General features: G+C 41.7%; 1 protein-coding gene across 1 annotated transcript; it reads left to right on the top strand.

The window, feature by feature from the left end:
* Window positions 1-159,089: 159,089 nt before the first annotated feature.
* Window positions 159,090-422,938, top strand: CENPW (centromere protein W). Its single transcript, XM_044064013.1, has 3 exons — window positions 159,090-159,280; window positions 345,454-345,567; window positions 422,616-422,938. Exons 1-3 carry the CDS (start codon window positions 159,191-159,193, stop codon window positions 422,640-422,642), a joined length of 231 nt encoding a protein of 76 aa, XP_043919948.1. The 5' UTR covers window positions 159,090-159,190; the 3' UTR covers window positions 422,643-422,938.
* The last annotated feature ends 139,562 nt before the right edge of the window (window positions 422,939-562,500 follow it).

Below are 562,500 nucleotides of genomic sequence, written 5' to 3'. Positions count from 1 at the left end.
ATACATCCATATACATCTGTTTGAAAAAGGTGGGGCATCTGAAATAAGATGGTGTCATGTGGGAGCTGATTTCTGACAGTTATATCAACTGGGGCCCACCTTACAGTTTACTTGATAGGCAGACATATACTTATGTAGGAGAAGGGGTAAACAGATGGATAGGCAATGGATACACAGAAAAGAGACCTCTGAAAACAGTCTTTAAGAGCATCCCCTACTGCTGGGTTATAAGTCTTGACAAGACACAAATGTTAGTTTATACATCTGATCATCACGTGAACATGACACAAAGGGAATCCTACAGCAGATTTTGAAGCCTTGCACACTACAGGAGCACTGATCACCTACTAAATCATGGTAAGAGTTTGGTATTATACAACAGCAGAGTTATCATGGTATGCAAAACCAAGAAATGACCTTTACATCCATCAGCCTAATAGATACATACACATAAAGAGGGGTGGGAGTGAAGGGATGAATACAAGGAGAGGTGGACATATACATAACAATGTTTGGCGTAATGTAACATTCATGAACATGTTTTGGTCTGTTCTTATTGCTAACCTGCCATGCTGTGTAGCATGAAGTGACTGGTACAGGGGTAAAGAGGGGTTAGAAGAGGGACAACAGGCTTATGACAAGCAGTGCAAGGTTGGATAAATATCTCATATTTCAGGGACTGGATGTCACTTCAAATACTCTTTCTTGGCCAGTATTTAATATATTCTTTATGAGAACTCACAACTGTGGTAAATGTTAATATCTGGGTGATTAAGCATATAGGCATATAACATCACTCTTAGAAATGATGTGAGATGTGTCTGGAAATGAACCATTAATGCTATGGGCAAAAAAATCTTCAATCATGTGATTTATGGCAAAAGTCCATATAGGAAGTTGTGCATTGTTGTATCCAGCAGTCTCAACAACTGTCAGAGTAACTTCCAAAGTAGTGTCTTTACTCTGCTTCAAATCTGTGTTCTTCTAGCACAGCAAGTTTAAGCAGTGTAGCACAAACTAGATTAGTGTGGTCAATGGCAAAAACCGACCAGGTATGGCCATAGGATGTAAACAGCCATTCACTGCCACTTGGTATTGGTGCATAATGGCAAACTCCTCAAAAATGCAGAAAAAGTGAAGGCTTTTTTATGGATCAGTTATGCTCATGTGTGTTATGTGTGATTCTACTTTTGACCAGATGAAACATGTGAAAATGGGGTTGATAGGAAAGTGGTAAAATGAAGTGGCAAGCAGATCGAAGAACAAGGGGAAGCAATATAGGAATGTGCAGGAGGGAATTAGGACAAAACATAGATAACCACATCTTCAACACAGTAATGTGTACATTAGACAACATTAGATGAATTTGGACTGTCACCACAACACAGATGGATTAGGTGACTACAATTCAATGATGTTGTATAGCCAATCAAATCACGTGCATCAAGAAGACACATATGTGAAGGGGATATATGTATGGAACTTTTTTTTTTTTCATGGGATAGGTGCCTTTTTTTTATTTAAAAAAGAGAGGAATGTTGGGGAATGGACCAGGAATGTGAGGAGCAGGTAGGTATAGTATGTGAGGAAGCAAGTGCAGACAAACAGGACAAACAAGACAGACACAGGGATGGTGATGGACAAATTGGGGATACAATGATTCTGGATAGGTAGAGGAGATAGTAGGCACATGCCTGTCAAGCGTGGGAAGAGTGAGAATCTAGTCCTCACCCTCAGAACTGTCATCACTGTCCCCTTTCTCAGTTACCTGTAAAACTGCTTGATGTGAGACTCTCTTTTCTATTTTAATGAGCAACTTCTCCATTCAGCTGATATGGGTACCATGGCCAGTTTCTATTAGATCATGCACCATCCCTAGCAGCTTCTGGCCGGTGACATAATCACTGCCTCCACCAGTACTCCTGGGGGGGTACCACTGCACCAGCAGCCAGGGCACTGCTACCTGATGAGTATGCACCAGGTAGGGCAGGGGTTGTGGCGTTAGTACTGCCAGGTTGCATCCCAGAGGTGCTGGTTGTTGGTGTGGCAGCCGGTGGAGGGTTGGCAGGACAAGCTACAGCAGTTGGTCCACCTCCCTGTCCTGAAATGCATTTGGTTTGTTGGTAGAAAGGTATGACATCAGAATGGTATGATTCCAGATAGCCCCCCCCAAAAAAAAAGAGAGAGAGAGAGATAAGGGGTGGGATGAGACAAAAAAGAAAATATATGATTAAAACTATAATATGTCAAATTCATGCTTTATTGCAATAAATATATTTTTATTATTATAACTACAGAGATTTCACAATCCCAGAAATGATTGTGAATAGTTAAAAGTGATTCTTGGAACATGCATATATTCAATATATGCTTTTAAAAATAGTACAGATTAACTTAATGATATGGTATTAAAGCCAATGTTGCTGCATTTCAAATTTAAAAATTATACTTGTTGAATGTGAAGCTATAGGTTACTTGTGGGAATTGAGCCCACATAATCTGAATACACTATAAAACTTGCCTAATGCAATTACCAACAGCTACAGAAGAAAGCATGCATGCTTACTGTTACAGTTCAGATATGTATGTTCAAGTTGATACTGATCTATGGAATCAGAGAATATTTACTACAGTTAGGGTCAGTAGTGTTGTGTACATACCCCTTGTCTCTCTGAACCACACCAACATCTCAACATGTGCCTCCCTGTTCACTGTGATTTCCTCTGCAGCTGTAAGATAAAGAACAAGAGACAAAGAGACATGAAGGCATTATGCATACCAGTCTTGGCTGTCTACACCACTGCATATCATTTCAAGTTGCTTGATCTGTATACTTAACTCAGAAACTTATTCAGTTACTGGTTGAGTTGTGCCTGCTTGCACCTCTTAAGGTCACTGTAGTGGTACCTACACTGTTCCCAAATGGGTGGTATGCCAGTCACACTAGATACAGCCTTGGCTAAGCTGTTTCAAGCCTCAGCCTTGTACAGAGATCTGGTATCGTCCCTTGCTGCAGCCTACAGCTGTACAACTTTGCCAGGAGTGTGGCAGAGATTTTTGCCTCATCCACACCTAGTCTCTGTACCCTAAATTTGGCACCTTTCTTCCCATATCCTGCCATGTCTGTAAAGGTCCTCCAACAACATTAAAAATGGTTTCCCACCAAACTGTGATATCGCATTTTTACAACCATCATGCAAACTTGCACAACCATGCCAACCACATTTGCACAATGGTAAGCAAAGAGAAACATTGCCAAACAAAGAGGACTGGAGTTTATGAAACAGCAATGATGATGTGACATTTGGCATTGATTTATGGCGTGTGTGGTGCTATAGCTGGTCACATCATGTACAATGGTCAACAATGAAATGTTAAATGACTTGGCTTTTAAGCCATGACCTTGATGGGATCAATGGGATGACTTGGCACATATTTTGTGGGGACTTACACACTGTTAAAAGTAATTAGTACAAGGTGGGAATCAAACCTATGTAAAACAGATACATTTCCACATAGTTGATTATTTCTCATTGCCCCAGAAAAAATATTTGTCAACCCTGGTCATTATAGATATACAGTTTAAAGATTGACTGGTGCTTCATTACAGATATACAGCTTAAGAGTGACTGGTGTTATACTTCAATTAAGCCTGCATATATGTGACTTTAAAAGGTCCTGGCATATATATTTTCAGCTGTGATCCATGACTAATTTCTGACAGTAAACTGGAAATAGATAGACTTTCATTACTTTATTAGTTTGGAGTTATGATATATACCTCACAATACAGTCTGTTTTACAGTCATACTTGGGTTATGGGAGGGGTGTAGATGATTGTTAGTAAACTATAATGTCCATTAGAGATACGTGATTGCATTTTTTATTGCATAATTGCCATTGTCATGCCAAACCAGATAAACACATAATACATATGATACCTACAAAAGTATGTGTATGTATGCAGTAATAAAACCTTTCTGTCAATCAACCTGCTATGCATAGCTATTGGTATTTATTATTACCTTTATAATAAAACTTTTGTGGAAAATTACAGTGGGACACCCTTAAAAGTGGAGCATGCTGATTTGAACCCTGGCTTACCTGTGTTCTTATACCTGCTGCCATAGGGAAAGCTAGGCAGCAGGTATATTTTCTACACTCAGTACTGTCCAGAATGCTGACGGTGCACATTGCTGATGAACTTGTTTTTGTTTTGTAAAGTGACTGAAATTAAATTTGTAAGTGTGTCCTCACTGGATTACCCACTTCAGTGAAGTTTATCTGTGCATTACTGTGTTTTGCTTCAGTAAAAATAATCATTCTCAGTTGCAAAACATTAGCACCTAAAATGGTCTGGAGGCTACAGTATGTTTTTATTTGTGACACAAAGCCAAAAGTTTGGCACTCAGCAATTCTAATGAGTTCTTACCTCATTTGCATCTTCACTGTGCTCAGAGGACTGAATCTACACTGAATGCTAACCATGTAGCTAGGGAAGATGAAGGGGAGGAAACAGTTTTCAATCATGCTTATTGCTTCACTTGTGAGACAGTAGAGATAAATACACTTTTTGGATTGCTTTTTCTGTAGTGGGTATTTCATTTACATGGGCCAGGTTATTAGGTGAACTATGTAAGTATATACTACACAGGTCAGACATGAGATTTTGAAGGCATTGCTGGACAACTCATATACATTCTACTTAGCTACATTTATAAGTACCAGTTTTGTAGGTATATTCCATTCATTCATGTTCTTACACATTTATTTTTCAAGTACAGGTTCCATACTTGCATTGACTGTCCTTCAGTTACAACTGTTGTCATTCAGGACTGACTCTGTCTGATGAGAGCAGTATATGGCCATTATGTAGGTTCATATGTGTGTACTAGGCTAATGGCCCTGGAGCCTTTACAGGCCTAGTCCCAAAAAATTGCCCAGGCACCATGCCACATGATGTTAGTTCACAGTGCCCCTATCCAGTAGGGCAAATGGAATGATCCCTGGAGTGAACTTCTTTTACCCATCAACTTGTCAAGATATCTTTTGAAGAGGGCCAGAGAGGTGCTCTGCTTGACATAAATGGGAAGCTTATTCCAGAGTATGGGCAGTCTTTGGGAAATGTACCTGTCCCTCCAGCATGTTCTGTTAATTGTGGTAATGAGGTTATGATCTCTGGAGCATGTGGCATGGGGGGATTGGGATTTCTTTACATGTAGCATTTCAAGTAGGGCTGGGTTGGACATGGCTTTGTAAGTCAAGCAAAGATCTAAGTAGACGATAAGTGACTGAGAACAGCTGAAGTTTCATGAGTCTGTCCATGTAGGACATGTGTTTAAGGTCTGGGATCCTTTTTGTGAGGTACGTTTGTGGCCTCTCCAGCTGTTGTAGGTGTCTGGTCAGGTACATGCCAAATGGAGCTTTATATTTGATGATTGGTCTAATGAGGGATGAGTAGAGAGAGATGATGACCTCTTTCTTCCTGGATGCGAAACCTTTGATTATAAGATGTGCCATGTAGAAGGACTTTCTAACCACAATGGTAATGTGTTCAGTGGATTCCCATCAATGTGGTAATTCGTGGGAACTGAGTTTTTTTCAAAGGGAATGATAATACATTTTTTGGCATTAAGCTTCAGGCCATGGTTCTGACACCAGTCATTGGTCTCAGAGAAGTCCTTTTGTAGGATGTCTGCATCACTTGGGGAGTTGATAATGACTCCTAGCTTGCAGGCATCTGTGAACTTGGTCAGCCAGAGTCCTTCTGTGTTGGCCTGGACTTCTGAGAAGTAGATGCCAAACAGGAGGGGGCCCAGGACTGAGCCCTGTGGGACTCTGCTCATGACTGGTCAACAGTCGACTTGGAATCTACAACTTTCACTCTGTGGGTCCTGTCTGTGAGCAATTTGCAACCCACCTAGTGATGTAAGGACTGTTGCCTAGTTTGGTGAGTTTATCAATGATACCTGATGAATGGTATTAAAGGCCTTGGCCAGGTGGAGGTAGGGTGTATGCACTGCCTTACCCTCATCCACAGCCTTGGTGACTGCCTCAAAGAAGTCAACTAGGTTCAGCAGGCAGGATCTCCCCTTGAAAAAGCCAAACTGTGTGGGGTCAAGGGTTTGGAGATTCCTATATCTTTGTTAAGCAGGTCCATGATGATGTGCTCCACAGCTCTGCATACCAGACTTGTCAGACTAATGGCACAATAGTTCCCATGGTCTGTAGTTGCTCCCCTTTTATAGAGTGGGGTGACTGTAGCAGTGCACCATTCATTAGGTACATAGCCTGAGATAAGGCTGTGATTGAATAGGGCACACAGATGTGGTGCCAGTTTGTTATTTAGCTCATGGAGGATGCAGCCAGAGATATTATCAGGTCCCATGGATGCTGTATTCTTGGCTTTGGACAATGCAGTGTTTACCTGTGTCGCAGAAATGGTGGGTACCAGGCTTTTGTCTGGTATTGTTATAGGGCCCTTGGGGGGGAAGAGAGGGGTAAAGTTAGCACTGAATCTGATGGCCAGTATGCTGGCTATATCTGCTGGCTCAGTATAGGAGGTGCCATTGTGCAATAACTCAGAGCAGATCTGGGTATTGCCTTTGAGGTTTTGGATATAGCTATAGCAGGTTTTGTGGTTGTTTTTGGTGTCAGACACAATTCTGCCTTCATAGCTGGCTTTAAAGGATTTGATAAGGGATCTCAGCTTTTTGCTGAGACTGATAAGGGAGGTTTTCCAGTCTTGTGACTTCATTTTTTTTCTGCAACAGTATTTTCCTTCTGTTGTAGAGTTTATTGATGGCTGTGGACCACCAGATTAGCTTCCTTTTTTGGAGTAGAGCATCTTAATTCTATTTGGTATGGCAAGGTCCCTGCATTTGTGTACATGCTCATACAGTGCATTGGTGTATGATTCGACAGTCATGCAGCTATTTTCCATTGGCATGGGTGCCAAGACGTTAGCCACCTCTGTTTTTAGGAGCCTAAAATAGGCTATAGAGAAGTTTTTCAGGGTGGTCACCTTAGTGGGGGGTGTAGGTGAGATGGAGATTTCCATGGTAATCAGTTTTTGGTCAGATTTAACCAGGGAGGAATTGACTATAGGTGTGGAACACTGGTCTCCCATATTGGAGATAACCAGGTTGAGGATATTACTTCTTCTAGTGGGGGTCAGAATGAGCTAGTCCAGGACATTGGAATTGATAAACTCCAGAAAGTATTGGGCCTGTACATTGATACTTGAATTATTTTTCCCAGTTGATGGAAGGATAGTTGAAGTCACCCAGTATGAGAGTATTAGGATGGAACTTGATAGATTCCAGGGTGATTAGGATGTTGAAATGAGAGTCTACAGACATGCTTGGGATTCTGTAGCAGGCTATGACTTGTATCGTCATCTTACCCAGGGTTAGTTGTACCTGAAGTATCTTGGATGCATTATGCTGGGCTACCAGTCTAGAGGTGTGCATATACTTTAAGAATATGGAGACACCACCGCCTTTGGAACTTCCGGCTTAATTCTGGGGCCGAAATGTATGGAATGAGTTGTAGCCTGGGAACGCAGGGGTGCTTTCTGCCTCTTTAAACCAGGTCTCCATTACAGACCTTTACATGGGGAAGTAAACGTTGTGAGCATTGTCTTGCATCAATTGTACTCTATCAATTGGCATAGGATGAAAGGTGTACCCCTTAGTTGGTCAGCATGTGTGCTATCTATTGCCTTTTGACTAGGACAAGGTCATATTGTACACACCTACATCTACCTACACCCACAACAGCTGAGAATTCCCTCTCTGATTCATCAACTGCATGTGGATATGGTGAACCTGGCAGTAGTGGTGGAATGTGTGCACCTACCCTTTGGTGTTCTTGTTGCAGCTGTTTCCACAGGATGATATTGTGTGGGATAGTACAGACTGTAATAATTTCAGCACAGGTACTGGGACCATGCTGCAGGGCCCCCCTAGATGTATCTAGGCACCAAAACCATGACTTTACCAGCCCCTTGGTGTTCTTACTGCAGCTGTTTCCACAGGATGATATTGTGTAGGACAGCACTGATTATAATAATTTTGGCACAGGTATTGGGATTGTACTGCAGGGCCCCTTAGATGTATCTAGGCACCAAAACCGTGATGTTAGCAGCCCAAACACATGCTCTATAATGTTTTTGTTCAAGTGTGTGTCTCATTATAGCATTCCTCCATGGGAGTGTGTGCATTTCTGATGGATGCCATCAGCCATGGTTCTAATGCATCTTCTGCATGCCCCATTAAATGGTATTCACGCATTCAGGATGATTCCCCTAGCATTACACACAACCTGGCAGATAAGAGAGTGGAACCCCTTTATGTTGATATAGATCTTTCCCTGTTCCCCAGGTGCTTATTTGACCCCAATGTAGGTGCAGCCTATGGCACCCAAGACTTCAGGGAAGTGTGCTACATGGTAGAATTCCTGCAGAGTTCTAGCTCTATCCTCTGTGGTATGAGGGAATATATAGTTACTGGCATGTTGTATCATAGCATTCAGGAAATGGTGTTCACTCCTGGATACTGATGTCTGTGGCAACTTGAGAATGTCCCTTGTGGGTCGCTAAAATGTTCCTGTATCTAAAATTCTAAGTGCTACACATACCTTGGTCTCAACTGGTATGGTTTCCCTCAGTTTACCCTTGGTCTCAGGTGAGGACGACACAGGTTGCAGAGTTCCTGAAGTGTATTTCAATCCACCCTGTAGCTATTTCCATGTCTTAAAAATCATGAAAAGTTAAATGGGATCTAAATACTTTTTGCCTTCTTGCCTGAGGTCTATCATCATCAGCAGCAGCATAGACTTGAGCCTGTTCCACATACACATGCAGAAGAACACCAGCAGCCCCTAACACTCTTTCTTTTTATCCTGCGTAGTTTCTATGACTATTCCAAAAGGTTTTTGAGTACAGGGCAAATGGCTACACAGAACGTATGCAATTCCTTTATAGCTTGCTGAATAGTTCCACCAACTTGGATTGTTTGATTAGCATACAATTCAGCTGCTTATGCACTCATTAGAATGCCACAATGTTTGTCTTGTTTGCACAGTTCTGTACAAAGTGTAGGGTCATTTACTGAATAAAAATAAGCTCGCTATTATTGGCACATAGTGCCATGATGCAAATACAATGTTACTAGATCTTGTAGTATTGATTGAATCCAGTGTAACAGCTAAACATTTTTTTGTACAGCAGAATATGAAGGTATGCCTGCTGTGCTAGGTAACTTCAGAAAGGATGCATTCGTGATGAATAACATGGGTCCAGTGCAAGTGTAAGGCAGGGACTACAGAAAAGTAGGCATGAGCACTATTTTCACACAGTGTAAAAATCGTCTTCCTATACAATTTATTTCATTTACTTACACTGACTGACTACACCAGTCCCTTCAGGTTTTCAGCGTGCTTTGAGGTGAGAACAAATGTGATATTCATACAGACTTTATGTAATTTGGCCAGGATATAGAGAAATCGCTTAACTCCTTTTTTCAGGAGGTACCATGGGATTAACATCCACCTGACCTACCACCAGCTCAGGCAGTTGGGACCTCAGCTGCATGCCTTGTCCAAATGACAGCACCACAGGACTGCAGTCCCCTACTGTACTGCAGTGTCCCTACTGTAGAATGAAAGAATGAAACGAATCACATTGTGTAAGTATGTAGCCTGCAGTCTTCTGACTTTCTTGCATCAAAGGTGAGTGAAGTACCTCCTGAGTCACAGACACTGTGAATTTGATAAGTGATTGGGTAGAAAGTAGATATTCTCACTCTAGGATATACCAATCCTTGTAATATGAGGGTTTAGGTAATCCAGCATCATTATAAGGTATACAAAACTGACACCATTAGTTGATCTGTGAATGTACATTCTGCAGTGAGTACGTGGTTAGAATTCCTTCTGTTCCCGCAGCTGTTTGTTTGCTTGTTTGCTACTTATTTTCTACCCATCCATACACTCAGCAGCTTATTTTCTACCCATCCATACACTCAACAGCTTATTTTCTACCCATCCATACACTCAGCAGCTTATTTTCTACCCATCCATACACGCAGCAGCTTATTCCTGCTAGCACATCAAATGGCTTCATGCACCAAGCAGGAATGTGTGCCCAGCTACTCTCCCTCTCATTTCTACCCCCATCGAATGAACAATCACAACCTGTAAAATAGGAACCAAAAATAACACAACATGTAAGGAAATACAAACATATATTTACTTAACTGTGGAAACACCAACCATAGTCACTACATAGGGTGGCAGTCCAAACAGAATGAGACAAAGAGACAGCAATAATCAATTACTTCAAATAGCCTTTCGCAACTCACGGTGAACTGATACTGTAATTATATACTTATGTCTGACATTGTGGCCCTCCTCCTCCTACTGTAATTATATAATTGTTATGTCTGGCATTGTGGCCCTCCTCCTACTGTAATTATATACTTGTTATGTCTGACATTGTGGCCCTCCTCCTACTGTAATTATATACTTGTTATGTCTGACTTTGTGGCTCTCCTCCATTGGACATCTCCTAGGAAATTCAAACCTCCTGGTAGCCAGAGCTATAAAATTGTCCAAAGGTGACATTTCTTGTAATACTGAAGGGCCAAAAGAGGTTTTACTCCCTGACTAATGGACCTAGAAATAATTTTTGGTAAAGTTAAGGACCAATAGCCAAATGGCTACAGCACAAATGACCACAATGCAAGCATTCCTAAAGCAATCACTAGAAGCAGCCATACCTCCCCTGTGTGACTTTAAATGAAAAATTTTCCAATATGTGGTTTCATCACTTCATGAAAAACAGAGTACACTTAACAAGCTACTTGGAAAGGGTTTACTTAGCCACTACAAGCCTCACCTACTACTCTGAAGGTGTTCTATTTTATGGAATTCATACACCCACTTCTGGTAAAAAAATGTCTACATTAAACTAAGTGTAAAACTACCTTCCTTATCAAATTTTCCAGATCCAGCTATAAACTCAACTTATTCAACTTTGTCTCAGTGGTTGTTGGAAGTAATAACGAAGTATCCTTTGCATCAGAAAAATGAAAGGGAAAAGCTGTGACTGTAGCATGTTCTCAATAAACAGCCACAGGACATAGTGAATGGTCTTGCAGAAAACAAATGCTGCTAGCTTCACAATAAGTAAATATATATATATCAGACTGCAAATGAGACATGGAGAAATATCTGTTATGTAACTGCAGGTCTCCCCTTTCAAATCCCGAAAGAAAAAAATCCTGAACGTTCTTTTCACGAGACGAAAATAACGAAAAATAAAAATCTCAAAACACATAAATTTTTCTAGGGCAAGTAAACATTTGCCTATCGTGGGGAGATATGCCCTTTTTCCCACTGTAGTGTGATCACAGAGTTGGTATATATAGTTAGGGGGTATGGGGGTAGCCCCCCAAAAAGGTGGGTTTCCAATGGTATGATGTGTACTTTGTAGTTTTGGGAAAGTGTTTACTTGCTCTGGGAAAATTTACGTTTCACTTTTTAACTTTCAATAACTTTCAGGATTTTTGTCTTTCTGGATTTGAAATTTAAATCAACCACAGATGTGGAACTTGCTAGAAGTAAAATTTAAAGCTCAGATATCATAACATCTGACAGCACACCTGGTAGTTCCCTATACAGACATAAGGAATACCTAAGTAAACCCCTCAGAGTGACAGGCTATTTTAGTATCAGTTCACAAACAGGAAGTCACATTGCACCCAAACCATTTTGAGAATATGCTACAGTCACAGCTTTTCCCTTTCATTTTTCTGATGCAAAGGATACTTTGTTATTGCTTCCAACAACCACTGAGACAAAGTTGAATAAGTTGAGTTTATCTGCTTAACAAGTATTCTATGTAAAATCAGGGACAGCATCATAATCAGGGCTAGGTCATGGCACTGGGTTGCAGGCTGAAAATCTTCCATTATTATGTTGTTATATATAATGTAATTATATTTTAATCTAATTAAAAATGCCTTCTTTGTCTTTTTTTATCCTTGCGTTGCTGCACTGAAAAGAATGAAACCCATGCATCTGCAGGTTGCAATGCACATGCAAGAGCTCCACAAAGCCCAAGTAGCTGCTGGGCTGGTTTTTAAAACATTGCAGTAAAAATGTTTAGTTGTCAACTGCAAACAGGGTCATTACATCTTTTGACACCTCTTCCTGCTAATGTAAAGGAGTTTTATCTCTATTGTGGTGATTTGGGCTGCTAGAGGAAGCAGTCATTAAATAAAATTATTAGCTTAGTGGGCCAGATTCCTAAAGAGTTGAACTCAGTGCAAGTCTGCACTGATTACTAAAGACTTGCTGTCAGTGTAAGTGACTTACTTTGGCGTAAGGCCTATTTATAAACAGGCTTGCACATGGGTAGCAGATTCCAAAACACCTGCTGTCAGTGTAAGTGATCACTTACACTGTGAACAAGTCTTTTGGATTTGGGTCCAGCGTTGCCTTTGTCAGGTTACTGTTGCCTAATATAGTTAACTAGGGAAAGAGGATATGTAGATATATGTCAAGACACTCTAGAAAACAGGTCTGACTGTGCCCTTCCTATGCATCAGCAGTACACCAGCTGCAACCTCAGAGCAACACATCAACAGTTTTGCTGCAAAATAATTCGTCTGGGTTAAGAATGTCATCATCATCATCATCATCAGTATTTAAGGAACTAGCTGGAAAGTCAAGAGAAAGATGTAAGTATCTGTCTGCCCGGTGGGGCTTGACCTCAGTGTGAAAAACATGTTGGCTGCTACTTCTGTTGTCTTGCGTAAACTGAATAGAAAGAGTATAAGTAGTATGCCTCTGTTACTAACCCACCAGGGAAAGCTGGATGACCAATTAAAGACTTATTTTGCATCATTATATCATTTTAATGTGCACATATGTGTATAGTACTGAAAATGTATCATCAGTCCCATACCATGCAACATGCATGTCCTGCTGTGAAAATGTTTCCAGCACTGATCTGTTTTGAAACAATTATTCTAGGGATGTGACAAGTTAAGAAATTATGTGTTGACACTTTTAAAGATGTGAAAAATTAAGAAGTAAGAAGGAAAGCCAAATGAGCAAACTGCAAACACATAGAGAAAAAGCAGTTGGGAAGGGGAGCCATGCCAGGATACGTATAACATGATTTATGACATTAGTAGTGCAGCAAGATACACTTTGATGAGACTCTGCTAACGGTTTCATTTTTAATTTGTCTTTGGTTCTGTTGCTGAGGCTATATGTTTATATGCTGTTTTGGTTTTAATTTGCCCAGAATTTTTAAAATCAAAAATGTAATTCAAGTTTTATTACAGTTGCTTCCTGTGCACAAGTATACACACACACAACACACACACACACACACACACACACACACACACACACACACACACACACACACACACACACACTGCAAGTTGATAAACATTTGAAGAGAGTTCTTTTATGTAAAAAGCATCAACTAATGTGAAAGGGAAAAATGCTATTGGTATACAAGTACAGTATAAATGAAGTTATGGTAAACAGATTTTAAATGCAAGAACATTTGCACACGCCAATTCAAGAATATACTCTGTAGAAGTAAAATAACTGTACTTTAGTGGAGTGTGTGTGTGTGTGTGTGTGTGTGTGTGTGTGTGTGTGTGTGTGTGTGTGTGTGTGTCTGTGGGTGTGCGCGCGCAAGCGCACATGCTTGCTCGCGTGTACGCATGCGTGTGCTCATAGACACTGCAATATTGTGGCTATGTCCCACCTTAATTAGGATTATTTTTACAGTCACATCTTAATGTTTAGACTTGACTTAAGGGTATAAAGGTACATGATTTTGGTATGAAGACTATTTTATTGGTAGTTTGCAAGGGATTATCACTCTCCATACTTGAATGTCCTGGGGTAAGATGGCTGCAGTCAGTCTACCAAAGGCAAGACTGTTCACATGCTTCACATCACATGAGATGATCACACCTTTGTATAAGTATATGAGTACATACAAATGTGTACCAAATCAGGTTGGGAGGTGGTTCATATAGTATGTGGTATGATACCTGAAAATTGTTCACTGACATAATAATAAGCTGTGTTACTCTCTGGAATGCTACACTGAATCACTTTTATATGGATGATTCAGCTTTTAACACAATTTATTATTGGGAACCTGCACTGTCATTGAAGTAGGCAGACAGCTTACATCAGTTCTTTACATTGCATAATCATACTTGGGGTGTATATACTATACAACTATAAATATGTGTACATATATATATATATATATATATATATATATACACACACACACACACACACACATATATATATATATATATATACATATATATATATATATATATTCTGTGTATATATGTATATAGTTTTGTGTGTGTGTGTGTGTGTGTGTGTGTGTATCTTCCCTACACAGAGCATCACACTTTGAATGAACATATGTTGGATGTTTCAGGTGTTGAAATAACATTGGTGACTCAGTTACTGTGAAATGTTCACCCTGTTATCACTGGCAGTTATACTGGGATATGTGCTCCAAATTAGATGAGAGGATATCTGTAGTAATACAACTTTAGATGGGATTTTCCCTCTTATTGCTGGAAATTTGTACATAATGAATGTAGCTGCTTGATTCAGGTAAGAGGTTGGCCATATGACTATAGTGACTTAATTTACACAGAGTAACTCTTTTTTCAGATTTTTGTGATTCCACAGAAAAGATAGATGACAACAGTTCCACCTGCATACTTATAGTGGAAAGATAGCACTTACATTTGTGGGAAGTTTAAACCTGCACTAATACTTAACAAATGTGCATAACACAACAAATGTGCATAACTTTGATGCAGTGGTTCTGATGTCTTTCCTTAATCATGATGACCTGGCTCTGTAAGCACCGCAATTCCTAAAGATTATGTATCATAATGAGCACTACAAAACTGCATTTTAGTTAAAATACGTAAAAGATGCAATAGTTACAAGAATACTTCTACCTGACCATATCAACACTAGCATGTTGATATAATAATGCCATAATAAACCTCAAAAAATGACATCTAAAAATTTAAGATATCATTGACCGTTATTACACAAAACGGTCCAGAAAAAAAAGCAACAGCAAATGATGCACCACTGGAGAGAGCTTTATTATACAAACCAAGTTAAGCACTTTCATCCCATTCACTGAGACTTTAACAGAATGTAAAATACAACACACTACAATTGTTTTTAAAACATTTTTAAAAAGTCACGTGACAATTTAAACCAATCTTACCATTCAGCTCTATGCAAGCCAAACTCAGTACCTTAAATATGTACCATTACTATTACTTCACTAAAACAATAATATATTTTGTACTGTTAAACTTATACCCGTCCTTTGGCAAAAGTTGTATGAATCAAAACAGTAAAAGGTATATGAAAAAAAATGTGTATAAAAACATATGAACTCACAACCTCACTGCTCTCAAGCACAATATTAATTAATACTATTTCATTGAGACAAGGGGTACTGGTGCCATTCAACCTGATTTGCCACATTAGATCCCTCAACTCCGCCACAGTTTCCCATTCTCCACCCTAGACATTCCCTGGAACATTTTCTAAAATAAAAAATAAAAATGTATTAAAGGACTGACAGGATTTAGCATGTTTTTGTAAGCATTAGTAAGTTTCTTATGCCTGATATCACCCAAATGTTACAAAATTCTCTTGTTTAAACCTCCCTTTCTTACTCTCTATACAAACACTGTCAAATAGGAGACAGGTGGCAATATACACAGTCCCCATGAAGTAGCAATCATGACGACCTTGACAATGGATGATATTTCCATCAATATTCACAAAAGTAGAATTGTTAATATATTTACATGCTTTGCACCTACCACAATTAACCATCTTGCCAAACTTTATATGCACTACCTTTGTACTCTCTAAAGTTTCTCTCAGGTTCTAAGAAAATTATTTTTTGAGCTGGGATACAGGATCTGTATTGCCTAGACATAGTAAGGCCTTCTTAAGTTTAATTCTGGTGGCTGCCAAAAAAGTAATTACTAGAAAACAGAAATCAAAGTCTAAATCAACTGTATTTGAAGTACTGAATATTGTAATAGAAATAAAATAACTAGAAGTGGGATCGTTAGAAAATGGTAGGAACAAATTCCATAGACAAAATGGAAACTGTGGAAACAATACACACAGAATAAAGTTTTGGAGGAGGAATGAGGTTTAAGAAAAGGCAGAAATTGATCAAATTGTGAAATCTTGAACTGATGAATAATATACAAAAGAATATATGTAATGTATAATGTTTGCAATTAGGAATATGTTAATATGGTTTGTTTTCTTTTATATAAATGTATGGTTGCATGTGTCTTAAGGTATAAGTCAATAAAGCTGTTGAAAATAAAGTTTGTTTCACATTTAAATTCCTTTTATATATAAACTTGGATTCAGCACCCACAACATGTTTAATTTCATCCTCAAAAGCAGTATTCCAGTGTTTCTTAATAATATCTCTCACTGCACCTGTATCCATACCATAGGAGAATGCCATAGAGTTCACCCTCTCGGATGAGAAAAGACTGCATTTGTCCCTTCACATTCCCCTACAGATTCAAAATCTTGAACCGCTTCAGGGAAAGAGCAATCCATTTTTATTTTACCAGATGTCACCTTATAAGAAGGATCATTAGCCCATGCAAGACCATAAGCCAAGCCCAAAAACTTCTGTTCAGAGAATCCAGCATAGGAGAAGTTAAATGATTAGTTTTCTGTTTCCTTTTGACAGGGAAGTTGGGGCAAACAGGCCTAATATTGCCACCAATGAGCACAACATTCTGGCTAAGTAAATGCACATTCCCTGCTCTTTTTCCCATTACCAACAAGAGTGTCTCTTCCTTGCCCACTAAGGGGACTCCAACAGCCACAGAGGAGATAGCTAACCCAGGGTCCATAGTGGCTGTATGGCCAACACCAGAGGGATCCAGGGAAAAAGATTATTAGCTTGCTGTGGTGGCAAAGACTGCCTAGTTAACATCTTTTTTTGGCAGGAAGCCGGTCCAAGAAAAGAACCAGTCGATTGTTCCATGGTGAAGACAAAAATAGTGCTTGTTTTCAGGGAAGCTTAGCAGCAAAAGTAGGTAAACTAGGAAAGTTGCAAAAAAGTCACCCATGTACGTACACACACACACACACACACACACGCACACACGCACACACACACACACACACACACACACACACACACACACACACACACACACACACACACACACACACACACACACACACACACACACACACACACACACACACACACACACACACACACACACACACACACACATTAAAAAGCACTTTTAACACTTTCTTTAGCTCCATAATTCTCAAAAGAAACAATATTTTTCAAAAACATTTTACCATAAAAGTAAAAAAGTGCACTCCCATTTAAAAATGCATAAAAGTAATGCGACAGTCAGTAAAATTACTTTTCCGTGGCTTTAAAATAGTTGTTTTTCTCATAAAGGTGGTTTAAACAGCTACAAAATAATGTAGAAGGTTTTTTCACTCAAAAGGAACTTATCTGCCCAGCAATGGAACAACGTTTGTCGGCTGTCAATCTTCAAAAGCCGACAGATGAGCACTCTTTTCGAAAGTAGAAAGGCACTGAAGGGCTTGGTGCCCAATCCTTTCTTTTAGCCAGCTCAGCTCAAGCTGACTAATGGTTTTGGTGCATGGAAGGTGCCCTCAAGCTCTGAAAGTTGGTCAGCTGCTATATCCTATGCAGGGTATCATCCATATACTTATGCTACTGCAGCAGTGATCAGTATGAAGAACATCACCAGTTGGAGGATAGGATTAGGTGTTAGCTTCTGCAGTCTCTGCCAGCTAAGACCTAGTGCTAGATTACACATCACCCTGGGAACTGTCACCACTGGGACTTAGCTCAGATGGTGTAACCAGTATTGGGCAGGGATGCAACTCAGTAATTTGTCAGAGCATGTTCTCCATCTAGCCAGTGCAGGCATCCAACCTATTGTCCATGATATACCCCACAATCTCTGCCAACTGCCAATGGGTGGCAAAGCTGTTACCTCCACCTCCACTGCTACTGGTGGGTGCAGCTGTACTAACTTCCCATGCAAGGTTACCTGAAGCAGGTTGTGCGGGTAGGGAAGGAGGTGTGGGGGCAACTGCGGCAAGTTGGAATCCAAATTTGCAGGATGCTTCTGCTGGTGGAGATATTTGCGGTGAGACATACAGCTTATGTCTGAGACTACAGTACATTTGCAAAGTAAGCATGCTGCAGTGCTCAGACATATATATTTTACTCACAGATAGGTAAAAGAAACAAACTTCTATTTTTATATTGAAAAATGTCCACTCAACTGTTGATGATGACCTTACATATATATGGTACATGCAATGCTGCTCTAATGCAACCGAGACAGAAAAATATACATTAAATATTTTCATGATAACATATGTATAGGTGGGGGAGCTGAACATCCTTAAAATGTGAGAGCAAAGCCTTATCATCATGACTCTCATGTCCACCTATACAAGTGGAGCATGCGGAAACATACTTCTAGCTTTGCACAGTCATACTGGTACCTCTCAGCTATGTCAGTGCTGATAGATGTGGCACTGGTGTGTGAAAATTGTATATTTTTTAATCCCTACTAAAGTTAATATTAAAAGCCAGACATTGTGAAGCATGCATATTCACCCTGGTGCTCTTTTATGCATTCTAATCTGCTTATGCGCAGCTGACTGTTCCTTTGATCACTTCAGGGGCTATTGACATAAAAAGGACATAGTGCAAAATGTATGGATTGCATGCAATGATGAGTTATTTGTGTAGCTAAGATAAGTGATACTTACAGTACAGACATGGTGACTACTGTTTACTTCCTTCCTCCAATCTGTATAGGAAGTCAGAACTGTGGCGCCTCATGTCAGTGTAATGATGAAGGCAGTGTTACCCCATGCGTGGGATGCCAGTGACATGGGTGAAAGTCTTGCCCATACTATTCCAGACTTCAGCCTTATACTTAGGCCCTTTATAGCCTGCTTGCAGAAATCTCTAGCTCTACTCATTATGGAGGACTTACAGAAAAATGTTGGACTCTTGAAGAAGCTCCTGCTGTGAGGTGATAATGCTGCTCACTATACCACTTTGTCATCCATGAAAAGCCATATAACATGTCAAACTATCAGAGACATATAAACTTCCCCTGTGAAAAATGTTATCATGGCTTATTCTCCAAGCCATAATATACTGCTAAATCTCCCCCTTATTTAGGTCTCCACAACCACTTGATCACCACCCTCCTCCATAGTGCAAGTGATATAATATTTCACATCTACATCCACTTCATTATTGTAAGCAAGTTTAACATGATGATCTTATTTATATATTAATGTAGATTAGTCAGGTATTTTCTGCACTGGGCTGTGACAGCCCCACAAGGGATTAGTCCCTACACTGTAAAGACCACTGACCTAATTGGTCACAGTCCATTCACATGACCAATCAATTACACTGTATAAACCAGTTACATTCTTCTCTTGCTTCTTGGTCTCTGCTTTCAGTAACTGAAATAAAACCTGTTTGACTTTATGTTTCCATGCTAATGGATCAGCAACAGCTATAAATTGGTTGCTTTCTGAAGTAAAGGGCATCCTGGGTTTATTAAGCCCCATTACCCATACAGTAATGAAAAGGATACAGATGTGAAGTTATGCTTATCACCTTCCTTCACATAGACATGTGTCGTGTTTGTGAACAACATGTTGTACCAAATTTATTTTATTGTACCTCATTTAAAATAAGTGGTAACAATGCATATCAATGTGACACTAACATCAGCAACGATAGAGAGATCACATCCCTCCATCTTGTGAACTGCCACAAACCTTCAAGGTAGCTAGAGAGCCAGCCACAAGCACTAAAATGAAGTTCATAGTTACCTAATGCTGACAAGAGGTGGGCATGACAGACAATGTCAACATTTTTGTAGATCTGTATTGACAGAACCAAGTGTCATCCCATGATAAATGACTCATGATGTATTGAGAGTATCATGGAGGCTGTCTCAGTTCCATGACTGCATCTAAGTCTATGCTTGGACTCTAAGATGTGATTATGGGTTGTGAGATGTTGAAGAAGTTGGAATAATTATTGATCATAGATGGGTAATTTTTTATTACTTTATCTATCATCTGATTGATATTTTTTTTCTCTTATGTAGTATAAAGGTGGACAGGAATAACTTCCCACCTTAATGGTCAGATGAATTTTCAAAAATGACCTGCACAATGAAGAAATCTTAGCAGAAATGTAAAGCAGTCCAGAGCTTGGTAATGAAAGATACTGTGAAATCATGAAAATAACATTTAGGCAACTGCTTAGGTATCTCAGGAATTACGGTAGTTTGATAACTCAAAGAATGGCAGCAAGACTCTGTTAAGACACCTAGGGCTTTATGGGAAGAACACTGCTTCTACTATCTGCATAAGGGAAAGTGATCACTTCATTACTGACTCAGGGGAACTGGTTAATGTGTTTGCGGAAAACTTCTTTGGTAGGCTTACAAGTAACGTACTTATTGACTCAGTGAGGCACTTGGTGACTGTCTTACTATTCTAGCAGATACTATCAAGACTGCACTTATATCCTTCAAGCCAAACTCAGCTGCTTGTCCTGCAAGACTGAATGGAATTTTTCTGAGTAGTATTGTAGGCAATTTGTTGCTATGCTTAATAGATTTGTTTCAATGGTCCCTCAAGTATGGCTGTATCCCTAACATGTGGAAGAAAGCAATTGTGGTTCCTATTTCTAATACTCAGTCATGTTCCACTGCCGAGGATTATAGGCCTATTAGCTTACCCTATATCCTGGGTAAATACTTTGAGCACTCAGTTTGTCTTCTAGTTCAGTATGTATTCAGACCTGGTCTTGATTTCTTCCATCACGACTTCTTTGTTGGACATTCTTGTTTAGCAATTTTGACAAGTTTCTATCAAAATCTCCTTATCTCTGTAGATCAAGGCCTTTCTATAGTTGTGATGTGTCTTGATTTTGCAATGGCCATTTACTCTTTGTCACGTGATGCCATCATAAGAACAATGCAGCAAATGAAAATAAGTTCATATATTATTAAATGAGTGGCAAACTGTTGAAAGGGAGCTGTATGGTTAAGATCAAGAACTGCTTTTCTAAACTCAAGAGCATTAGCATCGGGGTACTCCAGGGGTCTGTTTTGGACCCAATATTATTTGTTTCATTTATGTCTGGCTTCCCAAAACAAGAGAAGAGAGATCTATTCAAAGCAATTTAGGCTCATTATTACAATAGTTGGGTTCTATGGGCATGAGGTTTAATGCCAAGAAATGCATGGTAATTCATTTTGGAAAAAAACAACCTTGGGTATCTATATTCATTAGATAATCATGCTCTGCCGTTGGGTTATTGTGGATACTGATTTAGGATCTTAAAGATGCTTCAGAATTTTAACAGCATTATGCAATGATTTTCAAGTAGAGATGAAAAGGTTTTGCTTCTGCCAAGCAAATCTATAGTGAGACCTCTCAGTGAATATTATAAATCCTTTCTTATAAATAACTCTTCCTAGGTGAAGAAACTTGAGCATGTAAAAAAATGTCGCAGAAAGCTGGAGTTATACTATATGCATACAGGGAATACATTAAATATCTTTCACTATTCCCCATAGGGTACAGGTTATTATCCAGTGACCCAAGTCTGATCTACAAGTGTCTTGCATCAAGTGCCTTGCAAGCAGAACATTAGCTGCAGTACTGGGTATTAGTTTCCTAAAACACTGCAGAGCAAAATACCATCCCATAATACAAACATTTTTATGTTTCTTTATTTATATCCTTTGAAGTGGAATGGAGTCTATCCAGTCAGTGAATTTCTGACCTCAGAGTTAACACTGTGACATGTACATGGCATTTTTGCTACATCAGCCTTCTTAATCTGTCAGAGAATAGCCCTTCCCCTATGATGAGTTCTCAGTGTACGTATAGTATGAGCTGTTTAGTGTCACTGAACTCCTTAATAACCATTGTGTTAAAATTGTCTCCAAACCCACCCCAGACACACTGATATATAGCCTGCAGATTTTCTGGTAGTCAGGGTAGTGTAGAACTAGCGAGTTATATGAGAGTTGTTTAACATACAGAAAACTGTTTTTACCAATTTAGTCTGACTAACTTTTTCACTCTTACTTTTTAATAAATCAGATACAGGAGGAATATGTGCAACAGAGTATATAAAGAACCTATAATGCTAGTTCAAGAGGCCTACAATGGCCTTCACTTATTTTCTGTGTTGGAGAAGATATTTTGCCATTTGTAACTGTTTCACTTTTTTACCTGAAAGATGACAGGCAAGTATAATATTTATCAATATTCATATATTTTGTGATGTTATGAGGTAGTGCCATCTATGCCAGGGAGAGTAGGGCAGTACATGTGTATGTATGCAATGCTACCATAGCTAGCTGGAGTTTTGTAAAGAATTTTATGTTATTTGACTATCAGACTGATTTGTACAGATGTTTGAGTTAAAAATATATTTGTAGAGTTACTTGTGTTAAAAATGTACTTGTGTTAAAAATGCAAATGCCGCGGTGGTACAGTGGTAGCGTTGTTACCTCACAGCAAGAGGTTCTCCCATTCAATTCTTGGCGTGGCTTGAGAGTGCCTTCTGTGTGGAGTCTGCATGTTCTCCCCGTGGTTGGGTAGTGTTCGAAAGACATGCATGCGTAAATGGGCGTGCCTTCGTTGAAGGTTGGTTGTCGAGCTGGCACCTCGACGTTTCGTAAAAATCTACTGCCAGTCATTAGCGGACTGGAGTTCTACTGTGGCGACCCCTTACCAGGAAAAAGCGGAAAGACAAACAAAAACTTGTGTTAAAAATGCATAAATAGTAGGTCCTTCTGGATGAAAAGAATGTATGCATGCAAATTAGGTTGCATTGTTTATAATTGATCAAATGTATATGTTTATCAGAGAAACCTGTAAGGGTGGAAAGTTTGAAATGGTGTTATAGCTTTCAGATGTTGCCACAGATCTTAGCAAAGCTCTGAGTGTGAATTGTACCAGTGTCAGGTGAACAGAGGTGATGTCATCTCCTAACCACCATCTGGTTTCTTTGGAACTCTTGCAGCAGCACTTTGGAACCTAACAAGAAAGATCTCTGACAGGATATATATCTCACACATCCACACAGACAAAGACAAACATCATCTGGCTTTTGCTATGATAAGACACTCAGCACAGATCAGCTTACCTTGTTTTAGTAAGTAGTCAGGGGACAGTAATTCTTTAGTCAGTCACGGACATTTAGTGAGAATAGTTTAGTATTGTTTTCTACATCTGTGAGAAACTATCAAACTGTACTACTTTTTATATCTCTGTAGCTGAAACTCTGTTGTTTATTGTATTCAGTATTCTCCTGTTTTCTGTTTTATTATTTATCATTAAATATTTTAATACCTTTCATTGTGGCTGGTCCTTTACAGAACACTTTTAACATCCTGAGAGCACTTATGATTGTTTTACTGACACTGTGGCCACTCCTGAAAGCATTGCTGCTATGGCCACACCTTACCTTTTGTATTAGTATTACTTTTACATGGTATAATTGGGTACCCTTTGTAAGAGCCTTAGCGTAACTGACTGGTGGCAGTGTAATTACCTCAGAGGCTAAATAGGAAGGGGCAATGCTAGTAAATCTGTGCCAGCTTTTCCCAGGTGTGTATGTGTATCTGAAACGCAGGTATCCTAGTGTGTATGTCAGCTACTGGGAACAGGAACTCAGAGCTCCAAAGTGGTCAATGTGGAGTTTTGTGTGGGCCTGGACAGAGAAAGAGAATCCAGCCCCAGGTCTAGAACATGCTCCCTATGTGCTCTTAAAAGAAATTATGGTTGGTGCAGGGAGCTGCATCTGAAAATACTGTGTGAATCTATCGTTTCTCTTAGTGCCCGTTCCTCACTGAAGTTAATGGTGAGGATTGAGTTTCCTTGATTGCTGGCCAGAGTATGGACCCGTCATATATTGGTGGCAGCTGAGTGGGACTACACTAGCCAGTGGGCAGTTGTCACTGAAGGTGTGTGTACTCTCAGCACCCACAAGGTAAACATACAGAATTTCATTTTCACAACAGTTTCATTTACTTTTGTTAGTTTAGTTTAGTCAGAGAAAGCAGCCAAGGGTGTCAGCCAAAGGACTGCTGCATGCCAACCTGACTAAAGAGAAAATTATTTCAGCCTTGGTCACAGCTGCATCATGGAACAGCAACCCAGAAGACAACCAGTCTGGTGATGGGGATGTGCAGTCTGCAGAAACAGGACAGTTCACCTTTTCCTCAGAAGACTTAAAAATCCATCTGGAGTTAAAGAAACTTGAACTGGAGGCCAAATTGAAGAAGCAGATAGATTTAAAATCAGACCAGACTGAAGCGTTTGGAGGTTGAAGAGAGACTGCAGTGCTCAGAAGCTGAAGAAAATGAGAAACAACACCAACAGGAGAGGGGGATGCTTACTCTTTGACATGGTCAGGGAGGTAATGGGGACAGGAACAACTGAACCCCAGAAGCAATAAATGTCAGTAAATTTCTTCCACGGTTTACAGAGGGTGATGATTTTGATAGTTTTATTCATGTATTTGAAAGGGTATGTAAACAGTATAATGCTGACCAAGGGCACTGGGTATGGTTCCTGACCCCCTTACTCCATGGTAAAGCTGTAACTGCTGTTTCTAAGTTGTCTGATACTGATTGTTTAAACTATGATAAAGTAAAATAATGTTTACTGGAATCTTTTAAGTTAACACCCAAAGATTACAGAAAAAAAGTTTTGTGAGCATAGACACAAGGCAGATAAAAGTGTATATAATTATATTGCTGAGTTAAGCACTTATTTTTATAAGTGTGTGAGTGAGTGTCAGGTCACCATTTTTGAAGAGCTGGCAGACCTTTTGATGAGGGATCAAGCCCTTAGCACTTTGCCTGAGGACATGAGAATCTGATTGGCAGACCAGGAGTGTAACTCTACAGATGAGCTGGGGAGAAAAGTGGATCTCTACTTAGCAAGCAGGGCATCACTGCACAAGAAGGGGATACCCAGCGCTGCACATGGTTATAGGGGAAATCATGGTGGAAACCTAAACCACCCCAACAGAGTACACTGGTAACAGGTGAAGCCACTAGTTTGGGTACTTGACCAGGACCAAGGGTTAGATGTTTTAAATGTAACCAGAGGGGCCATGTAGCATACAAATGCTCACTGAGCCAAGGTGAGGAACAAAAAGTGAAGGAGCCAGCAACTGGGAACAACAACATCCCAGTGGTAAGTTGTCTTGAGATGACAGGGGTACCAAATTATCACCAAAGTTTGCACCTATCTTAGTGGATGGAAAACTGGCCACTGCTAAGAGAAATACGGCCTCTGACATAACCATTGTGAAGGCTTGTAGTGATTAAAGAGGAGCAGTACTTGCTTGGGGAGTCCACATCAGTCAGAGCTTTAAGTCGGACCCCATTCCAAATACCTTTAGCCAGGGTTCAACTTGACTGAGAACGTGGAAAAGAAAGCAAACAGATAGGTGTGTTTGAGGATATCCCTGCAGATTTCTTGATAGTGAATGATTTTGATAATGCAGTACCTTGGGTGCATGCAGTTGCATGCAGTTAGACTTTGAGACATGCATGTGGGTCAGATAGCCTGGGGGAGACCCAGATAGAACCCCACACCTAAAGCTGGGGATGTAGCAATGAGCCTGAAACTGAGCCACAGATACTGGTAGGTACTGATACTTCCATGGACAGGGTGACTGCAAGGGCAGAGGTAAGTGGCAGTGCCTAGGCTAATAGTGAGGCACCGCTATCAGAAGAGACCAGGCTTCCTGTGGAAAGAGAGATGGGAAGGGTCACAAAGGTAGAATTGAGACAGGCTTAGCTTTAAGACCCTACATTACGAGGCTTCAGGGAGGTAACTAAGGAGGCACATGATTCTCAAGGAAAATGAGAGACTGTATACTGGAACAAAGGGTTACTGTATAGAGAGTGGACCGAGGGAGGGCTAGAAGGTGAGGTAATACAGCAGAAAGGAGTGCCCAGAGCCTACCATCTGGCATTTCTAGCCATAGCTCATGACATTCCTTTTGCAAGTCATATGCACATAAAGAATACCAACAGATGTATTATGCAGAACTTTTATTGGCCTGTGATTGCAGGGGATGTAACAGTGTACTGCAGGACCTATGAGCAGTGCCAAAAGGTAGGCAAGGCAGGAGACAAGTCAAGATTTCTTTGATGCCTTTGCCTGTGATTGAGGAGACATTTCAGAGGATAGCTATGGATATTGTGGGGCCTCTGAGTACCCCAAGTTCAGCAGGGAAGACGTATATCCTGGTGCTAGTAGATTATGCTATTAGATACCTTTAGGCAGTGGCTCTGTCCTCTATCAATGCAGAGAAGGTGGTAAATGCTTTGTTAATTATTTTCAGCAGGGTATGTTTCCTGAGAGAAATACTGACTGACATAGGTGCCAATTTCATGTCAGACCTGCTGGCTTGTATGTGGAAGTGCTGTGGGGTGAAGCACCTAAAAACCACCCCTACCACCCTCAGACTAATGGTCTTGTGAACAGGTTAAACTCTACAGTAAAGACCATGCTACAGGCATTTGTAGACCAGTTTAAGAGACAGTGGGACAAATATTTGCCCCATCTGCTGTTTGCATACAGAGAGGTACCCCAGGAATCCACAGGTTTTCACCCTTTGATTTGCTGTATGGGCATAGAGTGAGGGGGCCTTTAGATTTGATTCATAATGAGTGGGAAGGTGAGTGTGAATCCCACAATGGCTCTGTTGTGGCATATGTCCTAAAATTCAAGAAAAGGCTTAGAGAGCTCATGGGGTTGGCTCAGGAGAACATGCCAGAAACCCAACAGCAGAAAGATGTCTGGTATGACAGGAATGCTTAAGCCTGAGAGTATGCTGTGGGATAGCAGGTTATGGTGCTCATTTCTGTCAGACACAATAAGCTGCAGGCAGCTTAGGAGGGACCCTTTAAAGTTGTAAGGAAGGTCATTGATATTAATTACATGATAAAACTGCTAGGCAGGAGGCAGGCACAAAAAGTGTACCATGTTAACATGATGAAGACTTACCATGATAGGGAGGTCATGGTGCTGAGTATTTGCAGTGGCTGGCAGGAGTCTGAGGGGGATCCAATGATCATAGACCTGAATAGGAAAAACAGGTCAGATAGGGTAGTGTGCACCCCAGCCTGAGAGCAGGCATTTCAAAAACTTAAAAGGGCTTTGGGAGGACCCCCTGTGTTAGCCACTCCAGCTTACAGCAAATAATTTGTTGTGCAGGTGGATGCGTCAAACCACGGGGTGGGGGCGTACTCAGCCAGGTTTCCTCAGAGTGAGAAGAGCACCCAGTTGTATATCTCCACCATAGACTCCAACCCAGGGAGGAATGTTATGCAGCTGTAGAGAAAGAATGTCTAGCCATAGTATGGGCACTGCAGAAACTTCAGCCGTATCGGTATGGAAGGAAATTCACTGTGGTTACAAACCACAGTCCCTTAACATGGCTACATTGAGCCAGCCAGCAAAATTCCAAGTTATTAAGGCAGAACCTAGGGTTGCAGGTATATGATATGCCATGACAGTGTGTCACAGTAGTGGGGTCAGAAATGCCAATGCAGATGGGCTCTCAAGTAAAGGTATAGGTTAATGTGTTCCCAGACATGTCCACTTCTCTCAAGAAATGTTTTTCCAGGGTCACTTGAAAAACTAGCTTGAGTTTTCAAAGGGGCAGAGATATGCAATGTTATGAGATAGTACCATCTGTGCCAGGGAGAGTAGGGCACTACATGTGTACATATTCCAGCATAACTAGCTGGAGTTTTGTAAAGCATTTTATGTTATTTGACTATCACACTGATTTGTACAGATGTTTAAGTTAAAAGTATATCTGTAGCATTACTTGTGTTAAAAATGCATCAAAAGTAAGTTCTGCTGGACAGAAAGAATGTATGCATGTATATTAGATTGTATTGTTGTAACTGATCAAATGTATATGTTTATCGGAGAACCCATGAAGGGTGTAAAGTTTGAAATTGTATTATAGCTTTCAGATGCTGCCATAGATCTTAGCAAAGCTCTGTGTGTATATTGTACCAGAGTCAGGTGGCCAAGAGGTGATGTCATCCTCTAACCAGCATCTTGTTTCTTTGGAATTCTCGCAGCAACAATTTGGAACCTGACAGGAAAGAAGAAAATCAATACGGCAGACTTTTCAAAACAGCTCCAATACCAATGAAAAAGAAAAAGAAAAGCAGGAGTGTGGAAAATTCAAAGCACAACCTCAATTGACAGAAAAGCTTTCTGACAGGATATATATCCCACATATTCACACAGACAAAGATGGACATAATCTGGATTTTACTGTGGTAAGACACTCAGCACACATCAGCTTGCCTTGCTTTAATAAGTAGTCAGGGAACAGTAATTCATTAGTCAGTCAGGGAAATTTAGTGAGAATAGTTTAGCATTGTTTTCTGTATCTGTGAGAAACTATCCACTATATTATTTTTTTTATATCTCTGCTGTTGAAACTCGGTTGTTTATTGCATTCAGTATTCTCATGTTTTCTGTTTTATTATTTATCATTAAATATTTTAATACCTTTCATTGTGGCTGGTCCTTTAGAGAATACTTGTAACATCTTGAGAGTACTTTTGCTTGTTTTAGTGAAACTGTGGCCACTCCTGAAAGCTTGCTGCTTTGAGTACACCATACCATATTTATTAGTATTAATTTTGCACAGTATAATTACATACCATTTGTAAGAGCCTTAGGGTAGCTGACTGTTGGCAGCATGATTACCTCAGAGACTGGGCAGAAAGGGACACAGTTAGTAATTTTTTGCCAGCTTTCCCCAGGTGTGTATGTGTGTATGAAGTTTAAATATCCAAGTGTGTGTGTCAGCTACTGGAACAGAGACACAGACTTCCAAAGTGGTCAGTGTGGAGTTTTATGTGGGCCTGGAGAGAGAAAGAGAGTCCAGGCCTAGATCTGGAGCATGCTCCCTGTGTGCTCTTAATGGAACTTGTGCTTGGTGCAGGGACCTGCATCTGAAAATACTGTGTGAATCTATATTCACTCTTAGTGACCATTCCTCACTGGAGTCAGTGGTGAGGATTGAGTCTCCTTTATTGCTGGCACAGAATAGGGACCTGTCACATATGCATTTAGTCAATTCAAAATAGTTGCAAATGTTCATAGTGTACATTTATATATACACTTGTCTTGAAGTGTCAGAGAACAGATGGTGCAAACACTGCAGAAATAAAAACAAAAACAATTAACAAAGCCAATAGAGAGATGGAGGCTTGCATATCAGTAGTAGTAGTAGCTGTGTTGTTTCATGAAATAAATCAAAATTAATTTATTTTGTTGCACAGTAGAGGTGCTTTATTTTGTTTCATTTATTTGATTGTATTTGTACTTGTTAACCAAAGGACAGCACTGATCTCAGTGGACCATTTTCAGGCTCAGACAAGGATAGTCACAGTGTCATGAACAAACAGCAAAGAATTCCATTAAACATCAATTACATCTAGGGAACAATGGGCAATGACTGAAGTAACTTATTGTTCATTGCACAAGAGCTGAAAAAAGGATGTTTTGTTGTCTATGACTGCATAATTACTAATGAAATAGCATAGGCCCCCGGATTTACTAATCTTCCGTGTAAGACTAGATTAGTCTTACACGGAAGTGCCAGTGTAAGAATATGATGCCAGTGTGCCATGCATATTAATGAGAGCATGCTGCCTCAACTCTAAAGCTTACACAAAGCGTGGATGAGTGTAGGGGGCGTGTCGGACTGCCGGGCAGTCCAAAACTCCATGCCCCTGCAATGAATGCTGCAATTTCCAGTTACATGAGCAAGTCCACGCACATGTGTACAGTGTAACATTACACTCCCCATATGTTAAACAACTTACAAAATTAAAAATAAAAAGATTTTTTTTCTTCCGATATAGCTGCCCATAGTTGCACGGGTGTGTGCGGGTTTGCCCATTGCTTAGCTACAATTAGCAGCTTAGACACCAGAAGAGGATAATAAGAAAAATATACGCAAATTAAGCAATATAGCAATAGCGTAGTGGTTAGAGCCTTTGCACAAAGAGGAGGCATTCCCGGTTCGAGTCCCACTACTGCACGTTCCATTTTCTGTGGGAAATCTGTATACAAAAATATTTCCTGACTTTTTTTTATGTATAAGTTTTGTAAAAAGCATTGAAATGTTAAATGTAGTAGTGAACGAATTTTTTATATATATATATATATATATATATATATATATATATATATGAAGGTGAAATGGTTATGCATTCTGAGGCATGAGTACCCTATTTTAGGTAATATAAAGCACTGCTAAGCACATTTTACCATTATTGAGCATATTTAAATACAATTGCACGTAGCTGAGCACCGCGCTAACCAGTGCAACCACAAAGTATTTGCGTGTAGCTGTGCACCTTACTAACCAGCGCAACCACAATGTATTTGCACGTAGCTGTGCACCACGCTAACCAGCGCAACCACAACGTATTTGCACATAGCTGCGCACCGTGCTAACTAGCGCAACATCAGGCAATGTCGGGCAAAGTTGAGCAAAGTCGGGTAAACACGCTCATATCTGCTTTACTGTTCCTTAACAGTCAGGTCTGCCCAGCAGGAAAATAAAAAACAGTGACAGGGCTCGAACTCAGGATACTGTGCACTATAGTCACAGTACTTAACCACTAAGCCATGACAGCATTTCACAAACATGCACTTTCAACAGACACATATCTATCAAAGGAATTTTAAACATTGCCAACATCAGCTAAGCAGGCGTGCCTACAGCTGAGTTTTTCCAAAACTGGCCAATCACAAATAAGTGCAGAAAATGAGGCATATTTAAGCTCCATAGGTGGGAATACTTGCTATAACTGGTTGCAGCTTCCTTCTACAGTCAGCATGGCTGGTGTTGGTGAAGGCACTCGAATTAGACACAATGCTGGGACATCCAGGAGTCCAAAATTATGGTTTGGCTCCTCGTCCACAATCATGAGGAAAGACTCCTGTGGGGCCAGTACCAGGGTACCCAATATAAAACGGAGGCCTGGAACAGTCTTGCCCATGATCTCACCAGTGCCACTGGTGTTTCTTGGACTGGTGAGCAGGTCAGGCACTATTATTCTGACGTGAAGCGACTTAGGGAGGATTAACTGGACTAGTGGATCCAGGAATCCCGTACAATACCTAATGCCCCAGTACTGAGTAAGTAGCCATTGTATTAAGTAGTTAAGAATTGCTATGCTTGTCTATACTATGGATAGGTATGTCTCAATATCACTGCATTTACTTCACAGCTGCAGGTGACTGGGCTATGAACCTGCAAGCCCATGAAGATAGGTTGCAAAGGCTACATCATGAGGCAGGTTAGTAATTATTCTGCATGTACTTTTATATAAAATAAATGAGAGAGCCTTCAAAAAGTCTTTTAACCCAATAAATAAAGATGTAATAATCCTTTAATAAATGTATGATTCATGGAGTGTGTCTGTGTCATTTTCTTTGATATGTTGTTGTACTGTTGGATTCTACAAATAGTAGTGTTGTATTAAGCAGTATCAACCCACACTTGGGTAGGCCCATATAACGTGGATGAAGGGAGTGCCAGTAGCGTGTATGCATATTTACAGCCCTCAACTGTTGGCTCATGGCCAGCATGTACAGGTTAATCTGGCACATGAGCAGCTTGGTATTGTGTTCCCCGGAAATGTCAGTGTGCTGCCAGAAATGTAGGGAGCTGTTAACATATAACTGATACTTTCACCTGAACATATCTAGATAATTATATGAAAGTAGATCTGTCAGTGTACCATCTTAGTAGTAGTGTGTGTGAGCAACTCTCAAAATATGTTGCAGTAACATCTGCATCTTGGACAGTTTGTATGTAAGACACAGCTCATGTATATAATGATCTAGCAATATCCAGTTGCACAATATAAGGGCATTGGGTAGTGTAATAATACATGTAAGGGACATATAACTGCAGTTAATAGGAATGTAGTGAAAACTAGAAGGATATATAAGTTGTTAACTGAGCTATCTTTTCCCACCCTACTGTATGTGCATAAAAAATGCAATTCCACACCTCAACGGGTATGTCTAATCTCAAAACATTTGTTGGGACATATGTCCTATTGGTTTATAAATATTTGCATTTATGTCTATGCATGTGCCCTGTTAAAATACCACAATATTTGTGGCCTGTTGCCATCAATTCAACCCGCATGCTGTTGTAATGTCCACTATTGGTCTATATATGCATGTGTTATGCTTGCTTTTCAACTGTTGAAAATCTGGTGTGTTGGTTTAATGGGAATACTTCTGCATGCTGTTATAACTAATTTGGAATGCTGTTGACTGTTACTAACCCATATCTTTATTAAACTCTCCAAAACATAGTTTGCATGGGAAGGCCTGTCCCAGCGGACTCACCTTTCCCACCTCAGCTGGCCATGACACCTGGCACCAGCAGATCTGGTGCCCAGCCTGGGACCTCCTCCTCTGTTGGACCTGTGCCACCTTCAGGTGGAAGCACTGTAGGGGATGGGGCTCAGCCCCCCCTGTGCAAGCGTGGCGGAGGGGCACCTATCACCCTTTGAACGGTCCAGGCTGTGGTGGGGAGAGAGATTGAATGTTCTGTTGCAGAACCTCTATGCCAGCTTGAGGCCTGAGTGGCACAAATCCCAGGTCAGCCTGCCCCTCCTACACAGCTCACAGCACAGCCACCCTCTGGGCTGTGAAGGTGCAGTGGTGACTGCCCATGGGTAGGGACATCAGTCCCATTGTTTCCATCTGGGGGCTCATGGGCTTGCAATTTCCAAAAATCCCTCCCCGTCTAAGGTGTTCACCCACCACATGTGTCATATACCACCCCTGTATGCATCTTGTTTGTCTCGTCTGTTTACCTTCCCAACCTACCACCCCAAATATGCCTACTTCCCCTACCCCACATTCCACTCTCACCTGAAAAAAAGGGGGTAATCTGCTCCCAAAAAATAAATTATGCCCCATACATAGCTGCCCATTTTGCACACATGTCCACTGGACACATTAAATGCTATTTAATTGGCATTACAACATACTTTGTTTTCCTCACCCCTCTCTCAGGGGTTGAAGGGTTCATATCTACCTCCAAATTTATTGCATATGCACAGCTGTTGCTGTTGAAGAAATGGGCAGCTATGGACCTTCCCTACACCCATCCAGCACATCCTGAGCTATTTTCCATACTTTCTTTCCCTCTTTGTGCCCCTTTTTTACCACTTTCCTATCTCCCCATTTTTCTTTTCTTTCAAAGAAATTATAGCGGGGTTGAGTGGGAGTAAGCACTATTAAGCAGTAGTGAGTGGGTTTGCGCGGGTTTGCGCTTGTTTGTGCTTGGCTAAGTAATGCGCAGCAATGCGCAAACCAGTGCAAACCCACTTACAACTGCTTAAAAGTGCTTTAATCACTCTGTATGTGAGTGCCCTTGTTCTGCTCAGGAAAAAAATAAAACACCTCTGTAAGTCTCAAACCCCGGACTTTGCACACACTACACAACATGAAGTACCACTAAGCCACAGTAGATATACATCAAGTTGGTGCTTAAATAATTATATCATGCATCAGAATGAGTGAATGTAAAGGAAAATTAGGAATACCATACCACACAACTTATTCTGTGGATGTTGACCAACAGTTGTTGTGGGATTACATTACATGACTGTGATAAGAGAAGCAGCCATTCTAGCAGGAAATAATGTTACACCATCACTTTACAACCCCACACAGTATCACAGCAGGACAAAGACTGGCATATCTGTTTAGGGCAGAGGCCATACCTCTCAAATGTCCCTAATTTTCAGGAATGTCCCTGATTTTGACACAACTTTTAGCTCTGTCCCTCTGAATCCCTCCTAAACTACTGACTTTGGGCAGAAAGGTGGTGAATTACACTTATGGAATAATGTCAATAATTAAGAGTTAGACACTTCTTTTACTTCAGAAAAGGTGTATTAATTCATATGCTCTGATTCTCTCAACGTTTCAACTTAATGGCATTAATATTTTAAAGGTGTCCCTGATTGTCCCTGACTTTTTCTTAACTTTTCCCTGAGTCTGTTCAAATATGTACCTGATTGATTGAGAAGTCTGGCAGAGGCAGAAACACAGAGCCATATTAGCCTTTCTGCTGTTACACACTGTGCAAATAGCTTTGGAAGGAGTTACGGAAGCATACCCTTATGTAGGAGTACAACACTGTAATACAAATAGATGTAGCCATGTACTGGTAGCAACCAACTGTAAGAATGCCATTGCTCTACTGCTGAAAAGACCTGTGTGGTGCACAGACAAAAAATAACAGGCTATTCTCTGGCTATCATGTGGATAGGTCCACAGTTGGGAGTTACGCAGACAGACTACTTGCCTTGATAAACTAAACATGTACACAGCAACCCTGTAAGTCCAGCAAGATAAAATCCACACAATACTACTTACGCTCTCTGTACTTCTGCAACCCTACCCAAATGTAGAATATACCTGTGTGTGCAGGGTCTACCAAGGATGTAGGTAAGCATACTCACAGCACTGAAATGTGTCCAGTTTTTCTGAGCAGCTTGTGCTAATATCAACACTAATAAAAGCACAAACTGTTTAGAACTGAGTAAATGAATATTCACAGTATAGCAGTTCACAAATAATTGTTGTGCCAAAGAAATACATCTCTATAACGAGCTTTGTATGGCAGTTAATTGTAACAGTTGAAAAGAAAGTACATCTTTCCATGTATCTTGGGGTAGCATTTTGAGGGGTGAGTACATTTCTACACTGACAAGTGGGTACTGGAAGCAGCAACATTAGGTCTCAGTACAAAATGTAAATCTCTGGCTACACCCCTGGCATCTGATATAAGAACTACACCAACCTTCTGTCTTAAACAATGATATCCACACCAAATAAGGGTGATCTCCATCTTGGAAAGCTGAAAGGGCCACACCTTTATGAGTCAACAATTTACAGTACTGGGTTTCAATGACAGTGATTACTGCAATTTCTACACAGCAGGCTGCATGCAATTAGCAAATGGTGGCCACTAATTGGTGCAGAGGCCATCACATGCTCATGTTCAAATTCCTACAAAAGCAGGCTGCAATCTTTGCCAACAAACTCAATCACTCTATTGCAGAGACTGACAGAGAGAGAGAGAGAGACAGAGAGAGAAAAAGAGAGAGAGAAAAGGAAAAAGAAATATTACCAAGTTATACAAAGGAAAGGTATGTGACACATATGTATTTACTGGCATGTAGTAGATGTTATTGAAAAATAGTCTGCATATGTGGCAGCAGTACTTCTTTATGCACAGATGTTCTGCTTAACTACTGCTATGGACAATACTGTGTGTACCTGTGGGCAGTGGGACATACCTATGAAATGTGTAGCTCAGCATTAAATGTCAAAGATCTGATCCACGTTATCTGTGTTCTGTACAGTACTGTGGCCAATGGCTGTTGAGGGGATTAGCGCTGATATTATATAAACATGGGTGTGACAGAACGACACAGTCATGATAGTCATATTAAAGTGTAGCTTAGCATTGACAACTGCTGTAGCAGTCTAGTATGCTTATCTTGCATCTGTTGCCATATATACCTCCTAATGTTAGTCTGTGTTCATATGTGACACCTGTTTGTGTTGCAGCAAGGCCCAACAGTTCATCTGTGAGGTCCAGGAATTTACAACAGTGTGGACCATGTGTGTGTATGCCACACACATACAGAGAAATATATATGTATCATATATATTCACATCTGTATATCTGCATAGAGCAGGGGACATATTGCAACTGTGTGCGAAGGGGAAAGATATATATGTTGGTGAAGGTTAGTATGAGCATATTTGTATGTAGGTTTTAGTGTGTGATAAACAAGACAGCATACAGTGCTGGTATATAACATGTGGTTAAACACTGTGGGTGGTTTGCCCAGTTTGCAATGTTGAAGCCAGTAAGGCCTGTTAAAGCTACCTGGGCTGTGAACACCTTCAATGCATTTTCCCAAGACTGTGTGATTTTATTGCATTACTGTGCACCTTACAGCCTTTGTATAAATGATATTCTCACTATGAAAGGTGAAATGTATATGTGCCTATATGTATATGTAGACAAATGGATGTGTATATATACATACATATATAAATATATATATATATATATATGTATATACATATATATATATATATATATATATATATATATATATATATATACATATTTATATACACTCATACATACCTACATCTACTTGTTGCAATAGATTCTGTGTACTTTTCACTGACTGTGATGGCCAATATGTTTGTGAATACGTCAAAGATATGTATCTGTGGGATAGCTTAGTGGGAAACTGTTTATGTTATGGTATTATGGGTCCTTGCTTTGATCCTAGCAAAAGCTGTGTATTTTGTTGCTAGGCAGAACAAGTGCTATTGCATACAGTGTGATTTAGTCCCTTGGTTTTAACTAAGGTGTGTCATTGGAGGCTAAGGCTCTACATCTATAATTATTGATTGGCACCGATGTTGAATGCAAATCCTGTGTGTACTGTTGTACTATTTGAAGCTCTGGGCCTGTGCAGCAAAGTATGGTGTATGTCCACATTGCTTGCATCCACTGTTTTGTGTGGTCCCTGTATTCATCACAGATTACATTTCTCAAGATTAAGGTTGTGAAAGTACTGACACATAGTACTGTATAGTACACACTGAAAGCTTATCTGGGCTGTCATACCTATGTGTCCTGTAATTATGTCTGATGTGTGTGTGGGTATGCCTGTAACATGTCCTTTGACATATGTGTGGTAATACATATAACTGCGTATCTAGCAACATCCATAGTGTACTACAGCAGTATGTGACCTATATGCCCAATTGTGCACATATTTTGGCCACGGGTTTGGCATTAACAAGTTGTGTAGTATAATAGTAATACATTTACTGATTGTGATGGCTGATATATTTCTTTACACATCAGCTTGATGTATATCTGCTGTGGCTAGGTGGTGCATCGTGTTGCATACAGTGTGACAGGTACTCTTGTATAGTCTTATATAGTGATTTTATTTTGTTGCTGTGAAGAACATGGTTCATTAGACAGAGAGTGAGCAAGGCACTTTCAAGCAGTTGTGGGGTGAGCAGTGATAACTGGCAGTTACAGTGTTTCACTCTCGGTTAGCTTATAGGTTGCTATATATGGCAGTTCAGTGATATCTGTACTGTATAATGTTAAATGTGCCATATGACTTGCTCAGACATATTTTTGTATTTATGTCTTCCAGGGATCATGGCCCACCACAGGAACCCACAGTTACAGTAGTGCTGAAGATAATATCATTACTAGCAATATGATTCAGCACTACCATCTCATGTTTTCACGAACCAGCCAGGACCAGCAGGAGCATACTGCAATGTGACAAGATCTTGCCCGCAAGGGTCAATGAGGTAGGCCTGCATAATCAGACATATGAGCAGGTATGCCACACCACTGCAGTGATCTTCTCAGACATGTCCGTCAGCGTGCCGCTGATGTGCGGAGACAACAGCTTGCAACAGGGAATGGTGTTAATATCCATCCCCCCCTCACCAGAGTGGAGGAGCTGCTCATGAGCCTGATAGCACCTGCCCAACAACAACAGCAGCAGAGAGACACCATGATGGAGGTTGGAGCCATCCAGCAAGCACACATGGAGCATGCAGGTAACATGGCATATCTGTAGACTACTGTTATCTGTATTGGTAGATAGGTTCATAGGTTCATAGGTTCATACTAGGCTATCTGCCCGAGGGCATTTACAAGCCTAGCCCATAGTTTTGTGGCTTACGCCACCCCTTTAGTATGGGGAACTATACCCATTATTTTGCTGTGCCTCTGTTGAACAGTGACACTGAGGTAATCCCTGGGGTATATCTGCGATCTCCCATCCATTGGTCAAGATTTCTCTTGAACAAGGCCAGCGAGGTGCTCTGCCTCACATATACCGGGATTTTATTCCACAGCATAGGGAGTCTTTGGGTGATGAATCTATCCCTCCAGCACGTCCTATTAATAGCCGTGTCGAGGTTTAAGTCTCCGCCCTTGTGGCTCTGACGGATCTAGATTTTTGAGGTGAAGCATATTCATCAAATCTGGGTTTGACATGGCCTTGTATGTTAGGCAAAGGTCACCTCTGAGCAAGCTGGCGACTGAATAGAGCTGGAGTTCTTTCAGTCGGGCAGCATAGGACAGATGTTTGAGACCCTTTATCCTTTTGGTGAGGAACTTTTGTGGCCTCTCCAGCTGCTGCAAGTGTCGGGTCAGATACATTCGAATGGGGCATTGTACTCAATCATTGGTCTGATGAGTGATGAGTATAGGGAGACTATGACCTCCCTTGATCTAGATGAGAATCCCTTCATGATAAGGTGGGCAATGTAGAAGGTCTTCCTAACTACTTTAGCTACATGGGTGTCGAATGACAGACTACTATCAACCTGGGTCCCCAGGTCCCTGATAACTTCTTCTGTACTCAGTGGATTGCCACCTATTTGGTAGCTAGGGGTAACCTTGTTTTTCCGAAGGGTATGACTATGCATTTTTGGCATTTAACTTTAGGCCATGGCTCTGGCACCAGTTATCCGTTTCTGTGAGACCCTTCTGAAGGATATCTGTGTCAGATGTGTTTTCTACTATGGCCCAGTTTGCAGTCATCTGCAAACTTTGTCAGCCATAACCCTCCTGTGTTTGCTTGTACTTGAAAAGTAGATGCCAAACAAGAGTGGGCCCAGGACTGAGCCCTGTGGTACACCACTTGTGACAGGCTTTGAGTCTGACATGGCGCCAGCAACTCTGACCCTGTGGGTTCTGTCACTCAGCCAGTTTGCAACCCATCTTGTGATGTATGGGTTAACATTTAAGCTGATGAGTTTTCAATGATACCCGAGTGGGGTATTGTATCAAAGGCCTTCGCCAGATCGAGGTAGGCTGTATGGACTGCCTTTCCTCATCAATGGCTTTGGTGACTGTTTGAAAAAGTCAACCAAGTTTAGAAGGCATGATCTGCCTTTGACAAAGCCAAACTGGGATGGATCCAAAGTCTGCAAATTCCCTATGTCTTTATTTATGAGGTCCATTATGATCCTCTCCATGGCTTTGCAGATAAGGCTTGTCAAGCTAATGGGCGGTAATTTCCAGGGTCGGTGGAGGCACCGCCTTTGTGAAGTGGGACCACAGTTGCAGTGCGCCACTCCCTGATGTATCCAGAGGTAAGACTATGATTAAACAGCTGTCCTAGCTGTGGGTTTAATTCTCGTTGAGTTCGTGGAGCACACAGCCGGGGACACCATCAGGTCCCATGGATGCTGTGTTTTTGCTTTGTTGAGAGCAGTTCTCACTTGGGCGTTGGAGATGTTTGGGGGGCTGCAATCACTTGGTATAGATATCTCTCCTTTTGGGGGGGAGGGGGGGAGAAGTTTGCACTGAACCTGTCAGCCAGTATGTTGGCAATGTCTGTAGGATCAGTAATCTTCACATCATTTTGAACTAGTTCTGAGCATATCTGGGAGTTTCCTCCCAGGTTTCTAACATAGCTAAAGAAGGCCTTATGATTGTCTTTTGAGTCTTTAGCTATTTTTCTCTCAAAATTTGCTTTGGATGATTATATGAGAGCTCTTAGTTTTTTACTTATAGTGATCAAGGGTGTCTTACCTTTTAAGGATTTTGCTCTATCTTGTAGTAGCTTCCTCCTTTTGTTGTAGAGTTTGTTTATGGCTGGGGTCCACCAGAGTGGACGCTTGCCTTTGGTACAAAGAGTCTTTGTTTTGCTTGGGATTGCCTTATCCATGCAGTCCTGCAGGTGCTGGTAGAAGGCATTTGTAAGTGATTCAGCGGCTTGTGTACTGTTTTCCGTCGGCTCGGGCCTTAAAGGAGACCACACTAGTCTTTAGAAGTGTGAAGTCGGCTGAGAAGTTCTTTACTGTGGTCTTTTTATTTCAGGTGGGGTGGGATGAGGACCACCAGCGAGATTAGTTTGTTATCTGATCTCACCAGTGAGGGGTATACTTCGGTGTTGAACATTGTGCTCCCATGTTCGTGATGATGAGATCAAGTATGTTTTCTCCTCTTGTGGGATGGTGACTAGTTGTTCCATGGCATTTGAGTTTATGAATTCCAGGAACTTTGGGTTAGGTGTTTGGGCTTGAGTAGTGTTCCCAGTCTATATTAGGGTAATTGAAGTCACCTAGTATGATGGTGTTTGGTGATACATTTATCCCTCTAGTGTTTTCAGGAAGGCCATGTGAGGTTCCTGAGTTTGTGAGGGTGGCCTGTAACATGCTACAATTTGCAGAGCAGTCTTGCCTATGGTTAATTGCACCTGGATGGTCTCCGATGCATCGTGCGTTGCCACCAGTCTTGAGGTGTGGGTGTCTTTGATGAATATGGATACCCCCTCCTTTCTTGGTATTGTCCGGATTTTGGGGCCGAACGCATGATAAGAGGTAAAACCTGATAGTGCTGGGGTGCTCTCAGGAGCCTTGAACCAGGTTTCTGTCACTGCACAGACATCGATGTTCTCCATACTGAGAAGGGCCTCGAGTGTGCATTTTGAGATTTAGACTTCTGGCATTGAGCAGCATTACCCTTAGTTTTTTCCTTTTTGTGTTCTAGGGTGGTAGGTTTAGAATTTGAGCCTTGCCTAAAAAGGCACTATGGGGTGGCAAGAGCCTTTGCCAATATCCGAATCCCAGGGTGACAGGTGCAAGCCGTCCCTTGCGAAGCAGCGTGGCTTGTCCAGCATGTCATCCCAGGCAGACAGACATTGGATCCCCTTTGAATGACACCAGAGTTTAAGCCAATTGTTAAAGCTGATCATCTTATCTCTGTATTGTGGCATCATTCTTGGTGAAGGTAGGATACTGCTCAAGGTCAGGGTCATACCTGCCTGGGCTACATAATCAGAGAGCTCCTCAATGTCTCTTTCATGTAGTCCAGGAGGTGCGTCTCAGGTCGTTTACACCAGCGTGGACAATGACTGAGTCATATTTGTACCTGCTGTTGAGAGACCTGAGTGCTTGCGTTATGTGGCGGATTCTAGCGCCCGACAGGCAGCTTACTGTGACCTTCTCCTTACTCAGTCTGGTGAGCGGGACGTCAGTGTGTCTGACTATGGAGTCACCAATGACTAGTGTGTCTGGCATTGTGTTTGGCCTTAAGGGCTGTGACTGTTTGACACTCTGACTGTGAGGTCTATGTGTTGCAGGTGTTGTGTTCTGAAGTGGTGGTTGTTTGGGTGTCTGCTTTGGTGGCCTCTGCTGTTTTGGTAGATTTTTGATCAGAGCCGCCGAGTATGTCTTTGTGTGTTTATGTGTATGATCTGAGGTTGTGATGGTACTATGTGAGACTGGGTCTATAGTGTGTGTGGTAACCTTCTCCTCCTGACTGGTCTTGCCAGTCCTATGTTGAGAGCTCAGCCTCCAGTTTGGCCGTATAGTTGCATCTCTCGCATGTATTTGTGTTTTGTGGGAGGAGGAGAGGGTTGTCTGTGTACATGAGGCAATTGTAACATTGCCTCAATATTCCCAGGTTCACCAGCTGAGCAGGAGAGGACACTAGCAACTGATCCCTCGACATGCTAGAAGGACTAGACAAAAAAACTTTAAAAGAGATTCCGGGGGATGTGAGTGACCGAGAAATGGGGGTTTGCCTTTTTGGGGTGCTATCTATAAGAGTGCCGTATCAAGGTAATAAGTACTGTAGATCATGCATATGTGATATATGGAGTGTGCCGTTCAAAGATGTGGAGCCTGTTGTTGTGCAATACTGATCATCTGGAACATAATCTGTAGCCCTGTGAATGTAAATTGTTGTTGTACTGTAAGATTGCAAACACAGAGTAGCAATGCCACAGCTGTGGCCACTGACAAACTGTCTCATCTCTATGTAGGTACCTCTGGGGAGACATCAAGGCAGCGGACAGATGCTGGTGAGTGTGTTCTACATTTATTATTGTAAATAAAAAGTGCATGTCATAGGTAAAGTGTAGGCCATGTACACATGTAACAAACCTACCCATAATGCATGCTGTGCATGTTTGGTGTAAGAGCACGCACATCTCACTAATGTGATTAGCTGCCTCAAACACATGCAATACCCAGTCCATCTCAAACAAATGTGACTAGACTGTAGTGACCATTAGATAGGCACAGTTGACACTCAACATGCACATAACATACACATCTATGTCATACACAGAGCATTTTAACATGCTGCACATAAAAGATTCCCAAACCCTTTGTAAAGACACACTCCAGTATCCAAAATCTCATCCAAACATTACACATAATATATCTGAGGGGTAGTGGCCTACCCTGGGGCATTTAAACACTCTGCGGGAATGCTCCTTATTGGCCTCCTTACAAACTCACATAACAACTGGTTGTGAAATGGTGAATTTAGCCAAGGTAGTACAGTTCCAGCACAGCATGATTAGTGCTGGTTTGTGAAACATTTCTAGCCTTGAGTGACCATCTGATGCTTCATGATGATGGCCTATGGTACTATACCCCATCCAGTTATTGTAACCACAGTTCTACACATAGTTGTCATTGCTACACATCATAATGATGCATGTGTGCGCACATATGCACCTCTAAACAGCATGCATACCAATCACCATTTGCACAACTGACACATACATGTCTTCGGATGCTATTGAGTGGCTAGGTCATATGACACATATTGGGTATGTGTAGTGTTTAAATATGCAGTTGTGTTTTAGCATGCCATGTCATGGATGAGACTGGCATGTCCACAATATGATCTACACTCACCGTAAGTACCATATATTGGGTATGTGGCCGAATAGTATTCCATCAATTATCCATGCACCACTGATGATGTTGTGTGAATACTCATCATGCATGTGCTAAAAATGTGTCCACAATTATTTGCTAAAGACACAGAGGCTGCGATCAGCATTGCATACCTATCTGACACACAGATACACATCCAGCAATGGTATGTACACCTGTGAGTTATGGTGCACAGTACATCACAGTGTTATGAATACCTGCACAGAAATGTTGTGTCCATGTATGTATTGTGTTCCAGGGGGAGGGCCATCACCTAATAACAAAACTCATACATCAAAGCCATGTATACTGTTAGTAACAAGTGCTGACTACAGTTGCACTGCATGCTGTTGAGCAACACATGTCCTGCATGCTGACATGTGTGATATGACTGTTTTGCTTGTGATAATGTACCCCACCATCACCTGCTATTGTGTATGTTCTGTGATTGCTGGTGTGTGTGTCTTCTTTTGGGAGGAGTGTAGTTTTGTGTGTGTGCATGTGTGCATATGTGCATTTGTGCATGTGCATATGTGCATGTGTGCATGTGCACATGTGTGCATGTGCGCATGTGTGCATGTGTGCATGTGGTCTGAAGTCATGTTCAGGTCTTAAAGTGTGTTTCCTGTTTTCCTCTCACAGGTGCCGAGGTAGGGCTGGTTCAGTACAGCAGGGAACCTGATGTCACTGAGACAGACAGTGATCATGAGGATAGGTGTGTTGAGGCACAAGCAGATTTGTCAGGGTCTGTTGTTGGGCCACCAATTGACAGTACACAAGTCTCCACCCCATCCATGCACACAGTCATACTGCCTGTACATCCATCACCATTGCCCTTAGCTGAGGGACAGTGTATGGTTGGCACTGGCCATGACAGTGTGGTATCTATGGTACATATATCAGGACACAGCAGCCATAGCCAAATGTCTGGAATGGTACCACATAGGCAGATGCCCAGGGGTTCTCATCAGAGCACTGCTGCTCATCATACCACTAGCAGATGTGCCACACCTCTTTCTACCACATACATGTTCCAGGCTGTCATGGAGGCACAGACGTGAATGGAGCGGTACACCAGACAGAGGCTAAGGGCACAGTGGGCTCATTACACCTCTGTAAATGAAAGTATCCGTGACCTAGCAGGTGCCATACGCAACTACACTGAGGTCATTGATAGACATCGGGGTGAGACATTGGATGTCCTCCACAATGTCATGTCCATGTGTCAGGACAGTGTGGGACGGTTGAGACATTGATGTGGATGTATGCCAGCAACATCACCAGCTGGAGGTCACCGTGGACATCCAGCAAGTCACAGCCACTCCCTTAGTGCCAGTACTAGCCTCAGCAATGTGGGGGGGGGGGTCTGTCCATAGACCATCCTAGCAGACCACGTGCACATGGCTCTGGCCAGTCCCAGCAGGGACCTGGGTCCAGTGGACATTTGTCAACCTCTTTGGATAGTACCCAATCTGGATTATTACCTGATACTGTCTGTAGCACCCCTGCCAGGCACAGGTTCTGTATCCATGGCCAGAGATGGTGATCTGTAAAGCCTGCCAGGTACAGTCTGTAGCTGTCTCACAAATCCCCATATATGGCAGCCACATGGTAGAACTGTATGCATGCAGACACACGCACATAAACCAGAAACCTAGGGCAAACACATACCCACACACATGACTTCAACATTGGCCCATAACAGTACTCATGGCCCTCACACACATGTCAATTGTATGGCTCAGTGCAGGCCTCTGGCAAACCAACAATACACCCTGTGCATATGATGAAACCTGTGCCAACTCCTGTCATCTGTAACATTGATGCAGGAACAGGCTAACATGGTGCTGATGCACAGGGTGACTTTAATAAAGTATAGCAATGGTTGAATGTGTAACATGTTGTCAGCAGTAAAGTGTAATGATATCCTTGAAGGTGTAGCTGAGCAGGCATGATGCATTAAAGCTGTAATTAGCAATGTTGTATTGTTTTCACCAGTGTTTATTCCAATTGTGTTTTGTTTGCCCATGTGCCACTTGGCTGATGTGTGTAGTTGTGTCAGCATGCATTATACAGTGGACAGTAAGTGTGGGGTGTGTGTAACACACGTTTGCAGGTGTCCATTTGTGAACATGGTGGAGGTGCACTGTCTGCATGTACATACATATTGGACACATGGACAGGGTGACATGCCCTGTATTGGCCAGTGTTAACACTCCATAGTTTCTATTGGTGGCCAGTATGCATTGTACTACACACATTTTGGAACTTGAGTACACGTGTGTGTATGACACGGGTTGACACTGTACTTTGGGTGATGCTGTTGTTGCTATCTGTCATCGGTTTGCATTACTAAGGTTAACACTGTCCCAGATGCATAATCCTTTAGTAATGCACACTGTTCACCTACAGGGTTGCATTGACCGTGCTATCACAAACACAAAAAATTCTCACTTATACAGTAAAAGTGCATTAGTCTCATGGACCCCTGCCATAAACTAAATATATAATAGAAGGTGTGAAGTTGTACCAAAAAAGAGTTACATATCAAGAAGGGATAACCTCTCTGGTCAGTATCATTGGGAAAATACAAGCCCTCATCAAAGATGCAAGGCAAGCTTCAAAATACAAAATGGCAAGGATTCTAAAGGCAACACTAAAGCTTTCTTTATAATCTACAGGGGAAATCTCAGATTGGGTCACAGTTAATGTAAATGGTAACAAAGTACACTTATCTGACTGACATTACCAATTTCTTGTCAGACAGTTTGAATACGGATTTCACCACCCTGTCGTTACACAAGGGCCATATTTCCAGACCTGAAGAATGTAAAACCTGATGATTTACAGACACTCTAGTTAAAACCTCTTTACCAAAGTCCAAACCACAGTGGCAATGGTACTGGACAGTGTCCCTGGCTGTATCATACACAAGCTGACATATGAAGTCACCACTCAACCTAAACACTCTGTCCAGATGCAGCCTCTATACAGGTTACATACTTGTGGAATAATGCACGGTAATGGTGTTCACAGTCCTCAAGGGTTGAGCTACAACATCTTCTTCTTCTCCTTTCGGATGCTCCCATTAGGGGTCGCCACAGTAGATCATCTGTTTCCATTTCTTCCTGCCCTCTGCATCTTGCGCTGTCACACCATCCACCTGCATGTCCTCTCTCACCACAGCCATAAACCTCATCTTAGGCATTCCTCTTTTCCTGTTACCTGGCGGCTTCATCCTTAGCATCTATTTCACAATATACTCTGCATCCCTCCTCAGCACATGTACAAACCAACTTAATCCTGCCTATCTGGCTTGGTCTATTAACCTTCAAACCTGGGCTGACCCTCTAATATACTTATTCCTAATCCTGTCCACCCTCATCACACCCAGTGCAAATGTTAACATAAATTGATTAAGGGTAGAAAAGCAGATCCTGGAAACTCTCACCCTATAAGCCAGACAAATGTTATCTGGAAGGCTATGGAGCACAGCATTATGGAACTCATTAACAGAGACATTATGAACCTGCAAATACTGCACCATACCCACTTAGGTTCTCTAAAGGCCAGATCATGGCTCCTACACCTAGAAGACTTCAAGCCAGTTAACAAGGCTATAGGTGAGGGAGGGGAGGTCCACACAGCCAAGCTAGAGCTCACCAGCAATTCATACCCATCCCACATTCTGGTATTATACATAACCTCAACAGAATGACCATAAACGATTGTTAGATGATGGATTGACGACTGATTCACAGATGTAGGACACACAGTAACATTTGCAGTCTCCATGTACAATTCTATGCCAGTAACAAGTGGTATTCACCTGCACTCAGTCCTGGGACCACTCCTGTCTGGCATATAGCTTTCTTAGGTACAAGCAAACACAGTAGGGTTATGTCTGCCCGCGTTTGATGAAAATGCATACTGTGGGCTATACTTTATTCTCCAGATGACACACACATCCTCCAAAAGGGTATCATAGAGACAGATACCTGGTGTCAAACTCATGCTGTAAAGCTATAAGCCAAAGAAAGCATAGTTATCCACTTTTAGAAAACAAAGTATCCCCAGAGTACCACATAGGTAGTAGCCCCAAAAATGTGGAACAGGTACTAATGTATACATAGAGCCATATGTTTAATCATCTCTCCTTTGATAATCACATTACCAAAGGGTTTTGGAAATCCCTCTGTGGAGCACATAAGCAATAAAGGGTTTGCATGCAGATCCACAGAGGTTGTTGCACACCTATAATGATTAGTCATCTTTGCCAGACTTTGCTTGCTTTGGAACAGGATTCAAATATACCTCAAGCATAAACCCTCACTCACACTCTTCAATAGAAACCATGATGAGTGGATGTGAAACAGAAGACATAGCCCAGGGATCACTGCAGTGGCTAAGCTTGTCACAAGCATACATGACGTGACCTAAGGTCTGGAAAGTGTCAGCATGCTCTTGCAAAGATAACAGATGCTTTCATGGAGAAAGCAGAGTACCCACCTATAAAATAATTGAGGTCACATGTATGTATATGGCTTTGCCCCACAGCTACCTTACATGTGTAATGCACATACAGTTGTCATTGTGATATGTCATACACTAGAAAAATCAAAATCCACTCCACATTAACTAACGGTGTTCCACACTTTCATAGTCAGCAAGTGCAAGATTCAAACTCCTTCCTAATTATATTATGATACTACAGCAATATGCAATTACATGACGTGCTACACACATTACTGGGATTTAAGCTTCCCACAGGTATATTTGTAGGATGGTGACATCATCAGACTTGACAAAAATGAGTATACCACTTTTAAGGGGGTGTGAGTAGTCTCCAGAAAGGGTGCTTTTAATCAGAAAGATACACACAAACAGTTGGCAAGTGCAGGACTCCAACCCCTATCTAACTACATTATGATACAAGAGCAGTATGCATTTATACAATGCACTACACACATTATTGGGATTTCATCTTTCCACAGGTATATTTGTAGGATGGTGACACCATCAGACTTGACAAAGATGAGTATACCACTTTTAAGGGGTCTGAGTAGTCTTCAAAAAGGTTGCACTTCTTCAAGAAGACACACACACAGTTGGCAAGTGCAGGATTCAAACCCCTACCGAATTATATTATAATACTATAGCAGTATGCATTTACACAACGCGCTATACACACCACTGGGGTTTCACCTTTCCACAGGTATATTTGTAGGATGGTGACATCATCAGACTTGACAAAGATAAGTATACCACTTTTAAGGATTGTGAGCAGTCTCCAAAAAGGTTGCTTCTCCCCAGGGAGACACAAACACAGTTGGCAAATGCAGGATTCAAACCCCTACCTAACTACATTATGAAACTACAGTAGTACACATTTACACAACACATTATACACATAACTGGGATTTCACCTTTCCACAGGTATATTTGCAGGATGGTGACATCAGACTTGACAAAGATGAGTATACCACTTTTAAGGGTTGTGAGTAGTCTCCAAAAAGGTTACTCTTCCCCAGGGGAGACACACACACTGTTGGCAAGTGCAGGATTCAAAACCCTACTTAACTACATTATGATACTACAGCACTACACATTTACACAATGTGCTATACACATTACTGAGATTTCTCCTTTCCACAGGTATATTTGTAGGATGGTGATATCATCAGAATTGACAAAGATAAGTATACCACTTTTAAGGGGTGCGAGTAGTCTCCAAAAAGGTTACTTCTCCCTAGGTTGACACACAAAGTTGGTAAGTGCAGGATTCAAACCCCTACCTACCTATATTACAATAATGCAGCAGGATGCATTTACACAACACACTATACACATTATTAGGGTTTCACCTTTCCACAGGTATATTTGTGGGATGGTGACATCATCAGACTTGACAAAGATGAGTATACCACTTTTAAGGGGTGTGAGTAGTCTCCAAAAAGGTTGCTCTCTCCCCAGGGAGAGACAGACAGACACACACACACATACACACAGTTGGCATGTGCAGGGTTCTTAATCCAAATTAAGTACGTCTTTACACTTCAGCAAGCAATATGGAGTTACAGGGTGCAATACAGACATTACTTGCTGACAGTTTGCCCAAAGGTTTTTTTCACATTTGCTAACCTCAGCAGGCTTATCATACTAGGTGTATTGTGAGTGTATTGTATGCATAGGCCATGACCATATCATATATGGGTTGATGCACCACATGTTGGCACACACAGGGTCAAACCGGTGGCTAAGCTCTGTCAACCCAATACTGGACAATACAGTCAAGAGGAGTAGGGTCATATAACCACAATACCAACAGTCTCACATAGACCTACAATATAAGCACCAGCAAAACACACACATAAATACACATTACCATACTCGGACAATACAAATATTAATGTGAAAAAGAGAGAGTGTCCTCCTAAGCAGACAAGCAAGCAACATGCACCTCCAAGCTCACGCCAGAAAACACATAATACACCAAAGCAGTGTGCCTCACAACAGGCCCTAAGGCAAAACAACATACCCAACACACTAGTAATAGGTGACTCCATAGTCAGGCACACAGATGTTTCACTCACTTGGCTGGACAAGGGAAAGTTTACTGTCAGTTGTCTGTCAGGTGCTACGATCCGCCACATAACACAAGCACTTACATCACTCCAGAACAGGTACATATATGCCGTGTTCTTTGTACATGTCAGTGTGAATGATCTGAGACATACCTCCCAGGACAACATGACAACAGATATATAGTAGCTCTATGATCATGTAGCCCAGGCTGGTATGACCCTGACCTTGAGTAGCATCTTACCTTCACCTACATGATACTGCAATATAACAGAAAGATGATAAACTTCAATAATTGGCTGTGCTTCTGCTGTCATTCAAAGGGGATCCAGTCTCTGTCTGCCTGTGATGACATGATAGACAAGCTTCGTTGCTTCGCTAGAGATGTTTTGCACCTGTCACCCTTATGCTTCTGAATACTGGCCAAGGCTCTTGCTGTCCCCATGTTACCTTTTTTAGGCAAGGCTCAAAGGTTCATAGGTTCATAGGTAGGTACTAGGCTATCAGCCCTGGGGCCTATACAAGACTAGCCAAAAAGGTACCCTGGTTTTTGCCACCCAAGAAATTTATTTTCCTGTGCCTCAGTCGAGCAGAGACACAGAAGTGATCCCCGCAGTGAATTTCCTATTTCCCATCCAATCATCAAGATTTTTCTTGAAGAGTGCTAATGAGGAGCTTTGTTTGATATAGATAGGTAGTTTATTCCAGAGTATGGGAAGTCTCTGGGACAGGAATCTATCCCTCCGGCATGTTCTGTTTATTGTAGTGACAAGGTTTAGGTCCCTAGAGCGTGTAGCTCAGAGGGATTGGGATTTCTTTAAGTGGAGCATGTCTAACAGCTCTGGGTTTGACATAGCTTTGTATGTTAGGCAGAGATCACCACTGAGTAGGCGATATGCGATGGAGTAAAGCTGGAGTTTTTTGAGACGGTCTGTGTAGGGCATGTGTTTGAGGCTGGTAATCCTCTTTGTGAGGTATTTCTGCAGCCTTTCCAGTTGTTGTAGATGTCTTGTGAGGTACATACCAAAAGGGGCATTGCACTCTATAATGGATCTAATGAGTGATGAGTAGAGGGGAAAAATGACCACTTTTTTCCTGCATGAGAAACCTTTTGTGATGAGGTGTGCCATGTAGAAGGATTTCCTGACTACTGTGGTGATGTGATTATCAAAGGAGAGACTACTGTCCACCTGTGTCCCAAGGTCTCTTATCACACTTTCAGTGTTACGTATACTACTGCCTATGTTGTAGTTCATGGGTACAGAGTTTTTACCAAAGAGGATGACAATGCACTTGTTGGCATTGAGCTTGAGGCCATGGCTTTGACACCAGGCATCTGTCTCAGTGAGGCCCTTTTGTAGGATGTACACATCATTAGTAGTTTCGATTATGGCTCCTAGTTTGCAGTCATCTGGAACTTCATTAGCCAAAGACCTTCTGTGTTAGCCTATACTTCAGAGAAGTAGATACCAAACAGGACAGGACTCAGGACTGAACCCTGTGGTACTCCACTTGTCACTGGTCTGAAGTCGGATTTGGAGTCTGCTACTTTCACAGTGTGGGTTCTGTCAGTGAGCCAATTGGCAACCCATCTTGTGACATAGGGATTTATACCTAGTTTAGTGAATTTATCTATAATTCCAGAGTGGGGGATGGTGTCGAAAGCCTTGACAAGATCTAGATAGGCTGTGTGAACCACCTTACCCTTGTCTACTGCTTTGGTGACTGCTTCAAAGATGTCTATCAGGTTTAGGAGAAATGATCTGCCTTTTACAAACCCAAACTGGTTGGGGTCCAGAGTTTGGAGATTACCAATGTCTTTGTTTATGAGTTCCATGAGGATGCATTCCATGGCCTTGCAGACCAGGCTCATCAAGCTAATGGGGTGCTAGTTCCCAGGCTCCGTGGTGGCTCCCCCCTTGTGTAGTGGGATAACCGTCGCTGTGCGCCATTCAACAGGCACAAAGCCTGAGGTGAGGCTTTGATTGAACATAGTACTTAGGTGTGGTGCCAGTTCATTCTGTAGTTCGTGTAGAACGCAGCCTGGGATGTTGTCTGGTCCCATGGATGCTGTGTTCCTGGCTTTGGAGAGTGTGGTTTTTATCTGTGCAGCCGTGATTGCAGGAACTTTGCATTCTTCTGGTACAGAAATGGGCTCTTTAATGGGTGAGAGGGGGGTAAAGTTAGCACTGAACCTATCTGCCAGGATATTGGCAATATCAGTTGGGTCTGTATATTTAGTGCCATTGTGCTGTAACTCAGAGCAGACCTGAGTGTTGCCATTGAGATTATTGACATAACTATAGAATGCTTTGTGGTTGTCTTTAGAATCAGTGGCGATTTTATTTTCATAACTAGCTTTGGAGGATATTATCAGGGATCGCAGCTTCTTACTGAGGCTGACCAGGAACCTCCTCCACTCATGGGATTTTACTCTCTTTTGCAACAGTTTCTTCCTCCTGTTGTACAGTTTGCTTATGGCAGAGGACCACCAGATTGGCTTCCTTTTTTTTGGAGGATAGTATCTTGGTTCTGTTTGGGATAGCATGATCCATGCACTCATGTAAGTGCTTATAAAGTGCAATTGTGTAGGATTCAGTAGTTGTAACTGTATTGTCCATCTGCATGGGTGTCATGAAGTTCACCACTTCTGTCTTAAGAAGCATGAAGTTGGCTTTGGAGAAATGTTTTAACATGGTTTCCTTAATGGGGGGTGGGGGCAGAATGTGGATATGTAGGGTAATTAGCCTATGGCTGGATCGGACCAATGAGGCATTGACTTCAGGTGTGGTCACTCAGGACAAACCAAACCCCATAACTAACACAAATAACCACAAAGTGAGCTAAATGCTACTCATTGCCAGAAGTCTCAGCCTCCAGATGCACACACTCGAGGCACTTCTCAGTATGGAGAATACTGATATCTGTGCAGTAACAGAAACCTAGTTCAAGGATCCAGAGAGCAAACCAGCACTACCAGGATACTACTCATTCCATACCTTCCAGCATCAGAACCTGGATCATAGCACATAGGGTGGGGATGTAGCCATATTCATAAAGGATGCCTGCACCTCTCTCTACATCCTCTCTACAGGATATGTACCCATAGAATGTTGCACAGCAACGTTCTTCCCACTCCACAGGGGTGGGGCCACAAAAGGCCCTTGGCATTCCCACTCTACAAGACTGACGAGTCTGATCTGCAAGACAATGGAGCCAATCATAATGGAAGTCAACAATAAAGACATTGGGAACCTTCACACAGTTGAGAACACCCAGTTTTACTTCGTCAAATACAGATCATGCCTCCTGAACTGGGTGGATTTCTTTGAGACAGTTACCCATGCTGCAGATGATTGAAAGGAGCTCCACACAGCCTACCTATACCTCTCTAAGGCCTTTGTCACCATTCCCCAGTCAGGTATCATAGATGAACTCACCAACCTGGGCATAAATACATACATCACAAGATGGATTGCAAACTGGCTCACAGATAGATCCCACAAATTAAGAGTTGCTGGCTACATGTCAGACTCTAAAACAGTAACAACTCTTGTCCCCCAGGGTTGAGTCCTGGGGCCCCTCCTGTTTGTTATATACTTCTCAGAAGTACATGCAAACACAGGAGGGTTGTTGTTGTTAAGGATGTTGACTAAGTTTGCTGGGAACTGTAAAGTGTTTTCCATAATAGATTCCCTGGATGACACAAATATTCTCCAGAAGGGACTCTATGAGACAGATGTGTGGTGTCAGAATCATGGCCTCAAGCTCAATGTGAAAGAATGCATAGTAATCCCCTTTGGGGAAAACAAAGTACCCACATATTACCACATAGGTGTTACCCCCTAAAAATTGACAAGGTAATAAGGGATCTGGGGACAGAAGTAGATAGTCATCTTTCCTTTGACAACCATGTTGCCAAAGTGATTAGGAAATCCTATGTGGCCCACCTAATCAACAAAGGGTTTGCATCAGGATCAAAAGAGGTAGTGGTGGCCCTCTACTCTTAAGTCATCAGACCCATCATTGAGTACAATGTACCATTTTGGATGTACTCGACTAAGCATATCCAGCAGCTGGAGAGACCACAGAGGTACCTCACCAGGAGGATTACTGGCCTCAACCAGTTGTGTTATGCAACACAACTGGCAAAACTAAATCTGTTCTCCGTTGCGTACCACCTACTCAGAGGCACACTCTACCTAACATACAGAGCCATATCCAACACATAACTGTTGAACATGCTCCATCTACGGATAACAAAATTGAGTCGCACTACACACTCCAGTCATATGAACCTCATCAAAAAAATGAATACAACATGCTGGTGGGATAGAGTACCATCCCAGACACTTGCCTTACTGTGGAACAGAGTCCCAATGTACATCAGACAGAGCCCCTCACTAACACTCCAATAGGAACCTTGATGAGTGGATGGGAAACGGACAATTCACGCCAGGCATCACATCAGCAGCCCCACTAGAAAGGGACTTAGGGTACTAACTATTAGAACTAGGGCTTAGGAGACTAACCAGTGGGGTGGTGAAAGCTGCATAACTTGCCTAGGCTAATATATGCCTTTGTGAAGATAGTCTACTACATACCTATGAACCTATGTGACAGGTACATGTCTACAGATAGTAGATATTTACTTCATTGTACAGTCATGTTGTACAGCAGGCACATGCAACCACATACACTATAATGCTTACAGATACTGGTGGCTATTATGTACAGTGGGTGAGATGTGCACCTCATGTTTTTTGTGCCATTGGGATGTGTGCTGGGTGGGACAGTCCTGGATGGCTCCCTGTCATGGTCACCCTCTTACACACATCTCTGCCCATCCATCTTTGGCTTATTATACTGTGTTCCCCATACATGTATAGGTAACCTCGACACGGCTATTAATAGGACGTGCTGGAGGGATAGATTCATCACCCAAAGACTCCCTATGCTGTGGAATAAAATCCCGGTATATGTGAGGCAGAGCACCTCGCTGGCCTTGTTCAAGAGAAATCTTGACCAATGGATGGGAGATCGCAGATATACCCCAGGGATTACCTCAGTGTCACTGCTCGACAGAGGCACAGCAAAATAATGGGTATAGTTCCCCATACTAAAGGGGTGGCGTAAGCCGCAAAACTATGGGCTAGGCTTGTAAATGCCCTCGGGCAGATAGCCTAGTATGAACCTATGAACCTATACATAGGTAGGTAATATGCTATCTGCCTGAAGGCATATATTAGTATGGCCAGAGTGTGCAGCTATCACCACACATGGGGTTAGTTTCCTATGCCTCTGTGTAGTAGAGCTGATGAAGTGATCCATGGTGTGACAGTTCTGTTTCACATACACTCATCAAGGCTCCACTGGAAGAGTGTCAGTGAGGGACTCAGCGTAATGTAGGTTGGGAGCCTGGTCCAAAGCAAGGGAAGTCTGTGAGTTAGTAATGTATCCCTCCAACATGTTCTAGTTATTGTTGTGATGATTATATCCCTAGAGCATGTGGCACAGTGAGCTTTGGTTTACTTCATATAGAGCATGTACATCAGTTCTGCATTGGACATGAACCTGTCTGTTGGGCAGAGATCACCTGAGTAGACAGTATGCAACAGAGTACAGATTAAGTTACTTCAGCCTTGTTGCATGAGGCAACTGTTTGAGGCCAGTAATCCACTTGTTGAGGTACTTCAGTGGTCTTTAAAGCTGCTGTAGGTGCCTAGTCAGATTCATCGCAAGTTTGTCATGGTACACTCTGATGGGTCTGATGACTGATGAGTAAAGGGAACCTCCTTTGACCTACATGCAAAGACTTTGGCAATTTGTGGGAATACATAGCATGATTTTCTTACCACTTTGTGAATGTGTTTCTGAAAGTAGAGATGACTATCCACATGTGTCCATAGATCCCTTATTATTGCCTCCATATTTAGGGTGTTGGCACCTATGTGGTATTTGTATGACTGTAGCTCAAGGCCATAATTTTGACACCACATCTGTCTGACTGAGACCCTTTTTAAGGATGTCTCTGTTGTCCCAAACATCGATTATGACAACCTTTTTGCAGTCATCCACAAACTTTGCTAACCATAGCCCTCGTGTGTTTGACTGTATTTCTGAAAAGTATACACCAGACAGGAGGGGTCCCAGGACTGAGCCATGGGGGACAGCAGATGTTACCAGCTTACAGTCCAACAGGGAGACCACAATTCTTACCTTGTGGGATCTATCTGTGCCCCAGTTGGAAATCCATCAGATGACATACGTGTTTATGCACAGGTCGTCAATTTTGTGGATATGACATGTGCTTGGGATGTTGGAAAAGGGCTTTTCAAGGTCTATGTAGGCCAAGTGGAGCTCATTTCATTGATGTATGTCTTGAGTAACTGCCTTGAAAACTGTCTAGCAGGTTTAGGGACCACAATCTACCCCTGACCAAACCAAAATGGGTAGGGTTAGGTGTTTGTAGACTCCCAATAGCTCTGTTTATGAGTTCCATAATGATGGACTCCATGGCCTTACAGATCAGGCTTATTAGGCTTATAAGACAACAGTTCCCATGGTCTGCTGTGCACCAACACGTGTGGAGTGTGCCAAACATTGCTGCAACCCATTCAACAGTTTCATATCCTGTACAGAGGGTGAGTCTCAATAGACTGTTCAAGTGCAGGGTCTGTTTGTTTTGGAGTTCACATATGACACAGCCAGGGACACCATGTCATCCCATAGACACCGTGTTTTTAGGTTTGGATAGAGCTGTTTAACCATTGTATATGTGATTTCTGGGTTTTCACAATCTCCAGGTATGGTAATGGGCTCTTTTGTCAGTGAGAGGGGGGTAAATATGAATAAACCTGTCTGACAAGATGTTGGCAATGTCAGTCATGTACATGTATTCATTTACACTTTGCACTGACTCAGAACATATATGAGTTTACATTGATATTTATGACATAGCTAAAGAAAGCTTCATGGTTCTCTATGGACTCTTTGGCAATATTTTTGGCAGAACATGGCTTGGATAATGTTAGGAGTGCTCATTGTTTCTTGATGATACTGATCGGAGATTTATTGATCTTCTTTGGATTTTCACTTTCTTTGAACAAATTAAGTACTTGTATTACATAGTTTGATTATGACAGGGGTCCAATATATTATGTGGGTCTGTTTTCATATCACTGTGTGTGCAAGGCAGGGTTGGTGAATAGTGACATGTGTCTGGAGTAAGAACTGCAACTGCCAGATATGTGTGGCCCACTGCTGTGAGCATGCCCAGTATGACCTTTCAGTATGTTGTTGACTGAAATTTGCTTTGTGTGAGCATGCCCAGTATAACCTTTCAGTATGTTGTTGACTGACATTTGCTAAATTTGTCTAAGTGTGTGAGCATGCCCACTATGGGCATATATATATATATATACTATATGTGTGTGTGTGAAAATTCAAGTTGGTTTTTACTTCAGGGCTCACCTTTGTGTTGTACATCGACAGGAAGCATGCTGTGCCTGCAGGGCTTCAATGAGTCAATCTGCTTAGACTTATCAGCATTTCTACATACAGGGGGGACAGCTATTATTTGTACATTTCTACCAGGGGGGCACACCTGATTGTTACTGTGGGTGTACATAGGATGAGGGGTACACCTGACACTTATACACATTTGCCAGGCCTGCACTGCTATGTCAGGTACTCCACTTCAGTCTGTACTGTTGCCCATTGTACTGGCTTGAGGCATACCACTGTACTACAGACCTTATCTTCCAATTACATGCATATTAGTTTGTGACTTCATAGCCTACCCGACCCACATCACACTGCCTGGCCTGCTGTTATCTGTCTGCATAGGCCTGGGGGGAGGTTACTCATATGCCTCTTCAGAGGGCATGATACAACATTTGTTTGTATTTGTGTTTGTCTACAACTGTCCTGCTGGCTGTGACTGTTAGGTATGTGACCTCCCCAACTGGTATGTGTGAGTGACTTAAGTTGTGCCTGTGCTAATGAAATGATGACATGGCTTAGTGGTTCAGTACTGTGACTATAGTGCACAGTTTCCTGTGTTCGAGCCCTGTCACTGCTTTTTATTTTCCTGCTGGGCAGAATTGACTGGTTAAGGAACAGTAAAGCAGGTATGAGCATGTTTACCTGACTTTGCTTGACTTTGCTCAATGTTGCCCAACTTTGCCCGACATTGCCAGACGTTAAGCTGGTTAGCGCGGTGCGCAGCTACACCCAATTGTATTTAAATATTCTCAATACTGGTAAAATGTGCTTAGCAGTGCTTTATATTGCTTAAAATGGGGCACTCATGCCTCAGGTGGTGCTGCAGGGCTGCCGATGTTGGATGCACATAGTACACTTCCTATACATGTTTGAAAACAGGTAGTGTTGTTAGGCATCCCTTTTACTGTATGTGCAAGTCAGAGAGAGCTGTCATTTCCAGGGTTCCTACTGAGTCAGTGTATTTGCTATGCATTACCTCTTTGCCAAGGCCAGGGCATACTGGGCATGCCTCCTTCTGCCTACTGGGGCAGACTCAGGTTGTTCCTCCTCCGAGTCACGCTGTGCCTGTGCAGGCCTTGGCAATGGTGGGGGGCTGTCTGGCCCTGCCCCTTGCTGTTCCTGCTGCAGCTGTTTTCGCAGGATCATATTGTGTAGCATGGCACATACCATAACAATTTGGGTACATGTAGTTGGTGAGTACTGCAAGGCTCCACCAGATATATGCAGGCATCAGAACCATGACTTGAGCATCCCAAATAAACGCTCAATTGTGTTTCTTGTTTGTGCATGTGCCTCATTATGGAGTTCTTGTTCAGGTGTGTGTGCATTTCTGATGGGTGTCATCAGCCACGGCTCCAGTGCATATCCAGCATCCCCACTAGATGACCCTCAGGGATGTCCCTATTGGCAAATCTCCGGTACAGCTGGGTCAGATGCCAACTGTGGGAATCGTGATAGCTTCCAGGGCATCTAGCACACACATTCATTATTATGCCCTGGGCATTGCACACAAACTGGCAGTTAATGGAGGAGAAGCCCTTGTGGTTGATGTAGACCCTACCCTGCTGACTGGATGGTGCTTTGATGTGTATGTGAATGCAGTCTATTGCACCCACTACCTCAGGGTATTCTGCTATTTGGTGGAAAAGACGCATATTGCTGGCCAAAGCCTCACGGGAATTGAGGAAATATACGTGGTCACCGACATATGCTGACATGGCATCCAGGAACTGGTGGAGTACCCTGGATGCTGATGCCTGTGAAATCCCCATCATATCACATGTTGGTCTTTGGAAGGTACCTGTAGCTAGTATTCTTAGGCCTACACATACCTTGGTATCCACTGGGATGGGTTCCCCTCTGTTGGTTCTGTGTGTGGGGCGTGGCCGGCAAAGCTCAACAATTTGCTGTAGGAGGTCTCTGTCCACCCTATAGCACTCCACTATCTCCAGCTCATGTAGCCCCTGGTAGGTTACCCTCGGTCTGTACACTCTTCTCCGTCTCCTCACTGTGGGTTGCTCAGCAACATTCACAACATCACCACCCTCAGCACCTTGCACATGTTGGTTTATGATAGCAAGAGCAGCCCCTAACATTTTGTCTGACTTAAGCTTTTTAAGCTTTCCCTCTTTGTATACTGCAGTGTTGCAGAGTTCTTGAGAAAAAACAGGGGGAATGGTGTTTGCAGAGTTTAAAGTGCTGGGCTGGGCTAGTCTTCTGCCTGTGTAATTGGCTGATTCGGATATATTTCACCTGGCAGCTCTGCTAGTTCTCTTTGGTTAACTTCCTACTACTTATTTTCCTTCCTTTTGCCTTTCTGTTTCCAACCGTGGCAGCACCGCTCAAACGAGTGCAAACGCGCACACATGCGCGCACATGCTGTGTGCATGTTTGCAAGGAGTTTCCTATCTTTTAACGGTGTGCACCTTTGGTTTGAGGTTTTCAAATAGGACAACTGTAGGCACGCCTCTTGCAATCCTGAGCGACTCAGGGCAAACACAAGCCACTGTGCTCCGATTAGCTTCCAGCCTGTCTGACACACCTCCTCATGATGTCACCGATATTATACTCTTCTACTCACCTACTCCTACTCTTACACTCTTGGGACATGCCTCACATGCTGGGGAAAATTGGGATTCACTACCCTTATCCTCATTTGCATAGGATTGCCTAGTAATGCATGGTTACATCTCTCAGACTGAGCTTCCCCCCCTTAGCAACCACTACTCAGTGGCCATGTTGTCTTCAGCCTGCCATTCACCTGCATGGCAGGATAAGCTTTTTAGTGAAAATGCCTATTTTTGGCATTTTATAAATTATTTTCTTGTTTTTATAAGTTCCACACGTTTGCGCGGTGCTGTGCTATGCTTAAACATCGGAGACCGGGGAAAAATAAAAGTTAAATTGTTATATTTTTAAACATTATATAATGCCAATGGCCTTATAATTGGCCATTGGCATGCTTTCTCAACTGTATGCATCCTTTATTTGGAGCTGTCATAGCTCCGTTTAGCTATTTGCAGAAATGTATTCCATTACCAATGGAGTACATTTCTGCAGCTAACGCTAATCTTTCACGGACAGGTTAGTGTTTCCTGGATCGCAAATTTACCTCATTTGCATGCCTTTCACCAGCAAATGAGGTCATTTGCATACCATGACACTGTCCGTGCAAGAGTAGCTTTAGCAGTTCTCGTCCATGCTCCTGGCAGCTGTATCTGGATTGCATGGCAGACATATTGCCGGCGTGAGCTCCTACACTCTTCTTGCACTCCATGCAAGCTTTCATAAATCTGGGGGACGGTGTTCTCTTATTCTGACTTAACTAGGATACAGAAATCTCACAAGATCTTCCACCCTATATAATGTCTACTGATATTTTACTAGGAAGAAATAATGATATATTGATGTTTAGGCTAATCAGTTAAATAGTATTTTTAATATAGGTTCATAGGTTCATAGGTTTATACTAGGCTATCTGCCCTAAGGCATTTATAAGCCTAGCCCAAATTATTGTGGCTTACGCCACCCCTTATATGAAAAAATACTGTGCCCATTAGTTTGTTGTGCCTCTGTCCAGCAGTGACACAGAGTTGATTCCTGGGGTAAACCTACGATCTCCCATCCACAGGTCTAGATTTCTCTTGAACAGAGTCAGCGAGGTGCTCTGCCTCACATGGACCGGGATTTTATTCCACAGCATAGGGAGTCTCTGAGTGATAAATCTATCCCTCCAGCACGTCCTATTTATATCCGTGCTAAGGTTTAAGTCGCTTGCTCTAGTGGTTTTGGTGGATTTGGATTTTTGAGGTGGAGCATGTCCATTAATTCCGGGTTTGACATGGCCTTGTATGTCAGGCACATGTCACCTCTGAGCAGACGGTATGCGACTGAATAGAGCTGGAGTTTCTTCAATCTGGCAGCATATGACAGATTTTGGAGTCCCTTTATCCTTTTGGTGAGGAACTTTTGGGGTCTCTCCAATTGCTGCAGATGTTGGGTGAGATACATCCCGAATGGGGCATTGTACTCGATCATTGGTCTGATAAGTGAAGAGTACAGGGGAACAATGACCTCACTAGATCTGGATGTGAATCCCTTCATGATCAGGTGGGCAATGTAGAAGGTCTTTCTAACCACTTTAGCAATGTGAGTGTCAAAGAAAGGCCACTGTCAACCTGGGTCCCCAGGTCCCTGATAACCTCTTCTGTGCTTAGTGGATTGCCACCTATATGGTAGCTTGGGGTTACCTTGTTTTTCCCGAAGGGTATGACTATACATTTTTGGCGTTTAACTTCAGGCCATGGCTCTGGCACCAGCTATCTGTTTCCGTGAGTCCCTTCTGAAGGATATCCGTGTCCGATGCACTTTCCACTATGGCCCAGTTTGCAGTCGTCTGCAAACTTTGTCAGCCAAAGTCCTCCCATGTTGGCCTGTACTTCTGAGAAGTAGATGCCAAACAATAGGGGGCCAAGGACCGAGCCCTGTGGGACACCACTTGTGACCGGCTTGGAGTCTGACACAGCGCCAGCAACTCTAACCCTGTGGGTTCTGTCCTTAAGCCAGTTTGCAACCCATCTTGTGACATATGGGTTTACATTTAAGCTGGTAAATTTTTCTACAATACCCGAGTGGGGTATTGTGTCAAAAGCCTTTGCAAGGTCAAGGTAGGCTGTATGGACTGCCTTTCCCTCATCAATGGCCTTGGTGACTGTTTCAAAGAAGTCAACCAAGTTCAAAAGGCATGATCTTCCCTTGACAAAGCCAAACTGGGTCGGGTCCAATGTCTGCAAGTCCCCTATATCTTTGTTTATGAGCTCCATTATGATCCTCTCCATAGCTTTGCAGACTAGACTTGTTAAACTTATGGGGCAGTAATTACCAGGGTCCGTAGAGGCACCGCCTTTGTGGAGTGGGACCACAGTTGCCGTACGCCACTCCTTGGGCACGTATCCTGTGGTAAGGCTGAGATTAAACAGCTGCCTTATGTGCGGGTTTAATTCCTCATTTAGCTCGTGTAGCACACAGCCGGGGACATCATCCGGTCCCATTGATGCCGTGTTTTTAGCTTTAGAGAGAGCAGCTTTCACCTGCGCATTTGAGATGTCCGGGAGGCTACACTCGGCTGGGATAGTTATCTCTCCTTTAGGGGGGGATAGGGGGGTGAAGTTTGCACTGAACCTGTCTGCCAGTATGTTGGCAATGTCTGTGGGTTCAGTGGTTTTTGTATCATTTTGGACTAATTCTGAGCATATCTGGGAGTTTCCACCCAGGTTCCTAACATAGCTGAAAAAGGCCTTATGATTGTCCTTTGAATCCATGGCAATTTTTCTCTCAAAATTGGCCTTAGTTGATTTTATGAGTGCTCGTATTTGTTTTACTAATAATGATCAGGGGTGACTTCCCTTTTATGGATTTTGTTCTATCATGTAATAGCTTTCTCCTCTTATTGTAAAGTTTGTTAATGGCTGGGGTCCACCAGACTGGACGTTTGCCCTTTGTGGAAAGAGTCTTGGTTTTATTTGGGATTGCCTGATCCATGCAGTCCTGGAGGTGTTCATAGAAGGCATTTGTAAGGGCTTCCGCAGCTTGGGTTGTGGTTTCCTCTGGCTCAGGGGCCTTGAAGGATACCACACCAGTCTTGAGTAGTGTGAAGTTTGCTTTAGAGAAGTTCTTCACTATGGTCTTTTTTGCTTGGGGCAGGATAAGCTTTTTAGTGAAAATGCCTATTTTTGGCATTCAATTTCCATGTAAGAAATCCATTCAGAGTATATTGACAATAATATGTTATAAAGCATGAAGGTTTTATTTAGGAGTTAGACAAATAAACTATCCAATTATTGGAACCTATTCAATTTTTTAACCTATGGCCACATGCCAGGTTTAATATATATATATATATATATATATATATATATATATATATATATATATATATACACACACACACACACACACACACACACACACACACACACACACACATGGGGATACTTAGTGACATTGTCCATTTTGTTCTTTTTGTTTCCCTTTTTATCATAACCGTACATCTTTTGTTTGTATTGGTGTCTTGTTTAATCCAAGAAGTTCTTCTATTAAGTTTTAACTTCTATTCCTGTCTTCGGAGTTCAAATAAATCTAGTAAATGAGCCTTAAAAATTCTCTGCAGCCTTCACTTCCCAAAACTAAGTTTTAACAATAGCACTTTCACCCACTCATTAAAAAATATTTATCTTTTCCATAAAGCACTTCATGCAAGCATAACATTTTTCAGGAAACAGAAAGTGGACCAGAGAGGCTTTGATTTCCCCATTTCTTCATAACAAGCCAACAATTGCTCAAGCAATACATAAAGCATGCTCAGTGCAAGCAGCATTGAAACCCTTAGTAATACTTTATACACCTACTGTTTTATTATACTGAGTTAAAATGGAAACTGGGTAGAAATAAGCACTAAAATGAAAACAAGTTAAATGAAGCTGATTTTTTTAAATCCCTCTTTACCTCTGCAGTCTTAACAATCTTAATCAAAAATGTGTACTCAACCAGTGTTGTGCACATTTACTAAAATGAAGATGAAGTATATACTGCAGTGCTAAGCATACTATTTGCTGGTATTTGGGTGTAAAGGAAAGGAGCCCTAACATCCTCCCATGCAAATCAGGTTTGAGTTAGAAGCCCAGATGCTGTAGCAGTCAGCTGGAGAGGGGCAGAAGTGAATAGGCATAGCTCCTATTTCTCTTCCAGGAGGGGGCATTGAGGGTCATGTTGTGTGGGGAGTCTTCCAATAATGAGTCTCTCATGAAGACTGAAATCCTGCAAGAGTCAGTGATGGGAAGGTATGGCTGCCTGAGGGGCTACATCATGGGGGGAAATTGGGGACAACCTCACTCTGCACCTAATGCAGACCTCTCTTGAACACATACACAGCATGAATGATGGCTGTCTGGAGATTGGTGTTCACCCAGTAGGCAGCAAATAGGCAGGGTCAGTGCAACCAACTAGATTGTCAGTAGGCATGAAAAATAGCAGCATAGCTTTTATATCTGTAAAACAAATAGTCCACCTTATTATGTCTGGTGTTATTTGCTGTAGTTGCCTCATGTTACACCTATTAATTTTCTAAAAGAACAGCAATATAACCCCAGCGTATGGAACAACGAAAACTTTCTTTCGACAGGAGGAAATTAATTAGACAATGAAGTCTGTATTGGCCTCTCATGTCTCATATGTATACAGGGCTTATGATTTATGACTATACTGTAATGTTTAAACAAAAAGTTAAGAATATTGTAGACACACAGAGGCTGTCCTACTATATGTATTCAGAACAGGCTTAAACTCAGATTTATAGACTGATTTAATGTTCTATTTCATTTTACATTTATATTTAAACTACTGTACTAAGTTAAAAATACAGAAAGGAAAAATAAGAAAGTATAAGTTAACACTAAATCATCTCAGTCTGATCTGTAGAAATTATTTTTCATTTTATTGACTGTGCAAATATAATTGCATTGCATTAGGTCTGTCTGCGATTTATGGCCAGAGTGCATACCAGCTACCTTGCTTCATAGTTTTAAAGTGCAACCACAGCTGGTGCTCTGTAAATGGTGGCTTTGGGACATATTAAACAGGAGTTATCACACTTCTGTGTTTCTGTAACTATGCAGCGTGACATATATCTGGTATAATTTGTAGCAGTAAATATCTCAAAATGGCTCAACATTGTTTTTAACTACCAACAAAAGGGCTATTATCTGCACAGCATGTGATGTCATCAAGTCTGATGATTTATGTGAAAGATTATGCAAGTGATGTCATTAGGGCTGATGATTTATATGAACCACTTTACAACATCTATTTCATTAAAAGTCAAAAGAAGAAATGGGTTACTAGCCAGAACTAAAATACTCTTGCATTTGTAAAGTACGGGTCAGCCATCTGTTACATAGTCAGTATGTATGATACAGGAATAAACAAATTCTTAAAGTTATCACATTCCTATCCATAAACCACTACACACCCTAGCTCAAAGTAATAGTTTGTGAAGTGACAGATTGCCATTCTGTGAGATTTATTGCTAGTATAATGCTCTGGATTTAGAATGAGCCACCACTAACTTGATTATATTAAGCTCTGTATGCATAAATTGGTTTTATGTGAGTTTGACTTTTTGGTCGAAGCACAGTGCTGTTAACTTGACAGAGGCTTGAATCATTTAACTGCCACTTATTCACCATGCCTCCCTGACAGAAGAAACAAACTCATATATTTATTAATTATTTGTTAATATTTCTTTATCATTTTTCATTCGATCTCTACACTTTAAAATGTTTATTTTTCCCCTATGCCTTCTTAAGAGAATCTATTTAAAAATGTTTCTGGAATATACTACTGAAATGGGTTATAATTTAAGACAAGTAATGCCCAATCCATAAAGCAGTATTTGCTACAATTACAGAGTATACAAGTAATGGCAGTGGATGCATGCAACACACACTCAGGTGTGTTTAAGTATGTGCATGTATTTGTATACCTGTGTCTGAGTCTGCATACCTGCTAAGTGATTGTATAAATACACATCACCTATGCATTTTGTCATTTTTAGAATGGAAGGTCTGTCTATACCTGTCTCCTTAGTTTCTGAAACCAAAACACATGGGACTGCCATATCATGACATGTGCCAACAATGGTCTAGCAAATAAACATCATCCACACAATACCCAAATAAAACACAACAGGACAAAAATCAGCTTGTAGTAAGTATTGACCAACACAATGTGTATTCAAAAATATGATTCACAAATAAATTACAGCATGTTTTAGGGAAATTGTCAAACTTATGGTGTCAGTGCAATTTTATACAGATCAGAAATGATGCGCCCAATGCAAATATCAGACAATGCTCCTCAATGCATGGTCAGACTCTATGTGCATCAAATATTCTCACATCTGCAACAGATGAGACTGGGTGGAGTGGGTGACAGATGTTATTACGTGCACAGGTGGCTATGGACATAATGATCCATTTGTCTATACAAAGACTGAGTCAGGGGGCATATCAGAGGAATGTAGATGGGTTTCTCAAGAAGGCAGGTACTTTGTGCCATAGACAATTTCCTCTTCTGATACCATGGAATTCCAAGTATGTGTCTGTGGAATGATGCAAAGGTTGGAGTCTCAATCTGATGGGTGGTCTGCATCTGAGACAATTTCCTTCTGTGATCTGACTCGGGTGCCACTACATGACCGAAATATGTGGTCACTATACCAGTTTGATGCACTAGGATTTGGTGTCCTCTTTGACATGGAAGGTGTTTGACTTTGAGATGGTGACCTAAAAGTGGACCGCTCGTAATGTGTCCTTTCAGTGGAGGCTGAGTATTGTGGTCACCCTTTACAAGGAATGGTAGACTGCCTTATACATCCAGATGAAGATGAGGACTGCATACTGGACAATGGTGCCCTCACATAGCCACCCCTAGTACATACCTCTGCAACCTCAGAAAGCAGTGTCAGTGTGAGCTGCATTGTTAGAACTGGCAATCCTCCACACAGATGTGTACATGTAAGCAGTGTGTGTCACCACAGACCTCAAAAGACCAGTCTTTACTGCTCTGGTCTCTGTGCCCTCATGGATGCCATGTAACACACCAATAAGGTGCATGCTGGAATTAATTGTAGCACAGTGTGCCTGGATGTTACTGCATATTGATTCATAATGCTTCTTGTATGTCAGGTTCCAAATGTGACATGTGATGACACTGGGCACTCCACTAATCAGGTGTCACAGCTGCAGGGAGCATTGCTGGTGATTAAAGCCATGGAGATCTCACATTCACTAGGGATTATGAACACTCATATTCATGTGTGGATAAAGTCACAATGACTGTACTAAAGATGGATATTCATCCTGGATTGAGACAGACTACCACTATGTTATCAGACTGGGACTCATATAGCTGTCATCACATCACAGGTGCCAGTATCAACCTACTATTATGCTTAGCTTCTACAGGTGTCACCATAGCAGTGCCTTTCCCCCCGTAAATTAAAGATACACTGGAGTGAGCATGGGTGCCTGTGGCAAAAAAGTGTACATGAGGCATGCACTCTAAGGGGATTGATTCAAGGTATACAATTCCAATTTACCTCTGCTGTGATCCTGGATAACTAACCTAGCTAAAATAAAATCTCACAAACAGTTACTCTAGTCGGCTTACATAGTTTATGTGCAAAGACAGATGATGACTGCTGTAAGAAGTACTAACCTGCAACCTCATCTTTTAAGATATATGGGGTTTAATGCATCCTATCATCAGTATCAGTTCCTCGTGAACCACTGTCCCCTTTCAAAGATACCAAAAACTCCTCTGGCTCTGTCAACCTGCTGCTTCCAGGTGTGTCCCCACTGCTAACCTCTCATCTATGAAATATGCTTTTACCATTTAATCATGCAGTATGTTGGTAATATGCCTAGAATACTACTAAATGTGTGTTAGTGTACCACACCACAGCATTTATGTCAAGGACCACTCTGTGCCATACCTGGTCATATAATGGATGGTCAGCTCCATTCTCCACCTACAGGTGTCTTCCATGTGTCATAAGTGCTAGATAACTAGAGACAAAGGGGTGACTTAACTATACCATACTATAATCACAGGTGCAGATGTGTGTGTATACTATATACAACATAATGGTTGCAGAGACAGATAAGAATACACACAACAGGAATATATGGCAACAGGTTTGCACAGTGGAAGGCACTAATCCCTGATGCCAACAGTTAGTGCATACAACTGTTGTACTCACCACTGTAGGCCAATACCACCAACCATACATGCCCATCATACACTGATGGGTCATTGAAATGTCTTTTGGTGCTGGAATATGAGGCAGCACAGTAGATGCTCATACTACACCATATCCCCAGCCACATGTGCTTCCTTACTGTTGTATCCCATATCTTGTGCATTGTCCAACCCTCCCCATTGGTTTCCCCTCAGCTTGTCACTGTTGATCCTATATCCCCCATTATATTTTGTGTATTTCCAACCTGCTCTTTGTTGTTCTGTGTTTGCATGTCTCCCCATACACACTCTCTTAATTACTTTTGCTTTCCTTCTTTAGCTTTTACTCTACCTATCTCCCATTTGCTCAATATGTACGGAAATGGAACCCCATTCCTGCCAAAAAAAAAAAGAGTTGCCCTCCCCTCTCCATCTAAGACATTCCTATATGTTGTCCTTTCTGTGTGACTCTCAGCTTAGTCTTCCCACTTCCTCTACTTTCCTATAAATTCCTTCCTTCTGTGTAATAAAATTCCATGGCAATACAGCTGCAAATATTGTATCACTACTTAGCTTTATGAAGTACTTGGTAACATCCTGCTGAGTTATACAAGAGTGTACACATCTAGAATGCTAAAAGCTTTGCTTTATATTAAAATATGTCAGTCTGATTTCATGTCTTCTGATCTATCAAGATTGAGAATGTAATTTGCCACTGCTCTGTAGACTGTATCTAGTGTTTCTCTGTATGTGCTTCACTGCATGGCTCTGCCTAGTTGTACAGTTTCACTGCACTGCGGTATATGTGTTGCATATTTTGATTTGGATATTTAGTGTCTCCCTGTACTGCCATGCACTGCTTCCAGACTGCACAAGTTTTTTACAGAAGTCCAGCATATTTTGATAAATCCCAACCACATTCTGCATACTGCATTTCAGTAAAGTTATTTGATACTGTAGCAAGGTACTCGGATTTCCAACATGAAGAAAAAGCTCCTTACCCTACGTTTCTCAGTAGCAAACCTGCATATATCATGTTGCAAACAAAGCAAGGAGTGTAAAGAAAAGTAAAAGTTTGATATTTTTAAGTTTGCTTTGGCTTGCTTTTTTATATACATTCACATCTAGTGTTTTCTTATTTATTAAAATGAATGAAATAACAGCAAGCACAGCTCGCAACTCTTGCATGTTATGAGGCAAGTCAATAACCTTTGGTCCAGGAATCCCCTATTCAGGTGACAAGTCACACAATTCCACACTGCTAAGTGAAATTGGAAAATAGTTCTAATAGTCTTTTATCTTCAGACGTTAAATTCACTACTTCACTACTGCAACAGACTTATTTCTATTTTGCGCTTCCATTTTCAAGTATAGTTACATTTTACATATGTTTCGCACTATCACACACTATATCCCACATTTTGGTAAAGAAAGTTTCAGAGGTATTCAGACAGGTAAGCACAGTTCAGAGGAATATAGCAATTTTACAAGTTACATATAAACTCACTATAGAATCACATTACAAACAATAAAAATGTATCACATCATGGGCAACTAAAACATGAAGAGTGCACGATAATATGCAAAATTGGGATGAAGTACACAGGAAGATGTATGAGTAGTCAAATGTAGGCACCCAAAGAGATATTGGATTAGTCAAACCCCATTACATACCCAACTGCTGAACTCTGTTTTCACATAGGGAATAATCATACTGTGAGCTGCCGTTGTGTAAGCCAAGTTTCACCCGATATTGGGAGTTTTCTCTTTTCTTCAATATTGTGCCACTGTATATATAAGTAAGAGGTACATGAAGTATTTCATCCAGGAATGGGAACAGGTGGGGCTTTTCCCCTGCATAAAAAGTATTTGATTTGATTTCTATCTGTAGCTTCAGCAGGTTAATTTTTTTATATGCTATTGATGCTTTTGACTAGAATGAGTATATTTGCAGGGAGTTCGCTTTATATTATTTACTGTGAATCAGAATATACATTATCAAGTTTTAGAATTCAGAATCATGGAATATGGACTGAACTCATGAACAGCACTGAAAATTACATTTTGATACATTTCTATGTGGTGGGCTTTGCCCCGTCTGTTTTATGCAGGAAGCTTTTCCCACCTGGACTCCCCTGTTTATTAAAAACAAAGTATAAACAATTAGTCCAGATAAAATCACTTTAGCTAGCATATCTAGGAGACTCTATTTGATACTTCCCTGTGGGAGGAATAAAGATACCTTGTTGAAGTTTCCAATAGTTTATTCAGTTAAGTAGGTGGATGGGCCAAGTTATATTAAATCAGTGATACGAAAATAAAATATCATTTTTTAAATGGAAATGGTAATAAGGCAAGCAGGAATCTTCCTTGTCACAAGAGAGAAAACATGGCTATATCTAACTCCTGTTTGCCATAGTGAAGGGAGCAAACCAGGGGTAAAATACAGATAAAATGAGGCAAAATTATTTATATGTGAGGTTACTCACTCACAGGAGACTATCACTAGGCAGGACACTCAAATCCACAGCTATGGGAGAAATAGGTGGGAGCTATCCATAGAGTCCACCAACACATTCACTTACTCTGGGATGTAAAGAAGTATTCTTGTCCTATGTCTAAATGTCAAAGCCAAAAAGCCCCTCTGCATAGGGGAGGGAGTAAGAACACAAGCTGTAGTTTTATTGGCCATTTTGGGTCAATTCTAAACTCCTTGATCTCTCTCTCTTAAAACCAGGCTGCCTCGTGGTTTTGGCGTCTTTTCAGGTTTGCTAGTTGTTGCTGAAGCACCTACCAAGAGGAGAAAACGCTGAAAGAAGAAAAGGAGCCACTTTTGTGATTTTAAGTATTTTCTTCTGATTTGTTGTTAAGTTTTACTGCTTTGCTGCCTACTTTTTGGCATTTTCCGGCTTGCTAAAGTTTATATCTGTAACAGTAATAGTACTTGGAACACATCTAGAGCCTGTTTACTGCATTTCCTGTGTTGCACTTAATTTAAAATCGTTTTTTTCTCTAAAAACTGTATTTTACCTGATTTTGGCCTTGCACTCAAGTGTGGGGTCATTTATTGCACTGTTGTGATTATTTTGCTGCTTGTGTATCTCTGCTACCTTTAAACTACAACAAAAAGAAAAAAAAAACAAAAAAATCTTGCTTTTTTCCACTTTCTGAAAGTTAAGAAAGTTCAGTTACAGATTTGCTGTTCTGAACTGTTTGGAAGTTTCTAGAAGGCCAGTGCTTGCTTGGGCTAAAGGGAAGTCTCTGTGTTCGCCGGTGGGAGTGGTTAACACTGAGCGGCCTGCCTGTCCCTGGAGGAGTGGTTGCTACCTAGAAGCTGTAGTTTTGTTGGCCATTTTGGGTCAATTCTAAACTCCTTGATCTCTCTCTCTTAAAACCCTACAACTCTCTTTTTGCGCGGTTGTGCGCACTGAGCAGCGTCGGGCAGCGCAGCCTAAACATGTTTAAAGTATTCCAGGCTCCACAAAGTCTGCTCTTCACTTTTTCCCTTAGAACTGTTCAAACTCTCAAAGTAATCACTCTAGTCTCTTTATAAAGCCCTGCACTTGCTCAGCTCTTATATGGAAACACTAACTAACTAAAGCACTACACCCTCCTTGACTTCACATAAGTATTAGACTCCCGATTGGTCCTTCCTGATCAAGTGAAAAATCAGTTCCCTTCCCTAATCTGATCAGTAAAAAAAAACAGTTCCCTATACTAATCTGGTATGTCCAAGGGTCAGTTTCAAGGTTACTCTCCAGTCCAGCTGGTGAATCTGGGAATTTTGAGGCAATGTTGCAGTTGCCTTATGTACACAGACAACCCTCTCCTCCTTCCAACAAACTCTAATACATGTGAGAGATGCAGTTACACAGCCAAACTGGAGGCAGAGCTCTCTCAACCCAAGACTGGCACAGTCAGTCAGGAGGAAAAGGTAACCACACACACCACAAATCCAGTCTCACACAGACCTATTGCATCTGCATACCCAACAGATAAACACACAAAAACATACTCGGAGGCTCTAAATAAAAATCTGCCTAAACAGCAAAGACCTCCTAAGCAGATATCCAAGCAACAGCCACCCCTCAACAATACCCACAAATCACATATCTCACAAAATCAGTGTGCCTCACAGTCACAGCCCATAAGGCCAAACAACACACCAAATACACTTGTTATAAGGGACTCTATTGTCCGGCACACTGACGTCCCACTCACCAGACTGAACAAGGAGAAGGTCACTGTAAGCTGCCTGTCGGGTGCCAGGATCCGCCACATAATGCAAGCACTCAGGTCACTCCAAAGCAAGTACAAGTATGACTCCATCATTGTCCATGCTGGTGTGAATGACTTGAGAAGTACCTCCCTGGGCTACATGAAAAGAGACATAGAGGAGCTCTCTGACCATGTAGCCCAGGCTGGTATGTCCCTGACCTTGAGTAGCATCTTGCCCTCACCAAGAATGATGCCACAGTATAAAGACAAAATGATCAGTTTCAACAATTGGCTAAAGTATTGGTGTCATTCAAAGGGGATCCCGTGTCTGTCAGCCTGGGATGACATGCTCGACAAGCCACATTGCTTTGCTAGGGACGGCTTGCACCTGTCACCCTTAGGCTTTCGTATACTGGCCAAGGCTCTTGCCACCCCATAGTGCCTTTTTAGGCAAGGCTCAAAGGACAAACCCACCTCCATAGACAACCCAAAGATAAAAAAACTAAAGGTAATGCTACTCAATGCCAGAAGTCTAAACCTCAAGATGCACGCACTCGAGACTCTCCTCAGTATGGAGAAAATCGATGTCTGTGCAGTAACAGAAACCTGGTTCAAGGCTCCTGAGAGCACCCCAGCACTACCAGGTTATAACTCATACCATGTGTTTCGGCCCCAAAACTCGGACCGAAGCACAAAAGTAGGGGGAGTATCTATATTCATCAAAGATACCTACACCTCCAGGTTAGTGGCACTGCACGAAGCATCAGAAACCATCCATGTGCAACTAACAGCGGGCAAAACTGCCTTTCAGTTTGTAGCCTGCTACAGAACACCCTCCCTATTACAGGAACCCCACTTGGCATTCCTGAGAACACTGGAGAATATGAAGGTCTCTCCAAACACTATGTTATTGGGTGACTTCAACTACCCAAACATTGACTAGGAAAACTACTCAAGCCCAAACACCCTCGCCCAACGGTTCCTTGAATTTATAAACTCTAACACAATGGAACAACTGGTCACCACTCCCACAAGAGGGAACAACATATTGGACCTGGTCATCACCAACATGGGGACTCTATGTTCCACACCAGTAAGATCAGACCATAAACAAATTTCCCTGGACATCCATATCCCGTCCCCACCCCCAGCCAAGGAAATCACTGTAAAGAATTTCTCCAAAGCCAACTTTGCACTTCTCAAGACTGAGGTGGAATCCTTCAAAGCCCCTGGGCCAGAGGATAATACAGCCCAATCCGCAGAATCCTTTACAAATGCATTCTATGAGCACCTGCAGGAATGCATGGATCGTGCTATCCCAAATAAAACCAAGACTCACTCCTCCAAAAACAGGAGATTGGTCTGGTGGACCCCGGCCATAAATAAGCTATACAACAGAAGGAGGAAGCTACTACATGACAGAGCAAAATCCCAAAAAGGGAAGGCATCTCTGATCAGTACTAGCAAGAAAGTTCGATCCCTCATAAAATCATCAAAGGCCAGTTTTGAAAGAAAAATTGCCCTAGACACTAAAGATAATCACAAGGCTTTCTTTAGTTAAGTCAGAAACATGGGCAGAAACTCCCAGATATGCTCTGAATTGTTGCATAACGGTACAAAATATACCGAACCTACAGACATAGCCAACATCCTGGCAGACAGATTCAGCGCAAACTTCTCCCCCCCTTCCCCCCAAAGGAGAAAACGCCTATCCCAACTGAATGTAACCTCCCTGACATCACAGATGCACAGGTGAAAGCTGCCCTCTCCAAAGCAAAAATCACAGCATCTATGGGACCGGACGGTGTCCCAGGCTGTGTCTTACATGAGCTCCAAGAAGAACTGAACCCTCACATTAAGTCACTGTTCAAACTTAGCCTTACTACAGGATATGTACCCAAAGAATGGCGTACAGCTACAGTGGTCCCATTCCACAAAGGTGGTGCCACAACGGACCCTGGAAACTATCCCCCCATAAGCGTGACTAGTCTGGTCTGTAAAGCTATGGAGTGTATTATCATGGAACTCATAAATAAAGACATTGGGAGCCTCCAGACACTGGACCCTACCCAATTCGGCTTTGTTAAGGGCAGATCTTGCCTCTTAAACCTAGTTGATCTCTTTGAAACAGTTACTAAAGCCATAGATGAGGGCAAGGTAGTCCACACAACCTACCTGGACCTCGCAAAAGCCTTCGACACAATACCCCATTCGGGCATCATAAATAAACTTACCAGCTTAAATATCAACCCCTGTATCACAGGACGGGTTGCAAACTGGCTCAGAGATAGAACCCACATGGTCAGAATCACAGGTGCCATGTCCGAATCCAAACCAGTTACAAGTGGCGTCCCACAGGGCTCAGTTCTGGGACCCCTCCTGTTCAGTATATACTTCTCTGAGGTTCAAGCTAACACGGGGAGATTATGGCTGACAAAGTTCGCAAATGACTGCAAACTGGGGGCCATAATCGAATCTCCAGCTGACACAAGCATCCTCCAAAAGGGTCTCACAGAGACGGATGCTTGGTGCCAGAGCCACGGCCTCAAGCTAAATGCTAAAAAGTGCATAGTCATCCCCTTTGGGAAAAACAAGGTGCACACAAATTACCACATAGGTAGTAATCCATTAAGTATGGAAGAAGTAATTAGAGATTTGGGGACCAACATAGATAGTAATCTCTCCTTTGATAATCACGTTGCCAAAGTGGTTAGAAAGACCTTCTATATAGCTCACCTTATCATGAAAGGGTTCGCATCTAGATCAAGAGAGGTCATGGTGCCCCTCTATTCGTCACTCATCAGGCCCATAATTGAATACAATGCCCCTTTTGGGATGTACCTTACCCGACACCTGCAGCAACTGGAGAGAACCCAAAAGTACCTCACCAAGAGGATCATGGGCTACAAACAGATGTCCTATGCAGCTCGACTAAAGAAACTCCAGCTCTACTCAGTTGCTTACCGCCTACTCAGAGGCGATCTATGCCTGACGTACAAAGCCATGTCAAACCCAGAATTAATGGACATGCTCCACCTCAAAAAATCCAAGTCCCTTAGAGCTTCACGCTCCAGGGACCTAAACCTCAGCACAAAAATAAATAGGACATGCTGGAGGGACAGATTTATTTCCCAGAGGCTCCCCTCACTCTGGAATAGAATCCCAATTCATGTTAAACATAGCCCCTCGCTGACCCTCTTCAAGCAAAATTTGGAAGCATGGATGGGAAATCGCAAATTCACCCCTGGGATCTCTCCTGTGTCCCTGCTAGAAAGAGGCACAGTAAACTAATCTTAAAAGGGTACCTTCTGTGACCTACTATACAGAGGCACAGCAGACTAATCTAATAGGGAGGTGGAAGCCAAATACACTCTGGCTAGGCTTATAAATGCCCTAGGGCAGATAGCCTAGTATCTACCTATGAACCTATGGTTTGGCAGCAACATCTATGACATTATGGGGATTCTGCAGCCACTGACAACTCATAACACTTTAATCCTCAAGTCTGCAAAAGGCATTGTAAAGGTAACTGTAACAATCAACCACATAAAATGCAAGAGTCCATGCCTTAAACCTTCACTAAATCCTTGTGCAATTCATCACGAAGAAGAGCTTGCAGGTCCTTCATTTAGGCATGAAAAACTAAGCTGGAAGATGTCCAGCTCTGCAAAACTGAGTCTAAGCCTCAAATGAGATGAAACCAGACTGAAGATCTCTCAACTTGCTGTAACATCTAGAAACTACAACCATGAGATGGAACTGTCTACTTCATGAATGCATTTGAGGTCTATTGATGGGATCATCTAAGCTGTGAAACATGAAGTTTCTTCACCTATAAAGCCTCTGACATAATAATGAGTACCTTGGTAAATACTCTGAAAGTAGAGGATAGAAAACAGTGCCTACCCAGAGTGAACTGAAGGGATCTTCTGTGCAGACGTCAGTCACTGATGTTCCCAAAGGAATACTTCATGTCTACTGATGCCATCTAAGTATCCTGCTGCAGTAAGGAAGAGTCAACATCTGAAACTTGATATGTTCACAGAGACACTGAGATCCAGCCTTCTCTCCTTTTAAAACTAAAAAGAGATAAGGGCAATACTAGTGGCCTCATACCTCTAATCTATACAGACTTTCACAGACTGTCTAGATTTTTGTCTCATATTTTTAATTCATTTTTCATAAAATTGTGGTTTTCTGGCAAATTAGTGGCAAATCACTAAAGACTTAAGTTAGAAAATAATGACAGGCATTTGAGTTTCAGACTTCATAACCTTCAATAAATTCATGCTAATGCAAAACCTGTTATTCTATCAAATGTCTAAGTTTGTAAGAGCAATATTTAAAAAATGTCCCTATTTTCGGGCCTTTGTCCTACTTTTATTTATTTATTTTTCCAGATTTCTTGCTCTAAGAGGTTGAGAGGTATGCCTAATTCTGAAGAGGAGAGAGACTTTATAGACCCTGCAAGTAATATGGTCTGAGAGAGCCTTAAGAATTCTATGAAAATGGCTTGGTCTCTGTACAGAGTGCTTACTTAAAGATGACCTGTGAACTCTGTCAGCACTGACTGGTCTTTCATAATGGCCCTCTAGGTTGGGACAAACTCAGAGAACTACCTCTGCCATCTGGACAGCTCTGAAAGATAGGACACTGACTGCTGTGTAAGCAAGTTCATCCTACTGAATGACCTGCCTGACACTGCTGGGGAAACCATAACTATCTGATCTTAAGGGTGGTCCACAGTCTGTAAGGGGAGTCTGATTCTTAGATGGGCCTAGAAGAAAAGACAAAGAAGAAGATGTGGGATTGGCAAGCTGGCAAGAAGGAACCCTCCAGTAAGGAGGCATCCAGTATAGCCTGTGTGATATTTTTAAGAGAGGGAAGCTTCAGGACTTCCAAGATGGCTGTACATTGATCAACAGCTTAATTTCAGCTTTCCCAGTGGAATAAAGAAACTAATATATAAGAACTAGCAATTTTGCCAGCTTGTGTAAAATTCAGTTACTGGCTAGTAAGTACCTGCATGCCAGCAAAGAAGAATTTATAGATCCTGAAAGAAAATCAGCTAGAGAAGATGAAGAGAAAACACAATGGCTTAGAAGAATCCTGCAGCTGTTCAGCAAAAAGCAGTTCAAGCTCTAGTTTTGGTGCAAGAAATGACTTCCACTAATTTAGAGGAAAAAATAAATCAAATGCACTCAGATCTGATTAAAATAAATGAAACACTGAAGAAGTATAACAACTCAAATAACAAAAGTCTGGAAAAAATAGAAGAATATTTAACTGATAATACTGCAAAAATCAGAGGTTGAAATGAAGAAAAGGCAGGCTGAGTATGAGATTTCTCAAGAATAGCTGTTTCAAAAATGTTGCAATTAGAAGGATGTTGAGAAAAACAGAGATTTTCTGCTGTACCAGAGAAACTGGAAGGCAAAGGCTGTATTAATTTTATGAAAGCATACGTTAGCAACTGGGCTGGTATTCCACAGCAGGATTTGATAATTGAAAGGGCAGCTCCAAACATGACCATAAGAAAGCAGCCAAGACCCATCCATAGCAGACTTAAAAAGGCAAAAAGTCATGTGCATTCAGAACTGCCATATAGTTGAAATACCTGGTGTCCTTAAGGAGTAATTTGCATAAATCCCATGTACCTCTAATGCAAGAGGTTTTAAGGAATCACACAGTGGAAAGTCTAGCTTGGCTAGATTTTTCTTGTAGTTTTTATTGATTGGTTTGTCTGTGAGACCTTGTTACTCATTGTTTTAGTTTACATCCATTAATATATCAACACTTAGTGCATTATGATCAGATAAGGGACAAGGAATAGTTTTAAAATAATTTACTTTATAAAGTAAATTTGCAGAGGCATAAATCCTATCAATTCTAGTTAGTATCCCATACACATAAGAATAATGAATGAAGAACAATGACTTATCTTCTACTATTAAATCAACTACATTATTACTAATTCATCTGTTTAGTGCTTTAGCTGATGTCAGAATTTTAACTGTTCTGTTCACTTGTATCTTCTATACCAGATAGATATGCATTTAAAATCCCCTGCTAGAATTAAACTACCCTTCAAATGACTTTGTAGTACATTTAAGTGATCTTTTGCTACTCTTGCATCTATTCCAGGGTACAGTAAAAATTATCTGGTGTTTAGAATTCGCCATTATATGTAATTATTATAAATGCAGACACTCCTTTGGGATCATTAATGGATTCTAGGACCTTAGACATTATGGTAGATTTTCTCCAAAGTATAGCTGTTGATCTCCTCTTTTTGTTAAAAGAAACAGATAACATTTCATAACCTAAGTTATTTAAATATTGTATATCTTTATCAAGTGAGCCTCTTGAAAACATATAATGTCTCCCCTATTTAATTGTATACATTTTATTAATGATTTCCTTTGTTGTCATTATTTAATCCATTTGCATTAATAGATAATCCATACTATCTATTTAAAAAATCTTTTAAAAGGTAATATGACACATGTAACCATCACAGTAATTTAATTGTGTATAAGACAGTAATGCATTCCTCCAACACTATCTTAACATTCCACATGTTTGGAATTCTTCCTTTCTACAAACTAAACTACTAAAATGCATAAATAACAAAAACAAGTCTACAACTGCAACCATACATATTACTAATAAAACACAACCTACCATGGATACCAAAGTTCCTAGATTGCCTCTTTAATGGACAAACTATTATACTATCTCACTACCTAACAATACCTAAATATTCATCAAAAAATTAACCAAAAGCTAACATGACTTACAAATTATTAACATGATATTATATATATATATATATATATATATATATATATATATATATACACACACACACACACACACAAAGACACACACACACACATTAAAAATAATAAGAAACTATTCATTTAGTTATATATTTTGCCATTTAAAACTATTCCTCCATTACTACGTAAAAGTATAATAATCCTTTTGTATTAATCACAAATATTAAATAATCCAACAAATAGCAGGCTTGTCACCTTTCTTTGTAGCTAAAGCCAAACCAAGGCCACACTCCTCACACATCCCATAATCCCGCCATCTCCACCCCTAGCACACCCACTCTTCACCATTTTGTGATGATATCATCACAGCTGAGAGAGAACACCCTCTTTTTCCACTCATGATGCCTTCTTTCTGCCAATTTACTATGCTTTTCTGTAAAAAAAATCATAGTAAATCTACCAATTTAACAAACTCTGATAGTCTGTTTCTTTTTTTGAAACAGAACACTGAAGTTTGCGCACTGTTTTCCAGACTACTGGACAATTACTTTGATTTATGCATAGTCCAGAAAAAAATGGATAGGTGGCAACACTAACAAACAGTGTACTATATTCCCATTTATGTAACAGTAGCATAAATTGTCCATTAAATATTCTTAAAGCATTTGCTCATTTAACATTATTATAACTAAATCTCTAAATAAATAAGTATAACAAAGTAAGACCTGAAGAGATAAAGATATCTGTAAACCTACAGGTGACAGGTAATCTTATCATACTAAAGTATTATACAAAAGAAAAATCAATGCATATATATATATATATATATATATATATATATATATATATATATATATACATATCATGCTAAAAGATATACACATTTTATATATCTAATAAAACCTCTGAATTAATTTTAAAAGGATGAGTGTCTACATCTCAGAATTGTGTAACACCCTTAAAAGGATAAATATTAAAATATTTTAAAATCATTTAGCTTATTAAACTAATTCATAAAAATATGTACATTACTGGGGGTGAAAGAGGATGTCTTGCTATTTTATTGAGTCAAAAAATGCTTGTAGTCTACATTGTATTCAAAAATTACAATGTGTTTAATTCAAATCCCATTCACCCTTCCTGGGTTCAAACATAATGAAAAATCTACTTTACTTTCTTTGAAAAGGGATGTACTGATTCATCAATATAACACTCAAATTTCAGCTCTGACTCATGAAATGAGTTATTTCAGGTAGTTTTAGAGAATTTAATAACACACAATATGCAAATAGTTTCCAATTTCACATGACTAACCTTCAAATGTCTGCTTTAGAGATATTTTGAAATATTTTTATTTGATTTTCTATGTAAATTATATATCGTGGTCGACAGATGGCCTGCACCTGTCGCCCCTGGGATTCTGGATACTGAGTAAGGCTCTTGCTGCCCCTATAGTGCCTTTTTAGGCAAGGTTCAAATAACAAATTCACCACCATAACAGGAACAGTCAAGCAAAAACTGAGGGTATTGCTACTCAATGCTAGAAGTCTAAATCTCAAAATGCACTCACTCGAGGCACTCCTTAAAATGGAGAACATCGATATCTGTGCAGTGACTGAGACCTGGTTCAAGGCTCCAGAGAGCACCCCTGCACTACCAGGCTATAACTCATACCACACTTTTCAGCCATGTAAACTGGACCGAAACACCAAAGGCGGAGGTGTGTCCATATTCATTAAGGATATCCACACCTCCAGGCTAGTTGCTCAACATAATGCATCCGAGGTTATCCAAGTGCAACTAACTCTGGGCAAAACTGCAATCCAAATTGAAGCTTGCTACAGATCCCCCACCAGGCTCCAGGATTCCCACTCCTCTTTTCTTGATGTACTGGAAAATATTAGGGTTCAACCAAACACCTCCTAATAATGGACGACTTCAACTACCCCACCATTAACTGGGAAAACTACTTGTGTACCAACTCCTTAGCTCAACGCTTTCTGGAATTCATAAACTCCAATGCCCTGGATCAACTTATCCACATCTCCACCAGGGGCAACAATATCCTTGACCTAGTCATTACCAATATGAGTGACCAGTGTTCCACACCTGAAGTCAACTCCTCGTTGGTCCGATCTAACCATAAGCTAATCACCCTTGATATCCACATCCCGCCCTCACCCCCCATTAAGGAAACCACGGTAAAAAATTTCTCCAAAGCCAACTTCATGCTTCTTAAGACAGAAGTGGTGAACTTCATGACATCCATGTAGATGGACAATACAGTTACAACTGCTGAATCCTACACAAATGTACTCTATAAGCACTTACATGAGTGCATGGATCGTGCTATCCCAAACAGAACCAAGACGCTATCCTCCAAAAAAAGCACACTAATCTGGTGGTCCCCTGCCATAAAAAAACTGTACAACAGAAGGAAGAAACTGTTACAAAAGAGAGTAAAATTCCATGAGTGGAGGAGCTCCCTGGTCAGCCTCAGTAAGAAGCTGAGATCCGTAATAAGATTTTCCAAAGCTAGCTACAAAAACAAAATCGACACTAATTCTAAGGACAACCACAAAGCATTCTATAGCTATGTCAAGAATCTTGATGGCAACACCCAGATCTGCTCTGAGTTACAGCACAAAGGCACAAAAATTACAGAACCAACTGATATTGCCAACATCCTGGCAGATGGTTTCAGTGCTAACTTTACCTGCCCACCCCCTAAAGGGCCCATATCTATACATGAAAAATGCAGAGTCTCTGTAATCACATCTACGCAGGTAAAAGCTGCACTCTCTAAAGCCAAAAACACAGCATCCATGGGACCGGACAACATCCCAGGCTGCGTGTTACACGAACTTCAGAACAAACTGGCTCCCCGCTTAAGCACCATGTTCAGTAATAGCCTCGCATCAGGCTTTGTGCCCACTGAATGGTGCACAGCAACAGTTATCCCACTTCATAAAGGGGGAGCCACTACTGATCCTGGGAACTATCAATCTATTAGCCTGATGAGCCTGGTCTGCAAGGCCATGGAACGTATCATCATGGAACTCATAAACAAAGACATTGGTAACCTCCAAACTCTGGATCCCACCCAGTTCGGGTTTGTGAATGGCAGATCATGCCTCCTGAACCTGATCAACTTCTTTGAGGTAGTCACCAAGGCCATAGATGAGGGTAAGGTGGTTCACACAGCCTATCTTGACCTCACCAAGGCTTTCGACATCATCCCCCATTCTGGAATTATAGCTAAACTCATTAAACTAGGTATACATCCCTACATCACAAGATGGATTGCCAACTGGCTCACTGACAGAATCCACACTGTAAAAGTTGCAGACTCCAAATCTGACCTCAAAGCAGTGACAAGGGGAGTACCACCGGGCTCTGTTCTGGGACCTCTCCTGTTTGGTATCTACTTCTCTGAAGTACAGGCTAACACAGAAGGCCTCTGGCTAGTGAAGTTCACAGATGACTGCAAACTAGGAGCCATAGTCAAGTCTCCAAATGATGTAGACATCTTACAGAAGGGCCTCGCTGAGACAGATGCCTGGTGTCAGAGCTATGGCCTCAAGCTCAATGCCAAAATGTGCAGTGTCATCCCCTTTTGTAAAAGCTCTGTACCCATGAACTACCACATAGGCAGCAATGTACTTAACACCAAATGTGTGATAAGAGACCTTGGGACCCAGGTGGACAGTAGTCTCTCCTTTGATAGTCACATCACCACAGTAGTCAGGAAGTCCTTCTACATGGCACACCTCATCATAAAAGGGTTTTCATCAAGGAAAAAAGAGGTCATTGTTCCCCTCTACTCGATACTCATTAGACCCATTACAGAGTACAATACCCCTTTTGGAATGTACCTCACAAGACATCTGCAGCAGTTGGAAAGGCCACAGAAGTACCTCACAAAGAGGATTACTGGCCTCAAACAAATGCCCTACACTGACCGCCTCAAAAAACTCCAGCTTTACTCTGTAGCATATCGCCTACTCCGAGGTGATCTCTGCCTAACATATAAAGCTATGTCAAACCCAGAGCTGTTGGACATGCTACACCTAAAGAAATCCCAATCCCTCCAAGTTACACACTCTAGGGATGTAACCTTGTCACCACAATAAACAGGACATGCTGGAGGGATAGATTCCTGTCCCAGAGACTTCCCATACTCTGGAACAGGCTACCCATCTATGTCAAGCAAAGTTCTTCATTAACACTCTTCAAGAAAAATCTTGATGAGTGGATGGGAAATAGGAAATACACCCCAGGGATCACTTCTGTGTCTCTGCTCAACAGTGGCACAGGAAAATAACTTTTTTGGGTGGCGTAAGTCAGAGAACTTTGTTGGCTAGGCTCACGTAGGCTCTTGTGCCGATAGCCTAGTACCTACCTATGAATCTATGAAATCTTGTACATTCACATTTCTGCCATATGCAGGTATATGCAATACATATCTTTATTCTAATCAGTTTGCTTTTTAAATATAAATGTTCTGTCTTACTTGCCCGCTAATACTCTACCTTATTCTGTATAACTTGTTTTTTTCTAAAATCTCCCATCAAACAGCTATTTAATCATTGGCTCTATATTACAGATTGCAGTATGTGCATACATTTCTTAACTTACTGATACTGCTCTTTTATTAATCTTACACAGAAGATATTTCATTCTTTGTGCATATGTCTTTTATTCATGAGATGTTTACTCTTCTTATTAATTCTAGTATTACAAGAAATCTTGACTATATATAAAATAATTGCTGCTTGTTTAAATTGAATATATGTTTTAACCATTGCAAACTGCTGTTCTGTTCCAAGATTTACATCTTGACATTAGAATTTGATTACTGCATGTGAAAATGACAACTCACAGCACACAGCAGCTAATTTCCTCTGTAAGTTTCTCATTCTGCTTAATTCTTTTAAACTGCTGTAATCAGTAACAAACATCTAACTTTACTTCTTTCCATTAATATGTATAGTTAGAGTTAATAACATTACAGCATAAGCTATTAAAATTCAGCAAAATGTAAGCAAATTATATGTCAGCAACAGCTCAATATAAAACATTAATACAGCTTTTGATGTCCTTACATTCACTATTGCAGTATTCTTAATAGATGGGATTCCCTGCTGTGGAAGCCCAAACATCTGGCCAGTCTACCAAAGACTACCTGCTGCTTTTAAAAAGTAAGCCAAATATCACCCAAATACTCCTTGCATAGCATAGGTCATAAAGGTGATGTTTGGGCCTACCATAATCATAACTTCTTTGCCGCCAGTCTGAACATATCTTTTTACTATCAGTCTGTTTACCTGCATCTGTTTTCTGACAGATGAATGCATTTTCATTCTCCAGTGACTACCTAGTCCTGCTTGCTGACTTCTATTGCAGTTGCAGATAAGTCCCCCACAGGAGATTTTGTTTATTCTTACTTTTTTTTTATCCTTGGGGTTAATGTCATCCAGGAAGGGTACATGCCAGTGTGGGAGACATATTCCACATAAAGACCACCACAATAAGTGTCTTTTTTATCTAGGACCTTCTCATGACTATACGTCTTGTTCTATTTGTCAGATGTTCATTTTGAAAACCCTTTGCAATACTCTTTTTTCCCTTTCCTTGTATCTTGAGAACCAGCATCTTTAGCTTTTCGCTAAAGATACAATGGAAGGAATCTCCTACTCTGATGGTCAACCATTAGAGAAAAAGAAGGGGAAAAAGGTATGACAAGAATCTTCCACTGTCTAGCCTTTGCCGGGTGTTTCTCCCAAGGGCATTACAAACCTGGAGCCTCACCCAGCTATGTTGTTGGATTTCCCTACCATGACCATGTCAGAGGCCAGTGAGGGCCCAGATGGCAACATATCCAAAGAGGCTTTGCAGATGTCTCTCTTGGGTGTTCAGGGGGAACCACTGCTGATTTTTTCTAAGGGGCCTAGGGGAGTTCCTCAGTTTTTGGTTGGAGAAGATGCTCCAACTATGGTAATCGACTGCTGTCCTGGGTCAGAGCCTTCTCAGTTTTTTGGAGGAGACATTCCCTTAAAAAATGAAACAAAAAAATTAAACATGTTTCTTCTGTTCCTATGGTTCCACCAATTGAGTGGCAGGCCTTCACTCAGGGCGTATTTACGGTTTTAATGTCCTTAAAGCTTCTTCAAGGTGTTTCAGTTCCTGGCCCTGTACTCCCCTTAAATGTCCTAGAGAACAGGATTCTTCTGAGGATGAGTCAGATTCAGATAATGAATCCTTGACTTATTTTACTCAAATTCCTTCTCCTTTGGACTATGGGTCAGAGGAGGAGGACTCTATTAGTCCAGAAGTTCCTTTTGAGGAAATGTCTTTTGGGGACACACCCTCTAGGATGATGGATTTTTAAAGTGGGATTGTGCTCAGGTCTCTGATATCCATAGGTGGTACTATGAGTTGTTTTCGTTGGAATCCCCTAAATCTGCAGCTATTCCTACTGTTTTGGCTGTTTTGTTGGATGCTTTTTCCAATGCCTCTCATGCACCTGATTCTCTGCCCCCTGTTCTCAAGAAGCCAGACAGGTTTTATAGGGTGCCTGACCTATATAAATGTCCTGATGCTGACCCATCTGTTGTGTCTGTAGCCTTTGATAAACCATCTCAATTGCTTCCTTCACCCAAGTTATTGCCTTCTGACAAGGATAGCAGAACTATGGAAAGGTTGGGTAGAAGGTTTACACTTCTGCTACCCTAGCTTTTAGGGCTATTAATTATTAGACCCATATGTCTAGGTAAGAGTTGACTCTTCTTTCTCAGACCTGTCAACTTATTTCTGATTTTCCAGACTCCGAGGGTAAAACTTATTTTCTTTCCTTGCTAGGGACTTCCTCTCAAGACATTTGTCATTCTATTAAATGTAGTTATGATGTAGTAGATGCCTCTTCTAGGGCTGCTGTTTTTGGTTCAGTTATGAGGAGGTATTCTTGGCTAAGACTTCAACTTCTACTGGATGATATTTAAGCTAAGTTGCTCCTACGAATTCTAAACTTTTGTTTGGGGGAAGCTGCTGCTAGTTTATTTAAGTCCCTTCAAGATAAGGGTAAGGCATTACAGCAACTTAAACACTACCCCACTAAGCCTGCCTTTGTTCATAGGCAATCCCACACTTCCACTAAATGTAGGAAGAGTGGCAAATGGGCTCCTCCTGTTAAGGCTACTCAGTTTTCAAGGACTCCAAAGCTTTCCTTTCTGGAAAAGCAAGTTGATGTATGATTCTCCATCTATTCCCAGCCACATTCCTCTTCCTCTTTGCCTTTTTCTTCCTGTTTGGCTTGAGAACACTCAGGATTCTTGTGTTCTGTCAATTATTCATCAGGCGTACTTCTTGCTGTGGAAATCCCATCTTCCTTTTATGGACATTCCTCAGCTTCCTCAGGAACAATTTACCTGTTTCTCAGAGGTTCTTCAAAATGTCTTGACTCAGTATTCTATTCAAGAGGTGCCTGTGTCCCAAAGGAGGATAGAGTTCTACTCCAGACTATTTCAAGTGAGGAAAGAGGGCACTTGGAGACCTATTCTAGACATCTCTCATCTAACCACTTTTCTAAAAGTGTCTTCCTTTCAGATGTTGTCCCTTCTTTTCTCTATTACTACTTCAGGCCTATATGGTGTCTCTGGATTTCAAGGATGCTTATTTCCATATTCTGATCCATCCTCTTTTTTGGAAGAATTTGTGCTTCTCTGTTGCTTCCTGGCATTTTCAATCCACTGCTTTGCCCTTTGAACTTTCTACTGCCCCAGGAGTGTTCAGCAAATGCCTTGCTCTTGTGATTGATTTTTTTCAGGCTTCAAGGGATCCATTTATTTCCTTACTTAGATGACCTGTTGATTTAAATATACTCTCCAGAGACACTTTTGAAAAATCTTCATTTTGCTGTTTCCCTTCTTCAGAGCCTGGAGTTACTATACATTTCAAAAGTTCTTCTCTGACTCCATCTCAGGATCATGATTTTTTGAGTTGCAGGATTTAGACAGTGGCAATGCTTGCTTCTCTGCCTCCTCCAAAGGCCTTAACTCTTATTTATTTCTTTCATACTTTTCTTCCTCTGCTTTCCATTACCACCAGGGAGTTTCTGAGGGCTCTGGGTTTCATGGCATCCAATATTCTAATGTTCCCATTGGCCAAACTTCACATGAGAAAGTTTCAATGGTTTCTAAAGTCAGTGTGGCTCCAACACGCACATCCTATAGACTTCCTAGTTCCTCTTCTTTCTTGTCTCAAACAAGAACTTCACTGGTGGATTCAGCAGTTATCTCTGAATCCAGAGATCCCTTTTAGTTCCCTCTTCTCTCTCAGGAATTGTTCACAGATGCTTCAGACATGGGAGGAGGGCAACATTTGGCTCCCTTAAACTAGAGTGGGGGTGTGGTTGTCATGTCAGCAGAAGGAGCACATCAGTGTCAAAGAGATAAGAACTCTTCTGCTGGCTCTTCAGGTCTTTCATCCTCTTTTCTATCCAGGGGCTCTCAAGGTGTTCACAGACAATACTACAGTGATGTGCTATATTAACAAACAGGAAGGAATGAGATCTTATCTTTTTTGCCGGTTGGCACTTATTGTATGGGATCTTGTTGTCAAGTATCAAGTGACTCTTCAGGCAGTTTATATCCTTTCCAGTCAGAACATTGTGCAGATACTTGGAGCAGGTCCTTAACTCAGTCCCATGAATGGATGCTTCAAGGGATCTGTTTCTGGCCATTATCCACCAGTGGGGTATTCCTCAAGTGAATCTTTTTGCCTCCCCTCTGAACAGACAACTTCATCTGATTTGTGCCAGAGTCCCTGGACATCTGGTGTGGAAGGTGGATGCCCTCTCATTTTCTTGAAGGGGGATGTTTCTTTATGCATTCCCTCCCCTTCCTCTCATTGATTCAAGAATATGCTCCCAAAATATAGTTGGTGACTCCATTTTGGCCATGACAACACTGGTTTCCTTTAATTTTACATCTAGCCAGGGGCAATCATTACAAGTTACTTCACAGGGTGGATCTAATCACACAAGACAAAGGATCTCTCATCCATCTCCGCCTGTCCACGCTTCAACTGACACTGTGGGTGATAAGATTTTGATTCCTTGCAGACACCTTTTCTCGGTGGATGTGTTGCAAGTCCTGCAGGAGGCCAGGAAATTTACTACTAGGAAATCCTAATTATCCAAATGGAAGAAGTTTTCTATTTGGTGTCTCTCTCCTAACCTGGACCCACCTACTGTGGATGTTCCTTTGGTTTTCTCTTATTTGTGTGAGTTGCTTAATGTTGGTTTGGCCTATTCTTCTATTAAGGCCCACTTATCAGCTATCTCTGTTTCTCTGCCTTTTTCTCCTCCTTTAGCTTCGAGATTTGAGGTTAAACAATTTCTTAAAGGCAACCTTAACATTAGACCTCCCAAGAAGCCTGTTCCTCCTACCTGAGATATTAAATTTGTTTTAGAGAAGTTGACACAGGCTCCATTTGAGCCTGCTGCTTCAGTTTCCTTGCTACATTGTTCCTGGAAGACTGTTCTTTTGTTAGCCCTTACTTCTGCCAGATGGGTGTCTGAGCTGCAGGCCCTCATGCCTTTTTTGGTCTTTCATGAGGACAGGGTGTCATTGCACACTAACCCTTATTTTATGCCTAAGGTGGTTAATGAGCTATCACTGAATCATTCTATTAATCTGCCTACCTTTTTCCCCTGTCTATATCTGAGAGTGAGAGGGTGCTGCATACTTTGGACATGCATAGGCAACTCAGAGTTTATTTGGATAACATTAAGGCTATTAGAAAATCTGATCAGTTATTTGTTTCTTTTGATCCAAATCGTTGGGACTTGCTGTATCCAAGCAAACTATTTATTCTTGAATTTCTAAGGCTATTTCCTTCTGTTACACTTTTCATGGCAAGAGCCTTCCTTCTTCAGTTAAGGCTCATTCTACTAGAACTGTGGCTTCTTTGGGTGTTTTTTTCAAGGGCTTAGATACTAATTTTATTCTTCAGGCAGCTACCTGGACTTCTGTGCATACCTTTATCAAACACTACAAAGTGAATGGTATCTCTAGAGCTAGGGCTGGTTTTGCTAGTGTCACTCTTAATGGCTTTTTAAGGGGGTTTTCTGTGCCTTCCCCTGCCAAGTTTCCTCTTGAGTTTAGGCACACTCCCATCTGTTAAGAATACTACAGCAGTGAATGTAAGGACATAGTACAGTTGTGTAAAATCTTACTATAATGATAGATGTCATTGCCTTCACCGTTGCACTATATGCTCCCTCCCTCCATCCCCCTAGTATTTTGCCTTCCTGGATGTACATGTTATCTCTTTGGTTTCTTGAACTGTGTTCTTACTGGGGCATTTAGTTCTGATTATGGTAGGCTTGAATGTCACCTTTATGCCCTACGTTATGCAAGGAGCATTTGGGTGACATTTGGCATATGTCTTAAAAGTAACAAGTAATCTTTGGTATTCTGGCTGGACATTTGGGCTACCACAACAGGGATTCCCATCTGTTGAAAATACTGCAGCAATGAAGGCAAGAACATCTACCATTATGGTACGATTTCACACAACTGTGTTTTTTCCAATACTTCACTTCTAAGAAAAGAAAAATATGTAATATTGAGTAGATTTCTCACATATAGGTGATAAACCTTGACATAGACTTTCTTCAGAACAGCTTTAGGTGAGAAGAAAGGCAAGCAAGAATCCAGCATTCTGACACAACTGGAACATTCTTTTCTTCTCAAGCTTTTTTAAGTGTTATTTGCCTCATAAATGATCAGTATAAAAAATGTGTTACACAGGAACAATGAAAACACAATCACTACCACTTTAACACTTCTAATTAGCATATTACTTAGAGCTGACATTCAGTTAACCCAGCAATGCACATACTAAGCAAAGCTGAACCAATAAAATTCTTAACTTCTATACTCTTAGAGTTACCAAATCCATTGCTTATTATTTAATGACATTCTCTTACAAGATGTATTTTTTAACCTTTAGAAATACACTTATAAATTTAATGGAATATATTAAGTCTTTCACTGTAAATATAGTAAAACAGTAAAGCTGACCATATATACTCCTCATCATGAAAAACATTTTCGCTTAAAATATGAAACGAATGAAACAAGCTCCAAATGAAGCAAAACACTAGTAATCAAAAAATAAAAAATAGACCGACCCAAAACGGGCAGAGAAACTCCACTTTAATGACATGAGCAGAAAACAGCAAATCCCATAAACTAAACGCTTTCACCATCAAAATATGGCTTCTTCAGAGTTACATGGGATACAAACAGCTTAGTTTAAATAGAATGATGTAAGCAAAACCAACCAATCATGACATATGACGTCACATTAAATTAATTTAAAAAAGCACACAAATAATAAAGGCATTTAAAACTTTCATTTTTCACAAGAAAACAACAAAACAACACTTTTACAGCTTATATGACCATATAATAAAAATATATATTGTATACATTGATGAATGCATTATTAAAATATCAAGGAATAAAATGCAGTTAATAAATTACTTTAAATAGCCCTTGCCCTTTCTTTTAAAATGGGCAAAACTGCAATGTTGTCATTCAAGCCTGGGGGGATGCGGCATCAAGCCTAATTTGCCATTTTACCTCCAAAATTTCTACTTTTAATTTGTCATCACCTCCCACTTTCATATGGTAGCACCTTATCTATCACAAAAAAGATAAACTTGTTAAAGTTAGTGCAAGTTACACTGTGCATGTATAGAGCATTGTGCTGATTTTTAGATTTAATTGTCCTCACATGTTCTGCAATTCTATCCCTTAATCCACGTGTAGTCTTGCCCACATAGAAACTATGACAGCTTGTGCATGTAGCAACATATACTAACATAGAAGTGTTGCAACTTCACCTTCCTGGCCAAGATAAAGTACATTCACATCCATAAATAGAAGCATAAGGGCCATCATTGATATATCTGCAAAACTTAACATGCTCCACACTTAAGCATTATAGACCTTTGTCGGCTCCGATTAGAATACTTCAGAATATTTTTAATATTCCTTCCTCTGCTATAAACAATCTTTGGCTTGTGCCCCAAGATATTCTTACAAGTTTCATTGAGGCCAATCTGCAAAACATTGTTAATGGCTAAAGATAGGGGGCAGCACAGTGATTGTACCTCAAAATCATAGCACTAACATTGCTGATCTCCTTGTTTGTAGTTTTTTCACTATTTCAGAGCACAAAATAGGTTGAAATTGAGTACTTCTCTTGTTAAGGATCTCATACCTAACTTTCAATAATAGTTTATGGGTAACCCCTTTCCAAAAACATCCCTACCAGTTTGTATAACTCATCTCTAAAGATGTCATTGTCACTCACTAGTCTTGACAATCTAACCTTCTGACCCTTAATAATTCCCTTCTTTTGATGAAAGGGGTGACAACTGTCAAAATGTAACACAGAATTAGAAAAAGTTTTCTTCCTATATATGTTACTATGTAAGACTCCCCTTACTCTTGTCAGATGGATATCCAGAAAGTTAATTTCAACTGGATGCCATGAACTAGTAAACTTAAGGAATGGGGTAGTGCTGTTCAAAAAATCAGCAAACGTTGTTGCCTCAAGCTCATTACCTTGTCACAAAATCAGAATATCATCCAAAAACCTATTATATAAAAGGATCTTGGACATAAATTCTGAAGGAAAGATAAAAGTTTCTTCCCAGTGTAAAAGTGCTAAATTGGCAAATACGGGAGTGCATTTCACTCCCATAGCTACCCCCGATGTTTGGTGATAAATCTCCCCCTCAAAACTAAGAAAATTGTTCTGTAGTATAAGTTCCATAAGGTCCACCAGGATATTTATCCTTGTTTTGTCAATTACTTTACTTCTCACTAAGCTCTCATGAAAGAAATGCAACCCTTCCTCATTGGGTATAAAAGAAAATAAATTAATTACATTCACTGTAAGAAAGGAAAAGTTTCAGATACCTCGATAGCTCTAAGTTGATCCAGACAATGCCAAGAGTCCCTTAATATGTGCTCTGCCTCACCCACAACCTTCTTAGTCATCTCATCCACAAAGGAAGCCAGGGGTTCCATTTTAGATCCCCTGGCCACAACAATAGGTCTAAATGGTGGGTTACTGGGACACTTGTGGATTTTGGGGATCCCAAAAATCACTGGTGTGACAGGATGTTCTACTGTAAAAAACCTGAACAATTTCTCATCTATAGCTCCCTGAAAAAGTGCATCCAGTAGGTATAAATCGATCTTGGCATACGCCCTATTAATTTCATTCTTAGTAGCCCTACTGTAAGTGAGGGGGTCATTAAGGATTTCACACATCTTAAACACATAGTCAAAATGAGACATGATTACTAGGCCCCCTCCTTTATCAAGCTTCATTATATGTAAATTGCTGTTCCTAGCTAGATCATATAACACCTTTCTTTCCTCATTGCTAAGGTTATCATGTTCATACTTATTGGTTTTAAGAAATTTTCTCAACTCATTCTCACACAGTTTTTCAAATAATATAACATCCACATTGTTTGGGGGAGTAAACAAACTTTTCCTCTGTAAGTTTATAACTCCTCGATTGCTAGTGTGGTCATTGAAAAACAGTTTGAGATTCAGCTGTCTAGTGAACATTTTTAAGCTAATAAGACATCTGCCAGGTCCAAACAAAAACAAGGAACAAAAGTAAAACCTTTACTAAATAAACTGTAATAAGTGTCATTAAGTACTAAATCACTAAAACTGTAAATTGTAAAATCATTTTTCTTGGAGATGTCACAAATCACACAGTCATCAGGAATGTTACAATCAAGAATAATGCCATTGTCCAAATCAAAACCAGCTGGTGATAAATAATTAACACTCAATATTTCTTCTTTTTCCCCCTTTTAGTCCTGCTGTTGTTGTAATAAACATTCCGATAATGTCAAGCATTCTGTTGGTAATGTGGACCACCCTTCCCCAAGTTCTTCAAATGCTCTGACCTCCTGGGTTCGGAGTTCTGATCTAAAAAAACCTTCATAATCATCATATGGTGCATCCAAATTACTAAGAATGTTGTCGTTGGTGTCACTGTGTCATGCACCATCATTGTGAAGCAAGTTAACCTTCTTACTATTTTTATTGTGATCCACTGGATAAGCCAGTTCTTTTCGGTAGTCATTAGAATCCCTAATACGTTTTTTTACATTTAGTATTGATATTATTTTTGACAAACTTATCTAAATCATTAAGCACTTGATTATAGTTGTGCAAATATTCAGGAAACAATAGATTATTGACTATGTTCTGATTTAAAACATTAATTTATTTCTCCATTTCAGTCAACTTACTTGCATTGTTTCTAATAATTATGTCCAACATGTCCAATCCTGTTTTATTAAACAATTCGATGAGCTCCTGATACGCAGCAGAGCCCAAATCAATGCCCATAGGCAACTTCCATACACACAGTCCTTTGGGCACCTGTTTTAATAAGAGTGACTTATTTATGAATTAATGTATACAATATATATATATTTTATTATATGGTCATATAAGCTGCAAAAGTGTTGTTTTGTTGTTTTCTTTTGGAAAATGAAGATTTTAAATGCCTTTATTATTGTGTACTTTTTAAATTAATTCACTGTGACATCATCTGAAATGATTGGCTGGTTTTGCTTACATCATTCTATTTAAACTAAGTTGTTTGTATCCCATGTAACTAAGAAGCCATATTTTGATGGTGAAAGCGCTTAGTTTATGGGATTTGCTGTTTTCTACTCGTATCATTAAAGTGGAGTTTCTCTGCCCATTTTGGGTCGGTTTGTTTTTTTATTTTTTGTTTGCTTAAAATATAAACACATACTTACATATGTTTTGAAGCATAAAGTCCAGTACAAACCTTTTACTTAAAGTGTAAATCTAGTGTTTCAGAAAATAAAAGTCCTGAAATCAGAGAATAAAAGTTACTTGTTTTAAGCTTTTTAATTTTAGAAGCAGTTTTCTAGGAATTCAGCTCACTCTGTCTCCTGAGGGACATACTGTTCTACTCCATGTCTTCAGTATTATTAAGGATTTTACTGTTGTTAACAAAAGTGGATGGCTCCTCCAATGTGTTAAATATTTTAGTTCCTTCAGAAATAAATAATTAGATCTTTGCAGGAAACACCAAAGTGGCTTTAATATTGTTATTTTAAGTTCTATGATCAATGGTAAACATAATTGTCTTTTACTCATTACTTTAATGGAATAATCATTGTCAAGTCTGACTACACATTCACCTATTTTAACACGAGGGCTGGACCATGCTGTTTTTAATATTTGATCTTTTCTCTGAGCGAGATATAAAATTAACTATAATTGAATGTGGTGATGAGTTTGCAATCTTCAAAGGTGCTCTCATGGATCTATGTACCCTTTCAATTCCAAAAGATAAAGTTTCAGGTAGATTTAATGTTTTATGTAGCCAGGTTGTTGAGAAGTTTATTATAGTGTCTCCATCATACTTTTCAGGTATACCATAAATTCCAGTGTTATTTCATCTCAGTCTATCTTTTAAAGCATTAGCTTTATCTGTGATCCAGTTATTTTGTTTTAAAAGACATTCAGTCTGAGACTCACCTTCAGTTATTCTCCCTTCATGATTATTTAAATCTTCTTCCATACTGCTGATTTGTGCACTGTTGTTTCATAAGCATTTCTAAATGTTCTGTCTTCTTTCTGGTCTCTTTTTTGAAACTTTCTATTTTGGTACCTAGTTTGTCTACTTTAAGTACTACATCATGTATACTAGATATTATTGATTGGATGTCTTTTTAACACAAGAATCATGAGTGCAATTTCTTGAGTGGTTCACATTGAAGTCTCTTCTCTGTTCTCTCTTAACCAAGCAACTGAAATTCTAACAGCAAAAATTACAGCTTCTGAAGAACTTGAAACGTTAAATCTTTTTCTCTGGTTATTAATGCATAAAGTAAACTAACAAGTATCTCCAAATTAAAATTTTTTTGATTATATCTTCTGTCAGAGAAAAGTTTACAGTCACATAGCTTTTACCAGTTGCTGCTCTCAGCTACCCATCTTGGCTATGCTCCCAGCAGAAAGTATTCTAATAACTAAGCCAAAATGAGAATGGGTAATGGAGATTTTGCTGATAAGGATGACTGCAAATAGGGGTACAGAGAAAAGGCAAGAAGAGTCTTGAATTTAATGGAGAAAACTGACAAAGAAACAAATGTATTGGGAGCAAATAACTAGAGAGGGAGAAAGGTAACATAATGGGATGAGACCAAAAAGACATTTAAATGCATGCTAGAATCTGACTTCTTTAACAGGGACTGATATCACAGTAAAGGCAAAGAGAAAGGGATAGGGAAATCCTATCTGGAAGAACTGATGGTAGATTTTTTTGCTGAATGTAGAACAGAAGCTACTGTTGTAAAGGGGATAATCAGTAGAGCATGTAAAATATTACACAATAAGTATAAGAATCAATCAGAGAAGTTTAGAAAAGACTGAGAAGAGAGACTGAATAAGCAATTTACAAGGCAACAATGGGAGGCCATATGTATGGCTCCCAAGTATGCAACAAAGTCTAGAAGGTTTAGATTTTTTTCTTGGAAGCGTTTGCATAGATATTTTTATACCCCATGCACACTTCAAAGACTTCTCCCTCAGGTTGATGGCAAATGTTGGAGGTGTGATGGGAAAGAAAGATGTAAATGTGAACATATGTTCTAGGAGTGTAATGACTTGGCAGACTTTAAAAATTCCCTACAGAGTACTCTTATCAGAAGTATTCACTGAGCAAATTGGCATAACTAAGGAAATTATTCTTTTGAGCTGGGACACATGCTTTGAATAGCCTAGACATAGCAAGAAATTATTAAGTTTAATTCTGGTGGCTTCCAAAAAAAGCAATTACTAGAAAATGGAAATCAAAGTCTAAACCAACTGTATCTGAAGTATCACATATGGTAACAATGATAAAAAACTGGAAGTGGGAACTGTTTTAAAAGGGAAAAAGCAAATTGCAAAAAAAAAATAAATGGAAATTGTGGGAACATATAATATATATAACTGGAAACATGTAAATATGGTTTGTTTTCTTTTATATTAATATATGTTTGCCTATGTCTTAAGCGGTAATTTAATAAAGGTGTTAAAAAATAGAGGGGAGCTTAAGCCACATAATCTTGCACAGGTTCATAATGTGAGTTTACCACCATATGCCCAGTGTAATCACTGCCAAAAATTAAAGTGGGCTGAAATTTCATGTAACACATCATTGTCTGGAATGCACAAAGGAATCTTTAGTTCTCATCAGCTCGATGGCACCATGGCAAGGTGTCCATCTGTGCTGCTGGTGGCCTGAGTTTGAGAATGGGCTCAGACCTTGGGGACAATCAGCTGAGAGAAAAAGGATGAAGTTGCCAATGGCCAGCTCTCCTATCTTTAATGGACAGCTGGGAAAGGTATTATTTCCTATGTAACCTCTGGAGGAGTCCATATGGCTCACAGGTTAACAAGTGAGTTAGGGAGATTGGCATGTCATATTTTGCCTGGTGGGCAGGTGCACACAAAAGGAGTGCCAATGTCATTGCATGTCTCTCCTTCTGGAATATGGATCTTGACCTGCTGAAATTTCATGATGGCTCATGCTGCCATGCTTCTTGTTCCCCACTGGTTCCTTTTTTCCCTACAACTGATTGCCTAAGGAGACTGGGGCATGAAGTTATATTTCTAGTATTGCTGTAAAGAGCTACATGGGTACTCAAGGAGACAGAAAATGAGGTGTGAGTATAAAAAGGAGAGTCAGTGGTGTGTTGGGTTGTGAATGGGGAGTTTAGAAAAAAGAACCTTTAATGCTCACAGGGTTGGTATCACTTTCAGTACAGACCATCCCACTGTAGAAACCATAGACAAAATCTTGACTATCTTCCCCATGATCTCAGACTTATGGAGACCTGATTGCTTTTCTAGTATCTCTTCCACATACTGTGAGAACTACTACTAACCTACTTGCCTTTAAAACTATACTGAAACAACACATGTTCAACTCCTGGCTATGCCCTTGCTCTGATCCAGGCTAATCTCTTCTCTAGACCACATAGACTAACTCTCATTCACTCTCTCTCCATCTGTACTCCATCCAGTCTGTATCATTTACTTGCATATCTATATGAATTACTTGAATAGTTACCATCTGCCTCATATCAATGTATCTGTTTACCTGTAAGTCAGGTAATTTGTTGCTATCTGTATAAAACTTTACTTTTCTCATCTCTATATGTACTTGTAACTCATGCAATGTTTATGTTATCTATGTAAAGATTGCACATGTCTGTATGGAACTGGAGCTTTTTACCCCGGGCCTCCACTGAAAATGGGTTCCTTTCGACATAGTCAGAACTTCCAGGTAAGCAAATGTTAAATAAATAAAATAAAATAAAATAAATAGTATCTGATCCACTAATGAAGACTGGAATCTGAACATGGAAAACAGATAGCTGAAAAAATTAAGATAAGCCTTAGCAGAGGGAAACATCCTCTTGCCCAACCAGACCAAAGTTTTAGAATCCTGGTCATGAGGCAAAGTGACTAGCTGATATGGTCTCTGAGTCTTTTTCTAGACCAATACTATCACACAGGAATGAAATTTACGATGATTACTCAGCCTTATACACTATTCATCTTGGGGCTCCTACTGAGCATCTTTAGTTTCAGGTGATGTGGAAACAGTATCTTTCCACTTAAAAACTGTATAAATCATATCACTGATCATGGGTTCCATAAAGGGGACATCCCATTGCTCCACAGGTTCATAGGTTCATAGGAGATCACTTGGTTAACAGCTCAAGAGTCCTTATAAGCCTAGCCAGTTTTACCCAGATTTTACACAATTTTCTACCCTAGCGGGAAGATAACAATGGTCAGCAAGCAGGGTTTTGACAAATTTTACAGACTACCTCTGTCCATAAGGGACACGGGCTCCACCTCAGGAGTGAATTTGCAATTTCCCATACATTGGTCCAGACTGCGCTTGAAGATGGTCAGGGAAGGGCTCTGCTTCATGTGAATAGGAAACCTATTCCAAAGGAGGGTCAATTTCTGGGACACATATCTGTCTTTCCAGCATGATATATTCATGTCACAGATCAAGTTTAGATCCTTGGAGTGGGTAACCCTCATGCAGTTAGTTTTCTGAATGTGCAACATTTTCATCAGGGTTCGATCAGAGACTGCCTTTTAGGTAAGGCATAGGTTATCCCTCAGTAACTGGTAGGAAGCTGAATATAGTGACAGAGCTTTTAATCAGTCTGCATATGACATGTTGGTTATACCCTGTAATTTTTTGGTGCGAAACCTCTGAGGGCACTCTAACTGTTGCAGGTGCCTGGTGGAGCACATGCCAAAGGGTGCATTGTACATAATTATTGGTCTGAAGGCCAAGACAGCGGTACTATGGCATCCTTAGATCTGGATGCCATGCCCTTACTTATAACAGGAGACTGGAGCATTCCTGGTACAGTTATGCTTCCAGGATTGTTGCAAAGAGCTACATGGGTACTCAAGGAGAGAGAATAATAGATGTGGGGATAAAAAGGAGAGCTACAGGTGTGTTGGGTTGTTCTTCTACAGACAGTTAGACATTTCTAAGGAGATGGAATGAGGTCTTATTCCAGTTTGTGGTGGACTTCATGAACCTTTAAGTTTTCCCAAAGGCTGCATTATCTCATGGGATGCTGTAGTAGGAGCAGTCTTATTATCTTTACCAATTACTGAGATAGGACTTCCGAGCCCTCTGATTTCTTTCTAGAAGTAGATGGGGAGAGGAGCTCAATTCTGTAATTCTGCATCAGGTATGCATTTTCACAGATAACAAGCATATAGTCAGAAGTGCAAAGAATGGGTGCTGGATGTTAAAAGAGAGTGTACTAACACACATAAATGTTTATGTCAAAGGTTGCATTTTCATGTATGGGTCCTGAACTGCCCCTGCTGTGGGAAGATCTACACGATATTCCTCACTCTAGGCAATCAGTCACTGTTAGATCTTGGGGGGGGGGCTAAGAAACAGTTCTTGTTCCCAAGTGCTACTACAGAGTCATGGCAAGGGAGCTTGAGAATCAGCTCCAAGGCAGCAGCACAGTCAAAGACATACACTGGTCATCCAACTAGAGCCTGAGATGAGCCTTCATTCTGGGATATATTTCCTGAGGGAGTTAACATGCATCTCTCACAGTCCATCCACTGTCCATCAAAGCAGAGGACAGGGGCAAACTTAAGCTTTCACATGTCAAAGATGAGGAAGCTGCATATTGGAATAGGGAGGCTGTTTTGAGGATGAAATTAGCTCCAGGAGAGTGTGACTAATTTCTATCCTCCATTTCTATCATTTGCTGATTACATCAGTGCAGGCTTGGTGCTGTACAAGTTTTCCTCTCATTGATCTCAATACGAAGACACCTTCAGCTGCCATAATTCTCCAAAGAGAAACATAGGATAGAAGCCACCCCCTACTGTGTCTCTGAGTGTCTGGTTGAATCACTGGTACTTCCAGAGATGCTTAATATTATGATCTATCCAGCATTACGGATAAGTTGGGTGTGGGTCTTGCTTTGTGATTTGGCAACTATATGAGCACCTTGATGACTTAGGTGCTTCAAACATTGACCACAGCAAGGTGTCCATTACATGCATTAAGATCAGTTCTATGCAAGTGTCAGAAAAGACCTGGTGGGATGAAGGATTTGGAAGTCTATAGTTGTGTTTCATATGACATCACAGTCTACACCAGTGAAGGGCATATAATTTCTTAAACATGGGAACTTCAGTAAAAAAATAGCTGAAACAAAGTACAAAGAAGTATTATTCCATTTGTAGACCCACCAGTGAGGATTCCCAGTATTAGATCAATCAGTGCCAACACTAGCTGTTAAAGCAGTATTAAGAATAAATCATAATATAAGTTGTTGGTGTAGACTGCTTGCCAAGATGCAGCTTCTGCAGTCACACTGTGTGAAGCTTATAAATGTAAATGAAAACTATAGCTCTGACAGTTCATTAGAAACCAATTTATGACTATGCTGGAAACCAGTACAAAGTCAAGCAGTTAGAGCCAAGGATTATGGATTTAAGCTGTTAAAATACTTGTTGTATACAGTGTTTGATTCATTCTACCTCCTTTTGCCTTCTGTGTGATTCTGAGCAAGGCACTTAACTAGACAGTGCTTCTGAGTAATTTCTCAGAAGGAACCTTTGTGGTCAGTGGGCCTATCCAGTCAACAAATGAATGAAAAATTAAGAACTTAATAGGCTGGACTTCAGAATATAACCCCCTGTCCTCAGAAGTAGCTATAGGTTATATACATTTTGATGCCTTGCCTATGGAAATCTCAGTAGCTGACAATACTGTGAAATTAAATCATGAAAGAGTTTCAGTAAACCATTTAGTATTTGTTTTGTAGGGCAAAAGTCTTTCTTCACACCTCCATACCCATAAACATATATATATATATATATATATATATATATATCAATAGATAGATAGATATAAATACCAACCCCACAGTTGTATAACAGAGAGAAAAAGTTGTAAACTTCATTAACACTGAAAGTGGCTTCCAGCAAATTTGCTTTCTAGGATTGGCCATCACTGTAACTGTTTTTATACAGCTGACTATTTCCCATGTTATGAAATCTCCCATGCCAGATTAGTTAGTCCTCATACAGTACACTATTATTATTAAACATTAATCCATGACTTTGTGTGGGAATATCAGGACTTGCCCATGGTTGGTGTGGTTTGATCACAAGGGTGAAGCCCAAGTGATGAAACAAAGCCAACAATGGGTAAATCTTGATATACCCACACCAGGAATGGATTATTGCTATTATAGAAAGAATTATTTAAGAAAAACTAACTTACCTTTCTTAAATAACATCTTTGTATAACGGAACTGTAGTGTTCCTCTGCAGTCTTCCTTTCTTCCTTGTTTGCTGATGTACTGAAAAACAAGCATGGTGATTTGTTGGGATGTCCAATCAGCATGCTTGTTTTTGAATAACAATGACCTGTTATTGTATAATAAGCAATAATCCATGACTGGTTATGAGTATATCAGGATTTACCCATATTTGGCGTGGTTTGATCATGACAGAAAAGCCCATGTGATCAAACTAGCCAACCATGGGTAAATCCTAATATAGACACATACAGGAGTGGATTATTGCTATTATACAATGACATTATTTAAGAAAGAAATTGCTTGTCATTTTTAAATAATTTATTTGTATAACAGAGCTGTAGTGTTATCAGCATTCTTCCTTGTTTTCTGATGTACCTTGCATGCGTATGGGACTTACATTCCCACGTGGCACAGTAGGTCAGTGCAGTGCAGGAGCAGCAATAGAGAAGATAGAATCTCTATGCTGTTTTTTATTTTGGCCTAGATTTTCTGAGGGGCAGAGCCTAAATACTAGGAAAATCAGTTATGTGTCTGATTGATTTTTCTTGTATTTTGCCATCCTGTAAGCATATGTCAAAAGAAAAGCCTGGCAGCTCAATGGTACTTCGGGGGCCAGACTTTTTTTCTATTTGTATTGATATATGTTCAATTTACAATGGGCATGTTTGCTGGGATGTCCAATCAGCATGCTCATTCTTGAATAACAATGACCTGTTATTGTATAATTGGGTGGCAGCAAAAAAGCACAGCTGCATGAAGATAACTTTTATGTCAAGAACTGTGAATGCTTCCATTATTCGCAGGCAGCACAAATATGCATGCATGTGCACACACATACATATCACATCCTGAAGTGTAAACAAAAACATACATCAGAGCAGTACATTTTTTGAAATACTATAAAACACCACAGCAAAATACTGTATGATTTTTTCAGTACCAACAAATAAAAATCAGCTGTTGTAATAGCATGTATGTAAACTTCACAGAATGTTATATTTTCACTTTTTTTGGTCATAGTATAATGCACACTTACAGTACTTGTTTCTTTTTATTGCATTAGCTATTATTCCATGGTTCATAAGAAGTTACTAGACCTTCAGTCCAGGTGACCATTAAGAAGCTTAGCCCAAATTTACAGTTGTCCGACAAGTATTGTCTGCTAAAGTCATTTGTTTAAGGTCACACAGTAAGCAAATGAAGGATGAAGAAATGAAACCCTGTACCACAGGAACTACACTTCACAATCTTAGCTCTCTTTGACAACTGCCATTCACCTTCAATTTTCATGAGATGTTTTATGCAGTTACTGCTGTGTTTGCATACACTGTAGTTTTGTTCTACAGGTCTAACCTGTAAATAGGATCTATTCAGTAAGGTCAGCTTACTCAATGAAAGATTATTATTATTAATAATAATAATAATAATTGGTTTGTCTATAACAATAATAATTATAATAAATGTTTCTCCATAATTTACTGTCTCTTTGTTTTAATTCATTTAGTGCAGTGTTTTACTCCCAATATCATAGAAAACTGAAAACAAAATCATTAAAGTACAACTATTTAAGAAACTGACCAATAAAAATGAAGACTGAAAAATGAAATTGAACAATCTGCCCTATAACTGCACTGCCCCGTCTCCACCATTTTCCTTCATGGATTTCATAAGTAATTATATTCAGTTTTGCACAAATATTGAACTCTGTAGTTTTCCTAGGGTTCCCTGTACAGTACACACCGATAAGCAGGTAGTATCATTTCTTGCTTCTTCCTGCACTTTGAAATTTCTTTGAATGTTATATGGCATTCTAAAGTCATACATCTCAACCTATTATCACAAGAAATCTGGACACAGTTTGACATAATGGGGAGATGAAGGTCCAAAAATAGGGACAAATTTTAAATATTGCTCTTATAAACTTAGAAAGTTGCTAGAATAACACGATTAGCCTTCACATGCATTTTTCTAAAGGATATGAAGTCATAATGTCAAATGGATATCACTATTTACTGACGTCAGTCCTCAGATCATCCCAGTGATTTGCCTGAAAACCACAGATTGTATTAGGAACATACCAAAAATACAAGGCAAAAGTCTGGACATTCTGTGAAAATCTGAACAGTTGAGAGGCATGAGTGGTTATAAACCTTTATAGTTCTGAGCAGTTACCCTAAACATAACCTTGATGAACTGAAGTGCATACGAGTCTTAGCCTTGCTTCGTTGAGTTTCTACTGAGCGCGCGCGCACACACACACACACACACACACACACACAAAAACACATCAAGTATCTGTTGAAGTTTCATACTGTTAGCACTCTTTTAAATTGCCAAAACAAAAGATCTGCATGCCATTTTCCTTGTGAGATGTACTAAATGGCCTACTAACTTTTAGAATACCCTTCTACAAGTTGCATCTTACCTTTCATTGCATTATATGTGATACCCAAAATTGCCAGCAGAGGGCGATAAAAAACAGGTTAAGTACATTTCTGATAAGGAGTTAAACAATGCTATTGTATTTCACAAATACAATGATTCTGAAATGTGTTTTTTTTTTTCCAGTGAAGACTTCTATTTTTTGGTTTTGTATTATATATCTTGTGGTCTAAAAATCAAGGATAAAGAACAGTGTTCCAGTTTTTAATAAATGGAGACATTAAACTGAAAAAAAAAGAAAAAAAAATCCACTTCTTGGAAACTGGAACTGAAAATGGTAGAGAACTGGACTTATTCTATTGCCAGTTTTGCCACCCTATGTATAATCTGGTTTCCAGCTTTCATTTCCATGGTATATCTGCAATAAAGACCAAACACATTTCTGAAAATGTACTGGTATAAGGAGCTAATATAAATATTTTTGTGACATTAATAAGTAACATAACTATGTGGCAGTTAGCACAGAGGGCTAAAGCTTTAAACCATCAGTGAACTGCTTCCTGTACCCAAGATGCAGGAATTGCTCTCTCCACCTCCATTTGCTTCCTGTGTGACTCTGAGCAAGTCAGTTAACCAGACCAGGTTTGCCTTTGAAAGGAGACAATTGTGTTTAGTGTGCTTACTTCATTAATAGGTTAAACCTAAATAATAAAAAAAAACATGATATACAACAGCCAGAAAAACAATATTCTGTCTAAGGCTCCCTTACTAACCTGACCATTTGTTTACTTTTGAGATAGTATTGTTTTCTGGAAAAAGTCTTCTGTTCCTTTACAAATGCAAAAACAAAATAATTTTAAAATGAGAACTTTGTTAATAAGGAGAAATTAATAGTAGGCACTAAACAGCCTATAATTGCAAAGTACCTTGCTAAGGTAAGGGAAAACAGCTCCTGTACTTTACAAAAAAAAAAGCACCAAACCAGGCATGTCCAAGGGTCAGCTTCTGGTGAATTCTCCTGTCCAACTGGTGAATCTGGGCATACTGGGGCAATGCAGCAATTGCCTCATGTACACAGACAACCCTCTCCTCCTACCACCCAACACTACAACCTGTGAGAGATGCACTTACATAGCCAAAATGGAAGCAAAGCTCTCTCCACCCAAGATTGTGCTAGACAGTCAAGAGGAGAAGGTTAACACCCACACTACACCTCAAGCAACACATAGCGCTTCTAAACCCACACCACCAACACCCACATATAGCAACACCAAGTCCACATATGCAGAGGCCCTTAACTGTAACCTGCCCAAGCAACAAGGACCTCTGAAGCTGAAATGCAAACAAACACCAATCACAACCAAAGTGTTACACAGTTTACAACACCAGTGTGCCACCCAGCAACAGCCCCTAAGGCAAGACAACGTGCCTAACACTTTAGTCCTAGGTGACTCTATAGTCCGGCACACTGATGTCCCACTCACCAGGTTGAACAAGGAGAAAATTACAGTCAGCTGCCTGTTGGGTGCCAGGATCCGCCACATAACGCATGCACTCAAGTCACTACACAACAAGTGCAAATATGACTCTGTCATTGTCCATGTTGGAGTGAATGACTTGAGACATACCTCCCTGGACTACATGAAAAGAGACATGGAAGAGCTCTTGGATCATGTGGCCCAGGCAGGTATGACCCTAGCCCTGAGTAGCATCCTGCCTTCGCCCAGAATTATACCACAATATAAGGACAAAATGATTGACTTCAACAATTGGCTAAGTTTCTGGTGTCATTCAAAGGGGATCCAGTATCTGTCTGCCTGGGATGACATGATCAACAGACCACGATGCTTTGCCAGAGATGGTCTGCACCTGTCACCCCTGGGATTCAGGTTACTGGCTAAGGCTCTGGCCACCCCTATAGTGCCTTTTTTAGGCAAAGTTCAAAGGACAAAACTACCACCATAACAGGTACAAGCATGCAAAATCTGAAGGTAATGCTACTCAATGCTAGAAGTCTAAACCTCAAAATGCACTCTCTCGAGGCACTCCTAAAAATGGAAAACATCGATATCTGTGCAGTAACTGAGACCTGGTTCAAGGCTCCAGAGAGCACCCCTGCAATACTAGGCTACAATTCTTACCACACTTTTCGGCCACCAAACCAGGACCGAAACACTAAAGGTGGAGGAGTGTCAATATTCACCAAGGATATTCACACCACCAGGCTAGTTGCCCAACACAATGTGTCTGAAATTCTCCAGGTGCAACTAACACTAGGTAAGACTGCAATTCAAATTGTAGCTTGCTACAGATCCCCCACCATACCCCAAGATTCTCACTACACCTTTCTAAACATACTGAAAAATATTAAGATAGAACCAAACACCCTAATATTGGGTGATTTTTAACTACCCTGCCATTAACTAGGAAAACTACTCATGTACCAACACCTTTGCCCAACAGTTCTAGGAATTCATAAATTCTAATGCCCTGGATCTACTAATCCATAGTCCCACCAGGGGCTCCAATATCCTAGACCTGGTCATTACCAACATGGGAAATCAATGCTCCACATCTATGGTCACTCCCTCGTTAGTCAGGTCTGACCATAAGCTAATCACCCTTAACATCCACATCTCGCCCCCACCCCCCAGTAGGAAACCTCCATAAAAAACTTCTCCAAAGCCAACTTCATGCTACTCAAGTCAGAAGTGACAAACTTCATGACACCCATGCAGACAGGAACTGAAAGTTCAACTGCTGAATCCTACACTAAGGCACTGTACGAGCACATCTACTGATGCATGAATCGTGCCATCCCAAATAGAACCAAGATGCTCTCATCCAAAAAAAGGAAGCCAATCTGGTGTTCCCCTGCCATAAACAAACTTTTCAACAAAAGGAAGAAACTGTTGCAGAAAACAGGAAAATCCAGGATGCAAAAAACTCCCTTACCAGCCTCAGTAAGAAACTGAGATCCCTCATAAAATCCTCCAAAAATAGCTACAAAAATAAAATTGCCAAAGACAACCACAAGGCATTCTATAACTATGCCAAGAATCTAAATGGCAATGCTCAGATCTGCTCTGAGCTAAAACAGAATGGCATTAAATATACTGATCCCAAGGATATTGCCAATATCCTGGCATATCGATTCAGTGCCAACTTCACCCCCCTCTCACCCCCTAAATAGCTCATCTCAATAATGGAAGATTACCAAATTCCGGCAATAACGGCCGCACAGGTAAAAAATGCACTCTCCAAAGCAAGGAATACAGCATCCATGGGACCAGATGACATCCCGGGCTGTGTACTACATGAACTACAATATGAACTGGCACCTCACCTAAGTGTCATGTTTAATCATAGCCTCACCTCAGGTTTCGTGCCCACTGAGTGGTGGAGCGCTACAGTTATCCCACTCCACAAGGGGGGATCCACCTTGGATCCCAGAAACTACCATCCCATCAGTCTGACGAGCCTTATCTGTAAGGCCATGGAGCGTATTATCATGGAACTTATAAACAAAGACATTGGCAACCTTCAAACACTAGACCCCACCCAGTTTGGGTTCGTGAAGGGCGGATTTTGTCTCCTGAACCTGATTGGCTTCTTTGAATCAGTTTCCAGAGCCATGGACAAGGGTAAGGTGGTCCATACAGCCTATCTAGACCTTGCCAAGGCCTTTGACACCATCCCCCACTCTGGAATCATAGATAAACTTACTAAGCTGGGCATTAATCCCTACGTCACCCAATGGGTTGCTAACTGGCTTACTGATAGAGCCCACACTGTAAAAGTAGCCAACTCCAAATCCAGCTCCAGACAAGTGACAAGTGGAGTACCTCAGGGTTCAGTCCTGGGACCGCTCTTGTTTGGCATCTACTTCTCTGAAGTACAGGCCAACACTAAGGGACTCTGGCTAACAAAGTTTGCAGATGACTCCAAACTGGGAGCCATTATTGAATCCCCAAATGATATGGATACTTTACAAAAGGGCCTTACAGAAACAGATGCTTGGTGTCAGAGCCATGGGCTCAAGCTCAATGCCAAGAAATGTATAGTTATCATCTTTGGAAAAAAACATGTACCTGTGAATTACCATATAGGTGGCAGTACACTAAACACCAAAAGTGTGATAAGAGACTTAGGGACAGAGGTGGACAGTGGTCTCACCTTCGATAACCACATCACCACAACAGTCAGGAAATCCTTCTATGTGGCACACCTTTTCACTAAGGGCTTTTCATCCAGAAAAAAGGAGGTTATTGTCCCACTGTACTCATCCTTCATTAGACCCATTACAGAATACAATGCCCCATTTGGTATGTACCTCTCAAGACATCTGCAACAACTGGAAAGGCAGCAGAAATACCTCACTAAAAGAATCACAGGCCTAAAGCAGATGCCCTATGCTGACCACCTTAAAACACTCCAGCTATACTCTGTCGCATATCGTCTACTCAGAGGCGATCTCTGCTTAACATACAAGGCCATGTCAAACCCAGAGCTGTTGGACATGCTACACTTAAAGAAATCCCAATCTCTCAGAGCCACACGCTCCAGGGATCTAAACCTTGTCATCACAATAAACAAAACATGCTGGAGGGATAGGTTCCTGACCCAGAGACTCTCCAGAATCTGGAATAGATTGCCCATACATGTCAAGCAGAGTGCCTCTTTGGCCCTTTTGAAAAGGAACCTTGACAATTGGATGGGAGAAAGGAAATTCATCCCGGGGATCACGTCAGTCGCCCTGCTAGACAGGGGTCCAGGGAAGTAAATAGTGTGGGAAGAAATAGCCAGGGAATTGTTATGGCTAGGCTTGTATAGGCCCTAGGGCTGATAACCTAGTGCCAACCTATGAACTCACACAACCTCAGTGGTGGTTTGTGTCTTTAATGGAATCTTGACAATAATAGTGATTATTTTGTTTTTTATTAAGGCCTAATCACTCCCCTGCCCAAACTTACACAAAACATAACCCAAAGTTAGTAAAACCCACCTAAGTGTGGGGCTATGGCCCCCACTCCCCCAACTATATATATCAGCTCTGGGATTGCACTACAGTGGGAAGAAGGACATGTTGGACAAGTGTTTACTTACCCTCGGAAAACATCACCATTCGGGTATTTCAGTTTTCATGATTTTCATCTTGGGAAAGTGACATTCAGTTATATGGGCGTCAATGTTTCAAAGTAGATCTCTCTGAATCACCCTTAATTATCACATATGTATATTATTTCCTGCAACAGTCAATGCTGGTGGCTATGCATCACTTTTGCTCAGGCACCCCCCTAATTCACTGTCCCACACAAATGTACACACACACACACACACACACTGAGAAACCTTATACCTGTCTCTGAGTTGACAAAATGTCTCACATATCTCTTCTTATTTTTTTGTCCCTGTATTAATAAATGATGGATCTGTACAATCAGACAGAGTTTAATTATTCTTATTCATCGTAAAGTGCATTCTGATGTTAACTCAATTGTTTTATTAATTTTTTTGTAAAGTAATTCCAAGACATCTCTTAAAATCTCACAGGTGTCGTCCAGTGCTCCTCCTGGCTTTGTGCCAAAGCCTCCCCCAAAATGGACACAGCCCCATTGCTGTCAATGTTCCTGATTTTACAGACTACACTTGATGTTGCCTCTTTTACATGCCCTGTCCCTCATAAGTCATGGACCCTTGTTACTATCAATTAATAATGCCAGACTTTATAGCTTTATACTTCTTATTAAATAAAATATTCCCAGCTATGATAAATTCTCAGCTAGTGTACACGGTTAATGATTCTTGGTATTAAGCTGCTTTCTGGCAAAAGAGTACATTGTTCAAATTTTCCATCCCCACCCTTTTACTGTAACATTTTTTTATTATTTTGAAATGTAATATAATCTGTTACATATATCCTAGGGTCTACTGGTTGAGCAAAGGACTAGCACTTAACTATGTGTGACTGCCAAGACTACAGGTTGTGAATCTTTTTAACTGCCTTTATGAAATGACTTGTAGAGGATCCACCCCCACCCCCACCCCCAAAGCCATGTCTTTCATGCTGCAAGCCTTGCTCTGTCTCTTTTTGTTTGCCTTTACAGCACATTATAAAACATATCCCTGTTTTTTAGTGTTCCCCAGCCCATCTTTCTTTGATACAAACCTTGTTCTAAGTTTTTATGCCCCTATAGGGCACTATATGAATAGTATGCCTGTGTCTGGTGTTCTTTCTAATAATGCATGATTTTCCCATTAGTCTAGGGGAGAGTGGAGGTATAGCAGCCCACACACAGGCAAGTACACACACACACACACACTATCCCCCATTACCTGATCACAGACACACTCACCCATTCACAGATGCATATATATGTAACCCTACCTATCCCCTAACCCCCCTGTCTGCCTGCAAGACAGACCCATTACTCACACACCAGTGATACCTCTACATCTTCTCACATATGCAGCCACACCTGTTAATGTGCACATACCTCAACACTAACTGTCCACTAAACTCCCCATCACTTTCCTCTAACATGATCATGTGAACACAAGCTTTTGGCTGTGTTCATTACCACAAGCGTCCGATGTAACTTATGCAGCCAATAGAGTCTCTGGATTGTTTGGCTGCATAAATGCCTTATTGCAGTCATTCCTAGGGGGACAGCACATCTACATGAAGCTTCCCTGAAAAGTCTTATTAGCTTTTGCAATAGGCCCCTGAGACAGCCCACTGCTGTGCTGCACACCTTTGCAGTGCTTCACCACAGCAGCACCATTTCTGAATCAGAAATGGTTGCCACAAGGTATAGTATACCCAACATAAACCTCATAGTAGCCTTTCTGAATCCAGGACATCTTTTTGTTTCTAGGTAGTTTTCCCATCACAATGTTCCAGATTTTTTGTTTTTTCCCTGCATGTCCTACAATTTCTTCACTGTCATTTTTCTTGTTATCTTCCTTTGTTCATCTCCATACAAAAATCCTTATGTTTTTTCCACAGAATGTTTCCTAATACATCACATACTTTTTTACTATTTTTTCATCCAGTAAACACTCTTATTCTAAGTGCACAATCAGATTATTTAATCCTAGTCATCCATCTTTTTCTAGCATAATATTCTACTCTTGTTTTTATCAGATTCAGTTTTGAACCTCGTAAAACTCAAACACTTTTCTAGCAATTTGTTCACCCATCTCACAGGAAGAGACTATACACTACCTGCATAACATAATTTGCCTAACACATATGAATGTATTAACTGTACTTTCTTTGCATGTCATTTGAAAATCAGTCCACATATTAGCTACATACCATATCCCCGACATTAATTCCTTCCACTAATACTCAATTCCTTCTTTCCAAACTACAGCACATTATACTAAGCTCACTTTTTGAGAAATATCTACCTTCAATATTTATACCATTACAAAAACTTTTACTTTCCCTTTTATTCAGCCTAAGTCCCACTTGTTACAGTTCTGTCTGCATCCTAATAATTATTCACTTTACCCATGTAATTGTTCTTAGCAACAATTACCAGATCATCAGCATATCCTATAAACACTGTCTCCTTGCCCCATTGCTCGTTTCCTATTCAGAATTTTCAGCATCACCTTTCTAAAACCACATTCATAGCCAAAGCAAATAATACTCCACTCAATGCATATGCTTGCTTTACACATCTTTTTATACCTACGTCTTTGTGAAATAACCCTTGTTTAACTGTGTATCATAAACTAGTGTGGAATATTCCTTACCTGTAGTTTGTTTCTGTTCCATTTATATACTGGTATATAAATGAAATTGTGAATTTCTATACTTTATTCTGTTTTTTCAACTACTGATTGGATCACTTGTTTGTGTGTTTCTAATAAAGAAGATTTGAACTACCTTGTGCTTCACTACTTTTATTAGTAGATTTATACTTTGGAAAGTATTTCTACCACCTGCTATTGGGTGGGATATTCACAATATGTTTTTTATTAGGTGTTTGAACTCTAAGGAACTCTAAGGAATCTTAGATCTTCCACACAGAGAAGTTTCCTCATTATTTGTTGTTGGACCCAGTATATTGACATACTGGGTTTGTGAGACTTCAAGGGACACCATGGAGACAGTTTGTTTTGGTTATACTTTTTCTAATACAGACACGGCTAGGCCGAAAGAAAAAGATGAAGAAAAAACAATTAAGAAAAAATGCTTTTCAGTGGTCAGTGCAATTCATCTTTTAATGTCAAACTAAAAGCATTATGTAAGAAATAGCAACATACCTTGACAATACAGCAGTAAATTCTCCCCAAAATATTTTTTTTTAGCAGTATTGAATTATGGATCAAAACTGTCTCATTAGTATGATACAAGGGCATTAGCTATATAATTACCTTTATATAATGCAGTGCTGGCCCTGCAAGCAATGTGAGTATGCAAAGGAGATGTTAAATTATTAGAATTTCTGAATACCACAATCTTCATTAAGTGTAGGGAACATAAACATAATGTAAGAACCTGCACAATTACATGTACATTTCCTAGCAATGCAAGGACAAACATTGAGAAGTGTTCCCTGTTAATGGTCGCAGGTGTCTATGATTATTCAGACTACAGGTAGAGTCAGATTTCATAGTTTCCCCTTTTGGGTGTACCATTAATGAGGGTATGTCAGGGAGAAGAGACTTACTAGTCTGAAATTACACTTAAGAGATTTAGAAGAATAACATTCCTAATATTCAACTGCTGGCTTTAATGACCATGGTTACTGACTTTTATTAAGAAATGCTGTTGATATTCAAGGGAGTAATTTAAACTATTAAATAAAACAGGGACTGAACTGCTATTAAGAAAACATAGTTAAGGGAATGAGGCACCATACAGAAAGAAAGGAATAGCCATGCAGTGTTTGCAGCCTTTGTTTAATATTGTGTGAGTACATGGGAATCCCAATCATCCAGACATTTACTGTAAAATGAGAAAGGATAGCCTTCATAAATTATTTTTATTGAACTTTCAATGTGACTTGATATGTCACATTACCATTACATCTAAACCCTGTTTCTACTTGCTAGTATATGTCTTTATCTGTAGTAAATAAGGGAATACTCTTAAATGATTATTCTCACTACCCTTGTTTGAGTGTTCAAACTCATACAGGTTTCTATTGCAAGATAACAAAATTGCTTAAACACGTGAAAGGTAAATGAAAAGTATTTGATCAACATCATTTTTTTTCTTTGAATCATTTGAACTCTTTTTGGCAGTGCAGTCTAAATAGCAGTGAATGCAATTTTACTGGCCAAAGTGAAAACTGACAGATTTTATTAGAACTGCATCAATACAGCAATGAAGATTGGCATTGTTGCATTTTCCTCAACAGTCTGGACAGTAAAGGGGGAAGAAATTCAGGTTGTCACATTTTGTGGTATGATGTGTAAAGGTACTGAGCTGAGAAACACTGCAGGTGATGTGGGGATTGACACCTGTCCCCAGATCAATTTACTAAAGGAGTTCATAATAAATCTTAAAACTCATTTTGTTTTATGAACGTCTTGAGTAAGGTTAGTATTAACTAAAACTGACAGATAAGCCATTTGAAATTATGTTAATATTAATGGTGTGTGGTATGTGAACAATGAAAGCAGTTCTGCTCTTCCCTGTGTCTTTCTGCATCCTCATGGCATTAGCTAATGTCCTGACATTGTGATACATACATGATAGTACTGATGTGCCAATGAGATATTAGGTTGGCTGAATGTAGCAGTGCAATGCAGTACTCTTTGTGCACATTGCTACATATACACTGTGGTTCATTTCATGCATCTTAAATTTGTTATTCTCATAGTTTCATAGTTTCATAGTATAGTACTAGGCTATCTGCCCTGGGGCATTTGTAAGCCTAGCCATAGTGATGTGGCTTTTGCCACCCCATGAAATGGTACAAAAAATGTACAGAATAAATTTAGAATAGTGTGCCTCTGTCTAGTAGTGACACAATGAAGGTCCCCATATATAATAGAATTAGTTTACTGTGCCCCTGTCTAGCAGTGACACAGATGTGACCCCTGGGGTAAACTTACGATCTCCCATCCACTCATCAAGATTTCTCTTGAAGAGAGTCAGTGAGGGGCTCTGCCTAATATGAACTGGGATCTTGTTCCAAAGCATGGGAAGCCTCTGGGTTATGAATCTATCCCTCCAGCATGTCCTATTCATACTTGTGCCGAGGTTTAAGTCTTTAGCTCTCGTGGTCCTGATGGATTTGGATTTTTTGAGGTGGAGCATGTCCATCAGATCCTGACTGGACATGGCCTTGTACATCAGGCAGAGATCACCTCTGAGCAGACAGTATGCTACTGAATAGAGCTGAAGTTTCTTTAGTCTGGCAAAATAAGACATATGTTGGAGACCCTTGATCCTCTTGGTGAGGTACTTGTGTGGTCTCTCCAGCTGTTGCAAATGCCGGGTGAGGTACATACCAAATGGGGCATTGTACTCAATCATGGGTCTGATGAGGGAGGAATATAGGGGTACAATGACATCCTTGGATCTGGATGTGAATCCCTTCATGATGAGGTGTGCAAGGTAGAATGTTTTTCTAACCACTTTGGCAACGTGGGTGTCAAATGAGAGGTCGCTGTCAACTTGGGTCCCTAGGTCTCTGATTACTTTTTCCGTACTCAGTGGGTTGCTGTCTATGTGATAATTTGTGGGTACTTTTTTTCCCAAAGGGGATGACTATACATTTTTTGGCATTTAGTTTAAGGCCGTGGCTCCGACACCAGTTGTCCATTTCTGCGAGGCCTTTTTGTAGGATGTGTGTGTCTGCTGGTGTATCGACTATGGCTCCTAGTTTGCAGTCATCTGCGAACTTTGTCAGCCACCGCACTCCCATGTTTGCTTTAACATCTGAGAAATAAATGCCGAACAAGAGGGGTCCCAGGACAGATCCCTGTGGGACACCACTTGTGACTGGCTTTGAGTCTGACATTGCTCCAGTGATTTCAACTTTATGGGTTCTGTCCTTTAGCCAGTTTGCAACCCATCTAGTTACATAAGGGTTTACTTTTAAGCTGTTGAGCTTATCTATGATGCCTGAGTGGGGTATTGTGTCAAAGGCCTTAGCCAAGTCCAGGTATGCTGTATGGACTGCTTTGCCCTCATCAATGGCTCTAGTGACTGTTTCAAAAAAGTCAACCAGGTTTAAAAGGCAGGATCTGCCCTTTACAAAGCCGAACTGGGTGGTGTCAAGTGTCTGTAGGTCCCCTATGTCTCTGTTTATGAGTTCCATAATGATTCTTTCCATAGATTTGCAGACCAGGCTGGTTAAGCTTATGGGGCGGTAGTTTCCAGGGTCTGTAGAGGCACCCCCCTTGTGGAGTGGGACCACTGTTGCTGTACACCAGTGTTCAGGTACATATCCCGAAGTAAGGCTAAGGTTAAATAGCATTTTTATGTGTGGGTTTAGCTCCTCTTGGAGTTCACATAACACGCAACCCAGGATACCGTTAGGTCCCATTGATGCTGTGTTTTTTGCTTTGTTCAGGGCGGTTCTCACTTGGACATCTGAGATGACAGGGAGATTACATTCAGCTGGGATAAGTATTTCTTCTTTTGGGGGTGAAGGAGGGGAGAAATTTGCACTGAACCTGTCAGCAAGAATGTTGGCAATATCTGTGGGTTCAGTGTATTTTTTGTTGTTGTGAACCAACTCTGAGCATATCTGAGGGTTTCTGCCAAGGTTTCTAACATAGCTGAAGAAGGCTTTGTGGTTATCTTTAGTGTCCTTAATGATTTTTCTCTCAAAGTTGGCCTTGGATGTTTTTATGAGAGAACGTAGTTTTCTGCTAATGTTGATCAGAGATGTCTTCCCTTCATGGGATTTTGCTCTGACATGCAGTAGCTTCCTTCTTTTGTTATACAATTTGTTTATGGCTGAGGTCCACCAGACAGGACGCTTACCTTTGGTGGAGAGGGACTTGGATTTGTTTGGGATTGCATGATCCATGCATTCTTGGAGATGTCCATAGAAAGCATTTGTGAAGGATTCAGCATTGTGGGATGTGGTATCCACTGGCACAGTGGGCTTAAAGGATACCATCTCAGTCTTAAGAAGAGTGAAGTCTGCTTTTGAGAAGTTTTTCACTGTGGTCTCTTGTGCTGGGGGTGGAGGTGGGATATGTATATCCAGGGTGATTAGTTTGTGGTCAGATCTCACTAGTGAGGGGTATACTTCCGGTGTGGAGCATTTTGTCCCCATGTTTGTGATGATCAGGTCTAGTATATTATCTCCCCTAGTGGGAGAGGTGACTAGTTGTTCCAGTGCATTTGAATTTATGAATTCCAGGAACCTTTGGGCTAGGTTATTAGGGCTAGAATAATGTACCCAATCTATGTTTGGGTAGTTGAAGTCTCCCAATATGATGGCATTTTGTGATACATTCATATCCTCCAATGTCTTCAGGAAGGCTGAGTGGGGTTCTTGAGATTGGGAGGGTGGTCTGTAACATGCTACCAGTTGTATAGCAGTTTTGCCTATGGTTAGTTGCACCTGTATGGTCTCTGGTGCTTCATGTGTTGCTACTAACCTGGAGGTGTGGGTGTCCTTGATGAATATGGACACTCCCCCTCCCTTTGTGGTTTGGCCAGGGTTTTGGGGCCAAAAAGCATGATACGAGGTATAGCCTGGTAGCGCTGGGGTGCTCTCAGGAGCCTTGAACCAGGTTTCAGTTACTGCACAGACATCGATGTTCTCCATGCTGAGGAGTGCATCAAGTGCCTGCATCTTGAGATTTAGACTTCTGGCGTTGAGCAGCATTACCCTTAGTTTTTCCATTTTTGTTTTCTAAGGAGGTGGGTTTGTCTTTTGAGCCTTGCCTAAAAAAGGCACTATGGGGATGGCAAGAGCCTTAGCCAATATCCGGAAGCCCAGTGGTAACAGGTGTAAGCCATCCCTTGCGAAGCAGCATGGCTTGTCCAACATGTCATCCCAGGCAAACAGACATTGGATCCCCTTAGAATGACACCAGTACTTGAGCCAATTGTTAAAGCTGATCATCTTGGCTTTGTATTGTGGTATCATTCTTGGTGAGGGCAAGATGCTGCTCAGGGTCAGGGTCATACCAGCCTGGGCTACATAATTGGAGAGCTCTTTTATGTCTCTTTTCATGTAGTCCATGGAGGTATGTCTCAGGTCATTCACACCAGCATGGACAATGACGGAGTCATATTTGTACTTGCTTTGCAGTGACTTGAGTGTGTGTGTTATGTGGCAGATCCTAGCTCCCGATAGACAGCTCACAGTCACCTTCTCCTTGTTCAGCCTGGTCAGCGGGACATCAGTGTGTCTGACTATAGAGTCACCTACTACTAGTGTATCTGGCAAGGTGTTTGGCCTTAAGGGCTGTGATTGGTTGACACACTGATTTATTGAAGTATGTGTTGTATGTGTTTTGTTTTGAGGTGGTGGATTTTTAGATGTCTGCTTTGGGAGCCTCTGTTGTTTTGGTAAGTTTTTTATTAGAGCCTCCGAGTATGTCTTTGTGTTTTTATGTGTTTGGTTTGCAGTTGTGCTAGGTCTATGTGGGACTGGGATTGTTGTGTGTGTGGTTGCCATCTCCTCCTGTCTGGTCATGCCAGCCCTGAGTTGAGAGAGTTCAGCCTCCAGTTTGGCTATATAGTTGCATCTCTCACATGTATTTGTGTTTGTTGGGAGGAGGAGAGGGTTGTCTGTGTACATGAGACAATTGTAGCATTGTCTCAAGATACCCAGATTGACCAGCTGAATTGGAGACGATGCCAGTAATCTGCCACTCGACATGCAAGAACAGTATAAGGGAGTGCTGTACCTTTAAGGGAAGTGGATATTCACAGGGATGGTAAGTAGATGTAGTGCTTTACTTAGTACGAGAGTGCTTACTTAGTAGAGAAGTATTGAGAACAAGTGCTAGGCTTATAATATAGTGACTAGTCTGGTTATACTAAAAGTAGAGCTTCCTTAAGGGAAAATTTGAAGAGCAGACTTGGTGGAGCCAGAAAAACTTTAACCTTGTTTAACCGGCGCTGCACTATGCGCACAACCGTGCAAAGCCGTGCAAACGCGGATTTTAAGCAGTGAACTACAAAAGAGCTAGAAATGGTCCAAAACAACCAATTACTACAGCTTCTTGTGCTGAGGTCACTTCCTACAGGGACAGGTAGGCTGCTCAAGGCTCCCCACTCCCACTGGTGAGCAAAGAAATTTCCTTCTATCCAAGTAAGGTAATGGACAACACAGGAACTACACCACAGCCCAGAATACAACAATGCCTGTAAACTGGTCTAAACTAGTCGAGGAGAGGCGGGAAAACAAGGATTATTTTTTTGTTTTTTTTTTGGTAGAAACACACAGAAAATGCAGAAACAGTGATAAATTAGATACAAAGGCTTGCACACTTTAGTGGGCAGCCTCCACAGTTAAATTAAACAAACAAACTTTTGATCAAATTTGACTAAAATGTAACTTTAAGTGCAGATTTTAAAATAATGCAGCAAACAGTTAAAAAAAACAGTTCAAGCTAGTTCAGGGTAAGCTACAGAAGCTATTCCAAGTGAAAAAAAGCAAAGATACTTAAATCAAGAAAGTAGTCGCTTTTCTGAGTTCCCTGCTGCTAGGACCACTCTGCAGAACCACGAGGAGCTTGTCTGAGCAGTATAGCCAGAAAAAAATGCCTAGAGGCAGATTTTAAACAGTGAACTTCAAAAGAGCTAGAAATGGTCCAAAACAACCAATTACTACAGCTTCTTGTGCTGAGGTCACTTCCTACAGGGACAGGTAGGCTGCTCAAGGCTCCCCACTCCCACTGGTGAGCAAAGAAACTTCCTTCTACCCAAGTAAGGTAATGGACAACACAGGAACTACACCACAGCCCAGAATACAGCAATGCCTCTAACCTGGTCTAAACTAGTCGAGGAGAGGCGGGAAAACAAGGATTATTTTTTTGTTTTTTTTTTGTAGAAACACACAGAAAATGCAGAAACAGTGATAAATTAGTTACACAGGCTTGCACACTTTAGTGGGCAGCCTCCACAGTTAAATTACACAAACTACAAACAAACTTTCGATCAAATTCGACTAAAATGTAACTTTAAGTGCAGATTTTAAAATAATGCAGCAAACAGTTAAAAAACAGTTCAAGCTAGTTCAGGGTAAGCTACAGAAGCTATTCCAAGTGAAAAAAAATCAAAGATACTTAAATCCAGAAAGTAGTCACTTTTCTGAGTTCCCTGCTGCTAGGACCACTCTGCAGAACCACGAGGAGCTTGTCTGAGCAGTATAGCCAGAAAAAAACGCCCAGAGGTGGATTTTAAACAGTGAACTACAAAAGAGCTAGAAATGGTCCAAAACAACCAATTGCTACAGCTTCTTGTGCTGAGGTCACTTCCTACAGGGACAGGTAGGCTGCTCAAGGCTTCCCACTCCCACTGGTGAGCAAAGAAACTTCCTTCTATCCAAGTAAGGTAATGGACAACACAGGAACTACACCACAGCCCAGAATACAACAATGCCTGTAAACTGGTCTAAACTAGTCGAGCAGAGGCGGGAAAACAAGGATTATTTTTTTGGTTTTTTTTTTGTTTTTTTGGTAGAAACACACAGAAAATGCAGAAACAGTGATAAATTAGTTACACAGGCTTGCACACTTTAGTGGGCAGCCTCCACAGTTAAATTAAACAAACAAACTTTCGATCAAATTCGACTAAAATGTAACTTTAAGTGCAGATTTTAAAATAATGCAGCAAACAGTTAAAAAACAGTTCAAGCTAATTCAGGGTAAGCTACAGAAGCTATTCCAAGTGAAAAAAAAGCAAAGATACTTAAATCCAGAAAGTAGTCTCTTTTCTGAGTTCCCTGCTGCTAGGACCACTCTGCAGAACCACGAGGAGCTTGTCTGAGCAGTATAGTTGCTTAAATGTTTCTGATAAATATTGCCTTCTGCATTTGTGCATTGCTTGGTGGTGAGAAATTAACTTTCACAGCTTAAGGAAAAAAGTGAAAAATTTAGTTTAGACTTCCTTATGTAGAGCAAACCAGCCTGGCAGCATTGTTCAGCTATCAGCACTCTGGATAGTACTCGGTGAGAAAAATGTACTTGTCAGGTAGCTTTTTCTGTTGCACAAGGTGTAAACGCATGGAGAGAAAGGACAACAGAAGGATGGTTTGAATCCACTACACTGATAATTTTACAGAGGGTGGTCTGAATATGTAACTAATCACATTTTGTGCTACCATTGTGTTGTTTACAAACAGCTCTTGTCACTACTGCTAACAGCATGTGTGTTTTGTCTGTCCACTTTCACATTATTTGTCATTAAGTCTGATAATTTCTTCCACAAAGCACATTCCTGATGTTGCAATAACAAGTGAGAAGGATGAATGTATCACTTAAATGCACTTCTTGCTGTGGTCATTGCTATATATACCCATTAATTGCATTTAATGTACTGTCAGTTTTTTCTTTATCATGTATATATTTTTTCTAATACCTCTTCGATTTGCTTTCTTCTCAGCAGTGCACAAACCCACTTTACTACCTAAGGAAAAAGTGAACATGTAGCTTTGTCTGCCTTATGTAGTGCAGACACACCTGGCAACAGCATGCTTTCTTCAACACTCTGGGCAGTACTGAATGGAAGAAGTCCACCTGTCACAGAAATAAGGCACGTGAAGCATTGTTCAAATCCTATTTAGAGATCACATTGTAATTATTCACAGTATGTACTTAATTTTTCTTTATCTCATTTTATTTTGCATATGATCTCTGCTTGGCAGCGCACAAACACAGTTCACTACCCAAGGAAAAAAGGGAAAAATGAGTTTAGGCTGCCTTATATCATGCATATGAGCCTGGCAAAGGTGTGCTTTACTTAGCACTTTTGACAGCATAGAATGGAAATATTTCACCTTTAATATATCTATCTCTGTGGCACAAGGTGTAAGTGTAATGATTTTAGATAAAGAACACAGCTGATTAAAAGTCTGAAGCCAGATACGAATTGCTTTTACAAAGGGTGCAAGAAGCCTATTTTTCATAACGTTTTGATTTTGGCTGTAACACTGAAGAAAAATGATAATGTTAAACCTGCTTATTGCAAGCAATTTATTGGTAATCCTTGTATAATTAAACTTTTCTATTTAGCATATATCATCAATGTTTCATGTACAAACTCAAGCTAATATGTGTCCAATTTCCTATACATAACAATGATGACACAATATAAAATTCACTTGCATATGTATGGTGGGCACAATAAGTTTGTTATAATCATCATGCCTAATCACATATCCCAAGTATGTGTTTAGAACATTTACATCTTGTGAATTATGTATGTAACACAAACCCACATAAACAAACTTGTGCATTCAACTGCATCTATCTGAAATATATTTACAAACAGAAATAATTAATTTTTCATAGGAATGCATTCAGAGAATTATTTGTTTATTTGGCTGAGAAAGTCTGACTTGGCAGAGACCATTTTCAGAGGAGGCTCGGGTAGAAAAGCTCTACCACAGTGCATTTATATTGACAAGAGAATTTCAGACAGTTCTCAAACAGTTGTCTCATGAAGCAACAAACATAATCACAAGACAGGTATATACAGTAAAGTATTCACATCAACAAAATTATAAATCTAAACCATTGCTCCAGCTGTAAAATCTTGCAGAAGTAAATGGATTGATATTGCAGAAGGGAAAGCATTATTGTAAAGAAGTTTAGTGTTCTTACATTTCAGTAAAAAATGTTTGTAAGCAGTTACGGATATATAATGAAGTAAGTTATAAAATGATGTAGGAAAGGAGATTTTAGTATTACACAGATCTGTAAAAAGTTCAAGAGTTACAATGAAGTAAGTGACAAAGAGAGCATAGTATAGGATTGGTTCTATTTAGGCTGTCTGTTCCATATTGGTGTATCTAGACATGCATGAGAGGGGTAGAGTGGTGAATGGAAGCAGTTAGAAAAAGAGCAAGATGAGAAGTGCTGTTTAAGAAGATGCATGTAAAAAGTGATGCATTGATTCAAGTGCAGGAGGGAAACGGTTAGGGGTGTAATGATTCAAGTAGAGAAGGTCCAAAAGTTAGTGATAAACAATAAGAAGTGTGTGCTTTTTCTAGACGTCTCAGTCCGGTGATGCTCAAGAGCATGAGCAAGACTAAGTAAGATATTGTTTGAGCTAGATTGTATAGCTTGGAAGTTTGTTAATCATTTTTACTTGTGTAGGGATGGTGTTCCAGAGTTTGGAGATGTAGCAGCAGTATAGTGAGTTCCCTGATGATTTATTTGCTTTAGTAGTGCTTAGTAGAAATTTATCACCAGAACGGAGGTCCCATGTGGGATATATAGCAGTAATATGTTTTTTTTTTTAATGCAGGGCATTGTTCAGGAAAATATATCAGTCTGTATGCCATAACTGTATGACAGCATGTTATGTGTCTGTTAAGCTCTAGAAAGCTTGGCAGTGGTGAGCTTGGTGTGCAATGTTGGTAGAAAATTTAGCTACTTTGCTTTAACAGGTGGCTAGTTTGGATTTAGTGCAGAGGTTAGGTTTATAAACATAGATGAGGCATACAAGAGGGCTGGAAGCAAACAGGATGAGGCTAAGGCTTTTCTTGTTGAGTCTGTATGGTACGATTTTGCCTAGATAAGGGAGAGAAGTTTCTGGTGGGTCTTTTTAATTGTTCGAAGAATATGTTGATCAAATTTAAGATTATTATCTGTTACAATGCCCTGTATTTAGTCTGTGGTAGTGCCTCAATTTTAGTATTATTTGCAGTTGTAAGAGTGAAAGACTGTTTTGATGGACATAATGATTTTGAGTGGAAGATCAGTTTTGTTTTATTGGGATTAAGGAGTGGGTTTAAATTTTTCAACAAAGTTTCAATTGAATGAAATTTGCGTCATTTCTTGTAGTCTGGGTATTGTGGGGGCTGTACATATTAAAGTTAAACTGTCTGCATGTTGTACTATATTGGCTTGGTGCATGGCAATGTGAAGCTTGCTTACAAAAAAAAATATTAAAAAGAAGGTGTCCTAATATAGAGCCCAGAGGAAAACATATGGTAACTGGAAGACAGGTGCCTGCTTGTTGCCTTCCAGACATATAACTAAGGAACAATTTAAGGGAGGATTGAGACAGATCTATAGAAGAGAGTTCAGCAAATAAATGTTGATATAATACATTGTTGAAAGCCTTTGATACGTTCCAAATGTCTTATTTCAAATTGCTATTAGTCTTCTCCAGTGGCACTTGCAAATAATACAGTGCTCTCAAGATTCTGTACCCAGATAGGTAGGAGATTTGATGTCCAACATGGGAAACTTGTGTGTGTAACAAAGTATGTGTAGCTGTTGGTGCCATATACACTTCCCCTGAGAAGAATACATAGACCTGTTCATACATCTTCCTTATCTCAGTTTTTACTGAAACATCCTGTATGAAAGACACTGATGAGGTCATCCCAACAAAAATGCACTGTCTCCCTTTATGAGTCAGATTTCTCCTGTGGTACTTGCAACTAATACAGTGCACTCTAGAGTGTGTAACAGATAAGTAGAAGGTGTGTGTGTGTGTGTGTGTGTGTGTGTGTGTGTGTGTGTGTGTGTGTGTGTGTGTGTGTGTGTGTGTGTGTGTAAATTTTAGTAATGTATTCACTTCCCCCAGAAGAATACATTTAACTGTTCACACAGCAACCTTATCCCACTTTTTACTGGAACATCATCTGATGAGGTCATCCTGACAAAAGTGCAATCTTTGCTTTTAAGAGTCAAAGGTTTTCTATGGCACTTATGACTAATACAGCAATTTCTATATTGTTTAACTTAGGGTTGCCACCTTTTCAAATGGCCAAAGTGGGACATTTTTGGGACAAACATCAGATTTTACAGGCCGACACATACTCACGGTCAGTACAAAGGTTAGAACTTAACTTTTTTGCCTAAATAAAAGCTTATTCTTGTAGCATTTTAGTTGCTTATTCTGTTTCTTATAATATTTAGGTATTTTAGATACAGAATAACTGTTTTATGCAACTATTACATAAAATATAGGAAATAATTTTGTCCTAATATCTCAGGACATTTGCCATTTTTACAATTTTTTTGTCAGGACATAATTGCCCAAAGAGGGACTGTCCCTCACAAAGTGGGACAGGTGGTAACCCTAGTTTAACTAGAGAGGTAGGAGGTTTGATGCTCAGCATAGGAAAATTGTGTAAGCAATGCTTGTTGCTGTATCCATTTCCCTGGCACAAATGCATTTAACTATTGACACAGCTCCCTTACCCTACGTTTCACTGAAGCATCCTCTATGAAGCACACTGATGAGGTCATCATGAAAAAAGTACATTCTCTACTGTTAAGACTTAAACTTCCCCTGCGATTAATACAGTGCTTTTTACACTAACTAGACAGATAGATGCCTTGATAATCAATATGGGGTACTTGTTTGTGTGAATAGGGTGATAGTGTTAGGTGAGCATGTACTCAGTCAACTTCTACTCTGTGTAAACATTTAAAACTGCTACATAACTCCACCATCCCCTAATCCCACTTTTTACAACAGCCGCCTCATTACAACACAAAAGTGTACCTAGGCATACTGTCAATATTCTACTGAGTACACTTTTCTATATATTAGTAAATGGCTTTTTTAGGTCATACTCTGTCCACAACTGTCTAAATTAATGCTTCCAACAAAAGTCTCCTAGATTGAAAAAAAATATCTATTTAATGTTTTTAGAGGAAAAGTATTGCACAAATTTGTTAACTGGGGGATGTTTTCATTTTTCAAATGGCAGGTGTTTTGTAGGGCAGCAATTACAGCACACAATTACAAAATTTTATTCTCTGCCTACAACCATGGTGCAACACAATGATGAGATCATTTTTTTGCAAGTGAACCATCACAATTTAAATGTCAGACTTCTCCTGCAGTGCTTGCTTTTCTTGCACTATTCACTAGGATGTGTAAATAAATATGTAGGAGGTACGAATACAGCAGGACTGCAAATTATTTCAGGATTGGTTTACACACCTTTGCAGTGGCAACTTTTACAACCCCAGATGGCTATAAAAGTCATTTTATCAGACAAATCTACTTGACAATACACTGTTGATGTTATTCCTTCATGTATGTCTCACTTTTACTCAGTATTATACTGTAGTGCTGGCTGCTTATAATGTGTTATATAGATGATGTACATGGATAGGTAGGGAGGTTCAAGTCCATCAATTCTTAAAAATGATGGATGGGGAACAGGAAATTCATCCCAGGTTTGGCAACTACATCTCTAATGGACACAGGCAACCTGTAAATGATTAATCTCCCAAGCCTCTGCTTGTACTTATCAAGGGGAAACAATACTTGTCAGAGATTTGAGATGCATGGCTAGCCTTAAAAAGAACCTTCTGGTTGTTAGCCTAGTAAACACCTATAAACAGTGTGGCTATGATGACTATCGTACACTGCTGTTCACCTTCCAACCACCTTTATGTAAACTTCTATTTATGAGATGCATTTAGAGTGGCATACTGTTACACAAGCAAATCCTAATATTCCCAGGAAAAAATTACTTTTTGGCCACACAATGATAAAATAATGATACATTATTGCACATGTGAAGTGCAAATTCTACAATGTTGCATGATTTTCTACTGTGCTTTATACAGTGTGTAACTACATATGTAGGAGTTTGAGGCAGCTGTGTGCATGTCTTTCACCCTCATACTGTGTATACTATTCTTCAAATACATATATGATGTTTAGCTGTATACTGTTATTGTGCATTTCAATCACTTTTTAGCGTGAGCATCCAGCTAATAAACAATGGTGATGTCATCCATTTAAATGTGCACTGTCTTAGTTGTATCCAAATATGCTGTCTGGCAGTTGTGATTCTGGCACTAAGCTGTAGTTTGTGATCATAGGTGTTTAGTTCAAATGCAGCCATTACTGCTTAGACTACATTGTGTTGGTCTTGTTGCGACTGTACATGTTGAAAGATTAGGTTTCACCTAAATGTATTTTGTTGACATAAATATGGTAATGTCTTTGCATAGGCCTAGAAATAAAGCCATATTAAAGCAGATGTATAATTACATTTTACATGCAGGTTCTATAGAAAGGAATGTTGCAGTAACTGTCAGTCAAGAATACTGATACAAATAAAATGTGCCAACAGAAAGTGCAGTACATTAAGTACAAACAGGCTTGGGAACCAAGGTTAAAGAGGCATGTAGAGATGTACAGGGTTTTGGTACTAAGAGATACTTCAGGCACAGTGAGTCAGTTAGTTCACTCGGAGTGATAAGCAGTAAGTCATTGCAGTGCAGTGCACAGATGTTTGGAACACACACCTGAGACTGAGTACAGAAGTCAGATCAAATATTCAGCATTCCAGAATATTAATTATGTTATTCAGGGGAATAGGAACAACTCTGAGTATAATGAGTGCAGGATCTATAGACATTATAATTTAGTCTGTTTCAGTTTATCAGCACTGTTATTGGAGACAGTAAGATTTGATTTGGATATGGCTGAAATCTACCTCCACTGTACATAATAAAATATTCTTAACAGAATTCCAGTGTACATAGACTTTTTCTAAAAGGTACAAGATCTTGCACCTAAAGGAAAGACTGACACCTGTTCAGCATAGTTTTGGGTAATTAAAAGACATTCATTCCAGTTTCTTCCAGTTATTTCCAGTTCATTCTAGTATTCTACAGTTATGTCAATTCTTACAGTGGTGAGCCACCATCAATGGCGGGGGGGGGGGTTAATATATACAGTTAAAAGTCCTAAAGAACTCTATCAGCAGACAATGTGTATTTTACAAAGCAGCAGAGCTCCTACTACAGAAAATCTACAGTAAAGTCTCAAACAACTTCAGACTCTCCAAGATACCACTGTAAAGGACATTATCCAATTAACAGCAATGCATCAGAAAACCTCAGCATGTCGAAAGCAGATCAGAGACTTCCAGAGTGATGCCACAGAGCCAAGAGAGACCTTACAAGAGGGAGTTTGAATAAACTACAAGATGCCTGGCCAGCATCTTTTAACTTTCTTTATGTGAGCATTCATTTTTGTTACAATGCATTTTCTAGCTAAATCAGACAGTAAATCCCAGAAAAGTTTATATACATCAGTAAATGTAAATTGCACAGATATGTCAAACAGTGCTTCTACACTAAAGGCACCAGTAATTTTGTGGTTTAAAGTTAAAAATTGGGTAAATCAGGCTAAAAATATGTGTTCCAGAAATGTTTATTTAAATTTCAATATTATTAGCTCAGGAGAGTAAAATCTTCATAGATACAAAAAGGTTAAAACACAGAAACAAACTGTAATGCTAAGGTAGTACAACTTCTAATAACAGAATTGAATAACATGCAAATGGTAACAAATTGTAGTTTACAGCTTCAGAAATCACTGCAAATGCTACAGCATGTGTAATTCAAAATATAAAGTTGTGTTGCAGTACTGCAAATTCAGAGGTAAATACTGTCAGTGTACGTAACATGCAGATTTCCAGATAAAATACAAAGTAAACATTTACAGTGTCTCAAGTTCATGTTATTTCAAATACAGATGTTCAGAATGTAATAAATTCTAGTTTATTGTTTGCAGAAGCCAGTGCAAATATTGCACTGCAGGGGCAGATTTTGATCAGTTTGCTGAAGTAAACACTGGGATAAATGATGCACAGACTTTAAGGCAAAATGAAAGAGAAATGCATACCATAGCTCAGGTCAATGTTAATGCGAGTGTTTTGGGGTAAAATAGAGAAGAAATGCATACCATAGCTCAAGTCAGTGTTTTTGCTAGTTCTATAAAATGATTTTTCAGCTTATCTAGAAAAGATGTGGCAGTCCAGTACTAAAACAGTATATTTAGCTGTCATTGTTTAAAATTGAAAGAAATGACAATATTTCAGCGTTTACAGAAAATAAATTATGGAATAATGTATTGATTAATATAGACACATCAATTTCAGTTGCAAAAAGACCTCTACTAGAGGACATGAGTGCAGCTATGTCAGGATTTGAAGGGTCAAAGGTTACAACAATAAGCAGTTCTGAATGTAACAGTACTATACTAGGTATGGGCACGTCAATTAAGTTACATGTTGTTTTAGACTTTAGTGACAAGATTTTATGGAAAAATAAAAATGCAGCAGAATGTACAGCAGTGCACAGATGACACTTGTAAGAATTTTTGTGCAGTAGGTTGTGTAAATGTACAGAATTTGAAGAATTGGTTATGACAGGAACATGTAGATTCATAGTTTAAAAATAAAATAAATTCCATAAATTCCAGTTCAAGTGCCACAGCTGAAGTGCAGGCAGTCATGTTACTACATTTTCGGAAACAGTATCTTATTCTCAGAAAAGCTATGACAGAATGAAATGGAAATTTCAATTCACTTTTATGGCCAATGAGAAAAAAAGTGTTTCAGGCTAGTAGTAGATTTAAAAATTGCTATATGTATTTACCATTCTGGAAGCATATGTTGTGCATGATATACTAGAAATGACAGTCAAGGTAATTCTGCACACTAAATGGTTTACAGTTACAGATCTGGCAAATTAATGTTTTGTGTGGTTTTGTTTTAGCAGACATTAAAACCTTTGAACCATGGTAGTAAAAAGTGTTGCAATGCATAATAATACCTTGATACAGCCAGAGACAGAAGAGCATTTAGAGATATTAAATAATGTTTTTCTAGTTTTACAGAATGTAGAATTTAAAGTCAATGTTACTGTGAAGGCTGCCAGCTAGCTAGATACAATTTTGTAGATAATTCTATGTCATTGTATATATTAATATGATCCACAGGTGAGTCTTTACAAAAGTATGAAAACTGTGTTATATGTTCTGAGCTTCAAAAATGTAACCACAGTGCACACTGCTGGAAGAAAGCTGATAAGTGAAGCATTTTTTGCGACCATTTGGTCTCAAGCTCGGAGACAGGATGTCTGGACTAAGAAATGATTTATATTGTCTAAGGACAAGCATTAATTACTAGGTTTTATATGTCGTGTCCTTTATTGCTGTGGTTTCCTGGCAAGTACAAGATTACAAACAAATGTTACATTTTGAGTTCTGTGAGCCTGGGAAACTCCAGCAGAGGTGTCAAAAATGATGTAATGTGAAATGACTCAGCAGTAATGTGTATATCAATTTAAGACTTTCTCAGAGAGAAAGATTGGGCATTTTGGATTTTGTCTAAAGTTGATAACAACTCACCAGGCACTTGCTTTGCTCTGTATGGAAGTAGTTTATTTAGAACTTAATATTTCTCTTAGAGATAGATAAAATATAGCCAGATTAGTCTAGCTGTTTTCTATATTTATGTCAGACTATCCTACAGTATTGGTTTAAAGCATTTTCCTGTGATTTCTGAACTCTGTAATGTCATTGTATTGAAGTAATGTCTTGTGTTTTTATTATTTATTATTAAATATTTTAAAATCTTTCAACTGTGGCTATTTTGTGTAGAGGTAACTTAAGCTCTATAGTACTTGCATGTATTTGGTGATACTATATACAGCCACTCCAATCACCTTGCCATTTGTCACACTTACTAATTGGATAATAATAATAATATTGCACAGTAAAAGTTGACACCCTTTGGTAAGGGCCTTATTAGTAGCTGATAAATAGTGGTTGTTGGCAGTGATTTTTACCTTATAGTCTGGAGTGAAGGGGGCATAGCTGGAGAACTTGTGTCAGCCTTCCCCAGGAGTGTCTGTGTGTTTGTATATAACTCATATCTTAAAGTATGTGTGTGTCAGCTACTTGGCCAGGGAGATGAAGTGTTGGTTGGGCAGAGAGGGTGCTGGAGGTTTTAGCTTGGCCACTAGGCTGAGATCTGGACCCTATAGCTGTGCCAGTGGGGAGTCTTATTGGGGATCTGGAGAGAAAGGAAGAAACCAGCCTCAGACTGACTGTGATCTCTGTGTGCTCATAAGGGAAACTGTACTTTACTGTGTGTGTATTTGTTATCCTCCCAATGTGTACTCCCCTCACTGGTGCTAGTGGTGAGAATTGAGGCTCCTTGATTACTAGTCAGTGGACGGGCATCACAGTTACATTTTAAAAATGACAGCACAGTCAAATGTTCAGAACTCATGCAAGACAACATTGCAGCATAAATATTGTGCGTCATTAAAGTCACAAGTCCAAATCTCATGTCAGGAAACAAATGCTATGTAATTTTACTGTATGCAGAAATGTCACATACTTGTAAAGGCAGACAGCAATGTTCTAGAATCAGATCAGTTTAATTCTAGTAATAAATGTGTATATTTATACAGTTCGGGATTTTATACATTTCATGCAGAAATTAGTTTACCAGAGAACACCAAAGGCACATACTTATGTAACTGAGTTATCAGATTACAGACCAGCTCAGCAAGCTGAATTAAAGGCAGTACTGCATGCCATAAAATTGTATGGTAAATATCAGTTAAATATTATTAGTGACAGTTTTATGCAGTAACAGTTCTTCCAATTTATCCATGAAAATTGCAGATGCCACAATACAAAGACAAGATGATCAGCTTTAATAATTGGCTCAAATACTGGTGTCATTCTAGGGGGATCCAATGTCTGTCTGCTTGGGATGACATGCTGGACAAGCCATGCTGCTTCGCAAGGGACGGCTTGCATCTGTCACCACTGGGCTTCCGGATATTGGCTAAGGCTCTTACCACCCACATAGTGCCTTTTTTAGGCAAGGCTCAAAAGACAAACCCACCTCCTTAGAAAACAAAAATGGAAAAAAATTAAGGGTAATGCTGCTCAACGCCAGAAGTCTAAATCTCGAGATGCAGGCTCTCAAAGCACTCCTCAGTATGGAGAACATTGATATCTGTGCAGTAACTGAAACCTGGTTCAAGGCTCCTGAGAGCACCCCAGCACTACCAGGCTATACCTCGTATCATGCTTTTCGGCCCCAAAACTCAGGCCAAACCAAAAAGGGAGGGGGAGTGTCCATATTCATCAAGGACACCCACACCTCCAGGTTAGTGGCAACACATGAAACATCAGAGACCATCCAGGTGCAACTAACTGTAGGCAAAACTGCTATACAACTGGTAGCATGTTACAGACCACCCTCCCAATCTCAGGAACCCCATTCAGCCTTCCTCAAGACATTGGAGGATATGAATGTCTCAAACACCATCATATTGGGAGACTTCAACTACCCTAACATAGACTGGGTGCATTATTCTAGCCCAAACACCCTAGCTCAAAGGTTCCTGGAATTCATAAATTCAAATGCAATGAAACAGCTAGTCACCTCTCCCACAAGGGGAGATAATATACTAGACCTGATCATCACAAACATGGGGACAAAGTGCTCCACACCGGAAGTATACCCCTCACTAGTGAGATCTGACCACAAACTAATCACCCTGGATATACATATCCCACCTCCACCCCCAACACAAAAGACTACAGTGAAAAACTTCTCAAAAGCTGCCTTTACACTTCTTAAAACTGAGATGGTATCCTTTAAGCCCACTGGGCCAGTGGAAACCACATCCCACAATGCAGAATCCTTCACAAATGCTTTCTACGGACATCTCCAAGAATGCATGGATCATGCAATCCCAAATAAAACCAAGACCCTCTCCACCAAGGGCAGGCATCCTGTCTGGTGGACCCCAGCCATAAACAAATTGTATAACAAAAGAAGCAAGCTACTGCACGACAGAGCAAAATCCCATAAAGAGAAGGCATCTCTGATCAGCACTAGTAGAAAGCTACGTTCTCTCATAAAAACATCCAAGGCCAACTTTGAGAGAAAAATCACTATGGACACTAAAGATAACCACAAGGCCTTCTTCTGCTATGTTAGAAACCTGGGCAGAAACCCTCAGATATGTTCAGAGTTAGTTCACAATGACAAAAAATACACTGAACCCACAAATATTGCCAACATTCCGGCAGACAGATTCAGTGCAACTTTTTCCCCTCCCTCACCCACAAAAGAAGAAATACTTTTCCCAGCTGAATGTAACCTCCCTGTCATCTCAGATGTCCAGTTGAGAACTGCCCTCAGCAAAGCTAAAAACACAGCATCAATGGGACTTGACGGTATCCCGGGTTGTGTGCTACGTGAACTCCAAGAGGAGCTAAACCCGCACATAAAAATGCTATTTAACCTTAGCCTTACTACAGGATATGTACCTGAACACTGGCGTACAGCAACAGTAGTCCCACTCCACAAAGGAGGCACCTCTACAGACCCTGGTAACTACCACCCCATAAGCTTAACCAGCCTGGTCTGCAAAGCTATGGAAAGAATCATTATGGAACTCATAAACAGAGACATTGGGAACTTACTTGATCTCACCCAGTTCGGCTTTGTAAAGGGCAGATCCTGCCTTTTGAACCTGGTTGACTTTTTCAAAACAGTCACTAGAGCCATTGACGAGTGCAAAGCAGTCCATACGCCTACCTGGACTTGGCTAAAGCTTTCGACACAATACCCCACTCTGGCATCATAGACAAGCTCAACAGCTTAAATGTAAATCCATATGTCACAAGATGGGTTGCAAACTGGCTAAAGGATAGAACCCATAAAGTCAAAATCGCTGGAGCCATGTCAGACTCAAAGCCAGTCACAAGTGGTGTCCCACAGGGCTCTGCCCTGGGACCCCTCTTGTTCGGCATTTATTTCTCAGATGTGAAAGCAAACATGAGAGGGTTGTGGCTGACAAAGTTTGCAGATGACTGCAAACTAGGCGCCATAGTCGATACACCAGCTGACACATACATCCTACAGAAAGGCCTCACTGAAATGGACAACTGGTGCCGCAGTCATGGCCTTAAACTATATGCCAAAAAATGTATAGTCATACCCTTTGGGAAAAACAAAGTACCCACAAATTATCACATAGACAGTAACCCACTGAGTATGGAAAAAGTAATCAGAGACCTGGGGACCCAAGTCGATAGTGACCTCTCATTTGACACCCACGTTGCCAAAGTGGTTAGAAAGACTTTCTACCTTGCCCATCTTATCATGAAGGGATTCACATCCAGATCAATGGAGGTCATTGTACCCCTATACTCCTCCCTTATCAGGCCCATGATTGAGTACAATGCCCCATTTGGTATGTACCTCACCCGGCACTTGCAACAGCTAGAGAGACCCCAAAAGTACCTCACCAAGAGGATCAAGGGTCTCCAACATATGTCATATGCTGCCAGACTAAAGAAACTCCAGCTCTATTCAGTAGCATACCGCCTACTCAGAGGTGATCTGTACCTGACGTACAAGGCCATGTCCAATCAGGAATTGATGGACATGCTCCACCTCAAAAAATCCAAATCCATCAGAACCGCGAGAGCTAAAGATTTAAACCTCAGCACAAATATGAATAGGACATGTTAGAGGGATAGATTCATAACTCAGAGGCTTCCCATACTCTGGAACAGAATCCCAGTTCATGTTAGGCAGAGCCCCTCACTGACTCTCTTCAAGAGAAATCTTGATGAGTGGATGGGAGATCGTAGGTTTACCCCAGGGGTCATCTCTGTGTCACTACTAGATAGAGGCACAGCAAACTAATTCTATTATGTAAGGGGGTCTTCACTGTGTCACTACTAGACAGAGGCACAGTATTCTAAATCTATTCTGTACACTTTTGTACCATTACATGGGGTGGCGAAAGCCACATCACTATGGCTAGGCTTATAAATGCCCCAGGGCAGATAGCCTAGTACTAAACTATGAAACTATAGTAATGAAAAATCCTTGCAGCATTCAGTAGTACCGAATAAGTTAAAAGACATCAGCTATAACAGCTACATATAAGGCAATGGATAGAGACCTGCACACTGAATAAATTATTTTATAAATTACAACCTGAGGGTCACAGAGTAAACATAGAATATTCAACAGTTAAGAATAATTTTATAAAGGTGCAGAAATTTAAAAAAAATGATAAATGTATTATAGTGACAAGATTACTTTAGTTTCATTTGAGTTTATGACAGGGAAAAACAAAGCCATTGAGGTTTCCATTTGATTTAAAATTGGATTACAACTCTTTCTATTTCACTGTAGTACATTATCAGTTCAGTTACAGATCTACAAGAATTTATTTATTAGTAACATAGGTTTACTTCATGCAGAAAAGGTGAAGTCAGGGCAACAAGCAATATTATCAGTTTATAATTGCTAAAATTGCAAATGTTATTTTTAGGACCTGATACTGCTTTTTTGTGCTTTGCAGATATTGCTACAAAAAGACACACTGTCAGTTTTGAATACTTGAATAATTTCCTGTTTGGTATTCCAAAATGCATGTTTTTCAATATAGTTAAACTTGCACCAGATATGGGGGGGGGTGGCTGGACAGCCTAATTTTAGAGGCACATCAAGGTATAGTTGGACATTAATGCAGCTCTTCCAGTACCTCAGTAGTGACTGGGACAATGCAGAGTAAAGCCTAAACGTGGCAAGAGCTATGGTGCACAAGTCATGTACTGACAGAAAAACAAGACCACCAAAGGCAGAAGTGAACATTATTGTTTTTTCTTCAATATTTGTTTATTCAGTACACATAAAGCAAATGTGTTTCAGTTATCTAAAGAAAGTATTCTTTAGAGCTACAATGTGTAGACAATAGATGTGCATTTATGATGATTAGAGTTAAATCAACTATGCAAATGTTTTTATGTTTTCAGACAATAGTATAACAGTACTAGTTTTCAGTTAATGCTTTTATCTGTATTTAAATGATACTGTCAGTGTTAGTTTAGTTAGTTTCCAGAGTATAACATTTATGCACAGCTATTTCAAATGTTCAGTATAAATATGCATCATTTAAATGTAAATTTCAGTCATGTTTCAGAATATTACATTCATAAATGTTCAGTATACTACTTTTCAGTCAAATTTATAGCATTCATACTCAGTTATAACATGCATAAATAGTATTCATATATAATTAGAACATAGTTTGCAAAGTTACATCATGCCCCAAATTATTCAATTGTTAGTTTTAAGGATAAAGTGACAGAATTATTTGTAACAGGCTTATTGGGATAATTTATCTAAATAATAAGTAGTAATAGTATTTAATATACTCAAGGCTTGACAGATTAGACTTAATTTTTAAATTTGTTACAGAATGCAATGCATATTACAGAATAATTATTGTGCACTAGACACAAATTTAAAATGATGCTGACAAGATATGCAAAAGTACAGATCTGAACTGCATAGGTTTTTGTAAATTACTACCACATAACATAGGTATTTAGAAACAAAGTTAAAATGTAGACATCTATTACAACACATAGAAATTAAAAAAATAAAAGGACAGGATTATTAGTAACAAATCTAGCTAAAGACTTACAGAAACAAGTTAATACAGTATATGGTAATTATGCTTCAAGATACATATATTATAGGCATATAAAAAGTTTAAACATGGCTACATAAAATATTTAAAATTTGTTATAACACGTTAGACAATTATCCATGTAGCTGATGCCAATTTAACTCTCCCTTTACCCGTGCGCATGGACAAAGGCCCAAGGAGGTCACGTTCCATGAGCAGGGGAAGGCAAAAGAGGAAATTGTCAGAAGACTCTCTACACAATACCACGATAAAGAAAATGTGGGTAAAGAAAAGGTAGTGTTCAACCTTTCCTCTGTTGAATTAACTGACTCTGACATCTCTTTGTTAAGTAAGGTCCTGAATTATATACCGAAGACAACTGGCTGCCTTACTGATACAATTATGGATTTAAGAATATTTTGTAGAAATTTAATGTTGAAATATAATTTCAGGGATAAGGATAGCACTGTCAGAGAAGGCCCTATATTCAAGAATCTTAGTGATTATGTACCCGTAAATCACCCTCTAGTACAGGCTTTTTTGAAAGTAACTGAGGAAGAGTTGCATCACTACTATGAAACTAAGACATATAATAAATTAAAGAAATCAGATAATTTAACATTCAATGAAAGAAAAAGCTTGAATAACCTGCAATTAAATAAGAATATTGTAGTTAGGCCAGCAGATAAAGGTTCTGGTGTTGTTGTCCTGGACAAAGAACATTACATGAATGCTATGCATGATATGTTACAAGACAAATTTTATGGTATCATTAATACATCAGATGTTCATGACACCTGTAGGTATGTATTTGATACCCTTACTGATATTTACAAAAGTAATTTAATTGATAGAAATACCTATGAATACCTTATGGTTGAGAAACCAATGTTGCCTCTAATTTATGGACTTCCTAAGTTACATAAAGACTTAAGTAACCCACCAATGAGGCCCATTGTATCTGGAAGAGGGTGGGTTACTGAACATTTATCAGTATTCATAGAGAAGCATTTAAGACCCATTTTGAATAAAAATAAATTTGTCTTACGTGACACAAAGCAATTTTTGGTAGACCTCTATGAATGCATCACACATTGTGACAATATTAATGCTTGTTATTTTGTCACCCTAGATATACAGTCCTTGTTCACTGTAACACCCAATGAACTAGGTTTAACTTTTGTCACGAATTATTTAAAAGAATGTAGTGACTATTCTGAATTGTTGATAGATCTGATTGTCCATTTTCTTGAACTTGTGCTTTATAATAACATGTTTATGTTTGATGATAAGATTTTTAAGCAACATGAAGGTGTAGCAATGGGCACTCCTTGTGCCAACAGCTACGCCAACATGTTTCTAGCATTTTGGGAACAAGAAGTTTTGTTTAAAGAAAAGTTTTTTAAGGAATATGTCATCTTCTTTCGTAGATTTGTAGACAATGTCTTTTTTCTATGGAATGGAACAGTAGATAACTTAGAAAAGTTTTTAAACATCATGAATAGCTTGACAGATTGTTTGAAATTCACTATGCAATACTCCTATGAGAAAGTGGTGTTCCTAGATGTTTATGTAGAAAGGTTACACAATGGTCTCATCAACACAGGGGTATATCGGAAACCTTGTCACAGCAACATGTTACTACATGGGACAAGCATGCACCCACCCCACATTTTTAAAAATATAATTAAAGGACAATCTTTAAGATGTTCTAGGCTAAATCCGTCAGAAATAGGCTTAGAAAAAGATCTGTCATGTTTACGAAATAGATTAAAGAATAGGGGCTACAAAATTAGTGAAATAGATCAATACACTACTGAAGCCCTCAATTCACGTGATGCTAGAGGTAAACCTTATTTTGGTCCAGTACAGGATATCATTAGAACTGATATTTCTTCGACACCCTTGAATGTCAAATTTGCAACAAGTTATACAACAGACTTATTTGAAGTCAAGAATATCATATGTAAACATTGGGATATACTAAAGGCTGATGAAGAGATTTCTAACATAGTTGGCAAAGAACATACTAAAGGGGTGGCTTAAGCCACAAAACTATGGGCTAGGCTTGTAAATGCCCTCGGGCAGATAGCCTAGTATGAACCTATGAACCCTCTTTTATATATAGGAACAGAAACAACTTAAAAAGACTCCTCTTTTATCCTAAGAAAGCTATACAGCATGTTAGTTCAGGACATACAGAAAAATGTGGTCATTGTAATTTTTGTTGTTATATTGACAGCAATACCACATTTATCCATCCAGATAATGGTAAAACATTTTATTTTAGAACACATGCGAATTGTATGACACCTAATGTTGTTTACCTGGCAGTTTGCAAAATATGTTCATCATTTTATGTGGGTAAGACGAACCGCCCACTACGTGACAGGATAAGAGAGCATATTTATAACATCAGAAAAAGTAATACACAGAATGCTTTAGCCAAGCACACTGTCTTACACAACACTCAACATGAATTTCAATTTAGGGTACTAGAAGTAATAGAACCTAATGCAAGAGGAGGTAACATAATGACATATACAGAGGAGAAGGAAAACAACTGGATTATTTTGCTAAGAGCAGATAGAGGCTCAGGATTAAATGACAAAGTCTCTATCAAACCTGTACTTAGAAAACGCAGACACATAAAGATATGAGAATATTTAGTCATTTTTAAATTGTAATAGATATATATAAATAATTTTTATAATGCATTTTAACAACAAGAAAACTTTTATTAAAGTTTTATACTATCATTTGTTGTATTCAAAGGATGCGCTTTTTTAAATAGTTTATATATATATATATATATTTTTATATGATTAGTAGCAGTAATGAATGCACTGATATACTTTTGTATTTGCGGCTTTAAATGTTAAGTGAACTAATTGATGTGTGATGATGATTGGTTCATTTGAATTGTACTCACCATGTGCTTTAGTATTTAAACTGTCTATGTTAAGCAACATTGTGATCTGATGAAGCTATTTTTTAGCGAAAGCGCTTATCCATTGTTTTACTAATAAAAGTATCTGGCTTTGAATATAAGATTTGACCCTTGCTTTTGCTCTTGTGCTACGTTTTTTATTATATTTTTTTATTATATTAATTATCCATGTATACTTAAATCAAAAAGTTGAGACATCAAAAGATTTTCAGATAATTAACAGACTATAATGCTCAGCTCAAGTGACACTTTGTAGTCAAAATTAAAATTGCAAGTTTATTTACCAGGTAAGGACAAATTATTTTATATCTGTTATATTAGTTCTAATAATCATTAGAGTATCCTTTGCTGACTACATTAATAAATGTATAAAGAAATTAGAGAAGCTGGATTTTATAATCTCAGCCCACATATAGTAAATCTACTGCTGAAAATGCATCACTACTCTGAATGAAAGTGAGAGGCAGGCTCATGAGTAAAAATGAGACTAATAGAATAATGAACACCCATTACATCCTCAACACAAAATGCATTGGACATCTAGCCTCTGACATATAGCAAAACAATATAATGTGACTCCGTAACATGCACTATAAATGAATCACATTATTTAATGCAAAGCACCTTGCCCCTAAGTTAGGCAATCTCAAGGTGGCAATGGGAGCATGTAATGAGACATAAGCCACTAGCAGAAGCATACAAGCCATGTAAAGGCAATGTTGTGTTTGACCACTGATACACCCAGGCATGAAGTATACATACTTCATGATTGGGTTACCCGTATGCATCATCCCTATGCAACAAGGTTGCTAGTGAACTTATGCTAAGAGGCAGACATTTCTGTCATCAACATTATGAAAATACCTGTACATGGCAAAAATGGCAGTATTGTTCACAGTGCTCAAATAATTCTAGACAAGGTTGGATTACTATGCATATATGCAATGACAGACATCTGAATGTTGTCTGAGAAGTGCTTCTTATGTAGGATAATGTCCATGTAGTATCCTGCTCAGGATATTACCCGGGATTGTAACCTGTGTACAAACCTACGTAAAACTAGTGTCAGATCTAGTGGTCAAATGGACATACAAGGTATTGGCTACCACATTATATAAACTCACCAAACCACAAATCAGCATATAGTTCTTTGTTTCTATAGGCTTGCTCAAATGCAGATGTCATCCAGTCATCTAACATGGTGGTGATAGGTTGCATTTTATCTTATGTGGGGCATCCTGCAGTGCAAGCTTGGAATTATAGATGTGCTGAGCCAATTTATACTTTTGCCATGGGAAGAACTGCCCCAATTTCATGTGCTGGAATAAGAGGGTAGGGAATAAGGCTATTCAAGAAGGCACATGTGCTTTCTCAATGACTCACAAAAGCCTTCTCACAGGATCATAGCTGTCTTGGTTATTTTCACAAGCATCTTACAGTGTCTTGGCTTAAGCATGAAATACTTCATAATCAGGCTGGTTAGTCAGCTGAGCTACCTCTGCAAACTTCTACACAGACATTTTTCACCAACTAAGTCATGTGAAATAGTTCTGCTATGTGTTGGGTGACATGGTCTCAAGATTTCAGGAATCTAGCAATTCTGCAGCATGAGGAAAGAAAGAAATGACAAATTCAGATTCTCTAACTGCATTTGATGTGAAAATCCAATCCAGGTGGAATTAATGTAAAATAATGAATTTTTCTAATTGCTAATGGCATTAGAAAGAATTCACAAAAAAAAAGCCATACTTACAGTGGATATCAAAAATGTACACACCCCTGTTAAAGTGCCAGGTTTTTGTGATATAAAAAAATGACACCTCAATAAATAATTTCAAAACTTTTCCCACCTTTAATGTGACCTATAACTTGTAGAATTCAATTGAAAAACAAACAAATCTGTTAGGGGAAAAAAATACAAAAAGTAAAAAAAGTACAATAAGCTGGTTGCATAAGTGTACACACCCTTAAACTAATACTTCGTTGAAGCATCTTTTGATTTAATTACAGCATTCGGTCTTCTTGGGTACACACCTGCCATCAATTAAAGAGACTCTGATTAGCCCCAAGTAAAGTTCAGCTGTCCTAGTAGGATTTTCCTGAGATTTACTCAGTTGCCTGCTACAGCAAAAGCCATGGTTCACAGAGAGCTTACAAAGCATCAAAGGGATCTCATTGTTAAAAGGTATCTGTCAGGAGAAGGGTACAAAAACATTTCCACAGCACTGGATACACTATGGAACACTGTGAAGACAGTCATCAAAGAGTGGAGAAAAAATTGGACAACAATGATGTTGCAAAGAACTGGATGTCCCTCCAAAATTGATGAAAAGACAAGACGAAAATTGGTTAGGGAGGCTGCCAAGAGACCTACAGCAACACTGAAGGAGCTGCAGGAATTTGTGGCAAGTACTAGTTGTGTACTACATGCGACAACAATTTCCCATATTCTCCATATGTCTGGACTATGGGGTAGGGTTGCAAGATGAAAGCCTTTTCTTACACAGAAAAACATCCAGGCTCGGCTAAAATTTGTAAAACAATATATCAAGTCTTCCAAAAGCATGTGGGAAAATGTGTTATGGTCTGATGAGACCACGGTTGAACTTTTTGGCCACAATTCTAAAAGGTACATGTGGCACAAAAACAACACTTCACATCACCAAAAGAACACCATTCCCCAAGATGAAGCATGGTGATGGCAGTATCATGCTTTGGGGTTCCTTTTCTTCAGCTGGAACTGGGGCTTTGGTCAAAGTGGAGGGAATTATGAACAGTTCCAAATACCAGTCACTTTTGGCCCAAAACTGCTAGAAAGCTGAAGATGAAGAGGAATTTCACATTTCAACATGACACTGACCCCAAGCATACATCGGGTCTATATTATGTCAGCGAAACGGCATTACAGTGAATGCCGTTTTGCCAACACATATACTCAGAACTCCAAGAAGAGCGAAACCCCAGGTCAAAATTTTGTTTCCCAGGGGAAAAAAAAAAATCGGTAGACCAACAAAACACAACACACCACGTAAAACATTACAAAGTGGGGGCTTCTCCCCCCACACCCCCCTATCTAAATATACCAACTCCGAGATCGCACTACAGTGGGGTAAAGGGCAATGTCACTGCTCAGGCCAAGCGATTTTTCTCCTTGGGGAAAAAAACATGCTGACCTGAGCTTTCGCTCTTTTTGAGTTCAGTGTATATGTGTCGGCGAAATGGCATTCGCTGTAATGCTGTTTCGCTGACATAATACAGACCCGCATACATCCAAATCAACAAAATAATGGCTTCACCAGAAGAAAATTAAAACTTTGGAATGGCCCAGCCAGAGCCCAGACCTAAATCCAATAGAAAATCTGTGGGCTGACCTGAAGAGGACTATGCGCAAGAGATGCCCTCGCAATCTGACAGATTTGGAGAGTTTTTGCAAGGAAGAGTGGGCAAATATTGTCAAGTCAAGATGTGCCATGCTGATAGACTCCTGCCCAAGAAGACTGAATGCTGTAATTAAATCAAAAGGTGGTTCAACAAAGTATTAGTTTAAGGGTGGGTACACTTATGCAAACAGCTTATTGTACATTTTTTATTTTTTATATTTCTTCCCCTAACAGATTTGTTTGTTTTTCAATTGAATTCTACAGGTTATAGGTCACATTAAAGGTGGGAAAAGTTTTGAAATTATTTATTGTGGTCTCATTTTTGTATATCACAAAAACTTGGCATTTTAACAGAGGTGTGTAAAGTTTTTATATCCACTGTATGTACTTTCAGAACTGAATCCTACACTTGAATGACAAGCCTTCTAAAGCCTTATTAAATAAATGAAATGGCATTACTAATAAGCGTGCTACAGAGCCATTTTAATCCTAAAAGTAGCAAGATACCGCATAAGATATTTTATTTTACTTATGCTTTTGGACTAGGTTAGTTCAACTCGGCCAGGAGCCTCTTTTCAGGGGAGACTTGCGGAGGTATTCACACTGCCTGGGGTGATATGTGATCAGAATACCAGGGAACCTGTCCTAGAACTTTTTTCATCAGGGAAGCTGTCAGGCTTTCCTATGAGGGAATAGAAGGGAAGAAGCAAATGAGGCAAAGGAATGAGATGAGCTGTTTCAGTTAATTGAGACTGAAGTAAAAGACTGCACCTGTGAGTGGAAAATTATAATTGTTAAAAATCTTGCAGATGAAGGTCTAGAGACCAAAATATTGAAGAATATGATGAGCAAGAAGGAACTCAGTGAAGAAAAGGCTTTGCTGTAGTTGCAGGTGGTGGAATTATGTGGGGTACCAGATGATAATATTACATAGAAGGAACTGTTGTGTTTGCATGGCAGGAGAGAGGCAGATGTAAATATTTTAGGAACCAGTAAAAACAGAGTGGGATGATGGCAAAGGCAGAAGGAGTTATACAAATGTAGCAGCAGTTGCCAAAAAGAGACTGGAGCATTCTCTACTGGAATAAAAATGGTCAACAGTGAAAGTTTCATTAAAATAGCAGTCATAATAAATAACTACTTTATATGGAACAGGGTTATAGAGGCACTGGGTTTTCTGGCAGTGGATATAGATTTTATAATCCAGCTGGGGACTGAAAATTTTTGAAAAAGGCATTTTAAATTTTTGAGCTAATGCAATAATTTTTAGCAAAAGCGGCCTCTAAAAATCATGTATATCCATGGAACAAATGTGTGTTCACTGGAGGTGTGAATTTTTTTATTTTATTTTATTTATTTATTACATAAAGTTGCTTCTATATAATAATGTTGAAAAGGAAGTCATGGTGTAATTTAGGTCAGACATCACTGATGAAACTAATACAAGAACTTATTTTCTACAATACGCAAGACTGTTCACTTTGTACAAATAATTTATAGCAACTGAAAATTTTGGAATGGGGCATGGGAGATGTGGGCAACACTTTTGGAATGTGAGAGGAATATAAAACATATTTCATGTATTGTAAACATCGAGGGGATACACTGTCAGTGAAAAAATGTGTTATTATTGTGGGGAGGAGTCACACGATAACCGATTATAACAAAGACAATGTAATTTGTGAAGGTAAATTTACCACTTATCAAAACAATGAGAGATGCATTGTACAGATTGTTAAAAAAAAAAGGTTTAATTTGGGTTGATTGTGATCAGTTAAGAGAGGAACAGCAAGGCGATACATAGGAAAAGCAATGAAAAGAAAAATACACATCAGGAGGAAGAAATCAATATTGGTAATGGACAGCCAACTATAACAAATTAAAATAATATGAACCGCACTAAGGAAAATTCAGACATTTTAGAAAACAACAGAAATGAAATAAGTAAAAAGAGAAAGAGGATTAGGCAACTGTGGGGGCAGGGGTAGTATGGAGTATGGGAGGTGAAATTAGTATGTGAAAAGAATGTTTATTTACAATTGCAGGAGAAATGTGAGTTTGGGAAGAATGACAGTGGAAGATTTAAACCATAAAGGGGAAAAAAGATTAGCTGCTAATTTTGCATGTACAAATGTTAATGGTAGAAATAAAATGAGGAATTTAAAACTTTTTTGAATGTTAAAATTGAAATGGTGATAACAGGAAAGATAACCTGTGATATAAGGGAGAAAAAAGAAACAGTGGAGATTTTACAGTCTGCAAAGAAATAATAAATGTGTTCCAAATGAAAATGGGAAATTGGAAGTATTTTACGTAGGTGGGAAATAAATTAAGAACAGAAACTGACTTTGTGATTTATAGTGAAGGGTTAAGAGAGCTGGGTTTCGTGAAGAAGAAAATATGGTGATGGTGGGTAGAGAATCAAAAAGGCTAACAGGAGTATATAGGACATTAAACACAATAAAAATGAAAAAAAAAGACTTTTTGAGGAGCATATGGACATGGACACTTTACAGCAGTTGCAGTGAATAGTGGGTGGCAATTAAAAGGAAGTATAAAAAATGTATTTGGAAGTGGAAATGACTGGTATGCAGTAAAAAGGATGTACATCAAGAAATCATTGGAAGATGGAAGTATGGAGCAGGTGCTGATACAGAGGCAAATGTCTGAAATAAATACGGTAAGGGTATCTCTGTGTGTGTTTCAGTAGTTGCATATGTCTGGACAGATAAATGCCAAAGGGGCATTATACTCAATGATTCACCTAATGAGGACTGAGTAATGGGAGGACAATGACAACCCTAGATCTAGACATAATCCCTTTGTTTACAAACTGTGCATTATAGAAGGATTTTATCAAGACAATAGACACATGTTGGTCGAAAGTGAGTTCACAGTCCATAAGTGTTCCCAAATCCCAAACAACTAGGTCTGTCATTAAGGGTACATTGTCAAAGTTGTAGTTTCCTGAGGTAGATGACTTCCCAAAGGATACAGTAATGCATTTTTTTCCATTTAGTTTCAATCCATGACTTTGGCACCAGTTATTTATATAGGATAAACTTTACTGCATGATGGCTACATCATTTGGAGATTCAATGACTGTTCCTAGCTTGCAGTTATCTGCAAACTTAGTCAGTCAGAGCCTTTTGGTATTGACTTGTACTTCAGAGAAGTAGCTACCAAACAGGAGAGATCGCAGCACAAAACCCTGTCTTTGATATAAACGAAGACACATACTCTATTCAGCAAGGACTGTGTGATCATTTACATCCTACTGGGCTACTACCAACTCAGACAGATGGGGCCCCAGTTTAACATCCCATCCAAAGAATGCCAGACTCAAGGACTGAACCCCCTTCTACCCCTATATGCTGCAGAGCAGTGAAAGTAATGAAAAATAAATTCAAATAGCTGTGGTGACCTCTCACTACAAAGATAATGAATCCATACCCAAGTAGCTGAGTTAAGAAAAAATTAGCCCAAGGCTCTAATTATGGAGAGACTCTAACGCAGACACACAGAGAAATTATTGTGTGGGGAACAAAAGAAAAAAATATAAAAAGTAGAAAGTAGCCTAGCACTTGGAAATAACCGTAAGTACTGTTTTGGCATAGGAAAAACTAAATAAATATGTAAAGAATTTGAATGTTAAAATAGCAGTAGCATAAAATCAAGTATAAGAACAGTATAGTAAAGGGTGTGGGTCTCAAACTACACACTATACCAAAATTTAAATCTTAAAAGGCACACAGCTTCACAATGTAAATTTAAGTCACAAACAATTCTGCCTGCAGTAGAACTGGGCATACAGTAAGAACCTAAATACTGAAAAAAATGTTTATAAGAAACGGGTACAAAAATAGATTACAGAAGGAAAACTTACATCTGCAAAAGTTAATTCATTTGTGGTGCAAATGAAGACATAAAACAAGCCTATGGATTTGGATGGAGACAATGGGTTTAGTGTAACCTTGACAAGTGAACAGCACTCCACAAAAAACAGCAATATAGTTCTGTGACCTACTGATCCTATTCTGGAAACGTATATGGGTGAAAATATAAAACAGTGGATGTTGTTGGCAAGAAAAGTTACTTGTCAAAAACAAAAATAAATATTACTTAGTTCAAGATGCTTGCCCCAGCTTGCTTGGGAGAAGTTGGCTAAATAAAACAAAATTAGAAAGGAAGAAGAAAAGTAAATGCATTCTGAAAATAAACATCATTATGGAGACTCTAGTATGAAAGCATGTTTAGGTTTGCTGAGTTATTATAACAAATTTTTACCAAATCATACAATCTAGTTAAACTGTTTGCACCACTTGTTTGGGAAAGACATGAAGTGGGGGGCAGGAACTAGCATTTCAAAAGTCTAAAACTTTCCTACCCTCTATAGAAGTACTTATGATCCATGGGCTGGAGAGCAAGCTAATGCTTTTCTGTGATGCTTTCCCTTACAGACACAGCATGTCTGATGCTACTCAAAAAGCCTTGATTTATATCTTGATGTCTTCTTAATGAATGTATTCACAACTATGCAGAAAAGCTTTAAGCAGTAATTTTGGATATATGTATACATGTGGAAACATACGCACACACATACATGTATATGTGTGTGTGTGTGTGTGTGTGTATCTCTCTCTCTCTCTCTGTATATATATATATATATATATATATATATATATATATATATATATATATACACATACACATATATACACACACACATATGCAGATATACATACATACATACATACACACACACATATAGATAGTTGTATGATGTCATGAAAGGCAAAATAACTCACAACAGAGAGGATCACAAATGGTAGAGCAAAAAGAGAGAATCACAAAACACTGAAATAATAAGAGTGAACCACAAAACACTGAATACTTAAGAAGTTCTTCATCAGTAAACCCCACCTACAAAACCAAGATAACGTGTCATCTTGGTAGTGACATTGTTAGAGAAAGGGTTTTAGTAATGTAATGTGCAGGGTTAGGGTTATGGTTATTATCAGGGTTCTTGGTAGTGATACTGTTAGAGAAAGGGTTTTAGTAATGTAATGTGTAGGGTTAGGGTTATGGCTATTATCAGGGTTCTTGGTAGTGATACGGTTAGAGAAAGGGTTTTAGTAATGTAATGTGTAGGGTTAGGGTTATGGCTATTATCAGGGTTAGCACACAAGATGCAGCTCACACACACATCACCTTCATCACCTTATTCACGTGTACTAACTCTAACCCTTATCGTAACCCTAAATCTACCACTGCCCATAACCCTACACATTACATTATGTTACTAAAAAGCCTTTTTCTAACAGTATCACTAGACAAAACAAAAGGACACAGGACATGCACAGTGCAAAACATGCACAATACTGAATCTATCCCCTTACCTAACTGTTACTCTAACCCTAAGCACAAACACTTAGACATTCACACCAACTGCCAAAACACAGCTTTGGACATATTTACAACCACTGCTTTTTCATTCAAACATATTTTTTTATGCACACTCCAGCTTAAATACACTATATACAACTAAATTTGGTCATACATGATTCATACAAATGATCCATTCACTCATTTGTTCATTCTCTTGTTTTGCACCCAAAATGTGTATTCTAGCTTTTTTTTTTTGTCAGCAATAGCAATATCAATTCTGAGGATTTATGCTATGAGCTCCTAATGAGTTGCTTCATAAAGCCTAAGGTTTGAGACCTTCTGCTTCCTATTGCCTGTACTTTGACTCTGACCAAGTCACTAAGCCAGAAAGTACTCTGTGACAATTGGAAAACTGAGAAAAGGTCCTCAATGATCTCTTGAACTGCATGTCTGGTAACTACCTATGTACAGTACCTGTTGTAAGTATATTTCACAAACCGTTAATTGCCTTCTTCAGTGAAAAGAAATCTATTCTGCAAACAGGTACCCCTACACTGGGCTGGAATTCAAAGCTGTTGAGAGCAAACTGGTATAAAAAGGGTTTGTAGCTTATGAAAAGTATCATGCTGATATTATGTTATCTATTTCAGAAAAAGCTCTGTACTTAACGATCATGAAATGATGTTACATGTAGTGGAAAGTGCAGTGAATACCAATCAAAGAGAACAGTGATCTGCAAGAAATTCAACTCTGTCATAACTGTATGAATAATATGTCTTGAACGCCAAACTAATTGACCGAATCAGGTTTATGCCATAATATTCCAGAAGACCAGCATTAAGAGCCAGACATAGTTGTACACTGTGGGAGTCAATAATTGTGATCTTTTCTTCAAGGCTGCTCTGTAATAGTGAAAATGATGCATCAAGCTGATCCTGGAATGTTGACAATCACAAGTATACCAGCTAGTCACAAATCACATTAAAAAATAAGATATGTGCTTAATGTCACTTAAAGTGTAAACCAGCATCCTGTCCACTTTTACACTTGCTGTAATTACCTGAAAAGCCATAGACCTGAGTACATGCAAACTATGCTGACTGCTCCTTAAAAATAAACATTTCTGGTTTTGAGATTCTCATTCAAGATGGATGACTATGTACGTCATGAACTCAGATAATATATGTGCAAACACTAAAAACATATCCAAAGTTGCAGCTTACTTGGCAGTCTAGAAGTGGTGATGAATGCTAATGAAGCCCGGTTCATTAATTTGGAATGTGTAAACTTTATGAGAAAATGGAATTCAGCATTTCATTGGAGTATCATTTTAAGTTTCAGCTAATGGTTTAGCAGAGATGGCTGCACAGACTTTGAAGGAAATGATGAAAAAAATGAAAGCTAAACTGACAAAACAAGGTTCTTGCTGTGCTTACTCAGTGGCTGAATTACACTTCAGATGATGAAGAGATTCAGGCTTATTAATGCAAAAAGGATTAGGAGAAGAAATCAGAAATCCAAATTTGAGTTTATCTGCCATATGTGAAAGTAAAGATCCCCCCCCAAACACACATAAAAAGGAGGGTCAGAGAAAGACTTCTGAAAAAAACTTCTAACTTAAGAAGTTTTGCATTTGTAAATGAAGTCTATGTGAGAAAATATGTGTATGGTCCTAAATGGATACCTAGTAAACCTGCAGATTCTTCAGGATACATGTTTTACACTGCGATCATCTTTGTAGAGATATATGTCAAACAAATCAAAACAAAATGTATAGACAAATCTGTTAGCTGGATAAAGAAAATGAAGATTCCTTATCCATCATAGAGGTGCCAAAAAGTCTTAACAGAGCTGCATATGAAAACTTGCACCCACTCCTAGTATAAACAAAAACTGTGAAAAATCCTTATCTGCACACCTTCTGAGAGAAGACAGGAATGCTTCAGATTAGTTTGCATCCAGCAAGCCAAGACAGCTTACTGATGAAATACATACACACCTTCAGCTAAAACTCTGTGAATGACAGCAGTGAAACTTGTCTTTTTTCTGCAAAACAGCAAGAATGTGCACTAGTGTTACCCAAAATCTGGTAATGCATCCACACCCTCACAGTCAGAAAATAACAGTGAAATCTTGAAATAGTGAATGAATGTTGTATTGGCTAGGAGTGATTTACAGTGAGATTTTATAATGTTTGTAAAATGTATTTTACTGGAATGTATATATTTTTCAGGGCATAAAATGACTGTTTATAGAGAGTTCTTAGCACAGCAGATGGGAATAGGTACAGTATATTGGCTATTAAACAGATAACTCACTAATGCCTCTGAGACGGTAAGATGGATAACAAGCCGCCTCAAAGACAGAATCCACACAGTGCAAGTTGCAGGTGCCTCATCAGAAAGTTCGAAAGTGACCACTGGTGTCCCTCAGAGCTCAGTGGTGGGATCTCACCTTTTTGATATTTACTTTTCAGATCTCCACACAGACAGCCAAGACTCTGGCTAACAAAGTTTGCAAATGGCTGCAAATTAGAGGTTACTGTTACGTCACCATGACACCCAAACCCTCCAGAATGAACTTGCTCTATTAAACTCTTGGTGTATTAAAAATTAGCTCAAGCTAAATTCTAAAAAGTTCAGTGTCATCGCTTTTGGTTGCCAATCTCTCCCCTTAATCTACTACCTAGAAAACACACCTCTACAAAACAAAAATGTAGTTAGGACCTAGTTACTTGGGGTTATATTCCCCTGTTTTCTTACCATCATACAACAACGGTTGTCAGGAAACTTTTTATTCAGCTCAACTAATTGCCAAAGGAATATCATTAACTTCTAAAGAGGTACGCACTTCCTTATATTTAGGACTGATCAGACCAATTATCGAGTACAATGCCCCCTTTGGGGTGTATCTCGCTAAACATATTAAACAGTTAGAAAGACTCCTGAGGCTTCTAACAAAAAAAAAAAACAATTACAGACCTGGACTCCAAGAACCACCATGTTATTCAATGTTTATAGAGTTTTAAGAGGAGACCTCTGTGTCTTTTACCACTCCATTACAGAATGATTGTCCTGAACTTCGATTTCTTCACAAATGCAATATCTCCACTGATACTAGACCAAAGGACCTAAATTTTCATTAACAGTTAACAAAACATGATGGACGGACAAGTTCGCAGACGACTGCAAACTGGGGGCCATAATTGACTCTCCGGCTGATACAGACATCCTCCAGAAGGGTCTCACTGAGACGGATACCTGGTGTCAAAATCATGGCCTCAAGGTAAATGCCAAAAAGTGCACAGTCATCCCCTTTGGAAAAAACAAAGTACCCGTGAACTACCACATACGTGGTAGTCCCCTAAATACAGAAAATGTAATAAGGGATCTGGGGACCCAAGTAGATAGTAATCTCTCCTTTGATAATCATATTGCCAAGGTGTTTAGAAAATCCTTTTATGCGGTCCACCTAATCACAAAAGGGTTTGCATCTAGAAGAAAAGAGGTTATTCTGACCCTCTATTCATCACTCATCAGACCCATCATAGAGTACAATGCCCCATTTGGGATGTACCTTACAAGACACCTGCAACAGCGGGAAAGACCACAGAAGTACCTCACCAAGAGGATTACTGGCCTCAAACATATGCCATATGGAGCCCGACTGAAGAAACTCCAGCTGTACTTGGCTGTATACCGCTTACTCAGAGGTGATCTCTGCCTGACATACAAGGCCATGTCCAACCCAGAATTGATGGACATGCTCCACCTAAAAAAAACAAATCCCCAAGAGCCACACGCTCTAGGGATTTAAACCTCACCGCAATGATAAATAGGACATGCTAGAGGGATAGAGTCCTGTCTCAGAGACTCCCCATGCTTTGGAACAGGATTCCAATCTACATTAGGCAGAGCCCCTCACTAACACTCTTCAAGAGAAACCTTGACGAGTGGATGGGAAACAGAAAATTTACCCCGGGGATCACTGCAGTGGCTCTGCTGGACAGAGGCACAAAGAACTAATGGCACTGGCACAGGGGGCTAATCTACGGGGGCGGGGAAAGACAACACATTCTTGCTAGGCTTATAGATGCCCTCGGGCAGATAGCCTAGTACTTACCTATGAACCTAAGTTTATAATGCAGGACCTCCCAAACTTCTGGAATAAACACTCCCTGCATGTTAAAGTATACTGGTCATGTTCAAAGCAAGTGCATGAAACAAATCTATGGATATGGATATAACCTCCTTACAATAAACAGTACCAAATTATACAGCTTTTGATGGAAAAAAATGTGTTGTTTTTGTATTTTAATTTTGGTAAGGATTGCCATCTGAACATTTTTCTCAGAGCTGAAAATCCTTGCCATGATATCATGAGCGAATAAAACCATAATGCCTCACTACCTAAATTAATGTGCAGACTAATATATTGCCAGATTAAATGCATCAGAAGTAGTTTCTTACTTACTAGAAAGTTGTCAACTAGTTCTTACAGATCGTACCTGATAAGATCAAAACAAGCTCCTCAAGGAAGAGTAAACCTGTCTGTTGGGCAACTGTCATTAACAGGCTTTACAATAAGAGGAAGAAATTGCTGTCTGAGAGTAAGAGAGAGTGAGCCCTAAACTGGAAACACTCCCTCCTCAGCTTAAACAATTGAATAAGACTTCTTTTGAAGTCCTCCAAAGCTAACTACAAATCCAAATTAGCTTCTCCAACTAAGGACAACCATAAGACATTCTTTGGTTACATTCGTAACCTAAAAGGAAAGGCCTAGATTTGTGCCAAACTGGTAGTTAATGATACCAAATATACTGAGCCTATGGATATTGCTGACCCGTTATTCAACAAGTTCTATGAAAACTTCACTCCGGTGTCCCCGCCACACTTACCCCAAGACATCCCTACCATCTGTCCTCTACCTTGCATCTCAAAAGAGCAGGTCATGAATGCCCTCTCTAAGGTCAAACACACAGTTTTCATGGGACCTGATAACATTCCAGGCTGTGTCCTACATAGGCTCAAACAAGAATTAACAATGCCAATGGGTACTCTTTTCAATCATAGTCTAAGCACTGGCTTTGTCCCAGCTGAATGGAAAAAGGCCACCGGTATCCCCTTGCAAAAAAGGTGGTACTTCCATTCACCCTGGGTATTACAGACCTATTAGCCTGACTAGCCTTAACTGCAAGGTCATCAACAGGATCATCATGGACCTTATCAACAAAGATATTGGTAATCTCCAAACACTTGACCCTACTCAATTTGGATTTGTCAAAGGGAGATCATGCCTGTTAAACCTGGAGGACTTCTTCAAGGCAGTCATCAAGGCACTTGATTAGGGGAAATCTGTGCATACAGCCTACCTAGACTTAGCCAAGGCTTTTGACACCATCACACACTCAGACATAATTGACAAACTCACCCACCTAGGTATCAACCTGTATATCATTAAATGGGTCACTAACTGACTCAATGATTGTTCTAACAGTCAAAATAGGGGAATCCACCTCCAACAGCAGTCCCGGAACCAGTGGTGTTCCACAGGAATCAGTCCTGGGACCTCTATTGTTTGGAATCTATTCTCCAAAGGGCAAGCTAAAACTAAAGGTCTGTGGCTGACAAAGTTTGCTGTTGACTGCAAACTGGGAGTGGTCATAGAATCTCCAAATTATATCAACATCCTACAGGAGGATCTTACACAAACAAATGATTGGTGCCAAAGTCATGGCCTTAAACTCAGTGCAAAAAATGTATTATCATCCCCTTCAGTAAGAGAGATGCTCCTGCTAACTACCACATCAATAACACCACCCTAAGTATGCACTCAATGGTGACAGACCTGGGCACACAGGTTTGACAGCAAGCTTACCTTTGATCACCATGCTTCCACAGTGGTAAGAAGGGAATTCCAAACTGCTCATCTCATAAGTAATAGCACTGCCTCCAGAAAAAAAGAAGTTATAACCTTCCTGTGCTCTTCCCTCATCAGGCCAATAATTGAGTACAATGCCCCTTTTAGTATGTACCTTTCCAAGCACCTGCAGCAATTGGAGAGATCACAAAGGTTCCTCAAAAGGAAAATTCAAGGACTTCAACATCTGTCCTATGAGGATTGGCTGAAATCACTGTCACTTTATTCTGCTTCATACAGAGTACTCAGAGGCGATCTCTGCCTTGCATATAAGGCAATCTTTGACCCTTCTTTATTGGAAATGCTGCATCTCCCTAAGTCAAATGGCACATGGGTTACTCACTCTAATGGCCTTAACCTGGTATGTGACATTAATAGAATCTGCTGGAGGGACAGATTTGTCTCCCAGAGGTTACCACACCTTTAGAACAGACTCCCGCTTCACGTCAAGAAGAGCATCTCATTGGCCCTGTTCAAACGCAATCTGGACAGTTGCATGGGTAACCATAAATTCACCCAGGGGGTTCTATTTATGTCCCTCTTGAACAGGAGCGATAGGTACTGATTGTGGAAATAAGGGTAAAACTTGGCTTTGCTTGTAAGGACAGTAGGGTCATTAGCCTAGTAACCTCCTATGATCCTATGCTATGGAACACCTCACATTGACAATCAACACATGATCATGTCATAGTGAAACCACAATGCAAATAAGGTTCACAGGTGTGTATTAGGCTAATGGCCCTAGAGCCTTTACAAGCCTAGCCCATAGGATTACCCAGGCATCGTGCCACCCAACCTTAATTCCCAGTGTCTCTGTCAAGTAGAGCCACTGGAGTGATCCCCGGGGTGAATTTCCTATTTACCATCCACTCATCAAGATTTCTTTAGAAGAGGGCCAGTGAGGCACTTTGCTTGATATGTATGGGAAGTCTATTTCATAGCATGGGCAGTCTCTGGGATATCAACCTGCCCCTCCAGCTTGTTCTGTTGATTGTGGTAATGAGGCTGAGGTCTCTGGAGTGTGTAGTGCTGAGGAATTGGGATTTCTTTAGATGCAGCATTTCTAACAGAGCTGGGCCAGACATGGCTTTGTAAGTCATGCAGAGATTGCCGCTAAGTAGGCGATATGAGACAGAGAATAGTTGGAGTTTTTTGAGTCTGTCCATATAGGACAAGTGTTTAAGGCCTAAGATCCTCTTTGTGAGGTATTTTTGCGGCCTCTCCAGTTGTTGTAGGTGTCTAGTGAGGTACATGCCAAATGGGGCATTGTACTCGATGACTAGCCTAATTAGGGAAGAGTAGAGGGAGGCAATGACCTCTTTCTTCCTGGATGCAAAACCCTTAGTAATGAGATGTGCCACACAGAAGGACTTTCTGACCACAGTGGCAATGTGATGGTCAAAGAGAGGTTGCTGTTAAGAAGCAACTTTTCTAAGCAGATAATCAAATAAAAGAAAACAAATAACTTATCTGTAATTATATGCAATTGTATGTAAATTATTGCTCAGTATCTACCATGACACCATTTTGTGGGTGGGGTTATAGAGAAAGCTGAGCAAACAATGAAACTAGAAAAATCAAACAACATATTATAATATATATATATATTTTTTGCAAACTTGGTACAACTTTATCATGAGTAGTGTAACAGGAAATTAATTTAATTGTAAAGCAAAGGCACTTTCAAACATGACCAATATACTTTAAGCAGCATGATAATCCACTATCTTCTGTGTTTAAATATAAACTAGATGATGTGATGGATATTCAAAAATTAACTTTAAGAGTGATCAGCATGCTCCTCTGAGAGTGAAGATGTCCTGCTGAGGAAGGGTACTGGCAAGGCATGAGTGGTCATGAGTGCACACACTGATTGGCTGTAGCCTTCATGGGGGCGGTACCAGTCAGTAAAGCTCGATAAGCTAATAGCATGCGACCCAGCTACCGGAATGTACATGAACATAAGAAATAATGTTAATTTAGTTAGAAAAAAAAAATAAAAAATCTTGCTTGTTTGTAGTGCTGCACTTTATGATTAAAAAGATTGAGACAATGGTAACATATTAGAGTCACTTGTGCCATGAGCAGTTTGCATTGGCAAGTGCTTCTGTTTTCACTCTGTAGACAAAGAGTACAAATTAATAGAACTTGTAACTTTATGCAGTTTTTTGTGCAAGAGAAATGGAAATGAAGCTTACTGTGACCAGTGAGTAAGACTGAAACGCTGAATGGATGAATGCGAGAATTGTGCCCTAACTTATCTTAAAAGTTATTACAAATTCTGTTGTGATGAGCATACTCAAATTACTTTATCAGTTGTCACATTGCAAACTGTCAGTACAAAGTTTTGATTAATGGGGGTGCGGGATAGTGGTGGTGCAGTATTATCCAACTTAGCTTGGGGATGTTGCAGCCTAGTTGCTACATGTTTGGGAACACATCTCACATTTGAAAGTTTTCATTCTGATCGAGCTGCAGTTGTGAAATCAGAAAGGTGTGTAAAGTAGAGGAAGGGTACCACTGCCATTCCTAATTTCAAATCCCACAATGTGCAGCACCCTGCAAAGAAAGAGGTGTTGTTGCTTTGTCTCTCTTTCTCTCTCTCACTTTCTCTAAAATGTAGTGTGTGCGTGTGTTTGCACTATAGGTAAAAAGACAGATTCATGTTTGTGTATGGGTATGTTTGTTACACATGCAGAAGATCCATCCTTGGCAGAGTGACAATGCTTTATGTGGTAATTTGATTTATTTTACAGTAGTCTGAAATTACATTTCAGTGCAGCAGGTCTCATATCTTCTGATTCACAGTGATGAACATCAACAAGAAAATAAGGGGATATCGTTTGCCATTTTATTTTATGTGACACATGCTTGAAAAATATTATAAGCAGTCAGCAGCTGCTTAACTCTGCTTTTAATGATGGTTTACACTTGTGCTTTTAGAACATTATGATGCTGATAACCTTTTTACTTTACTCTTGAAGGGTGGTTGTGGGATGGGGAAAGTATGTTAGAAATACCTGTATTTCTGGATGCTTTTCCTGTCTTTGTCTGCTTATTATGTTGCACAAATCTGACACAGTTTAATTACTTTTGTTTAATCGCCAGTCCATGCACGTTACACAACTCCTGATGGTTTACACTCCACAGGTAATGACTGTCGCTTAGGTTGCTTGACAGAAACATATGATGCTAAACAAAATCCTCCACCAGCATATGATGCTAAACAAAATCCTCCACCAGAAGCACACGCACGCACATACACACAAGACAGACAGACCCCACACACACACACACACATATATATATATAGGAATACACAAATACACAAACATTGTCTGCCTTTCTCTCGCTCTCTGTGTTTCATATCAGCAAATAAGTCCTACTGTGCAAATAATGTGGAAAGAAGGAGCTATATAATCATTACAATTTTATATACAGACTTTTTCGGCAGGATTCATCTGACAACATTTGTGTGTACATACATTTGCAGCTGATTCAAGGATGCAGACTGTATTCTAAATTGTTCTTTCCTGGCATAAAATTTCAAAGCGTATTTCTTTGTACAATATTTATATGAATGGGACTGTATTTTATCGTTTTTTCTGGAGAGTTTGTTAAACTAAACTTGGGCGATTGTTTACTTTAGGACACACCATGGTAGTTGTGCAGGTGAGGGCATCGCCGACCTGTTTGACATCCCAATAGAGTTGTCACTTAGTGTTTGGCCCGTTAATTCTGAACTTTTTGAACACGAAAACTTTTAAGAAGATTGAAGTATACATACTGAAACTGTAATGGGTACTACTGACAATGAAAGACAGCTGCACATATCCAGCAATGGGGCTGCCCCCCTGCTTTACTCAGTTTTAAGGGCCTTGCAGTCCTTTTGGGGTGCTGGGGCATAGTACCCCATTGATGTTACTGTACTACTTGCGCATCCTGCTTTGTCTTATCATAAACAGTCACCCTAATTCTGTTACAGGTAACTTTCTGAGTACTTAAGTGATCACTTGCTACTTCTTTGCATTTTATTTTTCCTGAGGAAAAGTCATCCTCTTAAATATTTCTCAAATTTACTGCTATCAGTCAGCTTTAAAATCAAACTTCTGAAGGAAAATACTTCTTCTTTGAAGAGGAAAAAACCCTGCAAACTTCATACCTCTCAGTGCAAGAAATCTGAACAGAGACTAACAAAATGGGAGGACAAAGGTCCAAAAATAGGAACATATTTTAAATATTACTCTTATAAGCTTAGAAAGTTGCTAGAGTAAAAGGATTTGTTTTAACATACATTTTCTGAAGAATCTGAAGTCTGAAACTCAAATGTTTCTCATTATTTAGTGACTTCAATCCTCAGATCACCTCAGTAATTTGTCAGAAAAAGACGAATTTTATGAGGGCCCATACCTCTCAAGTGTACCTCATTATGAGGAACATACTCATTTGGGGTCTTAAAAAGTTCATGTTCCTCAAAGTTCCATCAAAGTTCCACATTGAAAGACTCTGTCACACATTCAGTGTTAGGAATTTGTTTAAGTGAAATCCATTGTAAATAGAAATGAATCATATTAATTCATTAAAAAAAATCTTCTTTATAAGTAAAACCAGCATATTTTAACCATCCTATGACCTTCCTAGTTGAAGCTGTTAGTAAGCCATTAGTATGTGTTCCAGATTTTGCCCATTTGTTCCACAATTATGAAGGCTAGTGTTCCTCATTTTGGACATGGAAGGTTGAGAGCTATGAAGAGACCAAAAATATGAGCCAAAAATCTGTACAGTTGAATGGCGTCACTAAGCTTAGTGTCTTTACTTAATATGGACTTTTGCTCAGGCCATCATTGGATCAAACTGTAAAAAAAAGAAATGTTCTAATGTGCACGACAGAAAATCATGAATCCTTAACTGCATGGGACCGAGCATCTCTCCTAGCGTATTTTATTTCTTCAAAAAGTAGTGTCTTACACACCCGCTGTGATGCCGTATGTTTAGCCACACCCCAAATCCCATTACGACTGTCAGTACAGGTAGCAATTGGATTTTAACATAACAATGCCACGGTGGTGCAGCGGTTAACATTGTCGCCTTACAGCAAGAGGCTCTCCCGTTCAATTCTCGGCTGGAGCGCCTTTTATGTGGAGTCTGCATGTCCTCCTCGCAGTGGAGTGACGTTAAAGACATGCAGATAGGTGCAAGCGTGAATGGGAATGCCTTTTTTGAAGGCTGGCAACGTGGCACTGTAAAAATCCACTGCCAATCATTAGCGGACCGGGGTTCCGCTGTGCCGACCCCTAACCAGGAAAAGCCAAAAGACATTACTTACTTTTAATTTGCTCTGTCTCTCACAAGATATTGAGTTTTTGGACATAACGTGATGCAGTATACTTTAAAATCGGGAATTAGTTATAGACTTCTTACGACTCAGAAAATGAATCTATAACGCTCAATTGCCCAGCTTTACGTCTAATATTTTTGTCTTTGTATTAGAATATTACCCCACCGTATCGTGCAGGAATGGGCGTGGCCTGCAAGATTGACAGGACAAAAATAAGGCTGAGTGACAAGCCATGCAGACTATCGAGGGACCTGTTGAATATTCATTCTGAATATTCCATCTGTGACCATTTGTTGCTGTTCTATTTTTCCCCCAATTTTTTTATTTTTAATTTTTCAATATACAGAAAACACAATGTTGCAGTTCTTGAAATATGTCCACTGCAAGCTAGTTATTAATTAAGAGATGTAAGGACTGGTTCAAGTATTAGTGGAACCGAAGGGCAGTCTGTACGCAGTACTTTACACCCCCATCCTAATGTTGTGCTTTAAATTGTTTTTGCGGGGGGGGGGGGGCTCCTCCCCACATTTCTTACTGAACATGGAAGTCAGTAAATAATGGGCACACATTTTAGTTTCACGGTTTGCATTCTTTTGAAATGCATGCTAACATAAAAGTTGCAAACCTAGCAACTTTCTCAGTTTATAAACGCAGATAGTACCTAAATTCTCTCCCTATATGTCATAGTTTGCCCCCCTATTCTATTAGGCTTTGTTCAGATTTTGGGCGTTAAAAGATTGAGAGGTGTGTGTCAGTGTTAACTAGGGTTACCACCTCTCCCACTTTGCGAGGGACAGTCCCTCTTTAGGCAGTTGTGTCCTGCAAAAAATATGAAAAAACGGCAAATGTCTTAGGACAAAAATATTTCCTATATTTTCTTTAATAGCTGCATAAAACAGTTATTTTGTATTTGAAACACCTAAATGTTATAAGAAACAGAATATGCAACTAAAATGCTACAAGAATAAGCTTTTATTCAGGCAAAAAAAGTGAAGCTTTGCCCTTTGTACTGACCGTGGGTATGTTTTGCCCTGCAAAATTTGACGTTTCTACAAAAAATGTCCCACTTTGGGCATTTGAAAAGGTGGCAACCCTAGACTGGAACTGTACTTTAAACGTTACCGTTCCAGGTTTGTACCTCTCATCTTAGTTACCGCAGTCCACTGTATCCCGAAATAAATGCAGTCAGACATTACAAATAAAAAAAAATTCACACCTAAAAGATGAAAGTACTTTACTGGACCGTAAATAAGAATGTTCCCCAACAACGACACACGAAAACATAACAGAAAATACAACCACCTTTACCGCAACAGTTTGCTCTTGGATGTCGCTCCTCTTCAGTGTAAGTCGCATGTTTGATGTGTCATAACACTTACGTATCGTTTTGTAAAGGCGGTGTATTCTAAGTAAGCTGCAGCATCTCTTACTATTTACAAAGATTTTTTTTTTTAGTTTGTCTGTCTTTTTTTTTTAATAATGAAAAGTACAGTTCCGCGGTCAACTTTGAAAGCTACAATGAAAAAAATGAATCTGAAAAGTCGACTTAGTGCGAACAGTGATCTTTTGGTGAGAAGCACTTTTGACGTTTTGAATGAATTTGATGTTCAACTCGTTTCTAAATACACACAGATGCTCACCCTTTCTCTATGTTGTAAAGAATTCGTGTGCTTTGTTATGGTGCTTTTTAGGCTGTAGGATTAAATGATTAGGGGTGGACGTTTAACGTCAGTCTGGATGGTGCCACAAAGTGCCCATTTTCTAGTTGCACAGTTTGCAAACTTTTAACAATAATATGACTGAAAATATTAAATATTTTTAAGCTTGTTTAGTGAAGTCCAACTTTTTGTGATGTTAGCAAGTTTAGCACACCAGGTCTGTCAACAGATGCTTTATTTATTTATTTTTTTTATTTTTAATTCTTGCAATTTTATAGGTTCATAGGTAGGTACTAGGCTGTGTGGCCGCGGTGGTGCAGCGGTTAGTGTTGCCGCCTCACAGCAAGAGGTTCTCTGGTTCGATTCTCGGCTGGGGTGCCTTCTGTGTGGAGTCTGCATGTTCTCCCTGTGGTCGCGTGGGTTTCCTCCCACATCCCAAAAACATGCTGTAGGTGGATTGGACACACTAAATTGGCCCTAGGCATGAGCCTGTGCCTTCTGTGGAAGGTTGGGTGTCGGGTTGGCAAATCGACACCGTAAATCTCCGCTGCCAGTCATGAACGGACAGGTGATCCGCTGTGGCGACCCCTAACCGGGAAAAGCTGAAGGAAAAAGAAGATGGGTAGGTACTAGGCTATTGTTCCTAGGGCCTATATAAGCCTAGCCAAAAAGGTACCCAGGCTTTCGCCATGCAAGAAAATTGCCCCTGTCGAGCAGAGCCACAGAAGTGATCCCGGGGTGAATTTCCCATTTCCCATCCAGTCATCAAGATTTTTCTTGAAGAGTGCTAATGAACTTTGTTTGATATAGTTAGGTAGTTTGTTCCAGAGTATGGGAAGACGGTGACAAGATTTAGATCCCTAGAGCGTGTAGCTCTGAGGGGTTGAGATTTCTTTTAAGTGGAGCATATCCAACAGCCCTGGGTTTGATATGTTAGGCAGAGATCACCTCTGAGTAGGCAATATGCGATGGAGTAAAGCTGGAGTTTTTTGAGATGGTCTGCGTAGGGCATCAGTTTGAGGCCAGTAATCTTCTTTGTGAGCTATTTCTGCGGCCTTTCCAGTTGTTGTAGATGTCTTGAGGTACATACCAAAAGGGGCATTGTATTCTGTAGTGGGTCTAATGAGTGGGGAACAATTATCTCTTTTTTTTCCTGAATGAGAAACCTTTTGTGATGAGGTGTGCCACGTAGCAGGATTTCCAACGGTATGACTATGCACTTTTTGGCATTAAGCTTGAGTCCATGGCTTTGACGCCAGGCATCTGTCTCAGTGAGGCCCTTTTGTAGGTATGGCTCCTAGTTTGCTGTCATTAGCCAAAGACCTTCTGTGTTAGGCTGTACTTCAGAGAAGTAGATACCAAACAGGATAGGACCCAGGACTGAATCCTGTGGTATTCCACTTGTCACTGGTCTGAAGTTGGATTTGTAGTCTGCTACTTTGCCAGTGTGGGTTCTGTTAGTGAGCCAGTTGGCAGCCCATCTTGTGGCATAGGAATTTATGCCTAGTTTAGTGAGTTTATCTATAATTCCAGAGTGGGGGATGGTGTTGAAAGCCTTGGCTAGATCTAGATAGGCTGTGTGAACCACCTTACCCTCATCTATGGCTTTGGTGACTGCTTCAAAGAAGTCTTTCAGGTTTAGGAGACATGATCTGCCTTTTACAAACCCGAACCGGGTGGGGTCCAGAGTTTGGACATTGCCAATGTCTTTGTTTATAAGTTCCATGATGATATGTTCTATGGCCTTGCAGACCAGGCTCGTCAGGCTAATGGGGCGGTTGGGTCCGTGGTGGATCCCCCTTTGTGGAGTTGGATGACCATTGCTGTGCGCCATTCAGTGGGCACAAAGCCTGAGATGAGACTATGATTGAACATGGTACTTAGGTGGGGTGCCAGCTCGTTCTGTAGTTTGTGTAGAACGCAGCCTGGGATGTTGTCAGATCCCATGGATGCTGTGTTCTTGGCTTTGGAGATTGTGGTCTTTACCTATGCAGTCGTGATTACAGGAACTTTGCATTCTTCCTGTATAGAGATGGGCCCTTTAGGAGGTGAGAGGGGGGTAAAGTTAGCACTGAACCTGTCTGCCAGGATGTTGGCAATATCAGTTGGTTCTGTATATTTAGTATCATTGTGCTGTAACTCAGAGCAGATATGAGTGTTGGCATTGAGATTCTTGACATAAGTGAAAATCCAAATAAAAAAACAAATGAATGAATACAAAATTGGAATATAGAATACAATGATGGAAATGTTTGAATTTTGAGTATTGTGAGATTGGTACATCATTACAGAAGTAAATATGTGAGAATCATAACATCATAGAATGGAATCATTTCATTTATAACCATTCATAGCAGCCCCCACCCCCCCCCTGCTCAAGGGAAGGCCTTTGTTTTGCTGTGAGACCATCAAGTGCTTGAGAAGGGGGGCTTTTTACTTCAATTGATATATATGATTCCATTCCATTGATTAATGTTCTATCAGAAGAAGAGAGATTAGATTCTGTAGAAAGCTATTTTTTTATTTCAATAAATTATAAATTAAGTGTTTCCAACACAGTATGTATTTCCCTCCTTCATTCCTTTTGGTGTGTTTGCAAGATTCTTGACATAGCTATAGAATGCTTTGTGGCTGTCTTTAGAAACAGTGGCAATTTTGTTTTTCTAACTAGCTTTGTAGGATTTTATGAGGGATCTCAGCTTCTTACTCAGGCTGACCAGTGAGTTCCTCCAATCTTGGGATTTTATTCTTTTTTTTTTTTACAGCAGTTTCTTTGTTCTGTTTTTGAGTTTGTTTATGGCAAGGGACCACCAGAGTGGCCACCTTTTTTTGGAGGATAGCATCTTGGTTCTTTTAGGGATAGCATGATCCATGCACTCGTGTAAGTGCCTATAAAGTGCATTTGTGTAGGATTCAGCAGTCGTACCTCTATTGTACGTCTGCATGGGTATCTTGAAGTTTTGCCACTTCTGTCTTAAGATGCGTGAAGTTGGCTTTGGAGAAATGGTCTAGGATATTGCTGCCCCTGGTGGGGGTGTGAATAAGTTGATCCAAGGCGTTGGAATTTATGAATTCCAGAAAACATTGAGCAAAAGAGTAGGTACATGAGTAGTTTTCCCAGTTAATGGTGGGGTAATTGAAATCGCCGATTATTAGGGTGTTAGGTTGTACCCTAACATTTTCCAGTGTATCAAGAAATGAGGAGTGTGAATCCTGGGGCATGGGGGGGGGGATCTGTAGCAAGCTACAATTTGGATTGTGGTCTTTTCCAGAGTTAGTTGCACTTGGATAATCCTGGATGCATTATGCTGAGCAACTAGCCAGGGGGTGTGAATATCCTTAATGAATATGGACACTCCTCCGCCTTTAGTGTTAGGTCCAGATTAGGTGGCCGAATGGTGTATCCTGGTAATTCAGGGGTGCTCTCTGGAGCCTTGAACCAGGTCTCTTGTCACTGCACAGATGTTGATGTTCTCCAATTTAAGGAGTGCCTTGAGTGAGTGCATTTTGAGGTTTAGACTTCTAGCATTGAGTAGCCTTACCCTCAAATTTTGCTTGCTTGTACCTGTTATGGTGGAGAATTTGTCATTTGAGGCTTGCCTAAAAAAGGTACTTGTAGAGGTGGCAAGAGCCTTAGCCAGTATCCGGAATCCCAAGGGTGACAGGTGCAGGCCATATCTGGTAAAGCATCATGGTCTGTTGATCATGTCATCCCAGGCAGACAGATTCTGGCACCCTTTAGAATGACACCAGAAGCTTAGCCAGTTGTTGAAGCCAATCATTTTGTCCTTGTACTGTTGTATCATTCTGGGTGATGGCAGGATGTTACTCAAGGCTGGGGTCATACTTACCTGGACTACAAGATCGGAGAGCTCCTCCATGTCTCTTTTCATGTAGTCCAGGGAGCTGCATCTCGGGTCATTCACACCAACATGGACAATGACAGAATCATATTTGTACTTGTTGTGGAGTGACCTGAGTCCGTGTGTTATTTGGCAGATCCTGGCACCTGACAGGCAGCTGACAGTAATTTTCTCCTTGTTTAGCCTGGTGAGTGGAACATCAGTGTATATTCATTATTTTAGCCTTTTTCATCCTATTCTTTAACTTCATAGCATCTGTTGTCTTTTGTAGTGATTCAATTGTTAGCATCGTGTGGCCAATGTATTTGAGGTTTAGTTAAGTAAAAATCCATTGAATGGCCGGGGTTAATTCACAAAAGTTCAAAAGCATCACTTTTTTCATTGCACAGCCTTAGTTGTAGTCCAGCTCTCATTGTCACATAGTATTACTGAGAAAAAGTACAGTTGTGTAAAATCTTACCATAACAGAAGATGAATTTCTCTTTACTGTTGCAGTATTTCTAAATATAAAGGATGCCTCAACCCAGACAGCCCAATGCTGGACCAGTGTACATTAGATTAAAAGATCTTGTTTACACCGTTCGTCACATTTATGCTCTCCGCACAGAAAGTAGGTCATAAAAATACTCAGAACTGACTTTCCCCAGTAGAAAACAAGCATCATAAAACAGAGGAGGCCATGCTCAACCAGAATGAAAAAATGCAGAAGATTGAATAGGGGTTGGAGGGAGAGAGCGAATACTGCAGTAGCGAAGAGAAGGACATCTGCTTTTATGGCAAGATTTTACACAACTGGACTGTGTCCTTCTATTCACTGTTGCAGTATTCCTAAATGTAAGGGAGAGTAAGAAAGCTCAATAAACAGAATGAGAGGTGGAAGGCTGATAACATCCCTCAGCAAACAGTGTAGAAAGCTATCTAACAGACTGCTGTCTATTGGACAGGTAGCTGCTGAACCAAGAGACAGTGGATGGGGACAGATTAAGTTCTGTTAGTTTTGAAATGAGCAACGGATGAGACACAGTATTGAATGCCTTGGATAAGTCCGGGAATAGGCAAGAGACTAGTTTGTTATTGTCTCTGGATTGTGCAACTGAATTGGTAAAAGCAGTGAGAGTGGTGGAAGTACTATGGTTCGGTCGAAAACCATGCAGAGTGGGTGTTAAAAGGTTTTCTAGTAATAGGTGGCGTAGGAATTGTGCATGGATGCATTTTTCCATGATTTTTGAGAGTGGAGAGAGAATAGCCATAGCTCTAAAATTGGAAATTTCTATAAAGTTTCCACCTTTATCGATGGGGATAGTGTAGAATTTTTTCCAGATGGATGAAACAGTAGATTCGGACAGTGTGCAATTTATCAGAATATATATGGAGTATGCAATGGAACAGGAGGCTGTTTTTAGGAAGTATGGTGGCAAGTTGTCAGCAGAAGAAGAGCAAGGTTTTAGGTTCTGAAGAAGTTTTTTGATATAGGCAGTTGATAGAGGTTGAAGAGAAAAAGTGTTTTTTTGCAGGGGGGATTGGAGTGATTTTCTGAGTGAGGGCTAGATGAATCCGAAGCAAGGGTGGAGTTAAGAAGAGATCTGGAGCTAGAAGGCAGTTATTTACTAATGGTATTGATGAAAAAGGAATTGAACTGGGTGGCTGTTTCTGTGGGAGACAGGTTAGGGTCAGGGTTGGGAGATGGTGGGTTACCTGGATGTAATATGTGGTTAATGGACTTCCAGAAATCCTTAGGATTATTATGATTAGAGGTGGATTGTGAGTATAAGTTTCTTTTATCAGATTCTAAATTCTTTATATTTTTGTAAGTCTGAAGGAGATTTTGATTTAGTCCATTTTTTCCACGCTAGATCTCTGACAAGGATAAAGGAATGAGTGGTGTTGGTAAGTCAAGAGAAAACTTCAGATTTAACTCTTGTTCGAAATATTTAAGAAAGTTGAATTGAAGTGTAAGACAGCGTCATTAAGAGGCAGGGAAAGGAGTGAAGACCAGTTAATGGAGGATAGGTTTAAGTATTCTGGGTTGAAGTTGGTCAGTTTGTAGAAAGTTTTATATTTGTGATTGCTAGTAGTGTGGGAGGTGTATCTAAGTACTCGGATAGGCATGTGGTCGCTAAGAGATTCAGATAGAGATTCAGGTTTATGGCAGTTAGTGGGATGAGATACTAGTATCCAATCGATAATTGAGTGCGAGTTTGAGAGTTTGTTTAGGTGGTTTGGAGTTGAGATGACCTGTGCAAAGCCATAAAGGTTTATACTTTGACAAGGGAAGTCTGTTTTAAAGGGATGCCAATTTATGTTGACATCCATATAATGGTTGTTTCTGTTGTAATGTTCTCCAAAAACCAGGATAGTATTTGTTCAAGGAGGAGGTATGTGTATGGCGGCAACAGTTAAGGTAAGATGTTTGTTGAGAATTACATTTACTGACAAAATTTCAGTGGGGGGAAGGGAGGTAGAGAGCTGTTGGAGGGGATTACTGTGAGATGGTCAGGGTAAAGGATAGCCAATCCTCCATCTTTTCTATTTATTCTATCCAGACTTAGTATGTTGTAGCCAAGTGGGAGAATTTCGTTATTTGAGTTAAGTGGTTTCAGCCAGGTCTCTGTGAGAATTAGTAGGTCTGGGGAGTGCAAATAAATATTTGTTGTTGCAAAAAATATTGTATGGTAATGGAAGATTTAGTTTCATAAGTAGGTGCAAGGCATACCTCCCAGGAGACCATTAAGGAGCTTAGCCAAAATTCCCAACTGTTCCCATGTACTACCTGGTTAAAGTGGATCACGCAACAGGCTGTATAATGGACCTTTTCTACCTGGGCCTTCATTGAAAAAGGGCACTACTCAGTTGGACTTAAGTAAACAAATGCTAATAAATAAATAGGCAAATAAAGGTGGAGTATTCAAATCCTGTACCCTCTGCACTGGAGGCAGCCCATTAAGAGGTCAGAGCTTTAGTCCTCTGCACTAGGTAAGGGAGGTTAAAAATAACTGTGTTGGAAACTACTGTTTTTCCTGAATAATAAGTGTTTTAATGTTAATTGATGGGCTGGAGGCACATTTAGGATACAAAGGCAACACAAGTAGACTAGTTGTGATCTGAAAAATGGGAGCAGAAATATATATGCTCTCACCTGTCCTGCCATAACTCGCATTCAAAAGACTTTTTAAATAGCTCTGCACAGCCAAAAATGCTTCGACTTATCTTATTTTGTTTCCTTGTATGCATGCTGTGTATGCCGTATCTATAGGTTCATAGGTTTGTAGGTTTATACTGGGCTATCTGCCCCAAGGCATTTATAAGCCTAGCCAAAATTTTTGTGGCTTACGCCACCCCTTATATGAAAAAATACTGTGCCCATTAGCTATCATACAAGGAGACTGTTTAACACAGTTGCAAATCTAAGCAAAGATAAAACCACATCTGGTTAAGGTTTATTCATAGAATTAAAAAAAAAGTTTTCTAGAAAATTAATAAAAAGTATATAGATATTCATTTACTAACTCTCAGATGGTGTCACTAACATGGTATTTAATACATTTATTATATAGTGGGACCCAGTCCAGGACATGGATTAACCATTATTGCAACTGAAGTTACAGTTTGTGCACTGATTTGCAATAAAGTGTTTTTAAGTACAACTGACCCCTTTGGTGCATGCATACATACATATATATATGTTTGTGTATGTGTGTGGTTCCCTTTTATAATCTCGAAATACTGAAATCTCGAATTTCAGTATCTCAAGACCATAAAGGCAAAATTTTAAAATAGTGAAAAAGTGCATAATTGCGAATTTGAATATCTCATATTTGCAGTTATGGCTTTATGCTATGTTACATGCTGTGTCGTTTGTGGAATTTAAGGTAAGTGAGTGTTTTGTAAGGGTTTTGGGTGGGAGTTTGAGTGTGTGTGTGTGTTTGTAAGTTGTACATGTGGGTTAGGGTGGGCAGGTGAAAGTATGAGTGTGTACGTGTTGTATGTGTTGATGTTTGTGTTTGTGTATATATATATGTGTGTGTGTGCGCGCGCGCACGCGCGCAAGAGACTGTGGAATGTCTGAGTGTGAGTTTACTTTCTTTTTCTGTTTGTGCGATCTTGGAGTTAGTATATATAAGTAGGGGGTATTTGTAGTGTAGGTTTGTGGATGTGTGGTGTTATGCTTTTGTGTGTTTTTTTTTGTTTTGTACTGTGGGTGTTGTGGTGTATGTGTGGTCTGGTGTATGCTATGTTTGGGATTTTAAATTTCACGGTTTTGGGCTGTCGGTGTTTTGTGGTTTTGCCTTTATGGTTTTGAGATACTGAAATTTGAGATTTCATTATTTCGAGATTATAAAAGGGAACTATATATATATATATATATATATATATATCTAGGTTCCCTATTATGCCATCGCAGACACAGGTTGTTGAATGCATCTTTGTCAAGCAGTAAAGTGCGAAAAGGCAAAATAGCGAAGTGGCATTTCAGAGAATTCTTTCCCTGGGAAATAATTTGTTTGGCCGCTTTAGCTACTTTGCCTTTTCGGCACTGTAGTGCGATCTTGGAGTTGGTATATTTAAGTAGGGGCCCCCCACATCGGGGGTGGGGGGCAAAGCCCCCCACGTTAAGTAATGTTAAGTAATGTACTGTTTTTGTTTTGTTTTTTTTGTTTTTTTTTTGCAAAACAGCGATTTTCTGTTGGAAAATAGTTTCAATGTAAGCTTTCTCTTACATGGGGTCGATTATCTGTCGTTCGCTCTTCTGAGCGTGCGATATGGTAATATAGATCCTATATATATATATATATATATATATATATATATATATATATATATATATATATATATATATATATATATATATATATATATACATATATATATATATATATATACATATATATATATATATATATATATATACATACACAGTGGATATAAAAAGTGTACACACCCTTGTTAAAATGCCAGCTTTTTGTGATATAAAAAACTGAGACCACAATAAATAATTTCAAAACTTTTCCCACCTTTAATGTAGCCCGTACAATTCAATTGAAAAAACAAATAAATCTGTTGGGGGAAGAAATATAAAAAATAAAAAAGTACAATAAGCTGGTTGCATAAGTGAGCATACCCTAAACTAATAGGGCAGATCCTGCCTCTTAAACCTGGTTGACTTCTTTGAAACAGTCACCAAGGCCATTGACGAAGGGAAGGTGGTCCACACAGCCTATCTGGACCTCGCAAAAGCCTTCGATACAATACCCCACTCAGGCATTATAGATAAGCTCACCAGCTTAAATATAAACCCCTATGTCACTAGATGGGTTGCAAACTGGCTCAAGGACAGAACCCACATGGTTAGAATTGCTGGAGCCATGTCAGACTCCAAACCAGTTACAAGTGGCGTCCCACAAGGCTCAGTCCTGGGACCTCTCTTGTTTGGTATATATTTCTCGGAGGTACAGGTCAACACGGAAGGACTGTGGCTGACCAAGTTTGCAGATGACTGCAAACTGGGCGCCATAATCGACTCTCCAGCCGACACAAGCATCCTCCAAAAGGGCCTCATAGAAACAGACAACTGGTGCCAGAGCCATGGCCTCAAGCTAAACGCCAAAAAGTGTATAGTCATCCCCTTTGGCAAAAACAAAGTGCCCACAAATTACCACATAGGTGGTAATCCATTAAGTACAGAAGAAGTCATTAGGGACCTGGGGACCCAAGTTGATGGCAATCTCTCATTTGACAACCACGTGGCCAAAGTGGTTAGAAAAACATTTTATATAGCCCACCTAATCATGAAGGGATTCACATCTAGATTAGGGGAGGTCATCGTGCCTCTTTACTCATTCCTCATCAGGCCCATAATCGAGTACAATGCCCCTTTTGGGATGTACCTTACCAAACACCTGCAGCAACTGGAAAGACCCCAAAAGTACCTCACCAAGAGGATCAAAGGGCTCAAACAGATGCCATATGCTGCCCGGTTGAAGAAACTCCAGCTCTACTCAGTGGCATACCGCCTGCTCAGAGGTGACCTGTGCCTGACGTATAAGGCCATGTCCAACCCGGAATTAAGGGACATGCTGCACCTCAAAAAATCCAAATCCCATCGAGCTACACGCTCGAGAGACTTGAACCTCAGCACTGAAATAAATAGGACATGCTGGAGGGACAGATTCATAACCCAGAGGCTCCCTTCTCTATGGAATAAAATCCCAGTCCAGGTTAGGCAGAGTCCCTCATTGACTCTCTTCAAGAGGAATCTTGATGAGTGGATGGGAGATCATAGGTTTACCCCGGGTATCACTTCTGTGTCACTGTTAGACAGTATACTAACCTCGAAAAAGGGCATAGCAAAATTAATTTAAAATGTACTCTGGCTAGGCTTATAAATGCCCTAGGGCAGATAGCCTAGTATGAACCTATGAACTTTGTTGAAGCATCTTTTGATTTACTTAACAACATTCAGTCTTCTTGGGTACACACCTGCCATCAATTAAAGAGACTCTGATTAACCACAAATAAAGCTCTGCTGTCCTAGTAGGATTTTTAAACTAATATTTTGTTGAAGCATCTTTTGATTTACTTAACAACATTCAGTCTTCTTGGGTACACACCTGCCATCAATTAAAGAGACTCTGATTAACCACAAATAAAGCTCTGCTGTCCTAGTAGGATTTTCCTGACATTTACTCAGTTGCCTGCTACAGCAAAAGGCATGGTCCACAGAAAGCTTACAAAGCATCAAAGGGATCTCGTTGTTGAAAGGTATCAGTCAGGAGAAGGATACAAAAAAATTTTCACAGCATTGGCTATACCATGGAACACAGTGAAGACAGTCATCAAAAAGTGGAGAAAATGTGGGCCAACAATGACATTGCAAAGAACTGGGCGTCCCTACAGACTGGATGAAAAGATAAGACGAAAACTGGTCAGGGAGGCTGCCAAGAGACCTACAGCAACACTGAAGGAGCTGCAGGAATTTCTGCTAAGTCCTTTTTTTGTACAACATGTGGCAGCAATCTCCCGTATTCTCCATATGTCTGGAGTATGGGGTAGGTTTGCAAGACAGAAGCCTTTTTCTTACACATACAAACATCCAGACCCTGATAAAATTTGCAAAACAATATATCATGTCTCCCAAAAGCATGTGGGAAAATGGGTAATTGAACGTTTTGGCCACAATTCCAAAAGGTACGTATGGCACAAAAATAACACTTCGCATCACCAAAAGAACACCATCTCCGCAGTGAAGCATGGTGGTGACAGTATCATGCTTTGGGGTTGCTTTTCTTCAGCTGGAACTGGGGCTTTAGTCAAGGTGGAGGGAATTATGAACAGTTCCAAATATCAGTCACTTTTGGCCCAAAACCTTCAGGCATCTGCTAGAAAGCTGAAGATGAAGAGGAATTTTACCTTTCAACATGACAATGACCCCAAGCATACATCCAAATCAACAAAAGAATGGCTTCGCCAGAAGAAAATTAAATCTTTGGAATGGCCCAGCCGGAGCTCAGACCTAAATCCAATAAAAAATATGTGAGGTGACCTGAAGAGGGCTGTGCACAAGAGATGCCCTCACAATCTGACAGATTTGGAGTGCTTTTGCAAGGAAGAGTGGGCAGATATTGCCAAGTCAAGATGTGCCATGCTGATCGAACTGAATGTGGTAATTAAATCAAAAGGTGCTTCAACAAAGTATGTTGGTCTGTGAGGTGACCTGAAGAGGGCTGTGCACAAGAGATGCCCCCACAATCTGACAGATTTGGAGTGCTTTTGCAAGGAAGAGTGGGCAGATATTGCCAAGTCAAGATGTGCCATGCTGATCGAACTGAATGTGGTAATTAAATCAAAAGGTGCTTCAACAAAGTATTAGTTTAAGGGTGTGCACACTTATTCAACCAGCTTATTGTACATTTTTTTATTTTTTTATATTTTTCCCCTTACAGATTTGTTTTTCAATTAAATTGTACATGTTATAGGTCACATTAAAGGTGGGGAAAGTTTTGAAATTATTGCAAAATTGCAGATAACATAGAAATTTGTTGGTGCTATTCCCAGAATAACAAGATGTAGTTGGTGGGGTGTGAAGTAAAGATAGATTATTCCAGGATAGCTAGCAGTTGATACAAAGGGTTAAGGCTGTGTACTATAGTTTGTGTGGTATAAGGTGTGATTTTTACAGCCCTCATTTGCCTGCTGTGTGATTTTGAGCAAGTCACGTAACCAGACAATGTATGAGGTGTAACTGGGAATTTAGGATGGGCTCCTCAATGATTCCCTGGACTGCAAGCATAATAATTACCAATGCTGCATTGTGTGTTATTAGACCATCAAAACTGTAGTCTGTGGTGTTCTGATCCGCTTTTAAAAAAGCACTACGTTTCACTGGCTGGAAATGCAGGGGAATCTGCACAGACTGTTGCGTGAAAAGCATATTTACATGAACCAGCTCGTCTGAGTTCTTATATGTCCATGCATATATTATCTGAGATGTAAATTTAGCTGGTGGTTTTCATTACTTCTTGTTACTGAAGAGAAGTGTATATTTAATGAAATGAGTAGGTGGGAGGGTGACAAAAGATGTGCAGTGATGATAAGCATTGATGTGCCAGGAAGGATGGAGGGAAACTCCAGTGGTGAATCATCAATTTTGAGAACATATAACAACTTGTTTATAACTAGAGAAATCACAGTTCTTTGTAGTACATGAAGCTTTACCTACTTCATATATTACCAGCTAATAGAAAGTGTAGGGAATGCTAAAGAAACAACACATTTATTGCTGCCACTTAGATCAAAACAGTTCTTTGTAGTTTATGCAGCTTCGGCTTCTTCAGAATATGAACAGATATTGGTAAAAAAAAAAAAAAAAAACCTGTACAAGCGTCAAGTGCTCAACAGCTTTCAATGCTGTACTACCCGTTGTTCTACCACACACAAAACAAAGAAGTGCTGCAGCACAAAGTGTAGTACAGCTTTTAAACATATTTCAACTACCAAAAGCTGTGCTGTGGTTACTGCTGTTTATGCTGTAGTGCAAGACTGGAGCAGGATAGCATAGCAAGGTGCTTAACAAAGATGTACATGTTTCTTATGTCGGAAATGTGCTTAAAGAAGTTGTCTTTTTCCTGAATATGGAATATAATCATACTGCTGCATGCACTACATTATGTTCCTTTTGTACATAAAATTGTGCCCATTATAGAATGTAATTTAATGCCACTGGAGATCAGTTACAGACTTGAGTTCCTGATTAAGTACTGCTGGTATATAAGCATTAACAATGGTGTTCTCAAACCTTTGTACCCCATTGCTCATACACGAAAGACCGTATGTATTTCCTTATTATTATACAAAGGGGATATGTTTTCAGGAGGTCATTGCCTGGCTGCTGTCTGTTAACTTTGTCTCTGGCTAGCTGTCATGAGTGATTAAGCTGCTGTTTGTACTGCAGGGGTATTGTGAATTTATATACTGCTGCTAACTATATTTTCACATTTTTGTTACTTTGTTGAGATGAATGCAGACCTGCCAATGTCCCTAAGCATGTTGTGCTGAGGAACACTTTTTTATGTTGATCGGTTATGTTTCCAGGAGTTTTAGCTTTGTTAGTCTGTGCCTCGTAGAATGTTACCTCTGGCAGCCTCCCTTGATGCACTGTTCTTCCATATATGAATTACAACCAACTGAATAATTCTGCTGCTGACTTTGTTTGCATAGATGTCCCCTAGCTATGGTGAACATATAACAACTTGATTATAATTGGAGAAACATGATCATAATTCTGTGTAGTACGCAAAGCTTTACCTGCTGTATATATTACCAGCTGCATAGAAAATGTAGGGAGTGCTAAAGATGCATTTATTGCTGCCTCTTAGTTCTACACAATTCTTTGTAGTAAATATACCCTGCTGCATTTTAAGTGGTTGTCTTTTACACAGAGCTCTGGTATAGCATTTCTTCAAACTATCAGTCCTGCATATTGCAGACCATGTTTCTAAATGTCAGCAAAAAAACATTTTGTTTTGTAAGACAGATTTCGTTATCCCTTCAAATGACTTAACAGATTATGGAAAGGAGCATCAAATTAGTGTAAGAATCTGGTTAAACCACTCTGAGATTTTAATAAAAATAAGACACTGTAAAGAGCAATTATATCTAACAAGGATGACTTTACAGGTTTTTTTTAAAGATCGTTTTTCAGATGTTAACTGTTAAATCTTTCAGACTTTACTAAACAGTAGACCAGTTAAACATTTTTAAATCCTAGCCTGTGCAGTTCTTCTGATATACCCCTTACTCAGACTTTCCTTAAGTGTTGGGGACAAATGTGCAATTCCCATCCATTCATCTTGTCAGTTTTGAAGGTGGTTAGGGCTTTGATTCGCTTTACAGAAAGCAGGAGTTTGATCCAGAGGTGGGAAATTCTTGGATGGAGGGGAGAGAGCGAGAGAGAGAGATATCACTTCAACATGGCCTAGATGTTGGCCATTTTCACTACAGTAACCTGTGAGATAGATGGGTTTTGTCCTGCCTAGGACATGACAACTGACCATCTTCCAAAAGCTCTGGCACCCTCCTAAACTTCCAATCTGAATGCTGATTGGGCAGCCCTGTGAAGGGAAATCAGAAGTCAAAATGAAGCTTTCTTCAGCACTTTTTTGCTATCTTGTGAAGAAGCAGCAGATGGCTTTTTGCTTAATTTTTCAGATTACCACCAGTGAGGAACTCTTCCTACACAGACTTTTAGCCCTTTTAAGAAGAAAAAATTTGTACTTTTTAAAATAAGGCTTTAAGTGGTATTTCCCTTTAAGAATCCTAGTATTCTTTCCAGTAAGAGACTTTTACTTTTTGCACTAATGAACTTGGGAGGGTGGCTATTTTTGTGAGAAAATGTATTGCTTGCTTATGTAACAAGAATGTTATCCCTTGCTAATGTAGCAGTTTTCATTTCATAATTAGGCCTGTAGGATTTGGTCTTGTTCTTAAGTCGCACCAAGTCCCTAAATATTCTTTAGGGCTATGAGTTTTTTCCCCTTTTATCATCCAGTTGTTTAGAACCGAATTTCACCAGAGGGGTTTGTTTATAAATTTAACATTGCATTTGTGGCGAACATGAGCTGAAATGGATGTATCTACTGTTAATGTATGTAATGCTGTTCACTATATGGTTGTAGAAAATTTTGGTGATAGGGCAAGGAGTTTGGTATTGGAGGAGGTTGTAAAGATGGTTGTGTTGGTTGTTGGTCTGTACAGAGATCTTATGGTGAATAACATTTCCTGGTTATCTGATTTGACCAGTGAGTGTGTGACAGCGTGTGAGAAGCAAACATGGGTTGTTTTGTGAAAAGAAAGTCACGTTTGTTGGTGCCCCTAGTGAAAGAATGTACTATTTGATCAAGGGAGTTTTCCTATATAAATTCAGGGAAGGGTTGCACATATTTATTTGTAGACATGCAGGTGTGACAGTGAATGGAGTCTCCTTTAAACCTCCTTGTCTCCTATCTCTTCCTTGATCTGTCTAAAGCCTTCGACATTGTGTCTCATCCCATCCTTCTTAACAACTGTCAGAGGTAAACCTCTCTCCTTCTACTCTTGGCTGGTTCCAATCCTTCCTTACTGGCAGAAAACAAGCTGTTAGATGGCAGCAGGCTTTTTCACCCTTCCTTGCTGTTCAAACAGGAGTACCCCAAGGCTCCGTACTTGGACCGCTCCTTTTCAACATTTTTACCAACAACCTACATTCATCCTGCAGTCTCTCATCTGGAAATAAGATGTCAAGAGCTATGATATACCGTAATGTAGCTTAACAGAATTTCTGACTTTCATATTAAACACACACATACAGCATTATGGGTTATTTTACAGATTAGTATCTCGCGGGCAGCTTTGGGCGTGTCTGGCATGATTGGCAGTTTTGACTGACAGGTGTAGTTGTCAAGGCCAGCATCGACAGCTACTTCGAATGTGAAATGTGTTACATATGCAGTGCTTTCTTGCAGTAAAAGAGGATGTTATGAGGATGACACTCCTGTCAATATTGCGTAGCCCGGCCGGGGGCGTGGGGGCGTGTCGGGGCTGGATTTGCTACTGCGCATCCTGCGAGGTACTAATCTGTAAAATAACCCTAAGTTTATAATGGCAATACCCCCGTTATTTTTGGCTTTGTCCATAATTTTTTTTGTGCTAAGAAGTTGAGAGCTGTGATTCTTATGCGCCTTTTCTGTAAGTTCATCGAGTTAATAATACCGTTTTAAAATGAGTCCGTCATTAGTTATGGAATGTCTGATTCTGGAAATAAGATGTCAAGAGCTATGATATACCGTAATGTAGCTTAACAGAATTTCTGACTTTCATATTAAACACACACATACAGCATTATGGGTTATTTTACAAATTAGTACCTCGCGGGCGGTACTGCGCATCTTTGGGCGTGTCTGGCATGATTGGCAGTTTTGACTGACAGGTGTAGTTGTCAAGGCCAGCATCGACAGCTACTTCAAATGTGAAATATGTTACATATATATAGTTATTTATATATATATATATGTGTACATATATATATATATATATATATATATATATATGTGTATATATATATATATATATATATATATATATATATATATATATATATATATATATATATATATTTATATGTATATATTTATATATATATATGTATATATTTATATGGTTCCCCTTCATAAGATAGAGTTACTGAAAGCTCGAAATTCAGAAACTCGAGCCCAGAATCCCGAGTTTTCAGTAACTCGAAATTGTGAAGGGAAGAGAAGCAAACAAAAAAAAACAAGTTTACTTACATGTATGCAGGGGGCCAAGTCCCCCTGCACTCCACTTGCTTAAATATATCAGCTCCGTGACCACACTATAGCGGAGGGACGGAAATTCTCACATTGTGTGCTTCTGCATACAGCGCAGAATGGGAAATTTCCTTTATCCCCGTTGTAGTGCAATCTCGGAGTCGGTATATTTAAATGGGGGAGTGTGGGGGGGGTGCAGGGGGGCTTGCCACCTGCAAAAACATTGTAAAGACATTTTTGGGATATCTTTTTGGTACGCTTTAGACTTTCGAGTTGCTGAAACTTCGACGTCTATTCATCCTCCCAATAAGGATTCTAGGAGCATGGATAGGTACGGGAAGCGTACCCTTTCTTCAGCGACTTTTACCCTACGGTCCCCGAACTATCTCTGTCATTTTACAAGGCTCCAAAGGGACCTCCTCAAGGAGTTAGGAGAGTCCCTTGTGGGTAACCTCCCTGAGGCATTAGCACAGACCGTAGGTGCCCAGATGACTACCCTATCTTCTATTGTCAACTCGTCCATGAGGCTCATTTCCTACGCAGCCGAAGGGGTGAGTAGAGCAGCGGGCACAGGAGTGGCTCTTCGGAGACAAGCCTGGTTACGCTTGTGTCCACTCGCGGATGCCTTTAAGTCTTCCTTCGCCGACGCCCCCTTTGATGGGTCTTCTTTGTTCGGACCCAAGGTGAAGGACACGCTTACTCGGTGCGAGCAGGAAGGGAAGACCTTGACTGCCATTGGGGCCCGTTTCTCTGCTCCATCTAGACCTTATCCCAAGGCCCAGAGAGGAGGGAAGATGTGGTTCAGGAAATCCCAAAAGTTCTTCTCTACTCCACCGAGTGATCCACCCTCCAGAGGCAGGGGGGGGGTTCAGGAAGACGCCACCCTAGAGGTGGCAGAGGCCCCCGTAACTCGGGAGACCGCGACTCCTTTCGTGGTTCCTCCTACCCTCAACATCCCTAGGACGTTGCCCGGCTGTGCTTCTCCGGAGCCGGTCGGGGGTCGTTTTGCGAAATACCCACAGGCTTGGCAATCGAAACCAAGGATCAAGTGGGTGCTTCGCATTGTAACTGGAAGCTACCTTATCCCCTTTTTCAAGCCCCCTCCTCCTACAAGGAGAATCCCGGACGTGCCACCCAGTCAATGGGATCTGGCAGCCGTAGAAGTTTCAGGCTGCTAAGCAAAGGGGTCATCCAGCCCATCCCCGCCGACCAGATCGGATCAGGAACTTACTCAAGATTATTTTTGGTGCCAAAAAAGACAGGGGACGTAAGGCCCATTTTGGACCCAAGCTCTTTAAATCGTTTTGTGAAGAAGTCCAAGTTCCGGATGGTCACCCTTCAGTCCATTCTCCCGTTATTGGAGAAGGATGTCTGGATGTGCTCCATAGACCTCAAGGATGCTTACTATCACATTTTGATACGTCAAGAGTCCAGGGGTCATTTACGCTTCCGCCTAGGAACCAGTCATTTCCAGTTTCGTGCACTGCCCTTTGGTCTCACCACAGCCCCCAGGGTGTTTACCAAATGTCTGGCAGTAGTGACAGCTCACTTGAGAAGTCTAGGATTCCAGGTGTTTCCCTATCTCGACGACTGGCTCCTTACTGCCACCTCCAAGCATCTTCTTGTTTGAGTGCTGAGGGCCACAGTAACCTTGGGTCTCTCGCTAGGCATCACTTTCAATTGGAAAAAATCTGTGCTGCGGCCATCTCAGCGTATCACCTTTATAGGCGCAGAGCTAGACACAAAAAGGATGCGGGCGTTTTTGACACCAGAGAGAATTCAGGTTCTACAATCACAAGTTCTAAATCTGTTACCCAAATCTCGAGCTCCTGCCAGACAGATTCTTCAGTTGTTGGGCTCGATGGCTGCAGCTATCCTTCTAGTACCGTTAGCCAGGCTGGCTGCATATGTGGGTGCTGCAATGGCTGTTATCGGCTCAATGGTCTTACCAAGAACTTCCTCTGAACCATCTAGTTCTGATTATGGACAGTTGTCGTCGGGACCTCCGTTGGTGGCTATGTCGGTCCAATCTGGACCGGGGGCGTCCCTTCGCCCTTCAGCCCCCTGTTGCCACAGTGACCACGGATGCCTCTCAGGGTGGGGGGGTCATTATCTGGACAGGTCTGTCCAAGGCACTTGGCAGGATTGCGAAGCGCACCTTCATATCAATATCCTGGAAATGAGAGCGGTGCTTCTAGTTTCACAGGCACTCCATCATGCTCTTCCCCAAGGTACTATTGCGATTCTGTCCGACAACATGTCGGTAGTTTGGCACATAAACAAGCAGGGCGGAACCAGGTCCTACCCCTTTTGCAGGGAGGCCATGAGAGTATGGCGTTGGGCCATAGCCTCTCAACATTTCTTAGTAGCCACACACATTCCCGGGAAAACCAATGTGATTGCAGACAGGCTCAGCAGGACTCTCCTGTTGCCCCACGAGTGGTCCCTAAACAACAGAGTGGCTGCGCAGATCTTCGCCAAATGGGGTCTCCCTTGCTGCGACTTGTTCGCCAGCCCCAACAATGCGAAGTGCAGAGAGTTCTTCACTCTGACGCCCTCTCAGGGCCAGTCTCCCAGGGATGCTCTAGCCCACAATTGGCCCCCCGGTCTGCTTTATGCCTTTCCCCCGATTCCCCTCCTCCCGAGGGTGATTCAGAAGGCTCTTCATGTCGGGTGCCACATGATTTTGGTCGCTCCTCAATGGCCCCGTCAGGTTTGGTTCCCATTCCTGCAGAAGTATGCGGTACAGGGCCCCTGGATTCTGGACCCAGTGCCGGATCTGTTGTCCAATCAGTCGGGTCACCCTCATCCGTCCCTCCGGTCGCTGCGACTGGCTGCTTGGTTACTCCACTTCCATCCTTAGTTAGAGATCTTTCTCTTTCCTCAGAAGTGATGCACATCTTGTCTTCTTCCCACAAGCCGTCTACCGTTAAATTGTATTCCAGCAAATGGAAAAGGTTTGTTTGTTGGGCTCAACAGAGAGACATTGATCCCTTTTCGGCCCCAGTTCCGCAGGTCCTGGAATTTCTAGCTTCATTGTTTTATTCAGGCTCTTCAGTCTCCACATTTAAGGTTCAACTGGCGGCTATATCTAATTTTCATGTTGCTATAGAGCCTTCTTTAATGGCTAACAGACTTTGCAAGTCATTTCTTGTCATTTCTTAAGGGAGCCTGGCTCCTCAAGCCTCCTATGACTCATCCCGTGCCCCCTTGGGATTTGAATCTGGTTCTGGCCTCTCTTAACTGCCCGTCCCTTTGAGCCGGCAGCCACTTGTGATTTAAAATTCCTGTCGTGGAAAACTGCCTTTCTAGTGGCAATAACCTCTGCTAAGTGTGTTTCGGAGCTTCAGGCTCTCTGTTCTTCTCCTTCTTACTTGATTTTTCACAAAGACAGAGTTTCCCTCAGATTGAATCCATCTTTTTTTGCCTAAGGTAGCATCTCCTTTATGCATTCAGCAATCATTGGAACTCCCAGTTTTCTTTCCAAATTTCTCGAACAGAGCAGAATATACCTTCCACCAATTGGATGTTCACAGGCAACTGCGGTTTTATTTAGATAGGACCATGCAGACACGAAAATCTGACCAACTATTTGTGTCCTTTGCGGAGAATAGATTAGGTCTACCAGTTTCCAAAAGCACCATTGCTAAATGGATTAAAGATTGCATCTCTTTCATTTATTCCCAGTCAGGCAGAGAGTTGCCTTTCCCACTCAAAGCTCATTCTACCAGGGCCATGGCCACCTCTGTAGCCTTTCACTCCAAAGTTTCAATAGATGATATTTGTGCGGCTGCTACTTGGTCTTCTCCGCACACCTTCATTTCTCATTACAAGGTGGATGTGACTTCCCGAGGCAGAGCTTCGTTTGGTTCCGCAGTTCTCAGGAGTGTGTTCCAGTGAGCCACCCAGGGTTTTCAGGTGCTAGGGACGCTGTCCCATCAGTGATGAATGTAGGCGAGATAGGATCCCATTACATCTTTTAGTTATGTACTTACCATAACTTTGGATGTATGGGATCCATCTCGCCTACATTCATACATACCCACCCTCCTTCCCCCTACCTTTTGGATTTGGAGGAAATATTGATCTTGCTAAGCTCTCCTGTGGGAGGGCTCTGGTTGGTTACTGTTTTTGGTATGTTTCTGTATCTGTATGTATGTATAAAAGCGAACAAACAAGATCTGGGGAAGCAGGCGTGGTGCATGATGGGATAAGGGGGTAGCTCAGCCAATGAGAGACTTAGTTCTAGTGTATAGTGGCCGAGTCGGAGCCGACGGATCGGCTCCGAGCCCATCAGTGATGAATGTAGGCGAGATGGATCCCATACATCCAAAGTTATGGTAAGTACATAACTAAAGATTTGTTAGTTTGAAAGTCGGTTTCAGACACAACCTAGGTCACATGGAAGAAACACAGCACTTGACAGTGAATGTTTGTGGTATATCAGATAATGGAAGCATAGTACTGTATTATAGAACAGTAGAAGAAATATTTTCTGTAAGTGCAGAATGTTGGTAAACAGTATGTTTCAAATGCATTTGACAACCTTTTGGATAAGGTCAGATTAAGTCATGTGGATACAGTAGATATTTAAATTTTCCTTTGACCAAATCAGTGTAATCACAAGTAAGGTAAAGATAACAGAAAGTGACAATACCTAGATACTCCATCTGAATTTCACAAGGTGTTTGGATGTTAGTTAGCTCCATATTTGTTAAAACTATCTAAGCAAAATACTATTGCTGATTGTTGTACTCTTACCTGTACTTCAGAATTTAGCCAGTATAATCCTAGTTTTCATAGATCTTAACAACAGCAAAGTTATGGCAAAACAGAGACCGGCATCGCTAGTTCTGATTACAATGTAATAGTCATCATCATCTTCTTTCGGCTGTTCTCGTTAGGGGTCACCACAGCGGATCATCTGTTTCCATTTCTTCCTGTCCTCTGCATCTTGCTCTGTCACACCAACCACCTGCACGTCCTCTCTCACCACATCCATAAACCTTATCTTAGGCCTTCCTCTTTTCCTGTTACCTGGTAGCTTTATCCTTAGCATCTTTTCCCCAATATACTCAGCATCCCTCCTTAGCACATGTCCAAACCAATGTAATTTTGCCTCTCTGGCTTTGATCCAAACCTTCCAACCTGGGCTGACCCTCTAATATACTTATTCCTAATCCTGTCCAACCTCGTCATACCCAGTGCAAATCTTAACGTCTTTAACTCTGCCACATCCAGCTCTAACTCCTGCCTTTTTGTCAATGCCACTGTCTCCAACCCATATAACATAGCTGGTCTCACTATCATCTTGTAGACCTTCCCTTTCACTCTTACAGGTACTCGGCTGTCACAAATCACTCCTGACACTCTTCTCCACCCACTCTCTTACACACTCACCATTACTCTGAACTATTGATCCCAAGTATTTAAACTCATCCGCCTTCACCACCTCTACTCCTTGCATCCTCACCATTCCTCTATCCTCCCTCTCATTCACACACATATATTCTGTCTTGGTCCTGCTGACCTTCACTCCTCTTCTCTCTAGAGCATATCTCCATCTCTCCAGGGTCGTCTCCACCTGTTCCCTACTCTCACTACAGATCACAATGTCATCTGCAAACATCATAGTCCACGGGACTCCTGTCTGATCTCATCTGTCAACCTGTCCATCACCATTGCAAATAAGAAAGGGCTCAGAGCTGATCCTTGATGTAATCCCACCTCCACCTTAAACACATCCGTCACTCACACGCCAGACCTCACCGCTGTCACACTACCCTCATACATATCCTGTACCACTTTTACATACTTCTCTGACACTCTCGACTTCCTCATACAATACCACAATTCCTCTCTAGGCACCCTGTCATATGCTTTCTCTAAGTCTACAAAAACACAATGCAACTCCTTCGAAGTTTCTCTGTACTTCTCCATCAACACTCTCAGAGCAAACATTGCATCTGTAGTGCTCTATCCTGGCATGAAACCGTACTGCTGATCACTAATCATCACGTCCCTTTTTAACCTAGCTTCCACTACTCTTTCCCATAACTTCATGCTGTGACTGATCAATTTAATCCCTCTGTAGATACTACAGCTCTGCACATCACCCTTATTCTTAAAAATTGGTACCAAAACACTTTTTCTCCATTCCTCAGGCATCCTCTCACTTTCCAAGATTTCATTAAACAATCAGGTTAAAAACTCCACTGCCGTTTCACCTAAACACCTCCATGCTTCCACAGGTATGTCATCTGGACCAACAGCCTTTCCATTCTTCATCCTCTTCATAGCTATCCTTACTTTCCTCCTTGCTAATATGTTGTACTTCATGATTCACTATCCCCACATCATCCAACCTTCTCTCCCTCTCATTCATCATCCCCTCAAAGTACTCTTTCCATCTCCTCAACACACTTTCCTCGCTTGTGAGTATGTTTCCCTCATTATCCTTTAGCACCTTTACCTGCTGCACATTTTTCCTAGCTCAGTCCCTCTGTCAAGCCAATCGGTACAGGTCCTTTTCTCCCTCCTTAGTGTCCAACCTTTCATACAACTCTCCATATGCCTTATCCTTAGCCTTTGCCACCTCTCTCTTTGCCATGCACCTCATCTCCTTATACTCCTGTCTACTTTCTTCATCTCTCTAACAGTCCCACTTCTTCTTTGCCAACCTCTTTCTCTCTATACTCTCCTGTACTTACTCATTCCACCACCATGTCTCCTTGTCATCCTTCCTCTGTCCAGATGTCATACCAAGCACCTTTCTAGCCGTCTCCCTTACTAGCTCTGGTGTAGTTACTCAGCTATTTGGTAACTCTTCACTGCTACCCAGTGCCTGTCTTAACTCATCCCTGAACTCCACCTCACAATTACCCTTTTTCAGTTTCCGCCATTTGTTCCTTGGTGCTGCCCTCACACTCCTCCTCCTCTTCTTGATCACCAATGTCATCCTACAAACCACCATCCTATGCTGCCTAACTACACTTTCCCCTGTCACCACTTTACAGTCTCCATTCTCCTTCAAACTGGCCCTCCTACATAAGATATAATTCACCTGCGTGCATCTTCCTCCACTCTTGTATGTCACCCTATGCTCCTCTCTCTTGTTAAAATACGTATTCACCACAGCTATGTCCATCCTTTTCGCAAAATCCCCTACCATCTGACCTTCTGCATTCCTTTGTTTAACACCATATCTACCCATCACTTCCACATCCCCACTGTTCCCTTCACCAACATGCCCTTTTAAATCTGCTCCAATCACCACTCTCTCACCCTTAGGTACAGTCATTACCACTTCATCCAACTCACTCCAATTTTTTTCTTTCTCATCCATTGCACAACCAACTTGCGGAGCATATGCACTAACAACATTCATCATTACACCATCAATTTCCAGCTTCATAAACATCACTCTATTGCTTTTCACCTCCAAAACACTCTTAGCATACTGTTACTTCAGGATAACTCCTCCACCATTTCTCCTCCCATCTACACCATGATAAAACAATTTGAACCCACCTCCGATACACCTAGCCTTACTCCTCTTCCATCTGGTCTCTTGCGCACACAATATACCAACCTTCTTTCTGTCCATCATATTGGCTAGCTCTCTCCCTATACCAGTTATACTGCCAACATTCAAAGTTCCGACCCTCACTACCACAGTCCTAGACTTTCTCCTCTCTTCCTGCCTTTGGCCATGCCTTCTGCCTCTTCTCCTCCTTTGGCCAACAGTAACCCAATTTCCGCCAGCACCCTATTGACTAACAGTACTGGTGGCGGTCGTTGTTAACCCGGGCCTCAACCTATCCGGTATGTAAACATTTACTAGTGTCCGCATTAATTATTTGGCGAAGTTTTACACCGGATGCCCTTCCTGATGCAACCCTCCCCATTTATCTGGGCTTGGGACTGGCACAAAGAAATGCACTGGCTTGTGCATCCCAAGTGGCTTGGTATGATTACAATGTAATAGTATTAATTGTAAATGAATATCTCTGATTAAAGGAATCAATCAGCTAACTTAACAGAGTCACTGTGGTTTCCACTTGTACATCAGTGATTCCTATTGACATAATTTCATAGAATTAGTATGACTGAGTAACAGAAAAATAAATAATACATATCTGTTACAAATGATAACTGCAAATATACAGAGAGCAGAAAATACATGATGTGAAATTTTCTTATCTCTCCTTCATTCCTTACTGATGGGTTCGAAACCAATCCTCTGTTCCAACTCGGCCATTTACACAAGTTTGAGGTCTTCAACTAGCTCGTGGCTTATTCCCTTTCTCGTAATGCCCTAGTGCCTTCCCCAGACATCGTTTGCCACTGAAACAGATCGGGTGATTCTACTAGCTCTGGCTAAGTTGAATACTTTTTTTTTCTTCTGTTTTTTGTAGTATCGTTAAAGATAATTGGCTTTTTTCAGTAGTATGTGGTGTGAATTTTTGTAGTGCTAGTTTTTGATATTTCTTTCCTGGCCTTTTGGTATCCAGGCCTTCATTTTCCCTATCCCGTTAATCAAGTAGTATTACTTCGTTTTGTATTTAAAATTGTTAGAACTTGTAAAAAACCTAGTGCTGCGATGGTGGTGCTGCGGTAGCATTGTCACCTCACAGTTAGACATTGCCCATTCGATTCTCAGTTAGAGCGTCTTCTGTGTGGCGACATGCGTGAATGGGCGTTCCTTCGTTGAAGGTTGTGCGTTAAGCCCGGCAAGCCAGCATGTCAAAATCTACTGCCAGTCATTAGCGGACTGGAGTTCTGCTATGGCGACCCCTAACCGGGAAAAGCCGAAAGAAACAAACAGAACTTGTAAAAAACCTACTTTAAAAACTTACTTACTTTAAAGAGTTTTTACATAGGTTATCTTCTTATCGCTTCAAGATAGCCTTTCTTTGTGTGCTTGCGTGTGACTGTCACTTCCGTTAAGCAGTCACAATTGCTGTTTTTGGTTTATAGTTTAGAGGTGTGCTGTTTGTCATACAAGTTTCCCTTTATTGTGGCACCAAAGCCCATTTAAGTAAGGTGGTTGTTACTAGTTAAATACTGTAGCGTTTTTTCTGTATTAGAGCAGAGCTTATTTAAGTTAGAGGGCCTCTTTACTTCTTCTGTGTTTAAAAAAGCTGTTATTGTTATTAAGATAGGACTGAGATTACTGTTGTGTACCTCTTTTTCGGTGCTTAATTGTGGATTTGTTTTGCATATTTATTTCCAGCTAGTTTGGAGAGCTGCAGGGATTGTGTGGTAAAAAACTATATTGTTATAATGTCCAAGGCTAAAGAAGGTAAACCTTCTGGTTTCAAGAAGTGCCCTAAATGTAACCAGAAGATGACAATTACAGATGGGCACACAGACTGCGTTTACTGCCTGAGGGCAGTCCATTTACAGGAGTCTTGTACCATATGCCACTCCGTCAGCTCCTGGGTACTTCATGAGAGGAAAAATAAATTTATTTTAAGAGGGTGATAAAGGTTTCCTTTACAGAAACCCTAGAACAAGGTAAAAGTTCCCATATAGAGTCAACTTCTCCTATATCTGGCAAGACCAGAAGCGCTGAAAGGTCATCCTCTTCTACCTCAGAAGGATCGGAGCCATTGAAGAAAATGCCAAGGATGTCTCCGACAGTTTCCAAACTTATTGGTTCCGAGGAATCATCTACCTTGGCTCCACTGGTATTGGAGCCGTTGGTTTTGCAAGTTAGGAGCCGGTCACCTGCCTTGGGAGCCAGTATCTCTTACATTGAGGTCTCCATTATTGCAAGTTACAGCATCCCCAGCTCCTTCATCTCCATCCTCTAGAAGTATCTCTGATTTGGATGTGGATCGCATGGTACAGAGATTGAGGACACCGGCGCTTGCACAGCTTTTATCTGAACTGACCCAGAGGGCTTAGGAACCCACCAGACCTGTCCCTTCTACTTCTTTTCTTCCTCCGAACCAAATGGTGGGATCGGAGCTAGGATGCAAGGAACCGATTGTGGTGGAACCGTTGGAGCTGAGACCTCTTCCAGGATCTTCGGTTCTTACTACCTCGGTGCCATCCAAGGAGTCTAGGAGCTGACATTCACTGGTTGGGTCCAGGGAGGGAAGTCGAACCGAGATTTTTCTGGATCCAACTCTTCCTCTTGGGCTTTCGGCATGAGTGAGTTTGATGCCTACCTCTGCTTCAGAGCCTACTTCTGTGGTGCCAGGGGGGCCTTCAAGTTCTTTGGAACTGAGGGTCTCTTCGGATCATGAGCAGGGGCCTTTCGAGGCCATGAAGAGAGCTCTGTCCTCAGAGGTAGCCACACCTTCGGGTCCAGCCATTCCTTCCCATAGGGCACCAGTGTCTGTCTTGGCGCAACCGATCCCACATAGGTATAGAGATCCAGAGCCTCAGGATGCCCCAGTGGGTGAACCCTTCTCTTCCAAAACCTCTCCGGAATACCCCTGTGAAGAGGTCCCCCAGAAGAAAACCTGCAAGAGGAAGCATTTGGACTCCCCACAGGAGTCCCTCACATCAGACACAGACCTCGATCAATCAGAAAGGTCCCCATGGTTGCTCTCTGAGGATGTCTCTTTTGCTGACATCCTAGAGATCCTTAAACAGAGAGGTGGCTGGAAGTCCATCACCCCTTTTGATGAGGAGTCTGTTTATCTGAAGGCTTTCGGGTCTCGACCTTCCACCCACTTGGGTGTCTCCTCCTTTCACTGAGCTTATGGATTTAGTTTGTCGGAAGGTGTGAGTGTCTCCAGACCCACTGGACCCCATCCCTAGGAGGTCAAATAAATGTATCAGTTCTTAGATGAAAGGTGTACTGATAGATGCTATGGTGGTGGCGGTAGCCACCAAGAAGGAGTTGTCTGAAACGTCCACTTCTGTTCATCCTCCGAACAAAGATTCATGCACAATGGACAGATATGGAAAGCGCATGTTTCTTTCAGCAACCTTTACTCTCAGGTCCCTGACTTATCTAACTCACTTCACTTAGATTACAGAGCTTGGAGATGCTCTCCAGGGTTCAGTAGCTGAGGGGATAACAGATAAGGTATCATCCCAGCTCTTCACCCTTACTTCTGTGGTGAACTCATCCATGAGGCTAACTTCTAATGCCGCTGATGGAGCGAGTAGATCAGTGGGTTCAGGAATTGCCCTTAGGAGACATTCCTGGGTGCGCTTGTGTAATGAAGTCATCCTTTATTAACAACCCTTTCCATGGCTCGTCTCTGTTCAGGACTAAAGCTAAAGAAACACTAACCAGGTGTGAAAAGGAAGGAAAAACTCTCTGCCGTTGGAGTCCATTTTTTCCACCCCTTCTAGACCCTAGTCCAAGGGTCAAAAGGGGGAAAGATGTGGTTTTGGAAATCCCAGAGAGTTTTTCAAGACTCACATGGTGAACCTTCCTCCAGGGGCAGAGGAGAAGGTAATAACGAAATATGCCGGCCACACTAGAGGGGTCCGCTGAATCAGGGTGGCCAGGAATTTTTTTTTTTTTTGGTAAGTCCTTTCAGAGCTCCTGAAAGGAGGCCCACCTGTCCAACTCTGGAGGCACTCGGGAGTCCGCTTACCTTTGTACCCAGACACCTGGCAAAAAAATAATAAAAGACAAGTGAGTACGAAGCATCATATCCAGAAGCTACTCAGTACACTATTCCATGCCACCCCCAAAAAAACAAAAGGATCCCGGATGTTCCACCCAGTCACAGAGATCAAGCAACTATAGAAATTCAGAAGCTGCTAAGTCATCCAGTCAGTCCGCACAGACCAGGTAGGATCCGGGACTTACTCAAGGTTCCTTTTGGTTCCAAAGAAGACAGGGGACTGGAGACTGATATTAGATCTCAGCAGACTGAACAAATCAGTAAAAAAGACAAAGTTCCAGATGGTCTCACTGCAGTCGATACTTCCCTTCTTGGGAAAAGACATTTGGATGTGCTGTATAGACCTCCAGGATGCGTACTACCACATAAGAATGGACAGGCCATCCAAGAGTTATCTGCACTTTCGGCTGGGAGCCAGTCAGTACCAATTTTGAGCTTTGCTGTTTGGTCTCACTACAGCCCCCAGATTGTTCAAATGTTTGGCAGTGGTCACGGCTCCCCTGAGACATTTAGGATTCTGGGTGTTCCCATACGTAGACGACTGGTTCCTAACCACCACCACCAAGGATCTCCTAATACAGGCAAGCGACACCATCTTACAGCTCTTTGCGCATTTAGGGATTACTATGAACTATGAAAAATCTGCCTTACTGCCATCTCAACATATCGTCTTTATAGGTGCAGGTTTATACACAACTACAAATGGGGGTAAAACTTCCAATAGAAAGGATGCAGGTCCTTCGTGCTGAGTTGTTGGACCTCCTGTTCAAAACAAAAACTCAAGCAAGGGAAGTTCTCAAAGTACTGGGCATGATGGCAGCAGCAATCAGTGTAATTCCTCTAGCTCGTATGCACATGAGAATTCTACAATGGCTTCTTTTTACACAGTGGTCGATGCAGGAACTCCCAATGTCTCACCAGATAATACTGACGGAATCTTGCAGAAAAGACTTGCGATTGGTGGCTTCACTCAGACCAAGTGACATTAGGCCGACCTTTTATTCTCAGTTCCACTAGCCACGATAAACACAGATGCTTCCCAGATAGGGTGGGAGGGGGCATTATCAGGGAAGAATAACGCAAGGTACGTGGCAGAATCACGAGGCCCACTTGCATATCAGTGTCTTAGGGATGAGGGTGGTGCTACTAGCGTTGCAAGTATTTCAGGACTCTCTTCCATTAGAAACAATTTCAATCCAGACAGAAAACATGTTCGTTGTATAGTATATAAACAAACAAGGAGGAACCAAATCTTATCCCCTTTGTCAAGAGGCCCTGAGAGTATGGCAGTGGGCAACATCCTCCCAACGTTTTCTGATAGCAATGCACATCCTAGGGAAATCCAACGTGATTGCAGACAAATTCAGCAGAGAAATATTTATGCCCTATGAGTGGTACCTCAAGCAAGAAGTAGCGGAAATGATTTTCCAAAGATGGGGCCAGCCTTGCTGCAATCTCTTTGCCATGTCCACAAACACAAAATTCATCAGCTACTTTCCCCTAATTCCCTCTCCGGAGAAACCCCCAATGGATGCACTAATGCACGACTGGCAACTGGGTCTCCTCTATGCTTTCCCCCCATTTCTTTTGATACCCAAAGTTCTTCAGAAAGCCAACATATTGGAAAGGACCTTAATACTAAGAGCCCCTTACTAGCCTTGTCAAATTTGGTTCCCTTCTTGAGGCCTCATCTTCAGGAGGAGCCTTGGATTCTGGACCCAGTGCCAGATCTTCTGATTCACTCATTGGGAATTCCTCACCCATCTATTCAAACCCTCAAATTGACAGCTTGGCTGCTCCAGTTCCAAACATAGCCAGGCTACACGACACATTTTGATATCTTCTCACAGGACATCAGCAAGAAAGTTATATCTGAGCAAATGGAAAAGATTTTCAGTTTGGGGAATCAGAGAATCATATTGACCGTTATTCAGCTTCTATGACTTCTATTCTGGAGTTCTTGACAAAACATTTTAATGAGGGGGCAGCTGCAGCGACTATTTAAGTCTAATTGGCAGCGATTTCAAATTTTCACTTTGGAGTTAATGGTCCAAACAATGTCCCACAGACTGTCTAAAGCTTTTCTGAGAGGCACGAATCTTTTGATAAAACCTATTAAGCCCCCACTAACGCCTTGGAATCTAAATTGTGTTCTTTCTATGATAATTCTTCCCCCCTTGGAATCTGCATCATCATGTGATTTAAAATTTTTGACATGGAAAACTATCTTTTTACTAGCCATAACGTCAGCTAGGAGGGTATCAGAACTGCAGGTGTTATTGATCAAACCTCCTTATCTATTGTTCCACAGAGTATCACTACATACAAACCCGTCTTTTCTGCCAAAAGTATGTTCAGAGTCCAACCTAAATCAGTCCATAGACCTACAAGTATTTTTCCCTAAGTATGGCAGTGAGGCAGAATATATGGTACACCAACTGGATGTTCATAGACAATTATGTTTTTATTTACATAGAACAAGAGTTTAGAAAGTCTGGTCAATTGTTTCATTTTCTGATGCCAAGAAAGGTGCACCTGTAGCAAAATCCACTCTGTCTAGGTGGTTATCAGGGTTACCTATTAGAAAATCAAAGTTAGGAACTTCAAAATTAAAAAAAAAAAAAAAAAAAAATGGACAGCATACCCTGACTGGTTAAAGCAGGGGGGCAAGCCACCCTGCACCCCCCACACACCCCCGCTACTTAAATATACCAACTCCGAGATCTCACTTTAATGAACTACGGTGCGGAAAGGAAGATTTCCCTTTCCTCTACACTGTAGTGCGATCTCGGAGTTGGTATATTTAAGTAGCGGATGGCGTGGGGGGTGCAGGGGGGCTTGCCCTCCCTGCCTACACCCTTTACTTTTTTTTTATGTTATTTTTGACTAATTCGAATTTCCAATTCGATCATTAACGGTTGACCTTTAGTGATTCGGACAGTTGGAAATTTGATGTTCCAATAGGAACCTGGTTATCAGACTGCATTTCATTCACATATATTTCAGTGAATAAACAACTGCCAAACAAAATAATGGCTCATTCTGCTAGAGCAGTTTCTACTTCTGCATTTCGTGCCAAGTTGCCAGTAGATACCATTTGTCCAGCGACAACTTGGGTGACGCCTCATACCTTTATCACTCATTACAAAGTAGATTTGGCCTCCCGGGACAGGGCCTATTTTGGGTCCACTGTTCTGAATAATATACTCCCATGAGCCACTGAAGATCATGGTGCTACGGGCACTGTCCCAACAGTAAAAAATGAAGGCGAGATAGGACAACTTCACATAAAGAAATTATGTACTTACTATAATGTTCCATGCGAGTTGTCCATCTCACCTTCATTCTTGCGTCTCACCCTCCAACTCCCAGCCTGTGGCTTCTAGTGGATCAAGAGATGTCTGATTGGCGCCTGCTTGGCTTTGACTCTATTCTTGTCTTCTAGACCGTTAGTATATGTATGTTTATATGTATATATCTATGGGTCCCCTACAAATTCCCGAACGCACAGAATCCCGACGGCCAAAATACCGAGACGAAAAGCCTGAAACCGCACATTACCGAAACGTTGAAAGCGCAAAATTCAAAATCGCAAAACTAATACATACATACAGCACACACACCCTCCCGCCATAACCAAACAAACCACCCTACACTAAAGATAAATGTGCCTCCCACACCCCCCCTACTTTATTATTCTAACTCCGAGATCGCACAAGGCAAACTCACACCCACACATTACAGTCACACACACACACACACACACACACACACACACACACACACACACACACACACACCACAGTTACAACATACACTTACACAGAGTAAAGCCCCTCACAAACACACGCACACATACTTACCTGAACCGCAACACCAGAAGCTCTAACTCAAAATCCCTTAACATCAGGATTTTGAATTTCGCACCTCAGGTCTTTCAGTAATGTGGGGTTTTGGGCTTTTCTTTTCGGTATTTTGGCCGTCAGGACTCTGTGCGTTCAGGATTTCGTAGGGGACCCATATATACATATATATATATATATATATATATATATATATATATATATGTATATATGTATATATATATATGTATAGTTATTTATATATATGTGTATATGTGTGTGTGTATATATATATATGTGTATATATATATATATTATATATATATATATATTTATATTTGTATATATTTATATATATATATATATATATATATATATTTATATGGTTCCCCTTCATAAGATAGAGTTACTGAAAGCTCGAAATTCAGAAACTCGAGCCCAGAATCCCGAGTTTTCAGTAACTCGAAATTGTGAAGGGAAGAGAAGCAAACAAAAAAAACAAGTTTACTTACATGTATGCAGGGGGCCGAGTCCCCCTGCACTCCACCTGCTTAAATATATCAGCTCCATGACCACACTATAGCGGAGGGACGGAAATTCTCACATTGTGTGCTTCTGCATACAGCGCAGAACGGGAGATTTCCTTTACCCCCGTTGTAGTGCAATCTCGGAGTCGGTATATTTAAGTGGGGGGATGCAGGGGGGCTTGCCACGTGCAAAAACATTGTAAAGACATTTTTGGGATATCTTTTTGGTACGCTTTAGACTTTCGAGTTGCTGAAACTCGAGATTCTGGGCTCAAACTTATGAATTTCGAGCTTTCAGCAATTTGAGATTCTAAAGGGGAGCTATATATATATATATATATATATATATATATATATATATATATATATATATATATATATATATATATATACATACATATAGGTGGGTATATGGGCGGAAGGCACTAGAGCATCATGAGATAGGGAATAAGCCACGAGCTAGTTGAAGACCTTGAGCTTGTGTAAATGGCCGAGTCGGAACCGAGGATCGGTTCCAAACCCATCAGTAAAGAATGAAGACGAGATGGACAACAACTCACATGGAACTTTATGATAAGTACATAACTTCTTTTTAAGGGTTCTGTACTGGTTTCCGCAGACACACTAGAAATATTCAGTAAAATAAATATAGTCTGTGTATTCTACCTAGAAGCATTTTATTTTTTCCAAGTCATAATCAGTGTGAATAAATGTTTGTTCGACAATTGAAGCTTGTTGGTCTATAAATGGCAGATATTCAGATTCTTAAAAATGAATGGAGTAAGGCAGGTGACCTTTGCCACTGTTACCTTTGCTAAAATATAGTTTGAAACAGTCAAGACTTACACTATGTACGGCTTCTGATATCTGACCAGAAAAAAGATGACCTACTGTTGACAATAGCTAATTATCAAGTATTGCGAGTATCTCTTTCAGATTGCTAGAAAAGGAAGTATATTTGGATGTTTTTCAGACTAGGACAAAAATAAATAAATTAATACATAAAATAAAAATCTGAATTAGAATTTTTTAAAGAAGAACATTAAACAAGAAAGCTATTTCTGCAGATGAAAGCCAGATTCTTAGATTCTATGGATGATGGCATAATTTAGAGGTAAACACAACTATGCGGTTAAATCAACAAGAAATTATGAACTTGTTTCATGCATGTCTTTGGGAGAATCATTGTGATTTAATGGTCATGTTTTATCATATATTAATTAACAGTACCAGATGCTTAATTTGGTGAAAATAATTTGAGAATTTAGAAAATTTGTTAGATACCAGTGATACCCCATATTTCTGTAGATTTCTACAGAAATTACCGTAACCGTGAGGCTTGTATGGTTGCATTATTGCATGACTGCAGACAGTTGCATATAATTCACATTTATTTTGGATTAAAAATGCAGATTACGCACACCTACAACCAGTGGCGGCTGGTGACTTCAAATCAAAGGGGGGCTGCAGGAAGGGCTGCAGGAGACAGCTGAATGGGTGGGGTCAATGGGAAGGGGTGCGGCCAACTAGAAAGGGGAGGGGTTATGCTCAAAACCACAAAAACTAACTAAATACACTGCCCTGGGTGCCAAACCGTCATTATGAGAGTCCAATCAAGACAAAATGAGGTGTAGAAGAATAAAAATATTTCAATGCATTGGCTGCATGACAGCTTACTTAATATCTAGATGGAAAAAAAGGGTTGTGAGGCATGAAAAAATAAATTAATTTTTAAATACATTAATGGAATGCCAGTCAAAATCAAGTATAAGAAAACAAGCAGCACTCAACTCATACCACTTCTTGCACTGCAGTTCTAATTATAATTTATATTCAGCTTTGTTAAAGTACCAAGTAACATGCTGAAAGAAGAAATCTCTGATGCCCCCACTTGTTAAAATGTTTCTTATCCAAAAAAAGACCTGCTGCCTGACAACTATCTACTTGTTTCATGGGGAAAACATGATCTAAGTAAAAAATGAAAAGCAAACAAGAAATAAGCTCAAGATATGTTGCTTAAAAGGATTACTGTACAGGTTATGGACCACACGATTGGCATTCTGTTTAGTTTGCGGGTAAAGTCTGCAGAGATGACTGGAAGTCTCCAAGTGTAATGAGCTTCTTAAAATAATGTAATCCTGTCCTTTATAACAAATACTGTCATATGCATTTCAATACCCAAGGCTTATATATTATTTAGTTAAGTATTCTCTACATGGCAACAACAGAAAGGCTTTCAATGTTGGCAATTCTTTAACAGTATGCTTATTAAAGCTTACTTGCATCGTACGATCTCAGCCAAGCTTACCTGATGGTCATTAAAGTATTGCTACTTAAACACAGAGCAATAGGCACTTTGAGTAATAAGCATAAATCAACAGTACAAAAATATGACAGAAACCAGACCATTCTGCAAAAATCAAGGACAGATGAAAAGCCACTCTAGTACTTGTGTCTACCTTGGATGGGGGTGGGGGTACTCTGCACATTTACACTGCATAACTACTGCTTGCTTTGCTTCGACACATCCAGAGTCAGTACATGGGGGAGTGGGGTGCAACAAGTATGTCACAATTTGAAATGTCTCTGGCTGACTGTGATGGCCCTGACACATTTGTCATACCTCTCAACCTCAGAGCAAGAAATCTGAACAAAGCCATATATAGAAGTGGGACAAAGGCCCAAAAATAATTTGTAAATAATGCTCTTATAAACTTAGAAAGATAATAGAATAGGTCTTGCATTAGTATGAATTTTCTGAATGCTATGAAATCTGAAACTCAAATGTCTGTCATTATTTTCTAACTTCAGTCTTTAATGATTTGTCACTAATTTGCCAAATAAAACACAATTTTATGAAAAAGGACCAAAAATATAAAATAGCCACACAATACAGCTGGGAACCTATCAAAGAAGGGACACTTTAATATTAGTACTGCTAACTTGAGCAGCTGACAAAATAAAAGAATCTACATGCATTTCTGAAATAAAAGTAATCTATAACTCTGATTATTACAGTTATATTTCTTAATTGTAAACCCTCCATGTTTTCTTCCAAAATTGTTATTTTGCGGAGGGATTATTAGGGGGAAGAGCAACATTTTGAGCCAAAATCAGGGACAGTTGAGAGATTTGGCTATGCCTAATTCTATAAAGCAATTTATTTGCATGTACTTCTCAACCTGTTAATGCAATAAATCTGGACAAGGCCAAATATATTGGAGGAACATATAAACAGTATTAAAATTTCTCTTGTATAAACTGAGACAGTTGATATAACAACAGGTCTTAGTTTAGCATGCATTTTTCTGAAGGTTATGAAGTCTGAAACTCAGTGTGTCATTATTTAGTGACTTAATTCCTAAATGATTTGCAAGAAAAAACACAAATGTTATGAGGAACAAACCAAAAATAAGCAAAAATCTATTCATTCTTTGAAAATCTGGACAGTTGGGAGGTATAGTTCAGCTGGGGCTGTCTTTAAGTTTACCGCCCTTCCCCCACACAAAATCATGGTCGAATGGAGCCTCCCACTGCAGCCATTCCAATGATCCATTACTTGGCTATTTCACTCCATTTACCATAAACACTAATGTGCATACTGATTTACTTCTATGATGATTTGGACTTCATTTGAAAGTTTTATTTTGCATTTTACAGCACAAACACTAAGACATCTGCTAAACAAACTTAGCATTAAAACTTCTCTGCCCTTGAAACTCACATTTATTGAAACCCATATTCAAAGAAAATACATTTTACCAGTGGCAGATAAAGATTAATTCTGGGCTATTTTCAAATCATATGAGCCTTGCATATGAAACATACATGTGCTCTTTGATACACCTTCCTATTGTTTTGAACATTTTTCCAGTAAACAATGAAACAAAACGCATGCACCAATAATGACAAAACTGCCCAATTCAGAACATCTTTCCAGTAAACAATGAAACAAAATGCATGCACCTGTAATGACAAAACTGCCCAGTTCAGAACATTTCCATCATAAAAGTCTACTCAAACTTCTACAGTCCACCATTATCAGTAAATATGCACAATTCTACAGTCCACCATTATCAGTAAATATGCACAATTCTACAGTCCACCATTATCAGTAAATATGCGCAATCTCTGAAGAAGTATGATAAGCTAGTAATATTGCAATAGGAAATGGATGGCAAACTGATAACAGGCTCATAGTATCTTAACTTTTTCAGTACGGCAGCATCCACCCCTTGTGGGAGTAGAACCAACAACCTTCTGCATCAAAAGCAAGTACACAACCTGTTGTGCTATTAACAATGCAAGCTGACTTAGCATAAGCAGCACTAAACTTCTCTTCCCCTGCAGCTCTCAGCTCCTTGTAAAATCTACTCAATACTCAACTGCATCTCAACTTCGCAGCACAAGAAATCTGGAAAAAGCCAAATTTATTGGGGGGGGGGTCAAAAGCCCCAAAACCAGGGACACATTAAACATTGCTTGTATAATCTTGGAAAGTTGCTAGAATAAAATGCTATGTTACCACCATACATTTTACTGCCAAGGTCCCTGTGCAAAAGAGTCAGAGGAACATACCACTACGCTAAATCAGCTGCTTTGTGAAAGAGAGGAAGACTGAAAATTAAATGGCTATCATTTAATGAATTCAGTTCTCACCATAGCTGTCAACCTCTTAGCACAAAACACCTGGACAAACCCAGTAATGAGGGAATACAGCTCTCAAACATATTCAATGAATTCAGTTCTTGCCATAGCTGTCAACCTTAGCACAAAAAACCTGGACACAGCGAATAATGGGGTAATACAGTCCCAAACATAAGGACATATTTCAAATATTCATCTTATAAACTTAGAAAATTGCTAGAATAAAAGGTTGTGTTACTATGTATTTTCTTAAGAATATGAAGTCTGAAATTCAAATGCCTGTCAATTTTACTTATGACGGAACAAAAACAATTTTCAGCAGCGGCCCAGGGAGAAATACTGCAGACACATGTCTTTGTAAAATGGCAGGACACCAGAGCAAATCCACACAAACACAGGGATGAGATGCAGACTCCACACAGAAGGCACCCCGGCCAAGAATCAAACCAGAAAACCTATAGCTGTAAGGCAACAATGCTACCACTGCACCATCAAATATGTAAGGAATTAAACATTCAGAAACCTGAAGTCTGAAATTCAAATGCCTGTCAATTTTATTTAACATTTGTTAATCGGGACAGTCTGACTTGGAACAAAAAAACAATTTTCAGCAGAGGCCCAGGAAGAAATAATGCAGACATGTCTTTGTAACATGGGAGGACACAAAAGCAAACCCACACATACACAGGGAGAACATGCAGACCCCATACAGAAGGCACCCCAGACAAGAATCAAACCTGAGAACCTGCAGTTGTGAGACAACAGTGCTACCATTGCACCATCAAATAGCAAGCATTGCAACATTTAGAAACCACAGATATTATGAGGAACAGCTCAGATCAAATATGAGGCAAAAATCTGCAATTTTTTTACAAATGGTGGTGAGTAGGGAATTCAGGTCCTTAACACCTGCATACAAGGTACAGGGTTCAAGCCTGAGGTATTCCCTGCCACACCACCATGAGCTTGTTCTAGCCAGCAGTATATAGTAACTGGGGCATTTCACTCACACACACACACACACACACACACACACACACACACACACACACACACGGATCCCTTTGTGCTATTAACCCCATACCTGCCCACGCATCTCCGTCCATTGGAGAATCAAATCCACCATACGAGATCTTCCCCTGATGAGACTCCAGCCTGCCGATGTTGCAGTCCGACTTTGATCCATTTCCTGCGACAGTCTATGCAGTTACAACTGCATAGACTTCTGGGATGTCTGTTCTGAAGTGTTTCCTAATCTGGACTGCTGCTGAGACTGTCTCAGCAGCAGTCCTGACTAGTGCGCATGCGCGAAAGTCTGTGAAATTTTTCTTTTTTATAGGTTCATAGGTCGGTACTAGGCTATCAGCCCTAGGGCCTATACAAGCCTAGCCATAACAATTCCCTGGCTATTTCTTCCCACATTATTTACTTTCCTGGACCCCTGTCTAGCAGGGCGACTGACGTGATCAGTGGGGTGAATTTCCTTTCTCCCATCCAGTCGTCAAGGTTCCTCTTGAAGAGGTCCAAAGGGGTACTCTGCTTGACATATATGGGCAATCTATTCCAGAGTCTGGGGAGTCTCTGGGTCAGGAACCTATCCCTCCAGCATGTTTTGTTTATTGTGATGACAAGGTTTAGATCCCTGGAGCGTGTAGCTCTGAGGGATTGGGATTTCTTTAAGTGTAGCATGTCCAACAGCTCTTGGTTTGACATGGCCTTGTATGTTAAGCAGAGATCGCCTCTGAGTAGACGATATGCGACAGAGTATAGCTGGAGTTTTTTAAGGCAGTCAGCATAGGGCATCTTCTTTAGGCCTGTGATTCTTTTAGTGAGGTATTTCTGAGGCCTTTCCAGTTGTTGCAGAATTCTTGAGAGGTACATACCAAATGGGGCGTTGTATTCTATAGTAGGTCTAATGAGGGATGAGTACAGTGGGACAATGACCTCCTTTTTTCTGGATGAAAAGCTCTTCGTGATGAGGTGTGCCACATAGAAGGATTTCCTGACTGTTGTGGCGATGTGGTTATCAAAGGTGAGACCACTGTCCACCTGTGTCCCTAAGTCTCTTATCACACTTTCTGTGTTTAGTGTACTGCCACCTATATGGTAATTCATGGATACATGTTTTTTTCCCAAAGGGGATAACAGTACATTTCTTATCTTTATTTTCTTTCTTTTATTTTATTTTTTACAGCTGGGGGGTCTGCAGTCCAGCAGTCCAATAGCACGGGCCGCCCCTGCCTACAACATTAAAAATATATTTGCTATTTCTATATTTTAAAGCTGAAGTAGAAATAAACTTTAAGGATAAACAGGAGGCAACAAACTTGGAAAAGCAAGATGTTCGCTTTTGTGATGTATTACAAAACATATTAGATTTTTTTAAGAATTTCATATTTTGATACGCTGTTCATTAGGGAAAAAACTTCTTGGATAATAAAATAACGTTGAACCGAGGTAATATTCACATATATTTAAACCGGTGTTTGGCTGGAACAAATATAATGGAAATGGATATTGCATTTTATTAGTTTACTTTCTGGTTAAAGGATAAATTAATAGAACTAAGAATATTTTGTAACTTAAAACCAGATGCTGATTTAGACTAGTTTCTCAAATTGGGCCCCAGAATAATTTTATCAAGCATCAATAGGTTAGATCATGACTTAGCCTAGTACCTACCTATGAAACTATATTATCTATCGGCCCTAGGGCCCATACAAGCCTAGCCAAAAAATGTACCCTGGCTTTCGCCACCCAAGAAAATTATTTTCCTGTGCCCCTGTCGAGCAGAGCCACAGAAGCGATCCCCGGGGTTAATTTCCCATTTCCCATCCAATCATCAAGATTTTTCTTGGAGTGCTAATGAGGAGCTCTGTTTGACATAGATAGGTAGTCTGTTCCAGAGTATGGGAAGTCTCTGGGACAGGAATCTATCCCTCCAGCATGTTCTGTTTATTGTGGTGACAAGGTTTAGGTCCCTAGAGCGTGTAGCTCGGAGGACTTGGGATTTCTTTAAGTGGAGCATGTCCAACAGCTCTGGGTTTGACATAGCTTTGTATGTTAGGCAGAGATCACCCCTGAGTAGGCGATATGTGATGGAGTAAAGCTGTAGTTTTTTGAGACGGTCTGCATAGGGCATCTGTTTGAGGCCAGTAATCCTCTTTGTGAGGTATTTCTGTGGTCTTTCCAGTTGTTGTAGATGTCTTGTGAGTTACATACCAAAAGGGGCATTGTACTCTATAATGGGTCTGAGTGATGAGTAGAGGGGAACAATGACCTCTTTTTTTCTGGATGAGAATCCTTTTGTGATGAGATGAGCCACGTAGAAGGATTTCCTGACCACTGTGGCGATGTGATTATCAAAGGAGAGACTACTGTCCACCTGTGTCCCAAGGTCTCATCACATTTCCGGCATTAAGTAGACTACCAGCTATGTGGTAGTTCATAGGTACAGAGTTTTTACCAAAGGGGATGACAATACACTTTTTGGCATTGAGCTTCAGGCCATGGCTTTGACACCAGGTATCTGTCTCAGTGAGGCCCTTTTGTAGTTTGTCCACATCGTTTGGAGTTTCGATTATGGCTCCTAGTTTGCAGTCATCTGCAAACTTTGTTAGCCAAAGACCTTCTGTGTTGGCCTGCACTTCAGAGAAGTAGACACCAAACAGGAGAGGACACAGGACTGAACCCTGTGGTACTCCACTTGTCACTGGTTTGATGCCGGATTTGGAATCCGCTACTTTCACAGTGTGGGTTCTGTCTGTGAGCCAGTTGGCAACCCATCTTGTGACATAGGAATTTATACCTAGTTTAGTAAGCTTATCTATAATTCCAGAGTGGGGGATGGTGTCGAAAGCCTTGGCGAGATCTAGATAAGCTGTGTTAACCATTTTACTCTCATCTATGGCTTTGGTGACTGCTTCAAAGAAGTCAATCAGGTTTGGGTAGGGTCCAGAGTTTGGAGATTGCCAGGCTCATCAGGCTAATGGGGCGGTAGTTCCCGGGGTCAGTAGTGGCTCCCCCTTTGTGAAGTGGGATAACCGTCGCGGTGCGCCATTCAGTGGGCTATGAGTGAACATGGTACTTTAGTAGGGTGCCAGTTCATTCTATAGTTCGAGTAGAACGCAGCCTGGGATATTGTCAGGTCCCATGGATGCTGAGTTCTTGGCTTTGGAGAGTGTGTTTTTTACCTGTGCAGCCGTGATTATAGGAACTTTGCATTCTTCCGGTATAGAGATGGGCCCTCTAGGGGGTGAGAGGGGGGTAAAGTTAGCACTGAACCTATCTGCTAGGATGTTGGCAATATCAGTTGGTTCTGTATATTTAGTGACATTGTGCTGTAACTCAGAGCAGATCTGAGTGTTCCCATTTAGATTCTTGACATAGCTATAGAATGCTTTGTGGTTGTCTTTAGAGTCAGTGGCAATTTTGTTTTCATAACTAGCTTTGGAGGATTTTATGAGGGATCTCAGCTTCTTACTGAGGTTGACCAGGGAGTTCCTCCAGTCAAGGGATTTTACTCTTTTTTGCAACAGTTTCTTTCTTCTGTTGTAGAGTTTGTTTCTGGCAGAGGACCACCAGATTGGCTTCCTTTTTTGGAGGATAACATCTTGGTTCTATTAGGGATAGCATGATCCTTGCACTCGTGTAAGTGCTTATAAAGTGCATTTGTGTAGGATTCGGCAGTCATACCTCTATTGTCTGTCTGCATGGTTGTCATGAAGTTTGCCACTTCTGTCTTAAGAAGTGTGAAGTTGGCTTTGGAGAAGTTTTTTTATGATGGTTTCCCTAATTTGGGCTGGGGGTGGGATGTGGATGACTAGGCTGATTAGCTTGTGGTCGGATCTGACCAACAAGGAATTGACCTCTGGTGTGGAACACCGGTTTCCCATGTTAGTAATGACCAGGTCTAAGATATTGTTGCCCCTGGTGGGGGTGTGAATAAGTTGATCCAAGGCGTTGGAAAATGAATTCTAGAAAACGTTGAGCAAAAGAGTTGGTACATGAGTAGTTTTCCCAGTTAATGGTGGGGTAGTTGAAATCGCCCATTATTAGGGTGTTGGGTTGTACCCTAATACTTTCCAGTGTATCAAGAAATGAGGAGTGTGAATCCTGGGGCATGGTGGGGGGGTCTGTAACGAGCTACAATTTGGATTGCAGTCTTGCCCAGAGTTAGTTGCACTTGGATAATCTCGGATGCATTATGCTGTGCAACTAGCCTGGAGGTGTGGATATCCTTAATGAATATGGACATGCCTCTGCCTTTAGTGCTTCTTTCTGAGTTAGGTGGCTGAAAGGTGTGGTATGAATTTGAAGCCTGGTAATGCAGGGGTGCTCTCTGGAGCTTTGAACCAGGTCTCTGTCACTGCACAGATGTCAATGTTCTCCATTTTAAGGAGTGCCTTGAATGAGTGCATTTTGAAGTTTAGACTTCTAGCATTGAGTAGCATTACCCTCAGATTTTGCTTGCTTGTACCTGCTACGATGGTGAATTTGTTATTTGACCCTTGCCTAAAAAAGGCACTATAGGGGTGGCAAGAGCCTTAGCCAGTATCCAGAATCCTAAGGGCGACAGGTGCAGGCCATCTCTGGCAAAGCATCGTGGACTGTCGATCATGTCGTCCCAGGCAGCCAAATACTGGATCCCCTTAGAATGACACCAGAAGCTTAGCCAATTGTTGAAGTCAATCATTTTGAAAATGACAGAGATTTAAAGACTAGCATTGCTACAGAACATTTTAAATATAAAATTGTTAATAAGGTTAGATTAGTTCATCCAGAATTAAGGCAGTGCAAACAGATATTTTAGAGATTGTAGTTATATCTACAGTTAATTAATAGATGGAGTCATACAGTGGATTCAATTTTTTGGCATGTATGTGAACAGAGTAGTTTATGGGGCTTTTCTTTAACAGTGATGCCTCAAAATAAAGGTTTTATGTAGAAGAGTTATAATTCTTTTCAGAGATCTAGAATATACAGCAGTAGCTGATGCAGTGTAATAGTTGTATGTTGAGGTTGACTGGTGGGAGGGAGAGTTGCATCATGATTTTAATTTAATATATCTGACAAAATTCAAATTCTCTTAATATAGTTTCCAACATAGTTGGTTTTCATTCGAAGATGGCAAAAACATCCAGTTAAGATTAACTTTGTGTGTGTGTGTGTGTGTGTGTGTGTGTGTGTGTGTGTGTGTGTGTGTGTGTGTGTGTGTGTGTGTCTCTTTCTGGAAACCAGAGTGCTTTTCAGTCATAAAGCAAAGGTTGTAACAATCATGAACTATAGAAATGTCACAAATAGTAATTCTTGTTGCTTAAAAACAAGGAATGCACTGCCTAAGATTCGATGCTACTTATTCAGAGCATGGAACAATTATTTGTAAACCTGTAGAGCTCAGGTTTGTAGCTGCAGTACAGCCCTACTGAATAACTCAGGAAAATCATAATGGTGTTGCTGCTTTAATCAGGCAACACTTGATATGATTTGAATTTCCAGTAGTTTGTTTGCCTGGCTGGCATTAGAGTAAGGTTTGAAACGTTGCTGGTTTTGTACATGAAAAAATCAAGTACCTACAGTTCACTGCAGAAGTACAGTAAGCAAAAATGCTCCTTCCTTACAGGATGTGTTGTGGCTATTGGGTGACAAACTGTGTAGCAGTTCTTCATAGACTTTGACAGCATGAACATGCAAAGAATAGGTAGGTTAGAAACCCACTGATGGAAGTTATTTCCCTGACAAGTGAATTACCTTTTTAGCAACTACAGGAGGCCTTTTCTACTGATCCAATTCTGTTCCTGTTTTGCTAGCACTTAGGTTCATAAGAGGTTACTAGGCTATTGGCCGTAGGGCATTTATAAGCATATCCATGTTATACCCTTGTTCCTTATAGACCCAAGTTGTATGGTCTTTAATTACAACACAAGTCTATGATCAGCACAGACTACCCTTATCTAAGAGGGACATAGGTGACACCCCCGGGGTAAATTTATGGTCTCCCATCCAGTTGTCTAAGTTATGCTTAAATATGGTCATTGAGGAGCTCTGTTTTACGTGAATTGGGAGTTTGTTCCAAAGGAGTGTCAATCTCTGGGAGATGTGTCTGTCTCTCCAGTATGTCCTGTTAAAGTTGCAGGCTAGGTTAAGATCCCTAGAGTGAGGGAATCTTGCCCCACTTCAACTAAGAGTGAGGTTTTCCAATCCAGGGTGTCTGAAGAGAGAAAACCTCATCAGCTATTTTGAGTGGTGAAGTTCTCAACTTCAGCCTCCTTGTTCAACCTTCATGTTCTCTTTTCCTCTTTATCACCAGCATTTGCAATGTCAGGACAATTCCTCTTCCTTCCGCCACTAAAGGTTTGCTCCCGTTTCAGTCCACTGACTTTGAAATCATCATCAAGCTTTCTGGATCATTCCACAGAATGAATTCCAGGAGTGGGAGGTCCCCAAAGCTTTCATTGTCACGCAGTGTGTCAATTGTAAGTTAATAACATTAAGTAGAGGTAAGGTGCTAATGCTATTATATTTTTAAGTGACTGGGGAACATGCTTCTAGTATACCCAAGCAGCATCCTTGAAAAGGACTTTGCACATTGAGGTATGCTCCTTTGGAATGTTCCACTGTGGCAAACTACTGTTTAATGGATCACTCTCCTAATTTCATCACTATATAATAGCAAGGCAGTACCACCATCTTCCACAGAAGACTAGAAATGGCTTTTAACCACTACCTTTCTTTTCTTCCAGCTGATTCATGGCATCCAAATCACTGGTTGAACTTAACACTTCAATAACAAACTTCTGTCCTTGATAGTGATTGTTGGTTGTTTAATATAGCTGCTCAACTGCTTTTTTTATTTTCTATCTAGTGAAAGGCTTGTATAGCCTTAGGGAGCCACTTCTTAATCGTGAATTTCCTGTTTTCACCATGTTTCTTTGGCTATGATTATGTCAGGCTGGTGATGGGCAAAACAGGCATGCACTTCACACAGTTTGTTACAGTCTCAATAGGAGGCATCATTTTCCAGTGCTCAGATTTATCAAGCAAAGTCATTATTACTTCATTGTCATTGCAGTTGAAATACGCGTCTTTGAAATTCCACTCTACAGGAAGCTTGCAGTCAGCTGGAATACCAGTAAATTTCTCCATCCCCCAACTGGCAGGCATCCTCCCCTCCCAGTGTCCAATACATTGTTTTATAAAGGACTGTACTGACACTATATTCATTTATTTCTTGCTATGTCAGTTTGATGCACTATGCATTCAGTATACTAGTCCTTTCAAAACTGGATTATAACTTTGGACATGAAGAATGCCTACTTGCACATCCTTATTTTGCAGGAATAGAGGACGTTCCTACATTTTAAAGGAGAGGATCCCACCTCAAATTTTGTATCATACCATTGGGCTTATCGACAGCACCCATAGTCTGTACCGAATGTCTGGCACCTGTCATTTTCTTTTTCTTTCTCAGGACTAAAGAAGTCTATATCTACTTTTATTTGGATGACTACCTGATTCAGACACTTCTGCTAGAAGAACTGCACACATCCATGCCAGGCAGTATTGACTAGATTCAGGAGGTGATTAAATCATCCCAGCCATGACCTGCTTACTCAAGTTACCTTTCTGAGAGCAGACCTGGACTCTGTCCAAAAGAAGATTTTTTCTTCCTGAGGGCAAAATCCTCTTTCTCAATCTCATCCAGCTACAGTCATATTCACAGCCAGAATGCCATCTCAGCTACAGACTTCTTTAGACTTCTAGGACACATGACATCATGTACCCTAATGATATCCTTGGCAGGCTCCATATAATGAAGCAGCAATGGTTCCTTAAAAAATGCTGGTCTCAGCACCTGTACTCCCCGGAGATCACCTTTCCTTTCCTCCCTTGTCTAAAGAAAAGAGAGATCTTATGGTGATAGAAGAGCATCAGGACCAGCCTAGGTATCCTATTCAGGACCAGAAATCCTACCTGGTCTTGACCACGGACAGCTTATACTTGGCCTGCAGACACACTTGAGGGGGGGGGGGGGCTCTTAAGAGTTCAAGGCATATAGGACTGATATATGTCAAACTAGCCAATAAATATAAATTAGATGATAGTAGTCATTCTAGCCACAAAGACCTCCAAAGGTAAATTGATGGGCCTATTAAAACCCTGACAAATAACACAGTCACATAGTACATCAGCAAATTGGGAGGGGGGGGTCACTTGCACTTACCATCTGTGCCATGGAATTCTGATAGCACAACAACTGCAGCTACCAGCAATAGCCTCTTACATTCCAAGACAGGAGAAGTTTTAGTAGATGGTATGGACATTTCTTTCTTGGTCTCCAATGAGTGGATGTTGAAAAGAAAGACCTTCCTCAACCAACTCTTTCTCTATTTCTGGGATGTGCCTGACGTAGACCCTTTCCCCTGTGCTAAAAATAGACTGTTCAAAATGTTTAGCTCTAGAACAGATGCTTGGAGAGCACATTCCTTCTCCTTCCATTGGACAGCCCTTTATGCTTTTCCCACATGACCCCTCATCCTCAGAGCACTGCAGAAAATAAGGGATAGTGGGATAAAGCTGATACTGTTTGTACCACACTGGCCTAAGCAGTACTCTTTCTCCCTCCCTCTCTCATTTAGCAGGGAGGAAATCAGGACATTGCCTCTGTACATTGACCTTCTTACGCATAAACAAAGGGTCTGTTATTCACTCCAGTCTATAAACTTTGCATCTGATTGGTTGGAAGATTTGGCACTAATTCTTTCTAGGCATATCTTCTCTGTGGATGTGATTTCCATTCTCAAAGAAGCTAGAAAACACAGTACCAGAAAGTCATCTCTCTTCAAGTGTGAAAGGTTTTTGACGTTGTGCAAAAACAAAGTTATGTACTCACCATAACATTCCATCTGTGTTGTCCATTTTCATTCTTCCTCAACAAGTGGGTTTGAATCCTACCCACGAATCTGGCTTGGCCTCTTTTTATAGCTCATGGATACTGAAAACTCTGGAGTTCTTACCTTACCCATAATGCTGTAGTCCCCCTCAATGCCTCAGATCTTGTTTGCTGACCTTTTGCTAGTTAGCAATTAATGAAACAATATATACATATTTAAAGAAACCAATATCTGGACTTCAAAGGCAGGAACATTGTTTCCCTTAGCGTCTTCTCATTCTTCCAGAAGTCAAACTGGTAGAGGGTTGGAGGGAGTGGAGTTGAGGAAGAATGAAAATAGACAACACAAATGGAACAGTGTGGTGAGTACATAACTTCTTTATCTGATATTGTCAATATTCATCCATTCCTCAACAAGTGGGACAGATTCCCCAGCTACCTGAATCCCAGGTGGATTCTAATAAAGGATATTCCTGTGCATTCTTGAGCTGAAAGCTGCTCTTCCCCTAGAAACCAGATCCAATTTGTAATGAGCAATAAAGGCATGGGCATTTGTCCAAGTTGCAGCAGCACAGATATCGTCCATGGAAGGTTTGGATAAAAATACTGATGAAGTTTCAGTGGACCTGGTTGAGTGAGCTCTTACAGGTTTTGGCAAAGACCAACCCAATTTGTTGTAGACAAAGGAAATGCAGTCAGTTAGGTACTTGGCTAACTGGCTTGCACAATTTTGATTCTGGAAAGGTGACAGATAACCAGTCTGATTTTCTGAAATTTTCCATTTTATGTAAATAGAAACATAACTGTCTGTGAACATCTAAAAAGTGCAATGTGTATTCCCATTTGTACGTGAAATTTGGAAAGAAAACTGGAAGATTGATAATTTTCCAGGTTAAAATTTTGAATTCACACTTCGCTGATGGTTCAAAAAGAGATTGAGTCAAAGTTTACAAAATTAAATTCAAATCCCATGGTGGAGCTGGATCTTTAAAAGGGGGTGGACCCCCTTATAAAGGCCTTACAAAGTTGTTAAGAGGCCAAGGTGGAATTGTGTACTCCTATATAAAAATTAGAAATGGCAGCTAGTTGCACTTTTAACTAGCTCCTTTATTAAAAATTGTAGCCAAAAATTCAATAACTTTAGGTACTAGTGCTGCGAAAGGGTCATTGTCTTTCTGTTGTGTCCAAAAACAAATCTTTTCCATTTACTTCTGTAAATCTTCCTAGTGAAGTATTTATGGGAAGACAAAAGAATGTGATGGAGAGGCTTGGGTTTTCTAGCTATAAATGGAAATGGAGAAACCATGTGGTCAACTTTAGACTTGAAATGTCTCGGTAAATCATGTCTGTCACATGAGACAGGAGGTCTGTAATTAGATCCAGAATCCATGGTGGGTGAACTACATGAGTCCAGAGAAAGGGGAACCAACTCTGACAAGGCCAGTAAAGGGCAATGAGGATGACTGTACTCTTCAATTGACATGCTTTCTGTTGAACCTTGGGAATTAGAGGAGTTGGGAGGGTAAGCCTAAAGGAAACTGGGGGGGCAGTCGTGGAGGAGAGCATCTCTTGGTGATCGCCCTGGTGGGGGCATTAGGGCAAAGAACCGGCTGCACTTGTTGAGGAGAGATGCAAAGAAGTTGCAACAAGGTTCTCCCCATTGACAGAATATCTTTTCTGCCACTTTCATGTTGAGTGACCCTAGTGAGGTATAATAATGGGCTTGCTTAATTTGTCTGCTATCATATTATATTTCCCAGGAATGTGCTTTGCTATCAGAAAATGATTGGATGAAATCATCCATTTCCACACTCTCAAGGCGGCTTGACACAGGGATAAGATTTGGTTCCTCCTTGTTTGTTGATGTACCAGACGTCTGACATATTATCCAGCTGAATCACAGTGGTCTTGGAAGGCCTGCAACGTTAGAAGGACAGCTCTCTTTTCTAGGAATTTGATATGCAAATTGGCCTATTCTGGGGACCATGTGCCTTGGACTGTCTTTCCCAAGAAGTGCCCCCCCCCCCTCTCGATTTGGGAAGAGTCTGTGGTAACTATGGCCTTGGGCTGAGGGAGAATTAAGGGATGAAATTGCATTATCTGATCAGAGTAAATCCACCAAAAGAGGTCATTTTTGCATGCCTGAGTTATCTTGATTTGGGTGGACAAAGGCTGGTGCAGACTAGACCACTGAGTCGCTAGGGTCCATTGAAGAATTCCCATATGGTACCTTGCTAATGGAACTAGAGCTGTTGCAGCAGACATCGACCCCCAAGGCTTGTTAATCGAGATGACAGAGAAGAATTTTGGATTATCTTTTTGACTTGAAATTGAATAGTCTGTACATTTGGTAAGGGAAGGGAGGCTGTTACTGGATACCTTGTTGAACAAAGCCCCTATGAACTCTAATACTTGAGATGGTTCTAGCTGGGATTTGTTATGATTGATGGTAATTCCCAAGTGGAAGCACAGCTGGAGTACACAATCTCGTGTTTTTTATCAGTAGATGCCTGGTCGGAGTGGTTATGAGCCAGTTGTCCAGGTAAAGAAACACGTAAAATCCCTGTAGTTTCAACTGGGCTGCTACTACTGCCGTACATTTGGTGAACATCCTAGGGACTGTGGTGAGGCCAAAGGGCAGAGCTCTGAATTTGTAATGACTGTCTCCCAGCCGATAGCGTAAGTATCTTCTGGATTGTTAATTTTTATGTGCTAGTATGCATCCTGAAGATCTATCATCCTTGTGCAGGAAAGGCAAAATGGACTGAAACTTGACCACCTGGAACTTTGTGTACTGAACTGATTTGTTCAGATTGCTGAGATCCAAAATTGGTCTGCTGTCCCCTGTGTTCTTTGGCACTAAAAAGAATCTTGAGTAGGTTCTGGATTCTTTTTGGTCTGGAGAGATCTCTTGGATGACTCTTTTCTAGCAGCTTTTTTATTTCTTGTGTTGCTTGTTTTCTCTAACTAGGTGGAACATTAGGAATTTTGTTTACTGGAATTAATCCTCTGCATCCATCTATCTTTTGTAATCTCTAGCCAGGCCTCTGGTGCAGGGATAGACAACCCCTGCCTGCCTTCAGAGGTGGACAGTCAGACCTCCTTTTAGGAGTGCTGGTAGGATCTGTCAGAGAAAATGTCCATGTACTCTTGGTTCTGTGAGCCTCCTCTGCCGCTCGGCATGTGTCTTCCATTAGAATTCCTCCCTCTGCCCTTGGTGGAGCTATCTCCACATGGATCATGGAAAGGACCGTAGGACTTTCTGAAATGCATTTTCCAACCACCTGCTTGATTCCAAGGGAAGGTTCTTTGAAGAGTCAAAAACACTTGCACTCACTGCAGACAGGGTCTTACCATCCTACTCACACTTGGATAGTGTGTCTTTAACCTTTGAGTATTGATGGAGGAGGACTTAAAGGGCTCTGCAAAATCGCACAGGTGCATCCAGGCTTGTTTCCTAATGGAAATGCCTGAACCCACGCCCATGAGGTACTGTTTAGCTGCATATGAAATGAGCCTCATTGATGAATTTGAAATGGACTGTACGGTAGCCGACTGTGAAACAGTAGAGCTCTGTGCCTCTGAAGTAATGGTCCCGGAGAGGGATTTGGAGAATTCTTTAGTCAAATCCTTCTGAGGTCCAAAATCTGTCCAGTGCCTAAGACTCCCTTTTAGGGGGATGAATAGAGGAACTCTGTTCTGCTAGTTTCCGTTTTGTAGCTATTCCTAAACCATGGCATGTACTGTTACTCCTTTACTCTAAAATTGGCTACCTTTGGGTGGTGCCAGGATCCTGTCTGGTCGCTTGGGGGGGGTTCGGCTCTGCAGAGTCAGACTTCTTTCATGCATACTGACAGATCAAGTCAGTGAGCTCATCATCAGGCGGAGTCACCCAAAAGGTAGATGGGCCAGCTCCAAAGTTCTTTCAGGAATATCGATTCCTCTTGAGAAGGGTTGTCAGTAGACCACCTGCCCCTTTGCTTGAGGATCTCCAGAATGTCCCCAAAGGAGATATTGTCAGGTGGTGATCTTGGGGGACCCTTCACCCTCATCAAAATCAGTATCTTCTGTGACCAACTCTTGAGGAGAGTTTAAGTGCCTCCTTTTGCACTTTCTCTTTTAGAGACGTCTTTGTCAGGATGTTCGAGAGAAGAATCAGAAGATATGGCTATACTCTACTGGGTAGCCCAGATACTTTGGACTGACTGTCCCTGTGGAGTAGAATGTTGAGTCTCAAGACACAAAAACAGATGGGGTGGGAAGAAGAATCTGGGGGGGCATCCTTCCTCTAGAAGCAGAGAAAACTCACTCCACTACCTCAAAAGCAGAATGCAGCAGAGTCAAAGAGGCCAATGGAGCCAAAAAGACATGCTTCCCGATCATTGGCTCCTTGTGACGAGAAGGCAGTCCACTCGAGGTAGGGGTCAGAGCTGAACTGTTGAATGCCAAGACTCCAGCACCTCCAATCTGGCAATGATGCTACAACTGTGAGAGTCATCCGACTTTTACACACACGCACAGCTGGTCTGCTCAGATGTGTTATTTGAGTGGAAGACACAACGATCTTTGGATCCAACACAGACTGCTTCAGGATTCTCAGATCCAGGAGCTGTGAAACCAAAGGTTGGATAGGAGATGGAGCCAAAGTAGGTGGAATGGTACTGGTAAAGGTCTTCTGGACTCAATGGAGTAGAAGCCAGGTGGACTACCATTTGAATTTACGCAGAGAAAAATTTCCTCATCATTCTGTCCACATCTGCTTCAGTCAGACTGTTGGACGAACAAGAAAAGGAAGCAACTGAAGAGGTCCTGGAATGGTGACGTCTGTCTAGGAAAGATGAATGAAGGTGGGAGGGTATGGGATACAGAGATAAAGCATATCTGTTCCGAGGAACCTTCTTGATCTGAGTGCGTCAGATCCAGCATCGTCAATCTGGCAATAGAAGCTGTCGGATCTGAGGATGTTTCCTTCGGATTGTTTGAGGTGGTTCTGGATTAGGAGCCAAGCTCAGTGCAGAAGATCTGAAAGCATCTCTTTTTTTTTTCTCCATTATTTTGGGGGGGGGGGGTTGATCCCCAGATATTGCCTCAGAAAAAGTGGTAGGAAATAAACCTTTTAAAATAAGTTTATTTTTACGATCCACCAGGGCCCATGAATTAAAGTCCTTACATATATCACAAGACGCATCCAAATGGGCCAGGCTTAGACAGTAAACACACAAATCATGTGCTTTTGATAAAGGAATTTTGTGACCACAGGCCATACATTTTTTAAAACATGATGGTTTTTCAGCCATCTCAGAGTAGACTTCCACTAATAATAATGGTAACTGATAGCCTCCGCAAGGACATAGAATAAGAAAAGAAATACCAATGTTGATAATCTTAATATATAGTAAAAAGTATAGAAAGAGTAAGAGAGAAATGCTGTAGCATATAACGAGAAAGGTTAGATATATATAATCTACTATTACTTACAAACTAACATCAACGTTCGAGAGCTAACAGCAACCATGTCCATATACAAAGGTGGCAAACGAGATCGGAGTCCCAGGGGCTAGGGCTTGATAATTTAAGAAAGATATTAGACGTTATGTGAAAGAGCCTGTGTGAGAAACAGTAGGCAGAGAGAGGGAGAGTTGTGAATTTTCCTAATGGTAGAAACTTAAAACAAATAGTGAGACGGTCACCCTGAAAAACCAATCAGTAAAAACTAAATGAAAACTCCAGCCAAGCTAGAACTTCCAATGAGTGACCTCCCAAACCTCCTGTAACAGAGGCACATGGGATATATGCAAATGACCCTTACGAACATCAGGTGTTTCAGCTATATGGCTATTCTGATTGCCCATGACTTGTACATTTGAAGTCGTTTTAATGGACAATTTCAGGCCAATAAAGCCAAACCCCACTAGCTATCGATATGCATATTGCGGCCTTGTTATGACCTCGTCAGCATAGCACAAGCAAGAGTGTTTGACTAAGCAGTCATGGGCAGTCAGAATCGCCATATAACTGAAACACCTGATGTTCATAAGGGTCATTTGCATATATCCCATGTGCCTCTGTTACAGGAGGTTGGGGAGGTCACTCATTGGAAGTTCTAGCTTGGCTGGAGTTTTCATTTAGTTTTGACTGTTTGTTTTTTCAGTGTGACCTTCTCACTCTTTGTTTTAATTTTTTAGTTGAGATATTTTGCAGTCACCCTAATGATAGTGGACATCAGCTGGGTATAACAGCTCTGTTTCTTGTGCTTATTCAAACACTCTGCTTGTGCTATGCTGATGAGGTCATAACAAGGCTGAAATATGCAGATCCATAGCTAGTGGGGTTTGGCTTTATTGGCCTGAAATTGTCCATTGAAATTACTTCAAAGGTAAAACTCACGGGCAATCAGAATCAGCATATAGCTGAAGCACCTGATGTTCATAAGGGTCATTTGCATATATCCCATGTGCCTCTGTTACAGGAGGTTTGGGAGGTCACTCATTGGAAGTTTAAGAACTGCCAAGTAAATTGGGCTACAGGACAAGAGGGTTTTACTGTTAGAAAGTGTATGTATTTTAACTTACAAAGTGGATGCTATTGGGAAAGAGTAGCCTGTAAGATATAAGATGGGGGTAGGTTAGATTAACCTCAGTATTCACACAGTACCACAGGCTCAGACTACACTATTCAATTGCTTTTTAGAGTTTTTGATGGGAGATTTCTTCCCAGAAATGAAATGAATACACTCACATTTATGGTAGAGCACTTGATTCCTAACCTGATTTGTATTGCACTCTCTGTAGAAAGTGAAAGAAATAGAGATAAAAAATCATTACTGTAACACCAATGGTATTTTACAAGGATGTGTTCATATTACAGGGATTTGTCAGCTGACTTAGAAGGTACATATTAATACTATGTACATGTAGCCTTAGATTTGCACAGTGCTACTCTTGCACTTCTACAGCAGCTACAATTGGTATGGACACCTTTACATGCTAGTATTTCAAACTAGGCCAATCTTCAGTTGTTTTCTAACTGTGATAGACACTTGATGCTTTTAGACAAAATTATGTAATGCAGTAGCCCAGGGGTCATGCAACAGCGGATCTGTAGCTTGAACAATGTTTCAGCTTGCAAGCTTGATGGCATCAACAAATTCCCATCGTCATGAAATAATCAAGTTGATTCATCAAGTTATCATTTCACATAATCAATTTGTTTTGTAAATTATTGTTTTACATTAGGAAAAACATGCTATGCATCAAATAGAAGACAGACACAAAAATATGGGCCAAAGCAGAACTACTCACCTAGTCAAAAATTAGAATGTTACACACTGTGGAAGGAAACCATTATGGTTAACAAAGTATGTGTGGCAACTGAGACATTGCATATCCAAAGTGCATCACCACTATGACTCTCAGACTCTAATATACTTACCAGTTCATTCATGTAATCAGTTACGAGTAGTATATATTGTGTAGAATGCATATAGATGAGCGATGCTACAGCACAAGTTTAAAAAGTTGCGCTATGAAACAACCTCTGTTAACATACACTGTTATCACAGGTTGCAGTACAAGCTGACTTGCTTTGCTGTTGCAGAATCAGTATAGTGTATAAAAATGTAGCACGTAAATAAAGTGTATACCGTGAGCTACGTTTGCTATAATACATTTAAATAGAAAACTGGCATGTACAGAGTCCTCAATCCTTGAGTTACAATGAAATTTGTCTCCTTTTGATTAATATGTATAAATAATATGCTAGAGCTTTCAACTGAGATTGGGTATAAAGGCACTGAAAAGACATACAGGTATATCACAAGTAGCAGTCAAGTTGAAATGTATCAAATAATTGCAGAACGACAGATGCACACAGAGTCTGTGGCTGAGGGAGGCCTAGTAACCCATATCCACTAGCTGATTTTGAAACATGGCACCCTACACAGCTAGAAGCTCCAAGTTTTACCTGGCATGGAGCAAGCATGGACATTGTGGTGGCAGAAGAGAGATGAGAGCCATGCTGACCCCCTCCCACATGAAAGCAGGGTCTGTATTAGTTCATCAAAAATTCAGTTTAGCGAACGGCATTTTTGGTGCACTTACATCGAACATGCTGTTCGTTAAACTGTTCATACTAAGATTGCAGTATAGTAAAGATCGGAAAATGTGCCCTTTCCTCGTTGTAATGCGATCTCGGAGTTGGTATATATAATTAGCGAGGGGTGTGGCGGATTCAACCCCCCACAAGATCAGAATTTGATGAATGGCATTTCCAATGGAATGCCGTTCTTTGAAGTGAGTTTTCGCTGATTTAATATAGACCCCAAAGCAGTATGATGTAGTCAAGTATGCATGTTGAGATTGAGAAATATGAAGAGAAGAGCCATGCTGACACTCCCTATATAAGCAACATCATGTGCCTGCAATAAAAATCTATTTGGTTGACAAATTCCATGGTAAGACTGCCTATGGAACAGATTCCCAGAAGCTAGGGTTTGATAATGTAAGAAGGATATTATAAGTTGTTAAAGAGCCTGCTTGAGCAAAAAAAAAAAAAAAATAGGCAGTGAGAGTTGTGAATTTTCCTGATGACAGAAATTAGAAATCAGATCAAAAGGCAACTAAGAGGTTCAGAAAGTTAAGAACTTCTAAATAAATTTGGCTGCAAGAGTAAAGAGGTTTACTGTTGTAAGTATTTGCATTTCAATTTACAAAGTAGTTGCCATTGGGAAATAGTAGTTGCTAAGATGCAAGATTGGGGGGGCACGGGAGTGTTCCTGTAAGATTGAGATGGGGAAAGTAATGTTCCCCTCAATGGTTAAGAGCTCCACTGAACATTTTTGGCACAGTAACACTAGGTAGATGTACACTTTTCATTTGCTTTTCCGTAGCATACTTGAAGGGAGATTTCTGTCCAGAAGTAATAAATGTGCTCATGTTTGTTGGTGGAACACTTGATGTTCTTCATTGTCACTGTTGCAGCAGTCTGTGGTTAGTGTCCTGCCAAGGACACAGCACAGGACAGCTTGGCAGAGCCATAATGTCCTTCCTCTCACTCACTCGGGCTGTTTATAGGCTGCACCCTTTCAGAAGGGAAGTACATCAGCAACCAGAGTGAGATAATTGTTTAGTAATTTCCTGTCACCCCAAGAAGAAGCATCTCTTTGCCTTCGGAGGAACAGCAGTCAGTCAGATGCTTCTTGCCTATCAGATAAGACTTATTTTGGGGGACCCCTTCCTCTTATAAACATTTTTGATTGAACATTTGTGGTATTATTTCTGATCTACTTTAATATAATTAAAAAAACAGCTTTTTGTGGCATTCCACCCTAAAAATACTAGCTCCAGTCAGGGATTTTATGTGCTTCTGCTCTGTTCACTTGACTTATTTTTCAATTTTGTGTGGAGAAAATGTGATTTAAAAAAAAAAATATTAAGTATTTGGGCTGTGTTTTTACAGTCGGAATGTGAGTTTTACCCACCTGATTTTAACATAATTAAAATGTTTTCTCATTTCTGAGGTAATAAATGTAGTGGGATATTTCCAACTAAAAGTTAAAGGTCTGGTGACATGATTTTTACTGTACTGCATGTAGTTTGGGGAAGGAAAGTATGTTTGCTGCTTACTAGTGAATACTTACCTTCTCGGAGTTTTACTTTGCTTACTACACTCATAATCATGTTTCTTTTCTGGCTACAGCATAGATGGTAATTCCGGTCCTGCTTCTTATAGGTTCATAGGTTTATACTAGGCTATCTGCCCTAAGGCATTTATAAGCCTAGCCCAAAGTTTTGTGGCTTACGCCACCCCTTATATGAAAAAATACTGTGCCCATTAGTTTGTTGTGCCTCTGTCCAGCAGTGACACAGAGATGATTCCCGGGGTAAACCTACGATCTCCCATCCACAGGTCAAGATTTCTCTTGAACAGAGCCAGCGAGGTGCTCTGCCTCACATGGACCTGGATTTTATTCCACAGCATAGGGAGTCTCTGAGTGATAAATCTATCCCTCCAGCACGTCCTATTTATATCCGTGCTAAGGTTTAAGTCGCTTGCTCTAGTGGTTTTGGTGGATTTGGATTTTTTGAGGTGGAGCATGTCCATTAATTCCGGGTTGGACATGGCCTTGTATGTCAGGTAAATGTCACCTCTGAGCAGACGGTATGCGACTGAATAAAGCTGGAGTTTCTTCAATCTGGCAGCATATGACAGATTTTGGAGTCCCTTTATCCTTTTGGTGAGGAACTTTTGGGGTCTCTCCAATTGCTGCAGATGTCGGGTGAGATACATCCCGAATGGGGCATTGTACTCGATCATTGGTCTGATAAGTGAAGAGTACAGGGGAACAATGACCTCACTAGATCTGGATGTGAATCCCTTCATGATCAGGTGGGCAATGTAGAAGGTCTTTCTAACCACTTTAGCAATGTGAGTGTCAAAAGAAAGGCCACTGTCAACCTGGGTCCCTGATAACCTCTTCTGTGCTTAGTGGATTGCCACCTATATGTTAGCTTGGGGTTACCTTGTTTTTCCCGAAGGGTATGACTATACATTTTTTGGCGTTTAACTTCAGGCCCCATGGCTCTGGCACCAGCTATCTGTTTCCGTGAGTCCCTTCTGAAGGATATCTGTGTCCGATGCACTTTCCACTATGGCGGCCAGTGTGCAGTCGTCTGCAAACTTTGTCAGCCAAAGTCCTCCCATGTTGGCCTGTACTTCTGAGAAGTAGATGCCGAACAATAGGGGGCCAAGGACCGAGCCCTGTGGGACACCACTTGTGACCGGCTTGGAGTCTGACATAGCGCCAGCAACTCTAACCTTGTGGGTTCTGTACTTAAGCCAGTTTGCAACCCATCTTGTGACATATGGGTTTACATTTAAGCTGGTATGGTTTTCTACAATACCCGAGTGGGGTATTGTGTCGAAAGCCTTTGCAAGGTCAAGGTAGGCTGTATGGACTGCCTTTCCCTCATCAATGGCCTTGGTGACTGTTTCGAAGAAGTCGACCAAGTTCAAAAGGCATGATCTGCCCTTGACGAAGCCAAACTGGGTCGGGTCCAATGTCTGCAAGTCCCCTATATCTTTGTTTATGAGCTCCATTATGATCCTCTCCATAGCTTTGCGGACTAGACTTGTTAAGCTTATGGGGCGGTAATTACCAGGGTCCGTAGAGGCACCGCCTTTGTGGAGTGGGACCACAGTTGCCGTACGCCACTCCTTGGGCACGTATCCTGTGGTAAGGCTGAGATTAAACAGCTGCCTTATGTGCGGGTTTAATTCCTCATTTATCTCATGTAGCACACAGCCGGGAACACCATCCGGTCCCATTGATGCTGTGTTTTTAGCTTTAGAGAGAGCAGCTTTCACCTGCGCATTTGAGATGTCTGGGAGGCTACACTCCGCTGGGATAGTTATCTCTCCTTTGGGGGGGAGAGGGGGGGTGAAGTTTGCACTGAACCTGTCTGACAGTATGTTGGCAGTGTCTGTGGGTTCAGTGATTTTTGTATCATTGTGGGCTAATTCTGAGCATATCTGGGAGTTTCCACCCAGGTTCCTAACATAGCTGAAAAAGGCCTTATGATTGTCCTTTGAATCCATGGCAATTTTTCTCTCAAAATTAGCCTTAGTTGATTTTATGAGTGCTCGCATTTTTTTACAAATAATGATCAGGGGTGACTTCCCTTTTATGAATTTTGTTCTACCATGTAATAGCTTTCTCCTCTTATTGTAAAGTTTGTTAATGGCTGGGGTCCACCAGACTGGATGTTTGCCCTTTGTGGAAAGAGTCTTGGTTTTATTTGGGATTGCCTGATCCATGCAGTCCTGGAGGTGTTCATAGAAGGCATTTGTAAGGGCTTCCGCAGCTTGGGTTGTGGTTTCTACTGGCTCAGGGGCCTTGAAGGATACCACACCAGTCTTGAGTAGTGTGAAGTTTGCTTTAGAGAAGTTCTTCACTGTGGTCTTTTTTGTTTGGGGTGGGGGCGGGATGTGGATTTCCAGTGAGATTAGTTTATGATCAGATCTCACCAATGAGGGATATACTTCCGGTGTGGAGCATTTTGTCCCCATGTTTGTGATAATGAGATCTAGTATATTTTCTCCTCTCGTGGGAACAGTGACTAGCTGTTCCATGGCATTTGAATTTATGAACTCCAGGAACCGTTGGGCTAGAAAGTTAGGGCTTGAGTAACGTTCCCAGTCTATATTCGGGTAGTTGAAGTCACCCAATATGATGGTGTTTGGAGATACATTTATACCCTCCAGTGTCTTCAGGAAGGCTTCCACTCCACTTGTATCTAAAAAGAAAAACAAGTAAAATTATTCTCTCAGCCTATGGTTAGTGATTTTGGCAAAGCCAAAGACTGTTTATAGACCATTTACCTATTGCCTTGATTCATTCTGTTATAGCTGTAATGGCTACTATGGATTGAAGGTAGACACATCCTCAAGGCTGTAAAGTACCTGTTACAGGTATGGGAGAACCAATCACTTTAAAAAAAGAGACGACTGCCAGGAACAGTAGGCTGTCCCCTGACCATTCTCCCAGTAAGGACATGCCTAGAAAAAAGGGACAACAAAAACATAATTATAGGGCAAATAATCAGGTTGTTTCTGTGTACAAGTTAGATGCTATATCTTTGGCTTAAAGTGTTTTGCATTTAGTCAGTTTTGAGGGTTGTTTCCTTTTCACAGTGCAGATATTGCCAGAGAACAGTATTTTCAGAAGATGAAGATTCTGACTAAGACATGGGTGATTCTCCTCAGGAATCCATTACCAGAACTCTTGATGCTTCAGAGTGAGACTGAGGTTAATCCTACAAAAGATTTTTCCATTGCTGAGACTGTAGACTCAATGATGTTTTTGCTTGGGAGCAAACAAGGGCTCCTCCCAGAACTGGGCAGATTTTACCATCTCTTAGAGGATAAGTTTCCTAATTCTGCATCTATTCTTCCCAATTTTTCAGCTCTTGAAGACACTTAAAGCTGCTTGCAAGGCTCCTGACTCACTGGCTGCAGTTCTAAAGAAAGGTGAAAAGCAGCATAAGGTCTCTCCGGATTATAAATGTCTTTATTCTCAATTGTTAGTTGACCCTACTGCAGTGACTCCAGCAGCTAGCAAGAAATCTTTGATTTTCTCCAACCCAGTACCCTCTGATGAGAGCAAGTGGTTGGACAAACAAGATACTGTTTACTTCTTCTTTGTTGGCCTTTAGCAACTTAAGTTATCAGGTCTATATTTGGAAGTTTGAATAAATTGTGCTGATAGTTGGAAGAATTCGCTGCTTCATTTTCTCCAGAAGGTGGGTCATATTTGAATCAGATTTTTTTCTAACTTGACTAAAGGTGCTAAAAATGTTCTGAGAAGTGTGTATTAGTGTGTTGGCCCTGCTTCTAAAGGTTTTGCTTCTTCTGTGGTGTTGAGAAGATTTGTTTGGTTGCTTCATCAAAATTTTTCTGATGGTTTGAAGTCTGAAATTCAGTTTCTCCATTTAGCTCAGATCTGGTGTTTGGTCCTACTACTTCACAGATCCTGAAACATTTGGATGACAAAAGTGAATTGATGTAATAAGTCTCTAATATTTTTTTAGGTTCCCATGTTCTACCCCATCAAGGCCATCTCTCAGTCCTTTAGAGGGCAGAACAAACAGAAATCTGAGCCTAATAACAAGCAGGGCCACAAAAGGCAATTGTAGTAGGATAACTCTTTTTCAAACCAAATAAAAGAAGTAACTTTCCTCAAAAAGAATCATGCTGCTGCTAATGAATGACTGTACTGGGAATCAGATCACCTTAAACACACACTTCTGCCCCAGTTTCCATATCACACTCATACTGACTGACCCTCACCCCCTTAGCTTGGGGTTAAATGGCTTCAGGAGGATTCATTTGCCAATGAATGGATTTTCCTCCTCCTCCTCTCAAGGGAATTCCCTCACATATACCAAACCAGACAGACTTTTTTTCCCACCAGTGCTACAACAGATATTAGAAACAGTGTCATAGAAGCAGTACCTGCAAATCACATGGCCAAAGATTTTTATTCCGGGGTACTTTTAGTACCAAAGAAGGAAACACGTGGATACCTGTCTTAGATCTGTCATTTCTCAACCTTTATGTGTGAGTTCCAAAATTAAGCTGTTGACCCTACAATCAGTGCTTGTATTATAGTAACAGTGGATCTCAGATGTTTACCATCTCGTACACATTGCGCACAGTTTTAGGAAGTATTTAAGGGCTACTGTATCTGGATCACATTTTCAGTACTTTGCATTATCCTTTAGGCTTTCTACTGCACCTCGAGGTTTCCATAGTGTCTAGCCCCAGTGATGGCTTACTGTAGATTGCAGGGCATCCACATTTTCCTTATTTTAATGACTTTCTTATTTCTGCATAGTTTTCTCCCAGATGTTTGGAGTCCTTAACAAAGGGTCCAACCTCCTCTCACATATGGGATTTCACTTGAACCTAAAACAGTCTTGTCTTACACCCTCTCATGAAACTGTCTTTTTGGGGTGCCTGATGCATACAGTCAAGCAAAAGGCCTTTCATTAAAAAGAAAAGGTAATAACTTACCAGGATATCTATGAGTTTTTCTATGTAGCTTCAGACTCCTGCAAGAAAATTTATCAGGACTCTAAGCTTCATGGTATCCAAGATCCTCATAGGTACACGAGTATGTCAGGACTCTAAGCTTCATGGTATCCAAGATCCTCATAGGTACACGAGTATGTAGATAGGTAAGTACTAGACTAGCTGCCCTTGAGGGTCATTTTAAGCCTAGCCAGTTTTGTCTTTTTGTGCTTGAATTAACGTATCCCATTTGATTAGAGATTGGCCTTACCCATCCCATGGTCAATAATTATATATTACACCTTGTCATGATGTGAGGTGTTGTCATCTGTTCCAGGGGGAGTTGGACGGTGTGTGTGTGTGTGTGTGTGTGTGTGTGTGTGTGTGTGTGTGTGTGTGTGTGTGTGTGTGTGTGTGTGTGTGTGTGTGTGTGTAAGACATGTCCCAATGTGTTTGGCTGGAGTTTTGTGGGTAATTCTGTGTCATTTGGCTGTCACACTGATTTGTACAGATGCTTGTGTTAAAAATGTATCAACAGATTTATTATAACTGTTCAAATGTATTTGTTTAATCAAAGAATTCTGGAAGGGAAGAGTACAGGTTTTTGAAACTGTTGTATAATTTTCAGATACTGCAGCAGATCTTAGCGAAGCTTTGAGTAGGTATTGCACCAGGGTCAGGTGATCAAATGTGATGTCATTCTATAACCAGCACTGAGAGGAATGGAACTCACACAGCAGCTTGATTTGTTTTGTTTGTTTGGAACCTGATATAACGATCCATGACAGTTCATTTAATTTCAGTCAGAGGCTCATTACCTTGCCTTGATGAAGTAAGCATCTCAGCATCTTATCGTGCCTTCTTGCTTTGCTGTATTAAGTTATCTAGACAACAGTTATTCTTTAGACAGTCAGGAAATACAGTGAGATTAGTTAAGTATTGTTTTTTCTGCACCTGTGTGAATCTGTCCAGCTATATTATTTTTATTTCTCCTGTGATTGAAATTCCGGTGTTTATTGTACTTAGAAAACATGAGAATAATAAATATCTATGTGGCTGGTCTTTTAGAGAATACTTTTAACATCTTGAGAGTACTTGTGCTTATTTTACTGACACCTTGGCCACTCCAAAAAGCCATGCTGCTTTGGTTACACTCCACCATTCATATTAGTATTGATTTTACTCAGTGTAATTGGATACCCTTGTAAGAGCCTTAGAGTGGTTGACTGGTGGCAGTGTGGTTACCTTATAGTCTCGGCAGAAGGGTTACAGCTAGTAAGTCTGTGCCAGCCTATCTCTGGAGTGTGTGTGAGTGAAAATCAAAAACCCAGGTGTGGGTGTGTCAGCTACTTGGAACTGGGACACACTGTTCCAAAGTGAGTCTTATTTGGGATCTGGAGACACAGATAATCCAGTCCAAGGTCAGGAGCATGCTCCGTCTGTGTTCTTTGGGGAAGTTTGTGCTTGATGCAGAGAGCTGCATCTGAAAATCCTTTGTAAATCCATTCTTCTTCTTAGTGGTTATCTCTCACCAGTGTCAGTGGTAGGGATTGAGCCTCCTTGATTAGTGGCCCAGGTTAGAGAGGCCATCACATACTGGTGGCAGAACAGTATTAATTGAACTTCAGTAGCCAGTGGGCAGAGGACTTAAAAATCCGTCTAGAGTTAAACAGACTTGAACTGGAGGCTAAACATTTGGAGACCTAAAAGAGACTTGAATTGGACGCTGAAGAAAAGGAGAAGCAGTGTCAGCATGAACTGGTTACTGCAGCATTTGGAGAATGAAGAGACACTGCAGCATATGGAGGCTGAAGAAAAAGAGAAGCAACGACAACACGAGAGGAAGACTTTATCTCTTCGACAGGATCATGGAGGTAATGGGGAAAGGAATAATTTAACCCCAGAAGCAATAAAGGTCAGTGCATTTCTTCCACAATTTGCAGAGGGGTTGACTTTGGTAGTTTTATTCATATATTTGATAGAGTATGTAAACAGTATAATGTTGACCAAGAGCTCTGGGTACAGCTTCTGACCCCCATACTCCATGGTAAAGCTGTATCTGCTGTTTCTAAATTGCCTGATAATAATTGTTTAAATTATGATAGAGTGAAACAATATATCTGAAGATGATGTTTTCATTTGGTCTTTAACCTTTCAGAATTCGAGTCCAGCATGGATCCAACTCGGATGTATATGCCAGCATCGGAGCCGAAATCCAAGCCTCTCCCCATACCCATAATGCCCTGCTCTCCCTCCACCCCCAGATCTTGTTTGCCGCTCGTTTTGAACAGCACGAGTCACCTTTTGTCTCCTCCAGGATCTTGTAGTAGCCAGGTAAGTTTTCTTGTGTTTTTTTTTCTCTCTGTCTTTCTATTTTCCTATCTTCCTACCCTTCTGTCCATTTTCAGTAAAAAAAAAAGTCTTTCTTTCCTTTCTCTCTATCTTCCACTATTGTCTTGTCTGGTGTGCATGTTTCTTGTCCCTATGGCCGACACTCGTAAGCCGGGGTTCAAGAAGTGTACAGAGTGTGGGCACAAGATTCCTCCATCTGATGCCCACACTCAGTGTGCGGTGTGTTTGGGGATTCCACACCTTGATTCCTCCTCTTCAATTTGCGTAGGCTTCAACCTCCACATGCTTATCAACAGCAGGTGCAAACTCATCTTAAAGGGCCTGTTAACTCCTTCTGCGGAGACCTCTACTTCTACTTTCCTGGTTGTAGGACTTAGACTCCTGCCAGTAAGCCTGGGGAAGGAGATCAGGCCAGGCATAAGGAGCGGGATTGGGCAAGGAGGAGGTCTCCTGACCGGTCTTCCTGTGCCAACCCTCCCTCCAAGTCTAGGCCCAAACTGCCCAGGATTCTCCTTGACTGTGGTCTCCCTGTTTCTCCTCAGAGCCAGAGAGTTCCTGACCTAGGTCTCCTGCCTCTGCCTCCCCTTGGAGCCATTCCAGGTTGGGGTCAGTAGCTTCCTCTGTCCAGTCTACTCAAAGCCTGTCTGAAGCAGAGGTGGACAGGATGCCGATAATGTTTCTTTGTGCCCCAGATTCAGCTTGAGGTCTTGTCTGAGCTGCCCTCCTCTGGAGCCATATGCATGCCGCCTGGATTCCTCCTGATATCTCCTTCTCTGATCCAGCCTTTGGCTCCGGAGTCCTTGGGTCTGAGGTTTCCTAGTGTTGAGGTGTTGGCGCCAGTGGTCCCTTGTACCTCGACACAGACAGTTGCCTTAAGTGGTTCGGTTCCTGTGTCTTCTGACCAGACTGACTCTTGGAGCCGTACCTTCAGTGTCGGCTCTGAAGGGTTGGCATCAGCTGCGAGGCTGTTGGAGGTATTCCTTCCCCTCAGGGCTACGGTGCTGGGAAGCTCAGCTCCGACTCCTCCTTCGGCACTGGGGGGAGGCAGTCTGGGAGGCTCCGACGATAGTTTCGGCTCTGGCTGCGCTGTCTTCTGGGGTCCGCTTACCTTTGGCGTTCAAGGTGGTGGAGAGGGTCCTCTCAGCTCCTTCAACAGCTATGACACTTTCTTCCTCTGGCTTCTTCTGTTTCTGGGCCAGACTCATCTGTCCTGCCCCCTCATGAGCAGCCTGCTGCCAATCCACCCCAGGGATGTTCCTCTTCAGGAATTCCACAAAGCTTCTGAGTCCCCCCCCCCCCCCGAGGATGTGCCTCAAAAGCATATGTGCAAGAGGAGGCACTTAGATTCCCCACCAGAGTCTCTCACAGAGGATACAGATTTGGATGAGGGGGAGGTTCCCCCGATCACCCCCATGATGTCTCCTTTGAGGACATATAGTGTCATACATCATAGAGATTCTGCATCAGAGAGGTGGGTGGTCTTCCCTCAAAACGCAACACCTGGCAAAGGGTCCTCTACATCTTGGGTGTCCCCCCACCCCGAGGATCCTTTGGTGGATCTTATCTCTAGTAGGGCATGGAAGGAACCGGAAACAGTTGAGCCCATTCCTAAGCGCCTGGACAAGGTTCTTAGTGCTCCTTCGGACAGGCCGCATTGGTCCAAGGGTTCCCCAGTCGATGCAATGGTGGTGGCCACCATGAAGAAGCTGGCCCAGGAGAGCTCCTCTGTCCTTCTTCCAGACAGGGAGTCTGGGATGATGGATCGCTTTGGGAAGCAGGTGTATGCATCAGCCACCTCTGCTCTGTGTGTGCTGAGCTATGTGTCTCATGTCACCAGACTGCAGAGGGATCTAGGTAAGGAAGTCTCTGAGTCAACCGTAAGTTCAATGCCAGCAGAGGAGAAGAAGATTTTCTCTTCCCATCTGGCCAGCCTAATTGCTGTTTCGAAAACATCCATGAGGCTTCTTTGTTATGTGACTGAGGGTGCTTCTAGGGGTGCAGGGACGGGCATTGCCATTACGCGGCACTCGTCACTCCGGCTCTGTGCTTTTGCGGAACCCTTTAAGGCGTCTTTCATGAATGGCCTCTTTGATGGGTCAGGTTTGTGACACACTTACCCAGAGCGAGAAAGACAGAAAGGCTTTGTCTGCTGTCGGGATCCATTTCTGTACTCCACAATGATCCTTTTTCTAGGAATCAGTGTGGGGTCAAGAAGTAGTGGTTTCGGAAGTTTCAGGGTTTTTCCCAGGACACTCGGTCAGTCTTCTCCCAGGGACAGAGTGGGAAATGACAGATGCCGGCCACGTGATAGAGGGGGTCCAAAGAACCAAGGGGCTCGAGATTCATTCTCAGACGGACCCTTTCAGCAATCCTGAAGGATTGCCCGGCTGCTTTACTGTAGAGGCAGTGGGGGGACGTCTCTTCCTGCACTCAACAGCCTGGGAGTCCATCACAAATGATCATTGGGTGCTTCAAATCATATCCAGTGGTTATTCCATCCAATTCCTTCACCCTCTCTGTCCAAAGAGAAACCTCCCAGATGTTCCACATGGTCAACTGAGGTGGCAGCAGTAGAAATCGCCAGGATGCTCAAAAAACAAGTCATCCGGCCTGTCCCCCCAGACCAGTATAGAGCAGGCATTTATTGCAGGTTCTTTTTGGTGCCAGAGAAAATGGGAGACTTAAGAGCCATTCTGGATCTTTTTACCCTGAACCTGTCCATTGCCAAGACAAAGTTTTGGATTGTCACCTTACAGTGCATTCTGCCCTTTCTGCAGACGAATGGCTGGATGTGCTCGGTGGACCCTCAGGATGCATACTATCATATAAAAATGAACAGACACTCTAGACATTTCCTTCGCTTCCGGCTGGGAGCCAGTCATTTTCTGTTCGGAGTGCTCCCCTTTGAACTCAACACTGCCCCCGGCTGTACCAAAGTAATAGTGGTAGTGGCAGCTCACCTGCAGCTGCAGGGATTTCAGGTCTTTCTTTACCTGGATGATTGACTCCTTTCCGGTCCCTCCAGGCATTGACTGATTCAAGCCAGGGGTTATCTGCCTCTTCAAGCCCCTTCCCTGGGCGTTATGATCAGTCTCGTCAAGTCAACTTGGAACCTGTTCATGTATTGGACTTTATAGATGCCCAGTTGGATACAATTCAGGGCAGGATGTTCCTCCAGACAAGTTATTGTCACTCCAGTAACACGTGAAGTCTCTTCTTCCGACCCATCTCCCCCAGCAGGTATGGTTCTTTGGGTGTTGCGGTCCATCGTGGCCAAGATCACCTTTCTACTAACCGCCTGCCTTCACATGAGGATTCTCCTATGGACCTCAGTGGTACAGTGGCCCCTTCTCAATCTCCCTTTATTATATCCAGTCCGGCAATCCTAAACTTGTCAAGAGTCTCTTCTATGGTGGCTTCAGTCCCCAGACCTTCTTCTGGGGCACCCATTTGTTCTTCCTTCCCCCTCAATCACAGTGGCCACAGATACCTCTCTGCTCAGGTGAGGTGGGCATTGCATGGGACAGACAGCCCAAGGCACATGGTCCTCCTTGGACACCAATCTGCATATCAGTGTGCTGGAGATGAGGGCAGTGCTTTTGGCATAGCAAGCCCGTCTTTGTACTGGGACTGTTGCCATCCAGGTGGACAACATGTCAGTAATTTGGTCCAACAGCAAGCAGGGGGGATCAGATCTTATCCCCTTTGCCATGAGGCCATGAGATTGTGGGAATGGGTGATTTCTTCCAACCTGTTTCTGGTGGTGATGCACATTCTGGGGAAGTCCAACACCCTAGCAGACAGGCTCAGCAGACTCATTCTGATGCTTTACAAGTGGTCTGTTAATCCCGTAGTAGAGGACATAATCTTTCAGAAATGGGGTCATTCTTACTGAGATCTCTTCGCCTCTCTTTCCAATGCGAAATGCAGCGAGTTTTTCGCTCTAATCCCTCTTCCAGGGGGAGTCACCCAGAAATGCACTAGTCCATTCTTGGCCCTCAGGTCTACTTTATGCTTATCCTCCTCTGCCTCTTATTACCAAGTTTATTCAGAAAGCAGAACAGTTGAAAAGCAAAGTCATCCTCATTGCCCCCTTCTGGCCTTGCCAAGTTTGGTTTCCCACTCTTTTTTCTCACCTGGTGTGCCCTCCCCGGACTCCGGATCCAGTTCTAGATCTTCTCACACCCCCATCAGGGTTCCTCACCCGGACTTAGACAGCCTGAAGCTCACTGCTTGGCTGCTCCAGTTTCCTTGATGTCCAGGAATCCCGCACTCTCTTCGCCTGTAAAAAAGATCTTGGTTGTCGCTCATAAGGTGTCTCCCAAGGAGGTCTATTCCAGTAATGTTTCTCTGTCTGGGCTTCTCAGCACAATCTGGATCCGTTTACAGCTCCAGTCCCTGCCATTTTGGATTTTCTAGCTCATATTTTTCACAGTGGCGCTAGTTTTTCTACAGTTAAGTTTCAATTGGCAGCAATTCCAAATTTCCATGGGGGGGGGGGGGTTCGGCCTCCCTGGCTTCTTCTAAGCTTTGCAAGGCCTTTCTGAGGGGTACCTTTCTTCTTCACCCTCCTATCAAGGACCCCACACCTCCTTGGGATCTAACTCAGGTCTTACAGACCCTGGTTTATCTGCCATTCGAACCAGCTGCCACTGTCGATTTACAATTCTTATCATGGAAAATGGCCTTCTTAGTGGCTATTGCCTTGGCTAAGAGGGTCTCAATCTGTCAAGGCCATAAATCAACAAAAAGCCAAGTGAACTCAATCTAGTGCAGGAAAACACACAGTTAAATAAACAATTCACTTCTGTCTAGCGCTTCGGCAGTAATGCCTTCCAGGAGTATAACATTCTGAAACTAGAATAAGGTGTGTATATGCTTAATATAAACTCAATAAAAATTAACCAGTTAAACAGTCATTCAGTACAACATTAATTTCATATTAAATAAACACAACTATCATCAATTAAATCAAAAGTTTCCATGTGCATTCTGAATTTAGCCCCAAAGGGCTTAAAGTGCCATATTTTAAAATATAAATATTTTCTTTAACAACTTATTTTTAACATTTAAATCATCCTATATAGACATTATTTTTTTCACTGATTTTGTTGTTACATATTACAGATTCATAGATGATTTGATTTTTTGTGTAGGGGTGGTTTGGATAGGTTACCCTTTTTTTCAAGATCTGGACCATAATAGGTTTCAAATCAAATTTGATGGCCTACAATCAGGAAATTATGTGTTATTCTTATGTAGGTTTGACAGGAGTGGTTGGTGAGAAGGTAAAAACAAGAATCCATCGGAAATTTGAAAACAGCAAGCATTTCCTGCATAGAACTAGCTACCACCCACCTCATTTACTTTATTCTCTCCCTTATGGGGAACTCTTAAGAGTGTATAGTTTATATAACAATAGCGATGAGTTATATATGGAAATGAGTGTTACAGCAAATATGTTTTTGAGGAGGAGCTATCACCTTGTGGATATTAAAAAAGCACTTGTTAAACTGAAAAATACTGTATTAAGTCAGGATTATAACCACCATGATAATTATAATTATTGAGAGAATAATAGTAGAATTTTAGATGATGAGATAAAACATGAACAAAGAAAAATGTATGTAGTTACATCATATAATACCTTTTCTGATCAGCAAGTTAGAATCATTAAATAATTTTGGCCTGTTCTGCTTAGCTTTAAGGAAATTACCAACTCTTTGTGTACATCTCCTGTTTTTTCTTTTACCAGAGGCAGAAATATGCAGGATATAATAGTCCATAATAAATTTACTAAACCCCGTATAAAGAAGTTACTTTTTTGGGAACAAGTGTCTGTATTAAATGTTCTATATGTAATTATGTAGCAGACTTTATATTAATGGGATTAGTTTTATTTTATTTATTTTACATTTGTTGACCGAGATAGTCTAACTGGATACATGTCCATTTTCAGTCGAGTCCCGGGGAGATAAGCTCCAAGAGATTACCATACTACAGACATTCTGGGACTAGTTGTTATACAGGTAAATACTACAAATTTCAACAGTTCAGAAGTTTTCACAGTTTATACAAAATCTTGTTGCAAGCATTAGATAAGATATTTTAGACTTTATATACAAAAGACTTTACTAGTTAACTAGGTGTTATACAGATACATACTTCAAGTTTCAGCAGTTCAAAAAGGATCACAGTTTAAACAAATCTTGTTGCAAGCCTTAGGTAGGATGTTGTAGATTTTATATACAGAAGACTTTAACTAGGTATGTTAAATTATCTCTGTTAGGGTAAGATATATTTTTACCATGGATAGGCCTTAATGGAGAAGGACACAGACAGAGCATGTATTAGGTCTTTAGTGAACATAACAGGGATATAGGATGAGATTGGTCTGGATTTGTACAGTGACATAACCAATGGCTTTTAAGATAAAGTTTAAGATTGTGCTTAAAAAGTGTAAAAGAAGACAGTGATGTAAGTTCATGAGGGTGTTGGTTCCAGTATTTTCCAACTGCATTAGAGAACAGAGCATCACCTGCCTTGTTGTTAGATTTACATGTTGATACAAGTAATTTATTAGATGAGCGTAAAGTCATAAGGTTTTTATAATGGGTAATGAGGCTAGAAAGTATTGGGGTATTGGTAGGTTGGAAGAGGGTCTTGTGGGCAATGGTGAGTTGGTTAAAGTGAATCTGATTCTGAAGTTCTAACCAGCCTAACTGTTTCAGGTTATGGCAGTGATGGGTCCTGAAGGAGGAAGCAGTAGCAAGTCTGTCAATGCTGTTATATGAGTTGGCTAGCTTGTTAAGGTTATTTTTTGACAGGTTAGTAAGTATTGAAGAAGCATAGAGAAGTGTGGAGATAAGGTGGGAATGGGCAATAGTGGTTCTGGCTAGTGGGGAGAGAAAGGGTTTAATCCTGTAAAGGGCGCCTAGTTTCCTGTTGACAGTTTTTATGGTATTGTTGATGTGGATTTCAAAGTTCAGGTTATCAATGGTTACCCCTAGAAGTTTAGTTGTTGGATCAGGAGATATGAGTATACCATTGTTGGATAAGACTAAAAAGTTTATTGGGGGTGACTTACTGGTAGGAGTGAAGAGGAGGAGTTCCAAGGAGGCAGCGTTGTAGAAACCAGTTTTCTGTTGTATTAAACATTGTCTGAGTTAGAATCTGCAGTTGGGATTGAGATTTAGCTGAGCAGATTATTGTTGAATCGTCTGTGTATTGTACACAGCTGGAGGAATAGCAAGGTTAAGGTAATTGATAAATAATGAGAAAAGGAGGGGGCCCAATATAGAGCCCTGAGGAACACCTAGGGTAACCGGGTGATGGGATGATAGGTTGTTGTCCCATAGCACTGCCTGTTGTCTATTGTCCAGGTAGGACTGAAACCATTTTACAGTCGTATGCAGAGAAAAGGATTTTAGTATATATTAATAAGTAGATGGTGGTTGACCATGTCGAATGCTTTTGAAAGGTCGATGAAAAGTGCTGAAGAGAGAAGATTGTTATTACGGTTATTATTGATGCTGTCAGTGAAGGATAGGAGGGCAGTTGTCGTACTGTGGAAAGGCCTGAAGCTATGTTGACAACATTTGGCCAGTAAATTGTTCTGACGTAGATGGTCTAGTAACTGTCTATGAATACACTTTTCCATTATTTTAGCTAATGGGGAGAGTAGTGCTATAGGACGATAGAATATTCTATAAAGTTTCCACCGTTATGTAGGGGGATAATGTGGGAGATTTTCCAGATGGTGGGAATAGTGCTTTCTTGTATGGTTCTATTTATCAGCAGTGATGCAGGATATGCTATGGCTTTGGCTGCCTTTTGCAGATATTCAGCAGATAGCTGGTCAGCTGAGGGGTAGTAGGTTTTAGCTTATGTAAAAGATTGCAGATGAGGGAAGTTGGGACAGGTTGCAGGTTTAGTGTTGGAAGAGAGTTAGTAGTAAAGGTTGGAAGGACAGAGCTATCGGCTGTTAGTTGATTAGCAAGTGTTTGGATGGTCTCTGTGAAGAAGGTATTAAAAGCATTAGCAGTTTGCTTTGGAATGTCGGGATTTGCTCCTATAGGGGGTGGTGTTGTGGATTGGCCTGGTTGAAGTAGTCTGTTTATGCTAGCCCAGAACTTTTGTGGATTGTTTTGGTTGGTTTGTTGGAGGTGGCAGTAAAAGCTTTTTTTATCTTCAAGTATAGCTTTCTTTGTATCATTTCTTTTTGATTGTGATGTGGGAAATAGTGATAAAATATTTTTTGTAACAAAATATTCCCCTTTTTCTAATACACTAAAATATGTTGTAGATTTTTTGTGGTCTACTGTTTGTGATAATGATGAGATAGGTCATCTGTTCCCAAAAAGGGTTAGTTTCTCTTATGGTAGATTTTCCAACCTTAAGGAACTTTTGAGCTTGAAACATAATATGAAAAATTCTAATGAAGGTAATGGGATGTTCAGTTGTGGTAGGTGTAAAATCTGTAATAAGGTTAGAAATCTTTCAGGTAGTGAAATAAATGGCATAAAATTTAATGCTACTGATAGATTTAACTGTAAATCATGTGGGGTTGTGTATATATTGGGCTGTGGCTGTGTCCCATGTAAATATTATATTGGTCAAACTAAACGACAGGTAAAAATACGTATAATGGAACATATTGGTGATGTTAGGCATTGTAGAATTGACAGTCCCATTTCAGAACATTTTAATAATATTCACTCTGGTTGTTTGGATTCTTTATTTTTTTGTGTTCTTGGTAAACCAAGTGTTACAGGTTCTGGTAATTTCTCACAAAAACTTTTGAACCTAGAAAGTAGATTTATTCTGAATTTTGGTACTTTACTGCCTAAGGGTTTGAATTTAGAAATGAATATTAACTTTTAATATTCTAATTTAGTAAAATATGAATATTTTTTACTATTAATGTATTAAAATTGTAGTTTAAGTGGTTAGCACTAATTTAATAATTGATTTATTATTCAATCTAGCAAATGTATAAAAAGATGCAGCTGTATGTCTTTGATTATTCCTTTGAAGGCTGTGTTCAGCCGAGGTACCAGAAGACATTAAAGTGTTTGCTGTATGCTGGCTCCAGTTTGGTGGTTATACTTTTCATTTTTTCTGTGGTTTTTGAGATATCATTTCTTTTTTGCCTGAATTGTTGTTGGTCTGTGGGGTTTTTAGTTGTTCTCCATAGTGCCCAAACTTTATTTCTGGTTTGAATTTTTTGCCTGGTTTTCTTTGTAAGCCATGGAGCGGGTTTAGATTTAATTTTGATGGAACTCTTTGGTGCGTGGTGGACAAGGATTGTTAGGAATTTTGAGTTAAAGTAGTTTACTGCTTCGACAAGTAGAAGGTATTTTATGGGTGACCAATCACATTCTTTTAGTTCAGTTTGGAAGTTATCGGGGTTAAAATTTCTGTTGCTTCTTATTGTTCTATATATGGTTGGGTTGTGTAAGCTAGACCTTTGCCTAATTATGTAAGTGAGAGAATGGTCACTTACATCGTCAGGGAGGGTCCCTACATTGTAGAGTTGTTGGTGATTGTTTATAAGAATCCAGTCTAGGATAGATTCTTTATTGTTGGGTTTTTAATTCTGGTTGGGGAGTTGATTGTTTGTGAAAAGCCATAAAGGTTAATATGGGAAGTTGGTGATTCAGTAGAGCAGTCCTTCCAGTCTATATTAAAGTCTCCAAGAATGATTGTCTCTTGGAGAAATTTTGAGGAGAGCTCAGCAAGGATACCTTCCAGAGTGCTGATGTTACCAGGGTGCAAGTAGATACATATTATATTTAGGGATTTGATCTTAAAGTTAGCTATAATTGTTGTACACCAAATGTGATTTTTGTCTTAAAATATCCCTGCAGTCTCTTTTTATATTGGAGAAACTAAAAGACTTTTTAAGATTAGACTGCATATCATGAGGGAGCATTTCCATTGGGAAAGTCGGGATTACTCAGAATCCAAGAAAAGGCTCAGGGATTTCCTTTTATTGCCTCAGCACAGACCCTTGGCTATTCCACCTGTGCTTGATATTGTTGATGATGTGTTCTCTGAATCCAGCTTATCTCCTGATTCTTTGCCCCCTGCACCAGCCAAGCCAGATAGATATTGTAGAGTCCCAGACTCTCACAAGTTTCTTTATAAAAACCCTTCGGAGGATCCAGAAACTATTTCCCAGGGTCCAAAAGGGGTTAAGGCTTCCATTTCAAAAAATCCAGTGCCCTCTGACAGAGATTCCAGAGCTTTGGATAGATGAGGGAAGTAAGTATACACTTATGCAACTTTAGCAGTAAGAACTTTAAATTGCCAGTTTCACATGCTTAAGTACCAACAATATTTAATGGCTCAGTTAAAACAGAAAATTCTTGCAAGCTCAGAAGCTCCTGATTGTAAAGAAATGTAGGATTTGTTGCATGCAGTTGAACAGGTGGAAAACATACTTTACAATGTGGTTTTGATTCTTTAGAGGCCTCTTGTAGGGCCGTAGTTACAGGTTCTGTTATTCGAAGACATGCTTGGTTAAAAGAACAGAGTTTACCTGATCATGTTAAGGCAAAATTATTGGATGCTCCTTTACAGCATGATACCTTGTTTGGTGTTAAGGCAGAAGAGGTGTTAAAGAAAATGGAGGATAAAGCTAAATCTATGCAAACAGTCAAGGATTTCTTACAGGTACAGCCACCTCGATTTAGCAGAAATTGACCAACAAAGAATTGGTCCTTTCCAGTGTCGGACAGGCCACAGAGAGCGAGATACAGACGCCCAAGAGGCAGATCTCAACCCCAAGGCTCAAACAGACAACGACAGTGGGGCACCTCAACCCCAAAAGGAGGTGAGGACAAGTCTCAACCTTACAGGAAACAGTCACAATGACTTTCCCCTTCGTACGCCAAGCACTTCCCTTTTGGAAGCCCCCTTAGGGGGAAAACTAGCACTTTTTTCTCAAAACTGGCAAACAATCACCCAAGACAAATGGGTTCTGAATATTGTGTCTCAAGGTTACAGGTTCCACTTTCATACTTTACCAAGGCTGAAAGGAATGCCAGACCTGCCACAAAATCAATGGGCAGAGGCACAAAAACAAATTTCAGCCCTCATGGACATGAGAGCTATTCAAAAAGTACCACAACAGGAACAAGGACAAGGATTTTACTCGAGACTCTTTCTGGTCCCCAGAAAGGACAAGGCCTGGAGGCCCATACTAGACCTTTCACTTCTAAATACTTACCTGGATATTCTGAAATTCAAAATGTTGACATTACAGCAGCTTCTACCCATGCTGGGCAAGAAGGCTTGGCTTGTTACTCTGGACCTCAAAGAGGCATACTTGCATGTCCCTGTCAGACAAAATTGCAGAAGATACCTCAGATTCAAAGCTGGTACAATGCACTACCAATTCTCTGCACTGCCCTTTGGCTTATCTACTGCGCCCAGGGTCTTCACAAAGTGCCTGGCACCAGTAATTGCATTTTGCGGATAAAAAGGAATTCAAATATATCCATACCTGGATGACTGCCTCATTCAAGCAGAGACAAAGGACATTCTTCTACAGAATCTGGCATTTGTACAAAGGTTGTTAATTTCTCTAGGGTACACAGTAAACAAAAAGATGTCAAAACTCACAACAGATTATATTCCTGGGTGCCAGCTTAAATACAACTGCCCAGATGGTTTACCTCACGCCAGACAAACAAGTTCAACTAACTCATTAGATGTTCATCGTGTTACCCTGCTGCAGTCATCACACTTGGGGTTATACTGTCATCAGGCGGTCCCGCAGTCGGCCGGATTTCCAAAGTCTTGGTTCGACTTTGGTTGCTGTTGCCTCATCCCTGTCATCAGTGTGCCAGGGGTACATATATTGCAACCGACGCCATTTTCTTCAGTCTTTTTTGCCATGCGGTGCCCGAAGCAGAAGCAGTTCGCAAGTGCCGGTCGGCCGACTCCTGAGATTTTCGAATTCGAATTTCAGACCGAAGTCTTCTATAAAGCTAAGTACCCCATTGGGGAAACTTTTCTTGCCTCAGACCGATGTCAGAAAAAGTTAACAATTGTATTTCTTGTGGTAAGCAAATACCTCATAAGGATTTTCATTCTTATTGCATACCTTGCCTAGGCCCTGATCACGACGTCACTTATTGTCGTTTTTGTGCTAGATTTAATAAACGTACTATTAAAAGATGATTTGATTTCGCACAACACTTTTTTGGCAGAAAATTTAACTATAACATGCCGTCGGAGCTTCCGACTACCGGCGTACACAAAAATCTCAGGGACAAGGACCGACAGCCCAGGCCTAAGCCTGATTCCGAGGCCTCAGTTGATCCAGTCTCTGATTATCAGTGAGGCTCCGATGCAGCCTCTGACTACCGCAGTTCTGGAACCCGAGACCGCTACAGATATTTTGTCGGAATGTACTAGGCCGACGCAGCCTTTTACTTCAGGCCCTACCGACGATTTACCTTCCAAGGACGTCGGTACTTCTGAAACACCATTGGTTTCTGAAGGCGTTTTCAGACCAACGACTCTTACAGTCAAAACATTTTCCAAGTCGAAGACTCCTAAATCGAAAAAGGCTTCACTTCAGTCTCCTGTTCAGATGCTCAAAATGGCAGAAGATTTGATTTCTCTTATCAGGGGTTCACAGCCTCCTCCTGACAAAAGGCCTAGACAAGAGGAAGATTCTGCTTCCTCTGAACAACTGTCTGTTTCTTCGGATTCCTCTGAGGACCAAGACTATTCCTTCTCTCCTTATGAAGATTCTGATGCTGAAGAATCTATTCCCTCAGCTTCCCCTCCAGAAGATTACTGTTTTGGGGAAACTTTACACACTATGAGGGAACATTTTCACTGGGAAGGTCAGGATTACTCTGATTCCAAGAAAAGGCTGAGAGAGTTTCTTTTATTCCCCCAACACAGACCTCTAGCCATTCCTCCTGTTTTAGCCATTGTGGATGATGTCTACTTAGAATCCAGTTTCAACCCTGACTCTCTACCTCCTGCTCCGGCCAAGCCTGACAGATACTACAGAGTACCTGATTCCCGCAAATTTCTTTACAAAAGCCCAGTAGCTGACCCAGAGACTATCTCCCAGGGTCCCAAGGGGGCTAAGGCTTCCATGGCTAAAAATCCAGTACCTTCTGAAAGGGATTCAAGAGCACTAGACAGATGGGGGACAAAGGTTTACACCTCAGCCACTTTAGCTATGAGAGCACTAAACTGTCAATTTCATATGCTTAAGTATCAGCAATTTCTGATCTCTCAGTTAAAACGAAAGATAACCACCTTACCTCAACAATCTGAAATTAAAGAAGTACAGGATTTGTTGCACGCCACCGAGCAGGTGGGCAAACATACCTTACAATGTGGGTTTGATTCTTTAGAGGCCTCCTGCAGAGCAGCTGTCACTGGATCAGTTATACGTAGGCATGCCTGGTTAAAAGAACAAAGTCTGCTTGATCATGTTAAAGCAAAACTATTAGATGCTCCCTTACAGCAGGATGTTCTTTTCGGTGCTAAAGCAGAAGTTGTTTTAAAGAAAATGGAAGATAAGGCGAAATCAATGCAGACAGTCAAAAATTTTTTACAAGTACAACCCCCTCGCTTCAGCAGAAACTGGCCAACAAAAAACTGGTCCTTTCCAGCCACTGAGAGGCCTCAGAGGGGTAAATACAGGCGCCCAAGGGGCAGAGGACAACCACAAGCTCAGTATAAGCCTCGCCAATGGGGCACTCTAACCCAGAAGGGAGGAGAAGACAGGTCTCAACCCACCAGAAGGCAAACTCAATGACTTGCACCTCAGCTGGCCAAACAAAACTCTTTTGTCAGCCCCCTTGGGGGAAAACTAGCACTTTTTGCAGACAACTGGCACATGGTCACAAAGGACAAATGGGTGCTAGACATAATTTTACGAGGATACAGATTCCACTTTCACACTTTGCCAATAAAAAGAGGAATGCCAAACCTGCCACAAAATCAAAGGGCAGAGGCTCAAAAACAAATTGCAGCTCTCAAGGCCATGAGAGCCATTCAAAGGGTACCAACTCAAGAGCAAGGCCAAGGATTTTACTCAAGACTCTTCCTAATACCCAGGAAAGAAAATGCTTGGAGACCAATTCTGGACCTTTCAATTCTAAACACTTACTTACAAGTTCCCAAATTCAAGATGCTAACACTACAGCAGCTTCTTCCCATGTTGGGCAAGGAAGCATGGCTGGTAACGCTGGACCTCAAGGAGGCATACCTGCATGTCCCAGTCAGACAAAGTTGCAGAAGATACCTCCGTTTCATTGCAGGTTCAACCCATTATCAATTCTCTGCACTGCCTTTGGCTTATCTACTGCGCCCAGAGTATTCACAAAATGCCTGGCACCAGTAATTGCATACGGCAGACAAAGAGGAATTCAAATATATCCATATCTGGACGACTGCCACATCCAAGCAGAAAGAAAAGACATTCTCTTACAACATCTGGCTTTTGTGAAGTATCTACTAAATTGTCTGGGGTACACAGTAAACGAAAAGAAGTCAAAACTAGTACCCTCACAAAAAATTACATTCCTGGGTGCCAGCTTGGACACAACGGCCCAGAAGGCTTATCTTACAACAGACAAGCAATTACAGCTCACTCAATATTTCAAGACAATGGCAACAAAGACCCAATTAACTGCAAGAAAAATTCTGCAGGCTTTGGGCTTCATGGCCAATGGTATTCTGATAATACCATTTGCAAAACTGCATATGAGGAAATTACAGTGGTACCTAAAAAGCGTATAGTCTCAACACAGCCACAGCTTGGACACAGTGATATCTCTCATTCTCTGCCTTCAACAGGAATTTCTATGGTGGGCACAGGCATGTCACCTCAACAAGGGTCAGCCTTTCATCTTGCCCCCACCCAGGCAAACTATCACAACAGATGCTTCAGACTGTGCCTGGGGGGCACACATGGCAGGGCAATGCATTCAAGGCCTATAGACTGCAGAACAAAGAAAACTGCACATAAACCAAAAAGAGATGCTAGCTGTACAGAAAGCTCTGACAGCCTTCAAGGATCTACTACAGCCAGGACAACTTGCAATAAAGACGGACAACACCACAGTAATGTGGTACATAAACAAGGGGGCACACATTCCTACCCTCTTTGCAGGCAAGCAATAATCTTATGGAACACAGCTCTGGCCTACCAAGTCCAGTTACAGGCTCAATTCCTGCCAGGACAGAAAAACACATTGGCAGACGACCTAAGCAGAAACATCAGAGATCCCCACGAGTGGAAGCTAGACCCACAAATATTTACAATGATAACTCAAAGATGGGGTCTACCAAATATAGACCTGTTTGCCAGTCCTCAAAACTACCAGCTGACAAAATTTTGTACAAGGACGTTCCACCATCAAACTTGGAAGGTGGACGCTCTCTCCTTCAGTTGGAAAAACCTGACAGCATATGCCTTTCCTCCATTACCTCTTCTCACAAAGGTTCTTTTGCAGCTCAAAAAGGAGAAACCTCGACTGATTCTCATAGCCCCAGACTGGCCACGGCAGCACTGGTACCCGCTATTGAAGAATATGACTCCCAGCCCACCATGGATATTGCCTCAAATTCCTCATTTACTCACGCAGAAAGACAAGCAGATTCTACACAGCCAGATCAAAACCTTAAACCTGGCTGCATGGCAAATCAATTAAGCATCCCACCAGCCCCTCTTTCACAAGCAGTACTGGATGTTATTCTAGAGGCCAGGAGGCCAAGCACCAGGAAGGCTTACTCGGACAAATGGAAAAGGTTTTGTGCTTGGAACCAAGCTAAAGGCCAAGACACAACTCAGCCTCATATGCCTCACATTCTGCAGTATTTAGCTGAGATGTTGCATAAAGGACTTTCCTTCTCCTCTATTAAAATCCATGCTTCAGCTATTTCAACTCGCTATGACACTAATCCACCTTTATTTTCCAATCCACTTCTAAGGCAATTCCTCAGAGGGGCAAAAAAACATTAGACCACCTAGAAGAGCCCCTACACCAACATGGGACCTCAACTTTGTTCTGGAAAAACTAACGCTACCTCCCTTTGAACCAGCTTTTTCTGCAGACCTTCAGTTCCTATCCTGGAAGACTGCCCTGCTCCTGGCAGTAACTTCTGCTAGGAGAGTCTCAGAATTACAGGTACTTATGGCAGTGGAACCTTTCCTCATTTTCCATCAAGACAGAGTTTCTCTATTAACTAATCCTTCCTTCATGCCTAAGGTGGTTTCCAGTGTAGCTTTGAATCAAACCATCCACCTACCCACTTTCTTCCCCAATCCACAGAACAAAGGTGAGAAACTCCTGCATTCCTTGGACATTCACAGGCAACTTTGTTACTACTTGGATAAAACTAAGGCTTTCAGAAAAACTGACCAGCTCTTTGTTTCCTATGCTACAGCTTCTCAAGGGAGAGCCATATCCAAGCAAACCATTTCTAAATGGATAGGCCATTGCATACGATTCTGCTATACCCATCATGGGAAACCAGTTCCTCCTACCATTAGATCCCACTCCACCAGGGCAACAGCTACCTCTGCTGCCTTTCTCAGGGGGTTCCTACCAACCTAGCAACTTGGAGTTCTGTACACACCTTCACCAGACACTATCACTTACCTCTTTATTCTAAGTCCAGGGCAGGCTTCGCCACTGCAGTTCTGCAGGGCCTCATTGCCTCCACTAACCCCCTGTGATGCCTCCACCCTACCTTAGCTTTGGGACTCAATCCAAGTGTGATAACTGCAGCAGGGTAACACGATGAACATAGTACAGTTTTGTACCTACCATAAATGTAGATGTTCGAGTGTTCACCCTGCTGCAGTCCAGGTTACCCTCCCTCCAACCCCTCTGATCTACTGGCTAAGTCTTTGCTATGCCTTTCTGATGTATTTGCTTATAGCTGAAGGGATTTTGTGTTTGTACAATGTTCACACCTTTTGGTACTAATTTGGATCACCTTTTTGGGGGCACCTGACATCTGGGGCAAGAAAAACTAAAGAAAATGGCGTCGGTTGCAATATATGTACCCCTGGCGCACTGACGTCAGGGATGAGGCGACAGCAACCAACGTCAGATCAAGACTTTGGAAATCCGGCCGACTGCGGGACCGCCTGACGACAAGATAACCCCAAGTGTGATGACTGCAGCAGGGTGAACACTCGAACATCTACATTTATGGTAGGTACAAAACTGTACTTTTTAACTACTGGCAAAAAAGTCCCATCTCCCTGCAAGAAAAATTCTGCAGGCCCTGGGATTCATGGTATCCTGCATACTATTAATACCATATGCCAGACTGCATATGAGGAAATTACAATGGTACCAAAAAAGTGTTTGGACTCAACACTCACAGTTTAGAAGCAGTAATACCAATGATTCCCTGCCTACAACAGGAGTTTCGATGGTGGGCACAGGCATGTCTCCTAAACAAGGGTCAGCCATTTACCCTACCCACAGACAGGCAGACTCTAACAACAGATGCTTCGGATTACGCCTGGGGAACACACATGGCAGGAAAATGCATTCAGGGCAAGTGGACCACAAACCAGATGCATCTTCACATCAATCAAAAAGAGATGTTAGCTGTTCAAAATGCCCTAACAGCTTTCAAGGACCTTCTGCATCCAGGACAATTATTATTAAAGACAGACAACACCACAGTAATGTGGTACATAAACAAGCAAGGGGGCACTCATTCTTATCCCCTAGGCAGGCAAGCCATGACCTTGTGGAACACAGCTCTAATGTATCAAGTTCACCTGCAAGCACAATTCCTGCCTGGAAAGAAAAATACTCTGGCAGACGATCTAAGCAGAAATATCATGGACCCTCACAAATGGAAATTGAATCCACAAATCTTCAGCATGGTAACGCAAAAATCAGGATGCCCAGACATAGATCTTTTTGCCTCCCCACTGAACTGCCAACTACAAATATTCTGCACAAGGGCTTATCACAAACAAGCATGGAAAGTGGATGCTCTATTGATCAGCTAGAAAAACCTAAAAGTTTATGCCTTCCCGCCACTGCCTCTCCTTTCAAAGGTACTCCTAAAAGCCAGACAAGAAAAAACACAGATGATCCTGATTGCTTCAGACTGGCCACGCCAGCACTGGTACCCTATCTTAAGGAACTTAGCTCAAGGCTCACCATGAATTTTGCCTCAAATTCTGCACCTTCTGACTCAACAAAACAATCAGATCCTGCATGGTCATCTCAAAACCCTAAACCTGGCTGCATGGCAGATTCATTAGTCAAACAGGCAACACCTCTCTCTAAAGCTGTCATGAATGTCATTTTGGAGGCCAGGAGGCCTAGCACCAGGAAAGCTTACTCAGATAAATGGAAGAGATTCTGCGCCTGGAACCAAGCTCAAAACCTTGACCCTCTTGTTCCAAACATTCCTCAGATTTTACAATACTTAGCTGAGATGCTGGACAGAGGCCTGTCCTTCTCATCAATTAAGATCCACGCCTGTGCCATTTCAGCACATTACAACACGGATCCTCCTTTATTCTCTCATCCCTTGCTAAAACAGTACCTCAGAGGGGCTAAAAACATAAGACCGCCCCGGAGAGCACCAACGCCAACTTGGGACCTCAATTTCGTTTTGGAAAAACTAACCCTGCCACCTTTTGAGCCAGCCAATACAGCCGATCTAAAATTTTTATCATGGAAAACAGCTCTGCTCCTAGCAGTAACTTCAGCACAAAGAGTCTCAGAGCTACAGGCATTAATGGCAGTGGAACCTTTTATAATTTTTCATCAAGACAGGGTTTCTTTAAGGACAAACCCTACCTTTATGCCAAAGATGGTATCTAGTGTGGCTCTTAACCAAACCATCCATTTGCCAACTTTTTATCCAAACCCCCAGAATAAAGGGGAGAAACTTCTGCATTCTTTGGACATACACAGGCAGCTACGCTTCTTCTTGGACAAAACAAAAGCTTTCAGGAAAACTGAGCAACTGTTTGTAGCATATGCTGCAGGATCACAGGGCAAGGCTATCTCAAAGCAGACTATGTCCAAATGGAAAGGGCACTGTACACGTTACTGCTACACACAGCATGGAAAATCAGCCCCAAATAACATTAGGCCGCATTCCACCAGGGCAACAGCCACTTCAACAGCCTTTCTCAGAGGAGTACCTACCAATGAAATTTTGGAGGCTTGGAGTTCAGTGCACACCTTTACCAAGCATTACCACCTGCCTCTGTACTCTAAATCTAGAGCAGGATTTGCCACTGCAGTTCTGCAGGGCCTCATAGCCAATCCTAACTCTTTATAGACCAGCCACCCAACCTTAGCTTTGGGATTCTACCCAAGTGTAATGACTGCAGTAGTGTAACACAATGAACATAGTACAGTTTTGTACCTACCATAAATGTAGATGTTCGAGTGTTCACACTGCTGCAGTCCAGGTTACCCTCCCTCCATCCCCTCTGAACTAGCTGGACTTATCTATACCTTTCTATCCTTTACAACCTTTGTGGTGGATTTGCTTGTAAATGAAGGTATTGTTGTTATTTGTATATGTATTTTTTTTTATTAGCAATATGTATTGCGTATCTACGTGGGGGCACCTGACATCTGGGGCAAGAAAAACTGAAAAAAATGGCGTCGGATGCATCTTTTATACCCCTGGTGCACTGACGTCAGGGAAGAAGTGACAGCAACCGATGCCGGACCAAGACTTTGGAAATCTGGCCGACTGCAGGACCGCCTGACGGCAGGATAACCCAAGTGTAATGACTGCAGCAGTGTGAACACTCGAACATCTACATTTATGGTAGGTACAAAACTGTACTTTTTCAACAGTCAGATCAGCTTTATGTATCTTTTTGTTAACCGTGTCTGAGAAAGCCTATTTCTAAGGTCACTATTGCTCATTGGATTTCCAGCTGAATTTCTACAGCTTATCATTCCAAAGGTTTGTCTCTACCAGGTCCCGTCTGGGCACATTCTACCAGATCAGTTTCTGCTTCTGCGGATTTCGGTCTAGGGTTCCTGTTGATATCTGTTCAGCTGCTACCTGGTCCTCTTCCCATACTTTTATCTCCCATTGCAAAGTGGATATTCTCTCCAGGAGCAGGGCTTCTTTTGGCTCAGCTGTGCTCTGGAACATCCTTCCATGAGGGCCTCCCAAGGTTATTGTTTTAGGCTAGTTTTAGGTTTCAATGTTTTAGTTCTTTTCCCTGGTCTCTCTTATTATTTATCAGGTTCTAGAAGTTGTATTGATGTTTAATAGAATGTATTTTAGTTTTTCCAGTTGCCTTCTTTTTGTAATCAAGATGCATTGGTTGAAGTGTTACAAGTCTGTAACTTGTTATTTGTAACTTGTTATTTGTACTCATTATAAATCTCTTATGTCCATATGTGGAGCTTTTCTCCCCGGGCCTCTGCTGAAAATGGAAATATATCCAGTCAGACTAGCCCGGTTAACAAATGTAAAATAAATAAATAAATAAATTGTAGCTAGGGACTCTGATCCATAGGTTGAAGACCAAATGAAAACAACTTCAGATTAAAGAAATTATGTACTTAGCATAACGTTCCATCTGAGTTGTTGCTTTTCATTTATCTTCAACCATCCCTCCCTCCTTCCCTCTGACCTTTTGGCTGTGTTGTGGACTGGACAGATGTAGGCGCAGGCTTGTCCTTGGCCCGAGTAGAGTCTGTGTTTGACAATGCCTTTTTTGGTCACAGATTAAAGTTGTTCTGCTGTGGGGGGTTGGTGCTGTTCTGCAGCAAACTCGATTTGAGGAGAGAAGGCAGAGTGGCACATTATGGGTAGGGTAGGAGCTTGGATTTCAGCTCCAATGCTGGAGTATACGGCTGAGTCGTATTCGAGCCGGATCCAAATTCCCATAGGTTGAAGACAAATGAAAAGCAATGACTCGGATGGAAAGTTATGGTAAGTACATAACATCTTTTTATTGAACTGTTACAAGTTAACACCTGAGGCTTACAGAAAAAAAGTTTTGTGAGCATAGATGCAAACAGGAGAAAGTGTATGAGATTATATTGCCGAGTTAAACACTTTTCTTCATAAGTGGGTGAGTGGGTGTCAGGTTACCACTTTCGAAAGGCTGGCAGACCTTTTGGTGAGGGAATAAGCCCTTAATACTTTGCTTGAAGACATGAGAATCTGGTTGACAGACCGGGATTGTAACTCTGCAGATTAGCTGGGCAAAAAATGGGATCTGTACTTGGCAAGCAGGGCATCACTGCACAAGAAGGAGATACCCAGTGCTGCACATGTATATAAGGGAACCCATGGTGGACAGCCTAAATCACCCCAACAGAGTCTACCAGTGACAGGGGAAGCCACTAGTTCAGGTACACAGCCAGGATCAGGGGTTAGATATCTTAAATGTAACCAGAGGGGCCATGTAGCATAGAAATGTCCACTGAAGCAAGGTGGGGAACAAAAGGTGAGGGGAGCCAGCAAGTAGGAATAACAGCATGCTTAGTAGTAAGTTGTCTAGAGACAACAGAGATACCAAACTATCATTGGAGTTTGTATCCTATCTTAATGGATGGAAGACAGGCCACTGTTAAGCGAGACACAGCCTCTGACATAACTATTGTAAAGCCTGCAGTGATTAAAAAGGAGCCGTACTTGCTTGGGCAGTCAAGTCAATTCAGAGCTGTAGGAGGGATCCCATTCCAAATACCTTTGGCCAGGATTCACCTTGACTGGAAGGGTGGAAAAGGAAGCAAGCAGATAGCTGTGTTTCAGGATATTCCTGCAGATGTCTTAATAGGGAATGATTTTGATAATGCAGTACCTTGTGCGCATGCATTTACAGATAGTCAGGCTTGGAGACAGGCATGTAGGTCTGGTAGGCTGGGGGAGATCAAGACAGACCCCGCACCCGAACCTGAGGCTGGTAGAGAGGGAACTATGCTGTAACATTGAGCCTGAAAGTGAGCTACGATTGCTGGGAGGTAATGATGTTCCCGTGGACAGGGTGATTGCAATGACAGAAGTGAGAGGTAGTGTCCATGGTGACAGTGAGGCCACCGCTATCAGAAGACACTAGGCTTCTTGTGGAAGGGGAGCTGGGAGGAGTCACAAAGGTAGAGTTGAGGCTAAGATTTCGGACCCTACCTTACAAGGCTTGAGGGAGGTAGCTAAGGAGACACCTGATGCTCAAGGGAAAGGGGAAGTCTATATACTTGAACAAAGGGTTACTGTATAGAGAGTGGACCCCTGAGGGAGGTATAGAGAGTGAGGTAATACAGCAGTTGGTAGTGCCCAGATCTTTCCATCTGGTACTTCTAGCCATAGCCCATGACATTCCTTTTGCAGGTCCTATGGGCATAAAGCGTACCAAGAGACATATTAGGCAGAACTTTTATTGGCCTGAGATTGCAAGGGATGTAACAGGGTACTGCAGGACCTATGAGCAGTGCCAAAAGGTAGATAGGGAAGGGGACAGGGTCAAAGCTCCATTGATGCCATGGCCAATTTTTGGAGAGTAGCTGTGGAAATTGTGGGGCCTCTGAGTATCCCAAGTTCCACAGAAAAAGAAATATGTACTGGTGGTAGTAGATTATGCTACTAGATATCCTGAGGCAGTGGCTCTGACCTCCATGGAGGCAAAGAAGGTGGAAAATGCCTTGTTATAGATTATCAGCGGAGTAGGTTTCCCAAGAAAAATACTAATTGACAGAGGTGCCAATCTGTGGAAACGTTGTGGGGTGAAACACCTAAAGACCACTCCCACCACCCCTAGACTAATAGTCTTGTGGGGAGGTTAAACTCTACACTTAAGATCATGCTATAGGCATTTGCTAACCAGCTTAGGAGAGAACAACACAAATATTTCCCCCATCTGCTGTTTGCATACAGAAAGGTACCCTAGGCATCCTCAGGTTTTTCACCCTTTGAGTTGCTGTATGGGCATAGGGTGAGGGGGCTTTTTGATTTGGTTCTTGATGAGTTGAAGGGTGAGTGTGAATCCCACAATGAGTCTTTTGTGGCATATGTCCTAAACTTCAGGACAAGGCTTAGGGAGGTCATAGGCTTAGCCCAGGAGAACCTGGCAGGAGCCCAACTGCAGGAAAAAGGTCTGGTGTGACAGAAATGTTTGAGCCAGAGATTATGCTGTGGGACAGCAGGTTATGGTGCTCATTCCTGTCAGACGCAATGAGCTTCAGGCAGCTTGGGAGAGACCTTTTGAAGTGGTAAGGAAGGTCAGTGATGTTAATTACATGGTAAACCTGCTAGGCAGATGGCAAGGGCCCAGATTGTACTGTGTTAACATGAAGAAGCCTCAGCATGTCAGGGAGGTCCCAGTAATTGTCAGGTGGGTATGGCAGAGGTATCCTACCTGGGACATAGAGTGGGTAGTTGTAAGATTAGGCCAAAACCTGCCAAAGTGGAAGCTGTTCAGGCATGGCCTGTTACCACTAAGCAGATGAGGGCATTCTTGGGGACAGCGGGGTACTGTAGAAAGTTTTGTTCCCAGTTATAGTGCAATAGGTGCTCCCCTCACGGACTTGACATGGGAAAACAGGACAGATAACATAGTGTGGACTCCAGCTTGCGAGTAGGCATTCCAAAAGCATAAAGGGGCTTTGGGAGTACCCCCTTTGTTTGCCAGACCAGATTACAGCAGAGAATCTGTTGTGTAGGTGGATGCTTCAAGCCAAGGAGTGGGGCCTGTATTCAGCCAAGTTTCCTCAGAGGGAGAAAAGCACCAAGTTGTATATCTCAGTCATAGACTCCAACCCATAGAGGAATGTTATGCAGCTGTAGAAAAAGAATGTCTAGCCATAGTATGAGCACTACATAAACTTCAGCCTTATCTGTATGGAAGGAAATTCACTGTGGTTACAGACCACAATCCCTTAACATTGCTGCATAGAGTCAGCAAGTTATGAAGCTGGAGATTAGAGTTGCAGAGATATGACATGATGTGACAGTACAGCACAGTAGTGGGGTCAGCAATGCCAATGTAGATGGATTCTGAAGACAGGGTCTAGGTTAATGTGTTCCCAGATAGGCCCGTTTCTCTCATGTGATGTTATTCTGAGGTCACTTGAAAAACTACCTTGAGTCTTCAAAGGGTGGAGAGATGTGATGATGTGAGGTGTTGTAATCTGTGCCAGGGAGAGTGGGGCTGTGTGCGTGTGGTATGTGCCAGTATGGTTAGCTGGAGTTTTTTGGGGAATTTTGTATCATTTGACTGTCACACTGATTTGTACAAATGCTTGTGTTAAAAATGTATCGACAGTGTTGTTATAACTGATCAAGTGTATATGTTTAAACAAAGAATTCTGGTAAGGAAGAGTAAAAGTTTTTGAAATTGTTCTACAGCTTTCAGATACTGCAAAAGATCTTAGCAAAGCTCTGAATGTATATTGTACCAGAGTCAGTTGATTAAATGTGATTTCATTCTATAACTAGCACTGAGAAGATGGAACTCGCACAGCAGAGTGTTTTGATGTCCTTCATGGATGCATCTGCAGTCATAACAAGTGGGTTGTCCTGTCGTCAGGCAGCCCTGCAGTCGGCCGGATTCCAAAGTCCGGGTCCGGCTTCGGCTGATGTCGCACTCCACCCGACGTCATCTCTGTTGGTCTTCGGGTATATAAGCATCAGCCGACGCCATTTTCCTCAGTCTTTCTTGCCGCATGCCGAAGCAGAAGCTGTTCGCAAGTGCCGGTCGGTCGGATCCAGAGATTACTTCTACCGAATACTACTTCGAAGACTTCTAAAGCTAAGTACCACGTTGGGGACGCTTTCTTGCCTCAGCCGATGTCAGAAAAAGCTAACAATTGTTTAACCTGTGGGAAACAAATACCTCATAAAGATTTCCACTCTTACTGTCTGCCTTGTTTAGGCCCAGCCCACGACGTAGCAGCCTGTTCGCCTGTGCCTCTTTCAACCGACGAACGCTTAGGCGCCGGTCGGAGTTTGCAGAACAGTTTTTCGGTACTGATTTTGCGACATTATGCCGCCGGATCCTCCGACTACCCAATCTACCAAAACGCAAAGATAAAGACCGACACTCGCGGTCCGCGGTTTCGCCGAAACCACGGTAAAGCAAATCATGAGTGTCTCGGTTTCGCCGAAACCGAGAAAACTGATCAAAGTACAGCTGAACCTATTCTTACAACTGAGGCCCCTGCTACAACTCTTGAATCGACCTCAGAAATTTTACCCACTACGGTGGTTGACTTATCAGACACCATCCCCTTGGATGTCTCTACCCCAGCACGTGGTGCTGCTAGGCCTCCAGCAGCCATGTCCATTAAGGCCTTCGCCAGGGCTAAAGCAGCCAAGACTACTAAATCAGTGCCTGTTAAACCCCCACATCCAGGCCCTCTTCTAGTTCTCAAATGCTTTCTTTGGCAGAAGATTTAATTTCTTTAATTAGAGGATCTCAATCTCACCCAGACAGGGCCTCTCAGCCCCAGAGAAGAGACCTAGGGCAGAGCCCCTGAGCCAGTGTCTTCTGATGATTCTGCTGATGAATCAGACATAACTGACCAGCCAGAGGCTCCCTTCTCCAATTTTTCAGATTCTGATGCTGAAGAATCCATTCCAGCTGCTTCCCACCAGAAGAATTCTCCTTTGGGGAAACCTTGCATGCCATGCGAGAACAGTTCCAATGGCAGCAACAGGATTTTTCAGACTCCAGAAAAGACTTAGGACCTTTCTGCACCTCCCACAGCACAGGCCCTTAGCTATACCTCCTGTTCTCTCTGTGGTGGATGATGCTTTCAATGATGTTTGCTCCGCTCCAGATTCTTTACCCCAGCCCCTGCCAAACCAGACAGATTTTACAGGGTGCCAGATACTCATCACGACCTTTACGACGCCCCACTTGCAGACCCAGGAACTATATCCCAGGGTCCCAAGGCAGTAGCCACCACAGCTAAAAACCCTATTCCTTCTGAAAGGGAAGCAAGGTCATTAGACAGATGGGGTAAAAGGTCTACACTTCAGCTACTCTCTCAGCTAGAGCTTTAAACTGTCAGTTTCACATGATACAATACCAAGAGTTTATGCTTGATCAGTTAACTAAAAACTAACCACTGATGAATCTCTTGATAAGAAATATGTATTAGAGATGGTAAATAACATACAACAGGTTAGCAACCATTCCTTAAAATGTGGCTATGATGCACTGGAGGCTTCATTTAGATCAGCCATGACAGGCACTGTGATAAGAAGGCATGCATGGCTAAAGGAACAAGCTTTACCGGATCATGTTAAAGCTAAGTTGCTAGATGCTCCTATGGACAAGACAAGTTTGTTTGGTACACCTGCCCAGCAGGTTATGAAGAAAATGGAAGAAAAGGCAAAATCTGTTCAAACTGTTAAAGATTTCTTGCAGGTTCAACCCCAAGGTTTAGCAGGAACTGGCCTGCCAAAAATTGGTCCTTTCCTGACTCCACAAAATTTCAAAGGGGCAGGAATAGACGTTCCAGAGGCAGAAACCAATCCAGAGGAGGTGCCTACAGAGGACGACAGTGGCAAGGTAACAACAGAGGCACAGACACAGCCACTGCCACTACATCAGCACAACCACAGTGACTTAATCCTAACTCCGCCTACCAGGGAACAAATAGCAGCTCCTCTAGGCGGAAAGTTAACCTTATTTTCAAAGAACTGGCACTACATAACAAAAGACAAGTGGATTTTACAAACCATAGATCAAGGTTACCGGTTTCACTTCCACACTTTACCAGTCAAAAGAGGAATGCCAAATCTACCTCCAAATCAAAAACAGAGGCTCTACGCCAGATAATGGAGTTAGCAAACATGAGAGCTGTGGAAAGAGTGCCAACAGCAGAACAAGGAAAGGGGTTCTATTCCAGACTATTCCTAGTTCCAAGAAAGGAAAAAGTTGGAGACCAATTCTCGACCTGTCCACCCTAAATACATACATCATTGTCCCAAAATTCAAAATGCTGACCCTACAGCAACTTCTTCCCATGCTGGGCAAGGAGTCTTGGCTGGTAACTCTAGATCTCAAGGAGGCATACCTGCACGTCCCCATTCGACCAATCTGCAGAAGATACCTCAGATTTCTTGCAGGATCAGAGCACTATCAATTCTCAGCATTGCCCTTTGGCTTATCTACTGCGCCCAGAGTATTCACAAAATGCCTGGCATCAGTAATCGCCCATTGCAGACTACAGGGAATTCAAATTTACCCATACCTGGACGACTGCCTGCTACAAGGGGACAACAAAAGCAAGCTGACAACAGATTTACAAAGGGTCATTTACTTGCTACAAGGACTGGGATACACAGTCAATTTACAAAAGTCAAGGCTGATACCATCCCAAACAAGGACATTCTTGGGCTGAATTGGACACAGTACAACAAATGGCATTCCTGACTACAGAAAAACAAAAAGAACTTCCTCTGTACTTCTTGGCACTAACAAAACTGAACAAGTTAACAGCATGAAAAGTTCTGCAGGCCTTGGGCTTCATGGCATCATGCATAATCTTGGTCCCATTTGCCAGACTACATATGAGGAAACTACAGTGGTACCTAAAGAATTTATGGTCCCAACACAGACACAGTCTAGAAACAGAGATCCCACTAATTCCATGCTTAAAACAGGAGTTCCTATGGTGGGCTCAGGCATGCCAGTCAAACCCAGGCCTACCCTTTCGCAGATGTCAACCAAGCCAGACCATCACAACAGACGCTTCAGACCTAGGATGGGGGGCCGACATGCTGGACAAATGCGTGCAAGGATTGTGGACACAGGATCAACTTCACCTGCACATCAATCTAAAAGAAATGCTGGCAGTAAAACTGGCAATCCAAAAGTTCAAACCATTCCTCAAAGAGGGCCAGTTGATGATAAGGACAGACAACACCACAGTCATGTGGTACATCAACAAACAGGGAGGCACTCATTCATACCCCCTATGCAGAATGACCTTGGAGCTGTGGACCCTGGCACTCAGCTACAACATTCAGTTACAGGCAATATTTGTACCGGGAAAGACAATACTCTAGCAGACATATTAAGCAGAACCACTTCGGATGCCCACGAATGGAAGCTGCACCCGGACATCTTCAAGACCATCTCAAAGAAATGGGGAATGCCACAGATAGACCTATTCGCATCACCTCTCAATCACCAGCTCAAAAATTCTGCACAAGGACATTCCACCCACTAGCATGGAAAGTGGACTCACTCTCCTTCAACTGGAAAGGCCTAACAGCATATGCATTCCCACCACTTCCTTTGATACACAAGGTACTACTAAAAATCAAGGAAGAACGTCCAAGGATAATCCTGATAGCTCCAAACTGGCCAAGACAACACTGGTACCCACTACTGAAGAGCATGTCTCGAACAATATGTGGCCAATACCCTGATGCCTTTGATGTTAACTCAGAACAACTACAGCATCATACATCCAAACCTAAAACGCTGCAACTGACTGCATGGAACATCACATAGCAGCAGCTAATCCAGAACTTTCCCAAAGAGTTAAAGACATTATTCTTGAAGCACGCAGACCTTCAACAAGAAGGAACTATGCTGGAAAATGGAAAAGGTTTGTCATTTGGAGTACGGAAAGAGGAAAAGATGTGTCAAACATAGATATGCCTAACATTCTGGAGTATCTGGCGAACTTCTTCATTCAGGCCTGTCCTACTCCTCCATCAAGATACATGCATCAGCTATTTCAGCAGAATACAGCTTTGATCCACCTGTTTTTCGCACCTTTGCTCAGGCAGTTCCTCAGAGGAATCAAGAATGTAAAACCTCCAAGGAAACCACCATTACCAGCTTGGGATTTAAACTTTGTGCTAGAAAAGTTGACACTATCACCCTTTGAACCAGCAGCAACAGCAGACCTACAACACCTGTCATGGAAAACTGCTTTCCTACTGGCAATTACTTCAGCAAGGAGGGTTTCAGAACTACAGGCTTTAATGGCAGTGCAACCCTTCCTAATCTTCCACCAAGATAGAGTGTCCATGAGGACTAATCCTACATTTATGCCCAAGGTGGTATCCAGAGTATCTTTAAACCAGGCAATCCACCTACCTACCTTCTTTCCCAACCCACAAAACAGAGGGAAAGAATACTGCATACCTTGGATGTACATAGACAGCTACGCTACTACTTGGACAGAACAAAAATAGCAGAAAGACTGACCAACTTTTGTAGCCTATGCAACAGGAAGGGAAGGAAAAGCTATTTCCAAACAGACAATCTCCAAATGGATAGGAAATTGCATACGATACTGTTACTCCTTCCATGGAAAACCAATTCCACAGAACATAAGACCTCATTCTACAAGGGCAACAGCCACTACCACAGCCTTCTTACGAGGAGTGGCAACCAAAGACATTATTGAGGCGGCTACTTGGACCTCCGTGCATACATTTGCCAAGCATTATAATTTGCCTCTATATTCCAGATCCCGAGCAGGGTTTGCCACTGCTGTACTGCAAGGGATCCTAAACACACCATAATCTACTTTTATCCTCCTCCCTTAGTTGGCTATGGTATTCTACCCACTTGTTATGACTGCAGATGCATCCATGAAGGACATAGTACAGTTTTGTACCTACCATAAATGTAGATGTCCGAACTGGATAGCATCTGCAGTCAGGAATACCCTCCCTCCTTCCCCTCTGTGGTACTCCTAGGGTGTTTACCCTCCTAATAGCTAGCTGTTGGGGGGGAGTCTTTTATGGTGTATTTGTTTGTATATATGTACATATATGCTTATTGTTGTGTTTACCTCTATCTATTTGGAAACATTGGCATCTATCCAAGTTTTAGCCTGCAAGAGGGCTACTGGCATCTGGGGCAAGAAACACTGAGGAAAATGGCGTCGGCTGATGCTTATATACCCGAAGACCAACAGAGATGACGTCGGGTGGAGTGCGACATCAGCCGAAGCCGGACCCGGACTTTGGAATCCGGCCGACTGCAGGGCTGCCTGACGACAGGACAACCCACTTGTTATGACTGCAGATGCTATCCAGTTCGGACATCTACATTTATGGTAGGTACAAAACTGTACTTTTTCTTTGGAACTTGATATAAAGATCTGTGACAGATCAGTTCAATCAGTTAGAGGCTCATCACCTTGCCTTGTGGAAGTAAGCATCTCAGTATCCTGTCTTGCCATGCTGTATTAATTAAGTTAGATAGAGAACAGTTTTGCTTTGGACAGTCAGGAAATACATTAGTTAAGTATTGTCTGTGTGAGTTTGTCCAACTGAGTTATTTTTATTTCTCCTGCAATTGAAACTCTGATGTGTATTGTATTTAGATATTTATTATTCTCACATTTTCTATTTTATTATTTATTATTACATTTTTTTACTTTTTCATTGTGGCTGGTCTTTTAGAGAATACTTTTAACATCTTGAGAGTACCTGACCTGTGCTTATTTTAGTGATGCCTTGGCCACTCGAAAAAGCCTTGCTTACACACTGCCATGCATATTAGTATTGATTTTACTCAGTATAATTGGATACTCTTGTAAGAGCCTTAGAGTGATTGACTGGTGTAAGCGTGGTTAACTTATAGTCTGGGTAGGAGTACAGCCAGCCATTCCCAGGAGTGTTTGTGTGTGAAAGTCAAATACAAATGTGTGTGTGTGTGTGTGTGTGTGTGTGTGTGTGTGTGTGTGTGTGTGTGTGTGTGTGTGTGTGTGTGCGTGTGTGTGTGTGTGTGTGTGTGTGTGTGTGTGTGTGTGTGTGTGTGTCTGTGTGTGTGTGTGTGTGTGTGTGTGTGTGTGTGTGTGTGTGTGAGCTACTTGGAAATGGGACACAGTGCTCCAAACTGAGTCTTGTTTGGGATCTGGAGAGGCAGATAGTTCAGTCCCAGGTCGCAAGCATGTTCCCTGTGTGTTCTTAGGGGAATTATATAAACCAAACCAACACCGGAAGGAGATAAAATGCCAATAAATATCCAAAGGTGCTCAGATACTCGTAAAACTCAGGTTTATTGTTAAGGTTAACGCAAGTAGAACACTATGATACCCGTTTTCGTTACCAAAGTAACTTCATCAGACAAGTAAGCCAGCTGAATATCCTCTTTAAATATAGGAGTCAATTAACAGACTTAATAATTAATTGAAACTTAAAGAAAACACAGTTAAAATTCTGTTTCAAAATAAAAAAACATACATGTACTGAAAAACTGTTTGTGCTGTTACGTATTCAAATACAAGATAAAACAACATATTCAAAAGGTATAAATATATAATACAATTTTCTCTAAAAAATTCCAAAGACTAAAATACTAACATAAAACCTCACAGCCTATATTTTAATGGCTTTCAATTTTAATATTGGTTTGATGGATATATAGTCATTGAGTCCAGGTTCCTTATTAGCCTCCAAATTGATTTGCCAGTTTGTCTCCCTCTGTTCTAATATGGTCTGCCACGGCCCGCCCCTAGGATCCAGCTGAACACTATCCAAAACAAAAAATAGGAATTTTGCTTTGGGACATGTAAATGTATGTTTGTATAAGGCATTAGTGGTGTTCCCTTTTTGTAGGTCGTAGATATGCTCATATATTCTACGTTTCAGGGAACGCTCGGTCTTGCCCACATAATATGCCGGGCATAGGATGCACTTGGCCAAATATACAACTCTTTGGCTATTACAGTTGTAAAATAACTGTAGCTCTAATAGTTCTAAGCATGTTCCCTGTGTGTTCCTGGGGGAATTATGCTTGATGCAGAGAATTGCATCTTAAAATACTGTGTAAATCCATTCCTGTTTTTAGTGACGGTCTCTCACCAGTGTCAGTGGTGAGGATTGAGTCTCCTTAATTACTGGCCTGGGTTAGAGAGGCTGTCACACCCCTAGTGATAATAACTGGGATCATACCATAGATAATGTGAGGGGAAACCATGCATGAGATAAAGCATTTAGAAAATCACTTGCCAGATTGCGCATGAGAAAAATCCAGTTTTACCCAAACAATTCTTGAACGTGGGAGCTACCCCCATTGGACTTTCAGACTCCTGCACTGGAGTTTGTAAACTGAGAATTGCAGTGGTGGAGGGATCAAATAGCTCCCAATCCAGGTCTTCTTTTCTCTTTTCCAACCGTAGTTCAGTCTGTCTAGACAGACACTTCAAATTATTCATGGGCGTGCAGTCTCCATGGGACTAAAACTGCAACATGTGTGGGATTCTCAGACAGACCAAAGCACATGCATATCAAGAAAATGCTAACTGTGATTAATGTTTTGAAATCTCTACACCATCTATGCACTGCTGTCCCTTTACAGGTGGTTACAGACGATACCACAGTGATGTGGTATCTCAGCAAACAAATGGATACAAGGCCATATCCTCTTTGCCAATTGGCAATGATGGCTTGGGAGTGGGTTTTGAGGACTCACATTCTGTCAGAGAAAAACACTGTGGCAGGCAGACTCAGCAGAGCCTGAACAGACTCTCATGAGTGGAAACTCAGTGCAGGTGAATGCCAGGACTTGATCTAGATGTGGGGGGCACCTCATGTAGATCTGTTCAATTCCTTACAAAACTGATAACTAGAACAAGTCTCTTAGAGACATTCTTGCAGTCAAGCATGGAGAACAGATGCTCTGTCATTCCCTTGGTCGGAAGTGTTCAGGTATGCTTTTCCTCCTTTTCCATTAAGTTCCAAGGTACTTCTAAATATTCAGAAAGAATTAGCAAAGTCACTGTGACACCCTTTTGGCCCAGGTAGAATTGGTTCTCCCTTCTTATGGAATTGGCCAAGAGCAGTTACCACAAGCTTCCTTACAGACTGAATCTACTGATAAAGCACAAGGGGAGTTTGATACACTCCAGTATCAACTAACTACAACTGGTGGCCTGGATTATTAAATTTTAATACCTTTTAGACACCTTTTTCCTGAAGATGTACACCAGATACTGAAGGAGGTAAGACATCTTTGCTGGGACTTATCTGTACTTCTAGAAAATCTTATGTTGACAAATGGAAGAGATTTTCTGGTCAGTGTCTTGCCAATTGCAAGGGTCTCAAAAGGAATGTAGCATGTCTAGTTCTCAAATGTTTATGTGAGTTACTTAAAGATGGACTGTTGTATGTTTCCATCAAGGTGCATCTTGCAGCCATCTCAACTTGTCTGCTTGTGGATCACCCCCATTTTTCTATGTTTGTGGTCAAACCTTTTCTGAAAGGAGTATTGCATATGAGACTCCCTCGCAAGTAAATTCCTCCTCCTTATATAGTCTCAATTTTGTTGTAGAAGAACTGACTTTAACTCTGTTTGGACAGTTTATGGGTGGAGGACTTGATGTTCATTGTGTTTCACTGTTGCAGTCATTACTCTTGGGTTATCCTGCTGGCATGCTACCCATAGTCGGCCTGAATTCCAAAGTCTTTGTCCAGCGTCAGTTGCTGTCGCCTCTTCCCTGATGTCAGTGCAACAGGGGTATAAAAGATGCAGCCGACACCATTTTCTTCAGTCTTTCTTGCCGTGCGGTGCCCGAAGCAAAAGCAGTTTGTAAGTGCCGGTCGGCCGACTCCTGAGATTTTTGAAATTGGATATCAGATCCGAAGTCTTCTATAAAGCTAAGTACACCGTTGGGGAAACTTTTTTCTTGCTCCAGACCGATGTCAGAAAAAGTTAACAATTGTATTTCTTGTGGGAAGCAAATACCTCATAAGGATTTTCACTCTTACTGTATTCCTTGCCTAGGCCCTGACCACAACATTGCTAGTTGTCGGTTTTGTGCTAGATTTAACCAACGCACTATTAAGCGTCTGTACGATTTTGCTTTTCATTACTTTGGCCAAAGGTTTAACTACATAATGCCATTGGATCAGCCGATGACCAGAGTTCATAAAAAGCGCAAGAAAAAAGAAAAAGACTGGCATCCGAGGTCCAAAACCGACAATGCAGCCTCTTCTAGGCCAGTCGCCGGTTCTCAGTGAGGTGCTTTCACAGCCCCTAACACCCGCTACCTCAGAGCCACAGGCCGCCTCCGACTGCCAGGTGGAGACAGCTAGGCCTCTGGATACTCAAGGTATTGGGCCTTTGGAAACTAATCCCTCAGATGGGTCCGGAGCCGCTGAGCAGGCATCGGCTTCTGAGGGTGTTTTCAGACCTACACAGCTTTATATCAAGCCAACTTCAGCATCAAAGACAAAGACTAAAACAGTTTTAAAGACCCAGTTATCTGTAAGAAAAATTCTGCAGGCTCTGGGCTACATGGCCTCCTGCATTCTGCTAATTCCATATGCAAGACTGCATATGAGGAAACTACAATGGTACCTAAAAAGTGTTTGGACTCAACATTGCCACAGCTTGGAATCATTAATTTCACCCATTTCCTGCCTGCAACAGGTGTTTCAATGTTGGGCACAGGCCTGTCACCACAACAAGGGACAGCCATTCACTTTACCCACAGCCAGGCAAACACTAACAGATGCATCAGATTATGCCTGGGGGGCCCACATGGCAGGAAAATGTATTCAGGGCACATGGCCCCCAAGCCAAAGGCATCTACACATCAATCAAAAAGAGATGCTAGCTGTACAAAATGCTCTGACAGCCTTCAAGGACCTACTTCATACAGGACAGCTGCTGATAAAGACGGACAACACCACAGTCATGTGGTAGATAAACAAGCAGGGGGGAACACATTCCTACCCCCTCTGCAGACAAGCCATGATTTTGTGGAACACAGCATTGACTTACCAAGTACACCTGCAAGCACAATTCCTGCCAGAAAAAAACAAATGCTCTGGCAGACTAACTAAGCAGAAACCTCATGGACCCTCACGAGTGGAAACTAGATCCACAAATCTGCAGCATGATAACAAGGAAATGGGGATGCCCAGACATAGATCTTTTTGCCTCCCCTCACAACTGCCAACTTCAGAGATTCTGCACAAGGACTTATCACAAACAAGCATGGAAAGTGAATGCTCTGTCATTCAGCTGGAACAACCTTACAGTTTATGCCTTTCCTCCACTGCCTCTCCTCCCCAAGGTACTCCTAAAGGTCAGACAAGAGAAGCCACAAATGATTCTGATTGCCCCGGATTGGCCACGCCAACACTGGTACCCAATCCTAAGGAGCTTGTCCCAAGGCCCAGCCTGGACATTGCCTCGTATTCCTCATTTACTGACCCAACAAAACAATCGGATCCTGCACAGCCAACTCAGAACTCTAAATCTAGCTGCATGGTGGATACTGTAACCATTCAGAATACATCTCTCTCTAAAGCAGTTATGGATGTCATTTTGGAGGCCAGGAGGCCCAGCACCAGAAAATCTTATGCAGAAAAATGGAAGAGATTCTGTGCTTGGAACCAGGCACAAGGAATTGACACGCTTGTTCCAAATATTCATCAGATTATCTAACTGAGATGCTGGACAAAGGCTTATCCTTCTCATCAATTAAGATCCATGCCTCTGCCATTTCAGCTCATTACAATACAGACCCGCCTATTTTTTCATATCCATTGCTTAGGCAGTTCCTCAGGGGGGCCAAAAACATAAGACCTCCAAGGAGAGCACCAATACCTGCATGGGACCTCAATTTTGTCTTGGAAAACACTCACACTGCCTCCTTTTGAGCCAGCCAATACAGCTGAGATAAAATTCTTATCATGGAAAATGGCTCTGCTCCTAGCAATAACTTCAGCAAGAAGAGTCTCAGAGTTACAGGCATTAATGGCTGTGGAACTCTTTATGATCTTCCATGCGGACAGGGTTTCTCTAAGGACAAACCCAACATTTATGCCTAAGGTAGTGTCCAGTGTGGCTCTTAACCAAACCATTCATTTGCCTACTTTTTCCCAAACCCACAGAATAAAGGGGAGAGACTTCTGCATTCTTTGGACATACACAGACAGCTACGCTTCTGCTTGGACAAAACTAAAGCTTTCAGAAAGACTGAACAACTTTTAGTGGCATATGCTGCAGGATCACAAGGAAAGGCTATCTCAAAGCAGACTATTTCAAAATGGATAGGACACTGCATTCGTTTCTGCTATTCACAACATGGTAAACCAGTGCCTAAGGGCATTAGACCACATTTTACCAGGGCAGCAGCCACCTCAGCAGCCTTCCTCAAAGGAGTACCAACCAAGGATATTTTGGAGGCTGCAACTTGGACTTCAGTGCACACTTCTACTAAGCACTACCACTTGCCTCTTTACTCTAAATCCAGAGCAGGCTTTGCCACTGCAGTCTTGCAGGGCCTTATAGCCACTCCTAATTCTATTTAGACCCAGCCACCCAACCTCAGCTTTGGGATTCAACCCAAGTGTAATGACTGCAACAGTGAAACACGATGAACATAGTACAGTTGTGTACCTACCAGAAATGTAGATGTTCATGTCTATTCACTGTTGCAGTCCAGGTTACCCACCCACCACCCCCCTTTTCTTTGCTGGGACTTATCTGTACTTCTCTGTCCTATACAACCTATGTGGTGTATTTGCTTGTAGATGAAGGTATTGTTTATTTTAGTGCATTCTTGTATTAGCAATGTTTTTTAGCCTACGCTTTTGGGGGCACCTGACATCTGGGGCAAGAAAAACTAAAGAAAATGGCGTCTGCTGCATCTTTTATACCCCTGTCGCACTGACGTCAGGGAAGAGGCGACAGCAACTGACGCCGGACCAAGACTTTGGAATTCAGGCCGACTGCGGGTAACCTGTCAGCAAGATAACCCAAGTGTAATGACTGCAACAGTGAATACACTCTAACATCTACATTTATGGTAGGTACACAACTGTACTTTTCCTGACCTGATTTGCACTACACTCGCTACATGGAGTCTACTGCTGAGGGCAGCCTAGTAACTCTTTCCCATTAGCTGACATTTCTGTAGTTAACAAGAGGCTAATAGTGATAGTGGAAAGTACGGTTGTGTAACTTACCGTATAAATAGATGTTCAAATGATCACTGCTGCATTAGCCTTAGCTATATGGGGTTATATCCTGCCAAGGATATAATAGCCGTCAAGCTTCTTGTGTCCTTATGCGTGCATGTGTGGTGCCCACTTTTGTGTGCGTGTATCTGTGCAGTAGAACACAAACTGAGCAAGTGACTCTGATCCCACTGCTAAATTACTGTAGATGCGTAGCTTGATTTCTTTTTTCTTTTGTATGCATTTCTTTTGCATGCAGCTGAAATGAAGTTTTGAAATTTTCAGGTAGATTTTCCTTTGTATGTTCTTGATAAATGCCTACAGAAAAAAATAAACTTGGTTTTCTAAAGATTAAGTCATACAATAATTTGAAGTTAAATAAGTAGATCTGCTCACTTTGGGAAATCTTCCTTTCCTTTCCTTGTTAATGAAAGTATAGCATTTATGCTGTGCTGTACTTTTGCTTTGACTTCCTAACTTTGGTCTTCATGAAGTAGCTAAACCACTAAATTGTACTTCACAGTTGTTAATTTAAAATGCAGGTGGAGTTATTAAAAAATAGCCTTTTGAGTTTCTTTCTCTGGCCCCTTTTGATCATAATTCAAAACTGTTAGAGTACCCAAGAAGCAATATTATTTCCCTAGAGGCAGTGTTGTTTTGCCACTCATAGTTTGCATCTGTCTAAACTAATTTTATGTATATGTTACTGGCACTGGTAACATCTCATGTCATGCCGGAAGGTTCTGCAGAATACTGGAACTTTCAGTCCCAATTTTTGACCATGAAGGAAAAACCTTTTCAAAGTCCTGTTTTGTATTACCTTTTTGGCCTGAATTGTGTTTAAGATTTTAAATACTGTTTTTCTTGCTTTGTTGTGGAAGAAGGTAGATGAAGCCTTTCTGATGAAGTTTGCATGGGATATGCCTTAAATTATTCTTTGTCATCTACCTTACTAGGAAGAAAATATGTGATAAGCACATGGAAGTCTGGTTTAAATAACGTGTAAGTGGTTTAGTGTTCTTATTTAATTTCCTGCCTCTTGTTTGACTGAAATTCCTTTGTTTCTGGAAAATAACAAAGAGGTGGTACAGTATGACTGATGCAGAGTTTTTTTTTACTCCTTATGTATCCACACATGGTCTTTGATTTTCTTTACTAAACTGGTTTGATTAGGATTGTACTTCTCATGGTAATACAGCTTTTGAGTAAGGTAGAAAGCTTTAAATTACTTTCAACCAACATGTACAGGTCTGATCTGCAAACGGCCTTTGTATACTTTGTGTTCATCATGATAAATCATCTAACTAGCTGTCAGATCGTCCCTGAACCACTGCAGTTATGTCTATATTATCCAATTAACAATTGCTAACATAGTTAAAAAGAGAAGAAAAGAGAATGTGTTTGATTTGAGAAACTTATTCTGATCCTATTCCAATAGCTTTGATGAGATAGTGAGGTGGATTTTATTTTTCCCATTCCGCCACTTTCTTGGTGAGATAAAAAAAATAGCCGTAGGTCGCCTTATTGTTGGAGAACTGTGACGTTCTTAAAACACATGTAGGCTGACATTTGAGGTAGTAGTACAAGAGGATTTCTATCTCTGACAGAAGCTTATGCATAGTAAAGCTTGAACTGATGTGCCAAATGTTATCAGGTAACAATATATAGTTTGTTGTTGAACAGACTTGGAGAGCTAAATGGCGGCTTATCACCAGAGCTAAGTTATATTGTTCCACTTGGTATGGAAGGGATCACAGCTCTTAAAGGTAGTACGCTTCAAGCAGTTTTGTGAGTCATTGAATGACTATATTCTGAAACAAAGTGGGAATTGCACAGAATGAGACATGAAAAATAATGCAGTCTTTTACTGCTTCAGGTAATGTAAAGAAGTATTACAGTAAAACTGATTTTTGAACAAGCTGGTTTGGCGAGTTAACTTGCACTATATTAGTCTAACAATTGAAATTGTGAAAACACATTCTAGATTATGTACATTTCAAATAACATGATGTTCATCGTGCATACAGCTGCAGTCATCACACTTGGGGTTATCCTGCCGTCAGGCGGGTCCTCGGTCGGCCGAATTCCAAAGTCTAGGTCCGGCGTCGGTTTTCGTTGCTTCTTCCCTGATTGTCAGTATGGCAGGGGTATAAAAGAGGCAGCCGACGCCATTTTCTTCAGTCTTTCTTGCCGCGTGGTGCCCGAAGCAGAAGCAGTTCGCAAGTGCCGGTCGGCCAGCTCCTGAGATTTACGAAAAGTATTTCAGCCGAAGTCTTCTTTAAAGCTAAGTACCCCATTGGGGAAACTTTTCTTGCCTCAGACCGATGTCAGACAAAGTTAATAATTGCATTTCTTGTGGGAAGCAAATACCGCATAAGGATTTTCACTCTTACTGTATACCTTGCTTAGGGCCAGACCACGACTTCTCGGTCTGCCGTTTTTGTGCTAGGTTTAACAAGCGCACAATTAAGCGCCGGGTGGAGTTCGCCCTTCATTATTTTGGCAAAAAATTTAATTATATCATGTCGTCGGATACACGAACGCCAGTTTTAGGCAAAAAATGCAAGGATAAAGACCGACATCTGAGGCCTGCACCGAGTACTGAGACCACGCTAAGGCCGACTACTGGTTCTCAGCGAGGCGCCTACGCAGCCCCTGACTACCGATGAAATTATTTTACCGGTGACTTCAGTACCCGAGGTCGCAGATTCCTCTGTCTCCATTCCCACTGCAGATACCGACGCCACTCTTGGTGCAGAAACAGAAGGTTTAGCGAGGCCTGCCATTTCTGAAGGCGTTTTCAGGCCTACCACCTTCTCTATTAAATCGTTCACTAAATCTAAAGCGCCAATGAAAATTAAAAAGCAGGGTCCTCAGACCTCTTCTCAAGGCCCCGGCCCCATGCCTAAAAAACAGATGCTTAAAATGGCTGAGGATTTGATTACACTCATCAGGGGTTCTCAGCCCCCCTCAGACAAAAGACCCAGGTTGGAGGAAGATCACCCTTCCTCGGACCAGGCTTCTATTAACTCAGACCTTTCTGAGGACCAGGATTACGCCTATTCCCCATTTGAAGACTCTGATGCTGAGGAGTCTATTCCCTCGGTCCCCCCCCCCACCGAGGACTACTCTTTTGGGGAACCCTACATACATTGAGAGAGCCCTTCCACTGGGAAGGCCAAGATTACTCAGATTCCAAGAAAAGGCTCAGGGAATTTCTGCTGCTTCCCCAGCATAGGCCCCTGGCTATTCCTCCTGTCTTAGATATTTTGGATGATGTGTACGCAGAAGCCAGTCTTAATCCAGACTCTTTACCTCCTGCCCCTGTTAAACCAGACAGATATTACTGGGTTCCTGATTCTCACCAGTTCCTTTATAAAAGTCCTTCTGCTGACCCAGAAACTATTTCCCAGGGTCCCAAGGGGATTAAGGCCTCTACTGCTAAAAACCCTTTACCTTCAGAGAGAGAGAGATTCCAGAGCATTAGAAAGGTGGGGGAAAAAGGTGTATACATCAGCCACTTTAACCATGACGGCTTTAAACTGTCAATTTCATATGTTAAAATATCAGCAGTTCTTGCTATCTCAGCTGAAAAGCAAAATGACAGAACAACCAGATTTGAAAGAGTTGCAGGATTTGTTACATGGAGCAGAACAAATGGGGAAACATACCTTACAGTGTGGTTTTGATGCTTTAGAGGCCTCTTGTAGAGCTGCTGTCACGGGGTCTGTCATACGTAGACATGCTTAGCTCAAAGAGCAAACCTTACCAGATCATGTCAAAGCAAAGTTATTAGATGCACCACTACAAAAAGATGTATTGTTCGGTGTTAAAGCTGAGGAGGTGCTAAAGAAAATGGAGGAAAAAGCAAAATCTATGCAAACAGTTAAAGATTTCTTGCAGGTGCAGCCTCCGTGGTTCAGCAGAAACTGGCCTTCAAAAAATTGGGCCTTTCCAGCCACGGACAAACCCCAAAGGGGTAGATGCAGACGCCCTAGGGGTAGAGGACAACCTCAAGGATCTTACAGAGCCAGGCAGTGGCAATCACCAGCCCCAAGAGGTGGAGAAGATAGGCCACAGTCATTTAGAAAACAGACGCAATGACTTTCCCCTATGTCTGCCAAACAAAACTTTAATGGCAGCACCTCTGGGTGGAAAACTGGCCTTATTTTCAAAAAACTGGCACATTGTTACAAAGGACAAATGGATTCTGGATATTATAGACAGAGGCTACAGGTTCCACTTTCACACCCTTCCAAAAATGAGACGCATGCCAAACCTGCCACAAAATCAATGGGCAGGGGCACAAAAACAAATTTCCGCTCTCATGGATATGAAAGCAGTTCAAGAGGTACCTGCAAAAGAACAAGGTCAAGGTTTTTATTCAAGACTATTTCTGGTACCAAGGAAGGACAAAGATTGGAGACCCATCTTAGACCTATCTATTCTAAACGCATATCTAGAGGTACCAAAATTCAAGATGCTCACATTACAGCAGCTTCTTCCCATGCTGGGCAAAGAGTCTTGGCTGGTATTGTTGGACCTCAAGTAGGCATATCTGCATGTCCCTATCAGACAAAATTGCAGAAGATACCTCAGATTTCTTGCAGGTTCAACCCATTATCAATTCTCTGCATTGCCCTTTGGCTTATCTACTGCGCCCAGAGTGTTCACGAAATGCCTGGCATCAGTAATTGCTTTCTGCAGGCAACGAGAAATACAAATCTACCCATATCTGGACGACTGCCTGATCCAAGCGGACAGCAAGGACATTCTATTGCAGCATCTGGCGTTTGTAATAAAACTGTTAAACTGCCTGGGGTACACAGTGAACAAAAAGAAATCAAAACTAATACCCTCTCAACAGATAATTTTTCTGGGCGCCAGCTTAAATACAAAGGCCCAGATGGCTTACCTCACGCCAGACAAACAAGGGAAACTGTCTCAATACTTCAACAAAATGGCCACTTTAACCAGGCTAACTGCAAGGAAAATCCTGCAGGCTCTGGGTTTCATGGCATCTTGCATCCTACTAATACCCTTTGCAAAGCTGCATATGGGGAAACTACAATGGTACCTCAAAAACTTATGGTCTCAACACAGCCACAGCTTGGAAACAATTTTACCACTCATTACATGCCTTCAAAAGGAATTTTTGTGGTGGGCTCAAGCATGCCAAAGAAACACGGGTCTCCCTTTCTGTATACCACAAGCAAGTCAAATCATCACAACAGACGCCTCAGACTATGCCTGGGGAGCACACATGGCAGATCAGTGCATCCAGGGAAAATGGTCCCAAAAACAGATGCACCTACACATCAACCAAAAGGAGATGCTAGCTGTACAAAATGCTCTTATAACCTTCAAGGACCTACTGCTTCCAGGCCAGCTATTAATAAGGACAGACAAAACCACAGTCATGTGGTACATAAACAGGGAGGGACGCATTCATTACCCCTGTGCAGGCAAGCTATGACCCTGTGGAATACAGCATTGGAATTACAACTTCAACTACAGGCGCAATTCCTGCCAGGGAAGGAAAACACACTGGCAGACAACTTAAGCAGAAATATGACAGACCCACACGAATGGAAGTTGCATCCTCAAGTCTTCTCAAAGATAACTCAAGCATGGGGACAGTCAGACATAGACCTATTTGCTACCCACAGAAATCACCAGTTAGAAAAATTCTGCTCAAGGGCCTATCATCCACAGGCCTGGAAAGTGGACGCACTCTTTCAATTGGACAGCATTGACAGTCTATGCCTTCCCGCCTCTACCTCTATTGACCAAAGTTCTATTAAAAACCAAAGCAGAGAGGCCACAAATGATTCTCATTGCTCCAGATTGGCCACAACAGCACTGGTATCCTCTCCTAAAGAGCCTGTCACACTCACCGCCATGGATCCTACCTCAAGTTCCTCTTCTGTTGTCCCAGCACAACTACAAGACCCTTCACAGCCAGCTCAGAACTCTAAATCTAGCTGCATGGAAAATACCTTAATTTGCCAACAGACTCTCCTCTCCAAGGAGGTACAGGATGTCATCTTGGAGGCCAGGAGACCCTCTACTAGAAAAACCTACTCCGCCAAATGGAAACGATTTTGTTCCTGGAATCAAGCAAAGGGCCAGAATCCTTTGGTAATAAATATACCTCAGATTTTACAGTACCTAGCTGAGTTGTTAAACAGTGGCCTTTCCTTCTCTTCCATCAAGATCCACGCTTCAGCCATTTCAGCACAATACAATACGGATCCTCCTTTATTCTCACATTCTCTATTAAGGCAGTTCCTCAGAGGGGCAAAAAACATAAAACCCCCATGGAAACCACCAGCTCCAGCTTGGGACCTCAACTTCGTATTGGAGAAGCTGACACTGCCTCCTTTTGAACCGGCTTCTTCAGCAGAACTACAATACTTGTCATGGAAAACAGCCTTGCTTCTGGCTATTACCTCAGCACGCAGGGTTTCGGAGCTACAGGCCCTCATGGCTGCGCAACCATTCATCATTTTCCATCAGGACAGGGTTTCCTTACGAACCCAACCCTACCTTCATGCCAAAGGTAATATCCAGTGTGGCTTTGAATCAGACTATTCATTTACCTACCTTTTATCCAAATCCACAGAACAAAGGGGAGAGGTTACTACACTCCTTGGATATTCACAGGCAACTTCGTTATTACTTGGACAGAACAAAGTCATTCAGGAAATCTGAGCAACTCTTTGTGTCCTATGCTACAGGTGCTCAGGGAAAGGCTATTTCCAAACAGACTATTTCAAAATGGATAAGCCCACTGCATACGCTTTTGTTATTCATTTCATGGAAAATCAGTGCCTGGATACATCAGATCCCACTCCACCAGGGCTACAGCTACCTCAACAGCTTTCCTCAGGGGGGTCCCTACCAAGGACATTTTGGAAGCAGCTACTTGGAGTTCAGTGCACACTTTCACCAAGCACTACCACCTGCCACTATACTCAAAATCTAGAGCGGGCTTTGCCACAGCAGTCCTGCAGGGCATTCCAGCCCCTCCAAATTCTGCTTAGTACCAGCCACCCTTACTTAGCTTTGGGATTCTACCCAAGTGTGATGACTGCAGCTGTATGCACGATGAACATAGTACAGTTTTGTACCTACCATAAATGTAGATGTTCGAGTGCATATACAGCTGCAGTCCAGGTTACCCTCCCTCCATCCCCTCTTAGAGCAGGGCTTATGACAAACACCCTTAACATACAACCTATTTGGGGTATTCCTTTATGGTGTATTTGCTTGCAACTACTGTTTTGATTTATCTACTTATGTATGTTTGCATAACATCATGTATTGCCTTACTTTCTGGGGGCACCTGACATCTGGGGCAAGAAAAACTGAAAAAAATGGCGTCGGCTGCCTCTTTTATACCCCTGCCGCACTGACGTCAGGGAAGAAGCGACGACAACCGACGCCGGACCTAGACTTTGGAATTCGGCCGACTGAGGACCCGCCTGACGGCAGGATAACCCCAAGTGTGATGACTGCAGCTGTATGTGCACTCGAACATCTACATTTATGGTAGGTACAAAACTGTACTTTATAACTGCCTAAACTCTTTCTAGCTTTCATCTTGACACTCATAATTTACTAAAAACCTGTAGCTGGTCTTCAGTCAAAACACTACCGCTAAACAAAGCTGTTAAAAATTCAACAGTATATTCGCAAATACTTCACACCCCCTGGCTGACTCATTCAGATAGAATTCTCATGCAGAAATGTAACAAGGCATCAAAACAGTGGCCCAAAGATAAAACCTCTAAAGCCTTACTTTTATTATTGTATCATATGTGTTTCACTGTCAAATTGTATGTGTATGTATTTTTTTTTTAATTACATCTATACCACTTTTTATTCAGGGTTGTCTAATTCTCTGGAGCCTTTCTCTCCTGATCTCTGCTGAAAATGAGTATTTATTACTCAGTCAGTCTTTGCAAATGTTAACAAATAAATTATTGGGTAGAGAATGTAGACAAGATGGCTGCCTAAGCCCAAAGCTGTAGACAAGGCCTGTAGAAATATGGATAATTGTAGTGTTCCTAAGGAGAGAAACAATCCAGAAAATAAAGAATAAGCAGGAACAAAAGGAGGAACAGAAGTCTGCTTTTAAAGCTGCAAATGAGGAGCAATTATATATTTTGTTTGAAAAGGTAATTGTAGTGGAACAGGATGTCTTGGACCAGACAATAGAACAGCAACAAACAGAACTGGAAAGGCTATAAGGAAGTCTGCAAGATCTGGAGGAAGGAAAAGCAACAATTAAAGTTGAGCTCTAAGAACAGATTCACAGAATACATGAGCTAACAGATGTAATAAAATGGGAGAAAGTATGGCTGATCGTCAGAACTGGTCAAAAGGATTAACATCAGATATTTGAACAAATCAGTGTGGGTAGCAGAGAACTTGAGCAGTTTGTAATACAGCTGTTAAATGAGAGATTTGTGATAACAAGAAATGAAGAGACAGCAATAGAGGATAGACAGAGTGGGACAGTGGCAAGCCAAAAGACTTAAAGTTATTGCATTTCAAGGGAGGTTTATATTTCTGGTTGATGAATATTCAGAAGCACTCTATAGGAAAGAAAGCTAAGCTGGATGTATTAAATGAACAAAGAATGTATGAAACAGCTGCATGGTTTAAATATCCTGCAATTCTAGGAGCGTAGCCAGAATAATAATTCAGGCTATACAATATGGAGGGTGTTCAGATGTTTAAATGAGGGTATCACAGATCTGAATTGCTGGCAAGATGTGGACTCTGAGAGCAACCTGAGATGTACATCAAGTAGCCCAACAAGACATGGAATGGAAGAGGAACCTGAGACAGAAGTGGCAAAGTCACTGAGAGAACATACAAAGTCAGATACTGAAACACCTTGGGGGAAGATAATGAGACCAGGAAGTGCAGAGGGACCACCTGACAGTAAAAAAGATGAGCAAGAAATAAATAATCAAGACAACCACAAGGAAATGAGCAAAGAGACAAGATGGTATGAAACAAGTGAAAATTATTTCAAAGGGACAGAAGAGTGAGAAGCCTCTCCTAATGGAGATGTAGGCACAAAATCAGAGAAAGAAGCAGAACTGGAGACAGACAAGGAAGAGCTTTAAGGAGTTGGGAGGATGGTGTTCTGGGTGTTTTGGGGAACTCAGAAGTGAACAGCTGGACAAACGAGAGACTAAAACTAGAAAGAAGCATTTATGTTAAAGTTTATTAGATAGATGGAAGCATTTATGACAGATATTGGAGTCAGAGAGGTGGAAGGTAGGACTACAGAAGGAATGAAAGTGACCACAGAAAAAGAGAAGCAGTAAAGAAGTGGAAGGAATGGATACTTCATAGGTATGTACTAGGCTAATGGCGGCTAATGGCCCTGGAGCCTTTACAAGCCTAGCCCATAGGGTTACCCTAACATTGTGCCACCCGACCTTAGTTCCCAGTGATCTGTCAAGTAGAGCCACTGGAGTGATCCCTAGGGTGAATTTTCTATTTCCCATCTACTCATCAAGATTCCTCTTGAAGAGGGCCAGTGAGGTGCTCTGCTTGATATGTATGGGAAGTCTATTCCATAGCATGGGCAGTCTCTGGGTTATGAACCTGTCCCTCCAGCATGTTCTATTGATTGTGGTAATGAGGTTGAGGTCTCTGGAGCACATGGTGCGGTGGGATTGGGATTTCTTTAAATGTAGTATTTCTAACAGAGCTAGGTCAGACATGGCTTTGTAAGTCAAACAGAGATTGCGTCTAAGTTGGCGATATGAGACAGAAAATAGTTGAGTTTTTTGAGTCTGTCCATTTAGAACAAATGTTTAAGGCCTAGGATCATCTTTGTGAAGTACATTTGCGGCCTCTCCATTTGTTGCAGGTGTGTAGTGGGGCATTATACTCCATGACTGGCCTAATGAGAGAAGAGTATGACCTCTCTTTCCTGGGTGCAAAACCCTTAGTAATGAGATTTGCCACATTGAAGGACTTTCTGACCACAGTGGCAATGTGGTGGTCAAAAGAGAGGTTGCTGTCAACCTGTGTTCCCAGATTTCTTGTAACGCCTTCTGTGTTCAGTGGACTACCATCAATGTGGTAATTCATGGGAACTGGGTTTTCCCAAAGGGGATGACATCACATTTTTTGTCATTGAGCTTAAGGCCATGGTTCTGACACCAGTCATTGGTCTCACTGAGGCCTTTCTGTAGGATGTCAACATCACTTGGGGAGTTAATACTAGCTCCCAACTTGCAACCGTCTGCGAACTTTGTCAGCCAGAGTCCCCTTGTGTTGGCCTGGACTTCAGAGAAGTAGATACCAAACAGGAGAGGACCCAGGACCGAATCCTGTGGGACTCCACTCATGACTGGTCGGCAGTCTGACTTGGAGTCAGCTACTTTCACACTGTGGGTTCTACCTCTGAACCAGTTTGCAACCCACCTAGTGATTTAGGGGTTGATGCCTAGCTTAGTGAGTTTTTCAATGATTCCTGAGTGGGGAATGGTATCAAAGGCCTTGGCCAGATCAAGGGAGGCTGTATGAACCACCTTGCCTTCATCCACAGCTCTGGTGACTGACTTAAAGAAGTTGACCAAGTTGAGCAGGCATGATCTTCCCTTCACAAAACCAAACTGTGTGGGATCTAGAGTTTGGACATTCCCTATATCCTTGTTTATTAGGTGCACAATGATGCGTTCCATAGCTTTGCATATCTAACTTGTCAGACTAATGGGGCGATAGTTCCCAGGGTCTGTATTCGCTCCTCCTTTGTGGAGAGGGATGACTGTAGCAGTGCACCATTCGGTAGGGCCAAAGCCTGAGGTGAGGCTGTGATTGATCAGGGCACACAGGTAAGCTGCCAGTTCACTCTGTATTTCATGTAGAACACAGCTAGGGATATTGTCTGGTCCCATAGAAGCTGTATTCTTGACACTTGGACAGTGCTGTTTTAACCTGTACAGCAGTAATACTGGGTGCTTGGCAATCTACTAGTATTGTGACTGGTCCTGGGGGGGCAAGTAAAGTTGGCACTGAATCTGTCGGCCAGTATATTGGCAATATCTGTTGGCTCTGTATAGAATGTACCATTGTGCAGTAGCACAGAGCAAATCATTGGAAGTCGTGATGGCTAGGGCTGGATGGATTTTTTAAATGAAACGTAGTCTTACCTTGCAAAACATGTCCCTGGGAACACAATATCAGACTTCACAAACAATGGGAGAAACTGAATCAGTTCCTAGGACAATGATGACTAATGCAGCCAATGTGGACATAAGAACAAGACTCTAGGGTAAGTGATATAACTGCTTAATGACGTGTAATAAATTTCATTTGAGATGTTTAATACCTATGTTTAAGAAAAAGTGAGGAATTGCTGATGTAACTACTGGGGCATGAAAAGTAGTGTATATTGGGGAAAAAGTAAAATCCTAGTCACTCTGTCTAATCTGACTGATGGGTAGTGAGCCACTTGTTGGAGCCAGTCTGGCTTTCTAGTGCTCCAACCCCCCCCCCCCCCAGTCCTCCAGGGCAGTAGCTTGCTTCAGATTGTGTGTGTGTGTGTGTGTGTGTACATAAGTACATAAATGTGCATGCCCTGCATCCGATATAGCAGGCACCCAGCTTCCATGCACCCAGACCACTGACAGCTCTCTGTAGAGCGTAGAACACACACAAATGCATTTACAAAAACCTCATTGAAGAGCTAGGCTAGCAGTTGGATGAAACTCTCCATCATAATAAGAAAAAATAGATTACTGTTTAGGTAGTGGAAGAAGATGTATGCTTCGACAGCCCTGGCTTTTAGAGCACTGCATTGCTTGACTCACATTTTAAAATATGAGTAGTACATCCTGAAGCATCTGTTCAGTTGTGTATATGCTAGGATGAATCCAGCAAAAGTGCCATTATGAGTTAGCTGTAAACGTTGAGGAAACATGCTTTGAAGTGTGGATATGATGTTACAAAATGCAGCATCTTGGGCTGCAGACAGTCTTGGCTTTAAACACAGTTTCTGTCTCTGAGGATCTAAAGGCGCCCCTTAGCAATGTCCTGCTGTATAAGCAAATGTTTTTTGGACACCGTGCATATACAGTATGCTCAAACAACTGAAGGATAAAAGGAAAACTATGGAATGTCTGTGCTTCAGCTACAGATGCTGAAGAGGAAGAGTTAGCCATTTTATTGAGGATCTGCAGTTACTTTTGGAAATAGCACCAAAAAGATGTTATATTCGTCATAGGTCAATGGGATGGTAAAGTTGGTAGTTAAAGTACTACTGGAGTAGCAAACAGGTTTGTTCTTGGAGTATAAAGTGAAGCAGGTCATAAAATAGAATTCTTCCGAGATTATGCACTGGTCATAGCAATTACTTTTTTTGAACATGCTAAGAGACTGTTTTACATGTGACTGTCACCAGATGCTCAGTATTGAAATCAGATTTACTATATACTTTGCAGTGAGCCAAGAATTGGTGCTAACTGTGGCTTAGACAATCAACTTCTTATTGCAATATTTAAAATTAAATTAAATAAAACAAGAAAATCATAGGCAACTGAGATAATAGCTTAACAATATTCCATGTGAATATGTAGTGGAGGTGAGGAATAGATTTAAGGGATGAGTTATGGTGGATAGAATATATGTAGCTCTGTGGACAGAATTTTTTGATAGTTTCCAGGAGGTAACAAAAAGAAATAGTCCATATAGAAAGAAGACTAAAAAGGCAATGTGGCTGAGGAAAGGAGGAGAGAAAATGGTAATGGAAATATAAAAACATATAAAACTGAATGCAGAGTTTCAGAGCATAGCAAGGAGAGATCATGAAGCATATTTAAATCCTCAGTATAATCAACTAGAGGAGAACAGTAGAAAGAGACGAGATCTGTTCAAGAAGATTGGTGATATCAAGCAAAACTTCCAGGCAAAAGTGGGCATGATTAAAAAATATGAGAGGGACCTAACAGAGGCAGAAGATAGTAAGAAAAAGTGGCTGGAATACAGAGAAGAGCAGTGCAAGTAGTACCCCAACATCACTAATAAATACAATGGTAGGTTGTCTGATCTGGAGGCAGGCATCCTAAAAGTTAGGCTGCGTGAGGCTCTAGAAAGGCTTGCTAAAACAAGACTGCAGAAAGTAATGGAATTACAGCTGAATTGCGTAAAATCCTGCAAAATCATGCTGTTTCAGTGTTGCTTGGAGTTTGCCAACAAATTTGGAAAACTCAACAGTGGCCAACAAATTAGAAAAGGTCAACATATATTCCTGTCCCAAAAAGGGTAATACTGAAGTGTGTGATGATTATCAAGCAGTTGTAGAGTTTAGGAAACAGCTGCAGTGCACAGAATCCATTTAGATAGCAGAACACGTGTCATAAACTGCATGCCATGTCAGGGCTAGGCACCACAAATGGGCATTTATATTTCCCCATTATAAGTGGGTTGAGGAACCAGGCCTACTCTAACCTACTCCAGGAAGGGATCTCTGTGCCTCTTGGCCAGTATGTGCCAGTCATAAAACCCAGCACCCATGGCTCCATAAGGTACTGGTTGGCTGGTGTCCAGTTGCTCAGCCTGTGTTACCTGGCACAGCTCTGTTGAGCAAAAACTAAACATAAAAACTAATAAGTCTGCCAAATATGAACTAAAAATTGCTACACGGAATACAGGGTCATTGACAAGACACAACTTGGAAGTGGATGACATGATTGCAAGGAAGAGACTGGGTGTCCTTTGTATCAGGAGACATGGTGGAAAGACAGTGCAGCAAAGTCTCTTTGCTTGGAATCCCAAGTTTACTACTTGGGAGAGGGAGAGGGAGGGGATTGTGGTGAGGGAAAGTTTTCCGATGAGGGATGCTGTCAGAATTAATGTAAAAATCAAGGCAGTCAGACTCCATTCTAAAGGTAGAGTAGTATTCATAATTTCAACCTATACCTAATACCAGGTTTGTGACAGTGAGCAAAAGAATGTATTCAGGCAGGCTGCAAGACCTATTAGATAAAGCACACCATGAGTTGGCATTGGTAATGGGGAACTGAATGCTCATATTGGGACAGACAGAACAGGATTTAAGAACTACAGAAAAAGAGACACTGACAGCTGCAAAAATCCAACAAGGCCTTTACTAGTGCAAAAACACAAGCGCTTTCACAAAATGAGCTTCCTCAGGTCACCTGAGACAGCTCATTTTGTGAAAGCACTTGTGTTTTTGCACTAGTAAAGGCCTTGTTGGATTTTTGCAGCTGTCAGCGTCTCTTTTTCTGTGGTTTTGACATTTATCTTGTATTTGAAACGTTTTGTGTGGATTCTACTGGCAACATTTCTTGTTCTCAGGATTTAAGAACTGCCTAGGTCCACATAGGTGGGGCAGCAGGAATAAAGAAGCAGAGGTCATTCTGGACTAACATTTGGCAAATGGCATGATGATGGACAGCATCAGAGATGAGCAAGACTAGAGTCACATGACCCATAACAAGAGTGACCAGCTTGCAACTCAGGTAGACTTCCACTTAGAAGGGAAGGAACACCGAGGTAGAATCAGATATTGTGAAGTCATCCCCAATGAAACAATCAGCCCATAGCATAAACCACTGGTGGCCACAGTCAACTGCAAGCAGTGGTTGTAAAAGGAGCTAAGGTCAACAGAAACTAAACTGAAGTCCTGAACATTGTCTGGAGTGAATATATAAGATTTCAAGGAAATATTTAGGACTCTAGTATCTTAGGAAGAAGAGAAAATAGGTGGAGTAGAAAAAGAATGGCACAATCACAAAACTGCATGTATGAAGACTATAGAACAGCTATGCAGTGAAGCCATGTGTGGAAATAAAGTACATAAAGAAAGCTGGTGATAAAAAAAGGAGGAGTGCAAGAAAAGGCAGGGAATGGCAGGGAATTGAAAAGATGGACCAAACTGAGAAGAAATACTGATGGGTTAACAAAAGAGGCTAAGAATGTAGTCGCAGTAACAAAGAACAAGGCATCAGAGGTACTCCACCAGTTTCTGGAAAGTGACACAGCTGAGAGAAACTCATCAGTTTGCAAGACAACGAAAGATAAAGAACACCATCATAAGACACCATTTATAAGGAATGCAAGCAGCAAACCTGCTCAGCAGTCCACAGGACATCAGACAGATGGAAGAAATACTTCCAGCATCTTCTGAATGAAGAAAAACTCACAGAATTTGTACTGCCTACCAATAGCCTACGATGAAAGAGGAAGAAAAGCTCACTTTAGAAGTAAGAACTGCACTAAGGAAAATTACATCAGGGGAAAGCAACTTGCTGAGATGAGGTCACGACAGGTACAAGCAAGATATTGGGTGAGTTAAGAGAGAAATGACTCCTGAGAATACTCCTAGTAGTATAGAGAGAAAGGAGTATCCCCAATGATTGGATAATAAGCATTCAAGTGCCATTGTCAAAGAATTAAGGGGATTCACAAGTGTGGGCTATACAGAGGTATCAGTCTCCTGTCACACTGCAAGAAAGTGCCGGATAGGGTCATTGGTAAACAACTACATAGAGTAGTAGAAAGTAAGGTGGGAGATGAATAATTCGTATTATGATGAAGCACAACCTATCCAATGTTTATGGTGAGACAGATAGTGGAAAAAGATGCTAGAGATGAGGAACAAGTCTAACTGAACATTCCTAGCTTGGCAGCAGCACAAGGATTCAAAAAAGCTGATTTGGGCAGTCCTGTGATAAAGTCCTGGAAACACTGATAGAATTAGTGCAGTTATGTACAGGAACCCAGTGTCACAAGTATGAACAGTGTTCAGACTCTCAGATGGCTTTTCTCGTTGGCAGTGGGAGTGCATCATGGCCCACTGTTCTTCATACTGGTAATGGACTATGTCAGAAAACAGTTGGAGGAAAAGGATCAACAATGCTACTGCATTACTGACTGCGGCATTACAAGCAGACTCGGAACAGGAATTTCAGTAAATGATAGGGGAATGAAATGCAAAACTGAAGGCATGTGGAATGAAACAGAAAAAAAAACGGTTGTCTTATCAGCAAATGAGAGAAATCAGAAGAAGATAAAAATTGAGACAGAAGGGAAATAGTGCATCAGGTTAACATTTTCAAGTATCTGGGAGGGTAGTTGAGAAGAAGATAGTGAACTTGGTTGCTCCTTTCACACACTGGCAGTGGTCCTTCCACCTGCTTCAGCTAGCAAGGAAGATCTTTACATGCTGCAATACAGTGGTTTCCTTAATATTACCAACCCAGAAGCATCACTTGTTCATTTCCAGTTTTTCATGCATAAGGTGAAGTTGACAGAGCTCCTCTCTGATTCACAATTATTGCATTTCCAGAAGAGACCCCAACTTGGATTTGTTATAAAAGTTTCTCCTCTTCTGCTGTTCCTTTGATTCAGTTAATGAAGTGGCTAGAAGAGTAGCTGCAAATTGCCTGATTTTTTTCTCTCTGTTTTTGCAGTAGGGTCAGTATGATGTGTTTGCTGCCCTTTTCCAAGGGGAGTTTTCCTTCAATGAGACCTTACAGGAGATTACTGAAGAGCTTCAGAAAAAGGAAAGACCTTAACTATAAAAGGTGTGTAAAATGTTATTCTGGCTTCCCTCTTTTCTAGTAGGCTGACTTAACCTGCCTGGAGAAGATCTTCTTGCAGACAAAGGAATTTTCCCAGGCATCTGACAACCTTGCATCCCAAGTACACCTCATAAGTCTCTTAAGAGGTATATAGTAGCCAAGACTACTGACCCTACCTCTGTACATCAGTAACCAAGGACGGGTGGGTTGTGGACGTTTGGAATAAGGTCAGGTCTTAGAAATCCTTTTTGTATCTCATCTGAGGGGCTTTGCCTTTTTTGCATGCACCTGAAACAGTACCAGTCCTTAGAAATGCAGATCTTTCTTGCACTTGGAACAAGTAAGCTGCTTCTGTCCTTCTTCATTCCAGGGAAGATTTAGAGAGAGTCATGTTTTTGTACTCAGTGGCTTGATCATCTTGTACAGAAGTTCTCATATGTGTGATTACTTTGCTCCTGTTGCAGCCTTGTGATGGCTATCTGTTGTAATTCTGAGACTGGTAACTGTGAGTCCTGAAATTACTCCCCCCTCCCCCCACAAGTACAAAAAGTGCAGCAGAACAGAGAATGTCGAACATCACTGTTCTCCCTTTAAAGTTGATTTTCCTGTGATGCGAGGAGCAACCCCCCCCCCAAAAAAAAAAAACGTATATATACCAACTCCAAGATTGCCATACCTCTGAGAAAAGGAAATATTCAAAAGAGAAAGAGCAACTTTGAACTTGGTATAAAGTCCACGTTTTCATTCATTCATTCTCATTATTTCAGGATTTGCAGATACGAGTCTTGGAGTATGAAATGGCTCCTCCTCTTGACACAAGGAGTTTGGTAGCATCACTGAATGGAATGGATGCCTGTTGGCATATTTGCTTCTGGGAACCTCATAGGAAATTCCTGTGTTTTACTTTGACTACCTCCACTTTCCACTGCAGAGTGTTATCCTTTGTCTTGTCCCTCTTCTTCTAGTGTCTTTATAAATGCTTTTGCAGTGCTGCTGATTCCTTACAGTGAAATATCCTTCTAGTATTCTCCCTGCTAGATGACTAGCTGTTAGTGAGCCTTTTGAGAGACTCCTTTAAAGGACCTGTCTTTGGTATAGTTAATAACAGTGACCATGAAGTTGAAAATTTAGCTTTTCATTTGTTTCAGAGGATTGTCTTTGCCGAGCTGAATTCATTACAATCCTTTAATGTTAGTCATGTTTTTCCTTCTCTGTGGAATGGGCCCAAGAAATCATGCCTTTGACCTTTGCTTAATTTCTCCAAGTCTTTTGGTTTTCTAATACCATGACAGGAATGGCCCCTATTCCTAAGTCAAAATGTGATTAAAGTTTGTGAAATTAATATTGTTTCAATCTTTGATGTTAGCCAAAAGTGCTCTTTGCAACACCTGCAGTGTGCCCAGAATTGACTCCTCCTGCAATTCATACGGACTTACATGTATCAGTAGCATATCTATATAAGATTTTAAATTATTTCGTATGAGACCCATTTCTCCTACTACTGCTGTCTGATTTTATCTGCTTCTGGTTTGGTTTCCATTCCTGTTTGACACCGATATGCTTTTACTAAACTAAGCAGGGAAGTCCTCTTGGATTTGTTCTCTTCATGTTTCAAAACTTTTAACTATGTTTGGATTTGATGAGGTCAGCAGATATGTATGCAGTCCTACTATTGCAGCTCTATAAATATAATCAATTTCAAGGATGCCCATATCTCCCCTTTTGGGGACAGTCAGTCACCCCAAAACTTAAGTTGGAACAGGAAGAGAAAATTGGTGTATAGCTTAGACTTTCTTCCTAGATGTCAAGCCTGTTTTCAGTATTAGTTTTAGTCGTCTGAAATGTTCTTTACTGAGTTTTGTTAGCATTTGTTCATGTTTTATTGTCGATCTTTCATCAGTTCAGAAATATTTATACATTCCCTCCTGCTCAAGTACCTTTATATCACATTCCTTTCCCAGACTAATTTTTTTTCTTGTTGATGCAGCTTTCCTGCTTTAAATGTTGCTTTTGCACATTTATCAAGACCAAATTACATTCTATCACCTGAGAAAATTTTGACCACTTCTAGTTGTTTTCAGCTTTCCATCTGCTGGAACTATATAGTTGTAAATCATCCACAAAGAGAAGATGAGAAGTCTTAACACTGTTGTTTTCTGGGAACCAAATTATAACCATGACTGAATCTGTTAAGTAGACAGCTTAATGGTTTAGGGTGAGATAAAAGAGCAGTGGTGCAAGGAGTCACCCTGGAATATCCCCCATTGAATTTTTATCCCTGGGATAATAATTCGTCCTTTGTCATGGCTTAGTTGCAAAGTAGTTTGCCACTGTTTCATGGTCACTGTAATGTAATCCATAAATGTTGACTCTACATTGTGGAGTGCATCATATACATATGTAAGCACTCCTTTATCCATGAATGTGGGATAGTGTCAGATGCTTTTTTGTATCTATCCATGACATCCTTAACTTCCTCCCCTTTTTACAAGTCTCCATTATAACTTTATTTAACAATAAGTTATCCTTTTTCCATATGACTCTTTTGTTACCCAAGTGATGTTCTTCGTGTTTCACTGTTGCAGTCATTACATTTGGGTTATTTGCTTGCAGGTTGCCCTCAGTCGGCCTGATTAACAAAGTTTTGGGTCCTGCGTCGGTTGCTGTCCTTTCCATGACATCAGGTCGTCAGGGGTATAAAACATGCAGCCGACGCCATTACACCAGTCTTTCTTGCCGTGCGGTGCTGGAAGCAGAAGCAGTTCACATGTGCCGGTCGGCGACTCCTGAAATTTTCGTTTTCGAGTTTCAGAATCAAAGTCTTCAACTAAAGCTAAGTACCCCATTGGGGAAACTTTTTTTCTTGCTCCTAACCAATGTCCGTAAAAGTTAATAATTGCATTACTTGTGGAAAGCAAATACCTCATAAAGATTTTCATTCGTACTGTATTCCTTGCCTAGGCCGTAAGCCAGTCGCCAGTTCGCTGGTACACAGTGAGGCACTTTCGCAACCCCTAATACCCGCTACTTCTGATTCGCAGGCCTCTACTGAGACCCATTCGGAGTCCGGTATGCTGCGAGATGCTTCAACTATGGAACCTGCAAATGTCTCTACCTTGGATGGGTCCGGAGCCGCTGTACGGACTTGCATATTAAATCAACGCTTCCTTCATTACTTAGGCCTAAATCTCGATCCATGTCTAAAAAACTGATGCCCAGGCTACATGCTCAGGCCTGTATGCCTAAAAAACAAATTATAAGAATGGATGAAGATCTAATAACTGTAATCAGGGGTAGCCAACCCCCCCCCCCCTTCTAAGAGGCCTAGGACTGAGGTTGATTATGAATCTTCTGATCAGGATTCTGTTTTTTCTGACTCTTCTGATGATCTGGATTTGTCCTTACCAACTTATGAGGATTCTAATGCAGAGGACTCTATTCCCTCTGCTTCCCCTCCGGAGGATTTTTCCTTTGGGGAAACCTTACATACTCTAAGGGAGCATTTTCACTGCGAAATCCAGGAATTTTCTGATTCAAAAAAGAGGCTTAGGGATTTCCTTCTCCTACCTCAGCATAGGCCTTTGGCTATTCCTCCTGTACTAGACATTGTTGATGATGCTTTCTTGGAATCCAGTTTGGTCCCTGATTCCCTGCCTCCCGCTCCCAGTAAACCTGACAGATACTACAGGGTCCCTGAGTCCCACATTTCAAAAATCCTATTGCAGATCCAGAGACTATTCACAGGGGCCCAAAGGCATTATGGCTTCTACTGCTAAAAATCCTACCCCTTCTGATAGAGACTCCAGGGCGCTGGATAGATGGGGTAGGTTTATACTTCCGCAACCTTGGCTATTAGAGATTTAAACTGCCAATTTCATATGTTAAAATATCAGCAACATGTTATTGGACTGCTTAAACAGAAAATGATGTTGATTCCTGACTCTGGAAAATAAAGACTTACAGGATTTCATGCATTCTGCTGAACAAATTGGAAAACATACTTTGCAATGTGGTTTTGATTCTTTAGAGGCCTCTTGCAGGGCTGCTGTTTCTGGGTCTGTGCTTAGAAGGCATGCTTGGCTTGAGGAGCAATCTTTGTCTGATCATGTTAAAGCTAAATTGTTGGATGCTCCTTTAAATCAGGACCACCTGTTTGGCAACAAGGCTGAAGAAGTTCTTAAAAAGATGGAAGATAAAGCTAAATCTATGCAAACTGTTAAAGATTTTTTACAAGTTCCGCCTCCTAGATTTAGTAGGCACTGGCCTTCTAAGAATTGGTCCTATCCAGCCCCTTCCAGGTCTTCTCAAGCCAAACCCAGACACAGCAAAAACCCCAGGTTTCAGTCCCAAGGGACTCTCAGAACTAAGCAGTGTGGGGCCTCCACTTCCAAGTCTGGGAATAACAAGACACCCCCCTATGGTAAACTGTCTCAATGACTTCCTTTTAAAATTTCAAAGCACTTATCTTCTGACTGTCCCTTTGGGGGGAAGATTGCTCTTCATGCAAAGAACTGGGAAATCATTACCCAGGACAAATGGGTTTTAAATATAGTATCCCAGGCATACAGATTTCACTTCCACAAGTTGCCATCGCCAAGTGGGTGGCCGGACCTACCCCCAAATCAGTGGGCAGAGGCTCAAAAACAAGTACTTTCTCTCTTAAGCATGGGGGGGGGATATTCATCTGGTACCAGAAGAGGAAAAGGGACAAGGTTTCTACTCCAGACTTTTCCTGGTACCCAGAAAAGACAAACCATAGCGTCCAATCCTGGACCTGTCTACTCTAAACACCTTTCTGGAGATTTCAAAAATCAAGATGCTGACCCTTCACCAATTACTTCCTATGCTAGGCAAAGACGCCTGGTTGGCAACACTAGATTTAAAAGAAGCATACCTGCACATCCCAAACAGGGAATCTTGCAGAAGATACCTACACTTCAAAGCAGGCTACACACACTATCAGTTCTCTGCACTGCCCTTTGGCTTATCTACTGCGCCCAGGGTATTCACAAAGTGCCTAACTCCAGTTATTGCATTTTGCAGGCAAAGAAGTATTCAAATATATCCATACCTGGATGATTGTCTAATTCAGGCAGAAAGCCAGGACATACTTTTGAATCATCTGGCGTTTGTAAAAAAAAGCTTCTAACTTGTCTGGGGTACACGATAAACGAAAATAAATCACAACTGGTACCCTGTCAACAAATTACATTCCTGGGAGCAAGCTTGAATAGAACTTCCCAGATGGCTTATCTCACGCCAGAAAAGCAAATTCATTTGGCAACCTTCTTCAAACAAGTGACCACAAAAACCCTGCTATCTGCAAGACAAATGCTGCAAGCCTTGGGGTTCATGGCCTCCTGCATTCTTCTAATTCCATATTCAAGACTGCATATGAGGAAACTACAGTGGTATCTAAAAAGCCTATGGAGTCAACATTTGCACAGCCTAGAAACATTGATTCCTATCATACCTTGCCTATGCCTAGAGTTCCTTTGGTGGGCAGAGGTCTGCCACCAAAACAAGGAACTACCTTTCACACTACCCCCTGTCACCCAAACCCTAACAACAGATGCATCAGACTATGCATGGGGGGCTCACCTGGCAGGGAAGTGCATTTAGAGCAAATGGAACCCAAGTTAAATGCACTTGCATATCAATCAAAAAGAAATGTTAACTGTACAGAATGCTCTGACAGCCTTCAAGGACTACATTCTTCCAGGACAGCTAATGGTAAAGACGGACAACACCACAGTTATGTGGTACATAAACAAGCAGGGGAGTACACATTCTTACCCCCTCTGCAGACTAACAATGGCATTATGGAACACAGCCTTGAGCTACCAAGTGCACCTACAAGCTCAGTTCCTGCCAGGAAAATCAAATACACTGGCAGACGGACTAAGCAGAAACCTCATGGACCCACACGAGTGGAAACTGGAACCAAGGATTTTCAACATGACAAGCGAATGGGGGAGCCCAGATATAGACCTATTTGCCTCCTCCCAGAACTACCAATTGGACAAATTTTACACAAGGACTCCCCACAAACAAGCCTGGAAAGTGGATGCTATGTCCTTCAGCTGGAAAAACCTATCGGTCTATACCTTCCCCCTGCTGCCTCTGCTCCCCAAAGTACTACTACAGATCAAACTGGACAAACCAAGGATGATTTTGCTTGCTCCAGACTGGCCGTGCTAACACTGGCACCCTCTCCTGCGCAGTGTTGTCACTGTTATCTCCATGGCACCTGCCTCAGACTCCATCCCTGCTGTCTCAGCAGGAGAACCAGATTCTACACCCTCAGCTTCCAACACTGAACCTTGCAGCCTGGCTAATTACTTAAACTCTCCCTTACCATCCCTTAACAAACCTGTGATGGATGTCATCTTAGAGGCAAGGAGGCCTAGTACTAGAAAATCTTATGCTGAAAAATGGAAAAGATTCTGTGCCTGGAACCAATCTCAAGGGATGAGCACAGCAGCGCCCAATTTACCTCAGATTTTACAGATGCTTCACAAGGGCCTGTTTTTTCCCTCCATTAAAATCCACGCCTCAGCCATTTCAGCTCATTATAACACAGAACCTTCCCTCTTCTCTCATCCACTGCTTAAGCAGTACCTCAGAGGGGCCAAAATTTTTACACCACCCAGGAGAGCTCCAGCCCCAGCTTGGGACCTTAACTTTGTCTTGGAGAAACTCACTCTACCTCCTTTCGAGCCAGCTGCTACTGCAGACTTAAAGCTGTTTTCCAAGAAATAAATTTTTCTTTTAGCAATCGCTTCAGCTAGAAGGGTATCTGAATTACAGGCCCTTTTGGCAGTGGAGCCTTTCATCATCTTTCATGCGGACAGGGTGTCACTCAGAACCATTCCATCCTTCATGCCCAAGTTGTTATCCAGTGTGGCTCTTAATCAGTCCATTCATTTGCCAACCTTCTTTCCCAATCCACAGAACAAAGGGGAACGGATTCTGCATTCCTTGGATGTGCACCGACAACTTAGATTCTACTTGGACAGGACTAATCCTCAAAGAAAATCTGAACAACTATTGGTAGCATTTGCTGCAGGAGCAGAGGGGAAGGCTATTTCAAAACAAACTATTTCTAAATGGATAAGACATTGCATTCATTTCTGCTATAAGAACCATGGAAAACCTATCCCCCAGGGGATCAGACCTCACTCCACCAGGGCTGCATCTACTTCTACAGCCTTTCTCAGAGGCGTTCCTACCAGGGACATCCTAGAAGCTGCTACCTGGAGTTCTGTACATACTTTCACCAAGCATTATCATTTGCCAATTTTCTCTAAATCCAGAGCTGGCTTTGCCACTGCAGTCTTGCAGGGCCTTATAGCTGGCCCTAATGCTATCTAAACTCCTCCTCCCAACCATAGCTTTGGGAATCTACCCAAATGTAATGACTGCAACAGTGAAGCACGAAGAACATAGTACAGTTGTGTACACTTAACCATAAATGTAGATGTTCGAGTATGTTCACTGTTGCAGTCCTGGTTACCCTCCCTCCAGCCCCCTAACTTCTTTTGGCTATACCTCTACTTTCCTATACTGTGCTTAAAAGCCTTTTTGGTGTATTTGCTTTTTTGTTGGAGGTATATCCTTGTACTTTTATATTAAATTTTTTCCAATTAGGGGGGCACCTGACATCTGGGGCAAGAAAAACTGATGTAATGGCATCGGCTGCATGTTTTTTTACCCCTGACGTCATGGAAGAAGGGACAGCAACCGACCAGGACCCAAGACTTTGTTAGTCAGGCTGACTGAGGGCAACCTGCAAGCAGATTACCCAAATGTAATGACTGCAACAGTGAATACACTCAAACGTCTACATTTACATTAAGTGTACACAACTATACTATCTGTGGCTACAGCATGGAATAATGTTCCTGGTCCTGCTTCTTCCACTCCGCTTGTATGTAAAAAGAAAATTGCCTCAGCCTATGATTAATGTCTCTGCCTAGGCCAAAGATGGTTCCACAGAGCACTTGCCTAATGTCTTGACCCCCTGTGGTGTAGCTGAAATGGCCAGTACGGAATGGGATTAGAGAAGTCCTAAGGGGCTGTTCTAGTACTTGTTACAAGTATCGGAAAACCAAACACCAGGTGCAGAAGTTGTCTGGGGAAAGAGACCTCTTCTTGCTAGGGATATTAAGCTGTCCCATCATCATTTTCCCAGTAGCGATAGTAATAGATAAAAAAAAAAAAAAAAAAACTTAATTACAGGGCAGATGATCTGGTTATTTTTGTAAACAAGTCAAAGGTTATATCTTTGGGTTGGAGATTTTTGGAGTCAGCCAGTTCTGGGAGTTTTGACTTTTCACAGTTCTAGTCCAGTGTATGTTTTCAGATTATAAAGATCCTGTCAGAGATGGGGGGAGGGGTTTTCCTCAGGAATCCATTGCCCAGAACTCTACACTTTTGTGAACTTTAAGTTGATCCTAGACAAGTCTTTTCCTATGCTGAAACTGTTGCTAGACTTATGGATGTTTTTCTTGGTAGAAAAAATGGACTCCCCAGAACTAGACAGATTTCATGACATTTTAGAGGATAAGGTTCCTAATTCTGCACCTATTCCTCCCATTTTGCCAGCCCTAGAAGACACTTTTAAAGCTACCTGTTAGGCTCCTCACTGGCTGGAGTTTCAAACAAAGTGAATAAGCAGTGTAAGATCTCTTCAGATAATAGATGTAGTTAATCTGATGTCATTTTCATTCATTCATTCCTCAAATGATGGGTTTCAGATCCAGTTCATCCGCTTTTTCCAGATCCTCGGATCCAACTCAAGAGCTCTTCCCTTTACCGATAGTGCCCTGCCAGCCTAACATACCTAAGATCTCATTTGCCACCATATCACTTAAGACACGGATCTATCCTCTCTCGAGCTATTGGGTGATTTCCATTAAAAGTAACGAGTCTGCCTTAATTTAATTATCAGTTCACATTATCCTTTAAGCATTTTCACCTGCTTCCCTTACTTTTTGAAATTTTCTTGGATTACAACTGTTGGGTTTTACTTTCCTTTCTACCAAACCTGCAGTACTGTTGCTGGAAACCTTGCCTTTTTGCCTTTTTTCGTCTTTGTTTTCTACCCTTTAGATGGTATTTCTTTGTTATCTTTGGTACTTTGCTATAGAAAGGAAAATTAGTCTTTTTTTTTTTTTTTTTTTTGTCTTTATCTTCACATATTTTCCACAGATAGACTAGTATCTCTGTTCATTATGGCAGACAAACCAAATGGATTGAAAAAATGCATTTCCTTTGGGCATAAGATTCCCAATTCTGATGCCCAAAAGGAATCTGTCTATTGCTTGGGCACTGCCACTTGGATACTGATTGTTCTACTTGTGCTGATTTCAACACCAGAGCACTTTATGATAGAAGAAATTAGTTAGTTTTGAGGGGCCTTCTTCCTTCTACCTCCTCTTCTCCTTCACCTGAGGCTCAAACCCCCTCAAAGATGACAAATAAAGCAAAGCCTGATTCAGCTTCTAAAGACAAAGATACCAGAAAAAAGTCTCCAGACCCATCTCTGACTTTATCTCCAACTTTAAGCCGCCATCAAAAATGTCAAAGTCAAATCGAATTCCTTCGGATCCTACTTCCTTGAAAGCGAAATCTCCTGGGATCCTGTTCCTCCAATACTGGCACATTCCCTAATGTTTACTGATGTCATGCAGATCCAATACCGACTCAACTTCGTTCTCCCTTTCTGCTGAAGACTCCACAGAAGCACTTTATGCCACCATCTACCAGCTCTTCGCTTAGGTCCTTCAGGAGGTTGTCTGAAGCTAAGGTGGTTAGGATTGTGATGAGATTCCTGAGAGCTCAGATCCAGATGGGGGTAATTTGGGCTCAGTCTCCCATCGTACCCTTGAACCTGTCCACTGACTGTCCAATCCATCCTGTGGTTTTGGAGCCCTTGAATATGAAATCCCTGAGGGTGTCCTCATCAAATCTGGAGAAAGGCCACTCTTCAACTCAGACTGCTTCACTGAGCTGTCCAGCTCTGATTCTTTCAGAGCAGAAGGCACTGGCTCTGGAGGGGGCTGAGATTGACTCCAAAGTTATCGGAGCCATCCTTGCCTCTTGACACTTCAGTGCTGGACAGCTCAGGTCCATCTAAATCCTCGGGAGGAGGGCCAGGGGGAATCAGGGGTCATTGTCACAGGGAACATCGGCTCCAGTACTGCTGTCTTCTCTCTCCCCAGGTCCTCTGCCTTTGAGATTGTGGAATGGGTTTTCTCTTTGCCTAACGAGAGGACATCCTTGCCCCCTCCATCTGATCCCATTACTTTACCATCTTTGGGTCTTAGGTTTGAGTCTTATACTTCTGTTCCACTGGGACAGCCAACCCATTCAAGTCTCTAGTCAGTCCCTCAGGACTCCCCTGTCACTTCTGATATCTCAACACCAGACCATCCCACTGATGAGAACCCTTGAAAAAGAATGTGTAAAAGGAGACAGGTTCTTCATAGGAATCTCTCAGTGAGGACACCAACTTTGATGAAGGGAAAGGGTCCCCCAGATCTCTACCTCTAATTTGGAGACGTACTTGACATTCTAAAACAAAAGGAGTATGGTCATCCAACACCATATCCCAGGAGAAGGCAGTGCTCCGGGAAGCTTCCAGGTCTGTCTGGGCTACATCATGGGTGACTCCCCCGGCTGATGAGGTAATAGACCTTTTCTCACACCATGTATGGAAGGAACCAGATACTGTAGAGCCTATCTCCAAGTGACCAGATAACATTTTAACCCCCCCCCCCCCAAAGGATACAGCATACTGGAGTAAGGGTGTCCCAGTAGATGCCATAGTTATGGCAACAGCTACTAAGAAAGAACTTGCGGAACAGAGCTAATCTGTCCATCCCCCTAACAAGTAGTCTAGGGCCTTGGACAGATTTGGTAAGCACATTTATGCTTCAGCGACCTTTGCTTTGTAGTTGTTGAATTATTGGCACACTTCACAAAGCTGCAAAGAGACTTTACTAAAGAACCCTCCCAATCTCTTTCCAGGTCCATGTCTGTGGAGGACCAGTGCAACATTTCCTCACAGATGGCCACCTCCCAGTCCATATCAAACTTGTCCATGAGGTTGATATTCTGTGGTGCAGAGGGTACCTCACAGGTGGCGGTTTCAGGCATAGCCATCAGAAGACCTGCCTGAATGTGGCTGTGTGATTTGAACCCTGCAAGTCTTCAGTGCTTCCTTTCATGGATCTCCTTTGCCAAAGGTGAATGAAATGCTCTGCAGAAGTGAGCAAGATGGAAGACCTTGTCTGCCGTTGGGATAATTTTTCTACTCCTCAGAAACCCTTTACCTGGAATCACTGAGGAGGCAGAAAGATGTGGTTCCACTAGTCCCATGGTCCTTTCAAAGACTCATGAGGAGATGGAGGTCATAGGTGCTCGTCTAGACACTGTCAGTCAGATAGCCTCCGGCAATAATTCAGACACTCAGATCCCAAGTCAAGAAAGTGATCCCGCGTCATTCTTTTCCAGCACAACTAATCTTGCAAACCTTGGGGTCCATGGCAGCAGCAATCACTCTGGTTCCTGTAGCCAGGTTTCTTATGCAAATTGTGCAGTGGACTCTCTCAGTGCAGTGATCTGTTCTTCAGCAGTGCAATGGTCTGTTCATCAGATGCTCTTGTTCGCTCCCAGTCATGATCACCCAAACTTGCAAGAAATAATCTTTGGTGGCTTTACTCAGATGAATTTTGTCACGGTTGACCCTTTGTTCTTCCCCTGCCCACACCCATAGTGACCACAGATGCCTCCTAACTGGGGTGGGCAGCACTACTTGGGAAGAACAGTCCAAGGAACATAGTTCCCAGAAGAAGCCAAGGTGCATATCAATGTCCTTGAAATGGCAGCAGTCCTCCCTTTCAAGATGTTCTTCCATCTAGGACAATTGCTGTTCAGATGGGCAATATGTCTGTAGTCTGGTACATTAGCAAATAGGGAGGAACCAGATCTTATCCACTATGTCGAGAGGCAGTGTGTGTGGCAATGGGTGATCTCTTCTGGCCAATTTCTTATAGCAGAGCACATTCTGATGAAGGCCAGTGTGATTCCAAACAAACTAAGCAGGTCCATTCTGATGCTTCATTAGTGGACTGACAGTGTCAAAGTGGCTGCAAGAATTTTCCATTGATGAGGCCACCCATGCTGCAGTCTTTTCACTTCTCTCAACAACAAGTGCAGCAGGTTTTTCATCCTGGTCTGTCCACTGAGGGAGTCACAGAGAGCCTCTGGTCTCCTCTGTGCTTATCCTCATTACCTCTAACCTCAATATTTTACAGAGAGCATACTGGTTGAAAAGCATGGTTATCCTCATTGCACCTTTTTCACCTTGTCAGATTTGGTTTCCCTTCCTGTAGCCTCATCTTTTGCATCCTCCCTGAATATTGGACACCAGTCCAGGCCTCCTGGCTCACCCAGTGGGGGTGACTTATCCAGACATAACAGGCCTCAAGCTGACCATGTTTTTTCTGGATTCCACTGATTGCTAGACAGCCTATGTTTTCTTCCTGCTCCATCATATTTTATTTTGTTCTTAAGAGGCTTCATCTAGAAATATTTTACAGAAGTAAATGGAAGAGATTTGCTTTCTAGGCCCTTAAGAGAGATTTAAACTTTTTCTTCCCCTATTTTACCGCCAGTTTTCAATGAATGGGGCTAGTTTTTCTACTATTAAGGTGCAGTTGGCTGCTATTCAAACTTACATCTTGGTGAAAATAATTCTTCCTCAGCTTCTTTTAGATTATGTAAAGCATTTCTTAAAGTCACCTTCTTGCTTAGGCCTCAAATTACAGATCATTTTCCTTCTTTGGATTTAACAATCCCGCTTCAACGTCTGATTCAATGCCCCACTGAACCTTCAGTCAAGACAGACCTTAGTTTTTTTGTCCTGGAAAACTATTTTTCTTGTTGCTGTTGCATCAGCTAGATGAGTATCCAAACTCCAGGCTCTTTCCCGCTGGGCTTCTTACCTGGTTTTCTACAAAGACAGGGTATCCTTGCGAACCAACCTGTCCTTTCTGCCTGAAGTAGCTTCTGAGTCTAATATTAACCAGGTCATTAACCTCCCAGCTTTCTTTCCAAACTTCTTGAATAAGGGAGAATGCATGCTCCATCTTTTGGATGTGCATAGACAAATTTGGTTCTGTCTCCATCGAACCAAATATTTCAGGAAGACTGACCAATTGTTTGTATCATTCTTATCTAACAGATTGGGCATGGCACTTCCTAAACATACTCTGGTCAAATGGTTAAATGATTCCATGTCTTTCCACAAGGTATATGGGTGTATCCTCATCTTTTTGGTCAAGAACATCCCTAGATGACATTTGTGCAGCTGCTACTTGGTCCAATGCTCATACTTTTCTTTCTTATTTCGAATTAGATTTGATTTCTAGGAATTAATCTGCCTTTGGCTCCGCAGTATTCCGAAATATCCTTCCTTGAGAACCATCCAAGGTTCAAGTAGCTGGGGACTCTGTCCCATCAGTTAAGGAATGTATGAAAATGACAAACAACATCAGATAAAAAGTTATGCACTCACCATAATGATACATCTGTGTTATCCATTTTCATTCTTCTTTAAATTCCTGCCCTCCTAACCCCCTTCCCTTTCCTCCTGGTGAGACCTAATGGATAATACTTGGGAATGTCTGTTCTTTGAGCTCCAGTTCTATCCCTTTAATCTATACATTTTTAATTTTCTTAGGGTATTATCCATGGTTTACTGCGGGTAGCAAACTAGATCAGAGGTATGTTAGGTTGGTGGGGCATCATGGGTAAAGGGAGGGGCTCAAGAGTTGGATCCAAGGATCTGGAAGAAGCAGCTGAGTTAGATCCAAAACCCATCAGTTGATGAAGAATGAAAATGGACAACACAGATGTATTATTATGGTGAATACATAACTTTTTTTTCCTCAACAATCAGCTGACCCTACTGCAATAACTCCAGCAGAACCAGCTAACAAGAAACCTTTGGCCTCCACTAACCTGGTACCCTCTGATTAGAAGGTGCACCTTTAGACAAACAAGTTTAAGAGACTGCTTATACTATGTTAGCCTTTATACTATGTTAGCCTTTAGAATCTTGAATCATCAGGGCTATAGGTGAAAGTCTGTGCCAAAACGTGTTTATAATCTGGAAGAAGTTGCTGCTTCATTGTCTACAGAAGGCAGATAATATTTGAATCAATTTGTTTGTAACTCGACAAAATGTTTATAAACATATTCTGAGAACTGTGTATGATTGTGCTGACACTGTCTGGCTCTGTGTCTAAAGCTTTTGCTTCTTCTATTTTGTTGAAAAGTTCTGTTCGGTTGCATAATCAGAATTTTTCTGATTATTTGAAGTCGTATTCTTAGCTCACCACTTAGCCCAAAATTGGTATTTGGGCCAGTGGGATGACAGAGGTAAATTGATGCGTGGAGTTTCTAGGGTGTTTCAGTTACTCAGATTCTACTCTAACAAGGCTGTTTCCTCATTCCTTAAGAGGACAGAACAAACAAAAATCCCAGCCTAGCAAAAAGCAGGTCTCCAAAAGAAAATGGCAGGAGGATAACTCTTCCAATCCAAATTTAAAAAAGTAACTTTTCCAGAAACAGTCAGTAATGAATGTGCCAGAAACTTGAGTGCCTTAGCTGCACCTTCTGCCCCAGTTTCCGTGCCTATCTCACAATGACTGACCCTCAGCCCCTTAGTATGGGTTCAGAAGATATCAGACAGGTGGGCTTCGAAGGTGGTTCAGGAAAGATTTATTTGGCAATGGGTGGAGTCTCCTCCGCCTTTCTGGGGAATCCCACCATATCCACCAAACCTGACAGACCTGTTTCCACCAATGCTATAACATCTGTTAGAAGCAGGAGTCCTAGAAACAGCACATGCAAACACATGGGTAAAGGTTTTTATTCCAAGACATTTTTGGTACCAAAGAAGAAGCACATCTGTAGACCTGTGGTTGATCTGTCTTTCTCAGTCCTTACATGAGAGTTCCAAAATTCAGGATGTTGACCCTACAATCATTGCTTGCACTGCTTCCAGACTATTGTCTTATGGTAACGGTATATCTCAAAAATGTTTACCATCACATACACATTTCTCTCAATTTCAGGAAATGCTTGTGGTTTGCTAAATCGGGATCACATTATCAGTTATTTGCATTACCATTTGGTCTCACCATTGTACCTTGAGTGTCCAAAAAATGCCTAGCCCCGGTGGTTGCTTATTGCATATTGCAGGTTATCCACATTCTTCCTTACTTAAGACGATTGCTTATTTGTGCAGTCTTCTCCCAGATGTTTTGGAGTCCCTAACAAAGGTGTCCAACCTCCTATCACATGTGGGATTTCACTTGAATCTACAAAAGTCTTGTTTGTACCTTATCACCAGTTTGTATTTTTGGGGTGTCTGACAGATAAACTGAGGAAAAAGGCCTCCCTTTCTTCTACAAGAAAAGCTGTTTACCAGCAGATGTTTCTGAGGTTTTCTCAATGCCTTCAAAGCCCCTGCAAAAGAAATTCGTAGGATTCTAGGCCTCATGATATCCATGATATTTGTGATAGCACTCGCCATATTATACATGAGAAAAAAACAGTGGTACCTAAAAAAAAATCTTGGTCCCAGCACCTACACCCCTTGGAATTTTTAGATTCCTATACTAGGGTTTGTCAGGTGATAATTCTAGTAGTGGAGGAATCAAATGGATCTCAATCCAGGATCACTTTCTGTCTTCCACTCTAAATTCAGTATGTTCAGATGGACTCTTTAGATTATGCTTGGAGTGCAGTTTCCATGGGAGTAAAAGTGCAAGGTTTGTGTGACTCTTTAAACAAGCCAAAGCACATAAACTTCTAGGAAATGCTAACAGTGATTTGCCCTTTGAAAAAAACTATAGTAACTATAGATTCCATGCCCTTTATAACTGGCTACAGAACACACCTCAAACAAAGGGGTATAAGGCTGTAGCCACATTGCCAGTTGGCAGTGATGGCTTGAGATTTGGCCCTTCAACATTCTCTGACTTTTCAGGCCTGCATTCCATTAGAGCAAAACATTGTGGCAGACAGACTCAGCAAATCCTGGACAGATGCTCAAGAGTGTAAACTCAATGCAGGCTTGATCCACATGTGGGAAATACTTCAAGTAGATCTGTTATCCTCCTTGCAAAACAGATAAGTAGAAACATTCTGTTTGAGACCTCCTTGTAGCCAAGCACGGAGAACAGATGCTGCAACATTCCCTTTGTCAGTTCCTTTATGCTTTTCCACCATATCCAGTGATCTACAAGGTACTTCTAAAGATTCAAAAAGAATTACCAAAAGTCATTATGGTGACTCCATTTTGGCCCAGGCAAAACTGGATATTCTTCATCTCACATTGCTGCAGTCCTTACATATGGGTAGTCCGCTGTCCTCGGTCGGCCCGAATACCAAAGTATTAGGCTGACGTCGGTCATGGCGCTCAGATCTGACATCATAGCGTCAGGGTATAAAAGCGCATGACCGACGTCATATCCTCAGTCTTTTTTGCCGCATGGTCCGATGCAGAAGCAGCGTTGCAAGTGCCGTTCGGCGTTCTGAAATTTTCGTATTCTGAGTTTCAGACCGAAACCAAGTTGGGCTAAGTACCCCGTTGGGGAATATTTTTGTTTTTTCTTGCCTCAGTTAATTCCGGATGTCAGAAAAAGTGAATAATTGTATTTCTTGTGGGAAACAGATACCGCATAGGGATTATCACTCTCTTTGCATTCCTTGTTTGGGACCGGACCACGACGTAGTCGGGTGTCGATTTTGTGCTAGGTTTAATAAGCGCACTATAAAAAGAAGGTTAGATTGTGCTAGATTAGTCTTTGGTAAGCGGTGTAATTATAATATGCCGTCGGATCCTCCGACGCCCGCTTCCACGAAGAAGCGCAAAGACAAATCCTTGAAACCTAGACAGGTTGATTCGTCCATTTCGGACGCTGGTCCTGCAGAAGCTACAGTGGAGCAGGTGGATCCGGCTGAAGTTTCTGTTGAGTCTCAGGGGGAAACTTTGATTTTGCAGGATGTGGCCTCACAGGAGTCAGGTCAAGCTGAAGGGGCCTCTCAGGTTACTGTTCTCCCTTCTATGCCTAAGGTGGTTAGGCCTTCGGCTACTATTTCTAAGGCTTCTTCTAAGGGCAGGTCTGTTTTGCCTTCCTCTGGTGTCCCTCCAGGTACTTCAGGGTCTGTGCCTAAAAAGCACATGCTTAAAATGGCAGAAGATTTGATTACTTTAATTAGAGGTTCTATGCCCCCTCCTGATAAGAGGCCCAGGGTGGAGCTAGAGTTGGAAAGTTTGGATCAGGCCTCAGACGACTCAGACTCTTCTGCTGAAGATATTCAAAATTTTCCCCCTTATTCGGATTCTGATGCAGAGGATTCCACTCCTTCTGCTGCTCCTCCAGAGGATTTTTGCTTTTCAGAAACTCTGCAGTCCATGAGGGAGCATTTTAAGTGGGAAGGACAGGATTTCTCTGATTCACGAAAGAGGCTTAGGGAATTCTTGTTTTACCACAGCATAGACCCTTGGCTATACCTCCTGTTTTGGATGTTGTTCAAGATGTTTTCTCGAGGCTTCCCTTAATCCAGATTCTTTGCCTCCTGCGCCAGTTAAACCGGACAGGTATTACAGGGTGCCTGAGGCTCATAAATATCTGTATAAGAGTCCTAGGGCGGACCCAGAAACTGTTAGTCAGGGGCCTAAGGGTGTTAGAGCTTCTGTTGTAAAGAATCCGGTTCCTCTAGATAAGGAAGCTAGAGCTTTGGATAGATGGGGTAAGAAGGTGTACACCTCTTCTACTTTGGCTATGAGGCCTTTAAATTGCCAGTTTCATATGTTGAAGTATCAGAATTTCCTCCTTTCTCAGCTAAAATCTAAAGTGGATGCTTTGGCAGAGGGCATAGAGTGTAAAGAATTGCAGGATTTAGTACATGTCTCTGAACAGGTGGGTAAGCATTCTTTGCAGTGTGGTTTTGATGCTGTACAGGCCTCTTCTAGGGTGGCCGCCACTGGATCAGTTCTTCGTAGGCACGCCTGGCTTAAGGATCAGAATTTGTCCGAGCATGTTAAAACTAGAATTCTGGATGCCCCTTTACAGTCTGAAGTTTTGTTTGGTCCCCTGTGGAGTCGGTTTTGAAGAAAATGGAAGACAAGGCTAAGTCTATGCAGACTGTTAAAGATTTTTGCAGGTGCAACCTCCAAAGTTTAGTAGAAATTGGCCTACTAAGGGGTGGACCTACCCTTCTTCTGATTCTCAGTCTAGGGGTAGATCTAGGCGTGGCAGGGGCAGAGCTCACAGTACATTCAGGCCTAGAACTTGGAGTTCACCTGCACAATCTCTTGGGTGAGGGCAGGGGCCAGTCCTTTCGTAAACAGGCCCAATGACCTGCATTTTCAGCTGCCAGATTCTTCTTCCCTGGCAGCTCCTTTGGGAGGAAAATTAGCACTCTTCAAGCAAAACTGGCTTTTAGTCACCCAGGACAAATGGGTATTGGACATTATAAACTGAGGCTACAAGTTCTATTTCCATACATTGCCTCCTTTCAAAGGCATGCCAGACGTTCCTCCTCGGCAAAGGATAGAGGCTCACAAGCAGATTTCTTTACTTCTTCAAATAGGAGCTATACAGCCAGTTCCTCTGTCAGAAGTGGGACTAGGATTTTATTCTCGCCTGTTTCTAGTACCAAAGAAAGGGAACACGTGGAGACCAATTTTGGATTTATCTATCCTCAACACTTATCTGGACATTCCAAAGTTCAAAATGCTGACGTTACAACAGCTTTTACCTCTGTTGGGAAAAGATCACTGGATGGTAACTCTGGATCTCAAAGAGGCTTATCTTCATGTTTCTATCAGGCCCAGTTGCAGGAGGTACCTGCGTTTTCGGGCTGGAAATTTACATTATCAGTTCTCTGCATTGCCCTTTGGCTTATCTACTGCGCCCAGAGTGTTCACAAAGGTTTTGGCTCCAGTGATAGCCTTTTTCAGGTTAAAAGGAATACAGATTTATCCTTATTTGGACGATTGCCTGATTATTGCACAACACAAAGACGAACTTCTGCATCATCTAAAGTATGTGATGGTAGTGTTAAGATGCCTAGGGTATTCTGTGAATGAAACAAAGTCCAGTCTAGTACCCTCTCAGGACATGTGCTTTCTGGGTGTGAGACTGAATACAGCTTCCCAGATGGCCTTTTTGACCCCGGACAAACAAAGAAGCCTTTCTCTTTATTTCCATGAAATGTCTCTACAGTCCAGGCTGACTGCAAGGACAGTCCTTCAAGCCTTGGGGTTCATGGCATCTTGTATTCTGGTGCTTCCCAATGCCAAACTGCATATGAGGAAGCTTCAATGGTATCTCAAAAATGTATGGACACAACACTGCCAAGATCTAGACACTGTCATTCAGATAATACCTTGCATTCAGAAAGAGTTTTTGTGGTGGGCTCAGGAATGTCACCTAAACAAGGGACTCTCTGTGACCTGACCAGAGGCGAGTCAGATTCTAACGACAGATGCCTCAGACAAGGCTTGGGGAGCACACCTCAATGGAAAATGGGTGCAAGACACGTGGCCTGTCAGACTTCAACATTTGCATATCAACTTGAAGGAGATGTTAGCAGTCCAATTTGCATTGATGGCTTTCAAGGATTTACTTCACCCAGGACAGGTGTTGGTTCTAACAGACAACACTACTGTCATGTGGTACATCAACAAGCAAGGGGGAACCCATTCGTACCCTCTTTGCAGGCAAGCGATGATTTTGTGGGAGACTGCTCTCAGTTTACACCTCAATCTTCAGGCAAGGTTTCTACCAGGAGCACAGAACTCCTTAGCGGATGTGTTGAGCAGACAAATTGTGGATCCTCACGAGTGGAAACTGGATCCTCATGTGTTTCGAAAGTTGACAGTGTTATGGGGAACTCCAGACATAGATCTGTTCGCTTCTCCACTAAATTACCAGTTGCCAAAGTTTTGCACAAAAATGTTTCATCCCACAGCTTGGAAGGTGGATGCTCTATCATTCAGTTGGAGCAATCTTCATGTCTATGCCTTTCCACCTCTGCCTCTCATTCCCAAGGTACTCCTGAAGGCCAGAATAGACAAGCCATCCATGATTCTGATAGCGCCGGATTGGCCTCGACAGCACTGGTACCCACTACTGAGGAGTTTGGTACGGGAGCCTCCATGGCCTCTGCCTTTGATTCCGCATCTTTTGTCTCAGGAGGGCAATCACTTCCTCAATGTCAAGATTCAGTCTCTGCATCTCACAGCCTGGCATATTCTGTTTTAGACCCTGGAGGGTCTCAGCTTCCACAACAAGTTTTGAATGTTATTTTGGAGGCCAGAAGGCCTAGTACACGGAAAGTTTACGCTGATAAATGGAGGAGATTTTTTCTTTGGAGCAAAGCGAAGGACTTTGATGTTTCCAAGCCTGATTTAAGTGTTTCTCTTCAATATCTTACTGAGTTATTGGACACGGGTTTGTCTTTCTCCTCGATAAAGGTTCATGCTGCAGCCATTTCTGCTCACTATGACTGTGACCCTCCTTTATTTTCCCATCCTTTGTTTAAGCAATTTCTTAGAGGGGCAAAGAACATAAGACCCCACGTAGAGCTCCTACTCCTGCTTGGGATCTCAATTTTGTGTTGGAAAAGCTTACTCTACAACCTTTTGAGCCTGCAACTACTGCCGAGTTAAAGTATTTATCATGGAAGACTGCTTTTTTGTTGGCCATTACCTCTGCAAGAAGGGTTTCTGAATTACAGGCCCTTATGGCAGTGGAACCTTTCCTGATTTTTCATAAGGATAGGGTATCTTTGCGTACTAATCCTTCCTTTATGCCTAAAGTGGTTTCTAGTGTGGCCTTGAACCAAACTATTCATTTGCCTACTTTTTATGCAAACCCTCAAAATAAAGGGGAGAAGATTTTGCATACTTTGGATATTCACAGGCAGTTACGTTTTTATTTGAGCAGAACCAAGGGGTTCAGGCAGTCTCAGCAGTTGTTTGTTTCTTTTGCTTTGGGTTCTCAGGGAAAACCTGTTTCAAAACAAACTATTTCTAAATGGATTGGGTTTTGTATTTCTTTCTGTTATTCCCATCATGGTAAGGAGATTCCGGCTGGAATCAGACCTCATTCCACTAGAGCTACTGCCACTTCTACTGCCTTTCTAAGGGGGGTAGCTACAAAAGATATTTTGGAAGCAGCCACTTGAAGTTCAGTGCATACTTTTTCCAAGCATTACCACCTTCTTCTTTATTCTAAGTCTAGGGCTGGATTTGCCACTGCAATATTACAGGGCATTTTAGCAGCCCCTAATGCTTTATGATTTTGCCATCCTCCCTTTACCTCTGCTTTGGGATTCTACCCATATGTAAGGACTGCAGCAATGTGAGATGAAGAACATAGTACAGTTTTGTACCTACCATAAATGTAGATGTTCGAAGATCCACATTGCTGCAGTCCAATTTACCCTCCCTCCTTCCCCTCTGTAGTTTGGCATGGTTATATGGTTTGGGTGATGGTTGTTGTTAGGCATGTTTTGGGAGGCATCCTGTTTTTGGGCTGTGGCCTTTCTTTTTAGGGCCTTCTGACATCTGGGGCAAGAAAAGACTGAGGATATGACGTCGGTCATGCGCTTTTATACCCTGACGCTATGATGTCAGATCTGAGCGCCATGACCGACGTCAGCCTAATACTTTGGTATTCGGGCCGACCGAGGACAGCGGACTACCCATATGTAAGGACTGCAGCAATGTGGATCTTCGAACATCTACATTTATGGTAGGTACAAAACTGTACTTTCTCCCTTCTTGTGGAATTGGCCAAGGGCAATTTCCACAAGCTTCCTCACAGACTGGGTATACTGACACAGCAGAAAGGGAGTTTGATATACCCCCACATCTATCATTATAACTGACTGCCTGGATGAGTCAATTTTAATATCTTTTAGGCACATTTTTCAAGAGGACATGCAGAAAATGCAAAACGAGGCACGATACCTGCTGTTAGAAAGTCTTAGTTGGCAAATGGAAGAGTTTTTGTAGTTGGTGCCTTGCTAATTACAGGGGTCTCAAAAGGGAAATAGCACCTTGGTTTCTCAAGTATTTGTGTGAGCTACTTAAAAAAAAAAAATGGTTTGTATGCTTCCATCAAGATGCTTCTTGAAGCCATCTCGGCTTGTTTGCCTATGGATCCCCTGATGTTTTTCATGTTTCACTGTTGCAGTCCTAACCACCAAAGCAATGGATGAGGGCAAAGTTGTTCACACTACCTACCTTGACCTGGCCAATGCATTTGACACAATCCCCCACTCGGGTATTGTTGACAAACTCAGGAGTTTAGGTACAAACCCATATGTCATCCGATGGATAGCCAACTGGCTCACAGACAGGACCCAGGAAATTAGAATTGGGGAGTCCACCTCTACAAATAGGCCAGTCACAAGTGGAGTCCCTCAGGGATCAGTCCTTGGACTGCTCCTTTTTGACATTTACTTCTCAGAAGTCAAGGCCAATGTCACTGGTCTCTGACTGACTAAATTTGCAGATGATTGCAAATTCGGAGCTGTCATTGAATCTCACACTGATATAAAAATATTCTCCAGGAGGGGCTGACACAGACAGACAACTGGTGTCAGAACCATGGACTAAAACTAAATGCCAAGAAATGCATAATGGTATCCTTTGGAAAGTCATCCGTCCCTGGTAACTGTCATATTGACAACACACCCCTTAGAGTTGACCCAGTAGTCGGGGACTTAGGGACACACACAGATAGTAATCTAGCTTTGATCATTACATGTCTACAGTAGTGAGGAAATCATTCTGTGTTGCGCTACTTATAAACAAAGTTATGGCGTCTAAGTCCAAGGAAGTCATTGTTCCACGATATTCATCATTCATCTGACCTATCATTGAGTACAGTGCTCCCTTTGGTATGTACCTAACCAGGCATATCCAACAACTGGGACATCCACAGAGGTTCCTCACTAAAAATATACGAGGCGTAAGTAATATGTCCTATGCATACCGCTTCAAGGCCCTTTCTCTGTATTCTGTGTCCTACAGGCTTTTGAGGGGATCTATGCCTCGGCATACAGGGCATTGTCAAACCCCACTCTGATGGACCTCCTTCATATCCACGTAGCAAACAGCACCAGATTACCTATTCTAAAGACTTAAACCTTGCCTGTGATATAAATAGGAACTGCTGGAGAGATAGGTGTGTATCCCAGAGACTACCCTGTCTATGGAACAGGCTCTCCCCATCCAAGTGAGTCAGAGTTCTTCCCTAACCCAATTCAAGTGCAACTTGGACAGTTGGATGGGAAACCGGAAATTCATCCCTGGTTTGGCAACTATGCTCTATACCTGAGCTTACACTTATCAAGGGTATCAGAACTTGTCAGAGATTTGGGATGCATGGCTAGGCTTAAAAAGGCCTTTGTGGTCGTTAGCCTAGTAAACACCTATGAACCTATGACTTGTGGGATTTTCTGATGTGAAAGCCCTTGGCCAGCCTGATTACCAGAGAGAAAATCGCCCTCCTCCAAGGACTGGCAGAAGCCCTGACCAGCGTCAGTTCGTTGAGTATATTGGAAGTCAGCTGACATCATGATTTCAGTCTTTTCTCGCCGCAGGAGCCCAAAACAGTGTTTTAGTGTGTCGGTCACTGTGTACCAGAGAGCAATCTTCTGAAAGCTAAGTACCCTGTTGGGGAACTTATTTTTTCTTTGTTTGACTTTTGTCAGATAAGGTTAATAATTGTCTCTATTACGGTAAGCAGATTCCACACCGAGACTTCTGTTCCTTTTGCGTCACCTGTTTAGGCCCAGATTATGACGTTCCTAACTGCCATTTCTGTGCCTATTTCAAATCTAGGACGATTAGGTGTAAGGCGAATATCTTATCTAGGCACCTTAGTCTTCTGTCTGGTTCCCAGCATCCGATGGCCTCCAGTTGCTCCAAGGTCAAGCTCCCTAAGCACAAGAGGGATAAAGAAAAGTAACCCAAGCTTAGGGCCTTGGAAGACCATCACTCTTTGTCAGCTAGTTCATTAAGGCTGGTGATCGCGGAAGAAGGCAAGGTGCTTTCGTAGAGCAGCCCCCTTCAGCAGCTGAGGTGATGGAGCAGGCCTCTGTCGAGACCAGTTTGGAGTTGGACATGCAGTCAGGTCCCTCATCTTCTGCACAGACCTTAGGACTTGGTTCATCAGTCGGGTCCAGGGCCGCTCACCAGGCCTTGCCTTTCGATGAGCGAGCTTTAATGTGATGCTCCTTTGCGTCATCAGCCTACACTGATTGCGCATTCTTCCCGAGAGACTGAAGTCAGAATTGCAGATGTCCCTAGGCATAAACCCAGAGCTACCCCAAAGAGGGGGACTTCATTAGGGCCTACGCCTAATCCTACCATCTCTCACACATAGGGTTATCAGCAAGATTTGGTTAGGTCAGCTGAAGATTTAATTTTCCTGGTCAGATCCAGACAGCCCCCTATGAGTCTTCCCCAGGGAAAAGGAAAAGGGACCTGTACATCCTGATCCTTTTGAATCTGCTGAAGATTCTGACCAGGAAGAGTCCATTTTTGATGAAGGGCCCTCCCCAACTTCCTTTGAGGAGTCAGATACAGAAGAAAACCTGGCTTCTGCTTCCCCCCTAGGACATTATATTTTGGGGAAACTCTGCATGCCATGGGAAGCTCAGTATTACCCGCAATCCAAAAAGAGAATTAGGGAATTCCTTGACCTGCCAGCGTACAAGCTTCTTGTCATTCCTCCATTTTTAAAGGCAGTAGAGGATGTTTTCTTGGATTCCTCTTTGAATCCTGATTCTCTTCCTCCAGCTTCTAGAAAACCAGACAGGTTTTATAAGGTACTTTGACTCCCATAAACATCTTTTTAAGAACCCTTCTGCTGATCCAGAGGTTGTCACCCCAGGACCCAAAGGAGAAAGAGCCAGTTTGATAAAGAGAGTACTGCTGTTGATAGATTTGGCAAAAAAGTTTACACCTCTGCCACAATAGCTACGAGGTCCCTTAACTGTCAATTCCCCATGATAAAATACCAGCAGACCATTCTGGATCAGATGTCCTTCAAGGATGCATCTGCAGTCATAACATATGGGTTGTCCTGCCTCAGGCAGCCCTTCGGTCGGCCGGATTCCAAAGTCTGGGTCTGGCTTCGGCTGGTGTCGCACCTTCCCCGACGTCAGAGCATCTGGGGTATAAAAGCATCAGCCGACGCCATTTTCCTCAGTCTTTCTTGCCGCGCGGTGCCTGAAGCAGAAGCTGTTCGCAAGTGCCGGTCGGTCAGATCCAGTGATTTCAGCTACCGAAAACTTCGAAAAAGCTAAGAACCCCGTTGGGGACTCTTTCTTACCTCAGCCAATGTCAGATAAAGTAAATAATTGTTTAACTTGTGGGAAACAAATACCTCATAAGGATTTCCATTCCTATTGCCTTCCTTGCTTAGGCCCAGACCACGACGTATCGTCCTGTTCAGCCTGTGCTTCCTTCAACCGACGAACTCTTAGACGTCGGTCGGAGTTTGCAGAGGAATTTTTTGGGGGCTAGTTTTACATATAAAATGCCGTCTGAGACTCCGACTTCACATTTGGTAAAAAAACGGAAGGACAAGGACCGACACTCGCAACCCGCTGTTTCGGCTGAAACCACGGTAAGGCCTACCGCGAGTGTCTCGGTTTCGGCCAAAAACGAGTCCTCGGAAATTCCTTCATCCAAATCCACTCAACCGACCACCGCGGCCCGGGAGGCCCCGGCTGAGTCGGCTACCGAGCTACCTACCGAAACCAGTGCGCAGGATATGTCCGACACCATACCTTTGGACATATCTACTCCTGCACGTGGGGCAGCTAGGCCCCCTGCTTCCATGTCCATTAAGGCCTTTTCTAGGGCTAAAGCTGCTAAACTTTCTAAAGCTTTGCCTCCCAAGACTACATCCCAGAGGCCTTCCTCTAGTTCTCAGATCCTCAGCCTTGCAGAGGACCTTATTTCTTTAATTAGAGGTTCACAACCTCACCCGGACAGGGCCTCTCACCCTCCACCTGACAAAAGGCCCAGGACTGGAGCCTTCTGACCCATACTCTTCAGATGAGTCCTCGGATGGTTCTGAGTTGTCAGACCACCAGGAGGAGGCTTATTCGCCCTATGAGGATTCTGATGCAGAAGAATCTATCCCTTCGGCCTCCCCTCCTGAAGAGTTTTCCTTTGGTGAGACTTTACACTCCATGAGAGAGCATTTTCAATGGCAAGGTCAGGATTTCTCTGATTCTAGAAAAAGATTAAGGAACTTTTTACATTTGCCTCAGCATAGGCCCTTAGCTATACCTCCTGTTTTGAATGTAATTGATGATGTGTACAATGATGTCAGTACAGCCCCTGATACTCTCCCCGGCCCCTGCCAAACCTGATAGATACTACAGGGTCCCGGATTCTCATTTTCATCTGTATAAAGCCCATTCTGCAGACCCAGAAACTATTACTCTGGGCCCTAAAGGGGTTGCGGCTGCCACTGCCAAAAATCCTCTTCCTTCTGAAAGAGAGTCTAGAGCTTTAGAGAGATGGGGAAAGAAGGTATATACTTCTGCAACTCTTTCTGTCAGGGCACTAAATTGTCAATTTCATATGATACAGTACCAAGAGTATTTGTTAGATGAACTGAACAAGAAGCTTTCTTCTCCTGAGCCCCTTGACCGTAAATCCCTTCAGGATTTGGTACACAACTCACAGCAGGTTAGTAATCATTTCTTAAAATGTGGTTATGATGCATTGGAGGCTTCATTTAGGTCAGCTATGACTGGGGCAGTTATTCGTAGGCATGCCTGGCTGAAGGAACAATCTTTGCCAGACCATGTCAAAGCTAAACTCCTGGATGCTCCAATGGAGAAACAAAATTTATTTGGCTCCTCTGCTCAGGAGGTCTTAAAAAAGTATGAAGAAAAGGCAAAATCTGTGCAAACAGTTAAGGATTTCCTACAAGTACAACCACCGAGATTCAGCAGAAACTGGCCTACTAAGAATTGGTCCTTTCCAGACTCGGACAGAGCCCAGAGAGGCAGGAACAGGCCCAGAGGCAGAGGCCAATCTAGGGGCTCTTACAGAGGCCGCCAGTGGCAGCCTGCCAACCAGAGAGGTAGTGCAACAGCAGCAACAACAACTACTACACCAGGACAGGCTCAATGACTTTACTCTGATTCCGCCCACCAGGGCTCAACTGGAAGCACCCTTGGGCGGAAAGCTTGCTTTATTCTCGGAAAATTGGCATTATATTACAAGGGACACATGGACACTGCAAATAATAGACAAAGGATACAGGTTCCACTTCCACACTTTGCCAAAAAGAAACGGAATGCCAAACCTACCACCAAATCAGAGGGTAGAGGCTTTAAAGCAGATCAACAACTTGCTTCAAATGAAAGCTATAGAAAAAGTACCACTTTCAGAGCAAGGCCAAGGATTTTACTCCAGACTATTCCTTGTACCAAGAAAAGAAAATCAATGGAGGCCTATTCTCGACCTGTCCGCACTGAATACTTACCTCATTGTGCCAAAATTCAAGATGCTGACCCTACAGCAACTTCTTCCCATGTTGGGCAAGGAGTCTTGGCTGGTGACTCTAGATCTCAAGGAGGCATACCTGCACGTCCCTATTCGACCAAACTGCAGAAGACACCTCAGATTTCTTGCAGGATCAGAGCATTATCAATTCTCAGCATTGCCCTTTGGCTTATCTACTGCGCCCAGAGTATTCACGAAATGCCTGGCATCAGTAATTGCACACTGCAGACTTCAGGGATTCAAATCTACCCTTATCTGGACGACTGCCTTATACAAGTGGACAACAAGGTAAATTTGATAAAAGACTTGGCCTATGCCATCCACCTACTGCAGGCATTGGGATACACAGTCAACATCCAAAAATCAAGACTGGTTCCATCCCAAAGGATAACCTTTCTGGGTGCGGATCTAGACACAACCACCCAAATGGCCTTTCTCACAGAAGAAAAACAAAAACAACTTCCAGATTACTTCATGAATCTGACAAGACAAGCTCAGCTTACTGCAAGGAAAATCCTGCAGGCCCTGGGCTACATGGCATCCTGCATAATTCTGATACCACAGGCCAGGCTGCATATGAGAAAATTACAATGGTACCTAAGGAGTGTATGGTCTCAACACAGTCACAGTTTGGAAACTTTGATACCAATCATTCCTTGCCTTCAAAAGGAATTCCTGTGGTGGGCTCAGGCCTGTCAGTCCAACAGAGGGTTGCCTTTCAACAAACCAAAAACAAAACAAACCATCACCACGGACGCTTCAGACCGAGGATGGGGAGCACACATGGAGGGCAACTGTATCCAAGGCTTATGCTCTCAAGGACAGCTACACATGCACATAAACCAAAAGGAAATGCTGGCAGTGATGCATGCAATCGAGGCTTTCAAACCCTTCCTCCATCAAGGCCACCTGTTAATAAGGACAGACAACACCACGGTCATGTGGTACATAAACAAGCAGGGAGGCACACACTCCTACCCTCTATGCCGGCTGGCTATAAATCTATGGGAGCTATGCCTGAAACTCAATATCCAACTGCAGTTCCAGTTTGTGCCAGGAAAGGAAAATGCACTGGCAGACAGCTTAAGCAGAACTACCATGGATGCACACGAATGGATGCTGCACCCAGACATTTTCCAACTCATAACAAAGGCATGGGGAACGCCGGAAATAGATCTGTTCGCCTCCCCCCTCAACCATCAACTGAGGACATTCTGCTTAAGGACATACCACCCACAAGCATGGAGGGTGGGCTCTGTCTCTTTCAGCTGGAAAGCTCTAAAAGTATATGCCTTCCCACCTCTTCCTTTAATGTACAAGGTTCTACTGAAGATCAGGGAGGAACAGCCAAGAGTGATTCTGATAGCTCCAGACTGGCCAAGGCAACACTGGTATCCACTATTGAGGAGCATGTCACAGGCAAAACTATGGCCTCTCCCCCTATGGCCTCTTCTTCTGACGCAGAACAATTTCAAGATCATGCATCCCAATTTGAAAACATTGCAGCTAACTGCCTGGAAAATCCCTTAAATCCAAAACAAAATGTTTTATCACAGAGAGTGAAGAACATTATCATGGAAGCTCGCCGGCCTTCCACAAGGAAGACATACTCAGCTAAATGGAAAAGATTTTTCATTTGGAACACATCAAAAGGCTTAGATGTGACAGTGGCAAGCATGACACATATTCTGGAATACTTAGCAGAACTGTTCTACAATGGCATTTCCTATTCTTCCATTAAGATTCATGCCTCAGCAATCTCAGCAGAATGCAATGTGGATCCACCTATCTTCTCACACCCTCTCCTCAAGCAATTTCTGAGAGGGATCAAAAATATCAAACCTCCAAGAAAACCCCCTTTACCTACTTGGGATCTCAACTTTGTTTTGGAGAAACTAACACTTCCTCCCTTTGAACCAGCAGCAACAGCGGATCTTCAGTTTCTGTCTTGGAAAACTGCATTCCTTCTAGCAATAACTTCAGCAAGAAGAGTATCTGAGTTACAAGCATTAATGGCAGTACAGCCATTTCTTATCTTCCATCAGGACAGAGTTACACTAAGAACTAATCCTACTTTTATGCCAAAGGTGGTATCTAGGGTATCCTTGAACCAAGCTATTCACTTGCCTATGTTCTTCCCAAATCCACAGAATAGGGGGGAAAAACTTCTGCACACCCTGGATATACACAGACAACTACACTACTACTTGGACAGAACTAAAAGTAGCAGAAAAACTGACCAACTATTTGTAGCACATGCTGCTGGGGTGCAAGGAAAAGCAATTTCCAAACAGACTATTTCAAAATGGATAGGAAATTGCATTCGATTTTGTTACTCCTTTCATGGAAAGTCAGTTCCTGCAAACATCAGGCCTCATTCCACAAGGGCCACGGCCACCACTACAGCCTTCCTACGAGGGGTGGCTACCAAGGACATTTTAGAAGTTGCTACTTGGAGCTCCGTGCATACATTTACCAAGCATTACAATCTACCTTTATACTCCAGATCCAGAGCAGGCTTTGCTACTGCAGTCCTGCAGGGGATCTTAACTACACCATCTTTTTCTTAGTACCTCCTCCCCCAGATTGGCTATGGTATTCTACCCATATGTTATGACTGCAGATGCATCCTTGAAGGACATAGTACAGTTTTGTACCTACCATAAATGTAGATGTCCGAAAGGTATGCATCTGCAGTCAGGTTTACCCTCCCTCCTACCCCTCTGTGGTATTCCTAGGGTGTTTACCCCTCTTTTAGCTAGCTGGGGGAATCTATTATGGTCGATTTGTTTGTATATACATGTATATATATATATATATATATATATATATATATATATATATATATATATATATAATTTTGCAAATGTTTGGAATTTTATTGCATTTATCCAAATTTAGCCTTCCTAGAGGGCACTTGACATCTGGGGCAAGAAAAACTGAGGAAAATGGCGTTGGCTGATGTTTTTATACCCCAGACGCTCTGACGTCGGGAAGGTGCGACATCAGCCGAAGCCAGACCCAGACTTTGGAATCCGGCCGACCGAAGGGCTGCCTGAGGCAGGACAACCCATATGTTATGACTGCAGATGCATACCTATCGGACATCTACATTTATGGTAGGTACAAAACTGTACTTTATAGCAAAAAATGACTACTATTGAAGACAAGAATCTTTTCAAAGAGTTGATGGACCTTTGTCACTCCATTTCTCAAGTTGCTTAGGCATTCTTTGCAGTGTGTCTATGATGCTATGGAGGCTTCCAACCAGGCTGCAGCCACTGGTTCTATTATCAGAAGACATACATGGTTAAGGGAGCAATCCCTCCCTGAACATGTCGAGCCAAATCCTTTGGATTCCCCTCTGGACAACGATTTCCTCTTTGGGCCCAAAGCTGAGGCTGTACTTAAAAAGATGGAAAAGAAAGCTAAATCCATGCTGGTAGTGAAAGACTTTCTTCGGGTTCAGCCACTAAATTTAGTAGGAACTTCCCCACTAAAATTGGTCCTTCTTCTCACTCCAAAATCAGGCAGCGAAAACCCAGTAGGAAAAGGACACAAAGACAACAACAACTAGAAAGACCCAGGTAGTGGACCCCAGACACTTCCAGGCAAGTGAGTTCTAGGCTACAGGCCCCTAGCAGATAGCAACAATGACTTATCCATCCCAGTCTGTATGAACCCTCTCCCTTCCCCCCACAAGACAGGAGGAAGACTACCCCTTTTCAAGAAAAATTGGGCCCTCATCACTTCAGACAGGTGGGTCCTAAGCATTATTTTAAATGGCTACAAACTCACTTTCAAAGAGCAACTAAAGTACTCAGGTTATCCAGACTTTCTACCAAACCAAAGGACAGAGACCCTTACCCAAATTCAGAATTTCTGCTCCCAGGGCTCAGTGGAACCAATTCCAGAACTCCAAAAGGGAAAGGGTTTCTATTCCAGGCTGTTCCTGACTTCCCTAGGCTTCATCATAAGTCAAGAAAAATTAAACACTAAACCTTCCATTAGGATTGTCTTTCTGTGGACCCTTCTAGACTCATCCCTCCAAAAGGCCTTCTTACCTCCAGACAATGTCTCCTCCGTTATTCACTAATTCCAAACGATCATGCAGAGACACTGCTTCTCAGCAAGGGAATTCCTCAGAGCACTGGGCTACATGGAATCTTGGATCCTCATGGTACCTCTGGCCAGACTGCACATGAAGAAGCTCCAGTGGTACCTCAACAGTCTGTGGTTCCAGCTTGCACAACCCCTTTCAACCAAGATACGGTTGATCCCTTGTCTCAAGGAGGAATTTGCATGGTGGGCACAGGCTTGTGCTCAAAACCAGGGGCTTTCTTTCAGGTTCACTCCCCAGGAGCAAATCTTCACCACAGATGCCTCAGAGACAGGCCTGAGGGACTCCTCTCAGACACTTCCAAACCCAAGGGAAGTGGGAAAATCAGGTCAGCGACAAATATATACATACTTGAAATAGTTGGTGGCAGTTCAAAAAGGCCTAGTAGCATTCAGAGAAAATGGAAACCAGGGATCCCATTATTAAAAATAGACAACACCACAGTCATGTGATATAAACAAGCATGGGGGTACTCACTCCTACCCTCTCTGTCATTTAGTAGTGCAGGTTTGGGAGGCTGCTAACTCTCTGGGGTTGCACCTTTTGGCTCAATACCTTCCAGGTGCTCAAAATATCCTAGTGGATCACCTCAGCAGAAACCTGAAGGTCCCCATGAGTGGCATCTGCATCTGAAAATATGTCTCAACATAGCCAAGAATTGCGGAGTCCCCAGATACGCCTGTTTGCCACCAAGGAGAATGTTTAACTGAAATGATTGTGCTCCAGGAGCAACCTACTCTCAGCCTGGAAGACAGATGCCTTCTCTTCCCCTTGGACTCACCTTTTCCCCTATGTATTCCCACCCTTCCCTCTGCTTCCTCAGGTGCTTCTAAAAATAAGAGAGGAGGGGCCAAGGGCAATACCAATAGCCCCATACTGGCCCAGGTAGCACTGGTATCCTCTGCTACTCCACCTAACTAATGAGAATCCATGGCAGTTGCCTCAGAGAGTGGACCTTTTAACTCTGGACAAGAGAGATTTTGCATCCCAGCCTGCAGACACTCAAACTCTCAGCCTGGATAATTCCACATCATACTGGACCGATACTGCCCTAAGCAAGCAGGTTCAAGACATCCTTAAAGAGGCCAGGTCTAGTTATAGGAAATCCTGTCCACCTAAGTGGGAAAAGTTTCACATCTAGTGTCAACAACAGGGCCACAATCCTTTTTTAGCCAAGATCTCTATCATCTTAGATTACCTGGCTAATCTAGTTGACAAGGGCCTGTCCTGTTCCTCCATTAAAGTTCATGCTTCTGCCATTTTGGCCCATATCCTTGTTCTTCCTCTTGTCTTTTCACACCCCCTTCTCAGGCAATTTCTTAGGGGAGTGATCCACATCAGGCCTCCCAGGAGACAAGCTGTCCTACCGTGGGACCTCAATTTTGTTCTGGAGAGACTGACCCTGCCAGGTCTGTATCACTTCGTCGAAACAGCAGAAGTTCGAACACCATATGTTCGAACTTCTAATCTCAAAGTGCAAAACAATCAAAGGCTTAGAACAGCGATTTTTTTTTCCCAGGGGAAAAAAAATCGCTGTTCCAAGAAACGCACACAACACAAGCACACCAAAAAAAACAGCAATCCACACACACACACTTAAAATCCTAAATCTAACCCTACACTAAACTGTACATACACTACTATCTATCCACTTAAACCCTAAGGTCCGTCACTATCGCACACTCACCTGACCTGCGCACTAACTCTATAACTCATCTATCCCGCCCTAACCCTAAAGTCTGTCACTATCACACACCCACGTCACCCATGCCGTAACCCTAACGTCCCCATAATCGCACACTTACCTGAACCCGATGCTTAACTTTCCACCACAGTGTCGAAAATCACTAAGCCACAGAAATGGCCCACCAAATTCTTTCCCCGGGAAAGAATTTGGCGTTCTGCGGCTTCGCGATAATCAGTTTTCGAATTTCACAGTTCGAATATATGGTGTTCGAACTGCTGAAGTTTCAACAAACTGATTGGAACCCGACCCTGCCTCCTTTCGAACTAGCGGCTTCTGCTTACTTAAAGTTTCTAACTTGGAAAATTGCTGTTTTGTTGGTTAGCACCTCTGGTGGAAGAGTCTGTGGGCTGCAGGCTCTCTTGGCTGTGGAAACCTTCCTCGTCTTCCATCCAGATGGAGTCAGGACTAACCCTTCTTTTATGCCCAAGGTGGTGACAGCCGCATCCTTGAATGAAGCTGTACACCTGCCTTCCTTCTTTCCCAGTCCTCAGAACCAGGGGGAAACAAATCCTTCATTCCTTGGATGTTCATAGGCAGCTCTGTTACTATCTTGACAGAACTAAAAGTTTGTGAAAATCAGACCAACTCTTTCTGGTCTTTGCCATCGCTTCTGAAGGAAAAAGTTTCCAAACAGACTATCTCCAAATGGATCTCCCACTGTATTTCATTTAACTACATCCATCATAGTAAGTAGCCAGCTGAGGCTGTCAAGACTCACTCTACCAGGACTACTGCTTCCTCTACTGCCTTTTTAAAAGGAGTCCTTGCCAAGGACATTCTGGAAGCTGCTGCCTGGTTGTCTGTGCATACTTTCACTAAACACCACCACATATGAGCCTTTTCCAGGCCAAAACAGGATTTGCCACTGTCATCCTGCAGGGCATCCCCTCCTCTCCCTAGTATTCCTTCCACCCTCCTTTCAGTTTTGGGAATCATGCCAAATGTCAAGACTGTAACAGTGAAACATGAAGGACAATAGTACAGCTGTATACACTACCATAAATGTGGATGTTCAAGTGTATTCACTGTTGTGGTCTTCTTTCCCCCTTAGCCTACAGGGTAGTCTGCACAAACTTCTTCTCAAGCCAAGGGACCCTCCCCCCCTTTACTGCTGCTTACCCTGCTTAGGTTCTCAGTCTTAGGTCCTATACCTTTGGACCCATGGGGGGCTCCTATCTTCGGGGGGGGGGGAGACAAGAAAAAAATGAAAATCGTGACATTGGTTGGCTCCCTATATACTCGAATGTACTGATGTTAACCAGGACATCTGTCAGCCTTTGGAGGAGGGAGATTCTTTCTCTGGTACTCGGGCCGGCCAAGGGCTTTCACAACAGGAAATCCCACAAGTCAGGACTGCAACAGTGAATACACAAGAACATCTACATTTATGGCAAGTGTACACTACTGTACTTTCCTTCTACGTTTATGGTCAGTTTTTGAAATGAGTGTTACACATGAGGCCCCCTTGTAAGCAAGTTCCTCCTCCTCCTTAGGATCTGTGTTTTGTTGTAGAAAAACTGACTTAAGCTCCTTTTGAACTGGCATTTCAGGTGGACTTGCTGTTCCTTACTTTGAAAACTGATTTGCTTGTTGCTCTAACATCTGCAAAGTGAGCATCTGAGTTGCAAGCTCCTATGGTAGGTGAACCCTTTCTGATTTTCCACAGGGATAAGGAATCACACATCTTTCATTCAAGCCTAAAGATTTTCTGATTTTACTTTGAATCAAGCCATTAATCTCCCAGCTTTCTTCCCAGAGCCAAAAAAGAAAGGAGAGCAGATTCTAAATATATTGGAAGTACTCAGGCAGCTCAAGTACTACCTAGACAGACCTGAGTGCTTTAAGAAGGCTAAACAGCTGTTTGTTTCCTGTGCTGGGACCAAGAAAGGACAACCACCTGTGTCTAAACAGACTATATCCAGATGGTTGTCCTCTGCTGGCGTTTTTTGTTATTCCAGTGGTATAACTATTCCAGGCAAAGTTAAGGCACATTCTATGAGGGCTTTGTCCTCTTTTGATGACATACTGGAACAGGGTGGATTCTAGAAGCATTCTTTAAGCAGCAACTTGGTCCTCAGTTTATACCTTCTTAAAGCACTACAAAATGGATTCCTTCCCTAGGTCTAGACAGGCTTTGCTAGGACCATTCTGTAGTGGTTTCTGGACCCTTAGCCTTCCTCCTCCGAGATTGGGTAAGTCTTGGTAGTCTATCCGCACACTACCACAGCAGTGAGAATGAAGACCATAGTACAGCTGTGTAAGTCCTCCTTACACATAACAGTAGATGTTCAAATTTCTTTAGTGTTGCCATAGCAGCCACAACCCACCATCGCCCTTTGTACATAAATGAGGTGGGATGCAACCTTCCTTTGTTACAGTTGTTATTGCTGTTGTTTGGACTACTTTTTATGGTGATCATTGATTGTTGACTCAGCATGAATCTACCTTCCTTTCTCACCTCACTGTGGTTGCTGATAGGCTCAACCCCTTTTGGTGGGAAGTATATCAGTAGCTAGAGAGAGTGCGATGGATGGGAGTTAGAGCTTTGACAAGCTGACTGGGTGCTGTATCTCTTGCAGGACACTACCCATAGGCTGCTGCAGCAGTGAAGAAATTCGGACATCTACTGTTACAGATAAGTAGAACTTTCACAACTGTACTTGAAATTTGATCTTCATTTAATACACGTTTGGGGTTTTCATTTCAGCCATTGCAGTGTTACATGACCTGGTAAAGGACAGAACATTTGGTTTTGTATTCTGTGTCCTTCATTTCTGTCCTCCGAGTCTTTTTCATCTTGAGATTAGACATTCAAATCAGCAAGTTTGCCCATCTGCCCTTTCAGATGGCTGGCTGTGCTTAGAAGACCTGAAGTTTATCTCGTGGAAGACCCTTTTTTTTTCTCCCTTTTCTTGGCCACCATATCTGATTGGTGAATTTCAAAGATACAGGCCTTCATTTTTAAGATACTTCACTTGGTTTTCCATAAGAACTGACAGTGTCTTTGAGACTTTTATTTTCTTGTCCATAGTTTCAGAAGGGTAATTTTGCCATTCTAGTCATCTGCCTGTATTCTTCTTAACTTGAGCCCAAGGTGGAAAGAGCTCTTCATCCCACCTCCGAAGTAGTCTCTACATAAAGTAAGGTGCAGGAATTCAGGAATATAAATACGTTGTTTGCCTGTGTTGCTATAAAGGTAGGGAATGGCTATTATTTGCTGAGGAAAACTTATGAGAATAAATGGACAACTGTATTATTTTATGCCACTGTACGGCCAGCCAGAATTCAGTCACTGCTGTTGCTACTACAAGAATGTGTTCCCCAAATGTGGCAACTGCAGACATTTTTGCTGCAGTACATTAGTAATTGATGCATATATTTACTTAAGAATTGCTAGCTTATTTTTTTAATTCAGGTGTGTAACTTTCTTTGACCACACTGCACTTCAGGATTTTGTCTTTTGAGATTCTGTTGGCCTTTATGGTGCTTGCCTCCTTTGTTCTGTGTATTTGCATATACTTTTCTCAGAGCTCACCTCTGCAAGTGGCATCTTTAAATAAGGTACTGCAGATATTTCACTACTCACTGTATCAGCTGACGAGAGGGATTTCTTTAAAGAATGCTTATTTGTCATCCTATCACTCCACACACTTCAGGCAGCATATGCCGTGGAAGTATTATAAGTGTATAATTAATCTTACATCCTTATGTGGCAGTGCTTCTTGTAAGAGTGGCTTACTCATTCTCCATGTGGGTTAAAACTGGGAAATGTAGAGCCAGAAGAACAACCTAGCCTGGAGTGCTGATGCCACATTAAGCAGTAGGTTGGGGGGGGGGGTCTTATGCCTCAGGCCCACGAGTTGAAGACTTTTGAAGAATTGTACTGTAGGAGCCATCAAGAAGACTATTCAGGTTGTTACCAGCTGCAGAGGAGCCTACTCAAACCAAGTGTGCGGTACCGTGATTGTGTGTCTTCTGCAAAATGTACATAGGCTCATAGGTGTATACTAACGTAATGGTCCTTTTAGCCTTTACAAGCCTAGCCCAAAGAAGTGCCTTGGCATCGTGCCACCCGACGTTAAACTTCTTGTTGATAAACTTCTTGAACAGTCCATTATTTACTAAGGTTGTAGTTGGTGTTGGCTTTACAGCTTGCTTGCTCTGAATGTACTATGTAAGAGTGTTGGTCTGAGCATCACCCCCCCAACAAAAAAAAAAAAAAGAAAGGAAAAAAATGGTATTAATCCAGATGGTTGCAGCAGCTGGTGGTGATTTACCTTTGCATTCATTACTGTTATTTGGAAAATAAATCCCATAGTTTTTGCTATGAAACCTAAGCTGAAGTTGTTTTGCTTTTGTGTTGTACTGTCCATCTTGAGGTTTGGGTAAAGGTTTGTTGAGTCCCATTTGTTTGTTAATTTGCACGTTCCAGTGCAGCAATGATGCATGTGTTATGTACACACCTTTTCATTTATGAACTTCTAAAGGTCCCTTTTTGAAAGATTGCTACTGTTCTGTACAAGTAATGAACGAAATACATGTGTAATATTTGTGCCCAAGAAGAAACAAAAAAGTTTCCTAAACATTTGCAAGTACGAAAAAAAGAAATGTCAGTTATTGGCACAGTTACCTTTAGTCATTGAAATTCTGGTTACTGTTAATTATTAGACTACATACTGAACATTTTTTCTAAACTGTGCATGGCTTTAATTAAGTTAAAATGTGGACCAGACTGTTGCATACAAAATACATACTATTTGGGTTATGATTGCATCATTTCCAGATCATTATTAAAGTCTTGAAAGCCTTTTTTCTTTTTTTTTTAGTAGTAGCTATAAACCTGTCGTGTTTGAAGTTTTTCATGGTATCATTTAAAGTTATTCAGTATGATTACTTGCCATTGCTACACAGTTCTGAGCAATTTACTAAGAGGTTTATGTATTTATTTATTTTTTTTTGGGGGGGGGGCTACATTTGCCTGATGAGTAATGAAGTGATCTAGGTTTGTCATATGTAACTAATCCAGCTTAGTTGAAATATGAGATTGTCTTCGGGTTGCCCTTTAAAAGGTCTGCTCAAATGTGGAGGTAAGTTGTCTTTCATAATAGTTTGAATTTGGGTAAAGAAATTGCTTGACAATATTAAGCTGACATTTCCCAAAACTGTTTTTAGAGTTATCTGTGTTAGTAGACCTGCCTTTTGGATTTGTTTCCTGTTTCTAAAGACTAGAGGGAGGACACGGATACAATGGATATAAAAAGTTTACATACCCCTGTTAAAATGCCAGGTTTCTGTGATATAAAAAAATTAGTCCACAATAAAGCATTTCAAAACGTTTTCCAACTTTAATTTGACCTATAATCTGTACAATTCAATTGAAAAACAAATCTGTTAGGGGAAAAATATAAAAAAATAAAAAACGTACAATACGCTGGTTGCATAAGTGTGCACACCATTAAACTAATACTTTGTTGGGTGTGCACTCCCTTAGACTAATACTTTGTTAAGGAGAGTTGTTTTGGTACGTAACCAAAACATCTCAAATGAGTTAAAGTCAGAAATGTTGAGTTTGTCTCTAGATACGTAGGTTTTATTTGGGCGAGTTGCTACTCAGGTCCTCAAACAAGGGAATGAAAGAGGTAAATTAATGCAGGCAATATCCAGGATTTTTCAGGTCCCCAGGTTCTTCCCTTCAAAAGACAACTACCTATTTCATAGGGTAAAATAAGCAAAGAGCACAGGCTAATGCTGGTCAGGTTCCCAAGAAGAAGAACCGTCAGGGAAGAACCAATCCCAAACCCAAAAAACAACCAGTTTTCCCAAAAAAAGAGTCCAGCACCAATTACTGAATGACTGTGCCAGGGACCTGGTCACCTTCCCTTCAACCTCTCCATGTTTCTCTTCCCCAGCTTGGTATCAGATAATTTAACACAAATGAGTTTGGAAGATCATTAAGGAGGGATGTCCTTCATGGATGCATCTGCAGTCATAACAAGTGGGTTGTCCTGTCGTCAGGCAGCCCTGCAGTCGGCCGGATTCCAAAGTCCGGGTCCGGCTTCGGCTGATGTCGCACTCCACCCGACGTCATCTCTGTTGGTCTTCGGGTATAAAAGCATCAGCCGACGCCATTTTCCTCAGTCTTTCTTGCCGTGGCTCAAGCAGAAGCTGTTCGCAAGTGCCGGTCGGTCGGATCCAGAGATTACTTCTACCGAATACTACTCAAGACTTCTAAAGCTAAGTACCCGTTGGGGACTCTTTCTTGCCTCAGCCGATGTCAGAAAAAGTTAACAATTGTTTAACCTGTGGGAAACAAATACCTCATAAAGATTTCCACTCTTACTGTCTGCCTTGTTTAGGCCCAGCCCACGACGTAGCAGCCTGTTCGCCTGTGCCTCTTTCAACCGACACGCTTAGGCGCCGGTCGGAGTTTGCAGAACAGTTTTTCGGTACTGATTTTGCGTACATTATGCCGCCGGATCCTCCGACTACCCAATCTTCCAAAAACGCAAAGATAAAGACCGACACTCGCGGTCCGCGGTTTCGCCGAAACCACGGTAAAGCAAATCATGAGTGTCTCGGTTTCGCCGAAACCGAGAAAACTGATCAAAGTACAGCTGAACCTATTCTTACAACTGAGGCCCCTGCTACAACTCTTGAATCGACCTCAGAAATTTTACCCACTACGGTGGTTGATTTATCAGACACCATCCCCTTGGATGTCTCTTCCCCAGCACGTGGTGCTGCTAGGCCTCCAGCAGCCATGTCCATTAAGGCCTTCGCCAGGGCTAAAGCAGCCAAGACTACTAAATCAGTGCCTGTTAAGCCCCCCACATCCAGGCCCTCTTCTAGTTCTCAAATGCTTTCTTTGGCAGAAGATTTAATTTCTTTAATTACAGGATCTCAATCTCACCCAGACAGGGCCTCTCAGCCCCCAGAGAAGAGACCTAGGGCAGAGCCCCCTGAGCCAGTGTCTTCTGATGATTCTGCTAATGAATCAGACATAACTGACCAGCCAGAGGCTCCCTTCTCCAATTTTGAAGATTCTGATGCTGAAGAATCCATTCCAGCTGCTTCCCCACCAGAAGAATTCTCCTTTGGGGAAACCTTGCATGCCATGCGAGAACAGTTCCAATGGCAGCAACAGGATTTTTCAGACTCCAGAAAAAGACTTAGGACCTTTCTGCACCTCCCACAGCACAGGCCCTTAGCTATACCTCCTGTTCTCTCTGTGGTGGATGATGCTTTCAATGATGTCTGCTCCGCTCCAGATTCTTTACCCCCAGCCCCTGCCAAACCAGACAGATTTTACAGGGTGCCAGATACTCATCACCACCTTTACAAGGCCCCACTTGCAGACCCAGAAACTATATCCCAGGGTCCCAAGGCAGTAGGGGCGACCACAGCTAAAAACCCTATTCCTTCTGAAAGGGAAGCAAGGCCATTAGACAGATGGGGTAAAAAGGTCTACACTTCAGCTACTCTCTCAGCTAGAGCTTTAAACTGTCAGTTTCACATGATACAATACCAAGAGTTTATGCTTGATCAGTTAACTAAAAAACTAACCACTGATGAATCTCTTGATAAGAAATATGTATTAGAGATGGTAAATAACATACAACAGGTTAGCAACCATTCCTTAAAATGTGGCTATGATGCACTGGAGGCTTCATTTAGATCAGCCATGACAGGCACAGTGATAAGAAGGCATGCATGGCTAAAGGAACAAGCCTTACGGATCATGTTAAAGCTAAGTTGCTAGATGCTCCTATGGACAAGACAAGTTTGTTTGGTACACCTGCCCAGCAGGTTATGAAGAAAATGGAAGAAAAGGCAAAATCTGTTCAAACTGTTAAAGATTTCTTGCAGGTTCAACCCCAAGGTTTAGCAGGAACTGGCCTGCCAAAATTGGTCCTTTCCTGACTCCACAAAATTTCAAAGGGGCAGGAATAGACGCTCCAGAGGCAGAAACCAATCCAGAGGAGGTGCCTACAGAGGACGACAGTGGCAAGGTAACAACAGAGGCACAGACACAGCCACTGCCACTACATCAGCACAACCACAGTGACTTAATCCTAACTCTGCCTACCAGGGAACAAATAGCAGCTCCTCTAGGCGGAAAGTTAACCTTATTTTCAAAGAACTGGCACTACATAACAAAAGACAAGTGGATTTTACAAACCATAGATCAAGGTTACCGGTTTCACTTCCACACTTTACCAGTCAAAAGAGGAATGCCAAATCTACCTCCAAATCAAAAAACAGAGGCTCTACGCCAGATAATGGAGTTAGCAAACATGAGAGCTGTGGAAACATTGCCAACAGCAGAACAAGGAAAGGGGTTCTATTCCAGACTATTCCTAGTTCCAAGAAAGGAAAAAAGTTGGAGACCAATTCTCGACCTGTCCACCTTAAATACATACATCATTGTCCCAAAATTCAAAATGCTGACCCTACAGCAACTTCTTCCCATGCTGGGCAAGGAGTCTTGGCTGGTAACTCTAGATCTCAAGGAGGCATACCTGCACGTCCCCATTCGACCAATCTGCAGAAGATACCTCAGATTTCTTGCAGGATCAGAGCACTATCAATTCTCAGCATTGCCCTTTGGCTTATCTACTGCCCAGAGTATTCACAAAATGCCTGGCATCAGTAATCGCCCATTGCAGACTACAGGAATTCAAATTTACCCATACCTGGACGACTGCCTGCTACAAGGGACAACAAAAGCAAGCTGACAACAGATTTACAAAGGGTCATTTACTTGCTACAAGGACTGGGATACACAGTCAATTTACAAAAGTCAAGGCTGATACCATCCCAAACAAGGACATTCTTGGGCTGAATTGGACACAGTACAACAAATGGCATTCCTGACTACAGAAAAACAAAAGAACTTCCTCTTTACTTCTTGGCACTAACAAAACTGAACAAGTTAACAGCAAGAAAATTTCTGCAGGCCTTGGGCTTCATGGCATCATGCATAATCTTGGTCCCATTTGCCAGACTACATATGAGGAAACTACAGTGGTACCTAAAGAATTTATGGTCCCAACACAGACACAGTCTAGAAACAGAAATCCCACTAATTCCATGCTTAAAACAGGAGTTCCTATGGTGGGCTCAGGCATGCCAGTCAAACCCAGGCCTACCCTTTCGCAGATGTCAACCAAGCCAGACCATCACAACAGACGCTTCAGACCTAGGATGGGGGCCCACATGCTGGACAAATGCGTGCAAGGATTGTGGACACAGGATCAACTTCACCTGCACATCAATCTAAAAGAAATGCTGGCAGTAAAACTGGCAATCCAAAAGTTCAAACCATTCCTCAAAGAGGGCCAGTTGATGATAAGGACAGACAACACCACAGTCATGTGGTACATCAACAAACAGGGAGGCACTCATTCATACCCCTATGCAGAATGACCTTGGAGCTGTGGACCCTGGCACTCAGCTACAACATTCAGTTACAGGCAATATTTGTACCGGGGAAAGACAATACTCTAGCAGACATATTAAGCAGAACCACTTCGGATGCCCACGAATGGAAGCTGCACCCGGACATCTTCAAGACCATCTCAAAGAAATGGGGAATGCCACAGATAGACCTATTCGCATCACCTCTCAATCACCAGCTCAAAAAATTCTGCACAAGGACATTCCACCCACTAGCATGGAATGTGGACTCACTCTCCTTCAACTGGAAAGGCCTAACAGCATATGCATTCCCACCTCTTCCTTTGATACACAAGGTACTACTAAAAATCAAGGAAGAACGTCCAAGGATAATCCTGATAGCCCCAAACTGGCCAAGACAACACTGGTACCCACTACTGAAGAGCATGTCTCGGAACAATATGTGGCCAATACCTCTGATGCCTTTGATGTTAACTCAGAACAACTACAGCATCATACATCCAAACCTAAAAACGCTGCAACTGACTGCATGGAACATCACATAGCAGCAGCTAATCCAGAACTTTCCCAAAGAGTTAAAGACATTATTCTTGAAGCACGCAGACCTTCAACAAGAAGGGACTATGCTGGAAAATGGAAAAGGTTTGTCATTTGGAGTACCGAAAGAGGAAAAGATGTGTCAAACATAGATATGCCTAACATTCTGGAGTATCTGGCCGAACTTCTTCATTCAGGCCTGTCCTACTCCTCCATCAAGATACATGCATCAGCTATTTCAGCAGAATACAGCTTTGATCCACCTGTTTTTTCGCACCCTTTGCTCAGGCAGTTCCTCAGAGAAATCAAGAATGTAAAACCTCCAAGGAAACCACCATTACCAGCTTGGGATTTAAACTTTGTGCTAGAAAAGTTGACACTATCACCCCTTGAACCAGCAGCAACAGCAGACCTACAACACCTGTCATGGAAAACTGCTTTCCTACTGGCAATTACTTCAGCAAGGAGGGTTTCAGAACTACAGGCCTTAATGGCAGTGCAACCCTTCCTAATCTTCCACCAAGATAGAGTGTCCATGAGGACTAATCCTACATTTATGCCCAAGGTGGTATCCAGAGTATCTTTAAACCAGGCAATCCACCTACCTACCTTCTTTCCCAACCCACAAAACAGAGGGGAAAGAATACTGCATACCTTGGATGTACATAGACAGCTACGCTACTACTTGGACAGAACAGAAAATAGCAGAAAGACTGACCAACCTTTTGTAGCCTATGCAACAGGAAGGGAAGGAAAAGCTATTTCCAAACAGACAATCTCCAAATGGATAGGAAATTGCATACGATACTGTTACTCCTTCCATGGAAAACCAATTCCACAGAACATAAGACCTCATTCTACAAGGGCAACAGCCACTACCACAGCCTTCTTACGAGGAGTGGCAACCAAAGACATTATTGAGGCGGCTACTTGGACCTCCGTGCATACATTTGCCAAGCATTATAATTTGCCTCTATATTCCAGATCCCGAGCAGGGTTTGCCACTGCTGTACTGCAAGGGATCCTAAACACACCATAATCTACTTTTATCCTCCTCCCTAGTTGGCTATGGTATTCTACCCATTGTTATGACTGCAGATGCATCCATGAAGGACATAGTACAGTTTTGTACCTACCATAAATGTAGATGTCGAACTGGATAGCATCTGCAGTCAGGATTACCCTCCCTCCTTCCCCTCTGTGGTACTCCTAGGGTGTTTACCCTCCTAATAGCTAGCTGTTGGGGGGAGTCTTTTATGGTGTATTTGTTTGTATATATGTACATATATGCTTATTGTTGTGTTTACCTCTATCTATTTGGAAACATTGGCATCTATCCAAATTTTAGCCTGCAAGAGGGCTACTGGCATCTGGGGCAAGAAACACTGAGGAAAATGGCGTCGGCTGATGCTTTTATACCCGAAGACCAACAGAGATGACGTCGGGTGGAGTGCGACATCAGCCGAAGCCAGACCCGGACTTTGGAATCCGGCCAACTGCAGGGCTGCCTGACGACAGGACAACCCACTTGTTATGACTGCAGATGCTATCCAGTTCGGACATCTACATTTATGGTAGGTACAAAACTGTACTTTACAGCTGGCAATGGATAGAAAATCCCCCTCTTTTCAGGGGGATCCCCCCATCAGACAGAATTGTTTCCCTATGTGCTACAACATATGTTACAGTCAAGAGTCATAGAACAAGTTCCTGCAGAAAGTGTAGACAAGGTTTTTTTGTTTTTTTCCCAAAATGTTACTGATTCCAAAGAAGTAGCATTTATAGAGACCAGTTTTGGATTCCTCTTTTCTCAATCTGTTTATAAAAGTTCCAGAATTCAAGATATTATTCCTTCAACCTGTGTTAACACTTCTCCAAGACCATTGTGTTATGGTAACTTTAAAACTCAAAGATGCCTTCTGTCACTCCTCTTCTTTTACCATTGAAGACAAACAAGCGGGGTATTTCGCTTGTATGCTTTACATAGAAACGCAGCAGTACAAAATATAAACAAACTTATTAACTGACAGACTACACAGACATACATGCTTACATCTCAAAAGCTTACTACAAAATGGTAGTCGGGGTCGCATGTGCTCAGTATTTATACACTTTTTGCAAGCCCTTAGAAAGCTTCTTAAAGGTATACATACATATTGATTTACATCCTCCCTCTTTAATGAATTGCCCACAATATAATGACATTTGAAAAGAAACATGCACTGGTATAGACAATAAGAAATAAACAACATTAATGTCCAAGTTGCCCTGTATCTGGCACATAGTCTAGAAATGCAACCTAATCTAGTGATATAGCAGTTAGAACTGGGTTTAGCAACAGGGACAGTCATCGGTGAATAGCTTGCTTCAGGAGTTTCAGGATTCTTCTCAGGAACAGGGATATTTATTGGAATGTCCTCTGGAACTGGAATGCTGGATAACTCACTCTGAGATGTAGAGTCTTTCTCACAGGTATGATACTGCAATACAGGCTCAGACACTGGGACCAAATGTTTCCGATTCTGCCTAAGTACTACTCCTTGCGATTCCACAATGTACGATCTTGGCTCTGGACATACATTTTTCACAACACCAATCCGATCAAACCCTTTGGATATCTGCATCCACACTATCTCCCCTTCTCATAATGGATTGAGCAGTTTGCTGGACTTATCATAAAGGACTTCTGGATAAGCACTTCATTAACAGGTTGGCTTTCACTGATCTTGACCCATGGAACCAATAATGAGCTACTAATTGGTAGTGTGGTTCTGGTTTGTCTCGACAGAAGTCTCTGTACAGGTGAACCAAGATGTTTATCATGAGGAACATTTGTGAGATTCAAGAGATTCAGGAAAACTTTTTCGGCTTCTCTAGTAATTGTGCAGTTCAATGTGGAAAACATTCTGCCAAACTATTTGACTGTGGGTACTCGGGGCTACTAGTGACATGACTAAAGTCCCACTCTTCAGCAAATCTTTTGAACTTGGCTTGTAAACTGTGTACCATTGTTAGAAATAACTTTGTGCGGACTACCATGGACTGCAAAATGACACTTCATCTTAGTAATGACAGCACTGGATGCTAGATTAAGAAGTAGGTCAAACTGGAAGCAATTGGAATAAGAGTCTACTAACACCAAGTAATGTTGACCATTCCAGTCGAAAATGTCTGTAGCTATTGTCGACCAAGGTAGCTCAAGAAGCTGGTTTACCTGAAGTGGGGGGGGGGGGGGGCTCACTTGGCAGGGAAGTGTATTCAGGGCAAATGGAACCCAAGTCAAATGCACCTGCATATCAATCAAAAAGAAATGTTAGCTGTACAGAATGCTCTGACAGCCTTCAAGGACCACATTCTTCCAGGACAATTATTGGTAAAGACGGACAACACCACTGTTATGTGGTACCTAAACAAGCAGGTGGGAACCCACTCATACCCTCTCTGCAGACTTGCCATGGCTCTCTGGAACACAGCCTTGAGCTACCAAGTGCACCTACAGGCTCAATTCCTGCCAGGAAAACTAAATACACTGGCAGACGACCTAAGCAGAAATCTCATGGACCCACACGAGTGGAAACTTGAACCAAAACCAAAGATATTCAACATGTTGAGAAACAAATGGGGGAGCCCAAAGATAGAACTGTTTGCCTCCCCACAGAACTACCAATTGGACAAATTCTGCACAAGGACTCCCCACAAACAAGCTTGGAAAGTGGATGCCCTGTCCTTCACCATCAGTTTATGCCTTTCCCTGTCTACCTCTCCTCTCCAAAGTGCTACTAAAAATCAAACCGCACAAACCAAGGACAATACTGATTGCACCAGACTGGCCACGCCAACACTGGTACCCCGTCTTATACAGTGTGTCACTGCTGACACCATGGCACCTGCCTCAGACCCCTGCCCTGCTGTCCCAGCAGGAGGGCCAGATTCTGCACCCACAGCTTCAAATCCTGAACCTTGCAGCAAGGCTAATTACCTGATCTCTCCGTTACCATCCCTCAGTAAACAAGTGATGGATGTCATTCTGGAGGCAAGGAGGCCTAGTACTAGAAAATCCTATGCTGGAAAATGGAAGCAATTCTGTTCCTGGAGCCAAACTCGGGATGGGCACAGCGGTGCCCAATTTACCTCGTATTCTTCAATACTTAACTGAGATGCTTCACAAGGGCCTTTCCTTTTCTTCCATCAAAATTCATGCCTCTGCCATTTCAGCACATTACAACACAGGGCCACCCCTCTTCTCTCATCCACTGCTGAAGCAGTTCCTCAGAAGGGCCAAAAACTTAAGACCACCCAGGAGAACCCATACTCCAGCCTGGGACCTTAACTTTGTATTTGAAAAGCTCACTTTACCCCCCCTTTGAGCCATCTGAAAATGCAGAGTTGATATTCCTTTCTTGGAAAACAGCCGTCCTTCTAGCCATCACTTCAGCAAGAAGGGTGTCTGAATTACAGACCCTCATGGCAGTGGATCCTTTCATCATCTTTCATGCGGACAGGGTGTCCCTCAGGACCAATCCCTCCTTTATGCCCAAGGTGGTATCCAGTGTGGCCCTTAATCAGTCCATTCATTTGCCAACCTTCTTTTCTAACCCACAGAACAAAGGGGAAAGTATACTGCACTCCCTGACGTGCACAGACAACTTAGATTTTACTTGGACAGGACTAAGCCTCTCAGGAAATCTGAACAGCTGCTGGTTGCATTTGCTGCAGGGGCAGAGGGGAAGGCCATTTCAAAGCAAACCATTTCTAAGTGGATAGGCCATTGCATTCATTTCTGCTATAAGCACCATGGAAAACCTACCCCACAGGGGATAAGACCACATTCAACTAGGGCTGCATCTACCTTTACAGCCTTTCTCAGAGGTGTCGCTACTAGGGACATCCTAGAAGCTGCTACCTGGAGTTCTGTACATACCTTCACCAAGCATTACCACTTGCCAATTTTTTCTAAATCCAGAGCTGGCTTTGCCACTACAGTCTTGCCCGGCCTTATAGCTGGTCCTAATGCTATCATAGTACAGTACAGTTGTGTACACTTACCATAAATGTAGATGTTCAAGTGTATTCACTGTTACCTTCCCTCCAGCCCCCTGACTTCTGTTACTATACCTATTCTTGTTTACTATGCTTTAAGCTTTTTGGTGTATTTGCTTTTTTGTTGGGGGTGTAACCTTGTGTATAATTGCTTCCCATTATGGGAGCACCTGACATCTGTGGCAAGAAAAACTGATGTAATGACGTCGGCTGCATGCTTTATACCTCTGACTACCTGACATCATGGAAGATGAGACAGCAACCGATGCAGGACCCAAGACTTTGATAATCAGGCCGACTGAGGGCTGCCTGCAAGCAGATAACCCAAATGTGATGTCTGCAACAGTGAATACACTCGAACATCTACATTTATGGTAAGTGTACACAACTGTACTTTTTTGCTGTGTGTGTGTGTGAGTGTGTGTGTGTGTGTGTGTGTGTGTGTGTGTGTGTGTGTACATTGCACCCTTGTTGAGGAAAGTAATGAATAAGTCATGGGGATTCAAGAATTGCCTAAGATGGGGGCACAAACCCCCCCCCCCAGACTATCAGGTGTGTGATATTTGGGTGTTGTCCACATTGAGGAAGATTGTCAAGCTTGTTTGGCCTTAGGGTTTAGAGTCCTTGCTGCAGGAGGCCAAGCTGGTATTGAAGGGGTTATTGCCTGCATCTCCTATCCTTTCACTCTATTCTTCATCTCCTTCTCCTAATATAAAAGTGGATAATAATAATAAGGAAAGTGATGGACCTTCTACGAAGAAACTGTAAGAGTCCAATAGAGAGAAAAAGAAAGGACTAAAGAAAAAAAAAGAACGAGAGAAAAGCTGAAGGAAAAAAATTCTCCCCTTCATTGTTGCCCAAATCCAAAGACCCCAAGGCCTTCAGTTGCTCCAGTAGTTTCTCCTCCCTCTGAATCAGTGTCTTTTTGGCGCCTTTGTCCCATGTCTTCATATCCAACACAGCTCCCTACTTCAGATTCGACCTTTGGTGGGCTGAAATATCCAGAGCCCCTGGCTTTCAGCAGCTGTGGTTTCAGTCAGTTCCATCTCTCCTTTGGGTCTGTGATCTCTCTTTAGTACCCAGTAGTTTACCTTCTCCAGACCTGAGAAGCCATTGTCTATAGCTTCATATAGGTCTGCGAGGTCTTCGAAGAACATTAAAGATGTTGATTTGGACCAGCCTTTGACATCCTTTCTTAAGAATCAGAATGAGTTGGGGATCATCCTCTTCCCCTCGGCTTTAACTGAACAAAACTTGCACGGTTTTTACTGGCACAGAATTTGTGAACTACTTGTGCTTTTACTTTGTGAATGAGCTGGGAAATGTACCTTTGTGTATAAATGTGTTGCTTGTGGTTACTCGGTAAAAACTTCCCTTCCAACAAACTGGTTTCTGTAATGGTCACTGTTTTTAGTATCTCCTCCTTAACTACAGCATGTACACTTACTCTGATCCTGTTTGTTCACCGCCTGCTGCCCCTAGATAGAAAAAAGGCACCTGACAAAGAGCCCTTGCCAGTGCTGCATGCTCAGTCTCCACATCAGCCTATAGTGGGTGAACATGTAGTGGCCATCAATTATTCCTCAGACCACTTCCTCACTTCTCCAGCTTCCTCTGGTGTAGTCCTTTTTGTCCATCATGAACTAGAGGTCAGCCATGTCCTCCTTGGCTGTTCCATTGTCTGATATGGGCATGGGAGAAACATCCTGAGTAGGATTCTGAGACGCTCTGGAAAATCATTCACAGGATAACTGAGGCAAGTGACCAGTACATCGGTCAGATGTCCCTCCTTTGAGTCTGTGTTCTTCCACAGGGGCTCTTATAAAGATAAAAGAAAAGATTAAACATTGTTTATCTCAAGAAGTAATTATGGTTAACATATATGATTTTCTTACTTTAACAAAGCATGCATTACAGGCTTTGAATCCTAGTATCCAGAAGTCATTAAAGGTGGGAATCCCCATGTAATGAAATTCCTGAGGAAACTGGGTCTGATGATTCTGATTATGGCAAAGATAGGGCTTCTTCTACAGATTAACAAGCCCAAACTTGTAACTGTGCATAAAATATTAACTCTTACCCTCTTGTGGAGTTATTTTCTTTTAATCAGACCATAGGTAGGATGAATGAAGTATTTTTTATGGGAACATGTTCCCCCCGAACTGAGGAGATATGATATGTTACATATGGATATTCCTCATTCCTGTCCCATCCTTTGTGTACTGCCAGCCCTATAGGATGTATTGAATGCTGCCTGCAGTCATCCTGATACACGGACATCAGTCCTTAAATAAACAGATAAAATGTATAATGTGCCTCAAAGTAATACATTTCTTTTCTCGCACCTTAGATCAGACCCAGCAGCCACTGCTTCGCTTGCTGGCAATAAGTTGATCCTGACCACTAACTCATGCACTGGTGACAAGGAAGGCAATGTGTTGGACCTCCTTATTAAAAGAATATTTCTGGCCCAGTGGACACTCCTGTTAAACAAATGTAAATAAATAAAATAAATAAATATTTTCTTCTTCCATTTTAGATTTCAGAATTCTCAAGTAGGCATACACATGGAAGTTGATGTTTTGTTAATTGGACAGTTGAGTGAATTTGCAATCAAACTTCCTACAGATTAAAGTTCTCCCCTGAATTGAATGGTTTCTCCTTTTTCCCCAAGCATCCAGACATGCATTGAAGAGTGTGTATGACTGCAGATACTGTGTCTGTGACTACTGCTACAGTGTTGAGAATATATCCCTGAGTATGTAACCGAAAGATTGATGATAAGGTAAAGCCTGAAATTTTAGATTTTTCTTTAGACAAGGATGTATTATTTAGCTCCTCTCAAACAACATGATAAAAGATGGAGACTAATTCAGGGAGTGCCTAAGATGTTTCATGATTTCCAGTACAAACCTCTTAGGCCTCCCAATTTCACTAAAAAGCCAAATAAACAAAACCAGTCATATTCTGGCAAAGCACTGGCTAAAAAGAGACAGCCAGTGAAAAACAGCAATAGAAAACAATGTTCTTTTAGAAAAAGGAATAGACCAGTAGTACAGAATGACTATGCCAGCACCCCCCGCCCCGCCTCTCTTATCAGTGTCTCCACAAACCTGTTCCAGAAGCTTGTCCACGACACCTTCCTTTGGCAAAAGATTGTCTCCAACTCTTTGGTGTTACAGATTGCACTTCATACAGTAAACTCCTTTCATGTGAATTCCTCCCTACCCTGCAAACCAACACAATATTTTCCTCCATTTCTTCAATCTTTGCCTATACAAGGAGTCATAGAACCAGTGCTCTGCAAGTCGAATGCTTCTTTTCATAATGTTTCTGCTACCAAAGGAAATGGCCCCTGGGAGACTAGCCCTAGATATATGTCCTTCTATTCATATGTTTCAGTATTCATTACATGAGGCAGTCCTCCTGGCTGACTCATACGTCTGGCCAGTATAAAAAAGTCTTATGCTACTGTAGGGTACGTGTGATGTTGCATGAAGCACAGATCCTGCATCGGTCATAAAATGTCCGGTATAAAGCAGGTATCGGCAAGTACCAATCCCCAGAACTTTTCTGTCATCAGTCAGATCATCTTCTCCAGTCGTCACTCATCAACAAGTTGTGGATCCTGATCCGATAAGTGTCCCTTGCTACTGTGTTTTTTAAGATTACATGTCAGCTAGGAAGGGCAGGTGTCAGTGTGGAAGGCAGATTCCGCATAAGGACTCTCATGACCATTGTCTGTTTTGCCTAGGCCCTGACCACGACCATACTACTTGTTCTATTTGCAAGGCCTTTGTCCCCAAGACCCTGCATAGCCATTTAGCTTCTCAGAGTTTATATTTAGAAAACCAGCGCCTTAAATGTCTTGCATGTGATATGGAAGGTACGTTGGGCCCTTCAGGTTAGCCTCCAGTTAAGAAGGCCAGGAAATCTAGGCAGACTTACCCGCTGTTTCTCCAATTCCAGACGTCTCTCCTGAGGCCGAGGTTGGCACGGAGACCTTTCCAGAGTCGGTAGGCACTCCTTCGGGTACTGGTGTGGAGGCCGTGAAGCACCCTACCAGCACGTCCTAGGTGGATATGCAGGAGTTTGTTCCGGATGTAGGGAGGAACCTTGGCTCATTGGGACTGAAGGCCCGTGTAGCTTTCCACAGATCATTATCCAAGAAGATGTCCCTACCAGTATTGGTGTGTGTAGGCCAATGTTGGGCCCATCCACTTTCCACTACATGGATGTTCCTCATAAGAAAAAACTTAAACCTAAACATGTTTCCCTTCTCCCAAGGAACAACTGGCGGGTTGGCAGGCCTTTTCCCAAGGGCTGTTCAGTGCCTTTATGGCCCTGAGACGATCTTCAGCTCTGTCCCTCCCTTCTCCTTCCTTTCCTCCCTCTACATCACAAAAGAGGATTTCTGATGAGTTTTCTTCAGATGAAGAGGATTTTTCTGGGGATGAATCTTTGGCCTATTCTGCTCAAATTTCTTCTTTGGGATATGCTTCCCCAGAAGAAGAATCAAATGGAACAGATTCCCCTAGAGAGGATATTTATTTTGGGGAAACCATTGTTAAAATGAGAGAGTTTTTCAAATGGGATTGTTCTGAGGTGTTCCACATCCAAAACAGAAATTATGACCTGCTGCAGATCGACTCTCCTTCCCCATCTACCATACCTCCTGTTCTGCCATCCTTCCTGGATGGATTCTCTGCAGCTTCTAAGTGCCCTGACTCTCAACCTCCTGCTCCTAAAAGGTCAGACAGGTTCTATAAAGTGCCAGAGTACTCCAAATTTCTTTTTAAATGTCCCTCTGCAGACCTTGCAACAATTTCAGTATCTGCTGATAAGGCCTCCAATATTCTGCCTTCCACTTCCCTGCTCCCTTCGGAGAGGGAGAGTAAAGTTATGGAGAGACTGGGGAAGAAAGTTTATACATCAGCTATTTTGGCATTCAGAGCCATAATTTACCAGACCCGTGTGGCCAAATACTCTTTGGCACTGCTCTCTGACGCTGGTATGTTACTTTCAGAGCTCCCAGACTCTCCTACTAAGGCTAGGCTCTCCTCCATCCTCAACTCTTCTGCTCCGGTTACACAGCACTCCATAAAGTGTAGCTATGATGCTGTGAAGGCATCAGTTAGAGTGGGTGCATCTGGGTCAGTTCTCAGGAGATGCTCCTGGCTCAGACTTCAGTCATTGCCTGATGACATTAAGGCAAAAATCATGGGTGCCCCCCTGGACAACAAGGCATTATATGGTGCCTCTGCTACAGAATTCTGTAACTCTTTAGAGGAGAAGGGCAAAAAGCTGCAAGACCTGAGGCACATTTTTGTCTCCCCAGTTCCTAGGTTTCAGAGGATCTACTCTAAGATCCCGTTTGTAAGGAAGTCTTCCAGGCCCCAGTCTTCAAGGGGTAAAAGAGATGCTAGGAAACTGTTTTCCTCTAAATCTACCTCCTCAACTCCTGCTGCTCAGAAACAGCCCTTTAAAGCCAAGCCAGATAGTCTGTGACTACCTCCCTCCTTGCAGTCTAACTCCTCTTTCTCTTCTCCTTTCCCTGTATTTTCCTGCTTGGAAACAGATCACTCAGGACTCTTGGGTCTAATCCATCATTCTTCAAGGATACTTTATGGTGTGGAAGACTCCTTCTTCCTTCAGGGGTGTTCCACAACCTCCAAGGGAACAATTGGAACTATTTCCCCAAGTCATTTCCAATCTTCTCGCTCAAGTCACCATTCAGGAGGTACCGCCTTCCCAAGTAGGAAAAGGGTTTTACTCGAAGATGTTCCTAGCCCCCAGGAATGATGGACCTTGGAGACCCATTCTAGACCTATCCAATCTAAAAAGTTTGCTGAAGGTTCCCACTTTTCACGTTACCTTTGCCCACTCTTTTTCTTCTCATCCTTCCTCAGGGCTTTATGGTGTCTTTGGACATCAAAGATGCTTATCTTCTTATCCCCATTCATCCTCAGTTCAGGAAGTATCTTTGCTTTGCTATTGCTTCCTCACATTTTTAATTCTCTGCCTTGCCTTTTGGATCGTCTACAGTCCTAAGGGTCTTCACAAAATATTTAGCTGGTGTCATAGCCTTTTGCAGGCTACAGGGCATACAGATTTTCCCATACCTGGACAATCTTTTTTTCCAGGCACCCTTCAGGAGACTCTTCTCTTCACAGTGTCACTGCTGGAGGGTCTAGGATTCACTATCAACTACCAAAACTCTACCCTGGTTCCTTCTCAAGACCACATTTTCCTTGGATGCAGGATACAATCAGATTGTATGCTGGCTTCCTTACCACCAAAAAAGGTCCTGTCCCTCACTTCCAACTTCCAGACCCTCTTTCCCCTGCAGTCCCTGACTGACAGGGAGTTTCTTTGCCTCTCTTCGTTCATGGCATCTAATTTTCCCATGCTACCACTAGCCAAGTTAAACATGAGGAAATTCCAGTGGTTTGTGAGAACAGTATGGGTACAACACTTCCATCCTCTAGAGTTTATTCACCTTCTACCCTGCCTGAAAAAAAGGAGTTACACTGTGGAGTCAGCAGGTTTCAAGGAATCTAGGCTTAACATTTGCAACCACCTCTTCCCACGCAGGAGCTGTACACGGACACTTCACACCTGTGATGGGGAGCAGCCCTAGCCTCAGTGAGGGTCAGAGATATGTGGTCTCCCTCTCAGAAGAGGGAGCACATCAACATCAAGGAGATGAGCGCCCTGATTTTTGCTCTACAAATCTTCAAACACTTTCTTCTCCCAGATCCCTTAAAATGGTTTACAGACAGTACCAAAGTCCTCTTTTATGTCAACAAACAGTGAGGGACAAAGTCCTATCTCCTATGCAGACTGGCTCTCCAAGCTTGGGAGTTAGCTTCCCAGAACCAGCTCACCCTCCAGGCTGTTTACATACCTTTGACTAAAAATGTTGTGGCAGACACTTTGAACAGTTCCATGACACAGTCTCAAGAATGGATGTTACACAGGGATGTGTTTCTGGACATGGTCCATCGATGGGGTACACCTCAGGTAGCTCTCTTCGCCTCCCCCCATGAACAGACAACTTCCTAGGTTTTGTGCCAGGGTCCTCAATCCCCTGGCATGGAAGGTGGATGCCCTGTTCTTCTCTTGGAAAGGGATGTTTCTGTATGTATCCCTTTTCGCCAAGACAGCACTGGTTCCCCCTTCTTCTGCATTTAGCCAAGGGCAGTCACACAAGTTACCCCACATAATGGATTTACTCACACAGTACAAGGGAACTGTAATACACCCACAGATGTCAACTCTACAACTGACCCTGCGAGTGATAGAGTTTTGATTCTCCTCAGACACCTTTTTCTCTATGGATGCGATGCAAGTTCTGCAGGAGGCCAGAAAGCCCAATACTAGGAAATCCTACATCTCCAAATGGAAAAGGTTTTCCATCTGGTGTCTTTCAAAGGATTTGCAACCACTGCAGGTGGATGTTTCAGTGGTTCTGTCCTGTGTGAATTATTGAAGAGTGGACTGTCATACCCTTCAGTAAAAGATCATGTTTTTGCTATTTCAGCGTATCTGCCTATGTCTTCCCCTTTAGCTTGAAGCTAAACTTTTCTTAAAATGAGTCCTTCATATTAGACCACCAAGAAAACCAGTTCCTCCTCCTTGAGATCTTAATTTTTGTCCTAGAAAGACTTACCCTGGACCCTTTTGAGCCAGCAAGATGTTCTTTGCGTTTCACTGTTGCAGTCATCACACTTAGGTTATCCTGCCAGGGGTAGCCCTCAGTCAGCCCAAATACCAGAGGTTTAGTATTTCTGCGTCGGTTGCTGTCACTCCAGGACTGACGTCAGTTCGTCAGTGGTATAAAAACAGGCAGCCGACGCCATTACATTAGTCTTTCTTGCCGAGTAGCCCAAAGCAGAAGCAGTTTGCACGAGTGCCGGTTGGCCACTACCTGAGTTTTCGTTTCCGAATTTGAAGTTGAAGTAATCTAAAGCCACCTCCTTATGGAAAGAATTCACAATGACTTTTCCAATCCACCTCTTAACTCTGCCCACCTGCTTGTACCCCTAGGAGAAAAACAAGCCTCCCATGCAAAAAAATGGGCCTCCATCACCAACGGCCAATGGGTCCTCAACATTGTGTCCCCGGGGTACAAATTTTATTTCTACAGACTGCCAACCCCAAAAGGGTTCCCAGATCTTCCTCCAAACCAGTGGGCAGAGGCACAAAACCAAGTTCATTCCCTGCTCTCCATGAGGGCAATTCAGACTGTTCCTGCAGACCAGATAAGCCAAGGTTTTTATTCCAGACTTTTTCTGGTACCCATAAGAGGGCACCTGGCGCCCAGTCTTAGGTCTATCCATTCTAAACACCTTCCTGGTGGTACCAAAATTCAAAATACTCACCCTCCAACAGCTTCTTCCTCTGCTGTCCAAAGATGCCTGGTTAGCCACCCTAGACCTAAAAGAGGCCTATCTGCACATCGCAATCAGAGTCTCTTAAAGGAAATATCTACGTTTCAGGGCAGGATATATGCATTATTAGTTTTCTGCACTTCCCTTTGGCTTATCCACTGCTACCAGAGTTTTGACAAAATGCCTGGCTCCAGCCATTGCTTTTTGCAGACAAAGAAATATTCAAATTTACCCCTACCTGGATGACTGCCTGATTCAGGCAGATGGTAAGGAAAAGCTGTTGCAGCACCTGACATTTGTAAAGGACCTACTGACCTCACTGGGGTACACTATAAATGAAAAGAAATCCAAACAAGTCCCCAGTCAGAAAATTGTATTCCTGGTAGCAAGTCTGGAAGCAGCATCCCAGATGGGATTCCTTACTCCAGAAAAACAAGCCTGTCTGACAGGCTACTTCTCTCAACTGGCCACCAGAACCCAGTTATTTGCAAGGAAAATCCTGCAAGCTCTAGGGTTCATGGCCTCCTGCATTCTACTAATTCCATATGCCAGGCAGCATATGAGGAAACTTCAGTGTTACTTAAAGAGCCTTTGGTGTCAACATTCTCAGGACCTGGAAACTATTATACCTATGATACCTTGTCTAAGTAAAGATTTTCTTTGGTGGGCAGCAGCATGCAACCACAACAAGGGGATTCCCTTTTCACAACCCCATGCCGCCCAGACCCTAACCAGAGATGCATCAGACTATGCCTGGGGTGCACACCTGGACTGTGCATTCAGGGCCACTGGAGCCCAAATAAAATTTATCTGCACACCAACCAAAAAGAGATGCTAGATGTTCAGCACACTCTGACAGCTTTAAGACCCCGTACTCTCTCCTGGGCCTCTACTAATCAAAACAGACAACACCACAGTGATGTGGTCCATCAACAAGCAGGGGGGAACCCACTCTTATCCACTCTGTAGGCTAGCCGTGACCCTTTGGAACACGACCTCAGCCATGCATATTCACCTGCTAGCACAATTCCTGCCAGGCAACCAAAACTCTCTGGCAGACAAGTTAAGCAGAAATCTCCTAGACCCATACAAGTGGCAATTAAACCACAATGCCTTCAGCCTCATAACCCAGAAATTGGGTACCCTGAAGGTGGACCTATTTGCCTCGCACAACAACCACCAGCTCAGCAAATTCTGCACCAGGGAACCTCATAGCAGGGCCTGGAAAGTGAATGCCCTATTCTTCCAATGGATAAACCTCTCGATCTATGCATTTCCCCCCTCTACCTCTTCTTACAAGGGTATTACTCAAAATAAGGGAGGAAAGACCAAGGGCAATCCTGATTGCCCCAGACTGGCCACGCCAGCACTGGTACCCACTACTGCACAGTCTGTCACCGTTGCCTCCATGGCACCTCCCTCAGATTCCAACTCTCCTGACTCAGCAGGAGGGAGAGTTCTTGCATCCACAATTGCAGACCCTGAACCTGGCAGCCTAGCTTATTCCTTGATCTCTCCTCCAGTGGTCAGCCTAAGCAAGCAGGTCCTGGATGGTATATGTGAAGACAGATGACCCAGCACTAGAAAATCCTATGCTGACAAGTGGAAAAGGTATTGTTCCTGGATCCAGACTAAAGGAGCTGAATCAGCACAGACCTCCTTACCTCTCATCCTGGATTACCTAGCAGACCTACTTCACAGAGGCCTATCCTTCTCTTCTATTAAAATCCATGCCTCTGCCATCTCTGCTCATTACCGCACAGAGCCACCTCTCTTTTCACACCCACTCATCAAGCAGTTCCTTACAGGGGCTAACAACTTAAGGCCACCCAGAAGAGCCCCTACCGCTGCTTGGGACCTTAACTTTGTGTTGGAAAAGCTCACACTACCCCCCTTTAAGCCTGCAGCTTCAGCAGAGTTAAAATTCCTCTCTTGGAAAACAGCCTTGTTTCTGGCCATCACTTCAGCTAGAAGAGTGTCTGAGCTGCAAGCACTCATGGCTGTGGAACCCTTCATCATTTTTCATGCTGACAGGGTCTCCCTCAGGACTAACCCTACTTTCATGCCTAAAGTGGTGTCCAGTGTGGCTTTCAACCAATCTGTTTATTTGCCCACCTTTTTCCCTAAACCTCAAAATAAGGGAGAAAGGATCCTGCATTCTTTAGATGTGCACAGACAGCTCAGATTCTACCTGGATAGGACTAAGCCCTTTAGGAAATCTGACCAGTTACTAGTCAGCTTTGCACCAAGGGCAGAGGGCAAGGCCATATCAAAACCATTTCCAAATGGATAGCACACTGTATCCATTTCTGTTACAAACACCATAGGAAACCATCCCCACAGGGGGTCAGAACACATTCCACTAGGGCAACATCTGCCTCTGCAGCCTTTCTCAGAGGGGTCCCTACCAGGGACATCCTGGAAGCTGCAACATGGAGTTCTGTTCATACCTTCACTAAGCATTACCACCTGCCTGTCTTTTCCATATCCAGGGCAGGCTTTGCAACCGCAGTCCTGCAGGGCATACTAGCCAGCCCCAACTCTTCTTGACTGCCTCCACCCATTCTTCAGCTTTGGGAATCAACCCAAGTGTGATTACTGCAACAGTGAAACATGAAGAACATAGTACAGCTGTGTACACTTGCCATAAATGTATTCGCTGTTGCAGTCCTGGTTTCCCATCCTCCATCCCCCTTATTTATCTCTCTCTATCTCTCTTTCTCTTCCTCACTCTTTACAGGGCTGTTTGGTATTACTTTCTACTGGTGGTGTTATTCCACCATAACCTAGCTCTCTATTTGGGGGCTCCAGACATTTGGGGCAAGAAAAACTGATGTTATGGCATTGGCCCGCCTGTTTTTATACCACTGATGACCTGACATCAGTCCTGGAGTGACAGCAACCGAAGCAGAAATACTAAGGCTCTAGTATTCGTGCCGACTGAGGGCTACCCATGGCAGGATAATCCAATTGTGTTGACTGCAACAGTGAATACACTCGAACATCTACATTTATGGTAAGTGTACACAACTGTAATTTTTTCTTCTCTGCAACACTGCACCTGGAAAACCGTTGTTCTCGTGGCCATTACTTCTGCTAGAAGGGTTTCTGAATTACAGTCTCTGATGTCTTCTCTTTCACAGTTTTCCAGAAGGATAGGGTCTCTTTACGCACTAATCCCTCCTTTATGCCAAAGGTAGTAAATGAGTTGTCACTCAATCAGTCCATCAATCTTCCCACCTTCTTCTTCTACTCAGTCCCCTAGTGAGAGGATCTTACACACTGTAGATGTGCAGAGGCAACTCGGATATTATTTGGATAAAACCAAACCAGTTAGGAAGTCTGACTGCCTTTTTGTCACCTATTATCCAAGGGCCCTGGGAAGGCATGTTTTCAAACAGACTATTTCCAAAACCATTTCCTTTTGTTATGTGTCTCATGTGAAGACTCTTCCCTCACTTGTTAGGGCACATTCCACCAGAGCTGTGTCTTCCTCTGGTGTCTTTTTTCAAGGGTTTAGACACCTGCTCTGTCTTGGAAGCAGCTACCTGGTTTTCTGTACATACCTTCACAAAACACAAAATGACACCTGTAAGTTAGATGTCATTTCCAGGTCCAGAGCTGGTTTTGCTAGGGCTGTTTTGCAGGGGTTTGTAGAGAGTGCTACTGCTCCTCCACCCTATTCTTCTGCATGAGCTTTGGTATTCTCCCTCGTTATGAATACAGCAATATATGAATAGAAGAACATAGAATAGTTGTGTAAAATGTTACCATAACCGTAGACATCATTCTCTTCTATATGTTGCAATATTATTTCCCCCTGCCTTCCCCTGATACTGCCTGTTTACTGGTGTCGTGTTTCTTCACTTGGGATCAAGCTGGTGCTCTGCTTGCAGCATTCAGTTTTGAGGATTGGTACGTTCAACGCCAGCTTTATACCCAGTGTAATTTTATGACCGGCATAGCATCTGGGCTTTGTGTGACGTCACACGTACTCTAGGTAGCGTTAGACTTTTGTATACTGGCTGGATGTATGAGTCAGCCGGCTGCGGACTCCCTCATGTAATGACTACTGCAGGAAATAGAAGAGAAGGAGATTTATGGTTATGATAAGATTTTACACAACTATTCATTCATTCCTAAACCTTTATGTAAAAGTACCGAAATTCAGAATGTTAACCTCATCAAATCTGTAACCACTTATTCCTCCCATGAGTTACATGGTAACACTAGATTTAAGATAGCTTCATAGGTGTGTACTAGGCTAATGGCCCTGGGGCCTTTACAAGCCTAGCCATAGGATTACCCTGACATAGTGCTACCTGACCTTAGTTCCCAGTGCCTCTGTCGAGTAGAGCCACTGGAGTTATCCCTGGTGTGAATTTTCTGTTTCCCATCCACTTGTCAAGATTTCTTTGAAGAGGGTTAGCGAGGTCCTCTGCTTGACATGTATGGGAAGTCTGTTCCATAGCATGGGCAGTCTCTGGGTTATGAGCCTGTCCCTCCAGCATGTTCTGTTAATTGTGGTAATGAGGTTGAGGTCTCTGGAGCGTGTGGTTCGGAGGGATTAGGATTTCTTTAGATGTAGCATTTCTAACAGAGCTGGGTCAGAGATGGCTTTGTAAGTCAAGCAAAGATCCCCTCTAATTAGGCGATTTGATACAGAGAATAGTTGGAGTTTTTTGAGTCTGTCCATATAGGACAAGTGTTTAAGGTGTAGGATCCTCTCTGTGAGGTACTTTTGCGGCCTCTCCAGTTGTTGCAGATGTCTAGTGAGGTACATGCCAAATGGATCATTGTACTTGATGAGGTTAGAGTAGAGGGAGACAATGATCTCTTCTTGGATGCAAAACCCTTAGTAATGAGATGTGCCACACAGAAGGACTTTCTGACCGCAGTGGCATTGTGGTGATCAGAAGAGAGGTTGCTGTCAGCCTGTGTTCCCAGATCTCTTATGACACCTTCTGTGTTCAGTGGACTACCATCACTGTAGTAATTCATGGGAACTGAGTTTTTCCCAAAGGGGATGACAACACATTTTTTGGCATTGAGCTTAAGGCCATGGTTCTGACACCAGTCATTGGTCTCAGTGAGGCCATTCTGTAGGATATCAACATCACTTGGGGAGTTAATAATAGCTCCCAACTGCAATTGTCAGCGAACTTTGTCAGCCAGAGTCCCTTCGTGTTGGCCTGGACTTAAGAGAAGTAGATACCAAACAGGAGAGGACCCAGGACCGAAACCTGTTGGACTCCACTCGTGACTAGTCGTCAGTCTGACTTGAAGTAAGCTACTTCTACACTGTGGGTTCTATCTGTGAGCCAGTTTGCAACCCACCTAGTGATATAGGGGTTGTTGCCAAGCCTAGTGAGATTTTCTATGATTCCTGAGTGGGGAATGGTATCAAAAGCCTTTGCCAGATCAAGCTAGGCTGTATGAACCACCTTGCCTTCATCCACAGCTCTGGTGACTGACTCAAAGAAGTAGACCAATTTGAGCAGGCATGATCTACCCTTCACAAAACCAAACTGTGTGGGATCCAGAGTTTGGAGATTCCCTATATCTTTGTTTATTAGGTCCATGATGATGCATTCCATAGCTTTGCATATCAGACTCGTCAGGCTAATGTGGCGATAGTTTCTCAAGGGTCTGTAGTCACTCCTTTGCGGAGAGGGATGACTGTAGCAGTGCGCCATTCGGTAAGGACAAACCTGAGGTGAGGTTGTGATTGAACAGGGCATACAGGTGAGGTGTCAGTTCACTCTGTAGTTCATGTAGAATACAACCAGGGATATTGTCAGGTCCCATAGAAGCTGTCTTTTTGGCCTTGTACAGTGCTGTTTTAACCTGTGTGGTCCTTGGGGGGGGGGGTATAATGTTGGCACTGAATCTGTCAGCCAGATGCTTATTATCACATTCCCATAGTAGCAAGCTTCAGGAATTTTGTAAAGTTCTCTATTTCGGGTCTATATTAGAACATCGAAGTTTCAGAACTTCGAATGTTCTAATATCGAACCCTATTCAGCGAAAGCTGAAAACATCGAACATACAGAACAGCAAATTTTTTCCTAGGGAAAAAATTTGCTGTTCCAAAACACATACACACAACACAAGTACACCAAACAAACAGCAATCCACACACGTACACCTAAAATCTTATGTATAACCCTACACTAAACTATACACACACCACTAACTATCCACTTACCTCAACCCAAACCCTAACTGTTGCACACTCACCTCACCCGCGCCCTAACTCACCTACCCCGCCCCCAACCCTCATGTCCACACAATTGCACACTTCCCTGACCCATGCCCTAACCCACTTAACCCTCACGTCCACACAATCGCACATATACCTAACCCGCGCCCTAACCCTAACTAACCTAACCCACACTCAATCGCACACTTACCTGAACCCGACCCGTACCTTTCCACCAGAGCACTGGAAATACCGAAGCAACAGAAACGGACAACCAAATTCTTTCCCTAGGAAAAAATGTGGTTTTCTGTTGCTTCGATATTTTCAGTTTTCGCTGAATAGGGTTCGATATTAGAACAGTCAAAGTTTTGAAACTTTGATGTTCTAATATAGACCCCTCTGTTTCTGGGTCACATCATCAGTCTTGTGCATTACCCCCTTTGGATTATCTACAGCTCAAAGGGTGATCACAAAATGTGTAGCCCCAGTCACAACTCATTGAAGACTGAATGACATTCACATATTTTCTTATTTAGATGACTTGCTTATTTTTCCAGAGTCTTGTTCCAGCTAGCAAGAGTCATTAATCCATGTTATGTCTCTTATGACCAATCTGGACTTCCAGGTAAATGTTGCAAAATCCTTCTTGACTCCATACAGGATTTTGCATCTTGGCTGCCTTCTAGATACTGTCTTTCAAAAGGCCTTTCTGACACAAGAGAATGTAGATTTTTATCGCAATCTTTCCTGATTTTTTTCTACTCAGATTCTGACTTCTGTAAGAGAGTTTTTCAGGGTCCTAGGGTTTGTGGATTCTCTGATTTTAATGATTCCTCTACCCAGGTTCCACATGAGAAAGATGCAGTGGTTTCTGAAAAATAAAACACATGGATCCAGTGTCTACACATCTGGAGCATCAAATTCCAGTTTTGGGCTTTCTAAAACCTGAAATACATTGGTAGAGACAACAAATTAATCAGAACCCATGTTTTCCTTTCTCTACTCAGACACCAAACCAGTCTCTCGTCATCACAGACACTTCAGCTTTTGCTGGGGAATCAATTTCTGTAAAAGGTAATAGTGCAAGGCATGTAGAGTAATTCAGACAGACCAAATCACATCAGTATAAAGGAGATGATGTATGTCATCCATGCCTTGAAATCTCTTCATCACCTATGGTCACCAGGACCTTTACAAGTTGTTATAGACAATACCACTGCCATGTGTTACAATTGTATACCTCACTGCTTGTTTATATATCTCCTGTGCAGGCTGGCTGACATGGCTGGGGAGGTAGCTGTACAGCATTCCTTAACCCACCAAGCATCTTACATTTTGTCAGAGCAAAAAAGCATGGCAGGCAAAATGAACAGGACCAAGAAGGTCCTCACAAATAGAAACTGAACAAAGGAGTACTCTAGAAACTGATCCAGTTGTGGAGAATACCTGTAATAGGTCACTTTGTCTCTCCTTTCAAAACAACCTCCTTGCAAACAAGCTTGAAAATGGATGCATTTTCATTCCTGTGGACAAGACTGTTCTTTGATGCCTTTCTAGTATCCAGGGTAGTCTGAAGATTCAGAAGAATTCCCCAGAAATCATTTTAGTGACCTCCTTTTGGTCCAAGGAGCACTATTTTTCCCTTCTTATGGAATTGTCAAAGGGTATCACAAACTTCCTCACAGCCTAGATTTACTCACACAAGATGGGAGAAGTTTGATGCACACCACTCAGTCAGCTTCAACTGACTGCCCGAATGATTCAATTCTAATACCTTTTGCGCACTTGTTTTAGGAACACATGCAGGAGGTACTAAAGGATAAAAAAAAACTGATACTAGAAAATCCAATATTTTTTTAGTTTATGTCTACCCAGTAACAAGGGGCTCATTGGAGATTTTGTACCACTGATGCTCAAATATTTATGCGAGTTACTTGCCTCTGGCCTGACTTATTCCTGTGTAAAGGTTAGTCTTGCAGCCTTTTCAGTATGTATGTCTGTCTATGGATCCTGCATTGTTCTTCTATGTTTTTAGTAAAACAGTTTCTGAAAGGAGTACTACACCTGATACCACCATGCAAGCAGGTTGCTCCTTCCTAGGATCTTAACTTAGTCCTGGAAAAGTTAACCACATCTCCATTTGAAACTGCACATCAAGCAGACTTAAGGTTTATTACTTGGAAAATGGTTCTCATTGCTCTGACATTGCAAGAAGAGTATCTGAGTTGCAAGCAAATGGGTGAACGCTATCTGGTCTTCAGTAAGGCTAGGATATTGTTAAGAAAAGAGCCTTCATTCAAGTCCAGTAGTATTTCACAGTTTAGTTTGATAAGGCCATCAAACTCCCAGTGTTCTATCCTGACCCAGAGAATCAGGGAGAGGTTTCTACATACCTTGGACATGCATAGGCAGCTCAGGTACTATCTTGACAACCAAGTCCTTTAGAAAAGTCAATCAGCTATGTATTTCTTGTATTGGGACTAAGAAAGGACAAGCCGTGACAAAAAAGACCATTTCCAGATGGTTGTCCTTGGCTATTGCCTTTTGTTATGCTCACCATGGTAAACCAGTTCCAGGCAGTATCAAGGCTCACTCTACAAGGGTCTTGTAGATTCATATGTAGGTACTAGGCTAACTGCCCTTGAGGGCCATTTGAGGCATAGCCAGCTTCCTTTTTTGTGTTCGAATTAACGTATACCATTTGGTTAGAGATTGGCCGTACCCAGCCCATGGTCGATAATTATATATTACTCCTAGAATGAGAATGGAATAAAGCATTTAACAGCTGCCTCTGTCCATTTGTAGTACAGGTGGCAGTCCTGGCATGAATTTTCTGTTTCCCATCCAAAGATCCAAGTTGCATTTGATTATGGACAGGGTGAACTTTGTTTTATGTAGATGGGCAGTCTGTTCCAAAGCAGAGATATCCTCTGTGAGATATACCTGCCCCTCCAAACCATTCTGTTGATATTGCAGAAAAGGTTTAGATCCCTAGACCTAGTATTTCTGATGTCAGTGGACTTGTTGATGTGCACTAAATCCAACAGGATTGAGTTGGAGGATGCCTGGGTTACCTCTTAGCATCTGTAGGATACCAAGTATGGTGACGGGGCTTTGAGTCAGTTCATGTAGGACATGTTATATAGGCCCTTGAATCTTTCTATTAAGGTATCTCTGTGGGTGTTCCAGTTGTTGTGTCTGAACAGATACATGCCAAAGATGGCAATTATATTCATTGATTGGCTTAGTGAGGGCAGATTAGAGGGACAGAGTAGAGGGAAACAATGGCAACCCTAGATCTAGACACAATCCCTTTGTTTATAAGCTGTGCAGTGTAGAAGGGTCTTCTTACAACAATGGACACATGCTTGTCAAAAGTTAGGTGGCTGTCCACATCACTTCCCAAATCCCGAACAACTGGGTCAGCTGTTAGGGGTGTATTGTCAATGTGGTAGTTCCCTAGGGTAGATGACTTACCAAAGGATACAATAATGATTTTTTTTTTTGTTGTGGGGGGGGGGGGGATTAAGTTTCAGTTCTTGATTTTGGTCCCAGTTATTTATTTGGTGCAAAAGTAATTTGGGGATTCAGCATCTGCACCTAATTTAGTCTTCTGTAAATTTAGTCAGCCAGAGCTTGGTATTGGCTTTTACTTCAGAAAAGTATTAGATAAACACATTTTGATTCCCTGTGTCTTATCTGTAAGCCGATTGGCAGTCCAGCAAGTGACAAACGGGTTTATTTGCAGTTTATTTAGCTTTTCTACTGTGCCTGAGTGGGACATTGTGTTAAACGTTTTGGCCAGGTTGAGGTATGCAGCATGTACCGTTTTGCCTTCATCCGTTGCTTTGGTGACCTTTTCAAAAAAAAATCCACCAGGTTGAGCGGATTCGTCAAGGGCAGGTCATGCTTATACTGAGATGGGTCTAGTTTTTGGAGGTTCCCTATGTCCTGATTGATTAGTTCCATGATAAATCTTTCCATGGCTTTGCATATGAGGCTGGTCAGACTTGTGGGTCTGTGATTGCCTGGGTCTGTGGAAGGTACTCCGTTTTACAGAGGAATGAATGCCTACATGTGTTCTAAATTCACTTAGTGCAAAACCTTTATGGAGGCTGAGATTGAAGAGCATTGTTAGTATTGTGGCTAAGTCATGTTTCATGCAATTTAAGATGCATTAGTAGATATTGTCAGGACCCACTGATGCGGTATTTTAAGTTTTAGAAAGCACTTTTAGTACTTGGCCTTGTGTGGCAAGCAAGTTTCAAGTATATCTTGAGGGACAGACAGGGGAGAGAAGGGTAAAGTTAAAGATAAATTGAAATGGAAATTAATAATAAGAAATGTAATAATTTTAGTGCTGTTCTTATCAGGAATTGTAGTGAAAGTTAGTTTTCACCCATGTATATTCACACACTTAAACATTTTACTTACAGATACAGTCTGCATGTTGCAGTAGAGCTCCATGCTGACAGTTTTTTAATAAAACACTTTTACATTTTAATGGTTTGTGTCTTATCACGTATTCTTTTTGATGTGTTTGGTATGCAGCCCTCATATCATCGGTAAGTGAGACTACAAAGAATGTTTACATAAGACAAGATGGTTGGGAAGTTAAACATAACCAGTGACTATACAAATCAAGGAAAACAATTAGAAAATTGATGTTATGCAGAAGGTGTACCAGGAATAATGCAATGGAGAAATTGGTGTTATGGCAGTAGTCTACTCCCTGCGAGCATGAGTATTTGATCCTTTGCGTGTTACCCTCGGGATCATGCCTCGGCAGTCAATTTTGCTATTACTTCCGCTACTCTTTGTTAATTCTCTTGGACACCCCTTGATAATTCCTACACCATAAACGTTCTTTGGCTAATGATTTGTTTAAGGATAGCTGCCTTCCATGCAACATGACTACAAGTATAACCAAAAGGTACTGTGCATAAATTATTCTCAGTACTTCATATATTAACTTGATGGAAAATAAAGTAATAGCAGCCAGGATTTATGGCCAGAGAATTTTTTGAATAATGTTTAGAAGATACTGAAAGGGAAGCTGAAAGAGATTACTATGCCTAGTAAAATTATTGAAAGTTTCATTGACAATCATTTAAGAATACAGATGCGGAACACTATACACTGGAGTCTTTCCTACCATTATGTGCAGCTTCTTACCTTGTGTATGTATTCTTTTGAAATGTGATCTTGAGGTAAGTGTTTTTGAGACCCTACTGCTGTACTAAAAAGGTGGTTTAATGTGTTTTGTTTCTATTTCAATATGTAAGTTGAACGAATGATATTTCAGGTAATGTACTTGCTTAAGATCTAGTAAAAAGTTTGATGTCATTTTTTCAGAAAAACATGTATTGACTGAATTCATTTTTCTTACATAGGTACATCTGAGTCTGCTTTTGTTTCTTCGGCGTTTAGCTGAAGAATCCAGGACAAAAGCTTTTGAGTGTAGAAGTCTAACCATCAAAGAGGAACATGTCAAGGCAGTAGCAAAGGTAAGTTGTCGTTCATGTGCTGTTTGTTGCACTTGAACACTAACTAATGTAGTCTTGCGTATGAAAATATTTAAGGGCCAGTATTGACTTACAAATCTAGTAGAACACAGTAGAGGAAAAAGGCATTTTTTAAGTAGAGAGTAGCTCAGTGTTGAATAACATCCCTCCTGTGTGCGTAATGTTTGTGTTATCCATTATCAGTTGGTTTCTTACTCTGGGGAGTTGTGCTGTTAATCTGAAAGGCTTTAGTATAACAGTCCTTGCTTCTGAAGAATGTAATGCTATTATTTTGAAAGACTTCAGTGTACCAGTCCTTACTACTACAAAATATTTTTCAGCTGAATTTCTTGTAATTCTGTGCAATGTAACAGCAAGATAAGTTCTCCATGTGCATAGTTATGTATTTTTCAGAGGATTCAGGGTAATAATTAAGCTAACATCTTAAGTCATTTACATATTTGTCCGTGTATGCATTTGTGTATAATATACATGACCATGTATGTAATATGCATATATGTCTGTGTATAGCTATGTAAATACTTATAGATGTATGGGTTACCTTCCCTCTATCACATGGTCATTTGGTGGAGGATTGAAGTGTTTGGAAATTTGGTCGAGTGCATGTATGATTGTGTGGTGCATATGTTGAAAGGAAGAAGGTTGATTGTGGATGGTAAATGTAGGTCTGGTGTTAATGCAGAAAGTTTTGGATATACCAAATGTTTTCAGCGTTAGAAGGTGGCAGTGTATATGTGGGTTAGGGTTGGAACAGGGGCTAACTAAGTGGACACAGTTATTACTGTCACTGTATGCTATTGTATATGGTGTATGTCTTGTGTAGTGGTAGTGTTATGGAAAGGGGTTTTCTAAAGTGTAGTGTAGGGTTGGGGTTAGGGAGAGGGGCAGGGTTAGGATTAGCATGCATTGGTAGGGTGTTGAGGGTGCAAAAAGTGCCATAGCAGTAAAAAGAAAAAAAAAATACACAGAAATAATGAACAGTCAAAATACAAAAATAAAATATAAATGTGCATGATAAACAATGAACTGTGAACTTTCAGGCAGGATTGTGGTGATGTTCTTCGTGTTTCACTGTTGCAGTCATCACATTTGGGTTATCTGCTTGCAGTCGCTCTCAGTCAGCCTGATTATCAAAGTCTTGGGTCCTGCGTCGGTTGCTGTCTTATCTTCCCTGATGTCAGGTAGTCAGGGGTATAAAGCATGCAGCCAACGCCATTACATCAGTCTTTCTTGCCGTGCGGTGCCCGAAGCAGAAGCAGTTCGCAAGTGCCGGTCGGCCAACTCCTGAAATTTTCGTTTTCGTGTTTCAGAACTGAAGTCTTCAACTAAGCTAAGTACCCCGTTGGGGAAACTTTTTCTTGCTCTAAACTGATGTCAGTAAAAGCCAATAATTGTATTTCTTGTGAAAAGCAAATACCTCATAAAGATTTTCATTCGTACTGTATTCCTTGCCTAGGCCCTGACCACGACATACCTTGCTGTCTGTTTTGTGCCTTATTTAAACAATGAACTATTCATCATCGGTATGTTTACGCTTCAAAATATTTTGGTACTCGGTTCAGTTACCCAGATATGGCTTCAGTAAGCCACCCGACTACCGACATTCTGAAAAAAATGCAAAGATAAAGACAGAGACAGGCCGCCTAGGTCCAAAGATGCTGATGATGCTTCTCCTAAGCTAGTCACCAGTTCCCGGTACTCAATGAGGTGCTTTTGCAGCCCTTGATACCCGCTACTTCAGATTCACGGGCCTCTACTGACACCCATTTGGAGTCCGGTATGCCGCGAGATGCTTCAACTGTGGAACCTGCGGATGTGTCTACCTTGGATGGGTCCGGAGCCTCTGTGCAGGCACCGGCTTCTGAGGGTGTATTCAGGCCTACTGACTTGCATATTAAACTAACACCATCTTCTTCTTCAAGGCCTAAAACTCGATCCATACCTAGAAAACCAACGCCCAGACCACATGGTTAGGCCTCTATGCCTAAAAAACAAATGATAAGAATGGCTGAAGACCTTATTACTTTAATCAGGGGAAGCCAACCTTCCCCCTCTAAGAGACCTAGGTCTGATTTTGCATATGATTCTTCTGATCGGGATTCTGAAATATCTGTTTCCTCTGATAACCAGGATTTACCCTTATCTACCTATGAGGATTCTGATGCAGAGGACTCTATTCCCTCTGCTTCCCCTCCAGAGGATTTCTCTTTTGGTGAAAACTTGCATACTCTTAGGGAGCATTTTTGCTGGGAAAGCCAGGATTACTCTGATTCTAAAAAGAGGCTTAGGGATTTCTTACTCCTGCCCTAACACAGGCCTTTAGCTATCCCCCCTGTACTGGACATTGTTGATGATGCCTTTTCGGAATCTAGCTTGGACACTGACTCCTTACCTCCTGCTCCCAGAAAACCAGATAGATATTACAGGGTTCCTGACTGTCACAAGTTCCTCTTTAAAAATCATACTGCGGATCCTGAGACCATTTCACAGGGACCCAAGGGCATTAAGGCTACTACTGCCAAAAATCCTACCCACTCTGATAGAGACTACAGGGCGTTGGATAGATGGGGTAAGAAGGTATACACACTTCTGCAACTTTGGACATTAGGGCCTTGAATTTCCAGTTTCAAAGAATCAGCAGCATATTTTGCTTAAACAGAAAATGATGGTGATTCGTGACTGTGCTGAAAATAAGGATTTACAGGATTTAATGCATTCTGCTGAACAAGTTGGAAAACATACTTTGCAATGTGGTTTTGATTCACTAGAAGCATCTTGCAGGGCTGCTGTCACTGGGTCTGCACTTAGAAGGCATGCTTGGCTTAAGGAGCAATCTTTGCCAGATCATGTTAAAACTAAATTGCTGGATGCTCCCTTAAACTAGGACCGCCCGTTTGGTAACAGAGCAAAAGAAGTACTTAAAAAGATGGAGGAAAAAGCAAAATCTATGCAAACTGTTAAAGATTTCCTGCAAGTACAGCCTCCAAGATTTAGTAGGCATTGGCCCTCTAAGAACTGGTCCTTTCCTGCCTCTTCCAAGCCTTTTCAATCCAAACCCAGAACCAGCAGAACACCCAGGCTTCAGTTCCAAGGTACGTACAGGACTAAGAAGTGGGGGGGGGGGCTCCCTCTTCCAAAGAAGGGAGTAGTGAGGCCTCCCCCCTTTGGTAAATTGTCTCAATGACTTAACTTTAAAACTTCCAAGCCCTTCTCAACTGACTGCTCCTTTAGGGGGAAAGATTGCTCTGTAGGCAAAGAATTGGGAACTCATTACCCAGCACAAAGGGGTTTTAAATATAGTTTTCCAAGGATACAGATTTCACCTTCACACTTTACCAACCCCAAACGGTTGGCCAGAGCTACCTCCAAATCAGTGGGCAGAGGCTCAAAAGCAAGTTCTCTCTCTTTTAAGTATAACGGCTATTCAAACTGTCCCAAAAGAGGAAAGAGGACAAGGTTTCTACTCAAGACTTTTCCTGGTGCCCAGAAAAGACAACTCCTGGCATCCTACTCTGGATCTCTCTATCCTAAACACTTTTTGGGTGATCCCAAAATTCAAGATGCTAACTCTTTACCAGTTGCTTCTTACGCTAGTCAAGGATGCCTGGTTGGCAACACTGGATTTAAAGGAAGCCCACCTGCACATCCCAATCAGGGAATCTTGCAGAAGATACCTACGCTTCAAAGCAGGTTACATGCACTATCAGTTCTCTGCACTGCCCTTTGGCACCCAGGGTATTCACAAAGTGCCTAGCTCCACTCATTGCATTTTGCAGGCAAAGAAATATTCAAATATACTCTAATTCAGGCAGAAAGCCAGGACATACTTTTGAATCATCTGACGTTTGTACAAAAGGTGTTAACTTCTCAGGGGTACACCATAAACGAAAATAAATCACGTCTTGTACCCTGCCAACAAATTGTATTTCTGGGAGCAAGCTTGAACACAACTTCCCAGATGGCTTTCCTCACAGCAGAGAAACAAGTTCATTTGACAGCTTGCTTCAAACTAATGGCCACAAAGACCCTGCTATCTGCAAGACAAATACTGCAAGCCTTGGGCTTCATGGTCTCATGCATTCTCCTAATTCCATATGCAAGACTGCATATGAGGAAACTACAATGGTATCTAAACAGCCTATGATGTCAACATTCTCAGGATCTAGAATTCTTGTCATACCTTGCCTACAGTTAGAGTTCCTTTGGTGGACAGAGTCCTGCCACCAAAACAAGGGACTGCCATTCACTCTACCCCCTGCCCCCAAACCCTAACAACAGATGCATCAGACTATGCATGGGGGGCTCACTTGGCAGGGAAGTGCATTCAGGGCAAATGGAACCCAAGTCAAATGCACCTGCATATCAATCAAAAAGAAACGTTAGCTGTACAGAATGCTCTGACAGCCTTCAAGAACCACATTCTTCCATGACACTTAATGAACACTTAATGGTAAAGATGGACAACACCACTGTTATGTGGTACATAAACAAGCAGGGGGGGAACCCACTCATGCCCTCTCTGCAGATTAGCCATGGCTCTGTGGAACACAGCCTTGAGCTACCAAGTACACCTATAGGCTCAATTCCTGCCAAGGAAGCTAAATACACTGGCAGACGAACTGAGCAGAAATCTCATGGACCCACACAAGTGGAAACTGGACCCAAAGACATTCAACATGTTGATAAACAAATGGGGGAGCCCAGAGATAGACCTGTTTGTCTCCACCCAGAACTATTAATTGGACAAATTCTGCACAAGGACTCCCCACAAACAAGCTTGGAAAGTGGATGCCCTGTCCTTCTCCTGGAAAAATCGATCCATTTATGCCTTTCCTCCTCTGCCTCTCCTCTCCATGGTACTACTAAAGATCAAATAGGACAAACCAAGGATGATACTGATTGCACCAGACTGGCCACGCCAACACTGGTACCCCCTCTTGCCCAGTGTGTTACTGCTGGCACCATGGCACCTGCCTCAGACCCCTACCCTGCTATCCCAGCAGGAGGGCCAGATTCTGCACCCTCAGCTTCAAACCATGAACCTGGCAGCCTGGCTAATTACCTGATCTCTCCATTACCATCCCTCAGTAAACAAGTGTTGGGATGTCATTCTGGAGGCAAGGAGGCCTAGTACTAGGAAATCTTATGCTGAAAAATGGAAAATATTCTGTTCCTGGAACCAGACTCAGGGGATGGGCACAGCAGCTCCCAATTTACCTCAGATTCTTCAATACTTAACTGAGATACTTCACAAGGGCCTTTCCTTTTCCTCCGTCAAAATTCATGCCTCAGCCATTTCAGCTCATTGCAACACAGAACCACCCCTCTTCTCTCATCCACTGGTCAAGCGGTTCCTCAGAGGGGCCAAGAACTTAAGACCACCCAGGAGAGCCCCAACTCCAACCTGGGACCATAAGTTTGTATTGGAAAAACTCACTCTACCTCCTTTTGAGCCAGCTGCAAGTGCAGAGTTGAAATTCCTTTCTTGGAAAACAGCCTTCCTTTTAGCCATCACTTCAGCAAGAAGGGTGTCTGAATTACAGGCCTTTATGGCAGTGGAGCCTTTCATCATCTTTCACGCGGACAAGGTGTCCCTCAGGACCAGTCCCTCCCCCAGGTAGTACCCAGTGTGGCTCTTAATCAGTCCATTCATTTGCCAACCTTCTTTTCTAATCCACAGAACAAAGGGGAACGAATACTACACTCATTAGATGTGCACAGACAACTTAGATTTTACTTGGACAGGACTAAACCTCTCAGGAAATCTGAACAGCTGCTGGTGGCATTTGCTGCAGGAGCAGAGGGGAAGGCCATTTCAAAGCAAACCATTTCTAAATGGATAGGCCATTGCATTAATTTCTGCTGTAAGCACCATGGAAAACCTATCCCACAGGGAATAAGACCACATTCAACCAGGGCTGCATCTGCCTCTACAGCCTTTCTCAGAGGTGTCCCTACCAAGGACATCCTAGAAGCTGCTACCTGGAGTTCTGTAGATACTTTCACCAAGCATTACCATTTGCCAATTTTCTCTAAATCCAGAGCTGGCTTTGACACTGCAGTCTTGCACGGCCTTATAGCTGGTCCTAATGCTATCTAATTTCCTCCTCCTATCCTTAGCTTTGGGAATCTACCCAAATGTGATGACTGCAACAGTGGAACACGAAGAAAATAGTACAGTTGTGTATACTTACCATAAATGCAAATGTTCACTGTTGCAGTCCTGGTTACCCTCCCTCCAGCCCCCTGACTTCTTTTGGCTATACCTCTTTTCCTTTTTACTATGCTTAAAGCTTTTTGGTGTATTTGCTTTTTTGCTGGAGGTATAACCTTGTATATATATTTAATTGCTTCCCATTTGTGGGGCGCCTGACATCTGGGGCAAGAAAAACTGATGTAATGGCGTCGGCTGCATGCTTTATACCTCTGACTACCTGACGTCATGGAAGATGAGAGAGCAACTGATGCAGGACCAAAGACTTTGATAATCAAGCCGACTGAGGGGTACTGCAAGCAAATAACCCAAATGTGAGGACTGCAACAGAGAGTACACTCGAACATCTACATTTATGGTAAGTGTACACAACTGTACTTTTCTCAGACACTTGTACTAATTTTCTGTCTGTGATAGAGACATTTGTTATGGTTTGTGTACGAAATGTCAGAAGGGTGACATTCTAAATTGAACAGCAGCTGTTTTTAATGTTAAATTTTTCATGATTAGTAGTCCTTGCTTTCATAATTGAGGGAATAGAAGGAAATGAGAAAGGTGAATTAGCTCTCATTCTTAATAAACATAATAGATACTAGATACAAAAGTAAGGGAATGGACTTGTATTCCAGAGTTGTACAAGTATATGTAAATTTTAATCCTGTTTGGTTGCTATCTACTAGTATCTCTCAGCCCACTCCAGTATGGGAGACTTAACATTTGGGAAATACTAACATTAAAATATGATAAGTAGGATTTATGGCATATGTATATGGTGTCCGGACACGCCCAGAGTGTTGGTATCTCAAAGAAGAGGCTTGCATAGATGCATCTTGCATGCTGTGTAGCACATGTAAAAAGAATAGTAATACACGCAAATGAGCAAGGAAACATTGATACTGGGATTTGAGAAACAGCTTGAGTCTGCATTGCTCAAGCAAAAGAAGCAAATATTAGCAGAGCATGTTAAAAATATCACCGTACACATCAGAAATGTTGTACTGTACACAGCAGAAATGTTGGGAACTGCAACAGAGCTGATCCTTTTAAACTAATATCACCTAATCCAAGCAGAACTGGTACCTGTATTGCCATAATAGACAGTCTTCTTAACTACATCCATTACTTGCCATGGTCTAAATGACTAGAACGTTGCTCACTATGAGTGGTCCTTGTTCCTGAGAACTGTCTACAACATGCTAAGCACATACAGCTCCTCAAGGAATGTGTAGCTTGTCTGTACCCGTGAATACCAAAGTATGTGTTGCCTTTAGTATTCTAGCTGTCAAAACATCCAGCAGAGGTACAATGGGGGTCTCGACTCCTCCATCTTGAGAGTACTTACAAACATTACTTGTTGTTTTATGACCTCTCTTTCATGCTTCCAGTCCTGTCTACCATTGATTGCATATGTGTTACAGGTAAGGTACCAGCTGTTCCGCATCTGATGTTTACATTAAAATGTAGAACTAAAATTATTTTATTTGCCATGCAATCTGAAGTGCAGATGACTTCATGATGAATGTTTTTGTTTGTTAGGTCAGCAGTTTACATTATGCTGTCATATTCATACTGCACTGAAATCCCTCCATGACAAAAAAGATTTTTCAGTTCTTGTCTACTCCAGTAACACTATTCACCCTTTGGATGAGATGTTAAACCAAGGCCCCATCTCCCTGAGTTGGTGGTAACTCAGATAAATGTAAAAGATCTCACTGCACTATTGAAAAGAGTAGAAGTTATTCCCCAATGTGCTAAATTTTCTCTACTCAATATGAATATCACCCCTTGCCTTCCCTGAAAAGAAGCCTTCAACCTAGCCACGTAGATATGGCCAATGAAATATAAATAAAAAAAAACAAAATAAATCTCTTTTTTCTTTACAACAAATATCAAGTTTCACAACTTATTCTGTCCTCTTCCTTCTCAGGTGGTCAGGCCAGAGGTATCATAGCTCACAAATTGCCAGATGGACAGCATAACACTTTTCCTCAATTGCGTTTGATAATGATATTCCTCAGGCTAGAGTTCATTTTAGTATCTCCCTTCTTACCCCACCAAATATGGTTTCCTCTTCTTAGACCTGTATCTTCAGATGTCCTTTGTCTTTATCTTTTCAAGATGTTGCTGTCTCACATTTCATTTTACCTGAGTCTTCACTTTCTTAAACTGACAGCTGGCTTCTTCATTTCTGTTGATCGTTAAGACCCTTCCTTTTTCGAGATTGTAGTCTCCATCATTTCCTTTTCTCAGAGCCCTTCCATTCAAAAGATTTATGAAATGAGTGGCCCTTCTCTTCCATTTGAGCACCTAAAAAGATGTAAATTCCCTGCACAGCTGCTATTCCTTTTGTCTTGTCTTGTACATCTGGAATCACAGATACTTCATTTACTTTTTTCTTCTCTATTGATGTCCATTTGGAAGCCATTTCCTGGTTTTGTTCTAGTTTATACTGTGTCACCCTGTCCTTTCCTAAGGCTTTCATATCCAACACAGTTCACTTCAGGCTCCCATGTGGGATGCTGTCCTTCCATGAGATATTTGTTTTCTACTTGAAAAGCTTACTTTTCCACTTTCTGAACCAGCTCTACAGTCTTGAAGCTCTTATCCTCAAAACTCTGTTTCCTGATCGTTATAATTTCTGCCTTTTTGGTATTTTGAGTTGCAAGTTGTTTTTTCAAGCCTCCTTACTAACTCCACAAAGAAATGGTGGCACTTAGAATGAAGTCACCCTTCATGCCAAATAGCACCACTGAATCAAATTTGAACCAGTCAGTAAAACTGCCTGTCTTTTTCCTCATAAAATAGTAACAAAATCTGTATTGACAACTTAAATTTTATGTGGACAGGACCGTGTCTTTATTCAGGTATGACCAGCTGTTAGTCTTTTTTTGCCTGTCCACAATGATGTGAAAAAAAATGTTAAGCCTGTTATTTTCATATGCTCGGTAGCATCACCACATTATGTCACAGGTACAGAATGACTTTTTTCTGTAGCTTCTTTAGCTCAACGCATAAGAACAGTAGCAACTTCTACTACCTTTTCCTGTACTGCCAGCATTAATGACATTTGTTCAGATACACCCCCAGTCTTCCCTAAGGCTCTTTGTAAGACATTGTAAGCTGGATATTAATTCCGCATCTTCTGTCAGGACAGCTGTCATCCATGGAGTGATCCTGTGGGGGTAGAAAACTATGACAATTTAGCTAGGAACTGTGTCGTAAATTTTAACATCCATCTCCTTTTATCATATATAAATGATGTTAATAATACTCTTCACTGTTATCCTCATTTGTGAGATATCCTGCCTGCGGATAGCACGACAGCCAGCCAATCTCCTTCAGCTGACTCACTCCCACTACTCGGTAAGGGTGTTATAACGCCTGTGACATTTTTAGGATTTTCTTGCTGCTTGGTTCAGTGCAGTTGCTTGACTTAAGCACCATTAATCCATCAGTTAGCCTGCATGCAGAGTTAAGAACCTGCCTGGGGAATTTTATTTCTTTGTAGTATTTTTGCAGTTGATTTACTTTATAAGTATATTGATATTGAGAATGTTTTGCAAAAGTTGTGTTTGCTGTGGAAAGGAAAATGTTCATTTGAACAATGCTGCAGCAGCCTAAGCTACATAGGATGTTCTTCATCTCACATTGCTGCAGTCCTTACACTTGGGTAGTCCGCTGTCCTCGGTCGGCCCGAATATCAAAGTATTAGGCTGACGTCGGTCAAGGCGCTTAAGACTGACATCAAGACGTCAGGGTACAAATGTGCATGACCCGACGTCATATCCTCAGTCTTTTTTGCCGCATGGTCCGATGCAGAAGCAGCGTTGCAAGTGCCGTTCGGCGTTCTGAAATTTTTCGAATTCGGAGTTTCAGATCGAGTCAAAGTTGGCTAAGTACCCCGTTGGGGAATATTTTAGTTTTTTCTTGCCTCAGTGGTTTACCGGATGTCAGAAAAAGTGAATAACTGTATTTCTTGTGGGAAACAGATACCGCATAGAGATTATCATACTTTGTGTATTCCTTGTTTGGGGCCTGAGCACGACGTTGTTGGGTGTCGCTTTTGTGCTAGGTTCAATAAGCGCACTATTAAGCGAAGGTTAGATTGTGCCAGGTTGGTCTTCGGGAAGCGGTGCAATTATAATATGCCGTCGGATGCTCCGACGCCCGCTTCTTCGAAGAAGCGCAAAGACAAAGCAGTTAAACCCAGGCAAGAAGAGTCGTCCGTACCGGACGCCGGTTCTTTAGAGGAGTCAGTGGAACCAGTGGTTCCGCCGGAGGCTTCTCTGGAGTCCCAGGGGGAGACTTTGATATTGCAGGATGTGGCCTCTCAGGAGGCAGGTCAGGCTGAAGGGGCTTCTCAGGTTACTGTACTCCCCTCCCTTCCTAGGGTGGTTAGGCCCTCTCCTTCTGTTTCTAAGGCTTCTCCCAGAGGCAGGCCAGGTTTAGCTTCTGTTGGTGTCACTCCTAGTTCTTCAGGATCAGTGCCCAAGAAGCACATGCTTAAAATGGCAGAAGATTTAATTACTTTGATTAGAGGTTCTTTGCCCCCTCCTGATAAGAGGCCTAGGGTGGAACCAGAGTTGGGGAGTTTTGAGCAGGCTTCGGATGTTTCAGAGTCTTCGGCTGAAGACTTGCACGAGTATTCTCCTTATTCTGATTCTGATGTGGATGATTCTACTCCTTCTGCTTCTCCTCCAGAAGATTTTTCTTTTTCAGAGACTCTTCATTCCATGAGGGAACATTTTAAGTGGGAAGGTCAGGACTTCTCTGATTCCAGGAAGAGGCTTAGGGAATTTTTGCTTTTACCCCAGCATAGGCCTTTGGCTATACCACCTGTTCTGGATGTTGTGGAAGATGTGTTTGCAGAGGCTTCACTTAATCCTGATTCTTTGCCTCCTGCTCCTGTTAAACCGGACAGGTATTACAGGGTGCCTGAAGCTCATAAATACCTTTATAAGAGTCCTAGGGCGGACCCAGAAACTGTTAGTCAGGGACCTAAGGGTGTCAAGGCCTCTGTTGTAAAAAATCCGGTTCCTCCAGATAAAGAAGCCAGGGCTTTGGATAGATGGGGAAAGAAAGTCTATACTTCTTCCACCTTAGCTATGAGGGCTTTGAATTGCCAGTTTCACATGTTGAAATATCAAAACTATCTTCTTTCTCAATTGAAGTCTAAGGTTGATGCTCTGGCGGAAGGTATTGAGTGTAAAGAATTACAAGATTTGGTACATGTTTCTGAACAGGTGGGTAAGCACTCTTTACAATGTGGTTTTGATGCTGTACAGGCCTCGTCTAGGGTGGCTGCCACTGGGTCAGTTCTTCGCAGGCACGCCTGGCTGAGGGATCAGAATTTATCTGACCATGTTAAGACAAGGATTTTAGATGCTCCTTTACAGTCTGATGTGTTGTTTGGTTCACCTGTGGAGGCAGTCTTAAAGAAAATGGAAGACAAGGCTAAGTCTATGCAGACTGTTAAAGATTTTTTGCAAGTTCAGCCTTTGAAATTTAGTAGGAATTGGCCTGCTAAGGGGTGGACGTACCCTTCTTATGATTCACAGTCTAGGGGTAGATCTAGACGTGGTAGGGGCAGAGCTCAGGGCTCTTTTAGACCTAGAACAGGGAGTTCACCTGCACAGTCTTCGTGTGAGGGCAGGGGCCAGTCCTTTCGTAAACAGGCCCAATGACCTACCTTTTCAGCTGCCAGAGCCTTCTTGTCTGGCAGCACCTTTGGGAGGAAGGTTGGCACTCTTCAAGGAAAATTGGAGTTTAATTACCCAAGACAGATGGGTATTGGATATCATACACCAAGGTTACAAGTTCTATTTCCATACCTTGCCTCCTTTCAAAGGCATGCCAGACGTTCCTCCTCAGCAAAGAATAGAGGCTCACAAACAAATTTCTCTGCTGCTTCAAATAAGGGCCATACAGCCGGTCCCTCTGCCAGAAGTGGGCCTAGGATTTTATTCTCGCCTGTTCCTAGTACCAAAGAAGGGGAACACGTGGAGACCAATTTTGGATTTATCTATCCTCAACACTTATCTGGACATTCCCAAGTTCAAAATGTTGACGTTACAACAGCTTTTACCTCTGCTGGGCAAAGATCACTGGATGGTGACTCTGGATCTCAAGGAGGCTTACCTTCATGTTCCTATCAGGCTAAGTTGCAGGAAGTATCTGCGTTTTGGCTGGGACTTCTCATTATCAGTTCTCTGCATTGCCCTTTGGCTTATCTACTGCCCAGAGTGTTCACGAAGGTTCTGGCTCCAGTGATAGCTTTCTTCAGGCTAAAAGGAATACAGATCTATCCTTATTTGGACGATTGCCTGATTCTGGCTCAAGGAAGGGACGAGCTTCTTCATCATTTGCAATATGTGATAGCAGTGCTAAGATGCCTGGGGTATTCTGTGAACGAAATAAAGTCCAGTCTAGTACCCTCTCAGGACATGTGCTTTCTGGGTGTGAGACTGAATACAGCATCCCAGATGGCCTTTTTGACCCCGGACAAACAAAAGAATCTTTCCCTTTACTTCCATCACTTGTCTCATCAGTCCAGGCTGACTGCAAGGACAGTCCTTCAAGCCTTGGGGTTCATGGCATCTTGTATTCTGGTGCTTCCCAATGCCAAACTGCATATGAGGAAGCTACAATGGTATCTCAAAAATGTATGGACTCAGCACTGCCAAGATATGGACACTGTCATTCAGATAATACCTTGCATTCAAAAGGAATTTTTGTGGTGGGCTCAGGAATGTCACCTAAACAAGGGACTCTCTGTGACCCGGCCAGAGGCGAGTCAGATTCTAACGACAGATGCCTCAGACAAAGCTTGGGGAGCTCATCTAAATGGAAAGTGGATACAAGACACGTGGCCTGCCAGACTACAACATCTACATATCAACTTGAAGGAGATGTTAGCAGTCCAATTTGCATTAATAGCTTTCAAGGATTTACTTCTTCCAGGGCAGGTGTTGGTTCTAACAGACAACACAACTGTCATGTGGTACATCAACAAGCAAGGGGAACACATTCTTATCCTCTATGCAGACAAGCAATGATTTTGTGGGAGACTGCTCTCAGTTTACAGCTAAATCTTCAGGCAAGGTTTCTGCCGGAGCACAGAACTCCTTAGCAGATGTGTTGAGCAGGCAATTATGGATCCCCACGAGTGGAAATTGGATCCTCATGTATTTCAGAAATTGACAGTGTCATGGGGAACTCCAGACATAGATCTGTTCGCTTCTCCACTAAATTACCAGCTGCCAAAGTTTTGCACAAAAAGGTTTCATCCCACAGCTTGGAAAGTGGATGCTCTTTCTTTCAATTGGAGCAATCTTCATGTGTATGCCTTTCCACCTCTGCCTCTCCTCCCAAAGGTACTCCTAAAGGTCAGACAGGACAAGCCAAAGATGATTTTAATAGCTCCAGATTGGCCTCGACAGCACTGGTACCCATTACTGAGAAGTCTGGTACGGGAGCCTCCATGCCCTTTGCCTTCAATTCCACACCTGCTGTCTCAGGAGAACAGTCATTTACTCAATGTCAAACTTCACTCTCTTCACCTAACAGCCTGGCATATTCTGTTTTAGACCCTGGAGGGTCTCAGCTTCCACAGCAAGTTTTGAATGTTATTTTGGAGGCCAGAAGGCCTAGTACAAGGAAAGTGTACGCAGATAAATGGAAGAGATTTTTATTTTGGAGTGCAGCAAAGGAATTTGATGTTTCTAAGCCTAATTTAAGTGTGGCTCTTCAATATCTTGCTGAGTTACTGGACAAAGGTTTGTCTTTCTCTTCTTTTAAGATTCATGCTGCAGCAATTTCTGCTCACTATGACTGTGACCCACCATTGTTTTCTCATCCTTTGTTTAAGCAATTCCTTAGAGGGGAAAAGAATATAAGACCCCCACGTAGAGCTCCTACTCCTGCTTGGGATCTCAATTTTGTGTTGGAGAAACTCACTCTACAACCTTTTGAGCCTGCAGCTACTGCCGAGTTGAAATATTTATCATGGAAGACTGCTTTTTTGTTGGCCATTACCTCTGCGAGAAGGGTTTCTGAATTACAGGCTCTTATGGCAGTTGAGCCTTTCTTAATTTTCCATAAGGACAGAGTATCTTTCGTACTAATCCTTCCTTTATGCCTAAAGTGGTTTCTAGTGTGGCTTTAAACCAAACTATTCATTTGCCTACTTTTTATGCAAACCCCAAAATAAAGGGAGAAGATTTTGCACACTTTGGATATACACAGGCAGTTGCGATATTATTTGAGCAGAACTAAAGGGTTCAGGCAGTCTCAGCAGTTATTTGTTTCTTTTGCTCTGGGTTCTCAGGGCAAGCCTGTTTCAAAACAAACTATTTCTAAGTGGATTGGGTTTTGTATTGCTTTCTGTTATTCCCATCATGGTAAGGAGATTCCAGCTGGGATTAGGCCTCATTCCACTAGGGCTACTGCCACTTCTACAGCTTTTTTAAGGGGGGTGGCAACTAAAGATATTTTAGAGGCAGCCACTCGGAGTTCAGTGCATACTTTCTCTAAGCATTATCACCTTCCTCTTTACTCTAAATCTAGGGCTGGTTTTGCCACTGCAATCTTACAGGGCATTTTGGCAGCACCTAATGCTTTATAGTTTTGCCATCCTCCCTTACCTCTGCTTTGGGATTCTACCCAAGTGTAAGGACTGCAGCAATGTGAGATGAAGAACATAGTACAGTTTTGTACCTACCATAAATGTAGATGTTCGAAGATCTACATTGCTGCAGTCCAATTTACCCTCCCTCCTTCCCCTCTGTAGTTAGAGGCGGTGGTGTGGTTTGGGTTGTAAATATTGTGGATATTGTATATATTGTACATATGATTAGTGCAAGGGTGGTTGGTTGTTTTTTGCTGTCTTTTGGGTTTGGCCTTTCTTTTTAGGGTCTTCTGACATCTGGGGCAAGAAAAGACTGAGGATATGACGTCGGTCATGCGCATTTGTACCCTGACGTCTTGATGTCAGTCTTAAGCGCCTTGACCGACGTCAGCCTAATACTTTGATATTCGGGCCGACCGAGGACAGCGGACTACCCAAGTGTAAGGACTGCAGCAATGTAGATCTTCGAACATCTACATTTATGGTAGGTACAAAACTGTACTTTATTGTAACAGCCAGCCAGCTTCTAAAACTTAAGGACACCTTCCAAGCACCCAGACCATTGGAAGCTCAAGCAGAACAAGGAAAAAACACCAGTCTGAATGCCAAACCCTTCAGAGCTTTCCTGATGCAGAAGAGTGCTCCTCTTGTAGGTTTACAAGGATCATTGGTTGGCCATTGTTTCTCTGTTGCAGGGCTAATACATTACCTTCAGAGAGAAGACATTCCACATTTTATTTTTATGTCTAAAACAGTACTTATTTTTAAATAGCTGTTTCTTTTTAGCTAGATTTTACTGTTTTGGGGAATGTCACAAGACATGTCTGTCCATTGAACTAGTGTGGTTATTTTTTCTGTTTGTGTGTAAACATTTGTTTTTGACATAATTTTATAAAATGTTTTTTAGGGGCTGGGACAAGTGTGTCTCGTGCTTGTCACCGTGTTATTTTTGTGAAAAACACTACTTTTTTTATACTTACTGTTGCTGATATCGCTACCTACATTTCTGAATTCTTTCTTTCCTTAACCATGGAACAGCTTACTGGATACAGTTCTTCTGTCAGACACAAGGAAAACAAAATTACTAGACAACATTTGCTGTAACAGCAGGGTTTCTTGCCTGAGCTGCAAATATGGGTGGACTTGCACTGGCCACATCAGGTTCCTCAGACCATTCATCTTTTTCCTTTGGGATCCTCTGGTGTTGTCCCTTCAGCCACCATGACCAGGGGATTAAATATGTCCTGTGTGGCTTTTGGAATGTTCTCACATAGGAAATTCACTTTTGTCAGTCTTGGAAGAAGGAGGGAGGAATGCTTCTCTGCCTCTTCGGATTAAGATGCCTGTTCTTGAGGTGATTTTCCTGTCATGAGTCCGTCTGCTTCTGTGGGGTTTTCTGTTTAAAAGAAACAAAACGTTAAAACATTTAATGTTCTTCATCTCACATTGCTGCAGTCCTTACATATGGGTAGTCCGCTGTCCTCGATCGGCCCGAATACCAAAGTATTAGGCTGACGTCGGTCAAGGCGCTTAAAACTGACATCAGGACGTCAGGGTACAAATGCGCATGACCGACGTCATATCCTCAGTCTTTTTTGCCGCATGGTCCGATGCAGAAGCAGCGTTGCAAGTGCCGTTCGACGTTCTGAAATTTTTCGAGTTCGGAGTTTCAGACCGAATCCAAGTTGGCTAAGTACCCGTTGGGAATATTTTGTTTTTCTTGCCTCAGTGTATTACGGATGTCAGAAAAAGTGAATAATTGTATTTCTTGTGGGAAACAGATACCGCATAGGGATTATCATTCTTTGTGCATTCCTTGTTTGGGGCCTGAGCACGACGTAGTCGGGTGTCGCTTTTGTGCTAGGTTTAATAAACGCACTATTAAGCGAAGGTTAGATTGTGCTAGGCTGGTCTTCGGAAAGCGGTGCAATTATAATATGCCGTCGGATACTCCGACGCCCGCTTCCTCGAAGAAGCGCAAAGACAAAGCAGTTAAACCCAGGCAAGATGAGTCGTCTGTTCCGGACGCCGGTTCTTTAGAGGCTTCAGTGGAACCGGTGGTTCCGATGGAGGCTACTCTGGAATCTCAGGAGGAGACTTTGTTTTTGCAGGATGTGGCCTCTCAAGAGTCAGGTCAGGCTGAAGGGGCTTCTCAGGTTTCTGTACTCCCCTCCCTTCCCAGGGTGGTTAGACCCTCTCCTTCTGTTTCCAAGGCTTCTTCCAGAGGCAGGCTAGGTTTAGCTTCTGTTGGTGTCAGTCCTAGTTCAGCAGGGTCTGTGCCTAAGAAGCACATGCTTAAAATGGCAGAAGATTTGATTACTCTGATTAGAGGTTCTTTGCCCCCTCCTGAGAAGAGGCCTAGGGTGGAGCCAGAGTTGGAAAGTTTTGAACAGGCTTCGGGTGTTTCAGAGTCTTCGGCTGAAGACTTGCAGGAGTACTCTCCTTATTCTGATTCTGATGCAGAAGATTCCACTCCTTCTGCTTCTCCTCCAGAGGATTTTTCTTTTTCAGAGACACTTCATTCTATGAGGGAGCATTTTAAGTGGGAAGGTCAGGACTTCTCTGATTCTAGGAAAAGGCTTAGGGAATTTTTGTTTTTACCTCAACATAGGCCCTTAGCTATACCCCCTGTTCTGGATGTTGTGCAAGATGTATTTTCAGAGGCTTCACTTAATCCTGATTCTCTGCCTCCTGCCGCTGTTAAACCGGATAGGTATTACAGGGTGCCTGAGGCTCATAAATATCTCTATAAGAGTCCTAGGGCGGACCCAGAAACTGTTAGTCAAGGACCTAAGGGGGTCAAGGCCTCTGTTGTGAAGAATCCAGTTCCTCTAGATAAAGAGGCCAGAGCTTTGGATAGATGGGGAAAGAAGGTCTATACATCTTCTACCTTAGCTATGAGGGCGTTGAATTGCCAGTTTCATATGTTGAAATATCAAAATTTTCTCCTTTCAATTGAAATCTAAGGTGGATGCTCTGGCAGAAGGCATTGACTGTAAAGAATTACAAGATTTAGTGCATGTCTCTGAACAGGTGGGTAAGCATTCTTTACAGTGTGGTTTTGATGCTGTGCAGGCCTCTTCTAGGGTGGCTGCCACTGGTTCAGTTCTTCGCAGGCACGCCTGGCTTAAGGATCAGAATTTATCTGACCATGTTAAGACAAGGATTTTGGATGCTCCTTTGCAGTCTGAAGTGTTGTTTGGTCCACCTGTGGAATCAGTCCTGAAGAAATTGGAAGACAAGGCTAAGTCTATGCAGACTGTTAAAGATTTTTTGCAAGTTCAGCCTCCAAAGTTTAGTAGAAATTGGCCTGCTAAGGGGTGGACGTATCCTTCCTCTGATTCTCAGTCTAGGGGTAGATCTAGACGTGGTAGGGGCAGAGCTCAGGGTTCCTTCAGACCTAGAACATGGAGTTCACCTGCACAGTCTTCAAGTGAGGGCAGGGGCCAGTCCTTTCGTAAACAGGCCCAATGACCTACTTTTTCAGCTGCCAGACCCTTCTTGCCTGGCAGCACCTTTGGGAGGAAGGTTGGCACTCTTCAAGGAAAATTGGATTTTAATTACCCAAGACAAATGGGTATTGGATATCATACACCAAGGTTACAAGTTTTATTTCCATACTTTACCTCCTTTCAAAGGCATGCCAGACGTTCCTCCTCAACAAAGACTAGAGGCTCACAAACAGATTTCTCTGCTACAACAGATAGGAGCTATACAACCGGTCCCTCTGCCAGAAGTGGGCCTAGGATTTTATTCTCGCCTGTTTCTAGTACCAAAGAAAGGGAACACGTGGAGACCAATTTTGGATTTATCTATCCTCAACACATATCTGGACATTCCCAAGTTCAAAATGTTGACGCTACAACAGCTTTTACCTCTGCTGGGCAAAGATCACTGGATGGTGACTCTGGATCTCAAGGAGGCTTACCTTCATATTCCTATCAGGCCCTGTTGCAGGAAGTATCTGCGTTTTCGGGCTGGGACTTTTCATTATCAGTTCTCTGCATTGCCCTTTGGCTTATCTACTGCCAGAGTGTTCACAAAGGTTCTGGCTCCAGTGGTGGCTTTCTTCAGGCTAAGAGGAATACAAATCTATCCTTATTTGGACGACTGCCTGATTCTGGCTCAAGGAAAGGACGAACTTCTTCATCATTTACAGTATGTGATGGCAGTGTTAAGATGCCTAGGGTATTCTGTGAACGAAATAAAGTCCAGTCTAGTACCCTCTCAGGACATGTGCTTTCTGGGTGTGAGACTGAATACAGCATCCCAGATGGCCTTTTTGACCCCGGACAAACAAAATAATCTTTCTCTTTACTTCCACCAATTGTCTCGTCAGTCCAGGCTGACTGCAAGGACAGTCCTTCAAGCCTTGGGGTTCATGGCATCTTGTATTCTGGTACTTCCCAATGCCAAACTGCATATGAGGAAGCTACAATGGTATCTCAAAAATGTATGGACGCAGCACTGCCAAGATATGGACACTGTCATTCAGATAATACCTTGCATCCAAAAGGAATTTTTGTGGTGGGCTCAGGAATGTCACCTAAACAAGGGACTCTCTGTGACCCGACCAGAGGCGAGTCAGATTCTAACGACAGATGCCTCAGACAAAGCTTGGGGAGCTCATCTGAATGGAAAGTGGATACAAGACACGTGGCCTGCCAGACTTCAACATCTACATATCAACTTGAAGGAGATGTTAGCAGTCCAATTTGCATTGATAGCTTTCAAGGATTTACTTCTTCCAGGGCAGGTGTTGATTCTAACAGACAACACAACTGTCATGTGGTACATCAACAAGCAAGGGGGGACACATTCTTATCCTCTATGCAGACAAGCAATGATTTTGTGGGAGACTGCTCTCAGTTTGCAGCTGAATCTTCAGGCAAGGTTTCTGCCAGGAGCACAGAACTCCTTAGTAGATGTGTTGAGCAGACAAATTATGGATCCCCACGAGTGGAAATTGGATCCTCATGTATTTCAAAAACTGACAGTGTTATGGGGAACTCCAGACATAGATCTGTTCGCTTCTCCTCTAAATTACCAGCTGCCAAAGTTTTGCACAAAAAGGTTTCATCCCACAGCTTGGAAAGTGGATGCTCTCTCATTCAATTGGAGCAATCTTCATGTGTATGCCTTTCCACCACTGCCTCTCCTCCCAAAGGTACTCCTGAAGGTCAGACAGGACAAGCCAACCATGATTTTAATAGCTCCGGATTGGCCTCGACAGCACTGGTACCCATTACTGAGAAGTCTGGTACGGGAGCCTCCTTGGCCTTTGCCTTCGATTCCACACCTGCTGTCTCAGGAGAACAGTCATTTACTCAATGTCAAACTTCACTCTCTACATCTAACAGCCTGGCATATTCTGTTTTAAACTCTGGAGGATCTCCACTTCCGCAACAAGTTTTGAATGTTATTTTGGAGGCCAGGAGGCCTAGTACAAGGAAAGTTTGCGCTGATAAATGGAGGAGATTTTTAATTTGGAGTACAGCAAAGGACTTTGATGTTTCTAATCCTAATTTGAGTGTTGCTCTTCAATACCTTACTGAGTTATTGGACAAAGGTTTGTCCTTCTCCTCTATTAAGGTTCATGCTGCAGCAATTTCTGCTCACTATGACTGTGACCCACCATTATTTTCTCATCCTTTGTTTAAGCAATTCCTTAGAGGGGCAAAGAATATAAGACCCCCACGTAGAGCTCCTACTCCTGCTTGGGATCTCAATTTTGTGTTGGAGAAACTCACTCTACAACCTTATGAGCCTGCAGCGACTGCCGAGTTGAAATATTTATCATGGAAGACTGCTTTTTTGTTGGCCATTACCTCTGCGAGAAGGGTTTCTGAATTACAGGCCCTTATGGCGGTTGAGCCTTTCCTAATTTTCCACAAGGACAGGGTATCTTTGCGTACTAACCCTTCCTTTATGCCTAAAGTAGTTTCTAGTGTGGCTTTAAACCAAAGTATTCATTTGCCTTCTTTTTATGCAAACCCCCAAAATAAAGGGGAGAAGATTTTGCACACTTTGGATATACACAGACAGTTGCGGTATTATTTGAGCAGAACTAAAGGGTTCAGGCAGTCTCAGCAGTTGTTTGTTTCATTTGCTTTGGGTTCTCGGGGCAAACCTGTTTCAAAACAAACTATTTCTAAGTGGATTGGTTTTTGTATCGCTTTCTGTTATTCCCATCATGGTAAGGAGATTCCAGTTGGGATTAGGCCTCATTCCACTAGGGCTACTGCCACTTCTACAGCTTTTTTAAGGGGGGTGGCTACTAAAGATATTTTGGAGGCAGCTACTTGGAGTTCAGTGCATACTTTCTCTAAGCATTGCCACCTTCCACTTTACTCTAAATCTAGGGCTGGTTTTGCCACTGCAATTTTACAGGGCATTTTGGCAGCTCCTAATGCTTTATAGTTTTGCCATCCTCCCTTACCTCTGTTTTGGGATTCTACCCATATGTAAGGACTGCAGCAATGTGAGATGAAGAACATAGTACAGTTTTGTACCTACCATAAATGTAGATGTTCGAAGATCCACATTGCTGCAGTCCAATTTACCCTCCCTCCTTCCCCTCTGTAGTTAGAGTTGGTTATGTGGTTTGGGTTGTGAATATTGTAAATATTGTAAAGATGATTAGTGCAGGGGTGGTTGGTTGTTTGTTGTTGTTGTTTTTTGGCTTTGGCCTTTCTTTTTAGGGCCTTCTGACATCTGGGGCAAGAAAAGACTGAGGATATGACGTCGGTCATGCGCATTTGTACCCTGACGTCCTGATGTCAGTTTTAAGCGCCTTGACCGACGTCAGCCTAATACTTTGGTATTCGGGCCGATCGAGGACAGCGGACTACCCATATGTAAGGACTGCAGCAATGTGGATCTTCGAACATCTACATTTATGGTAGGTACAAAACTGTACTTTTTCCCCTGTCTCTGTTTCCCTAGGTAGGGCAGATTTATTGGGCTTGGCTCAGGGTAGTGTTCAAGCTCTTAACCCTTCACATTCCGGTTGCACTAGGAAAAAAAAAGATAAATTCTTAAGTTTCTGATTATTCCCACAGTGTGATGAGCTGTGAAAGGAATTTCAGGGAACTTTGTCTAATCCGTTATTTCCCCTCATGCATCAGATACTGTTTCTTAGGAGAGTTTTTCTCCTTTTTTTTCCATTGGAAGAATTTTCCTTTTCTGAAACCATTCCAGGAATGAATTAATATTTCTCAGTGGAAATAAAATGGCATTACATTGTGTTTCAGAAAATGTTATGATTTATTATGACTGGAGTTTCCTTAGTATGTAGGTTGTTCCTCCTGTACTTTCAGCTTTGAAAGATTTTTGTTATATCCTGCAGCCCCTGAAAATGCAGATAGACGGTGTAAGGTAAAGATTCCTTAGTTTTGTAAATACTTTCTATCTTCAGTCTGACACTGCATTGATTTCCTTGTCAGGTTATTCTGTAGCTAAAACATCTAGTGAATGCAAGTCTTGATGTTCATCGTGTTTCACTGCTGCAGTCATGACTGTAGGGTACTCCCCTGCTGGCAGGCAGCCCTCGGTCAGCCAGAATCCCAAAGTCTGGGTCCGGCGTCGGCTGTTCATCCATGCTCCCTGACGTCAGAGCGCCAGGAGTACAAAGCTGACAGCCGATGCCATCTTCTCCAGTCTTTCTTGCCGTGCGGTGATAGCAGTTCGCAAGTGCCGGTTGGCTGACTCCTGATGAATTTTTCTGATATTCTTCGGTCCGAAGACTTTCTTCTCCACTCAAAGCTAAGTACCCCGTTGGGGAAACTTTTTTCTTGCTCCACTCCAATGTCAGAAAAAGTTAATAATTGCATTTCATGTGGGAAGCAAATACCTCATAAGGATTTTCATTCTTACTGTATTCCTTGCTTGGGCCCTGACCTCGACGTAGCTAGTTGTCGGTTTTGTGCTAGATTCAGTCAACGTACAATTAAGCGAGGGCACGATTTTGCTTTTCATTACTTCGGTAGGCGCTTTAACTACAAAATGTCGTCGGATACGGTCCCGGCTACCAGAGGTCACAAACGTCGCAAGGATAAAGACAGGCCTCCGAGGTCCAAATCTGATGATAGCGCACAAGCGGAGCCAGCTTCAGGTTCGGCCGTCGTCAGTGAGGTGCTTCGGCCATTTCAGAACCGACGGCCGAAACGGACTCTCATGAGGAGCCAACTAGGCCTTTAAATATTTCTGTTGCTGGACCTTCGAACAATGCTCCTTCAGATGGGTCCGGAGCCGCTGTGCAGGTACCGGCTTCCGAAGGGGTTTTCAGGCCTACTCCGCTACTAGTAAAGGCAAAGCCAAAGACAAAGGCAAAGACTCATTCTAAATCAAAGACTTCAACACAGGCATCTTCTGAACCGGCTCCCAAGTCACAGAAACAGTTACTCAAGATGGCAGAGGATTTACTTACTATGATTAGGGGTTCTCATCCCCCTAGAGACAAAAGGCCAAGGCAGGATGTTTATTATGATTCCTCTGATCAGGCTTCTGTTTCCTCAGTTTCTTCTTCTGATCAGGATTATTCTTTCCCTCCTTATGAGGATTCTGATGCTGAAGAATCTATTCCTTCAGCTTCTCCCCCTGAGGATTTCTCTTTTGGAGAAACTTTGCATGAAATGAGGGAACATTTCCACTGGGAAGGACAGGAGTATTCGGAATCCAAGAAAAGACTGAGGGATTTTCTTCTTCTTCCCCAACATAGACCCCTGGCTATTCCTCCTGTTTTGGATATTGTGGATGATGCCTTTTCGGAGGCTAACTTATCCCCTGACTCTTTTCCTCCTGCTCCTGTTAAGCCTGATAGATATTACAGGGTTCCTGATTCCCATCAGTTTTTATGTAAGAGCCCTTCTGCTGACCCTGAAACCATTTCTCAGGGTCCTAAGGGAGTTAAGGCCGCTTCTGCCAAAAATCCCATTCCTACTGAAAAGGATTCTCGATCCTTAGAAAGATGGGGCAAAAAGGTGTACATTTCTGCTACTTTGTCCATTAGGGCTTTAAACTGTTAGTTTCATATGTTTAAATACCAGCAATTTCTCTTGTCTGTCTTAAAACAAAAGCTTACTTCCATTTCTGCCTGTGCAGAGGATAAGGAATTACATGACTTATTGCATGCCACTGAACAGGATGGGAAGCATGGTTTACACTGTGGATTTGATGCCTTGGAGGCTTCTTGTAGGGCTGCGGCCTCTGGCACAGTCATTAGAAGGCATGCATGGCTAAAGGAACAAAATTTACCTGAACAAGTAAAGACTAAATTATTGGATGCTCCTGTTCAGCCATGTTTTGTTTGGATCAAAAGCTGAAGAGGTGATTAAAAAGATGGAGGATAAGGCGAAATCCATGCAAACAGTTAAAGATTTCTTACAAGTACAGTCACCTAGATTTAGCAGGAATTGGCCTTCAAAAAATTGGTTCTTTTCCACTTCAGAAAGGCCTCAGAGGGGTAGATATAGACGCTCCAGAGGGAGGCCTCAAACACAGGCTGCTTATAGACCAAGACAGTGGACTGCTTCCACCCCTAGGGGAGGAGAGGACAGGTCACATTCTCAAAGGAAACAAACTCAATGACTCCCTCTGTTGGGCTACAGGAACTTCTTGCCTGGAAGCCCCTCTCGGAGGAAAACTCTCTCTTTTTTATCAAAATTGGACTCAAATAACCCAAGACAAGTGGGTTTTGGATGTGGTTTTAAGAGGTTACAAATTCCATTTTCATACCTTGCCGAGGCCAAACGGATGGCCAGACCTTCCAAAACATCAATGGATGGAGGCCTTGAACCAGGTGTAAGCTCTTTTGACTATGAATGCCATAGAGCTGGTTCCTCTTTCAGAGATGGGAAAAGGTTTTTACTCAAGGCTCTTTCTAGTCCCAAGGAAGCAAAACTCATGGAGACCCATTCTGGATCTGTCGGTCTTGAACACCTTTCTAGAGATTCCAAAATTCAAGATGCTTATTCTACAGCAGCTACTTCCAATGCTGTCCAGAGATGCATGGATGGTAACTTTGGACTTAAAGGAGGCATATTTACATATTCCCATCAGGCAGGATCACAGAAAATACCTCAGGTTCAAGGTCGGATCGAGGCACTTTCAATTCTCTGCGCTGCCCTTTGGATTGTCTACTGCGCCCAGGGTCTTCACCAAATGCCTGGCTCCAGTAGTAGCTTACTGCAGACTCAAGGGAATTCAAATTTACCCTTATCTGGACGATTGTCTAATTCAGGCAGACAGCAAGGATGTCTTACTCCAGCATCTAGAATTTGTACAGAACCTCCTCAAGTTCCTGGGATTCTCTGTAAACATAAAAAAGTCAAATTTGGCACCAACTCAACAGATAATTTTTCTGGGTGCACTTCTAAACACCACAACCCAGATGGCATTTCTGACATCCAAAAAACAATTACAGCTGTCTTCAACTTTCACAACATTGGCAACTCTAACTCAACTATCTGCAAGGAAATTCCTGCAGGCTTTGGGTTACATGGCCTCCTGCATCCTTCTCATACTATATGCAAGACTACACATGAGGAAAATACAATGGTACCTAAAAAGTGTATGGTCTCAGCATTGCCACAGTTTAGACATACTGATCTCCGTCCTTCCTTGCCTTCAAAAGGAATTTCTTTGGTGGTCCAGGGCATGTGCTCTAAACAAAGGGAAACCCTTCCGTCTGCCTCCTGCCACTCAGATTCTAACCACGGACGCCTCGGATTATGCTTGGGGAGCCCATTTTCAGGGCAATTGTTTGCAGGGCCTTTGGACAAAGGATCAGAAGCATCTGCATATCAATTTAAAAGAAGTGTTAGCCGTTCAGAAAGCTCTATTGGCCTTAAGGAATCTTTTACAACCAGGACAACTGCCAATATGGACAGACAACACCACAGTTATGTGGTACATAAACAAGCAAGGGGGATCTCATTCCTACCCCCTTTGCAGACTAGCCATGAATCTATGGAACACAGCCCTAGCTTGCAATCTGGATCTTCAAACTCAGTTTCTACCAGGGAAACAAAACTTCCTGGCAGACAGTCTGAGCAGAAACCTTTCGGATCCACACGAGTGGATACTGGACACCAACATATTCAGGATGATAACAGCAGTCTGGGGATGTCCTCACATAGACCTCTTTGCATCCCATCTAAATCATCAACTACAGAATTTTTGCACCAGGACTTTCCACAGAGCAGCTTGGAAAGTGGACACCCTGTCATTCGGTTGGAGGAACCTCTCAGGATATGCCTTTCCGCCTCTTCCTCTTCTTCCACGGGTTTTACTGAAGATAAAACAGGACAAGCCCAAGATGATAATCTTGCTGGCTCCAAATTGGCCTCGGCAGTTTTGGTATCCAACTCTAAAAAAAAACTATGCCTGGAGCCCCCTTGGGTTTTACCTCAGTCTCCGAACCTTCTGTCCCAACATCAGGGTCAGGTTCTACACTCTCATGTCAGAACTCTCAGCCTGGCGGCCTGGTTAATCCAGGGCCTTTGATTTCTTCTTTACTGCCCAAGCAGGTTATGGATGTCATTTTAGAAGCCAGACGTCCTAGCACTAGAAAATCTTATGCAGGAAAATGGAAAAGATTTTGTTCCTGGATGCAGGCTCAGGATTCTGATCCTCTTCTTCCTAATATTACTTTAATTTTACTTTACTTGACAGATCTCTTACATAAGGGTCTCTCTTTCTCTTCCATTAAGATACATGCCTCTGCTATTTCTGCTCATTATAATACAGACCCTCCCATCTTTTCCCACCAGCTCATGAGACAGTTTCTCAGAGGAGCTAAGAACTTACGACCTCCTAGATCTCCTCCCATTCCTGCTTGGGATCTCAACTATGTTTTGGAAAAAATAACCTTGCATCCTTTTGAGCCTGCTGCCTCTTCTGACATCAAGTTTTTATCTTGGAAGACAGCTATCCTGTTAGCCTTTACCTCTGCCAGGAGAGTTTCAGAGTTACAAGCTCTTATGGCTGGTGGAACCTTATATTATTTTTCATCAAGACAGGGTATCTTTGAGGACTAATCCTACCTTCATGCCGAAGGTGATTTCCAAAGTGGCTTTAAATCAAACTATCCACTTGCCAACCTTTTTCCCCACTCCTCAAAATAAAGGGGAAAGGATCTTGCATTCCTTGGATGTACACAGACAACTATGTTTTTACCTGAACAGAACCAAGGACATCAGAAAATCAGAACAATTGTTTGTTTCTTATGCTTCAAGTTCCCAAGGTAAAGCCATTTCAAAACAGACCATTTCTAAATGGATTGCTCATGGAATCAGATTTTGTTATTCTCACCATGGAAAGCAAATCCCAGGGAGTATACAGACTCATTCCACCAGAGCTGCTGCCACTTCTGCGGCCTTCCTTAAGGGAGTTCCTACCACGGACATTTTGGAAGTTGCAACTTGGAGTTCAGTGCATACTTTTTCTAAGCACTACAATCTACCTCTCTACTCTAAGTCTAGGGCAGGCTTTGCCTCTGCAGTCTTGCAGGGCCTTTTAGCCGCCCCTTCCTCTTTATGACCACCTCCCTTTCTTTCAGCTTTGGGATTCTACCCTACAGTCATGACTGCAACAGTGAAACACGATGAACATAGTACAGTTGTGTACACCTACCATAAATGTAGATGTTCGAGTGTCTTCACTGTTGCAGTCTGGGTTTCCCTTCCTCCTGTCCCCTCTTATTTTTACTTTTGTGTATTTCCTTTTTTCACCATTCTTCTGAGGTGCATTTGCAAAGGTTATGGGACCTTTTTCATTTTGGGACTCCTGACATCTGGGGCAAGAAAAACTGGAGAAGATGGCGTCGGCTGTCAGCTTTGTACTCCTGGCGCTCTGACGTCAGGGAGCATGGATGAACAGCCAACGCCGGACCCAGACTTTGGGATTCTGGCAGACCGAGGGCTGCCTGCTGGCAGGGGAGAACCCTACAGTCATGACCGCATCAGGGAAGACACTCGAACATCTACATGTATGGTAGGTGTACACAACTGTACTTTCCTTCTGATAAAGATGGAAACGTTTTTTTAGATTTGGAAAGAGTATTTTCTTCTACTACTCTTATGGTTAGGATTCTTAATTGTCAGACTCACATGCTAAAGTTTTTACTTGCTTCGTTTGGAAATTTGAGGAACATTTCTGCCTGTTTTCCTTCTACTGATGTTATATCTCCCTAAATGCTTATGACTGAGCTGATGCTTCTTCCAGAGCAGTAGCTACTGGGTGTGTTCTGACATGATTTGCATGGTTAACATTTTATAAATACCCCTGTCCTTCAAACATCTGTGAAGGGTGGCTTAGGAGAAGGGAAATCTGAATGAAGAGGTCAAAGCTAGAATCAGAGGAGCTGCAACCAGCTGGCACAGTGTATCAGGAGTAGTGTATGACAGAATAATGTCAAAGAAGCTGAAAATTAAAATGTACAAAACAGTGGTGCAACAAATACTACTGTATGGTACAGAAACCTGGGTGGTGAAAGCAGACCAGTTGAGGAAGCTAGATGCCTAGATATGATGGAGACAAAGTGCCTGAGATTGGGGGTGGGGGGCAGGGTAGGATGCACACTGAGGAACAGACAAAAAAATTAGAACTTCACAGCAAAAGTCAAAGTATTTCCAATTGCAGAGAAGATCAAGGAGAACAGATTATGGTGGGTTGGGCACGTGCAGAAAACAATCTCATATAGGTTTTGGACAGACAGGAAGTAGGCAAGAGAAAACAAGGACTTTCAGCAAAGAGGTGGATGGTTTGTGCGAGAGAAGACCTGCAACAGTCAGGCATGACTATTGAAGAAGGTAGCAGCATTGAATTGAAAGAAATGGTGACAGCTGACATGACACCCTGGCTCCATCCATTAGAGTTCTGATGGCTCTGGGAGTCCTTAACTCCTCTTTAGGGATTCCCTCATCATCACCCCAATCGAATGTCTGTATTTTCCTGGGTTTTTTTTCAGCATTTGCTGGATGTAGTGGTAGTAGAACCCCTCCCCTTCTCTCTCTCTCTCTGTTGCAGGAAAAGGGGATTTATTTTAGGATGTTTCTGGATCAAAGAAGAAACTTCACTAGAGCCAGTCCTAGATTGTTCCTTTCTCAACCAGTCTGTGGAAGTTCCAAATCTCTAAATGCTATCCCTTCACAACCCGTAACCTCTTATTTCCTTTTTCATTTTCCTGGTAACCCTAGGATGTCCTTCAAGGATGCATCTGCAGTCATAACATATGGGTTGTCCTGCCTCAGGTAGCCCTTCGGTCAGCCGGATTCCAAAGTCTGGGTCCGGCGTCGGCTGATGTCGCCCCTTCCCCGACATCACCACGCCTGGGGTATAAAAGCGTCAGCCGACGCCATGTTCCTCAGTCTTTCTTGCCGCGTGGTGCCCGAAGCAGAAGCAGTTCGCAAGTGCCGGTCGGCCAGCTCCTGTAATTTCACTATCTGAAGACTTCAAAAGCTAAGTACCCCATTGGGGACTCTTTCTTGCCTCAGCCGATGTCAGAAAAAGTTAATAATTGTTTAACTTGTGGGAAACAAATACCTCATAAGGATTTCCACTCTTATTGTCTTCCTTGCTTAGGCTCAGACCACGACGTCTTGGCCTGCTCTGCCTGCGCTTCTCTCAACCGACGCACTCTTAGACGTCGGTCGGAGTTCGCAGAAGAGTTTTTTGGGGATAGTTTTGCTTACAAAATGCCATCGGAAACCCCGACATCGCATTTAATTAAGAAACGGAAAGACAAGGACCGACACACGCGGCCCGCGGTTTCGGCTGAAACCGCGGCTAGGCCTACCGCGAGTGTCTCGGTCTCTGCTGATACCGAGTCCTTGGAACTTCCGTACCCTGAAATTATACAACCGACAGCCTCGGTCCCGGAGGCTCCTACCGAGTCGGTTACAGAATTGCCTTCCGAAACTGGTGTATTGGAATCTTCCGACACCATACCTTTAGATAAAGCTACACCAGCATGTGGTGCAGCCAGGCCTCCTGCATCCATGTCTATTAAGGCCTTCACCAGGGCTAAAGCTGCAAAACACTCTAAAACCATGACTCCCAGAGTTATTCCTCAGGGACCTTCTTCTAGTTCACAGATTTTAACTTTGGCAGAGGACCTGATCTCCTTAATTAGGGGCTCTCAGTCTCATCCGGACAGGGGCTCCCAACCCCCTCTAGACAAAAGGCCCAGGATGGATCCCCCTGATCCCCTTTCCTCAGAGGAGGCCTCTGTTGGCTCGGATCACTCAGACTACCAGGAGGAGGCTTACTCGGCCTACAAGGATTCGGATGCAGAGGAATCTATTCCCTCAGCCTCCCCTCCTGAAGAGCTTTCCTTTGGGGAGACCCTTCACACTGTGAGAGAGCATTTCAAATGGCAGGGCTAGGAATATTCTGATTCCAGGAAAAGACTAAGAACTTTTCTTCATTTACTTCAGCATAGACCTTTGGCTATTCCTCCTGTTTTAAATGTGATTGATGATGTATATTCTGATTCTAGTATGACCCCTGACACTCTGCCTCCGGCCCCTGTTAAGCCTGATAGGTATTACAGGGTCCCGGACACGCATAATTTTCTTTATAAGGCCCACTCTGCTGACCCTGAAACTATTTCACAGGGCCCTAAAGGGGTTGCAGCTGTTACTACTAAGAACCCACTCCCCTCTGCAGAGGAGTCCAGGGCATTAGAGAGATGGGGTAAAAAAGTGTATACTTCTGCCACTCTTGCTATGAGGGCATTAAATTGTCAATTTCACATGATACAGTGTCAAGAGTATTTGTTAGAAGAAATGCATAAGAAATTGTCTTCTTCTGAACCCCTTGACCGTAAATCCCTTCAGGATCTGGTACATAATTCCCAGCAGGTTAGCAACCATTTCTTGCAGTGTGGTTATGATGCATTGGAAGCTTCATGTAGGTCAGCAATGACAGGTGTTGTCATACACAGGCATGCTTGGCTGAAGGAACAATCTCTGCCAGAACATGTTAAAGCTAAGCTTTTGGATGCTCCACTGGAAAAGCAAAAGTTATTTGGTTCCACTGCTCAAGACGTCCTAAAGAAATTTGAGGAAAAGGCAAAATCTGTACAAACAGTTAAAGATTTTCTTCAAGTCCAACCACCTAGATTCAGCAGAAACTGGCCTTCCGAGAATTGGTCCTTTCCGGACACAGAAAGATTTCAAAGGGGCAGAAACAGGAGTGCCAGAGGTAGAGGCCAAGCTAGGGGCTCCTACAGAGGCCGTCAATGGCAACCTCCAATCCAGACAGGCAGTTCAGGATCTGCATCTGCTGCACAAGGACAAACTCAATGACTTTGCTTTGACTCCGCCAACCAGGGCTCAATTAAAAGCACCTTTGGGCGGAAAGCTTTCTTTATTCTCAAGGAATTGGCACAACATTACAAGAGACAAATGGACACTCCAAATAATAGACGACGGATACAGGTTCCATTTCCACACATTGCCAAAAAGAAAAGGCATACCAGGCCTACCACCAAATCAAAGGACAGAGGCTTTGAAACAAATCTCAAACTTACTTCAAATGAAAGCCATAGAAAAAGTTCCTATTTCAGAACAAGGCCAAGGATTTTACTCCAGACTATTCCTTGTTCCAAGAAAAGAGCATCAATGGAGACCTATTCTCGACTTGTCCGTACTGAATACTTATCTCATTGTGCCAAAATTCAAAATGCTGACTCTACAGCAACTCCTTCCCATGCTGGGCAAGGGGTCTTGGCTGGTTACTCTAGACCTCAAGGAGGCATACCTGCATGTCCCTATCAGACAAAGTTGCAGAAGATACCTCAGATTTCTTGCAGGGTCAGAGCATTTTCAATTCTCAGCATTGCCCTGTGGCTTATCTACTGCGCCCAGAGTATTCACGAAATGCCTGGCATCAGTAATAGCACACTGCAGACTCCAGGGGACTCAAATCTACCCATATCTGGACGACTGCCTTATACAAGCGGACAACCAACAAACTCTGATAAAGGACTTAAATTATGCCATCAGTCTTCTATGGGCCTTGGGATACACAGTCAACATGCACAAATCAAGACTTGTTCCATCCCAAAGAATAACCTTTCTGGGTGCGGATCTAGATACAACCACCCAAATGGCTTATCTCACAGAAGAAAAACAAAGTCAACTACCGGATTACTTCAAGAATCTGACAAGACAAACTCAGCTGACTGCAAGGAAAATCCTGCAGGCCCTGGGTTACATGGCATCCTGTATTCTTTTGATTCCACAAGCAAGGCTACATATGAGAAAGCTACAGTGGTACCTAAGGAGTTTATGGACTCAGCATAGTCACAGTTTGGAAACTTTAATCCCACTCATCCCATGCCTTCACAAGGAATTTATGTGGTGGGCTCAGGCCAGCCAGTCCAACAGAGGGCTGCCCTTCACAAAGCCAAAAGCCTCCCAAACTATTACAACAGACGCTTCAGACCTAGGTTGGGGAGCACACATGGAGGGCAGAGGTATCCAAGGACAGTGGTCACGAAAGGAGCTGCACATGCACATAAATCAAAAAGAAATGCTAGCAGTGATACATGCAATCGAGGCCTTCAAACTCTTTCTGCATCAAGGCCATCTACTAATAAGGACAGACAACACCACAGTTATGTGGTACATAAACAAGCAAGGAGGTACCCATTCTTACCCTCTGTGTAGGCTGGCAATGAATCTATGGGATCTTTCCTTGAAACTCAATATACAGCTACAAGCTCAGTTTGTGCCAGGGAAGGACAATATACTGGCGGACAGCTTAAGCAGAAATATTATGGATGCACACGAATGGATGCTGCACCCAGATATTTTCCAACAGATAACACCATTTTGGGGGAGCCCGGACATAGATCTATTTGCTTCCCCCCACAATCATCAACTAAAGAAATTCTGCTCAAGGACATACCACCCACAAGTGTGGAAAGTGGACGCTTTCTCTTTCAGCTGGAGAAATCTGACAGTGTATGCATTCCCTCCTATCCCATTAATGACCAAGGTGTTACTGAAGATCAGGGCAGAGCAGCCAAAAGTGATCCTGATAGCTCCGAACTGGCCAAGACAGCACTGGTACCCACTGTTAAGGAGCTTGTCACGTACGAAGCCATGGCCCCTACCTCTATGGCCACTTCTACTGACACAGCACAGCTACAAAACTCTACATTCCAACCTGAAAACATTGCAACTAACAGCCTGGAGAATACCTTGACTCCTCTTCAGGATAAGCTATCCCAGAGAGTAAAGAATATTATTCTGAAGCTCGCGCCCTTCCACAAGGAAGGCATATTCAGCAAAATGGAAAAGATTTCTCATCTGGAACACCACAAAGGGCCTAGATGCGACAAAGATGAGCATGGCACATATCCTGGAATATTTGGCTGAAATGTTCCAGAATGGACTGTCTTACTCTTCTATTAAGATTCATGCTTCAGCAATTTCAGCAGAGTACAATACTGATCCTCCTGTCTTTTCTCATCCTCTCCTAAGACAGTTTCTAAGGGGAATCAAAAACATCAAACCTCCTAGGAAACCTCCTCTACCTGCTTGGGACCTTAACTACGTGTTGGAAAAACTAACACTGCCTCCATTTGAGCCAGCAGCATCTGCAGATCTACAGTACCTCTCATGGAAGACTGCTTTCCTTCTGGCAATAACCTCAGCAAGAAGAGTTTCGGAATTGCAGGCCCTGATAGCAGTTCAGCCCTTTATTATTTTCCATCAGGATAGAGTTTCATTAAGAACTACTCCTACCTTTATGCCAAAGGTGGTATCCAGGGTTTCATTGAATCAAGCTATTCACTTGCCTACCTTCTTCCCAAATCCACAAAACAAAGGGGAGAAACTGCTGCACACCCTGGACATTCACAGACAGTTGCGCTACTACTTGGACAGAACTAAAGTTTTCAGAAAAACTGACCAGCTGCTGGTAGCATATGCTGCTGGTACTCAAGGAAAAGCAATTTCCAAACAGACAATTTCAAAATGGATAGGGAATTGCATCCGCTTTTGTTACTCATTTCATGGAAAGACTGTACCAGCTAACATTAGACCTCATTCTACGAGAGCCACAGCCACCTCCACAGCCTTCCTAAGAGGGGTGGCTACAAAAGACATTTTAGAAGCTGCCACATGGAGCTCCGTGCATACATTTGCCAAGCATTACAATTTACCTTTATATTCCAGATTCAGACAGGCTTTGCTTCGGCTGTCCTGCAGGGTATCTTAGCTACACCATCCTTTTCATAGTACCTCCACCCCCAGATTGGCTGTGGTATTCTACCCATATGTTATGACTGCAGATGCATCCTTGAAGGACATAGTACAGTTTTGTACCTACCATAAATGTAGATGTCCGATAGGTATGTATCTGCAGTCAGGTTTACCCTCCCTCCTTCCCCTCTGTGGTACTCCTAGGGTGCTTACCTCTCTATTAGCTAGCTGGGGGATCTATTATGGTGTATTTGTTTATACAGATATATATATATATATATATATATATATATATATTTGCAAATTTTTGGATTTTTTACTGCATTTTTCCAAATGTAGCCTTCCTAGAGAGCACCTGGCATCCGGGGCAAGAAAAACTGAGGAACATGGCGTCAGCTGACGCTTTTATACCCCAGGCGTGGTGACGTCGGGGAAGGGGCGACATCAGCCGATGCCGGACCCAGACTTTGGAATCCGGCCGACCGAAGGGCTGCCTGAGGCAGGACAACCCATATGTTATGACTGCAGATGCATTACCTATCGGACATCTACATTTATGGTAGGTACAAAACTGTACTTTTAAAAGATGTTTATCATCACATTGCTATAGCCACAGTTTTTCAATTTTCTAAGGTTATACTTTTCAGTTTTCTGCATTACAGTTTGTGTTATCTACTACTCTAGTGATATTCATAAAGTGCCTAGCTTCTATCGTAACCCATTGCAGTCTACACGATATCCATTTTTTTTTCTTATTTAAACAATGAGCTTATGTTTGCAGAGTCTTTTCAAAGTGTCAGGAGTCTGTCACTTGTATAAGAGATCTATACTGGCTAGAATTCCAAGAGAACATGTGAAAGTCTTTTTTGACTCCATCAGAAAGGATTGTGTTTCTTGAGTGCATGCTAGATACCTCAGTACAAAGAGCTTTTCTTCCACATAAAAAAGTAGGTCTGCATTTAGATCTATTCAGACTTCTGTCACAGCAAGGAAATACCACCAGATTCTGGGATTCATTGCATCTATGATTCTCATTATATTTCTTGCAAGACTCCACATGAGAAAGATAGAGTGCTTTCTAAAGTCTCTTTGTCCAGCATCAACACCCATTGTCTTTTCAAATTCCAATTTGGGAAATTGTGAAAAGGGAGATCATATACATCAAGTATACCTGAATCCAGGTCTCTCATTTCCCCCCTCCTGCTTCAAAGCAGTTTATTATTACAGTCACATCGGACAGTGCCTGGGAAGCAGTCACAAGAGGGAAAAAAAGTGCAAGGTCTCAAGAGACAAGAAAGTCAGACAAAAGTGTATAAACGTAAAAGAGACTCTAGCTCTTATAAAGGCTATCCGTTCTCTGAGTCATCTGTGGCCCCAGGACCTCTTCAGGTAGTTACAGACAATACCACAGTGATGTGATACGTAAGCAGAAGGAAACCAAATCCTATCCTCTTTATAGACTTGCCATGTTAGCGTGGGATATAGCTTTAGGGCAAAGTCTCACTCTGCAGGCATCATACATTCTGTCACAGCAAAATTGTGAGCAGATGAGCTAAGCAGGAACAAGGCAGACCCTCAGAAATGGAAACTAGATCAGGGGTCTTCCAAGATTTGATCCATCTGTGGGGGATTTCACAGGCAGTCATTTTTGCTTCCTCCAAACAATCAACAGTCAAAATTCTATTCCAGGACTCAGAGATCATTGTGGTGATTCCCTTCTGGCCCAGACAGCAGTGTTTCTCCATTCTTCTGGAATTGGCCAGTGGCAATTAACACAAACTAGAATTACTCACAGAACAGGAGTGTTTGATGCATCCCAACCCCAAACCAGTGCAACTGACTGCTATGACGATAGGGTCTTAATGCAGTTTAGCCACCTGTTTTTATGGTGGGTCCCCCTCAATGTTGGTTCATGAGAAGTTTCCTGGTGACCAGGTAGAGTTCAGTTGAGTTCTTGGTTGCCTGCCTGTGATCCAAGGCAGTTATACCCGAGTCACAGATGTTTGAAGTTTTGAAGTACAGACTAGTGCTTGACAACGTATCTTGGCCTATATGAAGCTGAGCCTTATACCTATCCACCTCCCAGGCTTTTACCCAGTGCTTCGTCAAGCTAGCTCAGAACTTTAAAATTTAATTTCCAGGCTTTGGAAATCCATGACATGTCAGAGGCCCCTTCTAAGAAATGAAGGACAGAGCCTCGCTTGGGGACTTGAGACACTAAAGACTGTGAGGCAGATGAACTAGCTTATGAAAGGCCAGTTCCCTTATGAGCAAGCCAGTGACTGCAGTAGTAGGGACACATTATCCTCTGCTTCAACTCCAGGGAATTTCTACATTGAGGACACTCCTTCATAAAATGAAGGAAGAACTATAATGGGATTTTAAGAATTCATCACAGGCCCAGCTCAGATATAGTTTTTCTGGACCTGTGTAAGCATAGTACACTTGCTGTTTCTTCAGTCATGGATGTCCTGGAAGATACATTTGTTAAGGCATGATGGGCATCTTACTTGCTCATCTACATTATGATCTGTCTCTTATTCCTGAAGCCTCCAAAGGAAATACTTCTACCATTCAGACCACAGGTTCACCCTCCAGTCCAAGAAGCAAACACCACTGTTAATCTACAGAAGTTAACTGACTCCTTGTCGAGCGATAAACTGACTTTCTCCTCTCCTTATGATTATTCATGCTTAGCAAAAATGAGTTCTTCTCCTCCTTAGTCTTCAGTTTAATTCAGGATATACCATCTAAGAAGCCTTAACACCTCAAATCCACTATTCCAAAGCCTCAAACTACATTGACCGTGCCTTTTCTGTTTTTGGACCCAAGCTATGGGAATCTCTTCCCTCCTGTCTTAAAAAATTGTTCTTTCATATACCGCATTTTACTCACAACTAAAAACCAATTTTGGGTCACAAGGTAAATGCAAGTGCTGTCTGTTTCTGGACATATAACCTAACACCCTCCTACTCCCACTGATACACCCTTCTTATCTTTTCTCTGTTCTTCATAAAATATATGAATTTAAGCTCTTTTTTATGATAAATGCAATTTACTGCTGTTACAGTTGCTTCATTTAAATATTATTCATTGTACTGCTTTCTGCCCATCTGTATATATTGCTTACTGTGTTCACAATGCCATCTATTTATTTATTGTACTCCCAGGCTGTGACTGAAATAGCCCCACTGAAGTCCGTGCTTTACCCCAGTTAACAAATTAAAATGAAAGAATGAAGGAACCTCCGTATCAGCTAGTGTCTTCATCTTGGCTGCACCTTGTGGGTTGAAAGCCTCATTGCTGACCATGCCACCAGTGTCAAAAGAATTTTAACAGTGATGCTGTCTACATTAGGAGTTTCTTTGACCCTGAAATGTGGAGTTGGCCCACTGGTATGGTTGTTGGTACTGGTATCACCCGTGTTGGCCTACCAGACATTGTGCCAGCCCTCCTTATGTTGGTCCTAGGGTCAACCTGCATGGGGCCTCATGCTTTCAGTTTCTCTGCTTGTTCTGAGACATTTTGGCCTTAAACAGCCAGAGCCAGGCTACTCAGCCGTAAGCTTGGAATTGAAGACTGCTTCTATGCTTATGATGCAAACTGTTGTGCATTTGCTGAGGTTGATGCCTCTCTCTATGTGAGTTTTATTTCCAGTGATTCATTTCTTTGCCTCTCACTTTGCTACTCACCATCTTCCAAATCAGGCAGAAGGGTTGTGAGCTTTGCATGATTTCTCTCACATATCTCTTTTCTTACATATTTTTTCCTTGTCCTTGGACTTGTCACTTCCAAAACATTCTATGAAGCATAAATGCATGTAAAGGCATGTAGATTCCTCAAAGGAATTTAGGGTTGGGAGGGTGGCCTAATGGTTAAGGTGTTTGCCTTACAAACACAAGATGCAGGGTTTGAGTCTCACAAGGGATAATTCGCTAGGCTTAAAATGGCTCACAAGGGCAGTTAGCTTAGTACTAATCTATGAACCTATGAAAGGATGAAGGCATTTATTCACCCCATCCACCCAGATGACCACAAATATTTGGAGGCCCTATGTTGGCCATCAGACCCCATGGTCTTTCTATTTTAGATTCTATAGGAGGCATTCAGTCTGTCCAACCTTTTTGCTTTGGCATTCCCTTATTTGACTAGAAGATGCATCGTATTTTACAGAAGCTTGGGAAGATTCTCATTTTCTGGACCCTGTCCTGAGGAGACCAAACTAGTTAATCTAGTCTATAAACAACAAAGGGTGGAAATCATTTGTGACTGCTTCTAAATTAGCCTCCAAGACATAGATTTCCAAGCAAGGCTTGGTTGCAGTTGCTGTAGTAGCCCTTAAAATGCTGCCACTCTGCAGAGTTTGGCTGACCATCCCAGAGAGAAAGAATCAGGCTATGAATAAGTTTGGGAAGTGACTTTATACATTCCCTGTATTTAACTTAATGGCAGTAAATAGTTTCTGTTTCATTGGTTATATTTCCAGAGAAAGAGACAATAAAGTGAGATAGGCATCAGATTGCTTGCTTGAGACGTAGAGGAGCTCTCGGATTATGTGGCCCAGGCAGGTATGACCCTAGCCCCGAGCAGCATCCTACCATCGCCCAGAATGATACCGCAGTACAAGCAGAAAATGATTGACTTCAACAATTGGCTAAGTTTGTGGTGTCATTCTGAGGGGATCCAGTATCTGTCTGCTTCGGGTGACATGATTGACAGACCTCGATGCTTTGCCAGAGATGGTCTGCATCTGTCACCCCTGGGTTTCCGGATACTGGCTAAGGCTCTTGCCACCCCTACATTACCTTTTTTAGGCAATGTTCCAAAGACCAAATTACCACCATAACAGCTATATATAAATGCAATCTGAGGGTCATGCTGCTCAATACTAGAAGTCTAAATTTCAAGATGCACTTGCTCGAAGCACTCCTCAAAATGGAAAATGTCGACATTTGCGCTGTAACAGAGATCTGGTTTAAAGCAGCAGAAAGCACCCCTGTGCTACCAGGCTATAACTCATTCCACACATTTCAGCCCCAGAACATGGACCAAAGGATATGCACACCTCCAGAGTAGTAGCCCAGCATAACACATCTCAGATACTTCAGGTACAACACTCTGGGTAAGACTGTGATTCAGGTCATAGCCTTCTATAGGTCCCCAACCATGTCCCAAGATCCATGTTCCTAAGCACCCTGGAAATTCTTAGGGTCCAACCCAACACTCTCATACTAGGTGACTTCAACCACCCCTCCATCAGCTGGGAAAACTACTCATGCAACAATACACTGGCCCAACACCTCTGGAGTTCATCAGTTCCAGTGCCCTGGACCATCTCATTCTTACCCCCACTACAGGAAGCAACATCCTTGACCTGGTTATTACTAACATGGGCAACCGTTGTTCTACACCAGTAGTCAATTCCTCCCTGGTTAGATCCGACCACAGACTAATCCCCATGGAAATCCATATTTCACCCAAACCCCCCCACAAAGGTAACCACCATAAAAAACTTCTCCAAAGCTGACTTTGGGCTCCTAAAAACAGAGGTGGCTAACTTCACGGCACCCATGTCAATGGAAAATAGATGCATGACTGCTAAATCATACACCAATGCACTGTACGAACATGTACATAACTGCATGGAACTAGCCATACCCAACAGAACCAGGACGTTCTCCTCCAAAAAAAGGAAGCCAATCTGGTAGTTCCCTGCCATTAATAAACTCTTCAACAGAAGGAAGAAACTGTTGCAGAAAAAGGTGGAGTCCCAAGAATGGCAAAACTCCCTTATTAGCATCAACAAAAATTTGAGATCCCTCATCAAAACTTCTAAAGCCAGCTATGAAGGTAGAATTATGACAGACACTAAAACAACAACAAAGCCTTCTATAGTTATATTGAGAATCTCCATGGCAAAACCCAGGGTTGCTGTGAGTTACTGCACAATGGTACCTCTTATACTGAACCAAAAGATATTGCCAAAATACTGGCTGACAGATTTAGTGCCAACTTTACCCCTCTTACCCCTAAAGGACCAATCACAATACCAAATTAATGCCAGGCACCCAGCATTGCTGCAGCACAGGTTAAAGCTGCATTGTCCAAGGCCAAGAATACAGCTTCCATGGGACCCAACAATATCCCTGGATGTGTTCTACATGAACTACAGAGTGAACTGGCACCACATGTGTGTGTGCCCTGTTCAATCACAGTCTCACCTCAGGCTTTGTCCGTACTGAATGGCGCACTGCTTCAGTCATCCCTCTCCATAAATTGGGAGCGAATACAGACACTGGGAATTATCACCCCATTAGCCTTATGATTCTGTTATGTAAGGCTATGGAGTGCATCATCATGGAACTAATTACCAAGGGTATAAAGAATCTCCAAACTCTAGATCCCACACAATTTGTTTTTGTGAAAGGTAGATCATGCCTGCTCAACCTGGTTGACTTCTTTGAGTCAGTCACCAGAGCTGTGGATGAGGGCAAGGCAGTTCATACAGCCTACCTCTATCTGGCCAAGGCCTTTGATACCATTCCCTACTCAGGAATTATTGATAAACTCACCAAACTAGGCATCGAGCCGTATATCACTAGGTGGGTTGCAAACTGGCTCACAGATAGAACCTACAGTGTGAAAGTAGCGGACCTCCAAGTCAGACTGCCGCCCAGTCACGTGTGGAATCCTACAGGGATCGGTACTGGGTCCTCTCTTGCTTGGCATCTACTTCTCAGTAGTCCAGGCCAACATGGCGGGACTCTGGATGACCATGTTTGCAGACGACTGCAAGCTGGGAGCCATTATTAACTCCCCAAGTGATGTAGACATCCTACAGAAAGGCCTCATTGAGACCAATGACTGGCGTCGAAACCATGACCTTAAGCTTATTGCCAAAAAATGCGTCATCATCCCCTTTGGGAAAAACTCAGTTCCCACTAATTACAACATCGATGGGAGCCCACTGAACACTGAAAGTGTTATAAGAGATCTGGGGACACAGGTTGACAGCAACCTCTTCTTCGACTACCACATTGCCACTGTAGTCAGAAAGTTCTTCTGTGTGGCATATCTCATCACCAAGAGTTCTGCATCCAGGAAGAAAGAGGTGATCATCTCTCTCTACTTTTCCCTCATTAGGCCAGTCAAGTATAATGCCCCATTTGGCATGTACCTCACTAGACACACGCAACAGCTGGAAAGGCCACAAAAGTACCTCACGAAAAGGATCGTAGGCCTTAAACACATGTCCTACACGGACAGAGTAAAAAACCTCCAGCTATTCTCTGTCTCATATCGTCTATTAAGAGGTGATCTCTGCTTGACTTCCAAAGCCATGTCTGACCCAGCTGTGTTAGAAATGCTACATCTAAAGAAATCCAAATCCCTCCACACCACACACTCCAGAGACCTCAACCTCATTACCACAATCAACAGAACATGCTGAAGGGACAGATTCATAACCCAGAGACTGCCCATGCTCTGGAATAGACTTCCCATGCATGTCAAACAGAGCATCTCACTAGCCCTCTTCAAGAGAAATCTTGATGAGTGGATGGGAAATAGAAAATTCACCCTGGGGATCACTGCAGTGGCTCTACTTGATAGAGGCACTGGGAGCTATCATCGGGCAGCATTTTGCTAGGGCACTTCTGTGGGCTAGGATTGTGAAGGCTCCAGGGCCATTAGTCTAGTACATACCTATCAGCCTATGATGAATAGCTAAAGTACAATTTGAAACAAAATTCACAGCAGCTTCCAAATAAAACTTGTAATCCACAAAATGAAGCAGCGTTTCAGGCAAAACAAAGCCCTGAGCGGGGCAAGCTTAGAAAATTGTGAAAAAAAAACACTGATGGCTCAGTACAATTCAGTTCACTTTATTCCACAGAAACACAGCACTTTAATGCTCCACCATATGTTTTCGTTTTAAAAATCTGATCTGAGGAAGTGATTTTTAAAACGAAAATGTATGGTGGAGTGTTAAGTGCTGTGTTTCTGTGGAATAAAGTGAACTGAAGTGTGCTGAGCCGTCCGTGGGTTTTTTCACAATTTTTCTAAGCTTGCCCCACTCAGGGCTTTATTGTTTTGCCTGAAAAGCTGCTTAATTTTGTGGATTAAAGTACAATTTGCAGTCTGAGTTGACAGTCGCAACATTTATTGCAAATGTTACCATGCATCTGTCAGTAAATTTATGGATATAAGAGCAATTTTAGAAACTTTTCAGGACTCACTGTTTTATTTTTGTTTGTTTTTGTTTTTTTGTTTTTCAATTGCCATCCACATCACTAACTTTCTACTGACTTCTTACATAAACAAGTAGAGAAGAACTGAGTACTGCCTCCTTTCCTAATAGGCATTGAGGATATTGGAATGGGCTGTGTTGACCAGTTGCTTTCTGATAGCCATCCACATTTCTGGGAAGCCCAGTTGCCTGGTAAACAGGCTCAGTTACTCTTTACTTAATGCCACATTCTTGGTCCTTCACTCCATTAGTGGTATGGAGTATTTTCTCTATCACTGGAGGAAGTCTTGCTCTGATCTATTTGAATCCCCAACCAACCCCAAATGCAGCAGTTTCTGTTCCCTAATTCCTCAGCTGTGGGATGTCCCCGAGATGCTGTCGTCCATAAGTGTCCCCCAGCACAGATTTTTGATTTTACCCCATTTCCCCTTGTTCCAGAATTTGTTCAGAAAGCCAGGCTGAATACGTCATTCTTGTAACCTCATATTTCCTGCACCAAATTTGTCTCCCTGTGCTTTGGCCTCATTTTCCAGAGAAGCCTGTATGTGTGAAGCCCTTAAGAATTTTCTCCTTACAACCCATCTGGCAAGATTCACCTTCAGTACCGCTAAGTGGATGATTATTTCAGTTCCAGTAATAGCCAGTAACCATAGGTGGTCATTATCCTCCATTCTGCCCAAGTGCCCAATACTAAAAAAAAAAAAAATACAGGAGTAAATAAAAACGTTTCTGTATCTGGGCTGCTTCTTAAGATTTAGCTTCTGTCAGAGCACCAGTGCCAGCAATTGTAGAGACTCTATCATACATCTTTGATGGTTAAAATATTCCTCTGTTAAAGTACACGTTGCAGCAATTTCAAACTTGAGTCAGAATTCTAACACACTGTTGACTTCCTTGAAAGTTTGCAATTTATCCAGAGTTCCATAAATGATGCTGCACTTGTTTGGAATTTAAACTTTGTTTTAGAGAAGATGACTCTTATTCCATGTGGACCAGCTAACTCTACTGACCTGAAATCTGTGTCATGGAAACACTTTTTTGTAGACATTATTTTCAACAGAATTTCTGAAATACAGGCTCTTGTCTGTTAGTCCTCCATATTTTGTATTCCAGTAAGGATACAGTGTCCTTGCAAAGCTAATCCTTCACTTATGACAGGAGTAGCCAGTGAGACAAATCTGAATCAGTCCATAAATCAAAAGACAGTATACTTTCCATGCCCCCTCCCCCAGTAATTATCTGAAGAGACACTAAAAGCTTTCTTCAAGACCAAAAACATGAGCTGTGTAGGACCAGATAATATATTCTAAACTGTGTTGCTTCCTGGTCATTTTAAAACACTCCTATCAGACCTTCTTAAACTGCTCAACCACAGTCTCTTCACTGGATATGTACCAGAAGCCGAACAGCTTTGTTAGTTCCCTTCTAGAAGCAAGGACCCACCACAAACTCTAGTAAATATAGGCATGTCAGCCTCATCTGCAAGGTGTTTAAACATGTCATCATGGACCTCATTAATAGGGACATAATGAACATGTAACCCTACACCCTAACAAATCTGGCTTTATAAATGGTAGGTGATGTCTATCTAGTAAACCAAGTTGACTTCTTTGAAAGATTCACCAGATTTGTACTAGATGAGGGGTAACTCCACAAACACTGCTAACCTCAATTAAGCTAAGGGTTTTGACACTACACCACTCTGGCATCATTGGCAAACTAGCCAACCTCAATACAAATCATTATGAACCTACTGCATTGCCAACCTGCTCACTGATAGACGCAACTATGTTAAAGTTAGTGGTGCATTGTTTTTCAGGAGAGTTATCCCCAGTGTTGTACCCCAGAGCTGTGATTTGGGGCCACTTCTATTTAGACATACTTTTTTGATGTCAAATATGACATTAAGGGACTAGCTGATGAAGTTTGCTGAAGATTGCAAGTTTGGAGTCATAATTGTCTCCTATGAAGATACTCAGGGCTTCAAATTGGTCCTGTCTCTGGCAAACTCATAGTGTTGGGATCATGGTCTAAACTTGAATGCCCAAAAATGTAGAATTCTGCAGTTTGGGAAGCAGAAGATTCCTCACACTTTCCACATAAATGGCACCACTTAAAACAGACACTATCCAATAAGAAGCCCAGGTCTTTAATGACAGTGAAGTCTCCTTTGGCAGCCACTTATCCACTGTTATAGGAGTTTTTTTTGCCTTGTTCAGCTAATTACATAGGAAATTTCCTTTCAGTCAAAAGAGGTCATCATTCCTCTGCTTAGTGTGTATCAGGCCTATGCTAGAATATAGTACACCCATGAAATATGTACCTGTCCAAATACTTAACCCAACTTGGTGGGAGGCAGCATTAACTCTGAAAAAATCTTGGGTTCAAACTCCCTAAGTTACTTAGAACATCTAAAATCCCAGTTTCTTTTCTGTCCCTCTAACACTCTTACAATGGCAACCTGTGTCTGGCCTACAAAGCTGTAAATTACATTCCTGCTTGATCTACTACATCATTTGCAAACTGGTAGTAACACAAATATAAAGTGAAGTGACAAATTTCTATACAGTGGTATAAATAGAGCTCGATGGAGTGACAGCTGTCTTTCTCAAAGAATTTCCCTTCTCTCAAACTCTTGCTTTATTCTGTAAAGCAAAGGACATTTCTTGCTGTCTTCAAATCTAATTTCAAGAGGAAATTGCAAATTGATCTCAGGGTTAGCATTCCCTACTTCCTTAATGGACATAATTGTAGCTAGATGAATAGAGGTAGATATGTTTTGCATTGCATGGATGTCTACAGAGATGAGATTTTACTTGGACAAAAGCAAATCTGTCAGAAAGGATTCCCAATTCTTTGTAATTTTCTAAAAAGGAATGGGGCTCCAAAGTTTCTAAAATTCCCTTGTTCAGGTGGCAGACTGTATTAAATTCTGCAATGAAAAATGCCATAAACTTTTGCTTTCTTTGTGTAGTGCTAGCTCAGCTAAAGCAGTGGGTACTTCTCAAGTGTTTTTCAGGAGTACATCCTCGAATGATATGTGCAGGAATTACGTGGTCTTCACTGCATACTTTTGAAAGATGCTGCAAAACTAGAGGTCATCTCTAGCTTTTTGGTCTTCCTGTAGAGCCATACTTATTTGGGAGTATTTTCCTATATAGATTACCACCCACAATATGTCTGGGGCTCTTTTCTATTTTTTCTTGACCCCATGTGCAGAAATGGGGAAAAAAATCCCAGGTAACATGCTTACTCTTCTTTCTGTTGCTTCATTGCAGGCATGGTGTAGAGAAAGTGAGGAAATGTATTGATCTGTTTGTTTCTGAGTCACATTAACTTGGTACACCAGAGATTTGAAGATGATGCTTGATGGCAGCGCAGTATGATAAAAGAGGAGGGGCATGTAACTTGAGAGCCGGAGAAAGTTTAAATGCTGAGATGATTAAAGGCCTCTGGTTTTAGACCTTTTGATTGACAGGGATGAATCTGCTCATCTGGAGCTAACATAGTAGGAATGCAACTTCCATTTGTCAAACTTTTTCACAGTGAGGCTCTGTTAAACCACAGAAAAGTCTCCAAACCTTCCACTTGGGTCAAAAATGTGCCTTTAGCCTCCTCTTGCAAAAATAAGTGCCACATTGTACAGCTCAAGAACACACCCAATATATAAATGTTAAGCAGAGTATAAGATTTGGCTTCTTATATTCTTTCTTTACTATTAATTTGCAGTTCCTGGCATGTAAGCACCAACTCTTATCTTGCATTTAACCAAATTTCTCATTAAAACAACACCAAATGGTTAACAGTTTAACTGCATAACATTTCAGAGTTGCTGTCTCCCTAGAAAGTTGGGCCTGACATTTGAAAAATTCTGTAGTATACTGTCAGCTACTTCTGCTGCATTTTTTGAATATTTACAAAGAATTTCACACAATACCCTTTGTCTTCCTAATGCTTTTGCAATACACTGTAAGCTGAATATTATTTCCTGGTCTTGGTTTTCTTTCATGTCTACTGTCATCGCTGCTATTTGTTCCATGATGGTATGCCACCCCTCCCCCAAAAGGATTAACTAGGGTCTGTGTCCTAAATGTAATTTTGATAGAATTTTTTATTGACTATGTAAATCTTGCACTTGCCATAGCAATAGACTGACATCTTCAATAATACTCACCCTTGGCATTTTCATTCTCTGAAGCATTGTCTTCTCTCCTCAGTTTTTCATCTCCTTGATTAGGTCTATTAAGAACTGGAGAGTATTCAACAAGTGATGAGTGAAGGGGAAATTGTTCCATGCAAACCTGTATCTAGATCATTTGGCACTCCCCCACAAAATCCCTGATAGGCATTTGTGCAGGCGTAGTTACAATCACAGCTGCTTAAATAATTACAAAGATTGCCTGCAAGGACTAATTGTTACGTATTGTACAGTGTGAATCATGTTTCCTGTTAGCTTGTGCCTGGGGCGTCTCCCCCATTCCCTCTGCCCTTGGAGTATCTGTAGTTCCAGGCAACCTGAGAAAGATTTTTCTGCTAAGTTGTCTTAATGACAGTGATGGCAGTCCTAATTATTGCCAAAGATGGATGGTGTTCTTATTACTGTTATAGAAAGTACATAACTTGCTTTAGGGTAAATACACAGATACTCCTCCTCGGTATACTTTGGAAAAATACCTAGATATTTTTTTTGTTACAATATTGGAGGACAACTGTCAACACTCTTTATTCTGTCCCCTTAATTATACTGAATGTTATAATACTTGTGAAATTAGTCACAAGTTGAGACAATACTGCCAGTGTTGAGTTTGTCAAGCTTATAGGATTTCTGTTTTAGCTTATCAAACAGCAAATGACTGAAAGCAACTCCATTTCAAACAAGGATACTGGTTAGTAAAATGATGGAGTTACATAACACTGAAACAGAGTGATAACTAAACATAGAGAATTTTGTGAAAATGTTTCAAATGGGTAGGAATGTTAGATGCATGGATAGAAAAATTATGGAGAGAGAAGCAGTTTAAGGTCATAAGCAGGCAAGTAGGTTGGCTAGGATGCTAGTGGACAATGAAACTGTACCCGAGGTAGAGGCTGTTGATGTTTATAAAAGAAGAGTGCTGGATCATTCCTTATTTGGAATGCTATAGAAAAGGGAGATATAAAGGGATTAGAAAGCTGGACAGGGATTTTTGTTAAGTATTTACCATCCATGTACCAATGCTCCTACTTTCTCAGTATAGAAACCCGCCTACCCCATTAGCATTTTAATTAAACAAGAACACACAGTTCCCATATGGAAACCCTCTACATAAAGGTGGTAACAATAATAACATTACTAATCCATAGCCATCCTGTCCCCATTTCTAAACTCTTAGAAAATGTGTCCAACTTCAGCTCCTTCCCACCTCCTAGACAACCATCTTATAACTCCAAAGCATACTATCTCACATAGTCTGCTCTTTCCTTGGTACCCTCCTCTTCTCTTCAACATCTTTATAAATGACTTCCACAAATCTATCCCTTTCTCTAGCATCATCCAATATGCGGATGACTCAACTATCATCTGTTCTGCCTCTTCTATTAATACCCTACAAAACTTACTCAAGATGCCTTCTCTTCCACAGAACAATGGATGCTATGTAATCATCTAGCTCTCAATGCTTCCAAAACCAAATTAATGTTATTTACTCCTTCCAAAGCCATCCCTCCCGACATGGGTACCTTCTCAATTACTACTCTACAAAACTCACCTCTTGAAATAGTATCAGAAACCAAGCTTCTTGGGGTCCAAATCGATAACCAATTGAAATTTAACTCCCACCTGCAAATTAACATCAAAAACACACCAGAAACTTGGCATGCTATATAGACAGAACACATACCTCACATCTGCCACTAAAATCACTCTTTCTACCTCCTTCCTAATACCATCCCTTCTATATGGTGCCCCACTACTAACTAATCTTCAGTCCTGTCTAAAACAACAACTTACCTCCTGTTACAACAAAATCGCAAAATTGCAACCAGCCTAAATTCCTCCACCTACCACTGCATCTCCTCCATAAGCTAAAATGGCTAGAACTTCCCAATCAACTTACAACTAACTCTAGCCCATAAGCTTTCTCAACCCTTCTCTCTCTTCTGCCTTTAAATGCACCTACCTAACAGAGTTCTAAGGTCAAATAATCAAAATCTAGTACACAGACCGACTCATCCCCAGGCAAAAACCTCCTTTAGCCTCGCTTCTGGAACTCCAACAACTCTGCCTTCAAAAGTCTCTTCACTTTCATCTAGCTTCTCAGTGGGAATGCTCTTGTTCCCACCCCACATAACTAACTCTACTTATTTCACCCTCAATACCATATTCTACTTCTATACCTTTGACATTTATTCTCTATCAGTATTATATCACATTTATTTAATTCTAGTACATTTCTTCCTATTGTTTTAACTGTTATGACTGCTATTCTAACTGTGTTCTACATTTGTTTGTTTACACAATATTAATAACTCTCTGTACTAATATTGTAACGGTTAAAATGTTGTAAATACCTTCTGTTATGGAGCTTTTCAGAGTTCAGTTACAATATTGTAACTGTTAAAATGTTGTAAATACCTTCTGTTATGGAGCTTTTCTCCCCAGGACTCCATTGAAAACGGGTTCTTTATGGCCCAATGGACTATCCTGGTAAACCAACGGCAATAAATAAAATAAATAAATAAAGTACAGAGGTGTGGATCCAAATGGAGGGGATATATCAGATGACTAGAGACGTAATTCAAAGGAATAAGTCCAAAAAGGGAGAAGTGGGAATCAAGAAGTGGTATGGTATTTAGTCTGCTTAAGGGTGAAAGTTCTAGGAGATGGAGAATGTCAAAATGGATGGCAAAAGAATTGAACCGATGAAATGTAGATGAAACTGTGGCAGGAGCAGAGCAGATGAGGAACAAACAGAGGGATGAGTTGGTGGTGAGTAGGATGAACAGGGTTAGGGAACTGCAGGAAGTGGTAGAGGAGTTTGAAGAACAAATAAGTCAGAAGTGGAGCAGAGGGGAAGTAAGTGAAGAAGTAATGGGGAAAGAGTGAAGTAAGATTACTAAGTATAAAGAGAGAACCAAGGAATTTAGGGAATTCTTCAAAAATGTTCTACAAGCAAGGAGAATTGACTGGGATGAATTTTGAGAAAGGGGAATATCTGGAACTAGGGGTGGAATACAGGAAGGGGGTTAAATAAGGAGATGAGTGTGAAGAGATGGTAGCAGTGATTAGGTATGTCAGAAAGGGTAAAATCAGGTGAGCATGGTGGTTCGCCAAATGACTACTGTAAATAGGTAGGAATGCAGGTAGGGAGAACTTAGCAGTGACGAGAAGTAGTGCCGGAATCAGGGAGGCATGCAGGGATGGTAGTGGTGTGTACAGGGAAAGGAAGTCCTGACAAACTGTAGTCCAGTTTCTTTTATGCACTAGCAATGACAGATCTTGTGAAAGGTAATGGGATGGTGGGGTATGCCTGAGTTTTTAAGATATGTGCTGTGGTTGTGAATATCACCAAAAGACTGAGGGTTTTGGAAAAAGGTAAGATTGTATAAAAGGCTTGGGAGAAAATGATAGGAGTGGGGATGTTGTGAGAAACAAGAAAAGCAACAGAAAGAGAGTAATGAAGTTTATGAAAGAGAGAATGAAAGTGAAGGAACTAAAAGGGACTAGGGTCCAAGACATGCTGATTGAGAGGTAGCAGTATTTAGGAGTGTGCTGAGAGAAGAAGTGACGAAATAGGACTGAGCTGTATATAGTAGATGCAAGATTAGGAGAATAGAGGGCAGTATATGTCCTTTGAGCAGGCAAGTTAGACTTGCAGGCTGAGAGTATGTGAATGGCTAGTGTACATGGGAGTATTTTAGGAGACTTGATATATTGAGGGAAGAAAAGTCTAGAGAGAAACAAAAGGAAATTTTAGAGGAAGTGTAGAAAATGGGAAATCAGGACAGAACATGGATTTGGGAGACAGAGGAAGCAATAGGCTTAGAGAGAGAAATGGTTAAAAGGATTTGAATCTGGGAGAGTGATAAGTGGGCAAAAACATGGAAGATAGTAAAGTCTTTAAAAGTATCTGGACCAATAAAAGATCAGCATGTGAACTGTAGCATAGGTAATGCAGGACACCAGAGAACCTGTGGTGGAAGGCCAGTGGGAAAGCCTGGATTGTTGGAGATGTGGTGGAAAAATAAGTAGATCCAGTGATGTCTGTTTTCATCCGATCCAACTTTTCGGTTATTGGATCCAGAGCTCAGACTCCTCCCCTCCCCATAATTCCCTATGTTCCCCTGAGTACCCCAAATCTTGTTTGGCACTTGATCCAGAAGGACATAGTCTTCGAGAGTGCTGATTAGTTAGGCAGGTAAGTGCTTTTGTTTTCAAATTGTGCTAGGAGAGGCATTCATCTTGAGTGGCTTCATCCTTAAGGTCCAGTAGTTTCTGTAGGAGTCTTACTGAAGCAGATGTCGACAGGAGCATGTGGAGATTACTTCAGATGCAGTTCCAACCAGGGGTCCTCTTGGAGCCAAGCTCTTCAGGAGCTCTGGGTATGGCACTATCTGCCCTTCCATTGTTTTTACTAGTTCTGGTCCAACTTTCGAATCCGAAACTCACAGACCATATGCTTCCCATCAGATCACCAATGGCGGAGTCAACAGTCTTTTCAGCTTCAAGTCCAATAGTTTTCCTTACTGTCTTGACTCTTGCATTTTCCTTGGGGCCAGATTGACTATGACATTTTTGAATCCATCCCTTCTCTTCAGCATCTCAGTAGCTCAATGCTGTTGTTTGCGTGGCAGCTAGGGTGGTTTGGAGCCAGATCAGAGGAGCACTTCCTTAGCTCCGATTTCATCATTTGCATCTGAGGCATTTGAAAGGATTTCTGTCAGACAGAGAAAAGAGGTATCACTAAGCTCTGGTGGATCCTGTCTTCGAATCCGTCTGACAGGGACTGTCTGCCTCTTTCCATCTCAGGAATGCTTGGCACGCAAGCTCCCAGTCTGATTCCGAACCTTCTTCAGGAGCAACAACATGGCAGGTACCAAAGAAACAGACTTCATAATAAGACATTTAGTCTCCTCATCAGAGTCCGTCACCAAAGACAGAGTCTTCAACGAGGGGAAGGGTCCCCATGATCTCTCCTAGAAAATGTCACTTTTGTTGACATTCTTGAACTGATGAAGCAGAGAGGGAGTTGGTCTTCCAACATGCCCTCCCCCGAAGAGTTTTTCTTCCTCGAGGTGTTTGGGTCTTGCCCTTCTCTCACTTGGGTGGTACTGCCTGTAATGAAGTGAGGTAGTGCCAGGAGGAGTAGGGCAATGCAAGTGTAACATATGCCAGCATTGATAGCTGGAGTTTTGTAAAATGTTGTGCGTCATCTGAATATCAAACTGATTTGTACAGATGCTTGTGTTAAAAATGTATCTGTAAAATGTATCAACAGCAGATTCTGCTGGACAGAAAAGAAATATACCTGTATGTCAAATGGTATTGTAACTGACGAAATGTATATATTTTAACAGAAGATACGGGAAGGGAAGGGGATAAGCTCAGCCCAGCGAATCTTAAGAAAAATAGCCTGAAATTAAATGACTTGGTTAAGGCCATAAAGATTTTATCTCACAGGTCTGAATGCAGCCAGTGACGCAATGTATGTTAAAAGCCTGGGCTGGGATCCTGCTCTGTTGTCCGTAGTGGTGAACTAATTGCTACCCCAGGGTGTCAGAGACTGTCTTATTAGTTTCTGCAGCAAGGGTGCAAGTGTAGAAATTGTTTTACAGTTTCTAGATGCTGTAATAAACCTTGGCTAAAGCTGTGTGTGTGTATTGTGACACATCAGTGCCAGGTCCTGGTTCAGTTTCTAGTGAGTGAGTAGTGTGTGAACCACAGAGTCAGGTGACCAGATGTCATGTCATTCTGTAGCCAGCAATTAAATTGTTTCTGAATAGTAGTTAGAGATGTGAGGTGTACACTTTGTTTTTGGACCTGACAAGACACTCGACTTTCATCTTGCCTTTAGTAAGTAACATTGGGACAGTAATTCTTCAGTCAGTTAAAAAATATAGTGAGATTAGCTAAATGTTTTTTGTATCTGAGTCTTTCCATCTGTGTTTGTTTATTTTATTTCCTGTGATTGAAATTCTGGTGTTTATTGTAAATAGAGATCCAACTTTTTCATTTTTTTTTTTACTTATTATTATTAAATATATATAAACCTTTCCTTGTGGCTATTTTTTTTTTAGAAAACATTTAACCTTTGAGAGTACTTACAGATGTTCATCGTGTTACACTGCTGCCGTCATCAGACATGGGTTATCCTGCTGTCAGGCGGTCCCACAGTCGGCCAGAGTTCCAAAGTCTTGGTCCGGCGTCGGTTGCTGTCGCTTCTTCCCTGACGTCAGTGCGCCAGGGGTGTATAATATGCATCCGACGCCATTTTCTTCAGTCTTTCTTGCCGCGCGGTGCCTGAAGCAGAAGCAGTTCGCAGGTGCCGGTCGGCCAACTCCTGAGATTTTTAAAGTCTAATTTCAGATCCGAAGTCTTCAATAAAGCTAAGTACCCCATTGGGGAAACCTTTTTCTTGCCTCAAACCGATGTCAGAAAAAGTTAATAATTGTATTTCTTGTGGGAAGCAAATATCTCATAAGGACTTCCACTATTACTGTATTCCATGCCTAGGCCCTGATCACGTCACTAGTTGTCGGTTTTGTGCTAGATTTAACAAACGCACTATAAAAAGGCGTTTTGATTTTGCTTTACACTACTTTGGCCGAAGGTTCAATTATACCATGCCGTTGGATCAGCCGACGACCTCACTACCGAAAAAAAACCGCAAAGACAAGGATAAGTCAGGCATCCGAGGTCCAAAACCGACGAAACCTCTTCTAGGCCAGTCGCCGGTTCTCAGTGAGGTGCTTTCGTAGCCCCTGACACCCGCTACCTCAGAGCCACAGGCCGCTTCCGACTCCCATGTGGAGACATCTAGGCCTCTGGAAACTCAAGGTATTGGGCCTACGGAAACTAATCCCTCAGATGGGTCCGGAGCCGCTGAGCAGGCATCGACTTCTGAGGGTGTTTTCAGACCTTTACAACTTACCATTAAAACAACAGCCAAGACAAAGGTACCATTAAAGACAAAGAAACAAGTACATCATTCTCCTGGACAGTCCTCCATGCCTAAGAAACAGATGCTTAAAATGGCTGAAAACCTCATTACTCTAATCAGGGGTGTTCCCATCCACCTCCTGAGAAAAGGCCTAGGCAGGATACAGACTATGACTCCTCTGATTCCTATTCAGACCAGGGATACTCTCTACCCCCCTATGAGGACTCTGATGCTGAGGAATCTATCCCTTCAGCCTCTCCTCCTGAGGATTATTCTTTTAGGGAAACTTTACATACTATGAGGGAGCATTTCCAATGGGAAAGTCAGGATGACTCAGAATCCAAGAAAAGGCTCAGGAATTTCCTCTTATTGCCTCAGCACAGCCCCCTGGCTATTCCACCTATGCTAGATATTGTGGATGATGTGTTCCCTGAATCCAGCTCATCTCCTAACTCTTTGCCCCCTGCTCCAGCCAAGCCAGATAGGTATTATAGAGTCCCTGGCTCTCACAAGTTTCTTTACTAAAACCCTTCTGCTGATCCAGAAACTATTTCCCAGGGTCCAAAAGGGGTTAAGGCTTCCATTGCAAAAAATCCAGTACCCTCTGACAGAGATTCCAGAGCTTTGGATAGATGGGGGAAGTAAGTATACACGTCTGCAGCTTTAGCAGTAAGAGCTTTAAATTGCCAGTTTCACATGCTTAAGTAACAACAATATTTAATGGCTCAGTTAAAACAGAAAATGCTTGCAAGCTCAGAAGCTCCTGATTGTAAAGAAATGCAGGATTTATTGCATGCAGTTGAACAGGTGGGAAAACATACTCTGCAATGTGGTTTTGATTCTTTAGAGGCCTCTTGTAAAGCCGCAGTTACAGGTTCTGTTATTCGAAGACATGCTTGGTTAAAAGAACAGAGTTTACCTGATCATGTTAAGGCAAAATTATTGGACGCTCCTTTACAGCATGACACCTTGTTTGGTGTAAAGGCAGAAGAAGTGTTAAAGAAAATGGAGAATAAAGCAAAATCTATGCAAACAGTCAAGGATTTCTTACAGGTACAGCTACCTCGGTTTAGCAGAAATTGGCCAACAAAGAATTGGTCCTTTCCAGTGTCAGACAGGCCACAGAGACGCAGATACAGACGCCCTAGAGGCAGATCTCAACCCCAAGGCTCAAACAGACAACGACAGTGGGGCACCTCAATCCTTAAAGGAGGTGAGGACAAGTCTCAACCTTACAGGAAACAGTTGCAATGACTTTCCTCTGCGTACGCCAAGTACGTCCCTTTTGGAAGCCCCCTTGGGGGGGGGGGGGGATTAGCACTTTTTTCTCAAAACTGGCAAACAATCACCCAAGACAAATGGGTCCTGAATATTGTGTCTCAAGGTTACAGATTCCATTTTCATACTTTACTAAAGCTAAAAGGAATGCCAGACCTGCCACAAAATCAATGGGCAGAGGCACAAAAACAAATTTCAGCCCTCATGGACATGAGAGCTATACAAAAAGTACCACAACAGGAACAAGGACAAGGATTTTACTCAAGACTCTTCCTGGTCCCCAGAAAGGACAAAGCCTGGAGGCCCATACTGGACCTTTCAATTCTGAAGACTTACCTGGATATTCCGAAATTCAAAATGTTGACATTACAGCAGCTTCTACCCATGCTGGGCAAGAAGGCTTGGCTTGTTACTCTGACCTCAAAGAGGCATACCTGCATGTCCCTATCAGACAAAATTGCAGAAGATACCTCAGATTCAAAGCTGGTACAATGCACTACCAATTCTCTGCACTGCCGTTTGGCTTATCTACTGCGCTCAAGGTCTTCACAAAGTGCCTGGCACCAGTAATTGCATTTTGCAGACAAAAAGGAATTCAAATATATCCATACCTGAACGACTGCCTCATTCAAGCAGAGACAAAGAACATTCTTCTACAGCATCTGGCGTTTGTGAAAAAGTTGCTAATTTCTCTAGGGTACACAGTAAACGAAAAGAAGTCAAAACTAGTGCCCTCACAACAGATTACATTCCTGGGTGCCAGCTTAAATACAACGGCCCAGATGGTTTACCTCACGCCAGACAAACAACTTCAACTAACTCAATATTTTCAATTACTGGCAAAAAAGTCCCAACTCCCTGCAAGAAAAATTCTGCAGGCCCTGGGATTCATGGCATCCTGCATACTACTAATACCATATGCCAGACTGCATATGAGGAAATTACAATGGTACCTAAAAAGTGTTTGGACTCAACACTCTCACAGTTTAGAAGCAGTAATTCCAGTGATTCCCTGCCTACAACAGGAGTTTCGATGGTGGGCACAGACATGTCACCTAAACAAGGGTCAGCCTTTTACCCACCCCACAGCCAAACTCTAACAACAGATGCTTCGGATTACGCCTGGGGAGCACACATGGCAGGAAAATGCATTCAGGGCAAGTGGACCACAGACCAGATGCATCTTCACATCATCCAAAAAGAGATGTTGGCTGTTCAAAATGCCCCAACAGCTTTCAAGGACCTTCTACATCCAGGACAACTATTACTAAAGACAGACAACACCACAGTAATGTGGTACATAAACAAGCAAGGGGGCACTCACTCTTATCCCCTATGCAGGCAAGCCATGACCTTGCGGAACACAGCTCTAACGTACCAAGTTCACCTGCAAGCACAATTCCTGCCAGGAAAGAAAAAAACTCTGGCAGACGACCTAAGCAGAAATATCATGGACTCTCACGAATGGAAATTGAATCCATAAATCTTCAGCATGATAACAGAAAAATGGGGATGCCCAGACATAGATCTTTTTGCCTCCCCACTGAATTGCCAACTACAAAAATTCTGCACAAGGACTTACCACAAACAAGCATGGAAAGTGGATGCTCTTCTGTTCAGCTGGAAAAACGTAAAAGTCTATGCGTTCCCACCACTGCCTCTCCTTTCAAAGGTACTCCTAAATGCCAGACGAGAAAAACCACAGATGATCCTGATTGCTCCAGACTGACCACGCCAGCACTGGTACCCAATCTTAAGGAACTTGGCTTAGGGCCCACCATGGATTTTGCCCCAAATTCCTCACCTTCTGACTCAACAACACAATCAGATCCTGCATGCTCAGCTCAAAACCCTAAACCTGGCTGCATGGCAGATACTTTAGTCAAACAGGCAACATCTCTCTCTAAAGCTGTTATGGATGTCATTTTAGAGGCCAGGAGGCCTAGCACCAGGAAAGCTTACTCAGAAAAATGGAAGAGATTCTGCACCTGGAACCAGGCTCACAGCCTTGACCATCTTGTTCCAAACATTCCTCAGATTTTACAGTACTTAACTGAGATGCTGGACAGAAGCTTATCCTTTTCATCAATTAAGATCCACACCTCTGCCATTTCTGCACATTACAACACAGATCCTCCTTGCTAAAGCAGTACCTCAGAGGGGCTAAAAACATAAGACCGCCCTGGAGAGCACCAACACCAACTTGGGACCTCAATTTCGTTTTGGAAAAACTGACCTTTACTACCTTTTGAGCCAGCCAATACAGCCAATCTAAAATTTTTATCATGGAAAACAGCTCTGCTCCTGGCAGTAACTTCAACACGAAGAGTCTCAGAGCTACACGCATTAATGGCAGTGGAACCTTTTATAATTTTTCATCAGGACAGGGTATCTTTAAGGACAAACCCTACCTTCATGCCAAAGGTGGTATCTAGTGTGGCTCTTAACCAAACCATCCATTTGCCAAACCCCCAAAATAAAGGGGAGAAACTTCTGCATTCTTTGGACATACACAGACAGCTACGCTTCTACTTGGACAAAACAAAAGCTTTCAGGAAAACTGAACAACTGTTTGTAGCATATGCTGCAGGATCACAAGGCAAGGCTATCTCAAAGCAGGTTTTTCTTGTTTGGCTTTTAGGAGTACCTTTGAAAGGAGAAGCAGTGGTGGGAAGGCATAGACTTTTAGGTTTTTCCAGCTGAACAGAAGAGCATCCACTTTTTTGCGCGGTTTTACGCATTGAGCAGCATCAGACAGCACTGCCTAAACAGGTTTAAACTATTCCAGGCTCCACAAAGTTTGCTCTTCACTTTTTCCCTTAGAACTGTTCAAACTCTCAAAGTAATCACTCTATTCTGTTTCTAAAGCTCTGCACTTGCTCAGCTCTTATAAGGAAACACTAACTAAAGCACTACACCCTCCTTGACTTCTCATAAGTATTAGGCTCCCGATTGGTCCTTCCTGATCAAGTGAAAAATCAGTTCCCTTCCCTAATCTGATCATTTAAAAACAGTTCCTTATACTAATCTGGTATGTCCAAGGGTCAGTTTCAAGGTTACTCTCAGCTGGTGGTGTGAAGGAATTTTGAGGCAATGTTAGTAATTGCCTTATGTTCTGAACAACCCTCTCCTCCTTCCAACAAACTCTAATACATGTGAGAGATGCAGTTACACAGCCAAACTGGAGGGAGAGCTCTCTCAACCCAAGACTGGCACAGTCAGTCAGGAGGAAAAGGTAACCACCCACACCACAAATCCAGTCTCACACAGACCTATTGCATCTGCATACCCAACACATAAACACACAAAACATACTCGGAGGCTCTAAATAAAAATCTGCCTAAACAACAAAGACCTCCTAAGCAGATATCCAAGCAACAGCCACCCCTCAACAATACCTACGAATCACATATCTCACAAAATCAGTGTGCCTCACAGTCACAGCCCTTAAGGCCAAACAACACACCAGATACACTTATTATAGGGGACTCTATTGTCCGGCACTCTGATGTCCCGCTCAGCAGACTGAACAAGGAGAAGGTCACTATAAGCTGCCTGTCGGGTGCCAGGATCTGCCATATAACGCAAGCACTCAGGTCACTCCAAAGCAAGTACAAGTATGACTCTGTCATTGTCCATGCTGGTGTGAATGACCTGAGACGTACCTCCCTGGACTACATGAAAAGAGACATAGAGGAGCTCTCTGACCATGTAGCCCAGGCTGGTATGACCCTGATCTTGAGTAGCATCTTGCCCTCACCAAGAATGATGCCACAGTATAAAGACAAAATGATTAGTTTCAACAATTGGCTAAAGTATTGGTGTCATTCAGAGGGGATCCAGTGTCTGTCAGCCTGGGATGACATGCTCGACAAGCCACGTTGCTTCACTATGGACAGCTTGCACCTGTCACCCTTAGGCTTTCGTATACTGGCCAAGGCTCTTGCCACCCCCATAGTGCCTTTTTTAGGCAAGGCTCAAAGGACAAACCCACCTCCATAGACAACACAAGGATAAAAAAACTAAAGGTAATGCTACTCAATGCCAGAAGTCTAAACCTCAAGATGCACACACTCGAGGCTCTCCTCAGTATGGAGAAAATCATGTCTGTGCAGTAACAGAAACCTGGTTCAAGGCTCCTGAGAGCACCCCAGCACTACCAGGTTATAACTCATACCATGCATTTCGGCCCCAAAACTCAGACCGAAGCACAAAAGGAGGGGGAGTATCTATATTCATCAAAGATACCTACACCTCCAGGTTAGTGGCACTGCACGAAGCATCGGAAACCATCCATGTACAACTAACAGGGGACAAAACTGCCTTTCAGTTTGTAGCCTGCTACAGAACACCCTCCCTATTACAGGAACCATACTTGGCATTCCTGAGAACACTGGAGAATATGAAGGTCTCTCCAAACACTATGTTATTGGGTGACTTCAACTACCCAAACATTGACTGGGAAAACTACTCAAGCCCAAACACCCTCGCCCAACGGTTCCTTGAATTTATAAACTCTTAACGCAATGGAACAACTGGTCACCACTCCCACAAGAGGGAACAACATATTGGACCTGGTCATCAACATGGGTATGTTCCACACCTGAGGTCAACCCCTCATTGGTAAGATCAGACCATAAACAAATTTCCCTGGACATCCATATCCCGTCCCCACCCCCGGCCAAGGAAATTACTGTAAAGAATTTCTCAAAAGCCAACTTTGCACTTCTCAAGACTGAGGTGGAATCCTTCAAAGCCCCTGGGCCAGAGGATAATTCAGCCTAATCCGCATAATCCTTTACAAATACATTCTATGAGTACCTGCAGGAATGCATGGCTCATGCTATCCCAAATAAAACCAAGACTCACTCCTCCAAAAACAGGAGACCGGTCTGGTGGACCCCAGCCATAAATAAGCTATACAACAGAAGGAGGAAGCTACTACATGACAGAGCAAAATCCCAAATGGAAGGCATCTCTGATCAGTATTAGCAAGAAACTTCAATCCCTCATAAAATCATCAAAGGCCAGTTTCGAAAGAAAAATTGCTCTAGACACTAAAGATAATCACAAGGCCTTCTTTAGTTATGTCAGGAACATGTGCGGAAACTCCCCAGATATGCTCTGAATTGTTGCATAACGGTACAAAATATACCGAATCTACAGACAGATTCAGCGCAAACCCCCCCCCCCCCCCAAAGGAGCAAATGCCTATCCCAACTGAATGTAACCTCCCTGACATCACAGATACACAGGTGAAAGTTGACCTCTCCAAAGCAAAAAACACAGCATCTATGGGACCGGACGGTGTCCTAGGCTGTGTCTTACATGAGCTCTAAGAACTGAACCCTCACATTAAGTCACTGTTCAAACTTAGCCTTACTACAGGATATGTACCCAAAGAATGTCGTACAGCTACAGTGGTCCCACTCCACAAAGGTGGTGCCACAATGGACCCCGGAAACTATCGCCCCATAATCCTGACTAGTCTGGTCTGTAAAGCTATGGAGTGTATTATCATGGAACTCCTAAACAAAGACATTGGGAGCCTCCAGACACTGGACCCTACCTAATTCGGCTTTGTTAAGGGCAGATCTTGCCTCTTAAACCTAGTTGATTTCTTTGAAACAGTTACCATAGCCATAGATGAGGGCAAGGTAGTCCACACAGCCTACCTGGACCTCGCAAAAGCCTTCGACACAATACCCCACTCGGGCATCATATTTAAGCTTACCAGCTTAAATATCAACCCCTATATCACAAGATGGGTTGCAAATTGGCTCAGAGATAGAACCCACATGGTCAAAATTGCAGGTGCCATGTCTGAATCCAAACCAGTTACAAGTGGCGTCCCACAGTGCTCAGTTCTGGGACCTATCTTGTTCGGTATATACTTCTCTGAGGTTCAGGCTAACATGGGGGGGGGATTATGGCTGACAAAGTTCGCAGATAACTGTAAACTGGGGGCCATAATTGAATCTCCAGCTGAGACAAGCATCCTCCAAAAGGGTTTCATAGAGACGGATGCTTTGCCAGAGCCACGGCCGCAAGCTAAATGCTAAAAAGTGCATAGTCATCCCCTTTGGGAAAAACAAGGTGCCCACAAATTACCACATAGGTGGTAATCCATTAAGTACAGAAGAAATAATTAGAGATTTGGGGACCAACATAGATAGTAATCTCTCCTTTGATAATCACGTTGCCAAGTGGTTAGAAAGACCTTCTATATAGCCCACCTTATCACGAAAGGGTTCGCATCTAGATCGAGAGAGGTCATTGTGCCCCTCTACTCGTCAATCATCAGGCCCATAATTGAATACAGTGCCCCTTTTGGGATGTACCTTACCCGACACCTGCAGCAACTGGAGAGACCCCAAAAGTACCTCACCAAGAGGATCATGGGCTACAAAATGATGTCCTATGCAGCTCGACTAAAGAAACTCCAGCTCTACTCAGTTGCTTACCGCCTACTCAGAGGTGATCTATGCCTGACGTACAAAGCCATGTCAAACCCAGAATTAATGGACATGCTCCACCTCAAAAAATCCAAGTCCCTTAGAGCTACACGCTCCAGGGACCTAAACCTGAGCACAAAAATAAATAGGACATGCTGGAGGGACAGATTCATTTCCCAGAGGCTCCCCTCACTCTGGAATAGAATCTCAATTCATATTAGACATAGCCCCTCGTTGACCCTCTTCAAGTAAAATCTGGACGTGTGGATGGGAAATTGCAAATTCACTTCTGTGTCCCTGCTAGACAGAGGCACAGTAAACTAATCTTAAAAGGGTACCTTCTGCGACCTACTTTACAGAGGCACAGTAGGCTAATCTAATAGGGAGGCAGAAGCCAAATACACTCTGGCTAGGCTTATAAATGCCCACACTCTGGCTAGGCTTATAAATGCCCTAGGGCAGATAGCCTAGTATCTACCTATGAACCTGTGAACTATATCCAAATGGATAGGACACTGTATTCGGTACTGCTACACACAGCATGGAAATCAGTCCCTAATAACATTAGGCCTCATTCCACCAGGGCAACAGCCACTTCAACAGCCTTTCTCAGAGGAGTACCTACCAATGAAATTTTGGAGCTTGCAACTTGGAGTTCAGTGCACATCCTCACCAAGCATTATCACCTGTCTCTTTACTCTAAATCCAGAGCAGGATTTGCCACTGCAGTTCTGCAGGGCCTTATAGCCAATCCTAACTCTTTATAGACAAGCCACCCAACCTTAGCTGTGGGATTCTACCCAAGTGTGATGACTGCAGCAATGCAACACAATGAACATAGTACAGACTTGTACCTACCATAAATGTAGATGTTCGAGTGTTCACACTGCTGCAGTCCAGGTTACCCTCCCTCCATCCCCTCTGAACTAGCTGGACTTATCTATACCTTTCTATCCTATACAATCTTTGGGGTGTATTTGCTGGTAACTGAAGGTATTGTTTTTATTTTATGTTTTTTTTTTGATTAGCAATGTGTATTGCCTACCTACTTGGGGGCACCTGACCTCTGGGACAAGAAAAACTGAAGAAAATGGCATTGGATGTATATTATATACCCCTGGCGCACTGACGTCAGGGAAGAAGCAACAGCAACCGACGCCGGCCCAAGACTTTGGAACTCTGGCCGACTGCGGGACCACCTGACGGCAGGATAACCCAAGTGTGATGACTGCAGCAGTGTGAACACTCGAACATCTACATGTATGGTAGGTACAAAACTGTACTTTATTTAGTGACACTGTGTCTTTACGTTCTTGAAAGTCTTGCTGCTTGGTTAAACACTACCATTTGTTAATTTTACTACGTGTAAGTGGGTACCCTCATATGAGCCTTAAAGTAGATGGCTTTGGATGTTCTGGCAGCAGGAAGTCTACCTTATAGTGTGGGAGGAGGTGGCAGGACGGGTAGCAGGTAAGCTGTGCCAGCCCTTTCCAGGTGTGTGTGTAAAATCAAATCTCAAAAATGTGTGTGACAGCTACTTTGAACAGAGACACTGAGAGCACTGATTTCACAGAGAGGGTGGTGGATGACTTGGCTTAGAGTACCTGGCCTAGGACTCAGCTCTGTAGTGGTCAGTGGGGAGTCTTATTTGAGGCTTGGAGAGAAAGCTCAGCCCCAGGACTGGAGTTTGCATTCTCTGTGTGCTGTTATGGGAAATTGTACTTGGTGCACACTGCGTGTGTCTGTTTTTCTCACAGTGAAAGTTCCCCACTGGTGGCAGTGGTGAGGATTGAGGCTCATTGATCACTGGCCCAGAGGAGGGATGTCACATATTGAGGAGCAACGGTGTGGATATTAATTGAACTTCTTTAGCCTGTAAGCAGTTGTCACTAAATGTGTGTACTCTCAGCAGCCACAATGTAAACATACAGTTTCATTTTTTGCAACAGTTTTATTTATTTATTTAGTTTAGTTTAGTCAGGGAAGGCAGGCAAAGATGCAGCAGAGGATTATGGCAAGCTGACAGTGAACCAGTTGGCTAAGGTGTAAAAGTCCAAAGGACTGGTACATGTCAACCTGACTAAAGAAGAAATGATTTCAGCCTTAGTCGCAAGTACAGCACAGACCAGCAACTAGGAAGACAACAGGTCTGGTGATGGGGATGTGCAGCGCTCAGAAACATGACAGTTAACCTTTTTCTCAGTGGAGTTAAAAACCCATCTAGAGCTAAAGAGACTTAAACTGGAGGCAAAATGTATGGTATTAGAATCTGCAGAGAGACTGCAGCATTCAAATGCCAAATAAAATGAGAAGCAGCATCAACATGAGAGGGACATGTTGACTTTTCTACAGTAACACGGAGGTAATGGGGAAGGGAATAACCAAACCCCAGAAGCAACACAGGTTGGTAAATTTCTTCCACAGTTTACAGAAGGTGATCATTTTGATAGTTTTACTCATGTATTTGAAAGAGTATGTAAACTGTATGATGTTGACCAAGGGCTCTCGGTACGGTTCCTAACCCCTTTACTCCACGGTAAAGCTGTAACTGCTGTTTCTAAATTGTCTGATACTGATTGTTGAAATTATGACAAGGTTAAACGATGGTTATTGGAATGTTTTATGCTGACACCTGAAGCTTACAGAAAAAAAAATGTGAGTATAGGCTTGGGGCAGATGAAAGTGCATGTGATTATATTGCTTAGCTAAGTACTTATTTTCATAGGAGGATGAGTGGGTGTCAAGTTACCACTTTTGAAAGGCTGGCAGACTTTTGGTGAGGGAACAAGCCTTTAGCACGTTGCCTGAAGACATGAGAACCTGGTTGGCAGACAGGAGTGTAACTCTGCAGATGAGCTGAGGAGAAAAGGGGAATGATACTTTGCAAGTATGGCACCACTGCACAAGAAGGGGATACCCAATGCTGCACATGGATATAAGGAAACTCATGGTCGTCAGCCTAAACCGCCCCAACAGAGTCCACCAGTAAAAGGGGAAGCCGCTAGTTCAGGTACACAGCCAGGATCAGGGTTTAGATGTTTTAATGTAACCACAGGGGCCATGTAGCATACAGATGTCCACTGAAGCAATGTGGAGAACAAAAGGTGAGGGAGCCAGCAAGTGGGAATAACAGCCTGCCAGTTAAGTTACCTGGAGACAACAGAGGTGCCAAACTATTACCAGAGTTTGTATCCTTTCTTAGTGGATAAAAAACACCCCACTAGCAGGAGAGAGACGGCCTCTGACATAACCATTGTGAAGCCTGCAGTGGTTATGGAGGAACAGTACTTGGCTTGGGCAGTCCACTCCAGTCAGAGCTTTAGGAGGGACCCCATTCCAAATACCTTTGGCCAGGGTTCACCTTGACTGGGAGGGTGGAAAAGGAAGCATGCAAGTAGATGTGTTTGAGGATATCCCTGCAGATGTCTTGATAGGGAATGATTTTGATAATGCAGTATCTTATGTGCATGTCAGGCATATGGGCCTGGTAACCTGGGAAAGACCCAGACAGAACCCACACTGAAGTTGGGGTTGATGATGTGGCTATTTCAGGGAAGGAGCTACCCTGTAACGGTGTGCCAGCCCTTTCCCAGGTGTGTGTGTGTGTGTGTGTGTGTGTGTGTGTGTGTGTGTGTGTGTGTGTGTGTGTGTGTGTGTGCGTGTGTGAAGCAGATCTCAAAGAGAGTGTGTGACAGCTGCACTGAACAGAGACACTGAGAGCACTGATTTCATAGAGAGGGTGGTGGAGGACTTTGCTTGTAACATCAGGCTAAGGACTCAGCTCTGTAGTGGTTAGTAGAGAATCTTATATAGAGTCTGGAGAGAAAGCCCTGCCCCGGGTCTGGAGTGTGCATTCTTTGTGTGCTCTTAATGGAAACTGTACTTTGTTCAAAGGGCTGCATCTGAAAATACTGTGTGTGTTTATTTTTCTCACATGAACTTTCCCCACCGGTAGCAATGGTAAGGATTGAGGCTCCTTGATCACTGGCATAGAGGAGGAAGAAAGTCATACTGCCCATTGATGACCTTAATGGACCTGGTTGCACAGCATGCTTGAAAGGAAACTGATATGGTGGAGCTAATACCATGGAAGCTGGACAAGATTTTAGTTGCCTCTAGGATGAGAGTGTGCTAAGCAAGGGTCACCCAGTTGATGCCATGATTGTTGTGGCAGACAAAAAAAAAAGTAGTTCTTGAAGAGAACATGTCTATCCATCCCTGTAACAGAAAGTGTACTACTTTAGACAGATTAATAAAAGAATCATATACTTCAGGGACTTTTGCAGTCATAGTGTGGAATTACCTTGCTTATATGATATGTTTTCAGAACGACTTGACAAAGGAGTTGGCCAAGTTCCTGTCAGGTAACCTAGCTGTGGACATCCAGAAATCATTGGAGTCTCACTTGTCTGCCCTTCAATCTATGTTGAACATCTGCTTTCCAATGCAACTGATGGTACAGCCAAAGCAGCAGGCACCAGCATTGCCATCCACTGACATTCCTGGATACATCTGTACGATTTCATAAAAAGCTTCATAATGTCCATCAGTGCCCTTTTTAATGGCATGACTCCTTGGTCCGAAGGTGAAAGAAACATTGGTTAGGAGCGAGCAGGAAGGCAAGACCATCTGTGGTCACACTGCTTTTCCACCCCTCAGAAGTTCTTGACTAGGAACCCAAAGGGAGGGGAAAAGCTACAGCTTTGGAAATCCCAGGGAGTTAACCAAGACGCTCCTGTGGACAGAGTCCCCACCCTCAGGGTGGCGGTTGGGTAATTTTAACTGATGTCACCCAAGAGATGGTCAGACCGCAAAATCATGGGGTTCGTGGTCCTTTCATGGAAAAACCCTGTCAATGAATGGTTGCCAGACTGCTACACTCTGGAGGCATTTGGGAGACGCACATCCCTGCACTATTAAGCCTGGCAAGCCATCACACATGCGGGTAATCACCAGAGGCTATATTATTTCCCTTGTTTCCCTTCCACAGAAAAGGAGGAAAATTCCAGGTGTACCACCCAGTCAGATGGAATCTGCAACATTAGAAAAATAAAAAAGCTGCTAGAAAACGTTATCCAGCATTTCCCTACCTGTCAAGATCTGGAGTCTATTCCAGGTTCTTTTCAGTTGTGAAGAAAATAGGGGACCTAAGGCCAATCTTGGACCTAAGACACCCAAGTCATTTTATGAAACAGACAAAATTCTGGATGGTCATGGTACAGTCCATTTTACCTCTTCTGAAGAAGGCTGTCTGGATATGTTTGATAGATCTCCAGGATGTCTACAACCATGTCCTCTATCAAGAAAAATAAATATCTAGCTCTACTCTACAGACTCCTGCCCCCGCCAAATTCCTTTTGGTGTGTCAAGAACCTATCCTTTCCTCCTGCGACTGAAAGTGCTGGTCTTATCTTGTACCCTCTATCAAGAAAAATAAAGTAGGTTATGGGCATCGTCCCTTTGCTGTGAAAGGCTCCTGTGTGATACTCCGACCAAGGTCTTTTGTTTGCCTGAGCCTGTGTCGCTAGCAGCCAGTACCTTACCTTCTTAGTCTCTCCTCTACCCCCATTGCCCCTACTCCTTTCCCTACTCACAGTTCTCAGTCCTTTGTACATTTTCTCTTTACCTTCAGTAGTTTCCCCACTCTCCCCCTACTGTACCTGTGCTATCTGCTAGGTGGCACTCTCCTCTTCTGCTTATTTTTAGCTTTGTTTTTCTACCTCTGCTTCTCCTTTTGCTATTTCCACACTCATCATCTGCTTTATCCTACCTGACTTACTGCCCATCTCCCTTCATATTGTTCTGTTCTTATCCCTGTACTTGCCTTTTTGTTACTTCTATACTTGGACCTGCTCCTTCTCCATTCTATACTCTCTGCTTATACTCTTATACTGCCTTCCTCTAATCTACTTTCTTTCTCTGGTGTACTTAGTCTGTACTCCTTCAATCTCACACCTATCTTCCATACTCACCTTCCTTTACTGATTGTCTACTTTCCTATCTCTCCTTCAGTTGTTTCTATTTTCCTATCTCTCCTTCAGTTGTTTCTATCAACACATTAATAACACCATTAAATCGGTCAACAGAAAAATAGGATCCTTATATCGAATTAAACCCTTCCTAACTGAATCTGCTAGAGCCAAGATTGCCCACTCCCATCTATTGTCCACACTTCTCTACGCTTCACCTATATTTACCAACCTTAAGAAAACCAACCTTAATAAACTGGCTACATGCTATAATAACATCGCCCGCTTCGCCACTGGCAACCCCTTCAGAACCCACCACTGTATTAACCTGAAACAACTAGGCTGGCTGGAATTCCAAAACCTTCTGCTCATCCCCCAACTGAACATTGCCCACAAAATACTTCACCAGCCTTCAAACACCCCTATACTCTCACAACTTTTAATCCCATACAATAATCTTAACTTTCTTCATTCTTCTAGAAAACTTATGGCTAAATTAACTAAGTCCAATAACTCAGCTGGTGACTCTCTTTTTTTCTAGTACAGTAGGAAGAAACTGGAATCTACTACCCAGTGACAACACTAACCTCATCACTGCCCCTCTTCAAACAAAGAATAAAAGAACACTTGAAAAGTCACTGGCTCTGTTCCTGCACTAAACCTGACTAAATAATTCTACCCCTTCTCCTATCTCTCTCCCTCTTCCATGAACAACTATCTCAATTTTTAACTTATCTCTTTTCCTCTTCGCTGAAAGTTTGTTTAATCCTTTCTTGTCCTTTCTTTTTTACTTTACTCTCCTCCTCTTATTTTCCTCCCACTTCTCCTCCCTACTTCACCTTTCCCTGATTTTTGCTTCTCTTTATTTAGTTTGTTTATAGGTAATGATATTAGTTCCAATTTGTAAATTGTTTCTGCCTGCTAACTTTTCTTTATTGTCTTTACATTTATCCTGTTGTTTTTGTTGTATTTGACTTCATATGTTGTATGTTTTTTTTTTCTTCTGTATATTCTGTGGAGCTTTTCTCCCCGGGCCTCTACTGAAAATGGAAATATATCCAGCTAGACTAGCCCGGTCAACAAATGTAAAATAAATAAAATAATAAATGTCAAAATAGTGAAGCAGTCAAGGAGATTTGTCCATTTCTGGTTGAGAACCAGTCATTTTCAGCTCAGGGCACTGCCCTTTGGCCTCACCACAGCCCCCATGTGTTCACCATATTCATGGCAGTAGTAGCAGTGTATCTCAGATGGCAGAGATTCTGTGTGCATGTTTAGATGATTGGCTCCTCACTGCACTAACCAGGGATGTACTGGTCCAGCACAGGGACATCTTACTGCAACTTGCCCAGCAGTTGGGGATTACAGTCATTCCTGTAGAGAGTCAGCTAATACCAGTGCAATAAACAGAGTTCATTGGATGCCACCTGGATACAAATTGTCAGATAGACAAACTTCTGTAGCCCAGGATATTATCCCGGCATGAAGTAGCTTCTTATATTCTTCTCTGTTTCTTTCCCTCTGCAAGACTTATTCTCAGGCTGCTGAGCTTAATGTCATGTGGTTCCTCTAGCAAGATACTACATGAGAGTCCTCCTTTGGACCCTTTTGGTACAGTGGTAAATGGTAACTCACCTACTATGTGCACAAATTTGTCTCACACCAATTTGCACGAAACACATGCTGCAAAAACAAAGGAGGTGGTTGACCTCCCTTATGTTTTCAAGGGGTTAGCCACTTTCCACATCACTTCGATAGAAACTGTAATTAACGGGCACTTCTCTTCTGGAGTGGGTAAGGGGACATTTTGAAGAGAAGACTGTTCAAGGTTTTTGGTTGATGTCAGAAGCCAGTCTTCACTTCAGTGTCTTGGAGATGAGGGCAGTCCTCCTAGTGTTGTAGGTCTTTCAAGACACCCTCCCCGAGGGTATGATTTCCATTCAGATGGGTAACATGGCAGTAGTGTGGTATATCAGTAAGCAGAGAGAAGCCTAATCACATCCACTTTGCTTGGAAGTCCTGAAAGTCTGGCAGTGGGTGATGTCTTCCTGTCACTTTCAAATTGTAGTGCACATTCTGTGAATTTCCAAAGTTCTGGAGAACAGATTGAGCCAATTTTGCTGCAGTCTTTTTGCTTTGTACCCAAACAAGTGCAGCAGTTACTTTGCTATTATCCTTTCAGAAGGACTAACGCAGAGGGACATTGGCACATGGATCTCTTTTATGCCTTTCTTCTCACTCCCCTCATAACTTCAGAAAGTGCCAAGTCCAGAGTTATCCTCATTGCCCTTTTTGGGCATGGCAAGTTTGTTTTCCCTTCATCTGGCATATAGTTCTTCCATCCAAGGTGTTAGATCCTCATCCGCATCTTCTGGATCACCCATCTGGTCAACCTTACCGAGATATAAAGGCTCTGTGATTAACCACATGGTTCTTCCAATTCTATCAATGGAAAAAGACACCAGCCTTTCTGCTCAACATTTTGTATTCTTCACAAAAAATAAGTACTAGAAAGGTTTATCTCCGCAACTTGAGGTGGTTTACCATATGGGCTTCTTCCAGAGGACTAGATCTGTTTTCAGAACCTGTTCCATCCATTCTGAACTTCTTGACAGAGCTTTTTCAAAAAACAAAATCCAGTTTTTCAACCATCAAGGTACAGTTAGTGTCCATTTCCAATTTCCACATTGGGCAAAGTCAGTCTTCTATTTCTTTTGTAAAGATTTTAAGATTTTCCAAAGGGAAGATTCCTTTTAAGACCCTTATTAAGGATCCAGTACCTCCATGGGGCATTACTGTCATGCTTTAGGTTTTAACCTAATCTCCTTTCAAGCTTGCTGCTACTGTAAATTTGAAATATCTTTCTTGGAAAACCCTCTGAATGGTGTCTGTCTCGGACGCAAAGAAGATTTAGTAGTTGCAAGCCTTATCCTGAAATCTCCATATTTGGTCTTTCATCAGGACCATGTGTCTTTAAAAACAAATCCTAATTTTCCTGTCAAAGCTGGCATCTAAATTGAACCTTTATTTAGACCATCAATCTTCTAGTGGTGTTCCCAAAATTTTCTAACAAAAGGAGAGTATAGTCTACACTTGCTAGATCGACAACTCGGGTTTTATTTACACAGGACTAAGGATCAGGAAATCTGATCAGCTTTTTAATGCTCTCTCTAAAGCTAAAATTGGTCAAGGAGTTTCAAAAATCACTCTGTCCAGGTGGCTTTCAGATTGTATAATGTTTGCATACGAAAAGTTGGGATTGACTTTGCATGACAAACTACCAGGGTGATAGTTACTACTTCTGCTTTTATGGATAAGGTTTCTATTGACAAGATTTGTGCTGCGGCTACTTGATTTACTGTTCATATGTGTGTGTCTCACTACCAGCTGGATCTACAATCCAGATCCCTTGCATCCCTTTGCTCCTCCATTATAAGGAATATCCTTCCTTGACAACACTCAAGTGTCTTGGAAGCTTGGGAATCTGTCCCAAAGGTAGAATCTGATAAAACAAAAACAGACCGGATATGAAAGTTATGTACTAATGCTAGATCCATGTTGTCTTGTTTTTTGTCTGATTCAACATCCCTCCCTCCTTCCCTCGGTCTCTCAGCCTAAATTGTCCTTTTTCACTCTTGTCAACATGGAAATTGCTGTTCCTGATGTTATTGCCATCTGTTTTGGCCCACCATGTTAGATGTATATGTATGTATTGATTGTCAGATTAGGTTTATAAGCAGGCAGATGCATTCTGAGGTAGTGTGTGGATCAGTGGGAATTATGGATAGGGGAGTAGTCAGAGCCCTGGATCCAAAGCTTCTGAAAAGCACCGAGGTCTGATTTGTTTGGATCCGATAACCCAAAGATTGAACTGTGGGAAAATCAAGACAGAGTTATGGTAAGTATATAACGTTTGTATAACAAACATATGTGGTGGGAATGTAAATTGGTGCAGAAAGAATGGCGGACAAAGAAAGCAGTATAGAGTAAGATGTACTATAGGGGAAAAAGATGGGTGTTTCTTTGAGTGCATGAAAAGGAGGGAACATAGCATTGAAAAAGGGAGATGCTAGGACAGAAAGCAAGGATGTATTGGTAGTATTATGAAGGAAATGTTAGGACAGTGGATAAGGCAAGTAGTGGTAGGTGAAGGTAATTGAAGTTGAGAGAGAGGTTAAAGGAGAAATGAAATGCAGTATGCCAAGATAGGCAGAAGAGAGTAAAGAAGGGATGGTAGGAGAAGAGAGGTTATGTTTTGTAATTTAAAGGTGGAAGAAAGTTTCATAGTGGACAAGTACAGATGGTATGGATATATATTATGCCCTGGTTATGTAAAGCATGCATTGTTAATGTGAATGGTGCTTTGTACTATGAAAGGCTTACAAAAACTGCAGTTTTATCAAGTTATGTTGATGTAAGAGATGAAGTATGTCATGAGTATTGATGGGTCGAGTTGTTGTATTTTGATTCTTTTTCATTGTATGTGATTGCAATGAATGTGATTTAGAGGAGCGAAAACAATAAACCTGAAGATGCCAATGGTACCAAGTCACTTTTCCCAAGGGGCAAAGCCCCCTGCACATCAAACTGAACTTAATTATTCATTGCTGTCTCTGATGTAGTGCAACCTTGGTCATGGAATATTTATGTAGGGGCTGTGAGATGGGTGCAGCTTCTCTACAGATGATGCAGAAGTGGAAGCGTTTCTCTTCTTTTTCTGCTGTTTGGTCATTTTGCCATGTTCTTTTGGCATTTGGTCATTAACCGTTTGGTCAGTTGATGGGAGACGCTACATCTGACAGTTTAGTACAGATGATTAAGACTGAGTTACTGCGAAGCTTCATCATATATTCCTGAATTTGATTCACTTAGTTTGTCTGCCTTCTGTATAATTGTGAGCAGGTCAATTAACCAGACAATGCTCCTTGGCCTCCCTTAAATACTGAAAAAATAAGCACTTTTGCCATGTGTATTTACCCACTTGCATAATAAATAAAGTAAAAATAAATTGTGCATGTGTGGAAGACAGCTGTCAGTGTAACAAACTTCATGCCATGTTTGTTTTCAGCTGAATTTTTATGTGCTTGTTGTAGTTAAATCAATTGACTTCATTAGTATAGTTGATTATTCTGTTGATAGATGGCAATGCATCATAAGATGGTTTGTTTTCATACTTGCCCCTATTTTTCATTCTCCTTGATATCTCGTGCATAGATAATGTTACTGCTTGAACATTTTAAGGGGAGAAAAATTACAAGACTCCGTAACACTTTTCTATTCTAAGAGTTATTCTACATTCATATTAGTGTGTCTGATTCCACTTGTGTGGCACCTCTGAAAGTTAAATCCTTTGTGTCTGTTAGGATAGTTTAAGCTTGCAGAATATAAGAATTGCACATAGTAGTAATTTCATGCCTTTTGCTTCTGTGTCCTTTATGTGTACATCAACCTCAGTTTTGAGTTTTTAATGGTTAAACTGTTTAATTCAGTTTGTTCGCTATGCTTGTTTTCACACAGCTCCACAGAGTTAGGCGACCAGCCACTACTTTATTGTATTCATCAGTTTATGCTTAGCACACCGCTGTGTACCATTGCGGACTACCGGGCACTGGGGGTAACCATTGGTGGTTATAGATGCAAAAAGTTAAGTAGATAAATTTTCCCTTAGTAGCTGCCCATGATCTGGCCGAGAAGTCCTTAAATTGTGCTTGTCATGCAGTTTAGAGAACCCCCACTTAGTATAGCGCCTTTATAGAGCACTCCATTATGAAAGACCCCGTTTAGACCACCCAGTTATACCACAATCCTCCATTTTCTCTCCCCACTGTGAAAACTGAATTTAACCTAGCATTATTGATGGTCAGTTTTACCCCCATTACTTCTCCCAGCCTGATTGACATCGGTATCCTGAGGTTTTTTAGCAGCCACCTTATGTACACTGACAATCCTGTACTCCTAAATCATCCAAGTACAATTTGTGAGAGATGCATCTACACTAAGAATCTGGAATCCTTCCTCTGCATGCATAGAAAAGTAACATTGAATAGCTCTTGAGCTCACATACTGCATCTCCTACTCACTGTGCACTCAACACATAAGCCATCATAAGGGGAGGTACTCACCAGATGCCTACCTAAATACCAGAGACTTTCCAAACACAAAATGCTACAACTAATACAGCACTTACAGCATTCAATACACACAAAAACACAAGCCCCAGTGTCTCACCAAATAAGCCCCTAAGCCAGAGCACATCTAAACCAAATTTTTTAGACATATATGACTCTATTATGAGACACACAGACATCCCACTCACCAGTCTGGACAAGGAAAAGGTTATGGTCAACTGTCTGGTAGATCTATCAGGTGCCAGGATCTGTCAGATCACACATGCACTCAAGTCTTTCAACAGCAAGTACTGTTATGACTCCATCATAGATCATGTTGGTGTGAATGACTTACTTGAGACATAGTCACTGGACAAGATATGATTGAGCTCTGTGAATATGTGTCTCAGGCAGGAATGTCCCTAGCATTCAGCAGCATTCTACCCTCACCTAGGATGATACCGCAGTATAAACAAAAAAATGATTGACTGCAACAATTGGCTTAGTTTCCAGTGTTATTCTAAGGGGATCCAGATCCTGTCAGCCTGGGATGACACGGTTGATAGACCATGCTGCTTTGCCAGAGATGGTCTTCACCTGTCACGTCTAGGCTTTCAGTTACTGGCTAACGCACTTGCCTCCCCCAGACTGCCTTTTAGCCAAGTTCTCAAGAATAAAATTTCCAACGTGAAAATATCACTCCCAAATAAATTAAAGGTTATGCTGCTGAACAATAGGAGTTTAAGTCAGAAACTGCACTCTATGGAAGCACTTCTCTCCCTGAAGGATGTTGACGTCTGTGCAGTCACAGAAACTTGGTTCAGGGCTTCAGAGAGTACACCAGCCTTGCAGGGTTACAATGCCTGCCACACTTTCAGACTGCAAAATAAAGTGTGAGAACCAAACGAGGAAGAGTATCTAATCAAAGATAAATACACTTCTAGACTGGTTAGACAGGAAAACTCCATGGTGTTACTCCAAGTTCACCTACCTGTGGGCAAGACCCCCCTTCAAGTCATTGTTAGCTATAGGCCCCCTTCAATGAACCAAGATACCCATCCTGTTTAGTTGGACCTACTTGAGCCAATCAACTTACAACCAAACACTATAGTCATGAAAGATTTTAACTAGCCCTCCATTGACTGGCAAACTTATATGAGTGCCAACATGCCTGCACACAGGTTCCACTAATGCCCTGGAACAAATAGTATGCAGCCCCACAAAGGGCTCAGATATTCTCGACCTGGTCCTCTCTCGACCTGGTCCTCTCCAACATGTGGGACCATTGCACCACCACAAGTATAGGACCCTCACTGGTTAAATCTGATCTGAAATCAGTTACATTTGAAGTAGCTATAACACCTGAACCCCTCTTAGGTGAAATCAGGCTAAAATGACATAAATAATTGCCAAGCTCCTATTCCCACAGATGGCATTAACAACTATAGTAAGGTATACACAAATGCCCTGTACAAACACTTATACAAATGTGTTCACACAGCTGTACCTGATAGGATCAAAACAATATGCTCATGAAAAAATAAACCTCCAGTCCCTGGTGGACATGTAGCATTAATAAGTTATACAACAAGAGAAAACGTTGCTGTCTAAGAATAAAAAACAGAGGCACTGGCACTGGAAGAACACCCTCCTCTGCTTAAGCAAGCAAATAACACAACTTGTAAAATCCTGTTAAGGGCAACTTTAAAAAAAAATTAGCAACCATAGCAAAGGATGACCATAAGGCGTTCTTCAGCTGTATCTGTAACTAAAAGGTTGGCCCCAGACGTGTGCTGAACTAGCTGTGGATGGCATCACACACACTGATTCTGTGAAAATAACTAACCTATTGGCTGACTTGGTGAAAATTTCACCTCCGCCCCAAACATTCCACAAAGCAATTCCGTCTTTATCTCCCCCACCTTGCATCTCCAAAGAGCAAGTCATTAATGCTCTCTCCAAGGCCTAAAACACAGTCTCTATGGGACCAGATAGCAACCCAGCTTGCATTTTAAATGGCCTAAATCACGAGTTATCAACTTCATTAGGTATCCTCTTCACCAACAGCCTGAGTACTGGCTTTGTTCCTACTGAATGGAAAACAGCAACCATCATACCACTTCATAAAGGGGTACAGCAGCAGACCCTGGGAACTACAGACCCATAACCTTAACCAGTATTATCTGTAAGGCCATGGAACAAATCATCATGGGCCTTATAAATAAGGATATAGGTGATCTCCAAACCCTTGATCCGGCACAGTTTGATTTTGTCAGAGTTAGGTCATGCCCTTTAAACCTGGAGGAGTTCTTCAGAAATGTCACCAGAGCCATAGATGAAGGCAAATATGTGTATACAGCCTACCTTGACTTAGCCAAGGCCTTTGAAACAGGTCCCACATTCGGGCATCATTGATAAACTCTCCCAGTTGAATATCAACCCTTATAATTTCAGGTGGGTTGCTAACTGGCTGACCAACAGAACACACTCAGTCAGAGTTGAGGACTTTACCACAACCAGAAGACCCGTCACCAGTGGGGTTCCACAAGGGATCAGTGCTGGGCCCCTTATTGTTTGGAATATACTACTAAAAAATTCAGGACAAAACAGAGGAGCCGTGGCTGACTTAAGTTTGCTGATGACTGCAAATTAGGTGCAATCATTGAATCCCCAAACAATGTCAGCATACTTCAAGAGGAACTTACACAAACCAATGATTGGTGCCAATGACATGGACTCAAACTCAGTGCAAACAAAATGCATTATTATCCCCTTCGGTAAAAACAATATCCCTGCAGACTATCATTAAATAATAATAATAATAATAACTTAAGTAACAGCTCAGTAGTGAGAGCCTTAGGAATGCAAGTTGACTGTAGCGTAAACTTTGACCACAGTGTGTCTAATGTGGTAAAGAGGACATTCTACAGCGTATACCTCATTAGCAAAGGCATTGCCTCAAGAACAAAAGAGGTCATAGCACCCCTGTACTTGACCCTCATCAGGCCAGTAATTGAGTACAGTGCTCTGTTTAGTATGCACCTTACCAGGCACCTGTAGCAACTTGAGAGACCTCAGAGATTTCTAACCAAGAAAATTCAGCATCTCCAGCACGTCATACATTGACAGACTGAAGTCACTGTTACTCAGTAGTGTACACATTACTTAGAGGAGACGTGTGCCTAGCCTACAGAGCAATCTCGGATCCAAACCTAATGGAAATGCTGCACATCCGCAAGTCAAATGGGACAAGGGTCACCCGCTCCAGGGACCTTAACCTGGCCTGTGACATAAATAGGACCTGCTGGAGAGACAGATGTATCTCTCAGAGGTTGCCATTCCTCTGGAATAGGGTACAAGTTCATATCAAACAAAGCCTCTCTATGACCCTGTTTAAGCGTAGCCTGGATGACTGGATGGGAAACCGTAAATTCCTGCCGAAAATTTCACCTATGATCCTCCTTGATATGTACAGTCTTTGCTAACTAAGATTTTGGTAAGATTTCAATTTAGGCAAGATCCTTTATATTAGGTTTCTCTAGTATTATATTGGACACACATGGCTAGGCTTATAAAGACCTTCGGGTCAATAGCCCAGTAACCACCTATGAACCTCATCCTGTTGATTTGGAATATGACTAACATAGTTGTAATTATTAGCATTTTTAATTCCTGTTAATAATTCACGTTTCAGTTTTATGCTTATGTAGGCGTATATATTTTACTGAAAACAGTTTTTTTGAACAGAGTATTGATTATTTTTTTTCTTTTTACACAGACTGTTTTGAAGAAGAGCAGAGGTTGAAAAAAGGAAACTGTTGCATCTGCCAAGCTTTTCTAAGTCTTTGCTTAAAACCATTAAAAACCTCAATTTAGTACATATTAGGAAGTGTAAAACAATCAAAGCATATAGCTAATACCTGTTACATGAATATGTTTAAACAAAAATGTTAAAAATACTGAAGCATATGCCTTGGTGCCTTTTTATTGTTTTATTTATTGTAAAGCATGCCATGTTTTTAGAAAATTGTTTTCTGTCTTTAATGGATTATTCTGTTTCATAGAAACAAAAATGCTTAATAAAGTTGCATTTTCTTTTGACTCGCTGGAGATGATTTGTTTTTCTTTTTCGGGGGGGGGGGTAGACTATACAAAATTATTTTTATTTTTATTATGCCAGTGGTGACATTTCACTGCAAATTTTAGTTTCTTAACACGCCATACCCCCAAGGCTTAATTTTGCCAGTTTTATAATATGGTATATTAATGCAAATACTTCAGTACTGAGTGTTTCTCCAATGACTCCTACTTGTTCTTTGCAAGCTTGTTTAAGGTATGGTAGTATTTTGAAAACCAAGCTCAAGATCTTCAACAATATGTAAGTACTGATCATAAATTTCTTAATAGAAGTGGAATAAAACCGCTCATTTTGACATAATTTTGAATATTGTTTGTATGCTGTTGACCTTATTTCTCTTGACCTGAGGTATTTAGCACACATTCTTGCTAGATGTTAATGTTTAACAGGAAGTCATTTTGAAACTATGTTGCTGTTTCTAGCAGGCTGATGTTCATCGTGTTTCACTGTTGCAGTCATTACACTTGGGTTATCCTGCTGGCAGGCTACCCACAGTCGGCCTGAATTCCAAAGTTTAGGTCAGGCGTCGGTTGCTGTCACCTCCTCCCTGACATCAGTGCGCCAGGGGTATAAAAGATGCTGCCGACACCATTTTCTTCAGTCTTTCTTGCCACGTGGTGCCTGAAGTAAAAGCAGTTCGCAAGTGCCGGTCGGTCAACTCCTGAGATTTTCAAGTTCGAATTTAAGATCAGAAGTCTTCATTAAAAGCTAAGTACCCCGTTGGGGAAACTTTTTTCTTGCTCCAGACCGATGTCAGAAAAAGTTAATGATAGTATTTCTTGTGGGAAGCAAATATCTCATCAGGATTTTCATTCTTACTGCATTCCTTGCCTAGGCCCTGACCACGACATTGCTAGTTGTCGGTTTTGTGCTAGATTTAGCCAACACACTATTAAGCGTCGGTACGATTTTGCATTTCATTACTTTGGCAGAAGATTTAATTATATAATGCCGTTGGAACAGCCAACCACCTGAGTTTACAAAAAACACAAAGAAAAAGAAAAGGACAGACATCCGAGGTCCAAAACCAATGACAAGGCTTCTTCTATGCCAGTCGCCGGTTTGCCAGTTCTCAGTGAGGCGCTTTCGCAGCCCTTGACGACCGCTACTTTAGAGCCAAGAGGTCGACTCCCACGTGGAGTCAACCAGGCCTACAGAAACTCAAGGTATTGGACCTTCGGAAGCTGAGCAGGCATCTGCTTCTGAGGACGTTTTCAGGCCTACACACTTAATATGTTAAAACGATTTCAGCTTCAAAGGCAAAGACTAAAGCAGCTTTAAAGACAAATAAACAAGTACAACAGTCCCATGGACAGGCCTCCATGCCTAAAAAACAGATGTTCAAAATGGCTGAAGACCTGATTACTTTGATTAGGGGTTCTCATCCCCCTCCTGACAAGAGGCCTAGGCAAGAGATAGAATATGAATCTTCAGGTCAGGTTTCCATTTCATCTGATTCCTCTTCTGATCAGGAATACTCTCTTCCTCCTTATGAGGATTCTGATGCTGAAGAATCTATTCCCTCAGCTTCTCCAACTGAGGATTATTCTTTTGGGGAAACACTGCATACCATGCGGGAACATTTCCACTGGGAGAGCCAAGATTATTCAGAATCTAAGAAAAGGCTCAGAGACTTTCTTTTACTGCCGCAGCACAGGACCCTTGCTATTCCACCTGTGCTAGACATTGTATATGATGTATTTTCAGAGTCCAGTCTGACTCCTGACTCCTTACCTCCAGCTCCTGTTAAGCCAGACAGATACTACAGGGTTCCAGACTCACACAAATTTCTTTTTAAAAACCCTGCTGCTGACCCAGAAACTATCTCTCAGGGTCCCAAGGGGGTCAAGACTTCCACTGCAAAAAACCCTACCCCCACTGACCGAGATTCCAGAGCACTGGACAGATGGGGAAAAAAGATTTACACTTCTGTTACCTTGGCTATAAGGGCTTTAAATTGTCAGTTTCATATGCTTAAATATCAGCAATACATTATGTCACTGCTTAAACAGAAAATGTTGACAAATTCTGAATGTGCAGAAAATAAAGAAATGCAGGATTTATTGCATGCAGCTGAACAAGTTGGAAAGCATACTTTACTATGTGGTTTTGATTCTTTGGAGGCCTCCTGCAGAGCCGCTGTTACGGGTTCTGCCATTAGGATGCATGCTTGGTTAAAGGAACAGAATCTGCCTGATCATATTAAAGCAAAATTATTAGATGCTCCATTACAGTATGATACCTTGTTTGGTGTTAAAGCAGAAGAGGTGTTGAAGAAAATAAGAGGACAAAGCCAAATCTATGCAGTCAATGATTTCTTACAGGTACAGCCTCCAAGATTTAGCAGATACTGGCCTACAAAGAATTGGTCCTTTCCAGTGTCAGGCCACAAAGAGGCAGATACAGATGCCCTAGAGGCAGATTTAGCAAGGTTCATAGGTTCATACTAGGCTATCTGCCCAAGGGCATTTATAAGCCTAGCCCATAGTTATGTGGCTTTCGCCACCCCTTTAGTTTGAATAAAAACTATGCCTATCATTTTTCTGTGCCTCTGTCAAGCAGTGACACTGAAGTAATCCCTGGGGTATATCTGCGATCTCCCATCCATTGGTCAAGATTCCTCTTGAACAAGGCCAGCGAGGTGCTCTGCCTCACATGTACCGGGATTTTGTTCCACAGCATAGGGAGTCTCTGGGTGATGAATCTGTCCCTCCAGCACGTTCTATTTATAACCGTGTCAAGGTTTAAGTCTCCGCCCTTGTGGTTCTGAGGGATCTAGATTTTTGAGGTGAAGCATATTCATCAAATCTGGGTTTGACATGGCCTTATATGTCAGGCACAGGTCACCTCTGAGCAAGCGGTATGAGACTGAATAAAGCTGGAGTTCTTTCAGTCGGGCAGCATAAGACATATTTTGAGACCCTTTATCCTTTTGGTGAGGAACTTTTGGGGCCTTTCAAGCTGCATCAGGTGTCTGGTCAGATACATTCGAACGGGCATTGTACTCAATCATAGGTCTAATGAGTGATGAGTACAGGGGGACGATGACCTCCCTTGATCTAGATGTGAATCCCTTCATGATCAGGTGGGCAATATAGAAGGTTTTCCTAACTACTTTAGCAACATGAGTGTCAAACGAAAGACTACTGTCAACTTGGGTCCCCAGATCCCTGATGACTTTTTCTGTGCTCAGTGGATTGTCACCTATATGGTAGCTAGGGGTAACCTTGTTTTTCCCGAAGGGTATGACTATGCATTTTTGGCGTTTAACTTCAGGCCATGGCTCTGGCACCAGTTATCCGTTTCTGTGAGGCCCTTCTGGAGGATATCTGTGTTTTCGACTATGGCGCCCAGTTTGCAGTCATCTGCAAACTTTGTCAGCCATAACCCTCCTGTGTTTGCTTGTACTTCAGAAAAGTAGATGCCGAACAAGAGTGGACCCAGGACTGAGCCCTGTGGGACACCACTTGTGACAGGCTTTGAGTCTGACATGGCTCCAGCAACTCTGACCCTGTGGGTTCTGTCGCTTAGCCAGTTTGCAACCCATCTTGTGATGTATGGGTTTACATTCAAGCTGATGAGTTTTTCGATGATACCTGAGTGGGGTATTGTGTGAAGGCCTTTGCCAGGTCGAGGTAGGCTGTATGGACTGCCTTTCCCTCATCAATGGCCTTGGTGACTGTCTCGAAAAAAGTCAACCAAGTTTAAGAGGCAGGATCTGCCTTTGACAAAGCCAAACTGGGTTGGATCCAAAGTCTGCAAGTTCCCTATGTCTTTATTTATGAGTTCCATTATGATCCTCTCCATGGCTTTGCAGATAAGGCTTGCCAAGCTAATGGGGCGGTAATTTCCAGGGTCTGTGGAGGCACCGCCCTTATGAAGTGGGACCACAGTCGCCATGCCACTCCTTGGGTACGTATCCTGAGGTGAGGCTAAGATTAAACAGCTGTCCTAACTGTGGGTTTAATTCCTCGTTGAGTTCATGAAGCACACAGCCGGGGACACCATCCGGTCCCATGGATGCTGTGTTTTTGCCTTAGTGAGGGCAGTTCTCACCTGGGCGTTGGAGATGTTTGGGGGCTACAATCCTCTGGAATAGATATCTCTCCTTTTGGGGGAGGGGAGAAGTTTGCACTGAACCTGTCAGCCAGTATGTTAGCAATGTGTGTAGGTTCAGTAATTTTCACATCATTTTGAACTAATTCTGAGCATATCTGGGAGTTTCCTCCTAGGTTTCTAACATAGCTAAAGAAGGCCTTATGATTGTCTTTAGAGTCCTTGGCGATTTTTCTCTCAAAATTTGCCTTGGATGATTTTATGAGAGCTCTTAGTTTTTACTTATAATGATCAAAGGTGTCTTACCTTTCAAGGATTTTGCTCTATCTTGTAGTAGCTTCCTCCTTTGTTGTAGAGCTTGTTTATGGCTGGGGTCCACCAGACTGGACGCTTGCCTTTGGTACAGAGAGTCTTAGTTTTGTTTGGGATTGCCTGATCCATGCAGTCCTGTAGGTGCTGGTAGAAGGCATTTGTAAGTGATTCAGCGGTTTGAGTAATGTTTACCACTGGCTCAGGGGCCTTAAAGGAGACCACACTAGTTTTTAGAAGTGTGAAATCGGCTTTTGAGAAGTTTTTCACTGTGGTCTTTTTTTGTTTCAGGTGGGGCGGGATGAGGACCTCCAGCGAGATTAGTTTATGATCTGATCTCACCAGTGAGGGGTATACTTCGGTGTTGAACATTTTGATCCCATGTTCGTGATGATGAGATCAAGTATGTTTTCACCTCTTGTGGGGATGGTGACTAGTTGTTCCATGGCATTTGAGTTTATGAACTCCAGGAATCTTTGGGTTAGAGTGTTCGGGCTTGAGTAGTGTTCCCAGTCTATATTAGGGTAGTTGAAGTCACCTAGTATGATGGTGTTTGGAGATACATTTATCCCCTCCAATGTTTTCAGGAAGGCCATGTGAGGTTCCTGAGTTTGAGAGGGTGGCCTGTAACATGCTACAAATTGCAGAGCAGTCTTGCCTATGGTTAATTGCACCTGGATGGTCTCAGATGCATCGTGCGTTGCCACCAACCTTGAGGTGTGGGTGTCCTTTATGAATATGGACACCCCCCCTCCTTTCTTGGTGTTGTCCGGATTTTGGGGCCGGAAGTATGATATGAGGTGAAACCTGTTAGTGCTGGGGTGCTCTCAGGAGCCTTGAACCAGGTTTCTGTCACAGCACAGACATCGATGTTCTCCATATTGAGAAGGGCCTCGAGTGCGTGCATCTTGAGATTGAGACTTCTGGCATTGAGCAGCATTACCCTTAGTTTTTTCCTTTTGGTGTTCTAGGGTGGTAGGTTTAGAATTTGAGCCTTGCCTAAAAAGGCACTATGGGGTGGCAAGAGCCTTTGCCAATATCCGGAAGCCCAGGGTGACAGGTGCAAGCCGCCTTGGGCAGCGTGGCTTGTCCAGCATGTCATCCCAGGCAGACAGACATTGGATCCCTTTGAATGACACCAGAATTTAAGCCAATTATTAAAGCTGATCATCTTATCACTGTATTGTGGCATCATTCTAGGTGAAGGTAGGATACTGCTCAAGGTCAGGGTCATACCTGCCTGGGCTACATAATCAGAGAGCTCCTCGACGTCCCTTTTCATGTAGTCCAAGGAGGTACGTCTCAGGTCGTTGACACCAGCGTGGACAATGACTGAGTCGTACCTGCTGTTCAGAGACCTGAGTGCTTGCGTTATGTGGCGGATTCTAGCCCGACAGGCAGCTTACTGTGACCTTCTCCTTACTCAGTCTGGTGAGCGGGACGTCAGTGTGTCTGACTATGGAATCACCAATGACAAGTGTCTCTGGCATTTTGTTTGGCCTTAAGGGCTGTGACTGTTTGACACTCTGACTGTGTGGTCTATGTGTTGCATGTGTTGGGTCGTGAGGTGGTATTTGTTTGGGTGTCTGCTTTGGTGGCCTCTGCTGTTTTGGTAAATTTATGACCAGAGCCTCCGAGTATGTCTTTGTGTGAGTATGTGTATGATTTGAAGTTGTGATGGTACCATGTGTGACTGGGTATGTATTGTGTGTGGTTGCCTTCTCCTCCTGTCTGGTCTTGCCAGTCCTATGTTGAGAGAGCTCAGCCTCCAGTTTGGCCGTATAGTTGCATCTCTCGCATGTATTTGTGTTTTGTGGGAGAAGGAGAGGATTGTTCTGTGTACATGAGGCAATTGTAACATTGCCTCAATATTCCCAGGTTCACCAGTTGAGCTGGAGAGGACACTAGCAACTGATCCTCGACATACTAGAAGTAGTAGATAAAGAACTTTCAAAGGACTCCGGGGAAGTGGGTTTTGGGCTGGTGGGGTACTATCTATAATAAGAGTGCTTTATCAAGGTGCAAGTACTGTAGGAGTAAGTGCTAGGCTTTACAGATAGAGAATAGTCTACTTGGGAATCAAGTAGAGATGAACTTTTCAGTTATAGGATATGCTGGTTAGATCAGCAGTACAGTTTAGCGTGTTTTATATCAGGGGGCTGAAGGGAGCTAGGAATTGGCCCAAAACGACCAATGGACTACTAGTTTCTGGCTGAAACTTCACCAAATCGCACAAAAAGGCCGCTCAGTGCTTCCCACTCCCACTGGTAAGCAAAGAAACTTCCCTCCTTCCTAATAAGGCAATGGATCAGTAACAGGAACTAAAAACAAAGCCCAGGGATCAGCAACTCTGAAACTGGACTACTCTAGTTCAGTAAAGTGGGAAGACAAGAGATTTTTTTGTTTTATTACAGAGATAAGGAAAAAACAGACAGTAAATGCTATAAATGCTGTAAATCGGCTAGCGCACTTTAGTGTGTAGCCTACAGAAACAATTTGCAACAATTAGTAACTTAAAGTGCAATAAACAGTGTAAAATGCAGAAATCACTTAAAGTAGCAGTAAAACAGGCGAAATGCAGTCGCTAGCTTAATAACAGTGGGAAAGCCACAAAAATACTTATATCTGGTAGAAAGTCACTCTTTTAGCTCTCTGCTGCTTGGATCACTCTGCAGGCCACCACAAGGATCTGTGCAGAGTTGGTACAAGCTGGAAAACACGTGTTTAGCGTGTTTTATAGCAGGGGGCTGAAAGGAGCTAGGAATTGGCCCAAAACGACCAATAGACTACTAGTTTCTGGCTGAAACTTCACCAATTCGGACAAAAAGGCTGCTCAGTGCTTCCCACTCCCACTGGTAAGCAAAGAAACTTCCCTCCTTCCTAATAAGGCAATGGATCAGTAACAGGAACTAAAAACAAAGCCCAGGGATCAGCAACTCTGAAACTGGACTACTCTAGTTCAGTAAGGTGGGAAAACAAGATCTAAACAATGGGGTGCTTCTACCTCCAAAAGCGGAGAACACAAGTCACAGCCATACAGAAAGCAGTCCCAGTGACTTCCCCCTGCCAGCGCCAAGCACTTATCTTCTGGCAGCTCCTTTAGGGGGAAGACTAGCACTTTATTCTCAAAACTGGCACCTAATCACCCAGGACAAATGGGTGTTGAACATAGTGTCACAAGGTTACAGGTTCCACTTTCTCACCCTGCCAAGGGCAAACGGTATGCCAGACCTGCCAAAAAATCAGTGGGTAGAGGCACAAAAGCAAGTTTCATCCCTCATGGACATGAGGGCCATTCAGCAAGTACCACAGCAAGAGCAGGGACAAGGATTTTACTGAAGACTTTTCTTGGTTCCCAGAAAGGACAAAGCCTGGAGGCCAATACTGGACCTATGTATTCTAAACACATACCTGGATATTCTAAAATCCAAAATGTTGACACTGCAGCAGCTTCTGCCCATGCTGAGCAAGAAGGCTTGGCTTGTAACTTTAGAGAGGCATATCTACATGTCCCCATCAGACAATCATGCAGAAGATACCTCAGATTCATAGCTGGCTAAATGCACTACCAATTCTCTGCACTGCCCTTTGGCTTATCTACTGCGCCCAGGGTCTTCACAAAATGCCTGGCACCAGTAATTGCATTTTGCAAACAAAGAGGAATACAAATATATCCTTACTTGGATGACTGCCTTATTTAAGCAGAGAACAAGGACATACTACAGCATCTGGCCTTTGTAAAAATATTATTAACATGCCTAGGGTACACAGTAAATGAAAAGAAATCAAAACTAGTACCCTCTCAAGAGATAACATTCCTGGGTACAAGCTTAAATACAACTGCCCAGATGGCTTATCTCACGCCAGACAAACAAAGGCAACTTACTACTTATTTCAAAACATTGGCAACAAACACCCAGTTAACTGCAAGAAAAATTCTGCAGGCTTTGGGCTTCATGGCATCTTGCATTCTTCTAATTCCATATGCAAGACTGCATATGAGGAAACTACAATGGTATCTAAAAAGTGTTTGGACTCAACATTGCCACAGCCTGGAAACAATTATTACACTCATTCCCTGCCTGCAACAGGAGATTTGATGGTGGGCAAAGGCCTGTCACCACAGCAAGGGACAGCCATTCACCACACCCCCAGCCAGGCAGACATTGACAACAGATGCATCAGATTATGCCTAGGGGGCCCACATGGCAGGAAGATGTATTCAAGGCTCATGGTCCACAATTCAAATGCATCTGCATATCAATCAAAAAGAGATGCTAGCTGTTCAAAATGCCCCGACAGCCTTCCAGGATCTACTTCATCCAGGACAACTGCTGATAAAGACGGACAATACTATAGTCATGTGGTACATAAACAAGCAGGGAGACACGCATTCCTACCCCCTTTGCAGACTAGCTATGGCTTTGTGGGACACAGCATTGACTTACCAAGTATATCTGCAAGCACATTTCCTGCCAGGAAAGATAAATACTCTGGCAGATGAACTAAGCAGAAACCTCATGGATCCCACGAGTGGAAATTGGATCCACAAGTCTTCAACACGATAGCAAGGAATTGGGGATGCCCAGACATAGATCTATTTGCCTTCCCTCACAACTGCCAAGTACAGAGATTCTGCACAAGGACTTATCACAAGCAAGCATGGAAAGTGGATGCTCTGTCTTTCAGCTGGAAAAACTTAACAGTATATGCCTTTCCCCCACTGCCTCTCCTCCCCAAGGTACTCCTAAAGGTCAGACAAGAGAAGCCAAAAATGATACTGATTGCCACAGACTGGCCACACCAGCACTGGTACCCAATCCTAAGGAACTTGGTTCAATGCCCAGCATGGGCATTACCTCAAATTCCTCATTTACTGACCCAACAAAACAATCCGATCCTGCACAGCCAACTCAGGACCTTAAATCTGGCAGCATGGCAGATAATGTAGCTTTTCAAAACACACCTCTCTCTAAAGCTGTGATGGATGTTATCTTGGAGGCCAAGAGGCCCAGTACCAGAAAATCTTATGCAGAAATAGGGAAGAGATTCTGTGCTTGGAACCAGGCACAAGGAATTGACATGATTGTACCAAATATCCCTCAGATTTTGCAATACTTAACTGAGATGCTGAATAAAGGCCTATCCTTTTCATCAATTAAGATTCATGCCTCTGCCATTTCAGCTCATTACAATACAGAGCCACCTATTTTTTCTCATCCTTTATTAAGGCAGTACCTCAGAGGAGCTAAAAACTTACGGCCTCCAAGGAGATCACTAATTCCTGCATGGGACCTCAATTATGTCTTGGAAAAACTCACTCTTCCTCCTTTTGAGCCAGCCGCTACAGCTGATATAAAATTTTTATCATGGAAAACAGCTCTGCTCCTAGCAATAACCTGTGCAAGACGAGTCTCAGAGCTACAGGCACTCATGGCTGTGGAACCTTTTATCATTTTCCATGCAGATAGGGTTTCTCTAAGGACAAACCCCACATTTATGCCTAAGGTAGTGTCCAGTGTGGCCCTCAACCAAACTATTCATTTGCCTACCTTTTATCCAGACCCTCAGAATAAGGGTGAGAAACTTCTGCATTCTTTGGACATACACAGACAGTTGCGCTTCTACTTGGACAGAACCAAAACTTTCAGAAAGACTGAGCAATTACTGGTAGCATATGCTGCAGGATCACAAGGAAAGGCTATCTCAAAGCAGACTATTTCAAAGTGGATAGATCACTGCATTCATTTATGCTATTCTCAACATGGCAAATCAGTGCCTAAGGGCATTAGGCCACATTCAACCAGAGCAGCAGCCACTTCAGCAGCCTTCCTCAGAGGAGTGCCAACCAAAGACATTCTAGAGGCTGCAACCTGGAGTTCAGTGCACACTTTTATAAAGCACTACCACTTAACGCTCTGCTCCAAATCCAGGGCAGGCTTTGCCATTGCAGTTCTGCAGGGCCTCATAGCCGCTCCTAATTCTATTTTGTTCCAGCCTCCGACCTTAGCTTTGGGATTCAACCCAATTGTAATGACTGCAACAGTGAAACACGATGAACATAGTACAGTTGTGTACCTACCATAAATGTAGATGTTCGAGTGTATTCACTGTTGCAGTCCAGGTTACCCACCCACCACCCCCCTTATCTTTGCTGGACCTTATCTGTACTTCTCTATTCTATACAACCTATGTGGTGTATTTGCTTGTAGATGAAGGAAACATGTTTCTTGGTGCATGCATGCTTTATTGACATATTTTTAGCCTGCCCTTTTGTGGGCACCTGATATCTGGGGCAAGAAAAACTGAAGAAAATGACGTTGGCTGCATCTTTTATACCCCTGGCAACCGACGCCAGACCTAGACTTTGGAATTTGCCAGCAGGATAACCCAATTGTAATGACTGCAACAGTGAATACACTCAAACATCTACATTTATGATAGGTACACAACTGGACTTTAGAAAGAGTTTCTATTAAAAATATATATATGTTCATACATCACTTCCCTCAATAATTTCAGTATCCTTCTGTAAGCAGAGTTATCATTGTAGTGAGAGCCACAGAAATACTTGGGTATATCCCATCATAGCCTTCTGTTTTTAAATATGTGCCATTTCCTAACAACTTATACTGCTGATTTTTTTTCTTGGTAGCCCCTGTGTGGTGTGCATTACTGTTAATGGAATTTGATTAAAGTGAGAAGCTGTGCATACATTATTAGCTTCACAAGTTGAGCATCTAAATATTACATTCATAATGTAGCCAGATTAATATGATAACACTATCCAGGGTTGTGTGTTTAAACAGTCTGTCCATTTATGTTCCACATTTATCAAATAAAGTGTAGTTTACAGTAAATAGCTGTTATTTTTGTCACCTGAATTATTTTATTTACTGTATTCAGAATGTAGTGTGTGTCAAGAAATGTAATGGCAAGATGTTAATAAAAAGTTTGTGTCACCTTTATAAATGTTCTCAGTTTATCACACTACAAAATCAAGATGAGTAAGTCATTGCCAGAAATTATGGCTTTTTTGTAATTTGGTATTTTTTTTTCTCAGAATGTGCAATAAACAAGCCTATATGAACTATTATTATTTTGTGAACAATTCTTTTGTTAGTAGGATTAATAGGCTGACACCCCCCCCCACACACACACACAAACACATATGACGGTTCAGCTGTGACCCAGGAGTATAATACGAATTGCAAATTTTTTTTAATATAAAGAAGAATCTCTTACCCACTTTAACTGACTATTTGGGGCTTTTTTTTTAACCTGTTTACAAAATTGTTTGACATATTCAAGGAGGTGCACTTCTAACACACACGAATGTCACAGATTACAAAAAAATCTCAGTGTTGTACCAAAACTTCCAGAGCAAATTCTCCCAACCTCACTGATGGAAAATGGATTAAACTAGTGTAGTCATATGCAGGAGAAGCTGCATGTTATTAAACTCACGATTTCTTTCAGTTACTTTCTTTTTGTGTCTCAGTACATGAGCCTGCACAGATCTCTCAAGATTTCTTACAAGAAGGTGCAGAGAGCTGTACTAAGTCAGCTATCCAGCAGTGAACTCAACAGCTATAAAATTTTCAAAAATCAAAAAGTCGACAAAGCAGCTGAACAACAAAATAGATCAAAAAACTGCTCTAGGCTTGGAAAATACGAAACCACGGGTTTCGTATTTTCCAAGCCTAGAGCAGTTTTTTGAGCTATAAAGTTTTATTTATTGACTTTAAGGGTGTCCTTCTATAAGAGGAGGGTGAAGGCCATTGGGTTAGGGAAGAGTTAAGGATATGACAAAACATAAAAACAAATAACTTTAATAAAAATACAAACAAAAAAACAGTGAGTACTTTCGCTGCAAAATCAGCTTCTTTAGACCATAAAATCTCTATGAAAACCAACTCATTCATAAAAAGAAATTATCCAATCAGTGGCAAAATCAGTCACAGGACCTTTAAACTCATTCATCAGTGCATACTAGAGCAAAAGAATCAATGACTCAAATTGCGAGCTTTAAGTACAGGTTTTAAAGAGAGACTCTTATTTAAACCTGGATTTCTGTTAGCTCGCAAAGAGAGTATCCAATGCAGTTCTTTTCTGTCTGTCAAATTGCATATATTACTACCTCATAAACTTTCAGAAAGTTTCTAAATCCGTGAACTTAAAATTGTGGTTAAATCAGGGTTGCCAGACATCTCTTTTTGAGCTGGACTGTCCCGGGATCAGCAGCCCGATTCTGAGTCCAGCACTGCTGGTTAAAATCCCGGCAAAAGCTTTCGTTTTGTTTGTTTTTTTTTCCATTGGCCCGTATGCTGGCATACAAGCCAATCAGAAAAATCACAAAATGGGGCTACTACTGTTTAATGCAGAACTGCCTGATGTTCCGCATTGAACAGAAGAGGATCCGCTGTGGGATTGTTTTGATTGGCTCCAATACCGGCATATGGGCCAATCAGAAATCTCCAAACACAGAGCTACTTGGATTTAATGCGGAACTGCTGCCTTTTTCTTTTTTTTTTTTTTTGGTCTTCACTTAGCGTGAAGGACCTTTTGTCCCTATCTGTCCTGTAACAAATCTGGCATCCCTGGGTTATACCCATGTTCAACAGCATATTTAACCAGGGCATTAGTTAACCTTTTGTTCCTAATGTGACCAGTTAATCCAGAATTCTTTCTTTTGAAAGTTTGATTCATTTTTACAGTATAAAATGACTTACAGGTTGTGCACATTGCATAACAGATCACATTCTTAGACTTGCAGCCCACATAAAACTCAAGTTCAACCCGACTAGTTGTAACAGGATGATCAGTATAAGTAGTGGACCAGATATACATGCATGCACTGCAGGCCCTACATGGAAAAGTGCTTGTCCGAAAATAATCTATACTAGTCGAAGGCAAAGTATGTTTCTAACAAAGTTCTCATTTAAGTGACCTGTTGTTTTTAAAGGAAAACCTCAGTGATGAAACTAATAGGTCATTTAAATCAGTATCCATATTTAAAATATCCCAGTTTCTCTTAATAACATCACAAATCATCTTAATGTTACTAGAATAAGTCAGGACAATTCTGGGACAACGTACTCTATACTAGGTAAAAGATGAAGCAGTACCTTTTGTACTGTCAGAGGAAAAAAAAGTTTTGCAATACTATCTCCAAGGGACAACACAGATTCAACACTGTTTTCTGTATCAGCATACAAATAGCCTCTGGATATAAACTGTGCAGAGATCTCATCAAGTGCTGCAGCTGGAGACTCCTCATTGTTATGTAGGCACATGGTCCTAAGTAGTTGTCCTTCAACTGCATTCTTATGAATGTGTTTGGGATGCATACTGGTTCTTTGCAATATATTGTTACATTTACATGGCTTCCTATAAATCTTAGTTTCTACTGATCAAAGGCATCCATGTTAATACAAACATCTAAAAAATCAATTGCATTATTAGACCACTTAATGCTAAACCTCAGAAACGTAGTGGTATGATGTAGAAGGGTGTGCACACTTATGCAACCGACTTATTGTACATTTTTTATATTTTTCCCCTAACAGATTTGTTTGTTATTCAATTGAATTGTACAGTTTATAGGTCACATTAAAGGTGGGAAAAGTTTTGAAATGATTTATGGTGGTCTCATTTTTTTATATCACAAAAACCTGGCATTTTAACAGGGGTGTGTACACTTTTTATATCCACTGTGCACACCATATTTTTTATATCCACTGTAAACACCATATTGATCTTATCGTTCGAAAAGTCATTCAATCTGTGAAGAAAACGTCTTACATTCTGCACTCCTATATCATTAGTTATAACCGTGAAGAGTGAATTGATATCTGTAGTGACCAGCAACAAATCACATCTGTATGTTGGATTCTTGTACCATGCAGAGACATCCTGCAAGAAATTCGTTGTATCAAAAAGAACAGTGGGAATCCCATCTAACAATGGGTGTAGAACCTTCTCAAGATAGATGGAGAGGGGTTCAGTAATCCATCCTCGGCTGGATACTGTGGGGCGCATTGTTGGATCAATTTTGTCCTTATGCACCTTGGCAAAATCATGGAGAACAATTATCGAAGGGGAGTCAACAGAGAACTAATCACACATTTCCTTCGTAATCAGACCTGTCATCAACATGTCGTAAACTAGAAAATAATTTTTCCTCATGAGGCCATCAACTTGATATTTATGAAGTCGCAAATAGGTCTCAGAATCACTCGGCATGCAAACCATCTTACCAAGATATTGTCTGTCCATGAAGACAATGCCACTGTCTTTATCTGCTGGTCTAATTTATAACTAAGGAGTCTCTCCTAAAATTCTCAGAGCTTCACGTTCACCAAACTCGTATTGTAAAAAGACGCATCCCATCCCTCAGGTAGGCACTTATGTATTTCATTCTCACATAAAGTTCCAAAAGTGTTAACAACTAGATGCAAATCTGGGGTAAAGGCAATGGGTTTCTTAAAAAACATTACTGGAGGAAAAGTCAAATTCAGAAAACATTAACTTAAGTGAGACGTCTCTTACAAACGGTCTTAAACCAAGAATTACATCAGCAATCTCCAATCTTCTGGCAGGTATGAAAGAAAGGACCTTTGTTCAATAAAGTTGCCCGTTCATCAGTTAACACATGAAGATAAGTTGAAAATCAGGCTGGTGGATTTTTGTTCCACAAATTCCAATTGTGCTGAGTCAGGGAGTGAACACACCCCCTGTTTGATCTGCTCCTCGGATGTCCTCCTCTCGAGCCCTCCTCTATGGGTAGAGGTTGATCTAGGGAAAAATGGGGGTAGAAGTGGAAACATCTGTTTTAACCAGTGAGACTGTTTGAATTTAGGCAGATATCACATTACTAGAGCATTCAGCAGCAGCTTGGGTAGAGACTGTGTCCAAAACCCATTATGTGTTGACATTATCTCCTGTAACTTCATTAGTACCAACTGCATTATTACGCACATTATTGGATCTTGGCCATGAAAAACAAGGCCATTAGAAAAGTCCACCATATCCTGTTCTAGCTTCTTTTGTTTTGTGGCTTGTAGCCTTAAGTCATAGGTAAAAATATTCTCAAACAGCTCATCTAATTTCACCTTATAAATATCGGAAGAATATTTAGTGGAGAGCTCTGTCTGTAAAACTTGAATTTTATGTAGCAAACAAGCCTCATCAGGTGGAAAGAAGTCGATCAGAAGTTTCATGTACTCAAAACTCAAATGGAGATTTAGTCACTGCCAACGCTTTAATAGCTCCGAAAAATGATCTCCATAGGTTGGCATCTTCAGAATTCTCAGTCCACTTGGTACAACCTTGTGGTGTCAGGCAGCCTCTAAATGTAAGCGCTGCCATGGTAAACATTTAAACTTGTAAAGCTTGTTTTCAATTTGTTTAAATCATAGTGGCCAGATCTATGTTTTTACTTGGTTCTCTTTCTTTATATACTGCCCTTTACCCTCTCCATGCTCATTATTGTTTTTTGTTTATGTTGTTGGATTACTTGGAGGACATGGCTGAAGGTGGTGATTTGGAGATGAGTTATACTCCAGTGAATCCCATGGATGAGTTACAATGTCTGTTGAGTGTGGTTTGCAATCCTTATCTCAGTTTATCGGTTGGTTCTTCTGATATATTGGATACTGAAGCTGTTGATGCTACCATATTGGAAGCCTTTATGACTGGTTTTAAACAACTTGAGAACAAGCACTACAGATTTAAACATTTACAATGGCAGCACTTATATTCAGAGGCTGCCTTACACCACAAGGTTGTACCACATGGACTGAGGATTCTAAAGATGCCAATCTATGGTGATCATTTTTTGGAGCTATTAAAGCGTTGGCAGTCACTGAATCTCTGTTTAAGTTTTGAGTGCATGAAACTTCTGATTGACTTCTTTCAATTTGATGAGGCTTGTTTGCTTCATGAAATTAAAGTGCTACAGACAGAGCTCTCCACTAAATATTCTTCCGATTTTTATAAGGTGAAATTGGATGAGCTGTTTGAGAATATTTTTACATATGACTTAAGGCTACAAGCCACAAAACAAAAGAAGCCACAACAGGATTTGGTGGACTTCTCTAATTTCTAATGGCCTTGTTTTTTCATGGCCAAGATCCAATAATGTGCATAATAATGCAGTTGGTACTAATGAAGTTACAGGAGATAATGTTGACACGGAATGGGTTATGGATGCAGGCTCTACCGGAACTGCTGCTGAGTGCTGTAGTAAGGGGATATCTCCCTCTCTTCAAACCGTCTCACTGGCTAAAACAGATGTTTCTACTTCTACCCCCCCCCTTTTTCCCTAAGTCAACTGATACCCATACAGAAGGATTCGAGAGGAGGATGTTTGAGGAGCAGATCAAAAAGTGGGCATCTTTGCTCCCTGACTTGGCACAATCAGATTTATTAGAGCAACAATCCACCAGCCTAATGTTCAACTTGTCTTCATATGAGTTAACCAATGAATAGGTAACTTTATTGAACAAGCGGCTTTCTTTCTTAACTGCCAGAAGATCGCATATTGCTGATGTAATTCTTGGTTTAAGATTGTTTGCAAGGGATGTCCCACTTAAGTTAATGTGTTCTGAATTTGACTTTTCCTCCAGTAATGTTTTTAAGAAACCCAGTGTCTTTACTCTAGATTTGCATCCAGTTGTTAATACTTTTGTAACTTTATGTGAGAATGATGTATGTAAGTGCCTACCTGAGGGATGGGATGTGTTTTTTTACAATATGAGTCCTGGTGAACGTGAAGCTCTGAAAGTTTTATGAGAGACTCCTTAGTTAGAAATTAAACCAGCAGATAAAGGGAGTGCATTGTCCTCATGGGCAGACAATATCTTAGTCAGATGCTTTGTATGCTGAGTGATTCTAACACCTAGTTACAACTTCATAAATCGAAAGTCGATGGTCTCATGCGGAAAGTTAATTTTCTAGTTTATGACATGATGACAGGTATGATTATGATGGAAATGTGTGGTTAGTTCTCTGTTGGTTACCCCTTGATACTGGCTCTCTATGCCCTTCCCAAGACGCACAAGGACAAATTTGATCCACTGATGCACTCCATTGTATCCAGCCGTGGATGGATTACTGAACCCCTCTCCATCTATGTTGCGAAAGTTCTACGTCCATTGTTAGATGGGGTTCCCACTGTTCTTTCTGATACCAATAATTTCTTGCACGATGTCTTTGCATGCTACAAGAATAAAATATATAGATGTGATTTGTTGCTGGTCACCATGGATATCAAGTCACTTCATGGTTATAACTAATGATGTAGGAGTGGAGAATGTGAGATTTTCTTCACAGATTGAGTTACGTTTTGAATGATAAGATCAATAATCTGAAGTAGTTTACTTCATTTGGTCTTCAACCTGTGGATACCGGATCCATATCTGATCTGAGCCGGCAATCTTACTGGCATCTGCTACAAGCTCCTCCCCTTACCCATAATACACCTCCACTACATTCCAACCCCCAGATCTCGTTTGTCGCGGCTAGCTGGAGCATCGTGATCTCAGGAGCTCTGGGTAGTAAGTGGGTTTAAAGTGTTTAGAATGTCTTTCTTTTCTCTACTAACATTAGGTTAGTGATAGTGTAGGTTCCCCTTTCTCCTCCCCTCGCTTGGTGCATCGAGTGCTTAATCTTTAGTGTTGTTTAGCTTAGTTTTTAGTAGTTTGCAAGTGTGTTGCTTCGCCTCCCTCCCTCAGTGTGTTCTGTGTGTGTGTGGTGAGTGGTGTGTTCAATGAGAAAAATAATAGTTCTTTTTCTTGTTTTTCCACTGATATGGCTAAGCCCATATTTAAAAGATGCACTGAGTGTGACCATAAGTTGTCCCCTGCGGATGGCCACACTCTTTGTGCAATGTGCTTGGGTGTGGCCCACCTTAATACAGACTGCACTATATGCACGGGTTTTAACCTTCATGCAATTAAGGACAAGAAGGCTAAGTTGGCCCTGAAAGGCCTTCTTCCCTCTTCTGAGGCGGGTGCCTCATAATCTGCTTCAGTCACAGCAGCTGCTGTGGCCGCATCTCCTTCTCTTACCCTTGCTTCTCCTCCCTCCCAGGCTAGGACTCAACTTCCTGTGTCAAAGCCTGCGGAAGTGGAGTGGCAAAGGGGCAGAGAGAAGGAGAGAGAGCCAAGAACAAGTTCTGAGAAACACAAGAGGTCTCCGGACCTCCCTTCACCGGTTAAGACTCCTAGGATCCATGACTCCCCTCTGCTCCGATCTCTGAGGTTTTCTCCGGAGTGGGAGGAGACGCGCTGTACATCTAGGGCCTAGGTGCCTGACTCACAAGATCGGAGGTCGTGGCATCGTCTAGGTCCACCTGGTCCTTATTGGATGTCGACATGGATAAAATGATGAGGTTCATTCATACTCAGATTCAGATGGGAGTGTTGCCAGCCTCCTCTCCCTCAGGAGGGGGGAGCTTGCTTCTTTTTTCAACCGATTTCTCCTTCTGCGATCCGTCTACCAGGTTCGGAGTACTCAGATCTGAGGATGGCTTTAGTCAGGGGGTCAGCGCTGACGGTACCTGATTCCTCATCGCTGACAGCTGCCTGGAACTTGTTGGATCCAAGCCGCTCAAGTAGCAGGAGCTTAGGTGTCGGATCCAAGGGAGTGGAACTTTTTTCATTGGCTCCGCCTTTGTCGGGCCAAGTTCCCTCTCTTGGAGCTCTGTCCACTTCGGGCTCGGCTCCGATCTCGTCAGACCTAGGGAGGCCGGCCTCCTTATTGGTTCCACAGGAGGTTCGTTCTTTCTCGGCATTCGATGTGGTAGAAAGGATTCTATCTGCTGGATCGAGACCCCCTGACTGTCCCCTCGGACTCCATTTCGACCCTCTCGTCTCCTTCTACGATTCCCATCATTTTACCAGCGGGACAGCCCGTGCTTGAGGACCCCCAGATAGTTCCCCCCCAAGGAACAAGTGGCTTGCGAGTTACCCCCGGAGAGCCCCACCGAGATGTGCCTTGCAAGCATACATGCAAGAGGAGGCACTTGGACTCCTCTGAGTCCCTCACTGATGATGCGGACTTGGATGATGGGGAAGGTTACCCCAGGTCACCTCCCAAGGATGTCTCCATGGAGACATTATGGAAATCCTTCGCCAATGGGGAGGTTGGTCCTCCCGCAAACTGTCTTCTGACAAGTCTGTTTTCCTGGAGGCTTTCGGCATGGGCCCATCTACTTCCTGGGTGTCCCCTCCTGCAGATCCCTTGGTGGAACTGGTCACCTTGCGGGCATGGAAGGAGCCGGACACTGTGGAACCAATTCCCAAAAGGCCTGACAAGATTTTGAGTCCACCTTCTTATAGGCCAGCTTGGAACAAGGGCTCCCCATAGACGCCATGGTGGTTACAGCAGCCACAAAGAAGGAACTAGCCCAGGAGAGTTCCTCGGTTCATCCTCCTGATCGAGAGTTGTGGATGATAGACCGCTTAGGGAAGCAGGTTTACGCTTCAGCTACCTTTTTTGTTAGGGTGCTGAACTACCTGGCCCATGTCAGGAGACTCCAACGTGACCTGTTAAAGGAGCTGGCGGAGTCTCCCCTAAGTCCTTGTCGCAGGAGGACAGAGATTCATTCTCCCGAGGATGGCCACTTTGAAAGCAGTCTCCAACATGTCCATGCGACTCCTTTCACATGCTACTGAAGGAGTGGCTAGGGCAGCTGGGTCCAGCGTGTCCATGAGGCACAACATCTGGCTCATACTATGTCAATTCTCAGAACCTTTCAAGGCATCCTTTTCTAATGCCTCTTATGACTGCTCTACTCTTTTTGGTAAGACTGTAAAAGAGATGTTAGTCCAGAGTGAGAAGGATGTGAAGACATTGTCTGCAGTCGGGATCTACTTCTCTAACCTCAAAGGTCCTTTTCCTGGAACCAGAGTGTTTAAAAGAAGATGTGGTTCCGGAAGTCTTAGTATTCTCGGGGCACTCAGGGCTCTTCCTCCAGGGGCAGAGGGGGACAGAATGGACGCTGGCCCAGAGGCAGAGGGGGTCCGAGGAATTTTGAGTCTCGAGAACCTTTCTTGGACAGACCTGGACAGCAACCCTGAGGGGGTGGGCCCGACTGCTCTTCTCTGGAGGCAGTCTGGGGATGATTGTCCTTGCACCTGGCAGCAAGGGAGTCCATAACATCAAACCGCTGGGTGCTTCAGATCATATCCAGAGGCTACTCTATCCCCTTTAAGGGTCCTCCCAAATCTCCCAAACACCTCCCGGATGTACCACCCATGCAAAGGGAAGCAGCAGCACAGGAAATTTCTAAGCTGTTAAAAAAATGAGCCATCGAAACCGTCCCCCAGATCAGTCCAGATCGGGCTTCTACTCCAGGTTCTTTTTGGTGCCAAAGAAGATGGGAAACTTGAGGCCCATTCTGGACCTATCTACCTTGAACCTGTCAGTTGCCAGAGAGAAGTTCTGGATGGTCACACTACAGTCTATAATGCTGTATTTGCAAGAGAGCAACTGGATGTGCTCATTAGACCTTCAGGATGCTTACTATCACATAAAAATGCACAGAAGCTCCATGATGTTCCTTCACTTCTGGCTAGGAGTCGATCATTACCAATTTCGAGCCCTAACCTTTGGTCTCACCACAGCCCCCAGGGTGTTCACAAAAGTGATGGTGGTGGTAGCGGCTCAACTGAGGCTTCAGGGGATTCAGGTCTATCTGTACCTAGACGATTGGCTCCTCACTGCTCCCACCAGGCATCCACTGTCTCATACCAGAGATTACTACTTAAACCTTGCATTGGGGGATCACAATTAACACATCCAAATCACTCCTAGATCCTGTCCATATGATAGGCTACATTGGTGCAAGGATAGATACATTACAGTGCAAAATCTTCCTGACCTTGGAGAGAGTACAAAACCTGAGGATGAACATCTCTCTGATCTACCATTCTCCTCTTCCAGCAGCGGAATCAGTGTTGAGGGCTCTAGGTTCAATGGCAGCGACCATAATGCTTCTTCCATGTGCCCGGTTACATATGAGAATTCTACAGTGGACACTAGCTGTGCAATGGTCCCTGCTGGAACTTCCATTGTCGTATCTGATAACAACTCAGTCGAGACTGTCAGTCATCCCTCATATGGTGGATGTGTTCTCTGGACATTTTGGAGGGACGACCCTTTGTTCCAGTCCCTGTCCAAGCCACAGTGACCACGGATGCCTCCCAGCATGGGGGGGGGGCATTGTTCGGGCAGGCAGTCCAAGGCCTGTGGTCCCCTGTAGAGACCAGCTTGCACATAAACGTTCAAGAGATGAGGGCGGTCTGTTTAGCGTTGCAGGCCCTTCATGCCTTTCTTCCTCTGGGAACCATTGCAATTCAGTCAGACATGTTAGTGGTCTGGTATATCAACAAACAGAGAGGGACCAGGTCTTACCCCCTTTGTCACGAGGCCATGAGAGTGTGGTAATGGGCGATCTCCACCGGTCGTTTTTTTATCACAACGCACATTCTGGGATGGTCCAACATTCTAGCGAACATGGATAGTTTGAAGCTCACAGCTTGGCTGCTCCAGTTCCCATAATTGCTAGGACTCCTGGATTATCCTCCTCAGCTCTGTTTTGGTGGCTGCTCATAAGTCTTCTACTAGGAAGGTTTATCGCAGTAAATGGAAACGTTTTTCTTTCAGGGCCTTTCAGAAGAGTTTAGATCCCTTCACGGCTCCTGTTTCTGCCATTCTTGATTTTCTAGCTGACATTTTTCAACAAGGGGCGAGTTCCTCTACTGTCAAGGCTCAATTGGCTGCTATTTCTTATTTTCATGTGGGTGAGAATTCTGCCTCTCTAGGCTCCTCCAGGCTGTGTAAAGCCTTTATCAAAGGGACTTTTCTGTTACGCCCCCCGGTCAAGGATCCTGTTCCTCTGTGGGACCTTACTGTGGTTCTTCAAGCTTGAGTCGCTCCGCCATTTGAACCCACTACAACCACAGATCTAAAATTCTTATCTTGGAAAACAGCTTTTCTGGTGGCTATTACCTCTGCAAAAAGGGTTTCAAAATTGCAGGCCTTGTCCATCAAAGTTCCTTATAAGATTTTCCACAAAGATAGGGTTTCCCTTCGGACTAATCCATCCTTTCTTCCCAAGGTGGCGTCACCAGTTAATATCAATCAAACTGTCAATTTAGCAGTTTTCTTTCCTAATTTTGCTAACAAGATGGAATACAAACTCCACCTGCTGGATGTTCATAGACAATTGCAATTCTACTAGCAAAGGACAAAAAATTTCCATAAATCCGATCAATTGCTTGTATCCTTCTATAAACCCTCTTTGGGTGTAAACCTATCTCCAAGGTCACTATTGCTAGGTGGATTTCTTCATGCATCCTTCAGCTCTCTAACAACAGAGGCATGTCTCCTCTGGGTCAGGTGAAAGCTCATTCCACTAGGTCCATGGTTATGTCTGTGGCCTTTTGGTCTAGAGTCTCTTTGGATGATATTTGTTCTGCAGCTACTTGGTCTTCTCATACATTTATTTCTCATTACAAATTGGATTTGACTTCCAGAAGGAGAGCATCATTTGGTTCTGCAGTGCTCTAAAATATCCTTCCATGAGGGCCACCCAGGATTTTAGTAGCTGGGGCTGTGTCCCACAGGTTGAAGACCAAATGAAGTAAACAACTTCAGATAAAGAAGTTATGTACTCACCATAATGTTCCATCCGAGTAGTTCTACTTCATTTGTCTTCAACCATCTCTCCCTCCTTCCCCTGGACCTTGTCATATGGACAGCCTACAGGTTGCAGTTATAGGTCACAAGTATTTTTCAGGTCAGTTTATCAATATAAGAATCAGCAAACTTGATCTAGCGGTTGGAAGGTAGTGGAGGTGTATTATGGGTAAGGGGAGGAGCTTGGAGCAGATGCTAGTAAGATTGCAGGCTCGGATCCGATACGGATCCGGTATCCACAGGTTGAAGACAAATGAAGTAGAACTACTCAGATGGAAGGTTATGGTGAGTACATAACTTCTTTTTTTGTGTATGTTTGAAATTATCCTAGAAAATAATGTTTTTATCTTTGAAGGTAAGTTTTATTTACAGCCCATTGATGTTGCCATGGCACGAACTGCACTAATTCATATGTGAGCACAGTTCTAGCTCAATGGGAACATGAGTTTATTCACAATAACAGCTCCTTTGTTGACCAGCTGGATTATTATAAGCATTTTTTTGGATGATAATTTTTTTATATGGAAAGGCACCCCAGGTGAGCTGCATGAGTTTGTTACTTAGCTACATTGTACCACAATGTTTCTGACGTTTAGCATTAAGTGGTCTAATAATGCAATTGATTTTTTTAGATGTTTCTATTAACATGGATGCCTTTGGTCAAGTTGAAACTAAGATTTATAGGAAGCCTTGTAAATGTAGTAACATATTCCATAGAACAAGGATGCATCCCAAACACAGTCATAAGAATGTAGTTGAAGGACAACTACTCAAGACCCTGTGCCTACATAACAATGATGAGTCCTTAGCTGAAGCACTTGATGAGACCTCAGCACAATTTACATCCAGAGGCTATGCGTGTGCTGATATAGACAACAGTGTTGAATCTGTGCTGTCCCTTTGGTATAGTGCTGCAAAACTTTTTTTTCTCTGATAATACAAAAGGTACTGATGTTAAGTTGTCAATCTCGCCTTCATTCTTGCTTGATGGGAGTTTTAGACTAGTTTTAGTCCTTTTCTGACTAAGTCATTCTTTTAGCCAGAGAGTCCTGCACTCCATCTAGACTTCTAAGTCTTCCAAGGCCCAGTCATCAGGCTTTCTGACCATTAAAATCACAGGCACTGGCCCAAATGCCCCCTTCTGCTCCTTCCTTGTCCCCCCAGAGATCCTCCGCCTCAAGATCCCCCTCTGAGGATGTCTCCTCAGACATCACTCAGACAGAGGAAACTGGCCCACCAATAATCCTCTGAGGACCCTTATGCAGGTCTGACTCTGGAGGCCTTCTAAATTTATTACTGCCCCGTCGGACAAGCAATTCCTCACAAAGGTGTCCCTGCTGATGCTGGTGGCGGCTGCCACTAAAAAGGAACTTGCAGATTCTTCCCTGTCCATCCTCCTAATAAGGACTCTAGGACCATGGATAGATATGGTAATGTTCTCTTCAGCGACCTTTGCTGTCACTTCACCGATATCCTTAAGGAGCTAGGTGAAGTAGTACTACAGCTGCAGGGCTCAAGAAAAAATTGCTTCACAGCTAGGAACCCTTAATTCTATTGCTAACTCCTCCATCGACTTATATCATATGCTGCTGTTGGTAGGGCTGCAGGTACAGGTGTGGCTCTTGCCAAGCCTGGATGCGGCTCTGTAACTTTTAAGGCGTCCTTCACAAACTCTCCCTTTGATGGGTCAGCTTTGTTTGGCCCTCAAGCGTTGACCAGGTGTGACCGAGGGGACCCCAAAGACAGAAGGGTGGCAAAATGTGGGATTCACGTGGTCAGTTTACCCCTAGAGGCAGAGGGTAACAATAAGAGGCAGAGGGGTCCACAAAACCAGGGAGCAGAGAGCCTCTCTCTGACAAGCCCTTTCAGCATCCCTGAGATGTTGCCCGGCTGTCCATCCTTGGAGGCAGTGGGCCCAGAAGCCTGGCGTAAGACAGATGGGTATATCCGAGGTTACAAAATTCCTTTCGAGGAAAGTCCTCTATCACTCAAATTCCCCAGATGTACCACCGGTCTAAAAGTCTTAAAACTACTGCAAAAGAGCCATTCAGCCAGTTACAACAGATCATTCAGAACCGAAATCTACTCAAGATTCTTTTGGTCCCCAAAAAGGCGGAGACTGGAGACCAATATTGGATCTCAGCAGACTCAACAAGTCTGTAAGGAAGACAAGATTCGAATGGTCACTCTTCAGTCAATTTCTGCCGAAGGACAACTGGATGTGCTCAATAGATCTTCAGGATGCGTACTATCACATAAAAATTCACAGACGCTCCAGGAGATTTCTCCGCTTTCGGCTGGGGCCCAGTCATTTCCAGTTCAGAGCCCTGCCCTTTGGTCTCACTACAGCCCCCAGAGTGTTCACCAAATGTATGGCAGTGGTCACGGCTCACCTGAGTCCAGGTGTTTCCATATCTCGACGACTGGCTCCTTTCAGCCACCACCAGGCATCAGCTTGTTCAAGCCAGGGATTATACAATAAATATTTCTTCTCAATTGGGCATCTCGATCAACTCCGAAAAATCATCCTTATTGCCCTGCCAGTCTATTACTTTCCTTAAACACTGTTCGGATGTCAGCTACCCTTACAGATCTAAGAATCTCAGACATTCAAAGTCACGTCAGGATCATTCTAGCCAACAAGAAGGTACAGGCCAGAATGGTTCTAAAGGTCTTAGGCCTCATGACTGTGGCCATTACCCTTCTTCCCCTGGCTTGCTTCTATATGCGCCTTCTTCAATGGATGTTGTTCACTCAGTGGTCTTACCAACAACTTCCAATGCGTCACCAAATACTGGTGACACAGATTTGCAAGAATCATCTTGCTTGGTGGATCACTTCTCCCCAGATTCACCAAGGCAGATGTACCCCCATCCCGGTAGCCACGGTCACTACGGATGCCTCCCTGATCGGGTGGGGGTCATTATCAGGGCAGGATGGTTCATGGGACGTGCAGCCTCCGAATACCACCTGCACATAAATGTTCTGGAGATGAGAGCAGTGCTTTTAACGTTGCAAGCCCTCAGCGACTTTCTTCCGTGGACAACTGCAGTCCACACAGACAACATGTCTGTAGTTTGGTATATCAACAAACAGGGGAACCAAGTCCTACCCTTGTGTAGAAGCGCTCAGACTTTGGCAATGGGCGATCTCCTCTCATCGGTTTCTGGTAGCAATCCTGGGAAAACCAACATTTTAGTGGACAGATTGAGCAGAGCTATTCTCATGCCTCAGGTGGTCTCTCAAACAATCTATAGTGGAAGAGATTTTTCTGGAATGGGTAGCCCATGTTGCGATCTTTTGCTACTCCCAAAACAGCAAATGCCCAGACTTCTTTTCTCTCTTCCCACTGCCAGGCCATCCCCCCAGAGACGCTCTGACCCAGGATTGGCCCCAGGGACTTCTTTATGCTTTTCCTCCATTTCCTCTGATCCCTCAAGTTATCCAGAAAGCAACCGTTTTGAGAGCCAAATTGATTCTCATTGCTCCTTATTGGCCTTGACAAATTTGGTTTCCGTTCCTCCATCGTCACCTTTTGGTGCAGCCGTGGCATCTGGACCCAGTGCCAGATCTTCTGATTCACCAATCCGGTCAGCTGCACCGGTCTATCCCTTCTCTCAACCTCACAGCATGGTTGCTCCACTTCCTTCCTTAGCCAGGCTTCCTATGATCTCTAACCCTGTTAGAGACATCATAGTAGCTTCCTTAAAATCCTCTACCAGGAGGATTTATACAAGCAAATGGAAACGTTTTTCTTATTGGGCTGAAGCCAAGAATATTGATCCCTTCACTGCTCCAGTTCAAGCAGTTTTGGATTTCTTAGCGGAGATTTTTGGCTCCTCTTCTTCCACAGTCAGAGTTCAGTTGGCGGCTATCTCGAACGTTCATGTCGGGTTCGCGGATCAGAACATTATGTCCCACAGGCTTTGCAGAGCCTTCTTGAAGAAAATTTTCCTCCCTGAAGCCTCTCAGGGTCTCCTCCTCCTCAATGGGACCTAAATTTAGTGCTGACATCCTTGATTCTTCCCCTTCGAGCCAGCTGTTTCTTGTTCCCTGAAATTTCTTTCATGGAAAACTTTATTTCTGGTTGCTATTACATCGGCTAGGAGGGTGTCTGAACTTCATGCACTATCTGTTCGCCCCCCTTATTTGGTCTTCCACAAAGACAGAGTATCATTGAGAACTAATCCGACCTTTTTGCCTAAGGTCGTCTCAGACTAATTTGAATCAAGCCATTGATCTCCCTGTATTTTTTCCAAACTATTCAAACAGATCGGAACAAAAATTACATTATCTTGATGTCCACCGCCAACTCAGATATTACTTGGACAGAACAAAACAATTCAGGAAATCCGATCAACTCTTTGTTTCCTATGCTGATAACAAGAAAGGCCTTCCTGTCTCAAAAGTGACCTTATCTAGATGGCTTTCTTCTGTCATCTCTGAAATTTATCGGCTCAGGGGAAAACAGCTGTGCTCAAAACCTAAAGCACATTCAACCAGAAGCTTAGCTACTTCTACAGCCTTTCAAGCTAGACTTCCTTTAGACACTATTTGCGCAGCGGCCACTCCTCATACATTTGTTTCCCATTACAAATTGGATTTGGCCTCCAGGGACAGAGCCAGTTTTGGCTCTACCGTTCTCAAGAGTCTGTTCCATTGAGCCACCCAGGATAGAGGTGCTAGGGACGCGGTCCCATCAAGCAAGAATGAAGGCGAGATTGACAACTTAACATTGAGTTATGTACCTACCATAACGTTCCATGTTAGTTGTCTTCTCTCGCCTTCTTTTTGACCCTCCTTCCCCCAGGCCTGGACAGACCTTTCTCTACAAAGAATTATATTTCTGAAGGACCATACAGAGCTGGTCCTTCTACCATCCTGCAGGTTTTTCTCTTCTTTCTTCCTTTGGGAAGTTTTTATGCTAGGTGCTATTGCCCTTTTGTCATCAAACGAGATCTGGGTACTTACCACCTTGCATCATGGGATATGGGGCTGCCTCGAGCTGGTAAAAGTGACTCGAGCTTAGCAAGTGCATCCTCGGCTCCGAACCCATCAAGCAAGAAAGAAGGTGAGAGAAGACAACTAACATGGAATGTTATGGTAGGTACATAACTTCTCATTTCATCTTTTACCCAGGATTGAGTGCATTGTCCCAGGATTAAACTGACTTACTCTAGTAACATTAAAATGGTTTACAATGTTAATAAGAGGAACTGGGATATTTTAACTATGGATAGTGATTTAAATGACCTGTTGCATTCATCACCAAGGTTTTCCTTTAAAAACAACAGGTCACTTAAACTAGGACTTTGTTATAAACATACTTTGCTTTCCACTAATAGAGATTCTTTTTAGACAGGCACTGTTTCATGCAGGGCCTGCAGTGCATGCACGTATATCTGGTCCACTGCTTATGTTGATCATCCTGTTACAGCTAGTCGGGTTGAACTTGAGTTTTATGTAGATTGTAAGTCTAGGAATGTAATCTATTATGCGATGTGCTCAACCTGTAAGTCATTTTATATTGGGAAAACAAATCCTACTTTAAAAGAAAGAATTCTGGAACATATTGATGACATTAGGAACAAAAGATTAACTAATGCCCTGGCTAAACATGCCGTTGAACATGGGTTTAACCATAATTTTAAGATCACAGTTTTAGAAATTGTTTCTGAAAGTTTACGAGGTGGTGATATATGCAATTTCAACTTCACACATCTGACAAACAGCTCCTGGACATATAAAAAACATCAAAAATATTGGTAAGTCCCTCTATACTCTGTAGCTCACACTTGGAACTCCCTTCCACTTAAGATCAGAAGTATCCCTCATAAGCTCCAATTCAAACTGGAACTCAACCACTACCTACAAAAGACCTGGTTCTGCCCATGCCGAACTTCAGCCTGATAAATAATTGCTTTCTTAATTCTTTTGATTACTCTATTTTCTTTCTTTTTATCTTCTTTTTCGTTCCCCTTTTCTTTCTTCCACAGTCCTATTGTAGTACATCAGTATTTTGGTTCTTGTAAAAACTTCTGTATATGATTTATTCTTGCTTTTATTGTGATAAATTTCTTTAAACTATGTACAAATGTATTCTGTAGTTGATGTCATTGTATGTAGTAGATCTTGTCAATGTACTTATTGTAGTTTATATTTTTTTTGTTTTTTTCTTGATTTATTGTAATTGTATCTGGTGCTTTTCTCCTCGGGTCTCCACTGAAAACGGGCCCTTGGCTCAGTTGGACCAACCCGGTTAAGAAATGACAATAAATAAATTTGACATAAAAGAATTGCATTGGATACTCTCTTTGCCAGCTAATAGATGTCCAGGTTTAAATCAGAATATCTCTTTAAAACCTGTACTTAAGGCTCGCAAATTTGAGTCATTGATTCTTTTGCTCTAGTATATGCTGATGAACGAATTTAAAGGTCATGTGACTGATATTTCATCAATGATTGGATGGTTTCTTTTTATGAATGAGTTGGTTTTCGTAGAGATTTTATGGTCTGAAGAAGCTGCTTTTGCAGTGAAAGCATTATCCATGGTGGTCAGACAAATTTTATTTAGAAGGTATTAATGTCACTTGATATTATGTAAGTTAAGAATCACTATATGAATTACTGCTCTGCTACTCTATGGATTACTATAATACCCAGATGTGGCAATAGCAATGTTCGTACCAATGAATGCATCATTTTTTCAGTGCAGTATCTCAGTGGAAAATGTTGACACTCATTCATTTTTTTTTATTATATGCCATCCATCATTTTATACTACAAAATAGTTATTGCAATAATTAATTCATATTTGTATAGCACTCTTCATATGCTTGCTACTTATGGGACTTTTGCAGTAATTTCACCAACCACCTCTGTCCCCTGCCATTGTTTATGTGCTATTCCCTCCTCAGATGTGAAGATCTGGAAAAAAAAAAAAAAAAAGAAAGAAATCAAAGTTGACCACCCATGTTGTGTGTGCACCATTAATGAAAGCATTTTTTTTTAGTTATAATTTCTATGATAATATTTAATTTCTTAACTGATTCTATCCCATGCATACCTCCTGTGAGGAAACATTACACTGTGTTATTCAGCCATCCAACTACAACCCTTTTTCCCATTGTGTTGTGTAAATGTCTGACTGGGTCTTGATAGAGTGTTTCTTGCAGTGTTATAGTAGAGTTGAGAATCGGTCAGTTTGTGACAAGCTCCTGTTTTCCTTTCTCAGTAATGCAATATTTTTTTCCCAATAGCAATTTTTACTATGTTAGTGCACCAAGAACAGACCAGGTTAATCTCACATTTGAAAATATATAATAATGGTTACACATATAATTCAAATAACAGCTAAAAACTACTAATCTAAATCAAACTGCTATGTACAATATCTACAATAAGTGCTACTAAAGCAAGTGTAGGGAAAAGTGAGAAATGAAACATATAAATTCAGTATTACGTCATATTCTAAAGATATGATAATGTTTAATCTGATACCATTAGTGAAATCGGCTTTACTTAATTCTAACCACCAGTTAACTTGTTTCAGTATTACTATGCCTTTGTCATATTTCTGGTAGTAAGCTTGTTTCTTTACATTACTTACAATAAGTTTTTGAGAGGATATATATATATATATATATATATATATATATATATAGGTTTACTATTAAAATGTCGAACGGCACTACGTCGACTGTACTATAGTCGAACATGGAAGTTCGAAAAGAGTAATGTCGACGTCAAAAAAACAATCGGAATGGTTTTAACATGGGTCGAGGTAGGTGTTCAGTATTATTCAGAACTACAAACATCTCCCCTACCTCGACCCATGTTAAAACACAGTCCTAGATTGTTTTTTTGTCGTCAACATTACTATTTTTGAACTTCCGTGTTCGAATATAGTATAGTCAATGTAGTGCCGTTCGACATTTCAATAGTAAACCATATATATATATATATATATATTGCCATATTCTTAAATCCATTCCATGAAAGTTTGGTATGATCTAACCAGTTTTCTTTATATATAGTTTGATTAGTGAATACAGAGTAGTTAGGATATGATATTCCAATTTGGAGAATTTTAGGAGAGTGATGTGAAGAATAGCAAATTCCCAGGTTAAGGTAGTGATTTATGATATCCCATCTTTTCTAATTGTATCTTAAGAGAGCACCAAAGACTGTGAGAATATTTACAGAACCATAAAATATGTAGGAGGTCCACTTGGGGAAATGAACGTGTGCAGGATGGTGAGATTTTAGGATCAAATTTGTTCAAAATAGAGGGGTGTAATAAACAGTATTGTTAATCATTAGATGTTATGTGATCCTATCTCGCCTACATTCTGTACTGATGGGTTCGGAGCCGATCCTCGGCTGCGACTCGGCACGCTATACTATAGAGCGAAGTCTCTAATTGGCTGAGCTATTCTGTATCCCAGGATGCACCACCACCAATTCCCCAGATCTCGTTTGCCGCTTACAAAGCAAAGACGTGGTCTCGAGCTTGGCTGAGCTAAGTGCTTTCTTTATAAGATTTTTTCTGTCAGGAATTTTCTTAAAATTAACCAAAAGCTGTTTTAACGGCTATCGTCGTGTATGAGTGAGTTTTCTGATTACTTTTGTGGTAAAAAAATTGTCTTTCAGGGTAAGGTTTCCATTTAAGTTAGAGGGGCCTTCCCCTCGTACGTGAGTAAGCCTTTTTTGGGTGCGTTTTGTGAGGTGGTCAAGTACCCATTTTTAGTTAGAGGGTTCTTGGCCCTCCTGTTGTGGGACCCTTTTGTTAATCTTCTTTACTGTAAAGCGAAATTGTTCTGGGTTAGATACTTTTCTTTCCTGTGTTTTTCTAACTGTTTAACATTATGTCAAAAGAGCACAGACCCTCGGGGTTTAAAAAATGCACAAGATGCAGCTACAAGATGTCCATAACGGACGATCACTCCCTATGCATGTACTGTTTAGGACCCAAACACCTTCAAGAGTCTTGTAGCGTGTGTCACGCTTTTTCCTCTCGAGTCCTCCAAGAGAGGAAAAATAAATTGATACTCAAAGGACTTATCAAACCTACTTTTGAAGAGGCCTTATCTTCCTCTTCTTCTCCCTCTAAGAAAAAGAAATCGTCGGCTCCGACCAGTCCGTCGGAACCGACCACCAAGAAATCTCGGCAGGCTTCTCCATTGGCTCCATGGACTTCGGAGCCGAGGGCGGAACGGTCTGCCTCGATGCCTCCAGCCTCGACTCCTCTGGCTTCGGAGCCGATGGCTGGAGCTTCGAGAGGCGGGTCACCTTCATCGGCTCCGCTGATTTCGGAGCCGATGAGGGTTGTCCGCTCAGACTCTTCCCCTTTGGCGCCGAAGTCCTCTTCGGTACCGAGGGAAATTATAATGGAGTCTCCTTTGGCACCGATATTGATCAAGACAATTCGGAGCCGGTCCCCCAGTCCTTCAGAGCCAGTGGAGAAGTCTACTCGGACCCGTTCGATCTCCTCCCGGTCTTCCAAGATGTCGGATTCGGACATTGACAGGGTGCTCCAAAGGCTGTTTCAGTCTCCAATCTTCCAAAAGTTAGTTTCGGCTCCAGCCCAGTCGGCTTCGGAGCCGATGGTCCACCCTTTAGCCTTGGTTCCTCCTCCAACAGCCTCGGCACCGTTGGAGTCGGTGATGGTGGAGCCGATGGAGGTGTCCGGGTCGGCTCTGACCCTTACTCCTACTCTGGCCTTCGGGTCGGAGTTCGGTACACGGACCTCTTCGGTTGGCCCCGGGGGTGACGCTTCGGGACCAATGTTTTCGGTTCCGAGCCTCTCTCTCAGTGCATCGGCTGCGGGAGTGCCGTCTGCTGTTATGGCTTTGGGGGTCGGACCTTCCCAGGATTCTGGGGGTCCTGCCTTTAGAGCCATGAGGAGTGCTTTGGCCAAATCTTCTTTGGCTACCTCCACCGTCTCCCCGGCACCTTCCCTAGGCACAGAGACTGGTTCCTTTGTAGTCCCCCTGTCTCAAGACAGCGGAGCCCTGGGGCCTGAGGTCACCTCATTGGGGGACCCCTCTTCCTGGAGGTCCCTCTGAAGAGTCTTCGAAGGAACCCCCAAGAAAGAAACAGTGCAAGAGGAAGCACGTCGACTCCCCTGATGAGTCTCTCACCTCGGACACTGATCTTGATGATGCGGAAGGGTCCCCCAATTCATCCTCTGATGATGTCTCCTTTGCGGACATCCTGGAAGTCCTCAAACAACGAGGCGGCTGGCAGACCAAACCCCCTTCCTGTGATGAGTCGGTGTTCCTCAAGGCCTTCGGGGCTCAGCCCTCCGCCTCCTGGGTGTCTCCACCCTTCGATGAGCTCCTAGATTTGATCTCTCGAAGGGCGTGGGAACATCCAGATTCTGTGGAACCAGTGCCTGCTCGCCCTAACAAATTTTTGTCAGCGCCCCCGGAAAAGGAATTTCTCACCAAAGGTGTGGCTGTAGATGCTCTGGTGGTTGCATCTGCTACCCAGCAAGATGTAGCAGAGGCTTCGACGTCCGTCCATCCTCCTAATAAGGAGTCTAGGAGCATGGACCGGTACGGGAAGCGCACCCTTACTTCAGCGGCCTTTACTTTAAGGTCTCTGAACTATCTGACGCACTTCACTAGACTTCAGAGGGACCCGATCAAGGAACTTTCAGATACCCTCTCTGGTAACCTACCTGAGCAGTTGGCCCAGACGGTTAGCTCTCAGTTGGCTACTCTATCGTCGATTTTGAACTCGTCCATGAGGCTCATTTCGTATGCAGCTAAGGGGGTGAGTAGAGCGGCGGGTACGGGTGTTGCTCTATGGAGACAAGCCTGGCTCCACCTGTGTCATTTTGCGGAGGCCTTCAAGTCTTCCTTTGCCGACGCTCCCTTTGATGGGTCCTCTTTGTTTGGTCCCAAGGTAAAGGACACCTTGACCTGCTGTGAACAAGAGGGTAAGACTTTGACTGCCGTAGGGGCACGTTTTTCCTCTCCCTTTCGGCCTTATCCCAAGGCTAAAAGAGGAGGGAAAATGTGGTTCTGTAAATCTCAGAAGAATTACCCCTCACAGCAGGATGATCCCCCCTCTAGAGGCAGAGGAGGGGGAAATTTTTCAGGAAGACGCCATCCCAGAGGCGGCAGAGGCCCCCGCAACACTGGAGACCGCGAGTCCTTTCGTGGCTCTTCAACCTTTCAGCATCCCTGAAGGATTGCCCGACTGCGCAGCTCCGGAGCCAGTCGGGGGTCATTTTTCGAGGCACCTAAAGGCCTGGGAGAGTATCACTCAGGACCGATGGGTGCTCCGAATCATCGCCGGAGGTTACGTCATCCCCTTTTCGAACCCCCCCCGCTAACCAGGAAAATCCCGGACCCGCCACCCAGTCAACGGGATATTGCAGCCATCGAAATTTCAAAGCTGCTTCAAAAAGGAGTCATCCAACTGGTCCCCGTAGACCAGACCGGATTAGGGACTTACTCAAAATTCTTTTTGGTGCCAAAAAAGACCGGGGACTTGAGGCCCATTTTGGATCTCAGCAACCTAAATCGATCAGTCAAGAAGTCCAAGTTCTGGATGGTCACCTTACAATCCATTCTCCCGCTACTGGAGAAAGGTGTTTGGATGTGCTCCATAGATCTCAAGGACGCCTATTATCACATTCTCGTAGATCAGGCATCCAGGAGACATCTGCGCTTCAGCCTGGGAGACAGTCATTTCCAGTTCTGCGCACTGCCCTTTGGTCTCACCACAGCCCCCAGGGTGTTCAAATGTTTGGCGGTGGTGACTGCTCACCTGAGGAGTCTAGGATTCCAGGTGTTTCCGTATCTAGACGACTGGCTCCTAACTGCCACCTCCAGGCATCTACTACTACAGAATCTAGCAGCCACAATATCTCTAGGCACCTCCCTAGGAATCACCTTCAATTGGGCAAAGTCTGTGTAGCTGCCATCTCAGCATATACGGTTTATCGGGGTAGAGATAGACTCAAAGCAAATGTGGGTCTATCTTCCTACAGAGAGAATAGAAACATTACAATCTCAAGTCTGAGCGTTGCTCCTCAAACGCCGAGCCCCAGCAAGGATGGTACTACAACTTCTGGGTTCCATGTCGGCTACCGTTCTCCTGGTGCCCTTAGCAAGATTGCACATGAGAATTCTCCAGTGGCTCCTGTCGGTCCAATGGTCGTATCAGGAACTTCCTCTCAGTCACCACATTATAATCACGGAGACGTGCAAACAGGACCTCTGTTGGTGGCTTTTCTCCTCCAACCTGGATCAGGGGTGACCCTTCGTTCCTCCTCCTCCAGTGGCCACTTTGACTACGGACACCTCCCAGATGGGGTGGGGAGGACATTACCTGGGCAGGTCAGTCCAAGGCGAGTGGCACCCCGACGAGAGTTCCCTACACATCATCATACTGGAAATGAGGGCGGTGCTTCTATCGCTTCAAGCACTACACAGCTACCTCCCCCAGGGTATGATTGCCGTTCAGTCCCACAACATGTCTGTAGTCTGGTACCTGAACAAGCAGGGAGGGACCAGGTCCTACCCTCTTTGCAGAGAGGCCATGAAAGTATGGAATTGGGCTGTTGCAACCAACCGTTCCTTGGTAGCAACACACATTCCGGGGAGATCCAATGTGATAGTCGACAGACTGAGCAGAACCATTCTCTCCCCGCACGAGTGGTCTCTGAATGACAGAGTAGCATCTCAGATCTTCAGAAGATGGGGAACTCCTTGTTGCAACCTCTTTGCAACTCCCCTCAACACGAAATGTCCACAGTTCTTTTCTCTTACCCCGGTTCCGGGGGGGTTTCCCAAGGATGCCCTAGTCCGAACTTGGCCCACCGGCTTACTGTACACCTTTCCACCGGTTCCCCTTCTACCCAGGGTGATCCAGAAGGCGATTCACTTGCATTGCAAGATGATTTTAGTTGCCCCATACTGGCTCGTCAAGTCTGGCTGCCATTTCTTCGGAAATACGCACTGGACGGTCCATGGTTCCTGGACCAGGTTCCAGATCTCTTGATCCACCAGTCGGGACAGCTTCACCAGTCCCTTCATTCATTGAAGTTAACAGCTTGGCTACTCCACTTCCGACTATAGTCAGGAACCAAGTTTTGGACTCAGAAGTTATACATATCTTGTCCTCGGCCCACAAGAATTCCACTAAGAAGATGTATAATAGTAAATGGAAGAGATTCGCCATTTGGGCCCAACTCCGGGGATTAGATTCCGTTACTGCCCCGGTGGCGGACGTTTTGAAATTCTTAGCTTCCCTATTCAATCAAGGTTCTTCGGTCTCCACCATTAAGGTTCAATTAGCAGCTATTTCTAATTTTCATGAAAGTATAGACCCACCTTTGATGAGCAATAAGTTGTGTAAAGCCTTTATGAAAGGTGCTGGGCTGCTACGTCCTCCAGTTTCTCATCCTGCTCCACCATGGGATCTCAATTTCATATTAGGTGCCTTGACCTCTTCCCCCTTCGAACCGGCAGCAACTTCTGTCTTGAAATTTCTTTCCTGGAAGACTGCTTTTTTGGTGGCAATTACATCAGCCAGAAGAGTTTCGGAACTTCAAGCCCTATGTGTCAAACCGCCGTACTTGGTTTTTCATAAGGATAGAGTATCCCTTAGGCCTAATCCATCTTTTGTTCCCAAAGTTTGTTCTAGTTTCTGTCTTCAACAGTCTTTGGAACTTCCAGTTTTCTTCCCCAATTACTCAGACAGAGCAGAATATATCTTCCGCTCATTGGATGTCCACAGACAATTGCGTTTCTACTTAGATAGGGTGCACCAAACACGGAAAACAGATCAGTTGTTTGTGTCCTTTTCAGACAACAAATTGGGCAAAGCCGTCACGAAGGTCACTATTGCCAAGTGGATCAGAGACTGTATCAGTCATATTTATTTCCTTTCTAATAGAGAGCTTACAACCACTGTGAAAGCTCATTCTACAAGGGCTATGGCTACTTCAACAGCATTTCATTCTAAGCTTGCCATTAGTGACATTTGTGCTGCGGCTACCTGGTCCTCTCCTCATACCTTTATTTCTCATTACAAATTGGATGTGGCATCTCGGGGGTGAGCTTCCTTCGGTTCCACAGTTCTCAGGAGTGTTTTCCAGTGAGCCACCCAGGAATCAGGTGCTAGGGACGCTGTCCCATCAGTACAGAATGTAGGCGAGATAGGATCACATAACATCTTTTAGTTATGTACTTACCATAACTTTAGATGTTTGGGATCCATCTCGCCTACATTCCTAATACCCACCCTACTTCCCCCTGCCTTGGAGATCAGAAGAGACCGGACGGTTCAAGTTCGACTGTTTCATCTTGAAACACCTGGCAATGTTATATCAGCAGTGCATGTGTGGGTGCATGTGTGCGGGCAAACAAGATCTGGGGAATTGGTGGTGGTGCATCCTGGGATACAGAATAGCTCAGCCAATTAGAGACTTCGCTCTATAGTATAGCGTGCCGAGTCGGAGCCGAGGATTGGCTCCGAACCCATCAGTACAGAATGTAGGCGAGATGGATCCCAAACATCTAAAGTTATGGTAAGTACATAACTAAAAGTTGTGTGTGTGTGCAAGTTTTTGGAATAGAGAGAGATTAACAGTGGAGTTAATTGCTCTAAGTTTTTGCTCTTTTGTAAGTATGCTTCCCTTTTGGTCCCACTAATTAAAGTATAAAAATGAATTTTCATATTTAATGGCACTAGCAAGTTTATAAGTATTGGAAAGTGTGTTTTTCCTGTTAGATAAGCATTCCATGATGTCTGCTAGTCTATTTAATTCATTCTCATTGATGAGTGTTTCTTTGAGCAGTGATGAACTCATCTTTCTAACCTGGCACAGTATAACGGTGTATTTTTTATTTACCTTTAAGGCTACTCAGAATTTTTGTAGTGTTTTCACTTTATGCTTATTTATGTCCCAAACAGTACATTCTTTGATTACTGGATATTCCATTAGATTTAACATCTTATTTATTTTAATGTTTGGGTTTAAATTAATAGGTTGAAGGAGAGAGAAGACCTTGTCCAGGTTTAAGGATTTTATCAAATCCTGAAAGCGTTTTATTTTTTGCTTTAAAATAGTTTATTTTGAGATTCCTAGAATTTACTGGAGCTATGAAGGGGATGGATTGGGGGGTTACTTTATTTCTGAACACATGTTGATGCCAGATTCTAACCCAGGTCAGAGACCATTCTTCTTTCTCAGTGGAGAAATTCGAGATTAGGGCTAATCTAATGGCACAAATGATTTTATGGCAGAGCTGGAAATCAGGTAGATTTAATCCCTCTTTTTCTTTTGGGTAGATTAATTTTAAATTGCTTATTCTAACCGATTTGGGGTACCAAATAAATTTGGCAAGTTCTTTATTAATTTTGTGAAATAAATAGTTTAGAATAATAGAGTTTGATGTATTGAAGTGATATCATAATTTTGGTAAAATATTAATTCTAATAATTGCTGCTTTAGACATTGTTGATAGTTTCAGTTGTCTCCATCTATGTAAGTCTTGTGTGATATTGGCCCATATTTTAATCAAATTATTTTGTAACATGGATAAGTGATTATGTTCATAAGATATCCCTAAGTACTCAGTAGAATATACAGTTTTATAAGGGGAATCTGGAAAGTAACTTTCTCTATGATTTAGAGGTTTAATGGGAAATATATGAGATTTCTTTTGGTTAACTTGATAATTTGAGACTCTTGAACATTTATTGATGTCACAATTATTATGTCAGTAATACAATATTTAACTGTAACAAATTATTATGGCTTGCACTCAGCGTTCCTCATCTGACACATTCATAAGCACCACAGTGTATGTGTTTAAGTGATCTGAATGGCAGAGTTAGCATGTAATTTCATTAAGGAAGGAAAGAATGGCTCATTCCTTTAAGGTCTACCAAACCTTACCAATAAATTACGTCACATTCCTTTACGGTCTACTAAACTTTACCAATAAATTCAAGTGGCCAGTCTAATCTGCAGTGAAATAATCACATCAGTATATATTCATCATTATGATTACTGTTGCAGTATCCTAAACTTGTGTGGGTTATAAGGATATAATGTGTGCTAAGGATATAACAGCCTGCACATTCCCAAAGCTTCAGGGCACCTTTCTTGCTTTCAAAACTGTTAGCTCATGCTGAGCTCACTAAATCAGGTTTTGGTGACAAGCACTTCCAAGCTTTTCTCCTGCCGTAATGATTCACTTATTTCCAGTTGGTTTTCCCATAACCTTTTGCAGCACATTAAAAACAAATTTGTTAGAATTCGAACAATTGTTAGCATGTTTACTTAAAGCACTTTTCATGATGTCAACTCTTGTAATATGAAATATATTTGCTTAAAAGTTAATTGTTTACAGAAAAATTAAGTTTTATGAGATAAAAAATAATGTGGAAGGTCTCCCACCTCCAAAGGGAATTACCTAGCAATGGAACAGTGTGGAGGAATGTTCTCTGCATAAAGTGTGTAGCCCCTGAGATAGACCACTGCAGAATTCAGGGTATCCACATTTTTCCATATTTAGATGACTTCTTTGCAGTCTTTTTCAAAGTGTCAGGAACCTCCCTCTTGGGTAAGGGATTTCCTTCACAGGCTGGGATTCCAACAGAACTTGTGGAAGTCTTTTCAGACTCCTCCTCACATGATTGTTTTTCTGGGTGCCTTTTGGACACCAGTACAAAGAGGTTTTCTTCCGCAGGGAAAACAAATCTATAGTTAGATCTTTTTTCTGAAGGTTTCCGGTCAGTCTTAAATGTCAGCAAGGGAATTCCTCAGGATTCTGTGTTTTATGGTTTCCATGATTATGGTCCCAGCATCAACACCCATTTTCTTTTCAAATTTCAGTTTCAGGATTTCTAAAACAAGGAGACTGTGTGGTGGAGACACCAGTTTTCTTCTATCCCAGGTCTCTTATTCTCCCTTCCTGCTCCAGCACAGTCAGTCACATCCAATGCTTCAGACTTTGCTTTATCAATGGACATAAAAGTACAGGGTAAATCCAAACACAAATTCCACACACTTTACCAGTTGCCTTTTATTAAACGATCTGGTACCTCAGCCTTTCGCCTTCAAAGGATCACAAAAAATGTGTATTTTTTCATGTATATATATATATATATATATATATATATATATATATATATACAAATGAACAGTTGATCCAGTTGAATCAGCTTATCAGGCCGACTTTGAGGTTCATGACATGGGCACCAGTCTTATTCATTTCTCTGACCTTTACAATAAGAGTATCTCAGTCAACATCTTATGGTGGAGTCAACATTACTTTCCATAAGGATAGGGCTTCTTTGAGAACTAATCCATTCTATCTCTAAAGTTATATTTGAGTTTACCTTAAGCAAAGCTTTCCATCTCTGTCTACTTTCTAAAATGTAATAATGAGGGAGAAATGATACTTCATACATTGGTTATCCACAGACAACTCTGTTACTATCTTGACAGAATAAAATTTATGAGAACTTCTGATCAGTTATTCATTTCTTATGAAAGTATTTCCAAATGGTTGTTTCAAGCTGTTACCTTTTGTTCCCACCACAACAAAACTATTGCAAGCAGGGTCAAGACTCACTCTACAAGGGTCTTTGCTTCATCTATGGCTTTTTGAAGAGGATTGGATTCTAGAAGTAGCAATTTGATCATCTGTTTACTTTTACAAAGCACTATTAACTAGATTCCTTCTCCATTTCTGCTGAATAGTTGCATACTTGAGCTGTTTGGTTAGCTTTTGCATACCCTACATCAACTTTATTACAAGCCGAGATAAGTACAAACTTACAGTGTTACAAGATAGTACTGCATTTTATTTTTTCGGTTTATTGTTTCATTTAATATTGTGTTAAAAATAGTACTGCATTTATCTGCTTATTTGTTTACTGAAAATTGTGAGCTCTCTCTCTCTCTCTCTCTCTCTCTCTCTCTGTTCTTTCTCTGCAGTTAATTTATTATTCTCACTTCATTGTTATTTGGTGTAGAAGTCTTAGCCTAGAGGGATTCTCTGTGCCTTAAATTCTTAGTCCCTTATCTCTGAAATTATTTCTGCTGAATAGTTGCATACTTGAGCTGTTTGGTTAGCTTTTGCATACCCTACGTCAACTATATTACAAGCAGAGATAAGTACAAACTTGCAGTGCTATGAGATAGTACTGCATTTTATTTTTTCTGTTTACTGTTTTATTGAATATTGTGTTAAAATAGTACTGCATTTATCTGCTTATTTATTTGTTTACTGAAATTTTTGAACTCTCTCTCTCTCTCTCTCTCTTTGTCTGCAGTTAATTTTTCTCACTTCATTGTTATTCAGTGTAGAAGTCTTAGCCTAGAGGGATTCTCTGTGCCTTAAAGTCTTAGTCCCTTATCTCTGAAATTATTTCTGTTGAATAGTTGCATACTTGAGCTGTTTGGTTAGCTTTTGCATACCCTACATCAACTTTATTACAAGCTGAGATAAGTACAGACTTGCAGTGTTACAAGATAGTACTGCATTTTATTTTTTCTGTTTATTGTTTCATTGAATATTGTGTTAAAAAATAGTACTCATTTTATCTGCTTATTTTGTTTACTGAAAATTGTGTGTTCTGTCTCTCTTTTCTCTGCCTGCAATTAGTTTATTCTTCTCACTTCATTGTTATTCAGTATAGAAGTCTTAGCCTAGAGGGATTCTCTGTGCCTTAAAGTCTTAGTCCCTTATCTCTGAAATTATTTCTGCTGAATAGTTGCATACTTGAGCTGTTTGGTTAGCTTTTGCATACCCTACATCAACTTTATTACAAGCTAAGTACAAACTTACAGTGGTATAAGATAGTACTGCATTTTATTTTTTCTGTTTATTGTTTCATTGAATATTGTGTTAAAAATAGTACTGCACTTGTCTGCTTATTTATTTGTTTACTGAAAATTGTGAGTTCTCTGTCTGCAATTAGTTTATTCTCACTTCATTATTGTTCGATGTAGAAGTCTTAGCCTAGATGGATTCTCTGTGGCTTAAAGTCTTAGTCCCTTATCTCTGAAATTATTTCTGCTGAACAGTTGCATACTTGAGCTGTTTGGTTAGCTTTTGCATAACCTACATCAACTTTTTTACAAGCTGATATAAGTACAAACTTGCAGTGTTATAAGATAGTACTGCATTTTTTTCTGTTTATTGTTTCATTGAATATTGTGTTAAAAATAGTACTACATTTATCTGCTTATTTATTTGTTTACTGAAAATTGTGAGCTCTCTCTCTCTGCAGTTATTCTTCTCACTTCATTGTTATTCAGTGTAGAAGTCTTAGCCTAATACTGCATTTATCTGCTTATTTGTTTACTGAAAATTGTGAGCTCTCTCTCTGTTCTCTCTCTGTCTGCAGTTAGTTTATTCTTCTCACTTCATTGTTATTCGGTGTAGAAGTCTTTGCCTAATACTGCATTTATCTGCTTATTTATTTGTTTACTGAAAATTGTAAGCTCTCTCTCTCTGTTCTCTGTCTGTCTGCAGTTAGTTTTCCCCACCCTCCCTGTTCTTGTTGTGGTATTAATCTTGCTGGCTTTGGAATTGACCGCCCCTCCTGTATATTTGTGTTTGTACACTCCTCCTGGACCCATCTCATTTGCTCACTCACCGAGTGCAGTGAGATCATATTTTGATTTTAGACACTCCTACCATTCCCATCTCTTCAGCCCTATCCCAGCTCTATCCTAGTCTAGTCTCATTAGCTCATCCTGCCTAATACAGAGAGAGCATTTGAGTAGGCATACCCACTTAGGCCGTGAACTTGTCTGAAGACTGCTGGAACAGGGCTCAGTTCTGAGGTTTTTTACTGGTTAATTGGGTAATTTGTTCAAATCATTTTGCTTGTTTTCTATTGTTATATTAAAACAATTGCACTTTATCTGCTTTTACTGTATTTGTGTTTCTTCTTATTTTACTTTTGCCTCTTCTTAAGAGAACTCAATTGTGTTTATTCTGCTGCATTTATTACTGCTTGGTAGTGGCCTGATTAAATTGAAACTGTTATTCTAAGTCTTTTGGTTATTGCACTTGGTATTCAAACCAGTTGTTTTACATTAAGAAGGTTTGTGGTCTGCACTATTGTGGCAGGACAGGTAGCTTACATCCTTCTAAGTTGGGAATTGCTGATTGAAGGCTCAATGTCTGTTATTCTAAAAGTGTATTAGTTCTGGTTTAAGCACTTGGGCTCCAGGCTAGTTATTTTACGTTAAGGTTTGTGGTCTGCACTGTTGTGGGAGGAGGCTAGATTCTACCTTTCTGAGCTGGGAATTTCTGGTTAAAGGCTTATTCTGCCTGCTTATTTGATCTATTTCTTTCTGAAATTTATGTGCCTTGTTTGCTGTACCCCAGAAGTTAGCAGTTTATTGGCCATTTTGGGCTAATTTCTCTCTCTTTCATTTCCCTGCTATAAAAAACACATTTGCACGTTTTTGCGAGCCTAGCAGTGCCGGTTAGCTAGGGTTAAACTATTCCCAGCTCCACAAAGTCTACTCTTCAATTTTTCCCTTGGAACTAGACAAACTTTAAACTTAAGCACTCAAACCATTCATTTCACAGTCCAGCACTTGCGCAAAACTCACATCAAGCACTAATTAACCCTAGCACTAGACCCCCTATACTGTCCAGAAGGACAAGGCTCTCTATTTGTCCCTACCAGCCAATCAGTAAAACAGCTCACTTTACCTATTCAGGCATGTCCAAAGGGCAGTTTCAGATGTACTCTCCAGTCCAACTAGTGAATCTGGGCATTTTGAGGCAATGTTACAACTGCCTCATGTACACAGACAGCCCTCTCCTCCTACCACAAAACACTAATATATGCGAGAGATGCAATTATACAGTCAAACTGGAGGCAAAGCTCTCTCAACCCAAGATTGGAACTGATAGTCAAGAGGACAAGGAAAATACTTGTAACACTCCACCAGTCTCACATAGACCTACTAAACCAACACCGGCAAATAACACACACAAAATTACGAAAACATACTCGGAGACTCTAAATAAAAATCTGCAAAAGCAACAGAGACCTCCAAAGCAGATGCCCAAGCAACCTCCACACCCCATCACCAACCATGAAACACATACTTCACATAATCAGTGTGCCACGCAATCACAGCCCTTAAGGCAAAATAACATACCCAACACACTAGTAATAGGTGACTCTATAGTCAGGCACACTGATATCCCACTAACTAGGCTTGACAAGGAGAAGGTTACAGTTAGCTGCCTGTCGAGCACCAAGATCCAGCAGATAACACAAGCACTCAAGTCACTCGAGAACAAGTACAAATACGACTCTGTCATTTTCCATGTTGGTGTGAATGACTTGAGACGTACCTCCCTGGACTACATGAAAAGAGACATGGAAGAGCTGTCTGATCATGTAGCCAAGGCCGGTATGACCCTGACCCTGAGTAGCATCCTGCCCTCAACAAGAATGATGCCACAGTATAAAGAAAAAATTATCAATTTCAACAATTGTCTAAGTTTCTGGTGTCATTCAAAGGGGATCCAGTATCTGTCCACCTGGGATGACATGCTCGATAAGCCACGTTGCTTCACAAGAGATGGCTTGCACCTGTTACCCTTAGGCTTTTGAATACTGGCCAAGGATTTTGCCGATCCCATAGTGCCTTTTTTAGGGAAGGCTCAAAAGAACAACCCACCACCGTAAACAGCACAAGTAATCAAAAACTGAGGGTAATGCTACTCAACGCCAGAAGTCTAAACCTCAAAATGCATGCACTCTAGGCACTCCTCAGTATGGAGAACATCGATATCTGTGCAGTAACAGAAACCTGGTTTAAGGCCCCAGAGAGCACTCCAGCACTATTAGGCTATAAACCATACCATACTTTTCGGCCACAGAACCCAGACTGAAACACAAAAGGTGGGGGTGTATCCATATTCATCAAGGATACCCACACCTCCAGGTTGGTGGCACCGCACAATGCCTCAGAGATCATCCATGTGCAACTAACAATGGGAAAAATTGCAATTCAAATTGTAGCTTGCTACAGATCACCCGCCATGACCTAGGACCCCCATTCCGCATTTCTGGAGACACTGGAAAATATGAAGAGCCTACCAAATGCCCTAATATTGGGTGATTTCAAATACCCAAACATTAACTGGGAGAACTACTAAAGTACTAACTCCCTTGCCCAACGCTTCCTAGAATTTATAAACTTGAACACCCTGGATCAACTGGTCAACACCCCCACCAGAGGTGACAACATATTGGACCTGGTCATTACCAACATGGGCACCGTAAATAGCACAAGTAACTTCACTAGTTAGATCAGACCATAGACTAATCATTCTGGATATCCAAATTCCACCCCACCCCCAATCAAGGAAACCACCATGAAAAACTTTTCAAAAGCAAACTTCACTTTACTTAAGACCGAGGTGGAAAGGTTCACAGCCCCCATGCTAAAGGACAACGCTGTCCAAGCTACTGAATCCATTACAAAGGCACTCTATAAACACCTGCAAGAATGCATGGATCATGCTGTCCCAAGCAAAGCCAAGACTCACTCCTCCAAGAAAAGGAAACAAGTCTGGTGGACCCCTGCCATAAATAAGCTATACAATAGAAGGAGGAAAGTAGTACAGAAAAGAGTAAAAGCCCAAGAAGGAAAGACATCCCTGATCAGTATAAGCAAGAAGCTATGATCCCTCATAAAATCATCCAAGGCTAACTTCGAAAGAAAAATTGCCAAGGACTTCAAAGATAACCACAAAGCATGCTTTATCTATGTCAAGAACCTAAGTGGAAACTCTCAGATCTGCTCTGAGTTAGTGCAGAATGGCACAAAATACACGGAACCGACTGATATTGCCAACATTCTGGCAGACAAGTTTAGTGCAAAATTCACCCCCCTCTCACCCCCTAAATAGCCCATAACCATACCAGAAGAATGTAGAGCCCTGGAAATCACAGACACACAGTTTAAAACAGCCCTACCCAAAGACAAAAATACAGCTTCAATGAGACCAGACAGTGTCCCAGGCTGCGTCTTACACGAGCTCCAAAATGAACCCACCCCTCGCCTAAACACACTGTTCAAACTCAGCCTCTTTACAGGCTACATACTCATAGAGTGGCGCACAGCAACAGTTATCCCACTCCACAACGGTGGAGCCACAACAGACCCTGGGAACTGTCGCCCTATAAGCCTGACTAGCCTGGTCTGCAAGGCTATGGAGCTCATCATCATGGAATTCATTAACAGAGACATTAGGAACCTTCAAACATTGGACCCTACTCAGTTTAGCTTTGTTAAGGGTAGATCATGCCTCCTAAACCTGGTGGACTTCTTTGAGACAGTTACCAAGGCTTTAGACGAGGAAAAGGAGGTCCACACAGCCTACCTAGACCTCACAAAGGCTTTCAACACCATTCCCCATTCTGGTGTTCTAGACAAGCTCACCAGCCTGAACATAAACCCCTATGTCACGAGATGGGTTGTCAATTGGCTCATGGATAGAACCCACATGGTGAAAGTTACAGGCTCTAGGTCCAACTCTAAACCAGTTACAAGTGGCATCCCCCAGGGCTCAGTCCTGGGACCCCTCATGTTCGGTATATACTTCTGAGAGGTACAGGCAAGTACAGGAGGACTATGGCTGACTAGGTTTGCAGATAACTGCAAACTGGGGGCCATAATTGACTCTCCAGCTGATACAGACATCCTCCAGAAGGGTCTCACTGAGACGGATACCTGGTGTCAAAATCATGGCCTCAAGCTAAATGCCAAAAAGTGCATAGTCATCCCCTTTGTAAAAAACAAAGTTCCCACAAACTACCACATATGTGGTAGTCCCCTAAATACAGAAAATGTAATAAGGGATCTGGGGACCCAAATAGATAGTAATCTCTCCTTTGATAATCATATTGCCAAGGTGGTTAGAAAATCTTTCTATGTGGCCCACCTAATCACAAAAGGGTTCACATCTAGAACAAAAGAGGTTATTGTGCCCCTCTGCTCATCACTCGTCAGACCCATCATAGAGTACAACTCCCCATTTGGGATGTACCTTACAAGACACCTGCAACAGCTGGAAAGACCACAGAAGTTCCTCACCAAGAGGATTACTGTCCTCAAACAGATGCAGTATGCAGCCTGACTGAAGAAACTCCAGCTGTACTCCATTGCATACCGCTTACTCAGATGTGATCTTTGCCTGACATACAAGGCCATGTCCAACCCAGAATTGATGGACATGAGTGATCTAAAAAAAACAAATCCCCAAGAGCCACATGCTCTAGGGATCTAAACCTCACCACAATGATAAATAGGACGTGCTGGAGGGATAGATTCCTGTCCCAGAGACTCCCCATGCTTTGGAACAGGATTCCAATCTACATTAGGCAGGGTCCCTCACTAACACTCTTCAAGAGAAACTTTGACGAGTGGATGGGAAACAGAAAATTTACCCCGGGGTCACTGCAGTGGCTCTGCTGGACAGAGGCACAGGGAACTAATGGCTCTGCTGGACCGAGGCACAGGGAACTAATCTAAGGGGGTGGCAAAAGCCACATATTCTGGCTAGGCTTATAGATGCCCTCGGGCAGATAGCCTAGTACTTACCTATGAACCTATTTCTAGGACAGGTTTCACTAGGACCATTCTCTAGTGGCTCCTGGACTCTTCTCATTTCTCATCCCTATCCTTCTAAGATATGGTAATTTACCCATATACCTTAGGGTACTGCAACAGGGTAATGATGAACATAGTATAGTTGTGTAAATAAATTTGTTATAATACTTGATGTTCAAATAACCTATTTAGTAGCTGCTTCCTTCCTCCATCCTTATTTTTTGTATAAGTTTTTGCCAGATTGTGGACATGAATTTTTTCTTTTCCTACCATTGTACTCTCAGGAATTTAGTCTCCCTTTCTCTGTTTCTCAGATGATATGGAGATTTCTTCGGACTCAAATTTAACTAGGTGTTCTGCCAACACTGTCTATAATGGACATTCCAAGAATGGCTTCAGCAACCCCTCAACTGGTATCTCCTATTCCGGTCCATGAATCAGATCCAAGGCCCATGAGCCCAACTAATGGTTTGGGTATATGGAAGGTGCCCTGAAGCTTTTGGAAGCTGTCCAGCTGCTATATCCTTAGCAGAGTATAACCCATATAGCTTAGGCTACTGCAGTGATCATTTGGACATCTACAGTTATGCTAAGTTTACTTATACAACTGTTCTTTGTGTGTTTATGTGACTATTGCTATTAATCCTATGGTGTGAAAACTATTGATCTGATGTTGTCTATTCTCTTCTAAGTCAGCCTTTGGGGTTATCAGATCTGACCTTAGCACCATTTAAAAGCTGTGGATCCAGGGCTATGACTCCTCTCCTACCCAGAATCCCTCTCTTCCTCCAAAATACCTTTGCTACCTGATCAAGAAGGGGCATTTTCAAGGGGATCTGACATTTAATCTTAGCTAAGTCTAAAATTTTGTATCACTGCCATCTCTGGCATTTTTTTCTTCATTTCATCTCCCCCTCTTAATATCGATCCATCTAGACAGATATAGATTTTATTTTTAAAAATGTTCTCCTTCTAGTGCTATTTACTATAGGTAAATATCCTAACTTGAAAATTATTATCTGTTCTTTCTGTATAGTTTTAGTGTTGAGCATAGTTGGCTAATGCATAGTTTTTTTCTTTGTAACGTGACTGTGTTTTGGTTGCCAGTTTCAAAAGTGTGGCCTGCAGCCAGAAGATTCTATTACATGTGCACTCCCTGTTTCTACTGCCTTGGAGCAGCTCATCTAAAAGTTGAAATCAAAGCTTGTGCCTCATTTAGTATCAAGGCCGTACAGGGACAAATTATTTTTTAAAGGCCTTATACCTGCCCAGCCAGGTGTATCTACCCAGTCTTTGGCTTCCATTGCAACTTGTTCTGTTTCCCCAGCTGAATTCAGGGAAATAAGCAAAGTAAAAAGAAAAGGAGAAAGACAAAACTTCAGAAAAATGTTCAAACAAGACCAGGAAGCTGTCTCTGGTCTCATTGGAACCTTTGGGTCTGGCACCAAAAATTTCTAAACAAATGGATCCAACTCATACACAGATAAAGTCACCAGTGCCTCCTTGATTCTTGCCATTAAGCACTCAGCAACATTCTCCCTTCTTGCAGGAGTTGCAGTCATGGAGACCACCTTCAGTGGTTTTATATTCCAAGTTCATTCATTCGAGAAACCTTACCAAGGTAGATGTTGATGGATGATATGGAGATTCCTTTGGATCCAAATTTAACTAAGGGTTGTCCCAACACTGTCTACAATGGACATTCCAAGAATGGCTCCAACAACCTCTCCGCTGGTATCTCCTATTGCAATCCATACTTCAGATCCAAGGCTCATGAGCCCAAGCTTACCAGGAGCACCATTGTCAGAGCCGACAATCTTGTTAACCAACAATATCCCTTACTCTCTTGATGCCAATGCTTTTGTATTAGGATGAGTCTCAGAGTCAAATCATCAGTGCCAGGGCTTGAGGTGTTAGGTTTAAAACTGAAACTTTTGGAACCATTTCTTCTCCTTGGCTTTTCTGCACTCAGGAGCTCAGCTGTGTTGAATTCAGTTCCTAGGCAGGACAGGTTGGGGGAGTGTCTTCCAACATCTCATTCTGATGGTAGGTAGAAAAGTATCTTCACCCCCTATCTTTACTTAGAATTTTGAAAGTGTTTTGCCAGGCTAAGAGAAAAGATGCTTTCTACACACACAGCCCATTTTGGACATTTCGTATGACTCTGCATATCCAGGTCAACAGGGACAGTCAGCTTCATTCAGTCGCAGGGCTACTCGCCATGCAAACTCCCAGTTGGACTCATCTACAGATGTTGCATCAAGGCAAGGTCCCAGAAAATAGAATTGTAAGATGATACATTTAGATTCCTCCCCAGAATCAGTCACAGAAGACATAGACTTGGATGACTGGGATGGGTCTCCAAGATCCCATCTATTGGATGTCACCTTCACTGACATTTTGGAATTGATGAAAAGATTGGGTTGGTTCACTGATACACCCTCCCTGTATGAGTCTGTATTCGTCAAGGGTTTTTGAACTGGCTGTTCTACCTCCTGTGTGATACTACCTGCTGATGCACTTTTAGACCTGGTAGCTCAGTAAACTTGAAAGAATCCTGATACGGGGCAGCCAATACCTAAGAAGATAGGTAAAATATTGTCCCAGAAAAGGACAGAGCACATTGGTGTAAGGGTTCCCTAGGAGATGCCATGGTTGTGGTGGCAGCCACTAAGAAGGAACTCTGAAGAGAGTAAATATGTCCATCCTTCTAACAGGGAATCAGGAGCACTGGGCAGATATGGGAAACTAATGTATGCATCAGTGACTTTCACACACAGAAAATTGAACTACCTGACCCACATGATGCATTTCCAGATGGACTTGACTAATAAGCTCACCAAATCCCTCTCAGGTAACCTACTGATGAACATACAAAAAACAGTGAAGTCCTGTCTACCTTACAGTTGATGTCCAGTGTATCCATGCATCTGCTTTATAATGCAGCTGATGGTACAGCAGGAGCAGCAGAACCTGGCATAGCCACCATCTGCCATGCCTGGATGTGACTGTGTGACTTTGCAGAAATCTTCAAGATGTCCTTCCTTAATGCCTCTTTTGATGGTTTAACACTCTTTAGACCAAAGCTCTTATCAGGAGCTAGGAAGATGTGAAGACTCATTCTGCGGTTGAAATCCACTTCTGTACCCCTCAGAAAACCTTTTGCAGGAGCCAGAGGGGTGGTAAAAAAATGTGGTTCAGAAAATCTCAGGAGCTCAACCAGAATGCTCCTGCAGACAGGACCTCCCAAGGCAGAGTGAGTTGGGATTTCATTGAACATCTACCTAGGGGACAGAGGCGGACCACACATTCAGGGATTTTGCTCTCCTTTTACTGACAAATCATTCCATTACTCTTGAAAAATTTCCTGACTGCCACATTCTGGAGGCAGTCAGGGTGGCATTTATCCCTACTCCCTCAAGTCTTGCAGGCCATCACATTAGATACTTGGGTGTTGAGGATAATCACCAAAAGCTAAATTATTCTCTTTGTTTTCCCTCAAAAGAAAAGAAGAATCTGATGTCCTTTTCATTCTTCCTCAACAAATGGGTTATGGATCCAATCCTCTGATCCGACTTGGACGCATTCTTCCGACTTTGGATACAACACTTGCACTCCTCCCTCTACCCATAATGCCCTAGTCTAATCCCAGCACCCCAGATTTTGTTTGCCACCATCGCACACAGACATGGGATCCTTCTGTCTTCATTATAGTTCTGTAAGTAACCTCCCTCTTAGTTGTTCAGACTTTCTGCGTCAGGCTTTCTACTATTATAAATAGTAATCTTTTTTAATTGCCATTGCAGGTATTTTGTCTTCCTCTTCCTTCTTCTATAATACCTACCCTATTCAACAAGTTAATGCTTTTTTCCATTGGTGGTATTCTTCCTTTCTAAAAAAAAACAAAAAAAAAAAAATGAAAAAAAAACTGTTCTTATTTACTACTCTTTTTCTTTTCCTAGTTTTTATACTGTCATGGCTGACACTATAACAGGCTTCAAAAAATGCACTTTTTGTGGGCGTAAAATCCCTAACTCAGATGCCCACAAGGAGAGTGTTTACTGCTTGTGACCAGCTAATTTAAACACAAGCTGCTCCATCTGTGCAGCTTTTAACTCACGAGCTATAGCTGACAGGATAAACAAACTTGTCATCTAGGGTTTGCTTCCTCCCTCATTTTCAGGTGCTCAAACTCCCAATAAGTCTTCAAAAGCTCCATAGGATCACAGGACGTGGTCGCCTCTGAAATCTCCCAAGACTCCTTCTGAGCCACCCTGGAAAGTTGCTAAATTGTCTGATCCAATTTCATTGGACCTGAAAAGACATACTGTGGATCCTAAACATTGGGATCCAAAACCATAGGATACCATCTTTATTTCTTCTAGTCCAAACAAGCAGATTATGGATCCTTAGTCTTTGCATCCAAAGCCTAGCACTTCCTACTCTATGAGGACTCATTCTCCTGAGGTCTTCATAGATCCTATCTCACCTAGTCTCCATTACCCTTTTATGCAGACACCAAAAAATCACTATAGATCTCAGTCAACCACCACATCCATCAGGTCCTCCAGGAGTCTATCTGATGTGAATGTGCAAAGCTCCTATCCAGATGGGGGTTATCTTGGCTCCATTCCATACTGGATCCATGAGTCTTCTGGCCGCTACTCACACAGTCTTATCTCCTTCTCTGATCTGTCCTTCAGTTTCAGAGACCCAGGTCTGACAGCCTCGAGAATCATAGAGTCGGATCCAAAGAGAATTACTTCCTTGACTCTGACAGTATCCCTGACCAGTTCTATTCCTGTGCCTTTGGATCGGAACAAGGCCCAGAAACAAAGCATTGTCATAGAATCCATGGGGCCAGGATCTACTCCAGTTATGTAGGATCAATCCCTGCCCCTTGGACCCTTGGCACTGGACAGCTCATCTGGTTCCCTCCTTCAGGCACAGATCAAGTCGAAGTCATGAGCAACCCATATTGGAACACACATCTCCAGTGTGGGTGGCCATGGCTTCTTTGAGTCCATCTGCCTTTGAAGTTGTAGAAAGGGCTTTTTTTCATTCTAGAGATCTGGTCTCTCACACTTTGGATCCTTCCCTATCCCATCTATGGTTCTAAGTCCATCAGAACTATTCCACAGGAACAGCCAGTTCCACCTAGCTTCCATTCACTTCCTATGGAGGAACTTCCCATCTGTTCTGATACCTTCCCCGAACATCCCCCCAGGAGGTCCATCAGAAGAGGCCATGTAAGAAGAGCCACATAGATTGCCTGTTAGAATCCCAAAGATACTGATTTTGAGGAAGGTGAAGGGTCCCCCAGACCACCACCTGCTGATGTCTCCTTTGGAGACATATTAGAGCTCCTTAAACAAAAAAGTGGTTGTTCTTTCAACAGTTCTTCTCCAGAGGAGTCAATATTTCTGGAGGTCTTTGGTTTTGGCCCGTCTATGACTTGGGTGACCTCCGGCTGATGAGCTTATTGATCTGGTCTCTTGCTGACATGGAAGGAGACAGAATCCATTTAACCAGTCCTGCATCATCTGGACAAGTTCTTAGCCCCACCAAAGGATAAATCCCACTCGAGCAAATGAGTCCCTGCCCTGTAGATGCAATGGTGGTGGCAGCCACTAAAAAGGAACTAGCAGAGCTTCTCTGTCCATCTAACAGTGTGTCTAGGATGCTGGCTAGATTTGGAAAGCATGTTTTTTTCAGCAACCATTGCTCTGAGGTCTTTGAAGTATCTGGCACACTTTACAAGGCTACAGAGAGATTTGACCAAAGAGCTGTCAAACTCTCTCTCTCCGTGTCCATATCTGCAGAGAATTACAAAAGATCATCTTCTCAGCTGGCCACTCTTTTGTCAGTTTCCAATGCGTCCATGAGGTTGATCTCTCATGCAGCAGAAGGTGCCTCACGGGTGGCAATTTCAGGCATTACAGTAAAGAGACATGCAGGGATGCAGCCATGTGACTTTGCAGAGCCTTTCAAGTTATCTTTCATCAATAGTTTGTCTGATTGGAACATCCTTGTTTGGGCCTTCTGTGAAAGAAATGCTTACCAGTAGTGAACAAAAAGAAAAGACCCTATCTGCCACACGAATCAAGTTTACTAACCATCAATTAACTTTCTCTAGACATCAGAGAGGTGATAAGACAATGTGGTTCCACAAAACTCTGGGACCTTTACAGGATTCATGCAGAGACAACTGTCTGAGAGGCAGGGGAGGCAGTTCTAATGGAAGACTTTGCCCCCGAGGCAAAGGAGGCCTGTAAAAATCAGGGTTTCTGAAATTCCTTAAAAGACAGACCCTTTCAGCATTCCTGTAATACTGCCCTGACTGATCACCTCTGGAGGCAGTCATGGGATGCCTGTTGTTGCACCCAGACATCTGGGTTGCTATAACAAAAGATACCTGGGTGCTAAAAATAATATCCAGAGTTACATCATACCATTTTCCCAGACCCCAATCTCCAAAAGAAAGATGCTTCCTGACATTTCACCCAGTTAGAGGAAGGCTTCCGCACAAGAAATTCAAAAACTGCTAGACAAAATGTCATACAGAAGGTCCAACCAGACCAAACAGGATTCAGAACTTACATTTCCTTTTAGTACCAAAAAGACATGAGACCTGAGACCAATTTTAGATCTAAGCAAACTAAATCCATTTTTGAAAAAGTCAAAGTTGAGAATGGATAACTACTGCATTTTCTGGATTTATTTCCAACAAGGCATTTCTCTGCCAAGACTGCCTAAAGCCTACTCAACTAGATCCAGGGCCATTTTGTCTGCTTTTTGGTGAAGAATTTTTATTGATATTTGCACAGCAGCTGCATGGTAAAATGCTCATACCTTTGGTACTCATTACAAACTGCTGCCTTTGGTTCAGCAGTTCTCTGGTATATCCTTTCATGAGGGCCACCCAAGATTCACATAGCTGGGAACATTGTACCATTTGTTGAATAAGAATGAAAAGGACAACATCAGATCCAAAGTTTATGTACTCACCATAACTAGGCATCTGTGTTGTCCATTTTCATTTTTCCTCAACCACCCCCCATCCCCCTTCCTATAATATTTTTGAGTGACCTGATGGTTTCTTGTTGAAATCTATAGTTCTGGGTTTGGGCTGCACTGTATTATATATTTTTTCTTTAACTACTTAGTGTAGACTTTATGGCAGCAAACTCAATCTGAGTAAATGGGGATGGAATAGAGCATTGTGGGTAGAGGGAGGAGATCGAGAGTTGGATGTAAAGTCTGAAGCATGTGGCCAAGTCAGATCCAAGGATCAGATGTATAACCCATTTGTTGAGGAAGAATGAAAATGGACAACACAAATGCCTAGTTATGGTGAGTACATAACTTAAATTCCCATGGTGCCACCTGATCAAATGGAATCTGCAACAGCAGAAGTCTTAAAGCTGTTAGAAAAAAGTGTCATCCAGCAGGTCTCCCTGAACTAGTTAGAATCTGGAGTCTGTTCCAGGTTCTTTTAAGTTCCAAAAAAGACAGGGGACCTGAGGTCAGTTTGGAACTCAGTCATCTGAATCGGTTTGTAAAACAAAGTTCTGGATGGTCACAGTTAAGTCCTTTTGCCTCTTTTGAGGAGGGATGACTGGATGTGCTCTATGCATCTGCAGGATGCCTACTATCATATCAAAATAGTGAGGCAATGCATGATATTTCTTTGCTTCTGGCTGAGAGCCATTCACTTCCATTTAAGGGTATGGCCCTTTGGTTTTACAAGAGCCTCTCAGTTTTTATCAAATATATGACAGTTGGACACAGCATATCTCAGACTACTAAGATTCCAGGTTTTTCCTTATTTACATGATTGGCTCTTCACTGCTCCGACCAGGGATATTTTGGTCCATCAATGGGACTTCATATTCCCACTTCTTCAGTAATTGAGAATCACGGTCAGTCAAGCAAAGACCAATTTGGCACTCACACAACAGATAGAGTTCATCAGTTGACACCTGAATGCAAACAATCAACTTTCATAGTCCAGGACTGTATCTCTACATCAGGTAGGCTTTCAAGTTCTCCAACATCCCTCACCCTCACAAAACTTATTCTTTAACTGTTAAGGCTGATGCTTTCAATAATAGCATTGCTTCCTCTAGCCAGGTACTACATGAGAGTTCATTCAGTGGACCCTTTCTGTACAGTGGTTCCATATTTCGCATCTACTTCATTCTTAGATTTGTCTGATGCACATTTGCAGATCTCACATCTCATGATTGCTGACCTTGACAGCTCTCATGTAAAGTCAGCCCTTTTCTACACATCCCATCACAGCCATAACCATGGATACTTACCTCCTGCGGTGGGATGGGGGATTTTGAAGGCAACACTTGCCAAAGTTTGTGGTCACACATGGAGGCCAGTCTTATCAGTGTCCTGGAGATTAAAGCAGTTCTCCTAGCATTGTAGGTTTTCTGTGACTGTCTCCTCAAGGGTGTGATTTCCATGCAATTGGGCAATATGGGCATTAGTCTGGTACATCAACAAGCAAGGCGAAACGCATTCATATCCATTATGGTGAGGGACCATAACAGTTTAGCAATGAGAGATGTCTTCCTGTCACTTTGTCATAGTCTTCTAGTGTATTAATGGAAAAAATGAGCAGTCCCTCATTCAAGCAGTGGCTAATCAAATCTTCAGACATAGGAGTCAACCATTCTGCAATCGTTTTGTTTAGTACCTGAACTATAACTGCAGCAGTTACTTTGACCTAATCCCTCCACAGAGACAGTTTACAAGAGATGCTGTAGTCCACAATTGGCCCCCGGTCTCCTATATGCCCTTCCCCTTCATCTGATAAAAAAGTTTATTCAGAATGCAAGAAGGTGCAAGGCCAAGGTAATCATTGTTCCATTTTGGCCATGGGAAGTTTGGTTCCCCTTCCTATGGCCTCATCTAGTATGTCCTCTATGGATGTTGGTCTACAGTCCAGATCTGACTCACCCATATGGGCAACCTGTCCCAGACACAAAGGCTAACCATGTGGTTCCTTCAATTTTATTGATGACCAGAGATGCCAGGGTTTCCATTCAGGTGGTTCATATGTTGTCAGCTTCACAAAAAATCGAGTACCAGGAAAGTTTACTTCAGCAAATTGATGAGATTTTAAGTCTGGGCAGCCTGTTTAAGGGATAGATCCCTTTTCTGATCCTCTCTCTCTTATTCTAGACATTTTGTTGGATCTTTTCCAAAAAAGGCTCTAAATTTTCAACAGTCGTGGTGCACTTAGTGGCTATTTCCAATTTCCAAATTGGACTCAAGAGTGCTATAGCTTTAATAAAGATTTCAAAAACCTTTCTGAAAGGAACCCTCTTATTGAAACTTCCTATAAGGGATCCAGTCCCTCCATGGAACATAACTATTGTGCTTCAAGTGTTAACAAAACATCCCTTTGAACCTGTAGCTACAGCAGATCTAAAGTATCTTAGAAGACCATCTTCCTTGCACCTATCACTTCAGTGAGAAGGGAGTTGCAAGCACTTTCTTGTAACCCCCCCCCCATAACTGATCATCCATAAGGGTAGAGTTTCTTTGAGAAATTATTTCACATTCATTCCAAAAGTGGCATACAAAATTAACTTTAATCAGTCCATTAATTTACCAGTATTCTTCTCAAACTTTAACAAAAGGAGAGTATACTCTGCCTTTAACAGATGCTCACAGGGATAAAGATTTTAGAAGATCTGATCAGCTGTCTGTAGCTTTAGCTAGAGCCAAGTTAGGCTAGAATGTTTCTAAAGTCACATTATCAAGGTGGCTTTCAGATCATATGGCCTTTATCTTTGAAAAATGGGGTCTGTCTTTAACCAAGAAATCATTCAACAAGGTCTGATACTGCTGCCTTTATGCATACCCTATTGACAAAATTTATGCAGCAGCAACTTGGTCCATTGTCAACATATTCATAACCTATTACAATCTGGATACGCCATCTCATACATCTTGTGGCTCCATGATACTCGGAAATATCATTCCTTGATAGATCCCAGGGATTTTGATAGTTGGGGAATCTGTCCGAATGATTGAATCTTGCAAAAAAGATAACATTGGATACAAAAATTACATACTCACCATAATGATAGAGCCATGTTGTTTTGATCTGGTTCAACATCCTTCCCCCTTCCAAATTTCTCACCTGTCACTCTAATTGAATGGACCTAGTCAGAAACCTTGTCATTATACAACCTCAGATGGTTGCAGTTTTGTAGGTCATATCCCAGTATAGATAAGGAGGTATTTCCTTTAAAGAGAGAATGAAAATTTTATTGATGAGTAGGCAAACTCAATCTCAGGTATCAAAGAGAGGGATCATGGGTAGGGGAGGAGTCAGTGTCCTGGATCAATAGCTTTGATAAGACACCAATGTCAGATTTGATGGCCCAAAGTTTGAATCATCCGAAAAGAAGACAATATGGATCTATTGTTATGGTGCATACATAACTTTCATTTAATTCTGTAATTTACTCAGCATGGCCTCAGAAATTGCAGTGCACAAATAGGTAATCATCAATCTGCAGTGTCAATTCAAGGTAATTGCTTCTCAGCCCCCCCCCCCATGCCTGCTCTTCTTTGAGTGTGGTGGCTAGCTGTTGTGAGCCATTTGTAAATAGAGAAAACTTTTGGAAATCAAAAACATTACTAAAATGCGTATAGATGGTATTACCGAATTATGTTTACACCACAAACTAATTTTTTACATTACTAAGCAGTAAACTTTATGAAGCAATTCAAATTTGTGAATTCCAGTGTTAAACAAATGCAGGTAATAAACAATCCCTGGAACTTTTTCAGGTAAGATTCTGACATTGCATAAACAGTAAAAGACATCAAACATTGCATTTCTATGGTTCTGTATTTTGCATTTGCACTGAGTTTCAGATATGTACATGAACATATCACACAAAGATACACAAACGAACATCTATATGATTGTGTTTGCATAGTTGTATACATATACGTATCAAAATGCATGCACATTAACATGACATTGAAGTTACTGGTACATACAGACACAAGCATAGAGATGAATGTTTTTACTATGTATAAATACAAATTATATGTAACAAAGCAAAATACAAACGCAAGAGGTATGAATAAAGCGACCAGCAATGGCTGCATCTCTTATGATGATGACAGCCTGATAGTGAATGAGGATAATTCCTCTTTTCCTTTCCCTATTCGGGTCAACAGGCAAAAACCATGGTCACCATACTACGGAGTAAAGAAAAGGAAGAACTCAGAAGAGAGACTCGAATTCCAAAAGAAGGTTTTACGTCCCACACAGAAAGATTAACTGTGAACATTTCCAGGTATGAACTAAGTGAAAATGAACTATCCCTACTTGATAAAGGTTTATCCTTTATACCTGCTGCTAGTGCTGACATTGCTGATATTATTATAGATGTTAAAATGGTCAGGAGTCTAGGTCTAAAGTTATTATTTACAGACAATGATAATGTGAAAAATACTAATGTTTTTAAAAAAACATCAACATTCATACCACAATCATGCCCTGCACTCGAGGCCTTTGAGAAGGCCTGTGAAAGAGATTTATTAGCTAGTGACATGACTAATAGTAAACCTGAATTTTTTAATTTGACCCATGCTGAACGTGAAGCATTGAAAAGTCTACAGAACAACAATGACATTGTCATTAGACAAGCTGATAAAGGGGGCTCAGTGGTGGTATTAGATAATATAATTTACAACATGAAAATGGAAGAATTATTGAAAGAAACAGACACATATCATTGTTTGAATGCTGTAAAATTAGATAAAGTAATTAAAAGTATTCCTGAGATGCTATATGATTTTTTGCTATGCAATGTAATAGATGAAAATTTGTACAAATATTTTCTAGTTGAAAAACCAGTTGTTCCAACGTTCAGGGGCCTACCAAAGATACACAAAAATTTGATCGACCCCCCCGATGAGACCCATTGTATCAGGGAAAGGCTGGGCCACTGAGCCTATGTCTATCTACTTAGAGAACCAACTAAAACCGATAGTAAACAACAATGAGTTCATAATCAGAGACACAGAGGAGTTCTTATGCAGTTATGCAGAATATTTACATTCACATAATGATTATATTAGTGATTTATTGGTTACACTAGACATTGTTTCCCTTTTTACATCTATTCCTAATCAGGTAGGGATAGAGTATGTGAGATTGTTACTATTAGAGAACAACATTCCCAATAATCAGGTGATACAATGGATGCTCATTTTGGAATTGATACTTGAGAATAATGTTTTCTTGTATGACAATAACTATTATCTACAAAAGAAGGGTGTAGCGATGGGCACACCGTGTGCCAATTCGTATGCAAATCTTGTGATGGCATACTGGGAAGCTACTTATGTTCTAGGAAATACATCTTTTAGAGAGAATATCAAGTTGTATAAACGCTTTGTAGATGATGTCTTCCTCCTATGGGGTAGTACATCAGAAGAGTTAGATCAGTTTTTAATTCACATAAATGGAACCACTGATTTTTTGAGATTTGAATGCTCTAGATCCTTTGATAGGATAGAGTTCTTAGACGTTCTTATTAGTAAGGATAGAAATACCGTGAACACGGATTTGTACAGAAAACCTTGACGAAAGAATAATCTATTACACTATAATAGTATGCACCCTAGACACCTATATCCCAACATAGTTAGAGGTCAAATATTAAGGGTATCTAGGTTAACAACAGATGATACGAGGCATCATGAACAGTGTGAGACATTAAGAGATTAATTTTTAGACAGAGGTTACAATAAACAAGTATTGAATAGAATATTCCGTGATAATTCCTTGGAAAGAAAGGGTAGAGGCAGACCATTCCTACACAGAACTAGTAAAAATGGAAATGATAAAAGAATTAAGACAGGGACAGTTAAGAAAAGAATAGTGTTACCTTTTATAAATAGGAATAATACCATTAGAAATGTATTAACTAATAATTGGCGAATGTTATTGGTAGATGAGAGGTTAAAAGGTATTATAGGTGAAAAGCCTGATATCACTTATAAGAACATGAAATCCTTGAAGAGGCTACTATGTTATGAAAATACCACAAAGTCAGCCCCTAAAACACAAAGGAAAGGTACGTTTCCCTGTAGACATTGTAATCAATGTAGCTACATAACAAAAGAGAAGGGTTTTATACATCCAGATAATGGTAAAAATTTTAAACTTGATAGATATGCAGATTGTAGATCCAAGGATTTGATATATCTAGCAAAATGTTCATTATGCAAATCATTTTACTTAGGAAAAACTAATAGAACATTACGGGAAAGAATTAGAGAGCATATCTATGATATAAACAGGGAAGATGACAGGAATGCTCTAGCCAGACATGTATTGAGCCTAGGATCTAAACATAAATTCACTTTTCACTTTTCAAGTACTTGAATTAATTAATAAAACAGATAGGCTAGGTGAGATAAAGAATTTTACTGAAGAAAAGGAAAATAAGTGGATATTAAGGCTACAAGCACACAGAGGCCATGGCCTCAATGACAAAATATCACTGAAACCTTTTTTAAAAGGGAGACCATATAGCCACTAATATCCAAATCTATAGAGCGATTGAATTAATACAACTAGCATACATTAACTTATTTATGTAAATGTTTACATATACATATACACATATTAAAATGTTTTTAATGTTTTATACATTATTCAAGTTATTATTTTAGCCATTTCATATTCAACAGTGTCAAATATATGTTAGTATGCTTTTTGCTATATATATATTTTTATAGAGTAGAAGCTGATTTAGTTATTTATTTGTATATTTAGATATATATATATATATATATATATATATATATATATATATATATATATATATATATATATATATATATTATACTATGTATCAATTCTATTGAGTGTTGCTACTCTAGAAAGAACTTTTATTCTTAATTCTGGCAGTCATGTTTTTTAAATATTATATTTATTACATACACAGTCTTGGTATGCAGTTTTTATATAAGCTTTTTTATAACAATGTACATTTAACAATGACTGATTAAGACAGAATTTTTGTTAATTACTCTAATTATTCAATCTACTGTGAGTATATAAGAATACAGATACTAGTTGTTTTTTAAGTCTGAAGAAGCGTTGTTAAAACGTGAAAGCGCTTACTACCTAGCTACAGCTGTTCGTTTTATGCCTTGATTTTTGATTAAAGCTTGAAGAATCATCGTGGTGTGCCTCTTTTGTGTTTTTTGGATACAAATTATATGTAACTTGTATATGTGTATACACACACACACATATATATATATATATATATATATATATATATATATATATATATATATATATATATATATATATATGGGTCTAGTTCACTTCGCCTAAAACTCATTTGGCAGAATTTCATTTGACCGAGACCAAATCACCTAATGTTCAAATTACTGAAAACTCATTTGACTGAATCTCTCATTTCACCAAATTAAGCCATAGATATGATATGGTTTTCCCTTCACCTGTGACTTGCTTGTGATAAAAAGAATTACTGTAACTTAGAGTGATGACTGTCAGAATACTGATAGTTATGTAGAAAGTAGTGTTGTAGTGTTTCTAAATGTTTTATGGGAAGTATCTAAAGTAATATGGTGGATGTTTTGCGCATTCAGTAGTTGGCAGCATGTACAGTACTGTAAGGCAAGTAAAAGGTATATGCCCTTTTCCCCACTGTAGTGCTATCCTGGAGTTAGTATATATAGTTAGAGGGGGCACAGTCCCCCACATTGGGGGTATGGGGGTGTCACCCCCCACCTAGTTTGGTTTTATATTGTATGGTTTCTGTTAAGAGGGTAAGTAAGTAGTTTTTATATTCTGGAAAGAGTTAGTCATTGGTGTTGTAAGTGTACGAGACTATGGTGTAAAATGTAGTATTTTGAAATTCAGCATTGTAAGCTTTCGGTGAAATGAGATTCAGTCAAATGAGTTTTCGGTAATTTGAACATTAGGTGATTTGGTTTCGGTCAAATGAAATTCTGCCAAATGAGTTTTAGGCAAAGTGAAGTATTGTGTGTGGCCGCGGTGGTGCAGCGGTTAGCATTGTCGCCTCACAGCAAGAGGTTGTCCAGTTCGATTCTCGGCTGGAGTGCCTTCTGTGTGGAGTCTGCATGTCCTCCCCATGGTCGTGTGACACTAAAGACATGCACGTAGGTGTGAGCGTGAATGGGCATGCCTTCTATAAGGGTGGGCGTCGGGCTGGCAACTCAGCACCGTAAAAATCCACTGCTAGTCATGAGCAGACTGGAGTTCCACTGTGGCGATACCTAACTGGGAAAAGCTGAAAGTCTATATGTGTGTGTGTGTGTGTGTGTGTGTGTGTGTGTGTGTGTGTGTGTGTGTGTGTGTGTGTGTGTGTGTGTGTGTGTGTGTGTGTGAGTGTGTGTGTGGGCGAGTGACTGTGTGTGTGTGTGTGTGTGTGTGTGTGTGTGTGTGTGTGTGTGTGTGAGTGTGTGTGTGTATGAGTGTGTGTCTTGTGTTGCAGTTCTGTAGGTCATATCCCTATATATGTGTAATACCCTAGTGGAAAAGAATAAGAGCTCTTACTATAGAATTGTAGCCTTCTTTCTTAGACTTCTGAAACCTGTCTTGTCAACTGGTCCATCCTCTGTCTTTGCAGGTCGACATACCTGTGCCTGCACTGCTGCCCAAAGCCGGTCATCCCTGTCAGGGATGGTAAGGGGTCTTCTATCTCCTCCCAAATATCAATTTTCTCAGGTCATCCCTGTCAGGAATGATAGGTGCTCTTCTGTCTCCTTCCAAATATAATTTTTTCTCAAATTCAGAACCAAAAGACTGATTCAGCAGGTAGAGGAGAATTTTGTTCTTCTTTACCCTAGGATTTAACAGATGTCATCCTTATGAAATGCTAGTACAAGAATTAAATATGTTATTGTGATTCAGGGGATAAGAAGGAATGAGCTATAACCTCTGAGGTCTGACATCACAGTGCCCAGCCCATGCACCCAAATAGAGGTAATAAGACTACAGCAGTCACTTGCAGTTCCAGTTTTTCCAGTCCCACTCTTTCATTAGTTAAATAATTGGAAACCATGCTGCAGTGACAGATTCTTATCTCACTTTTTTTTTTTTGGGGGGGGGTAGTTATTTTATTATGTTATAGTATCGCAGTTTTGGTTAGCATGTTGTAAAGGTTGTTACTACATGATGAATTTTACTCCAGCAGTAACTTCTAGTGGAGTCACAAAAATCACTTCCGACGACTTCCGTAGAATTACATTTCAGTATTATTAACCTTACACCACATGTGGATTATTGTAGGTTTTACACCCCTGGTAGAGATTGTCACTGGAAAAGCAAAATTTCAGTGGCACCATTTACCTGGTCATTACTGGTCTTAGAAATACATACATACATACCATGCAAAAGGTATAGCATACTGGAGCGTGACTGAGGCATGCTTGCCAGGTCTATATGTTCAGTACCTCATCGACCATCAGAACAGCTTGTCCTTGGCCATCTGAATACATTTACACCTATAAAAAGACATGTACATGTTCACAGTAGTGTGAGTCATATACCATAAGTAGTTTTTATATCAGCGCCATCTTATGCCAATTGGCCTCAGTCTGCCATTTTGAAAGTGCTGAGCCACTCCCTTCCTCAACACTTATTAAAAAGCATGAGCTAACTAAACCCATTTATAAAACCAGGAATAAACAGAAATTAGTATGAAAATACAGTAGTTGTGTAATTCAGTGAGATTTGTTGAATAGTAACCTTATTTCACCAGTTAAGACATGACAGTTATTAATATTTTTGTACCTTATGCATGGCATGATTGGGAATATCTAAGGTGCCATTTTAATTGATGCTGCATGTGTTAAGGAGCTTAGTGCTGACATTTTCTACTATTAATAATTAGAGGAAAGGTGAACAGGAATGGAAAACTGATTTGAAGTAATTCATGAAATGCATTAATATAACCACTACCAGACCTTAACAGGAAAAAGTTATAGCTGTACATTTCACTACTGCAGTACTAAGATAATTACATCTCGATAGTAATCCTTTAGATACTACACTTGTCTGACTTTTATTATGAACTTGCATAAAGGAAAATTTCAAAGGTTTAGGTGCCATGAGGGGGAAAGTGGTTTAATTTTCTCCCAGTATGTGCATGCAGATTACAAAGTGTTGCAGCAGCAGGGAATAAGACACAGGCAACTTTAATTCAAAAGAGAACCAAATCCTTTATGTATAAGCTCTAAGGACATATGGGAAACACCTGTTTGACAAAGGAGAGGTAAAGCAGGCAGAGAAAGCTAAGGCATGTAATTAAGAACTGGCTGACAGTACTGTAGGGGAAAGGAACTTCACCCTGAAACAGTGTTGGAAAAAAAAAACACCTGGTGGGACGTGCAAGGGCAGAATAAGGCAGAATGCAGTTGCCCTTCCACACTGCAGCCTTTAATACTGGTTGAGGAGTACCTCCTCTTTTTAAGTGGTGATGGTATTTTCAGACCACTGCAGCAATACCCCACCCCGGCTATGCAGTGTGGCAGGTTAGTGTATTTTGTGTATTTCACTAAGTTATGCATTTTCCACAGATAGCTCCTGAGACATGCAAGTCCTTAGATACTACCCAGTGGTAGGAATACTGCGTATATTTGAGAAATTTCACCAGTACACGGGATGTTACAACACTGTACAAATGATGACTGAAGTAACTATCTAAAGCAACATGTTTGTGTTAAAGAACAGAAAAAAAGTCTTATATGCAGTGTCAATTGACCATGCACCACATGGCATAACCAACAGGGCAGTACTGAAACAAACACATTTTGAAAAACAAAATACAGTATGAAAATCTCCATACCCGCCTGGTAGTTACTGTTCAGACCTATGACTTCATCATTATTATGCCTGAAAAACTGTAATGTGACAACAGCACACACAAAAAATGAAAAATATTTTCCTTTAAACTGCCAGTACTTTAATAAAAGTGTACTTGTAGTGTTCTATACTCAGTGCACTGAAAAATGTTAATATTACCCCTCTGCATTCTGCATGCAGTTCACCTTATTTTCAAATATTGCTTGTCATCCTGCCGGAGTACCTCTCAGATGCACAGCAGTCCTGCTCCACCCTGAAAATTACATGGGAAGAATTTAATAGGAATGGCATATAAAGATGTGCCTAATTTGAGATTTTAAACATTATTCTTTATGCCTTTGTCATTTACTGTACAGGAGATAGAGGAGAGGAGAGGTATGTCTCAGTAGATCTGTCACAACTGCCATGTACTCCAGTGCACTGCATAATGAACATTCAATTTTTTAATGAAAAATGTGCCTGATGTACATTGTCAGTTAATCATGCACCACACAGCATATCCTCAAGTAGCACTGCATGCATCAAGTATTATCTATGTGATTGTTTTACTAAGTGAGTGTCACGAACCTTAGGTGTGGACTCTCTGCCTACACAACTTTATACTGTGTATGAGCCTACCACAGGGGTTTCCCCATGCTATCATCCAGCCACCATGACTATTTTTGGTGGGAGGAAGGTTAACAGAAGCTACACTGTCATCATGCGGCAGTTGTGCACCAGACTGGTGCATGATCATATTGTACAGAATGCAGTGTGAGGTAAATATCCTGCACACAGTCCAGATGCAGTGCTAACGGCAAAATAAGCACAATCTGTTACACAAAGCTCCTCTAGAAAGCATACCATTCCTTAGAAGGCATGCATAGCTCTGGCTTAGACCTGAGGCAACATGTACAAAAAGTATGTTGAAGGACTCAAGTAGAGCTCTCTCAATAACAATAATTTCAGTTCCAGCTCCAAAATATAAAATAAGTGATGTGACTAGCTAATCCACTAAAATAGAAGTTGAGTTTATTGTAAATGAAAATACAGTAATAAAATATTATTGGTTAAGTGCTTTCATCCTAAAGCAACATCACAATGGACTTCATCAGAACCAAATGCCCAATGTTCAACTCACTTAAATACTTTGGTAAATTATTCAATTAAAAATCAAATTAAGTTAAATTAATTTATTTAAAAATGCAGTTGCATTTGATAGAGCACCTCTATCTAAAATTTCCCATAACATCACTTGCAAAACAAATATATTTGTATAAGATTGAACATTATATAAGTTAATGGTATATATGCATATATATATATATATATATATATATATATATATATATATACACACACATATATATGTGTCTACTTCATTTGATCGAAAGACCATTTGACCTAAACCCATTTGATTGAAAACCAGTATTCAAGGCATAAAACTGGGATTTGACCCCCTCATCAATGTCATGCAACCCTGAAGTTGGTATATATAGGTGGGGGGTGGGGGGCAAAGCCCCCCCCCCCAGTTTCCTTTAAAAGAAGAAAATAAAACAAAAATTACAGATTTTAAATGAAAATAGGTGGGAGGCACACACCAATATTAGTTCCTTTGCCAGCTCCTGTTCCATACTCCAAACTATTTTCTGAACCTAGTGGTGGACGATATTTCATAGCCCATTCATTGTACACCTCTTTTGCTATATTGTTTAATAATTGTACTGGTTATCCCCTTTCCAGAAACATATAAATAATCTTGTCCATCTCTATCTTAAATAAATATTTGAACACATTCTTGCTGCTCTGATGAGCTGCCATTTGAATACATTATTTTTAGTGTGAAACAAGTGGCAACTGGTAACTATTGTTTTGTTAATAGCTGTTACAAAAAGTGTATTTCCTAAAAGTTGTTGATTCAAAACAGATCAAGTCTAGGTTTTTAGCTATCTACATTTAAATAATTGACTGTGTGTGTAGTTTGTTGGTGAGTGAACCTTAAAAATCCTGTAGTGTTATTTATATAATGGTGAAATTCACTAACGTCAGCCTCTGAGGACATCCATAGAATAAAGATATCATCCAAATACCTAAAGTAGGCCTTCCAACAAGGTTTATAATTAGAATCAAGAATAAGGCGTCTTTCCCATGTATACATTACTAAATTTGCATATAGTGGGGTGCATGCTTCTCCCATAGCTACCCCTTTATCTTGTCTAAAGTATTCCACTTCACAAAAGACAAATTTATTAAACAGTAAGTGTTCCATCAAATCAGTTAAGAAATTGATAGTCACTTCATCTAATTGGTTAAGTTCTAAAAAAGCTGTATTTAACATCTCTAAACCTTCCTCGTATGGAATGCTCATATACAAATCAGAAACATCAATGGTCAAAAAGATACAATCGGTAGTAAAATACTCTTGCTTAATTTTCTTCCAAAAGTCCCAGGAATCCCTTAAGATGTGTGGTATATTTTTTATCATATATTTTAAAACACGGTCAATCAAAACTGCTGAAGTATGTGTTTTAGACTCTTGTGCTGCTACAATAATTCTATATGGTGGGTCTAGTGAGTATTTATGTACTTTAGGGATTCCAAAAATAGAAGGGACAAGTGGGATTTTAGTGAACAAAATCTGTAAGTATCCAAGGGAATTATACCTTGGTACAAACTGTCTTCTGAGAAAAAATATTTTTTTCTGTATGCAATGTTGATTTCATTCTTAGAAACGTTAGTGTATTTGTCAGTATCATCTAAAATGTTTAACATTTTACTTTTAATATTTTCCTCATTAAATCATGTGTGTTCATAAATATGCTTATGTAGCTATCTCTATGTTTTACCAACATAAAAAATTCTGACAGGTAGTACATATCGCAATATAAATAACTTCTTTAGTAATTAATATATGTATTACTAATGTTCATCTTAGCTTGTAAAATAAAATGACACTGGCTGCATGCTCTACAGGAGCATGTACCCTTTTTGTGTGTGATGTCATATGTGCATGTGCTTTTTTCCACTAAAGTTCTTGCCCATCTTGTACATGAATAGGGGTGTTTTAACAGTCATCTCAATCAAATTGATGACAATTTTATAAATATTCCAATTATTTCTAATAATACATTTTACATCGTTAGCCATTTATAATATTTAATTACTTTTGAATTAATTTTGAATCCAACATACTCAACCTTGACACCTTTGGGGTTGAGTGAATCTTGGTTCCAACACCTCAACACTGAATCTATGACACCATCCTTGGATCCATCCTGCACGGTAGTAGTTATGGCACAATGCATTATTAACTTGGTCACTAGGAGAGCATGGCAGGAACTAGATACCATTGTGCCTATCCATTAAAAAAATGACAAAATCCTTAGTCTACCCAAAGACGGACGTTTTGGTCCAAGAGGCCTGTGGAATATTCTATTATTGTGGCATCTGCAACTAAAGAAGAGCTAACAGATGTAGCTACTGTCTGTCCACCCAACAAGTAGTCCAAGGCCATGGACAGAATGGCAAAGTAAGCAAATGCTTTTAGCACCTTTGTCCTTTGTGATATGAACAACATCACAAATATGAATCATTTTCAAAGATACCTAGCTGTACAAACATTAATCTGTTTTAAGAAGACACCCTTTCCAGATTCTAAGAAGCAATTAGAGATCACATTGGGCACTGTGCTCAACATAACTAACTTCTTCATGTGGCTTATGCATAATCCACTCAGCAGGGCAGTACATGCAGCACGTCACAGGTTTCACAATGAGGTTTCATGCCAGGCTTCACCTTTGTAACTCCAGCTAACTTTAAGATTTCCTTTGTGGATGCTCTATATGATGGGTTGTCCTTATTTTGTCCTTGTGTCAAAGAGAAAATACAGAAGTGTGAACAAGATGGAAAGATGTTTCCTGTAGGAGTTAAATTTGAGACCTCACAACAATTTTACAATAGGAATTAAAAGGGGTCCAAATCGCTATTGTTTAGGAAATCCTGGTATCAGCCCTTTGACTCTACTTCTGAAATGGGAGGCCATGGAAGAGGGTGGCCTTTTTTAATGGATTCAGTCCCAAAGGTTGTTGTGGTCTGCAAAACAAAAAATTGTAAAATTGTTGTGAGATCTCAACTTTAACTCCTGATTGACTTCTTCAAATCAGTCTCCAGAGCTGTGGATGAGGGTAAGGCGATCCACACAGCCTATCTGTACCTCACCAAGGCCTTCGACACCATCCCCCTCTCTGGAATCATAGATAAACTTACTAAGCTGGGCATTAATCCCTACGTCACTCAATGGGTTGCCAACTGGCTTACTAACAGAACCCACACTGTAAAAGTAGATGACTCCAAATCCAGCTCCAGTCAAGTGACAAGTGGAGTACTTCGGGGTTCAGTCCTGGGACCACTCTTGTTTGGCATCTACTTCTCTGAAGTACAGGCCAACATTAAGGGACTCTGGCTAACAAAGTTTGCAGATGACTGCAAACTAGGAGCCATTATTGACTCCCCAAATTATGTGGATCTTCTACAAAAAGGGCCTTAGAGAAACAGATGCTTGGTGTCAGAGCCATGGGCTCAAGCTCACTGCCAAGAAATGTATAGTTATCCCCTTTGGGAAAAAACATGTACCCGTGAATTACCACATAGCTGGCAGTACACTAAACACCGAAAGTGTGATAAGAGACTTAGGGACACAGGTGGACAGTGGTCTCACCTTCAATAACCACATCGCCACAACAGTCAGGAAATCCTTCTATGTGGCACACCTCATCACTAAGGGCTTTTCATCCAGAAAAAGGAGGTCATTGGCCCACTGTACTCATCCCTCATTAGACCCATTCTAGAATACAATGCCCTGTTTGGTATGTACCTTTCAAGACATTTGCAACAACTGGAAAGGCCGCAGAAATACCTCACTAAAAGAATCACATGCCTAAAGCAGATGCCCTAAAAAAACTCCAGCTATACTCTGTCGCATATCATATACTCAGAGGCGATCTCTGCTTAACATACAAGGCCATGTGAAACCCAGAGCTGTTGGATATGCTCCACTTAAAGAAATCCCAATCCCTCAGAGCCACACACTCCAGGGATCTAAACCTTGTCATCACAATGAACAAAACATGCTGGAGGAATAGGTTCCTGACCCAGAGATGCCCCAGACCCTGGAATGGACTGCCCATAGATGTCAAGCAGAGCACCTCTTTGGCCCTCTTCAAAAGGAACCTTGATGATTGGATGGGAGATAGGAAATTCACCCCAGGGATCACGTCAGTCACCCTGCTAGACAGGGGTCCAGGGAAGTAAATATTGTGGGAAGAAATAGCCAGAGAATTGTTATAGCTAGGCTTGTATAAGCCCTAGGGCCGATAGCCTAGTACCAACCTATGAACCAATGTCGTAAACTTTTCTCTGACAGACAACTTAACCATTCCTTAAAGGCTGCCTGACTGCTTCTTTCTGGAGGCAGTGAGGGGTCACTTATTCCATTGTTGTCCTGTGTAGGTGGTCTTTCACTTAGGAATCATAGGTAATAAGGATAATATTGATAAGCTATAGATTTCCCTTTTCCCATCCCCCTAACATGAGGACCATTTCCAGAAGTTGCACTCCAACAAAAAGCAGCCAGAAGAGAGATTCTTTCTCTTTTAGGGAAAAGAGCCATCCAAGAGGCCCCACCACATCAGACAGGGTCAGGATATTGTTCAGGGTTCATTTTGGTTCTAAAGAAATGCGAGGACCTCAGGCCCATCTTGGACCTCATCAGCCTGAACAAACACATAATGAAGACCACATTCAGGATGGTCACAGTGCAAACAAGTTTGCCTTGTCTAGAGGCAAACAATTGGATGTGCTCTATACTCCTCCAGGATGCTTTTCTTTATATCAAAATAGCTAATGCATCCAGAAGATATTTACACTTACATCTGTGAGTCATTTTCAATTCAGAGCCCTGCCCTTTGGTATCACCACAGCCTCCTGATTGTTCACGAAGTGTATATCAATAATTGCAGCTCACCTCCAACTGCAAGGGATCCATGTGTTTTCTTATCTGGATGACTGGTAACTGGCATATGCAACAAGGGTCCCTACTTAATGCTAGAAATTACTTTCCCCAGCTCTGTCTTTATGTTTATCTATAAATTATGAAAAATAAAGCTGTAGTCAATTCAATGTATTCAATTCATAGGATGCCTCCTGAATTGTCAGGTGAGGATGGTCCAAAGTACTTGGACTCAATCAGGAAGCCAACATTTACATCACTGGAAGAAAATAACTCATCTCTTGGACTTCCTACATCCAGGGGTGATCTCTGTCCTAACTGATCACATGGGAATGGCTTGGTACATCAACAAACAGAAAGGAACCAGATCCACTCTTTATGCCAAGAAGCCATGAGACTGTGGCAATGGGTGATTGCTTTGTATCACTTCCTAATAGCAAGTCATATCCTTGGAAGAATCAGCTTTCTTGCTGACAGGCTTAGGATATCCATGCTGTGCCTCACGAGTAGTCTCGCTATCCAGCCGTAGCACAGCAGATATTCAGTTTCTGGGTCTGTCCTTGCTGCAGTCTTTTTGTCTCACCAGTCAACACTAGTGCAGCAACTTTTTTTCCTTGATAATGACAAAGGGGTAATCCTCAAGAGATGCTCAAGTCAGACAGTAGCCCTCCATTCACCTTTACACATTCCCATTTTTTTCTGTTAACGTCCACATTCCTGTAGAAAGCAATAAGATGTAAGGCCACAGTTATCCTCATTACGGGCACAGGCACATTTGGTTTACTTTGCTGAGTCCTTACATCAGTGTGCCTCCCTAGTTGCTAGATCCCAGGAAGGATCTACTGTCTCTCCCATCTGGGTCATCTCACCCAGACTTCACAACCTCAAGTTAACCACCTGGTTTCTGCATTTCCTATGATGGCTACAGGCCTGTCCTTGTGCCATGATATTATTCCTATCCTGTCTGCATTTCAAAGAGTCTACTTGTAAAGTCTACCACAGCAAGTGGAAAAGTTTCTCTAGCTGGCAGCTGTTGAGAAGATAGACCCATCCATTGCTGCTATTTCTGAGATTTTAGTTTTTCCTCACACACTTTTTTGATTTAGGCTCTAGTTTTTTGACTATGAAGGTACAGTTGGCTGCAGTCTTGAACTTTCACAATAATACTGATTCCCATTCCTTAGCTTATCACAGATTATGTAAAGCCTTGCTCAGAGGAATCTTTCTTCTCCATCCCCCAGTCAGAGAATCAGCACCACCTTGGAAGCTAAGTTTTGTTTTATAAGCATTAATAAGGTCCACTTTTGAGCCAGGATCTTCTGCTCTGTTGAAATTTCTTTTATGGAAAGCTTTATTTCTTGATGGAATAACTTCAGTCAGAAGGATACCGGAGTTACATGCATTGTCTTCTACTTTACCTTGTTTCATAATGGCAAAATTTTCCCTTCACACAAATCTAGCCTAGCCTTTGTTCCCAAAGTCTCATTTTGACACAAACTTAAACCAACCTATCCAACTACCAGTAGTGTGAGCAAGATGGCAAAATGCCTTCTGTCATTGAACTGAAATTTTAGACACTGCAAAGATCTTACAGTAGTAAACGAAAGTGTCCTTAGTATATTTTAAGAAATCCAAGCATCATCCATTTCAGTCAACTTCTGACAGAGATGGCCAAGGAAGAGGTGACACCATCAATGGAAGCATTCCAAGAGGCCAAGGAGGTTCACAAAACTAGGGATATCATAGGCCCTTTTCCAACAGACAATCTCATCGTCCCTGAAGGAATGCCCAACTACTCCTCTCTATACAGAGTCAGAGGTTATTTATTCTTCTACTGTTCTGCATGGGTGGCCATCACTCACACCAAACGGACAAGATGGATCATATCCTGAGACAATAGAATTTCATTTTCCCAATTACCCCAAAGACCAAAACAGCCACTTCAACATGTACCACCCCATCAACTACAAGCTGTGAAAAGAGGGATTTTTCTCTTTGATTCTAAGAAGAACCATCAAAGATATCCTACCAGATCAGACAGGGTCAGTGTTTTGTTCCAGATTCTTTTCAGTTCTGAAGAAAGCCAAGAAAATCATGCCCATTTTGTACCCCAGCCTCTTTAACAACTATGTGAAGAATACACAGTTCTGGATGGTTATGGTGCAGTTACTTCTGCCTTGTCTACAGAATGTAATCAGTCATTTGACTGTAGACCTCCACATCAAAATATCCAAAGCTTACCAGAAATTGCTTCACTTCCACCTAGGAGACAGTCACTTTAAGTTCAGATCCCTGCTCTTTGGTGTCATCACAGCTTCCTCGGTGTTCTAATTGCATGGTTGTTGTAGCAGATCGCCTAGGGCTTCATGGGATTTCTGTCTTTCCCTACCTAGACAACTGACTCCTAGCTGCCCCAGCAACAGAGTCATTAGTCAAAGCCAGGAATTACTTGCTCCAGCGCTGTCCTTGAGCATTTCCATAAACATATCAGAAATCAATTCTTAAACTAGCACACACTATTCAATTCATTGTATGTCATCTGAACATAGGTTCATAGGTAGGTACTAGGCTATCGGCCCTAGGGCCTATACAAGCTCAGCCAAAAAGGTACCCTGGCTTTCGCCACCTAAGAAAATTATTTTCCTGTGCCCCTGTCAAGCAGAGCCACAGAGGTGATCCCTGGGGTGAATTTCGTAATTCCCATCCAATCATCAAGATTTTTCTTGAAGAGTGCTAATGAGGAGCTTTGTTTGATATAGATAGGTAGTTTGTTCCAGAGTATGGGAAGTCTCTGGGACAGGAATCTATCCCTCCATCATGTTCTGTTTATTGTGGTGACAAGGTTTAGGTCCCTAGAGCGTGTAGCTCTGAGCAATTGGGATTTCTTTAAGTGGAGCATGTCCAACAGCTCTGGGTTTGACATAGCTTTGTATGTTAGGCAGAGATCACCTCTGAGTAGACGATATGCAATGGAGTAAAGCTGGAGTTTTTTGAGACGGTCTGCGTAGGGCATCTGTTTTAGGCTGGTAATCCTCTTTGTGAGATATTTCTGCGGCCTTTCCAGTCGTTGTAGATGTCTTTTAAGGTACATACCAAAAGGGGCGTTGTACTCTATAATAGGTCTAATGAGTGATGAGTAGAAGGGAACAATGACCTCTTTTTTCTGGATGAAAAACCTTTTGTGATGAGGTGTGCCACATAGAAGGATTTCCTGACTACTGTGGCGATATGATTATCAAAGGAGAGACTACTGTCCACCTGTGTCCCAAGGTCTGTTGTCACACTTTTGGTGATAAGTAGACTACCACCTATGTGGTAGCTCATGGGTACAGAGTTTTTACCAAAGGGGATGACAGTGCAATTTTTGGCATTGAGCTTGAGGCCATGGCTTTGACACCAGGCATCTGTCTCAGTGAGGCTCTTTTGTAGGATGTCCACATCGTTAGGGGTTTCAATTATGGCTCCTAGTTTGCAGCCATATGCGAACTTCATTAGCCAAAGACCTTCTGTGTTAGCCTGTACTTAAGAAAAGTAGATACCAAACAGGAGAGGACCCAGGACTGAACCCTGTGGTACTCCATTTGTCACTGGTCTGACGTCAGATTTGGAGTCTGCAACTTTCACAGTGTGGGTTCTGTCAGTGAGCCAGTTGGCAACCCATCTTGTAACATAGGGAATTATACCTAGTTTAGTGAATTTATCTATAATTCCAGAGTGGGGCATGGTGTCAAAAGCTTTGGTGAGATCTAGATAGGCTGTGTGAACCACCTTACCCTCATTTATGGTTTTGGTGACTGCTTCAAAGAAATCAATCAGATTTAGGAGACATGATCTGCCTTTTATAAACCCGAATAGGGTGGGGTCCAGAGTCTGGAGATTACCAATGTCTTTGTTTATAAGTTCCATTTCATGGCCTTGCAGACTAGGCTCGTTAGGCTAATGGGGTGGTAGTTCCCGGGGTCCGTGGTGGCTCCCCCTTTGTGGACTGGGGTAACCATCACTGTGCCCCATTCAGTGGGCACAAAGCCTGAAGTGAGGCTATGATTGAACATGATGCTTAGCTGGGGTGCCAGTTCATTCTGTAGTTCATGTAGAATGCAACCTGGGATGTTGGCAGGTCCCATAGATGCTGTGTTCTTGGCTTTGGAGATTGTGTTTTTTACCTCTGGAGCAGTGATTACAGGAACTTTGCATTCTTCCAGTATAGAGATGGGGCCTTTAGGGGGTGAGGGGGGGGGGGGGTAAAGTTAGCACTGAACCTATCTGTCAAGATGTTGCCAATATCAGTTGGTTCTGTGTGTTTAGTGCCATTGTTCTGTAACTTAGAGCGGATCTGAGTGTTGCCATTGAGATTCTTGCCATAGCTATAGAATGCTTTGTGGTTGTCTTTAGAATCAGTGGCAATTTTGTTTTCATAATTAGCTTTGGAGGATTTTAAGAGGGATCTCAGCTTCTTACTGAGGCTAACCAGGGAGTTCTTCCAGCCATGGGATTTTTCTCTTTTTTGCAACAGTTTCTTTCTTCTGTTGTAGAGTTTGTGTATAGCAGGAGACCACCAGATTGGCTTTCTTTTTTGGAGGATAGCATAGGGATAGCATGATGCATGCACTCATGTAAGTGCTTATAAAGTGCTTTTTTGTAGGATTCAGCAGTCATACCTCGATTGTCCATCTGCATGGGTGTCGTGAAGTTTGCCACTTCTGTCTTGAGAAGTGTGAAGTTGGCTTTGGAGAAATTTTTTATGGTGGTTTCCCTAATGGGGGGTGGGGGCGGGATGTGGATGTCTAGGCTCATTAGCTTGTGGTCGGATCTGACCAACAAGGAGTTGACCTCTGGTGTGGAGCACCGGTCACCCATGTTAGTAATGACCAGGTCTAGGATATTGCTGCCCCTGGTGGGGGTGTGGATAAGTTGATCCAAGGCGTTGGAATTTATGAATTCTAGAAAACGTTGAGCAAACGAGTTGGTACATGAGTAGTTTAACCAGTTAATGGTGGGGTAGTTGAAATCGCCCATTATTAGGGTGTTTGGTTGTACCCTAATATTTTCCAGTGTATCAAGAAATGAGGAGTGGGAATCCTGGGGCATGGTGGGGGATTTGTAGCAAGTTACAATTTGAATTGCGGTCTTGCCCAGAGTTAGTTGCACTTGGATAATCTCATAGGTTCATAGATTAGTACTAAGCTAACTGCACTTGCGAGCCATTTTAAGCCTAGCCAATAATCCCATGTGAGATTCAAACCCTGCACCTTGTGTTTGTAAGGCAAACACCTTAATAATTAGGCCACCCTCCTCAGATGCATTATGCTGAGCAACTAGCCTGGAGGTGTGTATATCCTTAATTAATATGGACACGCCTCCACTTTTAGTGTTTCGGTCCATGTTAGGTGGCAGAAAGGTGTGATATGAATTATAGCCTGGTAATGCAGGGGTGCTCTCTGGAGCCTTGAACCAGGTCTCAGTTACTGCACAGATATCGATGTTCTCCATTTTTAGGAGTGCCTCAAGAGAGTGCATTTTGAGGTATAGACTTCTAGCATTGAGAAGCATTACCCTTAGATTTTGCATGTTTGTGTCTGTCACATTGGTGGTTTTGTCATTTGAACCTTGCCTAAAAAAGGCACTATAGGGGTGGCAAGAGCCTTAGACAGTAATCTAAATCCCAGGGGTGACAGGTGCAGACCATCTCTGGCAAAGCATCATGGTTTGTCAATCATGTAATCCCAGGCAGACAGATATTGGATCCCCTTTGAATGACACCAGATGATTAGCCAATTGTTGAAGTCAATCATTTTGTCCTTATACTGTGGTATCATTCTGAGAGAAGGCAGGATGCTACTCAGGGCTAGGGTCATACCTGCCTGGGCCACATGGTCTGAGAGCTCTTCCATGTCTCTCTTCATGTAGTCCAGGGAGGTGCATCTCAAGTCATTCACTCCAACATGAACAATGACAGAGTCGTATTTGTACTTGCGGAGTGACTTGAGTGCATGCATTATGTGGTGGATCCTGGTACCCGACAGACAGCTGACTGTAATTTTCTTCTTGTTCAGTCTGGTAAGTGGGATATCAGTGTGCCTGACTACAGAGTCACCTATGACTAAAGTGTTTGGTGCATTGTTTTGCCTTAAGGGGCTTTTTTTGTGTGGCACACTGATGTTGTGAGCTATGTGTCACTTGGGTTGTGATTGGTGTTTGTTTGCATTTCAGCTTTGGAGGTCCTCGTTGCTTGGGTAGGTTAATATTAAGGGCCTCCGGATATATGGGTTTCATGTTGCTATGTGTGGGTGTTGTAGGGCTATGTGTTGCTTGAGGTGTGGTGCAGATGTTTACCTTCTCCTCTTGACTGTCTAGCACAGTCTTGGTTGGAGAGAGCTTTGCTTCCAGTTTGGCTATGTACTTGCATCTCTCGTAGATTGTAGTGTTTGGTGCTAGGAAGAGAGGGTCGTCTGTGTGCATGAGGCAATTGTTGCATTGCCCCAATATGCCCAGATTCACCAGGTGGACAGGAGAAATCACCGGAAGCTGACCCTTGGACATGCCTGGTTAGGTTCTTTTTAGTAAAGTGCAATAGCTTTTTTTCCTTACCTTGGCAAGATGCTTTGCAATTTTAGGTTGTTTAGTGCCTACAGTTGATTCCTTTATTGATAGGGAGGATTTTAGTGCTTGTATTATTTTTACGGTTTCTTAGTACTTTTTAGCAGTTCTAGAGCAAATGCTAGTCACAGGGATTCAGATTTTAGTGCTATTATTGAAAATCTAGCAAGTTCTAAGGGAAAATTTGAAGAGCAGACTTTCTGGCACCGGGAATAGTTTTAACCCTAGCCCCGCGGCACTGCGTGATGCGCAAACACGGGTTTTTAACTCATAAACTTGAAAGGGATGGGAATTAGCCCAAAACGGCCAATAAGGTAACTTTTCAGAGCTGGAGGCACTCGTCTTGTGGCAAATAGGCTGCTCTAGTGCTTACCCCTCTCACTAATAAGCAGAAAGACTTCCCACTGGCACAATAAGGTCTGGACACTCAGAAAATACACTAAAGTCCTAAAACCAGCAGATCTGGGATCTGGACTATTCTAGTATAGGAAAGGGTGGGAAAACAGCAGTACAGATCATTTTTTTTTTAGGAATTAAACAGTAAAAAGCAATTTAAACATTAGCAAAGCACAGAAAAGGCAGTCTCACTTGAGTGGGATGCATACAGAATCAAATGCAGTTTAAATTATAATACTTTTAGCAAAAAACAAGTGCACACACAGAAAAAACGATTTTAAACTGAAATGCAGCAATAAACATCAGTAAAACGGCTTTTTAAAGTGCGAATAAGCAAAAACAGCTAAGAGAAAGCCAAAAAAGTACTTAAAGCAGCAAAAAGCCTGTCCTTCTTGTTTCTGACCCTGTAGTAGTCTGCAGGATGCCCAAACAGGATCCGCAGAGCTAAAACAAGTGCAAACCCATGCAAACATGGGTTTTTAACTCAGAAACTTGAAAGGGATAGGAATTAGCCCAAAACGGCCAATAAGGTAACTTTTCAGAGCCGGAGATACTCCTATTGTGGCAGATAGACTGCTCTAGTGCTTACCACTCTCACTGATAAGCAGAAAGACCTCCCACTGGCACAACAAGGTCTGGACACTCAGAAAATACCCTAAAGTCCTGAAACCAGCAGATCTGGGATCCGGACTACTCTAGTATAGGAAAGGGCAGGAAAACAGCAGTACAGGGAATATGTTTTTGGTTTTTTTTTCTGATTTTTTTTTTAGGAATTAAGCAGTAAAAAGCAATTTAAACAGTAACAATGCACAGAAAAGACAGTCACACTTGAGTGGGATGCCTACAGAATCAAATGCAGTTTAAATTATAATACTTTAAGCAAAAAGCAAGTGCACACACAGAAAAAAATATTTTAAAATGAAATGCAGCAATAAACAGCAGTGAAATGGCTTTTTAAAGTGCGATTAAGCAAAAACGGCTAAGAGAAAGCCAAAAAAATACTTAAATCAGCAAAAAGTCTCTCCTTCTTGTTTCTGATACTGTGGTAGTCTGCAGGACGCCCAAACAGGATCCACAGAGCTAAAACCAGCACAAACCCGGGCAAACACAGGTTTTTAACTCAGAAACTTGAAAGGGAGAGGAATTAGCCCAAAACGGCCACATGACCACTTCTATAGTGTCTCTTCCCTCAGACAGAATATTGACATTAAGAAATGCCATCCAGACCCTCCATCTTTCCACTTCTAAAGCTACCTTGGCCATCACTCTCCTGGGGATAATGGTTCTAATGAGGATAATGGTTTTCTAATGACACAGTTTGCTTGTTTCACAAAAGAAATCTGCAAACAAGGGGGGCAGGCTGTGCAGGATTCCACATGGTAACCAGTATGTGTTTAACAGAATTCATAACAAATCCATACTCTGAAATATACAGCCCTATGGAACACAACAGTATATGTGAAGTTTATCAGACACAGTGTTGCAAATGCTGGGATGCGGCACAAAGTAGCACAGTGCCAAATATTAGATTACCAGTGGGCTAGAAAATGTACTCATAATCCCTGCTGTTATATTGCACTTTGATAAAACAAAAAGCAAGTACAGTCATATACAGCTGCTCATCACTTTTCATGCCCATGTTAGTCCAGCTATATGGGATGGACAGTGGAACAAGCACAACTGGAATATGAAACAACAGGCACACAGGAGCAGTGAACACCTATGGAGTGGTAGTTACAGAGCTCTGAGGCACTGAACAAAATAAACAGCAGAAGAACTTCAGCGGACAGCAACAATCTTAATTGCAGTAGTGCATCCAGGATCAGTACATTCAGCATAACGAGGGCACTGACAGGAATAACTGGCAGTAATAAAGACAGTACCCCAGTTACATATACATTTGAAGCATACATATGTCTTTCAAGCAGTGAATCAATATTCAACAGTTACATTCTTTAATAGCAATGCAGGGACTGGGCAGTAATGTGCTAAGGAGTTGAAGCAAAGATATACGGGTTTGACAGGAATACAATATATTTACCACAGCACCTCCACAATTTTGTCAGCTTCCTCAGGCAGGTAATTTTGTTCTGTACTTACACACACACACACATGTGCCTGCACACGCCCACACACACACACACACACACACACACACACACACGTGCGCGCACGCGCAATGAGCAGGACATCAGAAACAGCTTATAGCTATACATTATAGCCTTCTGTACTAAGGCGAAAAGTATGCTTCTATACTTACTACAGTAGTCAGGTTGCGCTCTCCTAACCTCTTCCTACTGGCACAGAAGAATGTGCCTCTTAAGGCTAATGTATTGGTACTGGCATTGCTTACCAAGCAGGTAATGTCTGTGGCTTCACTTACCTCTCCGGCAACTAAGTACCAGGTATCTAACTTTTACTGTAGTCCTTTGTATGAGTCCACTAGCAGGCACTACAAGTGGTGCATATCCACAAGGTGAAGGAAAATCCTTGTTTCTATGCTACACCACACAGGAGTCTTTCCACATGTGGTGCTTTCAAAAGCCATAGTCTCTTGCCAAAATGAGAAGGATAGCCAAGCAGAGACAATGCACATCGCAGAAAGCAAGTGATGTATACCAGTCAGCAGCAGCATAGTAATTTCAGGTAGCCCTGTAACAGCGTGCAGTAGAGTGACCACAACAGACATGCAGACTGGGGGGGTGGCTCTGGCATGACTTTTACATGTGGTGGCATGGCTGAACTTCCCAGTTCACAGTGAACTGCCATGGCAACATACTTGTTGACCAAACTCACTATTTGGCAATACAGCTATGTGATCTGGTTGTCCTGTTTTATAAAACCACATAGGCAAGGAAATGTTAAGGACCTGCCCAGGCATGAGCAGGCTGTAAATTGGATTACCAGACATGTCCACGGGCAGGTATGAGCACCATAGCACATTTTAGAACTGAAAAAAAAAAAAATGAAAACATCCAATAAGACCATATCATACAATCGTTTAAAACACATATAATTTATTGCACATATTCAGAAAACAAAATACATGACAACTTAACATTATAGAGTAGCACTTGACAGCACCAGATCACATGACTAATTTATAACATTGAATTAACACTTATGTAATCTATAACTATACAAATATATATAAAAATACCTATACAATAAAATGATGAGATTTTAATTTTCTATTAATTACAAAAACATTTAATATTAATATTATCATTTAACCCTGGGAACTTATCTGCACTTAACTTTTAACTGCCACATCCTTTCCCTTGGTACAACTTTGTGTTAAACTCTAAATCAGAACTATTTCTATCAGTTGCAAATCTTTCAAGGTCGAACCCCCCTCCCCCCAAAAATCAGTGCTTCCATAACAAACTGCTATTTCTACATTATTTGTGCTTTCTTATCCTGCCTTTGATAGGTTTTGGGTTATATTTTACATTTAATATATTATCCTGCCCATGCTCTGAAACAGGATCCTTTATGCAAATCTGTGTTTTTACTTCACCCTGCAACATCTCATTGTCCTGTGTGTAGTGGTTGAATCCTATGCCTGTTAGTATTGTCAGTCCATTTTGAGTCTCCTGTACTATCCTTGTTCCATGTAGTAGCACATTCCAAGCATTTTTGAATGTCTCAGTTTATCCCTGGCTTGCTTAACAGAGATTCCTGTGACTGATTATATGTGTAAATGACCTGCCCTTCCACTGGTTCTTTCCTCCCCTCTTACTAGTTCTGGAGGAAGCCACCTCCTCAGATTTACTGCTTGACTTCTCTACCCCTTTTCCGTTTGGTCTGCCAGTCCATTTCTTGCTGTTGGGATGCAATAGTCAGCACTTGTTGAGGGGCCTGCTGGTCTTTTGCCCCTCTAGTGACATATTATGGGGCAGAGATAGGTGGTGGCTTCAAAGCTTGCTCTGAGAAAAGGAATTATTGCACTTTGTAGGTTTAGAGAATCTGTCTTTGACTGCCAATTACCAGTACTAGGTCTGCTGGATAAGTGTCCCAAGAAATTAGGGTCTTGCTTTTCAGTTCTCTCCTCAAATCCACATAGGCCATTCATTTTTAAAACACATCCTTTGAGAAGTCCTCATAAAACCCTAATAACCAATCCTTCCACTTTAAATCCATGAAGCAAAAAGGAATTATTTAGAATCCATTCCTTAGCAGAGTAGGAATATAATTTAACAATGACCTGCCAGAGATTTGCTTAATTACCTTTCTTCCTGCAAGATATTTATTGTAGAAATATGTCAAAAGGCCCTTGTCCACCACCATTTCTGAGACCTCAGACAATCTAAAATTGCTGCATCCCTGATGGTTTTCCATGTCCTTCAACTTCACTGACAAGGATGATAATTCCTGTTCAAGCTGCGGTATAGTTTTTTGTAGACTCTCAGTTGTAGTTGTCTTTAATTTACCTTTTTCTTTTAACTTATCAAGTTCCTGTTGTACGTTACTTATGCTTTCCTCCTGTTTATGGATCCATTCCTGAGACTACAACTGGTAGCATTTCTACCCTTTGCTCCATGAGCTAAGTATTTGTGCTTTTGCGGTGCTTCTCCTGTCTAGACGATACTCTCTGTGTCTTCCACATCTAATACCTCAGTCATTTTGTTCATATTAAATGTTGGATTTAGTTAAACTTGTGAAAATCTTGGCAGGAATAATCAGCTCCAAAGTAAAACTGCCATGATGGGCAGCCAGCCATGCCACTCAGTCCAACTGCTGAACGGCTGATTGATTAGGTTCTATTCAGATGATCACAACTGATGAAATGAACCGTTTACTACACAGTTTATTGTAGTTCTCTGTACATAATGGAATTGCTTTTTATGTGAGACCAGTTTGTGCTGCTTTTAAAGTTTTTTTTTCTTTCACACTGTTATGCAAACATATATAGGTTTAAGGTTATAAAGCATTTGTCCCCTACATGGCAGAGCAGGTAGCTTTTGATCTTTTTAGGGGGAATGTAGGGCTAATGTGTTCTAGATTACTTAATTTCAAGTTTTATCAAGATTTGTCTGTCGGTCCTGTGTAAGGGTAGTATCTATTCACTAATATATTAGTTTGCATACTATTTTGTAGCATGTTAGGTATTGGACTGAACAGTGAAATTAGTATGTAGTCATCATTATAGATCTTATGAACTCTGATTAATGACCAGCATAGTGGGACAGCTGTATACTCAGCAGTCAGCTCTATATATTTTGAATGCACACCATCGCAAGAAGGATAGCCATTTCTCTTAAGTATTTAATTATTTACTGTTGTAAATACAAAATTTGGATTAAGGCGAGAGGGCTCTTGAAAGAATATAGTAGATTTGGTAATTGTTCACTTTAACAAAATGGCTGCTAAATAGCTCAACTACCAACAGAGGATCAGTGAAGAGACGGACCATGGAAATAGATTGCTTGCCTGTTACTTTGTCTATGTTTTTACAAAGGAGATTAGGACTGCAGCAAGACATATTTTGTAGGCTGCAGAAAAAAGAATTGTTTGCCATAATTTGATGAAGCATACTTGGAGTATGTGAAAGCGCTCGTTTTTATTCCAGTTTTGTTTAATAAAAGCCTTCTATATTTCTACACATCGTGGTGGATTCTTTTGGTTTTACAAGAAATTACTTTGTTCAATACAATTGGAATCCTTTGTATGGTAACTGTCTGCTTCATACTAATAATGTGTTATAGTAGTAAATGTGTTTCTTAATTACACTCGGGTGTCAGATCTTTAGTGGAAATAGATTTTTGTACATTTTCTTTTCTTTAACTGACTGCCACTCTTCTAGTCATGTCATCTATTAATCAGTCGGCTTATTTACCATTCATTACGCTTTGTAGAGTTGCATTTCATAGGCTCAGGTGTTTACTAGGCGAATGACCACAAGGGCCTTTTTGAGCCTAGTCATGCATAATAACTGAAAGTCAGAATCAAACCTTGTACCTTGAATCTATGAGGTGAAGAATGTAACTATTAAACCAAATCCACCCCAGCCGCCCACACACCAAACCCACTACTTTGTGAAACTCATAATGGAAGTACTGAATAGCTGCTTTGATGGGTTCTTTGTAAACAAACAAGATAATTTAGCTCCTCATAAAAGTTACTAGATTGCTGTAAGGAAGTTTGTTGTTAAGTCTGAAAACTTTCAGGAGTGAGAAATGGTTTGTGCTGTACCTAGACAGCATATAGATGGGAGTGATTATGAGCAATATGCAAGTTTCCATTCACCACTATATTCGGTGGTCACCTGATGAGTCCAGGGCACTGGTATCACCTTTGACAGACTCTATCCTAGTGGGAAGTGTTATTATTTGAAGGAATCCATAATGTATGTGTTATTACATGGTTCATACCTTGCCACTGGCAAACGTCCAAAATTGAAGGCAAGACTGATTAATGCCTTAGAGCTGCAGGTTTGTGGTGTAAACAAACCAGTTTGTGGTGCTTGCCAGTAAACTGAATGGCTGGTAAAGCTGCATGTCAGCACAGTCATATTTAATTGATTTTCTGTTTCTCAACCCCCTAGCTTGAGCTTGAAAATAATCCACCCACATGTATTAGTTTATTGCAACTGTGTTGTAGCCAAAGACCACAGAGATAGCCACATATTTTCATCTTTTATCTTTTCCATTTTTTTTTGTGAGAGCTTATTCTTTGTGAATAAGAGATATAAGAGATAATCTGATGGCTATACCTTGTTCCTAAATGCATATCTTAAGCCATGTTTTATGAAGAATACTAGGTTTATTTCTGTGTATCAATGCTTCTAGCGCAGTGATTTTCTTTTTGATACCCCTAGTAAGCTAACCTGATAATTTTTTTCATTGTCCAACAAACATCATCTGAAAACAAAAGGATTTCATTGGTCTATAAATTGTCAAATCAAGGTTTAGGATAAATGTTACCAAGCATGTGAAACCTAGAATGGAAGGTGAAGAGATGGTATGACACACTTCTTCTGAAGGTGGCATAGCAAGTAATTTACTTTGTTTCTAAATTTAGGTTTCTGTCTTTAATGACAGGACTGTTATTCATGTTGCTGCTTTGGTCATAATTTGCAGTGCGCAGCACTGCGTTCATTGTACCAGCCTGCTCCCATCATTTTAGTAGTGTATTCTGCCAGCAGCATACACAATGCCAGAACAATTGTAGTAGTGGGCCTTTTGACATACAGGCAAGACATTCTCCTCATTAGTAAGACAACAACGTGCTAGCCAGTGAACTTAAGTCCAATGATAAAAAGGTCCATCTTTTTGGGTTTTGGGTCCTACAGGACCTCAGCTGATGGCTCCACTATCTCACCCATTTGGCCCATTCCTTCTGGGGCACAGAAGCCAGGCAGTTTCAGGCAAGATGAGAGTCCTATGGTCCATTCATTCCTGTCCCGACCCCCCCCCCATTTTTCTCTGTGTGAACCAGGTGGTATGAAACAGGCTAGTTTGCTGGTCCTTCAGGGGTGTCTCTCCTCTCCCCTGGGAGCATGCCCTCTCCACACTTGACAGCTATTCTGAGCTCCACTATTGCAGTTTACTGATGTGAAGTATGCCTTCACATCCTGAGTTTCCTCTCAGCTTATCAGTGCAAATGCACTTAGCATTGATGTGAAGTATGCCTTCACATCCTGAGTTTCCTCTCAGCTTATCAGTGCAAATGCACTTAGATAGCATTGTCTCATTATGATCAAACTACTTGATGTGAAACACCTAGTGCTCCTGCTAGGTGTCACCCATGTGGCAAGACAGGACAACCTCCTTCCACTCAGGATGAATGAGCTGCCAATGGTCACTTACTCTCATCTTCATGTTCAGCTGCTAGTGGCAGCTGTGCCAGAAATCAAACTGAGGTCACTTGCGACATAGTCAGGGCTTATCTTTCTATGTCATGGAGATGCCAAAAGAAGTTCAGTCTTTGGAAAACCTATAAGATGGATAACAAAAGCATTAGAATTACCTGGCTAACAAAACTTTCCCAGACAAGTAGAACTCTCCCATTTCTCATTATACATCACTCATCTCACAATCACCTGTTCTTTGCTACAGAGTTCTCAACCTTCCATCTCCAAAATGTGGAGCACTACCTTTCAAAATGTGGAACAAATGGAAAAAATATGGAATACTTAACTAACAACTTCAACTGGGAAGCTCACAGCACAGCTAAATGTTACTTTAGTGACAAAACAAATTATTTTAATAAACTGGTGTGGTTCAGTATTATTTGCCATGGTAATTTGTTAAAACATTCGTAGTAATAAATGAGTGGCACACCATTTAAATATGGACAGGGATGAGCTTTGTTTTATATGAATGTGGAGTCTGCTTCAAAGCAATAGTGTCCTCTGTGAGGTATACCTGTCCCTCCAAACCATTCTGTTGATGTTGCAGAAGTGGCTTAGACCCCCTAGAGAGAGTATTTTTATGCCATTTGACTTGCTGATGTGCAGTAAACCCAACAGTATTGGACTGAAGGATGTCTTGTATCCTAGACACAGGTCAATTGTTAACAGTCCGCAGGTTACTGAGTACAGTGACAGGGCTTTGAGTCTGTTTATGTAGGACATATTGTTTAGGCTTTGTATCCTTTAAGCTGGGTATTGCTGTGTGTGTCCTAGTCGTTGCATGTGTCTTGACAGATTTATGCAAAAGGGGGCATTATACTCAATTTGGTGTAATGAGGGCTGAGTATAGTGGGGGTGCAATGATAGCCCCAGATCTAGACACAATCCCATTGCTTATTAGCTGTGCAATGTAGAAGGACGTTATTATGACAAAGGACACATGCTGGTCAGGAGTTAGTTCCCAAATCTCAAACAACTGACTCAGCTCTTAGGGGTGTATTGTCAAAGTGGTAGTTCTCTACGGTAGATGACTTCCCAAAGCAATAATGCAGATTTTGGTATTCATTAAAGTTCATGATTTTGGCACCAGTTATTTATTTGGGACAAATTTTCCTGCAGTATGGCTAAGTAATTTGGGGATTCATTGTCTGCCCCTAGCCTACGGTAATCTGCTAACTTAGTTGGTTAGAGTCCTTTTGTAAATGGCTCTTACTTCAGAGAGGTAGATGCCACACAGGAGAGGTCCCAGCACAGAACCCTGGGGGACTCCAGTGATGACTGGTCTCTTTGTGAAGGTAACTTAGCCTGTTTTGATTTCCTCCATCCTTGCCCTCAGAGTAGAATGAATACCACCTTGGATCTCCACTTAAAAGAGGCTGCTAGCCTAGTGATATTATCCCAGTCAATAAAGGATACATAAATAAATACAAATGCTGGTTATGCCGGTGGAGGAGATGACATCAGGATTTTCAGAGTTAGCTCACTGTGCTCCAACATAGGCAATACCCTTGATACTAGTTGCTGTGTTACTGCCCTCATTGGTGTTGCCAAACATAGCAGAGCCTCAAGCCCTCCCTTGTGGAAAGGTTAAACCCTTTAAAATATTCGTCTCTAGGAATCTCTATAGTGGCTGGCTCAGCTATTATCTTTTTTTTCCTGAAGACTCCTTATAAGTCCTTTGTCCCAGATGCCTGGGAAGGCTATTATGAAAACCAAGCATCGAGAATCACCTTTAGATTATCCAGCAGAGGCCTTAGATGAGGAAGAGGTGGCTAAGTCTCACCCTTCTCCCCAAAAGGATTGCAATAGTGTGGTGTACCTACAGTGAATAGAGTAGAAATGGGTCTGGTCTTCTGATTCTATTCTCTCACCCCACAGAAAACAGCAATGTTGTTGTTTCTAACCTAAGTATTCCTGGATTGTTCTACCCTTGATGAACATTTTCAAAGATGCTACTAAAATACATAAGAGTACCTGGAAATTGTTTTCCTGTACAGAAGAAAGCAGGCTGAGCTTTCTTGCTCCCAAGAAAATTCTCACTGTGGACAAAGACTTCCAAGCCAGATACTACAATATGTTCTGCATGCCTATGAAAGGTTTCTACTTCTCAGAGCCAAACTGTTTATCCACCAGAGAGTCAAAGGTGTCAGGCAAACAAGCAGGTGTCTGCACTTGCTACACTGTCCTTGCAGTTGCTGAACTATCTTACGCATATGGTATACGTATATTCAAAGGACTTGGTTGATGTAGTGAACCATGTGCTTGGGTAGTTACCAGAAGACCTGTGAAAGACAAATTAATGGTCCAGCAATCTGTGTCTTCAGACATGAGAAATATTATGGTCCACATAATTTACAGTGGACAAGAAGGTGTGGTTAGAACAGCAGGATCCAGCATTATCTTATACGGGCACTCCTGACTGCAACTTAAGGATGTCACCTAGGATGCTAAGGTTGAAGTTTTAGATTTTCCTTTCTCTGGACCTTTTCTGTTTTGTCATGAAGCTGAGCAGTCCCTGAAAAAAATGGAAGAGCAGAGCTGCTGGTATAAATTTTCACTGTCTGAAGTATCCATTTAATTTGACACAGAGAGGCCACGGCATTTACCGTTGAGATGTGACACACTTCTGCAGCCACATCAAGCTAGTGCCTTCAGTCCAGATTTGAGCAATATTAGAGACACAGAGACTGAGTTCCCAGTGATCACCAGGGAGCTTTGATTAACTCCACATCAGTCAGCAACGTTTATGAGGCATTTCCTGTTCCATCTGGAGAACATCAGCGGTCAACTCTCTCTTCATCTAAATGCTTTGTACAAGATTACCAAGGACTGGTACTTCAGGAAAGTAATGTTCAGAAAGTATGCTGTTTCTTTTCTTTGTCATACAGAAATTCCACTGTTAGCTTTTTCCAGATGTCATACATTATCAAATACAAGTGGCAAAGATGGAGGTATTAAGCATGTTGAAGAAAAGAGACATTTAGAGGATCCCAGCAGATCAAAAGGGTTTAAGATACTATTCCATATGATTTTTTAGTGTTGGAGAGATCACAGTGGCCTGAACATTTCATTCTTGTGGAAACCTTTGAAATCTTTATAGTATAGTCACACTTTTTGGACCTCCAAGACACCTACCTCTATGTATCAAGGTGTCAAGCACATTTCTACAGTTCTATGTCAGAATCACCCATTACCAGTTAAAAATTCTCCCTTTTGGTCTTACTTGTGTGCTCTACATGTCTGTTGCTGCTGCTCATTTAAGACAGCCAGGAGCCAAAACTTTTCTATATCTAGATGACTGGTTTCTTGCCACTCCAATTTTGATAGGTCTGGAGAAAATGAAGGAGTCCCAGCTCAAGTTATTCAGTTCACTTAGAGTAAAAGTGAATTTCACATTGTCTTACTTACTATCACTTAAGATATTTACACTCATAGGAAGCAAGTTAAACACATCCTTATAACAGGTCTTCCAGCTCCAGGCATGGTTATGTCTCCTCAGCAAAAAGTTGCTTCTATTCTGCCAGGATATTGTTTTCCAGCACAGACTTAGTGAAGAGCCTTAATCATCATGGCAGTATCTGTTTTATGATCCCTCATGCCAAGTTTCTTCCATGGATAATTTGAGTTTTGTGGCTACCTCATCCTGATGTTCAAACATTTCAAGTTTGAAATCTCCAGCGCTTGCTGTCTGTGGCTGTCATGGTAGCTGAATCACACCGGCCTTCAGTCAAGATGCCCTTTAAAGTTTTGGATGCTGCAGGCATCAGTCTCCACGGATTTGTCTTATTTAGGGTGGGGGCATCCATCGGTAAGCATACCTTTTAGAATGTCTGGTTGTCTCAAGAACTGTCTCTACAAATAAATGTTCTAGAAATTAGAGTATTTCCCTTATTGTTGCTGTATTTTTAAGACTGCATATCATAACATTTCATCTACATCAATTTAGAAAGCATGGAGATTTTACAGTACATCAACACACATGAAAATGCATTTCTATTCACTGTGCCAAGAGGCAGGGACAGTACTTTTGGTGCTATTAACCCTAAACACTGTCTAGTAGCTGCGGACTGCTATGAGAAAGTGGCCCAAATTTGAAGGGACTCTAGCTCCCTCATAGACAGATTCATTTGTTGTCTTTTGTTATCTCACAAATTATACCCAAGTCCCTCAGTATCAAGAAGTTATTTCACCTCTAGGGCACTCAGATTTGTGATCTCTTTACTTTCCAACAAATGTCAAATGTTCCAGCTCATTTCCCCATTTTACACTCTGTGGGAGGTAAAGCCAAGGATGATATACCTCACAAATGACGAGATGGACACATTTATACTTTTCCTCCCATTTCTTCCAATGATAAAATTCATTCAGAAAGCTAAACTCCTCAGAGTCTAGACCATACTGATAACTTCCTTTTGGTCCTGGAAATCTGGTTTCCCTTGCTAAGTCCATTTCTTCTGCAGAAGCCATTGTGTCTGTGGCCCTTCATGATGTTGCTGTCTTACCTACAAGACAACTCTCACCCAAATCTCTACATCCTAAAGATGACAACCTGGTTTCTTAAGCAAATCTCACCCAGAACTCTACACACAAAGATGATTCCCTTATGTTCCATTGATTGCTAAAAATCCTAACACATCACAAGGAGGGTAGCTTCCATCATATTCTCCTCTCAGAGACCCTTTACCCTGAACTGTCTTAAGACAAACAGAGCCATTTTTCTGTTTTGGCTTCCAATATATCCATAGGTCCCAGCTACTTGTAAATTAAGGTCTATTTAGTTGCTTTCTCTCTTTAACTCTGGGCTGTATTCTATCTCTTGTAAGGTCTGTAAAGTCATTTTACATATTGCCTGTCACATTAAGCTTCCTGTTTGGGATTCTGTCTATTCAAGGGGACACATATTTTATGTTAAAAAAAAGCTTACTGTACTGTTGGAGGTTGGGAGTTAGGAGTTGGTATAATGGTTAAGGTGTTTATTTCACAAAGTACAGGGTATGATTTTCACTGTTGAAAGGAAAACTGGCTAGGCTTAAAATGACCCACATGGGCAGCTGGCCTAGCACTTAACCTATGAACATGTTTCAAAGGTAATGGTTAAAGGTTAGAACTTTTATTTAATACTTACTCATCTAAAGCATGATCAACATTTTCATGGTAGTATTGCCTTTTAGACAAACTAACCCTTTGTAAACATATAATTATTAGACAAATTCTTACATGATATATGCATCCATAAGTAAATATGTATACACTGTAATCATATACCAGTAACAGATTTATTGTTACTGCACTATAATTATTTGCATGAACCAAAAGTTATTCCAGACTTGTAAACCTTGTATGTTTTGTACTGCCATTATGGCCCAGTTTGTGGATGAGAAGGGTTTGTCAACCATTCGACCTATCCAGTTAACAAAATGAAATAAAATACTCCAGCATGTTTTGAGACTGCTGGTTCAGCAAGCCTGATGTCCCTTGTTTCTACTGGTTCATATGTACCTAAAGGATTTTGAGTTGCAGGCCATTTATGCCCAACTTCTTTACCTAAGCAATTTTCAAAAATGAAAAGACGATGTTTAGAACTATTTCAGTTTTCATGCTAAAAGTCTTATTAGCCTTTAATCTAATCTCTGCCTACCAAACTACATCTAAATCATGTTAAACATACCGGCATAGTATCTGTACTGAAGTCTTATAATCCCAGTGGACTACATAATTACAGACTAATCTCAGAGCTACGTACCCTTAAAACATCATAAGAAAATGAATCTATCTACAACTAATTGATATTAACAAATATAGCCCTACTTACATTAGCACCTTTTTTGCGCTGACTTTAGTTCCATAATGTTGCTATATACTTTTACTAATACCATGCAGAAACATAGCTAGGGTGGGGTGAAGGGAGCAGCTGCCCCTGACACAAAGTACTAGAGGGCACAATCAGCTATTCTTCAGTTCAGTGTTTGTCAGCATTCAAGAGCCAGGTATTGAATATGAGAACAGAACTGTAGCACTTAGCACTCTTTGCATAGCATCACCTGTAACAACTGCTTACTTTATCGTACCAGGCAGTTTACTATAGTTTAAAAAGAAAAGAAGATATTTGTTTCTTTTAGAGCTGAAGTTCTGTAGTGCTCTGTGTATGGCATAAACGATAGCAGTTGCTTACTACAAATGTAGCAAAAACAACAGAAGCACTTATTTCAGGTTCAGGTCTTCCTTAGGGGCAGCTGTCACCTGTAGTATATTCCCATGATTGTGCTACCAAATTAATTAGCTAGGTATTCTGTCCTAGATGTTAAAGAGAATGACCTCTTCTTATCACGAACAGAAGCTGTGTACTTAATAATGATACATCAGTAAGAAAGAGATTCAGCTTCAGGAACTCTCAACCCCCCCACACACACACACACACACACACACATACCTCTCAGCTGTCCAGATTTTCACAGAATGTAAAGATTTTTGCCTTGTATTTTTGGTCTATTTCTCATAAATGTGTGTTTTTCTGGCATTAGCAAATCATTGAGGATTGAAGTCAGAAAGTAGTGACAACGGTTTATGTTTCAGACTTCATTCCCTTTATAAATATGCTAATGCAAAACCTGTTATTCTATCAACTTTCTAAGTTAGTAAGAGCAATATTTAAAAATTGTCCCTACTTTTGGCCTTTGTTCCCTCCACTATGTATGGCTTTGCCCAGAGTTCTTGCTCTAAGAGGTTGAGAGGTACCTGTGTTGCCGTGCCTTGTTTGGAATTCTCTTTTATTTTCTTTTTCTTTTCTGAAGTCATTACTAAAACAAAAAAAAAAGTGGAGACTGTGAGATGAATGACTCATGGTGGGGGGGTTGAGGCAACCTTGTAGGGTTTTATCTGTCTAGTATTACTAATGCATATGACATCAGTCCTGATGGTTACAGTAGAGAGACTTTCTTCTTATTTTGTTGCTATGACGGATACACCTTTCATTTTTCCCTTACTTCAGAAAACACCCAGAGGTGGATAGGTTACAGTGATTTAGTACAAGTTAGCTTAGTTAAATGACTTGTAAAATGTAACAAGAGGATAGTGAACAGGAAACTTTACAATGTTCTGCTGATGTGAAATGCAACAGAAAAGGATTACATAGTGTAAATTGCAGGGATTACTATCAGGCTAGGAAGTCTACTATAACGTACTACAGCTCAGCTTCTGAGAGCCTGTCTGAATGCCTCAATTAGCATCTGCCATGAAAGACATTACATGAAGCATCTCCTGAGTAAGTCCATACAGGCATTCCAATTCTTATCATTACTGTTTGCTTAGTTTTAATGGCTAGGTAGTATGTGTAGCAAGCATAAAATTCAGCAATATGTGCTGAGTATTATAACACCTATGTAGTATATACAAACAGCAATAAATATTTCCAATTTGGACAATTCTGTACTGTATGATTGCCATGCACAATAGGCTTTTTGTGTCACTTTGATGGCCCCTATACCCTCCAACCATTTGAAAGCTGGTGCTGCCTATTTGTTCCCATCTTATGGTAAGAATCCAAGGCATCCGTTACACAGGCAGCTATGGTGTGGTCCTAACTCCACTCCTGAGGACTGATGTACTTGTGTCACCGTGGGGGTGTCCTAGACATGCTACCTGATGTGTGCATGTTCCCATTCTTGGTATTACTATTATTGGCTTGGGATTATCAAACCTATGTTTTGTGGTTTATATGTCATTGGAATCCTGCAGGACTCCTCTTAAATGAGAGTGATTATCTCACTAGCACCATCATCTCCCTCTGCCAAGGATGGGTGAACCATCATAAGCCCCTAATTCCCTTTGTCCCCTGCCCTGTTCTTTCAGTGCCCAAGATGCTAATTAAGTACAGGTCACCTCAGTCAAAGTGACCTTTATCCCTCTATACCACAGCTTTAGGCTTGGATGTTAGGCTTCAGTCACAAATAATAGTAACTCATGGTTATCTCTTTGTATTCATGTCCTGAAGAAACAGCAGATAAACATCAGCCAGTATTAGAAATAGACAAAAAAAGTTTAGTAACTAATATAACAGTGAATAACAAAAACTGTTGTCTTAGCCTAGCAGTGGATGGCAGGTAAATACCTATTGGATTTTAGCAGAAAGAATGCATATTCTATCAGGTTTTAAAATAAGAACACACCAAACTTAAGAAAAGGAATTATTTGTAATAATATATAATTGTATGTGCACTCTTTTTTCATGGATAATCAGCAACTATTGCTTCAGTAGGATGCAGCTGATAATGGAACAGCAGATAAGTTAAAATTGGCCTGTTGCAATATGCATTTTGATGAGAGCAGTGCATAATGCTTTATATACATATGATGACAAAGTGAAAGAGGGCAGATAGGGAATCACCTGCAAAAATGATGGCAAAACTCTAAAACATTTAAGGCAGTCAAGAGAGTCTTGAACTGGCTCAGTGCACTAGAAGCTTGTCTGTCAGTCTGGAACTGATGGGTAGCATTGTTATTCAGCTGGTGATGGACCTTGGGCTTTAGAAAAAGATGACTATATTTAGAAAATAGCAAAGACCTGCCTAACAAGTTTGTATTCACAAATACGGATTTACGAGTCCTGAGCTCACTTGATTTTGCTAGATTTCTGTCCTTTTTAGCTGAATGAGATGTACATGTGGTAGTGTGCCATAGACATGCCCACGGATTTACTAATCTTCCATGCAGGAGTAGTCTAGTCCAGCATGGAAGCTCTCATTTAGGAGCAGGACAGCAGCGTGCCATGCATATTAATGAAGGTGTGCTGCCCGAGCTCCCAGGCTTACACGGAGCGTGTACAAGTGCAGGGGGCATGTCTAAGAGCAGAGCTCTCAAAATAAACATGCCTCTGCAATGTTGAACAGCAGAAAGTGGAAATAAATGAGTGAGACCGCTTATACGTGTCCACATATCGCCACCAACAGTCCTCCATGTGTACGACAGCAACAGGACATAAAAATCAAAAGAAGAAACCCCTGTATTGTCCTCTAAAACTCCGAGTACAACTAACCATAGATGACCGTGTGTGCCCATTGCTTAGCTACGGTTAAAGCAGCTGAAAAGGGTGAAGAGGATAAAAAGGAAGATATATGCAAATGCAGCATCTCAGCAATAGTGTAGTGGGCAGAGCAGTTGCCTAATGAGCAGGCATTCCCAGTTCGAGTCCCACTGCAGCACAGTATATTTTACATGGCAAAGCATGGTATAAGCAGTATTTGTATTGCAAAACTCACTAAATAACATATATTTATGACCTGGAGTACTGCAGGAAATGCACATGTGAAGAGTCAGTATCATAATGAATAAGGCAGCAGTAAGCAGGTGTAAGTACAGATAAGCAGTAATAAGCATATGTAAGCACTAGTAAGTGTGTGCAAGTGCATTTGTGCAGGGGTAAGCACTGCCTACACAGATTAAGCAAACGAGAAGCTAACTAGGTGTAAGAAACTGTGACCGGAAGTTAGCAGGGCTTACCTCCGTGCAAACCCGTGCAAACTTTCTTACAACCATGTTAAAGTGCCTTAATCACCCCATATCCAATAGCCAATGTTCTGCCCAGCAACAAAACAAACAGTTTCTGCAAGGCTGGAACCCAGGACCATGCACACCATACACAAAATGATTTACTACTAAGCCATGCCAGACATGCATCAATCGTATGTTGTCAGAAACATAACCCCAGCCCAGTCATGCAACAGTACAGAGAATGTATATCAACATCTAGATAGACGTGTCTGTGTGTGTGTGTGTGTGTGTGTGTGTGTGTGTGTGTGTGTGTGTGTGTGTGTGTGTGTGTATACATATATTACTATCTAAACGGATACAATATATCCATAGATGTAGTCACATATATATACATATATATATATATAAATATCCAGAAATATATACATATATATATATATATATATATATACATATATATATATATAAATATCCAGAAATATATACATATATATACACATATATGAACATATATACATGCAAATGCCAACATCTACACATATATATGTCAACACCTATATGTCCACATATACACAGCAAGTTACAAATATGTACGTAGATATATATCTCCGTAGGTATATACGGACATAGTTACAAATATGTAAGCAAATATATATACCCATATAGGTATATATGGCCAGACAGCTGTAGATAGCAATAGTAGATGAACAGAAATATATATGTCCACATGCACCATCAATGGGCTTGAGAGGCCCCAAACAATATACATCCCATATGAATTGCCATACCCCCCAGCCAAACATGTCTGCCCTGCAAGACACTACTAAGCTCATTGTATTGTAAGTTGTTGTTGTGTCTTTCGGCTTTTCCCGATTAGGGGTTGCCACAGCAAAACCCTGGTCCGCTAATGATTGGTAGTTGATTTTTACGTGCCGAGTTACCAGCCCTGATGTACAACCTTCAACTAAGGTACGCCCATTTACGCATGTCTCCACGCAGAAGACGCTCTAGCTGAGAATCTAACCAGACAGCGTCTTTCTGTGAGGCGACAACGCTACCGCAGCACCACTCATTGTATTGTAAGTGTTTCATTTAAATAGGGATTTAAATTAGTCCTCTCTTATGTTTCACATGTTGACATCACATTCCCCTCTCCCCCACCCACTAGGCGGGCTGACCAGTACAGGCCCATCTAACCCAGGCCATCCTCGACCCATATATTCATTACCCACAGTTCCTCTCCCCCCCACTGCACACATGTGGCCACCATCCCTTCCCTGGTTATAGGCTCATAGCTACCACACCACCACACATTGCCCTCCCTCCACCCCCCCCCCCCTCAGGACCCATCCTGTATGTTGTCCCGACCCAAGTATCCTAGGTCTGGCACACGCTGTAGTCCATGCACATAGCCATGGGTACCTTTGCAGCTCTGGTTTTTGACAAAAGCTGAATACCCAATTTTTGGGTTGTCCCGCATGGGACAAATGTTTCCCTGGTACTACCAATAGATTTCATGTGTGAATTTGCTGACACTAACGGTTTTATTTGTAGGTATCGCAAAGCATACATGGCACACAAGATTGGCTGGTATGCACACGAAACATAGTATCCAGCAATACCAGTCAGCATTACAGGACATGTAGCTAAATATGTAGATGTATGTGTGTGTGTATACATACCCATAACTAAATAGATATATACCTCTCCCTCTCTGTAGTACATATGTACACATACATAGACATACATATATATAAATACCCACATATAGATATATACATATGCAGACACCCATACATCCACATGTCGTTTTATATATATATATATATATATATATATCTACAGCAATATATATATATATATATATATATATATATGTGTGTGTGTGTGTGTGTGTGTGTGTGTGTGTGTGTATGCATATATATATATATATATATATTTATGTATGTATGTATGTATATATATATATATATATATATATATATATATATATATATGTGTGTGTGTGTGTATACACAGATATATATCTATGATATGATACAGCACATAAGAATGACATATGATCACAGGCCGTGCCAATGGGGGTGAAGGGCCCAATCAACATAAGTGTAACACGTAGCATTACCCCCCTAGCAAAACAGAGGAAACATACAAACAAACACACAAACAATGTAAACAGTCCACTGCTCCCCAAACCACAGGCAGGACACAACCAGTGGGGGGAACACTGTGGACTTTCCAAGTCTAATTTTGCAACAGAGACAAAAGCGTCCCTTGCAGGACACCCCAAAAAGTTTTGTTGATCGGAGTCCCATCCATCCAATGATTTATCAAGGCAGGGCGTGTATGTACTCAGACTGCAAGGCTGGGAAAGCCTAATGACCCATGGGTCAAGACAACGTATGAGATGGGTCCCAAGAAGTGGAGAGTGAGCAGTGTGTAGTGGTGTGGTTTGACTCATCCTGCACCCAGAGTAAGGATGAGTGCTGTAGAGGAGGGGCGGGGGGAGACTATGGGTATGACATTATAGGCCGAGGCGTGCAGGTGTTGGCTGGAGCGGTTCTATTCGGACCACCCTGGGGATGTAAGCAATAGTGCGAATTGGGCAGAGCTGCCACCTAATGAGCAGCCATTCCCAGTATGAGTCCCACTGCAGCACAGTCTATTTTACATGGCAAAGTACAGTATAACCAGATGTGTTGTTGCAAAACCCACTACATAACACCAAAGAACACATGGTCACAACACCCCACTGTAGGCATGTAAGCCGATCTAATTGGCATCACAAGTTATTATTGTAGTCCTCACCCCCACCCAGGGCTGTGAGTATTCAACTCAACCTCCAAATGCAGTGCATATGCACAGCTGTTGCTGTAGAAGAAATGGCCAGCTGTGGACCTTCCCTTCAGCCTTCCTGCACATCCCTGGATAATCCCCCTACTATCTCTCCCTCTTTGTGCCCCATGAACACCACTTACCTATCAACCCCTTTTCCATTTCTATTAATGTTTAAAGTTATAAGTAGGTGACACCCTATTCCCCAACTATATTGGCAGAATCTGGAACCCCCACCCACATATATTACCTCACCTGTCCCACAGGACACATGTAAACAACACATGAAGGAACACTACAAGCATACTTGGATCAGCACATGCTCACCACCTGGTGAATCCCCCCCCCAACTTGCAGTCTATATCCCTACATCAGCTAGTGAAACTGACACCGCTTGTTTTGTCTCGCATACAAATCCCAACATCTGGCAAACCTTCCCTATCACTCCCCTACCAATTATTCCAACAGGCTACTATACAGTTACAATGTCACCCACTCTACCTACCTACCTGCTCCTTCACTATTCCCCTCTACTGTACCACACAGGTATGGAATAACTACACCTACCCCAAACACCTGAGTGTAACCTATCCAGAACTGTTAAACTGGAATCCAACTTCGCCTTAAACTGACCTTTGTCAACAGTCATACCTGACATGTAAACCTGACCTAAGCATGTATAATAGCGACATGTTAACGTAAACTAAGCATGAATAATGTGGTATGTAGCTATGTTAAGTCTGTTACTCTCTATAGATGTGAACACCTCAGTATTACTTGAAATGAGCTGGTGTTTACTGTGGAGCTCTACTCCCTGGGCCACCGCTAAAAATGGACAAGCATCCAGTCGGATTGTCCTGGTCAACAAATGTAAACTAAATACATGAAGTAGCATGGGGGTATGTGGGAGCAAGTGGGTTTAAGCCTGTTTGGATGGCGGTAAGCAATGCCCACACTGGTTAAGCAATGTAGAAGCTAACTCAGTGTAAGACACCGCAACCGGAGGTAAGCAATGATGAGCCTCGCGCAAACCAGCACATACCTGCCTACAATTAATCTACAGTGCCTTAGTCACTCTGTAGCCAACAGCCCTCATCATGCCCAGTAACAAAGCAATCTGCAGTCCCAGGTTGGAACCTCCCGACCCTGCACACTATAGTCTAAGTGAGTTACCACTAAGCCATAGCAGTTACACATTCAGCTGCGCTTATCACAAACATATTGTCCAGCACAGTCATTCAACAGTATAGGAAATGTATGTAAGTATGTAGATTAATACCAGCAAACGTGTACATTGCTCAACCACAGTATTATGAGCTGTCTGTGTGTATCAAAGAACAGTGCCTGTTCAATCATACTGTGAGAACAGTAGTCTTGCATAATACTGAAGAGGATAATGAAAAACGGTACACGCCATGGGGGCATGTGGGCATGCTTCATGCACAGAATGTCACACCTGGGGCGACGGTTCCATGGAACTGGGAGATTAGGCTGGCCAGGTGTGTGAGCAAACCACTGCTTCTCAAACCCCTGGCAGGATGCTACCAGTGGGAGAAACAGTGTAGACCAGCTAAACCTACATTTGACACAACAGGTCTGTCCCTGACGGGACAAACCAAAAATTGTGAGTCACATCGATGTCTCCACCAGTATCGGAGGAGGATCAAGGGAAGGCTCATACGTACATACATGGACTAAACAGAGGAAGAGCCTGCAGAAGCTTGGGTCAAGACAGTATACTGGAGGAGTACCAAGACGTGCAGAGAGGGAAATGTGTGGAGGTGTGGTATGGCTGGGCTAGCAACTGGAGAATGGATGGATGTTATGTACGTGGAGCCCGGGGGCCAAGGGAAGGAAACGTGGGTATGACATTATGGTAGAAATATGCAAATGAAGCAGACCAACAGTAGTGTAGTGGGTAGAGCATCTGACTGATAAGCAGGCATTCCCGGTTAGAGTCCCACTGTAGCACAGTCAATTTTACTGGCAAAGCACGTTATGACCAATAGTTTTGTTGCAAAACCCACTAAATAGCATATATATATATATATATATATATATATATATATATATATATATAATTACATATATAAACTGGAGTACTGCAAGAAATGCACATGTGACGTATCTGTGTCAGATGGAGTAAGGCACTAGTAAGCAGGTGTAAGCATAAATAAGCAATAGTAAGCATATGTACGCACTAGTAAGTGGGCTTAAGGCCTTAAAACTGCTTAAAAGTGCCTTAATCACTCTGTATCCAATGGGCCTTTGTCATCCCAGAAACAAAATAAACAGCCATGCAGGTCACAAACCCAGGACCCTAAACACCATAGTCCCAGCAGGTATCCACCAAGCCATCACAGAGATACAGAAGAATGAGGTAGTAGTAAACATGTCTTCACCATAGTTTCACCAAACTGAACCTGTGAAAGACATCAGTAGACAGTCATATGTGCCATAACTGACTACAGAATATACATATGTGAACTGGAGTACTGCAGTAAGTCCAGAGGTGAGGTGTTATTGTAATTAAGTGTAGAAGTTCCCAGGACCCCATACAGTGTACGTACCATGTCTCAAGGATACAAGACACATATATAACAAGTTATGAAGGGGAAATCAATGCCAAAAGGCAAATATCATGCATACAAATAATATGCACCGCTAAGTGTAGCACAGCACTGCCTCCCAGACTACTGGCAGGATACTACCAGTGGGAGACACAGTGTCAACCTGCTAAGTCTAATTTTAAGCAACGCATGTTCGTCCCTGATGGGACAACCCCAAAAATTCTGCTAAAAAGAGTCCTCAAGGTAACATACCATGCCTCAAAGGTAAGCAATGACGGTAATGTATGTTCGTGGACTACATGTGTGGGAAGCCTGAAGATCCATGGGTTGGGGCAACTCACGCAAAGGGTCCCAAGAGGTGGAGAGTGGGCAATGTGTAATAGTATGATTAGATTCAGCTGGAACCTGTAGGAAGGATTATTGGTGTGGAGGAGGAATGGAGGGGAATGATGGGTATGACATTATGGACCGAGGCATGCCGGGGTTGGATGAACCCGTACTAATGGGACCGGCCCATGGATGTCAACGAGAAAGGAGGGGGGACACAGGGAAGGTACTGAGACATACCATTTCCCATGCCAAACCACGTTATGGGTAATATGTATGTTGCATAACCCACAGAATAACATATATCTATGAAGTGGAGTACTGCAGCCAAGAAATAACACACACACACACACACACACACACACACACACACATATATATATATATATATATATATATATATATATATATATATATATATACATACATACATGCATAAACAGGAGTACTGCAGGAAATGCACATGTGAGGTGTCAGTATCATAATGCATAAAGCAATAGTTAGGTTAAGCAGCAATAAGCTGTAGTAAGCATATGTCAGCACTGGTAAGCGAGTTTAAGTGTACAGGATCAGCAAATCTGACGCAAACTATCTGTAGGCAGATGTCACCAGAGGATTGTCTCTGCACGATGGTAAGCACTGGATACACAAAGTAAGCAAATTCGAGGCTAACCTGCTGCCCAGAGTGTGCCGCTTCTCCTGTAGAAGGTATTGCTACCTATTGTCTGTAACACTGATGCCCACACAAAGGAAGGACTGTACAAACATCCACAGAATGTCCAGGTTATATCATCACATATAGTGTTGTTTTAGCTGCTTTTCTGTATATATAGACTTTTCTTTATATGTAAACTAGCTACTTATTCTACTGTATTACTGCCTCTTAAATAGTTTTTCAGTTGTGCACTTGCCGTGCTTCATTTAAAAAGTTTTAAATTGCTAATTTTGTAGAGTTTTAATTGAATGTACTGTTTAGGGCTGTGTTTATTTACTGTATTATTGCATTGTTTAGCCTGTTTCAATGAAAAAGAAAAAATACTATCTTGTTTGCTCGTTTCCTGCCTTTCCTAGCTAGTATAGTCCAGATCCCAGGCTTTGCTGGTTTCAGGACTTTATTTCTGTGTTTAGAGCTATCCAGATCTTGCTGTGGTAGAGGGAAGTCCTACTGCTTACCATTGGGAGTGGTGAGCATTGTACTGCCTATCTAACACTAGAGGAGTGGTTTCCAGCTCTGAAATTGTAATTTTATTAGCCATTCTGGGCTGATTTGTATCCCTTTCAACTTTCTGGCTTAAAAACACGTGCAGCACTGCGGGGCTACGGTTAAAGTATTCCAGGTGCCAGAAAGTGTGCTCTTCAAATTTTCCCTTAGAACTAGCTGGTTTCTCAGTAGTAGCATTAAAATCTGAACCCCTGTGACTAGCACTTGCTCTCGAGCCTCCTGGAAAGCACTAGGAAGCCTTAAACTGATACAAGCACTCAACTCTCCTTGTTAATAAGGATAAATTAATCGTAGGCACTAAACAGTCTATAATTGCAAAGTACCTTGCAAAGGTAAGGGAAAACAGCTTTTGTACTTTACAAAAAAAGCACCTAAACAGGCATGTCCAAGAGTCAGCTTCCAGTGATTTCTCCTGTCCACCTGGTGAATCTGGGCATACTGGGGCAATGCAGCAGCTGCCTCATATACACAGACAACCTTCTCCTCCTACCACCCAACACTACAACCTGCGAGAGATGCACTTACATAGCCAAACTGGAAGCAAAGCTCTTTCCAGCCAGGATTGTGCTAGATAGTCAAGAGGAGAAGGTTAACACCTGCACTACACCTCAAGCAACACATAGCCATTCAAAACCCATACCATCAACACGCACACATAGCAACACTAAACCCACATATGCGGAGACCCATAACATTAACCTGCCCAAGCAACAAGGATCTCCGAATCTGAAACGCAAACACCAGTCACAACCAAAGTGACACATAGCTCACAACACCAGTGTGCCACCCAACAACAGCCCCTAAGGCAAGAAAATATACCCAACACTTTAGTCATAGGCTACTCTATAGTCAGGCACACTGATGTTCCACTCACCAGGCTGAACAAGGAAAAAAATTACAGTCAGCTGCCTGTTTAATTTAATTGTTAGGCTAACACACTCAAGTGCGCTAGCCGTTTTATAGCATTTACTGTTTGCTACTGTATCTTTTTCTCCTTTCTCTGTAAAAAAAAGAAAAAAAACAAAAAAATCCTTGTTTTCCCACTTTTCTGAACTAGAATAGTCCAGTCTTCAGATTTTGCTGATCTCTGGGCTTTGTCTTAGTTCCTGTGCTATCCATATCCTTATTTGGATGAGAGGAAGCTTCTTTGTTCACCAGTGGGAGTGGGGAGCACTGAGCAACCTATTTGTCCCTAGAGGATTGGTTCCAGCCCAGCAACTTGTAGTTTATTGGCCATTTTGGGTCAATTCCTGGCTATTTTCAACCCCCTGCTATAAAGCCCGTTTTTGGGCGCTTTAGAGCGAATTAGCGCAAAGTTGCTCATAGAGCAGCATAGGGCAGCGCCGGTTAATCAAGTTTAAACTATTTCTGGCTCCGTAAAGTGTACTCTTCAATTTTTCCCTTAGAACTGCTCTACTTGCAATCTAAACAGCCTATACTCTAACTGAAAAGCTCAGCACTTGCTCCTAAAGCATTTTTTATACAGGTAAAGCACTCTTAAACAAAAGAAAGTACTTCATCCACCTAAATTCCCTTGAGTACCCATTTCCCTATAGATCTTTTCTGACTCAGTTACACAGCAATCTTTTTCACTATTCTAGCATGTCGAAGGATCAGTTGCTGGCATCCTCTCCTGTTCAGCTGGTGAATCTGGGAATCTTGAGGCAATGTTACAATTGCCTCATGTACACAGACAACCCTCTCCTCCTCCCAACAAATACAAATATATGCGAGAGATGCAACTATATAGCCAAACTGGAGGCTGAGCTCTCTCAGTTCAGTACTGGCAAGACCAGTCAGGAGGAGAAGGTAACCACGCACACCACAAACCCAGTCTCACATAGAACTATCACAACTGCAAACCAAACACATAAACACACAAAAACATACTCAGAGGTGCTGATTAAAAATCTACCAAAACAACAGAGGCCTCCAAAGCAGACACCCAAGCAACCACCACCTCAAAACATAGCACATGCAACACATAGTTCACAAAGTCAGTGTGCTAAACAGTCACAGCCCTTAAGGCCAAACAACATGCCAGACACACTTGTAATAGGTGACTCCATAGTCAGACACACTGACGTCCCGCCACCAGACTGAACAAGGAAAAGGTCACAGTAAGCTGCCTGTCGGAGCTAGAATCCGCCACATAACACAAGCACTCAGGTCACTCCACAGCAAGTACAAATATGACTCAGTCATTGTACATGCCAGTGTGAACGACCTGAGATGTACCTCCCTGGACTACATGAAAAGAGACATAGAGGAGCTCTCTGATTACGTAGCCCAGGCCGGTATGACCCTGACCCTGAGCAGCATCTTACCCTCACCAAGAATGATGCCACAGTACAAAGACAAAATGATCAGTTTTAACAATTGGCTTAATTACTGGTGTCATTCTAAGGGGATCCAATGTCTATCTGCTTGGGATGACATGCTTGACAAGCCACGCTGCTTTGCAAGGGATGGCTTGCACCTGTCACCCCTGGGCTTCCGGATATTGGCCAAGGCTCTTGCCACCCCCATAGTGCCTTTTTTAGGCAAGGCTCAAATGACAAACCTACCTCCCTAGAAAACACAAGTGGAAAAAAACTAAAGGTAATGCTGCTCAATGCCAGAAGTCTAAACCTCAAGATGCACACCCTCAAAGCCCTCCTCAGTATGGAGAACATCGATGTCTGTGCAGTGACTGAAACCTGGTTCAAGGCTCCTGAGAGCACCCCAGCACTATCAGGTTTTACCTCATATCATGCTTTCCGGCCCCAAAACTTGGACCGAACCACAAAAGGAGGGAGTATCCATATTCATCAAAGATACTCACACCTCCAGGTTAGTGGCAACGCACGACGCATCGGAGACCATCCAGGTGCAACTAACCACAGGCAAAACTGCCTTACAATTTGTAGCATGCTACAGACCACCCTCTCAAACTCAGGAACCCCACACAGCCTTCCTGAAGACACTGGAGAGTATGAATGTCTCTCCAAATACCATCATATTGGGAGACTTCAACTACCCAAACATAGACTGGGAACATTACTCAAGCCCAAACACCCTAGCCCAAAGGTTCCTAGAATTCATAAACTCAAATGCGATGGAACAACTAGTCACCATTCCCACAAGAGGAGACAATATACTAGACCTGATCATCACAAACATGGGGACAAAATGCTCCACACCGAAGTATATCCCTCATTGGTAAGATCAGACCATAAATTAATCTCCCTGGAAATCCACATCCTGCCCCCCCCTGCACAAAAGACCACAGTGAAGAACTTCTCAAAGCCAACTTCACACTTCTTAAGACGGAAGTGGTATCCTTCAAGGTCCCTGGGCCAGTGGAAACCACAACCCACACTGCTGAATCCTTTACAAATGCCTTCTATGGGCACCTTCAAGAATGCATGGATCATGCAATCCCAAATAAAATCAAGACCCATTCCCCCAAAGGCAGGCGCCCGGTCTGGTGGACCCCAGCCATAAACAAACTTTACAACAGAAGGAGGAAGCTACTACATGACAGAGCAAAATCCCTAAATGGGAAGGCATCTCTGATCAGTACTAGCAAAAAAACTACGATCACTCATAAAATCATCCAAGGCCAACTTTGAGAGAAAAATCGCAAAAGACACAAAAGACAATCACAAGGCCTTCTTTAGCTATGTTAGAAACCTGGGTGGAAACTCCCAGATATGCTCAAAGTTAGTCCAGAATGACACAAAATACACTGAACCCACTGACATTGCCAACATTCTGGCAGACAGGTTCAGTGCAAATTTCTCCTCCCCCTCCCCCCCAAAAGGAGAAATAACTATCCCGGCAGAGTGTAGCCTCCCTAACATCTCAGATGCCCAGGTGAGAGCCGCCCTCTCTAAAGCTAAAAACAAAGCATCAATGGGACCGGACGGTGTCCCGGGCTGTGTGCTACATGAACTCAAAGAGGAACTAAACCCACACATAATGCTGCTGTTTAATCTTAGCCTTACTACAGGATATGTACCCAAAGAGTGGCGTACGGCAGCAGTGGTCCCACTTCACAAAGGCGGTGCTTCTACGGACCCTGGAAATTACCGCCCCATAAGCTTGACGAGCCTGGCCTGCAAAGCTATGGAGAGGATCATTATGGAACTCATAAACAAAGACATTGGGGACCTACAGACATTGGATCCTACCCAATTCGGCTTTGTCAAGGGCAGATCCTGCCTTTTGAACTTGGTCGACTTTTTTGAAACCGTCACTAAGGCCATTGATGAGGGTAAGGCAGTTCACACAGCCTACCTTGACCTTGCAAAAGCCTTTGACACAATACCCCACTTAGGCATCATAGACAAACTCACCAGCTTAAATGTAAACCCATATGTCACGAGATGGGTTGCAAACTGGCTCAAGGACAGAACCCACAGGGTCAGAGTTGCTGGAGCTATGTCAGACTCTAAGCCAGTCACAAGCGGTGTCCCACAGGGCTCAGTCCTGGGACCCCTCTTGTTCAGCATTTATTTTTCCGAGGTACAGGCAAACATAGGAGGATTGTGGCTGACAAAGTTCGCAGATGACTGCAAACTGGGCGCCATAATTGATACTCCAGCGGACACAAACATCCTTCAGAGAGGCCTCATAGAAATGGATAATTGGTGCCAGAGCCATGGCCTTAAGCTGAACACCAAAAAATGTATAGTCATACCCTTTGGGAAAAACAAGGTACCCACAAATTACCACATAGGTGGTAATCCATTAAGTACGGAAGAGGTAATCAGGGACCTAGGGACCCAGGTTGACAGTAACCTCTCATTTGACACTCACATTGCCAAAGTGGTTAGAAAGACCTTCTATATTGCCTACCTTATCATGAAGGGTTTCACATCTAGATCAAGAGAGGTCATTGTGCCCCTGTACTCTTCTCTTATTAGGCTAATGATTGAGTACAATGCCCCATTTGGGATGTATCTTACCCGACACCTGAAGCAGTTGGAAAGACCCCAAAAGTTCCTCACCAAGAGGATAAAGGGTCTTAAACATATGTCATATGCTGCCTGACTAAAAAAATGTCAGCTCTATTCATTCGCATACCGCCTACTCAGAGGTGACCTGTGCCTAACGTACAAGGCCATGTCCAATCCGGAATTAATGGACATGCTCCACCTCAGAAAATCCAAATCCATCAGAGCCACGAGAGCAAGAGACTTAAACCTCAACACAGAAATAAATAGGACGTGCTGGAGGGACAGATTCATAACCCAGAGGCTCCCTACACTCTGGAACAGAATCCCAATCCATGTTAGACAGAGCTCCTCACTAACTCTATTCAAGAGAAGTCTTGACGAGTGGATGGGAGATCATAGGTTTACCCCGGGGGTCATCTCTGTGTCACTACTAGACAGAGGCACAATAAACTAAACCCTAAATGGGCGTAGTATTCTCATCCTAAGGGGTGGTGAAAGCCACACACACTCTGGCTAGGCTTATAAATGCCCTAGGGCAGATAGCCTAGTACGAACCTATGAACCTATGAACCTATGAACCTAGGATCCACCACATAATGCATGTACTCAAGTCACTCCACAACAAGTACAAATACGACTGTGTCATTGTCCATGTTGGAGTGAATGACTTGAGACGTACCTCCCTGGACTACATGAAAAGAGACATGGAAGAGCTTTCAGATCAAGTGGCTCAGGCAGGTATGACCCTAGCCCTGAGTAGCATCCTGCCTTCATCCAGAATTATACCACGGTATAAGGATAAAATGATTGACTTCAACAACTTGCTAAGCTTCTGGTGTCATTCAAAGGGGATTCAGTATCTGTCTGCCTGGGACAACATGATCAACAAACAACAATGCTTTGTCAGAGATGGTCTGCACCTGTCACACCTTGGATTCAAGTTACTGGCTAAACTCTTGCAACTCCTATAATGTCTTTTTTAGGGAAGGTTCAAAGGACAAAACCACCACCATAACAGATACAAGCATGCAAAATCTGAAGGTAATGCTACTCAATGCTACAAGTCTAAACCTCAAAATGCACTCTCTCAAGGCACTCCTAAAAATGGAGAACATCAATATCTGTGCAGTAACTGAGACCTGGTTCAAGACTACAGAGAGCATCCCTGCAATATCATGTTACAACTCTTACCACACTTTTCGGCCACCAAACCAAGACCAAAACACTAAAGCTGGAGGAGTGCCCATATTCACCAAGGATATTCACACCTTCGGGCTAGTTGCCCAACAGAATGCATCTGAAATTCTCCAGGTGCAACTAACATTAGTTAAGACTACAATCTAAATTGTAGCTTGCTATAGATCCCTCACCATGCCCCAAGATTCTCACTACACCTTTCTAAACATACTGGAAAATATTAAGATACAACCAAACACCCTAATATTGGGTGATTTCAACTACCCTGCCATTAACTTGGAAAACCGCTTGGGTACCAACACATTTTCCCAACAGTTCTTGGAATTCATAAATTCCAATGCCCTGGATCAGCTAATCCATTGTCCCAACAGGGGCTCCAATATCCTAGAACTGGTCATTACCAACATGGGAGATAGATGCTCCACACTAGTGGTCAACCCCTCATTGGTCAGGTCTGACCATAAGCTAATCACCCTTGACATCCACATCCCACCCCCACCCCCCAGTAAGGAAACCTCTGTAAAAAACTTCTCCAAAGCCAACTTCATGCTACTTAAGTCAAAAGTGACAAACTTCATGACGCCCATGCAGATGGGAGCTGAAAGTTCGACTGCTGAATCCTACACTAAAGCACTGTACGAGCACATCCACTTGTGCATGAATCGTGCCATTCCAAATAAAACCAAGACGCTCTCCGCCAAAAAAAGGAAGCCAATCTGGTGGTCACCTGCCAAAAACAAACTATACAACAGAAGGAAGAAACTGTTGCAGAAAAGAGGAAAATCCCAGGATGCAAAAAAACTCCCTTACCAGCCTCAGTAAGAAGCTGAGATTCCTCATAAAATCCTCCAAATCAAGTTACGAAAATAAAATTGCTAAAGATTCCAAAGACAACCACAAGGCATTCTATAATTATGTCGAATCTAAATGGCAATGCTCAGATCTGCTCTGAGTTAGAACAGAACGGCATTAAATATACTGATCCCAAGGATATTGCCAATATCCTGGCAGATTGATTTAGTGCCTTCACCCCCTCTCACCCCCTAAAGGGCCCATCTCAATACCAAAAGATTGCCAAATTCTGGAAATCACAGCCACACAGGTAGAAACCACACTCTCCAAAGCTAAGAATACAGCATCCATGGGACCAGATGACATCCCGGGCTGTGTACTACATGAACTACAAAATGAACTGGCACCTCACCTAAGTGTCATGTTTAATCATAGCCTCACCTCAGGCTTTGTGCCCACTAAGTGGCGCATGGCTACAGTTATCCCACTCCACAAAGGGGGATCCACCTTGGATCCCGGGAACTACCGTCCCATCAGTCTGACGAGCCTGATCTGGAAGGGCATGGAACGCATTATCATGGAAGTTATAAACAAAGACATTTGGCAACCTTCAAACACTGGACCCCACCCAGTTTGGGTTTGTGAAGGGTTGATCTTGTCTCCTGAACCTGATTGACTTCTTTGAATCAGTCTCCAGAGCTGTGGACGAGGGTAATGATGCCCACACAGCCTATCTGGTCCCTGCCAAGGCCTTTGACACCACTCCCCACTCTGGAATCATGGATAAACTTACTAAGCTGGGCATAAATCCCTACGTCACTCGATGGGTTGCCAACTGGCTTACTGACAGAACCCAGACTGTAAAAGTAGCCAACTCCAAATCCAGCTCCAGACAGGTGACAAGTGGAGTACCTCAGGGTTCTGTCCTGGGACCACTCTTGTTTAGCATCTACTTCTCTGAAGTACAGGCCAACACTAAGAGACTCTGGCTAACAAAGTTCACAGATGACTACAAACTGGCAGTCATTATTGAATCCCCAAATTATATGGATATTCTACAAAAGGGCCTTACAGAAACAGATGCTTGGTGCCAGAGCCATGGGCTTAAGATTAATGTCAAGAAATGTATAGTTATCCCCTTTGGGAAAAACCATGTACCCATGAATTACCACACAGGTAGCAGTACACTAAACACTGAAAGTGTGATAAGAGACATAGGGACACAGGTGGACAGTGGTCTCACCTTCGATAACCACATTGCCACAACAGTCAGGAAATCCTTCTATGTGGCACACCTCATCATTAAGGGCTTTTCATCCAGAAAAAATGGAGGTCATTGTCCCACTGTACTCATCCTTCATTATACCCATTATCAAGTACAATGCCCCATTTGGTATGTACCTCACAAGACATCTGCAACAGCTGGAAAGGCCACAGTAATACCTCACTAAAAGAATCACAGATGTACAGCAGATGCCCCATGCTGACCATCTAAAAAAACTCCAGCTATACTCTGTGGGATATCGTCTACTCAGAGGTGATCTCTGCTTAACATACAAGGCCATGTCAAACCCTGAGCTGTTGGACATGCTCCACTAAAAGAAATCACAATCCCTCAGAGCCACGCTCCAGGGATCTAAACCTTATCATCACAATGAACAAAACATGCTTGAGGGAAAGGTTCCTGACCTAAAGACTCCCCATACTCTGGAATAAACTGTCCATACATGTCAATCAGATCACCTCCTTGGTCCTCTTCAAAAGGAACCTTGACAATTGGATGGGAGATAAGAAATTCACCTCGGGGAATCACAACAGTCGCCCTGCTAGACAGGGATTCCAGGGAAGTAAATATTGTGGGAAGAAATATCCAGGGAATTGTTATGGCTAGGTTTGTATAGGCCCTAGGGCCAATAGCCTAGTATCAACCTGTAAACCTATATAACCCTTACTGTATATAACATGTGAAGCAGTCTATCTCACTGGCTTATTAGCAGATATGATGACACTACTTATGGTGTACAGCACATATGCACCATGTCATGCACGACATATGTACACAGGTCGACAGGGTTGTGGCTGGCAGCACATACACAGGGCCAATAATGACATGTTGCTGTGATAACCTCAAACATATACTGTTGTAACAGGGTTTGTTGCAACATATACCCTATGAGGGATAAGAAGCCGGTAACTGTCATGGCATTCACCATCTACAGACTGCAATCCTCACAATACCATCTGCAGTCCACAGATTAATGGTCCATTGGTAACACATGAAACCACAGGCACAACACACTGCCCTGTCTGCAGCTGACCCTGCAGATGGGGATTTCACATAAACATGGAACTGATATGACAGGTATGGAGACATGTAGGAAAGTCAAATCCACACACACACTGTTAAACCAACATTACTCCACATGCAGTATAGCAGCACTTACAGTCTGTAGTCAGGTCAGGCACATCCCTCTCCTGTGTGTTGCCCTGTTTCCACAATATATGTTGTTAGAGGTAAATTCCCAATCCATCTCAGATGCTGTTTGCCAACCAACAGATCTAGTTCCTGCTCACAGTGAATGACAAGGGCCAACACCAACATGATGTTCCTAGATATTGGAGTGGGTTTCCATGCAATTGGCTACAGGATTGTTACCACAGCTGTTCCACATGCAATCAACTAGGGGAGGGCTGCAATTCATGCAGAGGCCATCAGCTGACCCTGAGCATCACTTAAAATACACATGCTGCTGCCTAAGCAAAGCAGGTGTAGGTCTCCACATCCACCAGAAAGGGAGTGGGAGAGGCAGACAGAGGCAAAGACATGTCAGGAGGGGTGGTTGAGTAAAACTGCAGCTTGTTTGTGTCACACACCTACCAGCACAGGGTATCAAACCCCTGACAACTATGTAGTGCTATCACAGTTCAATGCAGTTATTGGATGTGCCACATGGGTTACCTGTTGTGGAGCCCTCAGAACATATATGTGATGGTGAGTGACATCTGCAACAGGGATATGGTAGCTATACAGTAGGTGATGTACACATGCCTGTCCGCATGAACAGGTGTCAGCGTTATCACAGCCACACTCTCACAGGGACACACACACATCGACATACTTGGCAGGGCCAGGAGTACAACTCATCTGTAGCGGGATTGCCACAACACATCACTGTGCAGGTATCACATGCACCACATGGGTCATACGGAGGTTGTATGGGCAAAGGGTATGAGGAGGTGTCTGACATCAGACAGCATTCTTCAGTATGCCCATGGGGGTTTAAGTGAGTGTGGATGTGAACATATGCACCATACAACACACAGACAAACACACAGGGTGCCAGTACTGACATGCATGGGTGCATGACTGCACGAGTGTGTGGTGGTCGACTGTGGCAGCAGGCTATACAAGGGTAGGCGATGGGTATACCTTGGCATCAGGCCACATGACAATGGTCTGCATTGTGTCTCAGGGCTGTAGTGTCTGCATTTGCCCACACAGGTGGGTATTGTATCCCCCATCCAGTCACCTGGGTGACTATTGTGTTTGGCTAATGCTGTGCATCACTTGCCATGTATGTGTACCTTAGTCCATAACATGGACGGTGTCTGGGATGTGTACACCTCCCACATGCATGTACAGTGACATGTGGAACTGTACCTGGGGTGTCTGGCCCATGTCGTTAACACAGATTAGCATCATATGTGCCAGTCTTGCCCACCTGTGGCGGGGACCAATAATGGGCAGCAGGTTTACTCTGCACTTACATTGTTAGCATACTAACATCATTCCCTGGTGTCAGTGGCATCTGTCCATACAGTGCATGTTTTCAGGCATGGTATGTCCATTGTGGGTCACATGTGATGGCACGACAGGTGGTACAGGTGTCCATTGGGGAACATGGAGGAGGTGCACTGTCAGCATTTACGTGCATATTGGACAGAGTGACATGCCCTCTGTAGCCCACTGCTATCACTCCATAGTTACTAGCAGTGGCCAATATGCAGTGTACTACCTACATACTGGCTGTTGTCTAGGCATGTGTGTGTGTGTTTGTATGAGACATGGGTTGAGAGTGTTCTCTGGGTAATACTGGGGTTGCTAACTGTGATTGCCTGGCCTTGATGTCACATGTACGGGTATGGCTTTGCACCCCAGCCTCTCAGCAATTTCACACCTGGTATCCCTGTATGGTGGACATTGTGATATATAGTAGGGCCACCAAGTAAGAAATATGCAAAACCCACTCCACATTGGGCCCAGGTGTCACACACTCACAACCATTTCTACACAGGATATGAGTTACAAACACACCCAAACCTGTCATGTTTGGAAGTAGAACCCCTACCTAATTAGTTTATTACACCACAGCACTACACAGTTATAGTACGCACCATGCACATTACTGAAGTGTTCCTTCCCCAAAGGTATATTTCACAATGAATGACATCAGCAGGATTGCCAAAGTAGGCCATTTGAAATGTTCTGCAGGTGACTAGCCTAAAATGCATTGCTCCCTACACAGACAGCAAGACACACAAAAAACAGCCACATCCAACATCTGTGGGTATAGAACCCCTGACAGAGGACAATATCACACTAAAGCATGGAACTGTTATAGGATGCACCACAGGGATTACTAGAGAACCCTGTCCCCAAAGCTGTATTTTACAATTAATGACATCAGCAGGATTGCAAAAGTAGGCCATGTGAAATGTACTGAGTGTGACCAGCCTATAATGCATTGCTCCGCATACAGACATTGAAACACACACAAAACATTCTGAACTGCCATGGGTGGGGATGGAACCCTACCACAATTCTAAATCACAATCCAGCAGTACGCAGCTACAGGACGCGGTACGGAGAGTACTGGGCCACAACCTTCCCTGTGCTGTATTTTTAGGTGGGTGACATCAGCAGCCTTTCCTAAGTTGAGTATTTTAATCGTAAGGAGTGTGAGTACTCTAAAAAACATTACTCTCTACACAGTCAGACATGCACACAAACACACACTCAGTTGCTAAGTCTGGGATTAGAACACCTACCTAGCTACTTTATTGCACTACAGCAGTACACAATTACAGGACGCGCTATGGAGATTACTGGGCTACAGCCTTCCCAGAAGTGTATTTCTTGGTGGGTGACATCAGCAGCCTTGCCAAAGTTGAGTATTTGAATTGTAAGGAGTGTGAGTACCCTAAAAAGCATTGCACTCTACACAGTCAGACATGCACACAAAAACACATACACACACTTGCCAGGTCTGGAGTTAGAACACCTACCTAAATGCTTTATTGTACTACAGCAGTACGCAATTACAGGACGCACTATGGAGATTTCTGGGCTACACCCTTCCCAGAGGTGTATTTCTAGGTGGGTGACATCAGCAGCCTTGCCAAAGTTGAGTATTTGAATTGTAAGGAGTGTGAGTACCCTAAAAAACATTACTCTCTATACAGTCAGACATGCACACAAACACATGCACACTCAGTTGCTAAGTCTGGGGTTAGAACGCCTACCTAGCTACTTTATTGCACTACAGCAGTACACAATTACAGGACGCACTACGGAGATTTCTGGGCTACACTCTTCCCAGAGGTGTATTTCTAGGTGGGTGACATCAGCAGCCTTGCCAAAGTTGAGTATTTGAATTGTAAGGAGTGTGAGTACCCTAAAAAGCATTGCATTCTACACAGTCAGAGACAGACAGAAGCACACAATTGCCAAGTCTGGGGTTAAAGCACTTACCTAGCTACTTTATCACACTACAGCAGTACGCAGTTACAAGACACCCTATGGAGATTACTAGGCTACAACCTTCCCAGAGGTGTATTTCTAGGTGGATGACTTCAGCAGCCTTGCCAAAGTTGAGTATTTGAATTGTAAGGAGTGTGAGTACCTTAAAAAGCATTGCACTCTACACAGTCAGACATACACAGAAACACACACACACACACACACACACACACACACACACACACACACTCTCTCACACACAGTTGCCAAGTCTGGGGTTAGAACACCTACCTAGCTAATTTATCACACTACAGCAGTACGCAGTTATGGGACACACCATGGAGATTAGTGGGCTACAACTCTCGCAAAGGTGTATTTCACATTGGATTACCTCAACAGGCTTGTCATAGTAGGGCTATGGGGAGGACGGTGTGTGCATGGGCCATAACCCATTCATGTACGGGTTGACACACCACATGTGGGCACACACGGGGTCATATGTCACAGATACTTATATACTGCTGCTAAATGACTACTTCCTTGTACAGTCATGTTGCACAGCTGGCACATGCACCACATAGTCTGTAATGCTGACAGATACTGGTGGCTAGTATCTGCAGTGAGTGACACATGCACCTCATGTGTTTGGGGCCCTTTGGCTGTGTGCTGGGTGGGAGAGGCCTGGATGGCTCCTTGTCAGTGTCACCCTCTTCCACACATCTATGTATGTCTACCTTTGGCTTATTATAGTGTGTCACCCTGACATATATGTCTGTATTCCTATCCACTGTGTGTGCAGGGCATGACTGGTGCATAATGATGAGTGTGTGCACTAACATCTGCAACTGCCACATATGTCTGCTCCACTGGTGTTTGCAGTTATGGCCTTCATGTGTTAAGTGTGTGAGCATGCCCAGTATGACCTTTCAGTATATTGTTCACTAACATTGCCTTCATTTCTCTAACTGTGTGAGCATGCCCAGTATGGCCATCTGTAGTGGATTTGTGGATCGTGTCCCGGTAGTTTGTGCTGCAGTGCTGACCTTTGTGTTGTACACCAACAGGTAGCATGCTGTGTTCTGCTGGGTTTCCATCGATCAGTTGGCTTTGACTGTAACTACATTTCTGCATAGCGGGAGGGTGCACCTGATTGTTTCTACATTTATACACAGGAGTGGGGAGCACACCTGACAGTTATTACATTACTATGTAGGATGGGGGGGCACACCTGACTATTTCTAGATAGGGTTGGGGGGCACACCTGACTGTTATTACATTGCTATGTAGGATGGGGAGGGGCACAAGTGGCACTTATACACATTTGCTATGACTGTACTGGTGTGTCAGGTACTCCATTTCATTCTGTATTGCCAACTATCATGCTGACTAGAGGAACACCAGTGTACTACATATCGTGGCTTTGGTTGACCTACATATTATTGTCTGACTTCCTACCCTTCAGAACTAACATCCCACTGCCTGCCCTACTGTGGTCTGTCTGTGTAGGCCTGGGGGTGGGGTTAATCATAGCCATCATTCTGGGGCCATGGCACAGGCCCTGTTTGGGTTTGTCTACACCTGTCCTGCTGGCTGTGACAGTTGTTGGGTATGTGAACCATTCTGACTGGCATGTGTGGGTCATATGGACACACACGTCACTCAGCACAATACCTGCAGTGGGTTTTGTCACGCTGTGTAATACTGGCTACTATGGTAACTCCAGTATGTGTTACACATGTCAGGGTGCCACTATGCGTGTCTACGCTCTGCTGCCGTAACATTCAGCCACCCAATTCCCTTGCATGCTCACATCTATACCATAGCTGTAGGTAACAACACATTCAACTCCATTTGGCAATTGGTAGGTTGATTGACTTACCTTGTGGGTGTGCCATACTTGTGGATGGAGCTGGAGGGCTGTCTATGTCAGATGCACATAGTACACTCCATATACATGGTTGAGCACAGGTGGTGTCATATTTGGCATCCCTTTTACTGTATGTGCGAGTCAGAGAGAGGTGTCATTCCCTGGGAACCCTACTGTGTCAGTGCATGTGCTATGCGTTGCCTCTTTGCCAAGGCCAGGACATACTGGGCACTCCTCCTTCTGCCTACTAGGGCAGGCTCAGGTCCTTCCTCCTCCAGGTCACTCTGTGCCTGTGCAGTCCTTGGCACTGGTGGGGGGCTGTGTGGACCTGCCCCATGCTCTTCCTGCTGCAGCTGTTTCCACAGGATCATATTGTGTAGCATAGCACATACCATAATAATCTGGGTACATGTTAGCTGGTGAATACTGCAAGACTCCATTGGATGTGTCCAGACAATGGAACCGTGACCTGCGCATCCCCAACACACACTCTATTATACGTCTGGCCTGTGAGTGTGCCTTATTATGGCGTTCTTGTTCAGGTGTGTGCGCATTTTTGATGGGTGTCATCAGCCACGGCTCCAATGTGTACCCAGCATTCCCCACTAGGTAAACATAGGGGATGTCCCCATTGGGAAATCTCTGGTACAGCTGGGTCAGGTGCCATATGTGGGAATCGTCATAGCTTCCAGGGCAGCCAGCACACGCATTCATTATAATGCCCTGGGCATCACATACGACCTGGCAGTTCATGGAAGTGATGCTCCTGCAGTTGATGTAGGCCCTACCTTGCTCACTGGATGGTGCTTTGATACATATGTGTGTGCAGTCTATAGCACCCACTACCCCAGGATATTCTGCTATTTGGTGGAAGAGATGCATATTGCTGGTCAATACCTCACGGGTGTTGAGGAAATATACATGCTCACTGGCATGTGCTGACATGGCATCCAGGAACTGGTGGAATACTCTGGATGCTGATGCCTGTGAGATCCCCATGATATACCCAGTTGTGCTTTGGGAGGTACCTGTGGCTAGTATACCAAGGCCTACACATACCTTGGTATCCACTGGGATGGGTTCCCCTCGGTCTGTTTGGTGTGTCAGGTGTGGCCAGCACAGCTCAACTATTTGCTGTAGGAGGTCTCTGTCCACCATAGTGCTCCTCTATCTCCAGCTCATGTAGCCCCTGGTAGGTTACCCTGGGTCTATACACTCTTCTCCGTTTCCTCACTGTGGGTTGTTTGGCAGCATTCACATCCTCACCAACCTCAGCCTCTTGCACATGTTGTTCTATGTTGCCTGCTCTAGCCCTTCTCATTTTGTAGGTTTGTTTGTTAAAATTTCCCCATTTGTATACACCGGTGGTGTAGAGTGTGGGAAACACCAGTGGGGAAGGTGTTTGCTTAGTTTATAGTAGTGTTCTGGGCTGGGCTGCTGCTTGTGTAATTGGCTTATTCAGATACATTTCACCTGACAGCTAGGCTAGTTCTCCTTGATTACCTTCCTACTGCTGTTTTCCCTTCCCATTGCCTCCCTGTTTGAGCCAGTGTGCGCGCCGCACAAACGGAGTGCTCAAATGTGCACATTGCTGCTATTTCCTGGTTTAACTTTATTTTTCTTCCTGTAGAGCCCGGTGCGCGGTTTGCACACCCGCTTACACTTTGTAGAGAGTGCTAGGCAGGTTTTGACACACCCCTAGCTTAGCTGTGCTATGCTGGAAGCACACCCGAGCCACAGGCCTCTAATCTGCTTACAGTATGTCTGACACACCCACCCATGATGTCACCTACCTCCTAGTCTTGCACTCAGCTATTCATACTCTTACACTGTTGGGACCTGCTTCACATGCTGGGGAAAACTGGGATTCACTGTCCTCCCCTCATTTGCATAGGATTGCCTGCTAATGCATAGTTACATGTGTCACACTGAGCCTCCCCCCTTAGCAACTACTATTCACTGGCCAGGTTGTCTTTTGCCTGCCATTGACTTGCATGGCAGAATACTGATTTTAGCTAGAATGCTTGTTTTAGGTTTATTTTCTTAATTTCCTACCGATCCCGTTTGCGCGCCGCTGCCCTATGCTTAAACAGCTGAGATTGGTGGAAATACAATAAATGTTAAATTTTTTACTTTATGTATTGTTTGCTATGCCAACGGTCTTATACTTGGCCATTGGCATGCTTCCTCAATGATATGCAACCTTTATTTGGAGCTGTCATGTTTCCATTTTGGATTTTGCAGAACTGTACTCGGTTACTAACTGAGTACATTTCTGCAGATTATGCTAGTCCTGCACAGCCTGATTCCAGCTTCCTGGATAGCAGATTTACCTCATTTGCATGGTTTTCACCTGCAAATGGGGTCATTTGCATACAGGGGCTGGGAACGTGCAGGACTAGTGCAAGAGCGCTCGTGCACATCAAACGGGTACGTACGTGGATCGCTCGGACACCATAGTGCCAACATTACCTCTTACACTAATCATGCACGCCGTGCAGGGCTTGCTGAATACGGGGAGGGGGGGGGTGTTTCCTGGCAAAAATATATTTTTTTATGTATGAAAGGAAAAAAATTGTAATTATAGGTGCTGTTGTGTTCTGTTGCATTTTCTCAACAATGCAGCATTCTCTATAAAGTAAGAAATTTGAAAGGAAGTCTGCGTCCTAAAGCTAAGTTTCGTTTGTTTGGATGGAATTCTACAGAATGTGACATTTTTTGTACTAGTTTTTTTAATGTTGGTATCATACTGAAAGAAAAGAAATTTACATAAAGTGAAAGAAACAAAACTAATTTCACAAAATAAAAATCATCTTGAAGAGACAATTAAAAAAAAAAACTAGGGATTTTGGGGTGGGCATTGTCTTTACACATTCTGAGGTAGCACAATCTTGCATAAGATAACAATAGATGATGGGAAGTATCTGCATTTTCCACTGCTCTGTAACCTGGATGAGAATATGCAACTCAAAAAGTGATATTTGCATTGGAGTATGAATTTAACACAAAGCACGTTAAAATGATTGTAATGTTGTGGAGCTGTTATAGTGAATGGGCAACAATGGGCTTTGTGAGGACGGTTTGAATTCCTGGCGTACAGTCTCATTTATATTGGTATACAGTGCTGTGTGGCAAGACAAGAAACCCTCAAGTACAATGCCCAAAGATGTAAAGATGGCATTTCCCCTTCTGAATTACACTGCTGATCATAGCAGATCTGAAACCAATTACATATGACGCATGTTGGAGTATTCACTTCCAGCATTTGCCTCATTTTTGACATTTGCCTTTAAAAAACACATTTTCTGATCCTCACTTTGTTCATTTCAGGGTAATAGGAACATAGTTCACTTGTTGCAAGGGAGAGAAACTATTGCATATACACACTGGCACATGGCATGCATTCTTACAGGCAATTTGGAAGATCACTAATTCATCTAGACATGTCTTTTCTATGGAGGAGGAGACCAGATCACCCAGAGAACACTGACATGGACAAAATAAGGAGATGCAGTCTCTGCATGTGAGGCACACTGGCTTTGAACCAGACCAACAAATCTACAGCTCTGATATAGCAATGTAAATGCTGAGCCACTAGTCTGTTCTCCTTTATGATTACGATATTAACTAATGGGCATTTTCTACAATAATGCATATTTTGTGTGGGAGAACTGTCTTTAAAGTATACGTTTCAAAGTAAAGTAAGCATGAAATTTCTCCCCAGGCCTCCGCTGAAAACAGGCTCTGTGGAACCTATTCGGACTTTCCCGGTCAACAAATGTTAAATAAATAAATAAATAAAAAATAAATAAATGAATAACATATCACAGACAGTCAGTTTAGTAGCGCTGAACTCCATTAACAAGACTTGTGGACAATCTAGTACCAGTCCGGTAAATATCTGCTAATTAAATTAACATAAGTATCTAAGGCTACAGGAATTCAAGCTGGCTTCTCTTTTATTAAAGTGGTTGCAGCCAGAACTTATGTAGTAAAAATAATTAAGGATATGATCTAAAACATGATATTTTATACTGCTCACACTATTAAAGTATAGTAATAATTCAGGTGCTAGAGCAAAATAAGCAGCATCTATTCTTTACATACACAGCCATAAAGCGTGATACCAGCTGTAATATTAAGTAAAATGGCATTACACGGCTTAAGCTTGCCATGGACATAACGTTGTCTCTTTCTCTATTAAGCTGAGAGAGTCATGCTATTATTTGTCTCTTAGTTACACAGCAGTCTGGTTTGCATCTTCATCTACATGGACCTTCAATTCTGAATGTTTGCAAACCTGCCCAGCATGGTAAACATGTAAGCATTTTGTGGGCAGAACTAGTTCTGCTCAGAACACTATGTCTGAAAAACTGGCTATAGCAATATTCTGTACTTTAGATACTGCACTAAAGCTCAGAGAAAAAAATTATATTTGCATCATTGACATATAATTAGCCATACCCATCTGAAGAGGCTAAAAGAAGCAGCACTCCTTAACGTAGCCTAAAGTTTTGGGAATTCAGTATAGATGCATGCAAGATAATCTACAGCCCAGCAGTCTTTCAGAAATTGTCTTTGAACTCAACTTTGAAATTACTGCCGCTTAGTTTTTTTTTTTTAAAACTTGACCACCATAACTGTATAATTTTTTCTTAAATAAGACACTTAGAGAAACAGATGTAAATAAACATAGCCAGTTATTTTTCACTAGAACCTGCAATATATTTCTGAAATAGAGTATTATTTGTTTGATCATTTATACAGCATTTTGAACATAGTAAAAATCATCAGTGTTCGGTTTTGTCTGCAAAACTTTCTAATACATCCTTGATGGATGTCTGAGTACCCGAGTAGCTTACCTAGTACAGTTAATTATTTTGCAGTGATTTCTGCATGACATAGTCATTTGTGTCTGTAAGCTAGCCACTGCAAAGTATGTATCTGTAGAACATCTTACAGGCATGGTAGATTATATGTTCCCCATTCTACCTACATTAGCATAATCTTCAGTGAGCTCTTCTTGAAAGCCATGTTCTTGAACTTGAGTGGCCTTTTTCCTTCACTGGTAGTTGCTTCTTTAACTGTGATTTGTTTGTTAAGTCAGTTGAATCAGTAATATTATGAGGTAAAAAATGGAGATGAGGCATTTGGTGCATCTTCATTGTGTGTGTGTGTGTGTGTGTGTGTGTGTGTGTGTGTGTGTGTGTGTGTGTGTGTGTGTTTGTGTAAGTAATGCTTCACATTAAAAATAAAAATACTGTAAATGTTTCTGAGAATCTAAAGATTCTTGTCATTGTTATGTCTTTTGATATTATGCTAATAAATACATTCTGAGTTGTTATCTAGTGATGTAACAAAGCTACTAAGGTGTGGCCTGAAAGGCTCTGAAGTGTTTGTACTCCAACAGAGGAGATAACTATTTCTCTCTTGTCTTTGGTCAGTCTAGAATAAAAACATGCATTTTGAAAATGGACTAAAATGATAAGGAAACCATTATTCACTGAGAATTTCAAGGGGTACATTAACTTTCTGAGTGATCCCAGTAAAGTCATACTCAACTCCTTTGTGACAAAGAAATCTGCACATCTTTAATGAAGACTTATTAAAATGTTACCGTGACTTTTTCAATCAGTGATATGATATCAATACCTGTAAACCTGCCAAAGATATTCATACCTGTATACTGCCAATGATATCCACTGCTTTGCTATAAAAGTGCCACAGCTGACCTGTGCAAATGTATGCATATATGGTGGTGGTGATAGCTTCTGATCACACGACTCCCCATTCTTTGGAAACTGCATCCTGGAAAGACCCATTCTTGGCCTTGTAACCACTAAATGCTCTATTTGCACACCTGTTGCAGCTGTTTGAAACTTTCATCCATCCTGTCTCAGTAACATCCCCCTTCCCTCATCCAGCCAGACTGAATTGCATATTTGACCTCTAGCAAGTGCTGTGGGAACCATGGTTGTACTGCTTTTGATCTTTAAAGCTGCTTAAGGTTGGATTATGTCCCTCCTACTCGTATAGTTTCTCTCCTTAATTGATTTTTACATTTGCCTTTTTTCTGATTAATTCAAGCTCTACTGTGATAAACTCTGCTCACTTATGACAATGACCTAACCATATAAGAGTGTAACAAGGCAAAATGTCTATGTTTTATAACTGAATTTTGGAATAGGTAATGCTACTTTACATTTGCAATTGTAGGTGTAATGCAGATGCATTATACTGCATTATCCTTTATGCTCATCTTTGTCTTTGGTCCTGAATCATATCTGAACAGGGTCTCTGGACCAGTGTGCTTATTCAGTTATCAAATAATAAATATAAATCTTTAATCAGTATGAATACTGCAGTTTAAACCAACACTACTGGTAGTCTTTTGGGCATCCCTGGTAGGGACTCTGCTGCCCCAATTCACTAATGTCACATCTCAATTGACATGCATAGTCATTTCTGCATGAATATCCCCTTCCCAATGCTTTCAGTGTTTCTTATTCCTCCCCTTTCACATCTCTTCATCTTCTCTTTTCCATAGTGACCCCAATGTTCCCATTTACTAGTAAAAAAAACCAAAACATTAAAAAAAATATATATATGAATGAATGTAAAGTCATCAGTGATATTTATCAGTAAATTTACTTGTGTTTTTTTCTCTTAAATTATGATCATATAGACTTCTGAATAATTACCATTAATTTCACATCAGTTTAAACAAGAATGCTCTCAGGTCATGTGATCTCCATTGTCCAATCAAAATACAAATAACATTTTAACACATCTTCACCGTGCATAAGACAGAATTAAATTAAACTAACGAGTCTCAATTTTAAACATTTTCTACTAGTGTTTTTATTAATACCATGGTGTTGGCAGGCATTTAACTCCAATTCCAAACGTAATTATTTTTTCTCCAACAAAGATTCATAATCTAAATGAAAACAGTCCTTGAACCAAATAAGGAATCAGATGCAAAAACCAGAGAATACAAGAAAAAGAAAAATAATCTGGTTCCACACAGCAGTGAAAATCAATATGTCCTTTATTGTAGTAGGTAAGCGCTTTCTCGGAATAACATCCGCTTCATCAGAACAACAAAGATAGAATAGCAGTTACATTTTTAAACACTAAAACATCCAATCAAAAATCAGATAAAATGTGCATCATAGCTAAAAGCCATGTGATAAAATACATCTGTAGAATATATAGATCGTTAAAAAATTGAATAAAACAGACTAAATGAACAATATGTACTTAAAACTGGTAACAAATACAATAGTAAAAAATAATAAAAGATGGACTATTGAAACATATATGATAAAATATTAAAAGAGAGATCAATGCTTTAATGGCCATGCTTTAAGGAAGGGTTTCAGGGAAACTCTATTGTTTAAACCAGGAGGTTCATCAGCTTGAAAGCACAAACTCCATTTCTGTTCACTAGATTCTGTTCTATTATTTATGTCACCTCCTCTCTTGGTACTATGTAGAATTTCTAGTACCATAAATCTAAATTTATGTTCTTTACCCTCTTTAGCTACATGTAGTGATAGTGCGCTGGTTTCTTTAACATTCCTGATATCCCTAAGTTGTTCAAGTATTCTATCCTTAAACACCCTGTTCGTTTTCCCTATGTAAAATGAGAAGCGGGTAGTACAATAGCAAAAACAGACAACATTTTTTGTTCGACAATCTGCATAAAAAGCAGTATCTATCTTAAAATCCAAAGTGGGATGTGTGAAATGATTACCAATATGTATATATGTACAGGCCATACAATTCCTACACATATATGCACCAAGTCTATCAGATATTATAGTTGATTTAGTATGAAAGGATTGATAACAGAGCAGGCTCTTAAGTGATCTATTATTTCTAAAAGCAAAATCTGGCTGTGTGCCAATGACCCCATTCAACTCATGTACAGTAGACAGAATATCCCAGTTCTTTTTAATAATATCACATGCTACATGCACATTACTGGCAAAGGTCAATGGCATCCTTAGTTTATTCCTAGTGGTATCAGTGGAAGCATCACTTGAGTAAGTATTGTCAATATTATCCCTGTTAATACTAGTGGGGGGGGGTATGGCTGGCACTTACCTGATCTATGCCGCCATCCTTCTGCTATTTGAGAATCAATAAGTTTACTACTATAGCCTCTTTCTAAAAATTCTTATTTAAGTGTTTGTAATGCAACAATGAGACTATCATCATCATTAAAAAGTCTCATAGTTCGAAATATCTGTCCTTTCAACACATTCAATTTCGTATGATTCGGATGCATACTGCTGTAGTGTAGAACATTATTTTTTCTAACAGTTTTCTTATACAAAGTAGTAGACACAGTGGATAAATTATTTTTAGTAACTTTAACATCCAAAAACTCTACTTCTTTATCAGAATATTCATAGTAAAACTCAAAAAAGTATTTAACTGATTTAAGTATAAAAGAAACTCTTGTAGCCGCTGCTCTGAGCCATGCCACAACAAAAAATATCATCCACAAAACGTTTATACCATTTGATGTTAACCTGGTATTCATTATTCGAAAGTACATGTTTAGCTTCCCAATTAGCTATGGATAGGTTTGCGTAGCTATTAGCACAAGCTGTGCCCAAAGCTACGCCAACTTTTTGTGCATGATAAACATCATTAAAAATAAACACATTGTTTTCTAGGATGATTTCCAAAAGTGTGCAAATAAGTGTCACCTTAGTATCAGGGGTGTTTCTCTCACACAGTAATTCTCTGACATTTTCAATTCCCCATTCATTGGGTATAACAGTGAACAATGATTCAATATCCAGAGTTACAAATAAACATTGTCCTAAGATAATTTCATTTTGTTTAGATAGCTCATTTAAAAAAACTCTTGGTATCCTTTAAAACAGTGCTACAATTAGCCAAGGCAGCATGCAAAGTCTTTTCTACAAAGATAGAAAGTGGCTCAGTTATCCAACCTCGGCCTGAAACTATAGGGCGCATACGTGGAGTTAAAGGATTCTTATGTATTTTGGGTAGACCATATATCAAAGGGACTGTTGGATGTTCTACCTTGAAATACTCAAACAGTTGCTCAGATATCATGCCTGTTATTAATAAATCAAAGATCAAAAACTGTACTTTTTCTATGACACTACTGAGTATATGCATAGGTAAAATGGCATACGTATCAACGTCACTGAGATGACTTAACATAGATTCTATATATTTGTCCTTGTCGATAACAACAATACCACCTCCTTTATCAGCTGGACGATTTTCTATACTATTTAGTTCTTTCAATTCAACTAGAGCTTGTAACTCTGCAGCTGATAAATTACTAAAATTATTAGTTTGCTTATCTAGAGACTTCTCTCTAAGTTGTTTTTCACAAAGGTCAATGAACAGATCTATAGTAGAATTACTAGGCAGTATGTAAGTGCTGGGCTTTCTAAATATACAATCAGCATTATTAGAATTACCAAACATAGCTTTAAGTGTATGAGTTCTGCAAAAAGGTGTAGGTCTTTAATTACCTCTGTTATGTCCATTCTTTGAGCCGGAATAAATGTTAAACTCTGTTTAACACAGATAATTGTGAGTCAGTTAAAATTAAAGTACAGATATTGTGAACTAAGCTTGTTTGTATCTCTTTCCTGACCTTATTTCGTCCTTCTGGCTGTGTAGTCGTCGTGTACGTTGATTTTGCAGATGATTCCTTGATCTGCCTCTTATAGGCAGAGGTTCTTTCAATAAAAAATGTCCACAGGTGGAGCCTGATAGTACAGAGGCCTTCTCTGTGGAATCCAAACTCACATTGGAAGCCATGCTTGTTTTAGGTCTAACAGCTGCAGTGCTTGCGCTAGCATCAGAGTGACTGCTTACAGCAGCTACAGAAGTATTTAGGTTGACTTCTGAAACAATTCCCTCACTTACAGGAACAATAGGAACATTGGGTAAAAGTTCTGTGGGTTCTGTAGAAGTGGTAGTTTTAACAGCATTTGCATATGCTGCTTGCTCATCTGAAACAGTTGAATGCAATGTAGTTCTGGGTCTTACAGAGCACCGCCCATTTCCTGTTATATGTTGTATGTTGGAGTTAGTATTAACCCTTTCATTTACCCAAGAGACGACATTACCTTCTTTAAAATCCTTAAAATCCCTTTGTAATTTTTTGTTTTTGGTAGCAGAAAGTCTCTTGTCATATCCAGTAATGTTTTCAAACAACACATCCATTTTATCACCAACAAGTTCATCTGAATAGGTATTGTTAATTATGTTTTGCAACTCAGTGATTTCATTAGATAGTTTTAGCTCCTCTGATCCAAAAATTCGATAAGGAGCTGCATATATTTAGTGCTGCACTCAAGGTTAAGTAACTGCCAGCGCCTAAGTAGATCAGGATAAGCTTGCCATAACTGGGCATGGTGAGAACCCTGAGTCCCCTTGGTGCTATATTAAGGCTTAGTGAAGCCTCAAGATGAAAGTGCTGCCACTGCAAGCGCTTAAACTTATAAAGTTTATTCTCCAGATTGTGATAGTCATCTCTGAAAGCTGCAGATAAATCAGGATTATCTGGATTCAGTGATGTCTGCATATAAGTTCCATTAAGTAATGGATTCATTTGAAAGTCCAATAAAGTAGACAAACAATAGTTATTCCTCCTATTAGATGGCAAATCCATCGAAGGTACAAAGTTGTCCAAACGAACCATTTCATTTCCTGCCATGCTTGGTTCAAAGATAAAGAAAATATACCAAATGAAAACAGTCCTTGAACCAAATAAGGAATCAGATGCAAAAACCAGAGAATACAAGGAAAAGAAAAATAATCTGGTTCCACACAGCAGTGAAAATCAATATGTCCTTTATTGTAGTAGGTAAGCGCTTTCTCGGAATAACATCCGCTTCATCAGACCAACAAAGATAGAATAGCAGTTACATTTTTAAACACTAAAACATCCAATCAAAATCAGATAAAATGTGCATCATAGCTAAAAGCCATATGATAAAATAGATCTGTAGAATATGTAGATTGTTAAAAAATTGAATAAAACAGACTAAATGAACAATATGTACTTAAAACTGGTAACAAATACAATAGTAAAAAATAAATAATAATAAAAGATGGACTATTGAAACATATATGATAAAATATTAAAAGAGAGATCAATGCTTTAATGGCTGTGCTTTAAGGAAGGGTTTCAGGGAAACTCTGTTGTTTAAACCAGGAGGTTTATCAGCTTGAAAGCGCAAAATCCATTTCTGTTCACTAGATTCTGTTCTATTATTTATGTCACCTCCTCTCTTGGTACTATGTAGAATCTCTAGTACCATAAAGCTAAATTTATGTTCTTTACCCTCTTTAGCTACATGTAGTGATAGTGCGCTGGTTTCTTTAACATTCTTGATATCCCTAAGGTGTTCAAGTATTCTATCCTTAATATCTGATAGACTTGGTACATATATGTGTAGGAATTGTATGGCCGGTACACATATACATATTGGTAACCATTTCACACATCCCACTTTGGGTTTTAAGATAGATACTGCTTTTTATGCAGATTGTCGAACACAAAATGTTGTCTATTTTTGCTATTGTACTACTTGCTTCTCATATTACATAGGGAAAACGAACAGGGTGTTTAAGGATAGAATACTTGAACAACTTAGAGATATCAGGAATGTTAAAGAAACCAGCGCACTATCACTACATGTAGCTAAAGAGGGTAAAGAATATAAATTTAGATTTATGGTACTAGAAATTGTACATAGTACCAAGAGAGGAGGTGACATAAATAATAGAACAGAATCTAGTGAACAGAAATGGATTTTGTGCTTTCAAGCTGATAAACCTCCTGGTTTAAACAACAGAGTTTCCCTGAAACTCTTCGTTAAAGCACAGCCATTAAAGCATTGATCTCTCTTTTAATATTTTATCATATATGTTTCAATAGTCCATCTTTTATTATTTATTTTTTACTATTGTATTTGCTACCAGTTTTAAGTACATATTGTTCATTTAGTCTGTTTTATTAAATTTTTAATGATCTATATATTCTACAGATGTATTTTATCACATGGCTTTTAGCTATGATGCACATTTTATCTGATTTTTGATTGGATGTTTTAGTGTTTAAAAATGTAACTGCTATTCTATCTTTGTTGGTCTGATGAAGCGGATGTTATTCCGAGAAAGTGCTTACCTACTACAATAAAGGACATATTGATTTTCACTGCTGTGTGGAACCAGATTATTTTTCTTTCTCTTGTAAAGATTCATAATCACCATATCTTGAGCGCTTTTAAGTACTGTGTCCAGACTACTGAACTGGAAAAAATAATAGACAATGAATTATTGCACAGCCTGGTAGGTCCAAGACCCAAGTTTACTTTTTTTAGATGCTGGAATTTAAAAGTAATTGCAGAAAAGGATGATAATGTACCATCTTTAACTAAGAAATCTGCAGACATGTTTATGTATGGATTTTGTTCACATTGCAGATTCAAAAATGAGAGACTACATCTTTCTCTCTTGCACATGAAGAGAGCAATTGGTATAAACATTTATAATTGAATCAACAAGTACATAGTCTATGTGGCAAGGTGCAATATATGTGGGCATTTTTATGTTGAAAAGACCACAAGAAAACTAAGTAAACTGTTAAGAAGCACAAGAACCAAACCAAGGACCTTAGCGTAATGAACTTTTAATTGCTGCTTTCATAAAAACTTCTTCAGAAATACAAGAACACCTACCTTTATGCTGTAGGAACTCACAAAAACAATAATGTTCTGTATAAGCATACTTTGTCTTCTATTTAATTGAAAACATTTGTGCTTATTGTAGTGGACAGTACTGAATAGAGTTCAAGAGGTGGTGACTCTCATGGAGGACACCATTGCCACCAATTGTAAACAATGGCCTGGCACTGATGGAAATTTGAATGCCACCACTGCCAACAAAAATTCCAATTGGGAATGTGATGGACAGGGGCTATGTTACTTTGATCTGGTCCATTGTCTCAAATAAGTGTGATAGCTCTCTGAGGGGTGGTTTCTCCCATCAATCCACTGTGATTTAATAGATCAAAAAAGAAAAGGGTACACAAATCTGATTCAATAATCAGTTTACCAAATGAAACATGGCCAAAAGGGCATAACTTGAATATGCATTTTTGTCCTAGATATGTTGTTTCAACATTCTTACCCACATTAGAATGACAGATTGAAAGCTTGCAGGACTGAATCTTTGGCCTAGAAGTCCAGGCTTCTTATTCCCCACTCTCTGTCTCTATCTGTGGACCACAGTGTCTTCCAGTGTCCACTTATCCAATGTACCTACTTTGCAAACAAATTACTATAAACGCACACACACACACACACACACACACACACACACACACACACACACACACACACACACACACACACACACACACACACACACACACACACACACACACACACACACACACACACACACACACACACACACATGCACAGACATAAAATTCCAAAGGTAGACTGGCAGAACCCTCCAATTCCCCAAAGCACTTTGGGGTACTGTGCTATTGCCACCACTCTGGGTGTGGCCAGGGACCATGCACACTAGGTACATATCACTCTTGATTTAGCCATATATAAAATTTAGTATCTTTCATTGGTATAAGCTCAAGAAATCTATTTTTTAGAGAGAGAGAGAGAGAGAGAGAGAGAGAGACCCACAGCCTTGTCTTCCTTAAGTGCTAAATACCTTCTCTGATAATAAATAACAAGACATAAACGAATCATGCAACTAGAAAAACTTGAAATTTAATACATATGACTACTTAATAATGAGCATAGTGCTAACACAGATTAAATATGTAAAGGTCAAGCAATGCACAGAAAGTATGAAAATAGCAGTCAGTCATACAGGCATCGTATATTCAGAACCATTAAATCAACAACTAAATAGGTGCTATAGCTCTCTCTTATTATAGAAATGTTGACCCTAACTATTCTAAGTTAAAAATATTACTAGGCAGAATTCAAAAGCATACCTTCAAAGATGTGACACGGGATCCAAAGCAAACTAAGATTAGACAATGTGGGGGTTGTGCTTTAAAATCCAAATATGTGCACATTTTTGCTCATCACCTCTATTTTACAGTATCCAGAGACAATCAGAATGCATACCCCCACCCCCAAATCTGATGTAATCACATTTTATCAGATTATATTACATTACTTCCCCACAAAGGAAAACAATAGAGCAAGTAACATCGAACTTCTGTTAATTATTTACATGTTGATGACTGCTTCCTTTTACAGTTCTGGTCAGCTGCTTCTTTGAAGTATGCTGTAACTTCAGTTTGTGACCTTTTGTTTTCTGTCTGCAAACCCTAACATAACTTAATTATATACGAGAACTTAAATCCTTCCTGAGAAATTATAGAGAGTTATAATTTGCACTTAAATGCAAGTTTCATACATTTCTTTGCTTTTGTACTCAATGAGAGAGAGAGAGAGAGAGAGAGAGAGAGAGAAGGACACACATTCTTAGGCTAATGGAAGCATACATTTTACAGATAAAAACATACATCAAATATAGTTCACAAAGATATCAGCAGTCTGCAATTAGAAAGAAAAGGGACATCGTGTTTAAATCATTTTCTTCTAGATTGGCAACCCCTGACACTGAGTTTATATCTTTTATGCTGGGTATGTATAAATATATATATATATATATATATATATATATATATATATCTATTTATTACTTGCTGTTACATAATTGTATTTGACACGGCATATAAAAGTTATTTTTAATGAAGCATTTATTGCTTTAATATTTATACTATTATTGATTTCCAGAGGTGTACAAGGTCTTATATAGAATCCTAATGGCACAGAAGGCAAGGCACAGTTCACCTCTTAGGAGTCTATAGGTTAATGAATACAGGGGCAATGCCTCTCACCTTTCTTGTTAGCTCAAGTCCTTAGACCTATGATCTTTTTTGTTAGGAATGTTTGGGACCTCTCCATCTGCTTGATATATCTAATAAGATTGATTCCAAATGGGGCATTATGTTTGATGATGGGCCTGATCAGTGCACAATATAGAGGGGGGAGGACTTCTTTGGATCTAGAGCAGATACGTTTTGTGATCAACTGTGTGAAATAAATTGATTTCCAAACCATTGATCAAAGGAGAGGAAGTTATCTACCCATGTTCCCACTTCTCTCACAACATCATAATTTTTGATCAGAAGCATGAAGCCTTCTTTAGTTCTGTGGCCAAGTCTATTGTCCATTAAAATATGGTAAGTAGATCTTACATAGGGGAAGGGACAGAAATTATATTTATCCTAAGTTTCAGATATAGCCTGAATATATGTCTCTTTCAGTGAGGTACAACTTTCTAGTATAGTTCTTTTGTTATTAATGCTGCCTGCATTGATGCAGGCATTTTTAATGGGGTAGTACTAAGACAGATAAAATATGTATTCCATCTTCATAGAGGGTTACAATAAAATATAGCTGCAGTATTTTATTAATTGTACAAAATTAACGTCTATTTAATTATAGCATATTGATAAAATACCTTCAAGGTGTTGTGAAACTACAGCTAAATGCGACTCCAGGCGTTTCTGCATTTACCTCCTACTGATGCTTCTAGGTGTGAAATATTGCTTCTTCATATTTGCATCAGTAATTCCAAAACCATGCTACATACAAGGTATCAGAGATTTTATCTTAAGGCATACATGATGGCAAACACAACTGTCTTGATATTTGACCTCTGTCATAATGGAGTTAAAGAGATACTGAATCTTGTTTGTATACTGTTTATTTGTATTGTAATAATTTTCATATTTCTCTAAATATCTCAACATTCAGGTAACACAGACAGAACTGTATAGCCTCATATGAAATCTCACAGCTGTAAAAAGAAAATCCTGCTGGCAGTATGTGTCTTGCTTTAATGGTTATTGAGATATCATAAGCTGTTTATACAACATTACAAAATTAATATTCACTGACTTTATTTTGGCGTATAAAACCTACTTTAAAGCACTGATCTGAATGAATGCCGCTAGTCTAAAGATTAACTTATCCTGAATAGCTTGCCATTCACAGTTTTCTAGTAGCACTTATTGTTCCAGAGATACAAATATTTGTTTGAACTGTAAGATGATAACTTTATTTTTTTTAAAGGCTCAAGCCTGGGAGTTAAAAGTGCACACCCAAAAGAGCTGTACTGGATGAATCAGATCAATACCAGACAAGTGCTGCTGTTCCTGCTGCTGAATTATATTATTTATAACTAGAGGCTAGCACTACTGTCCTAATGCATGTTTCAGTATTTAACCTTAATGAAGTATGGCACATTGATAAAAAAAACCTCAAAAAACAGCAGATATTTAGGTAAGCCAGAAATTATATTTCAGTTGTACTATTCCATGATGGATAATACAAATAATGCACATGTAATAGAGTAATACAGCCTCTGCCAAGGAAATATTTCAAACTATCGAATGCTGTTGCAGACTTACATTAAGATAATTATACCGGAAATATATATCTCTATTTTTCATTGCAGCATTTTTTTGAAGGCAGGTTTTGTGAGATTTTGTTTTGATGCCATTTAGTGGATTGCTATGACTAGTACTGTGCAAGCTGATAGTACACTGCAGTGTTTTTATTTATTTATTTATTTATTTTTATTTTTTTTGTCCACAGTAATAGGACTATGGAGTTGCCAAGTGTAATTTGAAATTGTGTGTGTGTGGGGGGGGCAAGCTGCCACATGGAGTTGTAGGGGTTTGCCCCCCCCCCAAAAAATATTTTTTTCTGTTTTATATGTGTTTTGAATTATGTTTTACTTGTTGTTGTTGTTGTGTCTTTCGGCTTTTCCCAGTTAGGGGTTGCCACAGCGGAACTCCGGTCCGCTAATGATTGGCAATAGATGTTTACACGCCGAATTGCCCGCCCTGACGCACAACCTTCATCAAAGGTACGCCCATTCACGCATGTCTCCACACAGAAGATGCTCTAGCTGAGAATCGAACGGGACAACGTCTTACTGTCAGACGACAGCGCTACCGCAGCACCACCATTATGTTTTACAATGGTGAAAAATCAGATAATTGCTAATCATTCTTAGATGTCTTAGTGGAATATGGGGAAATCCCAGAAATATAATTTAACTTAAGCAATTCACTTAAGTATTACATTGTTTGTATAAATTCAAAACACTGGAGAAGTATATGTCAGTTGTAACTAATTTATTCTTTTCTTTCTTACAGGATAATGATAACACCAAATCCACATTCAGGATTAGGTGCTGCTGAAATTGACAGAGGAAAGTTGTAAACTAAACCAAAAGCAGAAACAATGCTATATAAAAAATAGCAATATCAGAGACTGTAGATGTAGCACTGAGAAAGAAGGTTAACAAGTGAAACACAATGCTAACAATTTCAAGGACCTTATCAATCATGTTAACAAGCACTTACAAACCATTGAAAATAAAGTTTGTTGGACTGAAGAGCCTAGAGCATCAGGAGAATTAGAAAAATGGGAGTGTTGGTGGCAGCTCAAGATGTATTCCAAGAAAAAAAGAATAACCCATTTCCAGCACCTTTTTCTAATATGCTCATGCAGCACGTTCAGCTCATTTGCAATCGTGCAAACTTAACAGGCTTGTAAACATCTGGTACCACAACTTTCCTCCAAAATAGATTATCAAAGAGAAAAAGTAGAAACAAGTATACCTATCATACCACTGCACCCCAAAATATATAAAAAAGTGGTAGCAACTTCACTTCTACCCCTGCAGCCTCCATCCTTTGTAGCAATACTTCCTGTCACTTCCACACCCCAAGAACCCCTAACTACTCCTTCTGCATGCCACTGCTCTACTTCCTACACTGTTTCACTCATGCCACTACTGTGCTGGTTCCTACACTCTGTTTCACTCACACAACCCACACACACTGCCTTACCTCTTTGTTCTGCACATCAGAAGGCTCCTGACAAATTCGCAGATCACTTGTCGATAAAAGGGTCTGTATCACTTCATCAAATCAGTTCATCGAATGGCATTTTCAGTGCAATTACATCAAGCATGCCGTTCATTGAGCTAAGACTGAGACTGCGGTACAGTAAGGATCAGGAAATTTGGCTTTTTCTCACTGTAGTGCAATCTCAGAGTTGATATATATAATTAGTGGGGGGGGGCACAGGGGACTTCAACGAAAGCCATTTTCGATGAAATGCTGTTCATTGAAGTGATGGTTCGATGAAGTGATATAGACCCAAGAATGGGTCTATATCACTTCATCAAAAAATCAGTGCATTGCTTGTCATTTTCAGTGCAATTACATAAAACACGCTATTCGTTGAAGTGATCATACTGAGATCGTGGTACAGTGAGGATTGGGAAATTTGCCTTTGGAGTTTGTATATATAATTAGTGCGGGGACGAATTCAGTGAATGACATTTTCGATTAAATGCCATGTGTTGAAGTGACGGTTCAGTGAAATGGTATAGACCCGAGAATGGGTCTATATCACTTCATAAAATCAGTTAATCGAATGGCATTTTCAGTGCAATTAGATTGAATATGCTGTTCATTGAACTGATCATACTGAGATCGCGGTACAGTGAGGAACAGGAAATTTACCTTTTCCTCACTGTAGTACAATCTCAGAGTTGGTATATATAATTAGTGGAGGTGTGGGGGGCACAGCCCCCCACATGTGGAGACTTTATCTGATGGCATTTTTGATAAAATGTTGTTCGTTGAAGTGATGGTTCGATGAAGTGATATAGACCCCTGAAGAATTATATTTTTTCAAGCATCTTAATATCACAGTTATCTTACTACTCCAATTTGAATTATTTAATCATTACCAAAACAATTATGTAATGGTAACACTTATAATGCTATACAAACACACTAAACCTTGTTTTTCTTATGCCTTTATCAAATTTTTTTTTAAATATATACCTCTACTTTGCTGCAGCCTACATTTTTATGGTAATTTATGTACTTATTCATACTATATCCTACGCTCACACAAAATGTGTATATTTTTGCAGTACTTAATCTGTTTCGATTATATTACATCTGATAATACTGCTGAACTTGTGTCATGTTTGTTTCTCCTTAGTGCAGTCCATTGACTTGCATATTTATTTTCCTTTTTCAAATACTTCCATTACTGTAACACTTCAATTCACTCTGGGTATGGTCTTTTCCAATCTTATCTGACTATGACTGATGCGGAATAAGGTGAAGTCCCAAAACTGGAAAAACTCCCTTATCAGCCTCAACAAAAAGTTGAGATCCCTCATCAAATCCTCTAAAGCTAGCTATGAAAACAGAATTGCAGCAGATAGTAAAGACAAATACAAGGCCTTCTATAGTTATGTAAAGAACCTCCACGGCAATACCCGGATTTGCTCTGAGCTACTTCACAATGGTATCTCCAATACCAAACCAACAGATATTGCCAGTATACTGGCCAACAGATTCAGTGCAAACTTTACACTCCCCCCAAAGGACCAATCACAATACCAGTAGATTGCCAGGCACCCAGTATTACTGTTGCACAGGTTAAAACAGCACTGTCCAAGGCCAAGAATACAGCTTCTATGGGACCTGACAATATCCCTGGTTGTGTTCTACATGAACTGCAGAGTGAACTGGCATCTCACCTTTGTGCCCTGTTCAATCACAGCCTCACCTCAGGCTTTGTCCCTACTGCTACAGTCATCCCTCTCCACAAAGGAGGAGTAACTACAGACCCTGGGAACTATCACCCCATTAGCCTGACAAGTCTGATATGCAAAGCTATGGAACGCATCATCATGGACCTAATAAACAAGGACATGTGGAATCTGCAAACTCTGGATCCCACACAGTTTGGTTTTGTGAAGGGTAGATCATGCCTGCTCAACTTAGTCGACTTCTTTGAGCCTGTCTCCAGAGCTGTGGATGAAGGCAAGGTGGTTCTTACAGCCTACCTTGATCTGGCCAAGGCTTTTGATACTATTCCTCACTCAGGAATCATAGAAAAACTCACTAAGCTTGGCATCAACCCCTATATCACTGGGTGGGTTGCAAACTGGCTCACAGATAGAACCCACAGTGTGAAAGTAGCTGACTCCAAGTCAGACTGCCAACTAGTCATGAGTGGAGTCCCACGGGAGGGGGGGTCGGTCCTGGGTCCTCTCCTGTTTGGTATCTACTTCTCTGAAGTCCAGGCCAACACGAAGGGACTCTGGCTGACAAAGTTCGCAGACGATTGCAAGTTGGGAGCTATTATTAACTCCCCAAGTGATGCTGACATCCTACAGAATGGGCTCACTGAGACCAACAACTGGTGTCAGAACCATGGCCTTAAGCTTAATACCAAAAAATGTGTCGTCATCCACTTTGGAAAAAACCTGGTTTCCATGAATTACCACATTGATGGTAGTCCACTGAACACAGAAGGCATTGTAAGAGACCTGGGAACACAGGTTGACAGCAACCTCTCTTTCAATCACCACATTGCCACTGTGGTCAGAAAGTCCTTCTATGTAGCACATCTCATTACTAAGGGTTTTGCATCCAGGAAGAAAGAGGTCATTGTCTCCCTCTACTCTTCCCTCATTAGGCCAATCATTGAGTACAATGCCTCATTTGGCATGTACCTTACTAGACACCTGCAACAACTGGAGAGGCCGCAAAAGTACCTCACAAAGAGGATCCTAGGCCTTAAACACTTGTCCTATATGGACAGACTCAGAAAACTCCAGCTATTCTCTGTATCACATCACCTACTTAGTGGAGATCTCTCCTTGACTTACAAAGCCATGTCTGACCCAGCTCTGTTAGAAATGCTACATCTAAAGAAATCACAATCACTCCGCACCACACGCTCCAGAGACCTCAACCTCATTACCATAATTAATAGAACATGCTGGAGGGACAGGTTCATAACCCAGAGACTGCCATGCTATGGAACAGTCTTCCCATACATGTCAAGCAGAGAACCTTGCTGATCCTCTTCAAGATAAATCTTGATGAGGGGATGGGAAACAGAAAATTAACTCCGGGGATAACTCCATTGGCTCTACTCGACCTAAGGTCGGGTGACACTATGCCAGGGTAATCCTTGTAAAGGCCCCAGGGCCATTAGCCTAGTATACACCTATGAACCTATGAACCTATGATAATCCGATCATAATTAAACCTATAGTCCTAGATTAATTAAACAGTATGTTATGGAAGGTTACTGTTGACTTCTGTCCTGAATGAGCAGTATATCCTTTCCTTACTGTACTTTAGTGCTATCATAAGTGCTTAATGACTGCCTAGAGTTTGGTATTAATACTACCATTTGTGAACATATCTTGAAATTCATTTATGAAAAAAGAGGTAGAACACTATTTACTAATTGGAGGCCATTACTACTTTTTAGTACTCATTATCAAATTTTCTGCAAAAAAAAAAAAAAAAAAAAACTTCACAGATAGTTAACCAAAATTACTGGATAAGTCATACAAGAAATAAAACTGCCTGCTTTATATTGTTTGGTATTACCTTTCAACTGTCCCTGATTTCCAGGGACATCCCTGATTTTGAATTATATTTTAGCTTTGTCCCTCTTAATCCCTCTTAACACTGGGGCCTTTTGAATAAAAGGTGGTGAATTATACTTAATAAATAAATGACAATAATTAAGAGCCAAATACCTATTTTACTTCAGGAAATGCATATGAATTCACATTCTCTAATTCTGTTAATGTCTCAATTTAATAGAACTAATATTTTAAAAGTGTCCCTGATTTTTTTTTGGATTTGTCCCTAATTCTGTTGAGATTTGTCCCTGACTGTTTGAGAATGATTCCTCAGACATATAGTCATGCCACTAGAACCATTTACCAGTAAGAATGGCTAATGTATCATAGCTGGCAACATATGGAAATAAAATGGAAAAGTAGAAGTTTTAAGTTTGTGGAAGACTTTTTACCTGACTTTTATCAGAAAAGAAAGGAACTGGAAGTTACTCATTAATAAGTTATGTTGCACGGTTATATACCTTTCATAA

The sequence above is a fragment of the Protopterus annectens genome, chromosome 1.part0, assembly GCF_019279795.1.
Source record: "Protopterus annectens isolate FY-2018-M chromosome 1.part0, PAN1.0, whole genome shotgun sequence".
NCBI classification, from domain to species: Eukaryota; Metazoa; Chordata; order Ceratodontiformes; family Protopteridae; genus Protopterus; species Protopterus annectens.
Note: the sequence above shows the minus strand (reverse complement) of the source record. Positions and strands in the feature narration are given on the sequence as shown.

Coding starts and splice junctions, on each gene's coding strand:
- CENPW (XM_044064013.1), top strand. CDS start 159,191: ATGAAAAGTACAGTTCCGCGGTCAACTTTGAAAGCTACAATGAAAAAA. Junction 159,281..345,453: donor GTGCGAACAGTGATCTTTTG/GTGAGAAGCACT, acceptor TTTCTTACATAG/GTACATCTGAGTCTGCTTTT. Junction 345,568..422,615: donor ATGTCAAGGCAGTAGCAAAG/GTAAGTTGTCGT, acceptor CTTTTTACACAG/ACTGTTTTGAAGAAGAGCAG.